At 45.5% G+C, this 522,500-nt stretch overlaps 6 protein-coding genes across 15 annotated transcripts; 4 read left to right on the top strand and 2 right to left on the bottom strand.

The window, feature by feature from the left end:
- Positions 1-97,201: 97,201 nt before the first annotated feature.
- Positions 97,202-156,090, bottom strand: Mon1 (vacuolar fusion protein MON1 homolog). Of its 2 annotated transcripts, XM_075695034.1 has the most exons (8): positions 155,688-156,090; positions 147,652-147,930; positions 146,243-146,374; positions 144,179-144,406; positions 139,153-139,328; positions 118,928-119,048; positions 110,825-111,100; positions 97,202-97,956 (listed from the first exon to the last, which is right to left on the bottom strand). In XM_075695034.1, the coding sequence occupies exons 1-8, from the start codon at positions 155,967-155,969 to the stop codon at positions 97,816-97,818; spliced, it is 1,635 nt and encodes a 544-aa protein (XP_075551149.1). In that variant the 5' UTR covers positions 155,970-156,090; the 3' UTR covers positions 97,202-97,815. The 2 variants fall into 2 exon arrangements, with proteins under 2 accessions (XP_075551149.1, XP_075551150.1); XM_075695035.1 differs by lacking the exon at positions 110,825-111,100.
- A 121-nt stretch (positions 156,091-156,211) lies between these two features.
- On the top strand, positions 156,212-210,231 carry Gint3 (GDI interacting protein 3). 2 transcript variants are annotated; one of them, XM_075695036.1, is made up of 8 exons: positions 156,212-156,610; positions 160,019-160,341; positions 163,007-163,127; positions 179,378-179,572; positions 179,857-180,003; positions 184,566-184,816; positions 198,769-198,898; positions 209,720-210,231. In XM_075695036.1, the coding sequence occupies exons 2-8, from the start codon at positions 160,118-160,120 to the stop codon at positions 209,954-209,956; spliced, it is 1,305 nt and encodes a 434-aa protein (XP_075551151.1). In that variant the 5' UTR covers positions 156,212-156,610; positions 160,019-160,117; the 3' UTR covers positions 209,957-210,231. The 2 variants fall into 2 exon arrangements, with proteins under 2 accessions (XP_075551151.1, XP_075551152.1); XM_075695037.1 differs by lacking the exon at positions 156,212-156,610 and adding an exon at positions 157,028-157,220.
- An 8,667-nt stretch (positions 210,232-218,898) lies between these two features.
- Positions 218,899-288,113, bottom strand: LOC142584776 (glycerate kinase). 6 transcript variants are annotated; one of them, XM_075695032.1, is made up of 11 exons: positions 287,773-288,112; positions 287,577-287,632; positions 286,302-286,406; positions 282,720-282,845; positions 280,177-280,403; positions 264,968-265,119; positions 262,697-262,896; positions 253,198-253,398; positions 247,885-248,076; positions 222,645-222,873; positions 218,899-219,385 (listed from the first exon to the last, which is right to left on the bottom strand). In XM_075695032.1, the coding sequence occupies exons 4-11, from the start codon at positions 282,840-282,842 to the stop codon at positions 219,150-219,152; spliced, it is 1,560 nt and encodes a 519-aa protein (XP_075551147.1). In that variant the 5' UTR covers positions 282,843-282,845; positions 286,302-286,406; positions 287,577-287,632; positions 287,773-288,112; the 3' UTR covers positions 218,899-219,149. The 6 variants fall into 6 exon arrangements, with proteins under 6 accessions (XP_075551147.1, XP_075551145.1, XP_075551148.1 ...); XM_075695030.1 differs by lacking the exon at positions 286,302-286,406; XM_075695033.1 differs by lacking the exon at positions 287,577-287,632.
- A 225-nt stretch (positions 288,114-288,338) lies between these two features.
- Positions 288,339-431,313, top strand: milt (trafficking kinesin-binding protein milt). Of its 3 annotated transcripts, XM_075695024.1 has the most exons (17): positions 288,339-288,639; positions 317,403-317,440; positions 340,390-340,546; positions 344,648-344,672; positions 349,733-349,834; positions 350,609-350,713; positions 353,186-353,477; positions 358,603-358,681; positions 360,263-360,341; positions 361,251-361,381; positions 369,381-369,706; positions 380,690-380,764; positions 394,742-394,878; positions 395,517-395,654; positions 396,530-396,602; positions 413,356-413,497; positions 420,812-431,313. In XM_075695024.1, exons 1-17 carry the CDS (start codon positions 288,541-288,543, stop codon positions 421,028-421,030), a joined length of 2,217 nt encoding a protein of 738 aa, XP_075551139.1. In that variant the 5' UTR covers positions 288,339-288,540; the 3' UTR covers positions 421,031-431,313. The 3 variants fall into 3 exon arrangements, with proteins under 3 accessions (XP_075551139.1, XP_075551141.1, XP_075551142.1); XM_075695026.1 differs by lacking the exon at positions 317,403-317,440 and having other exon boundaries at positions 288,535-288,639; XM_075695027.1 differs by lacking the exons at positions 288,339-288,639; positions 317,403-317,440; positions 344,648-344,672 and having other exon boundaries at positions 340,454-340,546.
- Positions 431,314-487,237: 55,924 nt separating this feature from the next.
- Positions 487,238-505,523, top strand: LOC142584148 (uncharacterized). Its single transcript, XM_075694319.1, has 2 exons — positions 487,238-488,307; positions 503,833-505,523. The coding sequence occupies exon 1, from the start codon at positions 487,268-487,270 to the stop codon at positions 487,994-487,996; it is 729 nt and encodes a 242-aa protein (XP_075550434.1). The 5' UTR covers positions 487,238-487,267; the 3' UTR covers positions 487,997-488,307; positions 503,833-505,523.
- Positions 495,395-504,108, top strand: LOC142586109 (presenilin-1-like). The gene is made up of 2 exons (XM_075697366.1): positions 495,395-496,822; positions 503,833-504,108. The coding sequence occupies exons 1-2, from the start codon at positions 495,395-495,397 to the stop codon at positions 504,106-504,108; spliced, it is 1,704 nt and encodes a 567-aa protein (XP_075553481.1).
- Positions 505,524-522,500: the final 16,977 nt, after the last annotated feature.

Raw genomic sequence — 522,500 nt, 5'->3', positions numbered from 1 at the left:
AATTGGAAGAGGTGGCGATCGCCGTGGCGGCTTCGCATCCTAGTCCGAATACATCCTTACAGACTCGCAAACTGCATATAGAAATTACACGCGGGGCCGAATTGCACCACTAGCTTGCAGGATCCTCCAACAATCTGCGGTCTTCGCTTCGCGCAAGAGCTGATTTTGGTGCCAGGTGACGAGGGTGTAGAGGGAAATGAGTGTGCACATGCTGGCGCCCAAGCTTTTCTCCCCCGGGGTTTCTCCTCGTCCCTCCCCGAAGACTCGGACTTCCCAATGCCATCAGTAACTTATGCAGATTTGTTGCAGCACTTGCGCTTATGGCGACGAAAATACCCTGGCCCGACCAAGGAATTAGATAAATCAGAAGATTGTCAATTACGAAGATTGCAAACCACGTCATTTAATAATGCAGTCAAGCTACATACTATTGAGCCACAATTCTTTTCGGCCGAGTGTAAATTCTGCGGGCAGAAAGCAGATTTGCACCATATGGTATGGGCCTATCAGGATAATAGTGCCTTAGAAACTATACAACAGCCAACGTGGGAAGGATGGGAGGCAGCCCTGTCCAGCTCAACTCTCAAGGACCAGCGAGCCCTCGTGAAAAGGGCTAGGGCGGCGGCCTTACCCAGCGGAATTCCGGAATAAAAATCCGACCAGCCTTCTCCTAACTCCCCTCCCCTTTTCCTTTCAATAAAACGTTTTCATCATCATCCTGCATAAGCAGCCGCTTGAGAATTTGGTTTCTCTTCAGAATCGTCATGTCGGTATGCCTGAATTGTGTCTATGAGGTATGATGGTTCACGTTCATAGACAAGAAAGAAAGGTGAGAAACCAGTGGTAGCGGGGGCCACAGAGTTACAAGCGTAGGTTATGAATGGAAGTACCCGGTTCGAATTTGTGTGATCGTCGGACACGTACATCACCAGCATTTCGGCAAGGGTACGACTGAAATGTTCCATCATGCCGTTAGTTTGAGGATGGTAGGCTGAGGCGGTGCGATGTACAATCTGACATTCCTTTCAGAGGGCTTCGATACGTTTGAGAAAAACACACGGCCACGGTCGCTTAGTAATCCACGTGGTGGACTCTGTCGCAGAATGACGTGATGAAGAAGGAAGTAAGCAACGTCTTTCGCGGTGGCGGTTCACAGCGCAGATGTTTCAGCATACCGTGTGAGGTGGTCAACGGCGACAACGACCCACCGGTTGCCGTCACGAGGGTTCAGGAGGGGCCCGAAAAGACCGGCTCCGACACTGTCGAACGGTTGGGCAGGGCAAGGCAGTGGCTCTAGAGGACCGGCGGTGCTGTGAGGAGGTGTATTTTGGCGTTGACACGTAGGGCATGGCCGAACATACTGGCGAACGTAGCAGCACCGCAGGTTAAAACGGGAGTAGGTTTTGAATGCGCCAGAGTGGGGGGGGGGGGCTACATTGGGGGTCATCGTGGAAAACGCTGCAAATGCCCGAGCGCAGATGGCGAGGAATAACAAGGAGCCACCTGCCGCCATCGGTAAGTAATTGTGACGGTACAAGCCTTCGCGAACGGAAAAGTGGGGAGCTTGACGACGAAGGGTGCGTGAGGGCGAGTCAGGCGAAGATCGGGGTATATAGTCAAGCAGCGAAGCAATCCATGGATCTCTTGCGCTGTTTTGCTGGCATGTCGATGATGGTAAGGGATGATGAATCGCAGGTCGAAGTTGTTGAGAAGACAGGTTCAGAAGGCAGTGGCGAACGGGAGAGGGTGTCAGCGTCCGAGTGTTTTCGTCTCGAGCGATAAATGACACGAATATTATATTCTTGAAGGCGTAAGGCCCGACGAGTGAGGCGTCCAGTGAGACCTTTCAACGACGATAACCAAAACAGGGCAGGGTGATCAGTGAGTGCGTCAAACTGACGACTGTAAAGGTAAGTAGGAAATTTACCGATTGCCCAAACAACGACCAAGCATTGTTCTTTCGTTACGGAGTAATTTGACTCTGCATTTGTTAGTGTACGGCTGGCACATGCCACAACATACTCGACAAAGCCACGCTTGCGTTGGGCGAGTACGTCACAAAGTCCGATCCCACTACCGTCCGTGTGGATTTCAGTTGGTGGGGTAGGGTCAAAGTGACGTAGTATTGGAGGGAATGTGAGGAGTCGGCGAAGCGTTGTAAGTGACTCATCACACTCGGGATTCCAAGTCTAGAGGTCAGTGCTCCGGCAAGAAGTTGTCGATAATGCGGGCGAAATTACAGATGAAACGCTGGAAATACGAGCACAAGCCGATGAAGCTACGGAGCTCCTTTAGAGTGCAGGGCTTCCGGTAGTGGGCGACCGCACGAAGTTTCGCAGGATCCGGTAAGATGCCTTCTTTTGAGACTACGTGGCCTAGGATCGTAACTTTCAGGGCGCCAAAATGACTTTTTACAAGTTTAACTAATCCTGCGGCAGTGAGACACTCGAAAACTTGTTCAAGGTGAGTGATGTGATAGGAGAAATCTGCAGAAAATACTACTATATCGTCTAAGTAACACCAACAGGACTGCCATTTGAATCCTGTTAGAATAGAGTCCATCATCCTCTCGAAAGTTGCAGGCACGTTCCAAAGGCCGGAAGGCATCATATTAAATTCGTATCAACCGTCAGGGGTCACAAAAGCCGTTTCTTGGCGGTCGGATTCAGCCATGGGCACTTGCAAATAGCCGGAGCGCAGATATAGTGACGAGAAATATTCGGCTCCTTGAAAGCAATCAAGGACGTCGTTAATACGCGGCAGCGGATAAACATCCTTGCGCGTAATCTTGTTTAGTCGGCGGTAATCGATGCAAAACCTGATCGAGCCATCCTTTTTACGCACCAACACGACCGGAGAAGCCCAGAGACTGTGGTACTCTTGAATCACGCCACGTTTCAGCATGTCATCGACGTGGTCACTAACAACGCGGCCTTCGGTCGGTGATACCTGTTAGCGACGCTGGCGCAGTAGAGCATGGTCACCGGTCTCAATACGACGAACAATTGCAGACGTGCGCCCCTAGGAAGGTTGGTTAAGGTGAAAAGACGCTCGAAAACGTTTATGTAATTGAACGTCTTGGCTGTGCTGGGCTTGATCGAGTGAGGGCGTTATCTATGCTGCGCAGCAAGATGTCTTGGACACGTTCGGTGGGTGCGGTGGCAGAAGTGACTGCATCAAGAGGCAGTAGTGCCACATGAGCAGATCTCTGGGATGGGAAAATGGCATGAAAAGTGTCCAGATGACCGAGACATTCGCCGCGTAATAAAGTTGGCGGCCAGGGAAAGGAATTGCACGCGTAAACTGCACTGCAACCATCAGCAAGTTCGACGACAGCAAAGGGAAGTACGAGGCTCCGGCGACGCGCACAATCTTTAGACGGCGTAAAAAAAGCACTTGAGCGGCCGAGAAGAGAGAAATGACGACGTCAGCAGCGACGACCACTTTAGGTGACGGGCGCGTAGGATCTGCGATTATCGTGCCGAAGGGATACAGGGCCAGTTGTGCACGAGCGGAGTCGACTACAGCATGGTGTTCGGAAAGGAAGTCCCAGCCTAGGATAACATCATGCGACGAACGCGAGATGACGACAAATTTGACAACATACGGCAAGTCTTCAATCAAAACACGAGCGGTGCACGCGGCCAAAGGCATAACGCAATGCGAGCTCGCCGTCCGTAATGACAGGTCAGGAACCGGTATCGTAACTTTCTTTTTTTTTAGTTTGCGGCACAGTAGTTCGCGTATCACAGCAACGGCAGTTCCTGTGTCGACCAGAGCTTTGGTCACGACACCATGTATAAGAGCTGCGATTTTATTCAGGGGAAAAGTATGAGGCCTTGATAATTTCGACGACAGCGAAGTTCTTGCCTCAGAAGCTGCCGTTGTTAGTTCTCCCTCGGCGGCCGCCGAAGCATGGGAGAAATGGAGTGGCGGCGAGGTGAAGGCGACCGACGTGAGCTGAAAGTAGCACGACGTAAACAAGAGCCTGAAGCATCAGCGTCAACATGGCGTTCTGGTCGTTGAGGTGTGCATCCAAAGCGGGGCGCGACTTCACAAAGATACCCTACACGGCGGCGACAGTGGTGTGCAACATGCCCAGCGATACCGCCGGCGTAGCAGACGGGGAGTGCGCCGTGGAGCACCATGGCGTATCTGGAGTACGCCATGAGGTGTGAGAGGGTACGGGAGGTGAGTACGCTGGTAAGTCAACTGGGCGTGCGGGACGGGGCGGCGAGTAGAAGCTGGTGATTGGGCTGCTTAGCGCTTGGAACGGTCACGCGTATGAGCGAGTAACGGCTTCAGCGTAAATGAGAGGCGCTGTAACGTGCGTTAGTGCTTCAGTGGATGGCAGTGCTTCAGCGACTTGCGTCTGAGTGACACGATGGAGCGTGTTGTCCAATGCGGTAGAGGTCTCAGGAACAGATGCCACAAGGGAGAGCTGGCGGGCCACTTCCTCGCGGATGTACTGCTTAACTTGCGGCAGCAGGGCGGAATATTCAGCTCCAGTACGTGTGGTCTTCAAGGCTGAAATTTCTGCGGATCGCACAGGGGTACGACGCGTGGAAAGGCGCTCCGTAGGCAGCTAATCAAAACTTTGGCACAGTTCGATTACTTGGGTGATGGTCTGAGGGTTCTTGGCTACCAGCATACGGAAGGCATCGTCGTCTATGCCTTGCAGGATATGCCTTATTTTCTCTGTTTCCACCATTGAAGCATTCACCCGCCTACAGAGGTTCATAACTTCCACAATATAGCTCGTGAAGGTCTCACCATTTTGTTGAGCTCAGCCACGCAGGCGTTTTTCGGCGCGAAGCTTGCGCACGGCTGGCCAGCCGAAGACCGAAGTGAGGGTTTTCTAGAAAACCGACCAGGTCCTGAAATCGGCTTCGTGATTGTTAAACCGTAAGCTGGCCAGATCAGTCAGGTAAAAGATGACATGAGTCAGCTTGGCAGCGTCATCCCACTTGTTATGAGCGCTACAGCGTTCATAGTCGGCCAGCGAGTCTTCGACATCACGATCGTCAGTACCGCTGAATGTTGGAGGGTCACGCTGACGAATCACACCAGCACACATGGCAAGCGCGGGTTGGGGACGCCTTGACAGGTAATGGCGTCCTCAGTCATTGCTGCGGGTAATGGTAAAGTGCGGCTGCGGTGCTCCAGGACGAGGAAAGCGACTACCCCGCACCTCCACCAAACGTAACAGGCGCGTTCGTCTCAGCAACGTGGGCACGGCGTCTGCGAAAGGGCCAGTAACACAAGGCCAACAATGATTCACTCTGCAACAAAAGAACTAAAAAGCTTACCAGAAAATATGCCACCGGTAGGTAAGCAACATGGCAACAAAAAACATCAAACATAAAGTCAGAGGGACAGAGGCAATCTCTTGGATGGCGGCAATGCAAAGCAAACCTGCCTTGAGTAACTACCTAAGAGGAACGAGAAGAAAGGGGGTTAACCGAGTGGCCCGATATTTATTAGTAATATCATAAGAAGCGGACAAACACTGACCTCAAGGACAACATAGGGAAAATGACTTGTGCTTAATAAATGAAATAAAGAAACGATAAATTAATGGAAATGAAAGCGAATGAAAAAGCAACTTGCCGCAGGGGGGAACGATCCCACAACCTTCGCATTACGCGTGCGATGCTCTACCGATTGAGCTACCATGGCGCGGTTTCCCCATCCACTTTCTTAGGTATTTATGTTTCATTTCGTTTCATTTATTAAGCACAAGTAATTTCTCTGATGTTGTCCTTTGTGTCAGTGTTTGTTGACTTCTTATGATATACCTAAGAGGATAGATGAAATCAGGAAAGAAACATTTTATGATAACTCAAAGGGAAGCTCAGCTTTTCGAAGCGAGATAACGATGCCTTAGAACGCGTACTTATAAAGCGAGGTACAACACGGAAGAAAAATTAGAGGGCCGCTTAAGATCTGTTTTAAGAGGTGAACGGCGAAAGCCTACTCTTCCTCCTGTTATAATTTGCCTCTTTCCCTTTGCCTCTTCTCTTTCTCTTCTTTCTTTTAGTCATTACTGCTCACTACTAAGCATTTTTAGTCATTTGTAATCAATTGTAGTCATTACAAGCCGTCGTTAGACATGTTGGTCATATCTTAGTCATCAGTAGTTATTACAAGTCATTTCACTCATTATTAGTCATTACTGGTCATTACTAAGCATTTTAGTCATTTCTAATGAGTTGTAGTCATTACGATTCGTCGTTAGACATTTTGGTCATTTCGTAGTCATAAGTAGTCATTACAAGTAATTTCAGTCATTATTAGTCATTATTTATTTATGCATACTGCAGCCTCAATGAGGCTATTGCAGGAGTGGGATGAACAACAAACATACAACATTAATAAACAAGCTTGCTTGAGTTGTTTCAGCGGTAGTGAACGGATGTTGCCCCATAATGAATTCCAGACTTCAATTGTTGATGATAAAAAACCGTTTAAAGGAATCAGTGCGGGCACAATAGGTTGAGATATTCAGAGCATGGCGACTCCTCGTACATGAGGGTTTGGAAAAAGTCAAGTAGTTATCTAGAGAGGAGAGGAGAATTGATTAACGAGTGAATTAATTTTAGGCATTCAAGTTTGCGACGCTCTGCAAGACGAGTGAATCCAAGTAAAGGAAAAGAGTTAGACGGCGAAAATTTCTTGTCATATCTCCTACAAACAAAACGTACTGCCTTTTTTTGCACTGATTCTAGTTTTTTGACGTCACAGTGTTTGTATGGGTTCCATGCAACGGAGCCATATTCGAGGATGGGGCCAATGGGGGTTTGATATGTAAGAAGCTTAGTTTCTTGAGGAGCAAAACGCAACGTACGGTGTAAGTAACCTAGTCTTTTAAGGGCCTTGTTACAGTCGACATTAAAGTGTTTCGACCATAACAAATCATGTGTTAGTAGGATACCTACATACTTGAATTCGAAGTTCCTATTTAAAGTAATATTGTTAAAGGCATAGGCAATAAAGGAATAGAATAAGCGTCGTGTAAAGGACATGGAGACAGTTTTGGAAAAGGTGATATTCATCTGTCATGTTTTGGACCAGTCACAGAAGTCAGCAAAATAATTGTCAAGGATAACATGATCAGTAGGAGATTTAATTGTATGATATAAAACGCAATCACTTGCAAAAAGGCGTATTTTAACTGAGGTGTGTAGGGGGAGATCATTAATATAAAGCAGGAATAAAAGAGGACCCAGTATTCAGCCATGGGGAACCCCTGATGAAACAAATATCACGGGTGAGTTAGTAGAGTTGAAACATACATATTGCGAACGCTGGAAAACAAAGTCCAAGATCCAGCCAACCAAAGATGCATTTTTTAGTATATCGAACAGCTTGTGCATAAGTTTAGGGTGTGAGACAGTGTTGACAGCCTTTGCAAAGTCAATAAAAACAGCATCAATCTGGTCACCTATGTCTAAAGAGCTGCTGATGTCATGAACGAATTTTGTCAGTTGTGTTATAGTGCTAAGGCCACATCTAAAACCATGCTAGAATTTGCATAAAATTTTGTTAGTTTCAATAAATTTCCTAATATTTTAAAGGTAATGTGTTCGAGTACTTTAAATGAGTGTGCTGTTAAAGAGATTGGCCTATTCTTGCACAACAATTGAACGTTACCCGACTTAAATAAGGGCAAAATTGAAGTAAGTTTCCACGAGGGAGGAACGGTGGCGGTTGAGAAAGATTCTCATGTCTACCCTGCTTTTGATAATGATTCAGATTTTCTATTTCCGACATTTCAGTTGATGTTAATGGCGTTCTTAATTTGATTTTAAATTTAGACACAAGAAAATCTAGTGGCTCCGACGGTACTCCGAATTAGTATTTACTTCGCTATTCGCAATGGATATCACGCTATCTTGAAATTATATTCAATAAGTCTCTAGATACAGGAATCGTTCCTTCATCGTGGAAACTTGCAAGAGTAATACCCTTATATAAAACAGGCAGGAAGACAGACCTAAGGAGTTACAGACCAATTTCTTTAACTTTCCAATCGTGCAAAATGCTGGAACATATTATTTACAAACACATAATAGATTTTCTTTAGTCGAACAACATTCTAACTAATGTTCAGCGCGGCTTTAGACGTGGTTTTAGTACTATCACGCAGTTAACCGACTTCACCCATGACATTGCTTATCAATTGGATCTCAGTAAACAGATTGACGCTATCGTCATTTATTTTTTTAAAACTTTCGATTCATTACTTCATTCTCACCTCTTGCAAAAATTAAATGCAATACTAAAAAAATCCCGTCTGGTCGATTGGATTGCTAGTTTCTTTTCTAACCGCTCCCAGTATGTCGCCTTTAGTTCTGCAAAGTCATCCATACTTGAAGTAGGCTCCGGAGTTCCTCAAGGATCCATCCTGGGTCCTTTATTGTTTTTAATTTATGTCAATGACCTCCCAAAACATGTTTCCTCCAATATTCGTCTTTATGCTGACGATTGCGTCTTATACGACGTGATTGACTCTGCGAATAGTTTTAAGCGATTAAACGATTCCTGTGTCTCTTTCGGTGCTTGGTGTGAAAAATGGAAAGTGAACATTAATTTTTAAAAAAAGTTGTTTTGTCCTTCACGAAAATAGCAGCACCTGTATTTGCGACATTTTCCTTGAATGGGGGTCACCTTTAACCAGAAATCGACAATACAAATACCTTGGCGTAACATTTACTCACAGTATCTTATGGACTACACACATTGACCAAACATGTTCAAAGGCCCTAAAACAACTTGGATACCTACGTCGTACTATGCAAAAGGCTCCAAAGGCAACTAAACTTTTAATGTATAAAACTCTTGTTCGCCCTATTATCGATTATGCCGCAACAGTCTGGTCACTACATAACCTAAACAACATAATCAAACTGGAAGCAGTTCAGAAAAAAGCCGTCCGTTTCATTTTTCACCGGTACGACCGCTATTTTTCACCCTCGCCTGCCCTCCCTACGCTGAAACTAACATTACTTCCAGTAAGTTGTGATGTGGAATCATTAAAATTTTTGCAAAACATAATTAACAAGTCCTATCACACTTCAAACACAGCTTGAATATCTTTCACAAAGCCTTCTTGCACGCGTAACTTCCACGAGCCTAATCTTAACCCTCTCTATGCCCATACAAATACCTTCAAGTACCAGCTTCTTTCCCCGCACAATAGAAGTATGGAATTCCTGACCTCGCTGACTTCGTTCACTCCCGATAAGCGAATTCGAAAGTGCTCTCTATGAAAACCAGTATGTGCAAATACTTAAATCAGGTTTAGTTTACACTTTATTTGTGCGTATTGCTGTGTCGTTGCTTTTCATGAATCGAGGAAAAGAATTTGTAAGATGTTGTAAACGATTGTAACGATGCTGTAAGAGTCATTGTTGATTTCACTTTATTTTTGTTCAACACTATTTTTACCCACTCCTGCAATAGCCCTCCTATGGGGCTGCAGTATGTACAAATAAATAAATAAATAAATAAATGAAAATATCTGCTGCACCAAAGAGAATATCCAACAAAAAAACAGTCGGTATACCGTCGGGATACCATCTGCACCACAGAACTTCTTGGTGTCTAAGTTTAGGATTAAAGGGAAGCTGAAAGGTTTTCCAGAAAAAATGAGTGAATATGTGTACATAATGGTTTTCAACCCTCCGAATTCGAATATCGTATCGAAATTGAGCGAAAGAAAGCGCAAATATATTTTATTTCGACGAAAAGTGCAGCAGCGGACACGCCCAGCTCGCGCGTCTCGTTTCCGCCTGTGATTGGTCGGTGCGCCTCGTGACGTCAACTCTGCCGCTGCCGACCGCTGCCGCTACACATGAAGCACGGTGCCAGGTAGTTTGGTGCTGTAATGGAAAATTAAGAGGTAATGGAAAATTTAGAGAGACTGCGTTTTTCTGAGGAGTTCGGCGTTACTCCCTACATGTACGAGCCGATTGCGAAGAGCCGGCCTCTCGAAGAAGCAAACGATGCTGGTGCGAGCAGTGCTTTCTACGCGAACGAAAGCGAAGTCTTGGGATCTCCTCGTGTTGGAAATGCTCTTTGGTGAGTATGTTTTTTGCAAAGCGATCTAGTGATCTCGCCGATCTTTCGCCGATCTAGTGAGCTCGTTTCCGGTCAAACAACTGTAGTGATGTGTTCCTGCATGCCTCCTCGTGGAACGTAAGCGGGGATGCGATCGTCGGCATTTGTGCGCTGTCCAAAGCTGTCGGCAATCTACAAAGGCGGTTTGAAATTCTTTCGCTTCACAGCAGCCTCCCACTTCGTTAAAAGCTTCTTGTCTTGTGGGAAGCAATGGAAGACAACATCGTCGCGGCCGCTGGTGCTCGTGCAACCGTAGGCTGCACAGAAAGCCGGCATGATCGGCCCACCACTTCAGTTGATGCTGCGCACGTTGACTACCACTCTACATACACGTAGACGCACCAACAAAGGAATGCAGGATCGATCGAAGCAGAATACGATAGCACGCACGCAGAAACAAGCACGGTCAGGCACGGTCGCGCAGGCGGCGAAGGAACAAAACCCTAGAGTTGACGCCACAACACCGCGGCTTCCGGTCTCCGCTCGCATCGTCAGCGTCAGCAGCAGCGCGCGGCATTCGACGGGGGGCGGAGCTACAGCGCAATTTTAACCGACGATTACGTCGCTCCTAATTGAAAAAAAAGAACAAAATTTTACCTACATGGTTTATAAGGTTCCCGCATCCGTATATGAGCGTCTTAAGGAATTCGACACTCTTCAGCTTCCCTTTAAGTTAAGTACACCTTCAGTAGACAGTGATATATCGTCGATTAGAAAGTACGGTTCGGAATCAAAAACAGGAGTTACAGAGTTATCAGTCGTGAAGACAAAGTGTGAGTATGTGTTAAAAAAAGACGCTATTGTCGGCGAATCAGAAACTGCAACATTGTTAGTTAATAACGTGTCCGAGGATGACCCAGGTGGGATAGCTTTCAAAAACAGGAGTTACAGAGTTATCAGTCGTGAAGACAAAGTGTGAGTATGTGTTAAAAAAAGACGCTATTGTCGGCGAATCAGAAACTGCAACATTGTTAGTTAATAACGTGTCCGAGGATGACCCAGGTGGGATAGCTTTCCAAAACTTTCAGGAATTAGCCAGCATTAATTTCGGCAAGGTTACCTTGTAATGAAATTCTTTTGCAACAACCATTTTAGAACAGCGTTCCTTTTTAGCGCTATGTAGTTGCATGAGTTTTTTGAGTCACCAGAGCGTTTCGATCGACGTAATCTGGCCACACGACGCGATAAATGCAAAATGTCCCTAGTCATCCAAGGAATTTCAGTGTTTGTTTTGTTTCTTTTTCAAGAAATAAAAAGGCTGATACACTTGCTGACAATATTTTGGAAGAAACTTGTCAAGGTATTACTGTCAGTAGTGGTACTTATTAGTTCAAACTCATGAAAGGAATCATATAGGACGTCTGTTATTGCCAAATCATCAGTGCAGTTAAAGTAAGGAAACGGGCGGTAGATATAGCGGGATTTAAGGACGATGCCAGGAACTGAAATTAACACAGCATTGTGGTCAGATATTCCATCAATAACATCACATTCGTAACCGGCACTAAAAAGAGATGTAGTAAGAAGGACAAGATCAAGGACCGAAGTTTGCCGAGTGAAATCCTGAACGATCTGGTGCAGGCCACAGGACAATGAAATGTGGACCAACTCTCACCCGATAGCTACGTCGTGTCTGCTTACTTTCATAGAAGGACAATCAACACCAGGAGCATTAAAATCACCCATGCAGATAACGTAGGATGAATAAGTATTACGACTATACAAAAATTCACATAGGTTGTGTAAATGCTCAATATTAGAACCAGGCCGACGGTAACGACCCTTATACTTAAAGACGTGTTTTCTAGTTGAACTTTACGTCACAAAGACTCAGTATCAGCTGGGGCAAGGAGTACAGAAAAGTGAAGATGAGATTGAAGAAATAGAGCAACACGGCCCCCTCTCTCGAATTTTCTGCCACTCCGAACCACTTTGAAACCAGGCGGGGTTACTTCAGAATCATGCACACCATCATGTAACCAGGTCTCAGTAACGCCGATAATATGTGGCGAGCAAGACAAGACCAAGGAAATCAATTTAGAGAAATTGCTGACAAGGCTTCTTGCATTCACGTTTAAAATGGAAAGTTTATTGCCAATACCGTGAAGTCAAGGCGATCTCCATTACCATGTATTGTAATGTTGTTTATACGTGACCTCTTTTCTAAATTGTCGTTTCTGCAAGAGAGAGCTAGCTCATATAGCTTTTTTAATTGCTGCATTTGAGTGTGTAGATTGTCATTAGAATCCTGCGCACCACTAGACGTTGAAGGTGACTCCAGAGAAGACACACGAGCTTCCAAAGACTCAAACCTCGTGTTTACAAACGGTTTAAACATTTGGATTTCAGCAATATCCAGAGCCAGTTTCCTTTGGCCATTTAGGAGTTCGGAGAGCATTTCCGCTACTTCGGGTTGTTTATCAACATCTGTCAACTGAGTTTGGGAGGCAGGATGGCGCTAAGAACCAGCGTTGGGACCAGGATTAACTTCCACATCGCCGCTCAATAAAAGCCTGCGGGCAGCATTTAACAGATCAGAACAGACAGAAATATATTGAAAGCCATGGTTGCTGTCACTGGTCATTACTAAGCATTTTTAGTTATTTCTAATCAATTCTAGTCGTCACAAGTTATCGTTAGACATATTGGTCATTTCATAGTCATCATCATCATCAGCCTGGTTACGCCCACTGCAGGGCAAAGGCCTCTCCCGTACTTCTCCAACTACCCCGATCATGTAGTAATTGTGGTCATGTCATCCCTGCAAACATCTTAATCTCATCCGCCCACCTATTTTTCTGCCGTCCCCTGCTACGCTTCCCGTCCCTTGGAATCCAGTCCGTAACCCTTAATGACCATTGGTTATCTTCCCTCCTCATTACATGTCCTGCCCATGCCCATTTCTTTTTCTTGATTTCAACTAAGATGTCATTAACTCGAGTTTGTTCCCTCACCCAATCTGCTCTTTTCCTATCCCTTACATCTATCCTGTTACACCTATCATTCTTCTTTCCATAGCTCGTTGCGTCGCCCTCAAATTATGTAGAATCCTTTTCGTAAGCCTCCAGGTTTCTGCCCCGTACGTGAGTACTGGTAAGACACAGCTGTTATACACTTTTCTCTTGAGGGATAATGGCAATCTGCTGTTCATGATCTGAGAATGCCTGCCAAACGCACCCCAGCCCATTCTTATTCTTCTGATTATTTCAGTCTCGTCATCCGGATGCGCGGTCACTACCGGCCCTAAGTAGATCTATTCCCTTCCCACTTCCAGTGCCTCGCTACCTATCGTAAACTGCTGTTCTCTTCCGAGATTGTTAAACATTACTTTAGTTTCCTGCAGATTAAATTTTAAACCCAATCTTCTGCTTTGCCTTTCCAGGTCAGTGAGCATGCATTGCAATTGGTCCACTGAGTTACCAAGCAAGGCAATATCATCAACGAATCCCAAGTTACTAAGGTATTCTACATTAACTCTTATCCCCAATTCCTCCAAATCTAGGTCTCTCATTACCCCCTTTAAGCACGCTGCGAATAGCATTGGAGAGATGGTATCTCCCTGCCTGACGCCTTTCTTTATTGTGATTTTGTTGCTTTCTTTATGGAGGACTACGGTGGCTGTGGAGCCGCAATAGACATCTTTCAGTATTTTTACATATGGCTCGTCTACACCCTGATTCCGTAATGCCTCCATGACTGCTGAGGTTTCGACAGAATCAAACGCTTTCTCGTAATCAATGAAAGCTATATAAAAGGGTTGGTTATTTTCCGCATATATCTCTATCAGCAGATTGATAGTGTGAATATGGTCTATTGTTGAGTAGCCTTTACGGAATCCTGCCTGGTCCTTTGGTTTATAGAAGTCTAAGGTGTTCCTGATTCCATTTGCGATTACCTCAGTAAATATTTTGTAGGCAACGGACAGTAAGCTGATCGGTCTATAATTTTTCAAGTCCTTGGCGTCCCATTTCTTATGGATTAGGATTATGTTAGCGTTCTTCCCAGATTCCGGTACGCTCGAGGTCATTAGGCATTGTGTATACAGGGTGGCCAGTTTTTCTAGAACAATCTGCCCACCACCGTTCAACAAATCTGCAGTTACCTGATCCTCCCCAGCTGCCTTCCCCCTTTGCATAGCTCCCAAGGCGTTCTTTACTTCTTCCGGCGTTACTTGTGGGATTTCAAATTCCTCTATAATGTTCTCTCTCACAGTATCTTCGTGGGTGCCACTGGTATTTTAAAAATCTCTATAGAGCTCCTCAGCCACTTGAACTATCTCATTCATATTAGTAATGATATTGCCGGCTTTGTCTCTTAACGCATAGATCTGATCCTTGCCATTTACTAGTTTCTTCTTCACTGCTTTTAGGCTTCCTCCGTTCATGACAGCATGTTCAATTCTATCCATATTATACTTCCTTATGTCAGCTGTCTTACGCTGGTTTATTAACTTCGAAAGTTCTGCCAGTTCTATTCTAGCTGTAGGGTTAGAGGCTTTCATAAACTGGCGTTTTTGATGAGATCTTTCGTCTCCTGCGATAGCTTACTGCTATCCTGTCAAACCACCGACTTTTATTGCACACTCCTTAATGATGACCGTAAGATTGCCGTTCATTACTTCAACACTAAGGTCCTCTTCCTGAGTTAAAGCCGAATACCTGTTCTGTAGCTTGATCCGGAATCCCTCTATTTTCCCTCTTACTGTTAACTCATTGATCGGCTTCTTATGTACCAGTTTCTTCCGCTCCCTCCTCAAGTCTAGGCTAATTCGAGTTCTTACCATCCTATGGTCACTGCAGCACACCTTGCCGAGCACGTCCACATCTTGTATGATGCCAGGGTTTGCGCAGAGTATAAAGTCTATTTCATTTCTAGTCTCGCCACTCGGGCTCCTCCACGTCCACTTTCGGCTATCCCGCTTGCGGAAGAAGGTATTCATTATTCCCAAATTATTCTGTTCTTCAAAGTCTACTAATAGCTCTCCCCTGCTATTCCTAGTGCCAATGCCATATTCTCCCACTGAATTGTCTGCAGCATGCTTCTTGACTACTGTTTGGATCGCACCGCTGGTACGAGTTGTTGTGGTCGTACCCGCTGGTACGATTTGTTGGGAACTCGGCGCTGACGCCCGTGGTTGTACCTGGGTCGCAAGCCCCAAGGGTAGCGTTGGCCTGGCGGCCTGGGGTACAACTGGAAGCATCCGAAGGTCCCGGCAAAGCATGAGTCGACTGGTAACAACAAAACAACTTGTTTATTTTAACATCGCAAAGAGTTGGCGGTCAGGTTGACCGAAGTAGAGAGACGGGAGAGCACTTTACTCCACAGAAGAAATCGGAGCCCTCCTTTTGGCGTCCGGGGGCAGCTGTTTTTATATTCTCGCAGTTGAGGGCAAGAAGGAACCCCTCAATAGACGAGCACGTGATTGTACAATGGGCTAAGGTGACGCACACTGTCGTAGCGCCGCCGGTCGGGCACAAAGACTGGGAGGAGAAGGTAACTTCTGCTCTCGTAGCGCCTCTGGTCGGGCACAATGGCACATACACTCACATACGCACATGAAGACACGTGGCATCGGAACATGCCTGGAAACGCCTGGAAACGCCTGGAAACGCCTGGCGGGGAGCGTAGCGGCGACGCCGAACGGGCCAAAATGTCTGCCGCTTTGTTGCGATCGCGCCGGCTAAACCGCGCGTCGTAGGCGAAACGTAACAGACCGCCCCGCCGGGGGAAGGAGATCCCGATGGACAGGGGACTGCATCCGCTGTCCGGAGGGATGTCGCTCGATGATGCTCATAACAGAAGTCGGGCGTCCCTCGACGTTTCTTGAGCGCAGCGCACAGAGAAGGCCTCGTTCTCTCGTTCAGGTTCGCACAGGACACTGCAAAGTGACTTCGGGAGAGTTCACATTCTTGTTCTCGTTCCCGGCAAGCGTTAGAACTACGCTGAAACTCAACCGCTCAGTCAGCAAGCACGGCACAACCCTCACTAAGCCCTGCCAGGCTCTTTCCCCTTTTTATACCACTGCCTAGTTCCTTACAGTAGTCTAGCATCACTCAGAACGCGTCCACAAATTGGAAAATTGCACTAGAAAGCATATCATCACTTTGAAACACTAAACAAAAGCAATATGTTAAACAATCCTGCCTCAGGAAGAAAACATCAGTAACAAACAATTTTGAGGCTGATTCCTACGTTAGGGGCTTCGACTTAAGCCATCGGCGTTACCGTTGAGACTCCCCTTTTTATAACGCACCTCAAAGGAATATTGTTGCAAAGCGAGGCTCCAGCGCAGGAGGCGGCCATTTTTGGGAGAGATGGTCTGCAGCCATTGGAGAGGGCAGTGATCCGTCTCAATGATAAACCTCGAGCCGGCTAGATAGCATGACAATTTCTGAACGGCCCACACGAGACATGCACACTCTTTCTCGGTGGCGCTATACGCCTGCTCACGACTGGTCAGCTTACGACTAGCATACAGGACGGGGTGTTCTACTTCTCCCTTTTCCCGTTGGCACAGTACAACGCCCATGCCTCGCTCACTAGCATCGCACTGAACAACGAACCCTTTTGTATAGTCTGGCGATCGTAGCACAGGCTGGCTTGTTAGGGCACTCTTTAGGGCGCTAAAAGCTCTTTCCTTTGTCTCGTCCCAGACGACTGTTTGAGGCTCTGACTTTCTTAGAGCATCCGTCAGGGGAGCCGCGATATCATAGTACCTGGGGATGTACCTCTGATAGTAGCCGGCGACACCTAAGAACGACCGAATATCGGTCTTTGTGCGCGGTTGCGGAAAGTCTCGCACAGCGGCCACTTTTATTTCAGAGGGGCGGCGACGACCCTGACCAATCACGTGACCGAGGTAGACAACCTCGGCCTGTGCTAACTGGCACTTAGGAGCCTTTACTGTCAAGCCCGCTTCGCGCAGGCGGGTTAGCACTGCCCGCAAGTGTGCCATATGCTCAGACCAGGATGCGGAGAATATCGCTACGTCGTCTAGATACGGTAAAGCGAATTCTTGCTGTCCCCGCAACACTTTATCCATGAGGCTTGAAAAACAGTATGGCGCGTTCTTCAAACCAAAACTCAACACTTTAGGACGGAATGTTCCCATTGGTGAAATGAACGCCGCATACCTACTAGCCTCTCCTGTAAGTGGAACCTGCCAATAACCCCTGACAAGATCTAGGGTGGAAATAAACTGAGCGCTACTAACTTTCTCAAGGCGCTCCTCGATGTTAGGGATCGGATAAATTTGATCCTTAGTGATGGAATTAAGCCTGCGGTAGTCGACGCAAGGACGAGGTTCCTTGCCCGGTACCTCAACTAAAATCAAAGGGGAGGTATAATCACTCTCACCTGCCTCAATAACACCGAGCTGTAGCATTTTCTTTACCTCAGCCTCCATAATATCGCTCTGGCGGGGTGACACCCGATACGCCTTGGATCGTACTGGCTCTGGGGAGGTAAGTTCTATATCATGAGTAAGTACAGAAGTCCTACCAGGCCTCTCAGAGAACAGACCTTGAAACTCTTGTAAGAGCTGGTGTAGTTCGGTTTTCTGCTCAGGCGACAGCGGTGCTTTACTGATAAGGTCACTAATGACTTGACCGGTGTCTTCCCTGTTCGTCACTGAGCCTAGTCCCGGAAGCTCGACCGGAAGCTCTTCAGGAACGTTTACCATCATGCACACCACTGCTTCCCTTTGTCTATAAGGTTTGAGCAGATTACAGTGGTAAACTTGCTGTGCTTTCCGCTTTCCTGGCAGACTTACCACGTAGTTAACGTCCGACAGTTTCTGAACAATTCGTGCTGGGCCCTCCCACTGCACGTCTAGTTTGTTGTTTAGCGATGTGCGCAATATCATGACCTCATCGCCCACCTCAAAACGACGGGCCCTGGCGGTCCGATCATAATAAACCTTGGCCCTCTGCTGGGCCTTTGTCATTGCTTCACCTGACAACTCCTGTGCCCTTCTTAAGCGTTCGAGGAGCTTAAGCACGTACTCCACCACGACTGGGTCGTCGCCCCTGCCTTCCCATGATTCTCGAAGCATGCGAAGCGGAGACCGAAGCGAGCGACCGTACACCAGCTCAGCTGGCGAAAACCCCGTAGCTGCATGCGGCGCGGTTCTTAATGCAAACATCACCCCAGGCAGACACAGCTCCCAGTCAGTTTGATGTTCAAAACACAAGGCTCTCAACACGCGCTTCATGACGGAGTGGAGCTTCTCAACGGAATTCGACTGTGGGTGGTACACTGAGCTGTGTAGCAGCTTTACCCCACACCTTTCGAGAAAAGTTGTCTTCAAAGCGCTAGTAAACACTGTGCCCTGATCTGATTGGATTTCCGCAGGAAAACCAACTCGCGCAAATATGGACAGTAGTGCATTGACTATCTCAACTGAGCTGAGTTCTTTAAGCGGCACTGCTTCAGGGAACTTTGTCGCTGGGCAGATCACAGTCAAAATGTGTCTGTACCCCGTGGCTGTTACCGGCAGAGGTCCCACTGTATCAATAACGAGCCGTCTAAAAGGCTCCGTAATGATAGGTACCAATTTCAACGGCGCCCTCGATTTGTCCCCTGGTTTGCCCACCCGCTGACAGGTGTCACATGACCTCACGAAGTGGTCTGCGTCCCGAAAACACCCTGGCCAATAGTACTCTTGCAAGAGACGGTCCTTAGTTTTCTTAACTCCTAGGTGTCCGGACCACGAACCCCCATGCGTCAAGCGCAACAGATCCTGACGATAGCATTGAGGCACGATCAGCTGATCGAACTCCACTCCTCTGCGGTCTAGATACTTCCGGTACTGGACTCCCCCTCTTTCCACAAAACGCGCATTTTTCCTGGCGATACCTTCCTTGACATTGCAGCGTATGTTTTCTAGGCTACCATCCTTCCTTTGCTCGGCTATCAAAGCCGACCGGCTGACTTTTAGCAACCTATCAAGTCCGTCTGACGTAGGCGCGATGAGCAAATCTGTAGATAGCTCTTCTAACTTTCCCTTATCGGGCATTTCCTCTCCAGTATCTGGCGCCTTCAACGCTACAGACTCAATTTTATTCAGTTCGGGCGTGCTCTGAATATCAGCTTGCTGCGCCTCTGACCCTTTTTCGTTGTTTGATAACGTCGGCCCCGCAACTACCGCCTTTGCAGCGAGCTCCCGAACCTTCGATCTGGTTAAGGCCTGAACACTAGCTTCACCAAACAAAAGCCCCTTCTCGCGCAGGAGGTGATCGGACCTGTTTGAAAATAGGTACGGGTACTGGGGGGGCAGCATAGATGACACTGCCGCCTCCGTCTCAAGCGTTCCGAAAGGTCCTTCAATAAGCACCTTTGCTACTGGCAGACACACGCTATGAGCTTCCACGGCTTGCTTGATCCATGCGCACTCGCCCGTGAACATATGGGGTTCTACGTAAGACGGGTGAACTACATCCATCGTAGCTGCGGAATCGCGAAGCACTCGGCACTCTTTCCCGTTCACGAGGAGGTCTCGCATGTAAGGCTCGAGAAGCTTCATGTTCTCGTCAGTGCTGCCTATTGAAAAAAACACAACTTTTGGTGTTGTTTCCGGACACTGCGCCGAAAAGTGACCCGGCTTCTGACACGTATAACAAACGCGCGCTTGCCTCATCTCGAACCGCTTTCTGCGTTCGGCTTCGGCTGCCGCCGTCTCTTTACGTTTGGTCGGACTGCTTTCACTCGCATCCTCACTACGCGTGTTCCCCTTTGCTCTCATGGGTGTGAACTTCGGCCTCTCAAACTTCGAGCCAAATTCACCCTTTTGACCGTCCTTAGCTCCGCGAGCCCGACGCGTCACAAACTCCTCGGCTAGCTCAGCGGCTTTAGCCACCGTACAAACGTCTGGCCTATCCAAGACCCAGTATCGCACGTTCTCCGGTAACCGACTATAAAACTGTTCTAGCCCGAAACACTGCAGAACTTTATCGTGGTCACCAAACGCTTTCTCTTCTTTGAGCCACTCCTGCATGTTTGACATAAGCCTATACGCAAACTCTGTATATGACTCACTTTTGCCTTTCTCATTTTCCCGAAACTTCCGACGGAACGCCTCCGCAGACAGCCGGTACTTTTTTAGAAGACTCGATTTCACTGTGTCGAAATCCTCTGCCTCCTCTCTCTTCAAGCGAGCGACTACGTCGGCCGCCTCGCCGGGTAACAAAGTGAGCAAGCGCTGTGGCCACGTTTCCCGAGAGAACCCCTGCTTCTCGCACGTTCGCTCAAAGTTAACCAGGAACAAACCAATGTCCTCTCCAAGCTTAAACGGCCGCATCAGGTCAGTCATTTTGAACAATACGCGTTCTCCTGCACCGTGTGCCTGACTTCCATTACGAGCGCGTTCTATCTCTATCTCGAGACGCTTCATTTCCAAAGCGTGTTGACGGTCGCGCTCTTCTTTTTCTTTCTCTTTTTGTTCTTTAAGTTCGCGCTCCTGTCTTTTTGCAGTCTCCCTTTCCTCAATGGTCTCAAGGCATTCCGACAGCTCGTCATCCTCAGCTTCTAACTCAAGAATAGCCCTTAGCAGTTCTGGTTTTCTGAGTTTGTCCGAGACATTCAGACCCAACTCTCTTGCAAGCTCCAGCAATTTCGGTTTGCGCAACGACTTCAAATCCATGGCTGCTCTGAATGCTGCTTTCTCTACTGCTTACTATTGTCTTGCCGCAAACTAACCCGGCAGCAACGACAACCACAATTACCAGCTCTGTTTCTAACACTAACAAAAGCCTGGCAAAGCTCAGAAGAAGAAAGTCCCGCACTCACCAAACCTCGCAGCCAAGAGTTCAGCGCAGTCGTTCCGCTGCAGGCAACCAGTCATCACACAGGGCTCGTTGCACTGCTCCCGGATCGTCGTTGAGCTGCTCAGCATACAGTCAACTGCATCTCTTCGCTGCTGGCCTCCGTTGTCGCGATCTCACCGCTGGCAGACAGTTGTTTGAATCGCACCGCTGGTACGAGTTGTTGTGGTCGTACCCGCTGGTACGATTTGTTGGGAACTCGGCGCTGACGCCCGTGGTTGTACCTGGGTCGCAAGCCCCAAGGGTAGCGTTGGCCTGGCGGCCTGGGGTACAACTGGAAGCATCCGAAGGTCCCGGCAAAGCATGAGTCGACTGGTAACAACAAAACAACTTGTTTATTTTAACATCGCAAAGAGTTGGCGGTCAGGTTGACCGAAGTAGAGAGACGGGAGAGCACTTTACTCCACAGAAGAAATCGGAGCCCTCCTTTTGGCGTCCGGGGGCAGCTGTTTTTATATTCTCGCAGTTGAGGGCAAGAAGGAACCCCTCAATAGACGAGCACGTGATTGTACAATGGGCTAAGGTGACGCACACTGTCGTAGCGCCGCCGGTAGGGCACAAAGACTGGGAGGAGAAGGTAACTTCTGCTCTCGTAGCGCCTCTGGTCGGGCACAATGGCACATACACTCACATACGCACATGAAGACACGTGGCATCGGAACATGCCTGGAAACGCCTGGAAACGCCTGGAAACGCCTGGAAACGCCTGGCGGGGAGCGTAGCGGCGACGCCGAACGGGCCAAAATGTCTGCCGCTTTGTTGCGATCGCGCCGGCTAAACCGCGCGTCGTAGGCGAAACGTAACACTACCTTGGCATTGAAGTCGCCTATTAGTATAGTGTATTTTGTTTTGACTTTTCCCATCGCCAATTCCACGTCTTCATAGAAGCTTTCGACTTCCTGGTCATCCTGACTAGATGTGGCGGCGTAGACCTGTACGACCTTTAATTTGTACCTCTTATTAAGTTTCACAACAACACCTGCCACCCTCTCGTTGATGCTATAGAATTCCTGTATGTTACCACCTATATTCTTATGAATCAGGAATCCGACTCCTATTTCTCGTCTCTCCGCTAAGCCCCGGTAGCACAGGACGTGCTCGCTTTTTAGCACTGTATATGCTTCTTTTGTCCTCCTAACTTCACTGAGCCCTATTATATCCCATTTACTGCCCTCTAATTCCTCCAATAGCACTGCTAGACTCGCCTCACTAGATAACGTTCTAGCGTTAAACGTTGCCAGGTTCAGATTCCAATGGCGGCCTGTCCGGATCCAGGGATTCTTAGCACCCTCTGCTTCGTCAGAGGTCTAACCGCTGCCGTGGTCAGTTGCTTCGCAGCTGCTGGGGACTGAGGGCAAGGGTTTGATTATTGTATTCATATGGGAGGTTGTGGCCAAGTACTGCACCAGGGTGGCCAATCCTGCTCTAGTGAGGGAGTGCGTTACCGATTCTGGTCACCGGGATCAGGCCGCACTCCAGGCCTGTTTATGCAATTTTATTAAGACGCGAATTTTTTTTTATCCGGTGGAAAATTGCGCGGCACCGGGATTCCAGCCACGGTCCTCTTGCATGCGAGGCGGATGTTCTACCTCTACTCCGCCGCTGCAACGCCTAGTCATTACTAATCATTACTGTCATTACAAGTTATTTCAGTCATTATTAGTTATTACTGCTCACTAGTAAACATTTTTGTCATTTGTAATCAGTTGTCATTACATGCCGACGTTAGACGTATTGGTCTTTTCGTAGTAATTAGTAGTCATTACAAGTCATTAGTAGTCATTTTAGTCATTACAACTCATTACTAGACATCTCTAGGCATTTTTAATCAGTTGTAATCATTACAATCCGTCGTTAGACATATTGCTCATTTCGGAGTCATTAGTAGTCATTATTAGGCCTTACTAGTCAATATTAACCTCTACCAATCTCTATTATAGCGTTATCTTTCACAAAATGCCACTATCAATCACTTTTTATTCCTTAATGTGTCTTCATATGGCGTGATGACGCTTCGGCGGACACTCCGGCGGTCAGGTCTGCTGACACAAACTTCACCATGAGCCTAGAAAGGCTTTCGCCTTAAAAAGCATGCATATGCTGCGGTAAAGCTAAACAAAGGATGGAACATATTTTATTAGAATCTAAAGATATCCGCCCAGCGGTCGGTTAAGGCTCCGTTGGCCTCTATGAACCCTTTTAATCGACGAGGGTAGGGGAAGGTAAACATGTCCGCCATGGAAGTTAGTAAGAGGCGATAAGAAGTTTCGGGGCATAAAAGTATGAAAGAGTACACTATCGCTCAGCGCAGCATGCGACTGCACGATTCAGAATTTACTATGCTGTAAAAATATTTACGCCCTTAAAGGTGTTTTCTTGCCGCACTGTAATACCCTTAAGGGCGTAAACATATTTAGTGTAGGCTGTCATCGCTGAGTTTATCTGCTGTGTAGGGTCCCGTTGAACCTTGTATATTGAGATTGCATGCACGCCACAAATTGTGTTGTATTTTCTGGAAGGCAAGTGGGCACCAGCGATAACGCTGAAACTTTCAATGGGCGATGTATAAAATCCGATGCGCTTGACCCGCAGATCAGATATTCGAGCATCGCCGACTCTGTTTGCGGCTGTCGTTGTTCTAGAGTGTAACATGCTTTTGTGGGCCAGGTTCACCCAACTAAAACGTCAATTGCGTCATTCATAGCTTTGCTGCTGTTTTTTTTACCGTCACTACTACATGAAATTTGGTGGAGGTGCTTTGCGTTCATGTACCGGACGCCCCTGAAAAGCCGTGATTCAAGCCTGAACCACTCAGACGGTACCAACGTCGCCCCAGATAATCAAGCAAGCCGCAGCCTTCAAACCCTGCCCACGGAGCACGAATTCTACCTGAAAACAAGAGCAAGTGCACGGCCACGACAGCAACTACAACGATAAGCCCAATGCAGCCAATACCGGTTGTGTGGCAGCAGCCAAGGGAGCCACCGGCATGCCGCGGATCTACATTTGAGGACCCGCATAGCTGGTTGGAAACGTTATGATAGGGTCGCTGGATTTAACAACTGGAACAGCAACGACAAACTTGCGCCATGTCTTTTAAGAGGAAGCTTTAGCTCGGGCGCTCCTATATAAATATATGTTAAAGGAGAATTCGTTTTTCTCGGCAACCACTGCACCAAATTTGACGAGGTTTTATGCATTTAAAAGAAAGACATTTCTTTTTATTTATTCCGAGGCTTAATGCCTCAGGGCATACAGGGGTATGGGATGGGGGTTAATAAGGATAATTAAATGAATGAAAAAAAGATTTGTTGATCGGATGAAGTCCAAGAGGGATCGATAATGTGGTCCCTGCGTCCAAGTAGTGTAATCACTCGGATTATGCGGCGAAAGTCCCGCTACTGCGAGGTGCCGGAGCCTCGTCGGTTTCAATGCAGGGCAAACCCACAGCAGGTGGTGGATGTCGGCTTCAGCATTTCGCGACTTACCGAGTGGACACCTAGGGCGAGGATATAACGTGCGAAAGTGCGGCCACTTCCGAGTTACGGCAGGAGTGAGAAGAACCCCGACCCGGATCCTCCGAAGCGCAACCTCCTCTGCACGGGTAAGACCGTGGGGGAGGTTTACCGCACACGGAGGTATGAGAGCACGTGTGCGACGCCGAAGGTGCTCCTTTCTTCTTAAAAGGAGGGTGGCATCATCTAGGTGAAAGAGCTGAGGCAGTGACGCTGGAGAGGACGGTAAACGGGTCGCAGAATCCGCACGTCTTTGGAAACTTAGAAGGACGCGTGGGATCCACTCGATAGATATTGGCTGCGGGATGCGTCCCCGCCAGAAGATGGATTTATTGACATATTTCAGGGCTGCGACTAACGCGTCGCAGAAGCCGAGTCGCCTGGAGGGCATCAGTGCGGATGATGATGCGGGCTGTGGGGACCATGGGAAACGCGGCCACAGAGCACAACGCTTCTCGAACAGCAAGGAGCTCAGCCCAAAAGAAGGAAGGGGACTCTTGGATTTGGAACCGGGTCGTCTTATTAAGGGCAGGTGCGCAAAGGCAATAAATTGCAGTCGTCGTTTCACAGCCCTGAATGCTTGCATTAACTTAAAGCACGATGGAGCCAAGCGCCAGGTGGGCATCTTGAACAATAATGCGGTCACGAAGCGACGACGCTGAGTGAGTTGATGTCGGGCGACGTATGTCAGTTGGCTTGTTATCGCTCAGCTGTACAAAACTCCAAGGAGGAAGAACTGGCGATGGTGGTGGTGGAAATGAGTACGAGAAAGCGTAAGCCCTGAGAGCACACGTTGCGTGTGAAAGGCTGGCCTTAAGCCTGCGAGCATCACGCCGCTGCTGCACCAACTCATCTAGTGTGTTCAGCTGTGCATTCTCTTGGAGAGCCACGGTCGGGGTGATGCGGGGAAGGCAAGTGATGACCCTCATTGCCTATTGATTAAGAGCCTCAAGGCGATCCCATTGTGTCCTCGTCAAATGCTGAAATTGGGCTTGATAGACAAGGCGTGGTTGCACTACCGCCTTCACCAACTGTCGCGCAACATATGAACGGGCGCCGCCCATTTTAGGAGTAATGCGCCTAATCAGACCCAACGTCTGAATTGCCTGCTTTTTACTGCTGATGAGACAAGCAGTTACGGTTCTCGACTCGTGGACCGTCAGACCCAGAATATTTAACGTTGAACATTGTTGAAGTGGGGTTCCGGATAGATGAAGACGAATGGGTGTTGCAGAGAGTTTACGCCGGCCCCAGCGATTGGTGACTGACATATAAGCAGATTTGCTGACGGAAAGCCTAAGGCCGACCGAAGAAGTGTAAGTCGACGTCATATCTAAAGCTGATTGAAGGGCAGCGGCTTGAGTCTGCAGGTCATGAGTGCTCCAAACCGTGATGTCATCAGCGTACAACAAGAACTTTATAGGGGGTGCATCGTGTAAGCGTTATGCAAGTGAGATGAAAGCAATATTGAATAATGTGTATGACAATACCGATCCCTGGGGCACGCCGCGAAGAGAGACAAATGAGCCGACGGCGTCACCACTGAGGCGAATAGCAAAATGCCGTTCTTCAATGGAAAGATTTGACAAAATTCTGTACTCTAGGGTGAAAATGCAGCACGTCAATTGAAGCCAAGACGGCAGCATGACCGATGTTATCATACGCCTTTTCGACGTCCATAGCGAGCACAGTAGGGACACTGTGGCTACGAGTTGACGATAAAACTGGGGATGCCGAGACAGCCAGCCCATCTTCATTACCTATGGTTGGACGGAAGCCAATTTGAGCAGGGTGGTAGAAACCGTGGTGCTCTAGCCATCACGACAGTTGTGTGGCTAGCATTTCCTCAGCAAGCTTGCACAACGTTGACGTTAGGGAAATGGGTCGGAAGTTACCAAGGTCAGTCGGCGGCCTGCCTGGTTTCGGAATCGGGATCACGATAGCTGACTTCCAGCCTGCGGGGACAACGCCATCTTGCTTTACCTTTTTAATGGTGTCGAGGAGTTGAGGAGTTGATTTTAAGAAAGACAAAATCTAGTGACTGTTTGTATGGAATTTTTAATTTAAATCGGCGATTTTTTATTCAAAATTTTCAAAAAAAATCAAAAATTTTCAAGAACCAAACTATGAAGTTTACAACTCTAACTCAGCAACCAAAACTGATAGCACAATTCTGTGAATTGCATCTGATAGTACAGATGAAGCGGACAAAATTAATATATTACACATGAAACTCAAAAAAATTCAGTAATATGGAAATACAGCTTTTGCAGAACCTTTATACGCAACGTAACAAATTCACGTAAAATATAAGATCACATGCCGAATTTGTCATGCGTTTTACAGAACCGCGATATCTTTTTTGATGCAGAGCTATGAATTTGCATACCTCGTGCTTCTATTTTTTTCAAACGGTCATATATTTGAAAACCTTTTTCAGAAAAGTCAAGCCTTAAATAGAAATTCCGCTTCCAACAGTCACTAGTATTTAACTTTCTCTTTCAAATGCATCAAATTTCATTAAAATCGGTCCAGGGGTTATTTCATAAAAACGCTTTTGCGTTTTACATGTAATTGAATAGGCCGCGTCGGAGTTGGGCCCGGTGAAGTTCGTGTCAGCAGACCTGAGCGCCGGAGTGTCCGCCGAAGCGTCATCACACCATATGAAGACATATTAAAGATAGATAAGAGAAAAAAAATTATTGATAGTGACAGTTAGTGAATGATAACGTTATAATTGAGATTGGTAGAGGTTAACGGTGACTAGTAATGACTAATAATGCCTACTAATTACTTGTAATGACTACTAATGACTCCGAAATGACCAATATGTCTAACGACGGCTTGTAATGGCCACAGTTGATTAGAAATGACTAGAAATGTCCAGTAATATGTAGTAATGACTAAAATGACTACTAATCACTAAAAAATGACCAATATGTCTAACGATGGCTTGTGAGGACCACGACTGATTACAGTAAGAATGCTTACTAGTGAGCAGTAATGCTAATAATGACTGAAATGACTTGTAATGGTTGGGCTGCTGAGCATGAGGTCACGGGAACGAATTCCGGCCAAGGCGGCCGCATTTCGATGGGGGCGAAATGCAAAAACACCTGTGCACTTAATTTAGGTGCACGTTAAAGAACCCCAGGTGGTCGAAATTTCCGGAGTCCTCCACTACGGCGTGCCTGATAATCAGAAAGTGGTTTCGGCACGTAAAACCCCATAATTGATTGAATTGACTTGTAATGACTAGTAATGACTACGAAATGACGAATATTTCAAACGACTACAATTGATTAGAAAGGACTGATTTGCTAGTAATGACTAGTAATGACTGAAATGACTTTTAATGACTACTAATGCCTACGAAATGACCAATATGTCTAACGACGAATTGTAACGACTACAATTAATTAGGAATGCCTAAAGATGCTTAGTAATGGCCAGCAAGGCCTAATAATGACTGAAATGACTACTAATGACTCCGAAATGGCCAATATGTCTCACGACGGCTTGTAATGACCACAATTGATTAGAAATGACTAGGAAGAAGAAGAATAAAATTTATTGACATGAAAGACAGAGAGGTAGACCTGAGCTAGTGTGCTCTAGTCTGCTACTATGCACTGGGGAAGAGGGAAAGGGAGTGATAGTACTGGGATGGGTGATGATGATAAGAGGAGTGGTGAGTGCTTATGTATATGCGACAGTTCCCTTAGTAGAGCCGCTCGTCGAGCTTGGTGTCCTGCAGAAACATCATTAGTTGAACGCATTGAAGTTGCAGTGTCAGGCCATGGGCTGAGGATAGCTTCCTCCGACAGTGGTTGCCTGCCAACGCTGGCTAGGAAACTTTCCAACGTCCTTCGCTCCAGCATATATGCTGGGCAATCGCACACTATGTGTTGCAGCGTTTCAGACATCTAGCAGTGTTCACAATCAGGGCTGTTCGACTAGCCGATGAGGTGCGAGTAGCGACAGGTGAAAGCAACGCACAGCCGATTCCTGTGCAGCGATGACCTTTTGCTCCTCGTAACCTTCGGGGGCAAACAGAATTTACCGTCTGGGTCGATCATATGTATGCGTCTGTGGATGTTGTCATCGTGGGCTCTGTATGCCTTTGTAAGGTCCTTCATGAGTACTTGATCATAGAGTTGATGTCAAATCGCGAGTAGGCAATACGTACTTCATCAGATGAAGAGACGGCCGATCTTGCCTCACTTTCAGCGAGTTGATTGCCAATCACATCACAATGACTAGGCACCCATTGAAAAGTGATCACGTGGCCACTTAACTCGGCACTGTGATGAAGTTCGGCGATTTCCAGCACGAGCAGGTAATATGGTCCTTTCTTGAAAAAGCATTTTAGCGCGCACTGATTTAGCATCGCGGAATACCGTCCATTTATGAGGTGTCTGCGTTCTCATAAAACGGACAGCCTCCCGTATTCCCGCAAGTTCCCAAGCTGTAGATGTCGATTTGTGGTCTGATTGAAATCGCTCAGTAATTCCAAGTAGTGGGATGACAAATGCGGCCGTTGTCGCAAATGGTGTGACCGTACCATCGGTATATAATGTAAATATATGGGACAGGGTGAGCTGTTTCAAGCCAATGGAGGAAACGTGGAATTTCTTCATAATTCTGGGTATCTGAAGCCTCACTAGTGGTCTTGGCAATGTCCATGGAGGTGCCTCGGGGATGTTGGTGGCCTGGAACCTTGCTGGTATAACGTTTGCGTGACATGCAATTGTTTTAGAAAAAGCAGGAATGTCTACTAATGAGTAGTAATGATTCAAATGACTACTAATGACTACGAAGTGACCAACCTGTCTTGTAATGACCACAACTGATTGCAAATGACTAAAATGCTTAGTAGTGAACCGTAATGACTAATAATGACTGAAATGACTTGTAAACGCTATGAAATGACGAATATGTCTAACGAAAACTTGTAACGTCTACAATTCATTAGAAATGACTAAAGATGCTTAGTGATAACCAGTAATAACTAATAATGACTGAAATTACTTGTAATGACTATGATATTGTTACGTGTAGCTGATGCCCAATGCTATTTACAATTTATTTACAGAGGAGCTAACGGAGGCTAAAATGGAGAAGCTATATCAAACCGGCACACACGTCGTCTTCCTCCACCTCAGTGCAGCCACACTGTGGCGGCTGTTACGTATCATCACCCCCGGCAGTAGAAGCACCGTCCCGTTGCTTAATCTACACATCCGCGGTCAGAGGTGCGTGGTATGGCGTTAGTCTCGCCACGTGAACGATGTCACTTGCAGCTGACGATAACGATGAGAGGTCGGCGGGGATGATTTCATACGTGACATCGGTCACTTGTCGCACCACATGGTATGGGCCAGTGTAGCGCGACAGCAGCTTTTCGGAAAGGCCTACACGTCGCATGGGTGACCAGAGAAGCACCAGAGAACCCGGAGAAAAGTGCATTTCGCGATGGTGGCAATCCTAGAGGCGTCTCTGATGCTCCTGTGAGGCCTCGACACGGGTGCGGGCGAGCTGGCGCGCGTGGTCGGCGTGTGCGGTGAATAACCGGCGGTGTCGTAAAGTGATGAATTATACGCGAACGTCACATCTGGTAAGTGAAGATCCCAGTCGTGGTGGTCGGTCGCAACGTACTTCGAAGGCATGTCGATGATGTTCCGGTTCAGGCTCTCCGTGAGGCCGTTGGTCTGTGAGTGGTAGGACCTGCTGAACTTGTGCTTTGTCGAGCAGGAGCGGAGTATGTCCTCGACGACTGCCGAGAGAAAGCTGCGGCCACGGTCAATGAGTAATTTGCGCACCGTGCACTAAAATGATGCCATAAAGAAGAAAGTCAGCAACGTCAGTAGCACAACTTGCCGGGAGTGTTCTGGTGATTGCGTACCGCGTAGCATAATCAGTATCGACGGCGACCTATTTATTTCCGGAGCCCGAGAGAGGAAATGGTCCAAGGAGGTCTAGACCAACACGGGAAAAGGGTTCGGGTGGGATGTCGATCGGCTGGAAACATCCAGCTGGAAGTGTGGAAGGCTTCTTCCATATCAATATGACCAACATATGTAACGGCGGGTTGTGATGACCAAAATTGATTACAAATGACTAAATACGCTTAGTAATGAGCAGTAATGACTAAAAGAAAGAAGTGAAAAAGAAGATGCAAAGAGAAAGAGGCGAATGATATGAGGAGGAAGAGTAGGCTTTCACCGTTCTCCTCTTAAAAGCGATTTCAAAGGGCCCCTCACCAGGCCTGGCCATTTTAAGCTGACAAGCGCAGAGCATATATTGAGCGATAACAACCGTGTCTGCAAAGTATTAAATCGCTACGCGCCGCGGAAAGGTCTGAAATTTCAATCCGAACGCCCTTTCCTTCTGCACTCGCAGCCGCCGTGCTCCATGCCGAACGGTGACGTAATCGTGCCCCTGCGCCTACGTAATCGTGTCTGCAGCGTGAGTTTGCTCATGGTGACACGTGACTTCGAGAATCATTCAAGACATCTGTTATCTGTGCGATTTGTTGCTTGAATTGACGAATTGAGGATATCTCAGGGTCTCAAACATGGACGGAGGACGGGTGGCACACCGTTCTATCACGTCGCAAGAAAAAGAACTGTAAGAAAAGCGAAAAGGAACCCGAAGAGGGAACCGAAAGGAATATCAAGAAATTCGAGGGTGACTCGACAAAACATAGAAAGAGCCAGGCTAACCGCGACTTCCGACGTGGGAAACGCCGTGGACCTCCGCCTCTCCTGAAAGATGACATCAAGGTCATTTTGAGGCCACACAAGGGCCTGATGGTTAAAGATCTGCTTGGATCGGAGCTCGCTATGGCAGTGATAGAGGCCTGCCAGAATACTTTCGGAGGCAGCAGTTTTTTGCTGCGGATTCATCCCGGATCCAATATTGACATATCATCCCCACCGCACGAACAAGTGGCGGGAAGGCTGCGCGAAATCAGACAACTAAAAATCAGGGGGCACCTTCACTCCTTCAATGCATATGTGGCAGACCCAGAAGATGTTCTGCGAGGCATTGTTCACGGCTTACCACCCGGAACACCTCAGGCGGAACTAATGGAGAACCTGCGGATCCGCACTCAAGGTGTGAAGATTGAAAGAGCCCGCATGCTGGGCTCGTCCAAATCGGCGATAGTGACTTTCACCGGTAAGGTGCTTCCAAGGTGTGTGTACTTTATGGGAGCGGAAGCGATCTGCTACCCATACAAACCCACAATACAGGTTTGCAAAATATGCCGTTCAACGGGTCATCGCACCGATGTGTGCCCAACACCCGATATCAGCATGTGTTCCAAATGTGGGGCAACTAAACCTAATCAGGGGCACGAGTGCTCACCAAAGTGTGCCATCTGTGGCGCTGAACACGCGACGGGCGACAGTTCATGCCGAAAGAAGCTAAAGAACATCGCCCCCCGAACGTCTAGAATCGAGCAGCCTCGACGGAAATCGGGGTGGATTAATTCGAAAAAGGACTTCCCCGAACTCGAGCAACAAAGGCACCCCCGATGGTTCAGCTCGGAAAGGGAGGAATCAATGAGTCGAAGGAAGTCCCGATCAAGATCATGATCAGGATCAAGACCAACATCGAGGGGACGCCAAACCAAAGCCAACAAACCCGAGGACACCCCTTGGAAAACAAACCTCAAGAATACCTCGACCAACAAAAACGACAGGAAGACATCCCCCCAAACCGGAACCGGAGCAGAAGAAGCAGCTGCAAACCGACCAAATAATCAGGTGAGCTTGGCGGGGGTCGTGTCTCCCAGTGCTCCAATAACAGACAATCAGCAATACAGAAAAATCATTGATGAAAACGAACAACTAACGCAAGAAATTAAACAGCTTAAGATACAAATGGAGGCAAGAGCCAAGAATTCCAATTGGCAATCTCCTCATTGCAAAAGAAGTTCGAAAACACAGTTAAAACGCTGCAGGCCTCTGGCTCGGCGGTCAACCCTAACGGGCACGAGTCACAAATACATCCCACCCAAGAAAAGGAAATGGAAGTAGGCGGGGGAACAGGTGATGAGCTTCTTGGCATCCCCACGCACACGAACAACCTTATAAAACAAATACAGAACCAAGTACAAGAAAATAGGAGTAGCATTGCGAATCTCCACGACCTTTTAACAAATTTCATGTCAAACATAAAATCACTCATCGGCGAGGAATTAAGAATCCAGAAACAATATGTAAACGAGACTGTAGAGGGCTTGCAGAGAGCAATTAATAAGCGTCCTCTTGCTACCCCAATCACCCATAAACCATCAAAGGCGGGTCGGGACGACGTGGAGGCTCTCGTACATCATGGCTCAAACTAAATTGAAAAGTGCGGATCAATTGGAGATTTGGCAATGGAATTGCCGCACTTTTCACAAGCGCGCAGCCGCACTCCAAAATTATATAAACGGTGCACCAATCCGACCAGATCTAATATGCCTGCAGGAAATTGGCCCCAAAGTGGTCAAGCTGCAAGGATATTACACCCTGCAAAATTCAAATTATCCCCGCGTTGCCCCCCTGGTGAGCAGGACTATCGCGGCCAAAGCAGAGCAGATAAAAAATCTTCAGATCAATCATCAGATAATAAGCTCATTCCCTCTAAAAAGAGGCAAGGCAAGAACTGTAATACTAAATTTGTACAGTCCCCCCAAAAACAGGAATGAAGATTTTAGCAAACTCCTTGCGGAGGCTCTTAAAATCTCAGGTGCCAAGGACCGCCTCGTGGTGCTGGGAGATTTCAACGCTCCCAACATCGCATGGAGCTACCCAAAAGACACACCCAAGGGAACGCGTCTCGAACACGCTGCATCCAGGCTGGGGCTGAGCCTGATCACGCTCCCCACGATGCCCACCAGGATGGGCAACAGCGTGAGTAGAGACACATTCCCGGACCTCACTTTCACACGCAACATCAGGGACGCTACCTGGACCAACCTAGATGAAAATCTCGGAAGTGATCACTTCCTCATCAGCATTTCCCTATCGACTCCCAAACTACGGCTGGTGGCGGGGCGAATGACTCTGACAAACTGGACAAAATTCCGACTACACAAACCTCCACCCAATTCTGAACCGGATTCCATGGGGGAATTGTCCGATTTTATTAAAGGAGCACACGCGCGGGCGTCTAAAAAGCTTACACGGACGGTGGAAATACCGGCGGTGGACAGCCACCTCCTAAGCTTGTGGGAAAGCAGGCGTAAGCTGCTAAAAAGGTGGCGAAAACAACGCTTGAACAGAAACCTTCTGCGCAGGATCGCAGCTCTGGCAGAGGAAGCAAATCAATATGCCAGTAAATTGGCAACTGAGGGCTGGATCCAGTTTTGCAGTTCGCTACAGGACACACTGAGCACCGCAAAAACTTGGACCATCCTGAGGAATATCCTAGAGCCGGAAAAGTCCAAAACCGCCACCAGCAGAACATTGCAAAGGATCGCGGAGGAATTTCCAGGCACGAATGAAGCATTAATAGAGGCTCTCAAGGAAAGATATGTCGGAGGGAGCGCGATACAGTCAACAGGCCAGATTAATTACACGGGCGTCCAAAATGCGAAGCTAGACACCCCAATATCCACGGAAGAAGTTTTTGCGGCAGCCCAGGCGGCCAAGAAGAATACAGCCCCTGGCGCCTATCAGATTATCAACGCTATGATTAGAAACCTTAACGATAAAGTCATAGACGCTATCACTAGGCAATTTAATGAAAACTATTGGCTTAAGGGAGAGATCCCCGAAGAGTGGAAAACTGCAACAATTATTACAATACCAAAACCCGGAAAGAAGCCATCCCTGCAGGCGCTCAGACCCATTTCACTGACGTCTTGCATGGGAAAGCTCTTCGAACGGGTCATACACACTAGGCTTCAAAATTTCATTGAAGACAGGGGTTCGCTCCCGGCCACCATGATGGGCTTTCGCAACGGCCTCTCGACACAAGACACGTTTCTCTTGTTACAGGAAGAGGTACTTAAAGGCGTACCCAAGGGTGGGGAGCACCTATTGTTAGCTCTTGACCCGAAGGGCGCCTTTGACAATATATCACATGAATCTATACTTTCCGAGCTTAATATAATTGGCTGCGGAGAAAATGCCTTGAATTACATTAGAGCATTCCTCACAGGGAGGAAGGCTACGATAGGAATATCGCATGTCAAATCCAATCCGTTTCAAATGCCCAACAAAGGTACGCCTCAAGGAGCGATCACGTCTCCTCTACTTTTTAACATCGCCATGTGTAGACTTGCGCGGACCCTAGACGGTGTCCCGCTACTGGGTTATACTATTTACGCGGACGACATCACTCTTTGGGCTACGCGCGGGTCTCTAGCAGAGAAGGAGCAGACCCTCCAAGAGGCGGCCACTGCAGTTGAAAACTTTGCAAGGGCCAGCGGTCTTAGCTGTGCTTCCGAAGAATCCGAGATAATACGCATCCACGGGAAACGATATAAAAGTAATGGGAACATAGAAATTGAAATCGAAAATCAGCAAATCAAACAGGTCACTGTTGCTCGGATCTTGGGATTCTGGGTTTAGAGCAATGGCAGGGCCAGCCTCACCATCAATTTACTAAAGTCGGCCACAAAACAAGTGGCAAGGATGATTCAAAGAATCACCTTCCACAAACAAGGCATGAGGGAAAGCGACACTGTCCGTTTAGTACAGGCGCTCGTTATCAGCAAACTAACATATAGCCTCCCTTTTCACACACTCAACAAGAGTGAGGAGGAGCTGGTTGACGCTATTATCAGAGGCGCCTACAAGGTGGCTTTGCGCTTACCGGTGGGCACCCCGACAGACAAGCTCCTTGGCCTTGGTGTATACAACACATAATCGGAGCTCAAGGCGGCAACTTTAATTTCACAGAGAAGCCGACTTAGCCAGACGAGATCGGGCCGAGAGATCCTGGTGAGGGCGGGTATTCCACCGCACCCCCAAAACTTGGACGAGGTACTGGTGGATATTCCCGGTCCCGTCCGAAGCAGGATCTCGGTCACTCCTGTCCCAAGAAATATGCACAAAGACAGAAACAAAAAGCGAAGAGAAGAGAGGGTGAAATGGCTAGGCAAACTAGTCAGAAATAATGAGAACACCGTTTATGTTGACGCCTCTCAGTACAACTGGAAGCGTGCAGTAGTCACTGTCATAGGCAATGACAAGACTAGCCTAATCTCAAGCGCCTCCCTGATCCCGTCCTCTATTTCCAAGGCAGAATGCTTCGCCATCGCCTTGGCAATCAAGGACCGGGAACGGACGGGGCCGTCGTACAACACCATCATCTCGGACTCTCAGGAGGCGTGCCGCTTCTTTATGAACGGCCGTCTCCCTTTCAAGGTTAGCCGCCTCCTGGGAAAGGAACTCAAGAATACATACAGACCGGTCTGGTGTCCGAGACACGCAGGCCTGGAGGGGAATGAGAGGGCTGACGCTCTAGCTCGAGAGCTCACGAACCGAGCGGAGCAACCATCGCCCTCCCATTCCCAACCCGCCGCTTCACAGGAAAGCCGTCGCGAGAAGGATGATAACGATCCGGCACGTATGGCACGACGCGATATTCTTGCTCACCAGCGCGGCATGCGGAAAAAATACGGCGCCCCCCACACATCTTTGCAAGGGGAAGACGCAATAGATCTCCGCAGGATTAAAATGGGGGTCTACCCAAATTTATTAAGGTTGAGCAAAATTTTCCCAACGATGTACCGGCGTGCCTGTCCGTGGTGTAGCGACTCACCACCGTCTTTGTACCCCATCTCATGGGGATGGCAAAATAGACCGCCAAATTTAAATGCCTACTTAGTTAGGAATAATCTAACCAACACACTGGAGCAATGGGAGGCACAACTCGCCAGCTCAGACCCGAAGGTGCAGAAGGCTCTTCTTGGTCACGTTCGGCTAGAGGCAGAATCCAGTGGAGCCCTGGACTTGGGGCACCACCCATCAAGCTCCTAATCCCCTATCCTCATTTCCCCAATTCAATAAAGTTATAAAGTTCCTTGTGCACAGCGCGCAAAATCGTGCGCTGCGTAACGAGACAACAGCGCGCGCGACGCCGTCGGCGGAAGTGCGAGCGCCGAAAAAGAAGGCGAGGAGCAAAAATATGAAGGCGGGGCCTTTGACGTATGCGTCACGCGATCCTCGAGGTCCGGTATGGGATAACGCAGGCAAGGAATTTTGCTTGCGTATGCTAGATGGGGCGAGCGGAGGGAGTGTCTAGCTATGCAGTGGAGTTCGCTTCCTGAAATCATGGGTTCGCGGCACTGAAATAGTTATATCTCGGCTGTTATTGAGCCGATTTGAAAAATTTTTTGCGGCAGAACGACTCTTAGAGGACACGTAACAACTTCCAGCGAATAACCAAAATTTGCTATTAGGCCTGGTGAGGGGCCCTTTGAGGGACCCTGTAATTTTTTTGTATTGGACGACCCTCCCCAGGACAGGGTTCTGCATGCAGCTTTTCTGGACATCAGGGTCTACTTCGCGTGGGTGCCACCTCGTGGCGTTGTAATCTTAAACTTTTCAAACTTTGCGCGGTGACGTAGGGATGACGTCAGCAATACAAAAATTGAAAAATTAAAAACTATTCCTTCCCACTGAATTTCACCACAAATTTTGTCCCGCCGGCGTTATCAGTGTTCTTGGTAAAGCGTAGCCGATAATCGGCTGGAAATGATTTACCATCCTAAGAGCTTTTAGTAGCGGCGAGCGATGATTCATTCTGGGCTTTTGAGAGGCTTCCCGAAAAGCAGCCACGGTATTTTATGCTACGGAGTATATGGACTAGACTAATCGTCGGAAGGACTCCGCGGCAGTTTTTTCTTCAGTCAGCGAACATTCTTAGCGTCCGAAGACCGCACAGCGTCTACGAGAGACGCCGTTATGGACGGCTTTTGATATTGACATATCGGTTTCGTTAAGATGGCCCCAATTATTTCCCTAGCGACTTTGCTATCCTCACTCATTGGCTGCCATATAGCTGCTGCAAGTCGAGATGTGCTTAACTACTGAGATGGATACATGGATAAGTTTGTTTTGGACCTTGAGGTAGAAGACGAGACACCAGAACTGTGCAAACTGTCCCTGTGTCGTCCTCTGTTAGCATGCTACGGCCGAAGCTGTTCACAATATTACGTCTCATTTATTGACCACCAGGCCATGTACACCTTTGGGCACAAGATGTACAGGACTTCGAGATAGTTATGAACGTGCTGGGGGGGGGGGGGGGGGGGTCCTGTCACAGTTATGCACGTGCGTGAAAGAAGACCGCGGTATTTAAGATTATTGTGCAGTAATGAACGCGGTATTTGTCTGCTCTCCATATTGTCTACCATGTTGCCGTTCCGCCTTTATAACATAGTCGCAATGTAGATTAGCATATATCGAACGCCGGAATGGCTGCCCACATGAGCAAAGGCCTCGCGCACAACTCACACTTACGTGTGTTCAAGGATTGTGCCACTGTCAAGGACATCATTCAGGAATGTTGGCGGTTCGAGGAAGGTGACAGTTGGCGCATGAGATAATTTGTTCGCTTCCTCATTGCACGAGAATCGGTACCAGCCGTGGAAGGATGACACTGTAGAATGATAGAGTCCGCGTCTGAAATTTCAGACCCGACTCACCCTGTAACTACTGACGACTAAGCATCTCGCTTATATGTACAGTCGCCCTACAGTTCACAGGGTGTTGGCGTAGGCCACAGGGCCTACTGGACCTCTCTTCAACACTTGCCGACAATTCTCGAGTTATCTTGCCCCATGAGGTATCACCTGAACTAGTCCTGCAGCCAATTTATTTGTCTCGAAATTTGGCCACCCTGTCAACGTTATTGTTTTTTATCTTTAATATATATTTTGTATAAGTTAATGCTGTCCTGACCTTCCCAGCGGTTTCGCCTTTCCTATATGCCAGCATTTTAATTTGTATGCATTCTTTGGCGAGTGCCCGACCAAAATATGTCACGCGAAAGATGTAATGCTTTGTATCTGCACAAAATGCGTAATTTACGAAATTAAGACATTTAAATGTTATAGTAGTGTGAATATAGATTGTTGGCATTATTAGCGATAAGGAAAAATTTAAACAAAAAGAATTGATCAAATAGAATACCCATATGAACCGAATTATGCATATCCTGACGCGGGGCTCCATAGAAAATGCGTGGGAAAGCCTATAGCAGGGCTGGATCAACTAAATTTTGTAACTGGGCCAACAGAAATTTAACGGTGAGCCAACTTAGAGTTTGGTGGTGGTCCGACTTCAGACTTGGGCGTGGGCCAACTTCAACTTGTGGGTGAGCCAACTTGGCTGTGGGTGAACTTGTAATGTGGGGGTGGGTCAAATTGAAATTTGGCGGTGGACAAACTTGAAGCTTGAGGGTGAGCCAACGTGAAATTTAGGGGTGGTCCAACTAAATTTGGGGTTGGGCCAACTTGAAATTTAGGGGTGGGCCAATTGAACTTTATGGGTAGGCCAACTTGAAATTTACGAACGGGCAAACTGGAAATTTCAACTTTGAGGATAGGCCAACTTGAAATTTGAGAGTCTGGTAACTGAAATTTGGGGGTACGCTTGCGCTGCGCAAACATACAAGACTGTTTCAGTGGAGCTACCGCATAGTTTTTGTCCAGCCCTGTTCATATTTTGTGGGATTTTCGAAAGACCCCGCGACCATAACAGGCCACTTGACAATGCTGTTCAATAAGTCATTTTATTTACATGAGGCGTTCTGCAAGCTGCTGCCGTCTTGCCGTTCATCAGCCTCGTGAATGTACTATCCATTGCAGCCTATATTGAAGACTACCACAGCCTGTAAGTACGCAACGATGCAGGGGCCATGGGATTGAAGACCCCTAAATCAACTTTACCGCGGACACGGCAGCCGCTTTTTCGCACTTGGAATGAAACTATTCCATCAATGAGCGCGATTCTTAAGTATATATGTAAATTCACAGTTTAAAAAATTGCATTTATTTCTTGGCGTACAGTCGCGTGTCATCATGGCGCCGTCACGTCCTTTGCGGGATTTCATCACTGCGAGAGCCAACCTGGCCTACTGGACCACTGAGTTTTTTTTTTACTTCCAGGAGTAACCTCACCCCTCTGTCGAGACGCCAATGGTCTATCCAGTTTACTACAGACGTGCAAGACTGTGTGTTTCTTTCAGCTGTTCATTATTTGCGCCCTCCACAGCAATACTGTGAAGGTGCTTCCTTTTTCTACACTGTACTAATAAATGAGCTTGACTTCGAATTCTATTCGTTTAATAGTGTTGTATTCTTGCTGTCACTGTTGCACGTAACGTACACAGAATATTCGGACACCCTCAAATGAAATGCTTTAACATCTTGCCTGAGCACGGCCGCCATTGTGACGCAAATCAACATAACTTGAACTCATTTTCACCGAACTAAAGGCTGGAACAAACCCTTACGTCAACCTGAACAAGGTCAACAAGAGAAGTAGTCGTCAACCTTCTAATGCCTTTATTCCCAAGCTTTTTTTTTTTTCAGGCTGTCACCTTGTACTGTGAAACGTCCCCCTGATGCATCCGATGTGTTAGTTGTTATTCGCAACTCCATGATGCATTGGCGGCAGGCCACCACGGCGTGTCACACAAGTATGACCACGCTGATTCATTTGGATTGGCATATACCATTTTGTGCGTCGTTACGTCCCCACATATCAGTACTGTTAGAGCTTGAAAAGCTGTTTATCTAATCTGACTGTCTTCCTTGTAATCCTACTGTAATTCTTAGCAATACTGCTAGTCCTGGGCCCATGTAATTGAATACAAAACGCTTAGTGTAATAGAATGGAACCGTCTAGCTGATCTTAGCCAACTTATTGTGACCTAGAGCCTTAATACGTACTGTCAATTGGTGGTATGTTTCAATTTTGCGTAATATTTTCCCATAGCACGTGCTATTTATGGGTAATACCTACTGTTAATTGGTGCTGTGTTTCCATTTTGCGCAATGTTTTCCTATGTTATCTTTTATGTTCGTGCTTTTATTTTGCCTACTGTACCTGTCCAGCTTGGACCAATTCTTGCTCTGCATCATTAAATAAATTAAATAAATAAATAAATAAAACACCATTGCAACTCAGGTTAACAGGTAATGGGATTTGCAAGTACGGATTCCACTAACATTGTTGCTATAACATGATAATAATAAATTTCCTATAACACGAGAAAAATTAACCAACAATAGCAAAATCCCTTTCTACTAGAATACAGAAATATATTGATCATTAATTATAAATTGCTTCAGAACATACGAGAATCTTGGACACTCTTTCATCCGATTCGGAAGATTATTCCATATGTTAGTTCCAGTGTAGACTAACCTGCGCCTACCGTACAAGTTGCTAACAGGTGGTACGTTAAAATTCCTGTTCAATTGTGTCCTCGTGTGTCTGCGTGGTGTGATGAAAATGGTACTTGGAAGGTGGTTATTGTCCCAAAGTATGGCATGAACTGAGCACGCTGGTTTTCAAGTCCTTGACAATGAGGAATGGCATAATGTTCGTTTTTTTAATAGCGGTTTTGTGTGTTCCGTATAACCAGATGAAGACATAATTCGGACCACTTTTTGCTGCAGTTTGGTTACTCGATCCAGGTAAGATGAATACGTATGCTCGCATGTCTCAATACAATAGGTTAATCATCTATGAAAAATACAACCCGCCATGGTTGCTAAGTGGCTATGGTGTTGGGCTGCTGAGCACGAGGTCGCGGGATCGAATCCCAGCCACGGCGGCCGCATTTCGATGGGGGCGAAATGCGAAAACACCCGTGTGCTTAGATTTAGGTGCACGTTAAAGAACCCCAGGTGGTCAAAATTTCCGGAGTCCTCCACTACGGCGTGCCTCGTAATCAGAAAGTGGTTTTGGCACGTAAAACCCCAAATATTATTATGAAAAATACTAAAGTAAATCATTCGTAGTGTGCATGCGGGAAAATGCTTACGCGCCTGATATAAAGTAAAGCATACATGACTGAGCCGGCTGCAAACATTTGCTATGTGTGCCCTGCAATGAAGGGAAGAATCTAACGTTATACCCAGATACTTATATTCTTGAGCTTTTGTAACTGTTGTCATTGCAGTCTTCAAAGTTACTGGTAGTATTTAACTCTATTGGACTAAAATATATTGTACTTTGTTTTAGATGTATTTACTGTTAATTTGTTGTCCATAAACCAGTTTCTTAGTTTTTCTAGGTCTCTATTATCAGTGTTTTCTAAGTGATTGATATCCTTTCCTGAGATTAAAACTATGGTATCATCAGCATACATTACTGCCTCACCCTTATCAAGCCTTTGGGATAGGTCATTGATGTACAAGGAAAATAGTATTAGACCCAGAACCCTGCGGAACGCCGTGTGTAATGGGTAGGAAGTTAGACGAGACACTGTCCAAGTGTACGCTCTGGTATCTTTCTGCTAGGTAATTCTGAACGAAAAATAAACTGCCGCCTCGAAATCCATAACATTGCAGCTTTTTTAGCAGGACCTCATGGTCGACTGTGTCGATCGCTCTTAATATGCCTAGGAATATGCCAATTACTACTTCGTTGTTATTCAGAAAAGTGTTAATATAGTCTTCAACATAAGTAACTGCGCTGCTGGTCGACTTGTTTGGCTGAAATCCGTGCTGATGCGGCGTTAGTATATATATATTGTATTTTGCCAAGAACTTAGTTATTCGCTTGACTATAAGCTTCTCGAACACTGTGTTATTGCTAGAGAGTATTGAAATGAGACGGTAGTTTTCTAACAGGTTATGATCACCGCTCTTAAATATGGGAGAGACCCTAGCTCTCTTCAGTAAATTTGGATAGGTTCCAGTGTAAAAAGCACAATTGAAAATTTGCGCAAGTTAAGGACACAATAAATCTAAATTAGATTTCACATCCTGAGGCTTTGTAGGTCGGCATGTAAATAATTGTAGACATTGCCTATTCATCAGTATTACCGAAAAATGCGAACGAGGTTGTTGTACTCAAAGCCAGGGTGTAGCTGCGGGATTGGGTACATAGCAGGCTTGGATGACAAGAGGGCTGGCGACTTGCTGGTCGCGCTGTTTCTTTTTTTTTTTTTTTAGGGGACTCACGGGCACTCAGGAGGCCAGAGTAGGTAGTAATGAAGAAGGTCTCCTAAGGCAACCTCAGAATAGCATCGCCGTCAATAACAGAAAAAGGAGGAAAGCAAGAAAGAGAGCTCTCCACGCAATAGACTACATCAACATGCAGGGCGGAAGAGGAAAGGAAAAGTGGGCAGAGATTGAAAAGCAGTTAAATAGAGAACAAAAAGGGGTGCATGCGGTTACAGAAATGCACCTTGGAGACTGGGAAGAGCCGCCAGTGATTGAGAATTATGTTTGGGAAGGGTGCAACAGAACTAACTCGGAAAGAAAGGGAGGGGGAGTCGGAATACTCATTCATCAGGGAGCCAAATGGAAAAGAGTACATTCAAAATGTCAAGAGCATCTTTGGTTATCAGGTACAATGAGTGGGAAAAAAACTTGGCTGGGCGTTACGTATTTGTGGACCGGAAATAATTGCACAGAGAAGAATAAAGAGTTAGTGGAATGCATAAGCGCTGATATTGAGGGTTTCGGGAATGGTGCTGAAATTGTACTATTAGGTGACATGAATGCCAACATACAGGATTTAGATAGCAATACCGACAATAACGGGAAGTCAATGCTAGACCTTTGTGAGCAACACAACCTCGTTATCGTGAATACAGGGCCTAAGTGTGAGGGCAGATCACGTGGGAAGTGGGAAGCCGGCAATCGACCTTGAATCGACCATTGTCTGATGACAGAAGGAATTCATGATAAGTTGAGAGAAATGGTCATCGATGGGGAAGGGTTTAGCAACATAGGGAGTGACCATAAATTCAACATTGAAAATGGGATATGTAGTTGGGAAAAAAGCAAGGAGTGCAAAATGGCCAGTCCAAATTTGAACGCTGAACAAATAACAAATATAGTCACAAGAGTCGAGGAAGAACTTGGCAAATGGCCAAGTAAGGAGTGGGGATATAGTGAGCTTCTAAGTTTAATAAGGACAGAAATACGGAAAGAGAAACAACATGTTCGTCGGAAGGGAAAAAATAAACTGAAAATCTGGTGGAACAGGGAGATACGAGAAGCGATCGCCGAACGACAGAAAGCATCCCGAGAGTACAGGCAGGCAAAGAAGGCGCAGTTGCCGCAGGATGAAGTAGCCATTAAATGGGAAATATACCGGGAGAAAAAGTTTATGGTTCAAATACTGGTGCAAGCAAAGATGAAAGGTGAAAGTGAACGTTGGCTGTCAGAAATGCGCGAGAAAAAAAAAGGACGCACCGAAAATATTTTGGAACCACATAAAATTATTAGGCAGGAAGTCAACAACAATACAACAACATATCCTAGACGAAGATGAAAATAGACTGGAAGGAGAAGTGGCCATAAATTACATCCGAAAATAACAGCCGAATACTTTCCAAGGCAATGACGAGGTTGTATTTGAAGCAAAAAAGAGCATGAAAGAGACCCACGTGGAAAAGGAGCTGGTGCTGACAAATTTCAATTGGAAGAAAGCCCAAGTGAAAATTCCTAAGCGCACAGCCACAGGGCTTGACGAGGTTCCCGTTAAGCTGATTAATGAACTAGGACCAAAAAGCAAGGAAGCTCTGGTGAAAGCAGTAGAACAAACTTTAAAAGATAGACGAATACCAGACAGCAGGCGACAAAGTAGAATGTATTTAATTTATAAAGGTAAAGGGGAGAAAGATAGAATTCACTAGTATAGACCGTTCACCATTACATCGGTAATATACAGGCTAGCAATGCAGGCAATCAAATTAAAGCTGCAAGCATGGACAGAGAATAATGGAATTTTGGGAGAACTTCAGAATCGCTTCAGAATAGGTAGGCGTTTGGATGATGACTTATTTGTTCTTACCCAGTGTATTGAAATATCAAAAGTAGAAAGCAGACCGTTATATGTGGCCTTTTTAGACATTACAGGAGCCTATGACAACGCAGACCGCAACATTTTGTGGGATATTCTGGAAGGGGAAGGCTTAGGTGACGATTGCCTACAGCTTTTGAGAGAGATTTACCTAGAAAATACCGTTTGCGTTGAATGGGAATGGATGAGGAGCGAGGAGAAAGTTCATATCAACAAGGGACTGAAGCAGGGGTGCCCTTTATCCCCGCTGCTGTTTATAATGTACATGGTGAGGATGGAGAGGGCGCTAGAAGGAAGTAATATCGGGTTTAATCTCTCATACAAACAGGCGGGTACAGAAATGGAGCCGCAGCTCCCAGGTTTATTTTATGCGGATGACATTGCGTTGCTAGCTAACATGCAAAGTGATTTGCAACGTCTGGCTAATACCTGTAAACAGGAAGGCAAGAATTTAGGTCTGAAATTTACTGTTCGAAAATCAGGTGTTGTGGTATTCAATGAAAACAGTGAACAGACAGTGGCAATACAGGGCCAGGAAATACCTCGGGTAACAGAATATAAATACCTTGGTATATATATAGATACCTTGGTACTCGCTCACCATGGTTCAATAACACGTTAAAGCGCATGCGCAACAAAAAGAAGCCGATATTTCGACGCGCAAAATTCACAGCCAGAATAGACCACTGGTCTTGCTATCAAAAATTTAACAGAGAATTCTGTACTGCGCTCTTAAAAGCCAAGAAGGAATTCTTTGATAAAACTCTTCCTTTATTACTTCGTTCTAATCCCCGTAAATTTTGGAGCATTATTAACGGTACTAAAAGGACACATCATCATCATCATCATCATCATCAGCCTAGTTACGCCCACTGCAGGGCAAAGGCCTCTCCCATACTTCTCCAACAACCCCGGTCATGTACTAATTGTGGCCATGCCGTCCCTGCAAACTTCTTAATCTCATCCGCCCACCTAACTTTCTGCCGCCCCCTGCTACGCTTCCCTTCCCTTGGGATCCAGTCCGTAACCCTTAATGACCATCGGTTATCTTCCCTCCTCATTACATGTCCTGCCCATGCCCATTTCTTTTTCTTGATTTCAACTAAGATGTCATCAACTCGCGTTTGTTCCCTCACCCAATCTGCTCTTTTCTTATCCCTTAACGTTACACCTATCATTCTCCTTTCCATAGCTCGTTGTGTCGTCCTCAATTTGAGTAGAACCCTTTTGGTAAGCCTCCAGGTTTCTGCCCCGTAGGTGAGTACTGGTAAGACACAGCTATTATATACTTTTCTCTTGAGGGATAACGGCAACCTGCTGTTCATGATTTGGGAATGCCTGACAAACGCACTCCAGCCCATTCTTATTCTTCTGATTATTTCCGTCTCATGATCTGGGTCCGCCGTCACTACCTGCCCTAAGTAGATGTATTCCCTTACGACTTCCTGTGCCTCGCTGCCTATTGTAAATTGCTGTTCTCTCCCGAGACTGTTAAGCATTACTTTAGTTTTCTGCATATTAATTTTTAGACCCACTCTTCTGCTTTGCCTCTCCAGGTCAGTGAGCATGCATTGCAATTGGTCCCCTGAGTTGCTAAGCAAGGCAATATCATCAGCGAATCGCAAGTTACTAAGGTATTCTCCATTAACTTTTATCCCCAATTCTTCCCAATCCAGGTCTCTGAATACCTCCTGTAAACACGCTGTGAATAGCATTGGAGATATCGTATCTCCCTGCCTGACGCCTTTCTTTATTGGGATTTTGTTGCTTGCTTTATGGAGGACTACGGTGGCTGTGGAGCCGCTATAGATATCTTCCAGTATTTTTACATATGGCTCATCTACACCCTGATTCCGTAATGCCTCCATGACTGCTGAGGTTTCGACTGAATCAAACGCTTTCTCGTAATCAATGAAAGCTATATATAAGGGTTGGTTATATTCTGCACATTTCTCTATCACTTGATTGATAGTGTGAATATGGTCTATTGTTGAGTAGCCTTTACGGAATCCTGCCTGGTCCTTTGGTTGACAGAAGTCTAAGGTGTTCCTGATTCTATTTGCAATTACCTTAGTAAATACTTTGTAGGCTTTGTAGTAAGGACACACATTCAGTTAATCCAGTCTGATGTCCCAGTAATTCAAAGCGAATGCTGCAATGTTCTGAACAATGTATTTGTTACTCATTTTCATAAGAGCACTCCCACAGTATTTCCGCATATACCAAAAACCAACTTCTTCCCAATGGATTATATGGCTATTGATGCAGTTGGTGTCGAAAGGCTGATTGTCAACTTAAAAGTGTCTTCGTCGGCCGGTCCAGATTGTATTTCATCAAAAATGCTGAAGTGTACGCAAGTTTATTCTGCACTGATATTGTCAAAGCTTTTTCAACAGTCATTACAGATGTCTACACTGCCCTCTCATTGGAAGATAGGGAAGGTGGTCCCTGTGCATAAATCTGGTGATGTACATTCCCCCAATAATTATCGCCCCATATCATTAACATCCATTCCAGTAAAAATCCTAGAGCATATAATATACTCGCACCTCATTGAATTCCTTGAGTCCAATTCCTTCTTCAGCATTTATCAGCATGGATTCCGTAAAGCAGTTTCGTGCGAAACGCAATTGTTATGTTTTACTAACGACTTGTTTATTAACGCGGATCATGACTTTGATACTGATTGCATATATTTAGATTTTGCTAAAGCATTTGACTCCGTCTCACACGGTCTACTTATCTTCAAGCTTAATCAACTTAACATAGACCCCAATGTACTTGCATGGATTAAGGAATTTCTCTCTAACCGTAGTCAGTATGTGACGGCTAACGACTTCTCTTCACGTAATTCTACCGTAACATCTGGTGTACCACAAGGATCCGTTTTGGGCCCTCTGCTCTTCTTGATTTATATTAATGATCTTCCTACTTGCCTTTCTTCCTCAACTGTCCGACTGTTTGCAGATGACTGCGTGGTTTACCAGAAAATTACTAACCATGACGATTATCTATATTTGCAACGTGATCTAGATAGGGTATTTGAATGGTGCAGTCAATGGCTCATGACACTTAATACAACTAAATGTAAAAGTATGCAGGTTTCTCGTCACAGCACTAATCACTGTCCGCGTACTTACTGCCTCAATAATATTCCATTACCATCTTTTAACAGCTATAAATACCTTGATGTTCACATTTCTTCTAATCTATCGTGGAATACGCATGTAGAATATGTAACTAACAACGCCAATCGCATGCTTGGTTATCGGCGTCGAAACTTCTTTGATGCCCCATCGTCCCTGAAGTTAACACTTTACAAAACCTTGGTACGTTCTAAATTAGAGTACGCATGCGCCATATGGGATCCTACTCAGACTACACTCATTCAAACTCTTGAAGCCATTCAGAATCGCGGCACACGTTTCATCTTGTGGAATTATTCACGTCATTCCAGTGTCACATCTATGAAGAAAACCCTAAACTTGCCTGACCTTTCATTGCGTCGAAAGTCATCTCGCCTTAATCTTTTTCATAAAATCTATTATTATAACAACGAGGTGAAGGACGTTTTGTTTCATCCACCTCATTACATATCTTCAAGGACCGATCATCGCTTCAAGGTGGGGCTACCTTCTTGTCGCACAAAATTGTGTAATGACTCTTTTGTTCATAGAACAAGTGTCGCATGGAACCACCTTCCTTCCACAATCGCCAGCATAGCTGATGACCACCAGTTCAAGATCGCTTTACAAGACGCCTTGTAATATTTTTGTTTGTTGTTTGCTGCACGCCTTGCCATTTCTTCCCCACTCCTTTCTGTAGTGCCTTTGGGCCCTGAAAGTATTTTAAATAAATAAATAAATAAATAAATAAATATGGATAAACGAAGGCAATAGATATATGGAAACACAGGAAAAAACAATAACAGTAAAGGGGAAGAGAAATGAAGTCATAACGAAGCCCAGAGCGCTATGGGGATACAATAGGTACGAGGTGCTCCGCGGTATGTGGAAAGGTGTAATTGTTCCTGGACTTACTTTCGGAAATGCGGTTGTTTGCTTTAAACCAGGGACACAATCGGGACTCGGTGGGAACCAAAGGCCAGTGGGTCGCCTCGCATTGGGCGCTCACGGGAAGACTACAAATGAAGCTGTGCAGGGTGATGTGGGCTGGTCTAGTTTTGAAGTGAGGGAAGCTCACAGTAATATTGTTTATGAAGAACGACTGAGGAATATGGAAGTAAATGGGCTGGGAAAGTGTTGAGGTATCCGTACAGGAAAAACATTGATTCACAGTGGAGGAAAAGAACTAGAAATCTTACCAACAAGTATGCGACTTGTAGGGTGGGCAACACAGCAACAAAGAACGTCAAACGAAAAGTCAGAGAGGCTGAAGTAATCTCATGGGTGGAAGCAATGGAAAAGGAACCTGCCATGAGTAACTACTTAAGAGGAAAAGACGAAATCAGGAAAGAAGGAATTTATGATAACTTGAAGGGGAGCTCATTACTTTTCGAAGTGAGATCAGGATGCCTTAGAACACGCACTTATAAAGCGAGATATAAGAAGGAAGAGGAAGCATGTGCTTGCTGCGGTAAAGCTAGGGAAACGATGGAGCATGTTTTATTAGAATGTGAAAACATCTGCCCAGCGCTCCATTTAGGCACCACTTGCCTCCTTGAAGCCCTTGGGTTCAGCGAGACCAGGGGAAAAGTAAACATGTCCACAATAGTCATTAGTAAGAGGCAATTGGAAGATTGGTGGAAGTAGGGAAACGACGAAAAAAGAACGGAGACGTACAAAAGCAAAGTTCGCAATAGGGGGTCAGAAAATCTGGTTGTGGGAGTCCGTAGCATTTTTTTCTCTTTTTTTTGACCTAGGTAGGACACAAGGCAGTATAATAGCAAGAGCTTGGTGGCGCAACCCACCGCCCCGTTCCAAAGTGGACGCTCATAACATCCATCCATCCTACACATCAATATAGGTTTTGATTCATTCAATGAAGATGTAGCACGTCTATACTGTCACGCTGTAGTGATGTGAAGAACAAGGCAGTTTCAAAAGAGTGAGTCACGAATTTACCTCATTATAAGGCCGAGCTTGCGTTGCAAAAAAAATAACACTCAAAGCACAAGAATGGCTGCGAGCAAAGTTCTTCCTCTGAACCTGATCTAGGGATCAAGGCACCGGTTCATCAGATTGGAATGCTCGTACAGGCGCCCAAATCTTTAACTGGCGTGCGCGAGCGGAGACTTTTCCGTGCGTCAGCGCCGTATGACGGGGCGAGGCTGGAAACAGCCTAGCAGACGATGGGCCCAGCTGAGCGCGCTTTGTCCGCATGCGCTTAGCCTCAGACTGTTTCCAGCCTCGCCCCGTCATACGGCGCTGACGCACGAAAAAGTCGCCGCTCGCGCACGCTAGTTAAAGATTTGGGCGCCTGTACATTGCAGCGCAAACTCCGGCGCTTGAGTACAAACTCGGGGCATCGAGAATGTACGCCAGTATTCACTGCACGCGCGCAATCTGATTAGATAACGCTCTTTCGCTATTGAATCCGTGACAACAGTCTGGATATTAGAAATACATGCAGGCCCGTCTTCAGCTAGCCGATAACGTTGAAACAGTGGTTAGACGCTAATGAAAACTCACCCCCCCCCAAAAAAAATAAAAACAGTATACAGTTGTTACAGTTACAGGTGTTACAGTTTGTATACAGTTGTTCTAAATTTTAGCTGAAACAGTGCTAATGGTAAAAATGGCCCCCAAGGCTGCACAGTGGCGCCGACATACCAAAAATTCAAGAGCTAAACACTTTCCAATTAATCCTATTTATCAAACCAGCATTTCCTGGTTCCATGTAGCCCTATAGTCCAGGGGCCAGTTTCACTACGGGTACTGTGTCGGAGCTCATATTTCACGTGACTGTACGTATGTAAGAATAAATTGTCACAAAATTACGGTATTTTCCGCTTGTGGCTGTGCTCGTGACGAAATCTGGGGCGGCGATATTGACAGCTCAGGCATTCTATTTTTTTGCATTGATTTTGCTTTCAGAAAGAGATAATGCTATAAATGCAGTGTCATCCGTTCTTGTCTCGTAGATTTAAGCATGGGTTTAAATAAACTTGGTACCTCATTCATCCCCGAGAGTAGGTATAAGCGGGGAAACCCTCGCTCGCTCGCACAAACACACGAATACGCAGGCACGCACAGAGAGATACGACACATCTTCACCCGCATTCACATTTACACGCGCTCTCGCATGCACACCCGCACAAAAATGCCCGTGCACGCGCAGGTGGAACTGCATGCATGAACACACAAACGCGCGTATGCTCGCACGCCCATAGACGCACTGGTGCGCACGCATATTCAAGTACGGAAACACAAACACGCACGCACGTGCAAATGCAAGTACACAAGAAAGCACGCTCAAGGTGTGCACACGCGTATACACTACCTCTCCTTCCCTGGTGCCTCACAAAAACATACGCGCGAACAGGCTGAATGACGATCGCCCTGCAATTACCGTTCAAACTCCAGCGATCGTTTTACGGTTTAAATTTGGCGCTTCTTCAAGTCAATGTGCCCTCTTCCGAGAGTGTGCAAAAGCATTTGATCCTGTCGTGTGACGTAACTGCCCATCCATGGGAAAACACTGCTTTAATGCACCACCAACGTTGCGACTAAGTGCCGTAAGGGCATATGTTGTTAGAACGGACTATCCTCTTGGCACTGCCAGGTGAAACTTGTTTATAATCCGCCGATGTATTGGAATAAACTTTTCTAAAATATTGACCATTCAGTTACGCATGTGCATTGCCGTGAAGTTCCACAGAATGATGAAGGTGCAATGTCCAGAATTTCTGAATATGTCCATGCTACAAAGTACGACAGCTTTTTTTACCTTTCAAAGCAAAAGCTTTAGTAACCGCGTCGAGCCGAGTTTCGCCGTCGCCAGCAATTTGACCTTCATTTAACCGCAGATGCGCCGTAGCCTTGGCAACACATCACGTGACTCACCGCGCAGAGCTCCTCCGCCGCCGCCGGCTTGGCGCATGCGCTCTCCGCAGCTGGGTCGCTGCCTGGCGACGTGACTCGCCGCTGGAGCGCCGCGTTCGCCTAGTCAGTGCGAGCTTGGCCATGGGTGAGAGCGAGGCAGGGCCCCCTTCCCTGAGCGTTGCGCAGGAGCGGGAGGCTGTGAGCCGTCGTCGCCAAGTGGCATCTGAACATCCCGCAGATATCGCCCGGCGACCTGCTTCGCTGGAGAGGGTCCAGAATGCAACAGGCGTCGCACCGTCAAGATCAATATAGCGACCGTGTCCTGTCCGTTTCTGCTTCGATGCTGCACATGCTCGCGGCGTCTCTTCGCTAGTCTAGCAGCACTCGCACTTTCCCTGTGGCACAACAGGCGACGCACCGTAGAACCATGCATGTCTACCCAAGACTAATCACAGTGATGTCTAGCCACCGACCTAGGCACAGCCATCATACCTGGCTTAACGATGCTTGTATACCTAAGTATGATACATTACAGCTAAATCAAAGGTGAACCAAGTGAAACCAAGACTTAACCAGTGTTGGAATCTCAGTGCTGACACCCGTTATTGCAATCGCACCGCTGGCACGAGTTGTTGCAAATGGGTTGCAGGCCCCAAGGGTAGCGTTGGCCTGGCGGCCTGGGGCACAACTGGAAGCATGCGAAGGTCCTGGCAAAGCATGAGTCGACTGCTAACAGAACAACTTGTTTATTCTAGCATCGCAAAAGAGCGGACGGTCAGGTCGACCGAAGTGGAGAGACGGGAGAGCACGTTACTCAACAGAAGAAATCGGAGCCTCTCTCTTGGCGTCCGGGGGCAGCTGCTTTTATACTCTCGCAGTTGAGGGCAAGAAGGAACGCCTCGATAGACGCGCACGTGACGCGCCGCTCGGGAACGTTGAGACGAGTAGGTGACGCATCCGCCGGGCCGGCGCCGCTCAGACCTCCTCGCTTCACAGTTGGGGGAGCTCCTTTCCCCGGCTGCCGCGCTTTGACAAGCGTGGGCACCACATGCACACACACACGCGCGCGCACACGAAGACACGTGGCATTGAAACATGCCTGGACGCGCTTGGCGGGGAGGCGTATCGGCGGCGCTGAACGGGCCAAAATGTCTGCCGCTTTGAACGAAGCCCCGGCGTCCGTTGCATCCGCGCCGGCTATACCGCGCGTCGTAGGCGAAACGTAACACCAGGCTGAACCAAGCTTTCACTTTGCACGTCCAGGGTTAGCTGAGCTAATCCACCGCCAATTTTTTAACGTAACACAAAGACATGCGCACGCTTGTTATTACGTTGTCCAAGGAATAAAATCTTGTAATAAACGCGATATTTAATTAACAAATGTGAGACTCACTGCTACGTTTAAGGACGTAAAAATACAATATAACATTTGGAGAGCACTCCTAAAAAACCAAAACCAAATCTTGAGTTTCGGCCATCTGGAGGGAGACTGTCGAACTCAGTCCTACGTGGAAAAAACAGCACGGCTTCGAACCGCTGCGAGCATCATGCGGAACGTACGATAGCCGCGAGCGATTAAACGACGCGGCCACGGCTTCCAAAGTTTCCGCGAGTGATACGCTCGGGTATTTGTAGATACCGCGTGAACTTGCACGACTGTGTTTCAAAAATCACTTTGGGGAAAAATGTCACACAATGTGTAGAGAGTCGCGATAGGCGTCAATCAAAAGCTACGTCTCAGGACTACACACGCTGCAGCGGCTATTACGATAGCAGCCGTAGTTTCATCACAGCTACCATTTCTGTCTCGAAAATTGAGTACAAGTTTTCGTCGTTTCCAGAGGCTTCCATTGCTGAATCTTTAACCACTATGGGAACAAGCTTTCCACAGCGTGATCACTGCATTTTTCTCCTGTGAATTCTCTTCTAGAACAAGTCTGTCACTTGCCTTTTCCAATAATCGACCTGGAGCTTTAATTATTTGTTAAAGACTCGTTCGTTCCATTGAAAACGCGCTAGCTTCGGGCCGCGGCCGCTTGGGCCGCTAGTTGGTATCTTTCCAGAAAAGTGTGATATATATGACAACCTTAACGACATGGGACATGTTCCGCAGCGGCTTCCTACATAAATTCAGAAGCGTTGTCCGCTAAGAGCGATGCCAAGCTCTACCAGAAACCCGAGTGCACCTGCCCCAATGAGATCATCACCATATTCACGGAATAGATGATACGTCCTTTCGGGCACGCCAACCCGGCAATGTCGCAGAAGAAAAAAAATCACCAACGATTAAGATACACCCTAATACCAAATTAGAGAACAGCCGTATAAGCGTTTCTATTTCGCGATATATTATCCGGCGCGTACAGTCTGTCTCGTGCGGCACGTTGCATACGGAGCGAAGTGTGGCACAACTGCCTCGCTAATTGGCGGATCGCGAGAAACAGAACGTGGCTGACACGTGGCCGCAATTTTGAGAAGCCACCGCAAACAGACTTCCGTTAATTCAGCGCTTTGTTTCACAGCACGGTGAGGGAGGCGAATCGGGAGGGTCAATAGCAGCACTATCGGGAGGGTCAATAGCAGCAGGTAGAGCGAGTTGCACAACACCAGCAGAGCAGTCTATCAAAGCGGAATGTGTAGACAGAAAGTAAAGGCCCAGGATGAGGTCGTGAGGGCAATGCTCTCAAGACAAGTATGGTGTCCGGCGACACTACGCGAGCCGGACACATGCCAATAATGGCTGCTGTTCCACCGTCGGCGACTTGGACCACAGGCGACGGGGCAGGAGTGAGGACTTTCTTGAGACGATTCCGAAGCTGAGCATTCATCACAGATACGTGCGCGCCAGTGTCAATCAGAGCCGTAACAAGTGCACCACCCACGTTCACTTCAATTAGGTTCCGATGTGTGGGCAAGGTCAGAAGAGGATTTTTGCGTCGAGTCGGTTTGGTAGCAATATATAACAATCGTTCGACGCGCTCGCCGCATGCAATCGCTGAACTGACGAAACGCTGAAGCCCTCAATAGTAGCGACATTTTTATATCTTTCTGGCACCCCGCTCTTACCGGCCTTTCCTTCTCGACGCCTCATGTCCCTCCAGCCAACGTTACATACAGTTTCACAGCTCCGCTCGAGAGATGGACGAAGTGGTGGTCACGCGAACAAGCGGCGCTGCAATCACGTCTTTCGTCACTTTTTGTTTCGTTTCTGATAGAAGTTGCTCCATTTATGGTTGATTCCCGGTTTCCATTTTGTGAAGTAGTTATTTCACAGTTCTTAATTTTCAGCCTCTTTGTGAAAATTTTTGATATCTGAGCTAGGTATTGTAAATACGTTTCTGGTAATGAACTTGAAACTTCACTTCAGCTTTCACTTCTGGTTTCATGTTGATTGCGCTGCATCGTCTGCCGTTATACTTCTCCGTTTTGTAGGTGTTGTGTGGTGTATCGTGATTTGCTCTCTTGAAAAGCTTCTCGAAGAAGCGTTTCCGCGTCTCATGACAGCAAGAAGTTCCCTATGCCGTGCTGTTTTGCCCCCGGCTGCACCAGCGGCCTGAGACACGATGCCGCTGGTCACCATTTTTTCGCACCGCCGCAAGGCGCTAGAGAGTTTAAAAGTTGGGAACGCATGCTACACCGAAAAGACAAGCGCCTCACAAACAAATAAAAAGTGTGTGAACGCCACTTTGAGGACGACGACATTTTGAAAAACTACAAGCATGTCGTGGGTAACAAAGAAATATTGATTCCTCGCGGGAAATGGATGCTTGTTCCCGGCCCAATTTTTCGGCTGTTTCCTGGGCTGCCTGAGCACATCTCAAAGCCAAAAAAATGTGAAGCGAAAGCGACGTCCACCAAAAGAACGAGCGCAAGTGCCGGCAAGTACATAGGGCGAAGCTTGTAGTGACAGCGCTTCAACTTCAAACCTGCTGTTGGGCTTGGAAGAAGGAAGACCTGAAATATGCGCTACACACTTTGTGTTCAACAAGCTCACGAACGTGACACTGCCTTCTGCGCTCTGGAAGTTCGAAATTGTTGAGGACGACGCAACACAGAAGCGATGTGGAGGATTTTATATGAGGCAACTGGTAGCCGGGCATCTGCGAGTAATGAAAACTGTTGTGCTTGAAGAGGAGGGTACTTGCTGCATAAACGGCTACAGCAAAATTCACAAGAGGCTATTTCGAGCTGCGACTAGCATTGCAAGTGTGGAAAGAATCCTGAGAGAAGCAGACAGCTTGAACATATGTGCGGGCGTGAAAGCAGGCCAGCGTGACACGGCGACATCAGATAATATGCATCACAAGCAGTGCAATGTACTTACAAAGCAACTAGTCTGCGCGCGTTGTCTCCGTCTACAGAGGAAACTTCGACTGAGCATTAAGGCTCCGAGCGCAACGCTCAAGTGATATCAGAAACTACGCAATGTGAAGAAGAGGCTGCTTAGGGCGGCTGATGCGCATCAAAAGCAAAAGAAGGAAATTTTGGCTCTGAAGAAAAGGCTTTCTGAAATTCCCGATAACAGAATCGAGGAAGCGTTGGCCGAACTTCCGCCTTTACAGCGACTTGCATTTATGACATCTTTTAAACAGTTCCAAGCAGTCTTCGTGTGGCGCGCGGTATAATGCGGACTGGCTTCTGAATTGTTTAATGCTGAGGATAGCGAGCCCTCGAGCATATAAGCTTCTATCTGACATTAATATGCTGCCCTTGCCCTCCCTGAGCTGTCTCACACAAATTCTCAAAGGAATACCATGCAAGTATGGTTTCAATCCTCTCTGTATTTAAGCTATTGGAAAACAGCTGGGCAACAGAGCAGATGGGAAGAAATTCGGCACACTGATTTTGGATGAAATTAAGTTACACCACGCGTACAATTTCAACAAGTCAACATTGAAACTTAATGGTTTTGTGGACTACGGTGGTATTTAAAATGAAGGAACTGACCAACTTGCAGATCATGTGCTCGTGCTGATGTTTGTACCACTTCTGGAGAGCTGGGTGCAACCGATTGCCACCTTTGCCACCAAAGGTGCTGCGCCTGGCAATATTTTAGCAGAGCTGGTATTGCAAGCAGTAATGCAATTGCATATACATGGTGCTATGCTGATCGCCGTAGTCAGTGACGAAGCTGGGAACAATCGCTCGATGTGGCAGCAGATGGGAATCAGCGGCAGCGTAACCTCACATTCTCACAAGATTCCACATCCATGCCTGCGTGAGCGCGCGTACCTTTATTTCTTGTGTGATGTGCCACATGCCCTGAAGTGTGTACGCAACCATTTGCTCAAGTACAAATATGGACAGGTGAGCTAGCGTAGTTTATTTCATATATAACCTGTGCTGATTGGAGTCGATGACTCATTGACAAAGCAGGTGCAAGCATCCAGAAAGAGGGCAAAATTGCTTTGAACAAAAGTAGCTCAAAATTACTTTATTGTGCACAAAGTAAATAAAAAGTGTCACTGTTTTTGTTGTTTGTTTTGTTCGTCAAAAAGAAAATGGATTAAGCTTTGACCTAAATATGTTCATAGTATCTAACTTCGTCCTTGTCACTGCTCACAGATCACTTCCAACTCATTTGCACGTCCCATAATATCCGCGGTCAACTATAAAAAGTACATGTGTCAATTAAGTTTATTAGGCGAAGAAGCGTTGATGGGGGTGGATCAATTCACCACAGCGTTGTTTCAAGCGACTGCTGGGCGTGATGCGTTAATGCCCCTACGTCTGCACAGGCGCTCACCGTATTTAATTACGACACATCTTAAGAATAAGCAGCAAAAAATAAAGCCCCCTCCTGAAGCACCGTGGCGCTTTTATAGGTAAAAAGTTGGTTGAAAAGCGGAATCGCAGTGCAGGACCGCTCATTTGCGGTGTAGTTGCTGCATCTAAAGACTAGCTAGACATGTCATTCAAGGGTCATTGGCATAAAATATTGTTCGGACAGCCAAACCACAGTCGTCAAAGAGCGAACGGCACAGGCCAGTTGGGGAAGACGACTCACCGCAGAGATGACATCGCAGGAGTAGACGATGCGCGCTTCGTGACAGATAATCTGGCCTCGAGCTCCACCACTGGAAACTCTGGCGCCACCGTCGGCGTGACGTGCTAGGAGGGATCATGTGGACATAGCGGCCGCGTCGGCTGCTTCGGGAGCGCCGAAGCGATCTGAAAACGAGTTTGAATTCCCTCGTACGCTGCGGTCCTCATTTGGTGGCTAAATTTTCCCGCTTCGAGTGTCTCCTTTACAACGCTTGAAAGCACTACAATAGGTAGTGGCTGCCTTTGAAGGCGCGCAACATGGTAGGCTACTGCTCGGTGTTAGGGTTGGCGTCTGACACCACGTGGCGACAGTTCACCCGACCTTCCCGGAACCGGAGCCCACGTGCAACGGAGGAGTCATTCACCCGACCTTCTCTGAACAAGAGCCCACGTGCACCGGAGGGGTCATTCACCCGACCTTCCATGCACCGGAGCCACGTGCACCGGAGGGGTCGTTCACCCGACCGGATTCGTCGCAGAGAGGATCGACCTCTCCCACCCGTGTTTGGTACTGCAGGAGGAGGGGCCCTCTCTCCGTGCCTGTCACGTGTCATCGATGGACGCAAGATCCCGCCCACACTTGTAGAGAGCTATTTAAGGGGCTCCGAAATGTACTTTGATATACTTCTTACTTGAGACTTCATACTTCATGATTTTCTTATTTTCTTTCAACTACCTTTGAATAAACCGTGCAAGTTTCGCACTAGCAAATCGTCTCGCCCCTGCTTGGTCGCAATGATCTACCGGATGCCTGCAGCCCGCCGACAACGCCACGCTACCCAATAAGTAATGTCGGTCGAGCTTCGTTAGGCAGGCGCCGCTACTTCTCGGCAGCAGTACGGTACGCTACCCTGGAGTACGTAACAAACTGGTAGCAGTGGTGGGATACGGAATCCTGGAGACCCCAACTTGGACGACAACTACGAGATCGTAGCCTCTTCGTCCTGACAACAACGTTCGGAAAGAAGGTGTCCGGATCATGACTGCATATGGTGAGTGCACGGCTTTTCTTCACTGATATATCACTTGGCTTTTACGTATTTTTTGGAAAGTACATAGCAGTGATTTTTCTTTAAACCGTTGACGGAAGTTTGAGTACGTCAAGGTTGTATAGAGTGAAGTTTTAGCAGCACTGAGGGCAGCCATGAATTTGAACGCGCTAAAGAAGCCGGAATTGTTGAGCTTGGCCAAAGAGTTGGGCCTCCAAATTGCCGAATCAAAGAGAAAGCCGGAGATCATTGAGGCGATCGAAGCGACCGGGGCAGACGACGAGGAACTGACGGAATGCCTCGAGAGCATTAAAGAAAAAGAAGAAGAGCGTAAGCGCCTCGAGAAAGAGGAAAAAGAGGAGCGCGAACGGGCAGCACGTGAGGCCAAAGAAGAGCGTAAGCGCCTAGAGGAAAAAGAGGAGCGCGAGCTGGCAGCACGTGAGGCCAAGGAAGAGCGCGACCTCGAATTGAAGCGCCTAGAGATTGAGCTTCTGAAAGCAATAGCGAAAGACCTAGCACATAGGCACGTGAAAGCGAGCGCAGAAGGACAGACTTGATGGCACCCTACGCAGTAGGAGGGGACATAGGTCTTTTTCTGGTGCAGTTTGAGCGCACGTGTGAGAAGGCGAAATTCGCGAGAAACACGTGGCCGCTACGCTTGCTTACGTTACTGCCCCGTGAGGTAGCTGATATTATCGCCCGCATGGGGAAAGAAGAAGCAGAGGACTTCGATGAAGTCAAAGCAAATCTGCTTAAAATGTATAGATTATCAGCTGAAGCATTCAGGCGAAAGTTCAGGGAAGTCGAGAAGACCAAGAGTGAGTCAGATTTTGCGTACACCTTGGAGGTAAACCTGAAGGAATGGCTCAGAGAAGAGGGTGCACTCGGCGATGCCGAAAAGACAATGCAGTGCGTTGCTTTAGAACAATTCCACCGCCGGCTGCCATAAACATCAAGCATTGGGTTCAGAATAGGCCAGGCGTAGACACTGTTTCGAGAGCGGCCGATCTCGCTGAGGAGTACGTAACTCGCCGTGCGGACGAAGGCAGCGAAGCTCCAAGGAGGAGATGAATAAATGCAGACCCGACAAGCCAAAACGATGGTCAAAGTCGAGTCGGTATAAAACAAAGGAAAGATCAGATTCAGGGAAAAGTAGTGACGAGGACAGCGAAGGAGAAAAGGAGTCACCCGAACAGAGGGCAGAAAAGCAAAAGAAAAAGGCTTTCGAGGCCAAGAAACCAGTAGTTTGCTACAACTGCCGGCAAACGGGGCATATCTCCGTGGGATGCAGAAATCCCAAACTAGTGTTGATGTCACTAATTAGTAACGCAGAGAATCTGAACTTGCTCGAACCGTACATTCGAGACCTCGTGGTAAACGGCAAACCGTGTAGAGTGCTTCGCGACTCGGCAGCCACAATGGACGTAGTGCATCCGTCGTACGTAGAGGCAGGCCAGTTCACGGGGGAATGTGCTTCGATAAGGCAAGCCGTAGAGGCCTCCAGTGTTTGTCTCCCGGTGGCTAAAATTCGTATTGAAGGCCCTTTCGGAGTACTGGACACTGAAGCCGCCGTCTCGGCACATCTTCCGCCGCAGTATCCGTATTTGTTTTCTAACAAATCAGAGGATTTGCTACGACGCAAGGGAATCGGGTTTAGTGAGGGAACAGTGCAAGCCCTAACTCGTTCCAAGGCAAAGGAGCTCGCGGCTAAAGCAGTGGATGAAAGTCCAGTGGTGAAAGAAATCGGTTTGACAGCTGATTCGTCAATCCATACTGAACAGGATAGCCCTATAGGGGATGAGGCGGAAAGTAGGCCAGCTAATGAAGAAGTCAGGAAAGCGGCGGAACCTGAAATGTCACGAGAGGCAGAATGTAGGAGAAAGTTGTTAAACGTAAGCCCTGCCACAATGATTGCCGAGCAGGAAATGCGTAAAGCACAAAACAATGCTGAGCATTACTATGACAGGACGGCTCGCACGCGATGCTTTGAAGTTCGGGAAAAGCGAATGATCGTGAAACCCTCTTTGAATAACCAATCTGAGGAAATGCCTGTCGACTGTCCAGAGTTAACAGCCGTGATGGAGACAAAAGACATTCACGAGACCATTGATAAGTTAGTGGAACAGGCGGAGTTGAATCCATTCAGAGGGCCGAACTGAAGGAACTCGTGTTTGAATTTAAAGACGTATTTTCAGACACACCGGGCAGGACGACTGCGATCGTTCACGATATCGAGTTAACCTCGTCGGACCCTGTTCGTTCGAAAGCTTATCGCGTTTCGCCTCGGCAACGTGAAGTCATGACCGCTGAAATAAACAAGATGTTAGAGCTAGGTGTGATCGAGCCAGGAGAGAGTGATTATACCTCGCCTCTTATTTTGGTTGAGGTCCCAGGGAAAGAGCCGCGGCCATGTATCGACTACCGCAAGCTCAATTTAATCACGAAGGACCAGACTTATCAAATACCGCATATCGAGGAAAGGCTTGAGAAAGTGAGCAGTGCTAATTTCATCTCTACGCTCGATTTAGTCAGAGGGTTTTGGCAGGTTCCGTTGACCGAGAGGGCAAGCAGGCTTGCAGCGTTTATTTCCCCGATGGGAACCTTTCGTCCGAAAGTCTTGAGTTTTGGATTGAAGAATGCGCCATATTGCTTCTCTAGCCTTATGGACCAGGTGCTACGAGGAATGGAGGACTTTGCACTTCCCTATCTCGATGACATAGCTATCTTTTCTTCCTCATGGGCGGACCATATGCAACACCTGCGAACCGTGTTGTGTCGGCTACGAGAGGCCAACTTAACTGTTAAGGCTCCCAAATGCCAATTAGGGCGCGCGGAGGTAGCTTATCTAGGTCATGTAATAGGGCAAGGCCATCGTCGGCCTTCCGAGGTTAAACTGACCGCGATAGACAACTTCCCGCAACTACGCACCAAGCGGGACATCAGATCATTCCTTGGCTTGGCTGGTTATTACCAACGATATATTCCGCGGTATTCCGAGATTGCGAGTCCTTTAACGGATGCTCTCAGAAAAACAGAACCACAAACGGTAAAGTGGGATGACGCGAAAGAAAAGGCTTTTAGTATGCTGAAGAACGCACTAACGAGTCAGCCAGTGTTGAACGCGCCCGACTACTCTAAGCCATTCATTCTTCAGTGTGATGCCAGTGACAGGGGTATGGGGGTGGTGCTCTGTCAAAAGAAAGATGACGAGAACGAACACCCTGTACTGTACGCCAGTAGAAAGCTTTCAGTTCGTGAGGAAGCATACAGTGCATCAGAAAAGGAATGCGCTTGTGTAGTTTGGGCGGTACAGAAGCTAGCTTGCTATATCGCTGGGTCAAGATTCACCATAGAGACTGACCACTGTCCCCTCACATGGCTGCAGTCCATGTCTACGAAAAACGGTCGTCTTTTGCGCTAGAGCTTGGCTCTTCAACAGTACACCTTCGATATTCGCTACAAGAAGGGTAAGCTTAACGGCAATGCCGACGGTTTAAGTCGTTGCCCCTAGAGTATCGAAAGCCTCATGCTCATCCGGGTTTCCGTGGCATATTTTTCGTGCATTCATATGTTTTTCCGAAGTGAAGCCGATTGTTAGCTGATTTTAATAACCGCGTCTTACTTAACGCTTTCAAGAAATGGCTGTTTTTAGTGTTAAGGGGGGAAGGACGCGCGTAGGAAATGGGAAAGGTGTAGCGGGTTTTCTTTTTTTGTTAAAAGCCGGGTGTGTTTGGGGGGAGAGTGGCCGTGTGCTCGCTGCTTTGTGGTTGTGGGTCCGGCGCTGTTGGGGTGATTGCTTGCCCTCGCAGGAGACGAAAAGTTGCGAGACCTGCTGGCAAAGACCAATTTCACCGGACCGCACCAAGGAGAAAAGTCAAGAGCGCCACCAAGGACGGAAGACCACTCCCCGGAATCTACCTGCTACGAACGAAGGGTTCGTGACCTCAACGGGGAATCCTGATACCGAAACGCCGATCCCTCGTACAGCGGCTACTGGCCCCTACACGTCGGGATCTTCCCCGCCGGAGATGCTGTTAGGGTTGGCGTCTGACACCACGTGGCGACAGGTCATTCACCCGACCTTCCCGGAACCGGAGTCCACGTGCAACGGAGGAGTCATTCACCCGACCTTCTCTGAACAAGAGCCCACGTGCACCGGAGGGGTCATTCACCCGACCTTCCATGCACCGGAGCTCACGTGCACCGGAGGAGTCATTCACCCGACCTTCTCTGAACAAGAGCCCACGTGCACCGGAGGGGTCATTCACCCGACCGGATTCGTCGCTGAGAGGATCGACCTCTCCCACCCGTGTTTGGTACTGCAGGAGGAGGGGCCCTCTCTCCGTGCCTGTCACGTGTCATCGATGGACGCAAGATCCCGCCCACACTTGTAGAGAGCTACTGAAGGGGCTCCGAAATGTACTTTGATATACTTCTTACTTGAGGCTTCATACTTCATGCTTTTCTTATTTTCTTTCAACTACCTTTGAATAAACCGTGCAAGTTTCGCACTAGCAAATCGTCTCGCCCCTGCTTGGTCGCAATGATCTACCGGATGCCTGCAGCCCGCCGACAACGCCACGCTACCCAATAAGTAATGTCGGTCGAGCTTCGTTAGGCAGGCGCCGCTACTTCTCGGCAGCAGTACGGTACGCTACCCTGGAGTACGCAACATCGGTGCCGCAGGGCCGGACGCACGTAACGGAGGCCGGTGTCAGCCTTATTCACACGTAGCCGCAGGACAAGAAGCTCCGTGAAGCTTGGCTCGCGAAACATAAAACCGGCAAACAGTCATCGGCTACAACTCGGGTATGCAGCAGGCACAGACGCGAGGAAGATTTCTGCTACGGCGCCCGGTCTGCGATGTTCTGAAAACGCGCACTGTGACGCTCGCCCGAGTCTGCTGCACGACTAATGTTATCACGGTTTGGTCTATCAACTTGTCGATGCTATAGATACTGGCAAGTTCAGTGGACTGGAAAGGCAGCGGTAAGAAGCACATTTAAAAAAAGCATGGCATATGGTCATGTTTGTGTTATGAATTAATGTACTTGATTACAAAAAAGGAGCAGCGGGAAATTGCACGCTGAGAACACCGATAAACATACAGTGCGACGCAACTCGAAAAATAATATTGAAAAGTCAAAGAATTTAGAAAAAAAAAAGAAAGATTGAATCGTCGCGACGGCACATCATAGTCCCTGTAGGCGTCGAAGTCTCTACAATGAAGTTATTTTTGAACAGCTCTGATAGCTCCCACGCAACAATGGTTGCTTGTATACTGTCAAATGCTCATATTCTGCGGCCTAAAGCTCATGGCACGGTGCGAGAATAATGAACTAGGACCAAGAAGCAAGGAAGCTCTGGTGAAAGCAGTAGAACAAACTTTAAAAGATAGACGAATACCAGACAGCAGGCGACAAAGTAGAATGAATTTAATTTATAAAGGTAAAGGGGAGAAAGATAGAATTCACTAGTATAGACCGTTCACCATTACATCGGTAATATACAGGCTAGCAATGCAGGCAATCAAATTAAAGCTGCAAGTATGAACAGAGAATAATGGAATTTTGGGAGAACTTCAGAATGGCTTCAGAATAGGTAGGCGTTTGGATGATAACTTATTTGTTCTTACCCAGTGTATTGAAATATCAAAAGTAGAAAGCAGACCGTTATATGTGGCCTTTTTAGACATTACAGGAGCCTATGACAACGCAGACCGCAACATTTTGTGGGATATTCTGGAAGGGGAAGGCTTAGGTGACGATTGCCTACAGCTTTTGAGAGAGATTTACCTAGAAAATACCGTTTGCGTTGAACGGGAACGGATGAGGAGCGAGGAGAAAGTTCATATCAACAAGGGACTGAAGCAGGGGTGCCCTTTATCCCCGCTGCTGTTTATGATGTACATGGTGAGGATGGAGAGGGCGCTAGAAGAAAGTAATATGGGGTTTAAACTCTCATACAAACAGGCGGGTACAGAAATGGAGCAGCAGCTCCCAGGTTTATTTTATGCGGACGACATTGCGTTGCTAGCTAACATGCAAAGTAATTTGCAACGTCTGGCTAATACCTGTGGAGAGGAAGGCAAGAATTTAGGTCTGAAATTTACTGTTCGAAAATCAGGTGTTATGGTATTCAATGAAAACAGTGAACAGACAGTTGCAATACAGGGCCAGGAAATACCTCGGGTAACAGAATATAAATACCTTGGTATATGGATAAACGAAGGCAATAGATATATGGAAACACAGGAAAAAACAATAACAGTAAAGGGGAAGAGAAATGCAGTCATAACGAAGCCCAGAGCGCTATGGGAATACAATAGGTACGAGGTGCTCCGGGGCATGTGGAAAGGTGTAATTGCTCCAGGACTTACTTTTGGAAAAGCGGTTCTTTGCTTTAAATCAGGGGCACAATCGGGACTCGCTGGGAACCAAAGGTCAGTGGGTCGCCTCGCATTGGGCGCTCAAGGGTGATGTGGGCTGGTCTAGTTTTGAAGTGAGGGAAGCTCACAGTAAAATTGTTTATGAAGAACGACTGAGGAATATGGAAGTAAATGGGCTGGGAGAGTGTTGAGGTATCCGCACAGGAAAAACATTGATTCACAGTGGAGGAAAAGAACTAGAAATCTTACCAACAAGTATGCGACCTGTAGGGTGGGCAACATAGCAACAAAGAACGTCAAACGAAAAGTCAGAGAGGCTGAAGTAATCTCATGGGTGGAAGCAATGGAAAAGGAACCTGCCATGAGTAACTACTTAATAGGAAAAGACGAAATCAGGAAAGAAGGAATTTATGATAACTCAAAGGGAAGCTCATTACTTTTCGAAGTGAGATCAGGATGCCTTAGAACACGCACCTATAAAGCGAGATATAAGAAGGAAGAGGAAGCATGTGCCTGCTGCGGTAAAGCTAGGGAAACGATGGAGCAGGTTTTATTAGAATATGAAAACATCTGCCCAGCGCTCCATTTAGGCACCACTTGCCTCCTTGAAGCCCTTGGGTCCAGCGAGACCAGGGGAAAAGTAAACATGTCCACAGTAGTCATTAGTAAGAGGCAATTGGAAGATTGGTGGAAGTAGGGAAACGACAAAAAACAAACGGAGACGTACAAAAGCAAAGTTCCAAATAGGGGGTCAGAAAATCTGGTTGTGGGAGTCCGTAGCATTTTTTTTTCTCTTTTTTTTTTACCTAGGTAGGACACAAGGCAGTATAATAGCAAGAGCTTGGTGGCGCAACCCACCGCCCCGTTCCAAAGTGGACGCTCATAACATCCATCCATCCTACACATCAATATAGGTTTTGATTCACTCAATGAAGATGTAGCACGTCTATACTGTCACGTTGTAGTGATGTGAAGAACAAGGCAGTTTCAAAAGAGTGAGTCACGAATTTACCTCATTATAAGGCCAAGCTTCCGTTGCAAAAAAAATAACACTCAAAGCACAAGAATGGCTGCGAGCAAAGTTCTTCCTCTGAACCTGATCTAGGGATCAAGGCACCGGTTCATCAGATTGGAATGCTCGTACATTGCAGCGCAAACTCCGGCGCTTGAGTACAAACTCGGGGCATCGAGAATGTACGCCAGTATTCACTGCACGCGCGCAATCTGATTAGATAACGCTCTTTCGCTATTGAATCCGTGACAACAGTCTGGATATCAGAAATACATGCAGGCCCGTCTTCAGCTAACCGATAACGTTGAAACAGTGGTTAGACGCTAATGAAAACTCACCCCCCCCCCAAAAAAAACAATTGCATACAGTTGTTCTAAATTTTAGCTGAAACAGTGCTAATGGTAAAAATAGCCCTCAAGGCTGCACCGTGGCGCCGACATACCAAAAATTTAAGAGCTAAACACTTTCCAATTACTCCTATTTATCAAACCAGCATTTCCTGGTTGCATGTAGCCCTGTAGTCCAGGGGCCAGTTTCACTACGGGCACTGTGTCGGAGCTCATATTTCACATGACTGTGCGTATGTAAGAATAAATTGTCACAAAATGACGGTATTTTCCGCTTGTGGCTGTGTTCGTGACGAAATCTGGGGCGGCGATATTGACAGCTCAGGCGTTCTATTTTTTTGCATTGATTTTGCTTTCAGAAAGGGATAATGCTATAAATGCAGTGTCATCCGTTCTTGTCTCGTAGATTTAAGCATGGGTTTAAATAAACTTGGTACCCCATTCATCCCCGAGAGTAGGTATAAGCGGGGAAACCCTCGCTCGCTCGCACAAACACACGAATACACAAGCACGCACAGAGAGATACGACGCATCTTCACCCGCATTCACATTTACACGCGCTCTCGCATGCACACCCGCACAAGAATGCCCGTGCACGCGCAGGCGGAACTGCATGCATGAACACACAAACGCGCGTATGCTCGCACGCCCATAGACGCACTGGTGCGCACGCATATTCAAGTACGGATACACAAACACGCACGCACGCGCAAATGCAAGTACACAAGAACGCACGCTCAAGGTGTGCACACGCGTATACACTACCTCTCATTCCCTGGTGCCTCACAAAAACATACGCGCAAACAGGCTGTATGACGATCGCCCTGCAATTACCGTTCAAACTCCAGCGATCGTTTTACGGTTTAAATTTGGCACTTCTTCAAGTCAATGTGCCCTCTTCCGAGAGTGTGCAAAAGCATTTGATCCTGTCGTGTGACGTAACTGCCCATCCATGGGAAAACACTGCTTTAATGCACCACCAACGTTGCGACTAAGTGCCGTAAGGGCATATGTTATTAGAACGGGCTATCCTCTTGGCACTGCCAGTTGAAACTTGTTTATAATCCGCCGATGTATTGGAATAAACTTTTCTAAAATATTGACCATTCAGTTACGCATGTGCATTGCCGTGAAGTTCCACAGAATGATGAAGGTGCAATGTCCAGAATTTCTGAATATGTCCATGCTACAAAGTACGACAGCTTTTTTTACCTTTTAAAGCAAAAGCTTTACTAACCGCGTCGAGCCGAGTTTCGCCGTCGCCAGCAATTTGACCTTCATTTGACCGCAGATGCGCCGTAGCCTTGGCAACACATCACGTGACTCACCGCGCAGAGCTCCTCCGCCGCCGCCGGCTTGGCGCATGCGCTCTCCGCAGCTGGGTCGCTGCCTGGCGACGTGACTCGCCGCTGGAGCGCCGCGTTCGCCTAGTCAGTGCGAGCGTGGCCATGGGTGAGAGCGAGGCAGGGCCCCCTTCTCTGAGCGTTGCGCAGGAGCGGGAGGCTGTGAGCCGTCGTCGCCAAGTGGCATCTGAACATCCCGCAGATATCGCCCGGCGACCTGCTTCGCTGGAGAGGGTCCAGAATGCATCAGGCGTCGCACTGTCAAGATCAATATAGCGACCGTGTCCTGTCCGTTTCTGCTTCGATGCTGCACATGCTCGCGGCGTCTCTTTGCTAGTCTAGCACTCGCACTTTTCCTGTGGCACAACAGGCGACGCACCGTAGAACCATGAGTGTCTACCCAAGACTAATCACAGTGATGTCTAGCCACCGACCTAGGCACAGCCATCATACCTGGCTTAACGATGGTTGTATACCTAAGTATGATACATTACAGCTAAATCAAAGGTCAACCAAGTGAAACCAAGACTTAACCAGGCTGAACCAAGCTTTCACTTTGCACGTCCAGGATTAGCTGAGCTAAGCCACCGCCAATTTTTTAACGTAACACAAAGACATGCGCACGCTTGTTGTTACGTTGTCCAAGGAATAAAATCTTGTAATAAACGCGATATTTAATTAACAAATGTGAGACTCACTGCTACGTTTAAGGACGTAAAAATACAATATAACGATTGGAGAGCACTCCTAAAAAACCAAAACCAAATCTTGAGTTTCGGCCATCTGGAGGGAGACTGTCGAACTCAGTCCTACGTGGAAAAAACAGCACGGCTTCGAACCGCTGCGAGCATGATGCGGAACGTACGATAGCCGCGAGCGATTAAACGACGCGGTCACGGCTTCCAAAGTTTCCGCGAGTGATACGCTCGGGTATTTGTAGATACCGAGTGAACTTGCACGAATGTGTTTCAAAAATCACTTTGGGGAAAAATGTCACACAATGTGTAGAGAGTCGCGATAGGCATCAATCAAAAGCTACGTCTCAGGACTACACACGCTGTAGCGGCTATTACGATAGCAGCCGTAGTTTCATCACAGCTACCATTTCTGTCTCGAAAATTGAGTACAAGTTTTCGTCGTTTCCAGAGGCTTCCATTGCTGAATCTTTAACCACTATGGGAACAAGCTTTCCACAGCGTGATCACTGCATTTTTCTCCTGTGAATTCTCTTCTAGAACAAGTCTGTCACTTGCCTTTTCCAATAATCGACCTGGAGCTTTAATTATTTGTTAAAGACTCGTTCGTTTCATTGAAAACGCGCTAGCTTCGGGCCGCGGCAGCTTGGGCCGCTAGTTGGTATCTTTCCAGAAAAGTGTGATATATATGACAACCTTAACGACATAGCGGCTTCCTAGCGGCTTAACTTAGCGGCTTCCTACATAACTTCAGAAGCGTTGTCCGCTAAGAGCGATGCCAAGCTCTACCAGAAACCCGAGTGCACCTGCCCCAATGAGATCATCACCACATGCACGGAATAGATGATACGTCCTTTCGGGCACGCCAACCCGGCAATGTCGCAGAAGAAAAAAAATCACCAACGATTAAGATACACCCTAATACCAAATTAGAGAACAGCCGTATAAGCGTTTCTATTTCGCGATATATTATCCGGCGCGTACAGTCTGTCTCGTGCGGCACGTTGCATACGGAGCGAAGTGTGGCACAACTGCCTCGCTAATTGGCGGATCGCGAGAAACAGAATGTGGCTGACACGTGGCCGCAATTTTGAGAAGCCACCGCAAACACACTTCCGTTAATTCAGCGCTTTGTTTCACAGCACGGTGAGGGAGGCGAATCGGGAGGGTCAATAGCAGCACTATCGGGAGGGTCAAAAGCAGCAGGTAGAGCGAGTTGCACAACACCAGCAGAGCAGTCTATCAAAGCAGAATGTGTAGACAGAAAGTAAAGGCCCAGGATGAGGTCGTGAGGGCAGTGCTCTCACGACAAGTATGGTGTCCGGCGACACTACGCGAGCCGGACACATGCCAATAATGGCTGCTGTTCCACCGTCGGCGACTTGGACCACAGGCGACGGGGCAGGAGTGAGGACTTTCTTGAGACGATTCCGAAGCTGAGCATTCATCACAGATACGTGCGCGCCAGTGTCAATCAGAGCCGTAACAAGTACACCACCCACGTTCACTTCAATTAGGTTCCGATGTGTGGGCAAGGTCAGAAGAGGATTTTTGCGTCGAGTCGGTTTGGTAGCAATATATAACAATCGTTCGACGCGCTCGCCGCATGCAATCGCTGAACTGACGAAACGCTGAAGCCCTCAATAGTAGCGACATTTTTATATCTTTCTGGCACCCCGCTCTTACCGGCCTTTCCTTCTCGACGCCTCATGTCCCTCCAGCCAACGTTACATACAGTTTCACAGCTCCGCTCGAGAGATGGACGAAGTGGTGGTCACGCGAACAAGCGGCGCTGCAATCACGTCTTTCGTCACTTTTTGTTTCGTTTCTGATAGAAGTTGCTCCATTTATGGTTGATTCCCGGTTTCCATTTTGTGAAGTAGTTATTTCACAGTTCTTAATTTTCAGCCTCTTTGTGAAAATTTTTGATATCTGAGCTAGGTATTGTAAATACGTTTCTGGTAATGAACTTGAAACTTCACTTCAGCTTTCACTTCTGGTTTCATGTTGATTGCGCTGCATCGTCTGCCGTTATCCTTCTCCGTTTTGTAGGTGTTGTGTGATGTGTCGTGATTTGCTCTCTTGAAAAGCTTCTCGAAGAAGCGTTTCCGCGTCTCATGACAGCAAGAAGTTCCCTATGCCGTGCTGTTTTGCCCCCGGCTGCACCAGCGGCCTGAGACACGATGCCGCTGGTCACCATTTTTTCGCACCGCCGCAAGGCGCTAGAGAGTTTAAAAGTTGGGAACGCATGCTACACCGAAAAGACAAGCGCCTCACAAACAAATAAAAAGTGTGTGAACGCCACTTTGAGGACGACGACATTTTGAAAAACTACAAGCATGTCGTGGGTAACAAAGAAATATTGATTCCTCGCGGGAAATGGATGCTTGTTCCCGGCCCAATTTTTCGGCTGTTTCCTGGGCTGCCTGAGCACATCTCAAAGCCAAAAAAATGTGAAGCGAAAGCGACGTCCACCAAAAGAACGAGCGCAAGTGCCGGCAAGTACATAGGGCGAAGCTTGTAGTGACAGCGCTTCAACTTCAAACCTGCTGTTGGGCTTGGAAGAAGGAAGACCTGAAATATGCGCTACACACTTTGTGTTCAACAAGCTCACGAACGTGACACTGCCTTCTGCGCTCTGGAAGTTCGAAATTGTTGAGGACGACGCAACACAGAAGCGATGTGGAGGATTTTATATGAGGCAACTGGTAGCCGGGCATCTGCGAGTAATGAAAACTGTTGTGCTTGAAGAGGAGGGTACTTGCTGCATAAACGGCTACAGCAAAATTCACAAGAGGCTATTTCGAGCTGCGACTAGCATTGCAAGTGTGGAAAGAATCCTGAGAGAAGCAGACAGCTTGAACATATGTGCGGGCGTGAAAGCAGGCCAGCGTGACACGGCGACATCAGATAATATGCATCACAAGCAGTGCAATGTACTTACAAAGCAACTAGTCTGCGCGCGTTGTCTCCGTCTACAGAGGAAACTTCGACTGAGCATTAAGGCTCCGAGCGCAACGCTCAAGTGATATCAGAAACTACGCAATGTGAAGAAGAGGCTGCTTAGGGCGGCTGATGCGCATCAAAAGCAAAAGAAGGAAATTTTGGCTCTGAAGAAAAGGCTTTCTGAAATTCCCGATAACAGAATCGAGGAAGCGTTGGCCGAACTTCCGCCTTTACAGCGACTTGCATTTATGACATCTTTTAAACAGTTCCAAGCAGTCTTCGTGTGGCGCGCGGTATAATGCGGACTGGCTTCTGAATTGTTTAATGCTGAGGATAGCGAGCCCTCGAGCATATAAGCTTCTATCTGACATTAATATGCTGCCCTTGCCCTCCCTGAGCTGTCTCACACAAATTCTCAAAGGAATACCATGCAAGTATGGTTTCAATCCTCTCTGTATTTAAGCTATTGGAAAACAGCTGGGCAACAGAGCAGATGGGAAGAAATTCGGCACACTGATTTTGGATGAAATTAAGTTACACCACGCGTACAATTTCAACAAGTCAACATTGAAACTTAATGGTTTTGTGGACTACGGTGGTATTTAAAATGAAGGAACTGACCAACTTGCAGATCATGTGCTCGTGCTGATGTTTGTACCACTTCTGGAGAGCTGGGTGCAACCGATTGCCACCTTTGCCACCAAAGGTGCTGCGCCTGGCAATATTTTAGCAGAGCTGGTATTGCAAGCAGTAATGCAATTGCATATACATGGTGCTATGCTGATCGCCGTAGTCAGTGACGAAGCTGGGAACAATCGCTCGATGTGGCAGCAGATGGGAATCAGCGGCAGCGTAACCTCACATTCTCACAAGATTCCACATCCATGCCTGCGTGAGCGCGCGTACCTTTATTTCTTGTGTGATGTGCCACATGCCCTGAAGTGTGTACGCAACCATTTGCTCAAGTACAAATATGGACAGGTGAGCTAGCGTAGTTTATTTCATATATAACCTGTGCTGATTGGAGTCGATGACTCATTGACAAAGCAGGTGCAAGCATCCAGAAAGAGGGCAAAATTGCTTTGAACAAAAGTAGCTCAAAATTACTTTATTGTGCACAAAGTAAATAAAAAGTGTCACTGTTTTTGTTGTTTGTTTTGTTCGTCAAAAAGAAAATGGATTAAGCTTTGACCTAAATATGTTCATAGTATCTAACTTCGTCCTTGTCACTGCTCACAGATCACTTCCAACTCATTTGCACGTCCCATAATATCCGCGGTCAACTATAAAAAGTACATGTGTCAATTAAGTTTATTAGGCGAAGAAGCGTTGATGGGGGTGGATCAATTCACCACAGCGTTGTTTCAAGCGACTGCTGGGCGTGATGCGTTAATGCCCCTACGTCTGCACAGGCGCTCACCGTATTTAATTACGACACATCTTAAGAATAAGCAGCAAAAAATAAAGCCCCCTCCTGAAGCACCGTGGCGCTTTTATAGGTAAAAAGTTGGTTGAAAAGCGGAATCGCAGTGCAGGACCGCTCATTTGCGGTGTAGTTGCTGCATCTAAAGACTAGCTAGACATGTCATTCAAGGGTCATTGGCATAAAATATTGTTCGGACAGCCAAACCACAGTCGTCAAAGAGCGAACGGCACAGGCCAGTTGGGGAAGACGACTCACCGCAGAGATGACATCGCAGGAGTAGACGATGCGCGCTTCGTGACAGATAATCTGGCCTCGAGCTCCACCACTGGAAACTCTGGCGCCACCGTCGGCGTGACGTGCTAGGAGGGATCATGTGGACATAGCGGCCGCGTCGGCTGCTTCGGGAGCGCCGAAGCGATCTGAAAACGAGTTTGAATTCCCTCGTACGCTGCGGTCCTCATTTGGTGGCTAAATTTTCCCGCTTCGAGTGTCTCCTTTACAACGCTTGAAAGCACTACAATAGGTAGTGGCTGCCTTTGAAGGCGCGCAACATGGTAGGCTACTGCTCGGTGTTAGGGTTGGCGTCTGACACCACGTGGCGACAGTTCACCCGACCTTCCCGGAACCGGAGCCCACGTGCAACGGAGGAGTCATTCACCCGACCTTCTCTGAACAAGAGCCCACGTGCACCGGAGGGGTCATTCACCCGACCTTCCATGCACCGGAGCCACGTGCACCGGAGGGGTCGTTCACCCGACCGGATTCGTCGCAGAGAGGATCGACCTCTCCCACCCGTGTTTGGTACTGCAGGAGGAGGGGCCCTCTCTCCGTGCCTGTCACGTGTCATCGATGGACGCAAGATCCCGCCCACACTTGTAGAGAGCTATTTAAGGGGCTCCGAAATGTACTTTGATATACTTCTTACTTGAGACTTCATACTTCATGATTTTCTTATTTTCTTTCAACTACCTTTGAATAAACCGTGCAAGTTTCGCACTAGCAAATCGTCTCGCCCCTGCTTGGTCGCAATGATCTACCGGATGCCTGCAGCCCGCCGACAACGCCACGCTACCCAATAAGTAATGTCGGTCGAGCTTCGTTAGGCAGGCGCCGCTACTTCTCGGCAGCAGTACGGTACGCTACCCTGGAGTACGTAACAAACTGGTAGCAGTGGTGGGATACGGAATCCTGGAGACCCCAACTTGGACGACAACTACGAGATCGTAGCCTCTTCGTCCTGACAACAACGTTCGGAAAGAAGGTGTCCGGATCATGACTGCATATGGTGAGTGCACGGCTTTTCTTCACTGATATATCACTTGGCTTTTACGTATTTTTTGGAAAGTACATAGCAGTGATTTTTCTTTAAACCGTTGACGGAAGTTTGAGTACGTCAAGGTTGTATAGAGTGAAGTTTTAGCAGCACTGAGGGCAGCCATGAATTTGAACGCGCTAAAGAAGCCGGAATTGTTGAGCTTGGCCAAAGAGTTGGGCCTCCAAATTGCCGAATCAAAGAGAAAGCCGGAGATCATTGAGGCGATCGAAGCGACCGGGGCAGACGACGAGGAACTGACGGAATGCCTCGAGAGCATTAAAGAAAAAGAAGAAGAGCGTAAGCGCCTCGAGAAAGAGGAAAAAGAGGAGCGCGAACGGGCAGCACGTGAGGCCAAAGAAGAGCGTAAGCGCCTAGAGGAAAAAGAGGAGCGCGAGCTGGCAGCACGTGAGGCCAAGGAAGAGCGCGACCTCGAATTGAAGCGCCTAGAGATTGAGCTTCTGAAAGCAATAGCGAAAGACCTAGCACATAGGCACGTGAAAGCGAGCGCAGAAGGACAGACTTGATGGCACCCTACGCAGTAGGAGGGGACATAGGTCTTTTTCTGGTGCAGTTTGAGCGCACGTGTGAGAAGGCGAAATTCGCGAGAAACACGTGGCCGCTACGCTTGCTTACGTTACTGCCCCGTGAGGTAGCTGATATTATCGCCCGCATGGGGAAAGAAGAAGCAGAGGACTTCGATGAAGTCAAAGCAAATCTGCTTAAAATGTATAGATTATCAGCTGAAGCATTCAGGCGAAAGTTCAGGGAAGTCGAGAAGACCAAGAGTGAGTCAGATTTTGCGTACACCTTGGAGGTAAACCTGAAGGAATGGCTCAGAGAAGAGGGTGCACTCGGCGATGCCGAAAAGACAATGCAGTGCGTTGCTTTAGAACAATTCCACCGCCGGCTGCCATAAACATCAAGCATTGGGTTCAGAATAGGCCAGGCGTAGACACTGTTTCGAGAGCGGCCGATCTCGCTGAGGAGTACGTAACTCGCCGTGCGGACGAAGGCAGCGAAGCTCCAAGGAGGAGATGAATAAATGCAGACCCGACAAGCCAAAACGATGGTCAAAGTCGAGTCGGTATAAAACAAAGGAAAGATCAGATTCAGGGAAAAGTAGTGACGAGGACAGCGAAGGAGAAAAGGAGTCACCCGAACAGAGGGCAGAAAAGCAAAAGAAAAAGGCTTTCGAGGCCAAGAAACCAGTAGTTTGCTACAACTGCCGGCAAACGGGGCATATCTCCGTGGGATGCAGAAATCCCAAACTAGTGTTGATGTCACTAATTAGTAACGCAGAGAATCTGAACTTGCTCGAACCGTACATTCGAGACCTCGTGGTAAACGGCAAACCGTGTAGAGTGCTTCGCGACTCGGCAGCCACAATGGACGTAGTGCATCCGTCGTACGTAGAGGCAGGCCAGTTCACGGGGGAATGTGCTTCGATAAGGCAAGCCGTAGAGGCCTCCAGTGTTTGTCTCCCGGTGGCTAAAATTCGTATTGAAGGCCCTTTCGGAGTACTGGACACTGAAGCCGCCGTCTCGGCACATCTTCCGCCGCAGTATCCGTATTTGTTTTCTAACAAATCAGAGGATTTGCTACGACGCAAGGGAATCGGGTTTAGTGAGGGAACAGTGCAAGCCCTAACTCGTTCCAAGGCAAAGGAGCTCGCGGCTAAAGCAGTGGATGAAAGTCCAGTGGTGAAAGAAATCGGTTTGACAGCTGATTCGTCAATCCATACTGAACAGGATAGCCCTATAGGGGATGAGGCGGAAAGTAGGCCAGCTAATGAAGAAGTCAGGAAAGCGGCGGAACCTGAAATGTCACGAGAGGCAGAATGTAGGAGAAAGTTGTTAAACGTAAGCCCTGCCACAATGATTGCCGAGCAGGAAATGCGTAAAGCACAAAACAATGCTGAGCATTACTATGACAGGACGGCTCGCACGCGATGCTTTGAAGTTCGGGAAAAGCGAATGATCGTGAAACCCTCTTTGAATAACCAATCTGAGGAAATGCCTGTCGACTGTCCAGAGTTAACAGCCGTGATGGAGACAAAAGACATTCACGAGACCATTGATAAGTTAGTGGAACAGGCGGAGTTGAATCCATTCAGAGGGCCGAACTGAAGGAACTCGTGTTTGAATTTAAAGACGTATTTTCAGACACACCGGGCAGGACGACTGCGATCGTTCACGATATCGAGTTAACCTCGTCGGACCCTGTTCGTTCGAAAGCTTATCGCGTTTCGCCTCGGCAACGTGAAGTCATGACCGCTGAAATAAACAAGATGTTAGAGCTAGGTGTGATCGAGCCAGGAGAGAGTGATTATACCTCGCCTCTTATTTTGGTTGAGGTCCCAGGGAAAGAGCCGCGGCCATGTATCGACTACCGCAAGCTCAATTTAATCACGAAGGACCAGACTTATCAAATACCGCATATCGAGGAAAGGCTTGAGAAAGTGAGCAGTGCTAATTTCATCTCTACGCTCGATTTAGTCAGAGGGTTTTGGCAGGTTCCGTTGACCGAGAGGGCAAGCAGGCTTGCAGCGTTTATTTCCCCGATGGGAACCTTTCGTCCGAAAGTCTTGAGTTTTGGATTGAAGAATGCGCCATATTGCTTCTCTAGCCTTATGGACCAGGTGCTACGAGGAATGGAGGACTTTGCACTTCCCTATCTCGATGACATAGCTATCTTTTCTTCCTCATGGGCGGACCATATGCAACACCTGCGAACCGTGTTGTGTCGGCTACGAGAGGCCAACTTAACTGTTAAGGCTCCCAAATGCCAATTAGGGCGCGCGGAGGTAGCTTATCTAGGTCATGTAATAGGGCAAGGCCATCGTCGGCCTTCCGAGGTTAAACTGACCGCGATAGACAACTTCCCGCAACTACGCACCAAGCGGGACATCAGATCATTCCTTGGCTTGGCTGGTTATTACCAACGATATATTCCGCGGTATTCCGAGATTGCGAGTCCTTTAACGGATGCTCTCAGAAAAACAGAACCACAAACGGTAAAGTGGGATGACGCGAAAGAAAAGGCTTTTAGTATGCTGAAGAACGCACTAACGAGTCAGCCAGTGTTGAACGCGCCCGACTACTCTAAGCCATTCATTCTTCAGTGTGATGCCAGTGACAGGGGTATGGGGGTGGTGCTCTGTCAAAAGAAAGATGACGAGAACGAACACCCTGTACTGTACGCCAGTAGAAAGCTTTCAGTTCGTGAGGAAGCATACAGTGCATCAGAAAAGGAATGCGCCTGCGTAGTTTGGGCGGTACAGAAGCTAGCTTGCTATCGCTGGCTCAAGATTCACCATAGAGACTGACCACTGTCCCCTCACATGGCTGCAGTCCATGTCTACGAAAAACGGTCGTCTTTTGCGCTAGAGCTTGGCTCTTCAACAGTACACCTTCGATATTCGCTACAAGAAGGGTAAGCTTAACGGCAATGCCGACGGTTTAAGTCGTTGCCCCTAGAGTATCGAAAGCCTCATGCTCATCCGGGTTTCCGTGGCATATTTTTCGTGCATTCATATGTTTTTCCGAAGTGAAGCCGATTGTTAGCTGATTTTAATAACCACGTCTTACTTAACGCTTTCAAGAAATGGCTGTTTTTAGTGTTAAGGGGGGAAGGACGCGCGTAGGAAATGGGAAAGGTGTAGCGGGTTTTCTTTTTTTGTTAAAAGCCGGGTGTGTCTTGGGGGAGAGTGGCCGTGTGCTCGCTGCTTTGTGGTTGTGGGTCCGGCGCTGTTGGGGTGATTGCTTGCCCTCGCAGGAGACGAAAAGTTGCGAGACCTGCTGGCAAAGACCAATTTCACCGGACCGGACCAAGAAGAAAAGTCAAGAGCGCCACCAAGGACGGAAGACCACTCCCCGGAATCTACCTGCTACGAACGAAGGGTTCGTGACCTTAACGGGGAATCCTGATACCGAAACGCCGATCCCTCGTACAGCGGCTACTGGCCCCTACACGTCGGGATCTTCCTCCCCCGCCGGAGATGCTGTTAGGGTTGGCGTCTGACACCACGTGGCGACAGGTCATTCACCCGACCTTCCCGGAACCGGAGTCCACGTGCAACGGAGGAGTCATTCACCCGACCTTCTCTGAACAAGAGCCCACGTGCACCGGAGGGGTCATTCACCCGACCTTCCATGCACCGGAGCCCACGTGCACCGGAGGGGTCGTTCACCCAACCGGATTCGTCGCTGAGAGGATCGACCTCTCCCACCCGTGTTTGGTACTGCAGGAGAAGGGCCCTCTCTCCGTGCCTGTCACGTGTCATCGATGGACGCAAGATCCCGGCCACACTTGTAGAGAGCTACTGAAGGGGCTCCGAAATGTACTTTCATATACTTCTTACTTGAGGCTTCATACTTCATGCTTTTCTTATTTTCTTTCAACTACCTTTGAATAAACCGTGCAAGTTTCGCACTAGCAAATCGTCTCGCCCCTGCTTGGTCGCAATGATCTACCGGATGCCTGCAGCCCGCCGACAACGCCACGCTACCCAATAAGTAATGTCGGTCGAGCTTCGTTAGGCAGGCGCCGCTACTTCTCGGCAGCAGTACGGTACGCTACCCTAGAGTACGCAACATCGGTGCCGCAGGGCCGGACGCACGTAACGGAGGCCGGTGTCAGCCTTATTCACACGTAGCCGCAGGACAAGAAGCTGCGTGAAGCTTGGCTCGCGAAACATAAAACCGGCAAACAGTCATCGGCTACAACTCGGGTATGCAGCAAGCACAGACGCGAGGAAGATTTCTGCTACGGCGCCCGGTCTGCGATGTTCTGAAAACGCGCACTGTGACGCTCGCCCGAGTCTGCTGCACGACTAATGTTATCACGGTTTGGTCTATCAACTTGTCGATGCTATAGATACTGGCAAGTTCAGTGGACTGGAAAGGCAGCGGTAAGAAGCACATTTAAAAAAAGCATGGCATATGGTCATGTTTGTGTTATGAATTAATGCACTTGATTACAAAAAAGGAGCTGCGGGAAATTGCACGCTGAGAACACCGATAAACATACAGTGCGACGCAACTCGAAAAATAATATTGAAAAGTCAAAGAATTTAGAAAAAAAAGAAAGATTGAATCGTCGCGACGGCACATCATAGTCCCTGTAGGCGTCGAAGTCTCTACAATGAAGTTATTTTTGAACAGCTCTGATAGCTCCCACGCAACAATGGTTGCTTGTATACTGTCAAATGCTCATATTCTGCGGCCTAAAGCTCATGGCACGGTGCGAGAACGCGCGCGCGGGGAAAGCGAAACAGTGCGCGGACAAGCATGCAGACGCGCAGTCGGTCGCTGCGAATCTGCGCGATCGCTGCATTGAGCCTTCTTTCTATTACGCTCCATTTAGTTATACAAACACTATAAGAACATACTTCACATAGTTTGCTCTCAGCGTTTACCTACCTTTCACGCAAGAAGCCGGTTCGGGAGACTCCATCGCGGCGACCGCGCGCAGTGGCGTTCACTGTACGTATTCGGTAAAGAGATAGCGTCTGTAAACGATTCTGTGCTTTCATTTGCCCAAGATTATTATTTAGACAGTAAACAACTTCTCTCGTTTCGAAAGTACTTACAGAAATGTCCGGGAGAGCTCGCGCGTGGCGTTTTCAGTGAGCGCTGACAGCAAAACCTATGAGGAGCGCGCCGCGTGATCCCTCATACTACGCCAGCGAGGCGCTTCCGATAGATGGCGACTCCGTAACTCCTCGCCGCCAATACGTCACTGCAGCGCCGATAGTGCACAGACACCGTGAAGTCCCCGTTACTTACGCGCGGCAGGTTTGTCACAAAACGCAGACTGCGTATCTAAACTACATTTACCGACGGATAAGCGCATACAGGGCAGTTGGTGCAAACGACGCGTCGCAGCAGGAGCAGACGACGCGCGGCGCATGACGAAAGACGCGACTGCACGCCGGTAGTTTCAGTAACACCCGTTGCGGCCACGTCGGCCAATGGGCTCGCACATAGAGTTTTCTGCAAAAAACTCTATGGGCTCCTATAGGGAGCTGCGAAACTGAAGTATATCTAACCGTTGCCTCCAGCCTCCTCCACTTTATATTAGCTCTATGGAAACTCCCATAGGCGGTGGCGCCAGATTTCCCTGTGTTACAGTGAGAAACCCTATGGTTACAGCTACAGTGTACTAGAAGAGTTCTAGTACACTGTAGTTGCAGCAACCCTGTGAACGCAACACAGGCGCTCGAACGGCCGGGTGCGCCCAACGCCGGCGATTTTTGAGTTACGTTTTGAGCACGTCATGGTTTTGAGATTATTTGGAAATTTTTTGTTTGGGTCATCTGGCCACCCTGACCAGAAATTTCCCCCCTTTCGGCCGAGATGGCATTCACTACACTACACCGGCGGGATGGCAGGTAGGAAAGAGGGTGGGTCGTAGGGCTCAGGATTTTTTGCAGGCACGCATGGTGACCCTGCAAGCCAAAACGCAAAAGATGAAGGACAGGGGAGGGGGCAGGACAGGAGCACGGAGGAGGAAGAGGAACAAGAAGGCAGTAAATGTGGGGTTCATCAACATGCAGGGGGGAAGAAATCGCATTAAGTGGGACGAAATAGAAGAACAGTTACAAACGGAAAATTTTCCGGTATATGGAGTTGCCGAAACCCATTTAGGAGATGAGGAAGAGCCACCATTCATTGCCGGATTCACCTGGGTTGGGGGCAACAGAAAAAGGAAAGAACGCAGAGGAGGAGGCCTTGGGGCGCTAGTGAAGGGACAGGACTGGGAAAGGGTAAGGGAGAGCTGCAGTGAGCACATGTGGCTCAAGGGCACCGTAGGGAATGTTGAGACAATCCTGGGAGTTGTTTATCTGAAAACGGGGAATGAGTCGAAAGAGGAGAATAGAAAACATTTCAAATGTATGGCCAAGGACATCAGGGAGTTAGCTATGAAACGGGAGATAATCATCCTAGGGGACATGAATGCACATTTGGAATACTTTGACGGGGCGACAGATGCAACAGGGCAGATGTTAGTAGATTTTTGTGAGGCTCATGATTTTGTGATACTTAATACTGAAATTAAATGCGACGGGAAAATAACATGGGAAAGAAATAACACCCACTCGACAATCGACTACTGCCTAATGTCCCACAAGTTGTATGAACGGCTGGGATGTATGGAAATTGATGAGGAAGGTACAAAAAGCCTGGGGAGTGATCACAAACGAATCAAAATCAGTTTTGGAAGGACAGTACCACTGGGAGAAACTAAAGAAAGGAAAGGTATGAGCAAACTGAATGACAGGCAGCTACAAGAAGTGGCCAAAAACATTGAAAGCATGGTATCCAAGCAACCGCAAAGGGCATGGACATACGACGAGTTAATAGGTATTTTTAAACGAGAGCTAGAGAAGGGACAGATTAGGAAACTAGGAAGTAAGCAGGGAAAATATAAACCGAAAAGCTGGTGGGACCGAGAAGTTAAGGAGGCCATAGAGCAACGCAAAGATGCGTGCAGAAAACACAGAGCAGTGAAGAAAAGGGGAGCCACACCAGAAGAGGTGGAGACAAAATGGGAGGATTACCTTGCAATGAAAAGAGAAGCATTGGCATTAATTCAAGCCAAGATAGCAAAAGTTGGGGCACAGTGGATGTTAGAGATACGAAAAAAAGACAGAAATGCCTCTAAGAAATTTTTGGAACACATAAAGCAACAGAGTAAGAAGACAGAGGTGGTTCAGCACTCACTGACCACACCAGAAGGAACAAAGGTAGAGGGAGAGGAAGCTCAGCAATATATTAGGTTAACAATAGAGGCAGCATTTGCAGAGCCAGTGGGTAGCGAAATGGAGAACAATGACAACAGCAGGACAGAATTAGAGGAGGAGTACAGAAGGATGACAAGTAAGGAATGGGACAGAATTAAACACAAGGTTCCCGTGGGAACAGCGACAGGACCTGATGGCATACCTATGAAATTGATAGGCATATTAGGCCAGAAAAGTAAATTAAAATTACGACAACTTATTGAACAAATAGTAGTAGGGGGAGATGTTCCACAGGACTGGAAATCAAGCAGAATGATATTAGTTTACAAAGGTAAGGGAAGCAAGGACAACATTAAATCCTACAGGCCAATAACTATCACATCAGTCATATACAGAGTAGCAATGCAGATGGTGAAAAAGAGAATGGAGGAATGGGCAGAACGTGAAGAGATCTTGGGAGAACTGCAGAATGGATTTAGAAGGAACAGAAGGCTAGATGATAATTTATTTGTTATAACACAGTGCATAGAGATAGCGACAGCCAGGCAGAAACCGCTACGGATAGCTTTTTTAGACATTAGAGGAGCCTATGATAATGTAAACCGATAAAAGTTATGGAGCCAGTTGAGGGAATATGGTCTAGATAGAAAGATGATTGAGTTCCTACAACAAGTTTATACAGATAATGAGGTAGAGATAACATGGGAGGGGGAAACTACAAAGCCAGCTAAAATAATTAAGAAGAGGTCTCAGGCAGGGCTGTCCATTGTCGCCTGTGCTCTTTATGATCTACATGAGCCAAATGGAAAAGAGACTAGAACAGAGCACAATAGGAACCGCTGGAAGGGCAGAAGGTAGCTCAAGTACTAGCCGGACTGATGTATGCAGATGATATTGTACTGCTTGCTGACACCCGAGTAGGGCTATATATACAGGAACTAATGAGCATATGTAGAGAGGAGGGGGGAAAAATTGGGACTACAATTCAGTAGAGAGAAGTCTGGGATAATAGTATACAATGAAGAAAAGGGGGAACCATTGGAAATACAAAGCACTAAGATTGATCATGTTGAAAAATACAAGTATTTGGGCATATGGCTAAACGAGGGCAAAAAGTACTTGGAAGAACAGGAAAAAATTATGATTGAAAAAGTGAAAAGGAACTCAGCTGTAATGAAGCACAAGGCACTTTGGAACTATAATAGGTACGAGGTGGTTAGGGGCGTATGGAAAGGGGTTATGGTACCTGGCCTCACATTCGGAAATTCAGTACTGTGCATGAAGTCGGAAGTTCAGGCATGCATGGAAACGAGACAGAGAAGTGTAGGCAGGTTGGCCTTAGGAGCACACGGGAACACCCCTAATGAGGGAGTGCAGGGGGACATGGGATGGATGTGATTCGAAGGTAGAGAAGCAATATAAGTAAACTAAAATTTGAACAGAGACTCCCAGCACTGGAGGAAAAAAGGTGGACAGGAAAAGTGTACAAATATCTGTACATGAAAAGTTTGAACACAAAGTGGACACTCAGGACGAGGAAGCTGAGGAATAGATACCTACAGCCGAGGGAGGGGGTCCAACGTGGTTCTAGTGTGGGAAAGGAGGTGAAGGAGACGGAAGGAAAAATGTGGGAAGAAAGAATGCTCGGAAAGCCAGCGCTATCAATGTATAGGTCTCAAAAACAGGAGATTAAGAGAGAGCTCTTATTTGATAACTCGCGGGGCAGCTCACTATTATTCGAAACTAGGACGGGGGTTTTGAGAACAAAAACATACAGGGCTAAATTTGAAGACGTGGACCTTCGGTGCACAGCTTGCGGAGCCGAAATGGAGACCACTGAGCATATATAGTGCTGAGATGCACAGACCTTCGCCCGACCCTGGCAGAGGGAACAGTGGCAGATATGGAAGGGCATTAGGTTTTCCCGGGGAACGAGGGCAAATAGAAGAGAAAAGAGTGGCAGTAACGAAGGGGAGGCTAGAGGATTGGTGGAGGAAGTCAAGGGACAGATAATACCATAAACCGGGGAGATAATGTTTCCTCTACTGTTTTAGATAGTTATCTTGGGGGGAGGAGGGGAGTGAAAACTAGGTTAAAGAAAAGAGGATATAAAAAAGGAAAAAAATAATAATAAAATCGGAGGGGGAGCAAAAGGCTAGGTGGCGCCAGCCGCCGCCCGTTACAAAGGGTATAGCCGCCATCCATCCATCCATCCATCCAAATCAGAAAAAGAGAAAAAATGGCGCCGGACGGTTCGAAAGCGGTCGTAGCGGCGCCTGTATTGCCGGTGGTACGCCTGCCAGACAATTCTGGCGAGGTGCTGTTGCTAGTCGCAGTTTCTCTGGCTTTACAAGCGAAGCATTGTACCGAACTGATGATGCTCGAGTTGGAAGTAGAAGCCGCCAGAAATCAAGTTCGGGACATTGAATTTCGGCTACTGAACAAATTGACCATGACCGCTCATGCTGTTTCGCTGCGGAGGCGACGCCGACGGCTGCAGCGGCAGAAGCGTTCACTCTAATGACGCTGCGGCTGGCTGGTTTGCAAAGCCATGGCAAAACGCAAACAGACAGGATGAGCAACCGCCCGTACTAAGCACCGCATTGTGGTACGTGTGACAGCGGTGAAAGTACAGATACCACACGTGCAAGTGTTCGAGGATCCACCGCGAGGAATAAAAGATAACGCCATCCGGCATCACCATTATCTGCAGTGAAGTTCCTCCTCTTCACCCCTCACCTTGTGGAGCCAATGAGTAAAATTGACGGTCGGTGAAGTCGTGTTTATCGCTGTCGCGAATGAGTTATAAGAAAATGAATAGGAACGCCATTCGCCGACACCAGTTAACTGCTGTATTCACCTATTATTCCCACTTTTCGAGAACGAGAACATCGTGCGGGGATGAAGCTGTGCGTGGTGTGTAGAAAAAGTTACAAAAGTTTGTCGTGATCACACCATTGGCCCACAAGTCGCTAAATTGCTCCGGAATTATCCATGTTTGTACGAAATATCGTATGTGAAGTAAAATATTTGCCGACAAGATTTGAGCCTCAGTAGTAATTCCTTGAAATACCTGTGTGTTAGTAACAATAAAAATCCACGCTATGAAAAAAGAGACGAAGCTGCCTACCAGTTTGCCAGTTGTTCGTCATAATCTTCCTTCCATGGAAGCATGCATCTTTAAGTTGCAGCGGTCATGTGGGCTGACAGTAGCACACATGTCAGACATGTGCTATGCAAGCACAACTATAAACCACACAATCTTGTAAACTTGTTTTTTCAGTACACAAGGCCTGGTTTTAATGCAAAAACCTGAAAGAATTCAGTCAACCCTTCCAGTTGCTGAACTGAGACTATAGGTAAAAATTTAGGTAATATTTGTACATTATGCTTCTCCAATATCAAGTAGGTCATTCCTGCCATGTACATAAGCTGCGTATGCTAGAAATAAAAGCTAGATGGCTAGTAACACTATTTTGGAATGTCTACACTAGCTACATCTGACGTCATGGGCTTTGACAGCATCTGCAAAGAATAGGTGGATCCTATTCATCAGAAGACTCAAGCTGGCAATTTATGGAAGCTGTCATGCAGCCGAAGGATCTACATTTGTGAATGACGAGAAGGAGAAATGTGGGGCCAGATTCTTGCTAGTGTCAGGATTGGGGGCTCAATCCCATCGCTCGTGATCCGTTGTCAAGATTGGAGTCGGGCATGAATTGAAAGGTAGCTGGCCCATGCCGTCGTCTAACTTATCCACGCTGAGGACGTTGATGAAGGGAAGGACTGCTTCTCATCGAGAACGAGGAATATGGGTTTATTTACAGTATTTATATCAGTCTAACATAACTTTTTGAGAAAGTACATCAGTCTAACAGTACAGCTTGAGAGAGAGTGTCCAGAGCAGCCGCACAACAGCGGTTTTTAAACACTCGGTCCTCTCCCGATACAAGGTGATCCGAACGTTTGTTTCATCATCGCAAACTAGCCGCCTCCCCGCAGGACAGTCTACACACACAAATGCACACACGTTTGAATGTCCGGAGCCCACGTCAGAGGGGCCCCGTAGAACTCGGAGCCGTTCCGGGTAGCGCGTTGGGGAGTTTGGGAACAATAGTTGGCCCGCCGAACTCATTCAGTCACAACGGCGATGAGGCTAGAGGTTGGTGGCGGTTTCAGCACAAAGCCTGCTTCATCGAACGCATCCTAGTTGAAGCGACGGAGAGTGGGGGATGCCCGTATTGTTCCCCCACACAAAGTCGATTTAGTCACGCTGTGGCTAGAAGTGGGCGGCGACGCTCCCGGAATGTTGCTGCCATAGTTGTAACTGGGCGGCAAACTTGCACTGCAGCTGGCCGTTCTTAACAGCGCCGGAATGTTGCCGCCATAGTTGTAACTGGGTGGCAAACTTGCACTGTAGCTGGCCGTTATTAACACTAGTCAGAACCATGTAAAGCCAACAGATATATTCATCAATTCAGATTTATTTCAAAATATCAATTCTGGGACATTACGTGCCAAAACCACATTATCGATCATGAGACGCACCGTAATGGGGAACCGTGGAGAAACATTGAATGCCTGGGATTCTTTAACTTACACCCCATGCATGCAGCCATTTCTATATTTTACCTTCATCGAAATGCAACTGCTGCGGCCGCATTTTATCTTGCATGCTCAAGCTTAGTACCATGACTACAACAGGATGGTGAGTGCCAATTCGTATACCTTCTGGCTCCACATTTATGATGTCACACTATGGTCAATGCAGTGTGGTTTGTTTGCAGCTTTGACTGAGAGGTCTTGTATGAATTTTGACCACCTGTGATTATTTTAAAAGAGTACCGACCCATATTACCAAAGTTGTAGAACCACTGGCACATGCTCCTCAAATGTAAAAGGATCACGCTTGGCTAGTGTGGAGGTTTGAGAACACTTTTAACATTTGAATTTTATGTGAAGGTTGGTCTCGAATTTCCAGAACTGGTGTCATCGGTGTTGTCATAGAATGGAACAAAATTTGCTGCCATCCATCGCGTAGAAATAAGGCTAGGTATGATGACGTTCGTAAAAAAATTAACAAGAATGCTCTGCGTGTTTTTTCTAGCTGAGGTCATGCGCGGCAGCCACAGCAATCACAGGGGCATAGGGTGCCAGCACTTTGCGAACTCGTGGTGCAGCCACCTCCTGAGGACTGAATGCGAAATTGGTTTTTGCAAACGTGCATCGCAGTTAGTGATGTAAGGTGCCCTGACGCTTGCCAGTGTGTCTTCTACCCATTAGCATTCTTTGGGTACTTTTCACACTTTTGGGGGGCTATTTATCTCTATCTGTTTGTACCTAACAGTTTTCCCATCTACCTGAGACACTGGGTAGTTCTAGATCGGATGGGCGGCACATCAGGCGGCTGTGTTGAGGTACCAGGGTTTGAAACCAACTTGGGTCCCTCAGTATGCAGCAATGTGTACATACATGCCTCTCTTCAACGCACCTCTTGCACGCTGACATGGGTCACTAGATGCGGGACTAGGTAGGTACTGCTGTTCAATGTTCAATTTGTCCGATTCTGAGCCAAATTGAAGCCACGTCACAAGGGTTCCTCAAGCACAGCAACCCAAAGCATTGGCAGGCTGGGTCGCAAGCGCACTGGTTATGTACGGCTTTTTAACAAACGACTTTCATGCCAACCACGAATGCACTGGGTGTGTTCCGTTCTTCAATGATCATTTTGCCAACTTCGGTCACTGTGTATATGCCACTGTGATTGCGACGAGCGAGGGTCAATTCTCTGCGTTTTCAGGAACTGGCGCACCAAGCTTCTCATCTTGGAGGCCATGCACAGACTTCTCAGCAGCGCCACTAGATGGCGCAGCGTGCCCAGAGAGTCGTGTGATGTCTTTCTCAGTGTTCGGATGCACCGGCGAGCCATGCATTTCTAAGGTCACATGCAGGCTTCACGGTGGTGGCGCTTGATGGCGCCGAATGTCACTATATTGATTCAATGCTAATGCATTACCATCTGCAGTCATCGTGGGATTGCTTCTGCCGCAACCTTTTTTTTAGGCTTTAGAATGCTTGGACCTCGATTTAAAGGGAAGAAATTATGTATATCCAACTCACATTTTGCAATCAATGTGTAGTAATTGCATAGAAAACTAGACCAGCTGCCTGGATGGACAGTACACGGCGTGGCACTGTCCTACATGCAAGTTATTCGGCAAGATAGCAGCAGCACCAAGTCATGGTCAAAAAAGGCTAGGAGTGTTCGCAAAGAAAGCGTCATCTTAAAAAATGAAAAGTAAGATATGTCATGTCAATAGCAATTTAATGTGCATGCAATCAGTGTTTTGGCATTCCGCTGCCACCGTAATGTGGCCATGGCAGCTGGGAATTAAACTCGCTACCTTATTCAAAGCAGCAAAATGCTGTACCCACTGTGTCACCGTGGCAGGTGAGTAATTCAAGCTTTGTGCACTTCACATTTATGTGCGAATAACGGAATTTCGTCTGCAAAATGAAAAACTGTAAAAAGAGTTTCCGAGCAATGTGCTGTGCTGGTCTAAACAAACCTATCTTTTACATGCCTTTAGCCATCAACACAGCACTATGCCAGCCTTCGTGACTTTAACTGTATGATCTTGCACCATTCAGTTGCAGGTTGTTAATGAAAGTATGTGCATATTCTTGTAATACAAGCATCACAGCTAACCAACAGTCACTTTCCAAACAAAATAGAGGTTCACAGGAACGTGGAGACTTTTGAATCTTTCAACAGTGGTGAAACAAGAAATGCAAAGACATCCCTAATTCAACTACTTTGACCATGACAGTCAATTTGCAGCAAAGGCTACAAAAGCATTCCAGACATCTGCAAGCTAATGACAAGGAATAGCGGCATGCAAAGCACCTCAGCATGCTCAGTTGCAGTAGCATCATACTTTAGTCATTTCACCACTTGTGATGGCATTGCTGCGATTGCTGCAGCACTTTCTTGATTTATTGTGTCTCCTGATTTACTCATGACTTTGAAATTTTATCAGCATGTCCTTTGAAGTACATACACCATTCCTACAAATATTCAGCTTTACATACCTACCAGTTCTCTTACAGCCGACATCCCAGTCTCCAAGAAAACCTTGAGGGACACCTCAGCATAATTTGGCAAATTACCATGCAATATGAAAAGTTTTGCCAGCATGTTCTCCTAAGTGCAAATTATATTCCTGTACATAAACTCTAACCCAATGCACCGAGCGATTCTCCCATGGTACTTCTTTGAAACATTGAAATGACCCACCGTGGTGGCTTAGCGGCTATGGTGTCGCACTGCTAAGCACGTGATTGTGAGATAAAGTCCTGGTCGTGATGGCCGCATTTCGATGGGGCCGAAAATGCAAAAGCACTTGTGTCCTGTGCATTGGGGGCACGTTAAAGATCCCCAGTTGTCAAAATTCATTTGGAGTTCCCCACTATGGCATGCCTCAATGAAATCATGGCTCTGGTACGTAAAACCCCAGAATTCATTGAAACATTGAAGTGGCTCGGGAAGCAATTAACGAATAACTATAGCAAGTTCCCCACAGCACCCCTAATTAGCCTGCACACTTGTTAACTTTGCCCACTCTCGAACCTGGTCACCACGACTTCCGCTCTATCCTGCACAATTTCCAGCTCACCATAGCTTCACTGTTCACGTAGATGGCAGTGTCAAATGTATAACTTTAAGAGTTTACATTTTCGAGTGGTTCACAATAACAGCTTTCCTATAAAAAAAAATGTATAGTTTGCATAAAATTTGCTCAAGTACTTGCCACTTAATTGTACTGCACACAGCTGGCTTGGAGTGAATGAGCAGTTTTCATTCTTTCAAAACTGCTACTAATGTGATGCAACACTTGCAAGATGGGTTATTTACTCACTGAGCAAAGCTGACACGTTCCAAAACTCCCCAACATAAGCGTAATTTCTTAGAAAAGTAAACCATGAGGCTATTAAATGTTGGCTGCTTCGCGAGTTCTAAAACGAATAATCTTAAACTTTAACTCCGAATCCCGAGCAGCAGTGGTCTGGCAATTTCATACCAACATTACTGAGGGCTGTGTCCCACTTCCCAATCAGCTACCCTAATTCTCAAGTCTGCAGTTCTCATGATTTCCTTGGCAGAAACTGGCCACAACTATGGGGTGTCTTAATGCATGTGCTTGTTTGAGAACTTGTATGCCAGGCGTTCTTTTTTTCTTTCTTAACTTGATATAATTTTTTTAAATAGCTTGTAGCAGATAACACAATTCTACCCCTTGACCTGGGTTACTCAAAGGCCCAGATGTCACTTGCATAAAAAATAAAGATGCGTAATCGATTAATTGCATTAACCTCTTGCTTATTCTTAAGTCTATTGCCTTGTCTTATTTTGTAATTATTGCCTACCATCATTGCAAATTGTCAGCCTGTTTCATTATTTTTTGCTGCCATGTTTCAGTTTCATTTTGTTATCTATTCAATAACAATGGTTCCATAACAGATAGTATGCAGACGAGGGTCCCAAAGTGAATGACTGCAACGGGACCCTCGGTTCTAAAAAACAAAACAAAAAATCATACAAGACATCAGTTAAAGCAGCAAAATTAAACACGTACGAGGAAAACAAATGAATGCGCGAAATGCAGTGCATTTTGCGCATTCAATAATAAACAAAGTACATTTATCAAAAAGCATAGCTATACAGAATAACATATTACAGGGCATGAAACTATTTACACAAAACATTTTAATTCATGTTTGAATACATTCAAAGATTAGGTTAATTCAAGTGAATGCGGTAGGTGATATATTCTATATTTTTATTGCTGAAAACAAGGATGTCATTTGGCCTAGTCATTACATTTACGTACTAGAAAGTTGAAGCTATGCACAAATCTAGTGCAGTTGGCATTAGTGAGCAATAGTCTACAAAATTGTAAGGAAGCTGTTTATTAAGCGATTTAAAAAGGAGAATACTTAAATGATACTTAAGCGAGATACAGGTAGTAAAAATGGTAGTATTATTTATTTATTTATTTATTTATACAATACTGCAGGCCTCATTGAGGCCCAGGCAGGAGGGGCATACAAAATACAGAATAATTGCATTTGCAGACGTAAGAACAAAAGGACCAAATTAGTGTGCATAATAGCAATAGTGTGCATAATCTGGTAATTAATGCCTTCCATTTCATTCACATTTGCCAATTGTCTACCTTTGTGATTATCTCTTGTTTTCCATAACATTATTATGATGTCTTACTTTGTTATTTCTGCCTACCATATTGTTTGCCTTTTCTAATTGCCTATGTATTGTGTGTGATCTAAATATTGTGCTAATTATTATTGCTATACTGTAAGATGATGATGTACATGCCCTTACTGTTATGATTCCTGATGGGATCGACAGCACAAATAAATAAATAAGTAAATAAATCCGTGAAGTTTCAGTCAGTAATCTTTAGCCAATCACTTTACAGAAAGTATTGCATTTTACAAATTGTAACCGGCGAGTTCACGAGGCATATTCATTTGTAAATTGCCTCAGGATGACACCAAGCGACAGTAAAGGGAAAAGTTTATAGTAGAGTCAGAGATCAAAATTTTGGAATAGAAGATTATATTTTTTTTCTTTCAGCTATCTTTGCTTACCATCAAAAATGTTGACAGAGAACAATATTGAGGTAGATGTCGCCACATACAGTTCCCACAGGCATGGTAAATTAATGGTAAATAATTTATCGGAGATTGTTAATTATGGCAGATCCCAGGTACCTCAAGTGAGGGCCTCACTGGCAGCGTCTTTCAGCACTTCACCAGCAAGTTCTGCCAGGTATGGCTATGGTATAGGTGACACTGTGCTGGAGTTTCAATGGAGTGACGTGCCAGCTACTGGTTCACGGTGCACCTGCCATCCAGCCTACTACAGTACTGCTTGTCCTTTGTATTTATGCATTGTAATTTGTTTTTGTACATGCAGTTTCACTTACTGCCTTTGCTATAATAACATTTTTATAATGAGAAGTATCACAATGCAACTCTAGTCAGTAAGAGATGAATGCAGCAGCAGGCATGTGTCAAAGGTATCGTGTACACTTGTACCAGCTAATCAAAGCTGCCTATCCTCTCAATAGCATGTAAAAGAGAGTTTGTGTCTACTTCTCCAAGGCCAGCCAATCATGCACTGCTAACCTGGGCCCTCATAGGACGTACATCTGAGTTTACGCCTGCTTCTCCAAGCCCAGCCATTCACCACAACTAATTTGCCCTCTCCTAGCATTGAAGAGAGAAAACCAGCAGAAAACACAATGTACACGGGACACAAGCAAGAAGACAATGGGATGAGGCTGGACATATTTTTGCTGGTGTATGTTGCGTTTTTCACTGGTTTTTACCCTTCAGTCATGTAGAACTAACTGACCCAGCTCTAGAAAATTTTGCCAGTCGATCATCGTTGCTCATCTGTCCTCTCGTAGCATGGGCATGCGAGTTTATGCACACTTCTCATAGGCCAGCCAATCATCAACACCCATTTTGCTGTCCTTTACTCAGTGCATGCGTAGGTGTGTTTACCTTCCTTAGTCACTACATCACCTTTGCCACTGTGCACGGATGGTGCTGTGTAGGGAATGCTCCATTTTACAGACGTGAAGCGCCCTTCCATGGTGTGTCATCAGTGTGGGTATATCTTACGTCTACATCGGGTGTTCACATTGTATTGGTGACAAGACGCAGTGTGCATCTTTTGTCGAGTTTAGCAGTCACTGCAACAGTTCTAAGTTAACACAGTGCCCGCACTACCCGTTGCTGCTTTTACCTGTGCATGCCCAACAGTGGCATGTTTGTTGGTTACTGCCGAGTCATTCGGGTACTTACCCTCTGTGTCTGTAAAAAATGCTCTTATTTGAGAATGGAGGGACAGCGATCAGGCATAGCACACACATGGAGCCTCTCCAGCGACATTCACTCCCCAATGCATATTAGTAAAAAGCCTGGTTTGAACATGTTCTGTTCACATATATGAGAGAGCAGTTTGAGGACAGTGTGCGTCGTTTCGTTTTGCTTAGAACTTGGAGGCACAGACAAAGCGTGAGGCAATTAATGCACTAAAATTTACGGAACGCTCATTTCCAGGTACAAGGGACAACTTCGTGAGGACCACTGCCATAGCAGTGTTTCAGTACGAGGTGCGGTTGACACAAGCACCTGTGCTGGTCGAGGTCTTGCCAGTCAAGTGCATCCCTTTTCTGTAAAACAAAGTGATCTGAGATGCTTCTGTCAGTGAGTCACTGTGCACGTCAGGTCAGCTATGCCACACCAGAGCCACCATGCTGCTATGAAAAAGTGCATAATTGTTAGCTGTATGTTCTCCCTACTACTATGCACGCCATCAAGTGGCATTTGCCGATCCTCGCGTGGCAGTATCTCGCGGGCACAGTGCAGAGCAGTGCACTGGCAGCCAGAGATCGAAGTGTGTTTGCACCCAAGTTGCCAGTTTAATTCTGTGAAATGGGGCGAAGCACTGGCGTCAAGGCAGACGAAATTTGTTGGTGACATCAAGGAACAGATTTCTGTTTGCAGATGACTGAAGCACATTATTACGTGCACACTGCTCACTGATTTGATCAGAGCATGTGCTATGCATAGCTCACGTGAACCAAATGAATTCCCCGGAAACCCAAAAAGTAGGGGCATTTTCATAGAAATCACTCCCCATGCACTTGTTAACTCACAGAGGACAAGTGTTTTCTGTGGTACAAATTATGGTCACTGAGTGAAACAAGCGGCAGTGAAGCTTTACACAGACATGGCATGACAGCATCTGTAACGTAACACTTGCTGACAACACATTATGGTAGGAATGCAAGTGATTCCCATTAATGTGACGCCATTTTGAATCAAAATTTTGCTTAATTGAATCTTGCAGGAACGTCCTGGTTGGGGGCAGTGCACTTTTACGGTATCTGCTCTATTGTTTGTATGCACCTCTTAACTTCCCCGGGCAGCGAAAGTAAGATGCATCAAATAATTACAAGCTCACGTAATGTGGCCGGAAAGTTGCACTCCAGCAGGCAAGGTGGAATGCAATGTGTTTAGTCAAGATAATGAGTGCTGTCGCCGTCGCCGGACTAATTATGTTTGCTACAGCCCAAAGGCCCTCCACCAGTAATTTCCAATTATTCCTGCCATGCGTAAACTGGCTCTGCCCTAGATATGGAACTTTCTTCGATCTCACCTTGACTCTCTATTGCAGTCACAGGGGTGTATGCACCACTGTACACAAATTTGTTATTGGTTCCAAGTGATTGCGTAGTAATATTTGCTTCCTTTATCATTATGCAAGTTACCAATAACAAACAAATACTTTAGATAAGAAATTTCCGAATCTATATTTGGGTGTGCTGCTGTCGAGCGAGTGCTCTTGGAATGCACATGTCAACCACGTGGCTGCCAAAGCCGCAGTAGCACTGAATTATATTCAAAGAAATTTAAAATGTGCAAATTCCAACCTCAAAAGCACGGCATACCTAACATGTATAAGACCAATCTTATAATATGCCTGTACTGTTTGGGGCCCATCTCAAATGTGCCTGATCAATAAACTAAAGAAAACCAGGACAGAGCAACCAGGTTCGTCTTGAGTAGGTACAGTAGGAACTATAGTTATACTGAAATGAAAAAAAAAACAGGGTTGACTTGGGAATCGCTTTTGCCTCGACGAAAAAAAAATATGCTGTCAAAGCTTTTGTACCAAATATTTAATAACAAAACTGGAATTGATAGCGAAAGTTACTTAAAACAGCCAAACTATGTATACCTGGACAGACTGACCATCAGTACAAAATTGGGGAATACCAGGCCAGGACGAACCTGTAAGCAAATACTTTTCTTGTAAAAACTATCGCTCCGTGGATTTCACTCGACTGACGTCTCACCAAGTGTGCTATGTGAATGAAGGTTTTTTTTTTTTTTTCAAGTTTGTAATGCTCCTGCTGTAACAGCTATGGGCTAAGCAGGGAAATGTATGAATAAGGAAAAGAAAGTAAATACTTTTAGTATATTGTCACAAAGATAACTAAGATGGGCTCGCCGAAACAGAACAGCCTTCTTTTAATGATGGCCGACATTCAAAAACCCCGGGGGAACAACTGCACCCTTCGTCACCGTCTCTCTGGCAATCGGTGCCTGCAGTGGGCAACTCACTTCTGGCGATCGGGACTCGTAGTGGGCAGCTCACTTCGCGTCAACATTTTCACTCAAGCTATGAGATTTATTTTCTTGCAACTGTTGCATTGAATTTGTCAGTGTTCACAAATTTTCAATTGAAATTTAATTTCTATATACATTTAGCTTTATGCACATGATTTGTGGACATAGTGGGTATGAGCCAACCTGGAACCACTTTTGATGGCATAGGCCAACCAAGGCACCTTTTAATCATTTCTGCAATGAGAGTGAATCTCTACAACATTTGTTCTTAGCACATTGCTGTATTACTGTTCAAAGGAAAAGAGTTTTGGAAGAACCTGGTTTGAAATCTTGGCTCAAAAATGATACTTCCAGTGGTCCTTTGGTGATATCGATCTGGGTTTTAGTCGGAAACATTTGTGATGCCATCTGTATTTTTTCTGTGTTAAGAATTGCAAGCTAAATTTCTTACTTTTCTTAGTTTTCTCATTTATATTTACTGCAAGATTTCTTCATATCTGCATCAGTTAACCTTTAATTTCATAACTTCCAGTTACTAGAAACTTTTATTTTCTTGAGCCCTCGTACTGCTTGATTCACGGCTGAACCCCATCTGAGGAGATTCCATGTTTGGCTGGAGGTGCCGATTTTCAGTCTGCTGTCAGCTGTGTCTCGTTAGGTTTTGGTAATGTCGACAGTGGTTACACCCAAGCAGCAGCATCAGCAATTGGCTCTAATGTTACAGGGGCTAGGAGGATTTTGTTGACCCAACTCAATGGCTGTGGAACAAAGGTTAGGCCCCATGTGGCAGATTTGCTCTTGCACGAAAGAGATGTGTGCTTAAATACAGTGGCATGCTAAGCAGTGTGCTTTTAAGCACAGATGGCTGCTGATGACGGCAGGCAATGTCATGAAAGATTTGAGTCTGCTTGTATTCTTTAATTTTGCCCACTAGATAACCAATGTAACCACTTCTCTTGCTGTCATCAGTGTCAAATTAATAGAACTCTACGGTGTACTGAAGCAACTTAATGCAGCGCTTCAGCAAGTTTGTGCTCTGTACCTTGAATTTCTTTCTTTCCTTCCCACATTGTGCTCTAAACCAGTGTAACACAAGAACTACTGAAATGTAATAAGCATGCTGTAACTTGTGCATATGTTCTGGCAGATTTTTCTCTTTTTATTGGGAAAAAAATTAATTCTAAGTTCATTCAAGCAACACAGTAGCAGCTTATGAAAACAAGAGATATTACTTGTTACAGCTGCACCAAACTCTTAATCTTTAAATGAAACAGTTGTGCTTCACAGTAAGCTTTGCATGGCTTGATAACAACAAAAGCATCTGTGCTACGCATTTTCTATTAGGATACAATGTATAAGCTGTAAGATGTCATCCCAGAAACTGGTCCCAAGATTTCCACATAGTGTAGAACTGGAAGCACAAGTCAACATCCCAGCTATGCATATCTACCGTATTTATGCGCGTATAACCTATACCGAGAATTTTAAAAATTGAACAGTAACATCGGGGTGCGGGTTATATGCGAATTTTGCCTCGAGATGTGGCACCACGGCAGCCCGGCACGTGCTGCCGTGAAGCTACATCTTGAGGCAAGGTTCTCCACCATTCAAAGTTTCGTTATCTCCACGGGAACCTCACCCTCTCCCTACCCTTGCATATTGCAGTTCCCATATTTATGGTCTTAATGGACTTTATGGTTGCTTATTATCCTCCTCTTTACAGGTTGCTATTTTGTGTTTAGTAGTTAGCGAAGTGCATGCATCAGTAGTGATAGTGCAGGTGCTCTGGTGAACTAGAATCTTTTACAGTGCAACAGAAGCTGAAGATTATCAGCATCGCTGAAGTGGGGGGCAGACAGAGCTACTGGCCGAAGGTAACGACCTGGATAGGTAATGAATCCGTGAATGGAGACTGTTTCTGCAAAGGTTTGAGCACTGTTATAATACGGTTATTTCCCCATGTTACACACACATTTTTTTTCCTGGCAGTTGTAATTGGGGGTGCGAGTAGTATGGGGAAAAATTCATTAATTCTTTCGTCACTTTCGCATCACAAGCAGTGCAGCACTAGCTATGCGAGCAAAACTAAATAGTAAGAACAGATCGTGTAAGATTGGTCTGCTGTTCAGAACCAACAGTCAGGGACAACCATTTAGCATTACTTGGCAAGCGCACTGCACTTAGCATCTGCAAATGTTGTATTAAAGAAGTGGTGACGTTCCCATCATGGATTACCTTGCAGTGAAAATAGATCCAATACTGCGGTAAAGAGTTCATTTTTAATCAGTTCACTTTTTTTTTTGCACTCGTCATTGAGAACACAGCTCACTACAGAAGAGAGTTGCTGGCAGTGGCAACAACATAACTGCAGTCGGTAAACTCGGCTTCCTATTGCAACACAGAACTTTTCACAACTGGAAATCGTCAGGAATGTCAGTTCAAGTCCTCCACCCTGTGCACCACTGCTTTCCTGCACGTTGCAACTGCAGACGACACCTCTGCTGGCAGACACAAAAGGGACTGAAGCTCTTCGATCAGTCTTGTTTGTTTTGTGCTCGGCGTTTTACGTACTGCTGACACTGCACTCTCCCAAACAACGCCACACAGGATCCAGCTTGGCTGTGGTATCTAGCACGGCTTGCACCAACCTTGTCAGTGCACAAATGCAGGTGAGCCTGACTGTAGATAACCGTCGGCTTCTGTGTCCTTGAATGTGTTGTTGTACGGGAATGATCACAAGCAATGTGTACGGTGACTAGCTGACAAATGCTGACTGAGCTGTTCCTACGAAGCAGTGCCGAGCCGGAGACACTGGCCACGAGCAGCGAGCAGCAGTAGCTGCCTCGAGATCTTCGGACGCCGTCCACGCAACGTTCATAGGGTGGCGTAACTCATGATGAACAGCCGTTCCTCCTCCTGTTTGATCCAGTGCAGCAGCTTGCTCATGGCACGCACTGCAGTGTCCTTGCTCACCAATGGCTCAAAAGCTGCGTACAGCTCGAATCCGGCCATGTGCTGCGACAAAGAGAGCAGAAAGACCTTGTCATGACTTTGCGCGAGACAGCACACAGAAATACCCACTAACATTTGCCAGTTGATTGGCTGGTTGACTAACTTGTTGATTAACTGATTGATGTAGTTTAATGTTACAAAACAATGCCATGGCTATCAGAGACACCACAGCGGAGGCTCCAGATTAATTTGATCACCTGGGGTTCTTTGTTGTAACATCAGCACAAGTGTTGCCCAAGAAAAGAAGTATAGGTTTATTTCAAAAGCCACAGAATAGAGCAAGTAATCTATATTGCAAGATTGTACGTTCCTGACTGGATGAAGCAGAATAATGCAGTCAAACCACAATATAATGAACATGAATGCAATGAATTATCAGATACCTTCGAATCTCCTTATAACAATGTCACATCTGATACGAGAATACCTCCAGTGTCTGTTATAAGTGGAAGCGTGCAAATATTTGACATCTTAAATACAAATTCAACTGTCCATGCTATTTGATTCATATTCGATTCGAGAATTCACCACTCAAAGGTGTTGAATACAGCAGACTTTCATTAAACGTATCCTCATGGGACCAGGTACACAAGTTTTGTTTATGAGGAGTTCTACTTACTGTGAGATGGATCTCCAGAGTACACAAGACGCACTTTTGAAAGGGGCAGCTAATTAATTGCCAAAAGCAGACATTAGGTGTAGTAGATCTCACTACAAAGCTTCTACTTACATGCAGCTGTCAACTAGAGCTAGCAGCATAATACATAATTGCAAATAAAAGCAAAAGTCATTGAGTAAAAAAAAAAAAAATTCCTACATAGAGGAGTGGGAGGGCCAAGCTATCAGACACGGACTGGAAAAGACAGCCCAGCCTCATCGAACGGGCATGGGAGATGGCCATGGCCAACGGCTACCTGGAATAAGGAGACCACCTGCCTAGGGCGCTGACTGCGCTTGCTCAAAATAAAAGTTTATTCTCTCTCTCTTTGTAGTGAAGCAACCACTCTCAAATTCATAGACAACTTTGATCTTCATCTCTAGCGTGAGCGCATTTTGTGGGCTGTTTCTGTGCCACCACAAGAAATGCTAAGTAATCTTGCAGCTCACCAACAATGCCAACACAAAAACCACAGCAAGCCACAACCAGGAGAAAGCCTTACTATCCATGGCATCAACAAAAGCCAGCAAAAAACCACCTTGGCGATAACATAGAGAATTGGCGAGAAAACCTGAAATTGCATACACAGCCATGCTTGTTGCAATGCCGCTGAGCTAGATACGCGGTACAGTCTTATTTTTGCCAATATGTCTAGTTCCATTTACTCAAACTTGGAAAAGGTTCCATTTAATAAACTTTTCTTCTTTCATTGCCTTAACACAAAACCAATTGACCACAAGGCTGTTGCTCTGTTTAAGCGGCAACCGCATTTAATTTAAGCGATTACCGTTTACTGGGTTTCTAATTCATTCCTTTTTTTTTCTAATATATACAGGACAAAATACTTATTGAAGCCTCAAGGGAGGCAGAACAATGTATGCGAGGCCTGTTACAAATTATTCTGCTGCAGGACAGCTGTAGTTGTTGCACAGGGGCACCATTTCTTGAGCAAACACATAGGGCAGATAACTTCTAGTCAACAATGTGCACTCATTCAGTAAGAATGGCTTGCTAAAAGCAAGCTTATTTACAAATTTGCTAAAATGTATTATTTGGCTAGTCTCACCACGTTTGAATCTTTTTAAAACGATGTGTGGTGCCGTAGCACCACACTTCTCTCCTTCAATGAACACAGCACCCTATATGCACCTGGGGACATGCTCTGCTCTTGTTTCACTATTGCAATTGGCACAGCACCCCAGGTACATAATCGAAATCAGTTGTTTGTCATTTACAAGCTGCTTAGTTGTCTAAGCATCTAACTGTGGACAGTATTACATGCATGTGCCAATGTACATTAGCCTGAGTTAATTTTTTACCCTAATTGACTCTGTGCAAACTTGCTTCATGATGCTTTAGAAATCGTAAAATATTCTATATCTGATTCAATATTTGGTGGTAATTTTTCTTGAATATTCATACAGTTGAACCTCCTTGTAATGAAGTTATATCGAACACAATAATACTTACGTTATGTCCAACATTCGTTATAAGCGCACATGCTGATATTGGTGGGGCGAAACTCTGAATTTTGGATTTGCTTCGTTATACAGTCTGAAGGATCCTTATGTGCATAGGCTGGCACATGGCCTCAAACATGTCACAAACCGTTATGGTGCTGGAGTTCTTTTCTTGTCTGAAGAAATTATTCAGTCTGTGCCAGACTATGCAATCATGCGCACAAATGTCAAGCTAGGTTGTGCACAATTCATGCAAGGCAAAGCATAGGCCAATATTTGTGGCGTGCCGCAACAATGTGTACGAGATTCCCCTGTCATGTGGATCTTGTTACATAGGCCAAACGGGCAGATGTATAAACAAAAGGTTGCGAGAACATTCCTCCAGATTAAAGAATGCAAGTCTATCACGTTTGGCTACCCATTGTGCAGCTTGCAGTTGCAAGCCTATTTTTGAGTGCGCATGCGTAATCTGGACAAATAAAAAATGAAAACGGCCCACCTAATTTCAGAGGCCTGCCTATTATCAATAAATGTGGTGACAGGTGTGTAAGCTCTTAAGCTCGCGCATCGCAACGACAGTCAAGCGACTTTATTTACAGTAAACATTCAGCTTACACAATGCTGAGCTCTTACACTGCCTCTCAAGAATAAGCACAGCAGAATAGTTGAATAGATTACCTTTTAGTTGCACAGTATATATTCAAGAATTCTAACGAATTCTCTCCGCAACCAGCCTCAAAAATCCGTCATGAAAAATACCGCTGCCATTTTATTAGAAACATGACAGCACTCAACACATACATTCATGGTCCATCTAGTTCACCATCCATAGGCATGCACTGTAAAAAAAATAATGGCTAGCTTGATGCTGTTAACAAGCATGCTTATTTCTGGAAAGGTGTTTGCTTCGGCTTTTCAGTGCTGTTATGTAAGCTTACTTGTAGTAGTGTAGTGTAGTGTGTAAGTGTAGTAACCACTACTAAAGTTTTTTACTTTTCCCACTGCCGATGTACAACCGCCATGGCATAAATGGAAGACGTGACCTCATGCTTGATAAAAACAACATTAGTTTCTGAGCCACCACAGTTGGCATGCACTCAAGAACATTCAGCCTTGATAACACGTTAAGATGGCACTTCGTATTTCTACAAATTCAACATTGCCGTCAGATGATTTACCACCATGAAAACAAAAATGAAACCTCCTAATGTTGCTACATGGCACTTGTCCATGAATGCTACAACCGTGCAGCAAGAAAGGCAAGGTTGTGAAGAAGCGCTGCATGAGCTGCCAATCAGCTGGACCGTTTGATATCCCCGCATATATTCTGTAAATACATACTCACTTTCCTTTGCGTAAGCGTAATCCCCACATCAGTTTAGCGGAATGTTAAAGTGCTACATACAGCGACTCTCCCTTTGACTTCTGCATTTTTTTGGAATTTTGTAGGGGTGTGCGAATATCAAAATTTTCGAATACGAATTGAATACTTAGCTTCGAATATAGAATAGAATGTCAAATAATGATATGCACATGCATTTATTAGCAAGTTGAGTTAATTTGTTATGTTAGAACATTGCAATTGCATTGTAGATGTAAAAAAAAAAACTAGACTAGTAAGCCGTTATACAAGAACATTGCATATTTAGCTCATGTTAACTTGGAAAATTTATTAATTCCCACTAGCTGTCCTTGCCAGCCGGTGCCTTGTTATACCACATCAAATGTCCGTAAACTCGGAGGTGTTTGACCCGGTGCCAGTTGTCACTCATCGCAATTGCTGTCAAGCAATAAGCTCGGAATTGGGGTTGGCGCTGCAAGAAAGAAAAGAAAGAAAAAGAAAAAAAAATTGGAGGACGTTTAAGCTTCGCCTTTAAGAGTGGAACACGATAGCATTCAAAGATCCCTGACTACTTCTCATGCTTCCCGGCAACTGGAGCGTAACTACCAAGAAACGCTGGCCGCAAATGCTATGCATGAAGGGGGGCTTTCTGGTACAAACGTGGCCTCTTGTGTTGCCCGCGATGCGGCAGAGGCGAGTGCCATCTAGAGGTATTGCAAGGATCCGAACGGCAAGTTGGGCCAGTTGGTTGGGATTCATGGTAAGGGTTGTAACAGCGCACCCAGGACAAGGAGAACAGAAGGAATAAAACGACAACACGGTGCTGGAACCAGCTGCGCTGCTCCATGGCCCACAAGACCCTCAGATGCCGGCACACACAAATGGCGGACGTCGTGGCTGGTCTATGAATGGTGAAACGCTGGAAAGGGGATTTCTTTGAGTATTCGCATAACAAAATTACGTTTTCTTGTATAGTCAGATAACAATCCGAGAGATATCATGTCTGTGGGTTGTTTGTAAGTCGTAGTTTACGATTTTTTCACGTATTTTAGCTTGAGAAATTCAACTAGTTCAGTAGCTTCCTTGTGCCACATGGAGGGCCTGGGTATGGGTGGTTTCAAAACTTTTTTTTTTCCCGAAACGACGTTCGACGCCAACCCCAGATTTTCTGGGCCACGGGGCCCTTAACATTATCGCGTTAAAAAGAAAAAGAAGAAGTGTACCTTCGCTGTCTGCAAACCCGTGCCCCTTGCTGCTGGGAGGCTGATTTTCCCGCAATGTTTACACGTTTAGTGGCTAAGTGTGCTCTACAGGCGAAATTTTGCTAGCAGTACGAAATTATACCAAAATTTTTAAAATCGGCCCGTTATTCTTAGATTAGAGAGAAAAAAATGTCAAGAACAGTGTTTGCTCCCGCACGGCCAGCAATATATTTGATTTGATTCATATATCTGTATCAAACTAAATATTCGAACATATTCATATATCGATTTTTCAAATTGAATACAAATATTAAAAATATGATATTCGATAATATTCCAACTTTTCTAGTATTCGCACATCCCTGGAATTTTACGATTTCAAATTGTAGAAAACGGAAGGTAAGAGAAGGATGGCAGCATTTTTAGTGTGAGGACAAGGGAAGGGGATCAAATTTTCAACATGAGGGTGAGGTGAGGACGGCAATTGCATTGTGAGGGTGAGGGAGGAAAACAAACAAAAATGACGGCATTTTTACCACCCCTTGTTATAAGCATACACAGCAGCGAGATGCCAAATTTGTGATCATGTCCTCCATGTGAATGAAATGCAAGCACGATGCCTTCAAAGTGCTAGCAAAGCATTTCTTGTGGATTTTATGAGCCAACTGGCGGCTTGTCGTGCAGGTACACGGCACGGAACAACAAATTAAATACACACTTTTGTATCATCACTCATACACAATAATGTGCTCGGTGCGACCACACCATATTACCGTGTTGGTCAGTTGGCTGCAGTCCTACCAAGACAAACTGGAGTTTAAAATGTGCAGGCACATCTAGGGTGTACCGTTTCAACATGTAGACGAAATGTTTCACGTTCATGTTGCGGTTGCTAAATATAGTCGCCAAACTATATTTCAGACACTGGGAGGGGCACACGTGGACCCAACCTTGCCACTGGTATGCTCACCAGTCTTAATCACACGCTTAACCACCAATGAGGTGTACTGGTACAAACAAGGGTAACTAGGGTAAAACTAGGGGTGCGCAAATACCAAACCGTAGATTTAAAATTGAATATAGAATTGAATCAAGAAAAAAAAAGCCGAATATCAAATGGAATACTGAATACAAAAAATTTTATTAAAAAAATCTAATTTAAATTATGCTTCCCAATTTTGTGCAAAGAACAGCGAGGCTAATCACGTTACTTAACAAGAACCTTGCTAACTAACAGTAACTTACCATATTTACTCGAATCTAACATGCCCTCCTTTCTCAATAAAATGGGTCCAAAAATTGCGGGCGCCTTAGAATTGAGTACCATCCTAAATCTGCTTTACCATATCACCATCAGCATTTCAAAATGGCCACCTCATACGCACTTTGAGCATAGCTGCCGTAGCTTCCTCTATGTGCTGTAGTACATGGTAAGTGTGCTTAGGTTAGTTCACCATCTGTCTTCCCATTTTCTGCGTTTGCTTTATCAGCATGGAAGTGCCAACTGCGAACACGCGCCGAGTTCATCACGATGCCGCAATTAAAAGGAAAGTGATCATGTGTGCAGGTGATCATGTGTGCAGAGACGGACAGAAATCGTTACCGAATCACGGGCGTGCAGCATTCCTGAAACTTGCGTGCGGGACTGGCAAAAACAGCAGAGGCATCCTACTCCAGCGGCTGCTGCGTACCGTGTGGCCACGTGGCCCCTATCTTGAAAGCGATCTTGTGACGGGGACAAGTATACACACCTAGGCGCAGCGTGCTGTGTTCTCATCGCTTAGTTCGCATTGAAGCAAGAAACCGCACAAACGTTAATTCGCTTGCTTCTGCTACCCTACTACCTCACTCCAGCGTTTTGATAAAGAGTTTCCATGGTCATTGAGTGAGACGTGTTCATGTTTGTTTGTGCAAGCATGACGCCATGCTTGTTAATTTAGTTAGTAAGCAAACGTTTAAATGTTTATACGGTCGATAAAACTACTATCCTTACTTTTCATATAGCTGTCTACTAATTTGCTATTGCAATAAATGCTTCGCCTTTCGGCCGAAACTGAGATTTTCTTTAATTTATTACAGCTTTAGCATATTGGGAGTAAATCTTTGATTTTCCAAATAAAAGAAAGTTGTATTTCTGTATGAAAGAATGAGGTACATGGTACTGTAAAAGGCTTCTTTCTTTTAGGTCACGGAAATGGGTGTGCATTACAATCAAGGGCATTGTGCCCTCGATTGTAATCAAGTAACTATGGTAGGTACCTATGAATCGAGATGTATCATATGCTCTACTGTTATTAAAGAGATCAAATTAGAATGCCAGCACTGATAACAACTCAGTTTGTATACGAAGGTCTGGAAAATAGTTTTTATCGATAGAATGTATGTCAAATAGAATTACGGTAAGTGCTTTTTTTCCTACTGAAGCTGAAGAAATAGCAAAGTTGTCCTAAATATCAATGGGGTTACCAGTTTAATAGTTGGCCATACTGTGCTTAATCGCAATCTTCTATTGCTTAGAAAGTATTCCAGTTTTCTTCCAAAAAACATGAGGGTTTTTCCATCTTTATGGCAGGTGGTTTTTTTGTGTTATCGTCAGCTTGTCAAGGCCAATCTGCATAACAGAGAAAAGTGGGGGAATGTGCATTCGTCACTCAGCACCGCTCCGCATAGCCATCGGCGCCAATGGTAATGAATTCTCAAGTTGGGAGGCCCACGGCAAGTTTGCACGACGTTCCCCCAACCCCTCATCCATCTGCCGTCTGTGTAAACACGTCTGCAGCCGGGGGTCAACACACTGTCACATATTTTTGGGCGCGTCATGTAGATACAAAGCTAATTTTGTGATGGGTAACTCAAAGCTACAAGAAGAGACCGTTGTGTGCCTACAAACAGTGTTCAGAACGACGAGCCACCGTACAGTATGTCGCGAAGATGGTAGCCGTGAACATGCAATGATCATCCCGTGCACTCGCTTTCGTTGGTGAGCTTTCTGAGGGTCATGCAACCGTTGTGAATATATCTGCATTGATTCGGTATTAACTTTACTCACGAACACCCAATGATGCAGCTCTGGTTAGGCCTACCGAGCTAGACAGTTGCCAATGGTACGGCTGTGACAAAAATTTGGCACTGGCTGATGCAATAACAGGTCGCAAACTGTCGTCAAAAGCTTGTCACTAATATGTTCCTACAGGTGGCTCATCAGTGATCAGTCACATACACAGGTAAGACTGGCGGCCGTTGAAGCAGCATTCCAGTATGCGGTTGACGAGATGGCAACTACCACAAGCATGCATGCCAAATTGATCTGTAAGCTCATGTGTGGCTATAGAGCTACCAACAGCTTGAATCTGCATGCATGAACACTGAACTCGCATAAAGTCAAACCTTGTTAATATGTACCTGCTTACAGCATAGTTAGAGTTAAAACATAGCTGGTACAGTTCCCCAGCCGAGCCCCCACTGAGCCCAATGTATTAAGAGTGTTTTAGCTTGTCCGGTATTAGAGTGAATGCAGGTGGGCTGGGCATTGGGGCGCAAATGTAAATGTGAACGGCCTGCATGATGCAGCCACCTGGTGGCGCAGAGCTCAACCAAACAAACACAGCTAACATTGCAGTAGCCAAGTGTATTTTACTCCGCTATGGGTGTAAATTTTCAGCACTAACATGATTATGCCATTGCCAAAAGTTCACACCAGCAGCGAAGTAGAATACACTTGCTTACTGCAATATTAGCTGTTTTAGTCAGCTTGAGCTTTGCGCCACCAGGTAGCTGCACCATGCAGGCCGCTCACATTTGCACCGCCATACCTCCACCGCAACACCCAGGCTGCCTGCATTTACCCAAATACCAGACAAGCTAAAACTTTCTATTGACTAACTGCTTACGGTGTAGTGCCTCGTAGAATGTGCACCAGTTAGTGTGTGCCATTTTCACTAAGTCACAGTATGGCGACCAGCACGTTGCACCTTTTTTAAAAAATTTGTTTCACTTTTGAAAAGGAAAATCAACGCGGAAACCGCAATTCAATCGATATTTGGGGGTACCGATTGACACCGTGTATCGATGAAGCTACGTTGGTGATGGTGATTGGGTTTCCTCCTTTAGATCGGGCCGCCAAGCACGGAGAGCGCAGCATCGATGACACCATGTTGGGGATGGTGATTGGGTTTGCTCCTTTAGTTCAGGTCATCAAGCACGGAGAGCACAGCATAGCCAAAAGCCTCATCGCAGCAACCATCACCCTCACGTTCTGACCTGCCCATACGTTTGCCATTTTACTGCTTCGCAACCTGATTGCAAGTGTGTCATCGCATTGCACATGTGCCATCGACGTGGTGTCATTTGAAGTGGTTGAGTGGTGACTGGATATTTCACTCAGTTTCATCCAGAGAAATGGAGCCATGCCAAAACCAAATAGACAAAATAATCGCATACTAAGCGTGAAGGAGAAGTTGGACATCTTTCGTAGCATTGAAACCGGAACAACAAAGGCCGCTGTCACGCGTGCATGGGTACTGCCTTTAACAAGTTTGTGGCATCTGGAAAGTACGGGAAAAGATAAGGAGTGGTGCAGCATCGAACATCAAGAGGTGGCACTTGAGAGGATCAGCGTTTCCCGAAGTTGAAGAGGCCTTGATGTTGTGGCTGAAAAAAGCCAGGGCGCAGAACTTGCCAGTCAGTGGCCCCCTACTCGCAGAAAAGGCAGAAATATTTGCTAGTCAAATGAACTGCAAGAATTTTTCTTGCAGCAGCGGTTGGCTAGCAAGATTTAAAGTGCACCACAATGTAAGTGCGAGGGTGGTGTGCGGAGAGGCAGCACATGCGAACCACGAAGGTGCTGTAGAATGGGCAGCTGCCGGAAACTCTAGCCAACTACGCCACGGAAGACGTTTTCAACTTGGACGAGTCAGCACTCTTTTAAAGACTTCTGCCCAACAGAATGTTCGCATTCAAGGGCAAAAACTGCAAAGGTGGAAAGCGTGCCAAGGAAAGGCTGTTGGTTGCTTTTGCAGTCAATGCGACAGGAAGCCAAAAGTTGCCACTGCTTGTTATCGGCTGATATGCAAAACCGAGGTGCATTAAAGGTGCCCAACTGCCCTCAGGTGTCACATACAGGAGCAACACAAAAGCTTGGATGACTTCAAAGCTTTTCGAGGAATATGTCCGGCTCAGTCAAGCTTTTATACAAAAAAGTACTTGCTGTGCAGAATGCTGCTAGCAATGGAGTGCAACAAGATGTACTGCATCGACATACAGGTGACATACACCTCCTAGCCTACTTGTGGCAGCAGCTGGATTCTGCCATAGTCAAGAACTGCTTCACTCAAGCAAAGTTCGTTGTGCGTGTGAGCAATGGCAAAAACGAAGAGCGGGCCAACAACTGCGACGGCCTGCTCACAGAGGTGTTGGAGCATCAGGGTAATGCCGAGTCTCTGCAGTTGGTATTGTTCCGTGACCTAGACAGCAACGTGGCAGCTGAAGATGACGAGGACGACGGTGACGATGGCGAAGCGGACCATCCAGGTCCGTGTCTGACGGCGGTTGCTGATGCTGTGGCTGTGAGGAGGGAATTTGCCGAGAAGAAAGGCCTCGTGACGAGGTTGGCCGGAGGCCTCTCAGGATTTGAGGAGGCTGTTGTCACTGCAAGGCCTGTGCCGCAGCACTGAAATGGACTTTTGGTCCATTGCTTCGGATTAAATCAAGGTGTGTACTGTGAACATTACTACTCATTACTTCTTTTCACTTTTGAAAGGTAAGTCGCAGCTAATTTGTGGTTTTTGGTTATGTCATATAACCAGTTAATACATATTTTTCGCACGTCCCCGCCAACTATGTATTAACGCAGTTTTACTGTACTTGATGCAATTAGGTTGTCTTTCGGTGGTTAATCAGAAAGATCTTTGCACAAACTCTTGTGCCTTCCATACGCACCGCTGTTGTAGTTCCCTCTGTCCATGTTGTGTTAACGTTTCGATCGGTATCATTGACCTGGATGAACCTTGTATCAATAGAGATCGCATGCCGTTGGAACGCTGCATGCATCAAGGCACCGACCATGGCCGAGTCATTCACCAAAAGTACTGATATTATAAAGATTGAACATTCGAGAAATCGAATATTAGATATTCATTTCACAAACCGGATATTCAAGTATTCACACACCCACAGTATGAACATACCGTATCTATTCAAATCTAGGCCGATAGTTTTTTCCAAATAATGATATACAAAACTCTAGGGTTGGCTTAGTTCGAGGATTTTAGAAAATGTGCCTGTTTGTAAGTGAAAATTATAAACATGGTCCCTAGCTAGCGCCATCTAGAAAAGTCAGTATTGCAGCCGCTACTTGCCAGGCCAGTAGTCAATTGAAGTACATGAGCGATGCTGTCGCTTTGACCTGTGTCGTATCGGAGCTGGTTCTATGGTATCGGCGTGCGGCGTGGAGTTATCGTAATCGCACACTATAGTGCCACTTTCAAATGAAAAGTTGTGCTAGCCGCAAAGGCATAGCAAGCCAGGCAGGACTTCTGCATCAATGAGAAAAACGTCCATCGCTGGAAGGAGCAACGGGAGACACTTCTGAGTGTGTTGCAACAACGAGATGACAGCGATAACGAAGATAAATGCACAATAATAGAGGAGCTGTTTACCGAGATCGCGCCGCATTTTGACGCATGCGATGACGCACTGTCTGCGCATGCACGGGCATGCAGATGCGAGCTTGCGTGCGCGTGGTCTGGGCCATAGGGACGAGGCAAACGTTGGTGACGACATAGAGTGAACTCGGCATGTTCATATTAAATAAATGCTGTTATGATTTTGTGAATGCTGTCCTCACTTCTTTTGTTCAGTCTACATTCGGGGGTTGGCTTAGAATCGGGGCCGGCTAAGATTCGCGTAAATATGGTATTAACGCAATTAGCATTCTTTGCAAGCTTCACCCTGTTTGAGGTATGTATATTTGTCTATATCTAAACTCTTTCGGGGCAACTTGGGTCACTGCGTATGTGCCACTGAGTGTATGTGCTGCTCTTCAATGAAAAAAAAATATTATCCATAGTAGCGTGGAATCTAACTTTATATATTCACAGCAGCACCAGTAGATTATGCAGGGGGAAATGCAATCACGTGTTCAAACGGAAGTGCGAGAGAACATGGCTGCAGTACCTGCCTCATCCATAATGCGTTTCAGTGGTTGCAAGACAGTGTGTCCCCACATTGCTTCAATGCGAATCGCATAAACTTCAACAGAGAAAGCTGCTGCTTGGTGCCAAGCCACCATGGCAGCAACTTTGTTGAAAGCCGCCATGTTTACAGCATTGTATGTGTGGATAACGTCCAAAATATAGAGCAGCACATTGTGCAGTGTCTGAAACTTTCGTTGCCATTGAACATTGGTCCTACGGACGTAAGGCAGTGCCACGCGAAATCTGAATAAAAACATGTCTGAAAAAATCTATTATCTAAAAAAATCAGCCAAATGCACTTGAGATTGTTGCTATTGGAATAGTACATATTTTGGGCCACACGCAAACAGAGCTGCTCAGCTATAACTGATATTGTGTCAGATCCTGCATTTTTTGGTTTCGCCATAGCATGAAAATACGCTGCTGAAACAAAAACATGCCCAACCAAATTTGATATTTTTTTATATCCGATGATTTGTTATATTTGGGTTCAACTGTAAAACCAAGTAAGCCTAGAAGATCTCTGGGAAAATTGGAGAGCAGCGAATACATATATATACGCTTATAATGAAGGCATTTTCACGTGGGATACATTTTTGTTACAATGGGGTTGGACCATATTTGGCTCACACGTTCATTGCAGCAGTGTCTATGAACTGGGAACAATTTCTCACCATGGTCTTCAACAAAAAAGGCGAATGTCATGTCAGCCCTACATCTATTTTTCTGTCAAAAAAAAAAAAAGAAGAGCTTTATCTAAACACAATGATACCTCGTTTGCATATCCAAATGCTGTGAATGTGCTCGATGGTAATGTGCACAGTGGCAACGTTCTATTGTAACCCCCACAGGATGACGGCCATTTATGTATCACTGTGGGCATAAAGGCCAGTCGAAGTTCTGTGTTTGTCCTGCGCATCTCGCTCTGTCCTGTCTACATTTCCACTGTAAAATCACGTTCCACGATGCTCAAAAAGTTGTTTCAGTGTCGTCCCTTCAACGTCAATTGCACGTACCCATCCCATAAGTGTCTCCCTCCCTGTGGCCCAGAAGAGGATCTTGAGCGGGCAGGCCGGCTGGTACATGCGGTGGTGCAGGAGCCGGTACAGGGCTAGCAGGCGCCCGGGGTCCTTGGAGTACGGGGGTTCCAGCCGCGGGCTGCTAAGCTGCGCGCCACTTTTGCTCTTGTAGAGGAAGTGGTAGAGCTCGGGCACGCCTGCCTCGCGCACACTGTAGCCACCAGTCACGGTTGCTTCTCTCAGGGCCTCCAGGCAGTTCTTCCGCTGCAGGCTCTGTAGCGCAGGGCAGCACAAACAAGAAAATACGGGGAAGGAAGAAGGTGCAAAAGCTTTCTCAATTTTGTAAAAGCCTAGCAGAACTTCAATAGAAGTGTAGTGTTGGGGCTACTGGTATGATGCAAATTTTTTTTTCTACGACTCTTGAAAAACGGTTATCCTCACATAATAATGAAAGAGTCTAGGGCCTGAGAGTATTACGTAAGGTAGGAGAAGCAAATGACAACTTGTACGAAATGCAAAAAGGATAAAATTTTAAAAATGGGGAGGGAAGAATGAACATGGTATGGTACAAAGTGGCAAGCAATCAGTATCAGTAACACAGAAATGAAAGCATTGGCCATTTAGTATTAAAGACCGTGGTCAAGAGATGGGAAAACACAATAGCACTATGTGTGTCCCCGTCTCTCCCTTCATTTTTGTTCACCATGTGCGACATATATAAACGGACACTAAAGGCAAATACTACGTGGACTGTTAAAATACCATTCCAGAAAACTCGCAGCGCCTGTGTTGTGCCAGGAAAACACTTTAACAGAAAATTGCATCTGGAGGGTCCGTATACCCTTAGCAAAATTCAAAGTGCCCACCCCTCAGCAGGGGAGTGGTGACATTGCATACACCATCACCACCCTTTAGAACCGTTGGTGAGCAAAACGGCGACCGACAGATGGCGCTAAGTTTTTTTCCACAAAATTCAAATGTGCAGCCGTGGCAAAACCGAGCCAAGACAGAGCGGTGTAGATTCAATGTAACAGCTGCTCTTGGTCAAGTGGCGTGGGCAGTTCAGACATCACCCACAATCACATGGACATGGCATTCTCCACTAGTACTTGCAGTTTGTGTGATTTTAGCAAACTAGCAAAATCAGCGCAGCACTTCGTGATAGCGAAACTACTGAAATGCGAAAGCGTGGGCGCCGCCGGTGTTGAGCGAACACAAAACCTTTCGATCGCCTACGTTGTTGTCAAGAGCAAGGTCAATTACTTCCTTTTTCTACAAATTGAACGTAACTGTACAAGTAGCATGTCTTCCATCTTATTATGCAATTCAATTATTTCTTCATTATGAATGGCGGTCGAGTATTAGGGACAGAATTATAATGAGGAGCACCTCTGTCATCGGGCAGTGTAGTACCTGAACGTCATGGAAGAGTTGCAAATAGTGTCCTGCATTTACCTCTATTTCTCAATTATTAACTCTCTGTTCACGATAATATTGGTGCCTTAGACATTCTCGAGCATTCTATCACTCTAGCAGGCCTTAACATTTTCCTTTAGTGTTCATTTAAGTCTTGACTAGAATTCCCGCCAGCGTCTATCTAAGCACTTCATATGAAAAGTGTGTCTGGCTTTCTTTTGCCAGGACAATGATGATGTCCATCTTTTAAACGTATCTTTACTGCCATTTGCTGTTCTTTCTTCTAGCTACATTAGCACTGCATTGTAGTCAGTACTTGCAATGTCTTTGTATTGCCCCAACTATTCAGTGCGTTGCGTACTGCTACAACAAATTGTTGAATGCACTGCGCCATATTTTGTCACATTCATATCACAGTTCTTAATAACAAGTGATCAAAGCTAATTTCTCTATAACTGATCCTCATTGCTTGCCTTAGTTTGCCATACCTTGTGCAAACCCCCCCCCCCTCCCCCTCTTCCTCTGTGTTATTTCATCCTTGTGCTTTGCTGTTGCACTTTGTACAAGTAATCGCTAACACTCCCAACCATATGCAACATTTTCAGGCCCTTAACTTTTTATGGCCCTTAACTAGTGTGGCCTAAGGAAACACACCAAGAAATAAAATGTTCTTGCCAAGTTTTGGTAATGAGTATGGAGTTTCTGGCTACATGTCTTCAGCCTTCACTGAATGACAGGCAGTCATCAGTTGATTCAGAGAAAGAACACAGGATAAGGAACAAAAATCTTGGCACATGTCCATGATTTCTTTTGAAAGCATGGTCAGAGAAAACAGATCACTGCAAGATCCCCGGCTGTAGTGGTATCACACACAATGCAAAGCAAATGTGATGTCTACTTATAATTCACATATGATGAGAGCTGCCTGTTCAAGTTCCACACGAAGCCATAGGTAACTTGGGGTGAAGCCCACTTCCAGTTTTCTTCCCAGTGTTGGCCCTCTATTGCTCAAAAGGTTTCTGCAAAATACCGTGTTTACTCATGTGATGAACGCACCCCTAACTTTGCTACTGTACTGTCCCATGATCGAACAGCCGTGCTGTAGTTTTTTGGAGACGACAATCTTTCACTTTCAGACTTGTGTTTAAAGCAAGTGCATGCACTTAATGCTTAACGCATACTTTCCGGCAGTGCCGGTGCAAAGGCACCTTGCAGATTCAAGAGAAAGAAAAATGCAACTGGCTCTCTGCAACATACACAGTTTACATACTTTTCGCCGACCTAATAGGAGAGAGCGCGAGCGGGATGCGCGGCCTGGCGTGGCGCACGGGAGAGTCTAAGTTGAGAATGGGTGGCCAGCACTTGATCATTATAGTGGTCATATTCGGGCGTAGTGTTGAATTTGCGTGTCTGTGGCTTGCTTTTCTGCCTGCCTTGGGATTTGATGTGCGTGATGGGCCTTAAGTCAAGTTATATATACCTGCTGCGGGACACAGAGTTCATCTGCTCACAAAGCGGAAATGCTGATCGGACACCGATAATCTTTGATATGCCGATGAGCAGGATGGTCAAGGAGACGCACACAGCGTGCTTGTCAAAACAAGCGTGCGCTTCAACCTGATGCTTGCGATAACAGCAGATAACAGCAGATGGCCGGAAGCAGCTGCAAGGATGAGCTGGGGCGAGATCGTAGATCGCTGTTTGGAGCACGCATACAGTTTCACCGCGCGCTATTGGGATAGGCTGCGCCGACTTTGTGCAGCTGATGCATTGGTTCGCTATTCTATGGTGGAACCACAATGTGGATGAAGCGGCCAGCGTCCTGAAACGCACGTCTGGTGGTTTTGATGCAGAGTGAATTTACAGTTTACAAATAGTATACAGTTTAGACATGCTCGATTATTCGGAGTGCTTCGTGGCACCACCATTCTCCCCATAGACCATAATGTATAACAACTGCCGAAAGTTCGGACACCTTGCAACCTCTCGTTTGATTTTTCAGACACTCCTTAAGCCAACTCGATCGATAGCACTCGCCCCCACCGACTCTGACCGGTGCTGAACACCATTTTTGTTTTGAACTGAGCCTCCTTGCTGCCCCACGAGGTGGTGCTACTGCAAATCTCCGCTCATCACTATCGTTTCTGCCTGGTTCAGTAGAGTGGCTACACCAGTTCCGGTCTCGGCTTAGTAAGCCACATCAAGGTAATCCAGCAGCTGATTTGTTTCTTTCTTCGTGCATGACACTGCGAGTAGGCCCTGTCTTTAGTTTGTGCGACTAGTGTCAGTGTGACAACACAGTGGTGTTTGCTTTGTGTGCTGTGTTGAGGCTGCAGTGATCCAACGCGGCGTATGGAAACATTGTGTCAAGTGTCTAATAGCGCCGACAGTGCCCGTGCAGACTGCGCTGGGGAATTCCGGCAAGCGTGGTACTAAATATACCCCAATGTCAATGGCGAAAAGGATTGCTAATTGTGTTGCAAGTCCAGAGCAGCCGGTCTCAAAATGGAGTTGCCTGAGAAGTTAATATTTTGAAGCAGACGGTCACGGATTACATGCAAAACAAGACGAAGATTCTCGGCGAAGCAACTAAGTCTTCTTTCAGCTTAGAAAGGAAAAATTTTAGAGACGGCAGTCACCCTAAGCTCGAAGAAGCCCTGTACATGTGGTTGTGTGCCACGGTTGCCAAGCGGATTCCTGGAGACTTTCTGAAGCAGAAGGCAGAGACGCTCGCTCTCCGGACAAACATTGAGGGCTTTATGTTCAGAGACGGATGACTCCGCAATTTCAAGAAAAGGTATGACATCGCTTTCAAGAGGATGTGCGGCGAGAGTGATGACGTCCACCGGAGCCTTGTTGCAAATTATCGCTCGAAGACTCTGGAGTCGCTGTTGTGCCAGTTTTCGCCAGACATATTTAACTGCGATGAAACAGCTCTGTTCTATAAGATGCTGCCCAATAAGCCCCTTTCTGTGTCTGGCGATCCCTGCCACAGTGGGAAGCATGGTAAAGAGCGCGTCACCATAATGGTAGGCAGCAACATGTCAGGGACAGAGAAGTTTCCGCTTCTTGTGATTGAAAAATAAAAAAGCCAGAGGTGTTTCGAGGGAGTGAAGTTGCTGCCCATGTGGTATGCGACCAATACAAAAGCGTAGATCACGCAACAGCTTTTCAGTGACTACATCCGCAAGCTCAACACGAAGCTAAATTCGCAAAACCAAAACACACTGCTTTTTCTGGATAACTGCAGTGCACATGGTCACTTCCATGATCTCGAGTCCATCTGCTTGGAATTCCTGCTGCCCAACACCACGAGTGTCCTCCAGCCCATGAACTAGGGTGTTATAAAAATTTGAAGGTCCTCTACAGAGCACGCTTTTTGAGCTGCATGGTCCTCTGCGTCGATGCCGGCAAGCAGTACGTTCTTAGCCTTCTGTCGGCAATAAACATTCTTGCGGATGCCTGGAAGGCGGTGACCCCTGTCACACTGCAGAACTGCTTTCAGCACGCTCGATTTGTTGCAACTGATAAAGCGGGTGCCGTGGAGGCCCAGGATTTGTTGTCTTCCGATGTGCTGCTTACTGACGCTGAAAATGTTCTTCAAGACCTGTGCAGTGGTGGCACTGCGATTCCGGACACCGTCTCATTTGACAGTTTCACAGATACTGACAGTGCTGTACTGACATGCGCAGAACTCGACGAAGACAAGTTCATTCGTCACGTTTCTGCTGCCCCGCCGGACGATGACTCCAAGTCGGAAGATGACGCACCATGTGCACCGTTGCCGTCGCACGTGGAGCTTGTACAAGCAGTGACTGTGCTTTCAGCCGCCTATAGTGACCATACGACCCTCTCTAAGATTCAGGCTGATCTGATTGCACGTAAATGGAACAGCGTGCAACGGCACATTCACAATTTCTTCAAGCCTACTGCCGAGCCTGAATAAGTGCGTGGAAATAAAGGATTTCTTTTTTTTTTTCTGAATCTGTTTTTTCGGACACTTCTTTATTCAGACATTTCCGTGGTCCCCGTGAGGTCCGAATAAACGGTCGGCGACTGTAAATGTATGTTTACTGCATAGATAACTTATGCATGTTCCATATCATTACCGCCTTACTTTTCAATTTTTGCTGTTTTGAAAATGTCTCCATGAAATTTACCCCGCATAATGAATGCAACCCCCAACTTTGCTTTGGTACATTGGGAAAAAAAGTGCGTTCATTACGCGGGTATATATGGTATTTGTTTTTGCTGACTGTGCTTATTATCTGTATTTTGCACGTGTAGATGGAAAATCAACATATATGATTTTTGTTGGGTATTTATATGTGTTAACCCATTTGCTACCGAAGCAGGCAAATCGGCAGGCAGCTGCATTTTGAACTTCTCAAAGGCACTGATTGATGGCAACACCTTGGCGGTTTATCTAAACGTGGTTTGATATGTTACTGTTAGTTGGCAAACTCGGTTTTGTATGTCCTTGGTTGTGTTTAATTATCTTGAGTGGAAGAAGAAATGGCGGCATCCCGTGGCAAAGCTTTTTCTGGGCCTTCTTTTGAAGAAGAAAGTGAATTCAACGGTAGGTGCAACTTGGATTCACCAGAGGACGATGGTGCACGCCAGAGTGCTCCAAACTGTTTCTGACTATAAACGCCTGTGACTTCAAAACCTTCACACAGTAACACTTGAATGATTCTCAAATGTAAATAAACGTATTTTCATAATTTCCCTACCAAATATTTGACCTAGGCACTCATGACACAAAGACAAATGAGCGCATAGCATATTACTACTTTGGTAAAAAATACATGCAATACAGAAGGCCCACATGCAAGCACAGCAGGCAGCAGGGATAGGGTGAAAGGATTGATGCTACAAACGATTAGGACTTAACAGAGCGTTTTAGAGTGCGGAACACAAAAGGCTTGCATTCTGCTTGCGTGCAGAATATATATATATATATATATATAATATGTAGATAGAATTTTGCTGTAAGTGGACTATTTTCACAATCCTAAGTTATGCAAGAACTATGAGAAACGCTACAGCAAAACATTCGTGACATGAGAGCACAGAGTTCCTTGTCGTGTTCTTTCGATCAGTGCTGTTCAGGCCAAAGACACCCAGAACAATAGGCAGAGGGTCAACATAAGGGGATGTGATGCTTCAGCAAGGGGTGACGCATTTGCACAGAGACCTAAACCATGTGCAGTTGAAGATGTGCTCGCAAGCGGCCATTCTAATGCACTGCCAAGCAAACATTCTCCATAAAGAATTTTTTGAAAAGCCACAGTAGTAGCCAAGTTATGGGCATTCAAAGAACAAATTTCTTTTTTTCTTCCATAGCGTCTCACCACCTGGATACAAAGCCACCATCCAGAAACCTGTATGGCAAATTTTTTATGCACTGTCAGTTCAAGAACAGCCATAAGCCCATATATCCTGATATCCTGCAGGTCATTGTAAAAAATGCCACTGTACAGCTTTGTTTGAAGGCACATGTGTTCTGAGGAAGTACAAAAGTGAAAAATGCTGACTGATACGCAAAGCTGTTTGCATTAAACAAAAAAAAAGATGTGATAGCTGTGTGCGCACAGCTTCAACCATGCTTGATTAGCTTTGTCAGTGGCCGTGTATTACCCATACAGTAAGAGTTATGGTGGTCATGAGCGCTTACTGTATTCCATCCTGTTTTCATATGGATTGTAATGTATTTTTTGTAGTAAAAAATCAGTTGAAGACCGGCACTCCTTCAGTCGTGCTGCTTTCTATCCTTTTTGCCTTCCTTCTTCTTTGTGTTACAAAAGGATCCTGTCCTCCTGGCGTTCGTGGCCGAGGCTTGCTTCATTGTGCTAGAGCTCTATTGCTCAAGTTAAGGTTCGGCTTTGTCCTGGTGTCTGAAACATTATACCAGCCAGATCGTGTAGACAGTGCATCGTGTGCCTCTTCTGGTTCCTGCGAGACACTTGTGTGCCTTACATTAGAGTGCCTTGCTTTCCTTGCCTAGCACACATCGCGACTAGGAGATTACACCCTACCTTTCCTTGAGTAGCACACGTCGCTACTAGGAGATTACAGCCTACTTGGCCTGCAGTATATGAACATGTATCCCAGTAGCTGTGCTTTTTGATGTGACCAGGCTCATTGTGCCCCGCTTACTTTTCTACAAGAAACATGGCTGGGCTTTCATTTGTGAAAGACTGTGCGGGACAAAATTTTTTTTCCTAATTTAGCTTTTCTGTATTTCTTACATTCTGTTATAATTAGTGTGACCTGCATGTTTTTTTCTGCACCTGTTTGTATGTTCTGTTCCTACTTGCGCACTCTATTCCTGGATGCTGCTTTACTTCTGTCTTTGTGGACTGTCATCATGCTGTATCTTTCTTCTTTACTTCCCTTCTCATCTTCAACTTCCTTTTCTACCCCATTCATCCTAAAGAGTAAGCTGGCTTCGTGCCTCTCTCGGCGGCAGTTGCCAGCCTGCTCCTTCCCTATTTCCCCTCTGTGTATTGTATATGTGTTCTCCTATAAAACACTATTTTTTTTCTTTTCTGCTGAGCGCTGGAAAAGTCTTTTTATTAGCATCATAAGCACCTTGTATAAAATTCGATATACGCTTTGCACCATGTCACAGCTGTTGCATGTGTAGCTGCAGAAGAGAAATGTGCAACACAGGGCACTCACCTCGACAATTTTGCGGCGGCACTCCTGGAGAGGAAAGAAGAGGTCACGGTCCACGGTGAGGAGCAGCAGACAGGCAGGGCTGCCCTCTGCCAGGTACGACACGTGGGCATGCAGGAACCCACTGCATAACAGTGAGCTGCTGTTTTCACTCGGAGCACCTAGACAAGCAACTGCTACTTCATGCGGTTATACAGTCAAACCTCGATATAACGAACAGCGCGGTGATCACAAAATAGTTTGATATAGACAGAATTCTATATATAAAATCAAATAAAAAATGCGTCAATAACTTTGCATATCAATCAATGAACCAAGGGCGTGACCAAGGATCGTTGTTCGGAGTGCACATTCGATTGCGCCGCGCGCAACTGGCCTAGGTCACGCCAACTTCGCCAGCCGTGAGCACGCGGTCGATTGCGCCGCACAGGTAGCGCCGACTTCATCCGCTGTGCGAAGTTGGGGTGGCCTAGGCCAAATGCGCGGTCCGAATAACGAACACGCCCCAATCGTGGCACAGGTAACACACACTTAAAGCTTCACATAAAGTATTTATTTATTTGGCTGGAAGTACTGCAGCAGTGTACCCAGCTTCTTATTGGCAGCCGCGTGCTTAAACACGGAGTCCTCAACATAGTCTAAACAATCCACAAGCGATAGGCCGATGCCCTCTATTGCACTACAGTAGCAGCGTAGAAGGGCCAAAGTAGCTACAGCACCAGATGAAGTCGGGAGCGGGGCAACATCAGCGGTTGTGGAATCAACCTCAGCAGCGCCTTCATTTAGCCGCTACTTGTGCTGCAATCTTTAAGTCCATCAATCGAAGCATATTGCAACATTACCAATAACAAAGTATTAAGAGGCGTCTGCTAAAGCATCTATGAGTGAGCCCAGTGAGCGCATTGTCCCGCTCACTCAAAGACGCATTGTCACGTGTCTTTGTGGATGCAAATCGCTAGTCCTTGCAAGACGCGGCAGGTTCAGAGCGCGGCACCAAGGAGGAGTCAGTGTGGGAAATGCTATGCATCGTTGACGTTGTCGAACTAGCCAAGACGCCATGTGCGTATGCCGCTACATTCAAATGGTGCCCTCGGCGCAATCTATGTATGCAGCTATAGTGCGCTGCAGTCGGGAACGCCCATCGTGCCACTGCTATTTTCACGTGTGTTGCGGGAATGCTCACTGCCTGTCAACAGAGCGCACATGATCTGGGGTGGCAGAGTTCTATATATCCATTTTACATCCGACCCCGTTCGACATAAAAAAATATATAAAATGAATGCAATTTTCCAGGTGATATAGAAAGTGTTTGATATACGCAATAATTCACTGTAGCCATGTTCGATATATCAAGGACTGACTGTATATAGTGCGGCTGATAGTTTGTGCCAGACAAAAATTGCAGATAGCTTGCAAATTAAACACGGCTTCTCAACTTTACACCTGGGCGGACTGTACAACAAGTACAAACTGTAATCTGGAAATTATGGCACAAGTACTGCATGTCACTTCTATTTGTTTGTTTTTCAATCAGAGGCTACAATCTTCACTGGATAAATGAGCTTGCATGCCAGGCGATGGCACAGAGTGTTTTGCGTGTAAATTCATTGTTAAATCATACTGTTAAGTGTCGACAGCCTGGAGAAAATGAAACACGATCGAAGCAGCGCATGATTCACAACACAGCCTCTGTGACTTCTGAACCGTTGATGGACTGATTGACATAGCCTTGCCTGCATTACAAGTTGTTATCACAACCACAAATAATTCAAATGATTACACATGCTGATGCCCTTTGTAAACTTAGTAGTGCCACAGATTGGGCTAGTTGTCCTCGTCTTCTCCTCGGTCAATGCCACGCTGTTATATTATTACGATATCATCGAGCGATGCTCAAGAGACGAGCCGCCGCGAGAACGACGAAGAAGTTGGTTGGTGCCCTTGGCACGAGCGTCAGCCTGGCTGCCTGGCTCCAGTGTAAATAGCATCTTTCGTCCGTGTCTTTCCACATGTAACGTTTCTGGTGGAGGTCAGTGATCCCCGTCCTCACCAGGGAACTCTGAAGTGGTCGGCACACCGAGCTTGTCACCACGCCTCCCGGTGACGAGTCCACCTCTGCAACAGCCTCGGCTTGTGTCACTGCTCAAATCGTCAAGGTTGCCCCACATTGTGACCCAGGAGTGTTCTCTGGCCTCGAGGCACAGGATGTCGACAACTGGATCACGCTCTATGAACATGCCAGTGCTAATAACAGATGGGACCCAATGATTATGCCCGCCAATGTCATCTTTTATCTTGGCGGCACCCCACGCATGTGGCACCAAACGCATGATGACGAAATAACCAGTTGGGACAGTTTCAAAGAAAAGCTACGGGAACTGTTCGGTGAACCCATTGGGCGCAAGGCTGCCGTGAGAAAGGCTCTTGCGTCTCATGTTCAGTCATCTACAGAGCCATACGTTTCCTACATCCTCGACGTCTTGGCTCTATGCCGTAAAGCTGACGATAATATGTCCGAAGCAGATAAAGTGGCACATGTGCTAAAAGGCATCGCCGACGACGCTTTCAATTTGCTTGTTTTCGGCGTCTCGACTATCGATGCCATTATAAAAGAATGCCGTCGCCTTGAACAGGCTAAGAGCCGCCGTATCTCACAACACATTGCGCGGCTACCCAACACTGCTGCTACGTCGACATATGAGGGTCGACCGCGTCAGACCACCACCTGTGACGACGTCACCCGTATTGTTCGCCGCGAACTCGAGGCCGCCTGTTCGCCAGCCTTCTCCACAGCGCCTCCCGATCCGCCAGCAACCGCCATTGCGATGATTCAGGCCGTCGTCAGGCAGGAATTTGAAAACATGGGTCTGAACACTGTGTGTTCCACGTCTCGACCCAGCATTCCCCAGTTATCTAGTGGCCCTCCTCGTCCCCGGCAGTCCTTTTCTGCCACTTCTCGCCACAACCCGTCCGAATGGCATACCCCTGATGACAGGCTAATCTCCTTCCACTGCTGTCGCACCGGCCACGTCGCCCGTCACTGCCGCAACCGATGGCCACCACCTCCTCGGACTTACGCCGCCACTTACTTATTCCCGCACCTTTGGACCTTCTGTACCCTATGCCACCCGCTATGAACCCACTACCGCTGATTCACCTAATCCGAACCTTCGCTACAGCCGCTCGCCCTCACCTCGACGCCACCAGTCTCATTTGCCCCAACCCCGCCGCTTCTCTTCACTGCCTATCGCCTCCAGGACCCAGCCGGAAAACTAGGCACTGGAGCTTCTGGAGGTGAAGCTGCGTTGTCGACCCTGCTCTCAAATCCTCTGCTCACATTACCTACTAACCGAAACCTTCTTGGCATTGACGTTGACGGCTATACTGTCACAGCACTCATCGATACAGAAGCACATCTTTTTATTATGAGTGCTGCCTTCTGAACAAGCTCTTCACCCCAGCGTCGGCACGTGTCGTCCGCATTGCGGATGGCGGTAATGTGCCTATCATCGGCATGTGTACGGCACGTGTCAGCATCGCCGGCCGCCACACTCCTGTCCTTTTCACCGTAATTGCTCATTGCCCCCACGACCCCATTCTCGGCCTCGATTTTCTCTCCGCCCATTCTGCTCTTATTGACTGCTCTTCCAGTACCCTTCGCCTTGAGTTGACGATGCTCGCAGAACCTTCTGACACACCCTACTGCCGCTTACGCTCCACCAGCTTTCTTCGCCTGCTGCCGAAGTCCATAGCCTACATTGAACTGCTGTCTTTCCCACCAGTTCCTGATAGCGAGTACCTCGTCACTCCTCTGCCCGACATCCCAATACAGTATGACGTCACTGTGCCTCACAGTATACTTACTATTACTGCGAACCATACCCGCATGCCTGTCTGTAACCTTGCATTGGCAAAGCAAATTCTACCGCAAGGTATTTGCCTTGCCACCATTGATTGTCTCGGCGACCAATACGTGGCAGCGTTATCGACCGATGGTTCTCGCGAGCTTAGCATGCCCCTCGCGCCAGCCTCGGGCGTTGATCCCAACATAAAGAAAGTGGTTGTGACGGACATGTCCTCTACGCAGGCTGAAGACCTTTGCAAAGGATTATCGTCCTACCGCGATATTTTGGACTTCGTCGATCACCTTTTATGCCAGACGCTCATGGTCAAGCATCGGATTCTTACTGGCGATGCTGCGCCTATTCACCGACGACCGTATAGAGTTTCTGTGTTGGAACGCCGAGTAATTCAAGATGAAGTGAACGAAATGCTCGATAAAAACATCACTGAGCCTTCATCGAGTCCCTGGGTGTCACCTGTGGTGTTGGTTAAGAAGAAGGACGGCACGTGGCGCTTCTGTGTAGACTACTGTCATCTGAACAGCATTACAAAGAAGGACGTCTACCCCCTCCCACGTATAGACGACACCCTTGACTGCCTGCACGGTTCCAGCTATTTCTCGTCTATTGATTTCGTTCTGAATATTGGCAGATTGCTGTTGACGATATGGACAGAGAAAAAACCGCGTTCATCACACCTGATGGCCTATGCCAATTTAAAGTAATGCCGTTTGCATTATGCAACGCCCCTGCCACCTTTGAGCCTATGATGGACTCCTTGCTCCAAGGTTTCAAATGGTCCACATGCCTCTGCTACCTCGACGACGTCATCATCTTCTCGCCAACGTTCGACACTCACCTTGAGCGTCTCACAACTATACTTGATGTATTTCGAAAGGCGAAGCTGCAACTTAACTCACCCAAATGTCGTTTTGGCCACCGACAAATTACTCTTCTGGGCCATCTCGTTGACGCTTCCGGAGTCCAGCCTGATCCCGACAAAACTCGCGCTGTCCGTGAGTTTCCGGTTCCGAAGACAGCCGCAGACATTCGAAGTTTTGTAGGGCTATGCTCATACTTTCGTCGTTTTGTTCCAGATTTTGCGACAATTGCTAGGCCCCTAACTAATATTTTGAAGAAAGGCGTACAATTCTCGTGGGGTACTATAGAAGCCGCCGCCTTCTCTCGTTTCATCATTCTTCTAACCTCACCACCCATTCTCACCCACTTCGACCGTGATGCCCCTACAGAATTACGTACAGATGCCAGTAGTCATGGCGTAGGTGCCGTCTTAGCCCAGCATCAGCGTGGCAAGGATTGCATCATTGCTTACGTGAGCTACCTCCTAGCACCATCGGAGCGCAACTATTCCATTATGGAACTTGAATGCCTTGCTGCTGTCTGGGCGGTTGCGAAGTTCCGTCCTTACCTTTACGGTCGCCCTTTTTCCGTAGTCACTGACCATCATGCACTCTGCTGGCTCTCATCGCTAAAAGATCCTACAGGCCGGCTTGGTCGATGGGCTTTGAGGCTACAGGAATTTTCGTATTCCGTGGTGTACAAGTCTGGCCGCCTGCACCAAGATGCTGACAGTTTGTCACGTTACCCTGTTGACGACTCTGACTCCTCCAATATTGCCAGTGCTTCTTGCGTATTCTCTGTATCCTAGCTACTTCATTTCGCCGACGAGCAACGCTGTGACGCCTACATCAGAGCACTCATCGACCGTTTTGAACACTGTCTGGCTGATGCTGCTCTACGCCTCTTCGTCCTCCACGATGGTACTCTGTACCGTTGTAACCTTCATCCGGACGGCTCTGAGTTCCTGCTTGTAATACCTAAACACCTCCGCTCCACTGTTCTAGAAGAGCTTCACGATACACCAACGGCAGGACACCTCGGTGTATCTCAAACCTATGACTGTGTATGTCGCCGTTTTTTCTGGCGGGGCCTTGCCCGTTCCGTACGATGTCACGTCGCCGCTTGTGAACTTTGCCAACGACACAAGAAGCCTTCCCAGCTCCCCGCTGGTTACCTGCAGCCGCTCGACATCCCTGCCGAGCCCTTCCATTGTGTCGGCTTGGACCTTCTCAGCCCATTTCCGGAATCCACATCAGGAAACAAGTGGGTTGCAGTCGCGGCGGACTACGCGACCTGCTACGCCGTAACCTGTGCTCTTCCGACCAGTTGTGCAACCGATGTTGCGGACTTCCTCCTACATGATATCATTTTGATGCATGGTGCTCCGCGTCAATTGCTTACAGACCATGGCCGCAACTTATTGGACAAAGTCATTGACGACATTATGTGTGCCTGCTCAATACAGCATAAATTTACCACCTCCTACCACTCCCAAACGAACTGCCTCACTGAGCGTTTGAACCGCACCCTTACAGACATGCTATCCAAATACGTTTCAGACGAACACCGTGACTGGGACCTGGCTCTACGTTACATTGCCTTTGCATACAACTCTTCCCGTCTCGAAACTGCTGGCTTTTCACCGTTTTACCTCTTGTACGGTCGCGAACTGATGCTACCACTGGACACTATGCTTCCGTCCGCCCCAGCTTCAACCAGCGATTATGCCCGTGATGCAATCGCCCATGCTGACCATGCTCGTCACTTGTGCGCGCTCGTCTACAAGTGTCTCAAGACAAGCAGAAACAACGCTACGACCTCCGTCACTGTGATGTCCATTTTGTGCCCGGCGCCCTCATGTTGCTTTGGTCACCATCGCGTAAAGCCAGCCTTTGTGAAAAACTGCTTTCCTGTTACACAGGCCCATATCGCGTGATTACGCAAAGTGACCGATGTCACCTATGAAATTGTTCTAGCCACGCCCACTACGTCCTCCGCTGTGACAACCAGTGACATTGTCCACGTTGCCCGACTCGAGCCCTACAACTCTCCAAGCAACTTGGATATTTAACAGCACCGTGTCGGTGCTTTCGTCGCCGGGGGGTAATATTACGATATCATCGAGCGATGCTCAAGAGACGAGCCGCCGCGAGAATGACGAAGAAGTTGGTCGGTGCCCTTGGCACGAACGAGTGTCAGCCTGGCTGCCTGGCTCCAGTGTAAATAGCGTGTAAATAGCATCTTTCGTCTGTGTCTTTCCACAGGTAACAATATTTTGTCTCCTTGCAGAATCATGCAGCAACACATATGCTACGTAGTGTGCACAGCAGTGACTGTCTTTCTTTATTTTATTTTTTTGCCAATCGCACACGTCACACATGACAAGTGAAGCAACTTACAACTGATTCACATAACTGAAGCAGCTCATATCACATAGAATGCTGTGTTATGCATTAGGCAGGCATTTATTTTCCTTTCCCAGGAAGAGTTATCATATCTTGAAAGTGCTCACAGCTGGCCATTCTTTTTGATAAGATGTGTATTTTGTATTTGCTAGTCTTGGGCGAATATTTGATTGAATATTACGCTATTCGATAGTTGCTATGGCTCCTACTTTCAGTATTCAAAGTTTTTTGAGGTATTCGAAACGCATGAATATACACCACGAGGGTTAATCCAGAAATAAGGTTGCCATCAATTTTAGAAATAAAAAAATGCTGTTTATTCTCACAGAAAATTTACATCATCGGAAAGATGAGACTTTGCTGTATTTTTCCTACATAATTGGCATCTTTTTCTACGCATTTTTTGCAGACAGTGCTCCAATTTCTGTATCCCAATGACGTAGAACTCTGCCGCCAACCCGTTGAGGAAGCGTTTCACCTCTTCTTTGACTTCATAGTTGCTCTGGAAGCATTGGCCACTCAAATGTTCCTTTAACTTGGGGAATAAGTGATTATCACTAGGCGCGAGGTCTGGACTGTATTGTGGGTGGGGGCACGACAGTCCACCCAAAGTTTGTCAAAAGTTCCTGGGTTTGACAGGAGAAATGAGGTCGGGCGTTGTTGTGAAGCAGCGTTACACCGGCTGCCAGTCGTCATCGCCGGCAGTTCTGGATAGCTCGCCTGAGTTTTCTTAGTGTTACACAATAACTGTCTGAGTTGATTGTTGTCCCACATTCCACGAAATCGATCAGCAGAATCCCCTTATGATCCCAAACACTGGCCATGACTTTGCCAGCAGAAGAGTTTGTTTGAACTTCTTTGCGACTGGTGACTGGGTAATGCCACTGTTTGGATTTTTGTTTTGTTTCGGGAGTGAAATGAAACACCCACATTTCGTCTCCCGTGACAATAGAGTCGAACAACCCTTCCTTATATTCTTGACACTTTTGAAGAAACTGGCAAGCACAGTCAAGGCGTTTCTCCTTGTGGTCTGATGTCAACTGGCGCGGTACCCACTGAGCACAACACTTGTGATACCCCAATTTTTCAGTCAAAGCCCTTTCCACTGCACCGTAAAAGCTCCCAGGAATCTGAGCAACAAGTTCACGGACAGTGATCCTTCTGTTTTGAAGCACTTCGCGTTGAACTATCTCGACAACCGTATCCGAAACTGACGGTCTTCCACTCCATTCTTTATCGTGGACTTCTCTCCGACCGGCACTAAAATCTCTGCACCACTTTCGGACATGTTGAACGGACCTACACTTGTCACCATACACCTCTGTTAACTGACGATGAATATCCACGGGTGGAGTCACTTTGGCGTGCAAAAAGCGAATTACGGAACGAATCTCGCACTTGGCAAGATCAACAATGGGAACCTCCATATCGGATGGCTGCTGCGCCAAAAATGAGCGGCGCAGCAAAGCGCGACCAGGGAGAATAGAGAGTGGGAGAACAGTCGCGCGCAGCAGTGTTGCCGGATTTCGCCTCGCACCTTCCCATGTGGCTGGAGCTCTTTGGGAACCTTATTTCTGGATCAACCCTTGTATTTTTTCCCCACATAAGCCACATCTTTAATTACAACAACCTGGAAAGAAACAAAAATCTGTGCGGATAGCCCAAAGCAATAACTGCATACAATGCCTCAATCTTTGTAAAAACAGTCTCCATTCGCAGACGCACGAATCGTCCATGTCATATATCTTCGGCCAGCAGCTCTGGTTCGCACTTTTTCGGCAATGTTGATGGTGGAGAACTTTGCCCTAAAGGTGGTGTCCTGGCAGCGTGGTGCCGTGAAAGCACACCTCGACACAAAATTTAAGCTGTTGTCAGGCCACACCTCAAATCGAAATTCGCATCTAACTTGCACCCTGATTTCACTGTTAAATTGCTTTTTTAATTTACGTCCGTGCACTTGCGAAACAGAATGCTTCGTTAAGGTCATGTTTAACAGAAAGCATCAACCCGAATTTGCACAACACATCATAAACTGCTGATGTCACACAATCGAGGTCGTATTTCACAGCATCGCGATGTTGGGCGAACACAAAACACTTTTGCAGCCTCAACCACAACAAAATTGAACAGTGGACTGAAGTGCAACAATGAGCAAGCCTTGTAAGAAATGTTGAACTTTCATTTTTGCATGAAAATACTCATATGTGGATAACGGTACTTTGAAAATAAACTACCTGCAGAGATGAACCTGTTTCCTTTTTTGCAAGCAAAGAACCAACTTTTCTTAGACTTGTCAACATCTGGCTCTTATGTCAAGGATACTTTATGCAAATCCCACAACTGCTTGAACTATTAACTTAGAAATTATTTAACACTAATTACTGCTCACTTCAACTTCACTTTGAACCAAAAATTGATATTCATACAAGCCTAGTATTCACCTCTACATAAGGAGAATTTAGGCGCACATATACTACAGTGTGATTTCCCAATATAAATTGTAGCTGCAAGCAACAGAAAGGCTGAAAGATTTGTCTGAGTATGCATGCCCAGCCTGCTCCTGAATATGTTACTTGATTCTAATGCACACGTCATATTTGCTTAAACTTGTTCGCAAAAACGGCACACCGCCCTCAGACCTTGCAATCCTGTTCAATCTTCAGTAATTCCACAGCAACAGCCAGAAATAATTTATTGTACCTTACAAAGTTAGCGACCCTTTCATTATCAATCCTGTGGAACCTTAATCAGAGATTAAAGTAGCCTGAAGTGTTCTGGAGCAGCTCTTAAAGCAATAACACTGCCACTTCGAAGCAGCTTTAGAACTGCAGTTTCTGTTTTGAACAGGCTGTCGAATTGAATTCAAATACAAAACAAGAACTGTACTCGAACCAGAATTTTATCTGGAACTGAATCTGGAACTGAACCGTTATTTTTAGAACGTGCCCAAACCTAAACTGAACCTGAACTGAGAAAATATAATAGTGGTTACAGGCTTGGCACAAAACGGTTAAAGCATGTAGGGTGACAACAGGCCCTCAATAGGTAAGCAATTTTAAGTAATAATTACTTCTTCAGTCAGACACCAGCAGATTATTACAACTTACAGGTTGTGTTGCGTGTGAAAATTGGGATATATGATAGGTATGTGTTAGTAATTATACGGCCACCTAGGCTGAGACACTTGCATTTCCAAACTTTACCATGCCAGTTGTGTTCCATGACCGAAACATTGTTTCAGGGGCTCTACAGAACCACCGCTTTTGCCGAAGCTTCCAATTCAGCCATTAGGTCAGCTTGCTACTACAGACTATCCTGGATATATCAAACTCATATATTATATACCGAATTATTCCTTAGATCGAAAACTAGTAATATGAAATATAAGGCAAAAGAATAGCACTGTACTACGCATATATATTGCACTTCCGTTCACTGCCACATTCAACACACCGAACGCTGTGCAGCACTGTTCCCCTGCAAGTGTGCTTCGCCTAATGAACAATGATCACTTATTGCATCATCTGAAATATTTATGCCAACGAAACAGCACTGTTTCGGCAGATGCTGTTAGACAAGGCATTGAACCTGGAGGGCAGTACATGCCTTGGAGGAAAAAATGAGGAAGATGCGAGTCTCAAGCTTTGGATGGCTCGTGCAGCAAAGTTCTTATTTGTGCTCCACAATAATCAAAGGCCTGCTTAAGTAAGCTTCACCACAACATAGCTATAGCGCCTGGAATATACTGGCTAGTGTGCCTAAAGTGCTCGCTCACGTGGTCACCGCGGTGATGCCTTCCCCCAGCTGCCACACGGCAGCACTGCCAATTCCTAAGGTGCAGCTGTGTGCATTCGTGGCATGGACCTGCGTTGGAAGTACAGATGTGCTACGCTTTTTACTACGAAACCTGTCTTTCTCTTTACTTAGACAAAAAAAAAGTAAATTATGGGGTTTGACATTCGAAAACCATGATCTGATTATAAGGCATGCCGTAGTGGGGGTCTTCGGGAATTTGGACCACCTGGGGTTCTTTAATGTGTACCTAAACCTAAACACACGGGTGTTTTCACATTTCACCCCCATTGAAATGTGGCCATCGTGGCTGAGATTCGATCCCGCAGCCTCATGCTTAGCAGCCCAACACCATAGCCACAAAGCAACCACGGCGGGTCCTTGCCTTGACAGCCCTTTGACTAAAAGCTTTACTGGTGGGAAACATAAAATTAATGGCTAAGCCCTATCTGAAAAAAATCTTAAATTCAATAGCATGCCGACACCAATGAAATATTGAACACTTACTAACACTGGGCTAGGCTGATTTTTATTATTTTATCTATAGTTGAATGCTCCAAATTCAATCTGATCTAACTTAGAACGCCACTGGAAACAAACACGAAAGGTTTGTTTAACATTGATCACAATAAGTCATCCTGGATGAAAGTGCCTCACAACAATTTGAATCACGATCCAGTTTACTGCGATCGTGCTCCTCAATCACGAGTGCAGCATGCATGCATAGCATCCTGCGGAGTGAAGTCGGTCAACTGGATCCTTACGGCCATTTTTAACCCTTTCCCTACCGTGAGAAAAGAAAGAAATTGTACCAAATTTACTGGAAATTTTTTTTTCACTCAGTTTGTAGAGCTTTTTTTCCTGAATAAGACGGCACCATTATTTCAATTCGATGGGGTATTTTTATTTCACAAATTGTGTAAAAAGATTGAAGGAGGCTTCACTGCATGGCCCTGTGTCTTGCAAAAAAGAATTTTGCAGGGCTCGATACATAACGAAAAAAGAGAATACAAATAAAAATAACCTAAACGTTGCAAAAGCATGCACATGAATAGTGTCTACTTTTGAAACACGTCTCCATGTCTACATGAAACATGTCTCCTCTTTGCCCTGATGTTTCGTGTTCTGCCCCATTAGTCAATGTAACTTCCACTTGCATGAGCTCAAATTACAGCACACAAAAACAAAGAATACTGCGCACTTGAACAAAGCGACTGATGCAACCGCAGCACGCTGGAGCCACGGACACCTTAACGATGCACAGCGCCCCTGGTGTCAAAGTTCTAAGGCAGCAACTAGTGCATCCTGGTGTGGCTATCTCCTCACATTGGCAGACCCTTCCGCTTGCCACACTAGCAAGTATATTCTAGGCACTATAGCATGGTAGTGTAATGCAGTGAAGCATGCTACCTGCAACCAATCATTATAGCAAAGAGAATAACAAAAGGTCTCCCACAGTTCCGGTTTGAAATGCGCATTCCACTAGAAAGTGTGAATGGCACACAACCTTTCTCACTTAGTGGCTCCTTGCATGAGATGCCGAACTAGAGATGCCCGCAACACTGAGATTGTCTAGTGGTTTCTGTGAACGGCATTTAGGGGTTCCGCAAGCAGCCAAAATGAATCTGACCCCAAGCCCTACTTGGACAAATTTTGCACAAATTACAACTTGGATTTTAAAAAACCTCCGCGCACCACATCTACACTTTATGGAAAAGATATCCAGGCAGTGGCACAAAAGGCTTATTGTACAAATTGCAGGCATATACATTGCTTGTGTTCAATGCGTTCCTTTCGTGCTCACAGGGACACATCAGAGGGAATGGGCTCGGCTGTTGCGTAGATGGAAATACACTTTCGAATATAACAGTGCCTGCTTAGTTGCTTCATTACCACCCTGTGGGTATTGGCTGTTTAAAGGGCAACAGCGTATTATAACAGACACACCTGGCCGGGCACATTTGAATGCGCTGATTGAGTGCACATTTGCAAGTGCACTGATGGCGGGTAGGGTGCATATCTGTACAGGCTGACTTGCTTCCACACTGTGCTCATTTTTAGTTTGCCCTGAAGAGAAACGTGCATGAAGTGCTACATGGCCAGGCAATGTGGGCATTTAAGGTTAGTGCTGCAATCAGTTAATCAAAGATTGAAGTGTAACTGACTTGCGAAAAAAGCAGAAGAGAAAGTAATCTCTATGTAAAGTAGGAGCTCGTTGATATGTTCCTGTTACGTACATTTTCCTGGCGCCAACGTTCACGATTAAGAACATAAAAAATGACCCCATTGAGTTACGCTCGTTTTTTACCAGTTCATACGTTCCCAGAAAGCACAATTTTTTGGCGCCAACATTCACTACGTCACTAAACTGTGATTGTATACGTTTTCTGGCTACTCGATCCCATGTAAACAAGAAAATGCGCGAGGTGCACGTCATCGAGAACAGTATATACCTTCACTGTAATACTGGCATGCCCGTCTCACATGAAAACACTGGCACGCACTCAGTTTCTCATTTCAGCACCAGCAAATCTTCTCGGGGTCGTCGCACGCGGCATTCACAGCTATCATCGCCAGTCCTATTGCGATAAGCATCTTCGCTTATCTGCTTCACAGCGTGTGGTGCCGTCACAAGCGTAGAGCAGACTTTTAATTGGCGATGACCCAAATGCGCTGCCATTTCTTGCTGCAGACTGTGATCGTATATGTTTTCCAGCCGCTAGATCCCATGCAAACAAGAAAAGGCGCCAAGTGTGCGCGATCAGGAACGGTATATAGTCACCTATCCCATGTAAAAACGATGGCGCACACAGTCTCTTATTCCGGTACCAGCAAATCTCCGTCCAGGTCATCGCACGCCCCATTCACAGCTATTGCCACCAAACCTACTGCAATAAGCATCTTCACCTATCTGTATTACAGCGTGTGGCGTGTAGTACCGTTGGTAACATACTGCATGCTTTTAGTAGGCAATAATCCAAACGCACCGCCCTTCCCTGCCGCAGGCGGCGCGGTGTGGGCATCATGTTTCAGTTTGGAGGCATCCGGCGTCGCCCATCAGCTCGATTTCGTTTCAGTTTCCCGTCACTCTCTTAAAACACCATGCAATAGGAAAACAACAAAACGTGTTTTGGCGTCTCATGCCACAACGATCTGCGCAATGCTTTGCATTACGTAGATGTCAACAATAGTTGAGTAAGTCAATTTTTTTAGTTACTTCGGATTGTACGTTTTCCAGGTTAGTACGTTTTTTAACAGAAGAGGCGGGCTAGTTGGTGGTCGATATTAAAATGCATCATGTAACCGCACAAACGACAACGGACGAAGAAGGAAACACACGCCTGTCCTGTGTGTTTCCTTCTTCGTCCGTTGTCATTTGCGCGGTTACATGATGCATTCCAATAGTACTTCCAATAGTACGTTTTTCTCGCATTGTTTACAAAACGTATCAACGAGGTTTATTGTATTTAACGCGGGCTTGGAGAAACAAATCAGTAAATTCCCGCATCTCAGAAGGCTGTCCGAGATGTATGGAGTCTTTTGTTGCAAATTATTGATATACCACATTACGATCCCCTTCGAGTTCAATATATCTCGGATTGACTATATTAAAAAATAAATCGTGAAATGCCACATGCCCAGGGACAACAAAAAGGCTGGTGTCCTTAAGAATGAAAGAATTTGCAGTTTTGCCCAAAAGACGAAGCACCGATTGTGATCGCAAATTAGTAGATAGTTGTGTGAAGTAAGGACGGTAGTTCTAGCGGCCGTATAAACTTGTCAACATTCGCTTACTAACTAAATTAACAATGACAGAATGTGGAAGCGTGACTGAACAAGGATGTAGTAAGAAACAGACACACAGAGACAGCGCTTTCTTCGTGTGCCCGCTTCTTTCCACATCCTTGTTCAGTTGCGCTTACACATTCTATTATGGATTCAAACCAACTAGCCCGCCAACGTGTTTTAACTAAATTGACAAGCACGGTGTCGTGCACACAGAGGTAAACGTGAACATATCACTCGATGAGTGCAGAAACTCACTGTCAAAATGCTGGAGTAAGGGATTGCGGCAGCAGCAAGCGAATGCCCTTCATGCATCTTTCACTTCAACGCGAACGAAACGTTGAAAGCACAGTGCATACGAAGCTACCTGCATTACGCGCACTCTGCAAACATCGTAGATCACTTTGAAGATGAGACCCGCCCACTCTTGATCCGCCCACTCTCTGCACACCATGCGGCAGATTACTTCTAAAACAGGGCACGAAGGCTGCGTACGCACTTTGCCGTGCGTACGACTGAGCGCATATGTAGTCCTAGTGATATATATATTACTGAAATTATCAATGCCTGTACGGAATCATCCACTAATCATGGATAGTATTTTGTGTTACCTTTTGTTCTGTACAGGATGTTTCAGCGAACACTTTAAAAAGTTCTTAAGGGTTGCCTGTAGCAGGTAGCACAATTCTAGATCATGAGGTGGTTTACTCGAAGCGACGGACAGACACTACTTGAAAAAAAAAATGCATTATTGACTAATTAACAAGAATTCACTGATTAACTTTTTAACGACTAATCTTATGGCCCATATTGCAGTTTAGAAATTCTAGCCGTGGAGTTCGCAAGGTGGATCCACGTGGAATGAATTCTAAGGATGACCCCAGTTTCGAAATATTCTCGAACTCTGCAGACAAAGGCACTGGCGTTCCAGTTACTTTTGTGCTTGAATGCATAAAACAATGTTTTTTTTAAGAAATCATCACCATCCGAGTTAGAGTCGCTGTTTGACGGCGTCAGAACTTGCTCAATTGTTTCATCATCGTTCAGCTTGGCACACGACGACACCACATTGTCGACGTCTGCAAAGTGTTCGGTGGCAGGAATCGGCACACCGTCCTCAATGATGACTGCATTTGATCTCATTGCAGTAGGCGGCAGTTCAGGCTCTTCAGTTGTGGAGTTGGGCTCATTCGGACTGCGATTCAAGACTTATTCGGAGTCGGACTGCGAGGGCACCGTTGATGCCATAGAATGCAGGCTGTTGATAACTTCAAGAGAAAGACTTGTTGGAGCCAGCAGAGCGCTGATGATTGCAATGTTGATGCAACCTCACAATTCAGGCAAAGCTTCCAAGATTGGCACTTGCAGTTAAATTTGTGAGGTGTGGTGCTGCAACCAAGGGATGATCGTCTAGCATCCGAACTAACGGACGTCTTTACACTTAAGTCTATGGGGACACTGGCAGTGGCGCAAATCTGTCTGAATTACCGAGCATGTCCGGGTTATCGGTGTTCTATCTAACAGTTGGCGAGTGTACATGGGTAGAGGACGAGCGTAAGCAAGAGAAACATTAATTGTGGTGTCATCAGCGACTATGTGTTATACAATTGCACGTCACGTGGTGTATGTTAAATCAACGATGGCATTTGTACTCCTGTGAATAAATGATAGATCATCAAGTTGTGCAATCATGAAGTCGGTACAACATTGTGCAGTTTCTACGTAGCGTAAACTACTATGAGGAAAGTGTTGGCAAAAGTGGGCCAGTCCCGGAGATAGTGGAGTCTAACACTGCACCCCAAAGCACGAAGTGTCCCATGGAAAGAAGACGAGAAAATGGCACGTGGCACACAGGTCGAGTGTTTCAAAGAGCTGCCTTTGGAATGAGAGAAGCATGCGTGCGATAGTGGTCTAATAGTTAGAGCACTGGGCTGCTGTGCTCAACATAAGAGGCTTGTTTCCACCATCAGTCACACAATATTTTCTTTTCATTAAAGTGAGGCAAGACAGGAGCCCATCTACCCACCTTTTGCAAGGTGCCCGGAATAAGGTAAAGAATGCTTCCCATTAAAACTGCAAACAATTTTTTATTATTTGTACTCCAGAGTACCCTTATAATAAGCAGCACCTGACTAGCCCAAGCTTATTTGTAAACCAAACAGCTCTTCCACCTAAGTGCACTAGATACATACAGTAAAACTTCGTTAATTCAGAAAATAGGATAGTTTGCACTTGTCCTCTGGTCCCAGCTAGTGTCTGCATAAGTTAAATGTCGTCAAACTCTAGTTAATTCGGACGACTGTCAGAGTGCACCAAGCACTAAGCACCATAAATGTGCAATACAAAAAAGTAACAGTGGCACCGGCATCCAACCAAAACCAACCTGCGAAGTCCGCATCGCCACTGTCATCAGGTGTAAAGACATGGGCATTCATGCACATGGGAACGTCGAAATGCTTTGTCCATATTTGGGACTTTATTCTTGCATTTACCGCCATGCATGACACCGTGTTGGTCACATGCCTTCAGAACTGTGTAATCACCCTCCATGATCGTGTTGATAGCAACCATGGTTCCATCCACAGCTGCTGCGGCAAGCAGGAGTTTTGTTTTCATTTGACTCACTGAAAATCGCTTGCGATGTCACAAACACGGCGGATGCTCTCGATGATGGAGAACGATTCTACAGTGGCCCACATGCTGGTATCCAACTCATCGGCTACATCGCGATGGACATATGATCTGTTGCCGACCAGCTCACTGGCGAAAATGTAATCGAGATTTGCGTGCGGTAGTGAAAAGCATATGCCTTGGATCAAGACATGGGTCTTGCACCGCAGCCGCACTGTGAAGGAACTCACAAGGCCTTGGTTCTGAGCAAGACAATCAGTCACGAGATGACCAAAACTGAAGCTTCTGCACTGCTCTTGTGGCAAATAGAAACTGGATATGCCGATTCATTCAGTGAATAAAAGCACGTCAATGTAGTAAGTATTTATTTTTTCTCTTGGTACCCTCAATAATTCGAAATTCAGTTGATTTGGACATTTTTTCCAGTCCCGTGAAATCCAAATTAATGAGGTTTTACTGTATAAGATAAGACCAAACTGCTGTTAAATATGATTACATGCTGGAAGCTTATACATGACTGGTGCAGACATGATTGGTGTGACATCATTGCTTCACCTTTTTCAACATTTTATTATGCGTGCCTCATAATCAGAAAGTGGTTTTGGCACGTAAAACCCCAAATATTATTATTAACATTTTATTAGATTAGTGTAAGAAAAACAACATGCTGTTATTCGTAATAGCTTGTTGCCTTTCCAGTTGCTTTGAATTCTACCCCCCAAGGCTCCAAGAACCAGCACTCTTGCCCTTCTACCAGAAGCCAGTGGTCATCCATTCCCTTGTACGAAATAAATTTGATCTAGAAGCCCCTGCATCTTGAATCCTTTTCCACTTGAAGGTTTGCTGCTACGAAGCAGCTGGTTAGTATTAGTTATCAATGAATCGTAAAAATAAGCTTTGCATAAAATGTGCGCAAGTGAACATTTCAAATGCGTTGAAATCTATGTGTCAGCAGAGCATATATAGAAAACGTGTAGCTGCTGTGAACGATGGTTAGTGATGATGCTCTGTTAACGGTCCCTGACACAACTGCAAGCACGATAGTTCTCTTGGCAACTATCATTAATCGGCTGGTTTCGGCAGCCAATGTGCCCTTCCATAATTGTCCACCTTATGTGTGTGAAGTTATCTTTAAACACCCTTTAAAAGATTTCTTGTCTTCCGGCCTCAGTGAGGAAACTTGATATGCATGCTGGAAAACATTGCACCTCTTTTTGTTGCAAGGTACAGCGTGTTTGCAAAAGTTTGTGTTTGCACGCAAACTTTTGAGCTGTTCGAGCCATGCGCGTAATCAGGATTTTATTTCGCGGGTTTGAGAGGGGTCCTACCCCCTATATATACATTTGCGTATGACGCGCGACAGCATATGCTCACTGGGCACACTCATAGACGCCTTGGCATACGCCACTTAATACTTTGTTATTGAGAGTGTTTCAAAAGGCTTCGACTGATGGACGTGGAGATCGCAGCACAAGTAGCGGCCAAACCAAGACGCTGCCGAGGTTGATCCTGCAAGCGTTGATGTTGCTCTGCTCCCAACTTCAACTGGTGCTGTAGCTGCTTTGGCCCTTCTATGCAGCGACTGCGGCGCAATGTGAGGCATTGGCCTATCGCTTCTGGATCGTTTAGACTATGTTGAGGACTCTGTGTTTAAGCACGCGGCTGCCAATAAGAAGCAAGCTACACTGCTGCAGTGCTTTCAGCCAAATAAATAAATACTTTGTGTGAAGCTTCAAGTGAGTATTTACTGTGCCGCGATTAAGGCACGATCGGGGATCGTTTGGAGCACGCGTTAAGTTGCACCATGCATGATTGGCCTAGGCCACGCAGTCTTCACGCGGCTAACAAAGTCGGTGCAGCTTAGGCCAACGCCTTTTATAATTAGAGGAGGCGTTGCCTAGGCTGATTGCGTGTGGAAATTGACTGCGCGTTCCCGGCCGACGAAGTCAGCGCGGCCTAGGCAACCAAATGCACGCTCCGAACAACAATCTCTGTTTGCAAATTGGTTCATTAACTGATTTGCAGAAGTTTTTGACACATTTCTTATGTGATTTTATATATCGAAAACCAGCTATATCAAACTTTTTCGCAATTACAGCGCTGTTTGATATATCAAGGTTCGAATGTACGCACATACAAACAAAATTTCGGGGGGTTGGAACCCTACCCCATTCCCGCTACACCAATGGTTCGAGCATAGCAACATTAAGAAGTGCCATCTTGCTCAGTGCTTCCAAAATGGCGCATGTAGCTCGTGACCAGCAGACAAAAAGCAAATAGAACACCGCATGGCATTTGCCTCTTGTGCGTGCAAGGAGTGGCTTAACTGGATAGCTGGAACATACTGGCGGACCTCTGTGCAACTCTGCTCCCTGCGGGAGCATATACAGAGACACTAGGCTCGTTCAGAGCAGTGCACCCCCTTTTGGACGCTCAGTGTGGCAGTGGCACCATCTGTCAGCCCAGCGGGGAACCTTCATCTGGCATGACAGACGCACACACCGACAATAACAACAACCATGGTCAACGGACATTGCGATTACTAAACAGCTCCACTGTGAAAAAAAAAGGATTAACCGAAGTAAAATTAACGGAAATCTACTGTATTCTGTCTCATCAACTCTATGCAGTGCCACAGATACTGTGACCTGTGTTAGCCAATCGGGAATGAAAACTGCCAGCATTTCACAGATAATGAAGATAGCTGCCCATTTTTAGTCACTAATCTTGCAGGCAGTGGGACAACACTTCTGCTTCTCATCTGTGGCTATGTGACATGAATTGTATTTTTTGCTGCACAGCATGAATTTGGTAAGATGGAGTTAATGCTCCAGTTAGTGCCATGAAGTCCAGTGCTTCATATAAAGCATGGAGGAGTGAATAGAAGGGGGTTAGTGAAAATAATGATCACCTGGGGTCAAACTTGGGCAAGCAGACGGGCGTCCAGGCCTCGGCCGTCTTGAACGACTCGGAGGCGTGCACAAGGTTCAGCAAAAGGTGCAGGTCGACGTGGTGCAACTGGTACTTTCGCATGCCCACCAATGCCACCAGCTGCTGTTCTGCCACCAGAAGGCCAAACACCAACTTCTGCACAGTGTGAGAATTCAATGTGGCTATCAAGCATGACTGCATAAGAAGTTGTACAGAGGTTCCTGCAGTATTTTTTTTTTTCATTATTGGAAAACAGAGTACAACATGTAACAGAATCGACAAATGCACAGTCAGCTGTAATGCGTACTGTGACCTGCAACACAAAAGTCTGACACAACACAAAGGAAAAAGAGACCACATCAACACAGCATGGGACTCGCCATTTTCTTGGAAGCCGCTAACAAAATTTCTATGCATGAGGTTTTCTTGTCTTTCAGAACTTTTGTACAGCGGCTTGCTGCTTGAATTTCATAATGCTTTCTGTTGTACTACTTGCGCACATAAGAATCTTAACTTAATTACATACATAGTTGTTCACAAGCTCCTGATAAAACTCAGTTGCAAGTACAGCAAGCTGATGTCATGGACCCTTTCTCACATGTGTAAATAAGACATCAGTTCCTTGTACTACGGCTCAAGTATGGACAACGAAATGTACAGTTAAACCTGGATACAACGAAATTGACAAATGCTCGAAAATTTTCATTACAGGGAGGTTATCATTATATGCAGTTTTGGCATGAAAATCAGAAAACTAAATGCACAAATTTCTTTATTTATTTTTCAAATACTGTTGGCCGTCTTGGCCGTAACAGGGTGGGTACAGCAAGTTTGCACATAGCGTAAAAAATGTAAACACTTTACAAACGTAAATAGGACATGAAGCAATGAATGTTGGAAATACAGTGCAAAACAAATAACGAAATACAATAGTTTGGCTAAGAAATACATGTTTCTAACATTGTGACAGTGATATTGGAAGCAGCATAAAAGAAACACTATTGCATGTATTTCTAGAATACATAGTGTGACCAATGTTTGCGCGGCACTACTAAGATTCAATTTCATAAAAGGTTTTTAACGCGTTCCTCAAAGATTTTAATGCTACTCGACTGCAAAACAGGCGCCGGCAAACTGTTCCATTCCTTAATCGTTCACAAAAAAATGAATAAGCGTAAATTAAACAAAGGGGGAACTGGAGGTAGACTTCACGTAAAGCACATTTATTTAGGGACAAAAAACTGTTATTTTGCTCTGCTGCTTGTCCGTGTGAGACGGCAAAGCTTGCAAGACATCAAGGAACACAATGCTGCTCAATCATCTTCTAGCAACAGAAGAACTTCAGTTTGGCCTAGTTGGTGTTCACTGCATATAATATTGACCGCAAATAAAGACGGGGCCAATGGAAGAGAACACAAAAACAACACGAGGAAACTGGAGGCCCAGCGGTTCCCCGCTGGGCTTCCAGCGCACGAGGTGTTTTTGTGTTCTCTTCTGCTGTCCCCATCTTTATTTGCGGTCAATATGATATGAATCTTCTAGGAAGTTCGCGACGCAGTGCAAAACGTCAATGGCATCCAGCACTTCTTTCGCAGAAGGCAAAGAACATGATGAATCGACCTCCGAAGATCCGTCTGCATCACTGCGATATCGGACACTTTCCACCAGTGCTTCATCCGGCATCTCTTCAGTATTGACGGCGCAGTCATCCGCACACAAAAAATTGCACAGCTGCACATCATCTGGGGTTGTTCCATACGCGCACAGTGAAACCCAAGCTTCGGTGAAATCGGGCAGGCCTGAAGAATAAAACTGGACGAGGTGACTGGATGCATGGACACTGGAGCCAACTTGCACGCATGCACAGCGTCAATAACGAGGAGCAAACGACATGATGACGAAGAGAAGAGACAGAAAGGCACCACCACTCACAGGACATGGAAAGCTACAGCTCCTTTTCTTCTAGTAGCGCCCCCTACTGTCAGGCTAACAAAGTGAAGTGCCGCAACCAAACAGTGGTGTTACTGGGACGCTGCCGTAGCTGGCAGAAACAAGCAAGGGGCAGCAACGTTAGAACGAGCAGCAGGATGAGGTTTGAAGTGAGGGAGAAAGGAGACGGCCACGGCAGCAAGAATCTCGTTGCTGGCTCAAGGGAAACAAGGGGTGCCTCGATGCGCACACAGACACACACAGACCAGCGTCGTCCGCATTGTCCCTTCCTGAGCCGGCGGCGAGGCACTCTGCGAAAGTCTCGCTGTCACTGGGGTTACGTGCATGCCAAGCGAAATGACACCGATGACACCACTTCGCGCTCCGGCAGCGACAGAGTCACTGCAGGAGGTGCATGTGGCTGCTGCTCGCACTAAAACAACAAAATTCGCAGCAAGATCACTAAGTGGTCAGCGGGGCGAATTTGTTATTTCCAAGGTGTCTCCCACTTCCACTTTGTTACATAGAGGTCCCAAATACATGTGCTTCTATGGGGTAATGGTGGGGAATAGAAAAACTCCGGAGTATCGAGGAATTTGTTGTACAGAGGTTCGGTATAGGCAGGTTTAACTGTGTTCAGTCTTGAGTCATGACCACTAGGCATTCTCGGAAAATGCAGCAGACTTGACAGTAGGCTTGTGCAAATATTTTACTCTTTCAAATGATCAATCGAATATTATGCTACTGTATTTGATGCTCACTGCGGCTCAAATTTCAGTATTCATGGATCCTCAATTTGAAGTATTCGAAACAAACGAACATACATATTTCTTCTGCTAATTAGCTGCACCCCCAATTACGACACCTCGAAAAGGAAAAAAAAAACTGCGCATATAAAACATGGAACTAACTGCATACAATGCCCAATCTCCATTACAGCAGTCTCTATTCGTGGATGCACGAATCGTCCACACTGCATCCTCAGCCAGCGACTCTGGTTGCCCAGAGGTGGTGTCACGGCAGTGCGGTGCCACAAAACCACACTTTGAGGTGAAACTTGTGCTACCGTCAAGCCACACCTTACATTGAAATTTGCATAACCTGCACCCCAATTTTACTGCTAAATTAAAAAAAAAAGTTTCATCCGTGCACTTGCAGAATAAAACACATTAAGCTTGCACACAGACATAAAGCATCAAGCTGTATACCAAGCGCTGCGAAAATCAGTGTCGTACTTCACAGCATTGCGATGGTGCACGACGGTCAAACACAATGCGCTCTCGTAACCTCAACTACCACAACATTTTACTTTAGACTGAAGCACAATAGTGAGCAAGAGCCTGCAAATGATTTTTCTGTGCAGCTGGAGTCTGAAAAATGTGGAATTCGAATTTTTTCATGAAAATATTTTAATAACAGCACTTTGAAAACAAAGTGACTCTACAGAAGGACCTGTTTCGTTTTGTGCAAGCAAAGAACCAATTTGTCTTACATTTGTCAACATCTGGCTCTTAAGTCAATGTTTTATGCATATCCCACAACTACATGAACTATTTGTTTTGAAATTATTTGCCAGCAATTACTATTCACTTCATTTTGAACAAAAAAAAATTGATTCACACACACTCAACTATCAGCTATTAAAGGGATGCTACAGACAAATTAATATTTTGTTTATTTGCCTTCAAAAATTTGAATCCAGATTCTCTACATCACATTTCATGACTTCTATACTCACTTAAATGCTCACTTGGGAAAAATGGGCCTAAAGAGTTCATCCTAATTTTGCATGTGCAGGCATGAACCAAATCCTTCCCTCTTCCCCCCGTCATGCTGGCTGCTTGATGCATGTTCCTCTCTTGCGATGGCATGTGGGTGCTATCTTGGTGTACTTAACTGTCTGCCAAATTGTTTCTAATGGCATCAGCAACATGTATGTAAAAATGACTAGGATGCTCTAACGACAAGGAGGCGGTCTTCACCGACGCAGCCCGCTATCAAGACAGGAAGGGTTTCGTGGCGGCAGTTACTAGCCACCGAGGCAACCACCTCACGAGCGTCACCGTGAACACGGCACATGCCGAAGCGGCAGAGGAAGCGGCCATAGCACTGGCCCTCACACAAACCACAGCTACTTACGTGATCTGCGACTCGCAAATGGCAATTCGCAATTTTGCAAATGGGCGCATCTCGCAAGAGGCGTATCAGATACTCCAGCGACATCCCATACACCAGGGAGAGGCCGACGTTGATAACCGAAGGCATTTGCTATGGATCCCGGCACATGCTGGAATGAACACCCCCAACGAAGCGGCTCACGGCATTGCTCGAGGCCTCACTCACCGAGCAGCATCAGAGGAAGAGCCCCCGCGGGGTACTGCAAACGTCTGGGCACGGGAGGATCGTATGACCAGTTTTCACGACATCACGGCACACTACCAATTACAAAGACGCATATACCCATTCCTTCATGCTAGGTTAGACAGGACGCAAGCAGTACACTTCAGACAATTACAAGCAGACTCTTACAGAAACCCCAGACTCATGCACGCCATGTATCCAGACATGTACACTACAAACAGATGCACATCGTGTGGCGAGGTTGCCACACTAAATCATATGTTATGGGAGTGTCGGGACCTAACAAACAAGTCGGGCAGTGCCGACCCCTCCGTCTCTTCCACCGCCAGCCTCCAGTCACGCTGGATGACCGCACTGCTCAGCTCTGACCTGACAGCACAACTCTGGGCCGTCCAGCGAGCCGAGGAAGCCGCTTCGAGACAAGGTCTCGGAACCGCGTCCGCGGCGGGTGCCCAGACCCACTAAAAAGACGGCGGACTCAAATCTTGTTGATTTGAAATAAAAGTTTACGCTCTCTCTCTAGAAAGACTGCTCAACCTTGCTGCAAAATTTCATGCTCCTGGCCCTTAGTATTTTTCTATAGTGATCACTTAATTTGTTTCTTTTCTTTCTGCACTTAAGTGCTCTTCTTTCCTGATTGGCTGACATGATCCATAGCATTCACAGCACTGCATGAAGTATAGAGACAAGAATGCCCGGCCTGTGCCCCCACTTGCCTTGTGCTTGGCACAGTGCTTGAGCATGGCTTGGGTGATCTGGTCGCGCAGGGCAGGTGCCAGGGGCAGACAGCGGACGGCGCCGAGCAGGAAGCTTGGATCGCGATCCATCAGGTCGCACAAGGAGTCAAGGAAACGCTCGGACCCAGCCAGCAGCCGCCGCAGGTCAAAGTTGCACCGCCGGTTGAACACCCGTTCCAGCTGGCTGGCCGTCACCACAGACAGGATCTGTGCAGCAAGCCATAGTGCAGGGAAGCTGAACATTGGATGAGGTAAGGCAGGGGTACCCAAACTGAATACCACGGATGGCATTTTAGGATGCCCACAAGTGGCCAAAACTAATCTGGCCTATAACCCACCTGACCCCTTCGTTTCCTCAATTTCTTGGTCCCAAGAAGGAAAATTATATTGCACTACATTGTAGAACGCTTATAATGTAAGTCGCGGGAGTTGTAAAAATCCGCACTATAAACGGTACCACGTTAAAATCAATGCATACTTTTTCCGGCTTTTGCCCATGCCAAATGGACCACCCACCTTTCAAACACAATTTATTACATATTTCACTTATACACACATGCAACACAATCGCAACACAGCACAGAACCCAAATTCTCCTGACAAGTGCGGCATCAGCGGAAGAACGCTGTTACTTTCGTCTGGAGATTTTTTTTGACAGCGCTTCGAACAATTTGTCCTCTACAAGGTTTAAGCACTGAAGCGCTTTTTCACTCAAACTGTTCTTCACGCAGTACATCTTCACTTTGCTGAGGTATTCTAAAGCGTCTTTGCACGAGACATCTGGGTCTAGCACCTGGTTGACATCGTCGTCCGACTCGTCTTCGGTTGCAAGCTTCATGCTACAGCGCACCGCTACAACGATCGTATCATCCGTGCTTGCTTCCTCACAGACAGGAAGCTCCGACTCACTGGCATCTACATATTCTTGGAAGGTGTCTGTGGTGGAAACAAACTTGCTTTCAACGAGGCCGGACCACACGTCGTCGGTGTTGACCACTACGACAACTACGGCACAACGAGATCACGACGTGCACACACCAAATGCAACAAAGAGACTGAAAAAAAAAAAAAAGGAGTGCGCTGTCGCCGCTCTCGCTTCTACCCCGCACTCCGCGCACCCTGGTTGGACGCTGCTATAGTGACAAAAACACTCGCCCTCCTTTCTCTAAAGTTTGCCCTCCTTCCTCTAAGGTCTCCCACACTTCTCCTTTTTGTTTCGCTTTTCGCCGCTGGTCTCCACGCGCGTGCATTTGCAAGCCCGGCAACCATGCGGGCCATGCTCAATGCCTCCGAGAAAAGGCCATGCTCCGTGCGCCAATTTCATGGTCGCACGCTTAAAGGAACCGCACTATAACTGGTATTCTGCTTCACACGCCTACAAAATAAGTGGTCCGCCTATACATTGAGTTCTATGGGAGATATATCAGTGGTAAAAAAAACAACAAGCATAACAGGTCCCACGCTAAAAGCGGTTACATTATAAGTGGTCTGCACTGTATAAACAAAACAAAGTGGGTGGTTATGCTTCTCGTCTCGGGGCCATATTAATTACTGCCAAGGAAAGCAGTTGTTGACCTCACAAGGACAAATTTTCTTGTCAAAATGTTGGCTTCAGCCTCAAGCTTCTATTCTTCTCCTACAATTGATAGCTTTACATCTCTATCTTTCTGTGAACCCTTAATCTTGCTTCTATCACAAAGTTATATCTCTATATAGCGACAATCATTTAACAAGCTTTTATGTCCGAATGCACCAGGGCTATGAGGCACATTAGTTCTTTTTTCCCCATCTTGTATCTCATTTCTGAAAGTGGTTCAGTACATACTATATAATGGCAGTATAAAAGAACTTTTATCAATTGAATAAAGCTCATTGGGAAAGCTGGAATTTTTTTTAGCTTTTGAGTGTTCTTGCGTATCTTTGTGTGCAATAAGGCAAAAACAAATCCTTTCTAGTTCTTTGTTTTGTGTCACGCTGCACTTACAAGACGGCATTTCAGGGGTTGTACTACAAATAGGAAACAGTGAGTGAGTGTGATCCCACCTGAGCATGGACGTAGACAAGCTGTGCCTGCAACTGCTGCAGAGAGAGAGGCAGGCTGGTGGCCGCCACCAGGATGAGTGGCAGCCGCAACAGGAAAGCCAGTCGCAGACGACCTGCCCGAACGTACCGCACCTGGTCACATTGCGGAGGAAGTTATAAAACGATGACTAATTTGGTTTAACATCCTGAAGCAACACCCAGGTTACAAGAGACACTGTAGTCTATGGTTTTACTTTGAGAACACCCCTCGTAATCGTGGTCACATTCTGATGTGACCATGACAGCCAAGAACTGAGCCTAATACCTGGTGCTTCGCTGAAGCCATAGCCACCGTCACAGATCCACTTGAGAAAAGGCCATACAAACTTTGCGCAGGCTGAATTACCAGAGTCAAATGACAGATGTATGACACAATACTTCCGCAATTGGTGCACTTCAAATAGACAAAAATTGTATTAAAATATATGCAGCAGAGACCATCTTTCAATGACTGTTGACAGTAATGCATCAGCACTGAATCAATACAGCGACACAAAGTATTGCCATCGTCGAAACGAATTATGTATGAGGCATGTACTGCAGCGAGACTCCTCTTTTTCACTTCCCTAAGAACACTCGGAGCCATCTAGCACCGCTACCGCGAAACCTGCACATGGCCTCCGAAATTCACGACCCACTGGTGCATGCAAATGCTGAGAAACGCATCAAACACAAACATCTAACTTGCGCCGCCATGGATGGGATGTTGTTCATGTTCGCCTCCCGAAACAATACTACGACCCACTCATTCCCATGTCATAGATCGCCAGGATGGCTCTGCTTTTGCACCAAGGGTAATTGCAATGAAAATAAAAAAATGCACGGACAAGGCCAGTCAAATCATACATTTGATGCCTGCAGTGCAGCCACTGGGCCAGTTGGATTGCCGGTGCTTGGCACAAGTGTGAACTTGGGCTTCCAGCTGTTCCTACTCTGTGTCACTTGAATGCCAGCTTACGCTTGGCCCTACCTGCTGAACTGTTGAATACATCCCTTTACACACTAAAGACCAGCACAGACCAAGTAGTACATACCCAGTGCTCCAAGTCAGCGTCAAAGAGTTTCTTAGAACCGTGGTACCTACCCAGTCCCACGTCTAGAGTGACCCATGTTGGCGTGAAAGAGGTTCGTTGAAGAGTGGCCCCTACATACCCACTGCCACATAATCAACGACCCAAGTTGGTCCGATGTTTGGTTTCGAACCTCGTTACCACAGCACAGCTGCCCGATATGCTACGCATTACACCAATAACTACCCAGTGACCCAGGTAGGCGGGAAAATAGTTAGATACAAACATACATAGATAGATAGCCCCCAGAAAGTGCGTGAAGTACCCTAAGAATGCTAAGAAATTAAAAAGTCAACAAACCTGGTCTCCAGAAAGTGCAATGCATGAGACAAGCGCCTGCATGACTCCTGCAAGCGCAGCAAGCTGTTCCTCACTGCCATGCCGACAGTAGATTGGCTTCCCTGCGTCGCTAAGGACAAACACATGCTTCTCTTGCTGCCGCCAGGCATGATTGTCCCAGTCCTCAGCCAGGGCACCCAACTCGGGACCTAGCAGGTCAGCAGCGGTTGAAGCTTCAGTCACGTCCTCAGCTGATGGCACGTCCACCTCTTGAACAGAAGTGTCTGACGGAGGACGACCCTGAACAGGTACACCACACAGACTTGGCACAGGGAAGCACTGTTGCCAAGGTTGGCTACTTTGGTGTCAATCCAACTTCTTTTTAGAGCATGTAAACTAAGAAAGCTGCAAGCAATAACAGTAGTGTTAACAAGAGGAACACAAGAATGGTGACAGGGCAAACACTTTTTTTCCTTTCAGAAGCTTTGCCACCAAAATTACAGAAGTGCATCTGTTGAATAGGGCATCCACTCTACTAAGCAGTAGCATGAAAAATTAATTTAAACAGCGTGACGTGGTAGTTTGGGGGAATGCGAATGGGCTAGAGGGAACTTCAAGTATCCTGAAGAAGACAAGACGAGGTAACTTTTTATTTATTTATTTAGCTCTATTAACTTTATTATTTCACTGCAAGAAAGGCAGTTTCCTTTTCTCAAGAGAAAGAACCTATAAATTCTTGAAGCAGACACAGACAAAGAAGGTCATTTTGTGGCCATGATTGCGGAGCTGTACCACGAAAAGGCAATACAGGCAATCATAAGAAAAAGAAAGTAGCATTTCATCTTGTAACCTTTCTTGTTAGTTAAATTGGCCTATTGGCACAAAAGAAACTTAGGCTACGCTGCACCAGCCACAACCCTTCTTGTCAACACCTTGTGCACTGACTAGCCCAGGAACAAGTTCTGCAAAAAAAAACTGCACCTGCTCTATTGATTCATCATCAATCTATTATATGTACACAGCCCGTCAAAGGTCTTTCTCAGTGATCTACACCTACCCCTCTCTTGCGCCAGCCAATTCCATCCTATGCCTGCAGATTTCCAAATCTCGTTGCATCATGCAATTCTCTGCTGTCAGCAACTGTGCTTCCTTTCTCTTAGAACCCCACACTGTTACTCTAATAGAACACCAGCTATGTGCTGTAAGCATCACATTACCTTTTCTCTGCTCCCTCCCCTGCTGCTTCCCTCCATTCCAATTTCTAGTTTGACACTATACCAATAGCACATACTCTAACAAAATACTTAGTATTTCCGTTTTCAAGAATGTTAAAATGCAATACTGCCACAATAGAAAGGGTGCTTTTTATAGTCACACTGAATAACATGGTGGAGTGTGGGTTCCTTCATAAGCACTCTGTTACAGTGAACTAGAAAGGAGAGCGCAGAGGCAGTGACGCACACGGGCAATTGACGATTCCAGTGGCAAACGGAGTAGTGGCACTAAAAATCGCCCACTCTCGCATGCAATTGCCTCTTGCAATGGCTAGAATGCATTTGTTAAGTGGTATTTTTCCCACTTTCCATTTCCCACTTTCCCACTTTTTGATTCATGAGCATTTCAGTTCGCGTCAGCAGCAACAAGCCCGGCTGATTCTGTTCGATGTTATTTATTTGAACAGTTTATTTTTTTCTTCCGGGGCATCATTTAATGTGCTGCTGAAAGGTGTGCCAAGGAGAGAACGAGCTTACAATGCAACTGCTTAATTTAAACTTACTTTCGATGTTTTGGGGCCTAGCTAAGTTTAATGCCCCTGTCACGCGGTCACCTTATTGCGATTATGTACGATCAGAATGATTTCAGTATACTGTCAACTCCAAATGGCATTTTTAAAGGGATGGGTGCACTTAAAGAAGCAAGAATTCAAGATATCGCAGTTATTGATTGATAAGCAGTTATACAATGCTAAGGGTACAAATCAAGCATGTCTAAGCTTGTCAAATATCTAACCATCAAGCATGTCATACTAAGGGCATGATACAAGCATGATACAATCAAGCAAATCAAACAAACAAATTTGTAAATACCAGCTATACAATAGAAAGCATATATAACCCATTTATCATTACAAATCACATCAATTTGGTGGCATTATTGTCAGCTCGGCAAGCTCTACAAATTTCTGGAGTGCCGGCTGCATTGCAGCTGAGGTGTCTAGTGCATTCCATTCACATACTGCTTGGGGAAAAAAGCAAAAGTAAAAAGTGTTGCTATTGCAAAAGAATTTCTCAAGAGTGAGAGGGTGTTTGTGACTGGAGATTTTGGAGTGTCTTATATTGATGAAGCCTTCGGAGTTAATCTTAAATGAATTGTGAGAAGTAAGGAACTTCAAGCGATGTAGCTCCGATCGGCTAGATAGAAGGTAGAGCCCTGTGCAAAGCTTAAGTTCAGTAGGTGAATATGTGCTTCTGTATCAGCTATAGATAAATTGCACAGCTTTTGATTGCACACTTTTGAGTGTGGCTGCATTGATAGCTATAAAGGGAAACCATGCAATGTTAGCATATTCTAATATCGGACGTATAAGCAAGACGTAAGCCAGTAGCTTTATTCTGGGAGGCAAGTTATTCAAGGCATGTTTAAGGAAAAAGAGCTTTTTCACGGCTTTTTTTGCTACATATTGAATGTGTGTTGTCCAGTTTAAGACGGATGTGATAATGATGCCCAGATATTGGTATTCAGTAACAGTTTGTAGCGCAATGCTACCAGAACCGTAAGTGAACTTATGCGGAACTTTTTTCTCTGTAACAGATATAGAAACTGTCTTTGTTGTTGAAGTTGAAGTTTGAAGTTTATTTTTTTTCTTCATTACAGAAAGAGGAAACAAGAGCTAAAGGCCATATGGCCTGACAGGGGCTTTTGCTCCTAAGCATGTTCGGCTTACATGATGATCCAATGTATGACAAAAGCGAATATAACAAGAAAAGAGCAAGCATGATGTAGAAAATACAAGTAAACAAGATCATGCGTACATTATACAATGACTATGTGAAAAAAAAGAAATATTTATGTTTTTTTGACCACTCAATGATCATGTTCCAATCATGACACCACTGAAAAACATTTAAGGCATTGTTTAGTTTGATCTAGTTGGATCAATGTTTAATTTCGTGGTAGAGCACACAGTCATCTGTAAATAGTCTCATTTGTACTTCACTTTGGTTACTTATGTTATTGATCAATAGCAAAAATAAAAATGGTGCCAGCACATATGCTTCGAGGATGCCAGATACTACGGGGTTAATACTGGAGGTGCGTCCACTGAGTTGGACAATTTGGTAATGGTCAGTTAAATAATTGCTCATCCATTGTGTGACAGGCCTGTCACCTATTAAATGCTCAAGCTTGTAGATCAATTTCCGGTTGGATACGGGATCGAATGCTTTGGAAAAGTAAAGGAAAATTATGTCGAACTTGCGACTGATTGTTTATACCTTGTGCGAGGATCAAGTAAGAATTCAACAAGTTGTAGAATGTAGCAGAATTCAACAATGTGCTCACTCACAATCGTATGGACTGTCATCGCCGCCCTCAAGGTTGGGAAGTTAAAGAAACTCGATCCTGATTGCTGAACGTGTCCGAGCGATTATATTCCATTGTGTTTGAAAAGCTCATCTGGATGGGACTCAATTGTGATCAAAAGTGCCCGTGTTCTCGAGAGCGTGACTATATAGATTCCAGTGGCAAGGACAGATGCACTATAGTTATTTCAAAAACCGCTTTTGCATCTCTGTTAAAGAAATAATACGCAATACATAAGCAGGTAATGCAGACTAAACAAACAACATGCTTATGGGCAAAAATCCGAATGAAATTTGCCACGCGCGCCAAACATATATGTGCATCACCATGGCTCATTTATGGCTTGAATACCTGCCTGGCTACTTCTCCCCCCCCCCCTGTGGCTTAGGTCGGCTAGTTTTTGGCTGCTTTATCGAATTTCATGGCTCATTTTTTTTTTCTTTTCTGAGACCTCATAACGTTGCTAAACCTAACATAGTGGCCAGGACGGAACTGACATTCAGTTTCTGCACATCTATCCAGACAAATTCTGCAAACAGCCGCTGCCCAAATGTTGTGGGTGCTTGACAGTGTTCCTGGAAGTACATTGTGCAATCTGCGCATTTTTATGGCTAATTAGTTATTAAGACATCTAATTAATAACAACAACAAAAATGTTGCGGTTTCGCCCGAAAGGCAAAGCATCGATTGCAATAACAAATTAGCAGACAGCCATACAAAGTAATATAGTACTTTTATCGGCTGTATCATCCTTAAACATTCGCTTGCTAACTAAATAAACAAGCATGGTGTCAGCGCACACAGCAAACATGAACACATCACACTCGGTGTCAAAGCACTGGCATGAGCAAATGTGGCAGCAGCAAGCAGTGAGCGAAGTGACCTTCGTGCTGTCTGCCGCTTCAATGCAAACTGAGCGCCAAGAACACAAAGCATGCACAAAGGTACGAGCCGCCGCTGTGCCTAGACTCTGCCCCCAATGCAGATCACTTTGAAGATAAAGACCACGCAACCACGCCATACACAGTTGCTGCCAGAGTAGAATGCCGGCCCTCCCCCCGGTGCCTTGCACACAATGGAAGACGCACTGCAACAGTGTTATCGCCCTTGCACTTTATATAGAACATCACGGCGATGGTGATGCTGATGGCAGAACTGCACCTACAGCATCTATATAATTGTTATCACAATAAGATAATAGGCACATTACTGTGACCTGCCAGCAAAGTGACATCTCCACTAAAGTGCACTTGAAAAATCAGCTATCTGAGCACATAAATAAGTACTCAGTGGATGTGTCCCTGCACAAATGAGCAAAGTGTGAGACATGAAGGTAATACAAACAGCGCAGTGTTGATCTTTCTTTTCAGATTTGTCATCTTCTGCCCAGTTCTCATATTATGTCATGAATTACCAACTTGGCCGTGCTTCCATCCTTGCTGACCCCACACTTGTCCTGTCCGTCTCTTTTGCCCCAGGTGGACTGTTTGTTGACTACAAGAAAATAAGCGCAACTTTGTACCCTCCCTCTCCACAAAGTCATATAGTCAGACTCCCAAACCTTTGAAGGCTATAGAAACTTGAGCGTAATAAAAGACAATAGAGGGAAAGAGAGAAGCAGGCAGGGCAGTTTGTCTTAGCCTTTTAAAATGCGCTAACTGTCACGGATCTCCTCCGGAGAACACTCTGGCCGAAAGAATGGAATAGGCGACAGGTGTACCCACACAGATGCACATTTAATACCACCCACGCGACACGAACAACAGCACACAAACCTAACAAAACTAACACACAAGATACAAAAACTATCAGTACACACGAACCGGTAACACTGCCACTAGCGTTCTATTGAGAGTGGTTGGCGTTCGTGCTCACGTCTGGTTCAGTGCGGATGTGGCGTGGTGTGGGTCCCGTAGCCGGCGTCGGAGTGGCGTTCGACGTTCGAGGGCTGGCGTCGCTGGAGGCGTCATTGGTTGCGTCGTACACGCTCCCGGTCCAAGCGCCCGTGGAGGTGTGGCCGATGATGTCGGCGTTGGGGGCACCACCCGGAAGGGTGGCAACAGCGGTGAGACACGCCTGGCCGTAGCAGATGGTAGCGTCCTCCGTGGACTCCCCGGAATGGGCTCAGGAACGGCAGGAAGTCTGCGGTGCAAAGCCGTAGAACACGAGCACACCGGAGCAGTAGCCGGCGTCGCTCTCTTCCGGTTGAACCGTCCTTGACCCGCTGGGTCTCCGCTGCTTTCTTCTTCCCCTCGTGTCTCGCCCTTCCTCGCCCTTTTATAGCCTTCTTGTTAGTTCACGTAATCCTTCTCTTCGTCTTCTCTTCTTCACCAATCATCACTTGCCATCTCACCGGATACTTCTCCACCAATCATCTCTTGTCACCTCACAGAGAACTTCTTCTTTATCTTCTTTCGTCTTTGGTTAATCCACGTCATTCTTAACACCATCCTCGTCGTCTTCTTGAAACCTTTCTTCGTCTATCATTTTATTTTATCTTCCCTCTTATATGTGACACTAACTAGCCCGAGCCCAATGAGAGCGATTTTGTGTGGAGCAGCGACGAGTGTTGGTTTCGAGTGATGAAACGGGCCGTCATGTGAGCTCGTTCCCATCACTCGACTGCTCGGTTTTGGAAATCTAAAATTTGTTGCTTGTCGCTCAGAAGTGCTATGAGCCGTAACAGGATGTACAACAGTGATACTACCGGTTGTCACATGAGACGAAAAAAAATGGCTGAATTTTACTAAGCACAAGGATAAAGAAACCTACTGCAAGAATTTCATAAATACTTTATGCTGTTCTGCACAGCTAAAGAACAAATCAACTTAAATTATTAAAGCGTGTGTCACAACAGTTTCGGTACATATTTGCTGCTTTCCTACCAGCGACACCGGGGAAACGTCGCTCAAACTCGCTGCCTGCATAGGGTTTGACTTGCAGGCGAAGAGCAGACGTGGCAGCTGCACGTCGCTTGTCCCCTTCACGCGCAAGATCGCTTGCATGGATTTATACTTTGTCTTCATTAATGTCAAACCTTTTTATCAGAAAATGTCGCAGCTCTGACTCAGGATACACAATTGTGTGGGCAAGCAGTGGGTGTTAAAAGAAACACTAAAGAGAAGTATTGGTTAAACCAGTAAGTCAGAAAAAACTTTCAAATAACATAGCCTAATTTTTCACTTTGTTAGAGACAATTCTTGGACATCACAGTGCTTTTGCTGTCCAATTTGTTGAAGCAAGTGACCATGTTGGGTGTAAGGCCACTTTAATAAAAAGTACATCTAATGACAAATGTATTTTCTCCCCTTCAGGGCATTTTCGTTCTTTTTTTGCAGGTATAGCCTACAGGTGTACACTGAGAGCGACTCGTATCCGCAGAAAGGAGTGCTCTCTGGTGTGCTTTTAAATAATTTATAATAACCTTATTAATCAGTTTAGGCCTCTGTCACTAGAAAGGAGGATGATTTGCATAGTGTTTTTACTGCTCATGTGAAAATTCTGGCTTGAAAGCATTTACTGGAAAAGTTGAATCTGTCGCTAAGCATGAAAACACCAGCTATTTTCCAATCATGCTGTGGCACCTCATCGTACTACACCTCTGTCCACTTGGCAACACCACACCGGGGCAAAGAATTCAGTTTAGTCCGCATTGCTAGCCATTGCAGTGTTACAAGTCCAGCTCTCCTAGACAATGCTAAGACAGGTGACAAATATGAGTCGATCTGTAAGAACCAGATAAACTATAGCGATTAACTTATATGTCATCACAATGATAAAGTTTTAATTGCATACTGCGAAGTTTATAACATGTATGCAACACAAATAAGCATTCTCTGGTCAGTGTTTGTACTGTACTTCTGCGAATAGATGGTCCATAGCATAAAGCAGTGTGTATCATTTTGAACTCTCATCGCCTAAATGTCATAACAGACCTGCAATATATAAACCAAGTGCTATGCACTCTAGCAGGCTAGCCAAATAGGTTTAGGTGGTGTCGCACATAATAGTGAGGTCAGCATTGGCTTCGTACAATACCTTTCATCTATCCAATGCCCGCAGAAGACAGCATTCCAAGGCTTCGCCGCCTCAAGCGCGCAAACTACGATATAAGTGGCAAATACGTTCGTCTTCTACGCGAACATCCTCAGAGCGAAAATTTTACCTGAAAGCGTAGGTTTCATAGAAGCTCTACGACAGCTGTTAGCCACAAACAAAGCGTCGTTTTCAACTGCAGGTAATTCTAGCGAACAATCTAAAGACAGGGGGCTGCTTCTAGCTCTTCTTTTTTTTTAATCAAATATGTGTGCCCTAGGCAAGGCATGTCAACAGGAAAGCGAAAGCATCGTCGCGTCAATGTCAACAAATACTAAACTTCAGAAGCGCACCGCGCCTGGAGCAAACCCGCACGCGACAAGCAGACCGACAGCGCGAGTGGAGTAGCAAACACCCTCGAGTGCGATCTCACGTCTCACCTGAACTGACGGCACGTCGTCTTCGGAGGCAGACCTTTCGATCTCGTTGATGGTACTCTTGGACCGCGATCGCGGAGACATCCCGCCGTCACCCTGCGCGAACACTTGGCTCTCCAAGTCGGACGAAGAGTCCACCGACAGTATGATGGGGTCTTTCGACGCTCCGGGCTCGAAGTCCTTGGGAATGTCGCCCTCATCGTCTATCAGCCTGGCTTCGCCCGTTAACGAGGAATCAATCGGCGGCCGCTCGCCGTTCCTAACGTCGGCCTTGACGGACGCCATGACGAAGCGCCGGCAGCGCAGTCACGCAGCGAACTCTACTAGCTCCGCGCTTCCTTAATACATTTAGAGGATTTTTGCCTGCTTTTCAGGCCGCAAGTCATTCAGCGGTAGAGAGCGAAAAAAATTGGCCATTTATTGCCTAACTACAGTAATGATCGCAGTGCCAGCAGGACAGCGTCGTTTCGCGCGCATTTATTACATTATTAGCGCGATGCCCATACATTGCGGCGATGGGCCCCTCATTCAGCAGCTAGCAGCTGTTTCCAAAGGTCGCCCGCAACGGCGGCTTCGGACACCAGGGAAAAGCGCGTTTCGCTAATGTGCGTTTCCTCGTGCCGAAGGTGCCGCCCGTCACGCCGCCGCCAAAGTTCCGTAAATGTTTTGGTTCTCCGGTAGCCAGAAAGAAGAAGCCGCGAGCGAATCGCCGCCGTCGCCGCATTTCTGGTGGACGCAGACCAGCCTGTTCACGGGACCGTTGGTCGAAGCGTACGAGCAGCTCGATACGTGGTGCTTCGGCAGCGACGAGTTCGAGAGGACCGTCGCCAAGACCCTGCTAGTCATACTCTCCATTAACGTCGTCCTCATCGTCTACGTCTGGCGCAGGCACGGGGAACGGATCGCCGACCAGTTTCTGAACGTCGGTGAGTATCGGTGCGCCATGCAAGTAGTCGCTCAGCGAGGGAAAGATTGCTCGCGATTGTTCAGCCTTGCGATGACACGCATTTGCTGCCGGCACAGCGTAAGCGATCGACCGTGCCCAGTCGCCCTGCTGTGACGCTACGGGCCAGCTGCATTGTCGTTCGTGCACGAAAACAATTCCTCTTCCTCGCTCACCGCTAGAATCGACAGGTGACGAGCCCGCAGGTGAAGCGGTAGCGCTTTAATTGCTCCTCGAAAGTGCCCTCCGAGCGGTGGCGGGGCGCGGCGTGTTTTTGGGGGTGGGCGGGGTCTAGTTTGTTTTTGTCGTACGCCGTCCGGGACGGCGCGCGTGCCGTTAACGGACGCCTTTATCGACGCCCGACTAGCGAGGCACCGCTTCGTGACCCGAGGGCACGTTTTGTGCATGATCTCGTGTGTCCGATTTCCGCCTGCGGCATCGTTGGCGTCGACTACTGCCTTCGTGAGAAGTTATCCTCGGGGCGCTGCTTGCTACACGCCCGCAGTGGAGCGGCGACTGTCGTTGCGTCACAGACGGTTCGCAGAGGCACGTTTCTGAAAGGTTTCAACGTTCTCGATCCGTTTACGACAAGGGTAATGCTTTCGCTTTAAGCGTGTTGTCATCGCGCCGTTGCGGTTTTAGGACTTTCTGCATTGTCATTGGTTGCCTGCATTGTCATGTTCTGCTAAAATTCCATTGCACGGTGAATGCTGCACGATTGTGATCATTCACCGAAATGTAGGGAGACAATGATGCACTGCTTTTAACGTCTCATCCATAAAATCCTCGAGAAAAGCCATCCTCAAGCTAAAGACTATAAAGATCAGAGTTCTGCGACATTTGTTATTTTCCACTTATCGTCATGTGCCCTAGCATATAGTACGTCATGCATGTGTATAAAAAGCTTTTTACCTAATGTATTTGGTGAGTTAACAAGCACAGTGCACTTAAGCAAATGTGACCCTTGTACAATGTGTATTTGTTGATGATATTGTGAAGTACAAATTGTATCCAAATATCCTGAATGGACTCATCATATTCGATCGAATGTTAGAATGAATTCCTTAATTTAACCAGCATTTCTCAGTGCCAATTCTTAATTTAAGTAAAGCTGTTCAACGAGAAGCACTGGGGCACATGTCGCTGGTAAGCTGCGACGTACTGAGGGAGCAGAACTATATTGTTTGGAGCTAACACAGACACGACTAGCACTTTGGTGAAGTTCGAAGTCATCTTAAGAAAAAAAAACTGAAGCACAATTCCTTGGGGCTTGCCGTGGCCCCGCTGAGTTTTATTTGTGTGCATAAAAAGAAACGTGTGCAGCTGTTAACTCTGAAAGGCTGCAGCTGTTGTGGCTTCGTATAAATGAAGAGGCCATGCCCAGAGCATAATTAGTTGTTGAAGAAGTGCTGCTAGAATCCTGCTGAAAGTTTCAGAGACTTTTAGCAGAAATCATTTAGAATACAATTACCCTGAAACAAGTGTTCCTTAAATGAGCTTTGCATCAGTGGTTGTTACTGCTAAATACAAATAAGAGGGGTGTTTATTGTGTTATGGGAGCACTAATAAAGACATTCGCTTTGAAATTGGCCTGCCGTGGTTTACGACTGCATTGAAAAGTGTTTTGCAGTGATTGTCATGATATCCTTGACTGCTCGCTTATCCACTAATGTTGCATATTTGGCTTGTTGGTACATCAGTCTGGAGAGCTTAGGCGCAGTGCACAAGAGCTCGCTTAAGGTTAGCTGTAAGCCTAGCTAATATTGTTAGCCTATTTTATTTACTGGACAAAGGCCCCTCTCAGGGATTTCTGGTTTGTGTTGCATAAACCAGCTCATTGCCTAATTCTCTCTCTTCCTCGGCGGTGCCTTCCTTTCGCCAGGCATGGCACCAAAGGGAGCCAAGGGGTTGTGCACATCCACCATAGTAACACTCCTAAAAATTTCTCTTGCCAATCTTGTCACAATGAACTGTATATCGCCGCTGCCAAAGTATGGACACATTGTGAAGAATTTACAAGAAGCTTGAGGGATTTCAGCTACTCAAAGTGAATTGTCCTGTGCTATGCATTAATGCAAGAATGTCGTGCAGAGAATGATGGTACAAGTTTGTACATTGTGCTTAAGATTAAACCTCGAGTGGTGAAAACCTTGCAATATATGAACTCATATGCACTACTCTCTAATTTTCTTGATGCCATGTGGCTATCTATTGTTGCTGGATCTGTAGCTGCTGTCGTCGATTGTTTGCATGTTCATCATTTTGAAACAAATTTTCACAACTGTATGCCTTCCTGAAATCTTCCATGTGCCTCCCCATTACGTAATATTTGGTGCTGTCCTTGCCTTTTGCACCCATTCTGTCAATGTGATAGAGAGAGAGTGCCAGTTAGCTTCTCTGTGTATTACACACTCTGCCCAACTCCATTTGTTCCTATCGGCAACTAAATATCAGCTACGTGTTCTTGCTCTCCAATCTATGCTGTCACCTTTCGGTCTCTTGCTTTTGCACCTATAAATTTTCTGTTCCACTGCTGATTGCATGCTACTCACTAGCTTCTTTTAACATGGCTAGCCCCTTAATATTTCCTGCATCCCCTCCCCCATCGCTTCCTTCCTACCACCATATAGTGCCAAGTGATGAGATGCTCTCCTGCAGCTGTAAGGAAATTGCAGAATCATGCTGTGCCCCCTGGTTGGCATCGGCCCCTGAGAATTTCTTTTTTACAAGCATGCTCAGTGCATCGTCTGTGGCATTCTGCTGCTGGGCATAAGGCCACAGGTTTGATTTCTGACCACCATTTCAGCAAGGGCAGAATGAAGAAATGTGCATGTACAAGGGTTGTTCATTAAAAGGCTGAGACTCAAATCTATTGCTTAAGACTATTTGTCGGCACTTTATCCTTTTCTATGTGCTCCCCAGCTAGTGAAATGCATGTGTCCCACTGTTTCTATAGATCCTAGATAACATGAGTGAAACCATCTTTCACCACATTCTTAAAATTCACCTTTAATGTCTTAATTACACCTTGTTTCATGTCTTGTTCCATGTCGAAGAAGTGTCCTTTTTGAGCATTTCCCAAAGCAGTGCAACAATCCCCTAAGCCACCCTGCCGTCCAGATACAATACTCTCCAACCACATAGATGGTGTTAGTCTCTTGCTCATAGTTGCTTGCATTGTTGTGGCTAATACTGAATGGGATGACTTTGGTAAGCTGCATAGAAACAATCTGCACAAATTGATTTCTCCAAGTACAGGCATAGTGTTTGATCATTATACTTAAACATTCAACAATTTTGTCATGTGAGGGTGACGCAGAAGTAAATGCCCTCATACTTCAAGATTCTGTTGCGTGAGTTTCAGCCACTTGGCCTTCTTTATTGCCTGCAGCCTCAAGCAGCCAGCTCGAGGAGTTCCAGAAGGAGGCAAGCTCGCTGGAGCTGCCAGAGGAGCACTCGCCTCGAATCTGAGTGTGGGCAGTGGCTCTAGATGGCAGCCATCCGCGACTTCTTCAAGAAGCGAAAGGCCGAGGTCAAGTTCAAGCAGGCAGGCCCTGGCAGACGACTCAATGCAGACGACCCCCCGTCGATGCAGTCCCCCCCACGACTGCAACAGTCACAGCAGCGCGGAGCTCCGTCAGAAGGTGCACAGCGGGCCGCCGCAGCTGCACTTGCACGCTGCGAGCAACAGCACGCCAAGTTGCATCCCAACTGGTCTGTGCGACTTCCTCTCGAGTCGCATGAGCAGCAAGTGTTTTAGAAAATAGGCAGCATGAGAACAGCAAAGCATGCAGCCATACGCTGTCAATCATCTAGTCCACGCAATTAATACGGAGCAGGGGAGAAAACAGCGCTAAACCACAGGGCGAAAAGAAAAACACAGACCACAGTCCTTCTTTTCGTCCTGTTATTTAGCGCTGTTTTCTTCTTGTAATCATGAACCAACCAGCCGTAGTGCGTACTCTTCTGCAATACGAAGCACTTTGTACTGTTTTTTTTGTGTGTGAGTGCGAATAGAATGAATTTGACGGTACATGCCATGGTGGCTGACCAGATGGAAGTTCGCTGAGTACAATGTTACGAGTTTGACTCCCGGCCATGGAAGCTTCATTTCTACGGTGGTAGCATCCGAAAGGGATCACATATTGAACATTGAGTTTGTGTTGAAAAACTCTATGTGTTTAAAATGAATTTAAGGCATTCTCCTGGGACATTTCTCATGTCTACCATGTTTCTTTGGGATGTTAAAATGAGTCTATCAATCAATTATTTTATGTGACGTCACAGTCTGTTCAGGCAAAAGAAAGAATGCAAATATAGTTTACTCAGGATAACCCAAAACTTCGAATTAATGATTTAAAGTTTTCAGCTGGGCTGCTTTGCTTTCAGTGCGCTTTGGAGCCACTTGACTAAAACAAGGCATTTGTTTCTTAAATTTTCTGGCTTTCAGGGCCAAGGAATGTTGTCAAAGATGGCCAGTGAGTGTACAGGGATAAGACAACCATTTCACTCACTCACTCACTCACTCACTCACTCACTCACTCACTCACTCACTCACAGATATACTGCTTATTACAAAACCAAGCAGGTATCAAATACAATAAACGAACCATGACATATATCGACAGAAAAAAATCTATGTAGCCAGAAGTGAATGCAAACACTATATTAATTTTCATTCTCGAAGAATACATAAAAAATTAAGCTTGTCTGTAAAAGAACTGCTTGAAAACGTAATGATAACAAGGTAGAACAGATGCATCATATTTAGAGGGCATATGCAGCACATTCAAATGCGGTGATCATATCGTACAAGAGAATGCTGGCAGGCAAAGGATTCCACTCGTCCTTGGCATGCAGGCTGTTATGTATGTTGATGGCTTGCAAGTATTCATTACATGCCAGGTCACACAATCATAGCTATGATTTCCCAGCTGTCGATCTCCTGGGACTCTCTCTCTTTCCTCCATCACAGAACTCTGCTGCATAGAGTGTGGTATTAAAGATCATGTGGATCCCGCCTTGAGAGCATCAATGTTATGTGAAGCATTGATCTGTTTCAGTATAAGCACCGTCTGTATTCTTGCAATGCATCTGTGGTTGCTTTTCATTACTGCATGGCCAGAAGGTATTTCGCAACACAGTACCACAGAGTCGCTCCTTTCATTGCATTGTTAGACAGTTGTGAACCATTCTAATCTGAAGGTCACCTGAGCCCCACTAAATGGCATTTACTACTTGTCATTTATGCCTCACCAACACAGCTGCTGTGGGAGGAAGGCAAGTGCTACTGCCAAGTACCTACCAGTAAAATGGGTACAAGTGTGCTCCTGGCCTAGTTTTTGGCAACTACGATATGCCACGTGGGAAATGGCCGCCATAATACCGACCCAAACCTCTATTTTTTAATGAACAATGCTTTTGGTTGGCCAACACGTTTCGCAGCCCAAGGCTGTAGTGAACACTTGGACTGGTCGTGCATTCAACTTGACAGCAGCTTGCCATGGTGTGCGCCGGTGGAAAACTGCCGTCTCAGCCTCGCGCATAGTGATACTACTTTTGCAGTTGCAGTCGTTCGAAATTCACGAAGGGGCCAGTGGGGTTACCAGAGCCGCACCCAAGCGCGCACCCCCTGAAGAAAGCCGGCCGCCTGGCCGGAGGGCGCTTGTGCCCAATTTGTATTTCGGTGGGTGTCTGGCTGTGGGTTTTGAATGAAGCACCTTCCACAGTCGAAACGGCCGCCCTAACCACTTAACAATGGCTGCGGTTCTAACCTGAATGGCACCAAACAGAATGAATACACAAAGCTGTCATCTTGTTTGGTGCTGTCTAAATTGGAATGTTATCAGGTATACATTCCTCCACCTTTTTCTTTTTGGAGACCATTTTTCACCATATTATGTAATTTATCAAGTTATCTCCCAGCACAAGACATGCCTACTGTATCTGAAATTTCTTGGATGTTGCCAACAATATAGCAGATGAGCTTTGTCAAATTAGATGGCGTGCACAACGTAAATGCTGTTGTACATCCTTGAATGTATACGAGCATGAATGATTACTTTGGGATCCACAGAGGGATATGTATAAACGGGAAACGTGCTTGACGCGTGGCATTAGATCAGAAACTCTCAACTGTGCTCATTATCATTGTGGTTTGATTGTTACTTGTCTTTCTTGGCACAAGGTCACCCAATGAAGAGTGGAATTTTTAGCTCATACTTTCGGCAGTGTTTTGTTCTTCACCATCACTACTGTGTGACATGGTGTTCCACCAAGAAGCTCTCAAACACTGTTGAATGGATGTGTAGTTTAAATAAAGCAAGGCAAGTCATGGGCTGATGTTAGGCTTCTCTTCCAACATTTCATGACATCTCAGGTCTGTAGCAGCCATCAAATCACAGGCTAAAAAGGAACTTGAACAGCAGCTGGCCGCAGAAGAAGTGACAAAACAGCAGCTGGCTGCAGAGGAATTGAGTAGCAAACGGAAGTCTACCTCGGTAAGCCTTTTTCATGTTTATTATCGTGTGTAAATTGCCCCAAGTATGGTAACACCTTGTTAACTTGACCCTTGTTACTTTGCAAGATTGGATAATTTGAATTTGCCATATTGTCCTAGCAGACTTATGCAATACTCAGCAGCCTTGAGCACTTGTTAAGGCTTAATTATTTAGCCACGTGCTAACCAGTTCAGACAAGCCCTCAGATTGGGGCGAATGTGGAGGACCACAGATTTGTGACATAGAAGCAGTGCACCCCTCACTGTAATGCAGTGGTGGGGTGCGCATCGCCACTGTCATCAGTCAGAGAGAAATGGTGGGAACCACAAGAACCACATCATAACTCTTTCTTTTTGTTTTGTTTTAAGGCATGACTTTGTTGTGTAGTAGGAAATGTTTTGATTAGCGGGGTGTGAATACCGAAATTGTAGATTTTGAATCAAATACCAATCTAGTCGGGAAATGAAAACTGAATATCAACTTGAATACGAAATATCAGATTACTCATCACAAAGTTTATTGCTTACAAATTTCGGGTAAGAAAACGCGGTGCTGCACATGCTTGGGAGTCTCCTAGTACTATTGCATAACAAAAACATAGCTAGCTATCACTAACCTAAGTACACAGAAATCAACTTAATGACATGTGTACTTTTTTATCTTTATCAGGCAACCACGTTTCACCGCCTAACAAACATTATCGCACTGCGCAGGACGCGCCTGCGTGTATCGGAAGTTTCTGGAATGTTATCAATGGTTCCATCTGCTGTCTGTGACCGAACCTCGTGTAATCTGATTGCATGTATGCGCAACGCGAATAATGTAGAACTTTGTGGAAGACACGTGGGTCCCAGCGATTACTCTGGAATATTCGACGATTGATGTATAAAAGCTGACGTGCTTGACCCGCTGATCAGATTTTCGCCGATCGCCGACTGTGTTCGCCGCTGTCGCCGTTCTATGAGTGTAGCATGTTTTCTTTAGGGCACAAGTTCGCCCAATAAAAGTTAGTTTCGTCTTCCACAGTATTGCTACTGTGTTCTTTATAAGTCTCTACCATGTCGCAATATACAGTAAGGTCTACTCTTATTAAAGAGAATTCCAAATTAGTATGCCAGCACTGATTACAGCTCAGTTCTAGTATATGAAAGTCTGAAAAACAGTGTCGAACCAAAAATTTCTTTGTTCTGGTTTTCGTTTTGATTCACAGAAAACTGTTCAGTTCCAGTTCAACTACAGAGCAAAAAAAAACATAACTGTTCAAACTGGTTTGAATCAGTTCAAGTTCATTTGCATAACCAAAGAATATTGCTGGAAAACAGCATAAATTTATTTTGCACAAGAACTCATTGCTGCTGCTAAGCTGCATTGAAAGGTTACGTCTGTTTGTTCTTCAGGCTGCACGTACTTATAGAATAATTATGCAGATCCGAGAGCAATGCTGCAATCTGTTATAACTAAGCTATCTATTAGATAGCTTATTTATTAATTGGATAATCACTTAATTAATTCATTTATATTTGTTAGGTCAGTTATTATTTAGGTTCAATAGTGAGTTTAGTTCATTAACTAGCTAGTTTAGTAAACTTAATTCATTATTTTTTAGGCAATTTTTTTCAGAGAATTAGTAGGCTTAGCCTTTTAATCAATTCACTTAGTATAGTTAGGTACCCTTGTAACTTGACCAACATGCAGGAACACAACAAATGTTAGGCATTGTCGCTATCGCAAAGCATGTTGTCACTACACGGAGAGAGATGTACAGTATAAAACTGAAATGCAAGCAACTAAAAGCAGCAACGCAGGCCTTTTATGTGTAACTGTGTAAAAGTGTGATGTGAAATTGCTCTGCTTCAGGTTTTTAACGATGGAGTAGTCCCAATTGTACCTGTTGAATTAGGGATTAGGTCGCTGTTACAAATGCAAGTGGACCTGGAAATGAAACAAGGCATTTTAGTTCTTTCGAAATTGTTCGAGCTTAGACTTTTGAACACTGTGCAGAAACAAGGCAGCGTCTTGTGCATCGTTCTGACAATGTCCACACGCCAGTAGTGGCAGTCATCCCTTGCGCAAAAGCATGCTTACTCTCAACACCTGTGGTGTCCTTCAGGCATCTGCTCAGATGCCCTTCTACTTGCAGCAGTGGCGCAGTGCATCCACTGTGGGTGCTATGTGAAGCTGCGTTGCACTGGAGTTGCATACCAGATGAAAAGTATTGAAGTACACCTGGTACTGATGAGGACAGGCAGCAGGGTGCGATCTATATACGATTGCTTCATTGTCTCGCTTCATTGATATCTCCAGTCGATGACCCAGTAACACTTTTTCACTGAAAAGTCTGTTGTTAATTATAATTAGCACTAAAAAGAAATCAATACCTGCCATTCACAGTCTGAGGACAAGCAACAAGTATATGTTCTCCACTGTTTCAGGTACTTTACACTTATCACAGTCTGGCGAATCCATGCATTGGATGTGATGCAAATATTGTTGCATTAGCACAACACCTGGTCTGCCATTGACACAATACCATGGAAACTGTATTAACGCTGCTTCTACTCTTAAAATCATGGGAAGATGGTGTGTACAGTCAACATCCAATTTTTCGGAATTCCTAGGGATCGTGAAAACTTCCAAAAAACTGGGCAGTCCAAAAAAAAAAAAACGAATGCATGCCTTTAACTACCCTCTCAAGAGCTCAAATTATCACCGCCACGTTCAAAATAGAGTTAAAGGCTGACTAGTACAATTGTTAGGTGTCTCAGTGCTTCTGCTGTGACAGGATACTGCTGGTGCCTGCATGTAAAATTAAGGAACACTATGTTCTGTGACGGAGGCATACTCTTGGTATGCTTCACTGCAGTACATTGCGTATGCCTGACGCGTAACACTGCTGCATTGCGGCGAAGCTTGGCTTTGGGGAACCGGCATTATGCAACGCTTTTGCCATCCTTTCCGTGCTTCAGCGTCCACGGCGAGTATGATGAAGGCAGAGTCGGCTCCATTGCTGACAGTGGCAAATCCCTTAAATGAAAAACATTACACTGAACAGCAGGAAGCTTGATAGTGAATTCGAAGCAGCAAGACCTAATGACAGCACAAAATGACTCACAGCTGCCAGCAGATTGGCGTGTGACAGTGTTGGTTTGAGGCTGCGATATAACTAAGTGGCAGCGGCGGTGGCTTCAAGTAATGTAGTTACAGACCTGCTATCATGGTAGAATGTCTGAAAAAACGGACGAGCAGGGGTTTCAGCATCTGACATTTTGGACGTCCTTATCCATTGGCTCTAGAGGTACATGGCGGTGCCCCGCGAAGGCATCCGAGTTATCAGGCATGTCCAAAAAGTCAGTCCCTGACTGTATTTACACTTGATGCAGCATAGAGCCATAAATGCAGGCAAATGCATGGATGAAAAGCTCCAGAAAAGGTTGACAATCTGAACGAAAAACCATTATTTTTCCTTCAGTTCTTGCTCTGCAGGGAAAAAAATTGTAACATTCCAATTCAGTTACAGTTCGACCAGATGTAACATTTTACTTCCGATTTTCAGTGTTCAGTTCAGGTCAGGTTTGATACCCTGCTGAAATATATTTTTTCCCCTTCTGAAGCTAAAGAATTGATGACGTTTGTTGCACGGAATACCAATGAAGTTCTCATTTTAATAGTGGGCCTGTGTTTTTTGGCAATTCCTTATTGCATAGAAAGTTTTGCTTCCCAATTTTCCTCCAAAATACAGAAGGGATTTCCCATTTTTACAGCAGGTAAGTTATTCTAAAGCCAATCTGGGCAGCAGACGAACATGTGGACTGTGCATCACGTTACTTAATCACAACTCTGCGCTTTAGCCATTGTTGATGCTGGGCCGGTCAACTGCAGTCAGCATTGATGGTAAAGAGCAGGTGCCTTTTTAGTGTCAGCTTTGGCGTAATTTGCCTCCTATCAAAGATTACATAGGGAGACCGACAGTAATATTAAGCCTCACTCCCTCCTCGTCCATCAGTCTTTGGCGCAATTAAATGTATGAAGCTGGGTGATTGGCACACTAGTCATGTGACACTTTCACGCCCGCTGTGTAAATACAAAGTTATAGTCTTGGTTGCTCGAAGCTACCGAAAGAAGATAAATGTGTGTATATGAATGGTGTTGGAAAGAAGGCCTCCATAAGCTTGTTTCACATGCAGGCGATTTTGGGCCAGAAACGGCGCGGCACCCGTCGTGTGAGCAAGCCTCCTATCCCAATACCACTTTTTCAAGCGGCATGCACCATTGTGATCACGATCAAAACATTTGGAAAAATTTGAGAGCGGGGAAAATGGCAACCAATGGCGGAGTGCCTTAAGCAGTGACGTCAAGATCACATGGCAGGGGTGTGGCTGAAGCGCGGGCGGCGCGGGGAGCTGGGGAGCTCGCCCACTCGAGCAGACGGTTCTAGCAGTTGACACCCGCTGCCAGTTTGCAATGTCTCGTGCGTTCTTCAGCGAGCCGTTCATCACTCAACTTGTGCAGTGTCCATTTGTTTAGGATGCTAAAATGAAGGATTTTCGCAACAAAGATAAGAGGAGGGTTCTTTGGGAAGAAATTGGACTGAAGCTGAGGGTACTTGTCACAAATGGCACATATTTCCATAAATGTCACCGTCGCTCAAATCGGCCATGTCCTTTGGTGACTCAGAATTGCCACTTGTTTCCATGTGTTGTTTTCGAGTTCCATTCTCTGGAGCCAAATTGCCCGCATGTGCTGTTTTATTTTTCTTGCCCCTTGTTTTCCCCATATGGGTCCAGACAAACGGGACGAAACAGTAGTCGATACATTTTGTTTGCAGCGCATGTAGGTCTTTCTTTTTCTCTTCTTTACAACTCTGAGCCATCGTGTTCGTAGTTTTGTTTGGTCTTGTTTTTTCAGTTAAAAGTTCACATACCCCGAGCTCTACAAGGGCTGCCGCCTTTCTACTCGAATGTCTAGAGATGAAGAGACGCGAGCTCCTTTGAAAGCCATCCATAGGCCTCTTGCATCAGGGTGGCCGAGATGGCACCCAAACGCCATGCAGCATTCAAAAACAAGAGCCGTTGGCAGACGTGCACACGCTTCAAGCCCAGATCGCAAAAGTGTGAACCAACCCACTCATTTACTTCCACATAGCTAATTCTGTGTGCGTGTACTTAGCGAAACTTTTCAGCTGTCGCCTATAAAAAGTTAAAAGCAACATAAATGTGAATAAAAATGTTGTATTAACCATTCAATAGACAGTGTTTTTATTTTTTGCAAGGTTTACAAGCACAAAAGTGGGGCACCAACTTAATACGCTCGTCAAACCAGCAGCTCAAGCGTGCCAAAACATGGAAATGTGGAGCAAGGCGCAGCTCTTGAAGACCGCCAGTACCCGCAGCTCACGGGCACTTTCCGCAAGCAACACTGTGCATCACAGCGGCACGCACCACGCCAAAACCGAGCATGTGAAACGAAGCTACGTCTGCGCGCCGTGGTGCCACTCAGCCGCCACGACCACCGCCGCGCCCTCGCTTCCATGTGAAACAGGCTATACGATGTATCAGAAAGATGGCAGCCACCCGTGAACAGCTAGCAGACATATTCTCCAACAATCTTTTTCGGCAATACTATCATTTGAACAAGATGCAGTACACGTTGCTTTGTACGATTCAAGTGGTTTTGCTCAGCCCACCAATCATTGCGCACTGAAAGCGGTATCTCTAAAGTGGCTGTCCAAGAATGTGTCCCCAACTTTGTTTTGCTTGACATTCCAACATCACTCACCAGCCTGTTATCATTGCAGTTTCTTGTCGCTGCCTTAAAACACTACGTAATAGAAAAACTAAATGCATACCACTTGGGCTCCACCAGCTTGGCACGCATCAGCGTCTTGTGCAGCAACAATTCACTCAATGCTTCGCATTACGCAGATGTCAACTATGACGAGGTTCTGCTTCGTGCTCTGTTCACTTGTTTGCCTTATTTTTCAGTTACCTTCCCTATTTATTCTAGATATCCTCATCAGTTTCTTGTATACCAATCAGCTGTGTTGGCTCAGTGGCTAATGGTATTACTAAAATGCTACTGAATAGGTTTGAACATCAGCACAGTGGCCACGGATATCTGGCCACAATGGCTACCTTCCAATGCTGTTGGAATGCAGTATTGTCATGGAATACATTTTCAGTGCATGTTGAACAAGTGCAGGTGGTCAAATTTAATCTGAGCTCGTTGCTAAAGCTGATCTCGGGGACCACTGTGCTGCTTCGGAACATTAAGCCTAACCAATCAATCGGTCCTTTAAGTTATTAGACATCTTTCTACAGGGCCATGTATATGAAGTCTAATCCAATATTTCAAATGCAATCGAACCTTGATGTAACAAATTATTGAACATAATGAATTAAATACTATAAAATTGGTTGGTCATGCTTTATTTTGATGGCGTAATCTCCTGCTATAACAAAAACCAAACCTGCATGGGCCACACGGTGTCGGTTATAGTGAACAATATTTTGGCTTGCATGTGGCTTGCATGGCACCAGCATATGTTGAGTACATTTGCCAGCAGATTTTTCAGATGCCTGATTTTGTAGACTAGACCTGTTCAATTCAGACTTCCCCGTGGCATAGCCATCAACTCCTTCAACCAATGTATAATGGCAATTAAAATTTAAAACTCCACATTGTATATTGGTAAATTTTTCCGACTTGATTTGTGCATGCGATGCTGCAAACATGGCGGCCATGAACAAAGTTGCACCATCTCGACTTGGCACCAAACCGAAACTTTGGTTGCCAACAAAATGGTGCTGGTTAGGCCTAGCAGCCTTGGCAAGTACGGCTAAGAAAAAAAATTTGTGACCACCATTGGAGTAGCTAAACCATCGCAGGAAGCTCACTGTTAATGTTTATATCATTTGACCTTATTGATAATAGAATGTGAAGTTGCACGTACGGGTTAGACTGACAACCTTAATAGATTGGTTCAGGTCAACAAACAGCTCACTCTGTGTCCGAAAAACCGGTTTTCAGGTGTACTCAGCAAGGGTGACATGAAATGGCGCATTATAGACGCGACCGCGTGTTTTGACTAGTGGCTTTGTTTGGTTGGAGTGCAGCTGACAAGCCAATGTGTCGCTCGTGTGATCATACCGGTTATGTGGCAATGGTGCATTAGCAACAGTGCAAAGCACATGTACATAACTTCACGTTGTTCCTGTGCCATGCGCTGACATGGCAAACCACTGACTGGCCATCAAAATCTAGATGCTTGAGTACTCGTCAAAGCCGTTACATTTGCATTTCCTTAGCACAGATCTGGCTGAATTTTTTTCTAGTGTATGTGCTTATACTGAATGTTAACAAAGATATTTTTGTGACATTGTTATACAGTTGTTTTCCATTATTTCGATCCTGACGGGACTGACAACACTGGTTGAATGAAACAAAAGGCAAACATAAGGCAGAAAGTGCCGAAAAAGGCCGTCGATTCACCTGGCAGAATTTGCCTTTAAAGGGCCCCTCACCAGGTGTGGCCTTTTTGAGCTGACAAGCACAGAGCACACAATGCGCGCCAATGATCGTGTTTGCAAAGAATTACATTGGTACGCGCCATGGAAAGGACTGATATTTCAATCTGAATGCCATTTTTCCTTCTCCTCGTCGCTGATGCACTCCAAGCTGGACGGTGACGTACTCGGGTCCGCAGTGTCATGTTGCTCGTGGTGACACTTGACTTCAAGAATTATTCAAGGCGCCATCTGTTATTTGTGTGATCTGTTGCTTGAATTGACGAACGGAAGTGTCGAGAAATAATAGAACACACAAACGGAATGTCTGTGTGTTTTTTGTTTTACTTTGCACCGAAGCAAGAGAGATATACTTCCGCTTCATCTCCTTGTTCTCACGGTTGTGCAGTCATTTGTGCAGGTACCAAAACTATGCCATTTTCTACTGTGTTCCAGCATGTGATCATGCTCTGTGTTCCACTTGTTCTGCCTCAGTATTCATGTAGCAAGAATTATACCACAAATCGTGTGTCCTTGTGCACAATGCGCAAAATTGTGTGCTGCGCGAAACCATACAATCGCAACAGCTCATGTGCAGCGCCGCAAAAAAGGAGAAAAAAAAGTGAGGAGAAAAAAAATTGAAGGCTGGGCCTGGGACGTATGTGTCACGCAATCCTCGAGGTTTGGTATGGGAGAACGCAGGGAAGGAATTTCGCTTGCGGAGGCTATATGGGGCGAGTGGACAGTTTCTCGCTATGCAGTGGAGCTCGCTTCCTGAAAGCATGGGTTCATGGCACTGAAATATTTCTATCTCGGCTATTAATAAGCCGAATTGAAAAATTTTTGCGGCAGAACGCTCCCTAGAGGACGCGTAGCAACTTTAAGCATATAACCAAAATTTGCTGTAGGGCCTAGTGAGGGGCCCTTTAAATTTAGCTTTGCCGCAGTGCAGGCATAACAAATGTTCAGGGTGGGGGGGTCGCTTTTACGAGAGGACGTGTTCTTTAATTTGCACACGCACATGAGCCAAGATGCCTAATAAGTTTACCGGCAGGCCTCCAGAGTCTTTATACTTCCCCTCGACTTTCTTAGCTTTATCTTACCTCTTTTCTTTTCCCTTGCTTTCCCAAAACACACATGATTTTTCTCTGCTTTACGGCGCACGGACCGTGCGCGCGAGTATAATTAAAGAATGTGTGCTAGGCTCCATTAATGATCCATGGTGTCTACCAACCGGGAAAACCAGGAATTCTCAGGGATCTTGAGTAGCCTGGAAAAACTCAGAGAAAACTCAGGGAATTTGTGCCTCTATCAGGGAAAATTAGCTGTAATGTTATTGAAAGGGTCGAAAGTCGAGGTAATGCTCGCTCGAATAACAGACAAGAATCGTAATGAATCGTCTTTGACAAGAGGAACGCGGACGCCGGCTCGAGTCGACATGACGCGCGATGGAACGGCTTTGTTGAAATCACCTGAAACACCAGAAATATCAACAAGCATTGGTGCCATTTTCGGCACAAAGCAACGCGTAGTGGACCGGCACTTCAGGACGCAATTTGGGGTGAGTTGAATGGTTTTTCGAAGCTCTACGGCTGCTCCTCCGAAGACTACGTGTGAAAGGAGTCGCTAACCCTAACCGCCGGAGCCTCGCCAGCGGCTGGGCACGTCGACGCCTGAAGCGTCATGGACAAAGAGGCAACCATGGAACCGCACGATCAAAACGGTGAGGAAGAATTCATTACTATTCCAACCGTGATACGCCACGCCAAGCCCAAGATCGTCATTCTGCGGCTGGGGACTAAAATCAACTTAACAGAAGCCATGCCCTACCATGTAAGCACTGCCATCACGGCAGCAGCTGGACTTACGACAACTGAATCTCGGGACGTCACTACCCAAGTTAGACAGCTGCAGAACCTTGTAGTTGCGGAAAGCCGGCGGGAATCTGCGACGCAGAAGCTCGCCGCACTCAAGACATTGCAGTTCGGAGGGGAACAACACGAAATAACAGCATACGAGGCGCATGAGCCGGACAACGCAAGGGGTGTAGTTAAAGGGCTCCCACTTGACATCCCGGACGACGAACTGACAACAGTCATAACGCTTGAAGATCGGGAACTTCTAGCAGCGACAAGACTGGGCCGATCAATAGCTATACTCATCACTGTCAAGGGACCAGAGCTACCCAAGAGAGCCCTACTTGGGAGATCAGTCACCAAAATACAACCATTCCGTCCCAAGGCGGTCCAGTGTTCAACATGCTTCACAATTGGGCACCGAGCCGACGTCTGCCCCAATGCGCGGAATTTTGTGCGGTGTGAACAATGCGGGCTTCAATTCCCACCGGACCAAAGACCGGACAGAACACTGCACGAGTGCGAAATGAAGTGTGCGAACTGCGGTGGGCCTCATGGGGCAAGAGATCCCGATTGTCCAAAGAAACAACAAGCAGACCGCATGGCCAGATTGGTGGCCGAAAAACGCAAGCAACACACGTCAAGGAAAGAAAACACGAGCAATCGACACCCGAAAGCATACCGCAATAAGCCACCACCTAAAAACGACACCAACTACCCAACGCTGAAGACACAGAATCGCTTCGACTGCCTAAGAGAACCAACACCTGAGAATGTGCTGAGGCGCTCAGAAAACTACGGCAGCCTACCTTACCTCAGTAGGCGACAACCACACAAGGGCACTACACCACTAACGAACAACGTCAAGAACAAGGCAAACAAAAAACCTCAACAAGGTGGTGCAGAAGTCAAAGGAGCATGGAGGCCACGGGCAGAGGTAAGTCCACCAGCTCCCACTCCTCAGGGTCGTACTGATGACAAAAACAAAACTAACCCTCCTCATAACCCCACTGAGTCGCATGCACGACAAGAATCACGGTCAGGAAAGCTGCATACAGGAACACAGCAAAACCCAACCCACGAAACAACAAATGACAGCACGCTTGCCTACATTCTCAAAGAAATAGCAGAAATTCGAAAAGAACAAGTAGATTTGAGAAAAGAAGATGCAGAACGCGACAGAATAGTAGCGGAAATGCAAAAACAACTCATTGCTATTACACAACAACTTGCCGCGCTAACGCAAAGCGTGGAAACTTTACAACGAACCTTTAGAAAACGACTCCCCGCAAGGGAGGAAGCGCACCCCTATAAACAAGGCCATTCTAGCAGTTATGGAGATTAATGACAGCAAACATAACTCGTGACACGAAATGGCTGTTACCATATTGCAATGGAATTGTAGAGGAATACGCCATAAAAAGAACTCTCTAATACAATACCTCACACACACTGCGCATAAGCCGGACATAATAACTCTTCAGGAGACCAATGCACCGATCTCCCTACTGGGTTACATGGCCTACAACAATCCAAGTATTACGCACCGGTCCCGAAGGCTAACCGATGATGATCTGATTAGTTATCCTACAATGACGGTGACACTGGTGGCGAACCAACATACGGCCTTACACGAGGACCTCAGTCATATGAACAACGGGGAAGAGGAAAGCATATTGGTTAAATGCCGCTTCTTCAAATGATACGACTTAACCATTATTAACACCTACCGTACTCCTAAAGGAGGGGCTTATCGCAAAGCATGGACGAGCTTGCTCAAAGAGCATGGCAAAAAGGACTTGCTATGGGTAGGCGACTTCAACAGCCACCATGAGGCGTGGGGCTACAATCATAGTATGCCAAATGTAAGGCAGCTCCTACGAAATGCAAGTGATGCCCACCTATCGCTTCTGAATGACATAGAAACTCCCACTCATATTGGAAATTCAGTGGAAAAAGACACAAACCCAGACCTGACCTGGGGCCGGACAGCTAAGGAAGTGGAGTGGAAAAACACCGGGGAAACGTTGGGTAGTGATCACAGCATCATAGAAATAATCATTCGCATACCACAGAAGCAATGCACGACTAAAAGAAATCGCACTACAGCCACAAATATCACAGACTGGGATGCTTTCAGGAGTCTTCTCCAAGGAGCGCGTTCTGATAACCCGGAAGAATGGGCGAAAACACTATGCACTGTGCACAAGGGCACTACCAAGACAGTGCAAAGAACTGAAGACCACCTGCAAATAGACAGACACCTACTGAATCTATGGGACAATAGGCACAAGCTACTCGGAAAATGGCGAAAGAACAAGCTGAACAAGCGCTTAAAAGCCCGTATAGATAGCATCACCAAGGAGGCGCAAGAATACGCCGACAAACTCGCAACTGACAACTGGATGCAGATATGCGAGCAAGCCGGAAACAACATGCACACAAGCCGAGCCTGGTCGCTTTTTCCGGTGCTTCTTGGGCAATCCAGGAGAAAGAACCATCTGGAGGCAATCCAACTGAGGGAGGAAATTGGAGCACACGATCTCGCAGAACAAATAGCCAACCATTTCTTCCCTTCGGCCACCTTACAGAAAGATCAGCGACAACTACCATCCACACAAGATTGCGGCGAGGTGCCTGCAGACCAGCCATTTACAATTGGAGAGCTTATAAAGCAGCCATCAATGCAAGCAAAAGACACACGGCACCAGGACCGGACAGCATCACAGACAAGGTGCTACGAAATATGCCAGACACACAACTGGAACAGCTCCTGGCTATCGTAAACCAAGCTTGGGGAAGTGGTGACATACCGGAGACCTGGAAAATGGCTACTGTGATCCCAATACCAAAGCCCAATAAGACCCCAAGCGCCATTGGCCACCTGCGACCCATTCCTTTAACATCATGTCCGGGAAAGATTATGGAACGAATGGCCCTTACGCAACTCCTATGGCGTCAGGAATGTTGCACTTCTGTCGATCCTCGAGTTATTGGTTTTCAAAAGCACATGTGCACGCAGGATGCGATGCTTGCCATACAAGAAATATGCAGAGCACAGAGCAGCAGCCAACTCAGAGCCGTAGTGGGGTTGGATATCAAGGGAGCATTTGATAACGTTACCCACCAAGCAGTACTCGAAGGACTGCAGACCATGCAACCAGGTCAAAAGCTTTACAACTACCTAAAAGGGTTTCTTACAAATCGCACGGTTACCGTGAAGGTAAACGAAGAAGAGTCCGAAAAAAGGTACCTGACAAGAGGTGTACCCTAAGGGTCGATTCTTTCACCTGCACTATTCTCGCTAGCATTAAGCAAGCTGCCAACCCTCTTGAGGCGTGTAGAAGACCTTCACTTTACAATTTATGCGGACGATATTACGCTCTGGGCCAGCAGAGGATCTCCAGCTGAAATTCAAGAGACACTGCAAACAAGTATTAATGTCACAGCGCTATAACTTCAAGAAAGGGGCCTCACCCTGTCCAGTGCCAAGTGCGAGCACATTGTGGTAACCAACCAAAGAGAACCGCAAGCAGAAGAGGAACGAAAGCTAATAACACTACAAGTGAACCAAGATATTGTCCTGAGAAAAACGCATATCAAGGTCCTGGGCTTTTGGCTGCAGGACAATGGTAAGGCGGACGTTTGGGTGCGGCAAACAATTCAGCAGCTCCATGAAGTCAAGAGTCTACTGACAAGAACAACACAAAGGGTGAGAGGTATCAAAGAGCACCAACTCAGAAGACTCACGATGGCCCTGGCTATACCTCGAATACTGTACCAATATCCATACTTACAAGTCACCAAAACACAAAAAGGCAAACTTGAAACCATGCTCCGGCAGATAACGAGAGTTATTCTAGGCACCCCTGCATATTCGCGATCCAACCGAGTCGATGAGACGGCAGTGCTGCCTAAATTGGATGAGCTGAAACAACTTCACCAAGAGGCGCAATTTAGTCGCCTGAAGCTATCTAGACAGGGACGAGCATTTTTGCGTGATCTAGGCTACGATGTCCCACAATGCCCAGACAGGGAACAACAATATCCCCCGGGGGACACGCTAGACCGTATTACCGTCGACCCAATACCTTGAAAAATGGGGGCAGACACACAACCAGAAAGACTACAAAGTCGAGCACTGCACCTCAAGGATGACACCGAAGACTGGATCCTATACACAGACGCCTCTCTAAATAATCAAGGCTTCTGTACAGGGGTGGCAACTGACTATACACCTTTATCATGGGACCTACACTGCAATATTACATCACATCAAGCGGAACTCACAGCTATCGTGGAAGCCGCGACCATGCCAAATCCACACGAACGAAATCTGCTCATTCAAACAGATAGCCAGGCTGCATGCAGGGCACTCGCAGCCAGACGCCAGCCGCAGCACTACACTCAGCATTAACAAGTGGCACATGCCACATCCTGCGCAAATCTCCCGGACCCTCCTCTGTGGTGGCCGGATCCACTGAGTCTGAATGAGCAATATGCCTTCGCGCAGGTGGAAAGGCGTGAAAAACTTGACGAGTTACTAAACAACTCCATGAAGTATCCACAAGCGGACACACACATGAAGCGGAGAGAGGCGGCACTATGGAGGCGTGCACAGACGCACTCTCTCTTGTCCCCACACTTCCAACACTACATACAAGGTTTGCCTGGTGAACCTGCTTGCATGGCATGTGGCGGCTTCCCGGATAATGCTCACATTCTGTGGGATTGTCCGGCGAGCCGTCTCGCTATTCAGGCTAGCCTTGCCGAACTCTCACCCACCCGTAGACCTACGACACTTGAGGAGTGGCTGGCGGACTCCTCCTCCGACTACGTACGTGCCATGATCGAGCTCATCACAACGCTCGGCTTGGCAGACAACTAGAACAAAGCGGGTGAACCCAGACCGGGGTTCTTGAATAAAGTTTATTCTCTCTCTCTCTCTCTCTCTGACGCCCTGTCGTTGGCTGGAGGAGTTGCCAGTGTACGATCAACAATTGACTTTCCGGATTCCCGATAATTTAGACGGCTTTTCGGCACCGCGCAGTACCCCATAGAGTCAGTGTATTTCGGACGCAAGAACTCTTCGCCGTCCGATTTTCCGGACGTATTGCCGTGACCGGAGTTCCGAAACAGCATTAATCAAAGCCACCACCGCTGCCATTTTGGTTACCTCGCCACCTCGAACCGGCGCTCTCGCACGCAGATCCGCTGGCAGCCGTAGCCCCCCACTGTGGCAGCACTAGGCCTAGCTGCTTCCACGTTCGCTGTGAAGCTTCTTGCCGTTGGGTGCCGTGTTTTTATTGAAAGAATTCGCTGCTGTAAGCAATGGTACAGACTCCACCTTTGTGGTCCTCGCGATTGGCTTAGAAGCTTGGAAAGCATGGTGCGTTGCATAATGCTGGTTTCCGAAAGTCAGCTTCGCCTCTGTACATAAATGTTACTTGGTGAAGCATACGCAAACCTATTGCAGTGAAGCATAACAAGCGTGGGAAGGGGCTATTGTCACGGGACAGTATGTATTTCTTAGTTATACACGCATTCACCCAGTATTTCCTTTCACAGTACGAGCACCGATATGCCTAGTACGTGTACTAGGCATATCGATGGGGGCAAAATGCGAAAACATCGGTGTACTTAGAATTACGTGCACGTTAAAGCACCCCAGGTGGTCCAAATGTCCGGAGTCCCCCGATACGGCGTGACTCATAATTTATCATTTGCGAGACGCATGGCGGGCGAAACGAGAGCTCGAATCGCCACAGCAGCGTCAGAAATAGCTCTGAATGACTGGCAGTATGCTTATTTGGCGTCTAAGCGCCCACACTGTGACCAGAGACGGTGCGTGCGCGCCTGTGTATTTAAGAAACGCATACTATGTCCCGCGATGGTGGTCCCTTCCTATTTTCGGCATGCTTCACCGCATAACAGCTATATTGCGGCGAAGCTGTCTAGTTAAGTTCGGATTATTCGGCCGAAGGCCAATTTTCAGATTGAAATGACGGAAGGTCGAGCCAATAATTACGTATGGGCACTGGCCGGGACTTTTGGTTGGTATCGAATTAATTGGAAAATCGAATTAACCGGAGTCGAATTAACGTAACTCTACTGTAACAAGATTCAATTGTAGACTTGATCAATAGCCAGCTTTCTCAAACTAAGATTCTATATTCACAGTGGTCTTTGAGAGAGTTTGATGTCATTGGGCACTTATGCAAAACATAAAACATGGTTGTCGTGCGACTTGCGGCCTTCACTTCCACCTTGCTGAACTTTGTGCCAACAACCTTGTTCCTGGGACACTGATTTTGGCAGTTGATCATATATAATCACAATTTAATGTGCTGAAAATTAATTTTTCTTCCTGCACAAGCAGCCAGGCATGCTGCAATGGGGTAAACTTATGATGTTCCTGTTGTATTTTCATGAGGTTGTAGTTGCCTCGATGGGGCTACTGAAACGTGGGGCCTACGGAGTAAGCCAACGGTTGAGGGCACAGAGTGCCACAGAAAAAGAGAGTACTTCCTTCAACGGGGACCAAACATAGATGGAGTTTATTCAATTGAGGGGAAAGGGAATACAGGGGTACGCTTACAATGTTGGGCACAGCGTGGTGCCAGTTGTACAAACATCTGAAACCGAAACTGAGAACACAACAGTTCCTAAAGCTCTCCCATTCTGAAGCGCAAAAAAAAAACTTTATTGTTGCAGCTACATATTTAGCCCCTATTTTGCATATTATGGTCTCGATTTAACATGTTTTTTTTTTCTTATCTCGACTTAGCCTAGACATAAGTGCCATTGTGGGAGTCCCCGAGTGACATTAGCAGGCCTAGAAATGTGATGGTCAAAATTTCGGCAACCACAGTCCCGTGTGCTTTGCTTGCAGGCTGTGCTTGAGTCAGGGCCGCAGGCTGGCGACAATGCTGTCGTGTTTGGCCACCCACTTCTGGGGCCCGAGCTACGGCTGCCGTACGAGGAGCTCCGATTGCGTATCCGCCAATTCCTCTATGAGCAGATGTCCGAAGAGCCGGGACTCACCTCCTGTCTTCTCATCCACACCTGCAATTCACCACAGTCCAAGGTGCGTGTGGACTGAAGTATCATAAAGTTCACAGATAGGATAAAGAAGGCTGACACATAGCTGACTCACAAGCGAAACCTTCATTTGAGGCAAAAGAAATATATACATACATTGGGCACATGTAGATGAAAAAAATGCACACGGCCACCAGCTGGGTCTACATAGAATCTATACACCTTTTTCTGCACCACATCTTGCATAAAATAATTTGTTTTCTTGCCTCAGTGTTGGAGCAATGCTCATACAAAGAGGTTTAAAGAGTCCTGTTTGTTAATCTTGATCAGGTCGATGCTGGTGTGGAGACGCTGTGCAAGTACCTCAACAACATAGCAGACAACCCGACGGAAGAGAAGTACCGCCGCATTCGCCTCAACAACCGGATATTCCAGGAGCGTGTGCTGCCACTTGAGGGCGCCCTCGAGTTTCTTCAGGTTGGCTATGTTTTCATGTTGAGGCACATAGTGTATGTTTATGTATTTACCTTTTATTTATGTGTAGTGTCAGCCATACCCAAGAAATTCGAACACAAATATAGGGGGCAGAAAAGCACAGCTCTTGTACAGGAATATACAGCATCTGTAAAATACCTCTTCATAGAAGCAACTCTTCACATATGTTCAGAAATTTGCCAAATGTTGCTTCTATGTCACCAGTTGTCATTGCTAGACATCATTTATGTACTGACAATTTGCTTTGACAATTCTTCAAAGGGGCCCTGAACCACTTTTTAGTGAAGTGGAGAAATGCATTCGAAGTTAAAATAGGCTATTTCAGAAGCACATTTCTTATTGCAAAACCCAGTGTCCAGTGTCCAGTACCATGCTGAATTATGGGCCCAGTGTCATGCGCTGGATGCTGGAGCGCTGGACAGGCATGGTATACTGGGAGGTGCTGAGATCTGGTGTGAAAAGCAGCTCTAGAGCATGAAATACACGGTGCCTGGTCACTGTATATATTTTTTTGAATACAGAAAGCAACAGAGAGCATTTTAGTGCAATGAAAAAAAAAACGAGATAAAAGAGTGAAAATAAAAAATGTTACCACCAGAATTCGATAGTGTGTCCAACGGATCCCAAGCCCAGTACTTTACCACTACACCACAACAGCACATGACAAGTTGTGAATAATTTGCCATATCAAGGCCCAGGCACAGATTTAGTTTCGTATAGACACGTCTCATGGTAACATGGTAGACGCACTATCGCTCCACAGCTAAAACTTGCGCCCGTATCGGAAAGGAAAAGTTGTTGTCTGTATTCAATAGTATGCATGGAAGTACCACAACACTAATTTTTTGTGAGTGGTATTTTAACTTCGAAAAACGTCCTAAATGAACCGCCGATCTAGGATGCTGTATGGGCTGTTGCTGCTGATTTTCATGGCCGTTTCTTGTTCTGTTCTTAGCGCAAGGGATATGCAGCGTTTTCTTGGTTCAGTGGTGCGTTTCAATTGACATGTGTATATAGTCACTATCTTCATCAGAGAAGCGTAGGCTGACCCGCCGTGGTTGCTTAGTGGCTATGGTGTTGGGCTGCTAAGCACGAAGTCGCAGGATCGAATCCCAGCCATGGCAACCGCGTTTTGATGAGGGCGAAATGCGAAAACACCAGTGTACTTAGATTTAGGTGCACGTTAAAGAACCCCAGGTGGTCCAAATTTCCGGAGTCCCCCACTACGGCGTGCCTCATAATCAGATTGTGGTTTCGGCACTTAAAACCCCATAATTTTTTTTAAATTTAGAAGCATAGGCTAGAGCTGGCAACCTTTGGCAACAGCACACATACGTGTGTTTATAACGCATCACATCAGCGCTCATCACTTCTTGTGCTGGCACTGCAGAAAAAAAAGATGGTTTACTTATGAACACCAATGCGAAAGCTGAAATATAGAGTGACTTATTCTTGTTAGAATTGTTGATTCCTGAGCCCAGACGGGCCGATAGCATGTAGACGGACTCAGCAGGTACCCTAGGCCTAAGCTTCAGGTGGAAGGGAACAGTCTTAATGTGGGTACTGGGCAAATGCTAAAATGTGTGTATTTGAGCCTCAGAACATTTTAACCATTATGTTTTTAGTACACTAAGGAAAGTGGAAGTGCACGAATCACCTCGGCTTTGTTATCGGTGCAATAATATCAATCAGCGGCAGGCTGGGGGTCCCTTTGTATGCGTCTGAACGACTTCTAGGTTTCATGTCGACTTCACAACACTATGACTATGGTGACAACTCGCAGGCATCCTTTGCATACAAGCTACACAAAAGAATGAGGTGCTATCTGTGTTTGCATAATTTTGTTCAAGAGTAGACTATATTCTGGAACCAGCGCGGCACAAACGCAACCAGTGCAGTTTCTAATACGTAGGAGCCAGCAAACTGCAGCAAGAACCAGCGTGTGTATAGCACAAACCAGTGCGCCTCAATGTCATGGCAGTGGGACCAGCGTCTCGTCTAGTGTGAGCCGGCTCTTACCCTGCATTCTTATTGGTGTTTCAGTGATTCCCAGCGAGCGCCAGCATCCCCAGTGCAATCCAGTATCAAAAAGCATGCTGGTTTCACACTGGAAGGCACTGGTTTTTGCAATAGGGTTGCCACATCACCTAATTCAATGCATTCAGCAGAAGCGGAGCTGCTGGCAATAAAACACACCCTTCACGGTGCTTCCGTCCCTTCTTCAATGCCTTGCACTGCAGGGTATGCCCACAATGCTTCACCTGGGGACGTATTCTGAAGCGTTCGCCGCCGCAAAAGTTTCGCCCTGGTCACGCCTCCGCCGTTGCGGCGCGCTCTGAATGGCTGCTTTGACAAAACCGGAAATTCAGGTGGCGCAAGTGAATTTCCGGTTTTGTCAAAGCAGCCATTCAGTGCGCGCCGCAACGGCGGAGGCGTGGCCAGGGCGAAACTTTCGCGGCGGCGAACGTTTCAGAATACGTCCCCTACTGAACATCATGGTGGAGAGCAGTTCAAGCTTGAATTTGGATGTTAACGTGGATCCGATTTTGGTACCTATGACGCACCATGTGTAATCCAAATGCAGTTGTCCTTAGCTAGCCGCTGTGCGCTTAGCCAGTCAACTCGTCACAGCACCCCGCGGTGGCCGCAGTATCTACGCTACACAGCAGACTGTAGCTGCATGCAACTGTAGTTGACAAACGGATAGTAACCACACACAACTTGCGCATTTTGAAGTGCTATCAATAGCTTAATACGAAACGGAGTCTGCCAAGGCATCTAGCCAGAAGCAGCCACGAGTGAGTATGCTATGGCAAGTGCGCATGTTGTCTGACCTTAAGCTTCACTTGGTTCCAGGCTAGCTGAGCATACAAAGCTATCTGGAATTAGTCGGACTCGATCGCTAGGACACCAATAAGCCGGGTGGCAAGTTTAATTTCTACGTGGGCGGCCGCGGCCCAGCGTGAGCAGACGATACTCAACATCTTCCGGAAGTACATAGTTATAATAGAAATTTGAAAGAAGATTTTCGTTTACTGCACAGCCTGTTTATTAAACTTCATCAATATACACGTAACAATAGGAGGAAGCGCACTGATTCAAACACCCACCTTGATTGATGTCAGCGCTTGGCCAATAGCAGCCACTTACGGGAATTTACTATATTACAAAATAAAGCGTCCAGAAAAAAGTGAGGAGCAGGCTTCTGTTGAAAATGCAGCATTTGAGAAAAAGGTGACCTCGCACTCCGCTTATGAGCTTTACGCGCCATGTACGAGTGCAAAATTTCGCTCGGATGTTTGAGATGTTCACAGCAGCGCATGTTATCCACAGACTGTGTTTTCACCAAGCCCGAGGGATGGTTCAGGATCCCTTCAAATCTTGTCATGTTTTGCTCAAATTGTGAGCTGTTAAAATATAAATATATAATCGTAATTTACACTACATAGTTATTACATTTCTCATTTATCCTCTGCCATAAAATCTGTTCCTACACAAACTAAGTTAGAAAACAAATCCTGAAAAAATGGATACATTGTCAGAGGATGTTGCGGACGAACGAAAATTCGGACTTTGTAGATATTCAGGGCTAGTAAATGCACCTTCAGGGCTCCCATAGAGGTAATGCATTTGAGCGACCAATTTTTCAGATGAATTTAGGCCCCAAAGTTTGATTTTTCCGGACTAAATCACTTGTTCTGAGCCATGCTACCCGATCTTAGAGGCCGCCATGTTGGATATTCCACGGGCTTGGCTTTTAGTGGTCTGCTTTCCTCCAAGATTGCAAGACTGCGAGGTGCACACTGTTCTCCAAGCAACTGTGTCTCAGAGATGTGACATCTTTAGCCGTGTTTGTGCCGCTTTGCATCTGTGTGCTCGGTGCCGACTCCTGCACCTTCGCGAGAACCAAGTGGTGCGAATAAATGTGGCTTGTTTCTTCGATCTCCATGGCGATCTCCGTTTGCGGAGGTCGCCATCACGTTGATGCTCTTGGTTACTGTATACAGAGACCACGGAAACGATGCCACTCTTGCACAAATCCAAGCAAATCTGATCGCCTCCAAGCATAGTACGAGGCAGGGCATTATTAGATATTTTTTTAAGCCTCTCTAAGCCTAATAAATTTAATTTTTATTGCATGAATTTTTCGGACTGTTCGATTTTTTAGACTAGTTTTCAGTGCTCAAGAGGTCCGGAAAATCAGTTGACGATTGTATTTGAGTGGTTGATGGCTGTGCTAGTTTGTGATCTTGTAGGAGGTTTTCTTCTTCTGTTGCTTCAACCAGTAATAATTAATGTGCAGAAAATGTAAGCTGCCTAGGTGTCTTCTGGGGCAGTTTCATTGTGCAGCAGCCATGTGCTGGAAATGTTGTTGACATTTGAGGCATGACATGCTAATTTACGCATCTGATGAAACTCGTTGAAATATTTGAAATTTTGGTGGTGTTTTGCTGCTGTCGTATCACTGAAGTATCTCAATAAAAAGTTTGAACTGAAAGAATGGCTGTCTTGAAAGGTAACATTTGCTGTTAATGTCCTTGCAGGCAGCTGGCTTTGAGCGACGACACGACGAGGAGTCGGTGTCATCTGAGGAGTGGCTCGAGTTCCCTTTGGACGGAGACATTGAGCAGCTGCGCATCTTGGCCGACGCGCTGTGCTGTGCCAAGCCCGTGAAGCCCGTTCTGGACCGGTCGCTACGCGTGCTGCTTCCCCACGAGGCAGCACAGCAGCTGGTGCTGCCCGACTCCTTCTTCAACCTCAGCCCTGATGAGGTGCTGCGCGAGCAGGAAGCCAGGTGGGTGGGAGGTGTAACTGCTGCTTGCATTGCACCTCGCAAAGGGTGAGTCCCCGAAGATCTCATGAGCCATCCAGTGTGTTGCACTCCAGCTTCTGCAGAGGATGTCCACCACTTGTCATGGTTCTTCCTGAGAACAAGGGCTGCTTGAGAGAGGCTTCTGAGAACTTCCAAGCTACTAACTGATCAGACAGTTATAGCACTGGTCTGCGGGCGATAATTTCGTTTTAGCCTTTACTGGAATTTCTAAACAGTATAGACTGTTTATAGCGTAACTCACCGGAGTCCCGTATACAGTCGCCGACCGTTTATTCGGACCCCACGGGGACTGCGGAAATGTCCGAATAAACAGGTGTCCGAAAAAGCAGATTAAGAAAAAAAAAATGAAATCCTTTATTTCCACGCACTTATTCGGGCTCGGCAGTAGGCTTGAAGAAATCGTGAGTGCGCCGTTGCACGCTGTTCCGTTTACGCGCAATCAGATAAGCCTGAATCTCGGAGAGGGTCGTACGGTCACTATAGGCGGCTGAAAGCACAGTCACTGCTTGTGCACACTCCGCATGCGACGGCAGCGTAGCACATGGTGCGTCATCTTCCGACTCGGAGTTCATCGTCCGGCGGTGCAGCAGAAACCTGACGAATGATCTCGCCGTCGTCGAGTTCTGTGCATGTCAGTACAGCAATGTCAGCACCTGTGAAACTCTCAAATGAGACGGTGTCCCGAATCGCAATGCAACCACTGCGCAGGTCTCGGCAGAACATTTTCCGCGTCAGTAGGGAGCACATCGGAAGGCGACAAATCCTAGGCCTCCCGGCACCCGCTTGCCGGCATTTCCCAGCGCAGTCTATGCGGGCACTGTCGGCGCCATTAGACACTTGACGCGATGTTTCCGTACGCCGTGTTGGTTCACCGAAACACCACCATCACCACCGTGCCGACACCAGTCGCACAAACGAAAAACGTGGCCTGCTCGCAGCGTCGTGCGCGAAACTAACAAATCAGCTGCTGGATTGTCTTGACATGGCTTACTAAGCTGAAACTGGAACTGCTATACGGCCACTCTATCGAACCAGGCAGAAACGATGATGATGAGCGGGGACTTCCAGTAGCACCACTTCGTGGGGCAGCAAGGAGGCTCCGTTCAAAACAAAAATGGCGTTCAGCAAGTCGAACTATGCGCCGGTCAGGGTCGGTGCATGATGCCCTCGATCGAGTTGGCTCAGGGAGTGTCCGAAAAATCAGACGAGAGGTTGCAAGGTGTCCGAACTTTCGGCAGTTGTTATACATTATGGTCTATGGGGAGAATGGCGGTGCCGCGAAGCTGACCGAATAATCGGGCATGTCCGAATTTTCGGAGTCCGGAAAATCGGTCGGCGACTGTATCTGCACTATAACGAAAACATTTTTCGAAGGCTCTACTCTTGAAAAACATGTATAGATAAAGCAGCCTGGCATATCTGAGAACTGAGGCACGCAACTTGGGTGTTCGCATACATTTAAGTTGACAAACGTTGAAAGGTTGATGCCTGAGTACCTGCAGTCTTCAATTGAAGCAGACAAAGTAACACTGGAGAAAAGAAAGACGTACGCACACATGCACACACACACAGACTGACAAGATTAGTGGACTAAATTTTCAGACCTGCTCGATTATTCAAAAATTCCTGCAGCACTGCCACCAACTCCACAGAAAAATATAGAATGGCGATCGAAATTACAGCTGCCGAACTGAACCGCATGCATGTGATGTTGAACATGTGTCAATCGTGAACAAAGCTGGCTGCACTCGAGTGTTGCCCTTGCCATCTATGGCCTAACTCTTACGTTGTCGAGGTGGTTCCTCCGTTTTCCATGTTCCATACCGTCATTCCGATGCTCGGTACCAAAATGTAACTTTGGTTGCCAATTGCTGATGAGGCGTGCTGGTTAGGCTTAGCGGGCGGTGGTGTCAGGCGACATGCCGCTGTGAAAAGCTCGCCCTTGATATGTTCGTACCCATAGACGATCACATAGAGATTGAGCATGCCATCACGGACACGGGCTGAACTGACAACAGCAGTGTAGCTTCGTTTTTTGGGCGATCAGCTGCAGCAACTACTGCGAATGCCTAACAAGTTTGTATGTGTGCATACTGGTAGGAACAGCAGTAGCACATATTGTCACGTGGTGATGACGTTGAAGAACACAGTAGCAAATACTGTTAAAGACAAAACTAACTTTTATTGGGCGAACCTGTGCCCACAAAAAGAGGCTACACTTATAGCACAACGATAGCGGCGAACACGGTCGGCGATCGTCGAAAATCTGATCAGCGAGTCGGCTTTTATACAGCAGTCATTGAATGTTCCAGACTAATCGTTGGGACCCGCATGCCTTCCACAAAGTTCTACAACATTCGAGTCACGCGATGAAATCAGATAACACAAGGTTCGGTGACAACAGACAGCGGATAGAAGCATCAATAACTTTCCAGAAACTTCGGATACATGCAGACGCGTCCCACGCTGTGCGATAACATTTGTTAGGTGGCGAAACGTGGTCGCCCGTTAAATATAAATACACGTGTCAATACCCCCCTCTTAAAAAGCATCGACCCGATGCTGCAAACAAACGAAAGTAATAAAAGAAAAGCACTCCTAGCAAAGAAAACAACAAAATAAGGAAGTTCGTCAGCGTCCGTAAAAGGGTTTAAGACGCACCACGTGGACCACTTCAGATCGTGCGCGGCGTCGCTGTGAATGCGAAATGCCGTCTGGCACAACCTCATAGTCCAGTGCGCCAATGCGTCAAATGACCTTGTAGGGTCCGAAATATCGTCGCAGTAGTTTTTCACTGAGTCCTCGTCAGCGTATCGGGGTCCACACCCAAACACGGTCGCCGGGCTGGTACTCGACGAAGCATCATCGGAGGTTGTAGTGTCGGCTGTCGGTCCTCTGCTGGTTCTTGATCCGCAGGCGGGCGAGCTGTCGGGCTTCTTCGGAGCGCTGGAGGTAGGTAGCGACGTCAAGTTTCTCCTCGTCAGTGACGTGCGGCAGCATCGCGTCGAGCGTCGTCGTCGGGTTCCTGCCGTAGACCAGCTTGAACGGCGTGATCTGTGTTGTTTCTTGCACCGCCGTGTTGCAAGCGAATGTTACGTACGGCAGGACGGCATCCCAGGTCTTGTGTTCGACGTCGACGTACATCGCTAGCATGTCGGCGAGGGTCTTATTCAGCCGCTCTGTAAGACCATTTGTCTGCGGGTGGTAGGCCGTTGTCCTCCTGTGCCTTGTCTGACTGTATTTCAGAATGGCTTGGGTGAGCTCCGCTGTAAAGGCCGTTCCTCTGTCGGTGATGAGGACTTCTGGGGCGCCATGTCGCAGCAGGATGTTATCGTTCACCCCCCCCCCCCTATCAGCCAACGCACCTTGTTGAGAAGCACGCTCACTACCATGCTTGTGTGTGGGATTTTCCTGTAGCAGCTGCATTACAAGCGGTATTTCATCTTGTGCTATAAGTGGTACGCGCATATACACACATTTTTATGGGAGGGTAAATGAGAGCCGGGAAAGGCTGCATTCTAGCTGATTCGGCACTAAATGCGGCTATGTTATAAGTGGTCTAAACTGTATAAGGAGGGTATCCAAACCAGAGAAAAAGAAACTCAAATGGGCACCAGCATTTCCAGGTGACACAAGGGCTATGACATACACTGCAGTGGAGTTCTCTGAATCAATTTGCAACGTAGAGTGCAATGCACAGTGAGCAGAAGCACCACTGAAAATGCACCGCATAGCAAAAAAGGATACAGTGAAAAGAAACAACAGCAGACTTGTGTGGCCTTGCAGAATCGCAGCACAATTTACAGTAAAGATGTTTTTTTCGAGCACTTTCATTAAGAATTGCAGTTGCCTAAAATTACACCACGCACTTTAACACATTGCCCGCACATGACTTCCTGTTTGAAACCTTGCCTGCATATAATGCCTTCGAGTAGTTTCTTACATTTTTTTACAAAGACTAGTTGATCCACATACGTTTCACTTCACATACTAACTTGCCATAATGCCCCCCCACCCCACCCCCATTGTTATTAAGTTTGAATGGAGTGGCAGTTACAGTTCTCCCGGGACAGTGGGCTAACTTCTGCACTGATTATAAAGCTGACTTAGAACATTTTCCTCTGTTTTCATTTATTTAGCAAATACTACCGGCCTGTATTACAGGCCTTAGGTAGGAGTGGGGTACAGAAATAATAAAAATAGAGAAATGGTACATTGCAGCAGAAGAAGCAAACAATGAGACTCGACAAGAGTCCAAAACACAGTAGAATCGAGTACAAAAGCAAAACACTTGATTCAAAACAAATTACATGTGCGCCCCGTTGTTCACTCAGGGCTTGTAGAAGCAAGTTCACCGTTTCGGAACTGACCACGTTTCCAGGCAGACCATTCCATTGAACAATGGTGCGGAGAAAAAAAATGAGTATTTAAAAACATCTGTTTTATACAGAAATGCGTTGACCTTTTTGAAATGATAGGAATGCGTAGGGCAGTGGGTAAAGGGCTCAACTAAAATGCCTTGCTCTAGTTTTATTTTATTATGATAATTTAAGTAAAATAATTTGTCATTTACAGTGACGTTGCATGTCCAGCTGTTCAAGTCCTCTGGTGTGCAGTGTGCAGTTGGGGATATATTCCAGCTGTAGCAATTAAATATAAACCTGACTGCCTTGCGTTGGACATTTTCTAGTTTCACTTTGTTACTTTCGGTCCAGGGATCCCATACTGCCGCAGCATATTCTAATAGCAGTCGTACATAGGTTTTATAAGCTAAAAGCTTTATTTCTTGAGTAGATTGTGCTAGTGTTCTCCTCAAGTAATGCAGTTGTCTTAGGGCTTTTTTTTTTTTTCAATATACGAGATATGCAGATTCCATCGAAGGTCAGGGGGTTATGTGAATTCCTAAGTATTGAAAGGTATTTACAACTAAGAGAGGTTTTTTGGCTATGCGATATGTAAAACTTAAAGGATTCTTTTTACGTGTGACATTCATTGCTATGGTCTTTTTGGAATTCAGTCATTTGCCACGTTGAGCATCAATTTTCTATAGCACACAGAAAGTTGCTCCAAGGAAGTTGGTCGTTATGACTAGAAATTTCTTGATAAATTATACAATCATATGCAAACAGTCACATTTTAACGTGTATATTTTCAGCAATGTCGTTAATGAACACTAGAAAGAAAAGGGGACCTAGGACAGAGCCCTGCGGAATACCGGAATACACAGGGATCGCATCAGAAAGAACACCATCGACAACTACACTTTGACGTCTGTGTGAAAGATAGGCTTCAATCCACGAGAGTAGGCAGTCGTGTTTTAATATGGGTTTTAGTTTCAGCAATAATTTGTGATGTGATACGCGGTCAAACGCCTTCTCAAAGTCATGAAAAATGATATCGACTTGACTTTGCCTATCTAATGCTGCTGCTAAGTCGTGAACAGTTGCAATCAGTTGCACAATAGTTGAATTCGATGAACTCGGGGTCCAATTGATTTCCAATTCCCACGTAGGCAGTCATGCTTGTCAAGCTTGTGTAGGGTTACTGCGCGATTTCTGCCGTTGAGCCAGCTTGACGACTCTGCGACAGAACCCGTGCTGTTGGTTATGAGTAATGTGATTCTCCTCAAGAAAATTGGTTATGTGTTTACAGATGATGTGTTCTAGCAATTTTACGGAAGCGCACAAAAAAGAAATAGGCCTGTAGGAAGAAGGTGCTGATGGGCTTCATTCTTTAGGAATCGGAGTGCGTTTTGCGAATTTCCAATCTGTTGGCAACTCTGAGCGTTTTAGTGATGTCTTAAAAACTAAGGTTAAGTACTTCGCACACCACTAAGCATGCCAGACTAGAAAGGTGTTGGGTATTTTATCGATACCTGGTGACTTCTTGGTGTCTAAATTGAGCAGAAAAACTAACATGCCTTCCTCAGTTACACAAATGTCATTGACTGGAGGTAAATCATCAATGGAAGAGGACTGCGGTGTGAAACCATCATCATGTGTGAATACCGAACTGAAGTACTGGTGAGCGCCTGTGCAATTTCTAACTTGTCGTGCGTAGTCGCGCGCTATCTGTAGAGAGGCCAAGGACCGATTTCTTGCATGGTGCAAGATATTGCTAGAACTTACTTGTAGATAAGAAAGTTTTCCACACATACAGATTGGAAATAGCGTTTAGCCTTACTGATAGCATTCCGCATACAACTGGCATAGTCCGGAAATCTTATCAGCTGTAGTCGATGAAAGACGTTTTGTATAGTGACGTCTTGCTTTCTTCAGTTTACGCCCCAGACGTGCAATGTCTTTTGTCATCCATGGATTGCTGCTGCGCACTATTTTCCGTGTTCTTGGCACAAAATCACTTTTGCATCGGTGAACTAAGTTTTTGAAGAAGGCCCACGTGTGCTCAACAGGAAAACTCTGCGATTCATACAAACAAGAAAAAGAAAAACTGTGTAGTTTACCAAAATATCGACGTCACTTGCACGTGAGAACAAGGGAATAACTGTCTCTTTCTTCTGAAGCTTTGGTGTAGGGTGCAGTTCCAAGGTTAGGTTTAGCATTTTGTGGTCTGATATTCCTTCTAAGACATCCGCATGGGGGCTTACGGCATAGCAGGTTGATGGTAACAAGGAAGAGGTCCAGAGTTTACTGTGAGCAATTTTGTACCCGGGTGGGCTCTGTGACTAGCTAAGTCAGATTATGCAAGAGCACCACGTCGGGGAATGATTGACAGGCACTAGTGAAAGCCTCTGGAGTATCGGTTAACTAATTTATTGACGGAAAGTTGAAATCCCTTGTCAACAACAAGTTAGCAGAACAGATTTCATTTTGGCATAGGAGTTCATTAAGCTTTTCTATGAATGTATTATTAGAATTCAGAGGCCGATGAAATCCCCCAATGATTAAATGAAATTTCTCAGGGAATACTTTGACTACCTTCTAGCCCATCAATGCTTGGTAATCTGACACTTGCAGAGATTCTTTGTATATTATTGCAATGCCACCACTGCGACAATTTCTGTCACTCCGGAAAATATTATAACTACACGGTGTTACTTCACTGTCATAAATATCTGGACATAGCCATGCTTCCGTCACTACTCCAATGTGAAAAAATGTGTTATCCAATATGTTGCTGCATTTTCATAGCCTCTATACTGGATGGCATCAGAATATTTTAGGCCAACTAATGACAAATTTTAAAGCCATTGCCTGCATCCCCACCCTGTTACTTTCTCAGCCACAGTGTGCTGTTTCTTTATTTAGAGCATTGTTTGGTCATGCATTTTGGTCAGCACCGCAATCGTCGCATACAAATGCACAGTCGCATGGTTATTTTTATACTTCATAGACTTTCTTTATGAGGTGCAAAAAAAAATGATTGCTCATTAAAGAGAACGTGAAATACTGCTGTATTACACATCTCTGGGAACGCTTTACAACCTTGTCATTGGATGTTTCTTGGTCAGTATTTTACTTCCAAAGTTACCAAAATGTTGGCAACATTGTAGCTGAAATCCAAGGGAGAGAGATCTGTGGTGCCCTGCTGAGCAGCACAATGTGTCGAGGCATGCTGCTTGTACGGCTCATAATACTGCTGACAGAGTTGTATGACCTCAGCAATCATCCAGGGACTCTTGGCAACAAGTATTTGGAAGGCATGGTTATCGATGCCTTTCGTGACGTGCTTGATCTTGTCAGCTTCGTCTATAGATAAGTTGATGCACTTGCGGAGCGAGAGCACGTCTTCAGTGTAACTTGTGAAGTTCTTGTCCTTGCATTGAACTCGACCACGCAAACACTGCTCGGCTCAAAGCTGGCAAACGGCGGGGCAGCCGAAGGCCTCTGTCAATGTTGTCGTGAAAGCCGACCAGGTGGTAAGATCAGATTCACGATTGCAAAACCATAGGCTTGCTACATCTATCAAGTAAAAGATCACACTAGTGAGCCTGGCACGGTCGTCCAACTTATTATAGGCACTTACACGGTCATATTTGGCAAGCCAGTCTTCCACGTCATGGCCGTCTATACGGCTATTCCACTAAATATAGCAAGATCGCATTGCCGGATGATGCCAGGGCAGACGACGGTATGGGAGCAGTAGCCTGGGACGGTCCTGGATCATCCACGTCATTAGCTGGTGGTAGCGTCCTGCTTTGGAGTTCCAGAATGTGGAAGAGGAACCCAGTACCTCCACAAAGTACAGAGGGTGTTTGCTTGACAGCATTAGTAGCATTGCAGCGGTAGGCCGAAACAAGTCAGTCGGTGCTGTGGAGAAGCGGGCAACCAAGCACATCTAGTCATATTCTTCTTTCACCAGCACCATTCCCAGTGCCTTCAGTACACCGTATTTTCCTGCATGTAATCCACCACTGCGCATAACTTACACTCCCAATTGCAGCAGCCCAAAAGGAAAAAAAATCTGTGCATACAACCTATGTAAATAATTGCACATGACAACGCTGCAATCCTTGCATATAGTGTCCGTTCGCAGATGCACGACTCGTCCACGGTACCTTCGGCCAGCAGCTTTTCCCCCCAATCCCCCTTCTTCGGCGATGCTGATAAAGCTGGATTCAAACGACGGATGTGATATGTCACGTGACATGTGACGTGATTCGGGTCACTTCACAGCTAGCATTTGCACAACAAAGGATGACAGTATGGACGGAGCAGCCCTCACATGGACAACAGTAATGAAGCAAAGGCTACCGACATGTATCGCAAAGCGCTTTGCCCAGACCAAGAAAGCACAGGGGGCACGGGTGTCGTACGTATGATCACATGATCCGCAATCCGCAAGCAGAAATTGCAATTTGGTCCATTGTATGAAAGCTTTATCATCAGCTTATGCTGTGTTAGGATGACAAGTTCTAGTTCTGAGTTCCAAATTCTAGTTTGCTTGTGCCGCGTGCACTAAATACTAAACGCAAAATGGTGATCTGTAAAGAATGGGTGACTGTGGAGAGGAGAGGGGAGCTTCAAAGCGCAAGGGTGGGGAGAGGGCGGGGTTCTCTGGGAGATAACGAAACTAAATGGCGGAGAACCTGGCCTTAAGGGGAGACACGGGTCTTGAAATGACAAAAAATCCATAAAAGTCGGTTTTCTGAAACGTGCATTTGATTTTCTGAAAAGTGCTCCTCGCAAAAACATTTGTTAAATATTTGTACTAGAGATTTGAAAATCCACCCGCTTTAAGAGGTTTACAAGCAGATTTCAAATATGTCATTAGTTTCTGTGTAGCCAATATAGTTCTTGAGTTACGTCGTACACAATGGCAAAATACAGCGATATTGTGGGCACTTTATCGTGTAATAAATATTCATGAAAATATTTGTGCTGTAGTTATATAGTTCTTTGTAGACCGTAAACTGCCAATATCTATTCAAACAGCATCTACAAATACTGCAGCTATGTAAAAAAAAATTAGGACACTTCAACTAATTTTTTTCACAACCACATGAAACTAACCTTGTACATTTGTAATTGTCTTATACTAATGAAATTTGGCATACATACTCTTGAAGACATGTACAGTGCTGATACCTACTTGAAATTGCAATATCTCCCAGCAGTAGTTGCAAAAATGCAAGGTTACGTTTCAGGGAATCGAGAAAAAAGTTTAGTTGAAATGCTCCAATATTTTTGCATGGTTCCAGTAATTGTACACATTGTTTGGTTAAGTATTGGCACTTTGTGATCTACAAAGAGCTAAACAAGCTACTGCATGATGCTTTTTGTGAAAATTTAGTATATAAAAAAGCGTGCCGACAAAGATGACTATATTCTGCCATTGTGTATCACATAACTTTAACAGCTACACAAAAGGTAATGACATATTTGAAATCTGCATAGAAAACTGACTGGCTCAATTTTAAAACCTCTAGTAGAAGTTAAAAAAAAAAAAATTTCGAGGAGCGTCTCCCCTTAAGGTGTGGCTTCATAGCAGCATGCGCTTTGCTGCCGTGAAGCCCCATTTAAAGATTAAATTTGCATTTAACTCTCACCCCGACATTACTGTTAAAATTTTTGCATTTTTGTTGCAGCTTATACGTGCAAAAATGTAGTGACTGACAGTTTTCATAAAAACGTGCTAAAGACGAAGACGAAAGGAACGTATACGACAGAACGGTACTGGAAATGCTGGGAATGGCACTCGCCCTGTCATATGCATTCTTTTTGTCTTCGTCTTTAGCACTTTTTTATGAAAACTGTCAAGATAAGCCAACTCGTCCAAACCTAGGTATTGGTGGTAACTGAATAATCTTGACTGATTGTGCAATTAAACGCAATGCATAAAATTCTGCTTGCTCTGTAGACTGGTGAACAAGATGTTTATAGGAAGGTCTCCCTATAGTACACATGAATATTTTTAAACCTCAGCTAATGTTAGCTGGGATACCCTGCATATGTGTACCACTGCAGGAGAACTTTTCACTGTCAGCAACATGAAATGCTTATGAGTGTATTACATTTGAGCCCGCTTATATCACAACTCAAGTTCCAAGAAAATTCCCATTATTATAATCCATAATTGTTCTGACTGCATTGCACAAAAAAAAATATAGGGGACAAACATTTTATTCAGCCAGAAAGAAGCACAGTCGAACCCACTAACAGCATTAGCAGCTTTAACAATACTCGAATGTAATAATGAGTAGCTATTGCACTGCGAACTTTTGTGTGTGTTCCATGGTAAAATAAACCGCTTACTACAGTGTTCCTGTGCCGCATTATAGGCTATAACAATCAAATCCGGCTACTGGTTGTCTGCAGCAAAAGGAAAAGGAACACAAAATACAGGAAAGGCACGAAAACTCAAGCGACTTTGCCACACCCACTTTTGAGCCTTTATGCATGCCTTCGTTACCCCTTTTCGACATCGGCGAGAGGGTGGAAGGCAGGTGGGAGAGGGGCACGCAAGGCCAGGAATGCAATGCAGTGAAGCTGTGCGGTGCAGGGTGCATGGCATAAAGGTGAGTGTGACAAAGGGGCTCACATTTTTATTCTTTAATTTTCGTTTTTTCCATTTTCGGCATACACATCCAATAGCCTGATTCAACTGTTATACCTACTACACGACATAGGAGCGTTGTAGTAAGCGGTTTATTTCACCGTAGAACGGATACAAAAGATGATGGTGTGTCGGCTGCTCTATGTTATATCCAATGTATATGTTGTTGAAACCAGTGTCGTTATAAGCAGGCTCAACTGTACCAACATGCCTGCACCCCACTGAAAACCACACTAATAGTGCTGCCACATTAAAGAGTCTGCAAGCTCGTGTACCTGTACAAACCAGCTGCAAGTGCAGGAAATGCATGGGTGAAAAGCTTCAGCGAACATGGCTAGCGTGAACTGCAAGATTATTTTTTTCTTTTCGGTTTCATTCCAGAGTGAAAAGAAAATGCGTTATGTTCCAGTTCAGTTCTAGTTCACACAAAAATGTTTTTTTTTTTTTCGGTTTTTGGTTTTTGCTTCAGTTCCTGTTCGATACCCTGTTACCCATAACCTTTGCTAATTTAAACTGATTATAAACAAGGTACCTAGGTGAGTTCACCAAACATACTGAGAAAACTTACTACGAACCTTTTGCTATGCATGAAAATACAGAAACTGTTAGAGGGTTTAGTAATTGTTTGCAGTGCTCCTAATTAAACCAAAAACATTAAAATTTTGCTACACACAAAACACTTAAAATTCTCCCGTTTCTTATTAGATATGAACTTGGTATAGAGTTCCCTCAGGCCACTGGGACGTAGCATAATATAGCAATATTAGTGCTTTTGAGCTCTTGCTAAATAAATTTTTACAAAAGCTCTATTTAATCCACATGCATTTAATCTATTGTACTGATTTGCCATAGCGGTCCCCCCATTTTTGCTAAGTTTGATCTTGGTGGAATTAGTAGTTCTGCAAGGGAAGTGGGCTAAATAATGTTACGCTGCTCGTTAAGCGCACTCATAATGCTCTAGAGCTCTTGCAAACATAATTTATTGCAAAGGCCACAATTAACCCCTGCACTTCGAACACTGTGAACACATCACCGATAAACCTTATATTTCCCTATATTCCTTATCACCCTTATATCACCCTTATATTCAGCAAATAAATACAAGGTGCCTCGTTTAGTTTACTGAAGACATTAGGCAAACCAACTATGAACATTGTATGCAGTGCTTGAAAATAGGGGGAAAAAAACCAAGGGTTCTGTAATCACTTGCAGCACTTCTAAGTCAAAATTTTTTAACTTTAGCCACATATTACATATAACATGCGCTCCATTTTCACAAATAGTAAACTCTGTGACGTAGAGTTCTCTCAAGTGATTGGGAAACCTAGCTGATCACAGCTGTATGATGCCTTTAAACACTGGCTTAGATTTTTTTTTTTTCGCAAATGTTATAATGAACTGACATTCCCAACACTTTGAGCACGCATCATACATAACACACTCCCAATTTTCTAAAAATGTCAGCTTTGTTGCACATTGAATTCTTTAAGGACACTGGGTAAACTTCCTGCACAGTTTGTAACATACACTTGTAAAGCTCTGGAACACTTGTTAAGCAATCTTCTTCTATCATTCTTCTACGATGGATTTTAATGTTCATAGTATACGTCATTAGTCATCGCCATAATTTTATAGCACGTAGATTTTACACACTTTACAGCAACTATTTTAGGCCAATTTACAGCCAAGTCGCATCTTCCATAATACATCGTTAACACTACCACTTGTCATGGCGCTCTTTGGCCAAACCTGGCCCTAGCGCCACAAAACACCACACATCATCATCATCATCAAGCAATCTTCTACAAAAGGTGTAATGAACCTACACACTTCCCTTTCAGTACCTTTGAGGCATAACATGGCACCCATCCTATGTATAGCATTGCTCAATACCACCACCTTTGACTCTCCCTAAGGCAGTTGGCAGACTTTGTAAGCTGTTCATATAATGCCTCCAAACAGGCAGAAAACGACTGTTTTGCCATTTTCATTTAGCCCCTAATTGAACCACACATTTCTCGAGCTCTTCTACAGTACCTGAAAGCAACAGACTTGAGTGCCAGACTTTAGATACGCTTCACCTGGCTTAGTGCATTTGAAAGTGCAGTCAAGACATGTCTTCTCTCTCTTTCACTCCCCCTTCCCACGTGTAGAGTAGCAAACTGGACAAAGTTCAAGGCACTGGCCTTCACTCTAGGGAGGATAGCTTGTCTCCTAACACCATCATTTTGCTGCATTCTATTTGCTTCCATCTCTGCTGCTCCCTTGAGCATACTTTCCAACTTACAGACTGTAACCAAAATTTTCAATAGTGCCTGGTCAGGGGTCCTTTAAATTGCAACCTGCAGCAGTGGCTGTTACATTCTTCTGTTGGGCACAAGGTCGCAGGTTTCATTCCCAGCTGTACTAGCCACATTCTGATGGAAATGTCATGTGAAAATACTCGTGCACCCTTATTTCGTTGCAAGTTCAAAAATGCAGATGTAGTGAAAAATTAATCCAGGGTCCTCCACTGTTGCAGAGTTTATCTGTTTTCATCATCAAGTGTTTTCGTGTGACTGGCATAGCAACGAGCTCACGTCAACCACCTAGTGATCAAGTGCTCCCTTCTGTGCTTTCTTTTTTGTTGTTGTTGTAGTTTACCTTAAAGGTGCCTTGGTTGGCATTCCAATCTAGAGCACAAGGTTGCGGGTTCTACTCCCAGCCACAACCACTGTATTGTGATCGGAGGAGAATGCAACAAAGAAATGCTTGTGCACTTTCAGCCGCTGCCTGGCCAGAATTATTTCGTAGCCCACAACCTTGGTGCATCTGGAAGTCCCAGCGTTCCTTTTGCTTATTAGACCTTGTGATTGAATGAATCAACTCGGTCAGTAAGTCTGCTGTTTCCGTTGCAGGCGTCGTGAGGTGGAGCTGCAGACAGCGCTGCGGACCAAGGCCATGCGCGAGCGTGACGAGAGGCGTGAGCAGATGATGTACCGCTACACGCTCATTCGGATCCGGCTGCCCTCTGGCCTTTTGCTGCAGGTGAGTGCTTGCCATGGATGGTGTGCGAGACACACTTGACATCTAGTAGTGCCTCTGACACTCGCAATGTCATATCAGCGTCCTATGGCGATATTGTGGATGTCAACAAATGTTTGCACGTTGGCGTTCTCGGTCAGTCGCAGAGAGGGCAGCCCTGTTAGCCAGTCAGAGCTGATGATACGATGATTTCACCAAGATGGCGGTATGTGGCGGTGTCCTGAAGGGTAGCACCACTGGTTGGTAAGCTGATGCCAGTGGGTGTTGTAAAGTTTGCTCTCAGCTGTCTGTGCTGCCTGTCTCATACAGCTCATTAGAACAAACTTGGCTTTTCTTTTGTGTGTGTGTGTGCATTTGGCTCGTCTGAGGTAAGGATGACTGCCAAGATTGCAGCATACAAAAGTGTAGCTTCTGAGATTATGCCCCAGTACGCTGTTGCAACAGCAAAACATCACAATCTTGGAGGCCATGAAAAGTAATGCACACTGTGGTCTTTTTCGTGGTGTTAAGAAGAAGGCCATTCTATAAGTAAAAGTGTAATACTTGTGGATTGCTTTTTCAACCTATATTACTCCCACAAGCTGGCCATAGCGTGAGTGAAGTGACATTCCTACTGCTTTCTCTTCTTTTGATGTCAAACACCTGTATTCACAAATGGGCCTCAGCTTGAAGCGCTTCCTTCAATTAGCCTGTGCAATGACATCTCATTACTGTGAACTTCATATTACTACAATATTATCATACCCGAGAGACAAGCCGCCGCGAGAGCGACGATGAAGTGGGTCTGTGCCCTTGGCGCGAGAAAATGTCGGCATGGCACTCTGGCTACAGTCCAGTGTAAATAGTTGTAAATAGCCTCTTCCATCTGTATGTTTCTACACGTAACATTCTGGTGGAGGTGAGCGATCCCTGTCCTCGCCACGGAACTCCGGAGTGGTCGGTACATCGAGCTTGTCACCATGCCTCCCGGTGACGAGACCACCTCTGCAACGGCTTCGGCTTGTCCGACTGCTCCCGTTGTCATGGTTGCCCAACATCGCGACCCTGGTGTGTTCTCTGGCTTGGAGGGACAGGACGTTGACGAATGGATCAAGCTATATGAACATGCCAGCGCTAATAACAGGTGGGACCCAACGATCATGCTCGCCAATGTCATCTTTTATCTTGGCGGCACCCCACGCGTGTGGCACCAGACGCATGACGACGAGATAACCAGTTGGGACAATTTCAGAGAAAAGCTCAGGGAACTGTTCGGCGACCCCATTGGCCGCAAGGTTGCCGCGAGAAAGGCTCTTGCATCTCGTGTTCAGACATCTACAGAGCCGTACGTTTCATACATCCTCGACGTCTTGGCTCTATCCCCAAAAGCTGACGACACAATGTCTGAAGCTGATAAAGTGTCACATGTCCTAAAAGGCATCGCCGACGACGCTTTCAATTTGCTTGTTTTCGGCAACGTCTCGACACTCGACGCCATCATTAAAGAATGCTGTCGCCTTGAACAGGCTAAGAGCCGCCATATCACACACCACATCACGCAGTTACCCAACACTGCTGCTACGTCGACATGTGAGGGTCGACCACGTCAGGCTACCACCTGTGACATCACCCGTATTGTTCACCGCGAGCTCAAGGCCGCCTGTCCGCCAGCTTTCGCCGCAACACCTCCCGATCCGCCAGCAACCACGATTGCGATGATTCAGGCCGTAGTCAGACAGGAATTTGAGAACATGGGTCTGAACTCCGTGTGTACAACGTCTCAACCCAACGCTCCCCAGTTCTCTACCGGCCCTCCTCGTCCCCGACAGTCCTTTTCTGCCATATCTCACCGCAACCCGTCTGAATAGCATACCCCTGATGACAGGCCGATCTGCTTCCACTGCTGTCGCATCGGCCACGTCGCTCGCCACTGCCGCAACCGATGGCCACCACCTCCTCGGACATATGCCGCTACTTATTCCCGCACTTTTGAACCTTCTGTTCTCTATGCCACCCGCCATGAACCCACTGTTGCTGATGCCCCTGCTCCGAACCTTCGCTACAGTCGCTCGCCCTCACCTCGACGCCATCAGTCTCGTTCGCCCCTACCCCGCCGCTTCTCTTCGCCGCCTATCGCCTCCCGGACCCAGCCGGAAAACTAGGTATTGCAGCTTCTGGAGGTGAAGCTGCGTTGTCGACCCTGCCCTCCAATCCTCTGCTCACGTTACCAACGAACCAAAACCTTCTTGACGTTGACGTTGACAGCTATCCTGTCACTGCACTCATCGATACAGGCGCACATCTTTTTATTATGAGTGCTGCGTTCCGACGACGACTCAAAAAGCTCCTCACCCCAGCGTCAGCACGCGTCGTCCGCGTTGCGGATGGCGGTACTGTGCCTTTTATCGGCATGTGTACGGCACGAGTCAGCATTGCCGGCTGCCACACCCCTGTCCTCTTCACCGTGATTGCTCAATGCCCCCACGACCTAATTCTCGCCCTCGACTTTCTCTCCGCGCATTCTGCCCTTATTGACTGCTCTGCCAGTACCCTCCGCCTTGAGTTGCCAATTCTCGCAGAACCTTCTGACGCACCCCAGTGCCGCCTACGCCCCACTGACTTTATTCGCCTGCCGCCAAAATCAATAGCCTATATTGAACTCCTGTCTTCCCCACCAGTCCCTGATGGCGAGTACCTCGTCACGCCTCTGCCCGACATTCCACTACAGTACGACATTACCGTGCCTCACAGTATAGTTACTATTACTGCGAACTGCACTCGCATACCTATCTTTAACTTTGGATTGGCAAAGCAAATTCTACCGCAAGGTATTTGCCTTGCCAACGTTGATTGTCTCGGCGACCATCACGTGGCAGCGTTATCAACCGATGCTTCTTGCGAGCTTAGCAGGCCCATCGTGCCAGCCTCGGCTACCAATCCCAAGATACAAAAAATGGTTGCGACGGACCTGTCTTCTGCGCAGGCTGAAGACCTTTACCAAGTATTATCATCCTACAGAGATATTTTCGACTTCGACGATCGCCCTTTAGGCCAGACGCTCGCGGTCAAGCATCGGATTCTTACTGGCGATGCTACTCCTATTTACCGACGACCGTATCGAGTTTCTGCGTCGGAACGCCAAGTAATTCAAAGCAAAGTCAACAAAATGTTAGACTAAAACATCATTGAGCCTTCTTCGAGTCCCTGGGCGTGACCTGTAGTGTTGGTTAAGAAGAAGGGTGGCACGTGGCGCTTCTGTGCAGACTACCGCCACCTGAACAACATTACTAAGAAGGACGTCTACCCGCTCCCACGTATAGACGACGCCCTTGACTGCCTCCACGGTTCCGGCTATTTCTGTTCTATCGATCTTCGTTCTGGATACTCGCAGATTGCTGTTGACGATATGGGCAGAGAAAAAACCACGTTCATCACACCTGATGGCCTATACCAATTTAAAGTAATGCCGTTTGGATTATGCAACGCCCCTGCCACCTTTGAGCGTATGATGGACTCCTTGCTCCGCAGTTTCAAATGGTCCACATGTCTCTGCTACCTTGACGACGTTATCATCTTCTCGCCCACGTTTGACACACACCTTGAGCGCCTAACAGCTATACTTGATGTATTTTGAAAGGTGAAGCTGCAACATAACTCGTCGAAATGTCGTTTCAGCCACCGCCAAATCACTGTTCTGGGCCACCTCGTTGATGCATCAGAAGTACAGCCTGATCCCGACAAAACTCGCGCTGCCCGAGACTTTCCGGTTCCGAAGACAGCCGCAGACGTTCGAAGTTTTGTCGGCCTATGCTCGTACTTTCGTCGTTTTGTTCAAGATTTTGTGGCAATTGCTAGACCCCTCACTAATCTTTTGAAGAAAGGCGTACAATTTTCGTGGGGTACTGCAGAAGCCGCCGCCTTCTCTCGTCTCGTCACTCTTCTCTCCTCGCCACCCATTCTCGCCCACTTCGACCCTGATGCCCCTACAGAATTACGTACAGATGCCAGTGGTCATGGTGTAGGTGCCGTCTTACCCCAGCGTCAGTGTGGCCAGCATCGCGTTATTGCTTATGCAAGTCGCCTCCTCACACCATCGGAGCACAACTATTCCATTACGGAACGAGAATGCCTTGCTGTAGTCTGGGCGGTTGTGAAGTTCCGTCCTTACCTCTACGGTCGCCTTTTTTCTGTAGTCACTGACCATCATGCTCTCTGCTGGCTCTCATCCCTAAAAGATCCTACAGGCCGGCTTGGTCGATGGGCTTTGAGACTACAAGAATTTTCGTATTTTGTGGTCTAAAAGTTTTGCCGCCTGCACCAAGACGCTGACAGCCTGTCGCGTTACCCTGTTGACGACCCTGACTCCTCCAATATTACCAGTGCTGCTTGTGTATTCTCTGTGTCGCAGCTGCTTCATTTCGCCGACGAGCAACGTCGTGACGCCAAGATCAGAGGACTCATCGACCGTTTTGAACACTCTCCGGCCGACGCCACTCTACGCCTCTTCGTCCTCCGTGACGGTACTCTGTACTGCCGTAACCTTCATCTGGACAGCTCTGAGTTCCTACTTGTCATACCTAAACACCTCCGCTCAACCGTTCTAGAAGAGCTCCACAACGTACCAACGGCAGGACACCTCGGCGTATCTCGAACCTATGACCGTGTACGTCGCCCTTTTTTCTGGCCGGGCCTTGCCCGTTCCGTAAGGCGTTACGTCGCCACTTGTGAACTTTGTCAACGACGCAAGAAGCCTTCCCAGCCCCGCACTGGTTACCTGCAGCCGCTCGACATCCCTGCCGAGCCCTTCCATCGTGTTGGCTTAAACCTTCTCAGCCCATTTCCGAAATCAACATCAGGAAACAAGTGGGTTGCAGTCGCGGCTGACTATGTGACCCGCTACGCCGTAACCTGCGCTCTTCCGACCACTTGCGCAACTGACGTTGCGGACTTCCTTCTACATGATATCATTTTGATGCATGGTGCTCCACGTCAACTGCTAACAGACCGTGGCCGTAGGTTTTTGGCGAAATTCATTTACGACATCATGCGGGCCTGCTCCATTCAGCATAAGTTTACTACCTCCTACCACCCTCAAACGAACGGCCTCACTGAGCGTTTGAACCGCACCCTTACAGACATGCTATCCAAATACGTTTCAGACGACCACCATGACTGGGACCTGGCTCTACCCTACATTACCTTTGCATACAACTCTTCCCATCTCGAAACTGCCAGCTTTTCCCCGTTTTACCTCTTGTATGGCTGCGAACCGACGCTACTACTAGACACCGTGCTTCCATCAACCACAGCTTCAACTAGAGCTTATGCCCTAGATGCAGTCGCCCGTGCTGACCATGCTTGTCAACTTGCGTGCGTTCGTCTACAAGTCTCTCAAGACAAACAGAAACAACGCTACGACCTCCGTCACTGTGATGTCCATTTTGTGCCCGGCGCCCTCATGTTGCTTTGGTCACCATCGCGTAAAGTCGGCCTTTGTGAGAAACTGCTTTCCTGTTATACCGACCCATATCGCGTGCTCCGCTTAGTGACCGATGTCACCTATGAAATTGTTCTAGCCTCACCCACTACGTCCTCCGGTGTGACAACCAGTGACATTGTCCACGTCACCCGGCTCAAGCCCTACAACTCTCCACGTGCCTTGGATATTTAAAAGCACCGTGACAGCGCTTTTGCCGCCGGGGGGTAGTATTACGATATTATTGGTAGATACCCGAAAGACGAGCCGCCGCGAGAACGACGACGAAGTGGGCCTGTGCCCTTGGCGCGAGAAAATGTCGGCCTGGCGCTCTGGCTCCAGTCCAGTGTAAATAGCTTGTAAATAGCCTCTTCCATCTGTATCTTTCTACACGTAACAATATTAATGAGCTTTTCTTTTCTCCAGCTTAATGAAGATTTGAATAGTTCCCAGCTAAAAGCCTGCTGCTTAATGTAAAAGTACCCAGTAATATAAATTTCGAAGCACTACTTATTTGAAAAAGAATTAACAATTTTAAGCTTTCTCCGTGTCAGTCGCACCACAAAATAACCCATTTATGGCTGCTGCCGCTGCAACCACGATCAGTTGCTGCTGCTGCTTGTTGTCGTCGTCATCCTCCTCCTGGACGGTTCTGATTGCAAATTGGTGCCAGCCCTGCTGCCATCACTCGCAGTAATCTTGGCTCGCAGAAGTAGGAACCACCTGCAGAAATGCAAATTGGCACTGCGAAGATAGTGAGATTGCACTCATTGCATCATTCACAATCGTGGTAATCTTGAAGGATTGAATAAAAAACATCTGCAGCAACAGACAGGTTTAAAGTTCAACCTAAACCTAACATTAATTAGCCCAAGGATAATAGTAAAATTTGTGGATGCTTCAGGGCTTTGGTAATGTTTGGTAACAACACGCTGTGCTGCAGCATGTGCCGATCGTAGATATATGAACAACCACTTGCGTTATCAGCGAGCTTGTGCATAGGTCTGAAGAAATGCACCACTGCCAGGTTCATGGGCGATAGTCGGTGGGTGCTCGAGAATCTTTGTCATGATTGCTGTTTAACTGCAGCATCACATTTCATCCTGGTAAGAGCAGGATGTATATGGAACATGTAGATCAGTGCTGCTGTTTGCCCATGCCATATCGGAGCAGCTTTTGGAGCAGCCAAAAATGCATTTCGGAGCAGTAAAACGGAATTTTGGAGCAGGTTTATGAAAGCAAGTGCAAACTCTATATTATAAGGTCCTCTAAAGTTCAAGTACCAGTAATATTGATAAACCTAATGCCAGCTACACAAATAGCTGCTTGCATGGGTCATTATGCAAAATTATGTTTTTAATATTGTTGCGTTAAGTGGAAGTTATTGTTAAGTGGAAGTCTCTGTGTTGGTGATCGTACAAGTGCTGTTGCTTCCCTTGAGAGGTGAGGAGATGAGCGCGAGTAATTAAGCGTGCTTGGGCTGCCCTGGTGATGGCGTCAAGTGCATACTCGCTGTTCTCTGCTGCGGTGGATGGAAGAAATGCATCCACTGGCAATGTGGGTTCTCGGCCAAACAACAGAAAGAACGGGGAATAACCAGCAGTATCATGACGCGAAGAATTATATGCAAAAGTGACGTAGGGTAGGGCAAGGTTTCCAATTAGTATGGTCAGACGAGACATACTTTGCAAGCATGTCTGTTAGGGTATGATTCAGACGCTCCGTGAGACCATTAGTCTGTGGATGGTAAGCCATAGTCAGCTTGTGCTTGGTCGAGCAGGACTGCAGGATGTTGGCAATGACTTTCGAAAGAAATGTCCGACCATGGTCAGTGAGAAGTTGGTGTGGAGTACCATGCTCCAGAATCACATTGTGTAAAATAAAATCTGCAACATCTATGGTGCAGCTCGGAAGAGCTCTGGTGATGGCGTAGCGCATGGCGTAATCTGTCGCCACAGCGACCCACTTGTTGCTAGACGTGGATAGAGGTAAAGGGCCAAGTAAGTCCTAGCCAATGCGAAAGAACAGCTCCGAAGGAATTTCGAGCAGTTGAAGGCACCCAGCAGGGAGCGTCAATGGTGTTTTTCGATGCTGGCGTTTCTCGCGTGCCGCAACATATTTCCAGATGGAGCGGGCAAGGCCTGGCCAAAAGAAGCATCGGCGAATCCGGTTGTAGGTGCGGTAGACGCCAAGGTGACCTGCTGTTGGTAAATCACGAAGCTCTTGGAGAACAGCTGACTGTAGGTGCTTCGGAATGCCAAGGAGTAGGGCAGGACCGTCGGGGCGTACATTGTGGCGGTATAATACACCATCCCTGAGAACAAACAGGTGAAGGGCCGAATCCGAAGACGAAGATTACAAATCATCAATGATGGTCTCCAAGGTGGCATCACGGCGTTGCTCGTCAGCAACGTTTAGCAGCTGAGAAACGGAGAAAACGCAAGCGTCAACAACGGGGTCAGGGTCAGTGGGTGGTTTGTCCACTGTATAGCGTGATAAACAGCCTGCATCTTGATGTAATCGGCCCGACTTGTACACTACTGCATAGGAATATTCTTGCAGCCGCAGAACCCAGCGACCAAGCCGGCTGGTAGGATCCACCGGTGGCACACCGGTGGGATATGCAAAGAGGTCGCTGAGCTTCTCCTTGAAAACATCCCGGCTAGAGGTCTCATCCACGTGTGTCCGGAACCAGACACAAGGAGTTCTGCCTAAGTAGAATAGGACATTCGCTCGCATAATGGTAGGGTCCCAGCGGTTGTTTTGGCTGACATGCTCATACAGGCTGAGCCAGTCCTCAACGTCGACATTATCTTTGCCGGAGAATATGCCAGGATTGCGGAGATTGGTAACCATAATGTACTTGTTGGTGGGGTCGCAGGTGTAGAAGCAAGTGAGGTGTCGTCACCAACAGCCATGGCAGAAAGCGGGATGGTGCGGCCGCTGCAGAGCTCCGTGGCGAGGATGGGGAACGGCACCCTCCACCAAAATGTTTTGCGAACGAAGGATTAAGAACTGGAGTCTATTTACAAAGTATATTTGCGAAGGATAATGCAGCGCTGGCCAGTTCAGCCAACAGCCAGAGAACATTCGTCGACTTTGTCGGGGCTCCCGTGTGCATCGTCCACTAGAAACACACTGTATGCATGTATCAATCATCGTATTCAATTCGAAAAATACATATTCCAAAATGTTTGAATACTCTTTTGGATGCGAATATTCGAATCAAATCGAATATATTGCTGGCTATGCAGGAGCAAACACTGTTCTTAGCATTTGTTTCTAGTATCTGATGCAAGAATATTAGGGTGATTTTGTGCTGAACTTGGTGATAATTGTGTGCTACTAGCGAAATTTCACCTGTAAAGCACACTTAGCTGCAAGACGTCTGAACTCTGCGGGAAAGTCAGCCTCTCATTCGCCATGTCTCGCAAAGTCATTGTGAAAACCTTGAGCCGCCGGAGCGCAAGTATGGCAGGTGTGACGTCACACCGCGTGATCCGCTGCAGAGAGGCATCGCAGCTGCGCTTGGTAGGAGCCTCACCACTGCAGCACCACGTGACTACGTGAGGGTTTAATGGCTGCTTTGCCGGTGCTTGGTTGCTCAGTCTTGCCATGGATGGCGTGCCGGCTGGGCCGTCTGTGCGTGTGCTTCAGTGCAAGCAACAGGCTGAATACAATCATCCAGTAGCTATAGCTAGACAGCAGGCTGCAAAATCTCAAGCAAAGGCAAAGTTGCCTGCTGAAACACCGGAGCAGAGGGAGGCCGGATTAGCACGTTATAGAGAAGCCTGCCTAGCGCGGAAGCGTGCCAAGATCGAAGCTACTGCAGCCACCACCGTCGTTCAGCAACACAAACAACAACAAAGAGAAGGGGACGAAGTTGTGGATACAAGCAGCGGCATCCACAACGAATTTTTAACAATCCACACCCTTCGGCTGGCGGCAAGCTCAACTGCAGTGGCCAGGTCTCGTCACGGCTTCATGGACAACCCATTCGGCAGCGTGTGTAGCATGTGTGGAAATCTGTGGCCTAATTTTAATGAGCCACTGTGTGCATAGTCTTTGCAAAACCAAGCCAAACAGACCTTTTAGTCGTGGTGACTAGGTTTACAAGAGTTAAACCTCAGCCTTTTCTTTTCTGCAGCGCCACTTCTAATTTTGAGCTTATTGCTTGACAGAAAGTGTGATGAGTGACGACAGGCAGGGCATCAAATTCCATCGAATTTACGGGCATTTGATGCGGTATAATAAAGCACAGACTAGCCAGGATAGCTAGTGGGAATTATGAAATTGTCCAAGTTAAGATGAGCCAAATACACAATTTTTTAGTATAACAGCTTACTAGTCCGGTTTTTTAACATTGACAATGCAATTGCAGTGTTCCAACATAACAAATTAACCCAACTTGTTAATAAATGCATCTGCATATTATTACTCTATATTTGATTCGTATTCAAAAATTTTGGTATTTGGTCACCCCTAATTTATACAGGCTGCATCTGAGTAAAGCTTCCTCTCAAGAGGAAGCTTTAGCTTAGGCCCAACTCCAATGCGGCCTATTCAAATACATGTAAAACTCAAAAACGTTTTTCTGAGATAACCCCTGGACTGATTTTAATGAAATTTGTTGCATTTGAGAGAGGAAGTTAAATTCTAATGACTTTTGGAAGCGGAATTTCGATTTAGGACCTGAATTTCGTTAAAAAGATTTTCAAGAATTCGCAAGTTTGAAAAAAATATAAGCACAGTGTTTACAAATTAATAGCTCTGCATCAAGAACAGATATCGCAGTTTTGTAAACGGGATCCATTAGATCACTGAAAGCAGACAAATTCTATATGTTAATTTATATCATCGGTGAAATTGTTATGTTGTTTACAAGGGTTCTGCAAAAGCTGTATTTCCATATTGCAAATTTTCTTTAGATTCACATGTAACATGTAAATTTTGTCTGCTTTAGATGTACTATTAACTGGAATTCACAGAATTGTGGTATCATTTTTCATTGCTGAGTTAAAGTTGTAGACTTGATAGTTTCATTTTCTAAAAACTTGATTTTTGTCAATTTTTAATAAAAACTGATGACCTAAATAAAAAATTCGAAACAGTTGCTAGATTTTAAGTTTTTCTTTTAAATGCAACAAACCTCGTCAAATTTGGCGCAGTGGTTGCTAAGAAAAACAATTTATCCTTTTACATGTGTTTAGGTAGGAGCACTCGAGCTAAAGCTTCCTCTCAAGGCCTAATCCTGCCACATACAGGATGTAGAAACAGTGCCTGGATAGGACACTTTGTTGAGCTTGAAATTTCTCAACAGTCTTCTTTAACAGCCCTCCACCGGTTGTTGTTGGGGGGGGTGGCTGCAGGGGACATTTTCCGTGCACGAACCCTTGGCTGCTGTGCGAGAGTTCCTCCTGAACAGCATGGAAGAAGCCAGGAGCGAGTGCATGCTCACGGGGCCAACCGGCCATGCATTGGACGACCCCAAGGCCACCCTGCTCGAGTTGAAACTCGTCCCAGCTGTTGTGCTGACCGCATCGTGGGGCCAGTCAAAGCCACCCGACCTCCTGCCCGAGCTGAGGGCTATGGTGCAGCTGGTCTAGCAAGTGCAGTCTACACACCATGGCCGCTTGCTCAATTGTCTGAGCAAACAAAAATTGTATTCCAGTGTTGTATAAAGAAAATGAAATTTATGAGACTAGGAAATGAGGCTGCATTGTGTGGAACTTCCTGCGAGGACATCAAATGTCCTCCCCCTTCTCTCTGTTCCTTCTTTTTTTTTTTGCTGCTTTATAGCTGTGGTGTTGAAAGTTCCACTTTGTGCAATGGAAACTGATGAACTGTGCATGAAAAGAATAAAGCATGCTTGTTTCACAACGAGGCTGACTCTTTTTCAGTCGGCAGAGCAGTGCTTGCACTGCAGTTTGCTCACTTTGAACACTGCTTCATTTTTTAAAAATAATATGCAACATGCCTAAGAAAAGTGGCAGTTGTGCATTTGCTAAGCATGCTGTGCTTTGGAAATGAATGCAAGAACCTAATTTATATATGCATTAGCCCACCTCTTGTGAAATTAATTGAAGCTACACGCATTTTCAGCGAGTAAACTGGCATGAAAAACAGCAAAAGTGACGTGCACACCGTCGCCCCATTACTACTCACTTCAAATTTTAATGCGACAACATTATGTGGATCGCTCAAGGATGCTTGATGTGGGCTATCATTGAACATTGCTAGAAGAGGTATATGGCAGAAAGGAAGAGGGTCAGGGCAAACGGGGACTGGCATTAAGAGGAAGCTTCAGCTTGGGCCCAACTCTGACACGGCCTATTCAAGTACATGTAAAATGCAGAAGTGCTTTTCTGACATAATCCCTGGACCGATTTTAATGAAATTTGTTGCATTTGAGAGAGAAAGGTAAATTTTAATGACTGTTGGAAGTAGAATTTCTGTTTAGGGCCTGAATTTTGCTAAAAGAATTTTCAAAAGTTTGAAAAAAGTATAGGTACGAAGTTTACAAACTAAGCTCTGCATCAAGAGTAGATATCGCAGTTCTGTAAATGGCGTCCATTAGAGCTTTAAAAGCGGACGAGTTCAATGTGTCAATTTATATTTTACGTGAATTCGTTCCTTTGTGTACAAGGGTTCTGCAAAAGGTGTATTTTTATACTACTAAATTCATGTGTAACATATCAATTTTGTCTGCTTTATATGTACTATTAGATGGAATTCACATAACTGTGATATCATTTCTCATTGCCGAGTTAGAGTTGTGAACTTCATAGTTTCGCTTTCTGAAAATATGCGATTTTTGCTAATTTTCAATAAAAAATTTACGACCTAAATCAAGAATGCGGAAATAACAGTTCCTAGATTTTAAGTTTTTCTTTTAAATGCAACAAACCTCGTCAAATTTGGTGCCGTGGTTGCCGAGAAAAACGAATTCTCTTTTTACAAGTATTTAAATAGGAGCACCTGAGCTAAATTTACTCTTTTAAGGCGAGATCCCAGAGCAGCACAAAGAGCTTCATTCAATGTGAAATGTCTGATGGGACATCGTTGAATGATAGAATCCCTAAATTCTGTCATATTGCATCTGAGCCAGGGTGTCTACCAACCGGGAGAACCGGGAATTCTCGGGGATTTTGAATAGTCTGGAAATACTCAGGGAATTTATGCTTCTATCAGGGAAAATTAGCTGTAATTTTAAATAATGAAACGAAGTCGCGGTAATGCTGGCTCGAGTAACAGAGAGGGATCGTAATGAATCGTCTTTGGCGTCCGATCATTCGCGCGGCTTTGCGGCACCATTACGTCTGAAATTTCGGAGGCACGAACCCTTCGCTGTCCGATTTGCCGTACTTTTTTGCCGTGACCGCAAGTCCGAAACGCCATTAATGAAAGCCACCACCTCCGGCGTTTTGATTGCCTCGCAACCTCGAAACAGCGCTTTCGTACGCAGATCCGCTCCGTAGCCATCACCGCGGCAAACGCTAGGCCTATCTGCTTCTACGTTCGATATTAAGCTTCTTGACGTTCAGCGCTGTGTTTTTTTTTTTTCATCGAAAGAATTTGCCGCTGTCAGCAATGCCACCGATTCGCCCTTTGTGGCCCTCGCGATTGTCTTCGAAGGTCGAAAGCATGGTGCGTTACATAATGCCGGTTTTTGAAAGTCAGCCTAGCCTCAATGCAGAAATGTTACGCGGTGAAGCATAAACGAAAGTATTGCGGTGAAGCATAACAAGCGTGGGAAGGGGCAATTGTCATGGGACGCTGTATGTATTCCTTAATTGTACACGCGTGCACCCGCCATCTCCTGTCACAGTACGAGCACCGATATGTCTAATAAGTGTACTGGCAGGCCTCTTCGGATGTGCCTGTGGCGATTTGAGCCCTTAAAGGCAGTAAAAGGCATGCATTTATTTTTTTCGAACTGCCTGATACAGGGTGTGTATTAAGTTGACATTTCCAAATTCCCTGAGTTTTCCAGGTTTTCCCTGAACACCTTTGCAAAATTCCTTGAATGAGCCAGAAGTTTGTTTTATGTCAAGACGAGCTGACACCATGTTGCCCGATGCTGTCACTTCTCTGTAAGCATATGTTGAAAAAAATATGATTTAATCCAGTTTGAATAGTAAGGAGTAATATCTATTTTATTCAAAAAAGAAAACAAAGAAAGTTATAGTAAAATGCACAGCTGAAAAAATGGTAAAACCCATTCCGAATCGAGTCGAACATTTTCAAATACGAATGAAAAGGGGATGCATACAGAAGTAAATATTTTCGAATATGGGCTATTTTTATCAACTGATAGCAAGCTCATTGGTATGAGACCTGAACTTTGTCACAACTAAGATTCTCTCTCAGCAGCTGGGAAGTCAACATCCGCTCTCCTGACATACTCTCAATATCTCAGTGTTGGGTTTCACTGCGTTAGAGAGTTTATGTTGGTTTGGATGAGGGGCACCTGCAACTCGGCGTCAGCCAACACTGTTTTCTTGAGCTCAAGCTCCTTCAAAGAGGCGGTGGCACGCTTCCTTCCTTGTTAATTCCTCAGTGCGTCGGTCCTTTCTGTTCTCATCCCCCTTCCGCCACGTGTTTGCCCCATGGATCATTTGAAGCATCCTAGCTCTTGGTCACTTGTACAGTCAACGCCCGATTTTTCGGAATCCCTGGGGCTGCGAAAGCATCCGAAAAATCGGGCAGTCCGAAAAAAAATGAATGCATGTTCTAAACTGTCCTTAAGGCAACAGCCACGTCCGAAAAAGCTCTTAAGGCCTGCCAGTACACTTATTAGCCACTCTTACTGTGAAAGGAGACGGGGTGCACGCGTGCATAATTAAGGAATACATACTATGTCCCGTGACAATTGCCCCTTGACACCCTTGTCATGCTTCACTGCATAACATTTCTAAATTAAGGCGAAGCTAACTTTTAAAGACTGGCATTATCCAGCGCGTATTGTGCTTTGTGAGCTTCGAAGCCAATCGGGAGAATTACAAAGGCGTAGTCGGTGCCGTTGCTGACAACGGCGAATTCTTTTAATGAAAAAATTGCCGACGATTACGTTACTTCCTAATGCGAAATTTGAGCGCAGCAAATAAGCTGTTTCACCTTTTCGATAGATTGAGGCAAAGAAATCGAGCAACACATGTATGCGCTATCACAGAATTTTTTTTTTTATTTTTCACACGTATTCCTTTAACAAAGACTCCACTAACAGTTCTTGACAGTCATGAAGGAAGCTTTGTGGTCGGAGAAATAGACTGATGTATGTTCGACTTGGTACACCAATGCTTGATTCTCAAAGACGAGATGTATACAAGTGCCTCGCGAGGTTGTCACAGCCGTGGGACGCGTTACGAGCGAGAGGAACGGGATGTTCTCCCGCATAAGTGTTAGGAAATTGCTGTTTGTCTTTATGTCAAGCCGCCACCGATCTGGCTCTCTGATTGCCACCGCACAGGGCGAACGGCAGCGGCAATTTCAGCTCGGGCGGTGCACATATACAGATCCGCCGCCACCGATCTGGCTCTCTGATTGCCACCGCACAGGGGTTGCATTGGAGGAGGAGCGAAGAAAGGAATTAAGTTCGAGCCGGCGCTTTGACAACCGGAGACTCGCAGGAAGAGGGGGGAGGGGGGCGGCGTGTACACCCAGCGGCAAACGATGGGGGCAGAAGCGCGCGCAGCAAGCGGACAACACGATAAAGGGAGGAGGGAAGAGATAGCAGCGACTGACTGATGCCGCTGACGCCGATAGTGAGTCAACCCCAGCTGCGGAGTTGGTTTCAGGGACAACGAATAACCGGCGCGTCGGCAACTGAAGAGCACCCTATCCGCCACACAAGAACAGGGGGGGGGGACCCTTTCCTCCTCTTTCTGCATGGCGGCGACGGTGTTCTATGCAGTCACGTTACCTTGACTCTCTAGCGGCGTCAGCGGCATCCAGCGGTGTCAGTCGATCGCTGCTAGCGCTGGGGGGATGAAAGGGGGGGCGGAGCTGGTTACGAGGCCGACGACGACGCCGACGCGAAACCCAGGAACGGACGCCAAAGAGCTGCGCTCTAAAACACGGCACCGCACGGCAAGAAGCTAGAGAACGTAGAAGCAGCTAGGTCTAACGTTGCGTGGTGGTGGCTACGGATGCCAGCGGATCTGCGTGCGAGAGCACCTGTTCGAGGCGGCAAGATAATCAAAATGGCGGTGGTGGCTTTGATTAATTCCATTTCAGACCTGTAGCCAGGGCAATATACATTGACTCTATGGAGTATGTGGTGGCGCCGCGAAATCGTGCGAGTTATTGGGCATGTCCGAAAAATCGGGCGTCTGGAAAATCGGTCGTTAACTACCCTGGCAATACCTTGTGGCAACGACACGGCGTCATTGACGATTCGTTGCGATTCGTCTGTTACTGGAGCCAGCAATACCACGACTTTCGTTCCCTTTCAATAAATTACAGCTAATTTTCCCTGATAGAATCATAAATTCCCTGAGTTTTCCCCGAGTATTCCCAGACTATTCAAATTCCCTGAGAATTCCCGGTTTTCCTGCTTGGTGGACACCCTGCTGATGTGTTTTACATTTTCGCGGCCCACAGGGAGTCTAAAAAAATCAGACTTTGACTCTACGACTGACGAAGAGGATGATTCAAATGGATGATTCAAACGTGCGGCGGAACGAGGACGAGAACAGAAAGGACCATCGCATTGAGGAATGATAGGGAAAGGCACTGTGCCGCCTCTTCTTTGAAGGAGCTTGAGCTCAAAAAGCGAAGTACTGCCTGACACCAAGATGCAGGTGACCCTCATCCAAACCAAAATAAACTCTTTAAAGCAGGGAAATGCTACTCTGAGATGTCGTACGCGGGCTTAATGTCAGGACAGTTGAGGTTGACTTACCAGCTATTGATAGAGAACCTCACTTGTGACAAAGTTCAGGCATCGTATTAATGAGCTTGCCATCAGTTAATGGAAATAGCTCATATTCGAAAATATTTGTTTCTGTTTGCATCTCCTTTTTATTCATATTTGAAAATGTTCGATTCGATTTGTAGTGAGTTTTACCTTTTTTTTCGAATGTATTTTATTTGTGCATTTTACTAACCCCTCCCTTCTGATTTCTTTTTAAATAATGTAAATGCTACTCCTTACTGTTCAAACTGGTTTAAGTCGTCTTTTTAAAATTTTTAGCATGATTACTAGAAAGTGACAGCATCGGGCGACATCGGGCAGTCATGACATAAAACAAAATTCTGTATCACTCAGGGAATTTTGCAATGGCACTCAGGGAAAACCTTGAAAACTTGGGGAGTTTGGAAATGTCTACTTGGCAGACACCTTGCTGATCTCTGAGGTGATAAAGAGTGCATGAATATTTTTTGACAAGGTGTAGATCTGAGCAATAAAAGGTTTCTCGACCCTGTAGTGCCCAAGGCTCTTTTTAAGCTCTGAAAAAATATATATATATGCTTGGTGGTAATGCCATGCCGTCTTCCAAAGCAAAGTCTTGTTTCTGCAAAACTCATATAGAGAGGTAATGTAGTAGGAAAGGTACTGTGACAGCCAGCATGGTATGCTACTGTCCTTTACTTGGAAAGGTAAAAAGGTGACTGGAACGGCAGCAGTGATTATGTGCGATTGGTGGTGAAGGCAACATAACAGTGATGTCGTGAATCTTGATGCTAGTAAGCTGTTCTATCTTTTTAGGACTGGAAAGCAGCAGAATATTGCAGATTACTGTGAAACGAAGGGTTCTCCATGGATAATATTTGATAATGTGTCAACAGTTAGATTCTCCACACTGTTGGTGAAATGTCTGGAATCATGCCATCAAGTCAAGCGAGAAGCGAGAAGAGAAACCCTCACTTTATTGTGGAAAATTGCAACGCAGCAAATGCTTTCTGCATGCCTGTGCTAATGCTATCTGTGCCGACTCAAATGTCACTGACCGTTGTCATCATCGGCTAAAGATTCACTGCGGATCTTGCCAACTAGCTAGCCAATAAATGACCCAAAAGCCTGACAAATTGGGCTCGTCGGACATGTTATGAACATATACCAACAGCATGAAGAACACCAAATCGTAGGCACAGCATTGTGTTTGTGTGTGTGTCTTTTCGCTGCTAGTACGGCTTTAAGGATGTGCCCTCTGCCATCTGGAATACCCACTGTAGTGGCGCAGCAGTTTTGTCACTCTACTGAGCTCAATGCATGGGTACAAGTCCCGGCCACATCCTGATTAAAGCTGAATGCAAAAATTTGCAGTTTTCCCTGAAGGGCAAAGCAACGACTATGATAGCAAGGTACTAGAAAAGTTCATGAAGGCACAATTTAGGGGGCAGTACAAATTGCGGTAAACATCCACCTGCTGAATACACGTGGTGTCGTGTGCCCGAAGAACAGAGCCCGTCTGCGAGTACTAATGCTGGTGTGACTAGCGCCGGCAGCCGGGAGCGCGCACGTTTGTCCCAGAGCGACATTACGTGCCATCGCCTCCTTCACCTTCACCATGCCACACGCCCAGCACTGAGCGCACAAAGCCACGGATGCACTGTCGCACCCAGGACAGCAGGACAGTGCCTGCAACAGCTCGAGTGCACCCAAACTGTCCACTTAATTACTATTTTAATAAAAAAATGCTCATGTACCGTGCTTTGCTGGTCAAAGTTAGTCCATAGCCACTCACTAACAAAGTCCCTACCAAAGTTCAAAGCTGGGCTAGTTAGTTATTGCCATTACGATACATGACTGCACCACTAGGGAAGACTAATACGAACTGCGTGGGACGGGTGCTGGACATCAGCCAGTTTTATTTCACCGATGCTCGCAAACAATGTGCTTACATGCGAGTGTGCCTTTCATGCATGTAAGCATTGGTGAAATACAGCTAGTTGATGTCCAATGCCCGTCCTGTGCAGTGTTGTAGCCATGTATCCATACCGCACAGGATATGGCTTGCGTGGCCCCCCCAAAAAAGTGGGTGCACCTCTATCTGGCCATAAGTGACTGCCATACAAAACGAAGGCTTCAACAATCCTGATAGTTCAAAAATCGTACAAGACATTAAACCACCCCAATTCTTTGGCACGTGTTCACGGGACATATGTGCTCCCATCATCTTCCTGGCCCTTTAGAGCTGGCCCTAGTCTTATGTACTACTAAATGCAAAATGGTAGTGAGCTAGCATTACAGTCTGAAAAAGCCGTACTCTGCATGCACCGCAGTGGCCATGGCACCCTGCTCGTGAGCATAAGGTTGCCTGTCTGGCATTTGCTGGTTGCAATTTGATTGGCTCAAGTGCAAGAATGCTTGTTTTGCTTAGATTTAGATGCACATAAAATAACAACTAACAGTCAAAATTAATCCCGGGCTCTCCCAGTGCCGTGTCTCTTGTAGCCTACTAGTAGCTTTGCATTGTAAAACTGTAATTATTAGTTTTATTAAGGGCATTACCAAGGAGTATGCCAGGAAGTGCAAAGCCTTAGCTCACAGTCAACTCCGATGCTGCCTATTCAAGCACATGTGAAACATAGAAGTGTTGTACTCCTAAAACTGCTAGACCGATTTGAATTAAATTTGTTGCATTTGAGAGAGAAGGTCAAATTATAACGACGATAGGAAATTTAACTTAAGGCCTGAAATTTTCAATAAGAATTCCCAGAAATTGATTAAAAATTCAAGCACTAAGTTTACAAACCGGTAGCTCTGTATCAAAAGCAAATATCGCAGTTTTGTAAACTCCATTTGTTAGTGCATCTACAGTGCACTAACATATTTAACATTTAACATACAGCTTACATGAAATTGTTGCAATGCTTGTGAGGGTCCTGCAAGAGTCCTATTTACAAATTAGTGGTATATGTCAGAGTGGTGTATTAAACACCAAGTTCGCCTGGTTTACGTGTATTATTAGGTTCAGATTGAATAACCATGATATCATTTTCCACTTTTGAGTTAAGAGTTATAAACAAGACAGTTGTGTTTTCTGAAACTTAGCAATGTTCAATAATTTTTCTAAAGAAACTGATGGCATAAGTAAAGAATATGCTTCTTGCAGTCACTAGGGTTTAACTTTCTTTTTTCTAAATGCAACAAATCTCGTCACAATTGGTGCAGTGGTTGTCGAGACAAACTATTTCTCCATTCTCTTCTTTAGGTAGGAACTCCCAAGCTAAAGCTTCCTCTTAACATTAAATTATTTGAACAACCGTGTAAAGAATCTTAATAGAATTTGTAGCCATTGTGCCTAAATGATGCTTATCACAGGACAAATGTGAATTATTTGAAGGAAAAGGTCTCTCCTCGTAGCAGTTGTTCCAAGTAGTATTTCACAGTAGTGAAGAGGAATGGAGACCCTGTCTGGCCTGCAGTCAAAGATGTGCTTGGTTGTAGAAATATTCTTGGGCTTTCATGTTCTCCCACTCTACACAAACAGCGTTAGCTCTTCTGATTTCTTAAGCAGACCACATGACCTACCTGCATTGACTTGGATGCCTCCTAGTAGTACTCATTTGCATCCTAAACATATAGAAGAGTCGTAATATGTAATGTGATAAAAAAGACAGCATCTAATTCACTGAAATAATTCACCGAAGAAATAAAGAAATTACAAACAGCTCAGAAAGAACTGTGCCTAGTGAACGGCACATGAAGGTTTCATGGCTGCTAGCATCATCTCGCAACACATGCACAACTACACCACGTCTGCGCGCATCTTCTGCTCTGCCAATAGCCGCAGTGCTTCCAAGTGTTGCCAGGCCGGTGGCGAGTCTCGGTAAATGTCACACAGGGGGGCACTAGCTGGGGGCAGGTTTTCGCCGCAGAAGCAGCATGTGCAGGTCCATGACATTGGTGCCTGTGAGCCCCGTGATAAGGTGGTCGGCACCATTGTTCAAGGTGCGGAAGAAGTGGTGCGAGTCGTTGCGCGCCAGGTCTCCCGCAGCATCGATCCCCTGAGCAGAAGCCTCGGACACGGTCATGATGTGCGCCATGGCGCCTGCCGCATCTGTTGGCCCGTCTTGGCCATCTGTACCTGCATTGTTGAGATGCTTTATCAGCCTGCAGATTGTCGACACTTTGCTTTTCTTCAGTTGGCTTGTATAATTTGAAACTCTCCATGCATAAGGCTTGTAGACGATGGAAATGGCCTCTTATTTTGACTAATCACTGCACTTATTGGTGCGCTTACTAGCACAGAGTACAATCAAGCTATTTCCAATGCAAAGAGCACCTCTTTAATTGTTATGCCACAGAGCTTTTGCATACAAAGCCTTGTAAATTTTAGAGTATACTTCAGTTAACTCTTGCATGTTTCATTAATGCACCTTCAAATCAGCGTTGCACAGTCTTAAACGTGCTCTCCTCATTGTTTCAAAAAACAATGCTCCATAGCACAATCCCACCTGCTCCTATAGTCAAAATCATGAACCAATTGATCCAATTTTTATCGATTGGGTTGGTGTCAGCAAGCAAACTGATTTGTAATCTTATATCTTCCTCTCCTGGTCCCGACCTAATAAATTCAAAGATCTTAAAGTGCACAGAAGTTTATTTGTCTATAATGTTATTTAAACTTTTCTTGCAGTCCTTACAGTGCTCAGACCTGCCCAGGGACTGGGAAGTAGGGCAGGTCATTCCAATCCATAAATTGGGTAACATACAATCCAAAACCACCCTCAAATCTCACTAGCATTCTGTGCAAGATCTTTGAACACACCATCTTTTCACACGTCACGGGGTTCTCAGAAACCAACTCATTCTTTAATTCCTGTCAATATGGCTTTAGGAAAACGTTTTCCTGTGAAACACAACAGCTATCTTTTACCAATGATTTGTTTGCTAACGCCTATTCTGGTTTTTACACTGCATTCATATTTCTCGATTTTACCAAGGCCTTTGACAGCCTATCTCACAAGTTGCTCTCTCTCAAACTAGACGAACTAAACCTTGACCAAAATGTTCTCTCTTGGATTATAAAACATTTCACTAGGCCGTTAACAAGATGCAATTGCTGACAATATTCCTTCTGCTTCTTCACCTGTAACGTCTAGGGTGCCACGAGGGTCTGTCCTTGGACCTTTGCTTTTTCGTATTTTTATTGACAACTTGCCAGAAAGTGTGTTTCTTTGTTAAACTTTTCGCAGATGACTATGTGCTATACCACAGAATTACTAGCCCTGATGACTCTGTTAAACTGCAAAATGACCATGATAGAATTTCTTCTTGGTGTAATAACTGGAGCGTGAAACCTAATACTAACAAATGTAAATCTATGCATGCATCTCGTTGTCCAAATGTCACAACTAACTCGCTTCCTTACTTCCTCAACAGAACCGAACTAGACTCTGTAGAAGTATCTTGGTCTTTGCATCACGAACAACCTTTCATGGAAAGTACATATTAATAGCATAATTAACAATGCCAATTGTGCACTTCAGTTCCTACGATGTAACTTCAATTCTGTTCCAAGTCAACTTAAGCTAACCCTTTACAAAGCGCTTCTGGAGTCTAAACTTAAGTATGCTTCAACTGTACGGGATCTTAATCAAACTACTTTAATTTAACGAATTGAAAGTGTCCTAAATCATACTTCTCATTTTATTTTGTTCAATTATTCTTGTTATGCTGGTATTATGTCCATGGAACACACTCTTAACCGACCTGAACTATCATTCTGTCGCAAGTGGGCACAATTATGCCTATTTCATAAAATTCATCACTTCAAACCTATTCTCAAAGAGCAGCTTATAACACTTCCATCGTGCTTATTGTCTGGCTCAGGTCACAGCCCAAAAGTAGTAGTGCCGTTTTCTCGAATTAATTTCTACCAGAATCCTTTCATGTCGAGTCTGGATTTGAACCGCCTGCTCTCCTCTATCGCTACTATCCTGGGCACTGCAAGTTTCAAGACCGCGATGTACAACACAGCTCTGTAAAGCTTATTGCAGCACATCCTTTTTTTGTGGGAACCACTCCTTTCTGTAATGTCTTCGGGCCTAGAAACTATTTCAATTAATTAATTTCAATGATTACTAAATGCAGTTACAAAACAAATAAGTCTATACTGTTTTCTGCTAAACAAGGGCAAGACAATGTTCTGTTATTTACCCATTACCATGCTGTGCTGCCATTGTGCAGATTTGGGTTAGGACTTCCAGCACCAGCTGATAAAGGCAACAGCCTTAGATGGCTCATGTGTCAAAAAACCCATTGTCCAGCGTTATGGCACTAAAATTCAAGCTCCAAATCGGCTCCAAGCTCCAAGATATGGGAAAACCGGCCATATCTCCAAGTTGGATTCCAATTCACATCATGAAGGTTGAGAGTTGAGCCCACTACCTTTGGTGTTAGTTAAGGCAACATTAATTAATGCACTCTGACCCACGACCTTTGGTGGGAGAAAACCAGTAATAGGAAGCAACAATGCATTCGAATGAGAATGTCAAAGTAATTTAGTGAATGTCTCATGAGTGCACAGGCCTTCACCTTCATCCTCTTTAGTGCATGCTAAAGTGACTGTCAACCTTTCTGTTATTTCATTGCTTTGTACACTATGGCTTTAGATTGCTTACTGGTTATGCTATATCCTGGTCACATGGTGCACTTTCAATCGTCATAAAGCCCAACCGCAATTGGCTCCCTTTCACAGCTTACACAGAAGAGCCAACTGTGATTGAAAAATTACAAATCAGATCGGGCTCGATCATGGTCTAAAGTGCTCCGTGTGACTGGGGTATTAGTCTCCAACCAAAACTTTTTTTTTTTTCAAAACTTCTGAGTCAACTAAGCAGCTTTCTCAAGGGCGTGGTTGACTGAGGTTAAAGCTTACCATGTTTACAGGAATACAAGGCAAGGATTCTCTGATTAGAATGTGATTTACTGTTAAAGCTTGTATCATTATAAGTGTGTTCAACTATAATAAAAGAGCACTTATGAAGCTTAATTAACTTGCAATGCTGTTTTCTTCAAAATAATAAATTTAACCTTCCATTACAGCCATTTAAGGCAGCAGTGCCACCTGTATTCCATTCTAGCGCATCTTCTGGCTCACCGAACCTCTTCAAATGGTAAGAGCAGCTTTTTTGTTTATTGCAGAGGGGTAATGTACTAATACAGCGCACATTATTTTTGTCTTTTGTGTTCCCTAAAGTATTGCTCTCACGTGTTCTGTACACATAACAAGACTGAAACCAATAAAGGCTATGTACCCAGTCTGTGCTATGGCATATGAACAAAAGCACGTGCTATAGCATGTGCCACACACCCGGAGTTCAAAAATGTACTCAACATACCTGCTGCGAGCACGATGAGCTCAATGCGCTGTGGTTGCAACTGGCTGTGTTTGAAGAGCCGGTCAAGCTCGATGGCGGATGCCAGGACCAGCTCCTGGCAACGGCCTCCCTTGCCCGGCCCCGTCACATTCACTGTCGTCTCACCGGCAGCCACCACACAGATGGGCCGACCCATGTCGAAGGCCCGCTCCGCCGACTCCTTCAACTGCTCCAGGTCACGGTAGCGGACCTGGATGTGTTTGTTCGCCATTCCTCTCACAAGCACCAGAGTCCAAATCCTAAGTGGCATCAGATGCTCTGACAAGACCAGGTCCAGAGAAGAGAGTGAGGTATGCAAAGAGACCTGCGAAACCTTGAGCTGCTTCTTAATTCCTTGTGCACTTATTCTTTGTGGTATAAACAAGCACATTTAACATGTGTGCATGCTACCGTACGAGTGTTAAGTAGGCTCTGCGACACTTGCTGTTATAGGCAGAAAGTTTTCGTATTTACAAGTGGGGGGGGGGGGGAGGCTTTCCGAACCATATATATATATATATATATATATATTATTGCACTTGAAAACACTTCATGTGACCTCGAAGAATTGTTCACTGATGTGACAGCCTTATATGAGAATTCACTAGACCTCATAGTAAGAGACAGTTCAATTTCAGAGCCTGAGTCCTCTCCCATCACCAAGAATCTGGCATCTCTCGATGGTGTAATCTACCTTCGTGTAATTGTCGTATACTTCGCTATGACTAATACTGCTTCGCTTTTCCGGCAAAACTGCAGCCTCTCTCTGCCTTTTCTTTTTCTGTGAGTCTGACTATAGGCACTCCTGCGCATGACTGCTGTTGATTCTGATTTCCAGTGAATCCGGCTTGGCCTCATTTCAGCGACTGAGCAAATTATACAGGGTGCCCCAACTATCATGCACCAAGACTTAAGAAGAGAGCAGTTGCATTGCTCGAAGAAAATCTAGTGGATATTGTTTCTAATACAGTGGAGTAGCTGCCAGTAATTATTTTGTTTCTGAAATTTAATTTGACAATTGCAATTTATGTAATTTGAGAAGTACTGTCGTAATTATCAAAGTGTCAGTGAGGCATCATCAAATAAAAGCGAAATAAACAGACCAGGAAGTGACCCACGTGTTGAGAAAAGGCAATATCGATGTGCTCAAGAAAGTAAATAACCACTTTTAAATGAGCCTAATTGGCAATAGGGACACCTGCACACACAAAAAAATACATCAGATTTCAGTGTGCCCTTATATATGAATTTGTAACCGCCGTTGAACACCAGCTGCTGCCTAGAGGATCTGTTTGAATAGGTGTCCTTCTACAGCTATGCAGTACTGAGTCCGCTTTATCACATCTTCAGTGGCTTTCTTGATGACCGATGCTCGAATTCTACGGCAGACATCTGTTATCCTTGTCTTGAGCTAATCTGACGTCCATCTCGATCATGTAAGCACAATCTTTCACATACCCTCAAAGAAATAAATGAAGTGGAGAGAGGTCAGGTGACCTAGCTGGCCAATTTACAGGCCTGTGCCTTCCAATCTATTGCGCATGAAAAATCGCATCCGGCCAGTTTCGTGCTTGGCTTCTGCTGTGTGCTGGTGCTCCATCTTGCTGATACCACAGAAGTGGAAGGCATGACAGCAGGACTTGGCTGAGAAACTCATCCACCACTCCTTCAAGGATTTCATCCACGTAACGCTGTTTGGTCAGTGTGTGACCGAAGAAAGTGGGACTGATTATAGCACCGGCGTAAGTTCCACACCCCACATTGAATGACCACTAGTACTGGTGCTGATTGCGCTTGACCGAGTGTACATTGTGGTCACTCCAATAGTCACTCCATTATGCAAATTCACCTGGGTGTTTCTCTGAAAATTGGCTTCATCTGTGCACATGATGTTGCTCAAAAAGTTCAGCGAGTCATAGACTTTTGTGAGGACCCAATTAAAGAAATCTAGATGATTGTACAGGTCCCTATCTTCCAAGCATTGGTGTTGGTTAAGGTGGTACAGGTGAAAGGCCGTCATTTAGAATCCTCCTAACTGATGGCTTGGAAATTGGTACCTGGGCAGCCGCATCCCGCACGCTAGCATCAGGGTTTGAGGCCATAAATGCTAGAACATCCATGCATAGGCTAGGACTCAAAGATGGAGTCTTACGCCGCTGTTTATAGAAGCTGTTAGTTTCTCTCAAGTTTTCATCATTTCTGATGAGAGTAGACTGACTCGTTTGGTCTACCGCCACACTTCCCGTGACTGATTTATAGTTGCAGCCTTCCTCTTGTTGCCATTTGCAGCTCCCAAGGCAAGGATCATTTCTACCATCTGCACATTACAGAAAGACATGGTGACTGGGCCAAAACAAAACATACCTTTAAACATTTGCACTGACATTGTGAATTCGCTTTTGTGGCGATAGGTTTTGTGGCAAAAAAAAAAAAAAACCCATCCGTCCACTTTATCTATGCTAAGACAACAGCTATCACAGTTTGTTTCCAACTAACACCAAATGCGACGTGTTACTTCGACTGAGGCTTGGCAGATAAGGCACTAGCTTGATCACTATGTATTTTTCTTTATTTCCTTTATTTCGTTCTGGCTAACTCAGAGAGAGCTTGTTCAAGGGCGCTGCTTTTGGTAGGGGTGGGAGCGCAGTCACCTGGTATTTTTCAAATTTGATGGGGTTTATTTATCATCGGAAAAAATTTGTACGTTATTAGTACATCACTGAAAATACCGCAGTTAGATGTCCTTTGGCTGTGCCTACAAATGTCTCGCTGACACTTTCATAACTAGAATATTACGTCTTCAGTTAGAAAATTAATTACAATTACCTAAATAAATCTCAGCAATGAAAAAATTACTGGCAGCTACTCTACTGTACTGGAAACAATATGTACCAGGTTTTCTCCCGAGTAATGCAATTGCTCTTTTTTTTTTAGTTAAGTGCATGATAGTTAACTGGCACATCCTGTATATATTTATGACCTCCGCATGCACGTGACGACATTTCCATTTCTAATAAATGTTGTAAACTATGAGAAGAGATTTTTTTATTCATGAGTCGTTAGCAATGCTTAATGGAAAGAGAAGCAGTACTGACACACACATCATTCATGTGCATTTCACACGCCGTTGATAAAAGACTCCGCCGAAAGGGCCGGTGAAGTATGCAGGTTTTTTTCAGGGTCAAAAAAGAATGCAAAGCAATTTGAAACGAGATGGACATATAGCAAAATATTCATTCTCTAAGCATAGGCTATTTATACCATTAGAAATAATTTTTAATTGGCTACCTCCTTCTTTTTAAACACATAATAAACTTTGTCCTGTGTATATATTTAACTATATTGCGTATGTGCATGGTGTTTGCAGAGGAAATTTAAAACAATGTTGATGTGAGAAAATACGGATGAGGCAGCTGCCGCTGGTACTTCTAATGTGGTTGTTTTCCTATTGTCAGGGTTTGCAGAAATAAAACAAAGTATGAATTAAGATCCGTGCATGTCTGCGCCAACAATGATGCAGTAAGCTATTAGTCACAACAAAATTTTAAGTGAAAAGGTCGAGGCAAGTCAAAAGAAACCTCAAATGATGTGGGTGACAAAACTCTGGCAATGACACATTAGGTGGTGCGGGGGAGGGCTGAAAACTCCGGAGGAGGCTCGGGCCCTGGAGCCCCCTCCCCCTCCCCCCCCCCTTAGTCGGCGCCTATGCTTCCTGTACATGTCACATAAGCTTGCATAGTTGTAAGCCAAGGCAATTATAAGTCTTGTACAAGCAGCCAAGAGCCCATAATTTCACTTGGAAGCCTGCCTGCCCTTTCTTTATCAGCTTTCCAGAGTGCTACCTCTTTCTGCACTTTTGTGCAAAAGTGAGCATGATGGTTACTAACTGAATATAATTAATAAATGTCATGGCTAAGCAGCACGTCTGCCAAAAGCAACAGCAGAGGAATCTCAACATTGATGAAGTGGTGGCTCCATCTGGTGATGACGAAACATAGCAGTGGTAATGTAAAAAAGTGGTAATACAATGCAACGATAGTGTAAAACAGCACCAATGCACTGGCACTATGGCTGCCAAGAAGGCAGCATGACGGGCATTAGAGATCATGCCAACAGGCAAGGTCCACAGCGCACCTCTCCAGCAATGGCGGCCATAAAGTAATGGAAGCCAGTTTTGAAGATGACTCTTTTGCCGTACTATAATAGACACTAACCACAATGAAAAAGAGAAAAAAGTTTCAGGAGTTGAAAATTAATAGTATTTGCATGAACAAAGGCACAACAATGTGAAAGGAGTGCATATAACACCAGAGATGGAGCAACTACTTTTTTTACTTATGTGATATGCAAGCTGAATTTTACATTGGAGTTAAAAAAAAGACTCTTCGCAATGCTGGTGATTTGCCTGCTCTATTTATTAGGCATCTTGAACAGAATGAATAATTAAAACTGAAACATACTTGCATCAATACAGAGTTGTCAACTTATCCAAACATTGCAAAAATTTTAGGCTGATGCTGCAGTAGCCATGTAAAATAACAAGAACTGTGGCAGATTCAATGCCCTTGTTAGAATCAACGTTAAGTGATGCTTTATTGAAACATTTCAATGAAATGCTACGCAAAAAGACGCAAGATGCATGCAATTTCATTTGATGTCCAAGTATGCACAAGGTTCAGCTGCTGATGTTCTCCCATCGCAGATGTCTTGTGTCATTTGGCTTCGTGGTAATGCATGAGTGACTGTTTGTGTTCAACCCCGCATTGTTCAGAATAGCAAATATAGGCCTGGCCAGCACGATGGTAAGATGCAAAGACCTCCATCATGGGACCTACATGACTGCAGATTACACCGTCCCTCAGATTGGCCCACTTTCGATTACACCATCGATTACACCATCAACGGGGTCGGCCCACTTTACTCAGTGAAAAGCAGATAGAGCAAAAGCACTAAAACATGGGAAGGAAGGCAAAGAAAGCTTCACTTTGAAAGGAAATATGCACTTGAAGGTGTATACAGTAGAACGTCGTTCATTCATCCTGAAAAAAAAAAAAGCAATAAAGAATGCACTAACTGGGAAAACGTACATTCCAAAGTCACTAAAAAATTTAGCAGAGTCAATGACATGTGCAATGTGATTGCCTATTAAAAGCATGCAGTGCGCTTATCCAATGGCATCACGCTACAAGCACTATAAAACAGATAGGTGAAGATGCTTATCGCAATAGGGCTGGCAGTGACAGCTGTGAATTTCGATGAGTGATCACCTGAAAAAACATTTGCTTGTACCAGAAGAGGAAACTGGGTGTGCGCTGATGAAATTTTCCCATGAAATGGCCGGGCGAGTATTGCAGGGAAGCTGATGTGGTTGGTGGCAACTGTTCTCGATCACGCATGCCTCGAGCCTTTTCTTGTGTATACAGGATATAGCAGCCGGCAAACATATCCTATGATCACAGTTTGGGGATTTTCTGAACATTGTCAAAAGATTGTGTTTGCCAGGAACGCATTATTCGGTAAAAAAGAAGCATAATTAACTGTATTGGGTCATGTATTGTGCTTCCAATTGCGAATATTGAAACTGGATCATATTGTTAGGTTGCAGAAGTCACATACAAAGATGTAATTACAATATTTACATGAGAGACAACAATGCATAACAAGATGACTGTCGAGAATGATCCCACCTCTACACATCAAATCATCTTCTTCTGATGTGCACCACTCCGGGTTGCTCCATGACATAACCCCTGCATGTAAAGGCGCTATCTCTGTGCTAACTATAAGGGACGTGAGCTCGCAGCAAAGTAAGGCTTCAGCCGGGACCCAAGCACAACGTTTGTGGGGACACGCGAGTCTGCAGTGGAGCGATCTCGTAGTTGACATCGCCAAGCTGATGCAATATCGTGTAGGGCCCTGTGTAGTGTTGCAGCACCTTTTCAGACAAGCCGACACACCGACACGGTGTCCATAGGAGCACAGTGGAGCCAGGAGGAAATCGAATGTCCCAGTGTCAGCTGCCGTACTGGATCTTCTGTGTGGCCTGAGACATAGTGAGCCGGGATCTGGTAATCTGGCATGCCGTGGAAGCCCGAGCGAAGACATCTTGAGCATATTCAGTGGGAGTGCCCGTCCAGGAAGGAAGCAGTATGTCAAAGGGCAAAGAAGAGTGGAGGCCGAACAGAAGGTAAAAGGGTGAAAAGCCAGCGATGTCGTGACGGGACAAATTATAGGCGAAGGACACGAAGGATGACATGCTGTCCCAATAACTGTGGTCATCAGAAACGTACATAGACAGCATTTCTGTCAACATGCGATTGAGCCGCTCCATCAATCCGTTTGTCTGCGGGTGGTAGGCGGTGGAAAGCTTGTGCTTGGCAGAACAGGAGTGAAGTAGGTCTTCAACTACTCCAGACAAGAAGGTGCAGCCACGATCAGTGAGGAGATGCAGAAGTGCGCCGTGATGGAGGATGACGTCATGTAAAGGGAAATCTGCCACCTCAGTTGCACAGCATGTGCGCAAAGCTCGCGTGATCGTGTACCGGGTCGTGTCATCAGTCGCGACAACGACCCACTTATTGCCAGATTTTGACGTCGGAAAAAGGCTGAGAAGATCGAGACCGACGCAAAAGAATGGTTCTGAGGGCACATCGATGGGGTGAAGGCGTCCAGTGGGCAGCACAGCAGGTTTTTCTTGGTGCTGACAGAGCGCACAGGCTGCAACATAGTGGTGCACCAAGCCATACAGGCTTGGCGGCACTGTACGCGGTCATAAGTATGTGAAACACCGAGGTGGCCTGGAGAAGGGACGTCATGCACATATGCTCAAGAACAGATGTCCGGAGATGGCATGGTACAACGAGTAAAAATTCTGGTCCTTCAGGGCATAAGCTGTGACGGTAGAGAACATAGTCGCGGAGCACGATCATGCGGAACATGGGCTCCAAATGTCCAGAGTTTGGACGATTGATGAGAACATGTAAGCAGTCATCATGCCGTTGTTCAGTGCAGATGTCATGCAGATCAGAAATGGCCAGGATGCAAGGGTCCGTGTCATGCGCGTCGTATTCAGGGCAGTCGACAGAATGTCAAGAGAGGCAGTCGGTGTCCCTGTGCAAATGGCCTTACTTGTATAAAACAGCAAATGAATATTCTTCGAGCCGTAGCGCCCATCTACCCAATCGTCCGTAGGGTCTTTAAGTGAGGAGAGCCAGCTCAAGGATTGGTGACCAGCAATCATGGAAAACGTGCGGCCATACAAGTAGGGATGGAATTTGACAACTGCCCAAACTAACGCCAGGCACTCCCATTCTGTAATTGAAAAATTCCTCCCGGCATTGTAATTACACATTGCATTACACTGCCATTGAACAAGTACAGCCACACACGTCTCTTTTTTCATGCTCACTAACAGGCCCCGTAATTTTTATACAATTGACAATACTCTGATCGAACAGGTTGAGTGTTTTAAATATTTGGGAGTATTTTTCATATCTGACTTAGCTTGGGACAAGCATGTAGATTCTGTCACGAGAAAAGCCTTTAAAAAGCTAGGACTCCTTAAAGGGGCCCTGAACCACCCCTCGGGCTTGGTGAAATAACATAGTCCACGGGTAGCATATGCTGTTGTGAACATCTCAGCCAAGTTCTGCTGTCGTAGGTGGTCCGTGGAGCTCGCAAGCGGAGCACGAAATCACTTTGTTCTCAAATGCTCTCGTTTCAAAAACCCCAATGCTCCTCGCTTTTTTGTGTGTGCTCTATTTCATCATAAAGCACACTCCAATATGCGGCTGCTATTGGTTGCTGCGCTCAGCTAAACCGCAGCCGCCATGAGGTGCCGCCACATGTCCAGTGGCTAAGCTCACTGCGGCTCTCTGAGGACAGCCGCGTTTGACTTACGTTTAGCGCGGCATAGGCACCAGTGGCTAAGCGCACTGTGGCTCTCTGAGGACAGCTGCGTTTGACTTATGTTTAGAGCGGCACAGGCACCAAATCGGAAATTTGAACTGCGCGCCTCGGTGACGTCTCCGCCATAGCCTTCGCAGTGCAAGATATTCGAGGAGGAAGCAGAGCGCAGCTGAGGCCGTGTTTGATTGCCGATAACTCCTAACGGAGTTATCGGCAAGGCATGACCAGGCAGGATTCCGTAAAGGCAACTCAACAATATATCATATTCACACTATCAATCAGGTGATAGAGAAATGTGCGGAATATAACCAACCCTTATATATAGCTTTCATTGATTACGAGAAAGCGTTTGATTCTGTCGAAACCTCAGCAGTCATAGAGGCATTACGGAATCAGGGTGTAGACGAGCCCTATGTAAAAATACTGAAAGATATTTATAGCGGCTCCACAGCCACCGTAGTCCTCCATAAAGCAAGCAACAAAATCCCAATAAAGAAAGGCGTCAGGCAGGGAGATACGATATCTCCAATCCTATTCACAGCGTGTTTACAGGAGGTATTCAGAGACCTGGATTGGGAAGAATTGGGGATAAAAGTTAATGGAGAATACCTTAGTAACTTGCGATTCGCTGATGATATTGCCTTGCTTAGTAACTCAGGGGACCAATTGCAATGCATGCTCACTGACCTGGAGAGGCAAAGCAGAAGAGTGGGTCTAAAAATTAATCTGCAGAAAACTAAAGTAATGCTTAACAGTCTCGGAAGAGAACAGCAATTTACAATAGGCAGCGAGGCACTGGAAGTCGTAAGGGAATACATCTACTTAGGGCAGGTAGTGATGGCGGATCCGGATCATGAGACGGAAATAATCAGAAGAGTAAGAATGGGCTGGGGTGCGTTTGGCAGGCATTCTCAGATCATGAACAGCAGGTTGCCATTATCCCTCAAGAGAAAAGTATATAATAGCTGTGTCTTAGCAGTACTCACCTACGGGGCAGAAACCTGGAGGCTTACGAAAAGGGTTCTACTCAAATTGAGGACGACGCAACGAGCTATGGAAAGAAGAATGATAGGTGTAACGTTAAGGGATAAGAAAAGAGCAGATTGGGTGAGGGAACAAATGCGAGTTAATGACATTTTAGTTGAAATCAAGAAAAAGAAATGGGCATGGGCAGGACATGTAATGAGGAGGGAAGATAACTGATGGTCATTAAGGGTTACGGACTGGATAGGGGCGGCAGAAAGTTAGGTGGGCGGATGAGATTAAGAAGTTTGCAGGCATGGCATGGCCACAATTAGTACATGACCGGGGTTGTTGGAGAAGTATGGGAGAGGCCTTTGCCCTGCAGTGGGCGTAACCAGGCTGCTGCTGATGATGATGATGATGAACTCCGTTTCTGCTGAATGCATTGAAGTACTTTTTGTGGCAAAGTGGTTCTGAAATAGCCTATCTTCACTTCAAATGTATTTCTCCACTTCGATAAAAAGTGGTTCAGGGCCCCTTTAAGCACTGACTATCACTCGCAAACTCGGAAACGAAAATGCATGCATACACATCCCTTATAAGGTCTTCTTTAGAGTATGCATCAATCATATGGCATCCAAATAACGCTAGTCTTACAAAACGGCTGGAATCAGTTCAGAATAAGGCTGCTAAGTTTATTTTATCTTCTTACTCAACACACACCAGCGTTTCCCTTTTAAAGCGCACACTTAATCTTTTAAACGTTGACACTAGACGCAAGTTCTTACATTTGTCTTTCTTCCACTCTTTATATTTTGGTGACTCTGGATATGCGGCTACACGCATTGTTCCTGCGCATCATATTTCCACACGTACCGATCACATACACAAGGTATCACCTATTTTAACAAAAACAGTAAAATATCAAACATCCCCCCTTTTGTTATCAATTAAAGAATGGAATGTGTTACCGGAAAACGTTGTGACAATAGGGGAAACTGCTTCTTTCCAGTAAGCCCTACTTGCCCATCTCGAACCAAGAACAGTGCAGTAATGTGAATGTAAAGACTATGACTCGATTCATGCAAGATTTCCATGTCAGCAGAGTACATAATTATCAAATTTTGTTATGCCAAGCTGAATGTTGCATTGCCATGATGTTTTTCTCCCTTTTGCAACTGTACAATGTGCCGGTTTTCTGTGCATGCCTTTTTTTTTTCTGTTGTATGTGATGCAAATTTGGATTGTGTAAATTTCCCCCCTATGTAATGCCCCTAGGCGCCCTTAGGCTATGTAAATAAATAAAATAAATAAATTCCATGGCCACTGGCATCCGTGTGCAGTTCAGTGGCAGCAGATGGATCATAATAAGCCAGCAATGGGGGAGCCATGAGCAAGCATACGAGGGCGGAGAAGGCTTTGGTTTGAGCAAGGCCCCATGTGAAAGGACTGTTCTTCTTAAGCAAGTTGGTGAGTGGGCGAGAGATTTCGGCAAAATTCTTGATAAAACGACGGTAATATTAGCATATCCCAACAAAGCTTCTTACGTATGTGGTGGAAGACGGAACAGGAAAGTTCTGGACAGCGTGAATCTTGTCTGCGACAGGTTGAACACCAATGGCACTGACGAGAAGGCCAAGAACGGTAATTTGATGACGTACAAAGTACCACTTGGATAAGTTCAATTGTAGGCCGGCACGTCGGAAAACAGCAAGAACAGCCGATAGATGCAGTAGATGACTCGTGAAAGTTGGTGAAAAGACTATGATATTGTTACGGGAAGGAAGAAGCGTGCGTCTATTTACAGATGGCTTTTAATGGCTGAGCCAGCAAGCGTAGAGCAGCGATAATGCTACACTCTTCTTCGTCGTCTCCAAGGCCACCATCATCGTCCTCCTTTTCCCACATTACCGACTGTGTCATCACCCCCGTTGGAAAAAGCAACTTATTGGTGTGGCTCATCGGTCTGAGAAAGGTAGGGTTTGAGGCGGCTGACGTGGATGGATGTCAGAGAGAGGTGAAGGCACCGTGGCATCCAGCGGAGACACTTCATATGTGACAGGGGTCACCTGGCGAAGGATGCGGTAAGGGCCATAGTACCGCGAGAGGAATTTCTCCGAAAGACTAACACGCCGAGTTGGATACCAAACTAGCACAAGAGCACCTGGTTCGTTGTGCACGTCGTGATGGCGCTGGTCGTAACGGCACTTCTGGCGGGTCTGTGAAGCAGAAAGACGAATGCGGGCAATCTGGCGTGCTTGGGTCGCTATGGCTATGACATCCCGAGTGTACTCTGTCGGCGAGTCGAGTGTGGTCGAAAGGAGAATCTCGAAAGGCAAAGTCGGCTCACGGCCGAAGAGGAGATAGAAGAGTGAATATCCAGCTGTGTCGTGGCGCGAGGAATTGTAGGCGAACGTGACAAATGGTAGAGCAATGTCCCAGTCGCGATGATCGGAGGAAACATACATTGCTAACATGTCAGTTAATGTGCGGTTAAGGCGTTTGGTAAGACCGTTAGTTTGAGGATGGCAAGCGGTAGCAAGTTTGTGTTTAGTAGCACATGATCGAAGTAGGTTGTCTATGACTTTGGCAAGAAAGTATCTGCCAAGATCGGTGAGAAGTTGACGAGGTGCACCGTGATGCAAGATAACGTCGTGAAGCAAGAAATCAGCGATGTCTGTGGCACAGCTGGTCGGTAGGGCTCTAGTAATGGCATAGCGAGTTGTATAGTCCATAGCCATGGCAATCCACCTATTTCCGTCATTTGATATAGGGAATGGTCCGAGAAGATCAATGCCAACGCGAAAAAAAGGGTCGGCCGGTATATCCAAAGGTTGCAGCAGTCCGGCGGGAGGCACAGCTGGTCTTTTCCGGCGTTGACACAACTTACATGCGGCAACATAGCACCGGACGGAGCGGTTGAGACGGGGCCAGAAAAACCGTCACCGAATTCGGTTATAGGTCCGCGTGACGCCAAGGTGTCCAGCAGCGGGAACGTCGTGCAGTTGCTGCAGTACAATCTGTCGCAGATGAGACGGAATGACGGTTAGGAGCTCGGGCTAGTCGGGGTGCATGTTGCGGCGATACAGGATGCCATTTTGTAGTACGAACATGTGAAGGGATGGGTCAGACGGATCAGAGAGCAGGCGTTCGATAATGGGGCGTAACGACTCATCGCATTGTTGTTCAGCGCCAATGTCTTGCAAGGCAGAGAGCGAAAGAACGCAGATCGGTGCGACATCCACTAAACCGTCTGGTACATCGATGGGATGACGAGACAGGCAGTCGGCGTCCTGATGTAGACGACCCGACTTGTAGACCACAGTGTATGTGTATTCCTGTAGCCGTAGGGCCCAGTGACTGAGGTGTCCGGTGGGATCCTTGAGGGAGGAAAGCCAACAAAGGGCATGGCGGTCGGTTGTAACTGTAAATGGTCGACCATATATGTAGGGTCGGAACTTGCCCACTGCCCAAATGAGGGCGAGACACTCGCGCTCAGTAATCGAGTAATTGTGCTCTGCGGGAGAGAGGAGGCAGCTGGCGCAGGCAATGACGCGGTTGTGCCCACATTGGCGTTGAGCTAAAACTGCGCCGATGCCGTAGCCATAGAGAAAGAAGCCGTAGCCACTGGCGTCAGTGCGGATTTCTGTCGGAGCGGAGCCATAGCGGAGCCGTCAGAATGGGCGGGAACAGGAGGTGTGGTGAGCAGCGTGATGAGCTGTGAGAAAGCAGACGCCTGTTCAGAGCCCCAACAGAAAGGAACGTCTTTTTTCAGGAGGTCAGTCAGGGGACGAGCAACATGGGCGAAATTTTCCACAAACCTGCGGAAGTACAAGCAAAGGCCAATAAAGCTGCGAACATCTTTGGCACAAGTTGGTACGGGGAAATTCTGCACAGCATGAACTTTAGCGGGGTCGGGGCGAATGCCTGACAAATCGACGAGGCGAGCATGGTTATTTGGGGTGACCGAAGTGGCACTTGGACGAGTTGAGCTGTAAGCCAGCGGTGCGAAAAACAGAAAGAACAGATGAAAGTCTTTCAAGATGCGTCGCAAAAGTTGAAGAGAATACGATGACGTCATCCAAGTAGCACAAATAGATGGACCATTTCAAACCACGTAAGAGCATGTCCATCATCCGTTCAAAGGTCACCGGGGCATTGCACAAGCCAAAAGGCATTACCCGGAACTGATATAGGCCGTCTGGTGTGACGAATGTGGTCTTTTCACAGTCCATTTTATCCACGGCAATTTGCCAATATCCAGAGCGAAGGTCTATAGATGAAAAATAAGTGGCACCGTGGAGACAATCCAGAGCATCGTCAATGCGGGGAAGTGGATATACATCTTTCTTGGTGATCGTGTTTAGATGACGATAGTCAATGCAGAATCGCCAGCTGTTATCCTTCTTTTTGACGAGAACAACAGGGGACGCCCACGGGCTGGAAGAGTGTTCAGTAATCCCTTTGGCAAGCATCTTGTCAACCTCGTTCTGGATAACTTGTCGCTCAGAAGGCGACACCCGGTATGGGCGTCGGCGAACAGGTGCTGCTTTGCCGGTATTTATACAATGCTTGACGACCGCAGTTTGACACAAAGGGCGATCATTCAGGTCGAAAATGTCGGAGTAGGACTCGAGGAGGCCACGGAGCTCTGTGGCTTGTTGGGTTGAGGGGTCTGGTGTAACCATCTTTGTAAAGTCGTCGGTCGGGGCTGATGCAGAAGGCGCAGAATGAGCATTGGCCGAAGGCGGCGCAACAAATAGAGCGGAAATGTGCAACTCGTGCGTCAATGACAACATGGCTAGAGACATGCCTCGAGGAATTACTTGTGGGCACTGTACGAAATTTAGGATGGGAAGACATGTCTGATTGTCCGCAACAGAAACGATAGTGTGCGGGAAGGAGACATTGTGAGAAAGCAGGACTGAAGTCGCGGGAGTAAGGACATAGTCTCAGTCAGGTACAGGTGGGCAGGCTAAGACAGGGATGCAGGTTGCTGCAAGAGATGGCAGGCGTATAAAATCCGCGGAACAAAGCTGAGTTGGAGCATGAGCAGGAAGGTCAACGGGGACAGGTAGTGGTAGGTCAAGTTGTACAACGCCGGCGGAACAGTCAATCAGAGCAGAATGGGCGGCCAAAAAGTCGAGTCCGAGGATAATATTGTGGGGGCAACGTTCGAGCACGCTAAACAAAATGGACGTGTGGCGACCGGCGACACTGACACGAGCAGTAAACATTCCAAGTACAGCCAGAGTTCCACCGTCGGCGACCTGGAGCAGTCGAGTCGGAGCAGGAGTCAGTACTTTCTTCAAGTAAATTCGAAGCTCCACACTCATAATGGAAATTTGGGCTCCAGTGTCGACGAGTGCTGTAACGGGCAAACCATCCACGTCCAGAAGGTTCCGATTAATAAGCAGGGTCAGCAGAGGAATTTGAGGCCGGGGTTCTAGAGCAGCGTCACCTCCAGGAGCTGCCCCAGTTAGTTTCCCATCGGAGAGTGGCGACGGTAAGCTGGGGATGGAGAGCGACACAGCTGGGGCGAACGGGAGCGGCGACTATGTGGTGATGGCGAGCGGCTGGTCGCGGTGGCTCGAGCGTTGTCAGGAGCGTCTTCAACCTCGGTGGAGAGTGATGGCGGGCGAGGATTCAGTGGGGAGCGGCGGTAGGCGGGAAAGCTTGGTCGAGAGTGGGATGGCCAGGAACTTCGACAGTGGCGAGAGATGTGGCCCACACGTCCACAGTTAAAGCAGATGGGTCTATCGTCATGTGTGCGCCATTCGGCCGGGTTGCGATAGCTCGGATATGGACTGTATTGGCTCCGGTGAACAGGGGCAGAGGCAGCAGACGAAGCAAATTCAGGACGGCTGGCGGAGCAGATGGACGGAAGGCCCACATTGGCAAGTTCTTGGCGAATTACCGACTGAATGAGCGACACAAGCGGCCGGGAATCGTCAAAGCACTGCGTCACTGGTGTGGCAGGAGACGCTGCTTCGATTTCTCACCGAACGATATGTACGACATTCTCGCAGGAGGTGGGCTCACGCGGCGGACAAACGTCTTCGCACGTCGACGAAGCTGCGGTATTAGGTAGACGCGTAAACTGTTGAACTATGCGGCAACTCTTCGCGTCTTCAAAGCGGCGACATTCGTTAATGATTTCATTGACCGTTGTTACGTTCTTGTAAACAATCAGGTTAAACGCGTCGTCCGCGATGCCTTTTAAAACGTGGCTGACTTTGTCTGCCTCTGCCATATTGTTATCCACTTTGCGGCAAAGGGCGAGGACGTCCTGGATATAAGCCACGTAAGATTCAGTGGACTTCTGTACATGGGTCCCAGGTCCTTCTTTGCAGCACGTTGGCGGCCGACGGGCTTGCCGAACAAATCTCTAAGCTTCTGCTTGCACTGGTCCCAACTCGTAATCTCTTCTTCGTGTGTTTCGAACCAGACCCGTGCTGTTTTCTTGAGGTAGAATATTATATTGGCCAGCATAAGTGTGTTATCCCACCTGTTGTGTGCGCTGACCCGTTCGTAATTCTGCAACCAGTCATCGACGTCAACGTTGTCGATCCCGGAAAACATGCCAGGGTCGCGAGGCTGGGCCAGGATGACCGTCGGTGGTGACGACGGGGCCGTGGTTGAACTCTCTCCTTCGGATGACATGGCGGCCAGGTTACGTCCGCTGCGGAGCTCCGTCTTGCGCAAGTGATTACCCCGCACATCCACCAAAGATGTTACGGGAAGGAAGAAGCGTGCGTCTATTTACAGATGGCTTTTAATGGCTGAGCCAGCAAGCGTAGAGCAGCGATAATGCTACATTCTTCTTTGTCGTCTCCTAGGCCACCATCATCGTCCTCCTTTTCCCACATTACAGACTACAACAATATTATCTAGATGACACAGACACGTGGACCACTTATAGCTGCGAAGTAAGGGGTCCATCATTCTTTCAAAGGTTGCCAGGGCATTAAAAAGGCCGAATGGCATAACCCTGAATAGGTAGAGGCCGTCAGGTGTTACAAAGGCAGTTTTCTCACGGTCCATGTAAACTAGCAACATTTGCTAATAGCCTGCATCGGAGGTCTATCGATGAAAAGTATTTGGCTTCGTGCAAGCAGTCCAAGGGGTCATCAATACATGGCAATGGGGTCGACATCCTTGTGTGTGATTTTGTTGAAGTGTCTGTAATCCACAAAAAAGCGCCAACTGCCGTCCTTCTTCTTGAAAAGGACAACAGGAGACACCTACGGACTGCAAGATGGCTCGATAACGCCTTTAGCTAACGTCTTATCGACTTCTTGTTGTATCACTTATCTTTCAGCATGTGAAACACAGTATGGCCGGCGAAGTATCGGATTGGCATCTCCGGTGTAAATACGATGGGTGACCAGCGATGTCTGGGCTAAAGCGCAGCCGTCAAAGTAAAAAATGTAGCGGTAAGTTTTTAAGAGATGGCGGTGGTCAGCAGCTTGTGCCGGAAGAAGATCAGGTGCAATTATCTTGCTAAGTTCATCTATGAGAGTCAGTGAATCGGAGGTTCCTGTAGAGCGCGACGGAATTTCGGCGCCAAGAGCTGATATCTTGCAATAATTCACAGGCGAGATGTTGCCCAAAGACATGCGTCTGGGAAGAACTTGAGTCGAGCAGTTAAAGTTAAGGAGAGGGAGCTAAGTCTGATTGCCTGTAACAGTGAGCACGGTATGAGGAACAGCCAAATTTCTTTCAAGCAGTATGTCAGCAGTGGGACATAGTACATTGACGCTGTCAGGAACAGATGGGAACAACAGTAGAGTGACGTACGTAGTGGCTTGAAGGGACAGGCGGATGTCTTTGGGAGAGCATAACCATGGTTGTGTGACTGGTGGACTATAGCAGCCATGGGGTAGTTCAAGCTGGATGACACTAGACACGCAATCAAAGAGGGCTGAACGTGACGATAAAAAGCCTAAGGTGAGTATAATGTCGTAAGGGCATTGTTCCAAGATGGCAAGCAAAACTGTCGTTAGGTACCTCGCGATGCCAATGCAAGCGGTGCACTTTCCAAGCACGGTAGGCATCTCTCCGTCGGCAACGCGGAGGGTGCATGATGCAGCGGGTGTAAGAACTTTCTTCAGGCATCGGCACAATTGGACAATCATCCTGGATGCCAGTGTCGTGCCAGTGTCAATGAATGCTGGGACACTGACACCATCGACTAAAACGTCCATCAAGTTCTGTTTGGTTGGCAAAGTGATCAGAGGTCAAGTCATCAATGCAGCGTCAACTCCGGGAGCTGCATCGTTTAGTTTTCTGGAGATGGGTGCCGGGGCTGCATCGGGGACGGTGGGTGATGAGCCTGCCGCGATAGGGACGACGGTCGACGAGCAGGTCGCGAATGGGACTGATGATGTCGCAATGACGATGAGGGACCGTTCCAAGGAGCAAGAGCTTCATTGTTTGGCTGTTACGGTGCCAATGGAGGCTGTTAAAGATGCTCGCTCTGTTTGGGGTGATAATAACTGGTGAATGATGGTCGCAGAGGGGAGGAGACAGTACGGTTGTTCCAATGGTGCGCAACGTGACCAATACGCTGGCAGGCAAATCAGATTGGCCGATCGTCTGCAGCTTGCCACTCGGCTGGATTTCGGTAGCGTGCAGTATACCACAGACCAATCAATGGACCTGAAACATGAGACAGCTGTGAAGTGGCAACGGCACATACAGAATAAACTCCAAGACTAGCGAGTACTTCTCGGACTATTGTCTGCACAAATAGTGCTGTAGGCAAGTTGTTCGGCTCACTGGAGCAAGAAAAAAGGGCTGCAGGTGCCATGGCTTAAATTCTCACCACACTATCCGCATCGAGTCATCTGATGATGATGGTCGCTGCACTCCTAGCCTGTCGTCACAAGAGGATGTTGCAGCTGTGTTCAGTAGATGTGCGAATGACGTTGCAATGAGATGACTCTTGGCCTGTTCAAAGCGCTGACACCTTTTGATGGTGTTCTGTACTTTTTCACAGTTTTCGCACATGAGCAGGTTGAAAGCATCGTCAGCGATCCCCTTGAGTGCATGCCCAACCTTGTCTGACTCGGTCATATCGCTGTCAGCCTTACGGCACAGAGCCAGCATGTCCTGGATGTAAGAGACGTGTAATTCTGTGGACGTCTGGGCATGGGTCGCTAGTTCTTTCTTAGTGGTGCTCTTCCACCTGGCAGGATGGCCAAACAAGTTCCTCAGCTTCAGTTTACACGTGTCCCAATCGTTAAGCTCTTCCTTGTGGTTGTCATACCACACCTTCACCGTGCCTTGTAGGTAGTAGACCAGGTTAGCCAACATAATCGTCGGATCCCATTTGTTGTGGGCCTTTATACGCTCATACGTGGTGATCCATTCTTCCACGTCAAGGTGGTTGGTGCCGCAGAACATTCCTGCATCCCGTGGCTGAGCCAGCACAACCATCAGGGTTGTAGGCGTTGATGTGGGCTGTGCCATGGCAGGTCCTGTTTCATCCATAATGTTGTCCAGTTCAAGGTGATGACCACTGCAGAGCTTCATTGCGGTTTCTCGTGGGTACCCCACACCTCTCACTAATTTTTCATGTTGCAGAAGTCACATATAAAGACGTGTTTACAATACATACACGAGAGACAACAATTCATAAACAAGATGGCTGTTGAGAGAGACTCCACCTCTACACATTAAATTGTTTTCTTTTGACTGGCACCAATATGGGTTGCACAATAACAGTATCAATGAGGTTCTACTGTATTTGTTGCAGTGAAGCTACTTAGGTACTGTTTGTTGTTTCACTGCATGATTCTGTAGAGAACAGAAATGATCACTGACATATTTTGAGAGCTGGTGCAGATGGCTATATAAGCAGGTTCCTTATATATTTATAAGCCAATTCATTACATTACACTCTCTGACCTCGGGACATCCTCTTGTATATCATTGTATAGTTGACTTCCATTAATTTGACTCTGACGGGACCGATGAAATTGATCAAATTATCCAGCAGGTTGAATTAAACAATATGCAGAAAAAAATGTCAGAACACACCACTGATTCATTTCCCAATGGGCAAAATTTGCTCGGCCCAATGTCGGGCAAGTATATAGTGGCCAACCGTGCCACGTATGGGCCACGCTTGGCCATTTCGGTTGGGTCATTATTGGGGATTGACATGAGCATTACATCGGCCAATTATAAGGGTGCCAGCCTAGGGCTTATCATTGCTGCCAACCTGGCCGACTGCCAACCTAGCAAGGACCAAGGTGATTTGTAGGTCGGCCCACATCTGGGCCTGCATCAAATCTAGCATGGCCCATGACAACTTCAACGTTGGCCCATGTCTGCGCCTACATTGAATTTAGAATGGCCCATGAAAATTTGCAGGTTGGCTTATGTCTAGACCTACATTGAACCTAACATCCAAGTGACAACAGTGACGTCCTATCAATATCTTATGGACGTCCTCTGCCAGGATGTGGATATCCTAGGCATGTGTTGAATACCTCCTGTGGATGTCTCACATGAGCGTTTGGCCACGTTTTCTATGTCCTGCAAGCATCCCTTGCACGTCTGTGAGGGACATCATGGGGACATGCTGCATACATTTTACAGACATGTTAGGGCCTTTTGCACAGTGTTTGCCATAATGTCTGTTACGTTTGCATTTGCAGACAGCAGATGCTTTCTTACAAATGCAGCATGCCCATGCAGCGAGAACATATACATTCTAACGCGACAGTGTTAAGGAGCCCACGTCGCAGAAAATCCGGCGTGAGCGTCCCGCATAGGCATCGGCGTCCCATGTCAGCGTTGGACGTCATTTCAGCGAAAAGAATTTCGAACCAAATTCTGAACTACGCATACCCACCCACTTCTCTACCACCAAAGTTGCTGATAACTTGTTTTTCATTCTTTACAAAGTTATTCCTTGGAATTTTGAGAATGGCAGCCCACAAACAAATGTAATGGGAAAAAAAACCACTGAGAGTGCATGTCCTTTATGTTAGCTCTTCACAGACTGAAATATTAAATGTGCGAAACAATAACAGGAGATTGACCCATGCAAGAAGCCGTGTTTCTACCAGAAAGCTCGCCTTCATGCATAGCATTCGCGGCCAGCATTTCCCAGTAAACATTATGGTTATATAAGCTGCAGTTTCCAGGAAGCATGAAAAGTACTAAGGGGTCTTTGAATGCTATCGTGTTCCACTCTTAAAGGCGCCATTGTCAGATGGGAAGAGGACTTGGCACTCAGAGGTGCCGCGTCCCAGAGCTTTCATGAACTCATCAACGCAGCATCATTCCGTACATTGACCCTGGCACTCCCCCTCTAGCCGGGCTGACTGGGCAGGGGGCTTTGGTTAAGCATTGCGTCCCTCAACCTTTTGTGCACATGTTACGCACACACACACGTCTGAAGTGCAGCATACTATTCTTCTAGGCCTTCCACCAAGCACAAGTGATTTCTTGAACTGACTGGAGTTTTTCAAGTAAATTGTGTCAGAAAATTTGTAAAGTACGATGTACACATTAGTTGCAGACACGACAGCTTCAGATTGTAATTCAAAAATGCGAGACAACAAAATTCTGTTACAAAGAAACTCAAAGACAAATCCTCCAATTGGAGAAAATATTCACGCATATGCCAAAAAAAGGTCAATGTGGGATAACCTTGGGACATTCGTGCTGGGATATATGAAACAGGTCCATGTGCAATATCCGTGGGACATCCATGATAGGATATACGAAACTGGAAGTCTGGCGAATGTCCTATTTGTCTCCAAAATGATGCATAGACATTGAGATACGATTTGGATGTCTTACGAATGAAGTGTTTTCACTGCGATGGCCCACGACAATTTGTAGGTTCGCTTATGTCTGGGCCTACATTGGGCTTAGACGGATTTCTAGCACATGTTATGCTTATGAAACTGCATATTCCTGGCCGATAACAAGCAAGCGTCCATCCTTATTGCTGTACAGAATGCACAGTACAAAATGTGCTGCATTACAGAGAGCATATTCACTTATAAATTTGTTACAAGACAGTTACCTTACAGAAAATCACACAAAGTGCTGCAGCTTAATTGTGCCACATAACCTTGGGCCCACCGACTAGAACAAATGGACCACTGGAACCATGTTATCAACATATGAATACTCATATTAAAAAGACTGTGGATGCATCTGCCTCACATTAAAGGCGATGCTTGGTGCCATTAAAGATATCACAGTAGAGAGGCAACTATACAAAATGGAAAATTAGATATAGGCAAAAAACATTTAAGAAAAAAATGTGGATATATTATGTGGTACAATGGTTTCGGGAATGCACCATTACTGCACTCATCAAAGCAATGAAAAAAACTCCTTACTCATGGAGCACCTGATACAGTACATTGGCAACGTACTTCAGCATGACGCAGTGCCCACTTCGCATAGCAATCTCTTGCAGTTGGCCCTGGAGAATGGTCGTATAGTAACCTCAGTCTCACGTGTTTTGGCCACCCACGTAGTTGGCAAACAACCTTCGGCAGACTTTTTCGCTGCTACCTTGGTTGGCAGCAGACCTCCCCCCAGCTCTTTTCCAACTGTTGGCTGTCAGTTTGGGTTGGCAGTATTCACTCGAGTCTAACACGCCGCCGAATCAAATGCACTCCCAATTTCAATGTATCTAGAGAATCAAACGCGCTCCCAATTTCGATTTATATAAAGTAGAAAACTAACGTAGGAATTACATTAAATCTCCTAAACAAAGTAGTAATCTAACGCGTACACGTCTTCTTTCTTTTTTAAAGCGAAAGCTTTACTGGTCGCGAATTTGCGATTTCGCCGTGGCGGTGCTCCGAGGAGGCACATGACGTCACAACGCGCGTCTCACCGTGGATATTTCTCTCTCTCTCTCGCTCCCTATTCACTACTGCGCATGCGCCACTAGTAGCACCGAGCATTGCACCGAGCCATAGGTGTTCCGCCGCAGCGCCGCGCCTTTCCGCCGCCGCCGTTTGGTATGACGTCACCCGCATTCCTCGTCGTTGCGCTCGCCTCCGCTCGCTTCGCCAGCTGCGTCGCATGCCTGATAACATGTCGGAGGATTGAAAAGGAGAGCTCGAGTGCGCCACAACCACAGTTGAGGCGGCAGTATGAACGGCGACTATTCTGATAAGGAGGAGGAGGCCTGGAATAGACATCGGAACGAGATGATGAGGAAACGAATCGCCCAGGAAACAGACGAACAGCGAGCCGAACGACTGGCTAAACGCCGCAACATAGTTAGACAACCAGACTAACCTGGACTTGCAATCAAGATTAAGCAAGGCTAACCATGCTATGACTTAGCTTTCGCTACGTGTATCCTGGCATAGCCGAGCTAAGCCACTGCCAATTTTTTTAATGGCGTCCGGTTTTCTAAAGTTAGCTTCGCCGCACGGTCGCTGAAGTCAGCTTTGCCGCCGTACAGCCACATTATGCGGCAAAGCGTGCGAACGCCGCGGAGGCAGTTTTGGTTTCTTATCCGATAGCACTGCGCAGGCAATTTTCCGCCCAATTCCCTTAAAAAACAAGAGGCGTACATTAAAATAGGGTAAATACCATAATCAGTACCGTTCTTGCTTGGAATCCTTCCTATGATGGGCCGAAAATAGGCGCTTTCAACGAGAGATGATGTGTGCTCAATAAATTCACTGTCCACTAAGTTCCGCCAATACAGACGGTGCCACTAATGGGGTCGTTATTGGGGTTATCATAGGAGTAAGGCACGTGGGCGCTGACTGGTGGAGTTCGAATTATCCAGCGAATGCCAATTCTGGGATCAAATTAATGAACGCTTGAGCCCATAGCATGGGCGCCAGGTGGGACCTTTGGTCGGGATCGAAATAATGGAAGTCCGCTGTATTCTATTATACACTTTGTCTTAATGACATTTATTCATCCACCCATTTATGCATTCAGTGATTGATTCATATATGGTGTCCTGTGTCGAGCTATTCGAGCAGAAATCCAGCATTCTCAGTCCTTGCCACTTTGTGCCACCTTGTTTACATTATGCCTACCTGTCCACATCTCTCATACAATGAGATGCTTGCATATGTGGTTAAAAGATGAATGAGGGACAAACGACCACCGAATCTTATATAGTTAAAGAAAGCAACCGCTTTAAAATATGTGGCACACACTTCAATATAGGTGAAACCATGCAATGAATACGGGTCAATGTCTTGTATGTTGCCCGTTGTCTGGTTTACAATTCAATCAATAACTCAATTTGCAGGAATTCAAGTGGTAAATGTATAAAAACTCCTAAGATATCCAAGCACCTTTTATGAGTTGTGAATGCAAAAGCATTAATGTCCAATTGAACACCGCTGAGCGGTCCTTCGAGTATTTAGCTGTGAGTAACATACCCTAGAGCTACGTGCTGCCCGAGCCAACAAGTAGCAGCAGCTTGCCGTGCCAACACCGCATGCCACCGAAGTCCTGCATGACCAGAGACCAAGGAGGGAGCAGCGGCCACCAAGGCCGGCAAGCGCACACAGCAGTTAAGCCCAGTGGGGATGAGAGAGAGAGAGAGAGATACGGACCGTGCGCCAGCTTCCGAGAGTGAGACAGCGGCACCCACACAGGCACGTCATGCGACTGCCTCAGCAATGAAACCCGTCAAATCGCCATATCTGCTCCGTTGAGACGCGCTGGTGACGTGGCGACACACCGATGCCCTCTCCACTCACACAACTCCATTTTGCCCCGTCTGCTCTGTCAAGGTGTGCTCGTGACATGACATTGCAGCCAATGGAAATTTAGGTGCCGTTTCACTGCTACAGACACAGGTTTTTTTGCTCAATGGGCCATTTGGTGCTTTTGCATTAATAATGACATCTGGTGGCAATGATACACGTGAGTTTATAATCACTGGAATGATTGGGTTTCTCGAGATGCTCTGAGAGCATTGCAGTGACGTGTTTCCCTTGGCCATATCAAGGGAAACAAGGGCCGTGCCAAGGAAATGCAAAGTTGAATCTTTTCCCCTTTCACTTTCTTTATTGTTTGTTTGTGCTTGTTAAATGAGGAGAGGGGACTCCTCTTGCCATGAATATGATTACAATGTCACTTACACGCACTTACACAGGCAGAAGGGCCGCTATCAGCACTTCAAGTGCTCAGCTGGTCCTGAGTACATATGATGCAGCTGGTGGCTCCATCTGGTCATGGTAAACAGCATCAGTCATAATGTAAAATGGTGGTAAATGAATGCACCGGTAATAGGCCACAGTGAGTACTGACCAAGTGCAATGCTGTTAGCTTTGGTTATCCAACAAGAATCGGTATACATTCAGCATGACATGGTCAATGATTAGTTTTGCATTTTACCAAATGGTTGCTGGTTGTTTTAGTTATTGCAAAATGAATTTTTTCTAGATAGACACTAGGAGCGCACAGAAACACACACAGAAAGAATGGCATACTATACAAGCTCCCATACTGTCTTGTATACACTCCATTTTATATGTGCATCCAATTTAGCCTGCCATCTATTTAGCAATGTTTCACCAATTATACCTGCAAGAACTCGTAGCACCCTCTGTCAGTAGACTGAGGAGACGCACATAGTATCTGCTGGCATTAGAAGATGAGGAAACTAAAGGCGCACTATCAATGGTGTGTGCTTGAGCATGGTACGGCTGGCAGATTGCTTTCAGGCATTAAAACAAGTTGACATCTGTTACTAGTGGGCTGTCCTTACAAACTCTTCCGATGTGACTTTCTCATATTTGTATATTACAGGGTGAATGACAACGCGATCAAACGGAGTGATCTTTCTGCAAGACAGAGCCAGTGGTTGATGAGAGCAGCATTCCAGGCAAGTTGGTAATCCATTACTCAAGTTATATTGCGCAACAAAAAACGACACGGACGTAAGAGAAGAAGACACACCAAGCGTGTCTTCTGGTGTGTCTTCTTCTCTTACGTCCGTGTCGTTTTTTGTTGCGCAATATCACTTGACCAGTGGTTGAAAAAGCAAAGTCAAGACACCCACTGTATGCCAAACAATATAAAAAAGTTGGAATGTCAACATTCAAAAACCAGAGTTCATTGCTGGAAGCAAACAATACCAAGCTTCTGGTTTTTCCATTGACGATCGAATTTCCCGAGTGCATGTTAAAGTCCTGGATGATAACCTATGAACCAGCAAATGATGACAGTATGCCTTGTAATCTCTTGTAATAAAATTGGCTTGATGCAGATAAGTAGACCCCTATAACAATAATGGCACCTCTCTTATATACAGTTACTTGTGTACTAGTGGTGATTATTATTATTGTTGTTGCTGTTCAGTGGGAAGGAAAAATGCGATCACCTGAAGGTGTTGAGCAATCTCAGTGACTGGGTCGTGTGGGACAGGCACCGTAGAACCGCCGTAGCACAGGTAGAAGGCCAGCTGTGCTATGGCCTTGCCCACATTGCATGACTCGCCCACAAGCGAGGTTGTCAGCAGGTACGACTGGTAGCCCCTCTGGCGAGCCAACAGACACACTGCACGAGACATCACCTGGCAGTGATGATAAACGGCATCCAAGTATTATTTGGGTTCAGCAGACTAGCCCAGCATGCATTCAAAAAAGTAAAAAGAACAGCCACGTTTGTTGTGCTGAACTTCCAACAAATATCAAAGGCACCTTGGTGTGTCTTACCTACCTAAAAAAATTTACATAAAGGTCTAAACAAAGCATATGTGAAAATACTAGGACATAAGACAAAAAGGAAGCCCACATAAAAATACATTTCTTAGAGACTAAGAATTGTATATTCTCCTCAGCCCCTTAGAAAAGGAACCGTGACGTAATACATTTTACAGCCAGTTCTCATTGCAAGTCTTCCTTTTAGAGACCTGAAAAACCCACGGTTTGATGGAATGGCATGATTACATTCATACAAGAGTTCCTGGACAAGTTGGACATCTCTCAAGTTTGTTTAGATAAAAGGTCTGTTTGCAAGCCTGAACACATAGATACGAAGGTACAACATCACGTGGCAGTTTTCGGCCTCTTCTGGGAGTGCACTCTAGTACGGCCACGGCCACACACGGCTATCCACGTGGCTGAGCACATGCGCCATATCCTAGCCTAGCCTAAGGCAGAGCCGAGATTGCTGGTGGATTCATGCTCACTGTGTTCTCGCACAACTAGTGTTGGAGGTCGCGTAACCTCATGTTTCAGAGATGCCATGAAGGTAGAGGCAGCACAAGGCGTTTGCCAGCGTTGTGACAGTGCGTGTTAGTGGTCATCTAGTGAGGGCTGTTCCCGCTTGCCTGTGCCCCCGTGATGCCATATGCTTGCCAATATATTAGTGAGCTAATACTTACTGAATTTTATGCAGTCAATAAAACTATGAACCTTACTTCGCCTTTTCGGCGATACTGCAACTTTTTTCTGTAGTTGAGCATGCTTTGAGAAACCAGAGCTAGGCATGAAACTGTGGCACAGTCTAAATGCGGCATGAAAGGAAACTGGGCCGGTTGGTATATGTGACCTGGGTGTGATGTACAGGGGTGCAAGTTGACAAAGTGCAAGAGGAAGCCGAGACACGGACAAGACCACTATAGAGACATAAAGGATAACACCAAAAGCCAATTACTATATTCATTTGGCTATTGATAAATGAAATTTCATCAGCATGCAAGGATCCGGAAGGCTGGCTAAAGCACACATCCCCGCTACTCTGTGTCGAGTATGCCTCTTGTACTGTATCTTGCCTTCTTCTATACTGAACCACTGTTGGTGCCATAGTTTATGCCAAAATTGTCTAGACATATCGTGTTCACAACAAACACATATGCCGCCATGACCGATGACAAAAATAAATAAACTCTCATGACAAAATTTCTTTATTCAACATTTCATTTTATTCGACGCTTTGTAATAATTCTTATCACATCTTGGATGGTAAAGCTGAAGCATGCACAACAGACAAAAGACACAGGAAGTTAACAACATGAGCTGTTTGTTAACTTCTGGTGTTTTTCCTGTGTTCTCCATCCTTTGAGCACACTGCAGTTTTACCATGAATATAATTACCAACTTGCCCAGCTTTCAGTCCTTTTGCAATTTACCTGAGCTTCTTTAACGCACAAATCTGAACAACCACCTCCCCTCCATGATAAAAATATCACCGCAGCTGCCTTTTAACAAAATATTGTTTATAATGTTATTCCTTTTCTTTTCTTGATTACTTTATTATAATGGCACCTTAATGTGCTGCTTAAGTTTGAAGGAAGGTGGCTGTTGAAGACATAGAACTTTCCCCTCTAGAAACTTGTGATCTGATCCCACTGCACCAGCAAAACATTGATGACAAGTGAGCCCTCAAGGCAGATAATGGCTACATGCACTGTGATTTGCACCACAGTGCATAGGCAATCTTAAACTAGCAATGGGATGCGAAAGAACTGCATTACAGCTGCGGTTGCTACAAAAGTGCAGTGATGCACCGGCCTGAGGAACCCTGCCTGCAGCATATATCATGATGGCACTATAGGCTTGCAATGCTGCTGTTGGCTCAGAACACTTCAACATTGATGTAATCGTGCACCAAAGCGACTTCACTGCATCCTGGGCCATAACTGCCCATAGGGGAATGGAGAGCCAGGACAAGACATCTAACTTGTTCGATTTCTCAAAACTGATCTGCCGGCCATGTCATATGCCTGTGAACACCATGAACCATGCAACTTTGCCCTCATTGCCCTCTTATGTTGTTTCATGTGGACACCCTCTTGACCTACAGGTGGTGGGTGCTACAAGCTGTTTGCCGTCTGTGGTATGTAGGTGCTGAATGTCTGTGCGCATTTTCACAAATGCCCATGCTTTATCTTCTCACATTATTGCACATCATCATCATCATCGTCACCACCACCAGAACAGCCATCATAATCAGCCTATATTTAAGTCCAATGCCAGGACAACGGCCTCTCTCAGTGATCTCCAATTATTAAGAGGGTGTGAATAGTGATTTTCTTAGACTAAATCGAATATTGAATAGCTTTGGAATAATGAACAGCCATAATCACAGTAATTATAGAACACTGTTCAAATCCTAGTATTCTTAAAGCTAGCAAGTTTCTGTCATAACATTGTATGTTATGAAGCATTGTTTATTAAAAATTACACAGAAATTCTGTGAATTGTCTAAAAATGCGCGAGCATTCTTTGGCTCAGCTGTTACTTAGTTTTTTATCTTGTTTCTCAAATTTCAGTTGGCCCACCGCCAGATTTCAAATTGGCCCACTCCCAAATTTAAAGAGACAGACAACCGCTTAAAACATAGATAGAGATAACCCTGCTGATTGTAAGGTTGCCTATCGTAATGGCTAAATCTAGCCATGTTTTTCTCATTAAATATGGATTTATATTTTTCATTCTTCATTAAAGGTCGCGAATAATTACCATTGGCACCCCACATAGCAAAAACATGAAGATGCATAAGAGTCCTACCATGTGACTTTCTATTAGTGTACGCAGTTCCTGGTCTTTTTACTAGTATTGAAATGCAGTACACACTTTTGTATTATGAGATTTTTCTAACTTACAATGTGCAGGTAGGCCTTCGTTTATAGTGAGTAGAAAAGTGGCACTGCCTTCGTTTTCGATTTGGATGAGTTGGCTTGGCTTGTCTATTGACATAACAATGACGACGAGGGCCAGCCAGCCAAGACGTAGGCTTGTACTTGGGGGAAAATGCAGGACAAATATAAGAAATGTCTGTACAGCAACGCAAACTTATTGCACCAGTTTTTTATTTTCAAAAGTGGTTGAAAAGGTAAGTATGTAGGTGGTTAACCACAGTTGCACTCACTCCTGTAAAAACAGAACGATGGGCGGCTTTCGCAATTTGCAAACCGGGCTATCGACATCGCTCTCAATTCTCAATGTTGCTGGAGGAGGGACTCTTACTTTATTTTGAGGCTGCTCAGATTGAAAAATTCTGCTTACAAAATATCCACGCGCTTTTGGAAGTAACCGCTGCAGGTGTAAACACTACCGAGGGTGAGCTATGCATTGCGCCATAAAAGACTAGGTAGTTGAAAATCGGTTGTCAGTCCCTTTACGTTTGCCAAACCTCAAATTTCAGATGGCCCACGCCTACTTTAGGCTTGCCCATGCATTTTCTATGGAGCCCTATGTATTCCTTTGGGTAAGGTGTCACACTTTTTGCATCATAGACATAGTTTTGTTAGCAAAATTCCCTCTGGTAACTTTTTTTTTCAACTGTTCCTTGTGGCTTATAAAGCTACCAATCATCTACATTTACACCATTGTAATGATTAAATGCCTTAAGTTTGTAAATCATGCATTTTTGTGCAGATATAAGGCATTATACTTTTTGCATGGTGGGGCTGGGGTACTCACCAACGAATGCTTACGCATTAAAAGTCACATGAAGCATTAGGAGCAAACAAGCAGTTTCTTCGCCTACGCATGACCCTTCACAGAGTGCGAATGACTGCTGTAGAGCCTTTAAAGTATGGCTACCTAAGCAAAATAGCCTGCCCCGCTACATAAGTTATCATGTTTTATATATCATGCCCACCGGGGTGAAAATTTACCGTACTTTTGTTCCAGTTTGATGTTTCAGTGGGCACAGTTGATGTCTTGATATATTCTAAAGTTATTCGAGAAATATTCTCATTTACAAATAGGACGCTATTCAATTTGTTGGTCAAAAGTTTTGAATATTCGCACACTCCTACTAACTATCCTTACCTTGCAACGATTGATTCCGACTTACACATGCAAATTTACCAATTTCATCACGCCATCTAGTTCACTGACATACTAGACTATGCTTCCCTTCCATCGGCATTCATTTTTGTAACTCTGCCATCTAAGACCTCCACACATTACATGGCCTGCACAACTCCAATTCTTCCTCCTAAAAGGACACTAAAGAAAAACACTAAGCCTGTTTAGACACATAAAATGTTATTTGAAAACCCTGTTGTCATTCATTTCAAAATAATAGGTTGATTAAAGAAGAGAAAATGAAGGTCAACGTTTCAGTTTTTTAATTTCGTGCCGAATTTCCAATGCTGGGATGCCACTGGGATGCCCCAGATTTCAAAGTATTTTTTTATATTTAGGCCACATTGTCTCAGCAGAAGTTCCTGAAACACACCATGTTCAGTTATTGGCTCCTTTAGAACAAAATTTAGTGTATCTGTACTGCCAAAGAAATAACAAGGCCCTAGAAGAGGCTGTTAAAATCCATGGTGTCACAGCAAGCTGCTGAGGGAACTTCCAAGAAGGCATTGCCACCCGTCTTTTGTTATTGCACTTTTTCTGGCTTACCAAACGTCTTATCATGGTAAGAGTGGTGTTTTTAAATTGTAGAAGGGTAATTTACTGACACACATGAAACCATTTTTTCCCTTTAGTGCCCCTTTAATCTCAACTAGGATATTGCCTACCCCCATCTACTCTCTAATCACACCACTGTCTTCCTGTCTCTTAACCTTACGCCCATTGTTTTTCGTTCCATTACTCATTGCAGTCCTTAGCTCTGGCTCAAACTTCTTCATTAGCTTCCACGTCTCTGGCCCACGCATTGGCACGAGCAGAATGCAATGATTGTACACGTTTGTGCGCATCACAAGAAGTGGCACGGCCTGGCTCACCTTGTTGTTGCCGATGAGAACGTTCAAGGACTGCGTGGTGGGTGGACCCAGGTGGGACACGACGCGTTCCAGCACTTCCACTATGATTGGCGCCACTTTGTCCCGTACGTGGTACTTGTCCAGCAGCCGCAGCGGCAGACCCGGGTCGTCCTTGTTGGGCACCGTCGGACCGCTAGCTATGCTTCCCAGTGGGTCATCCACCTGACAATTGCAAATGGTCAGTGACAACTCACACAAGGGACACAAAAAGCACATGCAGTACAATCTGGACTCAAAGGAGTTCAGCCAGATCTATTGACTGTATGAACACGAGAACCTTGTGGTTGGTTGGTTTTCAGTATAGGAAGCGAAAACTCAATCTAATTTATTAGGACCCAATATTTCCCATCTACAGCTAAATAAAGCTAAGGTCAGCATGAAAAGCAAAACAAAATTTTTCTCAGGCACATGCGATGTGCATCACCCCTTGTGATTCCCCCTTTTTTTTTTTTGTGAATTGTGCTATCGTGTATGTTAGCAAGTCTTATTTTATTTTTTTACTTAATTATGACTGGGCTCCACACCTTCAGAGGCACTCAATATGAGTTGCGTCTGTGTGTGTTTTTAATGCTTACTTGTTTCTTGAAAACAGTTGTATACCTGTGAATTCAGTTTTCATTTGTTCTTTATTTGTTTGAAATGTGTGCATATCTTACTAATTATCACACACCAACATTTTTGTCCCAACTACACAACAAAACCTTACTTTTATTTTCTTCTCTTTTATGTTCTTCTCTGATGAAAATAATGGTGAGGTTGCCTGACACGCCAACCTAGCACTTTCCGGCCTCTCCGCTTGGTCTTGCCATGTTGGCCTCAAAATCAATTGTATAAACAATGAAAGCAATTCTATTCAAGACCAGAGGCAGGCAAGTCTGCCTGGATCAAAAAAAAAATATATATATATATATATTTACTTGCCATCCCGACCCTGCAAAACTGGATGTCCAGCAAAGATATTGGAAACCACCACTACAACTGCTGAGGGGAGGAGTATGCAACGCTTTATTACCTTAGAGTAATGGTAGTATAATGGTAATTTAGAGTAATGCAAGTAATCGTAATTTTGACTGCATGCCGCCACTGGTTGTATGGCCGTTTCTTTTTCCCTTTCGCATTCCTTGTATTCACGCTGCTCCTCAGGAGCTCAATGCATTGCCTACCCATAGTGGTGCTACAACAACAGTGAAATCAGATGCTAGGCTGATTCTTTTATATGCAAAAGGCTAGTGACGTCACTCCCCAAGTCGCAAGCTCCTGTTGCCATGGCAGCTTGTGCAACAGTAGTCTGCACCAGGAAACGTTCGGATGCTTGTTTTGTTCTTGTTCTTTATTGAAATGAATGCTGCTCTGTATGTTGTATGCGTGATTTCAAAGAATGTAGGTACTTTTCACTTCACTTTGCTGAGTGCTTGAAGCCTGCCTCGCCTCCGCCGGGGGACAGCCCAGTATTGCACTACCTCCGGGATTGGTCGACATCTTCGCCGATGGACGACGACATCTATAATGCCGACCAAAGAGAGGCTAACAGCTTCGCTGTAATATGTGGTTCGGATGCTTGTTTTGTGCTTGTTCTTTATTGAAATGAATGCTGTTTTGTATGCTGTGTGAATGATACCAAAGAATGTATGCTTGTTTCACCTCCGCTGTGGGTCGGCCCAGTATTGCGCTACTTCTGATATCGGCCCACATTCTTGCCCACGGATGACAACATGAGCAATGCCAACCAACCAGAGGCTAACAGCTTCGCTGTAAAATTAATACTTGATGGCGCACAAACTGACAAAGTGCTTGGAACTGTGTTTTCGGCTGCCCTAAGCTTGTCGCATCGTGCTGAGTTGAAGGCGAAATTGGCAGCATCTGGTGCAGGCGCGCTGTCACGTTACCATCATTTTTCCTGGGTAAAGCAAAGCTACAAATTTATCACATGCTGGTCACGCTACAGGTAAACTTTTGTGCTCTTGTGTGGGGCACAACTATATACGCAGAGCAACATACAAACTCTTTCTTCTACAAAAAATGAGCACTTCGGTACATAGCAAATGTTCCTTATTTGCATAGCACTGTCCCACTCTTCACAAGATATAAAATAATAAAAACTACAAATATTTTTGAATTCCAATTGTTCCATTCTCACTTCTCCTCAGAAAAATTTAGGGCATTTGTAAGGTGTCTGTTACTACTGAAGCGACAATACAGTGATCTGCATACCCATGGTAAAGATAGGTGGGCAGTACCTTATAGTTGGAATAACTAGATGAAACAGTCACTGATGTACCCAAATGCCTTCACTATTAAATAAGTGCAAAGATAAAAATAGTAACTTCACTACCTCTACCTAAGCACAAATGCAGCAGCATTTTGTGAACATACATTAGACATAATTTTATTATATGTGCCTTCAGGAAAAAGAAAACACCTTGTCATTTTATTTACAACATGTGTACGTATTGGTTCCTCGTTGTTCTCGCAGTAATGTGAAGATTACAAGCACTACTCTGCAATCTGTATTTTATATTTCATATTTCAATTTGTTTTGTATTTCATTTCATGAACAGGCATTTGCCACAATTTTATCTCCTACGAGGTCATTTTATTTAGAATGTGTGTGCATACTACCTCTTAGCTATTAATGCGAAAGCATTATATGACTCATGAGGCAGAAAATCTGGTGTTGTCAGCATTGACGTGACCACATGATGGTCCAAAAAGGCTATGAATCCTTGATCTTTGGTGGGAGTCCAACTCACGACCTTCGGTATTAATTATGGTGAAGTTAATTAAGCCACAGTTAAGATATTGCTAATTCAGCCACTCAAACACACAACCTTTGTTGTTAATCAGGGCAAAGGTAACTAAGGCACAGTTGATTAAGATAGAGTCAAGGCACTCGAATTCACAACCTCTGGTGAAAATCGAACCCATGACCTTTGGTGTTAATTAAGGCAAAGTTAATTAAATAAGCTCAATTATGGGGTTTTACGTGCCAAAACCATGATCTGATTATGAGGCACACCGTAGTGGGGGACTACGGATTAATTTTGACTACCTGGGCTTCTTTAGTGTGCAGCTAAATATAACGTGGCAATGTTAATTAAGGTACAGTTAATTAAGATAAAGTTAATTAAGACACTCGAACCCACCACAGTTTATGGGAGTTGAACCCACAATATTTGGTGTTAACTAAGGTGAAGTTAATTAAAGCATGGTTAATTAAGGTTGAGATAAGGCACATACATAATTCACATAGAGTTCATTACGGCATTCAAACCCACGACCCTTGGTATTAATTAAGGTGAAGTTAATTCTGTCACACTTAATTAAGGTAGAGTTAGTTGAGGCAGTTGAACCCACGTCCCTTGTTGGGAGTCGAACCCTCTACCTTTGGTGGGAGTCGAACCAAGAACTAGGTGTCCCAAGAACTAGTTGCTCAAAGACTGAAAGAGCTAGGCATTGTGTGGTGGTCGCAATGCTTTCACATTCATCCACGTAGGGACAACTAAGTGCCCCTTGAATTTTATAGCGCAGCACTGAGGTGTCTGTTCCTGTGTTCTGAATGGGCGTCCTCCCTCAGTGTAACCGAGTGAACGAGCACATTGAAGGATAAAAGAGTGAATGCGGAGCACAGTGGGAGATGAAAGATGCTGATAGCAAAGTAAGGAGAAGGGTATGGAAAAAAAGTGTAGGAAAAGTGCAGTGCTGCGCAAGACGGGCTCTGCGGAGACGACCACTACGAGATGGTGCCAGAGTAGCAGACTGTTGTCTGTTTACCGGTGGCATGCAGAGAGCACGTCCACTGATACCATATATGGAAACAAAGCACTGCATGAGCGGACGTGTTTCTGCGGTGACTACCGGGAATCGCACCCACACATCACCCACGCACTGCCTCTTGTGATCTCCTGATTAGTGAGGCAGCCGCACCACTCTTCGCTCTGTATGCAATGTGCCACACGAGACAGATAGTCTGCACCAGCCAATATATTGCGAAATGAAAACACGTATAGGGCTGCGCTCAAATTTTGCATTAGGGAGTATCGTAATCGTCAGTAAATTTTTTCTTGCAGTATTATGAAGATTGTGCACACTACTGTGCAATTTGTGTTACATATTTTACAAATTAGATGTAACTAGTGCTTATTTTGTGACTATGTATTTGTAAATTGTGCAATTGCTGGCAACATTATATACATTTGATATAATGAAAAGCTGTTCTCCTGACTTGAAAGGCCTTCATGCATGCCCAAGATATTTGGTATAGCTTTTTACCTGAAGGATCTCCCAACTGTTGCTGTAAAATAAAAATATTCTATTCTGTTGATCTTTATTTTGTTGCTGTCACTGTCCTTGCCTTGATACTGCCTGTTCATATGAGTGATCACGAAGACAATGCGTCTTGTAGGGGACTCGTACTGTCAAGCCTTCTCTTAGTTGGCTCCCGCATCATCACCCTGATGTCAAAATTGAATAAATTGATTCTCATTCAGAATGGGGTTGTACTTTCTTTTTTTTTTTTTTTGCAGTTGCAAGCACCTTTTCTGTTTAAGGAAAATCACCTTTTTTTTTGCTACTGCACACATTTTCTCTGACACGGCACACTGCCTAATAGTGAAAGGACCGCCTTCCACTAATCGACCCCTTTAGCGGCTGCTACTTCAACTAAATTTGACGGCAAATGCACGCACGCTCCCTCCGCTTCTCGCCTCTACACGGTTACTCACGACGGCCGTCCCTGTTCTTAATTTTTTTTCTCCACTTGTGTTGTTGAAGTAGCTTCTCACCGTCCTGCTCTGGGGTGCACATATTTGCTCACGTGTAGCAATAACACTGTTTTCATTCACCGATGCAAAGGCAACATGCCAAATGCGACATGCAGGCCACTTGGAACCTAGATTTGAGAGAAGCACCAGCTTTTATTTTTGAACAGCTTGGCCAGTACTTTGATCCAACTTGTGATAGCATCAACCACGTTGCAGCCCGACTTTCCTCAGGATAAACATACGCATGCACATGCTTACCCTCAAGAGCGGGAAGTGCAAGCAGCTCATCATGATGTGCAAACAACATCCAAAAGTTCTGCACACATCCTGAGAGTTTATTGCAGGCCAAGTGTTGTTTTTATCTTGAGATACGTAGCGCATGGCATGGTAAAGGGGCACAGAAGTGTATGCAACACATTGTTTTGTCAGGTGCATAAAGCTTCATTTGCCTGCATAAAGAAAACTCATGAGTTGCTTGTAATGTGACACTATGAGTGCATTACTTTGGTCTCGTATGATGCATTCCAAGAGGCTGTGTGGTGACATTCCTCCTTTTGTATGGCCCAGCTGGTACCTAGCCCTGCCCAGCTATGGCACACAGCTGTTTCCGCCTGCACGCGGTAACGCATTCTTCAGCTAATGATAAAAGCCCTGGGATATACTTACCGGTAAATTAAAACATCACCAACACTGCCAAATCAGTCGTAGGGCCGCAAATGCAATTTGAATGTTCACCGCATTGGTGCTGTGCTGTTATGCAGGCTTACCTCACTCAGCTAGTAATGTGTGGTGGCTCACTGATAAAATGATGTATCTTTTTATGAGTCGATCATGTGGGTCACACCAGTCCGGTATGTTCAACATTTCATGCCGGTTTGTGCAATCGACAGTACAGCAAGTGTCTGGCATGAGACTTGTTGTGAACGCTCAGCCTATCGCTCAAGCATTAGTTCACAAGGTCATTTTCGTCAACAAAACTGCTTGCAGTCTGTACCACAAACTGCTGAAGTGTATCCTTAATGAATATTGTTGCCCAGAACACCTGCAAAACTATTGTTCAGTCCCTCAAGGTAAAAAAAAAAACTGCCATGAATCATGCAAGGGATCACTCACTCGCTTTGCACACTTGCCCTGTGATAATGGCAGTGTAGCTTGGAATGCAGCTGAGGCGTGGGTATGTGGATGGACGTAGCTGAATTGGAAAAATGTCCGTCCACACAAGAATACACATCGAAAGAATCAGCTTATATAGCCACTACCCAACCATTGCAAATGTGCCGGTGACCAGCTCTGTTCTCTATGGAACTACGCAATAAAACAAAATGCAACTTAAGTACCCTTACTGCAAGAAATAAATGCCTTCAGGTGCATCATTCCTTTAATAAAATTAGTACCTCCCAAGGAGCTTTGCAGCTTGCCTTGCCATTCATTTTGACAGCCCTTTATTGCTTATGTGAACAAAAAACAAGTATTGCAAGTGCATTTCTAGAAGCTTTGCCATTTGCATCACCATTAGCTTACCCAGCCCTTTATTGCTTATTTATAAAACAAGTGTAGGATTTTAAATTTCCTTTAATTGGAATTTGAACCGCCATTGGAATTTGACCCTGGCAACATTTAACGTTAGAACATTATCTAGAGAGGCGCGTCTAGCAGTGTTATTGGAGGAATTAGAGGGCAGTAAATGGGATATAATAGGGCTCAGTGAAGTTAGGAGGCCAAAAGAAGCATATACAGTGCTCAAAAGCGTCTTGTGCTACCGGGGCTTAGCGGAGAGACGAGAACTAGGAGTTGGATTCCTGATTAATACGGATAATAACTGGTAAAATACAGAAATTCTATAGCATTAATGAGAGGGTGGCAGGTCTTGTTGTGAAAATAAGAGGTACAAATTGAAGATAGTACAGGTGTACACCGCTACATCCAGTCATGATGACCAGGAAGTCAAAAGCTTTTATAAAGACGTGGAATCGGCGATCGGCGACTTCAATGCCAAGGTAGGCAAGAAGCAGGCTGGAGACAATTCAGTGGGGGAATATGGCATAGGCACTAGGAAGAGCAGGGGAGAGTTATTAGAAGAATTTGCAGAACAGAATATTATGTGGATACTGAATGCCTTGTTCCAGAAGCGGGGTAGCCGAAAGTGGACGTGGAGGAGCCCAAACGGCGAGACTAGAAATGAAATTGACTTCATACTCTGCGCTAACCCTGGCATCATACAAGATGTGGACATGCTCGGCAAGGTGCACCGTAGTGACCATAGGATGGTAAGAATTCGAATTAGCCTAGACCTGAGGAGGGAACGAAAGAAACTGGTACATCAGAAGCCAATCAATGAGCTAGCAGTAAGAGGGAAACTAGAGGAATTCCGGATCAAGCTACAGAACAGGTATTCGGCTTTAACTCAGGATGGGGACCTCAGTGTTGAAGCAATGAACGACAATCTTGTGGGCATCATTAAGGAGTGTGCAATAGAAGTCGGTGGTAACTTCGTTAGACAGGATACCAGTAAACTATCGCAGGAGACGAAAGATCTCGTCAAGAAACGCCAATGTGTGAAAGCCTCTAACCCTACAGCTAGAATAGAATTGGCAGAACTTTCTAAGTTAATCAACAGGCATAAGACAGCTGACATAAGGAACTATAATATGGATAGAATCGAACATGCTCTCAGGAATGGAGGAAGCCTAAAAGCAATGAAGAAGAAGCTAGCAATAGGCAAGAATCAGATGTATGCGTTAAGAGACAAAGCCGGCAATATCATTACTAATATGGATGAGATCGTTCAAGTGGCTGAGGAGTTCTATAGAGATTTATACAGTACCAGTAGCACCCACGACGATAATGTGAGAGAGAATAGTCTAGAGGAATTTGAAATCCCACAAGTAACGCCGGAAGAAGTAAAGAACGTCTTGGGAGTTATGCAACGGGGGAAGGCAGCTGGGGAGGATCAGGTAACAGCAGATTTGTTGAAGGATGGTGGGAACATTGTTCTAGAAAGACTAGCCACCCTATATAACAATGCCTCATCACCTTGAGCGTGCCGGAATCTTGGAAGAACGCTAACATAATCCTAATACATAAGAAAGGGAACACCAAAGACTTGAAAAATTATAGACCGATCAGCTTACTGTCCGTTGCCCGCAAAGTATTTACTAAGGTAATCGCAAATAGAATCAGGAACACCTTAGACTTCTGTCAACCAAAGGACCAGGCAGGATTCCGTAAAGGCTACTCAACAATAGACCATATTCACACTGTCAATCAGGTGATAGAGAAATGTGCGGAATATAACAAACCCTTATATATAGCTTTCATTGATTACGAGAAAGCGTTCGATTCAGTCGAAACCTCAGCAGTCATGGATGCATTACGGAATCAGGGTGTAGATGAGCCATATGTAAAAATACTGAAAGATATTTATAGCGGCTCCACAGTCACCGTAGTCCTCCATAAGGAAACCAACAAAATCCCAATAAAGAAAGGCATCAGACAGGGAAATACGATCTCTCCAATGCTATTCACAGCGTGTTTACAGGAGGTATTCAGAGACTTGGAGTGGAAGAATTGGGGATAAAAGTTGATGGAGAATACCTTAGCAATTTGAGATTCGCTGATGATATTGCCTTCCTTAGTAACTCAGGGGACCAACTGCTATGCATGCTCACTGATCTGGAGAGGCAAGGCCGAAGGGTGGGTCTAAAAATTAATCTGTAGAAAACTAACGTAATGTTTAACAGTCTCGGAAGAGAACAGCAGTTTACGATAGGTAGTGAGGCACTGGGAGTGGTAAGGGAATACATCTACTTAGGACAGGTAGTGACTGCGGATCCAGATCATGAGAATGAAATAACCAGAAGAATAAGAATGGGCTGGGGTGTGTTTGGCAGGCATTCTCAGATCATGAACAGCTGGTTGCCATTATCCCTCAAGAGAAAAGTATATAACAGCTGTGTGTTACCAGTACTCACGTATGGGGCAGAAACCTGGAGGTTGACGAAAACAGGTCTGCTTAAGTTGAGGACGACGCAATGAGCTATGGAAAGAAGAATGATGGGTGTAACGTTAAGGGATAAAAAAAGAGCAGATTGGGTGAGGGAACTTACGCGAGTTAATGACATCTTAGTTGAAATCAAGAAAAAGAAATGGCCATGGGCCTGACATGTAATGAGGAGGGAAGATAACCGATGGTCATTAAGGGTTATGGACTGGATTCCAAGGGAAGGGAAGTGTAGCAGGGGGGGGGGGGTAGAAAGTTAGGTGGGCGGATGACATTAAGAAGTTTGCAAGGACAACATGGCCACAATTAGTACATGACCGGGGTAGTTAAAGAAGTATGGCAGAGGCCTTTGCCCTGCAGTGGGCGTAACAAGGCTGATGATGATGATGATGATGATGATGCTCTCCAAATGCATCTACGCCCAAGAGTAGTTGAAAGAGTAACGAAGGTACTGTGCTGAGCAAGAATGCCTCTGGTATTTTATGAGACGTGGCCCTGAACACAAACGTTCGCATTTGCGTTCGGCTCTTGATTTACATCGACAATCATCCTTGATGGTTCCTGCACAATTGTCAACAATGATTTCCCTCAACCATGCGAGACGTCGTTAAACTCTTGATCTCAATGCGTAAGGTGCCCCTAGATCAACATAAATTTCTCTCGGGTCGACAGTACTGTCTTGTGGTCTGTCAGAACTCACCACATCCGAGAGGATGAGCGAGAGCATTTGAGCCGTGGTCTGTCGCAGCAGGCCACCACCTTGGACGGCCGAGAGGCGCTTGCGAACCGCGTTCACCTCGGTGATGCGGGCGCCGCTGGACTGCAGCAGTTGGGTGACCTTCTTGATGTCCTTCAGGGTCAGTGGCGGCACTGGGTAAGGCAGCAGTGCCGAGCCACCCCCTGCATTCCTCCCCACCAAGCCAAAGACAGGGATTTGTTACAGATCAGCGGTAACATGACAGATGGGGACAAAGAAGACACCAGACATGCTCACTCACAACTAACATATTAGGTAAGGCAACATGCGCATGTTGTGAATGCAGGCCATGCACTGAACCAAATAAACTGCTCGCACTGATTTATAATGGATTCAGTAGTAAGGAACTTAATCCCTCAAATGTGCGAACTTAGCCAAATGCCAACTTTGTGCAAATGTGGGGCCTATTGTGAAACCTCATGCAAGGACTAAGTCAAACCTTGATGCAACAAACTATAACAAATTAGTATAATGAATTATCAGATACAACAAAGTAAATCTGAAATGTTTTTCCACTGATACCAACACGTAACAAAGTATGTGCTCATAACAAATGTAGCATATAATGACTCTCTTTTGGTTTTTGCAACAAGTTTTGTTATAATGAGGTGTGGCTGTACCAGCGTGAACATGGTACGAATACTCAATAGAACCAAAACAAGTGTGAATATGTGGGACCATTTCAAATTTTTGGAGTCCTTGGAATCAACGAGAAGCATTTCATATCTGAGAATGTACAAGAAAATATCTAGATATTCAACAGCTACATAATTCTTCAGAGTAACAGAGAAAAAAGATGCTAATTCAGAATGGTCAGAAGAAGAGACATTCTCTTCTTTGCTGGTCACTGCACACGTGAACAAGTATTCAAGCTCTTAGACTGGGAAAGGTTAGGCGTAAGGATCAATGGAAGGCATCTCAGCAACCTGCAGTTTGCAGATGAGATCATCCTGTTCAGCAACGATAGAGATGGCTTGCAAAAAATGACTGAGGGCTTGAACTGGCAGGGTCAAAAGGTAGGTCTGCGGATTACTATTGAGAAAACTTGAGATGATATTAGTAAATTTGCAGGCATAAAATGAAATCACTGGAAGAGGCCTTCATCCTGTAGTGGACATAAAAAATAAGTGATGCTGATAAGTGTAGAAGACAAATGTTGAATACTTTGCCAAGTGAACAAGAGTTCATAATTGATATTCAATGTGTTTAACCTGTGCTGAAGTCACGTTGGAGCGAGATAATGAGAAGGAAACCTCCAAGGATATAGAAATGTGTCATAGCAGAAATGGTAGGCACTATCAAGTCACGATTGATATCCTTGGAAAGAAAAGTGTACAATTAGTGCATTCTACCAGTAGTACTAACCTAAGGGGCTGCAGCTTAGAGGGAAACAAGGTTAACCAAGTTGAGAAGAAGTTAAGGACTAGCACAACAAGTGATGGAACAAGTGGAACCTTGTTTCTGCAGATAACAATCCAAGTCAAGTAAGACCTCCAGGCGCATGCACCCAGGGCCATTCCTTGCTTCTATCTCCCCCCCTCCCCCCCTTCTTTTTCTATATATTCCTGAGCCAGAAATAAATTGCATTGTTTTTGCCCGGTGATACTTGTCTTGTTTTTGTCTTGTAGTTGGCGGCCGCTGGTTAATGACATTCGGACTTGTGGGGGATGTCCACGGATATCTTTGTTTACATGGGATAGAATGTAACACTTACTATAATGAAATCACATCAGACACGAAAATACCTACGTTATGTCCTATATTCATTATAAGTATGTTAACTAACACTAATATGAGAACGAAAATTATTAGATTTACATTGCTATATCTGCTAATTTGTTATATTCGGATTCAATATATTGAGGTTAGCCTCAACAGAAACAGAGAGTTAGAGAGAAGATGATAGGCATAACATTACTGAACGAGACTGAAAGACAGTGGTATGGATTAGAAAGAGGTAATGTAATAGTGTAGAGCAGATGACCTATTAGAGTAACCGGATGAATTTCAGGAAGAAGGAAACACAACTTGGTGGCAGAGAGTTACGTGGAGTGATGAGGTTAAAAAACCTGGAAGCCTAGAATGGGCTCGATTGACACACTGTGATGTAAAGGGTGTGTCTGGAGTGGGGGTCAGGCATAATGTGGATGCCACCTGTGTAGTTACAAAGCCCTCAGCAAGTAGGCACCCAAGTGCCAGTTAGGAGGCCCTCACCCGAGATGAGCACAATGAGAATGTCGGTGTCCTTGAGCTTTTTCATGAGGGACACAATGGCTGTGGCTGCGGCTGCTGCCCTCTCATCTGCCACATTGTCCTTGGCCCCTTCCAGCACCTTGATCGGGCCTTCAGGATTCGGCAGCATCTCCCTGTTGTGCAACACAGGGCAGGCGACGTGAGGCATGTACAGACAGAATCGTATATACTTGTCTGGAGTGGTTGAGCAGGCACATAAATAAAGAACAGATGCCTAAAACATCCAGTGGTAGCCACTGGGTTTAAGAAAGGTTCAGAGACAGTGGCACGGGCTTGCTTGCATGCTACACAGGTACAGGTCTACGTGTCATCTCTCCACGAGTCTAGAAAAGGCCATCACTGAGCTATCACCAGAGCATATCACAAGCAAAACAGGCATATTGATAAGCTTGTTGACATGATTACATGTGCATGTCACATTTGTATTCATGACATTGTCAGTGAATCAACCTTGTCACTGCAGAGCTGGTTGCCCAATCAGTCTAGACAATTGTGACTGGACCTCTATTGAATGCTTTAGCTATGAAGTAATCCATAAATGGGCAGTGCCGGTTCAACATTTTCAAATGAACTTAACTTGGGCTAGAAGTAGAACATACAATGTGTTGTTTTCTGTCTAACATGGGGTGGCCAGGCTTCCATGAAGTGGGAAGGTGGAATATAGGTCAGCAAACCACTGCATGAAACAGCAGAAAGGGGGAGAGGTCGCAGGGGAGGGTAGTGTTGATAGAAATGATGCCCGCTCATAGCAACCAGCAGATATGCCATGCAAGAAGTTTGCATTCTAGTTTGGCTTTCTATTGGTATTATATACTGTCAAAGAAGATTCAGAGCTCTGTAAACCCAAGTCTGTGAGCGGTAAAATGCACGATAGAGTTGACATGATGAGTGTGGCAGCCTAGACAACAGAGAGCATCGAAAGGAGGACTGCATCGTGTAGAACTTGTGCGAGGGTTAAGGCAGTGACAACAAGTCAGCTGTTGGGGCACAAAGGAAAAGCATGCACAGCATTGACACAGCCATCTGTCATTGACTGAAGCACCTACTGTGGTCTTTTTAGTGAGCACTGCGGAGAGTGCCAATTTCGAGGAAGAACAAAAAATTGTCAGAAATGTTATGGACGTGCGTTAAGTATAAACAGTGTTACCACAATTTTTTGAAGTATGTTGCTAAAGTGAGATGAAGAAGTAGCTGAATTTCCACTAATTCTGCTGCAAGGTTGCTAAAATTGTCACTAAACCTCTTGAGGAAATTTTATGTAATGTAGCCATTTTGGAACACCATAATATATGCTAGCATAGCGTAAATCATTCAATGAAATGTCTCACGTTTGTCTAGGGTCCATGCGAGTGAAGAATAAACAGTGAATTTACCTGCAGTGTGTAGGGGTTCTTTAATTAGTAAATTACAGTTGACTCCCCTTAATTCAACCCTTGCGGCACCTCAAGATTTTGGTTGAATTATCCAAAACATTGAATAAGGATATGGCAGCAGAATGAACAAATTAAAATGTTTTGCTATGCTAAAAGCAGCTTGCATATCTTTCCCTTTTCCTCTTGAAGCGTAATCAACCAGCGTTCACTGAAGAGCACCTGCATGTTTCAATGCTGCCTTGGCATCGGGCTGTCACATTGCTGACAGTGTCGCCGCCGATGAGTGGCCCACAAACCTCAACACTGCTGTCGGCATTAACATAATCCTCAAAAGGGTTGAAAGAATTAGTGCCATCTGCTGAAGTTCTCATGTTGTAATCCCTACGTGCATAAGGGGGCACTGGTGAGGTCAGCAGGGGTTGAATTAATCGAAGTAGCATGCTTTTCAGCTCAAACTAAATGGGTTTTCCTTCCATAGCAAGGTATGGTTTCTTGTCAGGACTTTTTAGCGCATTCAAGCTAACTGAAAAATAAAATTAACCAAGGTCAAAATAATTGGAGTCGATGGTATTATACATGCATAACAATGGGCTATAACAGCTGAAACGTGGTGTTTACCCACAGATTGTGAGGTTCCAAACGCAGCACAATTCAAGAGAACACAGGCAATCTGATTTTCCAATGCAAAGGCACTTGGTCCACATTATCCCTGAAAATTTTGTAATTAATTCTTGAACTCCTGAAAGAATATGAAAATTCTGGAAGATGCACATGGTCCCATGTTAAAATGACGAAGACAAGTACATGACCTTTATGCCGGTCAAATACTATATTCCGCCCCTTGGTGTCCTTGAAGGCTCTTTGCAGAACTGATCTGTCCAAAACCTATGCGATAAGAAAGCAATGTGTTCAGACTCCTGTGAACGAGCCTAGCCACTCCTATATATACGCCTTTCTACGGTCGATCTATCTTATTATTCCCCAGCTGCATTCTATATCTCACGTGCAATAAAATTTGTAGATGTCCACCAATTGAACATATTTAGTGAGAGTGCAGCATTAAGACCTGCTTAAATGCTACATAAAAATAAAAAAGAAGCTTGCATTTTGTGAGAACACTGTAAATCCTGTGAAGGCTTGCTTCATTATTTGACTGCAGCACCCACTTGGCACACAGCCAATTCTGGCTGCTGACATGTAGCTGCTGAATAAAAAAGCACATCCTAGAAGGGTATTTCATTTCATTTATTTACTCTCAAGGCTGTACAGGCATTACAGAGAGGAGTGACAATAGAAAAAAAAGAAAGGCTAATGAGGCAGCACATGGTCACAGATAGCCGACTTGAGCACATCATGATCTGCGATAGTGACGATCGAGGCGGGAAGGCGATTCCAGTCTTGACTTGTTTTTGGGATGAAGGCTTAGAGGTATACATTGCTTTTACACTGAGCCACCCCAACCTTCGTTCGATGATCAATACAGAATGACAAATGGCCCGGGGGCGAAAAAAAGTGTCATTTTTAGGTCATTATTAGTGTAGTATATTTTATGAAACAGGCACAAGCGGGAAATTCGATGTCTAGAAAGGAGAGGTAGGTCAAGCTACCTCTATACGAGAAACGGTGGCTAAGCGATAGTAGTTAGAGAGGATAAACCTAACTGAGCGGTTTTCAACTGATTCTAACAACTTTGTTAACAAGCTAGTGTACGGGTCCCATATCGGTGAAGCGTACTCGAGTTTAGAACGCAGAAGTTTTTTATACAGTATAGTAGTTGTTTCAGCGGAACGGGAGCGAGACAAAAATTCCGCCAAAGAAAACCAAGGGAACTGTTAGCTTTGTTAATAACATGGTGGATATGTTTCTGCCATGACAGGTTATTAGTGATATGGACGCCTAGATACTTTTAGCTGTCGACGTACTGAAGAGGGCAACCGTTAAGATCAGAGCCCTGAGAAATAGACTGGTTAATCTTACAAGACACCCTTATTGCTTTACATCTGTTAATGCTTAGTTTCATAAGCCATGTATCACACCAAGAAGAAATCTTATTTAGGTCAGATTAAAGAACGGAGACGTCAGACTCATTAGAAATTACACGGTACAGAATACAGTCATCTGCAAAAAGCCTTATGTTAGATGTAACAGAATCAGGCAGGTCATTAATATAAATTAGAAAAAGAAGAGGCCCAAGGACTGACCCCAGAGGAACACCAGATGTTACGCTGCATGATTTCAAGTCATGATCATTAACAGAAACATACTGCGTTCTATTCTGCAAGAAACATTCAATCCACCGAAGCAAGACACAATCAAGATGGAGTGCGCCAAGTTCCATTAATAGTAGTCGATGTGAGACGGTATCGAAGCTTTCGCGAAGTCAAGGAGTATTCAGTCAACAACTGAAGCTTGATCTAACGCGGAAGACAAATCATTAGTAAAATTAATAATTGAGTCTCACAAGAATAATTTTTGCTAAAACGAAGCTGCCGTGACGCAAGAAAATTATTAGACCCGAGAAAACTAATCAAGTTGCAGTAGATTATGTGCTCTAGTAACTTGCATGGAATAGAAGTTAAGCAAATTGGCCGGTAGTTTAAGGGGTTACGTATATCACTAGACTTGTGGACTGGAAACACCTTCACCGTCTTCCAGTCGTTCGGAAGCGTTGGACTCTGCAAAGACTGTGTAAAAACATATGACAGGAAAGCAGATGAATACGCTACAGTACTCTTAAGGAAGTTCTAATTTATGGTATCAAAACCTGCCGATGAGGAAAATTTAGCTTTCTAAATCAAACTGTATATGCCATCAAAGTCGATCGAAATCGGCTCCATCTCAGGGTACGTAATGGCATGTGCGGACGGTGAAGTATCTATTAGAGCATCAGAAAAAGATAGTGAAAATGTGTTGTTAAAAACTGTTGAGCAAAGCTCACGGGGGACAGGAAATCCAGTGTCAGTTTTCAGAACAATTTCTTTACGTTTGTGCATGTTGATAACGTTCCAAAACTACTTAGGATTAGTTGTGAGCAGCTGTGGTATCAGAAAAAAGTAATTCTTGGCTGAGCGAATGGCCATTTCATATTCAGATGTAGTAGCTACGTAGGGAGCCTTTGCTTTGGTTTCCCCAGACAGCTTGAAGCGTCGAAAAATGTGTTTTTTCTTGTTAAGAAGCCGTTTTAAACACAAGTTAAGCCAAGGAGCCCAACTGCATGGAGATAACAGGCGAGTCAGAATTTATTTTTTCAATTATTGTTTCATCCTTATTTTTGAAAAGGAGCCAGTTTTCTGCGATAGACCTTTCTCAGAACTGTGAAAAAAAGAAATCGGCAAAGCTTTGTAACGCGTTATTGATTGAGGAAAAAATCTGCTCGACTGTAGTCACAAATTTTCTTACAGTATTTTAGACACTGGGGCGAGCGTAAGGGGATTGCAAAATGAATCACGGAATGATCACTTAAACCAGGTATAATTGATAATGAAGAAATTGAATCAGGAGACGTGGTGAAGACAAGGTCAAGGATGTTGGCAGAAATTGCAGTGATATGGGTAGGCTCTTTAACAAACTGGGCGAGGCCAAAGGTCTAACATATATCGAGAAAGCTTGAACATTGGGATGAGGATAGAGTCACTGATGGGAAGTCAACAGCCCAGTCAATGCCAGGGAAATTCAAATCACCGAGCAAGAATATTGGTGCTGCTGGATATTTAACAATGATTTGACTAAGACAGTTAAATATTCATTGCAAAATGTGGATGTACTATCGGGTGGTCGATAGCAAGCGGCAAATATCCCGTCTTTGTTATTTATGTGAATACAACAGCACAAGAACTCAATCTGCGAAGGCACATGCATATGAAAAGAGGTGATATCAGATGAAACAGCGATCAAGGTCTCACCGCCACATCGTCCTATCCGGTTATTTCTATAAATATTGTAAGCCTTACTGCATGCGAAAAGTTCCCAATTTTCAATTTTATCAGAAAGCCAGGTCTCGACTAAAACAACAATAGCTGCATTACACATGTTGTTCAGTGCAGACAGGGTATCGCGCTTATTCATGATAGAGCGGATGTTAGTGAAGAGCACAGAGTCATTGTTGTCATGCCTATTCTTTATGGCCGCGCGATGCTAACTCCAAACGTGGGATGGGGTATTCGCAGGGAAATTTATTGCACTGCTGCCTACATTTCCGCTGGCCGTAGCAATACTGTTCTGCTGAAGTTCATAAACGGTATCGGTTTGAGAGCAATACACGTAGCACGTTTTGTTGATGAACAATTTGTTGTACCTGAGATGACACAATTGACCGGAGGACTTCCCAAATGCAATCAACTTATTCCTAGTCATTCTTGTTGCCCGACAGAACTCTTTTTAAATGGATACCCCAGATCCTTTCAGTTTCTTCTTTTGTATTAATACGTTTTCCTTTACTTTAAATGATGCCAGTTTCACTACCACTGGTAGAAATTTGTTATTTATAAAGGCACCTAAGCTATGCGTATGCTCAATTCTCTCTTCTGGTAATTGCAGCATGAAAAATTTCACAAGAATTTAACTAACTTTTTTTTTTCTGTTTCCGTCCAAGTTTCAGTGGTACTATCGGCGATACCATAGAAAATCAAGTTATCTCTCCTTGACCTGTCCTCGGAGTCGTTCAGACGAGATTGCACCGATGCATTCTCACTTTTCATGGCTTCGGTAATAATGCCTCGGATATGAGCAGGTTCCTGCTGAGTTTCAAGTGCAGCAGCCTTCTCCTCTACGGACGCTAATAGGGTATTCATGCTTGTAAACACGCTCCTCAAGTAATTTTTGGTTGGCTATGTTTGAAACAACTTTTCTAACTTCGAAGTTGCTAAAATGTCACAAAATGTTGCGGGTCACTAAATTGAAACATTTCTCGCTAAACAGACAAGAAAGTAGCTAAATCTAGTGACAAAATCGCTAAAATAGCAACACTGAGTATAAAATAGTGTGGTTAGCTGCGATCTTCAAATCACAGTGAAAGTATGAATGAGAAGAGTGGAGAAACTGACTGTAAGGCCAGATTTTTAGTAACAACCATATAGAGTAAACAGCTAGAATGATGCCAAGGAAAGCACAGGAGAAAGTAGCAAAGTGGCCGTTTTTTATTCATCTGTAATATTACTGATGATGCGGATGAGGATTATCGATGGGACAGCCTTGAGGTAATGTAGACTGGCAACAGGCCTGTTGCCTGTTCCTAAGACAATGCATCATGTGGCAGTTGTGGCTTAATAATGGTTCACATTATTTCTCAAGAATGTAAGGGATATTCAAAATTATAACCGGGGAAAGATTGAGGAAGCAGTAAGAAATGGGCACAGCATGAAATCAGTGAAAAGAAAACTTGGCATAGGACAAGGCAAGATGTATGCATTGAAAGATAAGCAGGTTAATGTCATCACCAATTTTGATGATATAGCTAAAGCAGCAGAAAATTCTATACTATCCCGTACAGTACCCAGAGCAGCCACGCTACCTTCATTCGAAGTAATGATGAACAGGATACAAAGGCTCTTTTTATAACTAGCAATGGAGTTAGAAGGGCCTTACAAGACATGACTAGGGGAAGAGTGGCAGGAGAAGATGGAATAACAGCTGATTTAATCAAAGATGGAGGAGACATCATGCTTGAAAAGCTTGCAACCTTTTATACGCAGTGCCTCACGACTTCAAGTGTACCAGAGAGCTGGGAGGATGCCGACACTATACTAATCCATAAGAAGCGAGGCATTAAAAAATTGAAAAATTATAGACCCACTAACTTACTTTCAGTATTGTATAAAATATTCACGAAGATAACTTCTAATAGAATAAAGGCAACACTTGACTTCAGTCAACCAAGAGAACAGGCTGGCTTCAGGAAAGGATACTGTACAATGGATCACATCCGTGTCATCAATCAGGTAATCGAGAAATCTACAGAGTATAATCAGCATCTCTATATGGCTTTACGAAAAGGCATTTGATTCTGTAGAGATACCAGCAGCCACAGAGGCATTCCATAATAAAAGAGTACAGGAGGCATACATGAATATCTTTGGAAATATCTACAAAGATTCCACAACTACCTTGGTTCTCCACAAGAAAAGTAGAAAGTTACCTCTCAATAAAGGATTCAGGCAAGGAGGCACATTCTCCACAATACTATTTGCTGCATACATAGGAGTATTCAAGCTATTAGACTGGGAAGGCTTAGGAATGTGTATCAACGTCAAATATATCAGCAACCTTTGGTTTTCAGATGACATTGTGCTGTTCAGCAACACTGAGGATGAATTACAAAATACGATTGAGGACCTTAACTGAGAATGTGTAAGAGTGGGGTTGAAGATTAATATGCAGAAGACAAAGATAATGTTTAATAGCCTGGCAAGGGAACAAGAATTCAGGATCGCCAGTCAGCCTCTAGAGTCTGTACTGTACAGGAGTATGTTAATCTAGGTAAATTACTCACACAGGACTCTGATCATAAGAAGGAAATTTACAGAAGAATAAAGATTGGTTGATGTGCATACGGCAGGCATTACCAAATCCTAACTGGGAGCTTACCACTGTTGTTGAAACGAAAAGTGTACAATCATTGTATTCTGCCGGTGCTAACATAGGAGGCAGAAACTTGGAGGTTAACGAGGAAGCTCGAGAACAAATTAAAGACCGTGCAAAGAGCGACTGAACCAAGACATTAACCAATGATTACGATACTCCCTGTTGTGAAATTTGAGCACAGCTTACTCGTGTTTTCATTTCGCAACATATTGGCTAGTGCAGACAATCTGTCTCGTACGGCACGTTGCAAATGTAGCAAAGTGCTGCCTCGCTAATCTGGAGATTGCAAGAGCCAGCGCGTGGGTGTCGCGTGGGTGCAAGTCACAGCAGCCACTGCCGACAGGCCTCTCAGACGACACACACTACTTTGGCGCCATCTCGTAGCCATCGTCGCCGCACTGCGCTTTTTTTCTCACAGTTCTGCCACACCCTCCTCCCCTACCCGCCTTATGGTTATGCTGCAACCTCCTCTCCGCTTTCCTCCTCGCATCTTTCATCCCCCACTGTGCTTCGCGTTGGCTTTCAGCTTTCATCTTTCGCTGTGCTCATTCCCTTGATTACGCCAACACCGGCGCTCACCGCAGGATTGAGCGCTTAAGAGCTGCCCTCTAACATGTTAGGCGTAACATAAGTGACAGGAAGAGAGCGGTCTGGTTTCAGAGAGCAACGGGGATAGCCGATATTCTAGTTGACGTTAAGAGAAAGAAATGGAGCTGAGCAGGCGACGTAATGTGTAGGGTGGATAACCGTAGACCATTCGACTTACAGAATAGGTGTCAAGAGAAGGGGAGCGCAGTTGAGGATGGCAGGAAACTAGGTGGGGTGATGAAATTAGGAAATTTGCAGATGGAAGTTGGAATTAGCTAGCGCGAAACAGGGGTATGTAATTGGAGATCGCAGGGAGAGGCCTTCATCCTGCAGTGGACATAAAAATAGGCTGGTGATGACGATGACGAATGTTTCACATACACTACTATACCCATGAGTGGCCCTGACTAACACTTCCTGGACTAGGTTTTAAACGCATGTGCATAAATAACCAAAAAATAATGCAGATCCCACATGCTGTGGGAATCAGTGTAAACAAAGCTTTTGGTGAGCTGGCAAGACGAAATGGTATGTGTATCGTATCAGTTCAACGAGCACAAGCTATCTTGGCACGCTGGAACGACACGTGCCTTTCCTTGCCCTCTATTTCCACTACCCCCTTTCTCTCGCTCTGGTATAAAATGCCCAGCGCAATAAACATAAGGGTTCACTGTTGTCTTGACACGCCTGCTGTTGGTTTCTTCGACCGGGACCCGGTCGATACATGGTGTCAGAAGTGGGATGCTGAAGCCCTGTATGCCTGCAACAGAAGACCAAGGACATGGAGTACGTAAAGCCACCGGAACCTCTAGGCCTGGCGACCAACGGAGGACGGACGTGGAAGCTGTTCAGGCAAAAGTTTGATTTCTTTCTGGCAGCCACGGAATGCTCTGAAAAACCGAGGTCAGAGGCAGCGAAGACAGCACTTTTCTTCAGCGTGGCTGGTGAGGAGGCCCTCGAAGTTTACAATAACTTCACATTCAGCGAAGGCGAGGACAAGCAAGACTATGCGACTGTCATAGGTAAACTTGAGGAATACTACGTCGAGCAACAAAACATAATTCACGAGCGTTACGTCTTCCGCTCTCGACTCCAGAATGAAGCTGAACCTTTTGAACAGTTCCTTCGCGCGCTGAAGAGACAAGCACAGTTCTGCAACTTCGGAATGATGATGGACGAGATGGTGCGGGACCAAATTGTATTTGGTACTAACTCCCAGAAGCTTCGAGAGAAGATGCTAATGGACAAGCTGCTTACCCTGGATAAAGCTGTTGCTCTATGCAAGGTGGCGGAAACGTCAGCACGCGAGAACGCGCTGTGGAAGAAGACAGATGGGGAACTTCACGTGCTTGCAGCATCGTCGAGCCGAAGCGCTGCGCAAGTACCACGGCAAGTCTTTAAATGTTTCCGCTGCAGTTGAACACATGCAGCGCGACGCTGTCCAGCCTACGGGAAAACATGCTACTTGTGCAAGGGGCGTAACCATTTCGCATCATGCTGCGAAACAAGAGACACCGTCCGTGAGGTACAGCACGATTTTAAAACTTGGGACCAAAACGACGATTTCAATGTGTTGGACGTCGCCATCGGCAATATTATCAGTGACCGGGACTGGATCATAACAGCAAATATTGAAGGCAAGGAAATCAACTTCAAGATCGACACAGGGTCTCAAGCAAACCTTATACCACTGTCGCTTTTTCGAAAATTGAAAGCCGGTTCGCTGAAGACAAGTCGCGCAGTTCTACGGTCGTATAGCGGCAGCGTCATCAAACAGCTCGGCAAATTTTCGACGCACGTTACCATTGGTGACCGTAAGATATACACTGACTTTTTCGTTGTTAAGAAAGACCACAGCGCCCTCCTTGGTCTAAAAGCCTCAGAGGACTTGGGGCTTATCAAGCGGAATGCTGATGCTGTAACAACGAGCAGCAGCTCAGCGGTCGTCGAGGGATTTCCGCAGCTCTTTAAGGGAACAGGCCGTGTACAGCGCGAGTACAGGATCACCCTTCGCGAGGATGCTGTGCCCGTCATCCAGCCAGCCAGACGAGTGCCTTTGGCGCTCCGAGAACCTCTCCGTGCAGAACTACAGCGAATGGAAGCGGAGGGCATCATTCAAAAAGTCAGCAGTCCGACAGATTGGGTAAGCCCACTGGTCATCGTGCTTAAAAAAGACAACAAGTTGCGGGTATGCATGGACCCAAGAAAAATTAATGAATCCCTTAAGAGGGAGCATTATCAGATGCCCCGCCGAGAAGGCATAGAAGCGGAGCTTGCAGGCGCGAAGATGTTTTCTCGCCTTGACGCTAACGCCGGGTTTCATCAGATCCCTCTGGATGAGCAGTCTTCTAACATATGCACTTTTGCAACTCCATTTGGCCGTTACCGGTTTCTTCGATTGCCTTTTGGCATTTCATCGGCAAGCGAAGTGTTTCAGAAGGCGCTCAATGAGATATTCGATGGCCTGCCAGGTGTGCGTGTATATGTGGATGATGTGCTCATTTGGGGCGCTACCAGAGAAGAACACGATGACAGGCTGAGAAACGCGTTACGAGCAGCAGCAAAAGCGGGGCCGACATCTAATGCGTCAAAATGCCTGTTCGGCGTTGAGGAAGTCTTATTTCTTGGTGACATTATCAGCAACAGGGGCATACGTCCTGACCCCGCTTTGGTCGAAGCTCTGCTGAAGATGCTGGCACCACAGAACAAGCTAGCGGTACAAAGGCTCTTGGGCGTTGTCAACTACTTTGGCAAATACGTGCCGTCGCTCTCTCAGCGTACTTCCATTTTGCGTTCGTTGCTAAAAAACGATGTTGTGTTTGACTGGACGCCTAATCATCAGAGCGAGTGGGAGGCTATACGCAGAGAGCTCAGTATATCGCCACTTCTAGCAATTTTTGAGCCCGGCAGAGAAACAAAGATAACATCAGACGCTTCTCAGTACGGTGTCGGCTCGGCACTGATGCAACGTCACGGAAGTAGCTGGAGGCCTGTGGCTTACGCTTCAAGAGCTCTGAGCGAATCGGAGCAACGCTATTCGCAAATCGAAAAGGAATCTCTGGCGCTGGTTTTTGGATGTGAAAAGATTTATCACTTTGTATACGGTCACCCGTTCATCCTTGAGAGCGACCATCGCCCATTAATTGACATACAAAAAAAAAGCCATTGCTGATATGCCGCCAAGAGTACAACGTTTCTTTCTGCGGTTGTTGAAATATAATTACACCTTATCTTTTGTTCCTGGAAAGCAGATGGTGGTGGCAGACATGCTTTCCCAGGCACCTGCTCCTCAAGATGACACAGCCTCGCCCACAAGTGACATCGAAGTTCACGGAGTCACCGTAGTATCGGCACTCGTAAGTGAAAGAACCGCTTCAAGGCTTGCAAGTGAGACCGAGCGTGACATATATCTCAACCAGGTACTACAAAAGCTTGGGCAGGGGTGTGCTGTGGAAGGTCCGCTAAAGCCTGTTGCTTCTGAGCTCTCTGTAGTAAAAGGAATCCTTTTGAAAGGAACGAAGGTGGTAGTGCCAAGTAGCATGTGCTTGGAAATATTAAAGCGCATTCATGCAGGGCATCTCGGCATTGGAAAATGCAAAGCCCGAGCAAGACAGTTAGTATACTGGCCAAATCTGAATGCTGACATTGAAATGCTGATCCACAAAGGTCCAGTGTGCCAGACTTATGTGTATAAGCAGCACTCAGAACCACTCATCTTGCGCCCAACACCCACACAAGCCTGGTACCGTGTTGGTGTTGATTTGTTTCAGTACGGTGGCCAACATTACCTGTGCGCCTATGACTCAATGTCCAACTTCCCTGACGTGGAACTATTACCTAATACCACAGCCAGTTCTGTGATACAAAAGTTGGGGGCCATATTCTCTCGTTATGGTATACCAACCGAAGTTTGCACAGATAATGACCCACAGTTTGCCAGCCATGAATTTGAGCTATTTGTTCAGCAGTACAACTTCAAACATGTCACATCCAGCCCAGAGTACCCTCAGTCAAACGGTCTTGCCGAGAAAGGTGTACAGATAATAAAGCGCATTTTAAAAAAGACAAAGGATGCAAATGGAAACTTTTGGCTTGGCATCCTGAATTACAGAGCAAGTCCACTGGAGGATGGCCGCTCACCAGGGGAGCTGCTGCAAGGAAGACGTCTGCGCACGCCCATACCGGACTTCGGACCCCTTGCAGCCACGCGAGTCAGAAAGCACAAGCAGGGCAAGCACAACAGGCGCGTACTTCCTGGCCTCAAGAGCAACGTCGTCGTTCGCATAAAGGGGATGGCATGGGCACGAAAAGCCAAAGTGCTTGGATCAGTCAGACCAAGTTCCTTCTATGTGGAAACACAGGACCGTAACACCTTGCACCGTAATCGGCAGCACCTCTTGGCAACGAGCGAACCTTTTGAGGACACTACAGACGAAGAGTATTGCCATGAAGGCCAGGTTCCGGCCTCTCTAGAATCTCGCACATCCAACTCAAGTGCGCCAGTGGCAAGTTCTATGCAGCCACCTTCACAACAAGTTAGTTGTACGCAGCCACCTTCGCAACAAGTTAGTTGTACGCAGCCACCTTCGCAAACAAGTTAGTTGTACGCAGCCACCTTCGCAACAAGTTCTGCCACAACGAAGGTCGCTGCGTCACACCCGTCCTCCTGAACGTCTGGGATATGATCAAAACTTCCAGCAGACAAACCAACGGCGTTGAAGGGGAAGATGTATCGTATCAGTTCAACGAGCACAAGCTATCTTGGCACGCTGGAACGACACGTGCCTTTTCTTGCCCTCTATTTCCACTACCCCCTTCCCTCGCTCTGGTATAAAATGCCCAGCGCAATAAACATAAGGGTTCACTGTTGTCTTGACACGCCTGCTGTTGGTTTCTTCGACCGGGACCCGGTCGATACAGTATGTGAAGATGAGAGACACACAGCAGACCTCAGCAACAAATGTGTTTTGCAACCAAATTGGGAGTCAGCAAAATGGTTTTGAATCAATGATGGCGCTGTTGCATGGGCCCCTTTATCAAATGTAAAGCTTTTATCTTCATTGTGAGCTAGGACAGTGCACTCTCTTACTTTTGTAAGTGAATGGTTGCTATGAAATGCGACTCTGGTGCGATGTCATGAAGCACTAGCTTGCACATGGGAAGCCAGTAATGGTGGTGTTCTTTTTATGTGTGTATTTGTAACAAAATGGGTATGTGGCTCTGCTGGAGTGCCCAGGTTCGAAACCGACCATAAGATGCATGATTTTTTGTTTGTTGAGAATCTCTACTTGGCGAGACAGATTACAACAATGACAGCACACCAAACCCCAGAAAAGCAGGCAAAGAAAGCATCACTTTAAACAATACCTAGGGGGACACCTATTGCTGCAGCTGAATTCGTAGAGCATCACACACATGCCATGCGAAGGTTGAGGGTTTGGCTTCTCCCATGCAGAAGGTTGTCTTTTCTTCTGCTTTCATTTTTGTTTATTTTAATTAAGAATATTGGCCTGTACTGTAATGTTTCTTTCGTTTTCACTTGTTTTTTTATCATGCTAAGTGGCCGATTCCAGCAATAATCGCAACACAGCGGCGTGAGAGTCATGTCTGAGCCAATGATCAAGGGCAAGAAGAACAGAAAATGAAATCGGGTGTCACAAAACATGGCCCATGAAGGTCATTTTAAGTTTATTCCTTATCAACAATTACTTCGACAGCCAATGTGTCCTATGCTTTCTTAAGTTCACTGCCTTTCAGTTTCGTATTGTTTGGCCAGAAATATGTGTACATAGATTCACTAAGATGCAAGTAATTTGGTTATGTGTTCAATGAACGCCAAGACTGAGCAGAAAGGCTGCCAATGAATTTCCTCCACCGCTGGGTGGATCAAAGAAGTAGGCAACTTTGGCTGTGCACTTTTTCAAAAACATGTCTCATCAGTCTTGTCCACACTTCTCTTCCGTAGATTTATGTTAGGAAACCAGCAGTGTCTCCTTCATACCTTTATACTGTACTACATGTAGATAGATACCAATGTCTCTTTTCATAATTGTATATGTCACTTTTAGGTTTCTGCACAATAAGTCTGGTTAGAGGGTAAACACAATAACAATGATGGTGGTTATCACTGTGCAGCAAAGAACCAAATTGCAGCCTGAAATATATAAGACACTTTATACCTTTCATGGTGTACTTTTTGCGCAAAAACAAGCCCATATATCTCATCTTCACTAAGTATGCATCTGGCAATTTCTTTGAGAGAATAATTATTTGTATACAGCCATAAAAACAGTAAAGCAATGTAGGGTACACTGCAGGCTCACTGAAACAAAGTGCATCATAATATGAGGACAATTGTTGCTCAAAAAGTGTGCCCCTCAAAGAGCGCAGTATGCTTAAGGTGGTCACAGGTGGTGGCACAGGTTTTCGGGCAGGTTGGAGCTTGCCAGCAGAGGCATGCAAGCTTGCACAAAAGCAAGGATGAACTATGCACACCCATGTCATGGTTAAGGTAGCTAGAGTTTGCAAAAGCATTACTACATAGGTGCTTTCACAGCACTCGGAAAATGACCCCTGGCATTGCAAGAAATTTGCACCATAATCGGACATCAAAACTCCATCGGTACGCACGGGCGGTTCATGTTGGCTGCTATCTGCCGAGTGCCCTGTGGCACGCTGATGATGCCCTCGACCAGATGCTCGGCAAGCAGTTCCTGCATGACATTCGCCATGCCCCCGACGGCCTTGCCAAAGCCAACCAGGTAGGCGTTCCGTGCCAGCGGCACTAGCTGATTGTTCACACGCAGTGCGTCACCCTCTCGCTGCACCATCTTTGATACCAGTGCATTCGGGAGAACCTGCAGGTCACAGCAAGACGCATGCGCACTCAGACAAGTGGCAAGAGGCAATTAACACCGAGGAACATAATGAGGTCACATAACAACGTAGAAAGCTGGGTCAGTTGCTGCAAAAAACAGCAGTAAACACAGCACACAAGGAAAAGAACATAATGGGACAAGCTGGGAATGTTCATTTCCTTGTGTACGAGGTTTACTGCTGCTTTGTTCCACAGACGCGTCCATAAAGCCTTGCTCTGAACGGGGCCTTTACGACGTAGTGATTCCATTTGCTTGACTCTGTTTCTTTCTTACCATCCTAATGCTCACAACCAGCCAAACCTGGTGATAATGTTGGCAAATGGCTGCTCGTACACCTGATGAACTGGGATAGGAGCGAAAGCTGGGTTGGTCAATGATTTGCGGCAAAACTCCAGAGTGAGCGAAGACAACATAGGCAAAGTGACACAAAAAAATGCCAAATCGCAACTACTTTTCCAAATAAACCAAGTCCATTAGTCAGCACTTCTAGACATGTACTGAAGTTAGCGCTGTAGCGCACAATAGCAATTTACACTTTTTAGTTCTTTGTCGGTAATTCAGTGTGTGCATAATAAAACTATATTTGCAAGTTGGCACTTGGGTTGTCCACTCTTCTGTCTCTGTATGTCTTCATGTTGTACTCGTTACAACGAGTGTGTTTGCACCCTTTTTCATATTTCTTTTGCGTTTGTGCATGCTGTGGTTTGGTCATAAAGCACCTGATGAGAAAGACAAATTGGAGGCAGAAATATTTTATACAGTTAAACCTCGATATAGTAAACTTCAAGACTATAATAAAATTTTCAATATAGAGGAGTATTTACCTTTTCATAGCTTTTTGTCTATAGAACACCATGTACAATATGATTAAGTGCATTTATACACAATTTCAATAATGAAGAAATTTTCCTGCTGCTGTCAAGGAATAGCGAGGGAGTAAATGGAAACTTCCACAGGCGCAGATGGTCAAATGCTTTAATTACATATGGCTGCTTGTGAACACACCTCTCAGATTGTGCGCCGTGCGACAGAGAGCGGCCGCCGCCGAAGCTGAGCAACATTGCAGCTAAACCTCTCGCATTTGTTTTCTGTCTAAAGTCCAAGTGGGACGAGATCCTATTGCACCTCGTGTGCTATTTGCTGTGGGTGTGAGGAAAAGCGTGCATAGGTGAGTTGAGAAGGGTGGTAGCTTCATGTGTGCTGTCTTTCTGCTCAAGCTAGGGGAGGTGGTGGGCAGCAAGCAAACGATGGTCACATGGTCAAGTGCGCGCTAATGGGGGGGGGGGGGGGGGGGGGCGCAGCAACAGGGCGTGGCCCATGAGCTTCCATCTCAAGTCTGTCCTCCACTGCGTATTGCAGCCAGCGCAGCTGAGTGCGCATGAGGCTTACGTATTCTACCTTGCAGGAAATCTGCGGCGCATGCAAAAGTATGGCGAGCCGAGATGGCTGTGGCTTTATGTGCGCTGTCTACGCACGTGCTTAGTGCTGGACATTGCTTAATCTTGAGTTTCAAAGATGCATTGAAAGGCAGACAAAAGTGCTTGCTCTCATTTGCCTGCACTTTTCTTGATAGCGTTGTCCCACTGTGAATGACACTGTCAGCCACAGCAGCGGAGTGGCTGCTAAAGCTTTGCAGGCTTCGCTTCATAACGCCAATGTGAATTCATCGTCAACATAACATGAAAGGGTAGCTTTGGTTGTAGACCTTCAAATTAAACAAAATAAATTTTTTTCTCATTGAAAATTGTTTTTTTTTTCAATTTCCCAGTAATTCGGAAAATTTCATGGCCCCTTTCAGGTGAGAAAATTTCTTCGGCAACTACTTATTTGAGTAAAAGATATAATTTTATCATAACAAAATTAACGATGTTCACGAAATTAACTATATAATGAAGCAAGGTGCCAATTTTACTGACTTGGTTATATCAAGGTTCAAGTGTATACAAAACTTACACAGAACAGAATGATAAAGTGAACATATATACAGAAGTACACTTATCGTGAATACACAGTAGTAGTTAGGCCATAACGTACAGAATAAATGTGGATGCTCAAAAATGTATCAAGAAGTAAAAATTTGCTTAGGTATCTGAGCCAAGTCATGCATGACAGAATACAGAATTTCAATGCGGAACAATTATTTTTTTAATTTCATGAAGAAGGGTCTTTTAAAACATGGTGCCAGTATTAACCAATCTTTTTGCCTGTGTCTGTTACACTATGTAATAAAGCTTAAGTGAATTGGCCTTGTGTTGTTGTTCCCCAGTACAGTGTATGTGCATGATTAAAAGTTACCTGTTCAATGCCATGCTCCAGGAAGTTCCGAGCATGGCGGCGCAAGACGTTCATACCTATGGCTGGCACTGCACCCAGTGGTTGGCTTCCACCTGGCTCCTTTGAGGACATGGCTGCTGCCATGACCTGCACACCAAGCAACAGCGCACAGCTCAAGGCAACAAGGAAGCAAATAAACTGTAAAGTGCCATTGATTGATTAAGCAACAAAACTATCAATCAAACAATATGAGTTATAAGATCTAACTTCTATAAGGAATATGTGGGATATGAACAAAAATTGTGAAATGTCACGTAATTATCAATCAATAAATCAATTAATCCATCAAACAAACAATCATGTGATTGGGTTTATCATCCATAAGCAACACATGGGCCACAGTCTCCAGAATAACTTTGACCACCCGGGATTTGTTAATGCACACCTATTGTGCGGCCAAGCGAGTATTTCTGCATTTCTACTATACCAGAATGTGGCTGGGAATCAAATTCACGACCTTGTGGGCAGCAGCAAAGCAGCAGCAGACCATCACATTGGCACTGTTGCGAACTGCTCCCATGTCCCAGTCGTCACAACTTTCTGTGCTCGCATTTGGATACCAGGCTTACTTTTGGTTATCAAACACTTGTACATGAATGGGCAAGTGTCCAACCGTCAAGAATTGCTTGTTGTTGTGAATCTTCAAGACCGAAAAAAGGCTAGGCAATTCAGCAGCTCCACAAAGTGCACGCTCATCATCTCTTTCAACATTAACGGCTCTGGGAATTCGTCCAGCATAGCCAGTCCATCCACAGTGAGTTTCATTGCCATGTTTAAGGCTGTCTGAGGGAGCTCATGCTTATGGCACAGTTAAGATTAAAGGCAGCAGCGGCAGCCACTGTGCAGCAGTTGCAAGCACGAAGAACCTACACATACATCTGCCTTGCACAGTATACCCATAACCATCAACTTAATACCTCTGCAATGACAGCTGCACCATGAATTTTTGTCAGGCAAAGGCACTAAATTTTGTAATGTATAAACGTTGTGGCTTATAGGTCACTATGCAGTGGGCTACAGGACAGATGCTGTGGTGATCTTCCACATCTGCCACAGAACTCCTTTCAGTATGTCACACTGCTAAGCGGTGTGCTATTAAAGTTCAATAAATTCACCCCACACTAGTTTCTGCCAGTTCAGTGCCAGTTCTTACTCGTGCCGAACAAGCACAGTACCACTGCCACAAGCCCTGCACTAGCCCTCCAACGAGTGGCAGGAAACGCTGTCATCTTGCCATGTGCAAAGTCTGCATTGGGTGAAACAAATAGCTATGTGCTGCTGCCATCATGTTGAACTGCTGAAACAAATAGGGAAGTGCAACACCTGATAAGCTAGTTCAGAAAGTGCAGATGAATTGAATGAACCTTAAGTGTTTCAGCTGCAGCCATTGTCCTTTTCTGCAGGCCAAAAGCATTTCATGTTGAAGTTTTTTGAAAAAAAAAAAAGTCATAACGAGCAATTTCAGCATGCAATGGAGGTTGTACAATGTAGTGCCTATGCAATATGACCACTTAATACTAACGCTATGGCCACTAACCTGCTCATCAGTTCAAATATCCCGCCTGTCCTAACCGCTTTCAGTGTCAGCTGCAAAAGCTAGAACTGGATATAATGTGTGCATTAAAATGAAACACAGACTTGCGAGTATTCTGGTTTTGTAGAAACATATCATCCAAAGCGAAAGGTGTGCTGTGTAGACACACACGCATATCAATTCCACACTTGTGTGTAAGTACATATTGTCTCCCAAAATTTGCTGATGTGCCAGAGCACCTGGTTAACAGCACGACACTATGTTTAGTATTGGTGCACTAGTAAATCACTACAAGAAGTTAAGAGAGAACAAAATCCAGTTTAATGTAGGCCGAATCCATTAAAAGAATTGGCAGAAATGCAATGTCGGACAGGGGAACATTTTGTGCACTGGCAGACTTGGCTGCAACATCAGTGGCACATGCAACTCTCTTCGACATTGCTCACAGTGATCATTATGATTTATGTCCCTGTCACACATGCCACTCTTCTTGAAAAAACAAAACTTCTCAGGGCCACACGTAAATGAGTGATATCATAAGAAGCCAACAAACACTGACACCAAGGACAACATAGGGGAAATTACTCATGCTTAATAAATGAAATAAAGAAACGATAAGCTAAAGGAAATGAAAGTGGATGAAAAAACAACTTGGCACAGGTGGGGACCTGCGGCAAGTTGTTTTTTCATCCACTTTCATTTCCCTTAGTTTATCGTTTCTTTATTTCATTTATTAAGCATGAGTAATTTCCCCTATGTTGTCCTTGGTGTCAGTGTTAGTTGGCTTCTTATGATATGACTAATAAAAATTGGGCCCCTCAGTTAACCCCTTTCTTCTCGTTTACGTACATGAGTGCTGGTTTATACAAGTATGACATGGCGTGTTTTTGATCTTGATAGAATTTCTCTACACGAATTGGCTCTCTTCCACAGATAATACAGTCGAGCCAAATGCAATCTAGAAAATGCACATAGTGACATGGACATCACAATTGCAAGTCATTGTGTTCAGCCTAGTTCAGTAACATCTTTTTCGTGATGTGACGTGCCCACGTTCGTTTGTGTGACAGGGACAGTAAAGCAAACTGTTGGGCTAGTGTCCAAGTTCTAAGTTTGCACTGTTAGTTTAATTATGTCCTACCAACTAAACCAAACCTGCACCTTGATTCACCTCCCCAGTATTTTGATGGCAATGCTACAGACGACGAGCGTGTCACGTAAGTGACGATGATGGTAGTTATGACAATTGCATCGGGCAGACATTTCGAAATGCCTTAGCCAATGTAGATGCTGACACGGCATCTAGGAGAATACGAGAGGTGGCCAAACGAGCGCCCCAGCCATGTCGCCATACCTCTTGAGTTTCTAAAGCAGTCGCCAGGTGGCAAAAGGGGCTTATGGGCTCAAAGACTCGCATCTTAAGCTTTCGCTGTGCTGCAAGAGTTCGGTTGTTATCGCAATTTTTCTGGCTTTAAAACGCTGTTTATGAATTTATGAATTTAATAATTTATAGAGGCTGTCTGTTGGCCTTACCCCCAAAAATAAGTGTATCAAGCTCTATGGAGCTTAAAATTTCTAATCGGCGTGTGTAATCTCGACAAGACTGACACAGAACGCTGATCGCAAGGGATGCACCTGTATATATTTTTCTGGAAGCAGGAAAATTTTTACCGCCGGGTGTACAACGTAAAAAAATATTTGGTTTTCAAGTCATTGTGGGTATGGGCTTATGGACATGGTTGATTTATGATCGCCTCGTGGTAACTAAATTTCGCTGATGCACGGTCACCAATTGTTTTGTTTTCTTTTTTGATCAGCTCCAACTGTGGTAATTTTACATAGTGAGCAGAAATACCCATGCTGTCATGCGTGCAGCTTGGACAGAGAGCCATAAATATCACATATCCAAGCGGAACACCTAAGCACGGTCGCGCGCAACGCTCTAATGCAGAGGGCTGAGGGACAACGGAGGATGCTAGCTGTCCTCCTCCTTTCAGGCAAGCACGCACCTACGAAATGCTGGAGGCTGTAAACAACAGGAGCATACGCCGTTCTCTCTGGACAGAGCAGTGACACTGTGCCTTCGTATTGGCGGTTGACCTTGGCCAGCCACTCTGAGCACAGAGGAATAGAAACGGCGTGAAACACGCAGTAAGTGGTAGCTGGGTCCCCTGTTACAGATGCGGTGCTGTGTACTTCACTTGGATCAATGCACACTGCAGACAGATCACGCACGCTGAAGCTTGTATAAGGAATATTGCAGTGTTGCAGAAAGCATCGATGAACTTTTATTTTTTAATCAGCCTGTCGTCCCAGTAATTTAATTTTTCAGTAGTTAACGTGCTTGGAAACTGACGATTTCTCGACCCAACGTTTTTCATTAATAATAATAGTAGCTATATATATATATATATATATATTGGTTAACACGACAACAGTACTTTTGAGACAGTAGGGAGGAGGGAAGAGAAAAGTAGAAGGCAGGGAGCTTAAGCAGAATAACGTCCGGTTGGTTTGAGACAGTAAATACTGTTCATTCATAGTCGTACATGCTAATAAACAGTTTTTTTTATTAATATTGTTATAAGGAAGAAGAAACAGATGTACTTGATCGTGAACAGATCAAAAAGATATTCGTTTCAGACGTGATACATTTGACAATTACGCATTAGTCATCTTATAGCTCTCAGAAGCAATCTCTATCCAGAAGAATAAAGAAATAAAACAATCAAATAAACAAGAAAAGACGACGCGACTGAAGTCACGCATAAATCCACGCGAAAAGTCCGTTTTAAGCGACGATAACTATTCAGTGTGATTGAAAATCTCTCTGGTGTACGGCACTACGATGCGGAGCTCGATCTTTCTCAAAAGTCATAGAGAAGTATATAAAAACACAGTTTGAATGCTTGCGACGCCCGCCGGCTACGTCCTTTCAAGCATAGAGAAAGATATTTCAAGTACGGCAGAGCGGACAGATCGGTCCAGACTACCCCTGCTTACGCAGAGCGATGGCGACTCGAGAGCCCAATACGCCGTTTCGCCACCTCTCCTATTCTACCGCCGTGAATGTGACCATAGACATAAAATATTATATTTATGGATGAAATTTATGTAGCGCAAAGCGCGTGGTGTATATTCGCACACGCAACTGCAGTGTTTTTCTTCCTAACTCCTTCCGTTTTATAACGTCCGACAAGAGCTGATGCATGATTAATAACGAGTTATAAGAACTGGACAAGACCCTATCGAAAGCGAAAGCATCACGTCTGACGAACACAGACCTTGCAACACAGTTCGCCGGCCGATCGACGCAGCCCACCGGTCCGGTTGCACAAGCCTGGAAGCATCGTAGTAAGTACTAACTAACGACTATAGATCAACTTACAAGCGAGATCGAGTTGATAAGTCTATAGCGAGCAGATGCCGACCGACCGACACACTTCTCCGTAGATTCCTCGCGATCGAGAAACCGATTACCTTGCGTGTTTGTACTGTGAGCGACCGGACTCGAAGCCTAGCAAAGCAGCAGCGCCTTGTTACAGGCGCAGCGAGAAGCGGTGGATGTAAGCTGGCACGTCGAGAAACGATTCCACGTTCTGCACATCTGATTGTTCACGCGCAGCGCGCGAGTCTCGCTCGAGCAAGCGTGCCCATTTCAGCTCCACTGCATAACAAAATATAAAGAAAAGGAAGAGTTTTACAACCGGCGAGATAAAAGCCTCGCGAGTGAGGTCGCGATCGCAGCCGATAAAACCTTACAGTACATTATGGTACACTCGGAAATGTAGTACGCGTTTCGCACACTTTTGCAAGGGGCGCCAATCCCTAGGCCGCCTAGGCCATGCCCCGATTGCCTGCCCACGTGACGTTATAAATGCCTATTCTTTAGCTTTTTTGCAAGTCGTTTCAAAGAAAACTTATGTTCAAAAATTTTGGACATCCACTAGAATATTTGAGTATAGAAACAAAAGCAAACAAGGAATCACCAAAGGCAAAATATGACGGCTAGGGATTGTTTGGGTTTTCTTAGGGAAATTAACAATGCTCAGCGGCGGTTCGCAGTTCTCAGAGTGGCGTACGTAATCGGCCTGTGCCGACTGTGCCTTGTGCCGCTTGGGACGAGTTTGTGAAAGTGTGTGTGTGGTTTGCGGCGTTCAAGGATCATCGACGCTTCAACAGAGTGCGTGTGTGTGCCTGTAACGGATGTGAGACCCATCGCCACGAGTGAACCGCTTGCCGGGATAAATGTCGTTACTTTCGGACGGTGCCCAGGGACGCCGCTGGTCTGGCTACGAGTGCTTCTTGTTCGCGTTACCACCGTGTGCCACTCGCGAAAACGGCAAGGTATGTGACGCGCGAAGTTGTTCGTGCGCTCATTTTCCCTTTCCTCGTTGAGCTTATGGCCGTGGCAGCGCTCATTTCGCCCACTAAATGACCACACTTTAGCAGGAAACCCTGTCGAGCGGAGGTGTGCGGAGCGCCTCGGCGGGCGTTGCGGTGTGGTTTGTGTTGACCTAGCTCACCCTTTCAAGATCACTATGCCATCGCTCGTACAAATAAACATTCGCTTCACCCGGAGGCAGCTTGAACGAGCGCCGTGGGCTATTTTTTGGCCGCGGGCGCGGTTCCAGGTGCGTCCGTTATTTAAATGTTCCTTTCGCCGCCGTGCAGTATGTTACGGTACACAGTTGGCAGCTTCATTATTTATGGCCTTAGCGGTAGCGGAGAAGAAAAATTCGCACGCTCTTTCGCTTCACTGGCCTCGTCTGTCCTCTGTGCGGCCTGCTGCGTCGCGAAGGTCGGTCATCCGGAAATGCGGCTGACCCGTTGTCACACCGTCGTGCATGGATATATATCTGCTTCGAAATATTGCACGTCGATTGACTGCACCGGGCTTGCTTGTGCCGCGACCGCTTCGGCAACCCCCGGGCTGCTGTGACGTCCCTGGAGCGTCCGTACGTCACCGCGAACAGGTCATTGCGGTCGCTAATATTTATTTATTTTTCTTCAGTTTCCACCGGTGCTACGTAACTCGTTACGTGCTGAACCGCTCTGTCTTGATTTGTGAGTCGCTGGCTGCACTGCCGCCTCGTCGCTGCTTCGCCTGTGCATCGAGACGCATGGTCTTTGACCATATTTGGGGCATGCAAAACACCTCGCACGACTGGATGTCGGAGCCGGCAAGACGATTTTAGCGCCGGAAGAAAAAAGAAAGACAAACATGGTGCGGAACAGAATATATTCTCCCAGGCGCTGTGGCCGGTGTGCTTTGTGTTGGCACTATAACATGAATTTATACGCTTGTCGCAAAGCTGTGTTAATGAAATGACATGTAGCTACACCCTTTTGTGTTAAGAACCTTACAAGGGTGTGCGTGATAACTTACATGCTTGAACACATTCCTGGCGTTACCTCGTGACCGGGTGAAGTCCGTCAATCAGCAGGCATTGTTTTTTGTAACCATTGAGGAGATGACTATGCAATCTTTAGTCTAGGAAAAATACAAAAAAGAAGTAGACGAGGTTATCAGGGTTTTGGAATAATCGACTTGTGTCCCTTACGAAGACATTCACCTTGTCAAAACTTTAGCTTGATCACTTTGTTGCCATCTTCCTGTGACCATTTTTCTCTTGAGGTATTTTGGAAGATATTCTGGGACGTGTGACTGTCTTAATGCTCTATTTAAGAGGTGCAAACTGTCAAGCTTCATAAGAAATACCTAGTGGTTGACACAGACTGACACACCTTCAAAACAATTGTCTTACATTATTGTTATTATGTTTCTATGTCATTCTTTTTGCTTGTCTTTATGGGACTTTTTTCTTGCCGACAGAGCTCTTCACAGAGCCTTTAATGCTAGCCGGCGGGATTTGCTCATGTACTATCAACATAAATTCGAACATGAACAGATTGAACTGCTTTTTTACTGTATTTTGGCAAATGCGTCTGACATGTGCAAAGTATTTTCTCATGGTGGTAGTTCAAGGGGTGCAGAACGTTTCGTGAGAGCATATAAAGAGGCAAACACTGCACAGTCGTATGATTTTGTAAGATGTGGAGAGGAGCTGTGGGTCACCATACTGTTAAAAAAGGAATTGCTCAATGGTGCAAAATACAAAACAGGTAGACTACGAGCAGCATCTATGGGATGATGGTAATCTGACCACAAATGATATGACTAGATGCTTCGTGCAATACCGACTCTCTATTACAGTGTACAGTTTCCTTTCGAGCGATGTTTTGTGGCATGCATAATGTGTTGCACATAACAGCAAGTTTAGCAGTTCCAAGCAAATTGTCTACTCGATCGCAAGACACATAGCATGCACTTTGCCCTCGCAGGGCACCCTGTCTGAAGCCATAGAGCGGCCCACCTTTATGGCAGCCACACATGCCTTGTGCAAGTACTCACTCCACAACACGTGGTTGAAAACACAAGCGTGACAGCGGCATTTCTATGTATATCTCATGCCTGAGGGGACGTTCCACGACAGCTCAGTGTTGGGAAGGGGGGGGGTGCAATTGCCAAGACGTGTGCTGCTGCAGATGAGACCGATTGTGCTTGGCCGGCCGGCGCGCTGGCACACACATAAATGAGAGCAACAAGCCGTTGAGAGCGCTTGAGATGGAAAGATAAAAGAAAGAGGGCGCCTCTAGTTGCTGAATGAGTTGCAGGGTACGCTGTTGTGAACTTGTCTCCTGCTAAAAAATAAAAGATTATTTGAACAAGTGCAGTACACATGAAAGAGGAGGAGTAAAAAAATAAGTGCCACAATTCGCTGATCCCATTTTAGCTGGAAGTTGTCTCGCTGTTAAGATTGAGTGTGTTTAACCCGAGATAACATGGGGCTGTGAGTAGCATGGCGGAGCATGCTGCAATACTTTTGGCCACTTGGAATTTTGAACAGGCAACCCAAAGCTTGGTACCCGAGCTTTTTTGCATCCTACTCCCATCAAAATGTGGCTGCTAAGGATAGCAGCTGAAACCACGACCTCGGGCTAAACACTATGCCACGCCCACTGAGCCATCGCAAGAAATACAACAAGGAAAGGTAAAGATTTAGTTTGAGGTTGCTGACATTAAGGCCTTTTTGAAATTGAGGCCTCTGATTTTTCTAAAGTCTCTTTTATAGATCATTCTCACAAGTTACACTACACCAGTTGCCGCAAAGTATGCCAGCACTTGTATCTATTAACTGGCAGAAGGAAAACTATGGCAAAAAGCGTGTATTTTCTTTTTTAATCGTGACAAATTTGCATAGTCCTCCAGCAGGGAAGTCAAAATAAAAAAACTCGGTGCCCTTTCACTCTGTGAAGAAGGATGACCAACGGAGCTGTGCATGTGGGCCCTTTAATGGCGAACTGCACCTTCGCCGCGGGTTGGCCTGGCCTTGCACTATCTTTGGGATCGGCCCACGGATAGAGAGTGCTTAACGCCTGCATCACCTCTGCCGCGGGTCAACCCGGCATTGCGCTATCTTCTGGATTTTTTTCTGCATGCAGACACGATAGTGGGGAAAGATGCCCTTAACAGCTTCGCTGTAAACTACTCTACGAAAGGAGCAGTGCTGATTGAGAAGGTGCATCCTCTCATGTCTAACTAATGTTTGCTGGAAAATATCAACATGGCAGTTCCCTTAGCATTTCTTGCAAGTCTGCCTTGAACACAAGCATAGTAGGAAAGCAGCGAAGACTACAGGCTTAATAGCACCAGCATTACAGGAGTGCACGCATAACGAATGTGGCAAGATTGGTCTATTTGTGCTGCATAGCTTTCAGTAGCACAGGATCAAGATGTGCCCATACGGAGACAACAGTGTGACAGTTACAAGCCCTCTGTTGATGCATGTCTAGAATTTGTGGCAACAAAAGCTATAAAGCTATATCAACCACCCTGATGGCGATGTTTATTATTTCTTTTGTTGGCTTGCGGGGAATTCACTTACCATATTGAGGCTTATTCTCTTGATGTGGAGCCCAGTTAAATATAATTTTTGCACATACAATAAGGATTTCTTGCTTTCCATTGCATGATAACCTAATGGTGTTGACTGCATTCAAGGCAAAACTTGCTAGTTGAACGATTTGGCTCAGCATTGCAGCTGTGTAAATAAATCAGTTGAAATTATGTGATTCGTTTGTCTTGTCCTTTCTTTCATCCTAGTCTCTTAGGTGCATTTACATGCCTGCAATGCTTCTTTTTTTGTTTTCTTCTGTAATATTATTAGACTAATGCACTTTTTCTTTCATGCATTTTAGCTTATTTAATTTCATATTATACACAGTAGTACGCATATTACATTTGGTCGGCAGTAGAGTACATAAATGGTGTGAGCTTAAATTTTTTCTGCAGCACCTTAGCATGTGTGTTAAACAATGATGTTAATAGTTGCATTTATGCATGTAAAGCAACGCTTGTTCCTTTCTTTTTGCACGATTTTTGAACGAAAGACTGACGTTACTTGTGTAGGCTGCAGTTTGTGCAATCTTGAAATTGTCTATTTTAATTACCTCACTGTATCCTTGTTTGCAAGCAGATGTAAATCATGCAAACGTGTATGAAAGTAAGACAACAGACACTACAAATTCAGCATTTGAGATTTGCTTTTACATATGCATCTTTTTTTCTATTTTATGCCCATAGCCAATAGAAGTGCAGCCTCAGCAGCTTTGTTTCTTTCAGTTTATTCTTTATAAACTAGAATCTTTTTGAAACTTATGGAAATTACTGTGCTTTGTAATTTAATGTTCTACTGTTCAAGCTCCCAACATCTATCCTTTAGAAGGCAGTGAAGAACCTGCCTTTCTGTCTGTTTGCTGCTGCCTAGCTGCTCCTGGAAGAAATCTGGAAGGTCATAAATGGTTTATCACCCTGACTGATAAGACAATGAGAGATGCATACGTAGAAGTTTGAAGAGTGGGATTACTTCACACGAAGCAGTGAGTCACCACCTAGTTCGGTCATGAGTAGTTTTTAAACGTGTCTCAGCACGCCGTCACAAGGCACCCAAGAGATTGAAGCACGGGATCGTCGCTGTTGCCGTCCCCATTTTGAAGGCCCCTGCCAGGAAGCTATTGAGTTCATTGTTTGACACGTGCGCATGCGTGAGCATGCTAGCCTCACTGCCTCGAAGTCTTTTCTACTTGGCATTTTGAGAGTTTTGTCCACCCGAGAACACTGTCACCGTGATATCAGCTTGCCACTTTCAGGCATGCGGCTGTTGGCACAGACTGGCGGGCCAGTCCATCGGAAGAGGGTGTGTTTAATGACAGCTCTTGTCAGACACAGTTCTCATTGGCATTGTCTTCACATTGAGCACTTGTCAAGAGTACTCAGTGGAAGCATTTGCGATTTCAACAAGTGCTCATCACTGCTTTCAGGCACTATATTGCGTAAACATTGCTACATCAAGGAAATGTGAAAATGTTGCTGCAAGTAGTTTAGCACACACGCAGCTGCTGATTCTTTGCCGTTTCATTTCCTGGTAGGCTGTGCACCCTTGCACCACCAAACCATTTGATTGCTCGCTTATTAGGGTGAATGTAAACAGGGGCCCTGTAATGTGTCTGTTTTTTTATTCCAAATCGGCCATTAGCCCTCCCTGATTGGTCACAATGGTTCATGTCCAGCTCATACGGGTGGGTGCCACACCCATATGGGCAGAGTACGAGCCATTTTGACCTATCATCGAGGGCTAATTGCTGATTTGGAACAAAAACAGATTGCAATAGTTTTACGTTATACCCGCCCAGTGCAGCCTTAAGGAAACAAAATTCACTGATGAAGATGACAGCAGAATTGAAACAAGATCGGCACAAATTTAGAAAAATTTGCATGTTTATGTTGGTGGCTGTAAAGTTAGCTCTTCTCTCTTTTTATGCTCATGTGCCTTGGAAAATGAAGCTTTCTCAGTCAGTAGCACTTCCACAATGATCACTCCCTGTCAACTACCTGTTGTTTTCAAAAGTCCAGAAAAGTAGCATGTATTCAGCAGTAGGATCTGTTGCTGGGAAAGAAAGTTAGTATTTCATTACAACAAAAGGCAGCACAACAGATGAGATTCAAGAAGAAATGTGTGCACATGTATGCGGGGGTGAGAGTGAAGGTAATTGGCAGAACGGCAGCCTAGGCTATACTGTGCTAAGACAAGTGCGGATAAAACAAGTGACGGCGACACAGCAGCTTAAGAGTGTTTGAGGTAGGGGCACAAAAGGCTTCTGTGGGCACTCTCCTGTTCTTCCTCTGCCCTTGCTTGCTGTTCAAATCAATAACAGAATTCTGGGCCTTGACAGATAATGTGTAAAATCTTGTTCATTTTGGCCAACTGAAGGCTGTCTTTTATCTACAGCCATTTTTCCCTCCTTGCCTTTTCTTTTTGCACATAAAGTTGATTCCAGCTGGGTTTCATTGACGCAGCTGACATCGGTAATGACATTGGTGTCACAGCAGACAGTGTCAGCCTCGAGAGTACAGCTGCTGGCAGAGTACATTAACATTCACTGTTAAGAGGAAATGCAAATACAGAGACCAACACCACTGCTCAAAGGTCAGCAGTGGAATTGCGATACGAATCTTGCAGTTCTTAAATATAATAAGGCAAATAGTTGTTGCCAGTTCAGAGAGATGGGTCGGGTGCATAAAAAGAAAAAAAGTGCACACACAATCAGATTAGTACTCGCAGAACTCGGGAGCATATTTGAAGCTGCTGAAATTTAACAAAAGTAAAAATTACAGGATTCCTCTCGGAATTCACAGCAGCCTATACTGAATATATCGCTGTGAATGAACTGAATGTCATGATTAAAACTTATTCCATTGTGTGGTTATAAAACCAGAAGCTTGGTGCTCTTGCATACACCGATTACTAGGTATGGAATTTTTGAAGACAATATTATTTTACTTATTGTTATAATTATTGCCAGATATATGTATAGGTGTATACAAGTAGTAGAACGAGTGCATTTTTGCTTTATCATACATCGCATTATGCATTGTCTAATTAGCGATGAGAAAAGTGCAAACTCGGTAAACAGTAGTAATGAGCGACTTCAATGCAAAAGTAGGGAAAAAGCAGGCGGGTGAACAGGCAATTGGCAACTACGGCGTCGATTCTATAAACGCTAGAGGAGAGATGCTGATAGAATTCGCAGAAAGGAATAAGCTGAAAATAATGAACACCTTTTTCAGGACACGTAGCAACAGAAAGTGGACTTGAAAAAGCCCTAATGGTGAAACAAGAAATGAAATTGATTTCATACTTTCTGCCGATCCCAGCATAGTGCAAAACGTAGAAGTGTTAGGTAGCATAAAGTGTAGTGATCATAGGTTAGTGAGGGCTAAGATTCACCTCAATTTGAAAAGAGAAAGAGTAAAATTGGTCAAGAAAGAACAGATCAACTTAGAGGCAGTAAGGGTAAAAGCAAACAAATTTACGCTGGTACTGTACTTGCAAACAAATATGCAGCCTTAGAACAGATGAAGATGACATAGAGGCAATGAATGAAACCGGAACTAGGCTGGCTTCAGAAGCAGCAATTTAAGTGGGAGGTAAGGCACCAAGGCAATCAGTAGGTAAGGTCTCCCAAGTAACAAAGGACCTAATAAAGAAACAACAAAGAATGAAAGTGTCCAACTCAAGAGATCAGATAGAATTCGTGGAACTGTCAAAACTGATCAACAAGGAGAAAATAAGATATATTTGAAATTGTAATGTGAGAAAGACTGAGGAAACAGTAAAAAATGGACACAGCATGAAATCAGTGAGAAGGAAACTTGGCTTAAGACATACCAAGATGTATGCACTGAAAGATAAGCACGGTAGTATCATCAGCAATCTCGAAGGTATAATAAAAGCAGCGGAAGAATTCTATACTGACCTGTACAGTACCCAGAGGACTGGGGAGTACTCTATTCAAAACAATAATGAACAGTATACAGAAACTCCTCCTATAACTTGAGTTGTCAGAAGGGTCTTGGAAGATATGAAACGGGGAAAAGCGGCAGGGGAAGACGGAATAACGGTCGATTTAATCAAAGATGGAGGAGACATAATGCTAGGAAGACTGGCGGCTCTCTATACGAAGTGTTTATCGACTGCAAGGGTCCCAGAAAACTGTAAGAATGCAAACATTATACTAATCCACAAAAAGGGAGACGTTCAAGAGCTGAAAAATTGTAGGCCCACTAGCTTACTCCCAGTATCATATAAAATATTTGCTAAAATAATCTCCAATAGAATAAGGACAACACTGGACTTTAGTCAACCAAGCGAACAGGCTGGCTTCAGGAAGGGATACTTTACAATGGATCCCATCCATGTCAGTAATCAGGTTATCGAAAAATCCGCAGAGTACAATGAGCGTCTCTATATGGCTTTCATAGATTCCGAAAAAGCACATGATTCAGTAGAGGTACCAGCAGTCATACAGGCATTGCATAATCAAGGAGTACAGACCGCTTACGTAAACACCCCGGAAAATATCTACAGAGATTCCACAGCCACCTTAATTCTACACAAGAAAAGTAGGAAGATACCTATAAAGAAAGGGGTCAGACAAGGACACACAATTTCTCCAATGCTATTCACTGCATGCTCGGAAGAAGTATTCAAGCTATTAAACTGGTAAGGTTTAAGAGTAAGGATCGACGGCGAATACCTCAACAACCTTCGGTTTGCCGATGTCATTGTTCTATTCAGCAACACTGCAGACGAGTTACAACAAATGATTGAGGACCTTAACAGGGAGAGTGTAAGAGTGAGGTTGAAGATTAATATGCAGAAGACAAAGATAATGATAAATAACCGGGCAAGGGAAGAAGAGTTCAAGGTCGCAAGTCAGCCTCTAGAGTCTGTGAAGGAGTACGTTTACCTAGGTCAACTAACCACAGGGAACCTTGACCATGAGAAGGAAATTCACAGAAGAATAAAAATGGGTTGTATACCATATGGCAGACATAGAGAGCTCTTGACTAGGAGCTTACCATTATCATTGAAAAGGAAACTATACAATCAGTGTATTTTACCAGTGCTGACATATGGGGTAGAGACTTGGAGACTGACAAAGAAGCTTGAGAACAAGTTAAGGACTGCGCAAAGAGCGATGGAACGAAGAATGCTTGTATAACTTTAAGAGACAGAAAGAGAGCGGTTTGGATCAGAGCAAACGGGTATTGACGATATTCTAATAGACATTAAGAGAAAAAAAATGATGCTAGGCAGGTCATGTAATGTGCAGATTAGATAACCGGTGGACCCATTAGGGGCACAGAATGGGTACCAAGAGTAGGGAAGTGCAGTCGAGGACAACAGAAGACTAGGGGGTGTGATGAAATTAGGATGTTTGCAAGTGCTAGTTGGAATCGGTTGGCGCGGGACAGGGGTAATTGGATATCACAGGGAGAGGCCTTCGTCCTGCAGTGGACATAAAATAGGCTGCTGCTGCTGCTGCTGCTGGTGATGATGATGATATGCATTGTTGTTTAAAGGATAGTAAAATTTGGCTATTGGTGTTATTATTCCTAAATATCTCAGCTGTTTATTGAGAACATAGCTAATGTATCTATTAGGATATGCAACGTAACCACTTGCGTGTGCTTCTTGTCTACTAAATTTTAAACACTGCAAATCTTTTTAGTAGGGGTATATTAGTATCGTGAGATACTGTATAAATAGAAAACACAAGCGTTGGCAGGAACAAGGAAAGAAATGCAAGAAATAAAAGGCAAAATAAATCAGAAAAAAAATTTGGATATCAGTGAAACTGTATGCAGTGCAGAAGTGAGATATATGTGCAGGTTGCATATAGCAACCTATTCAAGCAACCTAATTTAGCGAAGACTACAGATTCAGGAGAATGGTGAACAGTTCAAGTTGGTAGTGGTTCATAATCAACAACTGAGCAATGACCAGGGTTGAAAAACAAATGTAAGAACACATGAAAATCGATTTGATTTTTATTCATGTCGCTGCCCCATTTCATAGCTGACATGTTACTGCACAGGACATGTGCATTGCCCTTGCGAATGAGCAACACAAGAAAAAGAAAGAAAAAAAATGAGTTCTATAACTTTCTTTTTTCCTTTTTCTCCTTTCTCCGCTTGTGTACGGTGATGAGCATGCCATGTGTTTAAACAGCGTGAAAAGACTATGACAAATAACCCTTACACACATGCACTGTGCAGTTGAAAGCCAGCACCTCGTTTCTGTCATTCCTGCATCTTCCTCCGTCCCTGTTTATTGTGCCATTGTTAATTAGGAATACACAGTAATTAATGCAACTTACAAGATAAAAGAAATCAGTTGAGTCGAGAGGCGATCAGAATATTTTCTATAACTACAATATTACTGACGCTGTTCAGTTCGGTTGTTGTTATGGAAAAAAAAAAAGATCACTTAAAACGGCTATTACGGGTGTGAAACATCGCTGTCAACAAGTCACGCCACTGCTGAGTAGCATACCTGGATAAAATAATGAAATCAAGGTCATTGCATTAACTTTATGATGTTTTTTCAGAATTCTACTTTAATTTCACGTTTATAGGTTGCTTACTAGAAGAGAAAAGGAAGGTGAAAGTGCCAGTTTCTTTTTTCAATTTTGTACTTTAACGCCACTGTCAATACATCAGAGTTCTGTAACAAGCCTCAGAGTAATTATTTGTATTTGGACCGCTTTGACACCAGGAGAAGTTTTGGAATCTTTCAGAGTTCATTGGCTCTTTTAGCATAGAATCTAGGTCATACTCACTGTAATACCTTAGGGGCTATGGCGCTGCGCTGCCGAGCTCAAGGTTACGGGTGCAATTCCAGTGGCGGCAGCCGCATTTCGATGGGGATGAAATACAAAAATGCATTTGTTATATATTGCTGCCCGGCCAATGTTACCTGCGCACCTTTTTACCTCGTGTGTGCACCACAACAGCCTGTTAATATTGCGTGTATGGCCTTCAACCATGGAAAACTACCAGACTGGTGTATAGATTTGCATAATAGCCAGACCTTTTTGAGATTTTGTAAGAAAGTCAGGTTTTAGGTGTTTCATGACTAAAAGCTTGGACTTTCTAACATTTTATTCTGTTTTTCTTTGCACGCAAAAGACAGCCCATTTTCCTTTTCGAGAATAAATATAGAACAGATTATTCAGCGCTATGTTGTCAACTACAGAAGTTCACAGCTGTATGACTGAATATGGCTGAACACATTAGCTTTGACCATTAGAACACATGGTCTTTAATTGCTTGCTTTCACTAGAAGGTTGCACTTTCTTTCATGTCATGAGTTTCTCCGGATGTGGCACACACTGAAAGAACAATAAAAAAAATTTTTTGGTTACAGTTTAAAGTGCAGCTATTCCACAACTGCTGCTGTTGAGTGTGTAGAGTAGGTTCAGATAGCTTTCAAAGCTGAAGCTGCTCGAGTAGGGAAGCTATTTTAATATATCATAATGCAATGCATGGTGATTCAGTGTGGCATCTGGAATGCATGGAACTTTGTGGCAAAAAAAGAAAAAGAAAACGCTACTGACATCTGCTCAACCTCCGATGCACGCCTGCACACTTTTCTAGCTAGCAGCAGTAGCTCATCTAAGTGCATAATGTAGCGTATAGGCCTGTCACTCACTCGGTTGAACGCTGGCCTCAGGATTTAGAGATTGTGCAATCAATTTATGCCAGAGCTTCTAAGCAATTAACCATATGGCCTTGTGTTGTATGTTATGCTTTTCTTTTGCCTCTCTTTTGCAGTATTTTTTTGTCAGAATGCAGCTGTTACACAAATAAAAATGAAACATTCTCTCTCGTTTCTTTTTATAAGCTAGACATTTCTTCCTGAAGGCCGACTTTGGGTCTGCATGAAATGAAACTGCGGTATGGACTAATATAAGCCAAAGTGGATAGCAGTGGCAAGTACAAAATGCACTGTCATATGATTTGGCTATGGCTCGGTGTGGCTAAATGGATGTTTCTTTCTTCGCAAGAAAATTTCTTTTCAAAACATTTTAAAACAAGGCAGTGCTGAGGATATGGACATAGAAATGACATGCAGAAAAGAGGAGATGCTGCGCTTAATAACAACTGCATTATCTTACGATGGACGGACTTACATATACCGATAAGCGTTGCTAAATACATGATAAAAAGAATTAGAACAAGCACATAACAGTCAACATCCGGAGAAACTCATGACATGAAAGAAAGTGCAACCTTCTAGTGAAAGCAAGCAATTAAAGACCGTGTGTTCTAATGGTCAAAGCTAATGTGTTCAGCCATATTCAGTCATACAGCTGTGCATTCTGTAGTTGACAACATAGCGCTGAATAATCTGTTCTATATTTATTCGTGAAAAGGAAGATGGGGGTTGTCTTTTGCGTGCAAACAAAAACAGAATAAAATGTTAGAAAGTCTATGCTTTTAGTCATGAAACACCTAAAACCTGACTTTCTGTACAAAATCTCAAAAAGGTTAGCCTGCAGGATGCTCATGGGTCAAAGGTTTTCTGATAGAAACACAATTTATTTGTCAGCAAAACTGATAATGTGCTTATGAGGGATCTTTGAGTTTTGTTTGCAGTGGACTTCAGTGATAGTGCATCATTGTGTTTTTATCAGTAAACTGTTGATCAAGTGCATTTCATATGCTCGCTTAATATGCATGTTTTATTTTTCATGCATGTGACGACTTTTACCTGTGTCAAAGAGGATTTCCGAGTATGGTAAGCTTTAAAGCAAAAGAACAAAACAAACAAATGTGAAATTTAATAGTAATTAAAAAAGATGTTAAGTTAAACCTGATTTAGCAAAGCTCACCTTGCTAAATTCAAGTGATCAACAGCAGTTGTCTTTTTACCTTGCTGAACCAAATCTCAGACTGGAATCTCGCTTTGTATTTGATCCTTTGTCTTATTTATATGTGATGTTCTGTCCTGTACCTTTACATTATTTATTGTAAGCTGTGTTATAAAATGCTGTACTTTCAGTTTCCTCGCTTCAGTATATCTGTATTATTGAACTGCACTTTCTTGTTCTTGTGCTTGTAATATATCAATGTTTTCTAAACACAAGAAGAGATGCATTATGTGTCCTTTTTTTGCATAATTTTTAATTACAGTCCCATTGAAATGTATAGCATTAGCATGCCTCCTTGTTGAATACACATCCCCTGTGTTCAATATTATTGTGATGTCATGACACAGGGCAAAGTTAGCTAACACTGTGTAGCAATAAGATTAAAAAAGAAATTACGTTGCTCATAAACTAAGATGATAATGTTGCTAATGAAACAAAGAAGGGCACTGCTGGCACCTCTTCTGCCTCCACTCGCATGTGGCTGCATGGCTGCAATCGCTGGAATTATGTAAGCCACTTTGTAGTGGTGCTGTCTAGGTATCAAAACTAAACCTAGCTTATAGAAAAAGTCATATGGTAAATTATTTAGGGTGCTCTTATCCTTTGCAAGGGGGCTTTAGGGGACATGGGTTTCCATTTATAGCAAGAAAATAATTTTGAGATAACTTGTCGGTACTCCTTTAACACCAAACACAGTGAAAGGACACTGCCATATGAAAATGGTGCGGAGTTCATTGCATCACCTTGATATCATTGTTGCCACTGCTATTGGGTGCTGCACTAAAAAAATAAAATCTTTGCCTTTACTTTCTTCATCTGTAAGCCACCTCATTGCACCAAAGCGTGCTGAGAGGTTTGAAAGTGTTATCTCTCAGTTTAGACTAATTTAATGATCCCTTTTAATTTTCCTTCGTGGTACCTACCTTGATATCATGTTGCTTCATACCAGATATCTTGTGATAGTTGTAGTAAGTGCAGAGGAATGACTGGGATACAGAGTGCTTTCCTTCCTTTTGAGGGGAAACCCAGTCAGAGTGTGCGTGCGATGCACCACGTACACAATCTCTTTCAGCTTATCAGTTCCGGGTTTGCACACTTTTTGTGCTAGGGAGGTGTCAGGGCCATTGTTGGGACCCTGACAGACCTGTAGGTCTTTTCTTTACCCTTTTCTTGTTGTCGCTTCTCTGTAAGCACTTATCTAGAAATAGAAACTGCAAATATGTCGCAAGAAAAAGATATTGCATGTTTGTTTATTTGTTTATTTGTAGAGATTTGGAAAGCTCCAGATTGAAATGCTCTAAAAATAATTTCTGTGGTTTTACATGCCAAGAACTGTGACCTGGTTATGAGGCACGCCGTAGTGGGGTGTGGCTTTGGATTAATTTTGACCACCTGGGGTTCCTTAACATGCACCCAATGTACAGTACCCGGGTGTTTTTGCATTCTGACCTCATCGGAATGTGGCTGCTGCGGCGGCCAGGATCGAACCTGTGACCTCTAGTTAAGCAGTGCTGTGTCACAGCCACTGGGCTACTGCAGCGGGTGCCATAAGATGTTCTGAAGTGAGCTTAAGAGGACATTTTATCTCCGGGGCCTCCTATCTAAACACATGAGGAAGGAGAAATAGTCTTTCTCAGCAACCACTGCACCAAATTTTATGAGGTTTGTTGCATTTAAAAAAGGAAAGGTTAAAATCTAGTGAGTGTTGCTAGCAAATTTTTTATTTGGGCCATTAATTTTTAAATAAAAATTGGTAAAATATTGCACAACACGCTCCAACATCGAGTCATGACAATGAGGAAGCAGGTCAGTTTTATGAAGATGTTGAATTAGAGATGAGAAAAGTGCAAACTCAGTATACAGTAGTAATGGGGGACTTCAATGCAAATGTGAGGAAAAAGCAGGTGGGTGAAACGGCAATTGGCAACTATGGCGTCGATTCTAAAAACGCTAGAGTACAGATGCTGGTAGAATTCGCAGAAAGGAATAAGGCTGAGGATAATGAACACCTCTTTCAGGAAATGCAGCAACAGAAAATGGACCTGGAAAAGCCTTAATGGTGGAACAAGAAATGAAATTGATTTCATACTTTCTGCCGATCCCATCATAGTGCAGGATGTAGACGTGATAGGCAGGGTAAAGTGCAGTGATCATAGATTAGTGAGGGCTAGGATTCACCTCAAATTGAAGAGAGAAAGAGCAAAATTGGTCAAGAAGAAACGGGCTAACCTAGATGCAGTAAGGGTAAAAGCAGACCAATTCAGGTTGTCACTTGCAAACAAATATGCAGCCTTAGAACAGAGAGATGAAGATGACAAAGAGGCAATGAATGAAACAGGAACTAGGCTGGCTTCAGAAGCAGCAATTAAAGTGGTAGGTAAGGCACCAAGGCAATCAGTAGGTAAGGTCTCCCAAGTAACAAAGGACCTAATAAAGAAACAACAAAGAATGAAAGTGTCCAACTCAAGAGATCAGATAGAACTCGCGAAACTGTCAAAACTGATCAACAAGGAGAAAATAAGATAAAATTCGAAATTGTAATGTACGAAAGACTGAGGAAACAGTAAGAAATGAACGCAGCGTGAAATCAGTGAGAAGGAAGCTTGGCATAGGACAAACCAGGATGTATGCACTGAAAGATAAGTAGGGTGATATCATCAGCAATCTCAAAGATATAGTAAAAGCAGTGAAAGAATTCTGTACTGACCTGTACAGTACCCAAAGCAGCCATGATACCTGCATTCGAAATAGTAATGAACAGGTTACAGAGGCTCGTTCTATAACTAGCGATGAAGTTAGAAGGGCCTTGCATGACATGAAACAAGGAAAAGCAGCGGGAGAAGATGGAATAACAGCAAATTTAATCAAAGATGGAGGAGACATAATGATTGAAAAACTGGGGGCCCTTTATATGAACTATCGAACTGGAAGAATGCCAACATTATACTGTCACGTGGAGTGACGTATGAAGAACACAGTAGCAATACTGTGAAAAACGAAACTAACTATTATTGGGCGAACCTGTGCCCACAAAACAGACTACACTTAAAGAATGGCGACAACGGCGAACACTGTCGGCGATCGCCAAAATCTGATCAGCGGGTCAAGCACGTTGGCTTTTATACATCAGTCGTTGAATGTTCCAGTGTAATCGTTGGGACCCGCGTGCCTTCCACAGAGTTCTACATTATTCGCGTCGGGCACACCTGCGATCACATTACACAAGGTTCTGTCACAGACAGCGGATGGAAGCATCAATAACATTCCAGAAACTTCGGATACATGCAGGCGTGTCCTGCGCTGTGCGATAACATTTGTTAGGCAATGAAATGTGTCGCCTGATAAAGAGAAACAAGTACACGTGTCAATACCCCTCTCTTAAAAAGCATTCATAGCAAAGAAAACAAAAAATAAGGAAGTTCATCAGCGTGCGTAATAGGGCTTCAGATGCACTATGTGGATCACTTCAGGTCGTGAAAGCTGGGAATGCGAAATGCCGTCTGGCAAGACCTCATAGTCCAGTGTGCCAATACGTCGAATGACCTTGTAGGGTCCGAAATAGCGTCGCAATAGTTTCTCACTTATTCCTCGTCGGCATATCGGGGTCCAAACCCAAACACGATCGGCAGACTGGTAAACGATGAAGCGTCGTCGGAGGTCGTAGTGTCGGCTGTCGATTCGCTGCTGGTTCTTGATCTGTAGGTGGGCGAGCTGCCGGGCTTCTTCGGCGCGCTGGAGATAGGTAGGTAGATAGATAGCGTCATCGTCGGATTCCTGCCGTAAACCAGCTTAAACGGCAGGATATGTGTTGTTTCTTCCACTGTTGTGTTGTAGGCGAATGTTACATACGGCAGGACGGCATCCCAGGTCTTGTGTTCGACGTCGACATACATTGCTAGCATGTCAGCGAGGGTCTTATTCAGGCGCTCCGTAAGACCACTCGTCTGTGGGTGGTAGGCCGTTGTCCTCCTGTGCCTTGTCTGACTGTACTGCAGAATGGCTTGGGTGAGCTCCGCTGTAAAGGCCGTTCCTCTGTCGGTGATGAGGACTTCTGGGGCGCCATGTCGCAGCAGGATGTTTTCGACGAAAAATTTTGCCACTTCGGCTGCGCTTCCTTTTGGTAGAGTTTTAGTTTCAGCAAAGCGGATGAGAGAGTCCGTCACCACGACGATCCACTTATTTCCGGATGTTGATGTCGGAAACGGTCCCAACAAATCCATCCCGATTTGCTGAAATATTCTGCAGGGAGGTTCGATAGGCTGTAGTAATCCTGCTGGCCTTGTCGGTGGTGTCTTGCGTCACTGACAGTCTCGGCTTGTCTTGACCTAACGGGCGACGATGGCGGTCAGACATGGCGAGTAATACCTTTCCTGTATCCTCGACAGCATCCGGGAGAATCCGAGGTGCCCAGCAGTTGGATCGTCATGCACGGCGTATAGTACTTCTGGACGCAGTGCTACCGGAACAACAAAAAGGTAGTTGGCACGGACTGGTGAGAAGTTCTTCTTCACGAGCAGGTTGTTTTGCAGCGTGAACGAAGACAATCCGCGCTTAAATGCCTTTGGGACAACTTCGGTGTTCCCTTCCAAATACTCGACAAGGCCTTTTAGCTCCGGGTTTGCTCGTTGCTGTTTAGTGAAATCTTCCGCGCTTATTATTCCAATGAAGGCATCGTTGTCCTCATCGTCTTGCGGCAGGGGATCGATGGGGGCACGTGATAGGCAGTTGGCATCAGAGTGTTTTCGTCTGGACTTGTAGATTACCATGATGTCATATTCTTGTAGTCTGAGGCTCCACCGAACCAGCCGTCCTGAAGGGTCCTTTAAGTTAGCTAGCCAACACAACGCGTGATGGTCGCTGACGACTTTGAATGGCCTGCCATATAGGTAAGGGCGGAATATTGCTGTAGCCCAAATGATGGCGAGACATTCCTTTTCAGTCGTAGAATAATTGCCTTCCGCTTTTGACAGCGACCAGCTAGCATAAGATATCACCCATTCAAATCAGTCTTTCCTCTGGACTAGGACGGCACCGAGGCCTAGGCTACTGGTGTCAGTGTGGATTTCGGTATCGGCGTCCTCGACGAAGTGTGCAAGTAGTGGCGGCGACTGCATGCGTCGTTTGAGTTTTTGAAATGCGTCGGACTGCGGCGTTTCCCACTTGAACTCGGCATCACATTTAGTTAGATGTGTACGTGGCTTCGTGATGTGTGAAAAGTCCTTGACAAAGCACCTTTAGTAGGCATACATGCCAAGGAATCTACACATTGCCTTCTACCACACTGCACTACTGAGAGGTACGGGGATCGATACCCCGCACCTCCACCAGATGTCACGTGGAGTGACGTATAAAGAACACAGTAGCAATACTGTGAAAGCTGAAACTAAGTTTTATTGGGCAAACCTGTGCCCACAAAACAGGCTACACTTAAAGAATGGCAACAACTGCGAACACAGTCGACGATTGTCAAAATCTGATCAGCGGGTCAAGCGTGTCGGCTTTTATACATCAGTCGTCGAATGTTCCAGAGTAATCGCAGAGACCCGTGTGCCTTCCACAAAGTTCTACATTATTCGCGTCGGGCACACACGAGATCAGATTACACAAGGTTCGCTCACACACAGCGGATGGAAGCATCAATAGCATTCCAGAAACTTCCTATACATGCAGGCGCGCCCTGCATGGTGCGATAACATTTGTTAGGCGGTGAAATGTGTCGCCCGATAAAGAGAAACAAGTACACATGTCAATACTAATCCACAAAAAGGGAGACATTAAAGAATTGAAAAATAATAGGTCCATTAGTTTACTTCCAGTATTATATAAAATATTCGCCAAGATAATCTCCAATAGAATAAGTGTAACATTGGTCTTCAGTCAGTCAAGGAAACAGGCTCGTTTCAGGAAAGAATACTCTACAATAAATCACATCCATGTCATTTAACCGGTGCTAACATACGAGGCAGAAACTTGGAGACTGACGAAGATGCTTGAAAACAAGTTAAGGACCGTGGAAAGAACAATGGAATGAAAAATGTTAGGCCTAACGTTGAGAGACGGGAAGAGAGGTGTGGATCAGAGAGCAAACGGGGATTGCCGATATTCTAATTGACATTAATAGAAATAAAGGGAGCTGTGCAGGTCATGTAATGTAGTAAGTTATATAACTGGTGGAACCATTAGGGTTACAGAATGGGCGTGAAGTGAAAGAAAGCACAGTCAAGGATGGCAGAAACTAGGTGGGATGATGAAATTAAGAAATTTGCAGGTGCTAGTTGGAATTGGTTGGCGCAGGACAGGGGTAATTGGACAATGCAGGAAGAGGCCTTCGTCCTGCAGTGGATATAAAAATGGGCTGATGATGATGTCAGTATGTTTAGTCTGTTGTTCATTGTCGTTGGTTGTGGTTGAACCGGTCTGTGATAGATGGTGTAATTCATGTACTTACTGTGAGCCTTGGAACAAGAGGCAAGAAGTTTGTAATGACTGCCCAATTGCTAGTTGTTACCCTGTAAGTCCCAAACACAATTGCCCATCAAGGAAAATTAAGACAACTTGTTCACCTTCATTTCTGGTCATGAAGAGTACAATTGCACGAAAAAGAATAAATGGTTAGTTTTGAGATGAAAATAAATGGTATAGTGATTAATTAATTAGTAATTCGTGTTCTGGACTATCCACAGCTAAAAAGTTGCACAACGTATAAAAAATTCTGGTATACGTTAAGTGTTATGGTTCTTGTGCTTAAGGGAAGCTCCTCGAAAAATGGTTTCTTTACTATTTCTACCCAAGATTTAATAATCCACCCACTTATAGAACATTTTAAGCAGATTTCAAATACGTCATTAGTTTCTGTGTAGCTGTGGTAGTTAAGTCCTACACAATGGCAAAATGGAGTGGTTTTACGGGCATTTTATTGTGGAATAAATTTTCGCAAAATGCTTTATGCTGTAGCCTATTTAGCTCTTTGTAGACTGCAAAGTGCCTATATCTATTCAAACAGCACGTACAATTACTGGAATTAAAAAAAAAATTAGGACACTTCAACTAATTTTTTCACAATCACATGAAAATAACCTTGTGCACTTCCAGTAAGAAGCCAACAAACACTGACACCAAGGACAACATAGGGGAAATTACTTGTGCTTAATAAATGAAATAAAGAAATGATAAATTAATGGAAATGAAAGTGGATGAAGAAACAACTTGGCGCAGGTGGGGAACGATTCCACAGCCTTCGCATTACACTTGCACACTTACATGTGTCTTATACTAACGAAATTTGGCATACATACAGTGGAGTTCGGCATTGTTTGTGCGGATGGCTGCATGCAAGGGTCGCGCGGGGCGGTCAAAAGAGACGCGTGGTTCGACACCAAGACGGCGGCGATTTATAGCCATCGGGGGTGGGGGACCCGCGGTCAACGAAGAGCGCGTAAGCGGGGTGACTGTGTGTCGGGCTTCCGCCAGTCGGTTCGCGGAAGCAGTGCCCTGGCCTTGAAGTCAACCCCTCGTCGCTGAACCGCACTATGCCGAGACATTCGCAAACTGTCCAGATGCCCGAGCAGAGCGTGGAAGTGCTTTTTTCGGGGAAGTGTGTCTGTTGCGAGGTTGTGAGACAAAAGGGGACTCGTTGCACTGCAGAGGATTTGTGGCAACGGCCTGGACGTATTGGAACTCCCGATAGTGTCACCTTGGAGCCCCGTTGTGTGCACACTGTGCACATCGCAGTGTGATTGGACGAACTATGGGGCGAGGGGGTTGCTGGGGATGCTTTTAGGTGCGTGCGGGGCCGTTGGAGAGGATTGGGGTGGAGATTCGGCTAAGAAAGAAGACCGAAAATTCTAACATGTTACTCGTAGTGATGTCCGTGTAAATACTTTCCTTTCTATCGCTTGCCTATTTTATGTTAATAAACAGTTAACCCCATTCCAATCAGCGTCACTGGCTTGCCCACTGTAAGGTGACTTCGCGACATCCATAATATCTTCAAGTTTTCCTCACTGACATCGAGGCGAACATCAACTGGCGCAGCCGACAGGATCGCGACGTCTTTCTACTGAGGGCAAGTGACGTGTTGGTTGCGTGAGCGGAGAGCAAGCAGGCGGGAGAGCATTTGGAGGCCCCAAGAAAGGACAAGACATCAGCGTCGGAAGGACGGCGCCGCAAGCTACGAGTAAGGCTGCAAGCTGAACAGTCAGCAGCAGGCTCATTGTTGCTGAGCGGAGCTGCAGAAATCCCGGAGACGTGCACCACAGCAATGCCAGAGATGCCACAGGTGGGATAGTGACGCAGCGCAGCGGAGTTCGAGTCAGGAAGACTGACAGGGTGAACCGCAGGAGCGCAGGTGACGTCACAGGTGGCACAGCGACGCAGCGCAGCGGAGTTCGAGTCAGGAAGACTGACAGGGTGAACCGCAGGAGCGCAGGTGACGTCACAGGTGGCACAGCGACGCAGCGCCGCGGAGTTCGAGTCGGCAAGGCTGACGGGGTGAACCGCGGGAGCGCAGGTGACGTCACAGGTGGCACAGCGACGCAGCGCCGCGGAGTTCGAGTCTGCAAGCCTGACGGGGAGAACCGCAGGAGCGCAGGTGTTGTCGAGGGCGGCATAGCGACGGTGGCGACGTGGAATTCGAGAGCAGTGAGCAGCCTGGAAAAAAAAAAAAAAGAACTGGAAGTTTGCGGATTAGTTTCGCACCGGACAACTATCAGCGGTCGCTGCGACAGAGAGCGGTCAGGAGCACCCAGGAGGGCCAACACCCCGGAGAGGCAGTCCAGGCGGCGGAGACAGGAGTGGTCAAGGTAGGGCACTTGTCTGTTGTCTCTTGGTCCACTCTGTCGGGCGATTTTTCGAGTGATAGTTCGAGAAAAAGATAAGTTTGTAGGACGTCTCAGGATGGCGGAGAGCGACATGGCTGCCGCTGGGACTGGTGAGGAAAGGGAGAATGTACCCATTGGACCGCGCGAGCAGTTGCTCACAAAAGAAGTGTTTGAGCTAGAGAAGCTCAGACTCATGGTAGAGATGGAAAAAATTAAACTCACTCAAATGCAGCTACAGCCGCTGGTGGATGCACAGCGCGGGCAGAGGCAGTTGTCGGGTATCAATCTGGGGGAGTATGCGAAAGAATTGAAGGCAGTTCTTGCTCCAATGCCAGAGGCGGATCCCACAGTGCCCGCATGGTTTAAAAGCGTGGACACTCTCTTTCAAACATTGCAAATCCCCGAGGATATTCGTGGAGTGATACTGCTGCCGTTCCTGAATGAGAAGATGAGAGCATTTGTAGCAAGTGAGTCGGACGGCAGTGTAATGCCATACCCTGAACTGAAAGAAAAAATTCTAAAGGAACTTAAAATGACTCCTAATGAGTATCGGCGCTTATTCCTTTCTGTAAAGAAAGAACAGGATGATTCATGGCATCAGGTGGCGACCAGGTTAGAAACTTTGTTCTCATACTACCTAAAGAGTAGGGATGTCACAACTTTGACGGATCTAAAAGATTTGGTTATCGCCGATAGGTTTAAACAAATATTATCAGAGGAAGTTAGGACATACGTAATGCAGAATGAAGTCAAGCACTGGCTTGTTGCTAGCGAAATTGCTGAGCTAGCCGAGACATATGAGGAAAGCAGACGCGTGGGCTGGACCCGAGAGCGTTCGGATAAGCCACTCTGTGAAGGAGACAGACGCGTGGGGAAGACGAGTGGTCAAACAGGGAATGCAGGCAAGAAAACTCGAACGGGAGCTATCCGATGCTTCCAATGCAAAAAATTTGGACACTATGCCAGCAATTGTCCAGACACGCGACACGGTTTCGAGAAGGTGCAGCCCGAGGAAGAGAGCAGCAAAATTGTAGCGAGGGCGGAGATAATTGTATCTGACAGTTTTCGGCCGCAGTTGGAGCAGTGTGATAAGGCAAACCAGCAAGCCGCGTCGGAGGTGTTAAACTGGGTCGATTTGGAAGTTGGGGGGAATTCCGTCAGGGCTTGTCTCGATTCAGGTGCAGAGATAACTGTGTTGAGGACAGAGACGGTACCCGAGGCTTGTAAGGGCAAGAGTTCAGGTAAAATTAAGTTAAAGGGCGCATTTGGTCAGGTTGTTGACGCTGACCTGCTTTATCTACCACTATCCCTAGCTGGAGAGGATGGATGCAGACACCAACAGGTGCTGATTCTGTGTGCAGTCACTGATGTGTTGTCAAAAGGCATAGGCGCATTGTTAACGCCAGAGGCACACGAACTTCTGGAAAGTGCGAAAATGGAGCTGGATGAAGAAGCGCAGGATAGAGCCACTCTCGAGCAAGCGTTTATCACCACAGAAAATGCAGTCGCAGACTGGCCGGAAGGGGCTCCAGAGCTCGATGACGACGAAGAGGCGGGGGAGGATGTTATGATTGCGTCCGTAGGCCTGGCGGGAAACGAAGCTATGGGTTCTGGTGATGCATCTCCTGCTGCCAGCTTCAGGGTCGAGCAGAAAGAGGACAACTCGCTGTGTGAGGCATGGAAGCAAGCAGTTGATGGTACGCATGGAATGAAAGTACAGGATGGTATGCTTTTTCATGACGAGAGAATTAACGGCCAACAGCACAGGCAATTAGTGTTGCCCGAATCAAAAAGGAAAGAAGTTTTAGAGCTTGCGCATGATAGACCCAGTGGCGGCCACTTCTCTGAGAAAAAGACGAAGCAAAGGCTTAGGAGCGCATTCTTTTGGCCTACTATAGTTGCGGATGTAAAGCGCCACTGTCGAACTTGTCATACTTGCCAGACATTTGCACGACCGTCATTTAAAGACAACGTGCCCATCACCCCATTGACGAGACCGGAGCGACCCTTTGAGGTTGTATACATTGACTGCATAGGGCCACTTGACCCGGCATCGAGGCGCGGGCACCGCTATGCCTTGAGTGTGGTGGACTTATGCACAAGGTGGGCGGAAGTGATTCCCTTAAGGAGTCTCACTGCGAAAGTGACGTGTCAGGCTTTGATAGAAGTGTTCTCGCGATACGGGACGCCTGAACTGATTTGTTGTGATCAAGGCACCAACTTTGTGTCAAGGTTAACACAGGAACTCATGGAGCGGTTAGGGCTGAAGATGCGGTTTTCCACGCCAGAGCACCCGCAAAGCAACGGAATTGTTGAAAGGTGGAATGGCACCTTTAAGGCAATGCTCCGGCACGTGGTCCATGATCACAAAGGGGACTGGGACCGCTACGTTCCGTGCGTGTTATGGGCGTATAGAGAAGTGCCTCATGATGTAACAGGAATTTCGCCATTGGAATTGATGTTTGGCCGAGCACCGCGTGGGCCGCTTGACATCCTTCGGCAAACATGGACTGGAGAGTGGACACTACCTATGGGGTTGAACAAGCCAGCAGCGCAGTACTTGAGGGATCTCAGGACTAAGATGGCGGAAGCATCGGCTAAGGTTAATGAACATTCTGAGCCGATTCAAAGAAGGTACGCGGAGAAGTACAATTTGAGGGCGAGGGAAAAGCAATTTGTAATAGGTGATAAGGTTCTAGTGCTGGATGGTGGTCAGATAGGCAAACTGCAGCCAAAATGGAAAGGGCCAGCGGTAATAAAGGAGAAGAAGCGGGACAACAGTTATATTGTGCAGTTTGAAGAGGGAACGAAGTGGGTGCATGCGAATCGCCTGCGGCCATACATGGCGAGATCCTATAACGTAGGCGTAGTGTTTGAATCGGACGAAGAATTCGGTGCAGTGACGCATGCCCCCTGTCCTAGAGTGAAGGAAGAAAACGTACAGTTCCAAGTGGTGAACGAGACATTAACGGCGCAACAGTGTGACGAGCTACTTAGAGTTTTAGGAGAAGCTCAGGAGGTATTCTCTCAACGACCAGGTAAATGCTTGATAGGTTCACATAGAATTACACTGCTTCCAAATGCAACACGGGAGAAAGCACACCTGTACAGGGTGCCAGTGGCATTCCGCAAGGAGATTGAGCGACAGGTTGCTGAACTGCAAGACTGGGGCTTTGTGTATCCGGTAGACAGCTCCTTCGTACATCCAGTAGTGTGTGTAGCCAAGAAGGACGGCTCATTAAGGATGTATGTTGACTATAGGAAATTAAATGCAGTGACAGAGCCTGACAGCTTTCCTATGTCGAACATGACTGAGTTGTTGTACGAGGTAGCGCGTGCCAGCTACATATCTGTGCTAGATATGACTAGGGGGTATTGGCAGATCGCTCTAGAGGAGGAGTCGCAGCGACTCACCGCTTTTGCTACACCTAAAGGTTTGTATGCTTGGAGAGTCATGCCGTACGGGCTGAGAAACTCGGCCGCAACGTTTCAGAGAATTATGAATGATGTTTTACGTGAGCATTCAGAATATGCCATGGCATATATTGACGACGTGGCTGTATTTTCTACAACCTGGGCAGACCACATGCTGCATCTGCGAAAGGTGTTGGCCACTCTCAGGCAGGTGGGTCTGACGGCGAATCCTGCTAAGTGCAAGTTCGCACAGACAAAGGTGAAATACCTTGGTCATGTCGTCGGATCCGGGACGCATTCCCCCGATCCAGAGAGGGCGAGTGCCATCTTCAAACTGCAGGCCCCTAAAACCAAGAGGGATCTTAGGAGTGTGCTGGGCCTTTTTAACTATTACCGTGAATATGTTCCCGAATATTCTAAAGTGGTGCGCCCGCTAACTGACTTGACAGGCCGTAGGATACCTAAGGTGATCCCGTGGAATGAGGAGGCAGAAAATGCATTTTGCGCTGTAAAGAACATATTAGCATCAATGCCGCAGTTAGTGGCGCCTGATCATGATAATGAGTTTCTGTTGACAACCGATGCCTCCGAGATAGCGGTAGGGGCTTGCCTATCGCAGCTTGTGGAGGGAGAACAAAAGCCAGTCGCATTCTTGAGTAAAAAGCTGACAGCATCACAGGCAAAGTGGTCAGCCATAGAGAGAGAGGCGTTTGCGGTCGTGTGGGCGCTGGGGAGGCTGGACACCTGGCTATTTGGAGCAAAAATAAAGGTGGCCACCGACCATAATCCGCTAACGTTTCTGGCCGGCTCCGCATCCACCAGCCCAAGGCTGATGCGCTGGTCACTTGCGCTACAGAAGTATGAATTAGAGATAGTTCACATAAAAGGCACGGCAAACCGATGTGCAGATGCGCTGTCGCGATTAGATGACGGGGAGGGGGAGTAAAAGACTAATACGGGAAGTGCGCAGCCACGGTGGCTTGGCTAAGTGCTTGTGTGTATAGGCTTGTGTGTGAGTGAATGCCGGTTAGGACGCACGTGCCCAATTCTAGTGTTCCCGGGTGCCGCTGTCGACAGACCTCAAGGTCGACGGCGAAGCTATTTTTGTTGTTTTTACCGCGGATGCATGGTGGACCTGACAGCAGATTTGTGCCCTTCCGTTGTGGATTGCAAGGACCATTCGTAATGTGCTATGTGGTGTGTGCGGGTGGTGTGTGTGTGAAATGTCACGCTGACAACAAGTATCCCCGTGACATTCTTGGTGGGGAGGAGTGGAGTTCGGCATTGTTTGTGCGGATGGCTGCATGCAAGGGTCGCGCGGGGCGGTCAAAAGAGACGCGTGGTTCGACACCAAGACGGCGGCGATTTATAGCCATCGGGGGTGGGGGACCCGCGGTCAACGAAGAGCGCGTAAGCGGGGTGACTGTGTGTCGGGCTTCCGCCAGTCGGTTCGCGGAAGCAGTGCCCTGGCCTTGAAGTCAACCCCTCGTCGCTGAACCGCACTATGCCGAGACATTCGCAAACTGTCCAGATGCCCGAGCAGAGCGTGGAAGTGCTTTTTTCGGGGAAGTGTGTCTGTTGCGAGGTTGTGAGACAAAAGGGGACTCGTTGCACTGCAGAGGATTTGTGGCAACGGCCTGGACGTATTGGAACTCCCGATAGTGTCACCTTGGAGCCCCGTTGTGTGCACACTGTGCACATCGCAGTGTGATTGGACGAACTATGGGGCGAGGGGGTTGCTGGGGATGCTTTTAGGTGCGTGCGGGGCCGTTGGAGAGGATTGGGGTGGAGATTCGGCTAAGAAAGAAGACCGAAAATTCTAACATGTTACTCGTAGTGATGTCCGTGTAAATACTTTCCTTTCTATCGCTTGCCTATTTTATGTTAATAAACAGTTAACCCCATTCCAATCAGCGTCACTGGCTTGCCCACTGTAAGGTGACTTCGCGACATCCATAATATCTTCAAGTTTTCCTCACTGACATCGAGGCGAACATCAACTCATACTCTTGAAGATATGTACAGTACTAATATTTACTTGAAATTGCAATATCTCTAAGCAGTAAGTTGCGAAAGTACATGGTTATATTTCAGAGAATTGAGAAAGAAAATTAGTCGAGATATTCTAATTTTTTTTTTTTGCGTAGTTTCAGTAATTGTACACACTGTTTGGCTAGATATCAGCACTTTGCAATCTGAAAAAAAAGCTAAACAAGCTACAGCACGATGCTTTTTGTGAAATTTCTTACATAAGAAAGTGCCCATGAAGATTACTAGATTTTGCCATTGGGCATCGCATAACTAAAACTATAACAGCTACACAAAAAGTAGTGCCATATTTGAAATATGCATAAAAAACTATACTTGACTGAATTTTAAAACTTCTAATACAAGTAATTAAAGAAAGTTGTTTCGAGGAGTGTCTTCCCTTTAAGTAATAATTTTCAAGGTATCGAAATCAGCATAGCTTATGTATTACATTAGGTATTACAGAGTTAGCCCTGTAGTACTCAATGAAAGATGAGTAATATAATGAAGCTTAAGATAAACACTGTGTATTCACATCAATTGCAGCAGAGTAGTGGTGTATTTTATGTGTCGGTGGTGCATTGTCTTTGTGTTATCAAACTTTTGACTCCTCTGGTGCTGTCACATTGTTGCACCACTAGTGACCACCATTTCTATGTTGTTTGCCTTTTTTCTTTATGTGAACTTCAAAACGAGGGAAAGCTTTCAAAGCAAGCATATTTTCCTCGTTTGTTATGCCTATTTGTGAAGCACATAGTGCGTAGAAGAACAACTTAAAACAGAATTTGTGAACACTTCAGCTATGTGGAGTTGTTCAGTTTAGCATAGCATTTACAAATCCTTCCTAAAGCAGTTCCAGTATTGGGGGTGACTGAACAAGACTGGGTGGAATAAGTTACTCCATGCGCTTGTACTGGCTATTGTTTAAATTTCGTAGACTTGTAGAATGTCAGAACATTTGCCATAGTCAGCTCCTATCTAGCATGGCGTGGCTGTTGGACAACCTTTACTACATCCATGCTCCTCTGGCACATCATTGCGTGTTTATCATTTCTGTGCTTTTTTACGGGGGGCACTGCAGCCTGTTGAAGCCCCTTTTATCAGGCACTGTTGCAGGTTGCATGTCTCATAAAGAGCAAAGGCTCATCACTGGCGGCACTCCAGTGCTTCATGATTTGTGCTATCTTTAATGGGGTGTGTATAATCTTTCAGTTTGCCCTTGGCAAGGGGGTAGGTGCAGAAACGACACAAACCACTGGAATGAATAAACATATTTGACAACTGTAATATAACAAATCCCCCACATCGGCTGTTATAGCCACCTGTGGTGCTGGTTAGTGCTTCTTGGGCCTGGCTTTAGGTGTGTAGGTGAGTACCCAAATAGTCAAGAAAATAGATGAGTGGACAGCTCTCGCTGTAGCTCAACTGACAGAGCATTGCATTCATCGTGAGGGTGGTTTGGGTGTGGCTCCCACCAGTGCCGTCCCACTTTCGTTCCGCCTTTTACTAAGAAGTAATATGATTTAACCCTCCTCTGTTAATTCCACCCACACTGATGCCTCACCCCCCCCTTGGAAACAAGCACACTTGCAACAGTTACAGCACGAATTTGATGTTGGCATGTCTTTTAGCAAATTCTTATGTTGTTCATCATGCTCATTCCTGCGCTGGCATGTGTGTCCTGTGTACAGTATGTTCCGCTCTTATAAGGAACACCTAACTGGTAATAACTGCATTATAGCTTTGATAGTTCTTTGACTATGTCACGAAAATTGACTGACATGATGCATTAGGCAGAATTACATTCATAAAAAAATATACAAGCCTCATCCATATACCTTAGGTGTAACTGATGCTGAAATTTTAAGTAGGTGCTCCCTTTGAGAGTGGACCGTACTGTATATTACCACAAATTACAGGAATGTTGTAAGCCATAAAGTATTTAGCTTTCAGCTGAATGCTATCGTTCATCTGATGGATAACTTTCTTTCTCCTTCTCTATTGCAGGAGTGTTCGAGTTCAGTGGGGGGGCTTGGCACTACCCGGTGAGTCCCCAAAGACAAAGAAGAAGAGCGAAGGGTCGTCTCCTCTCGAACTTTGGGGGGGTGTCTGTAGTTCTCCTCTAGGCCACCAGGTTCAACGCTGCAACTGCTGCCGCTTTGTGCTTTAAGGGTGCAGGGAAACGCTCAGGGGAGCACACTCAGGTGAGAGGGGCCAGCTCGGCTGGTGGCTGGGATTGCGCTCTTTTCTCCTCATGCCTTTTTCAGTAAACAACTGATGCTGCTTTCCAGATTTCTAATGCGTATAACACCGCTGATTTAATTACACGCTTGGTTGGTGATGGCAAATGCGGGCGTTAATTTTTTTTTATTGATTCCATGCCTTGCTCATCTCTAATGACGTGCCACTCGACAGATCTTTTATTCTCTTCTGGTTCCTTCTCTTTTCGGTTTGTCTTTCTTTTCTGTGCATTTTTCTTTCTCTTCTTTTTCCAGGAAAGTAGGCATTGTGACCCGATCAGGAGACACTTGTGAGCCTTTCTCAGAAACTTTAATAATAATAATAATAATAATAATGATAATAATAATAATTGTCATACTGGGTGACACATCAGACTCATGTTCACATAGCCATACCTGCGTTATGTGCCTGTCATATCTGAAATCGGAACATAAACGAAAACCAATGTAGGCATTACGAAAGCATATTTCATTTGTGATGTGTTGGTATGGTTTCGAGTGTTCGGTGCTTGATAGCTACTACTTCAGTTTCTGTTGAGCATGCAAGTCATGAATTTTAGCACTGTTACTCATTGTGGTGGCTTAGTGGCTATGCTGTTGCGCTGCTAAGCACGAAGTCGCGGAATCCAATCTTGGCCACAGTGGCTGCATTTCGATGAGCGCAAAATGCAAAAATTCATGTGTACCATGCGTTGAGTGCACATTAAAGATAACCCCAGGTGGTTGAAATTAATCCTGAGCTTCCCACAACAGCATGCCTCATGATAAGATCATAGTTTTGGGACATAAAACCTTAGAATGAAATTTTAGTGCTGTTTTATAGTGTGTTGTATTTTTATAGGTCATTTCCTTGCAACAAAATATTTTGACCAACCTCAGTTTACCTCTGTCATAACTGTCAGCTGAAACGCTACCATTTTTTTTCGCATTTAGGTGGACAGAAAATAATGAGAGGGGCTGTGTTACCAGGTTATAAATTGTATTGTGCATATCCTGTGAATGAGTGTGCTGTACGAATATCTCTTCAATCCACACAGGTTTGCTACATCAGTGACAGTATTCACGCCATGGCTCGAGCGTTAGCTTGAAGATGGAGTCATGCTTACAAGATATTTTATGTACTTGACCAAATACTTTGGCAGCTTCAGATATTCAAAGAACCCTTCGCTGAATGAAACAAAGTTGCAGAAAATGTCACTTTTAAAAAATCCAGCGTTGCATCTTTCTTTCATTTTGTTTTGTCTGCTCAGTGCTTCTGGCACAGCTACTATTAATGCACGCACTAATGCATATTCTGGTCTTTGTGTGGTTTTTGCTACATTGGCTACATTATTTAAATAAGCAGCTGCCGTTTCAGAACAGGCTCACAAAAAAAAGTGTGTCATTGACATGTTTGAACAGTATGCACATTATGGCACAGAAACTTGCGGCCTAGCAGAGGAACCCAAGAAGAAGCAAACAGCATGTGCAGCAAGATTTAACCATTCAAATAAATCAATCGATCGATCAATCAATCAATCAATCAATCAATCAACCAATCAATCAATCAATCAATCAATCAATCTCTTTTATTGATTCATTATAGAGTACAACAATTGTACTGCAGTTTTTTTTTTATGTCCACGTGACTTGAGAGGAAACTGACACAAGCAACTAAAAAAGAAAAGGTGTCAAGGTAAGAGGTAAAAAAAAAACAGCATGGTTTTGAGAACTGGCACAAATTGGGGATACCATTCTGACTGCAAATCATGAGGAAGGAGGTCAGCAATCTGTGGGATCTAACTTTAAAGAATAACAAGGAAGTCCCATGGAAAGCAGCAGGGAACTTAAGTGGTAAGATGAGGAAATTGTTGGTTGCAGAGTAAGCATTGAACAAGGATATTTGGAGATATCTGCTAAACTTTTAATGCGAAAGTATTCTATGCCCGATTTCATGAAAATCTGGCGGTGCCGTGACCAAAACATGGTACCAAAAATGGCCAACAGCGCAGAAAGTAAAAACACATCAAGAAATGCTTGGATTGACGTGAAATTTTTCAGTGTCATACATAACCTGGCATCGCGTCTTAACTGTATGCAAAAGCTCGCGCAACTCTTTTGATGATGTGCAGGTCACTGTCGTCATAGTCTTCTATCACATGCTTTCATTTCTTCAATACGAAATGACACTGCTGCACTCCTTCTATCCATTTCTTGGCCAATCTCCCATAGTGGGTAGGAGCCACATACGTGACAGGAAACAACACTCTCGATGCCAAATCTTGAATCCATAAATTGAGGCGTACTAACGCTTCATGTCCCAAAGGGAACGCTGTGCAAGTTTACATTGTGTACGATCACATGCAGATGAATAGCTAAGCGAAAACATTTGACTAAAGCGACTACAATGCTTTAGCAGTCCCACACATAAGCGGTCTTAAAGTGTGTCTGAGGAACTTTTTGTCCTGTAGGCGTTTTAAAATTGGCTGTCTTGATGAAGATGCACTTGTTAAAGTGATTGTTCAAGATTAGTTTGCGCAGTGCAACTGCTTGATAGGAATGCTGCATAATGACCTTGGTGTTGCAGCTTCTGAATGTTGGAATCCTGGGTGTACTTTAGCTTAGCAAGGCGTAGGTTTCTGAAGATTATTATAGCATGATTTTAGGAAACAACACACCACAATGCAGGCACTAACGAACAAACTGGATAAACAAACTGATTGTCCAGTTTCTCTTTTAAGCGCTTGTCTTGTTCTAGCAGTAGTAGTAGTAGTGGTAGTAGTAAGTCAATTTTTTTTTTCTGCTGCTAAATCCCTTGTGGGTACAGTCTCTTAATGCTGTTAAGCTTTTCAGCATTGTAGCATTGCACGTTCATAGGCTGCTATTACCATGCTTGCTCTGCTTGTGCCCTTTCTTCGTTAAGCAGCAATTTATTTAATTCTGAAAGTTCTGAAAAGCATGTACATGGCAAGTGTGTGACCTGACCAGACGAAGAACTGCAGCTTTTGGAAGTCTGGATCATGCTCGTTCTGCTGCAATTTGTGCAATTTGAACTAGCAAGGTGCTAAGCCTAGCGACCACAACCCACTGGTGTGCTCCCCCCCCCCAGCTTTCCTTCTCCCAAACCAGTTCCTTCTTCTCTTGTGCCCCACCTGGTGACCATGGTGGCAACATGTTCTGTGCTGCCTCCTTCTTAGCATGCTAGAGGGAATCTCGTTCTTAAACCACCAATGCTCCCAACTGTAAGAGGAGAACAATTGCCTTCACAAGGACCATTCACATGGCGTGGAGCAGGAGGCAAAAGTCGCTGCCTCCCTTCGAGCAGAGATTCATTGCCTGTGTGACAAGATGTCGCAACATGGAGCTGCTATGCCAGGAAAGACACTGGTTGGCTCTGGAAAGTTTTCTACTTCTACTTCTGCCTCAACTCCACTAAGGTACATTAGTGCGCAGCTGAAGAACGTGGTGTCATCCCCCCTTCTGCTTTTGCTTCCTTTACTAGAGAAGCCCTCAAATACTGAAAAAAAAGGAAAGCAATAACCTCGTGAATTGAGAGAGCCTCAATGACTAACTTTATCTGTAGCTCAACGGTGGCAATGACCTAAGGCCATTTTCTTTTCTAAGTTGTGCCTAGAAACAACTTCTGCAGACCTCACAAAGCACTTAAATAGTCCATAAATATCTCTCCCCTTTCCTCCTGGCAACTTAGAATGATATATGAATCATATTCTCCTTTTCATATAGCTGTTGATAATGAAGCCCTTAAGCGCATTAAAGACCTGTCTATGTGGCCAGTGGGCTACCTGTTAAGCCGTTTCGTGGGAAGATACATGATGGCATGCTTCATGCTTCTGAGATAACAGCCAAAGTTTAAAGTGGTGTGTAGAGGAAATATTTTTTTGCTGAAACACTCGTGGTCTTTGCACCACAGTGTGCGAATTTTTCTCCAGTGCTTTGTTTTCCTATTGTGATTTTCAAAACTTGACTCTGCAGTGAAATTCCCGCTTCAGACTTTTTTTCCACTGCAATACTGCATCTTCCACAGTGACCTGGGGCTTCAGTGAGTCTAAGCAAAAGGGGTGGTGGTGTTCTGAATGCGGTTGACATTTCGCAGAGATGAGTTGACGCAAAAAACAGTGAAACTATGCAGGAGTTGATTTGGCTAGAAATTAGCCTAGTGGGGTGTGGAAAATTGGCAATTGGATCTTTTTATGTACCACCAAATATTTCTTTTTTGTTCAATTAGGTCAACTCTTCTATTGAAAGCATAATATCTTTATATAGCAAGCACAGAGAAATTGTTCTTGGGGATTTTAAAACACCTGGAATCGATCGGAACACGCTTAAATATTCTAGTTACAATCATTACATTTAGAGCAAGAACAGGTGCAGCTTGTTGTTGGAGTTTCTGGCCATCTATTCTCTTTAGCAGCATAACTTAATTGCCAGTTGCTGTGGTAATGTCTTAGACCTTTGCCTGTCGAATGCTCAAGTCATACATGTCTCTCGTTCAGACATTTCCCTTGTGTGTCCCAGCAAGTTTCATCGGTCACTAAAGATAACTTCAGCCCTAAGGCAGAGCTCCTCCAGCGGCATAAACTGATCCCCTCACTTTGCTTTTAAGTGTGGTGATTGTTTGTTTATATGACCTTTTTGCCCACCATTGAATGGTTGCTAGTTGCAGACAAAACCAATGTTGATGACCTGGTAGATCAGTTTGTGGAGTTTGATTTGAGCAGTACGCACAAATACATTTCCCAGTACAGGCCTAACTGTTCTACCCACTGGTTCTCATACTTATAACTGCCCTAAAGCGTAAGCACTGAAAATCTAGAAGTACCCTGCCTAATGAGTGAAAAGAAATCCACACTTTTTTCTGGTTCTCTTCAGAAACCTCTATAAGCGAGATTACAACTCATATACAATAGAAGCTCATTGATAGGATCCAGTCTTCTACTTTTTCATGGCACCAACATTCGTGATCGTAAACATTAAAATTTACCTTATGCACTTGCAGTTATTTTTTACCTGTTCCTGGACAGCGCTATCTTTTGTTCTGTACATTGCCAAACTGTGATCGTATGATACGTTTTCCTGCTACTAGAGCCAACGTGAAAAAGAAAATGCGCGAGACACGCACAATCTAGAGCAGTAGGTGCCCTCCACGGCAGCTTCCCTGCAGCACTTGCCCGCCCATGTCTAATGGAAATGCTGGAATGCACTCGCTTTTCTCTCCCGGCACCAGAAGATCTCCTCGTGGGTCGTCATGCATTCCTTTCACAGCTATCGCCACCAACCCTGTTGCGATAGGCATCTTCATCTATCTGTTCCACAGCACGTGTGGTGCAGTGCCGTTGGAAGCGCATACTTTTAATAGGCAATAAATCAGGCGGTCCGGCTTTCTCTGCTACAGGTGGCATGAAGGGACCATCATGTCTTGCTCTTGCAGCATCATGTTCCAGCACCCTTCGCTAGCTTGTTTTTGTTTTGGTTTCCCATCACAATCTTAAAATAGTACGGCTATGCAGTAGCATGTCGTGCCGGTGCCTCGTGCTGCAACGATTCTCCCCGAGTGGGCACGTCAAAACTTTTAATCGAAATGCCCCGCTCAAAGAAGCGGCTGGCCCAGGTTGGATATGAGGAGTGCAAATGTCAGGTTGTGGAAGCAGCAAAAACGACAATGTGCGTCTCGGCCACATGGGCCCCACTGGCTAAGTGCACATGTCTCATGACCCCACTGTCTCCTGCTGCAAAAATGTTTGCAGTGCATTATGTTGCATAGATTGCCATATTTTTTAATAAGATTGGATCATATGTTTTCCCAGTTAGTATGCTTTTTCTCCTGCTTCCAAAATATATGGACAAGGTTTTACTGTATTGCGCTCTTGGAAAATAGTACCTCTGACCAGCTGGTGGACTTCGGTAAGTACATCTGCCAGTGCTGTAGTAAACGTTGGGAGTATTTTCGCCTTGCTCGACTCTAGCGTACTACAAGTCCAAATAGTTGTCGAATGCTTTGCTGCCCATTTCTCATCTTTATAAGAACGCTTCAGATTTCAGTGCTGGTGTCAGTCAGCTGCACATACATGATGCTTCTTACATCTGATGTTGTGTTGTTGGATGAAAAGTTCATCGCAAATGGTGTAAGCATTTGAAACCTTTCCTATCTTGCAGCCCATATGGCATCCTGTGTGCAATTCCAAAAGCTTATGGCAGTATGTTTGCCCCAATAATGACATCTATATTTAATAACTCTTTGATTACTTCCAATATTCCTCAGACGTGGAAAATGGCTTGTATTTTTCCCATATTTAAGTTTGGCTGTGAAACTGATGTCTCGAATTGTTGCCAGATTCCTCCTCTCTGTGCCACATCTAAGATTTTTGAGCTTTCTCTTCTCAACATATTGTCTTCTACTGTGAAGAACTCGTTAATTCCGAATCGGTGTGGATTTTCACCGGCTGCTTAATTATTACAAGTCTCGCAAGTTTTATGGTGCAGATCTCCGTGCCAGTACTTTGCAGGGGGAAAATTGACACCATTTACTGTGATCTCAGCAAAGCTCTTGGTGCACTTAGCCACTCACTGCTGCTGGAGTAGCTTACACACCTTGGTGTTTACTCATCAGTGGTCATTTTCTTGCACAGTTATCTTCTTGATAAATCATGTTAATGCCAATGGCCAAATGTTTTCATTATTGTACATGGCAACTAGCTACATCCCTCAATGGTCAGTACTAAGGTGACTCCTTTTTAAAATTTTTGTTAATGATCCTTCTTCAGCTATTCAGAATTTTTCTTTCCTTCTATATGCCGATGACATCAAGATGCTTAAAGGGACACTAAAGGCGAATACCAAGTCAAGCTAAAGTGATAGATTAGTGCTCGAGAATCTCTAAGGCGTCAATATTATCACGAACAGATTCTTACTAATTGAGAAATTGAGGTAAATGCAGGACATGATTAGAGACTCTCCCAGGACATTCATGCACTTGCCCGATGACGAAGGCACTCCTCAGTTAAATTCTGTTGCTAGTACTCAAGTACTTGTTGCAAAAAACATCCTTGTATAGTATTATAAGATGAAATAAAATGCTACTTGTCCAGTTCTATTTCTTATTTAGAAAAATGAACTCATTGAAATTACCGTTGATGATGCAGGCTGTTGAAAGGTTTCATTTTTGCTCGACTCTGTGCCACCCACGCTTTCGCATTTCACTACTTTCCTGATCGCATAGTGCTGCGCTGCTTTTGCTGGCTCGCGAAACTCGCACAAATTGCAAGTAGCAGAGAATTCAACTTCCATGTGATGTCGTCGGATGCGCCAACGGTCCACGCCACTTGACCAAAAAGCAGCTGCAGTGGCGAATCCACTGCTCTTTCTTGGCTCGGTACCGCAGTCTGTCGGGTGCTGTTTTACTCACCGACAGCAGCAAAGGGTGGTGATGGCATATGAAACATTACCACTCCCCTGGTTGGGTAGCGGGAGATTTTAATTTCGAAAAAGGTATTCGGACCCTTCAGATGCAATTTTCTCATAAACTAAGTCTTTTTCTTGGCACGAAACAAGCATTGCGATGTTTCTGGAATGGTATTTGAACAGTACATGCCGACTTAGTATTTGCCTTTAGTGCCCCTTTAAAAGGAAGTTGATGACCGTCATATCCTGCAATCTGACCTGTTTTGTTTTTCTAAATAATGCAAAAATAACCCCAGCTTGGATGTTGCTAATGTTGGTGTTATGACTTTCATTCACAAAACAGCCATCATTTCTTTTTCTTATTCTGTAGTTTCTGTATCACTGTGTAGGGTCTGTGAGATCAATGATCTTGGTGTACTTTTTGATACAACCATACACTTTTTTTGCTCATACTAAACGCATTGCAATGCAGGGTATGTGCTCTGTGGGCTCTGTTCCCTGACTATCGAGGGAATTTAAGTCTCCTACGCCGTTTCACAAATTGTACACAAGACTCCGTCGTCAAGTTGATAGGTTGATAGTCTGAAATGGGGGGCTTTTCTAGATCCAACAGGGACATTATAGATTGGGACCAGAAAAAGTTTCTAAACATATATCATCACCGCTTTGCTAACACGTAACCTGGGCCTTATACTAGCATTGTTGGATTATCGTCATTGCCCTTAATTCGCTTCTGACACAATTTCGCTAATCTTCTATTTCTTTTCTGAGTCCTTCACAATATTACCATCTACCCTGAACTCCTTAGTTGTATCATGTTTCATATTCCACACAAGATCACACAAGACCTTTCCATGTTCCCGTCTCTCATAGCTCATGACCATCCAAAGAATACAGAGTCTTTATAACGCTCATTCTCTTAATCTATATATTTTTCATTACTTGTTGTCATTGTTCTTTTCCTAGCTTTGCATTGTTGTGTCATAGTTTCTTTCTTTATTTATTTGTTTCCATTGCTAAATATACAATCCTGGGGGCTAAGATAAAATCTGCAGGGAGGCAGCTTGAGGTGCCCTTAGTGTTACACGGTGGCACTGAGTCGCACAATCAACCATATGCAGAAACATTACATATAAATGTTAAGTACAGTAATTAATCAATTCAAGAGAATTTTCAATAGAGGAACAAGGAACTGGATAATGGCAAGTGCAAGTAAAAGCAATGCAGATAGTACACACCACCACATTACATACTCTTGGCAATACGTAAATAAAAGTGAAAATTGCATACACTTGACGATGCATAATTGAAGGTGAAAAGAAATGCTGTTCGATTAATATTGGAATGATGAGGAGAAAGAATAGGATGAAGAAAAATTATGTCACTACAAACATTTAACAGCATGCATATGTGAATACAGATGAAAAAGAAATTATGCTCGATTCATTAATTAGGAGAAAGTTTAGATAAGTGACAACAGTTTTCACCGTGTTAAGTTAATGATGTCAATGCCGGCGTCATGAAATGAATTAAGCAGTCTGGGTAATTTATTTTTCGTCATTTGCAAGCCATAGTTGGCTCTTGAAGGGGGTATGCAAGACCAATATTCTCCATGACGGGTAATATAGGTAGCTGTATTTTTTCTCAGACAAGCAATTTCATTAAATACGCTGTTTTCAGAGTTCGAGTTTGAGTGCATATATGAAGGAGAGAGTGATTGTATAGGGAGTAGATTGTGGGTATGTTGTAGTGCTTAAAGAGGTGCTTACTGCGATTGTGATATGGCACGTTTGCTATGATACGTATATACTTTTTCTGTAGTAAGTGTATTTTCCTGAAGTTAGATACAGTTATTGTGCCCCACACAAGGTGCGTATAATTAATGTGTGATGCAAATAGTGAGTGGTAAATTAATATTTTTATGGATGTTGGTAGACTATGTCTGTTCGTGTTTAGCATTCCTGTGATACGCCTAAGCTTTTGTACTAGAACCTACATGTCGATCGCAGCGTAGCGTACTAGAGAAGTATGTACCTAATACTTTAGTTTCATTGACTATTTCTATGCTCCCTTTGTTCATCTCTAAAGTGTATGTAGTTTCACACATTGTTCAACTGCCCTTATACTCCTTTTTCTTTTGTATTCACCTTGTGCCTTGTATGTACACTCGTTTCAAAATTGTTTTATTGTGATAGCAAATATATCGACACTGCAGGCACATTTATGCCATCGCTGTGAGGTTCCGTATAAAGTGCAAGGGCGATAAAATTGTCGCCGCGTGCCATATGCTGTATGTTAGAGTGAAAGCATGCGAGGGTGAACTGGTGATTGCAGCTCAATCTCGAGCACGCTAGCATGGAAAGAGGGGAGGAAGGGCGCCGTCTTCTGTCCCGCACAAGGTTCCGGAAGGGGGAAGGGGGGCATTCTACTCCAGGCGGCCCGCCCGGGCCGGTGTATCACGCCATCACTGCGATGGCGACAGAGTCCGCCATGCGCTATGTTTTCATAGTTTAGTTACTGTTGATGCGAGATGCAGCATGAAGCTCAATTTGCTCACTGCTGCTTCCGCGCTTCCTCACTCCAGCATTTTGAAAGAGAGTTTCCGCGGTCATCGAGTGGGGTGTGTTCATGTTTGCTTGTGCGCGCGTGACACCTTGCTTTTTAATTTAGCTAGTATGCCTATGTTCACAAGTTTATACAGCCGATAAAGCTACTATTCTTACTTCATGTAGCTGTCCACTAACTTGCTGTCACTAATTTGCTGTCACAATCAATGCTTCGCCTTTTGGACGAAACTGCAATTTCTTCCCTTTTTTTTTTACTGCTATTCAACAGCCTTTCTATTTTCTTTCCCTCTTTTTTGATGTATGTGTGTGCCAGCACTCAGACCCTATAGTTGTTCCTGGGCACTGTAAGTAAATAAATAAATAATAATAATAATAATAATAATAATAAATAATAATAATAATAATAATAATAATAGTTGTTGTTGTTGTTGTTGTTGTTGTTGTTATATTGCGCCAGCACCAAGACTCTCGAGGTTGTTCCTGGGCACCTTAATAAACATATTTGATTGACTGATTGATTGATTACCTAGTGGGCACAGATAAAGCAGCCAGGAAATAAAAGAAAAAAATAAATGAAGGAATTGCTACCTCCACAGAAAAGGAAGGTGACAGATAAAAAGGAAAGAACGGCAAGCAAGGACAAGTGGCAGCACCCCCCCCTCCCCTTGTGTCACAACTTTGTACAATGCGAGGAGAGTCTGGCTAAAGCTTCCTGGGTGACTGCTAGAAGGTTTTCCTTGGAAAGTACATGCATGTGTCCTCATCCATACACGTAAGCTGCCTGCAATGCGACTGTCACTTTCCTTTTAACACATCATTAGAGGAAAGACAGTCTCTGGAAGTGGGCTTATACGTTTCTGTAATGGTGCAGGTGGAGCAAATGCTGCAGGCTGTTTTCGAATGTCTTGTCTGTTTTTCTTTCCCTAGCTAAAGACCAGCAGTGCTACTTCTGTGCTTGGCTTGTGAGTGCATTATGTGTCTGGGCTGTGCTCACCTTTCTCAGTCTGCACCGTTTGCCACTAGACGTTACGTGCCATAGGAGCTCTGGAAAAAACAAGATTAACAGCCTGCAGGCGCCTTGTGTAACATAAAAGCTTCAAGCTGTCTGTGCTGTGTACGTGTGCACAATAATCATGGTGCATGTCCCATTTTTCAAAAGGCCTCTGCAGGGGCCACAATAATTTTTTTTCTGCAGCTAATATTTGTTGCAATTGTAGCCACATGTGCATTACAAATCCTGCAAGACATGCCTTTAATGCGCTTGTTTTAGTAGGGCTGTCGGAATAGCGAGATATTCAAATCAAATCAAACATGAATCACATTACAGAAATACAACCTTAGAATATTGAATTGAATACTAAACATTTTCAATTTCTAAACAAAGTAAGATATAAAGCTTCTGTGGAGTCTATTTGGGAATCAAAGGCTAATTTACATTATTTGATACATTTAATGAATAGAACAGGATGTCAGATCAGCTGAGAAGCATACAAGTCAAAAACAAAAGTGGTTGTATCTGGTATACCATAACAATGACATTGATGAAACAAAGTAACAGTTCATCACCAGATGCGCATAGTTTGGTGTAGTGCTTGTTGAAGTTAAGGGCATTAATACAGCGCTTCACATAGTTTTTAACAATCGAAACATTCTCAGATTGGTCAAAATATAAATTTCTGCATGTTAACCGAGAAAAATATGTAGGCACCCTAAGGTGAAGTATGCTTATTTAATGGCTGGCGAAAATACGATGCATAAGTGATCTCATGTATGCGCTTGCTCAGGAATTGGTTTGTCTGCGTAACAACCCTGGTTCTCCTGCAGCAGAATTATTCGGAAGAGTGTCTATTTGCATTGGTGTTTCTCCCAGTAGAATGCAATACCTCTCCTTATCCATTATGGTATATTCAAGCAGAACGAATAGAATAGTCAGTGCTCAGCTCGAACGTAAATCGAATAGCAAAGACTATATTGAAATTTGAAATAATCGCATGACCCTATCTTTTAGAATTTCAAAGGCTGGCAATGAAACAGATGCAGGTTAGAGGTAACTTGTTACTGTGTTTAGCTAAGGGCAGTTTGAGTGGGTCAGCAAGGCTTGGTCTTTGAACTAAAGCTATTGCAACAGGTGCCTCTGCTTGTGCCAATTTGGGAAGTAGCTGCACTTGAGATTTGGTGTTGAGAGTTGAGGAAAGCCCAGTTGCTACAGTGTGTTGCTGGACCAGGGAGCCATTGCTCACCATGAAGCGCTGCTTGCCGCACTGCTGACCCTTTACCTTCGCGCCCCTGCCGTCCAGTTAGTGCGACCGACTGGAGATCCAGTGACTCAACCGCTGGATTTGTCCTCCCCCTCACAGAAAGCTCAACACTGAAGAGGCAGTAGCTCTCAGGCTTATTCAGACCAACATATTCTCAAACCTACACAGATACAGCAAAATGTTCCCACATACATATCGCGGCATCTGCCCCTGGTGCGGCGACACACCCCCTACACTCTTTCACATCTTGAGGGGGTGCAGGGGCGAACCTTAACACTTAGACGCCTAGCACGTCATTTGAGTGGTGGGGGGTACAGCTGACTGGCGATACCCTGACGAGACAAGAAACTCTCGTCCAGCAAGTACGTCGAGCAGCCATGGCCAGTGGAGTCCTGTAATGAGGACACCACCAATTCGTCCTCAAAAGCAACGACCTCGATGGTCCGAATAAATGTTCTCTCTCTCTCTCTCTCTCTCTCATTGTCACTTTACTTTGCGAACAGAAAGGAAATGCAAAAGCACTGTTAACATCTTGTGCCAGAATAAAAGCAGACAGTTGCGTATTTAAAGGCACATTAAACAGAAGCAATAAGTAAGTTTGTACTGATTCTTTCAAAACTTTTTTTTTTCATTAATTGCACTGTAGTAGGCTGATTATTAGATGAGACACTGACAAAGTTTCATTCATGAATTTCATGCTCAAACTCCAGGGTTGGCACATCAGGGTGACGTCACTAATTTCTAAGTGCAATTTTTGTTTTGTATTTGGTTCACAATGGTCGTGGCTTGGTAAAAGTTCTTAAAACTTACTAAATTCGGTGTTTGGCTTAATACAGTACGGTTCATTCTCAACGATAAAAAAAACACCAGAGCAGGCACCCTCAAAATCCATGATATCACGGCAAGCTGGTGTGGAAACTTTAGGACAGTGTCGCCACCCACCTTTCAATTTTGCAACCATCCAGGCTTGCCAAGCTTTTTTCTCTCATGGTAAAAGTTGCTTCTCTTGTTATTATAGAAGGGTCACATAATCGAGAGAGATTGCTGAATGCTTTTGCATTGGGTTTGATTGAGTCTTTATTGTCAGCACAAGGTAGTTTTATCTGCAGCAGTTGAAATGGTTGAAACAGGGGAATAAGTTTTATGTGGCACGAGAGAAAGGTCCTTTCACTTGGGGCAGTGTGTGATGAATAGCTGGCCACCTGCTTTATTACCGTTACAGTACTCGCAGGCATTACCCAGCATGCTGAGAGCAGTGGTGCTAAAAGTCCATTGATGTTTTACTTGTTTTTTTTTTTTTTGCTTTGGCTACCTGTTCGGATCTCATTTACTTTACTAGCACCAGTGAGGAGGCACTGCTTTTCTGTGCCTGCTGAAAGGCAGCTCTGTGTGTCTCCATCATAGACATGAGGTAATTGCAGCTGTTAGATGCACCTTTTTCTACTTTGTTTAAAATTTCACTCCACTGTTTTGAAGTATTCAGTAAGTTTTGTATTGCTGAAGTGCAGCCATGCATAGTGTTACAGAATGGCAGGTCTATATATAAAGCTAAGGCCAGACTACGGTTTAGCTTCTTGTACATTGATTTTTAGTCTCAACTTTTTTAAAGTCGGCTAGTTCTTTATCAAGTGTCTGGAGGGATAAAATATTACTGTGTGAACAGTAGTTTTGTGAAGGTCATTCAGGTAAAATGGACAAGTTAAGGTGCCAGTAATAATAAGCTCAGCAAGACTACATCCATGCTTGTTTGCTCTGCCCCATTTTTTTTATGTAATCTTGTTTTTACCTGCTAACAGCAAAGTTGTGGCCTATTTCCAGCTAGGATATGTTGCTACATCTACTATGCATGTCTGTCTTTTTTTTTTTTCGCTGTTGCTGTTCATGAAATTTCATGCTTGTTCATCCTTTTGGCATCACACCCAAAATATCTCAGGCAAGCCCCTATGGCACTGCCATGTCGCTCTTGAGGTGTTTCATTTCTCATTCTGCGCCCACTCCTTGCCACTCGCCAAGCGTTATCTGCATTCGTGGCACAGAACACACCGATTGCACCATCCTTTTTTCTTTTTTTTGTTGAATTCGAGGTGGGCTGCCGTAAGGCACGGAAATAAAAAAAGAACATAAAGGGATGCAACTCCACATTATGCAGGAAGTTCAATAATGCTGTGTCATGAGAGTCATCTTGAATCCACATGTGGAAGTTGACACTTGAGAGGCCAGAGCGTCTGAGCAGGTGTTCCTGGATATGTTGTGTCCCATCTACACGGTAGTTTTTGGAGTTTTTGTGACTCTGTTGGTAGTGCAGAAGTTTCGGAATGGAAGTAGGAACTTCTGTGATTCCAATATTTCCGTCCTTTGCTACCTTTTTTTTTTAGCTGTTGGAGAAAGGGAATAGAAAGTGGGAGAGATACGTTCACAACTGCATGGCAGCCAGCAGTTGGAATGAGAGAAAATGGATAAGAAAGGGCAGGGTAAAGGAAGGCACTTACAAGAAAAGGTAGAAAGGTGAAATATTTATATACTTAAACATTTAAATATATAGAAAACACATGAAGCACACAGTGACCAGCTTAGTGCCACCCTCTTGGGCCACTCCCTTATTTTATTACTTGCATATCTGCATGCTGGCTGATGCATTGAACCAGTGCTGGCACTGCAGAGTGCTGGAACATCACTAAAGTTCAGCAGTGTTTTTTTGCCAGTTCTGGTTCAGACGAGAGCAGAAATGATGTAGATGCGGGTTTCACTCTTTGTCATTGATGAGAGCAGCAATGAGCATCTCCTGCACAAATAACCTGTTTTGAAGAGGCAGGTTGGAAGCAGAGTTGTAAACTGGGGCACTCCATTCCATTCCCATTCCATTCTGGAGATTTGAGGTTCTCATAATTCCACTCCTTTTAACTTCTCGGAATGCTGACACTTGGACCATTTCCACTTCTGGAGTGGCTGAGCAAATTCATTCCATTCCCTTAATATTACTAAATGAAATGCCTTTTTCTATGATTGTTTAGTGCTACTTGAACGGCTATGAGTAAGGCTCGATGTGACAGACCCTTGGATGTTTTTGGCACTCACACTGGTGGCACGATTTGCCCACGACGAAAGGCCACTCTTCTGCATGATAAGCGGTACCGCACTATAATTAAAGCAACATATTTCTAAGGCAGTACAAGTGCAAAACATGTAGACCAAGTAGCCACATGTATCCAGGAATCGAAGCATACAACCAGGATGTATCCTCACTTTCATTCTCGAAGTAGTTCCTCCGCTTTCCAAGTGCCATACTGTTGCAATGCATTTGTTGAGTACACTAAACAGCAACTTTGACTGCCAGCTCCCAATAAAATTGCACTGGTTAGGCCTAGCCAGCGAGGTTGTCGGGCTGCATGCTGTTTTGGGAAGCTCGCCCTTGATGTATGTTCCTGCCCATAGACGAAGGCACAGATCTGGCATGAGATCACGCGCACAGTCTGCACTGACGGCAGCATGCATGAAGCGGGCTTCGCAGCCGACAAGTACCACAAGCGTGTATAGTTAAAGTTTTTATGTGTGCATTCTAGTAGAAATGGCAAAACCTCATGTGTGGACAACGTTCCTAACTGATGAAATTGAGGAACACTGTTTAAACTGACAGTGGCGCAGAGTCTTGGTTGAACGTGTGATATCTGCATTTTACAATGGCATTGATTGTGATAAGGGAATGCGAAATGCTCTTGCAGCCTCAACCAATTTTTTTTTGTTAGGTGCTTAAGTTGTAAAAGAAACAACAAATTTATTTTGCCATTGAAATTCGTTTTTCTGGCCTGCCCAATAATTTAGGCGTTTTTGAGGCCCTGTCTGCATCTGAAAATATCAGTTAGTGACTATTTATTTCTTCGCACAAACTGAAAAGCCAAAAAGCAATGGTGCGCATGCGTTCGATGCAGACCGTTGCCAGCACCCGTGCGCCAGCTGAGCTAGCGTGCTGTCGGTGCATTGCTTTTTTTTTTTTTTCGTTTCTTGTTTATTTGCTTGCTGCTCATCTCCTCCTCCACATTGCCCTCGTTGCTGTCGTCTCAGCTGGCACACCTCATTGAAAAGCATGCTGTCCCCCTCGCCTTGTCTGTAGGATTTCCCGGAAGCCGCATTATAACTGGTATTTCGTCTCTCACGGCTTCACTTTGAGAGATATGCATATACATCGAGTCCTATGGGAAGATAAACAGAAGTCAGAAAAGACCACATTATAACCAGTCCTGCACTATTAGTGGGTATGTTATGTCTGATGCGAGCTTTATCTAGGCTTGCTTTAAGAAGTGCTGCATATTCAACGCACTGACCGGCACCGAGGACGACATTATTTGGGGTGCCAAGGATGCCTATGAAGCATCCGACAGGATGCCTTCTCAGCAGTTCTGACGAGGATGCACCTTATGTCATTGACTAGTAAGGTCTAATAGCTGAGTTTACAATAAAAAAATGTGTGTCATGTTGAAAGTGATTTCTTTTTCGTTCTAGAAGGACGGGTTGGACATAAATTCGAATTATAATATTTTTTTTCAAATTTCTTGGCAGGGTCAATATATAGGAGCTGACCTACATTCACGTTCAATCTGTCTTCAAGTGTATACGATAATTAAAAATGTGGAATGATTCTGGATTCAGTCCAATTCTGGAGTTGCCACTCTGCAACTCGGTTGGGAGCACTCAAGTTGACACATTTCTTTGGAGTTAGCAAGCTTCCCTAGATGAAGTGGCAATCCACATAAAGCCTTGTGTTGTGTGCCTGCTGTGTGTTGTGTGTTGTGTGCCTGTTATGTGCACATGTTGACTGACTCACTAAATTCAGTCTCTGGTACTTTTAAAATAAAATGTAGTCCACCTTTACTGATGATAAAGTTAACCAAGCCTGTGCGTGCTTTAAAATCTATGACATCACAGTTTCCTAGTGTGGGGAATGTAAAGAAGAGGTGACCACCCTCTTTATTTTTGCACCATTTCTGGCCTACAAAACTTCTCCTGGTATGAGTGGCTTTCTTTGGTATTTAAAACTAATTTACTGATCCAGATAAACTTGTTCTTCTGTTTAGTGTCCCCGCAAAACATTTCTCTCTGTGTGCCTTGCCTGGCATCTTTTCCTTTGCTCAAACAAGGGCTGCTGCCACGGCCAAGGTACTGTTCATGCGTCCAATGGAGAGTGAGATAGTTACAGTACTCGTTGCCCACCACCACCACTTATTTTCCCTTAAGGACCTCTGTCGAGGTATTACATAAGGGGGGGGGGGGGGGAGGGGGGCTTGCAGAAGATAAGATCAGCAGAAGAGTTACAATGTGAAATGGCCATCGCAAAATAACGAAAACACAGTAAAGTCATTATAAGGTTAGGGTTTGAGCTGATCAATAAGCAGCTGTTTGAAGATATTGGGGTTACATTCATTGACAACTCTATCTGGTGAATTGTTCCACTCTACAATGGCACTAGGCAAAACTTATTTAATAAAAGAAGATGTTGAACCATGCAAGCACTGGATGCTGCAAGAGTTAAAAAGATGACGAGATGTACGGGTTGGTGGGATTAGAAGCTTTTCATGAAGTTGAGGGAAGTTATAATATAGTCTGTGGAAAAGGCACAGCTTTGCAATTTTCTGATGGAACACCAATAGTTCGAGTCCTTGGGATGATTTAATTGCACTGACACTTCCTTCGCTGGTGTACCTGGAAGTGATGAATCTAGCAGCACGATTTTGTATTGATTCTAATATGTTAATTACGTAAGCTTGGTGCGCCAAATCGCTGCGGCGTAATCAAGTTTATTTCGAATGAAAGTTTCATAAGCTAGTTTTTTTGTGGATGAGGGGCGCAGCACAAGGGTACGTCTGACGTAACCAAGTGATTTAGTGGTCTGTTATGTTGCTGTAGAATGTCGTAGTAGCCATCCAACGATAAATGTTTAAATAATTAGTCTGCCAAAGCCTTGGATTTTAAGAACAATGGTTAAAACATTATTGAATCTTCATCCACCTAGATTATTAAACCCTTATCCACCTACATGTTAAACCCATATGACACATATCCATCACCACAGCTACTTCTTTAACAAAAATTGGTGAAAATTATTTGCCTCTAAGGAGCTAGCCTCCTTTTTCTGTATATTATGCATGCATACAAAAGATAAAAAGGTGACAGCGAAGAATTACGACACTGTCCCATAATATTGGCTACAGTATTTATTAGTTTCATGTTAAGTACCCTTCTCATGTTGCCTAAGCTGTAATATTCCACTGTATTTCCTTTAATAACTCTGTAGTGTCTTCCTTGAGATCTTCATCTGCGTGCATGCCCCACAGATTCTCCATGTTTAGACAGTCCTACATGTGGTTCATATCCAGAAAGGCGACATGCAAGGGCAAATCAGTCTTTTCCCCTATTCTTTATTAGCCAAAATAAGGCACATACAGGTGGTGGTGGGGGTGGTGGTGGTGGTGTTGAAGCAGGCGGGGTTAGCCTGGCATACATAGCCGACAATTGTTCCGCCTGATCCTCCTTAGAGTTGAGATCAGGGGTGTGTCACCAGGTGTCGATGAGCCCCGTGTCTCGCAGGAAGGCTATCAGCAGTCGTTGCGCTCTCTTCCTGAATGCCGCAGGTCCTCCGGGGAAAACAACGTCTTCAAAGGTCCTGTGCATGAGACCGCTTTTTTGTAGGTTGCCGGCCATCGCTTTTCTTTCTATGTCAAACTGCGGGCATAGACAAATGAAATGTTCGATGTCGCCAATGTCACCACAGAAAACACAGAGTGGGGAAGTGCGAAGCCCAGTCTTGAATAACCAAGCTGGGGTGTACGCGGAGTCGGTCCTGATGCGGTATAAAAGCGTCGTTTGTTCATGTGTACATCCATGAGTCACACAGGATTTGTGTGGATTCTTGTGCATCTCTCTAAAGTGAAGGCGGATTGCACCCTTAGGGTTTTGAAAAGCTTTTGGAGCTTTCCCTTTTGGGACACATGTCAGCGCTAGGCGTGCAAGGGCGTCAGCTTCCTCGTTTCCATCGCTTCCTACGTGTGATGGAATCCACTGAAACCTTATGTTAAATCCTTTGCTCGTTAGGTCGTCAATCAGTGCCAGAGACTGCCTTGTAAATTTCTCTAGAGGTAGGCCCCCATGTAATCTCTGTAATGCTGACTTGGAATCCGTCAGCACCACGACATGTCGTGCAGAAAAGGCCCGTAGTTTCTGCAAAGCCACGGTGATTGCGGCGCTTTCTACTGTTGTAGAGGAAACTACGTGATCCAGTCGGCCAGTCAAACTACGTGATCCAGTCAAGGGATGGTATGCAGAATGCCGCTGCACAGCTATCTGTTTGTGCGCACACCAAACCGTCTGTGTACACTTGTAGATGGCTTTTAAACACAATGCTCAAGTGGTCCAGCACAATAAACTTGGCTTCGGCAATTGAAATGGTGTGTTTCTTCGGTAGGTGGGGTACATTGAGGCTGCAGGTAACGTCCGGGAAAGACCGTGGCGGGTCAAGGCAACTTTTTTTAGGCCATTCCAATCCTAAAAATCGGATGGTGTTCAGCGCCGCATGGAAATGTGAGCAAGTTCTTGCTATTAGCCGCCGGAGAAGCGCTGTGCCTGAGCGTGACTCGCCCAGCCTTAATAGCTGCGTCAGCAAGGCCCGAGATGCCAAGAGGCGGAGTGGAAGAGACTCTGCCTTATTAGTGACTTTCTTGTTTGAAGCCGCCGTTGGAACTCCCATCACCAAGCGAAGTCCCTTTCTGTGCACTGCCTCCAAGCGCTCGAATTGACTCGATGACGGTGATATCAGAGGGGGCTGATAGAGAATGCGGCTTGTTATCAGTGCAGCGTTCAGTTTAAGCATGGATATAGGATTGTTCCCCAACGTACACCTGCCAATCAACGAAGTGCATTGATTCTTTGCACTGATCTGGAGATCTGGACCGCACCACGCCATAGTAGCTTGTTGTCGATGGTGACGCCCAGGAATCGAACATGAGTTACACGAAGAATTGAATGCCCTCTGATATTCAGCGTCAGACGTGTTGACTTGCGTCTCGCTTCCGGGAAAAGCATAAAGGCAGATTTTTCTGCTGATAGGCCAAGCGTCGATAAGTGGCGATCGATAGTGGAGATTGCGGCCTGGGCTATCTGGGCCAAACATTTGTGTTGGTACCTCAAGATCCAAATGCAGATGCCATCTGCGCAGATGGACACTTTAACTGCCGTTCGACCTACTTTCAGGGCATCTGGAAGGCTGGCCATGGCAACGTTAAAAAGCAAGGGAGATAGGACACTTCCTTGTGGGACGCCGAGGGAAATTCGTCGCTTGTCACCCGTTATACTTCCGAGCTTAACTTGGACACATCGATCACTGAGAAATTCATGGAAGAATCGAAGAGCATTTCCCGAGACACCCATGGCTCGGAGTTCGTTGATGATGCCTGTATGAAGCACACAGTCGTATGCCTTGGCAACGTCCATAAAGATGGCGAGTATGGAGAGGCCGTCTACGCGATGGTGCTCTATATGGCTTAGTAGATCCAAGACACTGTCCTGGGCACTCAACCGTGGACGAAATCCGGTCATACATGATGGCAGTCTATTTCCTTGCTCAAGATACCATGTTAACCTCATATATATTAGTCTCTCCATCAACTTTGATACACATGATGTTAGCGATACTGGCCGATATGAGGTGAGGTTTGCAGGATCCTTTCCGGACTTGAGCACTGGCACCACCATGCTGTCTTCCACGCTTCTGGCATCTCTCCTGTGCTCCAGACGTGATTAAATATGTCCAGAAGGGCTCGTTTTCATACACATACAGGTAATTAGAAGTATACATAGTGTTCTATGTACTTTACATTATTTTTCCACATAGTCCCCACACCGGTTCATACATTTGTCGCATCGCAACACTAAATGTGTCATCAGTCATCGTCAGTCAGCGATGCATGCGGCCTCCCCAAACCCTTATTGTCATGCAAGTCTTCACGGCCTTTCGTGAATTCACAACACCACCACCTTGCACTTCTCAAAGCAAGACATCTTTCCCCATACGTAGGCTGCATTTCCCTGTGAATTTCGATGGGCGTTTGTTCCTTGCTTCATAGAAAGCGAATCACACTTTGTTGCCCATACGCCATAGGCCTGTGAAGCACAACCACCATTTTCAACAACTGACAGCAGCGCCGTGCCGCGGAGCTACCTGTAGATAAGGCCAGGTCGGCCCAAGAAAGGTCCATTTCTGGGAATGGATATGTTGACTTGGCATTTACAGCCGTAATTTGGTTTAAAAAGAAAGGTGCAAAGACTTTCTGATTTGCCCTTGTATAATGACCTGTTCTATTAATGCAATTAATGTTCTTGGGGAACTTCACCCATTTTGCAGTTTGTCTGCATCTAAGATTTTTCACATACCTGTGACCAAAGTTGTCTACTAGCTTGGGCCACTAGGTATGCACCCCACTGACGGGAGAGTACATACCTTCCTGAACATGCATAGGTCATTGGGTACCTGCCCGAAACAGACTTCAGCACTGTGCATGTCATAGACATTTGTGTCTGTTGTTGGCCAATCCTCCAAAGTTGCTGTGCCAAGGTGACACAAGGATTATGTAGCCTTAAATGTATTAAAGTAATGGCATCCCTTTTGCAAGAGAAACCTTCACGTCAAGCCCAGCCACATGATGGAGACCCATTGCAACAAAGTTACAGCCAGGATAAAAGGGATACTACAGAGTTTCAAATGGAGTGCAGCGATTACAAGACATACTGTGTCGGGTTATCATTTGGCATTGCAGTTCGCAGTGAGATTGCCACTTTGCATACGGTATTCTTCTGCATTGCCCTAATGCTAATTGCATTAACATCAACTTTCATCGTGAGATGGGTTCTGCCAGAATGTTTATCATTTACTTCCATTTCCTTCTATCTTGTTGATTCTACATTTAAATTAAGGCCACATTTAACTTCCCCTTTGTTTTCATTGGCTGCTTGGTCTATTGGCTTTATGTGGTTCTGCAAGAAATTATCGAGCCCTTCGGTTCCTCTTGTTCTTTTTCGCAGCTGGTCTTGTATGTCTGTCTTTGCAGTTGAGCGGCCCCCACTGTAACAATGAGGACTTTCTCTTCCTCTCGGCTGTGTTCTAATATTAAATTTGGATACTGGTCCTTGTGGATTTTCCTCTTAAAGTAATGTTTAGAATCTCCTTTTCTTGGTGAAAAGCAAATTCACAATAAGCGTTATTTGTGCTTCCGAGGCTTCGAGCATGATGTTACTAGTTGTGATGTTATAAAGAACCGTGATGTTCCGGGAGGGACATCCGATGTCTAGCTCATAACTTCTTCTTAGTCCAGTAATAAACCCTATCAATCAGTCTTTCTAGTGGTCATTGTTACCCTTTTACCACCAAGTGGTCATCTTCTCTTGCTCTCATGTGTAGTATTTGTGCAAAAGGAAGAGTGAGCAGGAATGAAGAGCTGTCTTTGTCCTCTGCCAATGTTCTGACCTACGGAGGCACTGCTTTTTGCAGGGTGGAGGAGGCACCCTGCCGATGGGGCCATTGTTGGAGGAGCCACACTGAGGGCCGCCCCCGCCGGTGGTCCCCCACCACCGCCCCAAGCTGGAGCCGGCGGACACGCTGCCGTCGTGCGCCGGCGGCAGCACCCGAAACGCGCACACCCTTACAGGTGGGTGGCAGAGGGAAGGTGGTGACTTTGTGTGATGTGGGGGGATAAGCACCGTTGATTCTGATGGCACTGTCCCATGGGGCCTTGATGACAATGCAAAAACTTGATGAAACCTTAAAAACCATCCTATGTGCGGTGGCAGGGAAAACGACATTCGTAACATTGAGGAACAAGAGGACAACTGGAGAGCAGTCATGGGTAGCTGATATTGTGGTTGAGTTCAGGAGAAAAAGGCTCAGTCAAGCAGGTCATTTATTGCATGGAGCAGATAACCAGTGGTTTATTAGAGCGACAGAATGGGCGTGGGAAGTGCAATTGGGGCAGCAGAGGTTTTGGTGGTGTGATGAGATTCTTCTGGCATAATATAGGTGTCAAGTGCCATGCAACAGTGCTAGTTCTAGATTACTGGGAGAGGCCTACGTCATGTAGACTTGAAGGTGGGCTGGTCATGGTGATGATGACGCTAAGGGCCTGATGACGTGAGTGTATGCACAACCTGTCAGCGGTTCACCATTGGCAGGGCTGTGTAAGCCTCTGGTGAGAGTTATACGCCAGTCACGTGCACAAATTTGGCATGACTGAGCGAGTGCACAGCATTTGAGTGTACTGCACTAGAAGCCTGGTCGCTTGAGCACCGACAGCACCTTGTGACCCTGATGGTACAAAGTAGGCACTGTGTGGCTGGTTCTCTCTATAAATGCGCGCAATACTGTGCACCCCTTTAGTTAAAGAATTTGCTGCATAATTTCCAACATTTGTACACATAGGCAGGATGGCTGCTCATCATATGTTACATGTCTGTGTGTAGCATAAATTTTTCCTTTGAATTTTAACACTGCACAGCAATGCTACACAGGTAAAGGAATTTGTGAAGCAACTTGCTTTATCAAAGTAGTGCCATAAGGCCAATGAGACTTGCTAGCAAAAGTTCTTTTTTTTTTTTTTTGCAGCGACACTGTAAATGCAGTTACAAACACTCAAAAATTTTATACACTAGCTTTCATAATTTCTTGAAAAACAAGAGCACACACATTTTGAAGAAGTATGGGGAATGTTAGGAGCAATGTGCATTCAAATATTTTAGTGTGCATGTTGTAGCGTTCCTAACTAGAACAGCTGTAGAAAAAGACATAATCTCAGGGAGACTAGTGTCATACACCATTTAATCGAACTTCTTCATCCTCATTTCTTCCCCTAGTCGAGTTCAGCTTCTTTAATGCATCCAGCACCAGACCGCTTCACTCTTCCAGACTACTTTTGATTACACCTCCTGTTGCAAGTACAGTGACATCATTTAACATCAACATCATTCCGGCATGGCGCCGGAATGATGTTGGTGTGGCTTCACACACAAACGCACTGGGTACATAGAGAACAGGGCACTTGGAGGCCATTCTGATCTCTGAGGCTTGTTCTGTAGGGCCGCACCCGATGGGGACGGCGCATAGTCAGTATAGTAGCTCTATGGGACGACACACCGCCGTGATTGCGCGACGAAAAGTGGAAACACTACGTGTTAACTGATATGTACGCAATAAGCTGGTATGGTTTATGCTGATACAAAACGCATTATGTTCACTGGCTGCCAAGTAGGGGATTTGACTTTACTACTTTTAAAACAAAACTACTGTTTAAGTGGGTACGGTTTTATTATACTAGAATATGTTGCCAATAGAATCGCACTCTGTTTGACCTGAGGCTCTGGTGTACCAGATGTTCTTCAATATTCCATGCTGGGATGCAGTTTTAGCCAATTGAAATGGTCCATAAAATTTAGAACTTGAAGGTAAAGCTTCTTTCCTTAGTAGGACATAGTCTCCAGGTAGTATGTCCGGTATCCCGGTGTTGTGTCTTTTATCTGTTTATTGTCATGCGTCACTTGTAGATCTCCTGATCTTTGACAGTTTTCTTGACTTAGGTGAGTTCGAGGTATCCTGGGAAGCCTAGCTCACGATCTGCAAGAAGTGTGGGCACTGTGCCCGAAATGGCAAAAATAAGGACTTCAGCCCAAAAAAGTCCCGTCAGCTGCACCAAAATGTAGTGTTTCTAAATAGAATGGCTGTAGAAAAAGACATAATCTCAGGGAAATGGGTTACATCTGCCATTTAATCTAACTTCTTCGCCCTTACTTTTTCCCCTGGCCCACTTCATCTTCTTTCATGCATCCAGCATAGACCTCTTCATGTGTTAGTGAGTGATTAAATGAAAATTTCTAAACCCTCTTTTTTGGCCCGTTTAGAGGCACTATATGAAATGCTTAAAAGGTTTGCCCGCTTTCCTGAGACAACCACAAATGGCAGAGATTTAATATTTAAAGAAAATGGGGGCTATCCTTTGGGTGACGTGCACAACATAAAGACAATGTTAGCCAATCTATCATTTAAGCGTACCACATCCAGAAGACAAAAGGGGCATGCATCAGGCAACCATCTTTCGTGTTCAAGGAAAACAAAATTGTGTGTCTCGACAACTGCAGGGGTGGAACAGCTGCACCAATTACACATTGCACCAAGAGCGGTGCTTTGCGTCGTCTTGCTCCTAAAGGGCACTTTAGCAGAAGATTGCGCCAGGCCTGCGCCAGGTTAAGCATAAGAATGAAAGCTCTCTTCTGCTGATGCTGCCTATGCTACCTTGGTAATAAAACTGAAACCAAAACCTAAAGCATGCTGCTGTCGTCGTCACATTTCTAGAAGTCAGTGGAGCAGAGACAGCCATGGATATAGCTGATGCCATCGGTTCTTTATTTGCTGTTTTCGCGCTTTTGTTGTAATTCTCTCCCGTGGTTGTTCCACTGTACTGATGCTGCTCTCTTTTTTCATTTGTGTGGTTTGTGCTGCAGTTTATTCTCGTACCAGTGTGGCACAGAACTTACTCTAGGTGGCTGTCAGATCAAAAAGAAAGCCTCAAATAATGTCCTGTTGCACATTGTTCAGTGTAGTTGTTGGCAGTGTGACTTGTAGTACTTCTACTAAACTGCCGACAAGTAATTTGCTTAGATCTAGGAACCTTCTTTGCAACCTTGCACGATTGGAAAAGCAGATTCTGTGGTTGTAATTTAATTAAGGTTCACATGTTCCATATGAACGAGAAATTGTGTATCTTAGAAGAATGTATTCCCTGTAGCTTCAGTTGCATGTGTTCTAGGGCTTGGTCTTGTGCTCTAGTTCCGCAATCATTTTTGTTTCTGCTGCCTGGTATGTAAACATGCGAAAAGCCATTGGTGATGTCTGGGACATCATGTGTGGATACTACCCATTGTCTTAGTGAAGGTAATGGTGGCTCCATCTGCCATTGTTGTGCAAAACATGGCATTGCATTTGCTTCGCCTGAACAGCAGCAGGTGGAACCATCATTCAATTGGCAAGAAAACCCGTGCTTTTTATTTTTTTGGGGGGTGGGGCGGGCATGTTGCTGTAGACGATGCATACTTTGAATAAATTCTGGAAGAAATAGGCAAGTACCTACCACCAAATCATATTTACAAACAAAATTCACCAGAAATTGCTACCTTTAAGGAAAATTTGAGTGTCAACAAACCAGCAGTTTAGCCAGAAGAGCAGTTTATTCCTGTCTACCTGCTTGATGGTGGTACCTTAAAATTACTTGACACCTTGAAATTACTGGTAACAGATCCCCATGGTGTCAGATTGTGGCAGCTTATGAGAGAGGCTGGTTAGGTATCAATAAGAATCAATAAAAGATTTCAGTGAGTGCAAACTCAAGCTTGGCAACTCTTGTTGACTTTTTCTGCATGAAAAACTCTCGTTTTCTCATAAAATACCAGTAAGAAATCATGGATCTGGACATGAGGTCTAAAGAATCGCAGTTGGCTTAGACAATCTCCATCAATAGGCCGTCCTTTTCTGCCCCCCCAAAAATTCATACGGAGCTTCAAAACAGTAATTTGTCTATCATTCTCTTGTGCAGTTTAGTATTTTCTTGCCCCTGTGAGGCAGTAGTGGCAAGTTAACACTTTCATTCTTGTTTTAGCTCCACTCAGAGAATAGTTGTAACTCTGCAACTGAGATTATCTTCACTGAGTTCTGTATGTATTAGTACCATTTTCAGTCCATCTAGCTTGTGCTCAATTCTTCTTTTTAGATGCATGCAACGTCATGCCACCAATGTGAGTACCCTCCTGATGCCTGAGCTGCCAGCATTTTATCTTTGCGATGGCCTTGCAGATGTTGGTTTGCATGCCATAGTAGAGTGCAGGGCAGACACCCTTTTGTTCGAGCCATTATTATTAGATGTTATATATTTTTTTTTTGCATCCACTTGTGATCTGACATGGCTTCAGCATAGGAAAAGGCTTGTTGCACGGTGAATGCATGCATAGAATGTGCCACTTGTATGCATCACTTCCTTATTTAAGATGTCAGTGGCTTTGATATTTTGAGCCAAGAGAGCCCTCTTTGAGATAATGATATGAACGAATGTCTTGTTTTCAGTACTCATTATTCTTTTGTTACAGCTCATTTACCAAAAGCGATTTCTTTCTGCGCTTGTTTTTTGCATCCTTATTAGAAAGTATGAACACCTCAGCCCCATAACTTGCAAACTGTCTGTATTCGTCATATCAGTTTGTACTGACATACTGCCAAAGACAAATCATGCGCCTTCAGTCGGCAGTGTTGTTGTTCATGGCAGCTCACTTTTGGGTTGTCTGAATCATTCACCTCTGGTGGAAAACATATTGGGTCATTATATGTTAAATTGTAATGGCAGTTCACTATTTCAGAATGGTGGTATTTTTTCTGACAAGAGCTGTCAGTATATCGTGATTGTAAATCATCACTCAAAACTCAGTATTGTAAATGATAATTTGCTTGAAAAAATGCACATGGTCATTGGGACAGTCTCAGTGCATATTTTCATATTTTGCAATAGTACATGTTCCTATCACCCAGAAGGAAATTTGTGCAAGGAACAGAACGCACTGGTGTGGGGGCTGCCAAGTAATGCTTTGCTTCTGAGTCGAAGGCACGGAAACCAGCTATTCGCTTGACTTTGGCACGCAAGCATGCAAGGCAATGGACACCTGAGCACCTGTAACTTTATTTCGAAGTTTGACTGAGCGTGATGTGTTCAGCGGATTAAGTCATAATAAAAAAAAGTTGAAATGTTTAAAATGGATATTCAGTTGTCATCTTCAGAAATGACTCTTTCTTAAAATTTGTGTGTAAACACACATATAAAGTCATATACATATATACATATGCACATATGCCTAGGTCAATTAATCACGGGGAACCCTGATCATGAGAAAGAAATTCATAGAAAAATAAAAATGGGTTGGATCACATACGGCAGGCATTGTTAGCTCCTGACTGGAAGCTTACCATTATCATTGAAAAGGAAGGTGTATAATCAGTGCATTTTACCTGTGCTGACATATGGGGCAGAGACTTGGAGACTGACAAAGAAGCTTTAGAGCAAGTTGAGGACCGCACAAAGAGTGATGGAATGAAGAATGCTAGGCATAACCATAAGAAACAGAAAGAGGGGTTTGGATCAGAGAGCAGACGGTTATAGCCGATATCCTAATTGACATCAAGAGAAAAAAAAATGCCGCTGCGTACGTCATGTAATGCGCAGGTTAGATAACCGTTAGACCTTCAGGGCTACAGAATGGGCACCAAGAGAAGGGAAGCACAGTAGAGGAAGGTAGAACAATAGGCGGTACGACGAAATTAAGAAATTTGCGGGTGCTAGTTGGAATCGGTTGGCGCAGAATAGGGGTAATTGGAGATCGCAGGGGGAGGCCTTCATCCTGCAGTGGACGTAAAATAGGCTGATGACGATGATGATGACCAGTCGACTCTTTTATTCAACTTTTCACATACTTCGAATGCACTAGGAAGTCCAGGTGGGAAACTGTACATTGCTATAGAATGAAAGGTCGTTTAATTTGAACACAAAAGCATGTTGTTTCGGCTAATTTGACCCCCGCCAACCCCCACTGGTGCTGCCAATCGCATGCAGTAGTTACTAAAAGCTTGAAAACACAAGAAATTTGGCATACAGCTCCATTGCTCCTCTAGGCGTGAAGCTGTTTTATGCTACTTTTACTTTAGTTTTCTTGTAACTCTGATAACTTTTCCAATGCCGAGGTAGCTTTTAAACATGTTGGCTCACTTCTCCACATGCTGATAGGGGTTGCGCATTGAGAGCAAGAAGCAAAAAAAAACATGAAAGACAGCTTTAAGCAATAAAGATTTGAATTTGTTAATTTGGTGCTGTTTGTCAATTCAACATTTTGGATAAGTCAACCAAATCTTGTGGTCCCGCCAGGGTTGTCTGTAACAGCACAACAAGTTTTCTTTCTTTTTTTTTTGAGCCTTGTAAAGATTTGGAGGAATGAGAAATGTGGGAGTGTTTGTATGTTTTCTCTGAGGAAATCTTGGAAGACAATGCATTCCGGCCATATGTTGCAGAAGTCAATTTCATCTTGAGGTGAACCGGTCAGCATGGCCTATATGCATAAAGCATCTGAGTTACTCGCTTCAATGTGTCCATAAATAATTTTCTGCTGAACTGCTCTTTTTGGAAGAACAGTAACAGTGCTTTGAACATTCACCCTTCATTATGTGTATATGCTTCCTGTATTGTTGTTGCTACGTTATCTGTTCCATTTCTTCCATAAATTTTATTTACCCTAAAGGCCGATCGGGCATTACTAAGGAAAGGGGGGAGATATTTTTAGTACAATGAGCACTAAGAGTTACATGCACACAGCAAAGAATATAGTGGTGCTAGTAACACTTGCATAAGCACTCTTCTGTAAAGAAGTATACCTACAATTCATCCACAAAGGTGGGAATACGAAAAAGAAAAAGACAGATTATTTACAGAAAACAATACAGCAATTTGGACATGCAGATATGGAAGCATAAGATAATTTGATACATCGTAAAAAGAGCTGAAGAACACCGTAATGAAAGTTAGAAGAAGACATGCCATTTGCAGGTGTCAAAACTACCGAACATTTTTGTGGTTATGTCAATGGCGTTTGGTAAGCAATAAGAATTGATTTAGTGCTTCTGAAAATTTATCATTATTTTCTTCTTAGCTACTGATCTCGGCAACTGGTTCCACACTAGATTGCCAAATGCAGAAATGAAAAATGAAGTAGGTCACTGCGGGCAAATGGTTGACAAACTTTAAAAGAGTGGTCGATGTGTGGAAGCGTTGCAGCTGGTGTCATTATTATTGAGGTACTGTAAAGTGTAGGGTTGTGATATACGTTGTGAAAGAATTAAACGACACGCCTTCCTTCTTTCTAGTGTTGCAAGGTCGAGGCTGTCTTTGATTTCAGATACAGTTGAATAGGGAGTGTAATCCGACACGATGAACCTATCAGCTTTGTTTTGTAGTGACTCAATCCTCTTCATGAGGTTTGCTTGATGAGAGTTCCAAATAATGGAACAGTATTCAAGTTTGGATTAAACTATTGCATTGTAGGCAAGAAGTTTTGTGTCATCAGCTTGGCAAAGTGTTCATCGGAGGAAGCCAAGGGTCCAGTTTGATTTTCCCAACAGCCAGTCAATATGTGTGTTCCAAGTCAGATTAGAAGTTAAATGAACACCTAAATATTTAAATGACTCAACTGGTTCAATTATCATAATTTATTGTATAAGTGTGCGACACAAAGTTGTTACAAGTAGTGAACTGCATTAATTTTGTTTTCTTAATGTGAATATTCGTCTACCAACCATGGCACCACTTATTTCCATAAGTTATTATCTAATGCTTTGCAATCGCTATGGTCAGTAGCAGCACGATAAATAATGCAATAGTCAGCAAATAGACCAATGTTTGAGTTTATACCAATGTGATTATTGTTAATAAATGCTAATAACAATGTTGGCTCCAATGCTGAGCCCTAGGGTACACCAGATGTGACTTGCTCGAAGCTGGACACAACGCTTTCAACCAGCACCGCTTGATGCCTATCACATAAATAATCTTGAACCCAATCAATGACTTTATTTTCTTCTTGAAAAAGACTGATTTTATATATCAAACGTTTATGGCCCACCCTGTCGAAGGTTTTTTCAAAGTCAAGGAAGTCTGCATAAGTTTGTGTTAGTTCATGCAGGTTTGTGTGAATTCAGTAGTTAGCTCGAGAGGCTGCCTCACAAGAGCGTCCCCGTTGAAAGCCATGTTGGTTTGAAAACAGAATTTTGCTGCCGACCAAATATTCCATAATTTCAGATGACAAAATGTGTTTTAACAGCTTGCAAGTGATATACGTGAAGGATTTTGGACGATAATTTGTCATTTCTTTATTATCACCAGTTTTAAATATTGGCACCACATGAGCAAGTTTCCATTCATCAGGGATTTGAGTTGTATCTAACAATTGTTGGAAAATAAGTGCAAGTGTAAGTGCCAAGTAATGCTTAGTAAGTTTCAGTAATTTTATGCTTATACCCTCGGGACCAGGACTTGAGTAGAATGGCAGACGTTCGATAGATTTTTCAACTTCATTGGAGGTTATAATTATACGAAGCATTTGAGAGGCATCACAATTGGGTGCATTATTATTGCTCATCCCGTCAATATCTCATCCGTAATAATCATATGGGGCACTATTGTGTTTATTGGTTAATCTTTCCTTGTAAGCTATGTATAATGCACAGATTTGTAAAAATGTTCATGTACTGAAAAGTACCAGGCTGCCCAGAAAGGGACAGTGTTGCGTGTGTATGGTGGCTGTGATCCAATTGTTTGCCAATGTTGCCACCAAACACTTGGCCAGTGTATTTTATGCTCTGCAATTTAAATAAATATTTTAAAAATAAATCGGCTTAAATTCATACTTACAGTGTGGCCGCTCTATACACAGTGAACTCTGTTGCACGGAAGTGTTTGTACGAGGCCATGTATTAACGTGCTGGCATTGATTATGAAGGGCATGGGCAGTGTGACCGTGGGGACACTGCGGCTGCGTGTGTGTGCCTGCTTTCTTTTGCACTATTGCTTTGCATTTGTTTGAAGTCCAGCAAATTGAACCAGAGGCTGCATGTATTTGCCACAAACAAACTAGAGGCAGAAGGCCTCTTCTAAAACCTATGTAGAATGCACTGACGTGGTCCTAACTTCTGCCTCAGAGGATGTGAGGTGACGTGTCTTCACAGTCGTCGTGAGCGTGCTCTTAATGGTTTCACCATTGCCATGCAGATCTGAGTTGCAGTAATGGTGCCGAGGTGGAGCTGGTGAGCCTCATCGAAGAACAGCTGCCTCGGTACCGCCTGCGAGCAGACACCCTCACAGAGTTTGGAGGCAAGTGCTGTTCTCCTCAACTTATAGAATATAGAGCGTGTCGAGCATGTTTTGCTCTCTGCATTTTTGTTTTGAACAATAAATTAGCTAAATGTTCCTGCTTTGTCATCTGTATAGTTTTATAAAACTGGTTGAAAAGTACTGCTTTACCGTGAAAATAGGGGGCTACTGGTAGTTGTTGCACGGACGTATATATTGTGCTGTACATTGAAGCTAGGCAGTACCTGGCCCCACCCATAGATGTGTGCAGGGTGATCATTATGCTAATTGTTGTTCTAAAGCAATACTGCTGGCTTATGTTTGGTCTGCTTTCTTTCATGGCACACACATTGGCATGTGTGGTTTATAACCACACATGCCAGTTTCTCTAGAGAAAATTGTCATCATCATCATCATCATCATCATCATCATCATCATCATCATCATCATTATTATTATTATTATTATTATTATTATTATTATTATTATTATTATTATTATAAGCTTTTGCACATGCTTGCATGTGGGATACACAGGAACAAAAAGGCAAAGATGAGAGAGGGGAAAGTACCTGCAGGTGTCTGGAAGTCTAAAATATGTTTGCTCTATTGGAAGCTGAATGCACTATATTTGTGCTGCCTTTTTTTGTGTTGATGTGAATGGCAAAGGCAGGACAGAGATAGGCAAGTCGGAGATACCGACTGCAGGAGTTTTATTGGCTCACATCGTCAATGTTTCACTGAGCACAACTACAGGGAATTTGAAGGCTACTGTTTTTGCTGTTTCATGGAACAGGTTACGACAAGGAAGATTGGTCCATTATTCCATCACCGTGCCTTCCGAGCCCGGAGAATCTGGACTTGCCACCTGAACTTATCCAAGAGACGCTGAACTACTTTGGTAAGTGCAGGCAATGACAACAGCTGCTCAAAATGGGATAAAATTCCAAGTGACTGGCAGGCTAGTTTTGCAGACTCCAGATTGTGAATCATGGTGTGAGTGACAGTGTGAGCCGGAGCGAGCCGCAGTGTGAATTACAGTGTCAGCAGCAATGGGAACAGTAGTGCAAGTCTTAATGTGGGGGGGGGGGGGAGGGAAGCATGGTCAGCTGTTGTCTCTGATGCAACGAACATGTCAGACCTGTCCCATTAGGCAAGTACACATGTTGGCAAAAGCAAAATTGATGTTGTAATGTGTTCAATGCAAATTTCAATTTCACTTTTACTTCATTTGCTTATATACTGTGTTTACTCGCATAATGATCGCACTCGCGTAATGATCGCACCTCTTAGTTTTGTCGTCAAAATTCGATTTTTTAAATTTCCCGTGTAATGGTCGCACCCCGAACTTGCCGCAGCGATATGTCATGTGCCAAGTCTAGCGAATAATGATTGCGCTTAGCATCTGTGGAATGCTACGCGAACTACTCTTCAAGACAAACTAAGCGGGCTGCACGCACCACATTCTTAAGTAGATGCCTCATTCAATTACTTTCATCACTTTCCGCACTTCCATGACCAAAAAAAAAAGCTGCAACCAAACTTTCCTTTATTATGTGTAGGCTTTATAATGGTTGTGGTCAACAACAAAAAAAGGTGCCTTTCGTTTCTTCTCATCTGCACTCGTGGGCACGCAACAAATCGCGAGCGGCAACGATAGTAGCCACGTTTACAGATATGTTAAAAGTGTACCCTATTCATACGCCGATGCTTGTAACACAGCTAAGATATTCACCCACCCTTAGCGGAAACGTGCCATATTAGGATAGTAGTGAAGACAGATGCCGCAGTTTCTGCAGCATGCCAGCCATGTGTTTCTATGTCATTGGCAGCTTAAGCGCGCCCCTCTGTTTCTGTCCCCTCAAAGTGGACATGGCTACATTATTGCCACAAACTTGCCGATATTAATGATATTATTCATTACTGATACGGAAGTAACTGTTTCAATGCACGTAATGTGCTTGCGAGAAAAAAAAAAAAAATAGCGTTCCGCGCATTCGGCTTGCTCCGCCGGCCGCCATTTTTGTTTTGGTGTCCCGCAGCAAATACGGGACGAAAAAAAAATTTTTTTTTTCGCGGGAAATTTAACTCGCGTAATGATCGCACCCCTGATTTTGCGTCAATTTTTCTGAAAAAAAAAATTACATCATTATGCGAGTAAATACGGTAAACCCATTGCAGGGGGTATTACGTAAGTGGTGGATAATAAAACGAATATTAGAAACAGGTGTTCATTTTAAAATATGGGTGACAATAGCTTCAGCAAAGGTAGATAGGCTTGTGATGGCTGTGGTGGTGTGTGGAAGGCGGTTCGTCTCTTTAAAAAAAAATGAGGCTTGACAAGTGGTGGTCTGGGCACATGCACAGGCAACTTGAAGCGGCTGACTAGTGTGATGAGATTTGTGTGAAGGGGGCATTATGTACAGGAGATGATTAAGGGAGCTGTAGAAAAATGAACTCAAGAAAGAGAGGGTGGCAACTTTCGATGGAAAGCAATCGTTGACAAACCAGATTCCGCTTTCAATGATGAAATGCTGATATTGTATGAATACGAAAAAGGGATAAACCTAGTAGCACCATTTTGTACTTACATGAGTGCAATTATGATATAAGTTGGATACAGGCTCGAGAAGGGAGTTGCATACTCAAGTTTCGATCTTACAAATGATTTGTCGGCCAGAATAAACTTCAAACTTCAAAGCTTTTACATCTTGTGGAGTATGACATAGGCATAGCTTAAGAAATCCCAGTGATTTATTACCCACTGAAGTGGTGTTAGTAGTGGCAAGCACTAGGAAAGATAACAAGACTTAGTGACACTGAGGTATTTGAATGATTGGACTGATTGTATCGGAACATTAGTGATTGAATAGCTAAATCTGAGGGTGTTACAGCAGCTAGAGGAGACAAGTTTATAATTGTTGGGATTTAAGTTCATTAGCCAGCGGTTGCACCACCTTGTACTTTGTTAAAGTCATTCTAGATCGATGTGTGGGTCAAATGTGTTGGTAACCGTGTGGTAGATTACACAATCATATTCAAACATATGATTTCAAACCCAATACATGCGTTGGTAGATTGTTAATGTAAATTAAAGAAAGAAGCGGTCCTAGGACGACCATAGTAACCTGTTCCCATAGGTTAGTTCTCCTTGGTCGTTGTTTTCTTTGTCAGGCTCCCTATGGTCTGTTTTTAGCTTGAGCACAACTTAATGCAGTGGCACAGATGGCAGGACAGAATACGTGGGCCCAGCACCGCAGCCCTTTGTATCTCTTGTCCCATCATCTGCATTGTTCATCGTGTTGCATAGCTTGTTACAACTCTGTCAGGCCATGAAGCAAGCTGGGTAACATGTCCCCACGCACGCGTGCAGTGGTGTCTGGAGAGCGGGTGAGCCAAATGACGCGAACGTATAGCGATCCGGAGGCCCTGACGCGGCTGTTGGAGGAGAAGGAGCGTGACCTGGAGCTGGCGGCCCACATTGGGCAAGGCCTGCTGCGCGAGAAGCGGGAACTGGCTTGCCGCACGGACGCCCTTGAGGCGGAGCTGATGCAGGCCCAGGAGTCGCTTACGCAGCTGCGGCATGAGCTCGCCCTCAAGGCCTCCCTCCTGCAGGTGTACACGGCGCAGGAGGAGGCCGATGCTGCCCTGCCCTCTCCCACCGAGTGAGTAGTTCATCCTCTTCGTTCCCTGCCCTCCCATCTGAGTTGCTTTGCAGTGTCTGAAGACCAACATGAACTGGTTTGCTCGGATTTTTGAATTATGTTTAAGCTGAAATCCACTTGACTTCAGTAACCAAGTAACATGACTTCTAAGATGCACTGATATAGTAGAATGTAAGCTTGTGCGAATATTCAATTGAATAATGTGCTATTCGATGTTCGCTTCGGCTTGAATTTGAGTATTCAGAATTGTAGAAGTATTCAAAACGAATAAATATAGTGCACATTATTCTGCATATAAGCCACACCCCAATTACAACACCCCGAGAAAAAGAAAGATATTTCCGTCCATATAACATGTGGAAATAACTATACAATCCCCAAATGATTGTAAAAACAGTCTCAATTCGCCGATGCACGCATTGTCCACATTGTATCTTCGCCCAGCAGCAGTGTTTGTTTCACACCTATTCGGTGGCACTGATGGTGGGAAACTGTGCCCTAAGGGTGGTTTCACAGCAGCGCATGTCGTGACACCGTGAAACCGCACCTTGAGGTGAAAGTCACACTGGCGTGAAGCCACACCTAAAGTCCAAATTCATGTATAACCTGTCTGGCAATCTTAAGGTTAAATTTAATACATTTTGGTGAGACACTCAAAATATGATATTTAAAACATGTATGTATGTGTTGTGTGACGATCCGAATTATTTGCTGGTACCCGAAAAGGCAACTGAATGCAGCCTGGCATTTTCACGTGACATGGGCAGGTGAGTACTACAAGGAAGTAGCCGTGGCAGGCACTTACTGCCCTCAATTATGCAGGCCTCGCACCCTTTTGTTGTTCACATGGGATGGAGCAGCAGAAAAATGTAGCATCTCATCTACGGAATTTTGGTGCCCAAACATTGAGTTCTTCACTATTGTATTAATTGCTAAAAGAACCAATCGTAACTGTATTGGGCCATTTTTTGTTTTCTTGATCATGAACATTGGTGCTGGGAAACCATAAGGAACAGGCTCATATCAACAAGCTTCTACTGTACTTGATGAAATATACCTGACAAGGCGCTGATCTACCACTTGTTATTGTCAACCTTACCAATTCACCAAACAGCAAGTTTTTTTGTTACAAGTGCTCACCTACTCCACATCAAGCTTCTCATGCTCTATTAGACGATCTTGAGTTTTTTTTCCTAATTGCACTTGAATTATGGAGCTGCTTAAGTAGTGAATCACAAAGCCCTCCTATGTTCTAGTGCATTCAATGCTGCCTAAATAATCACTATGTATGATAAGTAAAGAATAAAGAATGCACACATTCTGAGAAGATATTGGTGAGCAAGTTGATTGTCCACTCTTGCCGTAAAAGCAGCATACTTTTAGGCACATCATCGTCATTAGCCTTTTTATGTCCACTGCAGCATGAATACGTTTCCTAGCGATCTCCAGTTACCTCTGTGTTGTGCTAGCCGATTATATCTTATGCCTGCGAATTACTTAATTTCATCATACGCCTAATTTTCTGCCATTCTTTGCTTCACTTCCCTCGCTTGGCACCCATTCTGTAACTTTAATGGTATACCGGTTACCTGCCTTACGCATTACACGGCCCACCCAACTTAATTTCTTTGTCAACTGGAATATCGGCTATGCCTATTTATTCTCTAACACACTCCGCTGTCTTCCTGTCTCTTTTTGTTACACCTATCAGAATCGGAAACAAATTTTGTTGCTACAGTAAACTTCTGTTAATTCGACTCTGGGTAATTCGATCCAGACTCAAGGTCCTGGCTGGTGCTTAAGGATTTATGTGGGCCTAAACTTTCGTTATTCTAGTATCCTGAAATTGATCTTTGCAAGGTAATTCGAACTTGACCAGTCAGCGTGCCCTTGCAGGACTCCTATGCTGACACTAATAGTGACCTCCTTAGTCGCAGTATGTCTCGGCAGAGCTTGGGGTATGGTGAATTCATGTACCGCACGTTGTCTACCATTGGAGGTGCCTGTTTTTAGCCTGCCCTAGGAAGTTTTTTAACTAATAACAGTAGCTCACAATGTCTGATTACTGTATTTATTTTATTAAATTGGCATGTTTTAACAATACCACATATAATTCATAAATTGTGTATAATAAACAATAGTATTTAACAATGACAATGGAAATGCATACAATATTGTAATGAGAGTCTGGCGCCTTGAACGAGTTCCAAGTGGGACACGACACACCCAAATCTCAGCCGCTCCAAAAACGAACTATTCCCCTGATCCACTGCTACTCTATCCTTCTTATTGCCCTTCTCTTCTTCTTTCACTTGCGGCATTCTTCGTTGCCGTTTGTGGGGTTCTCTCACCCATGCTCTTGGGACAAAGGAATGACAACACAGTAGTGCAAACAATCACAAGGGCATTTCACCATCCATATTCACCGCGACCGATGATGACGTCGATGTTAGTTAGGAAAGCACACTGCCTAGCCAAATGGATAACATATAATTCCACAGGCGGGCGTATTTCAGCAGCTATTGAATTTAGATGCAAAAAAAGCGTACGGACCAAATGACATACTGACCCAGTTTCTGCAAAGATATGCTGAATGGGCGTCGCGTTACTTGACGCTTATATTTAGAAAATCATTGCAAACTCATTCTGTACCCCAAGATTGGTGCAGTGCAATAGTTATTCCGGTGTTTAAAGGCGGCAATCAAACAATAGTGAATAATTCTCAGCCTATATCTCTTACATCCATTTCTTGTAAACTTTTGGAACACATAATAGCTAAGCATATCATTCGCCATTTAAAAAATAATTCTTTACTTATACCACCATGGATTCAGAACAGGCCTTTCCACTACCACATAACTCGTAGAGACAATTCATGATTTCACAATGGCGATTGATGCCAGGGAGCAGATTGACGTAATTGCCATAGATTTTGCCAAGGCTTTCGACAAGGTGCCACACAAAAAGCTGATTTACAAACTGGAAACAACCGGCCTTAATGCCACTATAATAAATTGGATTAAAGCATACTTAATGAATCGCAACCAAGTGGTCAGAATGGCTGCTCATGTCTCTGGTTCACTGTCAGTGCTCTCAGGTGTCCCGCAGGGATCTGTCCTAGGACTGCTTTTATTTCTGGTGTGTATTAATGACATTTCTGCTGCGATGGAACCCGATGTACATCTTAAACTGTTCGTGGATGACTGTTTATTTTATTCTACAGTATGAAACACAGCAGACCAACTTAAACTTAATAACTATCGAAAGGCGTTAAGCGGATGGTGCAACAAATGGAGTATGGCAATAAATTATTCTAAATCAACATATACACATATTACCACAAAAAAAAAAAGGGGGCCATCTTTTGTTTTCATATACATCGGTGACAAGGGTTTGATAAATACTAGTCAGTTTAAATAGCTGGTAATAACGATAGCAGAAAACTTATCATGGAGCATACGTATAATCTTTGTTCAAAGCCATACGGGAGGTTATTATTCCTGTAAAAAAATTGGAGGGTGCTACATGCGACGTAAGACTCACCGCTTACAAAACTTTTTTGTAAGGCCACTTCTTGAGTATGCGTCAGATGTATGGAGCCCTCACCAAAGTTATTTGAAGAAACAACTAGAGAAAATTCAGAGGCACACGGTGCGCTTTATATGCTCCCGATATCAAAGGGCTAATTCAATCACAGAAATGCTCCAGTTTCTCTAAACTGGACCTGCTAGAAACGCATAGACAAAAAAATCGATTGCAATTATTATTCCAAATACTCCAAGGCCAAATAAATATTAGGAAGGAAACATACATACTGGCAGCTGGCAAACAGAGCTCCAGAACTAACCATAATCGATCTATCCAAGCTTATACCGCTCACACTGATGCATTCAGGTACTCCTTCTTCCCAAACGTAATTGAAATGTGGAAGAAGTTACCTATGTATGTTGTGGAACATACTGATCTGTCTCAATTAAAAAAAACTCTGGATGACTATCTGTGTGAGTGTGCCGCTTGATTCCGATTTATTCTGTGTTTGTAATTATTCCACATGCTCCTTTCTTTTATATTTTTTCATAACCCTCCCTGTAAGGACCCTCGCAAGAGGGTTGACAGTATCATTAAATAAATAAATAAATAAATAAATAAATAAATAAATAAATTTATTGCACCTTTCATAGACTAATGCCTTCAAGCCGAGTTGCTATCCACAAAACATGCCGATGGTCGTGTGACATATCGCGGAAGTCCGACTCACCGTGACCGGATAATGAGCGAATATGTTTGCCCCATGCATAGGCGCCAACGCCTGGTCATTCGCGCGTATGATCACACGAACGGTGGCACGTTAGAACAATCATGTTCGTCCATTCCAGGGTAGGCTTCGCGAGACGGTCTCGCAGAAGCATAGATTGCCGTGCGCACAGAAGGTTCGCGCCGCTTGCCGACCCCGAGCAAAAGAGGAAGAGCCTTCTCCTTTTTGCACCCAAGTAACCCCGCCGTTAGGTGGCGTTAGCAGAGCAACACTCGCGCCATCTCTCATACTACCTGTAAGCATACTGACCGCCGCTGTAAAGCCACGCGGCGAAGCCGCATTACAGGAAACGGGAGCTATGCAGGAAAACAACATATCAGGGGACGCGTGAGAGTCGCGTTACACCCCACACGTTACAATATGTAGTACATTTACTAAAGCTATGTAGGACAAGATTGAATGAACTTTTTGAATTCTTTAATAAATGAATGTAGCATAATTAAGTTTTGATATTCATATTTTTTTCCTTCGCTTGTTGCATGGTTCTTAACTTCTGCAACCAATCAGTTCTATACAAATCTGCAAGGTGCAGTAGAAAGACAACAAGTGGAATAAAACAGAAAGAGGGCGACACAGGACGACACATGGTTCTCCTCTCCTTCTTATTCCTTGGTGAGATCAGGTCATGATGCAGTATCCCATTGCAGCAAGCAGGAATTGGCAAGGAGGTTAAGTGCCACGGAAATATCACGCAGGCTCACTCGACAAAGAAAGCACTTCGCTGTAAGAGCCCCACCAGCTCTTTAGGAACCCACAGAGCGCTTGCAGTGTCACTTGTCACCACAAAGAGCTTTTCTGTTTGTCTTGCAGCGATGACGATTTTCCTGTGAGCACATTGACTCGCAAGATTCACGAACTGGAGGAGGAGAATTGCAAGCTGAAGGCTGAGGTGAGACTGCATCACTTATCTTGTGCTTACACACTCGTGCCATCCTACTTTGCACTGCTGTTAAGTACCGTCCGTTTGGGAGTTTTTGATTTTGTGCACCCGAGTGGCTCTGGGTACCCAAAGGAACCTTTGCACACCCAAAGCACCATGCCCTGCTTGTGTTCTTTTGTGCCCTCTTTGCATTATTCTGGATACCTTTTTGCATTCGTTTGTAAGCATTGTAGTTTTCAACCCCGAACTTTTGGTGCACAAAATCTAAAATCCCTATTGTCTATTGTCTACATGTAAAAAAAAAAAAGTATAGTACTCTAGCTTGAATGTTTCCTTTCTTTCACAGCTGAATAAGAAGAAATATCAGTATTTCATCAGAAGGGTAACACAAATTAGGCAGAGGGACCTTGTTGACGAAGGGCATTTTCATACGGTATGCTTGTAACAGTTCTCTTATGTCCGTGTTTTCAAGTGCAGTGCTTGAAATGTGGACCTCTTGAGGCACCTTATTTACACACACAGAAGAACATTTGTATTTTGTGACCTGTTCAGGAACATCTGTTTTACATGCTTACATTAGAACTGGTGTCACTGTATCTTTATTATTAGTGTGCAAACATTAAAAAATACTGAATGTTATTGAATATTAAATTTATAATATTTGTATTTGATTCAAAAACTAGGTATGGGAAAGTTTTCAAATATTCGGTAGGGTGCGAATATTCGAAACGAATCGACTGTATTGCTTTCTTTTTGGAAGCGAACCCGGTCATTAGCATTTGTTTCTATCTTATCCAAGAATATGTGTCTCACTTTTTGCTGAATTTTGCGATATTTTCGTGCTGCTGGTGAAATTTTACCTATAAGAAACACTTATGCAGTGGCATCTAAGTTTTGCGGGAAAGCCAGCTTCTCACTCGCATGGGACATGGGTTTGGAGGCAGCAAGGGTGCACTCTTTTGCCGTGCCACCCCCCTCAATCCGAGCTTATTTCTTGACAGCGAATGTGATGAGTGACGGCTGGTACAGGGTCAGTGCCACTGAGTTTACGGGCATTTCATGTTGTATAATAAGGCACAGGTTGGCAAGAATCTGACAGCTAGTAAGAATGACTCATTTTTCCAAGTTAACATGAGCCAAATGCACAATATTTTTATATTACAGCTTACTAGCCTAATTTTTTTACCATTGACAATGTAATTGCAGTGCTGCAACACGTTAAAGTAACCAAACTTGCTAATAAATACATGTGCATATCATTATTTAATGTTAGATTCTATATTCAAAGCTAAGTATTCGTATTCAAAAATTTTGATATTTGTCCACCCCTAATTTTTATTGATAATTACTTCTATCATTTTTGTCATTTTGAGCGCAGTCATCATCTCAGGGTAGAGCAGCAGCCAGCACCACCTAGAGGCACCAAGATGTGAAGTACAGCCTATAGAGTGTGTGGCTGGTTAACATTTTTGTACAATTTTTTTTTATGGAGAATGTTTTATGTGCGTGTATAAGCTCACAAAAGAATGCGCATGCAAGTGCAGTTTGTACAAAAAGTTCTTTGCTGTTCTTGTGTGTTTTTCTTCGCAGTCCCAGAGCCAGCTGAGCCATCTTGAGGAAGAGGAGAAGAAGGAGATGCAGCTCATTCGAGACTGCGTGAGGCAGCTGTGTAAGTAGCCGCCCCCTCCCTGACGTAGTGGCAACTGAACGATCCAGACACGGCTCCCTCCTTTTTTTTTCTTTCTGGGTCTGATTGTTGGAAGGAGTTCGCAGGGTGTGCACTGCTTGACTTATGTCAAATTCAGAATTGGACGCTTTTGTCTGTGTACATCGTAATGTTTTCTGACAGACCTTGAAGTGCAAGAATACACTTACCTAGGCCGGGTAGTTACAGGGGACCTGGATGTCACCAACAAAAAATTTCTGAACAAATGAAAATCGGTTGGAGTGAACGTGGCAGGCACATTCAAGTCATGACTGGCAGCTTACTGCTATTCTGAAAATAAAAGTACAGTCGTTGCATTCTACCGGTGCTAACGTATGAGGCAGAAACTTGGAGGTTAACAAGGAAGCTTGAGAACAAGTCAAGCACGGTGCAAGGAGCAGTGGAACAAGAAATGTTTGGCTTAACGTTAAGAGAAAAGAGACAGAAAAAGGGCTGCGTGGATCATTAGAGCAAACGGGGATAGCCGATGTTCTATTTGGCATTAAGCGAAATAAATGGAAATAAATGGGGAAGTCATGTAATGAATGGGGGCAGTAGATCAGATGCATCGAGATTAGGAAATTTTTAGGCATGTGAAAGAGTTGTACAGTGCATCACAAAGATAACTGAAGATCCATTGAACAGGACTTTATTTTGCTACGGACACAAAATATAAGCACAGGATAATGGTGCTAATGCCAAACTAGTACCCAAACGGAGATCCTCATAGTACTCGTTAACTCTTTACATTCAGTGCATTAACCTTGAATGAAAGGCCCTGAAGCCTTTGTTCTGTTTTGGTGCTTTGCTTGGCTTGGGTGTTGTACAACAGGTGCGCTGTTCCTGATCAATGTTCTATCCTTCTTTTCATAGCGGACGTGACGAAAGAGTCGAGTCACCTCCAGGAGGAGCTGTGCCGGCGGACGGAGGTGAACCTGAGGCAGCAGCAGGAGATCCTGACACTCAATGCACAGCTCAACGACATGCAACGATATGCCCAGTCGGTGAGTGTGAACCAGTTGTGCTTGGGGCCACTTTTTCATGCTAGGTGAAAGGCCCTCAGGTGAAAAGCATTCGTGCTGCTAAGATTGCAGTCGTGGGAGGAAGAAATCTTGCTAGAGCAAAGATTCAGGCTAGTTCGTTATTCGTGATCATCGACTAACAGTGCCTAAACGAGGGGCAAACATAGGAGAGATATAGGCAGCACTGACTTCCAACTGTTCCTTTGTTTCTTTATTTGTTAGAGTGGACACAGCAAGAAAAATGAAGTTTGCAGCATGCATAGGGACACCTTTTCTTTGTCGACAAGATATCTGTTTGTTTTTTTGGTAGTGTGCACTTCATGTAACAAAACAGCTTCGTACACTTTATTTTTTTTGGCTTGCCACTGTGATATGAAATTTGAAAAAAAAGTCGTGCATCATCTCGCTTGTAAAGAAAATGGCTGCTTAATGAATCTGCAATAATTCCTGGTGTATTTCAACCACAGTAAGAAAAGGGTTACAGTCGCCGACAGATTTTTCGAACTCCGAAAATTTGGACTTGATGGATATTTCAGATGTAATCAATGCATCGTTGGGGTTCCCACAAAAGTAATGTATTTGCGCAACCAATTTTTTGGGTGAGTTTAGGACCCAAAGTACGATTTTCTGAGCTAAATCGCTCGTTATGAGCCACCGTGGAGAAAGGAAAAATATAGGAGGGAGCATTGCATCATGCAGCCAGCCTAAGCAAGCGAACGCTCTGTGAAGCCACAGTGGTGGCCCAACACATGACCTCTTGTGTCAAGATCACGGAGCAGGAATCGAGATTTGTTAAGATGTTTGGTTCTAAGTAGCTATCTCAGTGGTTTTTATTTGGTGCGCGATTATTGAGCTGCCCTGACGTGGCTCCGCCTGCAGAGCGGAAACAGTAAAACTAGCCGCGCACTTTGATCTGTGATCATGTGTTCGGCCACCAGGTTTGGATTCAATCGCGTTGTGGTATGCTCCCTTTTGCATCCTACATGCGAGCCATGCTACCCAATTTTGGAGGCCACCATATTGGATATTCTGTTGTCTTGGCCAGGCTTGGCTTCCAGTGGCCCGCTTTATAGTCTCCAAGATTGGGGGGGTGCACGTGCTCTCCTCCGGTCTCGGAGGACATGCCTGCTCTTCCTTGGCTGGCATTTGTGTGCTTGGCGCTGCCTCCTGTGCCTTCGTGAGAACCAAGTGGTGCGAAGAAACGTGGTCCATTTCTTCGATCTCCATGGCGATCTTCGTGACGCTGTTGGCGACTGTATTTGAAAGCCATGGAGATGTCACTGTTGCACAAATTTAAGCACATGTTATCATTATCACCTTGAAGCACAGTACAAGGCAGGGCATTATTAGAGATTTTTTTTTAAGCCACTCTAAGCCTAATGAATTAGATTTTTTTGCCTGAATGAATTTTTAAGAATGTTCGATTTTTCAGCCTATTTTTCTGTCCCCACGAGGTCCGGAAAACCGGTCAGTGACTGTATTTGTGGCTGTGACAAATGTGACTCAGGGCTGCCTTATGCTGACTGCTGATATTTCATATCTATACAGTCGAACCCAGATATATCGAATTCGACGGGGATCGGAAAATAGTTCGATATAGCGAAAATTCGATATACAAATATAGGCCAAAAAAGCACTCGCGATCATAAAAAATTGTGGCTTACCGATTGGAACAGCCGCGAATCACATAGCATGTGCACACAATATGAAAGCGCTTTATTTCACGAAAAAAATCACTAATTTTGGGCTGCTTTTTCCTCTAGAAAATGAAGTTAAAAACACTAGTCTCAATCTTCTTGAGACTGTCCAGGTGCGAGAGCCCAGTGCCTCCCATTTCGCCGCAACAGCGCGGAATGAGGCTGAATGCTGACGCCAGTTCAGTGGCTGTGCACGGACGCGTTTCTTTGATAACACAGTTGCCCTCGTCGTCGCTGGAATCGCCATTTTGAACGCCAGCTATTCCGGCCACAATGTCCTCATCAGCGAGGTTGGCTACCGCTTGAACTTCGCTGTCAGCGTTAATGAAGTCATCAACAGTAACTTCGGACGGGACGGCGCCAGGAAAATTGGACAAGTCGCGAAACGCGTCCTCAAAGCACTCATCGTCATCTAAAGCTTCCGGACATTCATCTCCGGCCACTTCAAGGCCTGACTTGCTGAAACAGTTGGCTACTGTGGCCGGCTTCACGTCGCCCCAAGCGCCGGTAATCATCTGGATCACGCCGAGCAGGTCAATCTTGAGATCGGTTCTCATGCGGAGGTTTACAAGGTGCCATTGAATAAGTCTCTTCCGATAGCCTACCTTGAATGCCTTTATGATACCCTGGTCGAGGGGCTGCAGTCTCGCTGTGGTGTTTGGTGGGAGAAACTTCAGTTCGATGTGCTGCAGCTTGCAAGTCGTTTGATGGGCCGAACAGTTGTCTACGAGAAGGCAAACTCGGCGGCCCGACTTGCCCAACTCAGCGTCCCAAGCCTGCAGCCATTCAACAAAAAGTTGACGTGTCATCCAGGCCTTCCTATTACAGCCGTAGCGGACGGGAAGCTGTTTACAGTTCTTGAAGCAGCGCGGTGACTTGCTCTTCCCGATCATGAATGGCCGTAGCTTGCACGAGCCGTCCATGTTGGCTGCAAGCAGTACCGACACACGCACTTTGCTCATTTTACCGCCGTGACATGAGGTTCCATGAAAAGCGAGTGTCTTATTCGGCAACATTTGCCAAAAGTATGGGAGAGGCCTTTGCCCTGCAGTGGGCGTAACCAGGCTGATGATGATGATGATGATGATGCCAAAAGCGACCAGTTTCGTCTGCATTGAAGATTTCTGCAGGCGAAAACTTCGCAGTGATCTTCGGCCACTCCTCAGAAAGCCACTGCTGTATCTCCTGGCTGCTGACAGCCCGACTTTCGTCTGAAATGGCCTTTCCTACAATGCCGTGGCGGTTTTTAAATCGTTGCAAACATCCGGTGCCACCACAAAAGTTCTCTTCGCCAAGAGCCGTAGCAAACCATTCAGCCTTTTCGATTAACATCGGGCCATCCACGGGAATATTTTTCGCTTGGATTTCAAGAAAACACGTATAGAGTGCCTTCTCCACTTTGTCAAAAGCAGCAGGGCGCACACGACACGCTCCCGAGCGACTTTGCTCACCTGCTTTAAGCTTGATGTCCTGCTCCTTTTTTAACAACGTACTTGCAGTACACTGCAGAATGCCGAATGCGTCTGCCACGGAGGGCTTTTCTCCGTTCTCGACACGCCGGATTACCTCAAACTTTCTTGCAAAGTCCAGATTCTTCCTCTTTTTTATGTCTGCGGATGCCATAGCTCACCAGATGACCGCACTCATACATGCTACACACGGCACGTTGAAACAGAGGTACACACAAGAAAACGCGCGACGCGCAGATGGAGCAGTCCAAGCGAAGCCTGTTCATAGAATAAAGAACCAACGTTCGAGCAGCAGTCAGCGCGGCTGCGAAGGAACGACAAAGGGAAAAGAAAGAAGAGAGCGGGGAAAAAGATCGGCGGAATATGCCGTCGAAGGCACTGTGGGTGCAATTGCTGCTTTGCTATGCTTCGTTTTTTGAGCCCTCTCTGGCATCGACCGTGCCAGCCCCTCACTCTCTCTTCTTTCCTCAGGAAGCGTGGCTTGGAAACGTCGCCGCGTCTTAATGCCGCACACTCGCTTCGTTGAGCTCCAATGGCCTTGCCCAGTGCACACACCGGCGGTACGAGAGGAGTGAGAGAGCTCGCGCCGGTGGGGCGCAAGAAAGGGGGAAAGGCTCTGCGTCTCCGTCGCTAGGTGACGGCCGCGCATGTGCAGAGGAGGAGCCTGCTGACTGACTGCAGAAATGTTTTCCCCTGAGGACCGGACACGAATGTCTTTGGGAAAAGCGCACCTTCCAGGGGCGCGATGCGGCGCGGCGTTCGATATATCGTATGTCCGACGAAAATAGAATTCGATATACCGCGCAATTGTCCTATGCTTTTACATAGTATTTTCAAGGGGGTAATCTGTGTGTTCGATATAGCAAATAATTCGAAATATGCGGGTTCGATATATCCGGGTTCAACTGTATCATGCAGTGGCAATTCGCTCCTGAAAATCACATGGTGCACTTATTCTTCCTGCGTGTGGGGCTGTTCAAGATTTTGAACAATGTAGCACTGTGTCCCTTAAGGTTATGTTTTTTTCTCACTGCTTCCGTCTCTCTCGCACTGTTCCTCTATTGGCTGCGATTGCACCTTGACTGACAGTTGAGCACCACTTTCATTTGAATGCTCAAATACCGCAGAAACATTTGTAAGGGCTTCACCCATGTAAGGGCCACACTCTCGACTTGGCAGTCCAAGATTTGAGTAAAATATGTTCAAACTGAGAAGCATTAGCGTTTGGTATGCTGACGCCGCATACATGCACCAAGAAATAGTTGCATGCAGCATACTTTCGTGCACCGCAACTAAATGACGTTAGCTGTGCTTGGACCTCTGATGTCCGGGGCATGGCGTGGCATGCCCACGACCGGCTCCTCCATGTCCCTTTGTCGCAGCGCACAAGTCACTGGCGCCATTTTGTTTGTTTGTGCAGCTTTTTTTGTTTGTGTGTTTGTTTTTTGTAGCCAGCTCCTTTGACTCATTTGACATCAGCTCAAGGAGTATTATGGCAAATTATGGTGGATTTCACCCTGGAAAAATAAGACCAAATGGCCCCAGGCCTTTGTAAAGGCCGCACCTCATCAAAATAAAAAAAAGGTGCGGCCCTTGTATGAGTTTAGTGGGAACTATTTGCAACATTTTACTCGCATGACTAAATTATTGGTGCAATCCAGATAAAGCAGTATCTTAACATCTGTAAGAGCAAAAAAGATTAATGTATGGAAAGCTATCATCATCATGAAGAGCGCTGGCAGTGGGGAGCGAATGCTTCATGTGCCTCTCGCTCCAATGAGTGACCGAAAGTCGAGATTACACAACCTCCAATACTAAACACGCGGTAAGACAGCTAACATGATACCACCCCCTCTTGGCACGCCTACTCTTTGCACATGCGGCAAATTACCTTGCAAGCAGGGTGCGCCGTTCAGCTGCGCTTGTGCTTACAGCCATGTGCAGCCACTGCTGAGACGCGCGCCAGAAATCGCAAAGCGCCAACTAACCCCCCAACCCACACGCGCGCACTTGATTGCATTATTGTGAACGAGCTCCCCTCCCCCTCTCTTCCTTTGCTAGCACCGGGAGGCGGCACTCCAGAAAAACAGGCTATTTCAGAAATACATTGTTGCAAGAAGTACTTCAATGAGCTCAGCAGAAGGGGAGTTATTGGCACTGAAAAATTGCCAGGGATCCCCTTGACGGTGTTCCCGATCCTTCAATGATTTGCACTGCAAAGGCTACGGCGGAGCAAGGCGGTGCCCGCAAAGCTATTCCTTAAGTTACAGTTTAGTTCATGGTGTCTCATCCCGTTGCTGTGCTACAGTGTACTACATAGCTAAGTGCAGCTGTTCTCGCACCAAGCAACATGAGCAGCACATTCCCTTTCGCGCTTCTCTGCGACAATTGTGCAATTTCTGAGGGTTGAACAGACTTCACCTTCATAATTGCCTGTGCGAGTACATCAGCTGCGTGCACATCGGCTAAGCACTGGATGATGCACTCCGGACTCGCGTTGAAAGGATTCCTAACCCAGCGACCTTTGACCATGATGGTGACACATTTCGAGGGTGTGCAACTTGGGAAGCAGATGACCTGTTCGTTGAATGTTGGCACTCGGGCCTTGAGTGCTTGAGTCATGTCGCCCAGAGATACCATTCAGAGCACGCTGTTGTCCTCAGCGAGCTGCAGGAGCTCAGCGAGGACTCGCTGAGTTTCCATAGAGTTTTCTATGAAACTCTGTGGCTGCAGACCCAGCTACATGCAACTGTAGTGGCTAACTATATGCACGACAAGGCTTGAGTGTGCGCTCGTGCTCGTGTGCTCCAGTCTGGCCATGTTATGTGGTGCAGACCAGTTTTGTCAGCACCAGCTTGACCATTGGATAGTAACCACATCCAAATTGTGCATTTTGCACAATAGTTCAATACTGTAAAGTCTGCAAAGGCTTGAGGAGCTAGGAGTGGCCAGGAGCGACTGCGTGCTGGCAAGTCTCTGGTCTGACCATAAGTTTTGTGTGGTTTGATACTAGTTCGAGGCTTCTGCCTGTTTATTAAACTGTGTCAATAAATATACACAGTTACAGTAGGAAAAAGCGCACTGATCCAAAAACCCTTCCTGATTGATGTCAGCTGTGTATGGTAGTCTGCTATATGACGAAATATATCAGACTGAAGAGTGAGGAGGGGATTTCTATTGAAAATAAAGTGTTGAGAAAAAGATGAGTTCACCCTCCGCTTGTGAGCTCTGTGTGCCACGCACGACTGCAAAATTTCGCTGCAATGTTCACAGCAGTGTATGCCGCAGGATGTTTTTTCACCAAGTCCGAGGGTTGGTTCAGGACCTCCTTCATGTTTGCTGCCATGCTTGTTAATTATGAAGTTTCATTATTTGTCTAATGCTTTGCTATCTTTGCTACTCGTAGAACCCATACTAGAATGTGTAACTGGCTACGGAAATATCAGATGCCATACTGAATCTTGCTTGATTTCTCGAACATGACATGCATGCGCGAGGTCGATCTACAACCAACAACAAACGTAGTGGCAGAGAACAACACGCCACTCGTTGCCTCAATAATGTGCATCTTAAAGTGAAACTTTGTTTGAAGTGTCCAATGGGCTTTGATGCTGCATAAGTTGGACTGTATATAGATTGTTCCTCTGATAGTGCTGTCCCACTGCGAGCAGTACTATCAGCTGTGGATGCGAAAGCTTCGCAGGCTTTGCTACGTATGGCTAATGTGAAGATATTGTCGGCATGGCACAAAACCACATTTTTGGTCGCCAACTCTCAAATTCAGCAAAATGACTATTTCTTTTGTCATTGAAGTTTGTTTTTTCCGATTGCTCGATAACCTGAAAATATTATGTCCCCTTCCTAGTATGAAAAATCGTTTGTCGACTGTACACACTTGAATAAAAGGTTGAATTTCAATATAACAAAATTTTTATATAACGAAGTAAAGGACCAGTTCTGCCAACTATGTTATATAAAAGTGTAGACGTACATCTTAAATTTATAACACATCCACAAGCGGACGTCGGGAAGCGATGCTTGCTGGATAGTTTCCCGAAGTCCATTTTTGATAGTTGAAATAACTTGATAAAGAATTTCAGTAGATTCAAAAATAATAATTTTAGCATTTGATGGTTCAAGTAATTCAAGGTTTAAATTCTGGGTATTCAAGAGTCAAATTGAATTGCAGTAGACGTCTGCTAATTCAGCTCCCATAAACTCAAAAATTTTTCTCTTGATTCGATCCTGACTGAAGGTACATGCTTGCGCCCAGACATTTTCTTCGGGCAATCGAGAATAGAGAGTTTAGTATAGTGTGTTCAGCTCGCTAAACTGTTGCGAGATGCTATTCGATAAAGTTTTGGTATAGTGTAAAACAATGAAGTGCCGCAAAGCGTGAAACTTCACCACGCCATCTAGGTGTGAGTAGTTAAAGCTATTGAGCGTATTGGCTCGCCATCTAGTTAAGAGTAGTCAAAGCAGCATTTTTGTATAGTAGACTATTCTAGAATAGTGTTTGTAGTGTTACGTGCATTAAACGCAAGCACTTTTGTGGGACGTTATGTTAAAATACAGGGCACCATCTGGTGCCTCGTGGGAAACGTATTCAAGCCAAGACAATCCATTAGCAACCATTCTGTTTTTGCTATGTGGACACGTCTCGTCCGGCCTATTGTTGCCAGAATCACTGAATGATCTCAGAAATCGGATGCGCTATGTGTTTATAATTAGCATTTCAGGTAAATTTAGAGAAAGTGAAAGCTCATTTCAATAGTTACTGGCAATAAACGATGTGTGTATCCTCCATCCCTGCAGCTGCGTGCAGAGGCAGAGGAGCTCCGGGCGCAGCTGGCCCTAAGCCGCGGCCTGCAGGAACAGCAGTCGGAAGAGCTCCTGGAGGCCCGCGCCCGGTACCTGGACCTCAAGGAGGCCTTCCTCGAGCTGCAGGCGCAGCTGCGGCACCGTTCCCAGGAGGAGGAGCCCCGGCAAAGCGGTGCTGCCATCTGGGGCAGGTGCAGCGGCAGCAGTGGCGGCAGCGCCAGCGGCCCACCGTCGTTGGCCTGCGAGCTGCAAGCCTGCCTGGGGGACCAAGGAGACCAGACACCCATCGGTAGCGGCACCGGAGGACCCGATGCATTTTCGTGAGTTCTCTCTCTCTCTCTCTGCTCTTTCTGTATGGTGCTTTTCTGGCAGGAATTTCTAGCACGAAGGTTTTTAGAGCCAACGCTCGTTACAGTGAACCGTGATAATCCAGCGAAAAACTTCCGTTATATCCAAAGTCTGTTCTGCCCAAAATAGGATCGCAGTATGTTGTAATACCCTGAAACCTCACATAGACTGCAGTATAACCCGTAAGCAAACGAAAATTGATAAAAACATGGAAATTGAAATAAATAACTACAGTCAAACCTCGATATGTTAAGCGTCCATTTAATGAAATTCGTGGTGTAACAAACTATTTTACAGTGGAGCTGTTAGAACCTCGCTGGGTTTCTCTTGACGTCTGCAGCTTGGCAAGCTTGGGGAGAGAGAGAGCTGAGAGACTGAAAGCAAAGTATAAAAATAGCATCACGCAGCATAGCAACACTGCGAGGGTGGGTGGAGCCTAGAAAGGGAGAAGGAGTGGCGCAGCGGGGACGCAAATAGTGTGGCGTCATTGCTCTCCAATAAAAACCCGTGTGGTCACTTCGGCGGTCCTCTTTCTCGCAGTGGGAAAAAAAAAATTATGCGTGGCTCTGCTATCGCTAACACCAGAGACCAGTGGAGCTGGGGGAAGCCCAGCAAAAGTGTGTGATTTGGCACTGCTTTACTGGCCTTCCCCCAGCTCCGCTGGTCTGTGGTGTTTGCGATAGCAGAGCCACGCATAATTTTTTGTTTCCTGATCTTAGTTCCATTGAAAACCATTTAATTTTTTGCTGTTTATCGAAGTAATTTTGTGACACAATGTCTTTGGCCATTTCAAGCATGTACTTGGAGCCTGTATGGCTGCTAAACCTAGCTGAAGAGTATAAAATATTTGCCAAGGACAAAGTTATTTGCGAAAGTCCCTAGGCATAAAAGATGAAGTGGTAAAAACGCCATTGGGATGCACTATGGGCACAAACCGGGACGCACCATACAGAAAATAGCGCTGTGCCATTTGTCATGTAATAACTTGTGGAGGCCACAAGGCAGGTGGCAGCTCGGAGCATTCAGAGAAACACGAGAGATGACGATTTCTTCAGTACAAGTGGGGGTGGGTGGAAAAGGTGAGTGCGCAGTAACGTGTTCAAGCACACACTAGAAAGGGTAGCGCATGCATCTCCTCTCCTGTACCTTTGAAGCAGGTGTGCGTGGCTGTCCATATATGGGCCATGTGCTGTATCTTGGAGGTAATCTTCAGCAAGTGCAAAGCCTGAGCCAAGATGGTTGGTGCCTTCATGTGAATTTTGTTAGTGCACAAGCCTCACGCGAGCGCAAGCCTCAATCCTGCGTCGAATCCAAACGAAGTCGTTCCCCAGCCCACATTGGCTGGCCATAATTACCAACAGGCAATGGAAGCCAATATGTCAAAATTGCACAAATCAAACAATTGCTACCCAAAATCACATTCTTTGGGGGTGCGAGGGTTTACCCCCTCCCAGGTCGCTCCTGCCAGCTCCCTCACGACAGACGTGGGAGGAGCTGCTCAGAACGCCGGATGAAAAACGACAAAAAGCCCTCGTTGCCTGGGCCGAAAAGGTCGCTCCTCGTGAGGGGCCATCCTAGGACTCGGGCCTGCCAGATAACTGAGCAGAATGTCAATAAAGTTGTTACCACCACCACCTAGTGCACAATTTTGAGGCACCATCTGAAGTGCACTGGCATATGTGATCTAATCATCAGCGGATAGTTGACAGCATGAGTGAATAATTGAATGTAACAGCTTCATGGAATCTGTATGTCGCCTTGTGCATAGAAGAGATAAATTGAAGGAATTAATTGCAGATGAGGGCGAAAAATTACGATCGTAGCGATAAGAAATAAAGCGAACAGCCTTCCTTTGTGCTGATTCGACTTTGTTGATGTCGCACACTTTATACGGGTTCCAGATGCTTACAGGACGAATGAGCGTTTTATACATTAGTAATTTGGTGTGTTTTCGTGATTTAAATAATGTTTGTCTCAAGTAACCTAATTTTCTTAGTGCTATAGATGTGATGTGATCAATATGCTGGGACCACTGCATGTTGTGCGTGAAGATAACTCCAAGGTATTTATACACCTGTGCCCGGGGAACTATTATGTTATTGAAAGTGTACACATGCTTTTGCTGTTTGCTGTTGGCATCAATGCTACGCCTTTCTGGGAAAACTGCAACCTCCTTTATTTTAACCAGGTATGCATGCACATTTATTTTTATGCATCCACTTTCATTCGTGTTACTATACATTCGTTATATATATTAGTGTTTTCAATTTGCGATATATTCACGTAAATAACTTGAGACCGAAAGCACCGCACCGACTGGCAGTGGGCCAATGCCATCAGCGCCTTCGCAGAGGGAGGAGCAGTATGGGAATGCTTGCATGATGAGTGGCGTCAGAGCCAGCTGTGGAACAAGACGAATGCGCGAGCAATGGCAGAAGCCATTGTTGACGACGATAGCTTTTGCTCACACATGTTTGTTGAAGGACACGAAAAATGCACGGAACCCCAGCCATACACAGCTTCACCGTAAAGCAGCGAAATCCACAGAAAATGAGCCCTTCAAGCTTATTTTGGCTTCACTGATGTAAAGACACTCGTAGCATCTGAAATCATGAAAAAGTGGTCTTAGAATTAGTGAGACTCTATTGTGAGCATTTATTTATATATTCTCGAAGCACTGCTATTGAGGCTACACACTTAAGCACAGCCAAGCAAGTTCATCAAACACACTCGCTTGCGAGTGGACTCCCCAGCAGCTGTCACTAGATCTTTCCGTCTGACAGCCTTGACACTAAAGGCGAACTGCACTCGCTCAAAGTGTCACCAAGTTCGGCCGTTTGACTGGAGTGCAACTCTGTCGGTAGCACCGTTCGTACTCCCCAAATTCCCACCCACTCACCCTCGCAGAGCAGGGCCTATTTAAGCCCCGCAAAGTACGACTGCTGTTGCCAAAATGTTGGCACGAGACTGAGGTGTGTGCCTGTGCCTGTGCTTTTTTTATATCTCCTACGGAACCAGGATTTTAGACTGGGCTAACCCAGTTAGTATTTTTGAACCCTGACGCTTCTCTGTGGGACCCGGAAGTTTAGTGTTTTATTCTTTTTTAATGCGGTGTTGGCAGGCTGGTGTGATAGAGGAATGAACAGGAGCTCACACATCTTCGCTGGCTCCGTGCCCTCTTTGTGTGGAGGGAACAGCTGTGGACGTGCTGCCGCGCTATTTGAAGTGCCCACACTTGAAAAATTGCCATCATCTTCATGGGACAGGTTGCATTAGTTGCTCAGCAGCTCTGTTATGTTCTTTTATTGTATTGCCTTTTTTGTGGAAATGATAGCCATACATCTGAGCGCCAAAGTCCGTGTGTATGGTAAAAAGTTAGTCACGGGTTTAAGTCCACAAAATGAATTATGAAAAGATGTTTTCACACAACCCAAAAAGAATGTTGAGAGAAAAATTTAGTTGCAAATGTGCATTTAGCATCCTGTGTGAGTGGGGACAGGAAATGCTTTTCTTATTTCTCCGTTTAAAAAGAATAATGAAATAAATGCCCTAACCCAGGGCTTTAGCATGAATGATGTCATGATGACGAGGCTGGCTTAGTGTTGCAAATACAGGAAGTGCTGCCATTGCATTTATTTATGTACATACCTATTTATTTATTTATTTATTTAGTTATTTGCCTTCATGGCATTAGGGTGAACGAACACAACCACAAAGATTGAGAAACAACATATTCCTTGAGCACATTTTTTAAAGGCATTCAAATATCTGTAGTACTAGATAGGTGTCTGTGAATATTCTGAACTTGCAATTAAGAATTGAACATTGTCCTATTTTATTTGTTCTTTGAACCATATAGTGGCTATTCATAAATACGAATATCATTTTTTAAATAGTTTTACAAATATTTCAAAACAGCAGCCATACGTAATATAGCATAAAAGTGGAGCAAAAGTAAAATAAATTATAAATGCTTTTGAATGAATTAGTGATGAGGTTTGGGTGTTCTTGCTGCATCTTGCTTAATTTGACCCTCCAAATCTTTGGTCCCATCAGGGTTGAATTAATGGAATTCGACTGTGTAGGCATAAAACATGGGACTTGCGGAGTGGACTAGGCTACGTCGTTCGTAATGCCACACTTTACCGGCTATACAGTGATTATTTGCACTTTTTGAAGAGTTCTGTCTAAGCGAGCAAACTGCTTATTTGTTCCCGATGCTCCTTATGTGCTTTTAATGAACAGTGCATTATAACATGCTGTGTAACTACAGAAACTTGCAAATGTTACGAATACTAGGATGTTAACATCGTTTGATAGTAATTGTAAAAATGGCTGTTCATTATTTAAAAAGTATTCAATTCAATTTAATTTGCTTCTGGCACTATTTCATTTGTGTTTTATTCGGCCTCCACAATTGCTATTTGCCTACTGCTAATTCTAAATGATAGAGGAGGTAGGCAAGTGGTTCCAGTCATTACATGTATTAGAAGTGAAGCTGTAAAAGAGAGTCCAAGGCACACATTAGAATGTGGCTGCAGTGGCCACGAATCAACAGGGTGATTAGCCTGGCTTACTACGCCAACTTCTATTACATGCTCCACAGCATCGGCACTAGATCTAATTGTGACAAATATTGACATCGTAATCTATAGCGCAGGTACTATCATATCTAATATTAGTGACCACTGTCCTGACTCTCTAAGTTATCATAACCAACCGCTGAATAGAAATTCACAACAGGAGCCACTCATCATTCAACTAATTACAACTGAGAGTATTTAATCATTCAAAATTGACATAATGAATCAAAGCTGGCTGTCTGTAAACAAGAAGAAATATACAAGTGGCACTTATGATCACTTCATGAAAATTTTTATGCGTATTTATGGAAAGCATTTTCCTTTCAGGACGCTTACACCAGCAACAAATTCTAAAAAAACCTTGGGTTACCTGTGAGCATCTCGAAATGATAAAAAGTAAAAATATATGTTATAATTCATTCTTGTGCACACACCCTTCGAAATCAAATAAATGCTGAAATTAGATGTTCTAAAAAAAGCCTGTTATCGTTGTCTTTTTCAAAATGCTTCTCGACAGCGATCTAACTACATGCAAGCTCGTAGTAATATACTCGGGCATGAAAATAAACATGCCCTGCCTGAATCCTTAACACCCGTTGCAATTTAAGCGGCACATCACTCCCAAATCACTTGAACAACCACTTTATAAACACGGTTACTCCATCTATTGAACATGTAGGTTTTGTTGCCAGATGCGGTAATGTGAAGCAGAGCACCTTTCTTGATACAACTGATAAAAACGAAGTACATCACACTTTTATGTGCTTAAACAATGCTAACTCACTTGATGCCGATATTTTGCAAATTTCTTCCATAAAGCATGTTTTATGCTTGATCACAGAAGCTCTTGCATGTATCTTTAATAGGAAGCTTTAGCTCGGGCCCAACTCCAACGAGGCCTATTCAAATACATGTTAAAAGCAAAAATGTTTTTTTGAGATAACCCCTTAAGCAATTTTAATGAACTTTCTTGCATTTGAGAGAGAAAGTTAAATTCTAGTTAATTTGAATTTAGGGCCTGAATTTTGTTACCAGAATTTTCAAAAATTTGAATGCTTGAAAAAAAATTGAAGCACGAAGTTTACAAATTAATAGCGCTGCATCAAGAACAGATATCGTGATTCTGTAAACGGCATCCATTAAATACTTCGTTCAGCGCAAAACAACGGACACAAGAAAAGGCGACAGGACAAGGCGCTACTCCTGTCCTGTCGCCTTTTCTTGTGTCCGTTGTTTTTTGCTAAACGAAGTATTTATGGATCCGCACCAACTAGCCCGCCAACACATGGGGCATCCATTAGTTCATTGAAAGCGGACAAATTCAATATGTCATTTCATATCTTACGTGAATTTGTAACGTTGTTTATAAGGGTTCTGCAAAAGCTGTATTTCCGTATTACTAAATTTGAGATTTATGTTAACATATCAATTTTGTCCGCTTTAGATCTGCTATTCAATGCAATTCGCAGAATTGTGGTATCATTTTTCATTGCTGAGTTACAGAGTTGTAAACTTGACAGTTTCGTTTCTTGAAAATTTTCCATTTATGCCATTTTTTAATTAAAAATTTTACGACATAAATAAAAAATTTGAAGCCAACAGTCACTAGACTTTCAGTTTTTCTCTTAAATGCAACAAACCTCATCAATTTGGTGCAGTGGTTGCAGAGAAAAATGAATTCTCCTTTTACATGAATTTAGATGGGAGCACCCGAGCTAAAGCTTCTTCTTAATTCTCAAACCTGGAGTTCTTACAGAAGCTATGAAAAGAGCTAAAGTTTGTCGTTTTTAATGGAGGAGATTTTAATATAGAAAGTTAATTACAGACCTATTTCTGTTCTTCCTGCCTTCTCTAACAGATCAGAAAAAAGTTATCTTTGTTCAAATAATGCAGTTTTTTGGTAAATTTAATGTTCTAACAGATGCACAATTCAGCTTTAGAAGTGACAGGTCTACAGGAAATACATTGCTGGCATTGAAAGAAGCTGTAGTTCATCACATTAAAAAGGAATGAAAAAAACAAATGCACACTTAGTATTTTTTAGATTCAGCAAAGTCTTTTGTTCCCTTGATCATAGTATTCTTTTGTATAAACTAGAATCATGTGGCATTCGTGGTATTTGCGTACCTCTGCTTCAACCTTACCTTCAAAATAGGTGCCAGAGCATATGCATCAACTAATGTAGCTCATCGTTCTTGCCTCTCAGCTGCGGTGTACCACAAGGGAGTGCCATCCTGGGGCCCCTCATGTTCAATGTTTATATCAATGATATTGCAAACAGAGGCACAACAGTTAAATACGTAATATATGCAGATGATTCCACAATACTTATCTCTAATATTAACTTGTATCATTTAATATTCAAAGCTAACAGCATGCTTTTGGAGATTTTCTCCTGGTCAAAAATAAATGGATTCAAGATCAATCGAAATAAAACGAAAGCTGTTATATTTCGGGCTAAAAATAACACAGTCACCACTCACCAGTCTTTAATTCCTGAACCGCAGCGAATAGATATTGTTGATATGCATAAAATGCCTGGGGTTTAGTTTTCATCGAAGTTAAGTTGTGATGCCTACGCTAATTACCCCTGTAAGAAAATCTCGTTTGTAACATAAGCCGTCTCTCGATGCAGTAACCTGCTGTCACTCAGGGACGTATTTGCAGTACAATGTGATTATGTTTAAGTTTTACGGAACTTTTAAAAATTGCCTGTTGCAGATGACATACCGGATTTATTTGAATTTAGGCCGGCCATGATTCTAAGCCAGCTCCTGGAAGTCCGGAGCCAGAAAACGAAAAAAAAAAAAAAACCTACCTTGAATGTAGGCCGAATAAAAAAGTGAGGAGAGTGCTCACAAAATGAAAACAAAATTTATTGAATGATGACTATGCCAAGCTCATTCTACATTATCATTGCTGCTAGCCTCGTTGCTGTCATTCTTATTACCGTCATCTTCAAACACTGCACTATATTAAAGCAGTAAATGCCATCCTCGTTACAGCGCAGGCAAAGAAACATCTCCCTTTGCCCCCTCCAACAACGGACGTTTTTCTTATCGATGCTGAAGTCCCGCCCAGCTTAAACATTTGACGGTGCCTCTGCGGCTAGCACAACTTTTCATTTGAAAGCAGCACTATAGTAGCATCGCCTTTTTAGTGCCATCACGATAATGCCATGCTGCATGCCGATACCATAGAATAAAGAACCAGGTCCACAACACCGGTCAAAATGTCGATGTCGCTTGTAGAGTTCAGCTCGCTACTGGCATGGCCAGTAGTGGCTGCAGTACTGACTTTTCTAGATGGCACTAGCTGTGCACCATTTTATGTATTTCAATTGAAAACCGGCACATTTTTTAAAAACCTAAAATCTAAGCTGACCCTAGAGTTGGTGCTTGTCCTGTGTCGTTCTCCCCCACTTGTGATCGTCTTAGTTGGCGCTGTTCCTTCCTAATTCCTGGAGTTTGGTATATGATTATTTGAAAAGACCTATCGGCCTAGATTCGAATAAATATGGTAATTCTTGTCCTTGAGCTGGAGTATTCAAAAAGGTGGACATTACTTGCATGAGCAATCGAAACATATATTCAGGCAGTTAACACAAACTCACTAATTAACTTAATTACTTTACGGCACCTACTGCAATTTATGAATTGTAGTCGGTGAGCTTGTAAGACAATGTATCCACTTGAAATCTGCAAACTAGCATCATTCTAGAAATTAATTCTAAGCAGGTAGGCCTTGCAAACTTAACAGCTACAATTGGTATGTTGAAATATGTGCCGTGAAGTAATTAATTCAGAAGATAATTATTGAATTTTCATTAATTAGTTGATTCCATGTTTCGATTTCTTGTTCAAGTAATGTCCGCCTCTTTGAATAGTCCAGCTCAAGGGCTAAAATTATTTTATCTGCAACAGGCAATTTTTTAAAATTCTGTAAAATTTATAATTGATGACCCTGTTTATCACGCATTGTTTAACTCACATTTAATAATTGTATGTTGATATGGGGCATAAAAACCAACATAAATATAATTCTTGTTCTAAAAAAGAAAGGTAATCGACTACTTTGGAAATATTCAGCATTGGGAATCACCTGCAAAGCGTTTGAAGGGTTCAATATAATAGGCTTGGCAACAGTCGACCATATCGTTTGTTGAGCACACTCTACTTTTCCAACAGAACTCTTGAACTTCACTACAGCCTTGTCATGTCTACAGTGTCATGCTATTACAGTACCTACAAGAAATGCCCATATATGGTCTGTGCCTTGGTTTTGTACAACTCATAAGTACCAAACTTTAGCATATAACATCCCAACAATGTTAAACACATATAAAAGTACAATCTGTTAAAGTAAAAGACAGCTATATTCATACTTTTGTTCCATTGTGTGCTAGAAAAGGGTTAACTATCCATAAATGATATTGACTACACTTGCAAATTATTCATGAAGTTTTTGTTACATCTATTGTGCAACTGATAAATATGTTGTACTATGTATGGTAATTTGCATATGCATTTACTTATGTATTGTAATCTGCTTGTTTTCATTTTACCTTTGTCATGGCGCATCTATAATGTCAACCTGTGCACCTTGTACAGTTGCTGCCATGCAGCGGTCACCTGGGCCTTGTCAAGCCGTTTTCAAAGCTTTTTAGCCCAGTGGACCTTCCAGCCTTATTGTCTGGTAAATAAATTTGAATTGAAGTAAATTCTTGGTATGAGGACTTACTATTGCATAGATTGTGAGAATGGGACTAAGAATAAACTAAACTAACTACCGCGGTTGCTTAGTGGCTCTGTTGTTGGGCTGCTAAGCACGAGATTGCGGGATTGAATCCCGGCCATGGTGGCCCCATTTTGATGGGGGTGAAATGTGAAAATACCTCTGTACTTCAATTTAGGTGCACTTTAAAAAACCCCAGGTGGTCCAAATTTCTGGAGTCCCCCACTATGGTATGCCTCATAATCAGATCATGGTTTTAGCATGTAGAACACCATAATTTTAAAATAGTTTGTAAAAAAGATTAATCTAAATTAAATTCTCGCGTTTTACATACCGAATCCACGATATGATTATGAGGCACACTATAGTGGGGGACTTCGGATTAAATTTGACCACGGAGGAGGGAGGGGGGAGAGTCCTTAACGGCACCCAGTGCAGGGTACATGGGCGTTTGTGCATTTCGCGCCCCATCGAAATGCGGCTTTCGCAGCCGGGATTGGATCCTGTGCCCTCAGTCTTAGCAGTGCCATGCTAAAGCCAACTATGGCAAGTGGGACTAAGATTAATGGACCACACGGCACGGGTGCCTGCATCGTGTGTTTCTTTAATCTGAGTCCCGTTCTCACACTGTTGTTTGCAGCAATGGCAGGAGTCAAACCTGTGACCTCTTGCGAAGCATCAGAACACCCAAGTCACCGAGCTATCGAGGTGGTTTGACGGAGCCTGTGGACTGTGCTGTTGCCTGTCATTTATCTGTAGATACGTCCATACACTTATGGTGCAAGCAGGACAAAACACTGCCATTGACTGTCCCCATGTGCTCTCCGATGCACCGCACACTCGTTGGGGTAGCCCAGTGTCTATGGCGTCGACCTGCTGAACTCGAGGTCGCGGGCTCGATCCGTTAATTTTCCTGGACTTGCGCCTGTTCAGTGCCAAATAGTGTATGGCGTGCAGAATTCTGTAAGCAAGCTTTCCCATGCATCTGACATGCCCTAGCCAACTGGGCTGAGCTTCCCTTCCTAGCACCGTTGAGGCCGAGGGACTCGGTCTTGAAAGCCTGGATGATATGGTGAGCTGAGGTCAAGAGGGATGATGGGGGAACCAGTCGTACCACCCTGCCACATGCCTCAAGATTTTATCTTTAGTTTCATTCCACTTGGACTCGTCATCATATCTGTCCCTACTTGGAAGAACTTCTCCTTGCACCAGTCATTGTCGTGCATTTTTTACCCTCTAACATGCGAATTGTTGCGCACAAGTATAATTGTTCCTTGAATGCACTATTGCAAAATGGAATAGCTTGGGTTTGGAACTTTCCACTCATGCTGGCAGCCTGACATCTTTTTAACACAGTTTAGAGTTTTATTTCTTGCCAGCTTTTTTGTCTGCTGTGTTCTTGTGGTTGTATCTGTATGTTGATTGACTGTATTTTGTTGTATCTGTGTGGCTCCACCCTGTAACAACCCGTAGGGCCCTACAGTATTACAAATAAATAAATAAATTTTACTTGGGTCAGGTGAGATCGGTGGAGAAGTGCACCTGCAAATTTTGCATATATTGTCTGTTCTGTTGCAGTGGAAACCTCTATCTTGCTCACTGTATTCCTTCTTTCTTTTTGTCGTTCCGTCTTTGCAGTTTCAAGCCTGCCTGCAGCCCCTGGTCTCAATCTGAGGAGTCTGAAGAGTCAGACTGCAACGACAGTCAGTACTCGTGAGTACGGCCAGAGTGTTTGCCCCTTTCAAACAGTTTGCAAGCATAGGGATGCCTACTTCTCTTTCCTTCTTTTCCTGGTCTTTCAACAGCAGGTTGGTTTGCTGGATCTTTGCTCACCCATGCTAGGTAACCATCTGTGACATTATCGCTGCTTTTTTCTCCTGAGAAATATAAAGCTCTGGGCTAAGTTGGTTGTACGGTTTGTGTGAAGAGTTTGCAAGGTAGGGTGTTTCCACTAGGAAGTTTAATTTTGTACAATTTGTGGACTGTAGCCACCACTAAATCTGTACAGCACTATGTTGTTCGCATATACTAGTCAGGCTGGAAATCCAATTGCCAGGCTGTAGAAATGCTTAAGTTTTTTTCAGACCCTGCTGCTTGTGAACTTTTGACGCGGACAGTACAGTGTAGTCCACTTATAACGATATTGAGAAGAACGAAAAATACATACCTTTGTAGCTCCAAAACCTGCAATAAAGAAATTGATGTTGTAGAAAGAAGCCTGTGAAAAATTATACATTTATTTATATCTCTAAACAGCGTGTCAAGCATTAAGCACACTGAAATAGTCAGAAATCTGCACTTACCGTATAGTGCGGAATATAGGTCGAGGTTTTTTCCAAAACATATTACTAAAAGGTCACCCCTCGACTTATATACCGGCCCTTGGCGCAACATGAATAGTCGTCTGGCAACACGTAGGAGCACAAACTTTTCGGCATCCACATCGTTATCGCCTCCTTAGTGACCGATGCGGCCCAACGTTAATGCGGCCTACGCAGTTGGACCTACGCCATCTTCCTTTTTTGTGCTGCTATCGTTCCTGGCGTTACTAATTTCCCGACAACACGCAAAATGAGTACGAGTACTCGACGTCGGTTCACTGCGGCGTTTAAAAAGAAAGTCATCGAATATGCTGAAATGCATGGGAACATGTCTGCCCAGCGGCAATTTGGCATCTCTAAAGAAAGCGTCCGGTACTGGCGAATGCAGAAAGTCAAGCTGCCTGCCTGCAACGCGCGGAAGACGTCCTTTCGCGGGCGCTGCGCTGTGCACCCGGAGCTCAAAGACAAGGTGGCGGATTTCGTCCGCGAGCATAGTGCCAGATCTTTGCCAGTGACAGCGGAACTAATCCGCATTAAAGCTATTGAGATCGCCCGAGAATCCGGACTGCCCAAGGAACAATTCAAGGACTCCATTTATTGGGTTCGTCGCTTCATGCGACGCAAGGGCTTCGCACTTCGACGGCACACATCAATCTGCCAGAAGCTGCCAGAGGCATCCGAGGTCAAGCTGGTCGAATTCCAGCGCTATGTTATCCGTCTCCGGCAGCAGCATGGCTACATGTTAGGACAGATCGGCAATGCTGATGATACGCCGGTGTGGTTCGACATGACGTCGCCCACCACAGTGTGCGAACGCGGCGCAAAAGAAGTCAAGCTTTTTTCCACGGGGAACGAGCATTCGCGCTTCACGGTGATGCTCGCGTGTACTGCAGACGGCAGAAAGCTGCCCCCATGTGTAATCTTCAAGAGGTAGACGCTGCCGATAGAGGCTTTCCCGCGGGATGTTGTCGTTCGCGTGAATGAAAAGGGCTATATGGACGAGGCCCTCATGCTCAATTGGATTAAGACCGTCTGGAAACGGCGACCCGGCGCACTCCTGCGGTGTCCGAGCATGCTTGTCTTGGATGCCTTTCGCGGGCGCTTGACCGCAGGTGTGCAGCGGGCACTTGACGAGAGGACGGAACTCGCCGTCATTCCGGGAGGCATGACGTCAACACTGCAGCCACTGGACGTCGTGCTCAACAAGCCCTTTAAAGACTGTGTCCGTGAACAATATAATCAGTGGATGGCCGGCGACAACCCGACGACCCCAACTGGCTCGCTGCGCAGGCCGCCTCTCGCCACTGTGGCCACATGAGTGTCGCAGGCTTGGCACTCGCTGCCTGACGATATGGTGATGCGGGCATTCAAGAAGTGTTGCATTAGCAACTCCTTGGACGGCACCGAGGATATTTGTGGGACGCAGCCAGTGAAAAGCAGTCGTCTTCGGACGACAGTTCAGACAGCCCAAACGAATGAGCAGGTGACGAGGCTGGTGGCACCACTAAATAAAACAAAGTTTTGTGCCTTATAATTTTTATGTTGACTTCTTTGCTTCAGTGTAAGGGGGTCGACCTATATTGCGCCTCAACCTATATTCCGCATTATACGGTAGTTTTGCAGAAGCTTCAGGTTCACAAATGCGGTGTGCATCGCGTTCAGCAGCTGCGCAAACACTGGCAACTATGATTTAGTGTACATGAAATCAATGAGTGATTCTATCGAAAAAAGTAAACTTCGTGTGAACATTGAGGTCTGTGTCAGGCGGGCTACTGTGAATCTCGTCGCCTCCGTCACACAACGCCGCTGTCTGTCATGACGATGATTGCCCCGTTGGAGATACTTCGCAGAACGAGGCAGCGCTGCTCTGCATTCATAAACTCCTCCATCAAAGCACCACCTATTTAATTGCCAGTAGCAATGTGCTCCCAGAATTTAGAAATGTCAGTGGCTGCCACTGTGTTGTGTTGGTTTCACATATGGGGCTTTCGGCCAGGCGCACAAATTCCGCTGTTCCTGTTCATCGGCATGGTCACTGCTTCTCGCCTTCATAATCAGGACGCTCACAATTTTCAAAATCGTCAATATTACTGGCTGCGCAAACTGGTACTTTGAGTCTTGCAAAATTTGCAGCTTTGTTTCAAGTGACACAGCTTTGCGATTTGTCAGGGCACCTACTGTTGCTTTCGCGGTGCATTTCCGTGCTCACTGAGAATGGAGATTGTAGAAAGGAAGTGCAAGAGCAGTTCGCTCATCACTTTTTTTTTTACGCTCGCCAGCAACGCAGTAACGAAGCTGCTGGTGCCATCTTGTGGCACGCTGCGCCAACTTGTGATGCTCTCCGTGGCTTTTGCAATCGGTGTGCTGGTGGGATGCGCTGCGCGGTAATGGCAGCAGATACGAACACGCATAGGCAAACTTTTTGCGCCGTCTCGGTTAAGGGGAACTTAGGAAAGCGAATTTCTCAATAATTCTGCATGGAAAATGCTGCCCAAAGGACAGAATTTCAATCGTTATATCCGATATGCGGTGCATAGCATTTCGTTATGTATGTCTTTTTTTTCCCATAGCCCTAATGCATAAGTTGTTTCTCCGAAGTCAACTCATTGTTATAACCCATAAATATTTATTGGGTATCATTATAAGTGGACTACACTGTACACTTCTAACTGGAGCATAGAAGAAACGGGACAGTGGGAAGCAATAGATGGCACGCTGTGCTATCAGTTCACCGTTGTTTTTTTTTTGCATCCTGTTTCACTGCCACTCTAGTCGAAGACCCTTTCTTTCAGCATGTCAAGGGCAATAATCTGTTTTTCATGGGTGAGGAAGAAAAAAGACGCTGTCTTATCTGGCAATGTGAACTGGCTCCAATGGCTGTTGCTGCTGCAGCACTTACTTTTGTGATAACTGTCACTTGACAGTGATCTTGTTGCTACAAAAACAAGCCATTGTTTAAAATTTTTCTTTCTGACACCTCGGTAGCAAAGGTGATAGCTCTGATTGGTTGCCAAAGTGCATGTTTTCTTGCCACGCTTGTCGGGCAACTTTTGCTCGACCTTTAGGTGGAGGGTGAGTGTTTACGACCATTCAGACCGAATGCACCACAGCTCCTGCAGCTCTGATGTTTTTGAGATGACTGTGTTGCTTTTTGCCGCAAAGATGCGATTTTCAAAGCTGTGAACTGTGTTTGAACGACCAGATAATATCCGTCATCATCAATGTTGACTAGGGATTCTAGCACCTCGCAACATCATAATGCACTGGTAGGTTTATCGAACATTTTGTGCAGTAGTTGCGAGAAACTGCTGACAGTGTTTATCTTGTGGTAGGAAAAGTGCCTAATTCATGCATGCATATAGGAGAGAGATGAATTTGGCTAGTTAGTATTGATTCATAATTATGCAGTGCATAATTCATGCGAGCATGTTTTCTTGAAAGGCAAGGTTGAGCACTTGCACGGTTGCTGTGAGGCATTTCGCTTGGTGTACAGTTGAACCCACTTATAACAATATTCAAGTGCCACGAACCATTGTTATAACCGATAATTGTTATAACCGGGTTGCATGAAAAAAGTGCAAGTGGGGGATGGCAGAACTGTTGTGCAAAAACTAGAATGGCGGGGAGGCCACTGCCCCTCCCCTTGTTCCTTCCTCCATCCAACTGCTGATCGTGTTGACTCGTTTAACTGTTTAACTGTGCTTTCTGCGCACTCCAATCGTGTGCAACAAGCCGTGGCTGTCGGCATTCAAGAATGCACTGCTATAACTGCAAAGCGGGCTCACGGGCGGCAAGTGACATGCAAACTCCGCCGAGGCATCGCTTTGGTGGCCTCAAAAAAGGACTTTTAAAAAATGCGAGAAGAATGCCGTGGCAGCCCCTCAGCTTCAGGAATGGCAATGGCAAGATTATCACAATTATCTTGCCACGTACTTCTCACTGGCTTGCATGAGGAAAACCCCATGTCCGTCAGCTTTTCTTGTGTTATGCAAAGCTTGCTGACATCCTTCTACAAGGCATCCAGGTGCTCCATGTAGTGTAGCAGAAGGTCCCTCGTGAAAACCAAGCTGTTGAGGTAGCCTACCTTAGTGCCTCATCGCTGCCGTTGTCACTGTCACTATCTTATTTAAGAATGTTCGCGATGATTGCCTCATTGGTTAGAAGTACTTTGTTTCCAAATCTATAGCAGTGCACGTTTTTTTCATCAGCAACGTGGTGCATTGCTGATGGTCAGCGGGTGGATTGGCCATCTTCTGTTTTGGCGGTGAGTCAAACGAGGCGGAAAAAACCGCATGGCCAGGAACAACTTTGGTGCAACCAACAAAGACGAGCACGAGCGGCTTAATGCGTTGGCAGAACTGCGCAACATGAAGGGCCAGCAAGCAATTTGGGAGCAGTGCAAAGCTCTGTCAGCAAAGTTGGCGCTATCCATTCGTGTTTCGGAGGGTCGGGTGGCATAGAGCTATAGGCGCAGCCGATTCGTGTTCGCAGAGGTGGAAGGATGATGGGAGAGAGCCACGCTAGGCTGGCGGTGAGAAGAAGGCAGGAAAACAGTGCGTGTGGCATGCAGTGGGTCGAATTTCCTTTCGACACAGAGACCCAGTAGCCAGACTTCATCGTTATAACCGATAATGTGGTATCAGGACATTGTAGTAAGCAGGTTATTTCCCCATAGAAAACATGCAGAAGTTGATGGTGCAGGAGCTTCTCATTCTTATAACCGATGTATTGTTAAAACCAGTATTGTTATAAGTTGGTTCGGCTGTAGTTAAAATGTGGTTACATGGGCATGCTAACTGTTGTTGGAACTACTGTTTTGCTGCAGTGTTGCATTGTTAAATGTAAAGAAACATTGATCACAGTTATGTTGTATTACATATATTACAAATGGTAATTGCATACATAAATGTGATTAGCCTTTACTTTAGTGGATTAAAGTGGATTTAAAGTGGATGGGGAAACAGCACCGCGGTAGCTCAATTGGTAGAGCATCGCACGCGAAATGCGAAGGTTGTGGGTTCGGTTCCCACCTGCGGCAAGTTGTTTTTTCATCCACTTTAATTTCCATTACTTTATTGTTTCTTTATTTCATTCATTAAGCACAAATAATTTCCCCTATGTTGTCCTTGGTGTCAGTGTTTGTTGGCTTTTATGATATGACTAATAAAAATCGGGGCCCCTGGGTTAACCCCCTTTCTTCTCGTTTATCCTTTACTTTGTTAGCTAGACATAACTATGATATATTCTAATCGAGGTTCAATTAGGCCATGGTTTATGTGTACCTTGGTAACTAGACCTTGCTTTCTGTTTGTGTGAGCAGGAGCATAGAGTATTCCCAACAGATTAGCAGTGTCACTATGATTGTGCCATTAACCCCTTAAGTGTTTTATTTTTTTTGTTTGAAAATTTCCAAACCAAAAGTGCCTATTTTTTTATTGCTGATTTTGAATCATATTGCACTAGAAAGTAACTACTCAATGTTGAAAAAATATTTGCACCACATACTAAGTCAAGTCAACATAATACAGTTTATTTCTGAACGTTACATAGGAAACCAGCTGCCTGCTGCTAATGAAAGTACAAACCACATAAAGAAAACAGTTGAGAAACTGCTGTATGTACTCTAGATGGTCATCTGGTGATATCAAATTGAAAGTCTTGCCTGGAATGGCCAAAGATGGATACCAAGGAGGCGCCACACGTGTACTGTTGACATCAAGCTGCATCCACTAACGAGCACTCGCAATGTTTGCTTCAGAGATGTTCTCATCATCACCAGAAGAACTGATCAATTCAGCGTCATCGCTGTCTCCTTCACTTCCGGACACAATATAAGCTTCGGTATCCGAATCATCTTCATTGAAAGAAGATGACGAAGATGAAAAGCTTCTTTTTTGCATTGACGGGCCAGCTATGCATGTGTCGCTGCCACTGGTCGCTATGTTTTCACAAAAAACTGTGCTCCTGCTGCGGAAGAAACCAAAATCGTCAACTAAGTGCTTCCATCTGGCAGGTGACACGCCATCTAAGCCGTAGACAAGCGCTTCTCGTTTTAAACACTTGAGAGGAGAAGCTGTTCTGGTTGGACATTTTGGGGATGCTTTGGCTAGGACAAGTTCTGCATGTTATAAACACTTAAAGGGTTAACAGTGCTCTCATTGATATGCTTGTCTGCTAGTGGTTGTATTGACTCAGACAAAGGGCAAACTTTCAGTGTTGTTCATAAGCACTTCATCTTCCATGCATCTGTAGTATTAGTTGCATGTGTTTAAGAATGAAAAATCAGTTGGAAGTCTTAATTTGCTTGTGACCAGCCCATGCAACTTGAAGGGGTACTCTATTTACTCAAATCTAATGCACAATTTTCCTGATAAAACGGGTCCAAAAATTGCGTGCATGTTAGAATTGAGTACGTATGACCCTAAATCTGTGTTGCCATATCGCCATTGGCATTTCAAAAGGGCCTCCTCATATACGCTTTGGGCCTAGCTGCCATAGCTTCTTCCATGTGCTGTATAGTATGTGTGCTTAGATTAGTCCATAGAGTTTCCTACAATATACTACAGGGAACTCTGGTGCTGCAGTCATTCACCCTCCATGGGAATGATAAGTACATGGATTCGTCTGATCTTCACGCTTGTGGATGCAGACGTTCTGGTGATTTCATATATTAGGCTTTGTATGCCTCCATTGTAGTAAATTTCAGAGCAATCTATACTCTTTGAAGTGCAGAAGACGTTGCGAACACGCATAATCGCTACTAATTGCAACGATTGAGCTTGTCGAGGTGGCCAAATCGAAACACTCCAAGCGTCTCGAGGCACTGGCGTGCTCACGATAAATTCATAGGGGCATTTCACATTGCCTATCGATGCGTGCGTCCATGGCTTAATGGTTTCAATATCAGGCTTCTGTTCTAGAGGTACTGTTCAAATCCTGCTGTTGGACAATTTTAATAATGTTTGTGTAATTATTTTTACGCAGTACATTGTTGAAAATGACGAGTTTACAAAGTCACAAAACCGTTTGAAGCCAGAATGATGAAGCTTAGGCAAATCCATGCACTTCCCATAATTCCCATGCTAGTAGAACCGCTCCCATTGCAGCTCCCGTAGACACTAGCACCAGAGTTTTCTCTAGTAATTGTGTTAAGAAAAGCTACGGGTTAGTCCATGTTCCTGTTTTCTGCGTTTGCTCTATCAGCATGGAAGTGCCATCTGCAAAGACGTGCCGAGTGTTTATCACGATGCCACAATTAAAAGGAAAGTGATCACGTGTGGAGACAGGTAGCAATCAGGCCGCATCACGGGCGTTCGAAGTTCCCAAAACTTGCGTGCGGGACTGGCGCAAGCAGGAGAAGCATTCTACTCTGGCGGTTGCTGCATAGGCACGGCTGCACGGCTGCTATATTGAAAGCGATCTATGATGGAGACAGTCTATGCATCTAGGCGCACATCGCTGTGTTCTCATCGCTGAGTTCACGTTGAAGCGAGAGGCCACACAAAAGTCAATTTGCTCGCTCCTGCTACCACACTTTCTCATCCAGCGTTCTGATAAAAGGTTTCCGGGGTCATTGAGTGAGACGTGTTCATGTTTGCTTGTGCGCTTGTGACACAATGCTTGTTAATTTAGTTGGTAAGCGAATGTTTAAAAGCCTAAACAGCCGATAAAACCACTATATTTAATTTTTGCATCATCATCATCATCAGCAGCAGCAGCAGCAGCCTATTTTATGTCCACTGCAGGACGAAGGCCTCTCCCTGCGATCTCCAATTACCCTGTCCTTCACCAGCCGAGTCCAACTAGCACCCGCGAATTTCCTAATTTCATTGGACCACCTAGTCTTCTGCCGTTTTCTACTGCGCTTCCATTCTCTTGGTACCAGTTCTGCCACCCTAATGGTCCAACGGTTATCTAATCTGCGCATTACATGACCTGCCCAGTGCCATTTTTTTTTCTCTTAATGCCAATTAGAATATTGTCCTTACCCGTTTGCTCTCTGATCCAAATCGCTCTCTTTCTGTCCCTTAACGTTATGCCTAGCAATCTTTATTCCATCGGTCTTTGCGGGGCCCTTGACTTGTTCTCAAGCTTCTTCGTCAGTCTCCAAGTCTCTGCCCCATATGTCAGCACAGGTAAAATGCACTGATTGTATACCTTCCTTTTCAATGATAACGGTAAGCTTTCAGTCAGAAGCTCACGATGTCTGCCGTATGCAATCCAACCCATTTTTATCCTCCTGTGAATTTCCTTCTCATGGTCAGGGTTCCCTGTGGTTAGTTGACCTAGGTGAACGTACTCCTTCACAGACTATAGAGGCTGATTTGCGATCCTGAACTCTTGTTCCCTTGCCCGATTGTTCGTCATTATCTTTGTCTTTTGCATATTAATCTTTAACCCCACTCTTACACTCCCTGTTAAGGTCCTCAATCATTTGTTGTAACTCGTCTGCAGTGTTGCTGAATAGAACAATGTCATCGGCAAACCGAAGGTTGCTGAGATATTCGCTGTTGATCCTTACTCTTAAACCTTCCCAGTTTAATAGCTTGAATACTTCCAAGCATGCCGTGAATAGCATTGGGGAGATTGTGTCTCTTTTTGTATAGCTGTCTACTAATTTGCTATTGCAATTGACGCTTCACCTTTCGGTCGAAACTGCGGCTTTTTTTTTTATTTATCACAACTTTAGTGCATTAGGAGTAAATCTTTGTTTTCCCAAATCAGAGAAAGTTGTATTTCTGTATGAAATGAGGCGCACCATATCTTCCTACTCTTCCGAATTTTCCGTAAAGTGTAAAAATTTTGAGCAGTCTTATGATTTTACAAATCTTACTTGAAATTTTACGGAAAACATTTCATTTGCGAAAAAAAAAAAACTTGAAAATGTAGTAACACTACACCCTGGTACCTTGCGCTGCCACGAGAGGGCAATATGTGTGTGTGGTATCATCATCAGCAGCTGCAAGGTTGTGGTGATTTCTGTCTTTTGGGGGGTCACGAATCCATATCCAAAGCTCGATAGCACCTTTAGTGCCTCTGCAAACTGTTGCCATGTTGCTGCCTTTGTTCGCGCGGGCGCGCAGGTTTGGACTTCAGTCAGCTTCAGTCACTGCAGTGTTGGCCTCGCCTTTTGTTTGATTAGCTGCCGCGTCGGACGCAGTTGCGACTCTGGCCTTTAGCGGCTTCGCAGCACTGTGGCAGGCTCGAAGCACCGATAGTACTTCCAAGTGTTTTTGAAATTGTACACGGTAGAATTTCTATGCTTCGTGCCTTCGAAGAAAGGGGAGAAGTTCGGATTCTGCACCACGTGTGCCTGTGATGTGAGCATCTCGCATGGCAGCAAGTCGGACATCAAGGTTCACATTGCTTTGAAAAAACATCGGGGATACGTGCGAGCCGCGGATAGCCAGCCAAGCCTAGCAAGTTTTGTGCGCAGCGACAACGACCTCGGTGTAATTCGTGCAGAATGCTTCTTCGCAGCATTTTTAGTTGAACACGACATGCTGCTGAGTATCAGTAATCATGCCGGACCGCTTTTCCGAAGGATGTTCCACAAATGCGAAGAAGCGAAACGCTATGCCTGTGGAGGAACAAAGATGACGTCAATTGTTCGGGAAATGGCCACCAGCGTGGAGACTCCTTCGCTGGATGCCCTAAAACAGCAAGTATTTTTGATCGCTGTGGATGGCAGTAACAATAGGGATACGCAGCTTTGCCCTATTATTGCGAGTAGAGTTGAAAGCCGCCTAATTTGCCTCAGGACAATGTCACAAGATTGCAAATCTGGTTCTGGGCGAGATGACTTGTCGGAATTTGCTTGATGGAAACCTGTTGGCTGTGTTCGGACAATTCCAATGTCATGATTGGCAAGAAAAACAGTGTTTCTACTCTATTGAGAGAGGCTCAACCAGGTTTGATAGCGGTCGGTTGCTCATGCCATCTCATCAACTTGGCCGCCTAAAAAGGAGCTTCATGTCTTCCTGTAAAGGTTGATGAGGCTTTGGTTGACATTTTTTTTACCTAGAGAAAAGCTTGAAACGGAAAGATCGACTTAGAGTTCCGAAAAATGCACGACGCCGAGGCCAAGAAGATGTTGAAGCATTCACCGACACTTTGGCTGTCATTGAAAAAGTGCTTGAAGAGGCTGCTGAACCAGTGGAAACCACTACTCAGCTTTTTTTTATCTTAAACAAAGCAGTGCAACAAGCTGAGCTTGTTTTTGGGTTCATACCAAATTCCGAAGACTTCCTCACAAACCCCCAAGAACCCTGCACTGACCCCAAAGTCTGCTACACATCTTGACAAGACTGCTGCAGGCCTTGGGAAAAAAAAGCACTGACGGTGATGAATAAGAGGAAAGGAGCTCACTCTGGACCTCAAGCAAAAAAACTGAAACTTCATACCAAGGATTCTGGGGAAGCCAGCCACGTGATCTGTGAGGAGCGCCTGTTTAATTTTTTGTCATTGGAGCTAAACAGGGCATGCTGTCTTTTTCTCCAAAATGTTATACTGCTTTTTGAGAAGGCAAACTGCCTTCTTCAGGCTCCTCAGATTCATGTACTGAGGGGCCTCTTGAACCACCTTTTCGAGGATCTCTTGACTAGATTTGTGCGCCCAGATGCGCCATTCGGCTTCTTGTTGTATTAGAACGAGAGGCGTTACGTTTATGTCTTGGCCTTCCTAATTTTGTCACTTTTGTACAGCAGCTGAAGTTGCTCAAGTACAAGCTCTGGAAACTGCTTCATTCAACAGCATATGTCATTTTATTATGGCGTTCCCTGCTACTCTACCCCAGCAGAGTGGCGAATCAAAGGAAGAAACAATCGACGCACTTGTAGTTGAGTTTGCTAACTTGCAAGCATATGAGGTTCCAGACGACATATTGAATGAACCAAGGTGCGATGTGCAGTGGTCGCAATTAGGAAGCATATGAAGTGTCGACGGATCACTCAGGTTCCACAGAATTTCAATGGTTATGCTGGGTATTCTCTCCATTCCCCACAGCAATGCTGAATATGAAAGAATATCCAGCGCTGTGGACAAAACTCGGAACGAAGTTTCGCTCACCTGTGTGTGAGAAAACATTCGAAAGTCTGCTGATGCTCAAGGGGCACCAGAGTGGTACTTGATTTGAGCAAACCTACACGGAGAAGTTTCTGAGCAGGCAATTTCAGCAACAGCAAAATCATTGCAAAATTGTGCCCCAGTGGAGATTTCGCTCTTAACTCTCCGAGACATGGATTTCACTTGCAGTTGTAAAAACATGAGCAAGTTTGTCACAAAAGGTAAATCCTTTAAAAATAAAAGTGCTGCTGAGCAACCTCCCTTGCCGCGATAGTTTTACAAATTTCCAGATATTCAGGTTGGCAAGTAAGGGTGTATGGTACTGTAAAGGGCTTTTCTCTTTTTTAGGTCACTGCAAATGGGTGCAGGTTACAATTGAGGGCATTCTTTTGCCCTTTTTTTGATCACAGAAGACGGGTGCATGCAACAATCGAGGGCGTGTTAGAATCAAGTAAATACGGTAGTTCTTGAAGAGATAATTCTGGTTACTGACCGGCAGCACATGTCAAGATCCAGGATTGTCACGATTACACTCATCATGACAATGTGTCCCCTTGGGTGCCGATGACAAGTTGACCTGTCATGAAGTTTCTGCAAATTTTTACAACTGTTCAGTACCATAAGCGCTTTGCTACTACAAAAGTAAGATCAATAAGCGCTTTCTAAAAGCATTTAGGTCGTATTTTTCATAGTTTCCTACAGCATACTAGAGGGAACTCTGGCGTTGCAGTCATTGACCCACCATGGGAATGAGGGGAAGTACATGGATTTGTCTGATCTTTGTGCTTATGGAGTCAGACGTTCTTGTGGCTTTGTTTATTACGCTTTTTATGCCGTCATTGTTGTAAATTTTAGAGAAATCTGTACCCTTCGAAGTGCAGAAGACGTTGCGAACACACACAATTGCTACTAATTGCAACGATTGAGCTTGTCGAGGTGGCCAAATTGAAACATGCGAAGTGTCTCAAGGCACTGGTATGCCCACAATAAATTTACATCGCCTATCGATGCATGCATCCGTGGCTTAATGGTTTCAATATCGGGCTTCTGTTCTAGAGGTGCTGTGTTCGAATCCTGCTGTTGGACAATATTATTTATGTCTATGTAATTATTTATTATGCAGTAAATTGTTGGAAATGGCGAGTTTACGAAGTCACTTCAAGCCAGAATGACGAAGCTTAGGCAAATCCATGTACTTCCCATAATTCTCGTGCTTGTGCAACCGCTCCCATTGCAGCTCCCGTAGACACTAGTGCCAGAGTTCCCTCTAGTAATTGTGGTAAGAAACCCTATGGTATTTTTTGCCTACGTGGCCAAAAGCAGCCTATCTAAAGTTGTGTACGCAAACACCGAGTTTTAAAAATGGCACTGATGCGAGTGGCATGCATGGCCACAAAGCATGGTGCTGACTTTTTGTCGATGACGATGGTTCCAGTGATCGTGATTGGTTGCTGGCCGATCTAAGCACTGGAGATTTCGACCTTCACAAATCATCAAGCAGTAGTAGCACAGATGACGAGTCGGATCATGTGGCCTGTATCCGAAACTGGATTCACCTTGACCAAAACAGTCTGCATCCTGCATCTCCCAGGTTGACATTCATTGGATCGCCTGTATGCTGCGCAGCCAACGTGCCTTTCTGCAACTCCTGTTTTCTTTTTCTGTTGCATACGTGCTGATAGAGGTTGCACCATCTTGTACTTTTGAAAGCTGAATAACACACAATGTCATTTGCTATTTTTTAACAAAAACAGTAAAAGTGCCATAGGTATTCCTGGTAATACACTTTTAAAAAATGCAAGAAAAATGCAGGTATAAAAAAAAACCTGCAGTTAAATTTTCGAAATTGCTTATGGCAGTTAAGGGGTAAGCTTGGCAATTTGATATTTCTGCAGATTTGTGTAGGTGACTGTTCATATCCTCGTGGATTTCAGATTGCTGTCAATGGCAATGTAGGGAATTGAAGGGTCATTGGAGTATTTTCTTTCCTTATTTTTATCAGCCCGTGCACAACTAACAAAAGTGTATTTATTTAGATTTTTTTTAGGTATGGTCGACTTTCGCCTATCATGTTACAGCTTCAGTCTGCTTGGGAACATAAAGGAAATCTCTGGCACTTCTGTTCCTTGCTTTACTGTGGCATTAGCATGTGCTCGTCTTTGTGAAGTTGTGACCTCTCATTTGAACTTCAAGTTGGTCTTGCTTCCTGCTTTTTTACAATTGGGAACTTCTGTGACTGGGCAGTATTTTGGGGTGTCCACCATCCATCAAAGATCCTCTCTCACCTTCCCATCCCTCCCCACAGCTCGCTAAGCAGCCTAGGCCTGAGCCCTCGCAAAGGACGGCGGGGTTCCAGTCGTCGGCTTCCACAGAGTTCCTGGGGTCCTGTGGCTCGACCATTCCGCCTCTCTGACAAGCTCCTCATGGTCAAGCCTCTGGAGGGTGGGTACCTTGCACTGGGCCACATTTTCGTGGACAGCGTTGCCAGACCATCTGTCTTGCCAGGGAAACCCTGAATTGGTGTCCAATGCTGCAGAACGCCGAGAAACTTGGCAGGATGCTAAGGGCCGGCACAGCAAATGATGGAGCAAGAAGTGATAGCCGTAACAGTAGAAAACGTAAAGGTGGTAGCATTAACTAAAGTGTGGATGGGTCATTTCCTAGTCTATATTCTGGTTGAGCATAGAGCAGATAACTGGTTGTCTATTATAGTGACAGAATAGATGTCAAGGAAAGTGAAACACTTAAATTTAAGGGTTACAATGAGATTAAATAAAGTAATGCAATTGGGAAATTTGCAGCCATGGCATAGAGTTGGCCAATGCAGGAGAAAGGTATGATTAGAGATCACTGGAAGAGACTTTTGTCTTGCAGTAAACTTGGAACAGGCTGATGATATTTAGAGGAGTGCTCAATTTTTAAGTTACTTTTGGAGTCACAGTGGCTGCATTCAGTCTCGTTACCACTGTATCCCACAGGCCAAGGCAGCACAGGTACCTTGAGAAAGCCACTGATGCCATTTTTTCTATGACCTTGCATGATGCTGCAGCCAGGCAACCAAACTGAGCTTATTGATGCAGGTTCGGAGTTGCTCAAGCAATGGCAGCGTCTGGCAACACCTGGGCTCAGCGACTTCTTTGAAGACCAAGGGTCGGGGGTCAGGCTAAAAGGCGGTCTCCCAGTACAGCCACCTCTGGAGGCTGCGCAGGAATCCCCAGGTAGTTGTATATAAAACTTGGGTCATTTATAAATATAAATATATCACATTGGGTCATTTTTTTTTTGATCTCGATAGTGAACATTGGCGCTGGGAAATCATGTGCAACGACATCGTATCAACAAGGTTCTACTGTGATTCAACCGTTTGACCATCTGTGTTCACAGAAGTTTGCATTTATTGTCTCTGTATTCCTTCACCGTGGCAGTGGATTTTTATTATACTGAAATTGTGCATGAACACATTCCATTACACTGAGGTTCAGAATAGATGTGTTCTAGGGACAAGAACTTATAAAAATGTTGATAATTCGTTATATAGAGAATTTGGTTATATTAAGGTTGTTTATATTGAGCTTTAACTGTATTTTCATTTTCCACAAACCGAATTAGTCTCTGGCAGGAACTCTGAAAGTACAACACAGAGAGACATAGACAGGTTCTATGAGATGGCCCAAATGAGATGTCTAAACAAGCATAGTTTTACCTCAAACTTATTTGCCTTCGTTCTTCACTCTTTTCCAATGTTCTTATTTCTCTCTTATTTATTTTCTAAATGTCAGTTTATTGTGGTATTAGGCCATATTGTCATGCCTGTGTAAGCCAAGGTTCCTTAAAGCTTTTTTGGAGGGAAGAGGCCTTGTGCATTGTTAAACTGCATTGTCATGTCGGTGTCTCTTTCTCTGTGCGACATTTATTTATGCAGTGGTTCTGTTTATTGAAGGAGCAGCAATTAGTATAGCATAAGTCTGCTTGAGACCATCACTTTTATTGCTGGCTGCCCTCCAAAGCTTTGTGACAAGTATGAACTGCTTTCCCGTCAAGGCTTGCGTTCTCTCTTTCATTGCTTCTCTTTCGATTTTTCCTCACGATGCAGATGGTGACGAGTGCGACCTGAAGGACTTGGCGGGAAATGCCACCGCTGGGATTCCAGATGGTGTGGCACTTAGGTGAGTACAGATGTAGTACCATTATATAAATAGTTGCAGTGTGGAAAGTAGGCATAGACAGAGATAAGAACACAAGACAAGTTTTAGTTGCATTATTGACCAAGTAATATCATTATCCCTGTAAAGCCCAAACACGCCTCCACAAATTTGTTCACCTTTATTTCTTTCCATGGAAACTAAATTTGCACAAAAAACAATAGAATGGCATTTGAGTTAGACCTTAATTAGTAAATCAATTAGTAATTGGTTTGAATGACTATCGATGTCCGAAAACATGCTCCAGCATCTCAAAAATATTTTTATAGGCTTTGAGAAAATCACTCATAAATCAGAAACTTGAGGTAGTCTTAGGTAAAATGGACACTGACCACAAACATAAATTATAACAGGCCATTTCATCATCTGTGTGGGAACTGAACAAGGCTCTAATTATTATTTGTTTGTGGTCGGCATACATTTTACCTTTGACTAAGATTAATATGAACCAGACGAGTTTTCATCAAGCATTCAAAAATTTGAGGGGTCAAATTCGGCATAGCATATAGTGTGATGTGTTGTGCATTACAGGGTTTTCTTTACATGTGTTCTTGCCTCACGTGATGCAGCAGGACATTGTTCATACACTTTGGAAAAAAAAAAATGCAAGGCGAAATGTACTTACTGAGAAAACAAAAGTTCCGAAGTCACTAAAAAAGTTGGGCAGAGTCCACTACTAGCCCCGAGAACTAACTACAGGGGCGCTGTGAGCGCCACTTGCGTGACGTCAGGGCAAGGACTCGCGCCTGTCGTCTGCTACAGTTCGGGCATTGTCTGGGCGCTTTCTGCAGTGTTTTCGTTTGTTCGCCCTCGTTCTCTCTGCTTGTATACTTATGGTGGTCGTCTCAAATATATTTTTACGGCGTCTTCCTTTGCGAACATTTATTCAAAGAGCTAATTTCTTAGACAACAATGCAGCTCTCAAAGGCAATGCTACAGTGCCAGCCGAAGGAGTGCAGACCAGCCCATTGCGGGTTTTTCATGTGCGGATGGACAGTCGCAAAAACATAGCACATAGGAATCCAATTATGATACCATACCTGCCGCGGTGCAACAAGTATGTCAAACGCTGGCTATATATGACTTCTACAACAGTTACGTTGATTTTAATCCACTAAAACAGGTTTGCTCACGACGAGTAATTCATAGTATAATATCAAATTTTGCATTTCTTCACAGAAACGCTTGGCAGTAACATGGGGACTTAACTAATACTGGAGTTTAGATTTTACAAGCACCACTTGCTTCATTAACTGCTTGTCAACATTAGGCGGTTCTTCACGTGTTTATTTTAAGCGGCGGAAATTTAAAGTAAAGTTAATGAAGGCTTACACCTATTTACAGACTGCAAATAGGAATGTACCAATATATATTTCCTTTTCCGTGCTACACGTTCAACTCACCTGAGAAATTTACTGGTACTTGCTGCTTGAGGAATATACATAAGGAATCTGTTTGGCAAACTGACACAGGCTGCTCGACCCAATTTTTTTAGTGAAGTATGCCTGTTCGACCACATGGCTGCAGCCAGAAAGAAGTCGAAGCGTCAATCACTAGTAGTATGGGACATATTGAAGATATTGAAATTCCCCGATGGAGGGTCAGAAATCAAGTGAAAGTATATGCAAGGCTTGTGGTGCTTTCTTTATGAATGTTTGCGATTGGATTGAAGCAAACTTTATTTAGCCTGCAGTTGGGCAAGGTTCTCTTTTATGTACCGACGAGGTGAATAGTTATCCGTTTGTATAATTGAAGAACGCTGGATCGAGACATGGTGAGACAGAAGGTGCTTGAATTTTCCTTTTCTAGGCAATCTAAGCTGCGCTGTAGTAGCTCGAGAATACTTTAGCCATTCCAGTTGGCACTGTAAAAAGATGCTTTATGGTTTCAATTCGAAGTTGTAATGAACTGATGGGTTTCGCGAACATAGCGTGCCTCACCATACGAACAATCGGTTGCTACTGTTACGTGATCAGGGGTGTGCCATATTGTCGATAAAGGCTACTGAGGGCCACTATGAAACATTTCACCACTTTCAATTGATTGGCTCTCGATCTTCAAAACGAAACTTTTCTCTCAGGTGATTTCTACGATGGTGTTTGTGAATTAACTATGTAAATACTCTACATGACGCACTGTCGTGTTAGCAGCCATGAGCAGTTCGTTTTTTGGAGGCCTGTTTCAGAGCGGGATGAAAGTAGCAGCAAACTTTTTCATAAGCAATGCGTGCCTAACTATTTTTTTACGCATTAATGAATGGCCATATTTGAATAGAACAACACACCAGAGTAATAAGAATCATGATGAAAGCTTCGCTGGGCAGTGTCTTTCTAACATCGGATAACATGTTGACGCCAATTACCAAGAATTTTCTTCCATGTAAAATGCAATGTCTCTCATAGCTAAATACTAAGGGAATGTTGAATGTTTAGCGAGGCATCATACACAACTTCGCGTGTTGAATTTGCAGACATTCTATTTACGCAAAATTCACCGATAGACACGGCGCATAGACCCCTTTAACGCTACATAGCTTGCGATATCCAAACCACAAAGTTTCTCGACTCACGCATTCTTGAAGAAGAAACTGTAGTTAAGGCATGGCAGCTGAAAGAAGCCGACGTATCCTTCAATACGTACGGCTCGAGCCACCCATACCCCAAGCATACATGAAGGGAACGAGCGCGCGTGGCAGCCGAGCGAGCCGGATCGAGCTGTGTCCTGGCCGTTACGTCACTCGCGAGAGGGCGCCACTCCTAATTCTCGTCACTAATAGTTGACACCTACATAATGCGAAGCATTGCATGAATAATTGCAGCACGAGACGTCGACGTGCGCTGATGATCTTGTGGGGCCAGAGCAACCTGAGATGCACATTGGCGTTTTTGCAGCTTTGTTAAGCTTACATTCATGCTCCTTGAATTCGGCGTGAGTCGGCAGTTCTTTGTGCAGAGAATTTTGGCGGGAAGTTTGGACGTGCCCACTTGATGAGAATCGTTGCGGCACAAGACACTGATGTGCGTCGAGCTCAGGCTGTCCAAGTGACCACAGATGCCGTTGTCATTGTAAGACGGCAATGGGAAAATAAATTGAGTTGGTAGAGGGTTTTAGTAAGGTTGCTGGTGGGTGACGCCGGCAAGCGATGTTGCCAGAGCAAAACATGACGCTCACTTCACGCAGCCTGCAGCAGGGAATGGCGTGGCGTGCTTGGGTTATTGCCCATTAAAAGCATGCAGTGGGCTTCCAGCAGCACCACGCTACATGCGCTGTGAACAGATAGGTAAAGATGCTTATCGCAATGGGTTGGCGGTGATAGCTGTGGATGGCGGCGTGCAATGACCCGCAAGGAGATTTGGTGGCACTAAAAGAGAAAACCGAGTGCGTGGCGTCATTTTCGTCTGCAGCTGGCTAGTACTGCGGAGAAGCTGCCGTTGCGGGCACTTTCTTTTTGTTGATAGCATCTGACTTGCTACATTTCATGTTTACACGGGATCTAGCAGCTGGAAAACATATCATACGATTGCAGTATGGTGACATATGGAACATTGTTGCTGAAAGATAGTGTTTTCCGGGAATGTATTAATAGCCGGTACAAAAGAAGCGTAACTGTATTGGTTCATTTCTTGCATTCTCGATCTCTAATATTGGTGCCGAGAAAACGTATGAAATGGGATCGTATCAGTGAGATTCTACTACATTAATGTTTCTTTCATTTGTTCTTTCACATTGGGATCAGGGATCATGGATTCCTTTTTATTTTTTGTGCTGTTATTGTTCGCTGGAAAATTGGACCTCGATATAACGAAGTAGGTAAAATCGGCAATTTGCTTCGTTATATAGAAATTTCGTTGTGTTGAAATTCGAACTTTTATGCAAACAAGAACAGTCACTGATCAATTTTTCTTACACAGAAAGGGGCCGAAGAGTTTTCTAAATTATCGGGCAGTTGAAGAAAGCAAATTTGAATGAGAAAACAATTAATTTTGATAAATTTGGTAGTTGGCGACGAATGATATGGTTTCATGCCACATCGACAATATCTTCGCATCGATGGTACAAATCAAGGTAAGTTAGCCACGCTTTCGCGTGCACTTCGTCCCTGCAGCTGATAGCGTTGCCCGCACTGAGGTGACACTAGCATAAAAAGTGCCAGCAGTGTGAAGCAAATGCTTCGTCTGCCTCTTGCTCCAACGAGTCACCGAAACTCGAGATTACGCAAGGTCCAATACTAAATGCGCGGTAAGACAGCTTACATGGTTCCACGCCGACTCGACACGCCTGCTCTTTGCACACGAGGCAGATTATCTCTAAAGCAGGATGCGCAGATGGGTATGCGTTCGGCCGTGCCTACAGCCATGCGCAGGCACGGCCGAGACGCATGCCAGAAATCGCAACACATGCCAGCTTACCTCCCCCCCCCCCCGCCCCTCGCATACGCTTAATCGTGTTACCGTGAGCTCGCTCCCCTCTCACTCTTTGCTCGCACGGAAAGGCGGCACTCGAGAAGCCATCATCTTTCTTGTCTCACGCTCACATACTTTCACTCACACCGAAAGCATAAAGTGCGCGGGGCACATTAGGATCTATCGCACTTGGACTTTATGCAGAACATGATGCGGCTCAACTTCGGTGGTTGCTCTTGTCGCGACACAGGCGATTTGAGAGATGTGTTAGCAAGCAGCCACTTGTAATTAAACAATTTGACCATCTGCATCCATGGAAGTTTCCATTTATTGTCTTCGCATTCCTTCGCAGTGGAAGCGAAATTTAATTATATTGAAATCGCATACAAACACACTTCATTAAATTGAGGTTCTAAATACATGGTGTGCTATGGACAAGATAATATGAAATGTTAGATACTTCGTTATATCGAGAATTTTGTTATATTGAAGTTCGTTATATCGAGGTTTAACTGTACATCTCTCTTCATTTAGAATAAATAGCTCAGTTAAGAGGCAGCATTCATCTTGTGTTCCTGTCTCTGCATATGTCTACTTTTCATGTGCTGCAACTAATTATGATACCTTGCCAACTTTCCCAGCTTATCCATCCTGCTGCAGACACAGTGCTATCTGTAAACTATCGCTGTGTGGATGGAATTGCTGAGTAGAGTAGTGCATGCTTTCATAGAATGCTGGGAGTTTTCATGTTTTTCTTTCTGTATCCCCACAGCCGTTGTATGCTATCGTGGCTTATTCGCAGAATGCAATAAAAGAGGTCGGCATGAACTTGCAGTCATTGCATTTCTAGACTGGCTCGAGCATCCTGCTAGTGATCCATGTTCATCAAGCCCCAAAACCCACAGCACAATCCCCGAAAAGCTTGGTGCAGTGTCAGCAGGCGCCTTCCAATCTTGTCGTGTCTTCTAGCGCTGCTTTTTTTTGGGATAGGCAACTAATTAGCTCACCAGTCAGTTTCACTGCACAGCTTGTGGACGTGCCGGCCTTTTCAAAAGAAAGAGCAGGCTTTCTTGTAGCAGATGGCTTGCCTTCGTAACAGAAAGGTGGCGCTCATCCTAAGCTTTTTTCTTGAATTTGTGCACATGCTCCCTGGCAAGCACACTCCTATCATTTTCTTTTTCTTTTTTGCATGTGTCTCCTTGTAGCAGACGATGCCACTTGAAACAAATAGTTTCAACGTGGCTCTCATTGTTTTCGCATATAGCACGAAGGTATCTGCGACCTCGTAATGCCCAGTAAATTGGGCAGACTGCTGTGTGGCGTTTTGCAGCAGTAGCTGTTGCACGAACCTCCCACCAGCTGCATTTGTAGCATGGAGTGTTGTTCCTCAGCCCTGTGACATCATTTTCTGTGCACGTTGTTGTGCACACTTATTGTGATTGCATTTTCACCTGTAATTGGATAATACGACTGCCAAACTAGGTTTTTACTGGTATTTCTAAAGCTCACAGCTTCATATTCCAGTGTACTAGCGTTAATAACATTTCCCAATGATCCATGAACAAGACAAACTATATGTTAAGCACTCAGCACACTGGAGGAAAAACGCATGCAGCATGCCACTGGTGGTACTCCAGATTAATTTGCATACTCCTTATTAAGTACTCCAGATTATGAGACTACAGATTAATTTTGACCACCTGATGTTCTTTAATGTGCACCCAGTGCACGGCACACAGGCGTTTTTGCATTTCGCCCCCATCAAAATGTGGTCACCACCACCGAGATGCAATCCTGTGACCTCATGCTCGGCAGCGCAAGGCCATAGCCACTGGGATGCTGCAGCGAGTGTCAAATGATGGGTAGTAGTGTACATTAATTTGCCTAATTTTCCTCCTCCTTGTTGCAGATGACATTGTAAACTAGCAAATTGATCATTTGCAACTGAATATAGTGTTATAAAAGCAAATATTCTCAATTAATCCACATGTGCCCAGAGTCTTAGTTCCTTCATGCATTAATTCATGCTTAGTTCCTTCATGCAAATAATTGCTTGAAAATTTTGTAAGATAGAAGCGTAATAAGTGTTGTTGCAAGACTAGAGAGAAGAGAGAGAAAGCCCTTTTTTGAAAAGCAGTGTAGTTAGCTAGCGTATTGTTACCTACATGCTTCTCTGTAGCAAATGGGACAGATGAGAAGAAAGGCACTAAACAGTTCTGGCCATAAAGGCAAAGCAGTCTGCCCTACGCATCAATAATGTGGACTTCCAGCCAAGTGGGGGCGGGGTACAGCGCTTCAAAGAGAGGCACGGCACTGTTTACAAAGCCATCATCAGCGAGGGAGTTTTGCTTGATGTGGAGGCAAAGAAGTAGTGGGTGGAGGAAGTGCTGCACCACATCCTCAACAACTATGTTGATGGCGACGTATATAATGGTGACGAAACAGGACTGTCCTTTCAGACATTGCCATCTAAGATGCATGCATTCAAAGGAGGTGCGTGTAAGGGTGGCAAAAACAGCAAGCTGTGCCTTACTGTGTTTTTGTGCGCTTACATGGACAGGAGTGACAAGTGCCCCACATTTGTCAGTGCGAAATAAAAAAATCCCCCACTGCTTCCACAGTGCTGCCAGGATACTGGCACGCTACTGTCACAACCGCAAGGCATGGATGACGCGATAACTTTTTTGTGAGTGGCTCTTGGAGTGCGATCAACATATCGAACAACCACAGCCGCTATCGACGCGATCATGGACGGAGGAAGACCTTGTGGTTCTGAAGGCCTGTGGCCAACACACCCACCAAGTGTGTGTGGTAGACAAACCCACCATCACCTGCGTCGCGATTGACGCAATCATGGATGGTGACTATGCAGTTCTGAAGGCACGTGGTTGATGCATGCACTAAATCAAAACGAAGCTACTATTTGCTGCAACGGCTGTAAACGAAACCGTGGTGGTTGTGGATGCGATCATGGATGGCAACTACGCAATTATAAAGGCACGCATGGTATGCATGACTGTAATGCCAAGAATAAAGGCTTTAAAGGCACAAATAGGCACGGAGCCTTCTGGCATTGCTGTCATTCAAGTGAAATTTCCTCTGATGATTAAGGTGATGCAGACTGCACCACTTCATTTCGGTTGCACGCTAGCTCCGTTTTGCTCCTTTGCATTGCTCGCCGAGCTCCGAGAGTTCTCTGAATTAATCGATCTGCAGCCAAATACTTCCAAATTAATGAGGGTTTGATTGCATTGTTTGATGCATATGCCTGCTGGGACCAGAGGACGAGCGAACTACCCGATTCCCGAATTAACCAGGGTGAAATTAACGACATTTTACTGCATATATTACTTTCAACAAAAAAGGGTGCTGAAAGAGTATGGGCACTGAGACTGAAAAATTCATCTCTGTTTCGGCAAGCAGAATGTACATATAGTTGGACCTTCCATAATCCCCAGAAAGTGACCCATGACCCATTTGTGGAGTCATGGCCCGCAATTTTAGAAATGCTGCCTTAGAAGAAGGTGAGCAGAAGAAGAGAGGGAAAGAAAGAAATGTCCAACGGTTACGATACTTCCCAACGCAAAATTTGTACGTCGCTCGGTACATGCATTCATTACGCGATATATTGAGGCAAAGAATTTGAGACCGAAATCGTGACACCAATTGGCGGTGGGCCAGTGCCATCAGTGCCTTCGCAGAGGGAAGGGCAGTATGGTATCCCTGGCATGACGAATGGCATCGGAGCCAGAAGTGGAAGAAGACAATGAAAGCGTGAGCAGCGACACGAATACGTTTGCGCGATTACTCCGATGGATGCTGATGAGCCAGCTGGGGTAGAAGACGACGAACGTGCGAGCAGTGGCTCGAGCGAGTTCCCAGAATTACGGCGGGAGACGCCGATGCTCAACTCAGGAATGGCCGCCTAAGAGCTGCATTCTAAATAAAGATACAATGAAATAAGAAAAAGGGCATTGCAGTGTGACAGGTAATGAGGCAGCCTGCAAGGGCTGTAGTCACATAAGACTCATAAAAGTGTTTTAACTGTTATGCAGTTAAACCTCGATATAATGAAGTCGGTAAAATCAGCAATTTGCTTCATTATATTTGAATTCCCTTTCATTGAAATTTGACCTGTCATGGAAATAAGTACAGTCGCTGATGAAGATTTCTTACACGAAAGGGGACGCAGAATTTTTCGAGTTATTGGGGAATCGGGAAAAAGCAAACTTGAATGAGAAAAAAATTCATTTTGTTGAATTCAAGAGTCGGTGACGACAGATACAGTTTCATGCCATGTCGATAATATCTTCACATCGGCAGTATGAAGCGAAGCCAGCCACACGTGCACGTCCACTCTCGTTCCTGTCGTTGATCGCGTCGCCCGCAGTGGGATGCTGCTATCACGAAAGGTGCTGGCAGCGGGGAGGGAATGCTTCGTCTGCCTCTTGCTTCAAACCATCTCCAAAAATCATGATTACGCAACCTGCAGTAGTTAACATGCTGAAAGAGCACATTGATGCGGCATCATCCCGGCACGCCCACTCTTTGCGCGCACGGCAGGTTATCTTTAAAATGGTTAACGAGCTGTGCATCAGCGTTGACAGCCATGCGCAGCTACGGCCACGCTAGAAAAGCAGGCGCAGGTGCCAACCTGCCCCCTTCTTCCTCCCTGCACCCTCCCCTCATGTACGCTTGATTGCTTTACTGTGAGCTCGCTTCCCCCCCTCCCCTTTTAAATGCGAAGCACTTCTTGACAAACATTTGCTGCTTAGACATTATCTGTCTGTCTAGCTGGCTAAGTCTTGGTGCTCTCACGGTCGTTTCGTTAACTTGGTAGGTACCAAAATTGGCATAGTATGACAAGAGTGTGTGAATAGCACAAATGATTGACGATGACATGAATATCATGACACGTGTGTCATGTTGGTCATGAAACAGCTGCCTTCGTCTTGGTGCTGTCATGGTCATTTCATTAACTTAGTAGGTACGAAAATTAGCATAGTATGAGTGTATGACGAACATAAATGATAGGTCTTGACAGGAATATCATTACGTGTGTCATGTCGGTCATCAATCAGCTGCCTACGTCTTGGTGCTCTGATGGTCGTTTCGTTAAATTGGAATGTACAAGTAACATAGTATGACAAGAGTGTATGACAAACAGAAATGATAGGTCATGACATGAATTTCATGACGTGTGTTATGTAGGTCGTGAAACAGCCGCCTGCGTCTTAGTATGTACCAATATTGGCATAGTATGACAAGAGTGTATGATGGACATAAATGATTGGTCATGACATAAATATCATTACATGCCTGTCATGTAGGTCATGAAACAGCCACCTACGCCTTGGTGTTCTCGTGGTCGTTTCCTTAACTTGGTATGTACCAAAATTGGCATAGTATGACAAGAATGTATGATGAACATAAGTGATAGGTCATGTGTAGCTTAGAAGAACTTGTTGGGCGAGTTGGTGCATATTAGCAAACGCTTTTATAACTGCAGCCAATGCTCAAAGAATCAAAGATATTGTGCCGGTGCAGAGATAGCCGAGCGGGAGAGTTACCCAAGGTGCATCATATGAGAAAGAAGGGAGATGATTGTGTCTGTGACACCTCAGTTTATCTGTACAACAATAAGATGAGGTTTATTGATGAACGTAGTTAGGTTGCGTGTTGCTTGAACAGAAAGTTCTTGGGTGATTATGCTTTCTTTGCTCACGCGTAGTGGTGCCTTTCTGGGATGTACTTAAACGTGGTCTTTGCGGAATAAAGATTAGTTGCAAATCTGCGCCTGTCCTTCTGTACTCTCTCTGTGGTCGTTCGTTTGCGCAGTTATAAAACTGTTTGCTGATAGGTCATTACATGAATATCATGACATGCGTGTCATGTAGGTCATGAAACACTCTCATGGTCGTTTCGTTAACTTGGTATGTACCAAAATTTGCATTGTGTGACAAGAGTGTATTACAAACCGAAATTGTAGGTCATGACATGTGTGTCATGTAGGTCATGAAACAGCCGCCTACGTGTTGGTGCTCTCATTGTCATTTCGTTAACTTGGTAGGCTCTTTGCACACTGCTTCGCATAACATCAAATCCCACAGGGATGATGATCTGTGGGCTTTTTCCCCTTGCTTGCGTGGGAAGACGGCACGCATCAAGCCACCATCTTTCTCGGCTGACCTTTTCAAGCTTTCAGTCACACCTAAAGCATACATCGTGTGGGGCAATATCGGAACTTATTGCACTTGGAGTCAGAACATGACTGTGCTCCTCTTAGGCGCTCACTCTTGGTCGTGCAGCCTGCATTTGAGAGGTACGTTCGCAAGCAACTGCTTGTAATTCAATCATTTGACCATCTATGTCCGTAGATGTTTCCATTTATTGTCTCGGTATTCCTTTGTGCGATGGTAGTGAAATTTTGTTATATTGAAATTGTGCATAAACACACTTTTTTATATTTAGATTCTAAATACCTGGTGTTCTATGAACAAGAAGTTATAAAAAATTGTACTTCATTGTATCAAGAATTTCAAGTTCGTTATATCGAGGTTTAACTGTATTATTTAATAATCAATAAGTTTGCTCTCTAAGCTGGGATCCACCATTTCATCTCATCAGTTCTTTTTTTACATTAACTGTCAAATTTACAATGATAACCATCCTATACGAAGATAACTACCCTGAATTTCCCGGGACACTTACTCTGCTGCCAATAAGATCAAAAGGCCTGCTCAAGATTAGACAAAGTCGTGTACTCCCTATTATTCTCTTGGTAGGGGAACGCTCACACTGCAAGAGTCCCCCTCGTAATTTTTGTTGGACGCTCTGTGATTTCCGCATCACATGGCTGTGCCTCTATTGACTCCACCATACAAAGGGCTGAGGGCAGCCTGCAATGCAGCATTGTGTTTGTGGATGATATTTGTGTGGTAATGGCTCCCAGTTGTTATGCAGACTGCATCTGAAGGAGCCTGTTGAAGATAAGTTCCTTGATATTCATTTTCGTTGTTCTGCGTGCTTATGCTCTGAAGTGCTGGCCTCCTACCACAATATTAAGTGATTTATTGATTGGGGATGAAAACAAACATGCATGCATACATAGGCATTATATTTTGATAAAATAATACATAATTACAGCTTGGACCACTTATAACACAACCGTTTATAGTGCTGGTCCGTGCGGTATTTTCTGGCTCCCGTTTATCTTCCCGTAGAACTCAATATATGAGCGTACTGCTTATAGTGCAGCCACATGAGACAAAATACCGTTCATAATGCAGTTGCCAAGAAATCCTGCGGACGAGCACTGCAGTGAGCGCAGTTCTCAACTAGGTGCGCTGGTTAAGAGGATAGCAATGAGGGCGATGCAGAGGAAGAGGAGATGCATATGGAGCGAACATACAAGCAACAGAGGAGGAAAAAATGTGGCGGCAGCGTGCGTGGGCTCAGCGGGTGCACAAGGGTTGCTAGGCGATGAAAGCCCTTTGCTCTGGCTGCTTGTCTGCAGCGTGCCGTCTGTGCCGAATGCGTGCCCTTTGTCACACTTTCGCTCTGCGCATAAGTAAATCTGCTTGCCAACAAGATTTTTTCGGACATGGATGGGATCGCAAAGATTTCTGAATTATTGGACAAACAGGAAAGATGAATTTCTGCGGTAATATCAGAATGTTGTTCATTACAACTTGAGCATCGCAAAAAAATCTGCCCAGTCTACATGTGCGTTTTGCATTAGTGCATCGCCATGTGCATCGTCACAAAGTGCACATATCGCACATGGGACCTTCGCGATGCTGTCAGTTTAAACTTGGTTCCACAAGATCGTCAGTTTGGAACGTTGTCAACATGCATGCTTTCGCCGTTCCTACCAGTACATGCACTTACAGTTTTTTGCTATTACATGTTCACAGTACTTGCCGGCTGATCACTCGCAAATACTGCTTCACGTGCGTTGCGGTCATGCGCACACGGCAGCCTGTGCACTTAATTTTTGTGCCACATCAACGTTATTCGTCTATGGGTATGAACATAAAATTCAGTGCCCTTCCACTCTGTGAAGAAGGATGACCAGTGAAGCTGTGAATGACGGCCCCTTAATGGTGAACTTCACCTCCACCGCTGGTCGGCCCAAAATTGCGCTATTTTCAGGATTGGCCCACGTATGGGGAGTTCTAAATGCCTGCTTTACCTCTGCTGTGGGTCAGCCCGGCATTGCACTATCTTTGAGATCGGCCCACATATGAAAAATTGTTGATCTGTGCCCACAGAGACTAGATCCACCAGAACCCAGCCGTAGATAGCTTTGCTGTAATATCAAGGTCAAGCCACTTGCGACAGCCTGCCACCCAACACTCCCGCCAGCTAGGCCTAACCACATCGTCTCATTGGGAGTCGGTGGCTGAAGTTGTGGTTTGATGCAGAGTGAATGAAATGCTTTGCAGTGACCATATGGCACTTGGAAAACGGAGGAACCACGTCTCCTATCAAACTGAGGGCACATTCCAATCATGTGCTTCGATTCCCAGACACACGCGACTGCTTGGCCTACATGTTTGGCACGTGCATAGCCTTTGAAAAATGTTGTTTTCGTTATAATGTGATAACGCTTATGGTGCAGAAATTTGCAACTCTGGCAACTTATGTTATACAAGGTCTATGCTGTACTAATATATGGGCCTGGTGTGTGTATTCCTTATGTATACTATGCACATGTACTTCTCTGTACTTCAATAAAAATTATTATTATTATTATTATTATTATTATTATTATTATTATTATTATTATTATTATTATTATTATTAACATGTATATCGCTTTTGTGTTGGGGACAGCAGTCACTGAAGTGTCTGCCCGGCACGTGTAATGTTCAGATCCATCATCACCGCAGTGGGAAGGTCACATTGCCTCATGTGACCCTCCCACTATGGCGTCTTGTAGTTGTGTTGCTTTAGGATGCTAAACTGCATTAGTCAACAAGTGAAAGCGTAAGATGAAACATTTAATTTGGTGTAGACTTTGAAGGCAAGTTTTACTTTGACTATCAGAGCACTTGAATTTTGCATTGTTTCGTCAAATTGAATTAAAGGATATCAGTGCAACCAACCTGACCCTATTTAATTTAACTCTAACCTAACCCAAACCTAAAGTAGATCAGTATATTGAAGCAGATGTAATACCAGTATTTTTAATTGTATTTCGCCAAAAATTTGTCTCTCACTTAACACTGTACTATTAGTACTAGTAGACAGACACTTCTATGCATTTGAATGCATAGAAAATATTTCATATATGCAAACCACAGTTTCATGCTCTGCAGTAGACATCCTTCACAGAAACAGGCTCAGAGTCTTTTGGGGCTGTGAGGGAGGGATATGTATGGAAAAGGAGTGCATAGCACATTACTCTCGTCACTTGCAGATTGAAAAACCCTGCCACAGTGAAACTGATAGGGCTTATAAAAAATGTCGTAAAATTTCATAAATGTGAAATTTGCAAATAACTATGAAACATGACCTAGCAACACCAAAAAGAAATTTTAATTCCAAAAGTTTTTTTTTTTTCATGCTTGCTGGCAAGCAGAAAAAATATCTGGCTTTCGAATTCCGTCAGGTGAGCCACCATGATGCTAGCGAATGTTTCTCTGAAACACTGCATTGTATCAAAAGTGCCGTCACACAAGGCCCCATTGGAATGGGCACATACGCTGTGGCAACATTTTCACTATCCGACATAAGCAAAATCATAGTGAACACTCTTGGTGACTTCATCATTGCTCATTTCTTCGTAAATGAAGCGGTAGCCAGCCTCAATAATTGCAGGGGTTATGGTACGGCATTTTCATGTTGACAAAATCCGACTTTCTTAAGTGGAAATGCTTGTGGAATGCCAGAAACATGCGCTATGCTGTTGACATTAGCCTATCACGTAGAATAACGTAACTTACAAATGAAGTTACGTAATGAAAGCAGCGCATGGCTGCAAACCATGCATCCATGCATGTTGCCATCTTGCGATGACAGTGGTAATGACATGGTCAGCCGTTGCATGGTTGTTGCCACTGCTATTTTTGGGGCATCCAAAAATTTCCACTTGTACTTGAGGCCCCATTGCAGGTTCTTCTTATTGCTGCTGGCTTCAGGCACCACCTTGGCCTTCTTGAGACATTATGCTAGGCCTTGAGAAAAAGCACACACACAAATTTTTGATGAAGTCTATTTCGTAGGAAGACTCGTGCCCACGAGAAGGCGTGGGAGCGCAGGATTTCGAGGAAGCGAACCAAGCAATGTTCAGCTGTGGAACGAAGGCAAAATGGGGAAGTGGCTGGATTTAATGGAACGGAGTTGCAGATTTTGCTAAACCAAACCAAGGCTAAGTTGACGGCACATCTGTACATGCACTGCATGCTCATTGGAAAACGTATGCTTGCACACATGCACCGCAGTATCAGATGGATGCACAAAACACGCACGCACACAAGTGCACAACACTTTAGTTATAAGAATGGGATGTGTCTGGTGGATGTAACCCGATCCAAAATCCAATTCCACCACTCTAAAATGTCTTTTCAAAATGAGGCTGCAAAGCAGCTTGAGCTATTCAGATCACAACATTCACTGCAGTGGCTGTTTGGGGTCTCTTCCTTGGCTTAAAAGGAGGCACTGCATTATGATTGTAACCAATACCAGCAACAGGCCGACAAGAGAGTTGTCATGCCTCAGAATTTGATTGCAAAACAGTTGTAAGCCAGCCAAATATCCTGGCACAGAGCTGAGCCAGATGCTCGAAAGTGCCATGCAATACGGTGTAAAATTCAACATTTCCATTATCATATGCATTCCCTAGTATGCTGAATACAAAAAATGTAAAGTGAGATGACGTTGCTGCACTGGCTTTTTCTGTGACACACTGCTTGCACATATGCTGCCAATGTTTCTCCTGGATCATCTGCTTGTATCTGGTTCCTTCCAGATGGTCAAACTTTTTCTGTACGGAAGGCAAGTAACTGCTGTGAGGCCAAGGCCAGGTACCAAACATGTAGGCTCATTAAGGCTGAAACAACCACTGTGAACACACGCAGATTCACGCATCACTGGTTCACTCTTCTAAAGCCCCTCCACATGTTTTCTCTGACCAGCTTGAGTACTGCCAACCTACCCTCCTCCTCCGCACTCCTCCCTTGCTCACCCTCTCAGCTTCCGGTGTCATGCGGAGCTTGCATAGTCCTAGTGTCTGGTTTTAGGTGGAAGCGAAGTCACTGCTGCACATGGGTGCAAGCGTGCTACAAGCAAAAATTCAGGGAACCGGAAATCCCTGAAGCAGAGCAACCGGAAGCTGAAACCCTGGAAGCGGAAATTGTGGAAGCAGAACTGCTATGAGCGACAAATCGGGGAACAGCGGGGCATATCAAATGGTCGGCACTACTTAGCAAAAGGGGTGCTGGCACATGGATGGAGGGGGTTTAGAATCTTCTAAGATACAAGACACCAAATAAAGAAGAATGTATGGGGAGAGAATACTTGAGAGGGATACACAGCAACCTCAAACTGGTCCATGCTTGTGGAAGTCTGGTTTGTTGCACCAGGGCAGAGCCATCAGTGAATTTTAATGTTGCCACTATTGCGTAGGTGTAGAAGGCTGACTGGACATTGGTCCTAGGAGTGGACTAGCAGCCCTCAGCCATGGGATGCATGTCACTAGTGAACTTTTGGCAGATGGCCCATGCGTACAAACACCTGCAGTTGATGATATAGATTAGATTTGAATGAATTTGATACAAGTTTCGCCTGGGCCTCTTTGTGATGCATCTATAATCGGCAGCAGAATGAACACAGATGATTATGCAAGAAACAACTGCCGTACTGACTTCCAGCACATGTCCAACTACTCAACGGGACTGGAGATATGTACAGGGGAACAAAAACATAGAATGCAGCTGTTGGGAGCTGAAAAATTCAAACAAGGACCACAAGTGCAAGATAATAAATTGCTGAGGAGGGCCTTGGCACATGGAAAGAAAAACACAGTGCATTGGGCTTGCATTTCTATTGCTTATTCATCTATTAGGTTTCTGTACTTGTTTTTTGTTTTCCTTCATGTCCACTGATTCATATCTTTTAGAAGCTAGCGCAGCTTTTCTACTTTGTGTAATTGTTCTTGTTCCTTGTGGCACTGCAAGTCAAAGATCCAAATTGATTGATTTATTGATTAATTGCCCCCTCACAGCCATTGGCTGGCTCGTCATTGAGACTCTTTCTGGACATTGTCAATAGTGCTGCAGTTGAAGCCTCTCAACCACTGGTCTGTTCAGGTGCTGGGTCCAAGGTCCAGGCTGGGAGCCGGAAGCGCCCTGGCTGAGGCTGCAGGCTTGCCTTGCCAAGCTAAGCGGTGGCAGCGGTGAGAGTTGGACGCCCAGTGTGCTGCTTCGGACCCAGCAGCAGCAGGAGCAGCAGGTACGTGTTGAGGCAGCACTCTGTGTTGCTGTAGGGCCATCTGGTTGTCAGTATTGGTAACAGTTTTCAGGACGATGTTGCCAGCTTGTAGCCCAAAGCACTCCCCTTTTCATGAAAAGTTTTTAGGCACTGGTACGGGTGATTTGCCTGGAATTAGTCATTAATGTTTTCCCAGACATCTACAGTCGATCCTGAATATATAAAACTTGGATATATTGAATAATTGCCTATATCAGACAGATGTAAAATCCCCTTGAAAATTCCAAGCACATATAGCAATGTACTATTCGAACATCGAATTCCCGTTCACCGCCACATTCGACATATCGAATGCTGTGCCGCACCGTTCCCCTGCAAGTGCACTTCTGCTAACAGCGGCACAATCACTTTGGTCACATTGTCGAGGATATTAAGTGACAACAAATTTGAAATGGCATTGTTTTGGCAGGTCGGATCAAACTAGAGATTGAATTTGAATGGCAGTAAATGCTATGGAGGAAAAATGATCAGGGTCCTTTCAGCTTTTGCTCGCTGTGCATGCGGAACGCCCAGGCAAACTGCGGCCGTTCGTTATCGGCAAGAGCAGATCGCCACTGTGCTTCAAGAATCCAAAAGGCCTCCCGGTCCATTATGCATTCCACAAGTAAGCTTGTATGACACTCAATCTTTTCACTGAATGATGCTAAACTGGAGATCCCGACTGGAGATGCTGCACCGCCGAGTTGGTTTTCTTGTAGACAAGGGCCTTTCACAAACAGCATTTAAGGATTCAGCAAGTGGCGAAAGCGAGTCCAATCCCAACCTTCGCTTTAAGGGATCTTTGCATTAGAGTTTGAATTTAACAAAATCACTGCATGCCACATCCACACTTTGCGGAAAGATCCCGGTTGTAGCAGTGGTGTGCAAGACGTCGATGCACGATTCGAAGATCTGTGCCTAACGTGTTTCATTCGTGCTCTCACGGTTACATGTGAGCAGGAATGGACTCTCAATGTTCTGCAAGCTGAAGGCCACTTTTGAAACTAACAGTGCGTTTGTAGTGTGGGCAGTCACTGACACTGGAGCTGGAGGGGATGGACCAAGGACGAATGAACGCACTGGCCGCGAGGCATTGGAGCGCTGAGTGGCATGCAAGATGTATTGGCTTTTTGGGCCAGTCAAGAAGCGATGGCAACTGGTTCCAACGGGAAGTCAGTTCCGAAAGCCAACACAAAAGTCCAGCTGGCTCGTTGTGCACTTACCACGATTGGCCGTTTCATGTTTTCGGCAATCTGCAGGCACTCCGCTGGCCATGACCACGTGCGATTCGCAGTGCAAGTGCGCTGATCGCGGCACGGCTCATATCCAGACAGGCCAGTTTACTTCCACACTTTGTCTATTTCTACCTTAAGTAAAAACAGGCGATAGGTAGTGAGGCACTGGAAGTGGTGAGGGAATACATCTACTTAAGACAGGTAGTGACTGCGGATCCGGATCATGAGACTGAAATAATCAGAAGAATAAGAATGGGATGTGGTGCGTTTGGCAGGCATTCTCAGATCATGAACAGCAGGTTGCCATTATCCCTCAAGAGAAAAGTTTATAGCAGCTGTGTCTTACCAGTACTAACGTACAGGGCAGAAACCTGGAGGCTTACGCGAAGGGTTCTACAGTCGCCGACCATTTATTCGGACCTCACGAGGACTGCGGAAATGTCCGAATAAGCAGGTGTCCGAAAAAGCAGATTAAGAAAAAAAAAAATCAAATCCTTTATTTCCACGCACTTATTCGGGCTCGACAATAGGCTTGAAGAAATCGTGAATGCGTCGTTGCACGCTGTTCCGTTTGCGCGCAATCAGATAAGCCTGAATCTCGGAAAGGGTCGTACGGTCACTATAGGCGGCTGAAAGCACAGTCACTGCTTGTGCACGCTCCACGTGCCACGGCAGCGTAGCACATGGTGCGTCATCTTCCGACTCGGGAGTCATTGTCCGGCGGTGCAGCAGAAACCTGACGAATGGTCTTGCCGTCGTCAGGTACTGCGCATGTCAGTACAGCAGTGTCAGCACCTGTGAAACTGTCAAATTAGACAGTGTCCAGAATTGCAATGCAACCACTGCGCAGGTCTCGGCAGAACATTTTTTGCATCAGTAGGGAGCACATCGGAAGCCAACAAATCTTAGGCCTTCCGGCACCCGCTGGCCGGCATTCCCCAGCGCAGTCTGCACGGGCACTGTTGGCGCCATTAGACACTTGACGCGATGTTTCCGTTGCCGCGTTGGATCACCCGAACCTTGACATAGCACACAAAGCAAACACCACCATGCCGACACCAGTTGCACAAACGAAAAACGTGGCCTACTCGCAGCGTCGTGCGCGGAAAAAAAAAAAAGAAAAAAGCTGCTGGATTGTCTTGACATGGCTTACTAAGCTGAAATCGGAACTGCTGTAGAGCCACTCTATTGAACCAGGCAGAAAAGATGATGATAAGCGGGGATTTGCAGTAGCGCCACTTCGAGAGGCGGCAAGGAGGCTCCGTTCAAAACAAAAATGGCATTCAGCAAGTCGAACCATGCACCAGTCAGAGTCGGTGCATGGTGCTCTCGATCGAGTTGGCTCAAAGAGTGTCCGAAAAATCAGACGAGAGGTTGCAAGGTGTCCGAACTTTCGGCAGTTGTTATACATTATGGTCTATGGGGAGAATGGCGGTGCCGCGAAGCTGACCGAATAATCGAGCACGTCCGAATTTTCGGAGTCCGGAAACTCTGTCGGCGACTGTACTTAAATGGAGGACGACGCAACGAGCTATGGAAAGAAGAATGATAGGTGTAACATTAAGGGATATGAAAAGAGCAGATTGGGTGAGGGAACAAACGCGAGTTAATGATGTCGTAGTTGAAATCAAGAAAAAGAAATGGGCATGGGCAGGACACGTAATGAGGAGGGAAGATAACCAATCGTCATTAACAGTTACAGAATGGATTCCAAGGGAAGGGAAACGTAGCAAAGGGCGGCAGGAAGTTAGGTGGGCGGATGAGATTAAGAAATTTGCAGGGACAACATGGCCACAATTAGTACATGACCGGGGTAGTTGGAGAAGTATGGGAGAGGCCTTTGCCCTGCAGTGGGCGTAACCAGGCTGATGATGATGATGAAAAACAGGCAGCAAGCACATTGACGTGTGGAGGCGCACTGCGGTCTCATGTCTGGGCGACACGCACGGGCTTTTAGGGTTAGCATTGCGAGCAGTATATCAGACTATTCCACAGTGCAAGCAACTTGCAATGTTCATGTGCAAAAAATAAGTGGACCTTTGTGCTTTCGACACAGCCTTCGGTAAGTTCCTGCTTTTCACGACTTGGAAACCGTCTCATACACGCGGAGACCTTACATATGCTTCAGATAGGCACGTTATATTTCATATTCTCAATATATTGAACTATTTTGCGATACCCTTCGAATATCCGGTACCAACTGTCCATTATGCAACGGCTAGTCAATGGTCAGATTGTGAAAAAGGAAAACTACCCCCAATTTTCTAAAATGCTATCAGATTTTAAGATTGCGCTTTGTCATATGAAAGCAGCTTCAGTGCACCCAGCTAGCTCACTAATAAGCTATTTAGTATGTCTTTAGAAGTAGTCACAAATCGTGGCGCATATATATATATTTCCCTTGGGATCAAATGGTTTTCCAGGCATTGAACTTAGCTAAAGTTTCCTTGAGGAATTTTACCAGGGCAATCTACTGGCTATTTAAGTCACTGAAAAAAAAATCACAAAAAAAAGTTCCTTAACTCTAAAAAGGCAGAATTGTCGTTAAGGTGACTAAAAACCCATTAAATTCAGCTGCTTTCTGGTTAAGTTATCAACACTGCTAGTTAGGCCGTGAAGTAACAAGACAGGGGTGGTAGGCTAGGTTACACATTTGTGTCACAGTGGTGCTCAGCCATGCTGTAGCAACAAGTGTTTTGCCTGTCTGTCGAATCCAAAATACAGCTGCAGGATATCACTGTGCTGAGAGGAAACCTGTCAAACTGTCAGAACTGGTGTATTAGGGTGGACAGTTGGACTAGTTGGTACAGTGAAAACGTGTTAATTCAACATTTGCTAATTCTGAAAATTATCAGGCTCGTCCTCTGGTTCTGGCAGGCATATGAATTATTGAATTGAACCAAACTCTCATTAATTTGGACATATTTGGAGAGCTTGCAGAGTGCCACAAATGTGCAACGCAAAAGAGCAAAAGTGGCGCTAACATCCAACCGAAATGAAGCGACGGAGTCTGCATCGCTGTAGTCATCAGCGAAATTCATACGAGGAACACTTCGTCTCTACGTGTGCCTTTCGGGCCTTTGTTCTTGTGTTTACCGCCGTGCATAACACTGGGTTGGCCTTGTGCTGTTGTAGCTGCATAGTCACCATCCACAATAGCATTGATAGTGACCACAGTTTCATTCACAGTGGTTGCTACAAACAGTATTGTTTTGACGCAGTGCACGCGTCAGCTGCGTGCCTTCACAACTGCATGATCACACGATCTATGGTCACGTCAATAGCGATCACACTGTGAAGTCGGGAGGCCTTCATCATTGCCAGCGCTAATCATAACAAGTTGACAAGAATTGCTGCTTCCACACTGCTTTCGTGTAAAATAGATACAGGATTTGCTGATTCATTCAGTGAATAGCGTGTTGATGTAATAAGCATTTCTTTATTGTTTTATTCATACCCTCAATAATACAACATTTGTTTAATTTGGGCATTTTTTTTGGTCCCACGAAATCTGAATTAACGAGGTTTTACTGTAATGCAGAGGCAACAGAAAACAATCAGCACCAGTGACCAGTAACTGGAGTGGTGAAATTCTGATACACACTGCTGCTTTGCAACAACAGACAAACAACGAGAGGGCTGGGCTCTTTTAGCAAAATACGAAGGTGAACTATAGTTGGTGAGTGGTCATCATAAGAAAACTGCAAGAAATGGGACAAGAAAGCAGAGCACCGCCATATCTGTGTTTGCTTTCTTGTCCCATTTATGCAGTGTAGGGGAGGTTGGCAGTTATCTGGAATAGGTTTTGGGCGATCTTTAATCTATGTTACGATCTTTCCACCTCACATTTGTATTTTGGCGAGCCATCAAAATGAAAACTAATTCTTAGCTACTACTGTCTACCACATTACCCTCGAGTCTGAGTGTGAATGACCTGGTACTCTTCTTGGCAGCTTGTTGTCAGCTGCAGCGCCACATGTTCCAATTTCGCTGTGCTTAATTGCACATTGTTTCGCTTTATCCATTGAATGCGCTGCTCAACTCGTCGTGTGGCCGACACTACACCGTTCTGCAAAAGATCTTCCTCCTTTCAGAAAGTGCAGGGACCGGTCGACCGATGATTCCCGCTTTGGTGTGAATGCGGTGGTGCATGTACAGATAAGCATCGGAAAGACACTAAGGTGTGGTGGCAGCCACAGCCAAGAATATAAACCTTGACAGGCATACCATATGACTTATCGCCGCTAACCCTATCACGATCGGCATCTTCAACTATCTGCTCAGAAGCACATGGGTCATGCGCCTCTTTCTCTGCCACCTCTTTGAGCTGGACCACTTCAAGTGCATGTTGCTTGCAGAAACAAGAGCACCCTGCCGTTGCTGCATTAGCTCAAGATACGCCCTGCACCCATGTACGGCGAAGAGAGGTGTGGGCACAAACAAACATCACTCTGCAAACGCTTACACGAAACATGGGTACAAGTCTACTGGCAAGCACGCATGTGTGTGGTACAGCAAGCATCCTGGCACTGTGACAGCGTGCTCTTACAGTATGTGATGCGGCGTGCGCACAAATCACAGGAGACGATTGGCAACGGGAGGCATCAGGTATCATATTTCAGTGAAGTTTTCACCGGTTTTTGCTCAGTGGCAGATAACTGTACAAACGTGCACACACACATCAGAAAAAGCTGGACGAGTCATCCACACAGCCATCACGCACGCCGCTGTGTTCCCTGTCAGTTTTGAAATGGTTCCTGGTATTTTGATCGTGTGTATCGCTGTTGAGCTATTGCACGCTCGTGGGAGAGAGCTGGAATTTTCTCTGCACTTTGGAAAAAGGAAAGACAAAAGTGCACATTGTAGGCATCATTTGTGACGGCGTCACATTTCACGTCATTTACTGCAGCATCGTTGGTAGTGGCAGTGCACGTCAGGAGACGCAAATTTGTTCTTGGCGGTTGGCGCATGCTACGTTTAACCCCCTCCCTTTATGCTACCGTTTAATGAACAGTTGTGCCGCATTCTTGCCAGGTACATATTAACGAGGTTTCACTGTACTTGATGACCATTTAGCTCGCAGCAGGCTGCTTTGAATTGTTCCTCAATTTAAAGTGACCACAGTTGAATAATAAAGCAGCTGGGCTAGTCTTTGTAAGCACTGGTGGTAGTTTTCAGAATTGCCTACTGCGATTTCTACTGTGGCTTTCTGCTGATTGGAGCAGAAAGAAGGGACAACCAATAAATTTTGCGTTACTTTTTGAACAATCCTTTTACGTTGGACACTTGCAAATTCGTATGTCGCTAAGCCTATGTGGGTGCATGCAGGTTTGCCTTTTTCTGATAAAAGTTTGGTTGTGACTTAACAATCATCATGTTCACACTGTATTGTGCATCTCTTTTGTTGAAAAGTTTTGAACACTTCGAACACCACAGAAAGGCTCGTGTAGCAAACGGAAAACTGCCTAAAGGCTTGGCTGAGTCTGTGACGCTGCATGCAGCTGGCAATGCACAAAGTAACTGCAAGGGCACATAATTCTACTGCTGCATGTCACCAATACAGAGGAAAAACAAGAGATTAAAAGTCAAGTGACAAGTGTATGGCAAAATTATATGCTTGACAGCAGAGAGAGAAATAGTGTTGTGACTGGCATAACAGAAACCTTAATACGAAGGCATGCAGCCACATCACTAGACACGTACAAAAAGTCAACAGATTACAGTGCCTGTAGTGCTCGAACTAGTTATTCAACCGGTAAAGACATTGCAGTACTTGTCAGATATAAATGGTTGTATATTAAAGTTAGTAAAAAAAAGGGTAAAGCAGAACAGTTTACGACAGTAGAGCCTGATTTAAGTAATGGGGCAGAGAGTTACACAGCATTTCACCACCATAGTTCAGTTGTCTACATGAAATGCATCACACTTGACAGACGCACATGTCACAAGCTTTCACCCTTAAAGTTGGAGTAAAAATTTTATACGAGTAGTTGTTGTTATGCGAATCTGTTCTATAAGTCTGTTTTCTCAGGGCTCATTGAACGGGGTCTTGTCCATGCAGGATAAGCCAGTACCAGAGACGCCGCCATCTTCCCCCGTGATGCAGCGTCGCGGAGCCACAAGGCTTTTACGCTCGTACCGTGCTTCGTCGCGGTACTGTCACTCACCAGCACGACCATCGAAGCTAGCTGTTGTACACGAGGGTGCTACAGCAGCACAGCAACGTACAACGGAGTTGTTGCAGCGGGACACTTGCAGTAGTTCGGCAGTCAGAAGCTAGCTGACTAGAGACAATGTGACTAGTGCCGCTGAACCAAGCAAGCTATTTTTTTTTTTCTTGTGATGATATTTATACATTTGTTGTTGTCTAGTTGTTCCAAGGTTGGTTCGAGTCCAGAGGAATATTCATTTAGGGTTTTCATAGAGAGAAAGAACCCTGTGGGCACACAATGTACGCATGAAAGGACCACTGCGAGTGGAACTCTGGTTGGTTCGTGTCCAGATTTCACACTGTGTATGTAAACCTGCTCTTCTACGGATACCATGCGTGCTCAAGGTAGCACGACTAGACTTGGCTTCCTGTATTTTTCTATGCATGTGACACCACTGTTTTATTTGAGTGCCAAAATATGAACTAAAGGCTTTATTTTAGACCCTCTCTTTGTGCCGAGAAATAACGGAAGCAAACGCATTGCAATAACTGCAGGAATATTACAAGCCACATTCGTGAGCTGATCCATTCTTAGCCATGTCCAGTTACCAAAAAAACAGCACATCAGCTGGAGTGCATGTGCCTGAGAGTGGGCAGAAGCCAAGAAAGGACCAACATTGTCCCCATGTATTTGCAGGCCTCGCCCTTTAGGTGGCACTGCAGTAAGATTGTGGCACCCTCTGGTTGTATTTGTTTGCAACTACAGCATTGCATGAATATGCAGAGTGAGGGGGGCTTAGGATAGCCTGGTTAGAATGGTGAGCTGTCATCATCATCATCATTAATGATGAGGAGCTGTTAATGAGTGTTCAGGCATGCCTTCCCATTGTTTTCATTTGCTTTACCTGACAATTTCAATCAAGCTAATGACATCTTTTAGTGAGAGATGAGCCTAATCAGTGGGCTTGAGCATCTGTGGCTTCCGTGGGAGACAGGCAAGTTCCATGTTTCACTCAAAAGTTGCGCTGCGGAGAATGTATTGCAGTGGTCCTTCGAGGTCTTTTAAGTTTGTGTAGGCGAGGCTGTTGTTTTCGTTGGTCTCACAGTGTACCTGTAGGAAGCCTTGTTTTTAGCCTTGTGTTTTTCTTGCACTGCTCATGCATCCGTCTTAAATGTTAAGCTTGTTGTTTAACATCTTTCATGATTAAAAAATATGAAAATATGGGTCCTAAATGGTAGGCATATGTTCTCATGTCAGGGGCTGTCATGTGCAGATGCTAACTTTCGAAAGAGAATGCATGCAAGTCAGTGTGTGCTGGCATTCTTTGGAATGAGGCGAGCCTTAGAGTGTGGTTATGGCAGGACTGCTTTTCTAGTGATGTCAGTGTGATGGTTTGATAATACTGTGCATTTCATCAGAGTGATACACAGTAATTTAATTCAGTGCATTGCTGAGCATGATAGTGCTAGCTTAGACCAGAAATCTGGCACGTGGACGGGTTCTCGTTGCAGGGTTGCAGAAGGAAATGCTGGTACAAAGAAAAGTGACGACACAAGTTTGAGGTGACACAAGTTGAACAGTGCTCGAAGAAGGTAGACACCACATATACATATAGCATGCAAGCGGAGCAGCAACTGCATCAAACTAGAGTTAAGGAAATGATTGTCCGGGAAAGTAAATTTAGCTCCCTGGATGACAATCTTTTATTGCGCTTTGGTGTATTGTTTTGTTGCTTGCCACTCTGCACATGCACATTTGTTAATTAATTTATTTGTATTTATTTATTGACACTACAAGCCCAGTGAGCTTTAGCAGGGTGAGAAATACGGTTTTTGGAAATTCATAAAATTGGCAGGATGAAACGAAAACATATAAATTCTAGGAAAAGTGAGGAGCGCAGTACAGGCATAAATTCATTGACCAGCACACTTTGAAGCACTTCAGAATCGGGAAATGCAAGTAACAAAGAATAAACAATTCTGGACACTGGCAAACGTTACTTGGAGCAAAAATTTGTAGAGATGGTTGTAAGATTTAAGATTTCATCATTTATGAGTGTGCTTGCCTTGGAAGTATAAACAAGTTGGAATTAAGCGTCTGACCCTGTCGTCTGTCTTGCTGTCCTTTGCGTATGTGCCACATTTCTGGTTTAGGTGTATGGACAGTGGTATCTGTATTCTAGCTCCCTGGGCAGTGCTGGTTTTTCAACCCTCATTTTGATGGGTGCTTCTTTCCGTTACGTCATATGCTTGCTGAACTTGCGAGCGCCAAAGTAAGCCTATTCCTGCTTGACTTGTAGGCAGTGGAAAAAAATGTTCGTTAATTGTTGAGTGCTTTCGATGTGCCAAAATGGCCTTGCTAGGGTGGTGGTCAGGCTTCATGTGAGACACCTAATAGCTAGCTCGTTTTCAGTTTTTCTTCACTTGGGTTACTAGGCCGTTTGCTTCACCAATGCCAACCACAGAGCAGTGTCAGTAAGAACAGAGTGATAGTATTTAATGACCAGTCTTCATGCTACCATGCAGCAGACAGCGTAGCTGTAGCCTTTCCGCATTTGTACAAGATTGTGCAGTCTATATTTACAATAGTTGGTGTTTCTTTGGCATCCAGACTCTCAGTTCGACATTTTTTAGCATAGTGCACAAACTAGGGATGTGCCATGCTTAATGTGCAATGTAATTGGCACAATCACACTTGTACCGCCTTGGAGAATTGTTGTTGGACACTGTTGCCCTACTCATTCGTCATGCTGTTAGTTTTGGAATGAAAGCATGAGCAGTGCTGTACGGTCGTGCGTCCTGTTTTGGTGTTGATGCTGTGGCATTCGACGTGGACCGCCACCAGTTTACAGCATTGCAGCCTTGCATATCTCGACGCCAAAATGTGGCATTCATAGTTGAAGGACAATGCAATGCCAGGAGCTGTCATGCGTTGGTGCCAACACTACAGCAGTCAGACTTGAGCCGCTCGTGCACGAATGAGATGCGGATAGCATGTACAAAGCCAAACTCGCTGTTGCTGCCATTGGTGCCAAGTAAACTGCCCCCAATAAATGTGGATTCACACGGCGTACCTGCATTTGCCGACTCAGTCTGTATGCCATGGGGACAGCTTAGCGCAAAGGAACTGTGCTGTGAGCAAGGATGGTATCCTTGAACAATCACTTTTTTGCATATGATCACTTTCTCAAAATTTCACGTGGCTCAGCACCTAAGTGTCAGTGTCTGGAATGTGATAGCGTTGCTGGCATTGTACCAAGACAACGGGCTTGGCACTGCGCGAGGAATGCTGTCGGCTGTAGATGCCAACCTGTTTGATGCAAAGTCACGCAATATCTTAAGAAAGTGGTTTTGGTTTCGAAAGTATTCATTCTGAAATGTCGCCCCAGCACAACTTAGGACAGTGTTATTTGGTGTCACAGAGCGACATTCCACCTTATCAGTACGCAGAATCAGTCTCTGAGCCGAGTATGTCGTGTGAATCCAGTAAAAGCTACCGTATTGTTCCGTCACTTGGGGACCCTCCTGAGCACACATATCTGAACGAAAGTGTCTGCATGTTAGTGCTTCTGGGTGAATTTACTCTAGTGGTATGCTGCCTCTATGTTGTGTACAGTGTTGAGTGTGTTCATCATTTTCCTGTGTGCTGTGCAGTTCGGGGTGCTTGTGGTCAATTTTATAGCTTTCTGTTTTATTAAAGCAATCTGCGCAGAGCGCTATAGCTGTTTTCCGAATGCACATTGTTAAAGGCCTAAGCAAATCACTTCTTTGGGAATCCGCAGCAGTGGAAGAAGCTTCGTTTAATGGAAACTCTCCATTGACATGAAAGTATTGTGAAACTGCAAAGGAAAGGATCCAGACAGGTTCAAAAAAGAAAACCTCTCAGTTGAAAAAAAATTTGCCACAATAGGGGGATCGAACCCAGTGCACTGTGTCCTTCCGGGCCTTACTAGCTGAGCTAACAAGGAGGCCAGCAATTGGTTGGATCAGAACAAGTTAACCATAAATGTTCAGTGACTAGGCAAAAAGGCCTAAAAGGCCCAACAAGGCCCAAAAGGCGAGGGTGCTAGGTTTGATACCCAAACTGGGACAAATTCTTATCCAACCGCTGTGCTTTCTTTCTCGGGAACCAGTTAGGGTTTCTGTTGTAGCTATCCGCTACTTCTGGCCGAGTGGCCTTTCTCATTTTAGCTATTAAAGCCTGCATATTCCACATCTTGGGGTGTATAGTGTGATAGCTGGTGTGTGGAGAAAGTGACCAAGCTATCAAGTATTTCTGGTAGGTATCGATTCTCCGTATGACGCAGAATCTGAATCATTCATTTCAGTGGACCTTGTGCCCTCTTGCATTGCATGAGGTTACTACCGCTGCCTCGGCCTTCTTTTTCATTACAATCGCCTGTCCTCCCGAAGTGTATGAGAAGGGGAACTGAGGGGCCCGATTTTTGTCTTAGTCATAACCGGAATATGAAGTTGACAAATAATGTAGCCAAACATGAAATGCGGAGGCTGTGGGCTCAGCTCCTGCCGGCGGGAAGTAGTTATTTTGCCCACTTTCATTTCCCTTTAGCTTATCATTTGTACACCTCAATTCCTTGGCTTCATATGGTTTTCTGCAGAATATTAGTTACAATGGTAGTTAAGGAAAAGGTTAAAGAGTGTAAGAAAAGCAGCATAGTTTTTTGTGCCCAACATTGGCTTTCAAGCCGCGCAACACAACTAAAGCGGAGTCAGTTCGAGGCAGTGAACACCGTGAAAAAAAATTGGGTTTTTGTCTTGTAACTGAGCAAGAAAAAAGCCAGTTATTAGTTTTAGCAAGTGAAAAGAAAGCAGCTAAGAAAATTGGGTTTATTTTTGTAGCAGAATTTTGCTAACACAAACTCGTTACAGACCAGCAGAAGTACTCAAACAAGTTTTTCTTTGGACAGCATGGAAAAAAACAGTAGGCAAGAAGCACATCAAAGGGAGTCTTGATGCATGCTGTTGTATGAATAGGGACAATGCTGTTAGCGGCTTTATCGAACTATGTTGAAGAAAAATTTACTAGAGGGTTCATAGTTTCAAAAGCAGTGTAAAGTTTCCACGAATAATAATCAACCAATGAATCAGACACTCAATAATAAGTGTCATTTATACAAATGAATAAATATATACAAAATATACTTGGACCAAGTGTGATAGCTTGTGCCAACTTGTGAATGCAATACATGGCTCACAGTTTCACGTGTTCCAGAATGCTTCGTGGTCCATGGGAAGCAGGTGTTCCCGATTGCAGAGTTTGTTTGCCACTTGTGCAGGAGGCGTGTCTCTAGCTGTATATAGTGTACTCTGTTGTGTCTGTGAAATGGCTACATATCTGGTTAAAGCTGGTTTGGCTAGGTTATTCTCACCAGGTGTTGTACAATTGTGAAACACGGCTTGCATCAGTTAACTCCTCGTTTGGCTCTTCTTGACTGTACTAACTTACTGTAGATGAGGAGTTACATTTTGAAGTTGCATTTGCCTTGTGCTGAAAGGCATGTTGTGACCGCCTGCTTGCTTTGGCGCACGGTTTTCAGCTAGAATGTAGCACTACTGTGGCCCTTGTGTACATAGCTGTCAAGAGTGACGAAAAGTGTTTGTGGTGCTGAGCTCACTTTGAGTCTCGCATGTTGGAGGTTAGTGTGAGATGCAGCTGGCAATGGTTGCATTTCTGCATTAGCCTATTGCTGGAAGTTTGTCTTTCTGCCCGAGTGTCATGTATGGAAGGCATTTTGTGTGCCGATTACAATGCAAGGTCACTGTTATGTTTGTACCTGCTCTAGTCGTATGTTGAACCCCGCACAGAACGGCTCGTTTCTCCACAGAATATCTCTTGTGCCTTTTGTTGTCAAGTATCTATGATTTTTGTTAGCTGAATGGTTACCTTTGATGCAAGGTATTCTGGGATGATCTGAAGGGGATCGTTCCTTTCCTCACTGAACCAGAATACAGGGATGCAAATGATAAAGATTATGTCTGACTAACACAACATACCTTAGTGCCCCAGGGTGTCCAGAGTGTCATGTTTATTGAGTTATGTAGTTTCCCTAGGCAAAAAAAATGACATAAATGTAAAACAGCATTGACACTGCTATTATGAAAACATTTTGCATGTCAATGCAATGTGGCCTTGGGTTGAGAACCTTCTGATGCTTCCTCTCTTTCATCACTTGTTGGCATTATCTGAGTAGCGCCCTCTATGCATGGGCCTCCAAATCAAAGCAAGCATAAGTGCGCAAGAGGACACAGCCTTCAGGATAGTTGATACGGCTTAAACTTTTCATGAGCATAACCTTGGTTCATTGCGGGTGATTTGAATTGCAGAAGTGTGGCCCCTTTAGTTGTGATTTCTTCGGCAATCAAGCCGTCTTTTGGCATAAAACAAATGTGAGGTTTTTGGAAAGGCTTGCAGCAATCTAGATTGACTTAGTGTTTGTTGTTAATGTCCTTTTGAAAGACTAAAGTATACTCTGGGCACTTACATTCTCCATTAGATAGTAAAAATGTGCCAGTTTCATGACTATAAATTTATTGGAAAAACAAATTGCAATCGCATCAAAAGAGAGTGGGAGTTGGGTTCTGTTCACATCCGGTCTATTTGCTTTCATGCTTTTCCTGATCATACAAGGATATCCTATGGTGTTTTTAGGGAAATTTGGCAGATATTGCATGTGTCATTTCTTCTTTCTATTCTATTTCAAAATCGGACCTGTGTTCTGCTAAACTGATGAACAACAATCATTCTGTGGCAGGAGCGTCATAGTGTTTGTTACTCTTCATTTCTGTCGCTCTTGTCCAGACTTTATTCTGTGGTTTATCTTGGGAGAAAAATGAGTATTTGCAAAAAGTTTGGAAAACAGTATTCCACCTGTTAAGCTATGTCCGTCCGCACAATTCATTTTCTGTCTGCTGTGCTTGTTCAGTGTGCGCATGCATTTTAGGCCTGGCTTGTGATGCCGACTAGTGACCGCCATGTTCTTTTCAATCAGTTGTTGGTAAAATAACACAAGCAATATTTGTGCCCATAAATGAAACATTTAATAACTTTTTATTTTGCCATGCTGAGCATTGCTGTAATAAGTAAACTATGCTCCAAGTCATTTCATCATACAGGGCATTTTCGTGGACAGTACCGATTTTATATAAAAGGACTCTGACCGTGAGACACCCATAATCTTTTTGCATATGAGCTCTACGGCGAGGCAGAAATACTTTGCTGCTGTACGAGTTACTCTTAAAAGACGAATTAAAGAAGCTGTTAATGAAATTATTATTAACTTGAGGGTGTTTGTTTATGTAAAAAACTTGTTGGGCGTCACAATATCTGGCAAACCCATTTTCTTAAAAATAAAAAAAATTGCATGTAATTAGATATTCATAATTGGTGGAGCGGTGGAGGACATTCCCATCAACTACGTCATAGTATTGCTAAACTACCGAATGGAAAGAATACATCCACATCCAAAATTGAGCAGGGACAAAGCCACCGCCCTATGCATATTACAAACGAATATATCCATGAAATTATCTTGTACCAGATGCACCCCACAAAATTCTCATACCTATGCTGATATTGTGATATACCAGACACTCTCCAGCACATGGTGCTGGTGTGCCGACATTGTGAGGAAAACAGTGAGGATGAAGCTTTAGAACCGCTATAAGCCATCGAAGAAACGTGGGAGGCAATGTTAATGGCACAGAGCCTGGAAGACCAGCAAAGTCTGCTGGAGTGTGCCCGGGCCATGGCATTAGCCAATGGCTTTCTGGACTAAGAGAGCTGCCTAGGGCAAAGAAAGCACACTTTCTCACTGTTTTCCACAATAAACGTATTATTCCTTGTCCTCCTCCTCATCGGAATTGAGGGCCAAATCCAGGCAATTTCAAGACACTGCACCCCACTGTATGTCAGATGGCAGTGCCCCATAGAGATAGGTGGCGCAAAGTTTGAATGATAGCATCCCGTGGCAAATTTGACCGGACACATAGCAGCACGTGCTTGCCAGGCAAAGTGTGTCGTATCAGTAGCTGCTGTGATTGGCCGAGACTATCGCTTTCATAATTCCTTGCACTTGTCACAGGATGTTTTGATATGATAACCGGGCCACCTTTACTGCACTCCTGTGGTGCTCGGTTTTGATATTGCCTGGATCTCGCGCTGAAATTCGGTAAAAAATACCTCGAATTAGGTGTGATTTGTAAGAGGTCTAAAACAATGTGACTGCCTTCAAATTTGCCATTTAAACTGCCCTACGGCACTAATAAAAAAATTTAATAAACAAGCTTTTCTTAATTATTTTTCTGAAGCTCACATTATCAGCAAAGTATGTCCAGCTCACCTAGGAACTTCTCTGCAAAAACATGGTGTTCGCTGTACTTAGCCTTTTTATAAAGAAATCGTTACTGTTTAAAAAAACCTTGTAAATCTGCCATTATTTTTCCCCCACAATATCATGCAGTTTGAAATCTTTATTTAACCTCTTCTGTGTGTCTTTTTGGAAGTTTCAACAAAGCGGTGTAATTTCTTTTTCATTTGGAACCTGACAACACTACAGGCATCATAAAGGAGCTGAAATGCAGCCTGTTTAGGAAATCTTGCACTGAATGGCAACATTTTTTTTTTCAGATATATAATGCGCTGTTTATTGGAGCATCAAAGTGCTGAACTTTTCCTTTATGGAAGTACTTACAAATCGAGTTTTGGTCATTGTAGTTTGTGAAGTTTGAACCATGTGTAAAGCCCAAGTGCGTACCATCTGCAATGCACTGTTTCACATTACTACTGTAACTAAACCACAAGGATGTTGCACCCCCGTGATATTTTACAGAACTGAAAAAAAAAAAACAATCCTAGAACTGTGTTCTTAGTCATACCACTGTCACACGTGCTGGCAAATGTAGCAAGGCAGAAACACATTCTAGTTTATTTTCACTCATTTGCATTTCACATTAGTGTTGATAGTATGCTACTAGGTGGCACTGTGGCAGCTGTCTTTGCACAGAGTGACCAGCTGTGTGAAAAAAAAAATGGTAAAAAGAGAAAAATTTTTTAGTATGTTGCAACTTCTGTGATGTGTGTACGTGCAGCAGCTATCAAACTGTTACCCTTTGTGCAACGTGTGCGTTCATGTTAAGTGAGAAACCATTGCTCCTTATGCCTGTATTGAATACAACAAAGAAAGAAAAAAAAAGATGTAATCAAAATGCAACTTGTGCACCTTGTTCCTGCAAATATGTTTTTACATCTTCAAGGAAAACGCATTTGTACGGGAGTTGACTCTATGCATTGGTCCCATCACCCATTAGGCTAAGTATGGTAAAGTGATACTTGAGGTTTTAGCTAGTACTGTGGATTGCATTTTTCATTTATGTGTTCAGCATTTGTATGGCCTTTGTGAAAGGTTCACTCTCTGTGCATGCGACCAAGATTGTTATCAGTAGGCTGCAGTGGCTAATATCTTCTGCTGCTCATCATAAACCATTGGGCTCAGCTATCAGCTGCCAGTACACTATCCCATTAGATCCACAATGGGAAATGCCTGTGTACTGAGATTTCAGTAATAGGTGATCATATTTAATACTGAGCTGTTGATGATGCAGTCCCTCGCAACTCGTGTGAGGTTTTGATATTTGAAAACCTGTTGATCGTATTTTTGTCTCTTGGCCCGTAGCGGGTGGCCCAGTAATTGTGGTGTTCCACGGTAAAGCATATGGTCCTAGGTTCGATTCCCATCTGTGGCAGCCACACTCTGGTTGAGGGAGAATGCAAGAATGCTCGTGTACCGAGTTCACATTGGAGAACTTCGGTATGGCGAAATTAATCAAAATTTTTCCACTGCGATTTCTCCTCTAGCCCCTGTGCACTTCGAAACAGTATACGATATAAATGTATAAATAAATGAAAACATGATCTTTTGCTTAATCAATAAATCAATCATTAATTCTTGTCTCTTGCCAAGGAACATGAACAAGCTATTCTGGCACTCCAAAGTTTTGGTCGCATGTTCTGTGGCACGCAAACTTTTGACGAAGACCATGCATTTTGTTTTCCATGCTTCACAGTTAAGTGTGCATGTGTAAGCCGCTGGTATTGTTAGTGAGGTAGAGTACTGGTTATTTTGTATTTATAGCTGCTTTGCGTGATGGGAGTATTTTAGGACATGGTACGGTCGTCTGCCTTGCACTTCTCTCCTTTTGAATGCAAGGCCGCTGCACTGTCGGCGGTCATGTGACCTGTTGAGCATGCTGTCCTTTGTGCCTATGGAGTGGAGAGAACTGTGAAGGTGCAGCACTACAGAGGCTGCTTTAGAAGAGCTTCAAAGATGTTATTTATTTCTTACAGTGGCATCAGAGGGACAATAAACTATGTGCAAGATTTCTCTGTGTTTGGAGCATGTTGCCATTGTGTTCTATTGAGAGCTGGAATGAAAGGTTAAGGGGAATGCGGCTTTCGCATTGTAAAAAATGGCCAAAGAATCGATTTTTTTGAAAATTATTAGATTGCTTTAGATCAGGCTCAAAGAATTAGTGTCGAAGCCACTGTGCATGCGTACGATGCCAACAGCGTTTGGGTTGTAGGTAGGGCACGATATTTCACTGATTTAGCGGGAACCCCCAAAACTGCCCTAAAACTGCTTAGTGTCAACAAAGATGGCGGCAACCATCGAAGCGACAGCTCTAACCTAGCACCAAACTGGACTTGATTTGTGGCAACGCGTGAAGTTCGGAAGCTAGGGGAAGTGACTGCGGTTATTGCTTTCTCTCAACTGATGCGTGTAATGAAGACAGATTCATTAAAGGGCCCCGCACCAGGTCAGGCCATTTTAAGCTGACAGGCGCAGAGCATGCAGTGCACGATAACGATCGTGTCTGCAAAGTATTACATCGCTACGCGCCGCGGAAAGATCGGAAATTTGAAACCGAACGCCGTTTTTCCTTCACACGGCCGCCGTGCACCAAGCCGGAGGATGACGTACACGTGCTAGTGCGCCTGCCTACGTACACGTGTTTGTAGTGTGACGTCGTTCGTGGTGACACGTGACTTCGAGAATTACTCAAGGCAACATCTATTGTGGAAAATGTGGCTTGAATAGACGAATTAAAGCTTAGAGAAATAGACACAAGCCGAATGTCTGCATGTTTTTGTTTTACCTCGCACCGAAGCAAGAGAGATGTACTTCTGCTTCGTCTGCTTGTTCCCACGGTCGTGTGGTCACGTGCACAGGCACCGAAACTATGCCATTTTCTACCGTGTTCCAGCGCGGGAACATGCTCTGTGATCCGCTTGTCGGCCTGCGTATTCGTGTAGCACTGACATACGTCTAGTCAGGTGTCCTCCTGCACAGCGCGCAAAATCGTGCGCTGCGTGAAACGCGACAATCGCAACAGCTCGCGCCCGCCGCCGTCAGCGGAAGACCTCGCGGATTACGTGACGCATACGTCACGGGCTACGCTTTCATTTTTTTTTTTCTCCTCGCTTTTTTGCAGCGCGGCGCACTTCCGTCACGTAATCCGCGAGATCCTGTATGGGAAAACGCAGGGAAGATAGACGGGGCAAGTGGAGAGAGAGTGTCTAGCAGGGCAGTAGAGCTCGCCTCCTGAAGTCATGGGTTCGTGGCACTGAAATATTTCTATCTCTGCTATTAACCGGCTGATTTGAAAAATTTTTGCTGCAGAACGCTCCCTAGAGGACACGTGACAACCTCCCGCTTATAACCGAAGTTTGCTGTGTGGCCTTTTGAGGGGCCCTTTAAACTCCGCTGATTCCGAATTCGAGTGTCGATTTCATCATTCAATTTTCGTGGCTCGTAGGCCCAACACGGCTTAACTTGGCTGGTGAAGGCACGTAAAGTTTGTTGCTCAAAACTAAGTGGAACAAATTGCTTGCTGCTAGTAGAATTACTTCTAATAAAGTGTAATTAAACGCTAAAACGCGCAATTCAAAATTACTCTTATAAAATAGCATATAGTAGGATACTGGTGTTAGGCTGCTGAGCACGAGGTCGCGGGATCGAATCCCGGCCACGGCGGCCGCATTTCGATGGGGGCAAAATGCGAAAACAGCCGTGTACTTAGATTTAGGTGCACGTAAAGAACCCCAGGTTGTCGAAATTTCTGGAGTCCCCCACTACGGCGTGCCTCATAATCAGAGTGGTTTTGGCACGTAAAACCCCACAATTTAATTTTTAATATAGTAGGATACAAATTTAGAAAATGGCACTTGGCATTCAATGCACACGGACTGCGCGGGATTGTGTTACTCCGCCAGCCAATCAGAGAAGCAAACAATCGTCATGCGACATTTTCAAAATGGCGTCGTACTTCCGGAGCGTCTACTTTCCTGAGAGTTCATCGGCGAAAGCGACGAGGTGTGCAATAGACACGAATAAAGTGTATGGAGTCTCTCTTCAAAAGTCCGCGCTACAGCTCATTTCACTGCTGAGCCCGTTTTACTCACGAAACTTCACTGCCAACTGAAGTGAAACTTGGCAATAAGCTGCAGCGAACCAAGCGTTCTATTTCTGTTCAATATAGAATTAGGCTTTCACCGTTTCACTATAATAGACGAGTGAAAAGTTTAAAATTATACGCTTTTAATTTTATTTTTGTGGTTACTGTTTTAATTAGGTGACAGGCAGTGGCGTAGCCAGAAATTTCGTTCGGGGGGGGGGGGGGGGTGCTCACAATGCAGCTCGGCCTCCTCCTAAGAGGAAACGGGTCGGATGCTCCTCTCTAAATACATGTAGGAGAATTCGTTTTTCTCGGCAACCACTTCACCAAATTTGATGAGATTTGTTGCATTTAAAAGAAAAACTTAAATTCTAGTGATTGTTTGTTTCGAATTTTCGATTTAGGTCGTCAATATTTTATTGAAAAGTGGCAGAAATCGAAAATTTTCAGAAAACGAAACAATGAAGTTTACAACTCTGTAAATCAGCAATGAAAATTTATATCACAATTCTGTGAATTGCACATTATAGTACATCTACAGCGGATAAAGTTGATGTTACACATGAGTGTCAGAAAATTAAGTATTATGGAAATACGGTTTTTGCAGAACCCTTGTACATAACATAACCAATTCACATAATATACAAATAGACACATCGAATTTGTCCGCTTTGAATGGTGTAATGGATGCCGTTTACAGAAACGCGATATCTGTGCAGAGCTATTATTTGTAAACTTAGTGCTTCTATTTTTTTCGAAGTTTCGAATTTTTCAAAATATTTTAAACAAAGGTCGGGCCCTAAATCGAAATTCCGCTTCCAACAGACACTAGAATTTAACTTGCTCTCTCAAATGCGACAAATTTCATTAAAAGTGATTCAGGAGTTATCTCAGAAAAGCGTTTCTGCGTTTTACAAGTATCTGAATAGGCCGCGTCGGAGTTGGGCCCGAGCTATAGCTTCCTCTTAAACAATTTGCCTAGGGATCAAATACATGAATGATAACTGCATTGCCATTGCCAAAGATGCTGCAAACGAATTCTTGAACGCTACGCACTGTCAATACAAGTAAAATATGTATTTTTTATAAAATATTAAACTCGTATGTGCCAAAAATTGTGCCCAACATAACTGATGTCAATGCTTCCATGTTTTTTGTCTATTTAGTAAGTAAAGAAAATATCACACGAACTCTAGAACTACATCAGTTCGAAGCCAGCAAAGCAGTGCATGCCGCTGATATGGAAAAATGTAAAGGCCATGAAATGAACAAGTTGAGGACAAATATGTTAGTGAAACCTTGTCATTGAAGATCCTTGTTGACATTATTGTACATATACAACGGCCAGTGAAAAATCTCAATGACGCTGTCATTTGTTCGAATGTATTACGCAGGAGCAGCTGTCACCGCTCGTGTATCGTGAGTAATCGCACCGAAATTATTGTCGCAACAGAGAGCACGTATAAAAAGCAGGAGTTCTGCAGAGTATACGAGGGCGAGTCAAATGAAAGTGAGCCAATGCGAATATATGACAAATGGGGTACTTTATTTAAAAGTAGCCTCCATGAGCATTTAGACATTAGTTCTATTGACTAATGAGCCGCGCAATTCCCGTCTCATAAAGCTCCTTGGGTTGTTGCTTCAAAACGTCTGCAACTGACTTTCACGTCATCGTCCGAGACGAATCTGGTTCCCTTGAGCTGCTTTTTCGGTTGCCTCAAAATGTGGAAGTCGCAAGGCGATAGGTCTGAGCTGTATGGCGGATGTTGCAGCGTTTCCCGCTTGAATTTTGCCAATTTTGTATTAACCACATCAGCGACATGGGGACGCGCATTGTCGTAGAACAAGATGACCCCACTCGACAATTTTTCACGTAGTTTGTTCTTGATTGCGACATGTAGCCGATCCGTGTTCCGCAATATCGGAAACAATTGATAGTCTCTCAAGAGTTCCCAAATTCTATCAGTAATGGCCACTCACGATCAAAAAATAAAAGTCAACACCTTTCCGGCGGAAATGACGGCCTTTGCTTTCTTTGGGGGTGGTGAATTCGAATGTTTCGATTGTAAGCTTTGCCGTCGTGTTTCAGGCTCGTAGTAGTGGCATGATGGTTCGTCTCCGATCACAATTGCAGACAAGAAATCGTCACCCTTATTGCGATACCGGGTCAGGTGAGTAAAGGCAGCGCCGAAATTCTCCATATTCTGGCGGTGGTTGAAAATCTTGGGCAACCATTGCGCACACAAGAGCCGCTAACAGGGATGTTCATGAATTATGGCGGGAATGGTGACGGTGAACCGAACCGTGACTGATGTTCACACGCTCTGCCAGTTCATCGATGCTTATCCTCCGTTCTTGTGTCATCAGCTCATCAACCTTTGCAATTTTGTTAGGGGTGATTGCACGATGGCTTAGGTCCGGTCAGGGATCGTCTTTGCAACTTTCACGTCCTTCTTTGAACCGTTTGTTCTAACGCTTCATAGTGGCCAATGAAATGCAATGTTCAATGTAGACGGCAACCATACGGTGGCTAATTTCTTTTTGGGAAACACGTTCAGCTGTCAAAAACCTCGCGGCACCACGCTGCTCAACTTCTGGAGCGTTCATTACGTCACGCAACCATGTTCAACCCAGGGTATGAGCGCATTAAACATTTATCCTCACACCTGCCCTCGTACATTAGAAATGCGAAGATACAATGGAATATACAAATGCGAAGATACAGCTTGATAAAGGGCAAGAAAGTGCCACTGGAAACAAAGTTCACTGCACGTATGCACAAAACCTCGCAACAAGATATCTAAACATACGAATAAGTCTCCAATAAATCTACGTATCTAAAAAAAGTCACGGTATATAATGGGTCAAGGAGGAGGAGGAGACAAAGGAGAGGAAAGACAGGGAGGTTAGCCAGTGTAAGTACCGGCTGGCTACCCTGTGCTGGGGAAAGGGGTAAAGGGAATAAAAGGAGAAAGAAGAAGAGGGAAAAAAATGGAAAAAAAAAGAGAAAATTCACACAGTAACGCGAAACTACGCGCTACAACGTTCAAAGGCGGTCGCACAATTCGCAGTTCCTTAAAAACTTCAACAGAGCCCTTAAGGCCTTCAGTGCCGAAGCCCGTCTGGACCAATGTCCTAGAGCTTTTTCCTCTGTAAAGGGGCGATTGTCCAGTTTTGCGAGAGCGGTCACGAGCACTTTTCTTCGCACTGCGTAACGGGGACAGTCACATAGGAGGTGTTGAATCGTCTCCTCGCAGCCGCAGGTGTCACAAGTAGGGCTGTCGGCCATGCCAATGCGGAATGAATATGAGTTCGTGAATGCCACGCCGAGCCACAGGCGGCACAGAAGTGTTGCTTCCGCTCGTGGCAACCCTGGTGGTAGGCGGAGTTGCAGACGTGGATCCAATTTGTGGAGACGTGCGTTCGTGAAATCACTGGTGTTCCATAGATTCTGCGTAAGCTCGCGGGCGAGGGAGCGAAGACTTGTGGCTGCGTCTGTTCTTGACAGCGGTATGGGCATAATCTGGGCACCATCATGAGCCGACCGGGCAGCGTCATCCGCACTGTCATTTCCTGAAATTCCACAGTGTCCCGGTATCCACTGGTAGATGATGTTGTGTCCCTTGTTGATTGCGTGATGGTGGAGCAGTCGGATGTCTGCGACTAGGTGCTCATTTGGTCCATGGTTGAAAGGAGACATCAGACACTGAAGAGCTGCCTTTGAGTCACATAAGATGGACCATGAATGTGATGATTTGTGAACTATAAACTCCAGAGCAGCACGGATAGCTGCGAGTTCTGCAGCCGTCGATGACGTAATGTGAGATGTCTTGAACTTGAGGGTGACGCACTCTGCGGGAATCACCACTGCTCCAGCAGAACTATTAGAGGATACAGAACCGTCTGTGTAAACATGGATGCGTCCTCTGTGCTGTTCATGTAGCACTGAAAGCACGGTTTGTTTGAGGGCGAAAGTGGACATCTCCGTTTTCCTTTTGATACCGGGAATAGCAAGAAGAGCCTGGAGTGGATGGAGGCACCACAGCGGTTGAGGTGGTCGTGCTGCAGGCGTGAAGTTTGATGGTAAAATTCCATGGTTGGCGGCAATAATCTTGCTAAACGCTGAACGAGGTCGAGCGGCAGGAAGGGAGGCGAGATGATGCGATGGAAGGCGGGCGAAGTGCCTGATATGCATCCTTAAAGTGTCGACTTGAAGATACGTGTTGATGGGGTGGTCATGCGCGATGGCTATTGTTGCAGCCGTGGACGCACATCTGGGAAGACCAAGGCAAATTCGCAGAGCTTGCGCTTGTACAGATTGGAGGGCACGGAGGTTGGTCTTGCCGGTCCCACCCAGTACAGGTAAGCTATAGCGCAGGAGACCGAGGAACAGTGCGTTATAGAGTTGGAGCATCGCACTCACAGACGCACCCCATGACTTGCCCGCAAGAAATCTGAGCACGTGGGTTATCATGACTAATTTCCTTTTTAGGTAGGATATTTGAGGACTCCAGGAAAGGTCGCGATCTATTATCACTCCTAGAAACCGGTGCGTCTTCTCGTAGGCAATGGGTCAAACAAGGCAAATAAACATGTTGCGCAATCACAGATTCACAGAATCCTAGATCCTGGCCCCAATCCATCCACTCCATCCGATGTATCGCGCGCGACGGAAGGCGGCGCGCTTGCTCCTCACTTTTCTCCCTTGCGCACACAAGACTGAGCCACCATCGTCGGCTCACCCATTCCCACCCACCCCCTATATGCTTTCACTCGCACATACAGCATGCCGCGCGCGGCCACGATGTTATCGCCCCTGGACTTTTTTGCTGAACATGAGGGCGACGGTGACGGCAGGAATGCGCCTAGAGTGCCATATAATTGCTATCGCAATAATATAAGAGTATCCGGCAGCTGAAGCGTCCCATGGCCCATTACTTTCCGCAAAAGAAGTAACAAAATAGAACTTTCACCATGCGACAATTCGCTGCGCCGCAACAACGTCTTCTTCTTTTTTTTTCTTTTTGTGGGGCGGGGCCACCGTAATGAAAAAAAAACGCAAAGGAGAGTATGTTGGTCACAATCGAATTCCTACTTTGGGCGACTAATGTGGCTATTAAAGGAATATCGAATAAAACACGAGATGCTTGGTCCACCAAGAACCATGCGCATACTGCTCGGTATCCTACGCCGGCGAGACAAGACTTTCTGAAGAGGTTGCGCTCAAGCGCAATCCGTCGAGTCCCCACAGTGATGGCGGCGAGCGACCACTGTTTCTTTTTATCGTCTGCTAGCTAGAAAGCGTCCAAAACTCTGCCAGGCGAAAATGCACTCGGCCAGAGAAAACCGAACGCGCACCGACGTGCGCCGCGCGATGGTCGGGGCAACACAAGAAAAACGCATGCGCTCTGGCTGGCTCTGGCAGCCCGCGGGTAGGGGAGCGAGAACAAAAAAATTGAAGAGGCTCAATGTGTAGTCGCAATTAAATGTCAAAGTAGAAAAAATAAATAAGAACGTAGTTACCTTGGCTGGCTTTAGTGTCTTCACTGGATGCTTTGGTGCAGGTGAAAAAAAAAATGTTATTTTTTATGTGACATGATGACAAGAATGAACCACCACAACGCTTCGTCTTATCGGGCCTCGCTGCGGGCTTTGCCAACTTGTCTGATAGTGTGTTGATTTGGCTGTCTCGTTGTATGGCTCGATGTACGACTTTGGAAAAGTTAATGAACCTTTGGCGTCAAATGTTTATGGGAACATTAAACTTACAAAGTTCCGCAATTGAAAATCTAAATAAAGCACACGTTTGGAAATGTCAATGCACCTTTCACATCAAAAATTTATGAGAACTTTATACCCATAAAGTTTCGGAATTGACATCCACGCGTTCCATAGATTCAATGATAGAGTAGATTCCGCGGCCTCCGCGAGATGCCGCGCCGAGCCCGTTCGCCATCACAACGTCCTTGAAACTTTGTGCTCGGATGGGGCTGCTTGCGTTATGTGACTCCCGGCGCGTGGGCGTTGCCGCGAAATCCAGCCCGAGTTCGCAATTTTTGCGGTGAAATAGCTCTTCGAGCGTGAAAAAGACGTTCTAGACAAAATCCAGAATGATTTCCGGCGCCGGGGGTTGCTTTGGTCGGCGGTGCATGGACAGTACGAAAAAATTTCGGAGGGGGGCTGAAGCCCCATAAGCCACCCCCCCCCCCCTGGCTACGCCCCTGGTGACAGGGAAAGTTTGAAGTACGAACCATTTGCAGCCTCGCGGTGGAACTGTGGCTGGCGGTTACGAGGACATGGGCGGGGCTTCACTGCAGACGTAAGTTGTATCCGACTTTAGTTTAGTTATTGTAATAGCTTTTCTTTCCGCCGTAGTGGCGCTGCAAGCGCAAGACGGTATCCACAAACGCTAAGCCCTTTTCTAAATCTCTTCACTCCTGCGTGCCCCAACGCGAACACTCGCAGAGCTGTTTGGAGCCCCAAACTATTGGGGCCCCTATGCCAAAACTGTCTATTTTCACTTACTCTATGTGATTTCGAAACATCTTCACTGAAAACCACGTAGAAGTGTTCTAAAAAAATTGTATCATCGAAGATGGCGAAAAATTGTCGCTGAAATCACGGGAATATGCCGGTTTTCAAGCAGTGATGTCTTCGAAACAGTGCAGGCGTGCGCCGCTACCTGGTCTTGCCAGAAAGCGAATTTCTCCGTCTTCAAATTTGCCGCTGATCCTTCACACAAAAAAAGCGCTCAACAAACAAGTGATTGAAGGTCGTTCCGAAGTCACTGATTGGCTGCACCCGCGCGCCATGTGATTCGTGCTCGCTTCGTAGGGGTGTCGTCTGCTCTTCACCTGGCGAGCTATCGACTACCGTAATCTCGACGAGTGTCAAAACAGGCGTTACGCGGTGAACGCAAAAGCGCAGTCGATCGCTCCGTTTGTGGGCATCGACCTACGGCTAGACATTCCGGGGCACTGGCGATGCGGACTTCGTGACCAAGCTTCCTGCGCTGAATCCTCGGACACGGTGCTAAGCCTTTCGGGTATCGGTGCTTCGGAATTCGCGACCAAGCATCCCGTGCTTCGGTGGCTCAGACTCGGCGATCAAGCACATTGCGTTCAGGCTCCTCGGATTGGTGGCCTAGGACTACGCGACTAAGCACATCGAGCGTCGAGTCCTCGGACCCGTGGCTAGACATATCACGCGTCGGCACCTCGGAGTGCGCGACTAAGCACATCAAGCGTCGACTCCTGGCACCCGTCGCCAGGCATTTTGAGAATCGGCACCTCGCACTGTGCGACACAAGAGTCGACTTCTGCGACCCGTCGCTAGGCATTTCGAGCGTCGGCACCTCGTACTGCGCACGCAACTAAGCACATCGACCGTCGACTCCTGGGACCCGTGGCTAGGCATTTCGCGCATCGGAACCTCTGACTGCGCGACTAAGTGCATCGAGCGTCGAGTCGTGGGATCGAATCCCGGCCACGGCGGCCGCATTTCGATGGGGCGAAATGCGAAAAACACCCGTATACCTAGGTTTAGGTGCATCTTTAAGAACCCCAGGTGGTCCAAGTTTTCGGCAATACGGCATGCCTAAGAATCAAGGTGGTTTTGGCGCGTAAAACCCAATTTTTTGGACTGCTCCGACCCTTGGCTAAGCATTTCGCGCATTGGCACCTCGGACTGCGCGACTAAGGACATCGAGCGTCGACGATTGTCATATTGTCACGATACATAGTAGCAATATCTATCATGCCACCCCTCCATAAAGAGGACCCTATCATGAGCTCTGTTCACAAGACCCTTTGAGCTGGCGCAGACAGCGGGCTGCAGGAGCGAGGCATCACACGAAAATACAACCCGGAAAAATACTTAGCATGCTGCTGCATTACTACCTATCAGTGGCTCTCTGATCATAGGCTTCGCTGCCATTGTTAAGGGAAGACAAGACAACGACTCGGAAGGTGGTTAGGAGCCTTCATGCAGTGATATGGTGGATTCTACCAACAGAAAAAAAAATGCTTCACTGATTGCACTGGTGACTGCTGTCAATGGGGCAGCCTGCAGGTACGACAATAGAACTATATTCTTGCCCACACGGAGTTATGCACCTCAGTGGATTTGAAACCCAGGTAACACGCTCTTTCGAGAGCAGCATGTAAAAAATGCCATACCAAAATAAAAAAAAAAAAGGTGGGACGCGAAGGCACACCAGACCAGAGGCCACATGTGCAAAAAGCTCCGCATCACAACACACCAGATTACAAGTTTGCTGCGTTTTAGAGAACTGTAGTGAACGTGACACTTTGAGAGCCGTTTTCTCAAAACTATTTTCCTGCACTTCTGCTCGGCTTTTGGAGCTTTCTTTGTTATCGTTTGGCTTATTTTGACTCTGCTTTATTTGTCACGTTCCTTGGGCTACAGTGCAGGTCTTGACATTCTCGCTTTCCTAGCGCTTGATTTTTTCTAAATTTATTATGTGGCTATTCGTTCGCCTCAAAAGTGTGCCTAATGCGAAGGTAACGTAAAAAAAAATTATGCGGGACCCATGCACTGCGGGAATCGATGTAAGCGAAGCTATCTGTGCTATTTGTTTTGATTGAATATAATTAGCGGTGATGCATGTTGACAGGAACGTTTCATTTCGTCAACGTTTAGTCCAACGCGGGAGTAGCGAGTTGATGTTAAACATTACCTTGCGTGTACCACTCCTGTTTGTCTGCGTAGCACATAGAACACACAGGGGGAGGTGTTTGCTGGAGGCGCTGTTGTGCGCCATGGTTGAGCATTTTCATTGCCTCGCATGGCACATCACATCGTGGCAGTATTAAACTTTAATTGAATTATGTGGCTTTACGTGCTACAACCACAGTCGTCCTATGAGGCACGCTGTAGTGGCGGACTCCGGAGTAATTTTGACATGAATTTATTTAACGTGTCCCTAAAATGTAAGTGCGCGAGCGTTTTTTATTTCGCCTTCGTCGAAATGCTGCTGCCGCGGTCGAGATCAGAACCACGACCTAGAGCAATGCCATAGCCGCAGGGCTGTTATTCACTCGTTTCGCGACTGCCTCGGCCCTACCCATTCTCTGCCAACCTCTCCGCCCTCCCCCCTACCATTCTATGTAGCTTTCCTCTGGACTTTGCACGTTAGTAGAAAGGTGAGCTCTGCAATTTTTGCAATTCTTTTGCTGGGGGTCATGGATAATTGCACTTGTCAAGAGCCTAATGTGGCGACGCCCAAGGAGCCCCGGAGGGCATTGTGCAGATTCGACGCCGTGCAAAGGCGCAAACTTATTCCTCGCGTCGCCTTTCTGCCGCCCTCCTGTCAAGTATACGTAAGCTTTGAACCACCCACCGAGGTGATGTGCCAGACAGCCGCAGCAGCGGTGGGAAAGTCGAAGGAAGAGGCAAGGAAAGCTTCGCTAAGGAGAAAAAAAAAATCTGAACATTTTGTGTTGCGAAAGAAAGAAAACTTTGGAGGACGCTCATGCTTCGCCTTTTGAGTGGAATGCGATAGCATTCAAAGATCCCTGCCTGCTCGTGCTGTCCGGCAGCTGCATCTTATGTAAGCGTAATGTTTACCGGGAAAGCTGGCTGCGAACGCTATGCACGACGGCGAGCTTTCTGGTAGAAACGCGGCTTCCTGCGTGGGCCACGGATGCTCGGAGGCGAGCGTCATTTGAATCGTGTTGCGCGCCGCTCTACGAATGGTAGAAACCCTGGAAATGAGGTTTGTGTTTGAGTGTCCGTGTAACAGATTTATTTTCTCGTATACTCAAATTACAATCCGACGCTATAATGTCTGTAGGTTGTGTGTAAGTCGTACTCTACGATTTTTTCCGACGGATTTTACTTTGAGAAGTTCACTTAGTTCCGCAACGCCTCTGCGCTACACGGAGGACCTGCGTGGTTCGGGATGATCTTTCGCTCGCAAGATGGTCGGCGCCGAACGCTGGCGGCTGATTTTCCGCGACACGGGGCCCTTAACGCTGTCGTGTTAAAAAGGGAGAACGTCGCGCCCTTCAGCACATGCAGTCGATACTCAACGAGCCGTCCATTGCATCGTTTAAGCTCCTCTGTCCATCCAGGAAGTGCAAGATAAGGAACACATATTGCTGAGTAAGTTGTTCTCAATATATCGCCATAAAACTTTTATGGAAGCATCAGGGAGGCATTTTGAGTATAAGTCCCAATTTTCATGCATCCGTTAAGGAGTACGAAAGTTGCTTCTCAAGGCCACGTTCCAACCTGATGGCTGGAATATACGTACGATGCACTGCAGAGGCATAGTGGAAACATATGTTAGAAGGCACAGACTTAAACAGCGATGCCGGCAGCGACGGTGTGGCCTGTGGAAGTCCACGTGGAGAATAATGATGTTCTTCATTCAGAAAAGATCTTGCACTTGAAAAGATCCAACCAACATAAAAATAAGCCTTGTGCGTGGCTGAGCACCCGTGCGATCAGTTGAGCAAATCGCCATGGGACACTCCTGTATAGGTAAATTAAACAATAAAACACAATTCATGAAAAAAAAACTGAGGGCAATAGAATAAAAGTGGGAAAAAAGAGGCAGATGGAAATTGTTCCATATAAATAAGTAACAACACGTGCACACATTAACGAACAGGTAAAAGCAGTACTAATCATATTAGAAACAAGAAACATGAAAAGCAGGAAGCGTACTCTTGAACAAAAATATTAAGCGAATTAAAACAGAATTGTCACCCATGCAACGTATCTAAGCGAACGAGTTTCATGGGAGGAAGTACAAACATTGCAATTCACATATTCACAAAAAAGATTTTTGTCTGCCACAGGCTTGAAAAGCTCAGATCTTCTAGATTACGAAATTGTGGGAGAGGAAATGCACGAGTTGGTAACCACCCCCCTCCCGGCCCCGGACAATATATATATATATATATTATATATATATGCAGCCCATTCTTACATTTGCATGATTCTGCACTGAACCGAAAACATTGCTTTCGGACACAAAGCACATCAAAAGTGACTCGAAGCTGTAGAAGTTAAATTATGGGGATTTGCGTGCCAAAACCACTTTCTGGTTATGAGGCACGCCGTAGTGAGGGACTCCGGTAATTTCGACCACCTGGGTTTCCTTAACGTGCACCTAAATCTGAGTATACATAGGTGTTTTCGCATTTCGCCCCCATCGAAATGCGGCCGGAAGTGGCAGCATGCTTGATTTTTTAATTGTTTTTAACGCGACAGCGTTAAGGAGCTCGTGTCGCAGAAAAGCCGGTGTTGTCAGCGTCGGTGTCGGCGGCGTTGGCCGTGAGCGATAAATCCTGGGAGGCACTTCATGAATAAAAAGCAACTTGCAAGATGGGCTGGGTGGGAATCGAACCAGGGTCTCCCGAGTGTGATACGAAGACGCTACCACTCGACTAGATGCTTCAAAGAGATACAAAAGCGCCTCTAGTGAATGCGGTGTTGCCTTATAAACGCGCCGTAGAAAGTTATACTGCCGTGTATATCGGAAATTATGAGCATGTAACTTACAGAAGTCGCAGTTACACGAGTAGCAAAGTACATTTCCGCTACATTTCTTCTGCGCTCTGCGCACACGCAGAGCCATCTTGCGGCAAACACAGAAGACCACCTCCTCGCGATGTGCGGCGGTGCCCCGACACGTGGCGCGCCACTCGGCCGCTTCTCCCCTTCGGGCCGTCCAGGGAGCGTATTTAGAATTGCTCGTAGATACAGCAGGGCGTGCCACTTTTGACGGAGCTCGACGTTTCTGCGCAGGCGCGAGTAAGAGCGGGCGCGAGAGAGAAAATCTGGGGGCTTATGCTCCTTGAATATATGACTCAGCCTAGGCACTACGGAGGAGGTTTCTTAGAGCGCGTTGTATTCGTTTGTCCCCTAGACATGCCGGCGTTGCGGAGTTCGGTCGAGCTGGTTTATAAGCTCCGCCGCTGGCTGCCCGCGCGGTGAGGCAGTGGGCGCGGACGCCGCTTGGTGATCGCTGTGTCTGAAGGGACAATGTTCTAACTGGTGTTGTATAAGTCGCGGGTCGCTTTTCTCGTCGCGACGATAGATCGGATTTTTTACGAGCACTGCTCCAGGAGGGCACATGTAACCGGAAAACGGAGGCCTCAGGAGAGCACCTGAGGTTATATTAAAGGATCTCCGGGGCATCCAAGCGGTAGCGGGGGGATCAAAGCTGGAAGCCGGGCGGCCCGTGGGTTGGGGCCGCAGAGGCCGAATCGTGCCTGGGGGTGTTCGCATAAAACATTGGCTGTCCGCGATAGCGGACAGCCGATCTTATACTCCCCTGGCACGCGCAGGCCTCTGCGAGCCCCAACCCACAGACCAGTCCGGCTTCTAGCTTTGATATCCCCGTTGCCGCTTTGGTGTCCTGGAAGCGCCGCCAATAATGCGAAATAATGACACGTTGTTTTCATTAGTAAAAACATGATCGATTAAAAAATTGGAGGACGCTTAAGCTTCGCCTTCAAGAGTGGAACGCGACAGCGTTCCCGTCGACCCGCCAAGGGGTGTAAGACAATGGGCTACGGCGCAGCGACTACGCGCCCCGCATCGGACGCGGTGAGCGTCGAGCAACGCAGCGTTCGGCGCGACAACGAAATGTGCGCCTGAGCAAGCGACGCATGCCTGAGCCTTAGAAACAGCTCGTTTCTAAGGCAACACCGCGTTCACTAGAGGCGCTTTTGTACCGCTTTGAAGCATCGAACTCGTGGCTCAGTGGTAACGTCTCCGCCTCACACTTCGGAGACCCTGGTTCGATTCCCACCCAGCCCATCTTGGAAGTTGCTTTTTATTTATGAAGTGCCTGCCGTGATTTATCGCTCACGGCCAACGCCGCGGACGCCGACACCGACGCCGACGACACCGGCTTTTCTGCGACACGAGCTCCTTAACGCTATCGCGTTAATATGATTGCGTCGAGCCGCCAACTTGCGATGCTAAGTTCAGCACAACCGCGCCCCGCGACTTCTGCCGGCACGCCTAGGGACAAGCGCATACACCGCGCGCCAAGACACTCCTCCGTAGTACCTAGGCAGAGTCGTATTTTCAAGGAGCAAAACTCCCCACATTTCCTCTCTCGCACCTGCTCCCACTCGCGCATGCGCGCAAACGCCCGTCGTCTCCGCAAGTTCCACGCCCCGCTGTACCTACGAGCAGTTGGAAATACGCGTCCGGGGACCGGTGCGAGGATATCCCATTACCCTTGCGTTTTCTCGCTCTCTCCCCTTCCAAATTCACTCGTCACTCGAACCATCGTGTTTTGGCGACGTGGCTCCTCTTTCCGCTCACAGCGCGATCCCTAGGTGCAGCGTCCGATGCGGGCCGCCTCTGACGTGATCGCTGTGCCGTAGCGCGTCTGGTGGGAAAGCGTCCCCTGCGATGTGTGCCGAGCTGCTTCCGAGGAGTCATGCATCTGCGTGGTGCTCCCAAGCGAGATAGAGGACGGTCCCATCGAAGCGTCAGCCCCACGATCGCGTCGGCCTTCATGACGCGTTGCGGCCCGGCTTTCAGTGCCGATCACGACTTTGGCTCGCGTAGATCGTTTCTCCCTCCGAGACACTGAGTTCTTTGGTTCGTTCCGCTTTCTCAGGCGCATGTTTCGTTGCCGCGCCGAACGCTGCGTTGCTCGGCGCTCACCGTGTGATTGGTGGGTGCAAGGTCCAATGCGGAGCGCCTCATAAGTGATCAGTGCGCCGTAGCGCAATGTCTTACACCCCTTGGCGGGTCGACGGGAACGCTTTCGCGTTCCACTCTTGAAGGCGAAGCTTAAGCGTCCTCCAATTTTTTTTCTCTGCAGACCTAGCCGTGACCGAGGCGATAAGAGCGAAGGTGCCGCCCGTTGGCGCAACGAATGAAGCAAATGAAGCGACTCAATAAAGATATAAGACGCTAAAAAAGGAAACAGCCGAAAACACATTTTATTTCTACAAATGATTGCATTACGTTACTTTATTTCTATGTAGGTTGAAAAGATACAGCCACATATGCAACAGTTACTTAATTTTCCTTTGGCTACCAGTGTCATAACGACGCTTTATTTGCCGATACCGAAACTAGCTCCACTGTCCAGCCGCTGGCGTCGTACCGTCGACCATAGACTTTCATACAATAATTATATGCCGTCGACATCAGTGTAGCGTCCGCGACCGCGTTTGCAGATTTTCCGTTTGTGCTTCAACGCCGCGGTGCTCGCTGAGCATGTTCGCGGCATCCTTTTTTTTTTCGGGTGAGTAGCAATACGCAATTTTCCTGTGGCACACCGGGCGTCGCACCGTCGATTTCAATGTATAGCTCTGTTTCCAAGCTGACATCGGCGGCTTCCGTCACCGCTGGTGCGCAGGCATATGGTACAGACGCCAAAATGCGATGGTTCTGCAAAATTTGAGCAATAAGGGTGCAGCGGTGAGCGCAAGATCTTCTTTTGAACACGCTTAGCTAAGTATTCAGGACCCTGTAGAAAGCAGCAGGACCTGAAGAAGGGAATGGCAGCCGAAGCGATAAGACCGAAAGCGGGGCTCGTTGGCGCAAGAAATGAAGTGACCAAATAAGGATATTAGATGTCGAAAAAGAAAATAGCCAAAAGCAGATTTTATTTCTTCACACAATGGCATCGCTTCACTTTATTGTTATGTAGTTTGAAAAGATAGAGCCACATATGCAAAAGTCATTGAACTTTCCTTTGGCTGCCAGTGTCGTGGCGACGCTTTATTGCCAATACCGAAACTAGCCCCGCTGTCCACCCACTGCTTCGGCTGCCATTTGTCTGCTCCTGCCGCTTTCTATGCACGTGCACGTTTTTTCGCATGATCTGCAGTTGAAAAAAAAAGTTTCTTTCTGTGCCTGCGACAAGATAGACACGGAAGTCTCGAACTGGTGCATGCTCCAAGGGCACCAGCCTGGCCTTGCGTGAACATGTCACAAATAAGGCTCTCAGGAACTTAGAAGACGACTCCATAGACTGGCTCACAGAAGAAATCGACAAGGCCTGGCAGACAGGTGAAGTTCCCCGGGGCTGGAAAGAAGGCCTGGTAGTGCTAATCCACTAGCCAGGCAAACCTCCAAATTTGTCCAATGTCAGACCGATTTTCCTCACGTCTGTAGCAAAAGGTAGCGGAGCACGTAATTCACATTCGCATAGCCAAGCCCGTCGAACAGAACGGTCTCCTGCCTTTTAACATGGTGGGCTTCAGACCAGGCCTCTCGACACAAGGCGCAACGAAACTCATCAAGGCTCAGATCACAGACAACGATACGAGGTAGGTGCGGGGCATTCTCGGGCTCGACTTCGAGAAGACCTTCGATAACATATCGCACAGACAAATTCCAAAATCCATCTCGGGTCTCAACCTAGGCCAGGCCTTTCCCGGCTACGTCAGGTCGTTCCTGGAGGGTCGCAAAGCTATGTTAAAGGTCAGAGACCACAAATCGGAAGGGTACTCGCTTGGGCCCAGAGAGACGCCTCAGGGGGCCGGGATCTCGCCCTTATTGTTCAATCTGGCCATCAGGTAAATGTCGGTATACCTTTCGAAGATCGAGAGAGTTCACCACACAATATAGGCCGACGAAATCACCACCTGGTGTACTGGAGGCAGCGAAGGGGAGGTGGAGTCGAGTCTACAGAAGCTGTAGAAATACGCTTGTAAATGCGCTTGTCTGTGGTATTTGTTTCCTTGTGTCCTCGTCTTTTTCGCGCTGTTTAACCTCAGTTCTACAGAAGGCGTTTGACCAAACCGAAACTTTCCTCGAGGGCACGGGGCTAAGGTGCTTGACGAAAAAGTCGGAGCTACTTCTCTACAGACCGGTCAGAAAAGGTCCCAGACGCAGGGGGTGGCAGCCTTTGGACGAGGTTAACATCAAGCTCCGCACCAGGAGGGGCGCCAACATTCCTAGGGTACACACCCTACAGGTACTCGGAATGTTCATTGAGTATAGCGGAGGCAACATTACCACGCTCAGGAAAATCATGACCAAGACGGAGTGCATAATCGGCCTGGTCAATAGAGTCTTCAACAATAGTGGAGGTCTGAATGAGAATAATCTTCAGACTCTTCCACGCATTCCTCGTGAGCCACATTGTCTACGTCTGCAATGCACAAGTGGTACGCGTCCGAAAATAAGTTGGATACGCTAATCCGTAAGAGCATCAAGAAAGTGCTCCGAGTTCTGGTAAATGCCAGCACGGAAAGCCTTCTGCAGCTGGGTGTACATAACACACTCGGCGAAATCATCGAAGCTCAGGAAACGGCTCAAATATTACGTATTTCCAGCAACCCCGTGAGGAGGGAAATTTTCGTGGTCTTGGGAGCCAGCCCCACTGTAGTGGAGGAACGTCACTTAAGGGACGACATCATGGTAGCTCATTTTCCTAAAAAAACATACATCCGCAACACAATGAGGGTAAATGCATGGCTCGGGCTGTGGCACTGCCCCGGAAGATCAAGGAATCGCCTCACACGGTCAGCTTCGTTGACGCGGCTCAGTATATCAGCACATCGGGCTTCGTCGCAACGGTACTCAGTCACAAAGGGCAGGTCACTTGCGCGGCCTCCATTAGAGGCTCCACCCCGGCTAGTGTGGAGCAGGCAGCGATCGCTTTGGCACTCTTAGACGAAGAGAGAACTCAAATCTTCACTGACTCAAGGGCGGTGGTCAGGGCATTCGCTTATGGCTCCATCGCCGAAGAAGCACATAGAATCATCGACGGTCCACATACTATCACGTGGTTCCCGGTACATCTCGACTCCCAGCTGAATTCACTCCCCAACCTCAACGACATCGCACACATCCAAGCGTGCGCACTAACCCAACCCGCGGACGCGAGTCGAGGTCTTGTTGAACCTAGGCTTGTCTAGTTCCGGGACATTATTTCCGCCTTTAACGAGGTAACTAAACACTACTACCTTGGCAGGAAAGCCTACTCTCCCTCCTCCCCTACGATAAACTAAACAGACCACAAGCTATCACACTGCGCATGCTTCACACAGGATCGTATCCAAACTTGACTTTGTTTCACTCCATCAATCCAGACGCCTTTAGTCCGGACTGTTCAAGCTTTGGACTGAGAAGTAATTTAGAACGCATGCTTTGGGAATGCCCCTCGTTACAGAGAGGCCCGCATAGCTGTACCGCAGAAGAGTGGAGCTCTGCGCTGCGGAACTCCGAGCTTTCACGTCAAGTATGGGCTGTCCAGAGCCCACGATGGAGCGGTGAGGCTTGGCCTTCCCGTCCCAACGTGGGAGTGGCCCGCGCCTTCATCACGTCCCTGAATAGGGGCATCTCAGAACAATCAATAAAGTTCCCCGTCCGTTCGTCCGTCCGTCCATCCGCCCGCCAGCCAGCCTGCCAGCCAACCAACGACAGCCACAGCCAGCCACAGCCATAGCCAGCCACAGCCATAGCCAGCCACAGCCAGCCACAGCCAGCCACAGCCAGCCACAGCCAGCCTGCCTGCCTGCCTGTCTTTGTCTGTCTGTCTTTCTGTCTGTCTGTCTGCCTGTCTGTCTGTCTGTCTGTCTGTCTGTCTGTCTGTCTGTCTGTCTGTCTGTCTGTCTGTCTGTCTGTCTGTCTGTCTGTCTGTCTGTCTGTCTGTCTGTCTGTCTGTCTGTCTGTGTGCCTGCGAAAGTTCCGGCCATGTCTGAAAAACTGAGGAAAGGGGCGCTATAACGTAAAACTATTCCAAACTTTTCTATTCCAGTTCTGCAATCAGCTCACCGTGATTGGTGAAAAACTTTTTTGGACCGCCTCCACGTCACATGTCTGTCACCCGACGTCACGAAAACCGCGATAGCTCACCATCTGATATGACTTGTGCATTTTGATTATGCATAATTTGACCGACCAAAACAAAAATAGCTATTTCTGATTCGACGCCTTTTTGCCAGTAGCCCTCGGCTATTGGTCAAAAGTTTTCGGGCTGCACCCACTTTCACCTGCCTGTCACGCGACGTCACAAAACTGCAAAAACTAACCGCGTCAAAGTGACGTGTACGCGTTAAAGATGCATTAATATGCCGAACAAAACTGAATTTTCTTCTGCATAGCCACAGGCTGCCCCGTTCCGAAAGGAATAAAAGATGGCTGCCGCCGATCGTTCCGGCAGTGGCAACTCGTCCTTGCCGGAGAGCATGGATTTGTTTGCGTGTAAAAAAACCTTTTGCGTGGCCGTGTAACGTTTTCGAGAACTTTCGGCACGTTTACGACCTCGTTCTGCCAACTCTTCTTTGCTGAGGATCCACCCGCCGTGGTTGCTCAGTGGCTATGGTGTTGGGCTGCTGAGCACGAGGTCGCGGGATCGAATCCCGGCCACGGCGGCCGCATTTCGATGGGGGCGAAATGCGAAAAACACCCGTGTGCTTAGATTTAGGTGCACGTTAAAGAACCCCAGGTGGTCAAATTTCCGGAGTCCTCCACTACGGCGTGCCTCATAATCAGAAAGTGGTTTTGGCACGTAAAACCCCAAATATTATTATTATTTGCTGAGGATCCGTTTTAGCGCATTCTGAAGCTTCCGTTGCATGCCGCCGCGATTGTCGACGAGCCACCGCAAGCTAAGTAAGAGAAAGCGGACCAATCGCAGACGCCAGCACTACCCTCTTCATCCGGTTATCGATATTTAATGCAGTGGCTCGGCCCCATTGAATCCCTCTCCACTTGAGCGTGCTCCTCGCCTCTTGGGAGCCAATTAGATAAGACAAGCCGCTCAGTGCAGGTAATGTTATTCGTTTTTCAAGCAAACAAAAGTGACCTCCTATGAACGAGGGAATCATTTGATTGGTTTGTTCAGACAGCCCTGCGGGTGACCGCCCGATGCTTGCGTCGGTGGTTACGCAAATCTGACATCAGGAGATTGGAATAAAAACATATGGGAATAGTTTTACGTTATACGGCCCAAGGGTACAATGCTTGCTGCGCGACTGTGTGATGCGGCAACTCAGGGAGCAACACAAGGGCGAAATTTTTCCGCTTTCCAGCGGACTAGAGGTAAGCACACCTGTTCTGCAGTACTTATGAAGAAATAAGCATTGTACTTTAAAACAGCTATAGGACGAAACGAAAGATTTTCAAGTGTTTTCAAGTGAATATCTATTTTGGTTTGGCGTGGCGCATTTTTTTTCGATGTTGTAAGAAGCTGAAGCTACTTGGCCGATTGATGCTAGCTGACGTGCAGACGGAAGTTTCGCTTCGGTAGATATTATCAGTTGTACTTCATTTTTTCACGAGTAGAAAACTGGCAATTTATATTTGACGAAGGTATGCGAATGCTTGCTGCACAAACTGGTTACGCTAGAGAGCATTCCGGTGACCAGTTTCTTATTACCACCTTTGAATGGTCATGAACACGGCAGAAGTAAAAAAAAATGTCAATTATGCAGCAGTCACCATTTGCGTTTTGAGTTACAAGAAGTTCGAGTTACCTATATGTGACGACATAGGTTCGCTTTACTTTACAACCTGTGCCTAGAAGGGCAGAATTTTTTAGTCGCTTCTTCGTACTCTCAACTTTGGTTTCTCTTTTAAGTGTTATTTAATCATGACCACGCGGCATTTTGCCCATTTTACAGATGTCAGATGTGGCGGAATTACGCTAAATAGGAAGTCCTGGCGGGGTTGACGTGGGAGCAGATGTACCACCGGCTACCGCCTCTGCTCGGATCACTTCAGAGGAAGGGACTACGCCGACCCTGCCTTGGAGTTGAAGTGGAAGAGCGGTCCCTGATCAATGAAGGTAAGGAAAACAAGTTACTAGTAGTTGCCAATCTGTGCTTCTGTAGTTCATTATTTTCGTACAGAAACCACTTGACTGGGGACGGCGCAAGTGTCATGAGCACGGCCAGCGTTGTCTTTTCCTCGTCGTTTAGTATACGGCACCGGTTGCCCTGTGACGTTACTCGGCGGAATTTGCTCCGTGCGCGCCAAGAAACCGCGTGCTTGTCAGTTTCTGGTTATCGCTTGCTCTTCTCAAGTGCGCGATGTTCCACGACACTGCCACAATGGTTCGGAGCTCACCAACTGCTTTCCTACAGATGCTGCTGCTGCCTGTCCTGGGACAGTTGCTGTCGCTGCCTGCAGTACAGCCGTCTGATACCCGTGCCGACAAACAGCGCATGAGTACGGTGGACTGCATGGACAACCCGCCAATCTGCCGCGACTTATCAAGTCTGCTGCATCACCCGCCGCCGATCCTGGACAATTTCATGCTGCTCGTCGGGCAACATGGGACGGCAATATCTACAGCGCCTCCTCAAAAGCGCGCCCATTTCGACGAAGCTTCGGGCCACGACACTGCCACAATGGTTCGGAGCTCACCAACTGCTTTCCTACAGGTCTGTTACTATCAAACTCGCTGTTACCGTAGCAATAATGTTTGTCTTCTGGCGGTGTCGTGGCCACCCAACCATTTCAAACGGTCTTGCACTGCTCTTGTTTATGTTTTGCGACTGTTGCTTTTGAGTGGGGATGTTGAGGAAAACCCCGGACCTATGACAAAGGCTCAAGAAGAGAAGTTAGATGGTGTGGCCGAGGCTGTAAAGCGTCTTGAAGCCAGCAACGCAAGTCTTCTCGAATCAATAATGAAAGTTCTAAATATGCACGCAGAACTCAAAACAGACCTCGAAAGCTTAACCAAACGTGTGCAGGAACTGGAAAACAAATTAGAATCTGCTCCATCTGTTCATGCCTCAACATCTCTCGATAGTGGTTTTTCTAGCATCATTAACAAAATCGATAACCTAGAAAACCAGTCGCGTAGATCAAATGTTTTGTTTTATGGTGTTACCGATACTAACGAATCCGAAAGCTGGGAAAGTTCAGAGCGACTTGTGCATGAGTTCTGCCGTGATAAGCTTGGTGTCACTGTAAATTTCATTGCTAGGGCACACCGTGTGGGCCGTTTTTCAACTGTGAAAAAACGCCCCATTATAGCTAAGTTCTTCAACGATAAAGAACTTGAGGTTATTTTAAGTAAAGGCAGCAAGCTGAGGGACACAGGTTTCAGCATAGGACGCGACTATTCCCAAGCCGTTCGTGACAAACGCCGGCAACTTCTGCAGTTCTCTCGATCAATTAAAAAGCAAGGTGACCGTGTGCGCCTAACATTCGACAAGCTGCACATCAATAATGACACCTATGTGTGGGATGTCGCGGGTAACCGTGCTGTGCCAGTTCGTCATCCCACCACAGTATGACATGTGCCGGCTGATAAGTCATCTACAGAATCTACGTCATTCTTGCCCAATGTGTGTCATAATTTAAAGAATAATACACATTTCCTGTTCACAAACATCAGAAGTGTTCTTTCCAAAACTGTCGCCCTTTCTTCGCTCATAGATTCTACGTGCGTTTCACTTCTAGTATTGACTGAAACTTGGCTGGACGATACCGTTCCGGATGATTACATTCTTCTGAGTGAATCTGAATTTTCCTTTTTCCGGTGTGACAGAATAAATAGAAAAGGAGGAGGTGTCCTTATAGCCACAAAGAAACAATTATCTGCTGTTCCCCTCGCTGTTGATACTTTCCTCGAATGTGTATTGATATGGTGTAAATTCGGAGTTACTGATGTTATTATTGGTGCTTTCTACCGGCCACCCGATATGTCTGATGGATTCTCGGGTCAATTCCATAGAATACTCAGCGACTTACATGTGCGTTTTCCTAACTCTATTTTCCTCGTATTTGGCGATTTTAATTTTCCAAGCATTGAATGGTCCACTCTCTGTGTTAATTCCAGTGATAAAGAAGCCCACACCTTTCTTCATTCCTGCTTGGATTTTTCTTTTGCTCAACTTATTACTAGTCCTACCCGTCGCTCCGCTACCACGGCTAATATCCTTGATCTTGTCCTAACAAATAACCCGGACGTTCTTTCTGATATACTACATTTAAATGGTTTATCCGATCACGACATTATCACTGGGTGCATCACGCATCCATTTACTGAAAAGAAAACTACCATTAAGCGAATTCATTGCTACAATCGCGCGAATTTTGAGATGATTAACTCGGAACTAAACACCTTCTCTGAAAGCTTCCTGGCTCAGTATTCATCACGCTCAATCGAATCAAACTGGCTGGCATTCAAAACCACCTTGACTCACCTTGTTGATAAGTATGTGCCAATCATCACCATCCGACATCATAAAAATTCACCTTGGTTCACACATCGTCTTCGTCGTCTTAATAATAAGAAAAAAACGTTTGTACCGCCAAGCAATGACCACACGTCTCCTGTCATCATGGAACAAGTACAAAAATGGTGATAAAGAGTATCAGTCCCTGCTTAAAACAACCCGTCGTAATTTCTTCACTCACGACCTGTCTACTATGTTAACCAATAATTCTCATAGATTCTGGCGCATTATCAATCCGAGTTCCTATCCTGATATAGTACTAATTAATGCTGACGGACAACCAGTCACTGAAACTGAGTGTTCGCAGCTTCTAAACGATTCATTTTCATCAGTATTCACCAATGAAGATATAACTTCTTCCCCTATATTAGAGCCATTGCCTAACATTTCCATGCCAGAAATTGTCATCAGTGATTCGGGTATTCTTGCCCTGTTGAATAACCTCAAAACTACTACTAGCTCTGATCATCTTGGTTTCAATAACAAGGTACTTAAAAACGCTTCTTTAAACATTTTTCAAGTGTTATCAGCCATGTTTTCACAATCATTATCATCTGGCATTATTCCTCATGACTGGCGAATAGCTAAAGTAATACCAATATTTAAATCAGGTGATCGCTCTGTCCCACTTAACTATCGTCCTATCTCATTAACTAGCAACATATGTAAACTTCTCGAGCACGTCATACACACACAAGTCATCAACTACCTAGAAGACCATGATATCATCTTCAAGTACCAGCACGGTTTTCGCAGGGGTTATTCATGCGACACTCAGCTCGCCGGATTTACTAACGATATATTTTCCGCATTTAACGAAGGATTCCAAGTTGACGCAGTGTTTCTTGACTTCTCTAAAGCTTTTGATCGCGTTCCTCATCACAGGCTTCTAATCAAATTAACACACTTAAACATTCACCCAAACGTTCTTGCATGGATTAAAGATTTTCTCTCCGACAGACAACAGTTTACCTGTGCTAATGGCTGTAACTCTTCTTCTGTTCCTTTAACATCTGGAGTCCCCCAGGGCAGCGTCCTCGGTCCCCTACTTTTCTTAATTTTCATTAATGATCTACCCAAATGTGTCTCATATCGAATTCGATTATTCGCAGATGATTGTGTTATATATCGTAATATTAGTAATGACGCTGACCGACTTTCCTTACAAACTGATCTTGATGCTGTGACCGCTTGGTGCTCTTCGTGGTTAATGTCTTTAAATACATCTAAAACCAAGCTAATGTCATTTACCAACCATTCCACTCGACTTCCTACCACCTACTTTCTCAATAATGCTAGAGTAGAACTTGCGCCAACTTACAAGTATCTTGGCCTTCATCTTCAGTCTGACTTAACTTGGCATTACCATATTAACACCGTCTTAGCATCAGCTAACCGAGCACTCGGTCTTCTTAAACGTAACCTCAAGCACGCACCTTCTCACTTAAAAAAACTTGCTTATATCACGCTGATCCGCCCAAAAATTGAATATGCTTCTGCCATATGGGATCCCGATCAAGCATACATAATCAACAACATTGAATCTTTGCAAAACCGTGCTGTTCGCTTCATCTTTTCCGATTATTCACGCTTCACCAGCGTCACATCGTTAAAACAACGTGCCGAGTTGGAATCACTATCACGTCGACGCCAGTTTGCTCGCCTAACCTTATTTCATAAGCTTTATCACCATTCCACGCTTCACGAAGACTTCTTTTCACCACCCCCTGCAGTTTTCCCGCGCCGTGACCACGCTAACAAAGTAAAACGCATAATGTGCCGCTCGTCGCTCTACGCAAAATCTTTTATTCCTCGCACAATAATAGAATGGAATAACCTACCATCACACATAGCTACTGAAGTTAGCCTACCATCTTTCCAAACTTTGTTGCAAGAAAACGGTTAGTGGTAGCAGATTAGATATTACTTATGCCTATATGCACATATTAACATATGTAAAATGTTCTTGTGTTTTCATGACTAAGTGCATTTACCCCTTGTTCATATCTATATATTTTATGTTCCTTGTGTGTATGTTTATTTTATGTAGTTTTATTTCTTGTGTATATTTCACGTTTGTACCCCCCCCCCCCCCCTATGTAATACCCTCATGTGAGGGCCCTTAGGGGTAATGTAAATAAATAAATAAATAAATAGGCTAAACTAAAAAGCCGAGCAGTTTTCGCTGGCAATGAGCGATTTAACATTCGTAAAATGTCGCGTCCCCCTTGGCGCTACAGCGTATACGATGCATTCCCATGATCTGTGTGGCGACATTCCTCTTGTTTGACCCCACGTAACTATACAGCTAGTTCATGCGCTAACGCGTTCTTCAGCCAATGTTAAACTGGCACATACTGGTTTGTGTATACCGGTATATACGAATCTACCGGCATATACGTACCGGTGAATTATCTCATTGCCGAGACTTACGAATCAGCCGTAGGGCGGCAAGTGCAGTTCGAATGTTTACAGCGCTGGTGTCGTGCTTTTACGAGAACCTAGGCTTTTTTTTTTAATATTTGGGGTTTTACGTGCCAAAACCACTTTCTGATTATGAGGCACGCCGTAGTGGAGGACTCCGGAAATTTTGACCACCTGGGGTTCTTTAACGTGCACCTAAATCTAAGCACACGGGTGTTTTCGCATTTCGCCCCCATCGAAAATGCGGCCGCCGTGGCCGGGATTCGATCCCGCGACGAGAACCTAGGCTTGCCTCATTGAGCAAGAATCGCGGGATGACTCACTGGTAACATGGCGTAGTCTTTTATTTTCATTTTTAGGAGATTGACTGTGCGCGCCCACAGGAGTAAAATGCGTTCAACATTCCACGCCGGTTTGTGCAATCGACAGTACAGCGAATGTCCGGCACGAGACTCGTCGCAAACGCTGAGCTTATCGCTCGCTTCTGTCGAAAAAAACCGCTCGCAGTATTTCTCATGAACTGCTGAAGTGTTTCCTTTAACTAATATTCTCGCCCCAAACACAATAAAAAAAATCATTTTTCAGTCCCTCAAGCTCAGGAAATTGCCGTGGATCATGCAACGTACGTATCACGCACTCACTTCGCACACCTGCCCTGCGGTAATGGCGGCGCAGCTCAGAATCAAGGAAGATCAAGGAATCGCCTCACACGGTCAGCTTCGTTGATGCGGCTCAGTATTTGAGCTAAATATGAGTATATTAGCCAAACTGGAGCACGTGGTTGCGGGTTGGATCCCGCCCGCAATGGCTGCATTTCGATGTGGACGAAATATTAAACCAATGGCGTGCTCAAATTCACGTGCTTGTAAAGGACTTCATATAGGGTCCGAATTAATTCGGAGTGGCGTGACACGGCGTACCTGGTAGTCAGGTCGTCGTTTTGTCATGTAAAGCTGCAGCATTGTTTTTGGAAAGACACACTGTCGCTCGCACAGTCCTCACCTTTTGACCTTTGATTTCGGACTCCTCAAACTCATTGACGAGGAAAGCAAGCTGCTCGGCGGGGTCTCTAGGGTCGCTGGGGAAAGGGTACGTCTATGCGCATAGCGGATTTGGAAAAAGGTCCATTGAAGCTTATCGAACTCCCTCGCAGTCAATCCCCTAGCGCACGCTCCTGAAGTTCACCTGTCACTCCTTACGTTAGTTCTCACGCTCAACTGTTTCGAATTCGATTCTATTCACTACCTGCAAACTTTCGGCTCTAGCATAGGAACACCATTTTATCCCACGTATGCGAACATTTTCATGGAACAGGTTGAAGCAGACCTGTTGAAATCCTAGCCTTTAAAACCCCACACCTATCTGCGTTACATTGACGGCATATTTATAATATGGGAACACGGCACAAGCGCGTTAACCGACTTAATTAGCCCTTTCAATCGCTTTCACCCGAGCATTAAATTTACCGCTCACCACTCTCCTAGTCAAATCAACTTCCTCGACACGACGGTCTACAAAGAAAAGGGAAAACTGGGACCGACACTTCACCGGAAGCCTACAGATAGCCAGCAAAATTTAGACTACAACAGTCATCACCCGTGACACTGCAAGCAAGGAATTATTGTCGGACAAGCGAAACGAATAAGAAGAATCTGCAGCGAAGACAACGATTAAATTCAACACCTAAATGACCTTAAAACACAAAGCTAGCAGAAAAAAAACTATCCACAACTTGCTCTCGACAGAGCGTATGAAGTCGCGTCAAGATTGGAGAGACAGTCAGATATTGGGGGGCGACGACTTACGCAGTCGCCATCTGTCGGAAGCGCCTCTCTTGCATAGTATGAGGGATCACGTGGCCCGCTCCTCATAGGTTTAACTCACGGCGCCAGGCCCCGCACACTCTCAAGTTCAACAAATGGCCACAGAGGGCGAAAAGTCAATCGAGGCGCGTTTCAGCGTAAGCGCGCAAGTGTAGCTATACTGTAATTTGGTCGAATACTTTAATTTGTGGTTTCTCTGCTAGGGGCGCTGAACATGCCAAATTTTTTACTTTACCCAAACCATTGACATAAACAATCGAGGTGTCTAAGGATGTTTTGTTACCTCAGACAAAGACGCAGTTGGTTTTTTTTTAATTCGATTGTTGAAGCTGCTTTTTAGTCATAGCGTCAAGGTTTTTGTACTTGATTAACCACCGACAGCCGACAGCCTATTGGTATCGATGTGTTTCCTGGCCGTTGGCGTTCGAATACTACGGCGGTAAAACATTTTCGAAAGCATGCTGGTTTCGTCTGCGAGTCATTACATAGACTTGCTGTAAAGAGGTCTACTCTTGGCAAAAAATAGTGCCTCATTTTGTTTTAGGCGTTGATTATCATAATGAATGCGGCGGAGGTTGAGGGAGTACGCTTGAAGGTACGTTTTTATGCCGTTGATCTCCATGACACCGTAAGTACGCAAACCGATGTCGCAGAACACCCGATGCATCATTGTGTGTTCTCCGTCATCGCTTGCTTGCTGTACGCCTACTAATTCTTCATTTCTTCTTCAAGTGTTGTACCCTCCCTTTGTCCTTGTTCTCTTGTGCTTCACTTACAGTATGTCGTTCCGTCAGCTGTAATGCGCATTTGCAAAACCAATACGTTTGATAAGACGCAGTGGTTATCATAATTTTACTACACATGTATTAAGCTGGCACATATGGTTTAGATACAGATGCCTGTTTGCGGACTTGCACGACGTTGATGCGGAGATTAGGATAATTATGACATCCGTAAGGAAGAGGCAGCTGACGGCCGTAAGCTGTTGCGTTCTTTCCGCCAAACTACCCGGCCTGGTAGTGCTGTAAAGATGCTGTACAAAAGTGACACGCGGTGACAGGGAAATTATTATACTTAGCAGCCGACCGTACGTTTTGTAGCTTAGGTCTTCTTTCTTGTGCGCTTGTGCTACCCTTATTAATGAGCCATTTCTTGACTATGTTCTTGACTATGTAACCGCGTTTGTGTGGATGCGTAGACGTGTGCTCTTCAATTGTACTTGTAAAATGCAAATAAAATATTTTCAGGCTTACTCAATCTTTGGTGTCGTGTGCGTTTATTCCAGTCGAGGCCATCGTGCCACCTGGAAACCGCATTCTGTCAGTAGCCCTACACGAAATGCAACAGCTGGAGCGCGGCGGCACAACTCGGGGTAACGGCGGCGTAATAAACGAAAACCCGCTCGGGATGCCCTTAAAAGTCAGTTCAGAGTGTGCCTCAACTCGATATGACTCAGCGCTACATGTATTCTGCTGCGCCTCGATCGTGCTACCGCCAGTTTGGTTGCTGTGTGGCAAACGTAGCGCCTACAATATATATGTAGGCGCTACGTCTGCCACACAGCAACTAAACTGGCGGGTGCACGATCGAGGCGCAGCAGCCAGAAACCCAGTAAAGCCACAGAACACCTGGTAAAGCCAAGCATAGAGTTTCAAGCCAAGGGCCATACTGTGCAAAACCCCGTTTCCGTTTCCTGTTGTACAGCGCCACCTGTGGTCGCATACTTTAGTTCACGACGCCACCGCTACGCTTATTTCCGTAGCACTGTGGAAGGTACAGTTTCCCTTCTCTAAATTTGTATAGGTGTTCTGTGACGGCGCTCAGTAAGAACACGTCGCGGCAGCCCTCCTGGACATTTCTGTAAGTACTTTCAAAACGAGGGAAGTGTCTTAGTGTCCAAATAATAATCTGGGGCAAACTGGAAGCACAGAATCGTTTACAGACTATCTGTTTACCGAATACGTACAGTGAACGCCACTGTGGGTGGTCGCCGCGATGGAGTCTCCCGAACCGGCTTCTTTCGTGAAAAGTAGGCAAACGCTAAGAGAAAGCTATGAGAAATGTGTTCTTATAGTGGGCTGTCTGTATAACCAAATGGATCATAACACAATGAAGTCTCAATGGAGCGATCGCACGGGTTCGCACGACCGAGTGCGCGTCTGCATGCATGTCCGCGCACAATGTTTCGCTTTCGCTGGGTGCGCGTTTTCGCACCATGCCGTGAGCTGGCCACAGAATATGAGCATTTGACAGTCCACAAGCAACTATTGTTGCGTGGACGCTATCATAGCTGTCCAAAAATAATTTCGTCATAGAGACTTCGACGCCTACGGTGACTGTGATATGCCGTCGGGACGATTTGATCTTTTTTTTTCTAAATTCTTAGGCTTTCCAATTATTTCTCGAGTTGCGTCACACTGTATGCTTACCGGTATTCTCAGCGAGCAATTTCCCGCTGTAGAGACTTCGACGCCTACGGTGACTGTGATATGCCGTCGGGACGATTTGATCTTTTTTTTTCTAAATTCTTAGGCTTTCCAATTATTTCTCGAGTTGCGTCACACTGTATGCTTACCGGTATTCTCAGCGAGCAATTTCCCGCTGCTTCTGTTTCGTAATCCAGTGCGTTAATTCATAACACAAACATCACCATATGTCATGCTTTGTTTAAAGTGCTTTTTACCGCTCCCTTTCCATTCCAGTAAACTTGCCAGTACCTAGCATCAGCAAGTTCACAGAGCAAACCGTCATGACATTAGCCGCGCAGCGATAGCGGGCGAGCGTCTTCCTGTGCCCGAGCATATCTGAGTTGTAGCCGATGCCTGTTTGCCGATTCAAGTTTCGCGATCCAAGCTTCACGCAGCTTCTTGTCCTGCGGCTACGTGTGAATAAGGCTGACACCGGGCTCCGTTGCGTACGTGCGGCACTACGGCACCGAGCAGCAGCCTACCATGCTGCGCGCCTCCAAAGGTAGCCACTACCTATTATAGTGCTTTCAAATGTTGTCAAGCAGAGACGCAAGGCGGGAAAACCTCCCCACTGAATCAGAACCGCAGCGTAGGTGGGACTTTCGTTTTCAGCTCGCTTCAGCGCTTCCGAATACTTCCGAAGCAGCCAACGCGGCCGCTGTGCCCACGTGATCCCTCATGCCACGTCACGCCGACAGTGGCGCCAGCTTTTGCAGTGGTGAAGCTCGCCCCCAATAGCTAAGAAACTGCTTACACCAGAATCTGACAGACCGCCAGCTTTTATAACAAAATTTTCTAATGCCCTTCCAAACATAATCAACATCCTTAAAAAGAAAAGGTCTGGACACCGACCAAAAATGGTTTAAAATAGTTATTTACGTTTCGGCTCCCCCACGGGAGCCTTGTTCACAATGAAAGAAGCGGTAGAGCTGGCGCCCCTTTTTATGTGCGTCTCAAAACATGATTAAGACACCTGGCATACATGGGCGGCAGATTGCCTTCGTTGCGATCAAGAGTGTGCGCCGTGGTTTGGATGATTAGGGACTCAGGATAAAGACGCGAAGAATGATTTCGTTCTTTGGCAATCACACGAGATTTCTCCCAGTTAATCTTATGGGATGTGGCTGCGCAGTGTTCGGCCAAGGCATTCGATGCAACGTGTCGTTTCTGGATGTCATGTGCTTAAGTCTTGTTTTGAAGTTGCCGGTTTCACAGACGTAGACATACCGACAGTCCGCACACGGAATGACATACACCACGCCTGGGAACTTGTCCTTTTCCAAAGGGTCTTTCACATGCACGAGCTCTTGTCTAAGTTTGCGGGAGGGCACGTGCGCAGCCTGCACGTCATATGACCGCAGGACGCGTGCATGAGTCTCGCTTATGCCGGGGACGTACGGAATCGAAGCCCGTCTTTTGAGCCAGCTGGCACCCTACTGAGTCAATGACGTACGCAGGGTATCCACAAGCCATTAATTCCCTCCGCACAAGTGCATTGTCCGCCATGTGGTCTTCCGCTGTTGTGCACACGTTTTTTGCCCGACGAAGAAGAGAGCCGACAACAGACCTCTTTTGCGAAGCAGGGTGCACCGATTTGTAGTTTAGGTAGCGGCCCGTGTGAGTGTGCTTCGTAAACACCTCGAATAACAGGTTTGGCCCATCTCGCTGCACAAGTGTGTCCAGGCACGGCAGTTGCCCTACAGATTCCACTTCAACGGTGAACTTGATTGCTGCTTGTATATTGTTTAGGTGAGCCGTGAAAGGGTCAAGGTTTTTCCTTTGCAACATACTGAAACAGTCGTCGACATATCTGAGGAAGACTTTAAGGTGCCGGTGTAAACGAGGACAACGCTTGAGCTTCGATAGCCTCCATTGTTAGGTTAGCTACTGTGACCGAAATCGACGCACACATTGCTGCTCCGTGTACTTGCCGATAAAATTTCTTCTGGAACGTGAAATACATATTTGATAGGCAAAATTTTAGTAGCCTACCTAGGTCATGCACATCGATCGGGGATCTGTCAGGCAACGTTGGGTCTTCGTCAAGGGCGGCGACGCAAACTTCCACGGCCATGTCTATTGGTACGCTTGTAAACAGTGAGACCACGTCAAAATGAAGTCGACACGGGTCTGTGTGTTACCCCCTGTCGCCCTTTAGAAGAACCCTACCTATATATACTGTGCCGAGGAAAGTATATGTCGCCTTGAAAAAGACAAGCCCACTTGTCGAAACGTTGGCTCCCGCTTTTGCCTTGTTCTCGTTTTGATCATCGTCTTGAATTTCCATCTCCCGCTTTCCCCATGTTTTCGTGGAATGGAGGTGCTTTAAACTTGCCAAGGTTGTTGAGTTTTGTGGTCTGTTTTGAGTATGTTCTCTGTATGTGTCGTCCACTGTGCATATCATGTCGTTCTTCATCATACCGACCTGCAGTAGCATGCTAGGCAATCCTCTACAGGATTCAATATTGAGCCGCTTTCTCTCTCTCTCTTTCTTTTATATAGTTTGTTGTTAGTTAGTTTGAGTTTAATGGCGCAAAGGCTACTCAGGCCATGCTGCGCCAGTCACAAGTCTGCAGCGCAACACAACGTTAAAGCAGGTAAACTTGCCATGCATTAAAGCTAATGTAAATAGCCAGTAGTCTCTAAAAAGTCAAACAAGTTAGTATATGGCACTAGCGGGTCATCTGCCAGTAATAGGGCAGGGTGTAAAAGTATATTTAAATTATATAGGTTGTGTAAAAGCTTCCGTCTCTGTGTTTCAAAGTGTGAGCATGTCATAAGGATATGTATTACTGTAAGAGGTTCATTGCATTTTTCGCATGTCGGCGGGTTTTCTTTTCGGAGGAGAAAATTATGTGTTACATGTGTGTGTCCGATGAGAAGTCGACACAGGATCACCTCACAGACGGGTGAGTGCACGACTTCCACTCGCCACTTACGGGTTTAGTAAGCTGTAGCTTGTTGCTGATACAATTGTCTCATTCTTATTGCCATTTTGTCATCAAGGCCTTCCTAATCGCAGTGATACTATCCTTATAAGGAAGCGTTGTGTTGTGTATTCGTGTACTGCCATTGATGCACATCTATGTGTTGCTTCATTACCCGGTATACCAACATGGCTTGGTACCCAGAAAAACCTAATTGATCTGCTGTATTTGTTTCATGTTACCATGTTTAAAATACCCCCTAACATGGGTTCACATTCGGATTTCACGTGTAGAGCCTTCATTGTGCCTGATCAATCTCGTGTTTGTCAGCGTTGACCTTTTTAACTACAGTCCACATTGCATAGACTTCGGCTGTGTAGACAGAAGCATGTTGTGGTAATCGAATACTTGTTTCCCAATTTTCCGTTACGGCCTCCACACCCACGTGTTCTTTTATTTTAGAGCCATCAGTGTATAATTCCGTGTAATTTTGATATTTGTCCTGAAGAGCGCGGAATTCTTGTATAATGTGTTCACGTGGGATGTCATTCTTTAAATGTGTCAATGTTCAGTCACTTAACGGTGCGAAATCGTACCACGGGGGCAAACGCTGGGGCTTTCTGGCAACCTGGAGGACTTCACGAGGAATGTCATAATCCCGAATGTATTCCTCATATTGCAGGACAAGCGGCTGGATCATGTTCGGTTTTTTTGTGTAGTGTAAGCATGAGTTGCACAGTGTGACATTGTTGAAGCATATGTGTTGTGGTGAGGATTGAATCCTTAGTACGTAAAAAAAAAGTTAGTAGCACTCTGCGCTGCTGTAAAGGAGGTTCATTGCAGTCAACGTATGAACTCTGGACAGGCGATGTTCTGTAAGCACCACTTGCCAGTCATAGTTCAAGGTTATAAACTGGATCAGGTCGTCGGATGTAAGACTGTCTGGCTGAACCATATATGATGCTACCGTAGTCTAATATGCTACGCACCAAAGTACGGTTAGAGCCCCAGCGCTTCCAGGACAGGACTTTGAGGATGTTAAATGCATTGTTCGCTTTAATTTTAAGGCTATTTATGTGCGCGAGAAAGTTCCACTTTTTATCAAACAGAACACCCAGAAACTTGTGTTCTTGTTTTGCCGGTAGTGTGTGACTTTCTGTAGCCTAAGGATGGGGATCTGGTTGTAGGCCTCTTCATTTTTGTGCAAGGACAACACTAATAGCTTTTCAATTGAGAAGCGAAAACAGTTTTAGTTTACAACGAGACAACATTGCTTGTGCAGAAAGGCCGCACGTATCTCGTGTTCCAGCCGGACTAGGTGATCCGTTGTAGAGCAACCTTTCTTGTACCCACACTGATGGTTATCTAGCAGGTTCTCGGTTTCAAGGACATATGTCAATCTTATGTTTATAATGACTTCATAAGACTTTGCAAGAGAACTTGTGAGTGCTATAGGTATGTAGCTGGGATGTTTTCCAGCTTTCAAGAAGGGAATTATGATGGCTTTCTTCCACTCATTGGGCATTTTTCCCGTCTCCCAGATTATATTAAAGAACGAAGCAAGGTTTCAACTTCATTAGGAGATAAATGAGCGATCATTGCGTAATGTACTCTGTCCAGACCGGGCGCTGTGTTAAGGGGGCCTTGTATGTTCTCTCTGAACTTCCTGTGGTCGGAAGCTTTAGTTTTTCTGCTGATGGCTTATATTTTAGAAATGTATCAGAATAGTTTACGGAGCTTGACATGTCGTGAAAATGCTGCCCTAATACGTGTGCTTGTTCTACTAAATTTGTTTGTGTGCCTGAGAGTGAGAGTATGGGTATCGTGTAAGGAGCGTAGTCGCCTCTAAACTTACGAGTTTGATCCCACATTCTTTTGGAAGTTATCGAGCTATTTATTGACGAGACATAATTTTTCCAGGACTGTCTTTCGGCTTGTCTGCGTGTGTACCTGGCTTTCGCTTTTGCTTTTTTTTTTAAAGAGAGTAGATTATCTTGGGTTGGGGGGTATCGTCGAAAGATACCCTACACTTTGTTGTATAGTGTTTTTATTTGTGTGCATTCCTTCGTCCTCCAGGGTTGTAGGTTTTTTCTTAGGAAGTCAGAGGATTGTGGGATTGTCTGTTCTGCTGCAGCAAGTAAACAGGCGGTAATCTTATCATTCATTTTGTCTATGGTTAAATCATCCGATATGTTATCGAAAGTGGCCTTTTCAATAAAGAAAGGCCAGCCTGCTAATGGAATTTCCAACGGGGTGATCTTAATGGAATGGTAGGAAAAGGAGATTTTTTTAATGATAGCAGGCATATGGTCACTACCATAGGGGTTGTCAATAACACTCCATTGAAAATCGCCAGAGAGATGGAGAGCACAGTGACAAATCTAGACAGCTCATAGCTTCTATGCTTGGGGAGCAGTATGTTGCCGCACCGGTGTTTAAAAGGAATATGTCGTCTGTTAGGATAAGATCTTCAAGTGTTTGACCCCTGGCATCAAGTTTTTTTACTACCCTAGAACGTGTTATGTGCGTCAAACCCTGAACCACCCCCCGGGCTTGGTGAAGTAACATAGTCCACGGGTAGCATACGCAGTTGTGAACATCTCAGCCAAGTTCTGCTGCCGTAAGCGATCCGTGGAGCTCGCAAGCGGAGCGCGAAGTCACCTATCCCTGAAACGCTCGCGTTTGAAAAGCCTCTTGATCCTCGCTCTTTTCTGTGTGCTTTATTTCGTCATAAAGCACATTCCAGTATGCGGCTGCTATTGGTCGCTGCGCTCGGCTACACCACGGCCGCCGCGAGGTGCCGCCACGAGTCCAGTGGCTAAGCGCACTGCGGTTCTCTGAGGACAGCCGCGTTTGGCTTACGTTTAGCGCGGCACACGCACCAAATCGGAAATTTGAACTGCGCGCCTCGGTGACGTCTCCGCCATAGCCTTCGCAGTGCAAGATATTGGAGGAGGAAGCGGAGCACAGCTGAGGCCGTGTTTGATTGCCGGTAACTCCGCTTCTGCTGAACGCATTGAAGTACTTCTTGCGGCAAAGTGGTTCTGAAATAACCATTCTTCACTTCAAATGTCTTTCTCCACTTCAATAAAAAGTGGTTCAGGGCCCCTTTAAAATTAACTCTATATCTCTTACATTAAAATGTGAATGCGGCGGAATGTATATTGAACAAATGGTGATGGTTTCGTGAGCTAAAACGGCGATAGCAACGGCTTTTGTGTGACTTTTAATGAGAACTTCTCTAGCTGGAATACCACCCTGCAGAACAATGGCTACACCATCCGAAGGCCGGTTCGTCTGAGTACGGTCGTGCCGTGCAACAGTCAAGCCTTTAAAATGTTTTTGTGTTTTTCGCCTAGGTAATTGTTTCCTGTAATCACAGGGCCACAGGAGAGAAGTTAATTAACATGTCTTTGATGTCAACCAAGTTGTGTAAGAGACCTCTACAATTCCAGTGGATAATAAAAGCCATTATGAAACTGAAAGTTAAAAAATGGCATTACGAAAAAATAATAGATAAGATGTTAGGTGACAGATTTAAAGCAGGCTAATACTGAGGAGCGATAAACTTTAGGCTATCGCTTTGTTATTTAAGGTAGTTCATGGGATTCTGTCCCTCTTTCCGCGCTCGAGAGAGCGCTTGTACTTCGGCATCGATGACACAGGGGTTTTTAGGTCGACCTCCATCCCTCTCTCTGAAGCGCTGGAGGACCGAGAGTTGGGCGCAGAAACGCGTGTCTCGAGCCTTGGAATTCTTTTGATTTTAGGGCCCTGCGGAACTGGTGTCTGCAGGCCCCTCGAAGAGGATGGAGCAGCACTGGCTGCTTCCACCGCAGAGGCGGGAGGGCTCACTGCGGCACCACTGCTCGTGAGCTCGGAGGACTCTTGAGGCCTCTGTTACGCTGCCCCCACCTGCGTCACATCAGCATAACTTCGCGGAAGGTAGGATAGCCGCTTTTTGGCTTCAAAGAACGAGATATTTTCTTTCATAGTTAGTGCAATTACTTCTTTTTCCTTTATCCAGCAAGGGCAAGACCGCGACTAAGCTGGGTGGTCTCCTTTGCAGTTAATGCAACGTAGGGAAGAAGTGCAGTTTTCAGATTGATGGCTCGGTTTGGCCTCGGCATGCATGTGAAGAATGTCAGAACCTTTGGCACTTGAAATACCGTCTTGGGTTCGGTATATATGGTCTGACGTTTACTTTTACGTACCCTGCATCCAGCGAGGTAGGCACTGCGCTTGTTCCAAAGGTAAGTATGACGTATTTTGTCTGGATTTCTTGGTCATTTCTGCGGATGACAATTCTTTGTAGTTTTGTTACATTTTGTTCCTGGAAACCCTCAAGGAGTTCCTCATTGCTCAGGCCAATAAAGTCTTCCTCTGTTATCACACCCCGGCTTGTATTTAGTGTTCTGTGCGGTGCCATTGTTACGGTCGCGTCGCCAATACTGGTAAGTTCTCAGCGCTTTTGATCGTGGTCTTTGTCATTTAGTTCTAGAAGGAGGTCCCCGTTAGGCATTACGAGGCTTTGTATGTCGGTCCGATTTTGTCTATCAGGCACTTGGCCACCAGGAAGGGAGAGAGCTTTCTTACTGGTATGTTGTTTTAACTGTGGACTACATAGTACTTGGGAAATGTTGGGGCATTGCTCCGAAAGGAGAACCGGAATTGTGCTTCGGTGTGGCATCTTTTCAGACGCCAATCATAGACAGAAGTTTGCACTGCCATAAGAAAATGTGTTTGTTCGGCAACAGCGCCGACCGCCCACCACGGAGCCCAACAAGAGGACGCGGCAGAGCTTGCGTACAAGTCTGCACCAGCCTGGCCTTGCGTGAACATGTCACAAATAAGGCTCTCAGGAACTTAGAAGACGACTCCACAGACTGGCTCACAGAAGAAATCGACAAGGCCTGGCAGACAGGTGAAGTTCCCCGGGGCTGGAAAGAAGGCCTGGTAGTGCTAATCCACTAGCCAGGCAAACCTCCAAATTTGTCCAATGTCAGACCGATTTTCCTCACGTCTGTGGCAAAAGGTAGCGGAGCACGTAATTCACATTCGCATAGCCAAGCCCGTCGAACAGAACGGTCTCCTGCCTTTTAACATGGTGGGCTTCAGACCAGGCCTCTCGACACAAGGCGCAACGAAACTCAAGGCTCAGATCACAGACAACGATACGAGGTAGGTGCGGCGCATTCTCGGGCTCGACTTCGAGAAGACCTTCGATAACATATCGCACAGACAAATTCCAAAATCCATCTCGGCTCTCAACCTAGGCCAGGCCTTTCCCGGCTACGTCAGGTCGTTCCTGGAGGGTCGCAAAGCTATGTTAAAGGTCAGAGACCACAAATCGGAAGGGTACTCGCTTGGGCCCAGAGAGACGCCTCAGGGGGCCGGGATCTCGCCCTTATTGTTCAATCTGGCCATCAGGTAAATGTCGGTATACCTTTCGAAGATCGAGAGAGTTCACCACACAATATAGGCCGACGAAATCACCACCTGGTGTACTGGAGGCAGCGAAGGGGAGGTGGAGTCGAGTCTACAGAAGCTGTAGAAATACGCTTGTAAATGCGCTTGTCTGTGGTATTTGTTTCCTTGTGTCCTCATCTTTTTCGCGCTGTTTAACCTCAGTTCTACAGAAGGCGTTTGACCAAACCGAAACTTTCCTCGAGGGCACGGGGCTAAGGTGCTTGACGAAAAAGTCGGAGCTACTTCTCTACAGACCGGTCAGAAAAGGTCCCAGACGCAGGCAGACAAGAGGACGCGGCAGAGCTTGCGTACAAGTCTGCACGACGCCAGTCGTACGCCGTCACTATAACCAAATATGGTGTACCCAAGGTTGGATAGCCATACAGGCTTAACCCTTGCCCCCAAGGAGAAAGGAAGGAAATGGAAGAGAGAAGACCGCAAATGTCAGAAAGTGAGAGAGAAAGACGAAAATTTGAGGAGAGAGAAACAGGAAAATGCGGCTGCCGATTTTCCCCAGGTGGGCCAGTCCGGGGGTGCATGCCCTCTACGTGAAGCAGAGGCCAAAGAGGTGTGTTGTCTCCGCCGGGGGGCCTTAAAGGTCCGAACACCCGGCATCGGCTCAACCCCCAGGATACCCCTATCTCCGAATACGGCTAAGCCGCGCACGGCTAAACGCGGAAGGGTCCAACCCTCGTGTGCCTAGGTACGTGGTGCGGCAACGCACCAAATGCCTGCTGACGCAGACGCCTCTGCGGGGCTTTCTTTTACATAGTTCACTGCACCCATCAAACTTGTGAATGATCCAGACTGTAGCAGTAACCTTCGATAGTGACTACGCGTTTACCTGACCAGACGTGGCTTTCGGTTGTTTTCGGAGCCTTGATTTGACAGTTTTCTGTCCACAGAAATCTCCAGTATTTTGTTTTCTTCAAAGCCAAAGCTTCGGATGAGAGAGCTTTATTTTCAAGTTTGAAATGTTCATTAATGAAGACAGGGTTCTCTTTTGCTGTTGCGAGGCCGATATCACTCGGGCAGAGTCTATCTTTCCGTGCTTTCGCGACGAACTCGGCTTTCTTCGTTCTCGAGCAGAAGCGGGCGATGATATTTTTATATTCTGTTGTAGTAGGAACACGATGAACAACGTCGACGTCGGTGGCCGTTACTGGGCAACCAATTTTGTTGCCAATAGTTTGTGTGACCGTCGCATGGTTCTCTCCTTGTGTGAAAGGAATGCCCTTAATCTCGACGTTTAGTCGAGAGTGTTGCTCGCGCTCGCAAACTTTCTTTGTGAGAGTGAAGTTGTTGTTTGCCTGTAAAGCTTTGTTTTTGGCTTTTAGGGAATTGTTTCCGACACTCAGCTTTTCTACGAGTTTGCTTAGAAATTCCACGCTAGTTTCCAAACTATCAGTTCTTAAGTTCTATGACGTCTATGCCTGAATTGCCCGCCCTAAGCAGAAATTCCCCAAAAATGTCATCAAGAAGTATTTCGCTTACGTTTCCAAGCTTGGATTAAGTGTCATCAATTCTTTTGTTGAGCTCCGCATTTGTAGGAATTGTTCACCGATCAGACCCGGAAGGCACCGCGAGACAAAGCAAGTTTGGCAGTACAAGTTAACACAAGTTCAGCAGCAATATTTGGCAGCGGCTGCAGCAATATTGGAATTACAAATGACAACGATATATAAGCACATGACTACCGCACGAAAGAAGCGCTGGCAACAAATAAAAATGAAACAAGTAATCTCTTCAAGTAAAGTGTCATGGTGAAAAAAAAAGAAAAAAAGCCTCCAGTGGGTCCTGGCTAAGCTTTGCTGTGAGTACGTATCTCACATCCATCTCGTGCAGCAATGTGACAATAAACAGAATAGATATCAGTGTCACGAGTGGGGATTCTGTGGTCATTTGTGATGCAAAGAGTGTTGTGTTTTTTTCTCAACACCGTTTCTTTCTGTTGCATTGAGCATTTCCAGAAAGTTGTTGATGACCTGCAACCATGTAAAATGACGTAATACGTTAACGCACACAAGTGCAAATACATAGGATTTTAACAAAGGGATATTATTTGTACCTCAATTTCCGTTGAGTTCTTGCGTATTCCGGTGGCTGGACATGGTGCACTTAATGCGTGAAGCAGGTTGTTCATCAGATTAGGGAAGATTTATGCACCTTCTGTGCTTTCAAAACCAGCCTTGCGCTATTCTCTATAGAATTTGAAGCCAATGGCTACTTTCTACTGAACAACTGAAAGTAAAGCAGATAAATGTAGGTTAAGATATTATTCACTCTTTTACCAAATTAAGAATAAACCAAACTGGTTATTCCTTTTCGCTGTGGGATACCCCCTGAATTAAAAAAAATCATGCATTTTAATGCTGCAAACACAAGATTGCTTTTGCAGCTGTGTTGCAAGTCGCACATTCATCTTTGTCAGCTTTCCTAATTCACGTAAGAAGCTGCCAACTCCAGCGTAACTTTCAGCTGTTGGTCTTTCTCTGTCTCGTAAAGGAGTTGGAAATGCTTAAAATTAATGCAGTCAGAGCCATCCCGAAAAACACATAATGCTTAGTAATGTCGCAATATCTACAGGAGTAACACTTATAATGTTGGATGAACGCGAACATTACATTCCCATATGTGTGTGACGAGACAGTTCCGCACACACTTAAATATGTGAGGCACATCACACAGAAAGTGCAGAAAGCGTCCTTCTTCAAGTAGTGGATGAGGTGTCTTGTTGGTGGACTCGGAAGGCTTGCCCGAGCCTCCCGGATGAGTCCACATAGATCTGTTCTTGCCTCCGCCGTGGCTTACAACAGCAACAAACGATGCCCCGCGCTTCTCAAGCTGCAACACGGACTCAATGGCTATGTTGGCTCGCACAAAGCCTGGCGCAGCACCTCTATTAGCAAAACTGGCAATTGGCTGCACCCACTCATGGAAGAATGGGATAAAAATTATCACGAGGCCATCGTCAGCTGCAACAGGTGTCGGTCGCCCTACAATATTTCCAAAGTCTAGAAAGCCATCGAATTTGTATGTAGACTTGTTGAATTCAATCGGCTTCCTGAGCTTAATTTCGTCAAGGACAAGTGTGCGACGCTTTTCAATTTCACGTACTACTTTAAGAAGAGGCGTTGATTGTCTCCAGAGCAATCTGATTGCACCCGTTCTCATAGGCCACACCATTAAGAATTTGATTCAGACGGCTTGCAGGTTGGAAGAGTAAGCAACTTCATGTTGCCCGGGAGATTGTATGCCTTCGGACTGGCAATGCAGAGAATCAGGCAATTCATAACCCACATTCTAGTGTGTCTGATGATTGAGGGCCTTTCACTTTCAGTTGCTGCCAGGAAGTTTGAAATGCCAGCTGTTGCACTTGTGCAAGTGCACTTAGTGCTTGTTTGATTGCGAGGGCTATCTCGTTTGTCATTTGCTGTTTTAGACTCAATGGTTGTCACAAAGGAAGCCCCTGCAGCCGCAGCTCTAATGGCCTTTTTTGCAAGACTTTGAGTTTAGTTTGTTTTATTTGCATCATGTTTTGCCTGCAAGTGGTTGTGCGCCACCTGCTTTTTCTTTTTAGTGCGGCAAGGCAGACATGTTGGCTATGCACACTGCACTTTGCACTTGTCGGTAATTTTGTTTTCACCATTCAATTTTAATCCTTGGCAAACGTGAAGCCTGTCTACAGAATTCGTCAACGATGTCAGGCAATCGACGGTGGCAACGCTCACGCTCGAGAATGCCGCGGCTGCACAGCCAAAAGCACTTGCCGTAGCCACCTTCTCGCTTCCTACTGCCACAGATTTTTCGATTGTCAGCTGTCTCCCTTCCACTTCAAGTTTGAAAAATGAAATGAATGGACCATCGCTTCCCTGAACTGCGACTTTGTACCACTATAGAGGTAGCGGGACACATTTCACATAACTGATTTCTTGCACAGCTTCAGGGATAGAATCAGTGTATCGCTCATTTCGTGCATCAGGGCCACCATCTCCACGAAGCGGCTGACCATAGAGATCTGCAGAATTTATGAGAGTATCCATCCTTCTTTTCGCTTCTTAATGGAGATTTAGACAGGTACGATGGAAGGTTTGCAAAAACTTTGGGGACGGCACCCTCAGCAAGCGACCACTCGCCTCGCGGCGTGCTTACAGTCTCTCCATTAATAACATGCACGTATCTCTTCAGAAGGTTTTGTTCCTCTATGGCGCAACCACTAAGCCATACTTCTCACCACGCGTGTATGTCTACCGCGTCCCCTCTAAGCGGAACCAAGCCGCCTCCTTAGCTTCCGGTCATTGGCCAATAGAGCAGCGTGTGAAATCGACCTGCGCTTTGCTGTACTCGCCCCAGCAGGGGCGTCTGCGCCAGCAGGCGTTTGGTGTGTTGCGACACCACGTACCCGAGCACATTAGGGTTGGACCGTCCCGCGTGTAGCCGTACGCGGCTTAGCCTTGTCCGGGGAAAGGGGGATCCTGGGGGTTGAGCCGATGCCGGGTGTTCGGACCTTTAAGGCCCCCCGGCGGAGGCAACACACCTTTTTGGCCTCTGCTTCACGTAGACGGCACCCCCGGACTGACCCACCCGGGGGAAATCGGCAGTCGCCTTTTCCTGTCCTCCTCTCCAATCTTCGTCTTTGTCTCTCGCCTTTTTCATCTTTCCTGTCTTCTCATCATTTCTCCTCACTTCCAAGTTTCCCGGCGGCAAGGGTTACTCTTGTGTGGCTAGCCAGCCTTGGTTGTGCTGTATTTGGTTATAGCAGCGATGTACGGCTGGCGTTGGCAGGGTTTCTCTAGCAGGAACTTCTGTGATGTCCCCCTTTTGGGCTCCATGGTGGGTGGTCGGCATCGCGGCTGAAAACCCAACTGTAATTTTGGAAAACGCTTTTCCTAAACTCCCTGATCGCCCTCAGAAACAAGGGCGCACCGAAGAGGTCTCAGTTTTTCGGACGCCAAGTCCACAATTTTCCTCGTTTTCACGTGATCCACTCAGAAAAACCAGCTAAACCAGTGCGAATAATCTTACCGTTCCTTGTATCGAAGTCTCTTACCGAAGTTTTTGGTCCAGGATATAAGGCGACGAGGATGGCTAGCGGTGACCTCCTCTTGGAGCTCCGCGATCAGAAGCAATTTGAGAAACTGGCTAAACTAGTATCATTTGGGGACACCCAAGTAATAGTAGCCCCCCACCGCACGATGAATACCTCCCACGGCGTTGTCTCGGACAATGATTTCCTGGAGCTCACTGATTCTGAGCTCTTGGAGGGCTTCAGTGAACAAAATGTTATAAATGTCAAAAGAATCAAGATGAGGCGAGATGGTAAAGAAATTGCGACCAAACACCTAATACACACCTTCAATTCAAGTGTCCTGCCCGAGTCAATCGAGGCCGGGTGCATCAAGCTCCGTGTAAGACCGTATGTGCCAAATCCCCTGAGATGTTTCAAATGCCAACGTTTTGGCCACAGCTCGCAGAGCTGCCGAGGCCGCCAAACATGTGCGGAATTCAGTGCTCATGAACACACGTCTGAAGCTCGCGAGAACTCTTTGCATTGTGTAAACTGTGATGGAGAGCACACCGCGTACTCGCGGTCGTGCCCGTCATGGAAAAAAGAAAAAGAAATTGTCACGATCAAAGTGAAAGAAAATATATCGTTCAAGGAGGCACGCAGGCGGGTCTCATACGTGCCCAAGAAAAGTTTTGCCGATGTGACGCGTCAGGGGGAAGCGACGCAACGGCCACCGGCGGCTGTCCGACCCACAACCAGCGAGTCGGCAGTTACGCCATCTGCCCCCGCGGCGGTTGCAGCTAGCGCTGCTCCGTCAACCCAGCGATGGGGCCACCGACCCCGAAGGTGGGCGCAGCCGAGGCTGCCCCAACCTCCCCGGCCCCTTCCAGCGCTGGCAACAGCCGTCGCAGCTACATCCCTCAGGAAGGCCCATCGACCTCCGGGCTGGTGGGCGCAGGGGTCTTGCCCTCCAAGGCGGGACCCTCGCTGGTAACTTTCCGCTCGCAAGAGCACGTGACCGGCGCCTCACAAGAGGCAATGGACACTACACCCATCCTCAAGGCGCACCAAGCGCCTAAGGAGCGGCGAGGCTCCCTTGAACGCTCCAGAAAGGGGGAAACCCCGATTACAGAGTCTCGAAAGAGCTCTGTAATCTAAAGCATAACTTCCGTTTCCGTACACACAGCACCTATTGACTTCCAGTATGGATACACAAATAATTCAATGGAATGTCAGAGGTCTTCTTAGGAACCTCGATGATGTGCAAGAACTTATCCACAAACACAATCCAAAAGTGCTGTGTCTACAGGAAACACACCTAAAATCACAACACACCAACTTTCTTCGACAGCATGATAATTTTCGCAAAGATCGCGATGATGCTCTCGCATCATCGGGCGGTGTCGCTATTGTTATCCATAAGAGCATTGCGTGTCAACTTTTACAGCTACAAACGCATCTTGAAGCAGTGGCGGTTTGAGCTGTCCTCCTAAACAAACTCATCACCATTATCTCTCTTTACATACCCCCACATTACAAATTAACGAAACATGAATTCCAATCCTTTACAGATCAATTGCCAGAACCTTATGTTGTTCTTGGCGATTTCAATGCGCACAGCTTCCTTCTTCTCAGCATAGTCTCCCCGTCTATACTGCCTGAATTTGAATCGGAAGCTACCAACAATCCTTACGGGAGTGACCATTTCCCCATACTGTTAACTAAAGAAAACGAATACCCACCACAGGCTCCTAGGTGGAAGGTTGATACAGCCGACTGGGAGAAATTCTGTACTCTGACAAGTATCTCATGGGATGATGTGTCTTCTTTAGGAATTCATACTGCTATGCAATATTTTACAGTCTTCATTATAGATGCCGCATCTAAATGCATATCACAAGTAAATGGCTTGGCATGCAAACGGCGTGTTCCGTGGTGGAACGACGACTGTAGGATCGCTCGTAAGAAACAGAATAAAGCGTGGGGGTTGCTACGCGCCTCTCCCACTGCGGAGAATCTGATTAACTTTAAGCAAGTAAAATCCCAAGGCAGGAGAATGCGCCGACAGGCTAGAAGAGAGAGTTGGCAGAAGTTCTTATCGAGTATCAACTTGTATGCAGATGAGGCGAACAGGACAGGGTTAATAGGATAAGAGGACGACAAACATATTCACTTCCTTTGGTAAACACACAAGGTGTTACCCTGCTTGATCAGGCAGACTCACTTGGGGGGCACTTTGAGAGCGTGTCAAGTTCCACCAATTATTCAAAACCCTTTCTCTAATATAAACAAATAGAAGAATGTAAGCCACTCATAAGAAAGTGTCGGCAGAATGAACCGTTCAACCGTCCTTTAGTATTGCAAAGTTGCGAGCTGCCTTGAGCGCATGCAAGAGCTCTGCACCGGGATCTTATAGAATCATGTATGAAATGCTCAAAAACTTACACAATGATACGCAAGGTACACTACTTAGACTTTTCAACACTATCTGGGATGCAGGGTACCTTCCAACCGCATGGAAAGAAGCCATTGTGGTCCCTGTTTTGAAACAAGGCAATGACCCTTCCTCAGTGGCAAGTTACCGACCGATAGCCCTCACAAGTTGCATTTGTAAGTTATTTGAAAAAATGGTAAATAAGCGACTCATCCATTTCCGTGAAATGAGCAAAATGCTTGATCTCTATCAGTGTGGCTTCCTAGAAGGACGCTCCACAATCGGTCATCTGGTTCGGGTTGAAGGAAATATCCGTGATGCATTTGTACACAAACAGTTTTTCTTATCCATATTCCTCGATATGGAGAAGGCGCATGACACAACGTGGCGCAACGGCATCTTGAGAGATTTGTCAGAAATGGGCATTGATGGTAATATGCTAAACATAATAAAAAGCTACTTGTACAATCGTACATTCCGGGTAAAAGTCGGCAATGTACTGTCACGTCCTTTCACACAAGAAACTGGTGTACCCCAGGGAGGCCTGCTCAGTTGCACACTCTTCATTGTTAAGATGACAACACTCCGTGCTTTCTTACCGCCGGCCATTTTGTATTCCGTCTACGTGGACGACATTCAAATGCGTTTCAAATCCTGTAACCTCGCAGTATGCGAGAGAGAGGTACAGCATGGGTTTGAACAAGGTGTCACAGTGGGCAGAGAAAAATGGATTTAAAATCAATCCTCACAAGATTTCTTGTGTTCTGTTTGCAAGAAAGAGAGGCCTGGTTCCGGATCCTTGCTTAGAACTGCGTAGACAACAGATACCTGTAAAGAAAGAACACAAATTTCTAGGTGTTATACTTGACAATAGACTCACTTTCATCCCACACATTAAACATCTTAAAGAAAAGTGTCTGAAAACAATGAACCCAATGAAACTTCTATCGCAGACTACGTGGGGTAGTGACAGGACGTGCTTAATGAATCTCTATGAGAGCCTGATTCGGCCACGATTAGATTATGGTGCCGTGATCTATCATTCTGCCGCCCCGAGCTCGCTAAATATGCTAGATCCGGTCCACCATATAGGAATCCGCTTAGCCACGGGCGCTTTCAGAATAAGTCCCATTGAAAGTTTATACGTAGAATCAAATGAGTGGTCACTTCAGGAGGAGGAGGAGGAGGAGGAGGAGGAGGCAAAACTTTATTCATGTCCTGTACAAGGTGTTGCCACCCGCCTGGCTAGTCCCATGTTGGGACCGGGAGGTCAAGCCTCCTAGCCCTATCACGGGCGTACTGGACAGCCAGGACTTGAGGGATATGATCTGGAGATCTTATCATTCCTAAAAACCGATTCCGGGAAATGCCAGGGCCGAGCGACCCACACTCCCAGAGCATATGTTCAAGCGTGCATATCTCCTTTTTGCATGCTTTGCATATAATATTCATGTCTGCAATGTCATACCATTCCTTTATTTGTGCAGGTGAATAATAAGACTCTGTTTGTAATTGCCTAAGTGTAACTGCTTGTGCTCTGTTTAGTCTATAGTGAGGGGGTGGAAACTCCCTCCTTCCCATGTAGTAATGTTTTGTAATTTCACTGTATGTAATGAGGGTATCTCTCTGTAAGTTCTCCAATCCAGCAGAATCAAAACCATATGTAGAAGCGGCCCGGTCTGTAAGGTCGCGGGCGACGCTGTTGGCCGATTCATTTGGATTGACAGGAATACCATCAAGTGAACCAAGGTGCGCCGGGAACCAATAAATGAAACGCGTAACGTTTGTTTGCCTTTTGTTAATTATTTTCGCAGCCTGTGGGGCAATTTTTCCCCTATTGAAAGTAACATGCATCAGCCAAGCATATTTTCTGAAAGTGCATTCTAATCCTCAACATCCGTGTTTTAATACCGTTAACGATATCACATATGCTGCACTCTTTCGCAATCGTCCCTCCGTAAGACAACCTTTCTCGCTGCGTGTGAGGGAGCTTAGTGAAGGAATGCATGTCCCACTCTTCGAGCTTCGCCTAATGCATCCAGCCAAGCTGCTACCTCCTTGGGAGTGGCAGCTTATACAATGCGATACATCTTTCACTCAAGTTAGAAAGCACGGTGCAGAGATTGAAGTCCAAATGCATTTCCTGGAACTCCAGTACAAGTACGCCTGCACCGAGTTCTACACATACGCATCGAAGACACGCCAGGGGGTGTCCTATGCAGCCGTCGGTCCATCCTTCTCGGAATCCGACGTACAGCATCCGGAAACTAGTATGTTTACGGCTGAGGCCTACGCACTGCTGTCGGCCGTAAAACATAAATAAATAAAAACTCCAGAAATCAGTTATATATACGGACTCCCTTAGTGTTGTGAAGGCCTTGATGTCTTTCTGTAACCACAAAAATCCGGTAATTAATGAACTCTACTCCGCACTGTGTAAAGCATATATATCTATGTGATTATATGCTGGGCGCCTGGACATAGCGGCATCGAGGGAAACGTTCTAGCGGACCAGATGGCCACATCAATTTCAGTGCATGCAGTTAATCCTACTGCTTCGGTCCCTGTCACAGACCTGAAGCCTTTCTTAAGAAGGAAACCAGCCTTTCTTAAGAAGGAAACTGCGAAACCACTGACAACGTATGTGGGACGCAGAAGTAAATAACAAACTGCACGTGATAAAGCCACAGTTAGGTTCTTGGCCCTCCGTGACTAAATCACGGCGAACAGATGTCCTATTCTGTCGCCTCAGAATAGGACACACATTTGGCAAGCATATTTTTTTACTCACTGAAAATGATCCTCCAACCTGCGGTAGATGCGGGGAGAGGCTGACCGTCCTCCACGTCCCCCTGGAGTGTCGGGCAGCCGAATCTGAGAGAAGGAAACATTTTTCCCTAGCATACCGGCAGCACATCCCCCTACATCCCGTAATGCTACTCGGCCCAGAACCGCTATTTGACACCAACGCAGTCCTAAGTTTTCTGAAAGATGTATTGCAAGTTGTTAGCCCCACATGTTCGTAGCGGGTCCTCTCTTCAGAGGATGCCGCTGTGATAGCTCTTTCGTATAGCACATGCCTCTAGGCCCTTGTGTTTCAAGGGATCTGGCGAGGCAGTAGTGCTCCAAGTAATTTTACCATCTCATATATTTTCTATTTTGCATCATTCTTCTACGATGGATTTTAATGTTCATAGTATTCGTAATTAGTCATCGCCATAATTTTATAGCACGTAGATTTTACGCCCTTTACAGCGACAATGTTTAGGCCCCTTTACAGCCAAGTCACATCTTCTTCACAGAACTCATCATTCCACCGCGAAATCACTAACACTGTCTTGGCGCTCTTTGGCCATATCTGGCCCTTGCGCCACTAAACCACACACATTCATTCATTGCTGTACTCGCATAAACTGGGCAACACAACAGCAACTCCATAACCTCAAACTGACTGCTCCCCCATCAAGAGTGTTAATGGACATTCGATGTTGACGTAACATAATAAAAAAACTCGCACAAAATTTAAATCAGTCCCTTTCCGCGCACATGACATGCAATCTCCATTTCACATACAAAAAGATAACTTCGCTTAATACTGGCGAAGAGAAACACCCATAGCTATGCGTGTAACGCAGTATACTTCATTCTCTCATTAGTAAACGAAAGTCTTGCCATCCTACTAACGCAAAAACAATTATGACAATCTCTGCGCTGCAATCAACAGTATTAATAAGTTCGCGTGGGCTTGACTCTTCGAAAGCAAGACACGTAAACAGGATGGAGTCCAAGTTGTCCTGTTGCATAGTGTCTCCGGGCCACGCACAGGAACGGGCTGGCAGGAGGCCCCGGTCGGGTGAAGTCCTGGTGGCTCGGGTCCGGAACCCGACAGCCCGTATTCAACTCCCGGTCCGATGGTCGACCTCCTCCTGGCGTCGCTTCCTGGGACTCTCCCGGCGTCTCCCCTGCGTCTCCCCGCGTCTCCCAGCGCACCACGCTTTTTCTTCTCTATGGCCGATTAGGCAACCTCCGATTGGCTGCCTGACGACCCGTGGTCTTTCCTAATTGGTTGACTTTTCTTCTTTTAGTTCCTTTTCTTGCGCCGTGCGTTCACGTGCTGGACGCTCTTCGGCGTCGTCGTTTTCCTCCTTCCAGCGATCCAGCACGGAAATCGCCTCAGCGCGCGCACTCCTTGTCGTCTGCTCCTGTCCGTCCCGATCACCGCACCATGTCCCGCCCCACACATCACACTTGAAAACTTAACCTGGCCACGCCAGAAGAGCGTGCCGTATCCTCTCTTCGGAATGGTGTCATTCGGCTAGATTATACAAAGACCATCTGAGTGTACCGTGTGGCTCCGAATTCATAACTACAGGATAAAAAAGGAATCTCCTCAGAGAGTGGCGCAATCTTGCTGACCAGGCAACGGAAATTCTATGGTCCTCCATTCGACTGCAACTACCAAGGAAAAAAAAAGCCCGTTCAAATTGAAGGCAAGACTGTAGTGCTTGGAGCCCAGTCCATACCAGAAGAATGCAACAAAATTCTTTTCTGACCAAAGTTTTGTTTCGAACCTGTGTTATCCCCAATCGAAAAACTGTGCGTGTCCAGATTTACCTCGGATTGTGTTCCGGAAGTTAAGCGGTCCAGATGCATGGAGGGGTGTGTTGCCACCATCCAAATAACTATAGGTAGGCCACGCGTGCTAGGGAACTCGCGTTCGGTTGTAGATTACGTAGCGTCTCAGTATGCTCGCGTCGTGGTATCGGACAAAGAAGGCTATTTTGTGGTGGCGCCCAAAGAAATGTTTTCGGATAAAGCGGGCCAGGCAGTGAACAAGAATAAAAAAGACTCCTCATAAATGGCCTTGAACAACACGGGCAATGAACACAGGCAGTGAACAAGAATTTTCAAAAAACCTCGGAAGAGGCATCCAGTTTATTTGCGAAAGCTGTAAGCTTATTGCAGGGCCTAGGTTTTGAAAAATTGTTGTCAAGAGCGCAAGTGGGAAAATGACACCAGTTTCAACACTTAGCACGAAAACCCATAAGCCTACTATCCCTTTCCGAACCATTGTATATGAAAGCAATTCTTGGAAGTTGTTCTTTCGTCGTGCCTGCAGGAACATTTGTGAAGTCTGTGGTTTAATGATGCTTTCATGTTTCGAAATTCTGAATCCATCGTCGAGTTTCTTAGAGACCATAACATTGGAAATAGGAATGCTTTTAGCATAGATATTGATGATCTATACTAGTCAATGCCACAAATCATCATCATCATCATCATCATCATCATCATCATAATCATCATCATCATCATCAGCCTGGTTACGCCCACTGCAGGGCAAAGGCTTCTCCCATACTTCTCCCACAACCCCGGTCATGTACTAATTGTGGCCATGCTGTCCCTGAAAGCTTAATCTCATCCGCCCACCTAACTTTCTGCCGCCCCCTGCTACGCTTTCCTTCCCTTGGAATCCAGTACGTAACCCTTAATGACCATCGGTTATCTTCCCTCCTCATTAAAGGTCCTGCCCATGCCCCATTTCTTTTTCTTGATTTCAACTATGATGTCATTAACCCGCGTAAGTTCCCTCACCCAATCTGCTCTTTTTTTATCCCTTAACGTTGCACCCATCATTCTTCTTTCCATAGCTCATTGCGTCGTCCTCAACTTAAGCAGACCTGTTTTCGTCAACCTCCAGGTTTCTGCCCCATACGTGAGTACTGGTAACACACAGCTGTTATATACTTTTCTCTTGAGGGATAATGGCAACCTGCTGTTCATTATCTGACAATGCCTGCCAAACGCACCCCAGCCCATACTTAGTGTTCTGATTATTTCCGTCTCATGATCCGGATCAGCCGTCACTACCTGCCCTAAGTAGATGTATTCCCTTACCACTTCGAGTGCCTCGCTACCTATTGTAATTTGCTGTTCTCTTCCGAGACTGTTAAACATTACTTTAGTTTTCTGCAGATTAATTTTTAGACCCACTCTTCTGCTTTGCCTCTCCAGGTCAGTGAGCATGCATTGCAATTGGTCCCCGTAGTTACTAAGCAAGGCAATATCATCACCGAATCGCAAGTTACTAAGGTATTCGCCATTAACTTTTATCCCCAATTCTTCCCAATCCAGGTCTCTGAATATCTCCTGTAAACACGCTGTGAATAGCATTGGAGAGATCGTATGTCCCTGCCTGACGCCTTTCTTTATTGGGATTTTGTTGCTTTCTTTATGGAGGACTACGGTGGCTGTGGAGCCGCTATAGATATCTTTCAGTATCTTTACATATGGCTCGTCTACACCCTGATTCCGTAATGCCTCCATGACTGCTGAGGTTTCGACAGAATCAAACGCTTTTTCGTAATCAATGAAAGCTATATATGAGGGTTGGTTATATTCCGCACATTTCTCTATCACCTGATTGATAGTGTGAATATGATCTATTGTTGAGTAGCCTTTACGGAATCCTGCCTGGTCCTTTGCTTGACAGAAGTCTGAGGTGTTCCTGATTCTATTTGCGATTACCTTAATAAATAGTTTGTAGGCAACTGACAGTAAGCTGAAAGGTCTATAATTTTTCAAGTATTTGGCGTCCCCTTGCTTATGGATTAGGATTATGTTAGCGTTCTTCCGAGATTCCGGTACGCTAGAGGTCATGAGGCATTGCGTATACAGGGTGGCCAGTTTCTCTAGAACAATCTGCCCACCATCCTTCAAGAAATTGCTGTTACCTGATCCTCCCCAGCTGCCTTCCCCCTTTGCATAGCTCCCAAGGCTTTCTTTACTTCTTCCAGCGTTACCTGTGGGATTCCGGATTCCTCTGCGCCATTCTCTCTTCCATTATTGTCGTGGGTGCCACTGGTACTGTATAAATCTCTATAGAACTCTTCATCCACTTGAACTATCTCATCCATATTAGTAATGATATTGCCGGCTTTGTCTCTTAACGCATACATCTGATTCTTGCCAATTCCTAGTTTCTTCTTCACTGATTTTAGGCTTCCTGCGTTCCTGAGAGCATGTTCAATTCTATCCATATTATACTTCCTTATGTCAGATGTCTTACGCTTGTTGACTAAGTTCGAAAGTTCTGCCAGTTCTATTCTAGCTGTAGGGTTAGAGGCTTTCATACATTGGAGTTTCTTGATCAGATCTTACGTCTCCTGCGATAGCTTACTGCTATCCTGTCTAACGGAGTTACCACCGACTTCTATTGCACACTCCTTAATGATGCCCACAAGATTGTCGTTCATTGCTGCCACATGTTGAATTATTAAAAAGCGAGAGGGCCTGTATCTGCGACTTAAATGACGACAGAAGATTCATTGACCAGTGTGGCATTAGCGTGGAATCATTCCTTGAAAAGATTTTTGTGTACCTGAATTATACTGTGGTGTGCTGGAACAATGCCTTATATTTACAAAAATACGGTGTTTGCATTGGGACAAAAGTGGCCCCCACTCTTAGTAACCTAATTTTAGGTTTCGTGGACAGAAAAATTCGGGAGGAACTTTGTGGTTTGGCCATGAATTTCTTCCATTTTGTGGATGATTATTTAGTTGTGTTGGATAATTATGTAATTCTAAGTTTAGCCAAGTGTATGTCAACATACTGAAGATTTTTCGCGAGCATGGAACGGGTCTAAAGTTTCCCATTAAATTACCTCAAGATAATACACTACAGTTTCTAGACTTGTGTTCTGAATGTATAAGCCGCGTTCTGTAAAACTTTTGTTTCTGTACAATTCGGGGCACAACAAATTGGTAAAAAATGGTATCACCCTGTATTGTATACCTCTGTTCCGCCATAACAAAGTCTTGTCAGCACCGCTTGCTTGAAGGGGCTAAGGATCAACTCAACAGGCTAACCATGGCTGGTTACCCCGACCACACAATCAGGACGACTTCCCAAAAACTGGCATCGCGAAAGGCCAGCAGTTATTCCATATGTATGTAGGCTGTCACATGGATTGAAAAACGTCGCGAATCGTTGTAGTGTTAGAGTTGTTTTTTCTTGTCCGAAGAAATTATCGAGTTTGTGCCAGGCTGTGCAATCACGAGCACAAATGTCAGATCCGGTTGTGCACAATTCATGTAAGGTAAAGGATAGACCTAAAAGTCTAGTCACTTCTGCCCATCGAGTACAAGGACCCACCACACTTGGAGCATACTTATGACCCCGTGACGAAGCTGGCTGAAGGGGGCCTATATGGTCAAGGTAAATTACCTCGAAAGTTGTCTGAAGTCTGTTCAGAGGCGCTATGGGCACCCGACCAGTTTTCAGCTTACGCGCATGAACCTTACAACCGTGACAACTCTGACAATGGCGCTTTACAACAGACCACAATGATGGCCAAAAGAAGGCCGCCTTATTGCGTGTTTTTGTGTTTTTTTTTCCTGAGAAATGACCACCGCAAAAATTGTCGTGCGCTAACTCTAACAGTCCGGCTCGGTGCGACTTTGGCACTGCTAATTGGAGGCACTGTTTCCCATCTGATGGCTCTCTGTGATAAGGCAACTGACCATCGATTACCACGCTGTGCGAGCCCTCTTTCGCCTGGCGTTTAGCATCGGCCAGTGACTCACGTTCTTCCTGCTCTTCCGCGAAAAGAGAATCTGTGATTGGCCGAAGTTGCTCACTGTCGCCTATATTATCTAACCCTGCAGCATCCCGACTTTCCGATTGCTCCTGCTCCTGAATTGACGTGGGATTAGCCGCTCGCAACTCCAACGTTTGTGCGCCCTCTTCCCTCTCTTTCATCTTCTAACGAGGTGTTTGCCTCATCCTCAGTGTTATCGCCTGGTGATCATCGCTGGATGGTTCCTCAAATGCTCGCTGCACGGCGTTAGCGTTAGGGCTAGAGTATAGAGTAACCTGTTCTTGCTCTCTCATCGGAAAATACTGTTCCGGCCTCAATTCCTTTTCTTTAAAATCCGTCAGAAACACAAGCGATGGAGGAAGCCTAACCCGCCGCATGTTCGGGACAGAGCGGGCTAGGGAGCGGAGTATCAGAAGATTTAGCGATGCAGCAAGATATGCTGAGTTCGGCAGACACGGCAGATCAGCAGGAAGAAGACAAAAACTGGCAAATTTACTATTCCCGACGCCAGAAGAAAGGGCTTAAGCGCGCTACGCAGAGCGCCGCCATTTAGAAACGGGGCGAGCCCCACGCCGCCGAGAACAATACCAAGATGGCACCGGCGACAGCAGCTGGCATGACGTCAACGACACAAGGACAAAAGAGCGGCGCGGCGAGGCAGTCGAGGCAGAGACTCCCGCCGCTCCCTATGAACGACGCGAAGATCATTATTCGGCCCAAGGGTGGGCTGAAGGTTAAGGAGCAGAACACGTACCAAGCGGCACGCGCTATCATGGAAGCGTGTGGCCGAAAATTCGGAGAAGACAAGTTCCTGGTGAGACTCCGGCCAGGTTCCAACATCATCATCGCAAGCGCCTCGGACGAGGAAGCAGCCGGAATGATCAGGAAGATCAATGGCCTCAACTTTGACGGGCAAAATTACGACGTGAACGCCTACGTAGCGCTACCGGAAGACATCAAAAGAGCCGCTTTTCACGGGTTACCCCCGGGAATCGCGGCGGACCTACTCGAATTCAAGTTGCGCCTACGCACCCAAGGAGTGGAGATCTTGAGCGCCAGAATGCTGGGCAAGTCGGAGACAGCACTCGTCACTTTCGACGGCCCTTTCATCCCCAAATACGTCATTTTTGGGGCATGCGAGTGCAAGACCCACCCCTACAGACCAACGAGACAAGTATGCTTCGTGTGCGGCGAGCAAGGACGCCGCTCGGACGTGTGCCCAACGCCGGGAACGAGAATCTGCCGCCAGTGCGGAGCAACTAGCTCCCCAGAGGGGCATCAATGCCAACCGAAGTGCCTGTATGCGGAGGGGCCCACGTAAGCGGAACCAGGGACTGCCAGCTGTGCCTCAAGGACAGCAAGGAGCTCCGGGGCTGCAAAGAACCGCATCAGCAGCAGCAACAACGCCGAGGCCGGAGCCGCAGCCGCAGGCGCCGACCCAGATGACTGAGCTCGTAGGGCGATCGAGCCAGCCGGAGCCGCTCGAGGAGCTGAGCAAGAAGCCAGTCGAGGAGCCAGGCGAAAGACCCAGCCAGGGACAGCTCCTTCCCACCACTGCAGCCTCCGCCCACGAGGGGGCAGAGGCAACACAAGGGACAACAACAGACTAAGAAGACCCAGGACAGCGCTAAGGTGAGCTGGGGACCACCCAAAACACTACCTCCGCGAACGGGGAAAGATAATAATAATGGAGAGGAACTTAAAAATCTTAGAAAGAAAAACGAACCATATCGCAAACGCGTAGAACAGTTAGAAAGACGGTTGGAGGAGCCAATTAAAGTCCTGCAGGATCAAAGGATCGGTAGTCGTCCTAGACCGTAGACTCCACCACAACAACAACCACAGCAACCTGAATCCTTCAAAGACCAAATGAGAGAATTTATGATGTTTATACAAGAGAAAACAAACGGAATAGAACACAAAATGGCAATAATGGATGAGGAAATCCGAAACCAACGCAAACAACAAATCTCACAACAAGCTAAAGACAAATTCAACCTAAGAAGACAGGGCGTCGAAAACTACAGCGCGTCTAACACCGAGGACTAATCATGGCCAGACACGAAACAATAGAAATTTGGCAATGGAATTGCAGGGGCTATCGCAAAAAACAAGGGTAACTCCTACAATGCATAAACACACAACTCACACCACCAGATATCATACCACTACAGGAGAAAGGGAAAACCACACCAACGCTAAAAGGCTACACGTGCTATGAAAAAGAACGCACAGCAATACTAATCCGTAAATCCCTCACCGCCATAGCACAAGACAGCATAGCCGACACAGACATAGACCACGGTATTGTCGAGATCATTCCAAAAAAGAAAAGAAAAGACAGCAGTGTCTTTGTCATAAACCTCTATAGTCCTCCGAGCCAAAAAGAGGCGGACATCCACAAAATTTTTGCAGGAGCGAGCAAATTAACCAAAACAAATCCCCTAGTGATTGTAGGAGATTTCAACGCCAAAGATCTGACCTGGGGTTACAAAAACCAGACAAGAAAGGCATACAAGTTAAGGAAGCAGCAGATATATACGGCTGCACCCTCATAACAGACGACAGTACGCCAACCAGACTAGGTAACAGCATAAGCTCCGACACATGCCCCGACCTGCCATACATTCGGGGAATAGACAAGGTGGTATGGGAAAACCTGCTGGAGAATCTGGGCAGCGATCACTACATCCTAAAAACGCAATTGGCAACCGAAAGAATAAAACGCAAAATTGGCACCACCAAGGTGACAGATTGGAATGCCTTCAGGAAGGAATGCAAAACTATAGAGGGAAACATCGAGTCCCTAGAAGGCTGGGGAAACAAGCTCAGGGAGGTGCTCGACAAGTACACCAAAGAAATAGAAAGAACAGACGAAACACCTGAGGTGGACTCGCGACTACTCAAGCTATGAGTGGCATGACGCGGGCTCACTAAAAGATGGAAAAAACAAAGGCTAAAGAGGAAGCTCAAAAGGAAAATCGCAGAGATAACCAAGGAGGCGGATGAGTATGCGGCTCAGCTGACTAGGCAAAACTGGCAACAGTTTAGCGAGTCCCTAAACGGAACCCTTAGCACGGCAAAAACATGGCACATACTCAAGGCGCTCCTGGACCCAACAAAAACAAAATCTGACAACAATAAGGCCATACACTGCCTGATACACCAATTCGAGGGACCGGACTCTGAACTGCTAGAGCAGGTCAGAGCCAAATGTTTCGGACATGACAACCCGGCGGCCTACACAAAACAATACAAAGGGAAAGAAAACGAGCTGCTGGACAGGCCAATCACAAAAGAAGAGGTATACGCGGCCATAAGAAGAGTAAAAAAGAATACAACAGCGGGCGCGGACAAAATCAGAAATTCACTTATTCGAAACCTAGGGGACGAACTGGTGGAGCAACTCACCACCTTCCTCAACCAACACTGGGCTGCAGAAACGGTACCAGAGGAATGGAAACACGTCGAGATTGTAACGATCCCCAAACCAGGAAAAAAGCTACAGGTAACAAACTTAAGACCAATCTCCCTCACATCGTGCTTAGGCAAATTATACAAAAAGACTACAACATTACATGGAGGAAAACAAGCTATACCCCCATAGTGTGTTTGGTTTCCGATCGAAGCTTTCGACATAGGATGTCCTTCTCCAAATTAAACATGAGGTTCTCAGCAACATACCATACAACGGAGAACACGTTTTAATGGCACTAGACATAAAAGGAGCTTTTGACAATGTCAGCCACGCAGCAATCCTGGAAGGCCTTAACAGCGTAGACTGCGGGAAGAAAGTTCACGGATACGTCAAAGCCTTCCTCTACAATAGAACAGCAACAATAGGTTTGGGAGAGATCCGATCGCAAAAATTCCCCACACCAAACAAGGAGACACTCCAATGTTGAGCAATTTCCCCGATACTCTTTAACATCGCAATGATTGGCCTAGGGCATAAACTAAGCAAAATCGAAGGCATACAACACGTCATGTATGCAGATGACATCACCAACTGGGCCACTAAAGGCTCGCTGTGCCAGAAAGAAAGCTATCTGCTAGAAGCAGCCAGTTTCATGGAATAATACATCGGGGAAAGAGGCCTTGAGTGCTCAACGGAGAAATCCGAGCCCCTGAGAATTACACGGGGCAAGAAAAGCAAAGAAAGCCTTAACATGCGGCTAAAGGGGCAGCCGGTATCGGAAAGCCAACAAATCGGGATCCTTGGAATGTGGGTGCAATCCAACCAGCGCTACATTCACACGCTGAAAACACTCCAGCAGTCAACAACCCAAATAGCACGCATGATCACGCGGGTGTCACAAAGGAGATATGGGATGAAAGAAGGAAACAAACTTAAGCTGGCTGCGAACCTGGGGGTCAGCAGGGTCGCATACTCACTCCCGTACTTCAACTGCACCAAACAGGAAATCCAAGAAGCAGACTCCATTTTGCGCAAAGCGTACAAAACAGCACTTCACCTGCCGAACAATACATCGACAGAGAAACTAAAGGCACTTGGTTTAAGCAACACCTTCGAAGAACTAAAAGAAGCTCAAAGTATCGCACAGCTCATGAGACTCCAGCAGACCAAAACGGGAAGGGAACTGCTAATAAAACTAGGCTTCACGGAATCAATCAAAGAAACCCAAAGAACGGAGGGGATTCCTGATGAATATCGGAAAACATCCACTGTTAGCCCCCTACCCAAAAAAATGGACCCAAACCTCCACACGGCGCGAAGGGACGCAAGGGCGAAATACGTCCAAAAGTACCTGGCCACAAAAAACACAACAGTATACACAGATGTTGCAGTATACGCCAAGCAAAGAGGCACAAACATAGTGAAGAGAGCTGCGATAGTAATAAGCCCTGACTACAAAGAGGTGAACAGCGCGTCAATGAAGGACTGCTCGGTAACGGAGGCTGAGGAAATAGCCGTAGCTCGTGGCAGTGGAGGGCTACCAATCCGAAAGGTCTTTAACTATACTCACCGACTCGCAAGCTACGTGTCGGAATTACATGAACGGCAGAATAGGACGCAGAGCGCTTCACATCATTCGCTCCTGCAGGGCTAACAACAAAGTCAGGCATACAATTTTCTGGGTACCGGGACACACTGGAATAGAAGGGAACCTAAGGACGGACAAGGCAGCTCGAGAGCACACAAACCGAGCGGCCACAAGCACCGACCCTGAGGAACCCATACCAGCCAACCCAAGCTACTCAGACATTACGAATTACTATAAGGGGGTCCGAATCAAATACCCTCAATCCCACAACAGCCTAAATCAGCATGAAGCAACCTCTTGGAGGAGGCTGCAAATAGGAACATACACAAATCTAAACACACTAAGCAAGATGTTTCCCACCCAGTATAGAGACATTTGCCCCTGGTGCGGCGCCAAGCCCATCTTATATCACATTACATGGGGATGCGTTTACAATAAACAATTCCTTCAAATAAAAGACTCGAGTGTGGGGCAGTGGGAGAGGGTGCTCTCCAGCAGCGACCCGAAAGTCCAGCATGGACTAGTAAGGCATGCTTACCGAGTAGCCACCCTCAGTGGTCCCCTGGAATAGGGGCGTCGACCCTGCGCAGATGGAGAAGAAGACCGTGAAGACGGCGGACCACATCTGCCACCGCTAATTTCTAACCAATTAGAGCAAATAAAGTTTTTCCTCCTCCTCCTCCTCCTCGTCCTCCTCCTCCTCCAAAAGTTTTCTTAGATAGCACAAAATCTTTACCTTTGCGCTTATCTGCCGGGGCCAACGATCGCAGTGCGCTTCATACGTTGCTCTCGGAACGATATAAACGGGAAAACCAGTTTCAACACCCATCCGTATGGTGACGCCATCCTACACGATAAGCTTCCGATGGACGGGACCCAAGGCTCAGCAACCTTGATGAACCAGATTTGCAATGTGCTGCTGTCGTCATTCCGTCTTCGGTTTTCTCCTAGCGCTCTGTCTCCACCGCCTGTGCTCTCGCACATACGAGGCAAATGCCCCTGCCGCCACATTTGAAGCATCAGCGGTGTTTGTTTTAGAGAGCATTTAGAAGCTTTGTGGCCGCAGCACTTGCATTTTTGCGGCTCGCTGCTCTGCTCGTTCCTTGTGTTATTTGGCGTGTACCGTTGGCTAGCCTTCAGGACATTCCTTGCATCACCCTGCCTACGTATCTGCTGCGACCCGTATTTTGCCGTTTCCGCAGCCAGGGCAAGGGCTTCTTTGAGTGTTAAGTCCTTTTTCGCCAGTAGCTACTTTTGCAAACTTTTCGAATGGACACCGCATAAATACGATCCCTAAACATCCTATCTAACGTCGACAAAAAGTTGCACTTATAGGCAATCGTGCTTATCTCGACAATGTCTGCACGGGCTCCTCTTCTTGTTGGTTGCGATTGAAAAACTTAATCGAAGCGCTTCGAGATCTCATTAGGCGTTCGGACACAAAACTCACCTAAGTACCTACAACTTAGTTATACCTGAGCGAGTTCGGCTGACGCGGTGCTACTCTTCCGCACAAGACTGCGTTCGTCTTCGACTCCAACACCGCGACCAACAAAGCTTTCTTTTTTGGCGGCGTCGGTGACTTCGCTTGGTTCAAAATACGCCTCAATCTTTACTATATAAGGTTGCCACTTATCGGTTTCTTGGTCGAAATCAGGTTTCCTAAGTGACATGGCTGTCGAAGAGTTCGTCGCACAGCTGCCACTTCTCGGCACTAGGGTTTTGTTGCCGCCTTCCGTGGGCAGCTGCGGCTTTCCTTGGTTGCTTGTCGTCGTCACACGTCAGGGATGGTCCCGCCGCCTCTGACAAGAAGTGGCCCGTGTCACCATGCAAAACAAACCGTTTATTTGTCCCCGAAAAAGAATATATATATATATATATATATATATATGCCTAGGAAAAGAAGGAAATGGGGAAAACAAATGAGAGAAGGGCGCGTGCGTGCTACACGCTTCTGCTTATCACGCTCCACGCATGCCCTTAACGCACATCGTAAAGGCCCCGTGTCCCAAAAAGATAGGGTGTCGGCATCGGACGTCCGTTTTGCAAAAAAAAAAAAAAATAAAAAAAAAAACTTCCAAACCACAATCACGCAGGCCCTCCTCGTGGTGCAGGGGCCCTACTGAACTAACTGAATTCCGCAAAGTAAAATGCGTAAAAATCGTAAAGTACGACCTAAACACAACAATGACAGCGTCGGACTCACTGCAATTTAAATGTACCATTACACATAATTCTGTTTCGCGGAAACTCAAGCACAAACCCCTTTTCCAGCGTTTCTCTCATGGATGATGATGACAAGATGTATTCATTGAGGGATGGCTCGAAAGCCTATAACGGGGAATAGGAAGAGGAGGGGGGAGGCCTATCACTGACAAAGTGACGCGCTCCGCTCGGTTCCTTGCAACACTATACAGATGGCGCTCGTTTCCGCGCATCTGCAAGAAAGCTGCGGTTGCCGGGAAGCGTGACAAGCAGTCAGGGATCATTAAGTGCTATGGCGTTCCACTCTTAAAGGCGAAGCATAAGTGTCCTCAATTTCTTTGCAGACATCGGGACCCTCCCTCCTCATATAACGAGCTTGCCAAACATTTTTACATGAGACGGAGACGATATCCTGCGCCACATAAGGAACTAGGCAGACCACATGCTTTAACACTCAGGTTACTCCAGGTCAGAGCATACCCTAACCGCGCACTCTCACACACAGTCTATACAGATATGCAATTGACCAATATGCGCGAGCTATGCTCAGACGTAGCTAACTTGAACACATGCTCTGGCGGTGCCCCGCGTTACGCGACGGCGACGCGTCCTCCAAATGGGAGGCTGCCCTAAGCAGCCCCGATCTTGAAGCATAGCCAAGGGCTGTCCATCGGGCCCGCGACGCAGCAGAGAGGCTCGGCCTTTCTGTACCGACGTGGGAGCTGCCCGCTACTTGCTGACGCGCGTTCCGAAGGACGAGAATAAAGTTTTACCATACCATAGCATTCTCCAGTCGTAGGGGTCTGTTTCTTTATGATTGCGATAGCCGGGCCTTCGGCGGCTTATTTTCTAACTTGCTCTTCACTTAATAAACTATAGCAGGTGCAATCTGGTTAAGCTCCCTGCCTTTACTTTTAATTATATCCCTCTTTCATAAGGGCGTAGTTCTCTATTTGAGGAATTTCTCCTTGTTTGCAGGCGCTTTCTTTGTTAAATGTTAGTTCATTACTCTATTTTAAATTTTCTTCGATATCCCGTCCTCCCTCTCCGCGCCATTGCTTTTCTTCCTTTCTTTACCGTGTAAAATATCTTTTCGATATTGCACCTGAGTCTTGACTAAAAGTGACCAATTGTAATTATTAAAGAAAAGGTAAATAAAATCGCAGAAGGCAATGTGAACGCGAGTGCCTGTACGCACTAAAGCTTTTTGTCGCCGTTATAATCTGCCGGTATGCAGATATCGCTTGCAAAGAAAGTGGTAACTTTAGGTGGTCCTTCTTATTTGAACAGAAAAAAAATTGAAAAGAGAAAAAAAGGAAATAAACTGCGTTTTTAGTGCTCGCTCTGAACGCCTCTACGTCCACTTCCCCGGTGCGCACACCTTGTACTCTTTCTCTCTCTCTTTCTCTCTCTCTCTCTCCGTCTCTCTCTTGTTGTCCCGTATCCCGTTTCCCCGGTGCAGTGCGCGGGCACGCAGTCATTGATGAAGACGACGAAGAAGAAGAGCAATGGACCGAGATGGACGCCTATCTCCGCGCTCTGCCAGCCCCTTCACGGCGCAGCAATACGAGCGGCTCGGGAACCAAGCGACCACCCTGGTGGTAGCGGTCTCCGTCTGCATGTTCAGCGTCGCCGCTCTGGTCAGGATCATGCCGTATACCAAGCGCTCCCTCTTCGAGATCACCTATGTGAGCCACACGAATAAAGGGGTCGGACCAGAAGGCGAACCCGGGCTTTTCATCAACGCGTTCGCCAACGCGTTCGGCTTCCTCTTGGTCATCATGATCGCCAATTCCGCCCTCGTGTTCCTTTACAAAGGCGGCCACTACTGCATCGTCAGGGCGTGGCTCATGACTGGCTCGGCGCTGCTACTGTTTCTGGCCGGCTACTACTACGCGGGTCGCGTGCTGTTCTTTCTGGGCATCCCCGTGGACCATTTCAGTTGTGTGCTGGTCACGTGGAACGTGGGCATTCTTGGAGTTGTGGCGCTGTACTGCGACGCGCCCTGCCTCGTGCAGCGCTGCTACCTAGTGTACGTGTCCATTCTTATGGCCATCGCTATCGAAGAAGTCTTCCCGAACTGGACGTCATGGATACTCCTCGTACTGGTGTCGTTGTGGGACCTGTTCACCGTGCTCTGTGTCCAGGGTCCAACGCGAATTCTCATCGAGACCGCGAAGGAAAGGAACGACTCGCTTTTTCCGGCCCTCGTCTTTTCCACGTCGTCCGCCTGGTGCTACGAGATTGCTTTGTCAGCCGTCGAAACATCGCGCCACGGAGCGGAGACTACTGGTAGAAGTAACACCTCGAGAAAACGCTTTCCATCGCACTTGACTCTAGGTTATCGGTCAGGCATGCGCCGATCTTTCAACACGAGAGCGCCCGGCGCAATGCCTGCGATCCCAAGACACGCCCTTGGTACGCCGTGCTACCCGCGAGGATTTGAACGAGCAACGCCGACGCCTGCCAGCGCTCTATTATTTAATGAGCCTGCACCGAACAGCAGTAGCGAAGCACGGACCACCACGGAATACAATAATATTGCACGACCTGAAGAGAACGCATACAACGGAGTTACCGCCTCAGCCTTCGAGCCTTGCCTGGTGCCACCCATGTCGGGGCAGCCGGACGCAACCACGACGCAGGTTGCGGTCACGACGTGTTCTGACCACGCTGGGGACGCTCACAAGGACGGCTCGTCCCCGGGAGGTTCTTCCGTGGGCGGCCGCTGGCGGCGGGGCGGGCGTCGTCACAAGCAGTTCTCGCTCACGCCGTCGTGCAATTCTGAGGACTCGTTCGGAATTCGTAGCGGTGCGCGCAGTGGCTGCTCGACGCCCGCCAAGCTTCGACTGGGCTCCCCTCGCGCTGGGCTAAAGTCTGAGGCGCCTCCGCCTGGCAGTAGTCCGGCACTTGAGCAAAGTCGCGGACCTAACAAGGTACGCGCATTCTACACCTATGATGGCCCTAAGCGTTCAGTGTGCTTCAAAGCGTGTTGGAGCGCTGTTGCCAGGGGCTGGCGCTTCCATGTAATGCGTTTGACGTTACCAAAGACTAGAAGTTTAATACCTCCAAACCTGTAATTGTCAAAATAGGTAAAGCAGGGCACCAGAATAGTCATATAATACATTTTGTATGTCCTGAATTTGAATTTGCAGGTAAGCGAGATAACCACGTCAGCCCAATAACTTCAGGCCATAGTGCCCTGGGACCGGATTCACAAGCCTGTTAGTTTGTCAATGCTTCTTGTCATTGGCTGGCTGCATTCGCTAATAATATGTCCGGCATCGATAGGCTGGAATTTGTTCGTACGAAAAAATTACAGCGTGAGAAATTTCTGTGAGTACGGGCCCTGGTTTTCGGCACGAGTGTCGCGATCTCTACGATAAGGAGCATGACCGCTGGCCGAGCTCAACGAAGATATGCCACTGGCACGGCTGCTCGCCAATGATGACCGCCAGGCATGGCCCAGAGGACGAGATCACCGTCTTCCGTTGTCTTCATACCAGAGAGGTTGTTCTTCCTGTGCAAGCCACCCAGGCTTTCTTTGGTAAAAAAGTTTCTTACACCACAGAACTGTGTAAGAGCGAATTTCAGCAATTACTGATGCTGGACATATTATTAGCGAAGGAAGTGGGCCAATGGCAAAGAGTACACATAAATAAAACTCTTTGTAAAATCCGCCGCTTTCAAGTGCAGGCCTCTTGAGATGTTCACATTGGGCACTTGCACAATACTCTCACTGTTTATGCGATGTGTCGAAGGTCATTTGTCTGCTTAGTCAATCAGAAACAAGAACCGGCATGTTGTGTTAAAGCAAGCAGGTGGAGGTCTTTAGGCATCCATGATTCATCCATTGAAAACAATGTCGCGCGCAGGAAAGATTAGCGGTGAACTAAAGAAGATTGCTTATTGATCGGTTGCTATTGTAGCTCTCGCATGCACAGAGCTGGTGAGACGAGTGGTGGCTCATCACTCGCGAGCTTTGATAGTTTCTTCACTTATTGGGCGGGTACAAAAATAAAAAAAGAAGCATAAAGCAAGAACGCGGCCATTTTATTTCATTTGCTCTCTTATTGCACTCAGGAATCTCTAAACGTCGATAAAGGTGGCTATTGTGGACGAGATCTTTCGTAGAGTGCTGCTTCCAACGTGGTAATAACAAAGGTCAGGCACTCCGCTTGGCTTGATACATGTTGATGCGAGTTGTACAGTGTAAGTATTCTTAGGTTTTACAGATTTTTTTAATGTCGCCTGTGGCAGATAGCATAATTTGTGTTGTTGAGCTGGATTAATCGAAGAGGCGGACATGAATATCACGAAAAATGAAAACACATGTTGAACTAATTAGCAAAAATAACTAATGATATTGCTAATTAGTTATTCTACAGCACATTTTGCAATTTAGTAATTGTAGTCGGTGAGTTCACAAGACACATCCACTTGAAATGAAATGCCACCATGACGCCAGTTCCGAGATATTTTTTCCCAAAGTGTGGGGCGAGATACATGGGCGTTCCAGTTAATTGTGTTGCCTTTTGTTGGAAAAGTAAATGGAACAGTGTATATTTACGGCGAGTTTGATGGTGCCTATCTCCGAACTGGTGTCATTCTCGGAATTTGTCCCTAGTGAATACGTCTGACAAACTCACCCGCTACAATTTCTAACTTGAATATGTGCCGTAAAGTAATTAGGACATTAATTAGTCGTCTTTGTTCATTATGTGAATATGCATTTTCATTCCTCGTGCAGTTAATATCCTCCCATCTGAACAACCCAGCTCAAGAACTGGAATTTCGCTGTCTGCAAAAGGCGGTTTTTAAAATTTCTATAAAACTTAAAAATGATCACACCGTCTATCAAAATATTATTTGGCAACGAAACCGCAGAAACATCTTCGTAAGATGTTCTCGATCTTGCTAGGTGCAAAAGTGATTAGTGGAAGCGGCAAACGCTCCGTAGATGCTGTAATAAAGAGCTAAGCGTTGTTCACTAACGGCTCTTGATCAGGGCTTAGTTGAATACATAAAACAATCATATTCGCACGATTAGGAGGCAAGTCGTGGAAATATAACGCACGCTGCGTGGCTACAGCAAGTCATGAAGCGCACCGAGGCGGGGCAAATCATTGCCGCTGAGCCGGAGAATCGAATCTGAAGTGAACAAAATATGAAGGCAAAACTTGTGCCTTCCGCTCCAGATGACTGAACGATCGCTGCTGCTGATTTTAATTTCTTTGTTTGTAGTGGTTGATTTACTGGCGACCTTATGTATGACACGCTGGTATTCCCTGTGCTAGCGATACGCCAACGCAGGCTCGAGCAGAAACAAAACATTTTGTTTTTGTTTTACGCTGCAAGGGATTGTAAGCGCAACTGGCGCTGTTGCATTCTGGCTGTGTGCCGAGCACCGTGTGCAAATAGCAGCGTGGCTGCTTTCGGCTAGCTGTTCAGAATGCCCGCATGACGCAACAAGCTAGTTGCGCCATGCAGGCATCAGTTCCATCGTGCGTCATAGGGAACATAGCAGTCCTTCAGTATCGCGGGAATCAATTTGTCCCCCGCCGTCGGCTTATTGGTTTTCGTGTAGCGCTGCGAAGCACGAGGTGGCGGATCAGTGACCCTACAGCGGCAGCCGCATCTCGATGGGGGCGAAATGCAAAAACACCAGACGTGCACATTAAACGCCAAACGTGCACATTAAAGAACTGTAGGTGGGAAAATTAATCCGATGTCGCCCACTGCGGCATTCCTCACAATTAAATCGTTGTTTCGGTACGTAAAACCCCAGAATTTATTTAATTTTTTATCCAACATGTGACACTTGTAACTTCTAGCACAAGTTTCTTTTCCTCCTTGAAGCTCCAAAGCAAGCAAGCAAGCAAACAAACAAACAAACAAACAAACAAACAAACGAACGAACGAACGAACGAACGCACAAACGTCCCTGTAATAATCGTTACGTGTTACACTTGTTCTGTTATTGGCCGTGTTTTATTGTCACAGTTTTCTATGTCTCATTATTTGACAATTAGCGTTTTTGTATTCACTAGCGCTTTCTCAGCCACTGTTTTCATTCATATCATCGCCAGTGCTTTTTTCTCCGTAGTGCACAAGTGTATGTCGCAGTGTAATTATTTTGTGTGTTTGTATAATTGCAAATTGCTCCTTACATCTTGTAACTGTCTTGCTTATTCTTTTTCTAATTTGCTTTCATTTTTATTTTTTATCTGTGTGTTCTCCTCAAGCTTTCGTAGATAACATAATGCAACTAATTGTATAATAGTGTATATAAGCAGCAAGTTGCATCACTTATGCGCTCCCTTCCAGCCTATGTAATAGCATCATGTGTTGGCGTTTAGTGGTGTTCCCAAATAAAAATTAAAAAAATATCCCTACTAGTACCAGGCAGAAGTACGTGTCTATATATTTCGGCAACATAGAATGTATGGACCATTACTTCTTCTCTGTCACTCTTGCGTGACTGCATCCCCTGCTGAACTTCAAGTTAATTGCAACTGGTATGCTACTTTATTGACTAACTATTGTGTTTCTATTGCGCGAATGAATTTTTTAACGCAGCCGTATATAAGAAACACATAAACCGTATGCCTTTAGCTGGCTATATTGAAAGGGGACAAAGATACAGAAGAAAGGAAAAAAACCAGGGAGGTTAACCAGACCGGTACATCAGGCTTGCTACTCTACACTAGGGAATGAAGGAGAGGGACACAAAAGACAAGAAATCATAAGGAGAGAGTGTGTGTGGTGGGGATACAGACAGAAGACCAAATGCAGGTTACTATCATAAGGAACAGCACAAGGAGCAGTTGAAGCACAACTCGCCGTGGCTGCTTAGTAGCTTTGGTGTTGCGCTGCTAAGCACGATGTCGCTTCATTGAATCCCGGCCACGCGGCTGCATTTCGATGGAGGCGGAATGCAGAAACACCCGTGTACTTAGATTGAGCTGCACGTTAAAGAACGCCAAGTGGTAAAAATTAATCCGGAGTCTCCCAATAGCGCGTGCATCATAATCAGATCATGGGTTTGGCACGTAAAAACCCATAATTAATGTGTCTTGAAGCACAACACCAATTCAGGCTATGGCGCTTGCGCAGATCTGCCGTTCCTGAAAAAACTGCAGCAGTGCCTTTGTTTCCCTGACCTGCGATGGCTTTTGAGGTCGGCGTTACAAAACGATTTTCACTGGTAATGGTAGCAGGAAGACGCGTCGGCGACCGACGAGACTTTCCGTCAACCTCGTTCTGGAAGGCGGCGACGAGCCCGGTTTGGAGCGAAAGCACGTTCTTCTGTTTGCGACTCGAGTCGCGCGAAGTGCTCGGCGCGATGATGACAGATGATGGTTCGTGATGAAGATGACGACGCTACTTGGTCTTCGATCAAAGCGAGCGGTAGTCTCTGTAAACTGTAGCGAGGACAGGCACTCCGGGCCTGTTGAAGGGCCGCTCAGGGCCACCGTCATCACACGAGGCATTGCCAGCCATTCCATTGCGAAAAGCAGAATACCTCGTTAGAGCCACTCCTAGCCATAGCCGACAAGGCAGGGTGACCTGGCGTCCGCAGAATCCAGTTCGTAGGTCAATGTTGTGTGAAGAGTTCATGTGGTTCAGCTGGTTGTTTTGGAAATGTAGGGTGCTTAGGGAGAACTTATGGAGAACCTTGGTCGAGAATGGACACCACGAGATATTTCAGTGGCTTCGAAGTCACTGCGGCGTCATGAGTAACGAGCCCACCGATAACGCTGATCGATACCGCTATTAAGGTCAGATGGATTGATGGATGAAAAGCTTTATTGAGGTCCATAAGGTCGCGCTAGTTTACTAGCCCGAAGCGGCCGCTCTCACGTTGGGACCGAAAGGCCGAGCCTTTCGACCGCTTAGTGGGCCCATTGGGCTGCCCATAGCTGTTCTTTTAATGTGAGACCGCGTATAGCTGCGTCCAACCGCTATTCAGTGTTCTCTTTGTCGCTGAATAACACAAAGCAACGCCTGAGCATATGACTAAGGTCCATGGTGTTACATTTATCGCATGCTGTAGAAGTAGACAACTCCGTATAGGTCTTGTTGATTAATAGTGGGCTCGGATAGGCTCTTGCTTGCAAGAGCCTTGCGAAATGGCATGAGCTCTATTTAGTTTGCTGTGCAGAGGGGGGAGAGCCTGCGTCTTAGGTAGAAATGCTTGGTTAGCTCATTGTACGTGAGGAGGTGGTCCCTGCAATCTGGAACCTTAGCATCATCTTGCTTTGTGGCTGCACGGTGGGCAAGTCCACGTGCAGCATTGTGGGCAGATTCGTTAGGTTTGCGGTAGCACCGGTGATTTCTCCCATATGAGCAGGGAACAAGATGATCATGTGGGGTTCGACGACCTTTCCGTCTGATCTTGATTACGGTCAAATAATTATGGTCAGATGTCGCTACAATATTTCAGGGAAGTAGCAGAGCAAAAGAGAAAACAATACGGCACAGCCCTTACAAACTTGCTCACTTCACACAGCTAATTAGGCTAGTTCTCCAGCGAGGGTGCCAATATTTGTGCTTTACGGCGAAGTTACCTTATGAACTACCACTGGGTACATGCGAAGAGCGTTAGAAGGTACGCTTCCTAAATTAAACGTTCATAGGTGCACGCTGTTGTTTGAGTTGCTCAGTCATGCTGATTCAAAAAATGAGGCGGAAAAATACGAGGATAAAAGGGGACACGACAGGGCTAACTTCAACGCAAGAAATACCGTGTATGAACACACTTAAAAGCTCTTGTGCTTCCAGGAATAATGCATTAGCTGGTAAAGTCGGTGCTGTAACTGGTGCTAAGCGTTTCCTTCTGCTTTTTATGCCTTTTGAAACGGCGTGGCGACTCTCACTTGTTTTCTCACCCGTTAATTGTTCTTATTTTATTTTTATTTCTTGATTTATAGATACAGTATGTAACAAATAATCGCAATTGGTACAAATTCACTTATAGCTATTTCTACTTTACCCGCCGGAGTGGTGTAGTGGTTTTCGCAATGCGCTGCTATACCCGAGGGTGTAGGATCAAATGCCACACTGGATGCACACGGCGACCGCATGCACTGTTTGGACTTCTAAACTTGACAGGTACACACCACGGTGTACAATATATCGGGAAAGAACTTGCTGTTGGAATAGTGGGTAACACGTCCTAGATAATTAAAATTGCGCAAATGGTTACAGTCGCGACCACGCACAGACCGATACGGCACACGCAGACGCACTAGATACGTGTGTGGTGAACGTATCTGGTGGGTCAGCGTGTCTGGGTGTGTGCGTGGTCGCTATGGTGTCGATTTGCGCTCCTTTAATTATTTAAGATACAGCTAATTGCGTCCAAAAGTTTCCTTGAAATAGATCAAACAAGAAAAGAAATGCCTTTATAGGCACGTAACACTGCTATGGGTATTCGGCACTCCGAAAACAAAGCTAATGAACACCCACAGCAGAATGACGAAATTGGCGAGACAGAAGAAATAGCATGGCCTAGTTCAAGGAGCTAAACAGCATTTACAGACAACTTCTTACTACATGTCTTGCTTACCATTGTACCGTAAATCACCGAAGTTTGAAAACGATGAACTCGCAGGACCTCTATTTGATCATCGTCATCTTGCTTATGTTCACTGCATTACGAAGACCTCTTCCATTTATTTCGGATTATCCCTGTGTTTTGCCAGCTGTACTGGCACCGCGTTAAGCTTGAAAATTTCCTAATTTGATCACACCACCTAATAAGCTGTCAGCCCCGACTACGCTTCCAGTCGCTTGGAAAACACTCTGTAACTGTATTGGACCACCGGTTATCTACCACAATCCATTTCTTCCTTCCCGGGGGTGTCATGCAGAGGTCCGACACTCTCGGGGTCACATCTGTGTTTCAAGATAGAGTTAAGAGTTGCTACGTTTTCGTTGCCAGGACGTCCTGGAGCATGGGCTGAAGCTGGGTCTGGGCGACTTCATCTTCTACAGCATACTTCTGGGCAAGGCCTCCCGGCATGGCACCGTTGTCGGCATCGTCGCATGCTACGTTTCCGTGCTTGTGGGCGTGCTGCTCACGGTCGCGTTGCTGATCATCTTCCGCAAGCCGGTGCCCGCCCTGCCCCTCTGCATCCTGATGGGACTCGCCGCCTACTTCACGAGCGCCATTGTCTGCGACCCTTTCCTCGAAGCCATCGACTTCAACTTTTACTAGCGGGGGCATAGGGAACCTTGCCAGACTCCCTGTTTAGTATACGCGTATTGCGTTCAGGTTAGCACACAAATGAAAGCAGTGCAATCGATGTTTCCCAAACAACTTTGAAATAGATTGTGCCATTTTATCGCCGTTTTAAGGTTAATTTTTTTTCGTATGTCCTTAAATACCGTTTTAAGCACTGTGGATACGTGTTCAGCGCGAAGAGGGAACTCGGACAAGAGAAAACACAAGCGCTGGCTATCAAATGAGCAGTCACACAGTGGCGGAAAAGAAGGAAGATACAAACTTTAGCTGGGCATGCTCAAGAACAGGCAGCGTAAGCCAGTCAGTCGTAGAGCAGAAGTATAATGTCTGTAAATTTGCAGGACGCTTGAAATCGCGACTTTGTAAAGTTAGATTTTTCAGTGTAAGCAAATGTTTCTGCTTAGTCATTGCTTGATACAACGTTCTGCCTGCCATAAATAAAAGCGAACGCATCTAAAAGGAACTACACCCACGAGGCCATTCTACGCACTCAGTATTTTTGAAATACCACTTGTCAGGCGTTACGTACCAGCCAGTCACGAATGTGTCTGTGACAAAGCACTAACGTCTCCTAGAGACACATAGATGCGGATCCTTACAGAAGCCATTTGCCTACATTCACACGAGACTGGCTTTATCACAACCACTCCCTCAACATAGTTCGCTTCAAGGAATATTGTGAAAAATGCACCTGTGGATCAATCCGCCAGAAACTAATAAAATATATGCTGTTATTCCGTAAAGAAAGCATAAATTGTACAAAAAAGTCAGTTTCGCCCGAAAGGCGAAGCATCGATTGCGATAGAAAATTAGCAGAGAGCCATACGAAGTAAGGACTGTAGTTTTATCGGCCGTATCAACTTGTAAACATTCGCTTGCTAACTAAATAAAGAAGCATGGTGCCAGCGCGCACAGCAAACATGAACACATCACACACGATGACCGTGGGCATTAGCCATCAAACGCTGGCGTGAGGAAATGCGGCAGCAGCAGCGAGCGAAGTTTTCCTCCTGCTGTCTATCGTTCCAGCGCAAAGTGAGCGCCGAGAGCACACAGCACGCACAAAGCTTCGAGTCGCCGACGCACCTAGATTCTGTCCCAACGCAGATCGTTGTGATACGGCCACGCGATAGCGCGCAGCCGCCACATGCGCAGTTGCAACCGGAGCAAAATGCCCCCCTCCTCCCTCACCTCGCTGCCTCGCAACGTTGGGTGCCTTGCGCGCCACGGAAGACGGCGCGTTTCCTCTCCGCTTCCGTCACTTTCTCGCGGGTCAGACAGAGCCGTGATCGTCGTCTCCCCTCGTACGCTTTCACTCGCACATCAGTGTAGGGTGCACGCTGACGGCGTTTATACAGAGCTTGACGGCGACGGCGACGGCAGCAATGCGCTTGGAGTGTCCATGTAATTGCTATTGCAATAAAAGGCTAAAGGCCGCTGAAATTTATTCCGCGTTTCAAGTAGCGCTGCAAAGAATAGTGCAATATACTTCATCACCATAATCATCATTGTATTTTTACGTTCTCTGCAGAACCTAGGGCTCTCGCAGCGATCTCCTATTATACCTCTCTTGCACTAGCTGATTCGAACTTACGCCTGCGAATTTCCTAAGTTCATCACCCCACCTAATTTTCTGTTATCCTCGATTGCCTTTTCCTTCCCTGGGCACCCATTCTGTAGCTCTAATGATACACCGGTTACCTACCCTATACATTACACGGCATGCCCAACTCAATGATTTCCCTTAATGCCAACTAGAATGTCTGCTATGTTCGTTTGCCCCACCATACTCTTCCTCAAAGTTAGGCCTATCATTTTTGTTCCATCGCTTCTTATGCGGTCCTTAAAGGGACACTAAAGGCAAATACCAAGTCGACGTGCACTGTTTGAATACCATCTCAGAAACCTCGCAACGCTTGTTTAATACCAAGAAAAGACTTGGTTTACGAGAAAATTGCATGGGAATGGTCCGAATGCCTCTTTCGAAATTCGAATCTCCCGCCATCTAAGCGGAGGAGCGGTGACGTTCGCGCCATCACAACGCTTTGCTGCCTGCCGTCGGTGAGTAATATGGCGCCCGACAGATGGCGGTACCGAGTCAAGACAGAGCGGTGCATTCGCCGCTGCAGCTGCTTTTAGATAAGTGGCGTGGACCGTTCGGGCATGCCGCGACATCACATGGAAGTCGAATTCTCGGCTACTTGCAGTTTGTGCGAGTTTCGCGAGCCAGCAGAACCCGCGCCGCACTACGCGTTCAGGAAAGTGCTGAAGTGCGAAAGCTTGAAGTGAAAGCATGTGAAAGCGCGAAAGCGCTCGGCGCAGGGCCGAGTGCAAACGAAACCTTTCGAGCGCCCTCGTCGTTGTCAACGGCAATTTCAACTAGTTCTTTTTTTTTCTAAATATGAAATAGAAATGGGCAAGTAGCATTTTATTTCATCTTATAATGCAACACAAGGATGTTGCTTGCAGCGAGCAGTTGAGCACTAGTGACAGAATTTAACTGAGGAGGGCTTTCATCATCGGGCAAGGGGGAGTCTCTAATCATGTCCTGCATTTGCCTCGATTTATCAATTATTAGGGCTCTGTTCGCGATAATATTGACGCCTTAGAGATTCTCGAGCACTAATCTATCACTTTAGCTTGACTTAGTATTTGCCCTTAGTGTCCCTTTAACTGGTTCTCCAGAACTTCCAAGTTTCTGCCCCATATGTTAGCGCAGGTAGAATGCAATGATTGCACACTTTGAAACGAGAGTGGTAGGCTTGCTATAACGATTCGGTAATGCATGCCGTATGCACTCTAACCCTATGTTACTATTCTGTAAATTTCGTTCTCGCGATCAGGAAGCTCTGTGAGTGACCTAGATAAACCTACTCCTGCACAGACTCTACAGGCTGACCGCCGGGCTGACTGGCGGTCGTGAATACCCAACAACCTATTAAAAATGAATAGTAATACTATTGCGAGAACGATATCATTCGTTTCGGTTCCTATATTAAAAAGCAATAGCGAATAATCCTTAACAATCCCGTTAGCCCTCAGATAACACACGTTTTGCAAGACGGTGCCACATTTTCTTGTGAAACTTAGGTTGCCACTTTATTTCAGTACTTTTTTTCTCGACTTCATCTGCTTTGCCATGTGATTCACCTATGATCTCATAATTCAAGCAATTCATCTTTTTATTCTGCGTAACCTGGCGAACTGCACGGTACCATCTTCAATGTGGAAGTTACTAGAATTCATGGAAGCCGTATCAAGCCAATAGTTGACAACATCGCACACGTATTTTCGTTTCATTATTTACATTTTCGAAACGGGTGCATCTAACAAAAAAAAATGCTGAAGCTCAGCAAAATAAGTTTAATTATAAAGGGCGACACACTTTTAATGATCAACTATAGACCGGTCTTTTCTTCAATTCTTCTGCAAGCTAGTTCAAAAACATTGCAGTAAGGGTGTTCAATTATCATCCTGCATTTCAGATACTACACTGAAAACAATTTGGTTTTCGACAGGGTAATCCTGCTAACCTTGCATTATTAACTTTCACTGATAGATGTAAATTAGAAATTGATAAAGAGAAATATGTGGCCTCTGTTTGCTGATGTTAGCAAAGCATATGACTCCGTCGTTCATAACATATTATATAGAAAAATGGATGCGTATAGTAACAATTGCACCCAACAAGGTTGTTTTAAAGTTACCTGCACAACCAAAAAGAAACTGTCACTATGTGAGGTGGTTATTCTCCCATAATGACCACCAATGTTGCTGTCCCTCGAGGCTCTATCACCCGCTTTTATGCTTACTCTACAATAATGATCTACCTGGATGTCTCACTTCATCTACTGACTTTCTAGTACATGCTGATGATACAATGCAGTTTACTTCTAATTGCCGTTTAGGCACTTTACCTTTCCAATTGAACACTGACTTGGTGAATTTATCCGCGTGGTGTAAAAAGATTCAAGGCCACTGCAGGTGCAGATAGGCAACATCGGGCTTAAGGAAAGGCAAATACCGTACGAACAAGTGTGGCGGCGCCGATGTTCCATTTCGTTGACGATGACGAACTTGGGCAAGGCAGTAGGCCCGGGACGATCGCACGAGCTGGAAGAATAAAGCGAGTTTCTCCTTGTGATCTCCGCCACCACGTAGCAACATCCCCTTCTCCGCCAGAATGGTGACAGCGACCAGTGGAACAAAAAATTCTCCAACATTTCAAGTGCAACCATCAAGCACGGAGTCAACCAAGGAGCGGTCAGCATAAGCGCCCCGACCTAAAGGAAGGACGGTGCACTGCAACCTCGAACCACCGTTGTTCTCAGAATACCGAGTACTGGCATCGAACGCCTGCCATCTGGTTGCTAAAACTGTAGGCGTGCTTCTTAAGTGCACGGCATGACTTCATGCTCCCTCCTGCTTGACACTGTGATGACCAGCCTCTAGGACCACAAACATATATTGCGCACTTCGGTCACTCGTGTGGCGCCTACATGAGACGGTAATACTACCTCACTAATTCACTTGTGCGAAACCTGCAGGACTATATTCGCCAACGTTCTCACAACTGTTCCGCCTTTCCTAGTGGCGTCGAGTGCCCAGCTTCTCCAGGCTTTAGCACCATGGCTCCACAAACAATAAGCGCCGATCCCACCACTGGCGCACGATATAACGTTCACCACGGCGCCCAGGTAGATGCTGTGTGCGTCAGACAAACTGGCTACATACTGCCTCGTGTCAAAGCACTGCCGTGATAGCCACCTGGTTTTCATGGCCAAGTAGTCCCCCTCCGACATCGATGGATGCGTGCGCAGTCACACAAAAATACACCTCTGCCACTGACGCTGTCCCGCCTAGTGCATGCGCAGCCTCGTCCTCACGGCCGCCTCGTTGCTCACGAGATTTCGTCCGCAACATTATGCGCACTCCACGAAGTGAAGCCAACGTGTGTCGCAGCGCTTCTTCCACACTGCCGAGCTGCTCACCTGTATTTCCCGTGACATTACATCACTTCGAAGCTCCTCCTTGTCTGAGGACGACGCCTGTTGAGCCGTGGCTTTCAGCGCGTCCCTTGGCCTACTGCTCGTGCTTGATCCGCAGGTGATGTACGAAGTAAGCTGCGATGTCAACACCGTGTTGCGTTCACTCAGGTCACCTGCAAGATGTCCTTGCGATTGCAGTGTTCTCCCACACTAAGCATTTCATGCCGCGCACCCGTGCAGTGTTGTGATTGCGCACCAGATCGCTCTGATGCCGCTTGACAGCGGTTTCAGCTGTACCCTGTCATTCTGGACCACGGGTTGGTGGTACCGAGATCCAGCCCGTGCTTTGAGACTAATTTTTAGATGCGTCCGCTGGCGTTAACACCTCACGGCGTTACGCTGTTACCTTTTCGGCGGTTCTCATATCCGCCATCGAGATTTCCCGTCAATTGAATTACTATCCGAACGCTGACGACTTTTCCCGACAGCAGACACTATACGCTTAACGTTCCCTCCACTGTTCAGAATTTCTGAAGCAAATACGCTACGCGAAGTTTTCTGCTGAGACTCCGTCTGTACTGCGAGGGCTCAGTGGCGGCGCTAAACGTGGGCAGGGCAGCGCGAGCAGGGAGAATAAGGTTAGTGAATTCTTGCAGCTTCACCTGGCAACATTCGCTTCTCCACCACTGAATAAACGAACGGACGTGCGATCCAGTGAGCAAACAAAATAACGTGCGAGCGAGCACAGGAACCGGGCGAACAAACCAACAAAAGCACGAGCGAGCGACTGAGCAAGGGAGTGAGCGAACGAGAACAAACGAAAGAGCAAACGAGCAAGTGAGCAAATGCACAAGCAAGCGGGCGAGGCATCAGCAGTAGACCGAAGCAGGTAGCGGTCGGCAAAGAAATTCAGTCGCATACAGCATGGAAATGTGCTAGTTCTCGTTCGATAATACACAGCATTAACGACGCCCGTTTTGTTTAAGCTATCGCTCGAAGAACGGCGACAATTCAGACAAGTTTACACTAAAATATCTCAGTGCTGACAGCAAGCAGGAACGGTCATATGTCGCTCATCTGTATACGCGAGTTCACGGACAAGAGCATTCCTTGGAAACTGTAAAAAGTGCCTATTGTAAGCAAGAGTACCAGGATCCGTAAGCTGCAATGTCGCCCGCGAACAACTATGTCTACTTCAGGTATTCGCGATAACACTCCAATACTGACGAACTAAATGAATAATAGTCAGATGTTGCGGTGGCACTGCTAGGATATGAACGAAGCTCTTCTCACCATTTTCATCATCGGCATTATGCTGCAACAAGTGTACATTTACATGTTCTGACTTCTCCCAACTTCACGTATTTGCTGAAAAATGACTAACAACGCAAAATGCGGTACAAAACCGAAAAGAGGCTCACCGAAGGCAGCTGATCGTCACAATACTTCAAGTTCCTTTGTCGCTTGTAGCAATCCGCGACATGGTACATCAGCCCTCTGACAGCTCTGCCAGCCACGACCTGTCGACCCTTTAACGGCTGCAGGGTAAACGGAGCAAGCTTAACATATTCGTTCTCCTGCCACTAGAGGGCCAGCAAACAAGGGACGTTATTCCGCCCACAACATGGTTTCCATGGTTTCAAAGAGAGATAGGCAAATTTATTGTTTTGAAAACGTTTTCGAAATTTTACAAAAAAAAAAACACATTGAATCTGTCTGGTCAAAGACGTCTCTAAAACGTCGAAAGTTGTCAGAAATCTGGGTAATCCGTTTTATACATTAACATGACGTCTTTAGGATCTTGTGTGCTACCTGGGTAGGAATGTGCCGTTCTACAGTGACGAAAAATGCCCCTTAAATTTCTTCGATTTGGAGAAGAATTGAACTCACGTCACAAGGGTTCCCAAAGAACAGAAACCTGGCCCATTTAGCAGGCTGTGCCACAAATTCACTGAGTATTTGCCGCGTTTCAATGAACGCCTTTTACGCCAACGCATTACCGAGCTGCGTCATGAATGCTTTAGGTATGTGCTGCTCTTCATTGAAATTATCGCCAACTTGGATCCCTGAGTATCTGGCAATGAGTGTGCGGAACGCGAAAGAATGATTCTCAGCATTTGCCAGGCACTAGCGCGCCACGCTTCTCGTCCGTGAGGCCAAGCGCGGACTTCTCGGCATTGCTTGCATATAGAAGGCGCAGCGTGTCCAGAAAGAAGTGCGAGGGACGAGCCCTGTTGGCGCATGACGAGTTTCTCAGCACTTGCAGGCACCACCGCGCCTTACATTTCGGAGGTCATACGCAGACATCGCGGCGGTTGCGCTAGATGTACTGAGCGTTCTTAGGGGAACACGAACGAGGAATCCCGCTGCAGTGCACGCCTAATGCATAACTCGTTTTGACGGTGACAATACGTTAGGTCGATGTGCTGATTTAATGCTCAACGCATTACTGTTGACAGTCATCGTCAGATGGCTTCTGCCGAATGTTCCAATAGCGCTAAATCAAGGTAGTTACGCTGCCTGGTCGCGTAATCCGACGAAAACTAGACGTATTTCCACACTGGGCTGCTTATCTGAGCTTGTACTATCTTAAGCCAGAAATTGGGCGACGTATTCTGTTTATTTCCATTAGTCTTTAGCCAGCTTCTCCAAGTAAATGTAAACCGATGTCCCATCATAGCTAACTAAAAGTCAACCTCACGCCTTCGTTTTTTTCCTCTAGTCACTTATGTCCTCGTTATACCAGTTAAATGGTCACAGACAACGTTCATACAGTGAATAATTGTTTATGTGAGTGTTCTAAACGCAACCAGTTTTGAGCAGCTTAAAGCATGTCGACGTAACTCTTTTCGATAGTAGAATTTAGTCATTGCATTATTAGTGGCACACTTAATGCTGTGACCTTATCTTGCATCCACACTTATATAGTGACCGAAATACTTAAACATGTTAACAGAGAAATTACAATTCTGTCTGCCTTATACGTGAAATGTACAGCGGGATTTTTGTTCGTGACACAAAACTGCGCACTTTTTATGATTTACAGCCATCTGCCAGTTTATACACTACGGTACCAGCTTATCTACTTGTGTTTGCAGATTATATTGATCCTGGCGAGATACAATCGAAGAATATACAACAAAATCATCCGCATACAGACTTATGCTGACATTCAAATAATCAATAATATCACCATAGAGAGAACAAACAATAAGGGCCCCAGATAAGAGCCTGGTGGGATGCCAGGAAGCACCGGTGATATTCAAGAGGATGTGTTATTAAAGAGAACATATTACTGCCTTGAGCTCAGGTAAGCTTGAATCCCGTTACAAGTCATAAAATTTGTACACTTTGCGTGGGGCAACTTTTAAATTACGACGGACTTAGGATGGACCCATATCATGCAAAGCCTTCTCAAAATAATAAAGTTTTCGGTCCTAGTTCGGTCGTTAATGACTGTGGACAAATAGGCTATTTTGATAAGCTGTGTTATAGTTTAGAAACTCCATCTAAATCTATATTGAATTGATGAGATAATTGAATTTGTATCAAAGGAAGTGTTTATGTGTTTGCGTACAACGTGCTCTAATAATTTGGAACATTTACTTGTTAAAACAATTGGTCAATAATCAATGGTGAACTATTTATAACCTTGTTTAAGCAAAAGTTCATACAGTGTACCAGTAGAAAAAAAGGATACCCACAAGAAACTCAGCCATACATTTAGCATAACGTTTTAAAAATGTGTGAGGTACGCCATCTCCACTTGGAGATTTCCTTAGGTTCAAATTCAATAGTGAGTTAAATATACCAGGTTATGGAGAGAGAGAGATAAAGAGGAAAGGCGGGGAGGTTAACCAGATATCAGTCTCCGGTTTGCTACCCTACACTGGGGATGGGAGATAGGTGTCAGAAAGAGGACAGAGAGGAAAACGTAACAAAAAAAAAGACACGCACACACGGAGGCACACACATACAAGAGGCGTTCCAGTTAAAGACGTTCACAAAGGCCGGTAGATCGCAAAAAGCGCAATGGTGCTTGCACGGCCTTCTTCTGTGACGGTAGGTCCTTTCGATGGCGTAAAATTCTTTTTTCCGATAGCGGTTGGTTGTCCACCTGGTCAAGTTCATGGCGAAGGCATTCCCTCTGTGGGCTGTACTGCGGGTAGGCGCACAAAATATGGTCAATTGATTTTTCGTGGCCACAGTGGTCACAGGTAGCGGTGTCGGTCATCCCTATGCGGAATGCATAAGCTTTGGTAAAGGCAACGCCCAAGCACTGTCGATATAAAAGCTTGGCGTCTCTACGGCGAAGCTGTGATGGGGCTCGAAGACATAATGTGGGATCAAGTGAGTACAGTCGCGTGTTTCTTAAATGTGGATCATTCCATTGCGACGCGGTGCACTGCCGAGCAAGTAGGCGGAGCTTCCGTGCTGCGTCAGTTCTAGAAAGAGGAATTGGGACGTGGTGCTCCTCAGTATGGGCTGAGCGGGCAGCTTGATCCGCCCGTTCATTGCCGATAATCCCGCAGTGACTTGGAAGTCACTGGAAGGATATTTCATGGCCTGCATCACTTATATGTCTGCGTAATATGTCTCCTCTCTCAAATGTCTCCGTAATATGAAATATTAGTTGTTCGTGTGGTCCGCGTCGTAAAGGTGACAATAGAGACTGCAGTGCCGCCTTCGAATTGCAGAATACCGTCCACTTGTGTGGCGGTTCATCACCAATGTGATGAAGGGCAGTAAAGAGCGCTGCGAGCTCTGCTGCCGTCGATGTTGTCGCGTGGGTCGTCTGAAATTTGATTGTTGTAGCTTTCGCTGGTATGACGATTACCGCCGGGGAGCTGCTTGGAAGGACATATCGATCAGTGTAAATATGCGTAGAGTTACGGTAGTTCTCGTACCGTGAGCTGTTTAAGGGCTGGGGATGAGAGAACAGCTTTTTCCGAGATGCCAGGTATTGTGAGGTTAATTTTTAGCTAAGCGAGGCAACATGGAGGAATCGAAGGCGTCGCAGCCGGAGTGAAACCAACTGGCAACGATTCATCATATGCGGTTATCGTTTGGCTGAAAGATGTGTGCGGTCTGTCCGCTGGTAGAGAGGCTAAGTGATGACGAGGAGTCCTGGCTAGATGCCTTATATGGGTCCTGAGCACTTCAATTTAAATGTGGATCTTGACAAGGTGGTCTCCAGCAATTGCTATCGTAGCCACTGCCGAAGCACTCTGAGGCCGGCCTAGACAGATCCGGAGCACTTGAGCCTGAAGACTTTGTATTGTGCGTAGATTCGTTTTACCTTTGTTGGTTATTACTGGGAAGCTGTATCGCAGAAATCCTATAAAAAGCACCCTGTACAGTTGTAACATGGCGCTTGTCGACATGCCCCAGGTCTCGCCAGCGAAAAACTTGAACAGGTGGCAGATGCCGGTCAACCGTTTTTTCACGTACCATACGTGAGGACTCCATGACAAGTCCCTGTCGATTATGACACCTAGAAACTTGTACGATCGGACCCGTCGTATCATTTGGCCATTTATCAATACGCTGTAGTTAGCCATGGGTTTGCGCGTAAATGGCACTAGTGCGCATTTCTCGGAGGAAATTTCCAGGCCTCGATTACGGAGGTAGATAGCAGTTTTTGTGGCGGCTCTCTGAATTCTCGCTCGCAACTGTAGGCGAGTTACTGCAGACGTCCATATGCAAATGTCATCCGCGTACATTGATAGCCTGACTGTGTTTGGCACGTGTTCAAGGAGAGCAATTAGTGTTAGATTAAGTAACACAGGGCTAAGTACAGTGCCTTGGGGGACGCCACAGTAGCTATAATGTAGACAAGTACGGCCTTCCTCGGTGCTTAAAAAAAGGATGCATGGCGAGATAGCTCCGTATCAATTGAAACATCCGACCACCCACTCCTACCTCTGCGAGAGCAGAGAGGATGGCTTCATGTATAATGTTGTCATACGCCCCTTTAACGTCGAGAAATAAAGAAGCGCAGAGACGCTTATGGCATTTCTCATGCTGAATGTAGGTGACCAGGTCGACAACGTTATCGATCACCCGCCGTGGTTGCTCAGTGGCTATGGTGTTGGGCTGCTGAGCACGAGGTCATGGGATCGAATCCCGGCCACGGCGGCCGCATTTCGATGGGGGCGAAATGCGAAAACACCCGTGTGCTTAGATTTAGGTGCACGTTAAAGAACCCCCAGGTGGTCAAAATTTCCGGAGTCCTCCACTATGGCGTGCCTCATAATCAGAAAGTGGTTTTGGCACGTAAAACCCCAAATATTATTATTATTATTATTACGTTATCGATCGATGATCGACCACGTCGAAAGCCTGCCATGGCATCACTATTCTTTCCACTACTTTGTCCACACAGCGCGCCAAAGCGATCGGGCGATATGATGAGAGTTCCAACGGCGACTTGCTAGGCTTCAGCAGTGGAACAAGGCGACTTGTCTTCCAGGTTGTTGGCAGCGTGCCATCTTTCCAAGATTCACTGTACAACTGAAGGAGAACACCTCTCGCTCGCTCTCCCAGGTGACACAGAGCTCGGGAGGAAATTCCGTCAGGTCCTGGCGCTGATGTGTGGCTACACAAAGCTAACGCTGCCTTACATTCGTGGATTGAGAATGATAGATCCATGAGGTGATCACGTGGTGGCGGACAATTACTCGAAGGCGATGGAATGTTGGTAGCTGTGAGTTGGCTGGATACTCTGGCGCAGAAATCCTCGGCCACGTTGATCTCCGATCTCTTTTTAGAGAGGGCAAGCGCCTTGAATGAGAATCGCTGTACGGGAAGTGTCCGCAGTCCGCGCACCGTTCTCCATAGTTGCGATAAAGGCTTGCGTGGATCTAGCGACTCACAGAAGGCAGTCCAATGTTGCGATTCGAGCTTGTCTAACAGGCGCGGGATCTTCTTTTGCGTGCGTCTGGCGGTCCGTAAATCGTCCATTGTCTTCGTACGTGGGTATCTTCGTTCAGCACGTCGTCGGATTACTCGAAGTTGTTCTAGTTCCACATCAAATTCTGTCAGTTTCGAAGAACATGTGAGAGTTTACATATTATCTTGCACCGCGCTCTGGATTGGCTCTTCCAAATCGAAAGATGGATTGGCGTCGCAGTGTTCTTCCATAATAGACTGGAATTTAGACCAGTCCACTCTTTGGATCATATCCCGTATTTTGGAAGGGGGCAATCCTCTGATCTTGATGTACGTGGGGGTATGGTCGTATTCGTGCGTCTCTATGTCCGCAAACCACCCTGCACGTCTGACAGGGCTTCGTGAGACGAAAGCCAAGTCAAGACAGCTGCTGTACGTGCAGCCACGTAAACGTAGGACTTCCATCATTCAGCAGCCAAAGTTCATTACTTCAAGTGAAAGATACCAGAGCTCTGCCTCTTGCGTTGATCTTCGGGCTTCCCCAGAGTGTATGATGGGCTTTGAAATCTCCAATAATGACCCAGGGATTGGGAGTTGAGGAAAGGATACCTCGTATTTAGTGATCAAATCGACTTGACAGAGATAGATAGGTGCCCACCAAAGTAAAGGCCAAATTCTTTTTTCTTACGTTTAGGCATATATATTGATCATCGTCATCAGGTGGCACAGGCTGATAAATGTAGGTGAGGTCATGGCAAATAAACACCAAAGCCTTATTGTTTTCACCAAAAGCTGACGACATAAACGATTCATATCCAGAAAGCCTGATCGTGTTCGATAAGTTCGGCCCGCAAATGATGATAATGAGAAGCATATTGGCATACACGAAGCAACGAAAATCCGAAGGGCGCGCCCTGAGTCCGCGGGCATTCCTCTAAAAAATAGTTGCTTGTCGAACCTCATCCCTAAAAGACAGTGGTTGTGGAGCCATGATCTACTCAAGGGTTGCCAGCACCAGACTCAGAGCGTCCAGTACTTGAAGCGCACTTCTGGTAGACGGTGTGTGCATGTTGCTTAGCAACACGAGAATGGCATTCATTAAAGGTGTAATAAGAGCTATCATCTGCTCATCTGTTTTCCGCGACTCCTCGGATACAGCACCTTGCTGTACTGAGGGCGGCTTCTTCTGCGGCTCTTCTAGCGGTCGTGTACGTGGAAGTGGCGGTCATTCCTTTGTGGAGAGAGACCTGGCAGTTTTCTCCCTTCCAACATCGGTGTTCGGAGTGCTGGAAACTTCCGCTGATGGTCCTGCTTGACGAGTTGACTTTTGCTGAAAAGTTGATGTTTTCCGTCGTGACGACTTTCGACGGTGACGTCGTCTTCAGCGCACTTTCACACCTCTTTGTGTGTAGAGTTGTCTCTCACCATTTGTTTAAGAATGGTGATCTGTTTCTTGATCTGGGGACAGCCTTTGGAAGAGGCGCAGTGATCACCCTGACAGTTAGGACATTTCAACGTGGTTGCGCTGCAGTTGTCTTCTGAGTGGGGTTTGGCACATCGAGGGCACATGGCCTAATTTCTGCAAACACCCTACACATGGTCAATCTTCTGACATTTGAAGCATTGCATTGTTCTTGGAATAAATGGCAGAACCTGGTGGCGAAAGTGGCCGACCTTCACGTAGGATGGAAGACCTTTGATCGTTATCCTCACACAAAGTGTGTTGCCGAGGAGGAGTAGATTTTAATGGAGAGAAAGGAGGAGAGGTCGGCCTGGAGAGCGTGTCTCTAGCCTGCTACTCCTCACTGGGGAATGGGGAAGTGGGAAATACAGGGAAAGGTAGGTGGCGGATGATTATGATATGGTACAATGAGTTGCCGAGGCGACCAACATGCACAATGACGTTGTGTTCACTTGCTGGTTTTATGAGAACTGGGAGGTCTGCATTAGGTGCTTCATTGTCAATGTCATATATGACTCCTGTTATTGTGGCACCATTCGATGACACGATGGAGCGGACCTTGATGTTTCCCAGCTACGTTACATGATGTAATTTGTTCAGCGCGCTCGGGTTCATTACATCGATTGCCAGGATGTTTCGCCTAGTGTTTATCCTGACATCCTTGATCTCGTTCGGCACGGTGTTTTCTAGATACACGGAGAGTGCTTGCCTGTTGAGGACGCGTAGGTTGTCAGTAGCGTTCTGTGGCACAAACAGTATGGAGTGAGGCCATCGTTGAGGCGCTGTTTTTACGGTGTTCGAGCTGGACGCTGAAGATGAGTTGAGAATTCTTCGTTTGGCCTTGCAGCACTGGACAAGTCGAAAGATGTCTTCCGAGAACTCGTCACCAGATGCGGAGTACAGCTCTGTGTCCTCGCTATTACTCGACGTATTTCCTCGCTTCCTCGAACCGACGTCCGCGGGTGAACGGGAACCGGGAGGGTCCTCGGGGTATTGTACATCTATCACCGCGATGGAGGGGGCGGTAGACACCACGGGTGCAGTGAGAAGTCCAGAGAAGCACAGAGAAGGGCGAGATGTGTTCCGCAAGAGAAGCACTTCGTCTCAGGTTATGAAATTTGTAGATGAATATGGGGTAGTGCTTAAAACTTGTCGAACACATTCGAGACTGCAACAATGGAAGTGATACTGATCTAAAAAAGATCTCATTCATCGCATTAGAAATATCATTTGGGATCAGATTCGAAAGCATTACCTATAAGAAAGGGATCAGAATTTGAGGTTTTAGGTGTTATAGATTGCCAAAATCTCGAAGGTGCTTTCCTCAGTAAATCAAACAAGCGTATCAATAGGTTTCTTTAGATTTCATCACTGCATCCTTAAGTTTGTGATTTGCTCGTGTAAATTCACCCTACATGTTTTCGTGTGACGTTCTTTTTCTAAATTTTCTAAAATGTAATAAAGAGTATATTGAAAACGTCCACCTTAAATATAATGAAATTGAATTGCTGGAGCTGCACAGTTGTTTGTTGTATCTAGCATAACTTAAAAGCCACAGCTATATGTACTTTCAAGCTGTTTAATGACACTGTTATAGCTATATGTGCATCAGAACGTCACTAAAATGTCATTAGAAAGTTGTATTGATGATAAATTGCAGAACTGCAGCATTTGATAGCATCTGTGTATGCATGAAGTACGATTTCAAGAGTAACATTATTTTTGTCTTGCACAAAAAGGCACTAAATAAAATGTCACTTTTGCTCAGTTTGTTAAAATTGAAAGTATATAGTACAAAAGCAAAGTGAAGCAAAATCGCAAAGGCGGCAACTGCAAAAAATAAACATTTACGTAACGACAACGCGCCCTTCTATGAGCATTCCAAAATATACGTCGGTTCACTAGAAAGTCACTTTGTATGTGGTTGTGCTGTTGCTTTCGCTTTCAGCATTACTTCCTTCAGTTCACAGGTCAGGATAGCTATTTGCTCGTGTACATTCACCCTACTTGTTCTTTTGCGTTTTGTTACAGTGAAGCTGTATATTGGGGGCTAGCCGATTCGTCCGTCCGTCCGTCCATCCGTACGTCTGTCGGTCACCTGTACGCCGATAACTCCTCCGGTGCAACCGCGTGCTCATGCGCAAAAAAAGATGGAAAGAGAGGCGCGCGATTAACCAACACCACCTAGATAGCACAAGGCCTGCTTATTCCAATCCAAGACATAATGCTACTTGGCCCGAAATTTCCATTGACAAGACTGGCGTGATGAAAGCACTGACGTCAAAATCACTGTTGCCTACTCGAGAGTATTCCCATTATATTGTATGGCAGTCTGGCCAGGTAACATAACGTCATAGGTCGGAGTGAAGAGGCCTTGTGCTATCTAGGTAGTGTTGGATTAGGTGCGCCAGTAGTCATGTCGTTGCTCACCGTCGCAGCCGAGCGCGCGCGCAGAAATTTCTCTCCCGCCCCGAAATGGGCAGGCCAAACATCGCACGTACTCCTTAAGAGCAGGCAGATTTTGATCAGCAACGCCCCTAGCACAACCGCTAACGTTTACGCCGTGCCGCTGCTGCAGCCCGGGCGCAAGAACAGGCTCGTGCTGCCGAGCTCAAGCAGCAACTGCATATCGAGGAACCGGCAGCCTACCAAGCCGTCGTTTAATGAACCGTCGGTATTAACCCAGTGATAAATACCAGGGCTGCACGTTTTACCTTCACTGGTTAACCATCTGTACGGAGTGCTCAGGCGGTGATTTGTTTGGCTTCAAGTGTCGTAAAATAATCGGTTGAATCCATTTATTGTCAACTTCAACTTGACGTAGTTCAATTGCTGGAGCCGGACAGTTGTGTGTTGTATCAAGCATAATGTAAAAGTTCAAGCCGCGGACTACGGCCTGAGGCAACCCAGCAGCGCTCGCTGTCGAACGCAGTGCACTTATACCCGGTGAACGCTTTCACGTTTTTTGCAAGTTTCATCACGATACCAATTAGCGTTTGTAAAATTTTAAGCGTAGAAATTCTTTTCCTTTAAATGTACAAAGTCATGTTAATAGCGACTGTTTGCTGCTGTTATATATTAGGTGTTGAAGATGTTTTTTGCACGTTTTCATGACAGCTGACTTTGTCACTTGTTGGTAACACCGAAACAACACCTCGTATACGTTTAGCGTGTGTTTCTTAAAAGAACACGACATTAACAATTGGCGCCCGTGACAGGACAAAGCCGGTTACGAGCTCCTTTAATGGAGAGTGATTACCAATAGGTTATCTAAGTGTTATGTCGGGCTAGCGCTTGGGGCTCAAGGGTGCTGATATAAGAGCTTGGGAAGACGAGCGGTCCATTAGGGCTCCTGAGGAAGACGGGAAGGTACGTGAGGAACGAGCTGCGAAAGAGATGCGGAAAAACAGCGCCTTCAGTTTGAATAAAAAAATTTGCAATTGAGTTTGAGGCTCGCTGAAGCGGAAGAAAGAAGTTCGGATGTTTCCGGCAACCCTAAACAACGGGAAGTCTCGATCCCGCTAAACCCGCACAGTCTGATTCCCGTATTCAACGATCCTCGAGACGACCTTGACGCGTGCTTAAAACGCTTTGAGCATGCGGCTACGGGACAAGATTAGCCCAAAGTGGCCCACCTCACTGAGCCTATGCCTCGGGGGAAATGCTCTTGTAGTCTCGCAGTGCTTGTCGCCTGTAGATTATATGGGTTATGACAAGGCGAAGATAGCACTGTTGGAAGCAATTTCGTTTTACCGCAGAAAGACATCGACAGAAGCTTGGCGAAAGCAAACGCTAAAATGGTCAAATTGGTAGCCAATACGTCGCAGGGCTTGTCAGCATTTTTGACCACTGGGTAAACATCTCTAAAACAGTCGTTCCAATCCTTACGTGGTTTAATCGTGGGAGAGCAGTTTCTCAACACATGGAACAGTCGATTGGTCGTGTTGCTCCAAGAGATAGATAGTAAGACGATTAAAGAGATGGCAGAAGTTCATGATTGCCTTATGCAAGCACAGCGTTGTAATATTATGTTTTGCTCAAACAATGGTCTGAACACCGTAAGGAAGACTAGGAAAAAACTCCACGCATGAAAGCTCAGTTGAACTGTTTCTGATATAACAAACCGGGACACAGGGCGTCGGACTTCAAAGGCCAGGGAACCTCACTGCTCGGACATGTGCTGTTTAGATAATATAGTTGGCAGTTTTGACATTAAAGTGTGGGGAAGGAGGGAGACATCATATGTTTTGGTCCTTGAAAGACTTGTAGATGAGCTACTGATGAGCGCGACAAAAAAGGAGAGCGGAGCTACCACGAAAGCTCATTAGTAATGTCTTGTGAAGCGGTAAGTCTGCCCAAGTTATGCCTGTTTCAGAGGGCAACCATGAAGGCTAGAAAGTTTTCGTGTCGAGAGAAGGTGGCAGCGATGTCACTATATTAAGCCGTGCTCTATAGACCCAGGAAAAACCTTCACTGGCGAATGTACAATGGTTTGTTTAGAAGTAGTGACTATTGGACCTGTTGCGGATCCATGTTAGAGGAGGAGTGACTCAAACGAGTAGGGACGACACAGAAAAAAACTCGAACGAGCGCGGACTAGCAACAACAGTTTATTGTGAAAAATTCGAAGTTTCGCCCGAAAAGCGAAGCATCGATTGTGACAGCAAATTAGTAGACAGCTTTACAAAGTGAGGATAGTACTTTTCTCGACCGCATAAACTTGGAAACATGGTGTGAGCGCGCACAAGCCTACATGAACACATCACGCTCGATGAACGCGAACGCTGTTGTGTGCAAGCACGGCAGCTGCAGCGAAGGGAGTGAGAAACGTATAAGTACGGATGGTATAGCGAAGCTCCCGTAGCATCCCATACGCCCTGAAATGGCGGCTGGCGGAGGCATGGCAACGCCATCAACAATTCGTGGGGCCAATTTCTCGGTGGAGAAAAATTAATGTTTCCTGTTGGAGACTTGTTGCGCCAAGTCGTCTCGTCAAAGAGCGGACAACAGTATAAATGAGCGTA

Source organism: Dermacentor variabilis, chromosome 6 (assembly GCF_050947875.1).
Source record: "Dermacentor variabilis isolate Ectoservices chromosome 6, ASM5094787v1, whole genome shotgun sequence".
Classification (NCBI taxonomy): Eukaryota; Metazoa; Arthropoda; class Arachnida; order Ixodida; family Ixodidae; genus Dermacentor; species Dermacentor variabilis.
This window is presented reverse-complemented; position numbering and strand designations above follow the sequence as displayed.

Excerpts from the sequence above, each read along its gene's own strand:
- Mon1 (XM_075695034.1), bottom strand. The coding sequence starts at position 155,969 with ATGGCGTCCGTCAAGGCCGACGTTAGGAACGGCGAGCGGCCGCCGATT. Across the intron at positions 139,329-144,178 it reads AGCACTGTGCCAAGCACAAG|AAGTTGGTGTTTGGCCTTCT; the intron begins GCAAGTGGGGGC and ends CACACTGTGCAG. Across the intron at positions 119,049-139,152 it reads TTGCCCAAGTTTGACCCCAG|TGGGTTCCTGCATGCCCACG; the intron begins GTGATCATTATT and ends ACTGTTATGCAG.
- Gint3 (XM_075695036.1), top strand. The coding sequence starts at position 160,118 with ATGGCAGCCATCCGCGACTTCTTCAAGAAGCGAAAGGCCGAGGTCAAG. Across the intron at positions 160,342-163,006 it reads GCCAAGTTGCATCCCAACTG|GTCTGTAGCAGCCATCAAAT; the intron begins GTCTGTGCGACT and ends ATGACATCTCAG. Across the intron at positions 179,573-179,856 it reads GCAATTCACCACAGTCCAAG|GTCGATGCTGGTGTGGAGAC; the intron begins GTGCGTGTGGAC and ends AATCTTGATCAG.
- LOC142584776 (XM_075695028.1), bottom strand. The coding sequence starts at position 287,642 with ATGCTTCCAGGCTTGTGCAACCGGACCGGTGGGCTGCGTCGATCGGCC. Across the intron at positions 262,897-264,967 it reads TCTCATTGTGCTCATCTCGG|GGGGTGGCTCGGCACTGCTG; the intron begins GTGAGGGCCTCC and ends GGAGGAATGCAG. Across the intron at positions 253,399-262,696 it reads CGCTCATCCTCTCGGATGTG|GTGGATGACCCACTGGGAAG; the intron begins GTGAGTTCTGAC and ends TGCAATTGTCAG.
- milt (XM_075695024.1), top strand. The coding sequence starts at position 288,541 with ATGTCGTTACTTTCGGACGGTGCCCAGGGACGCCGCTGGTCTGGCTAC. Across the intron at positions 353,478-358,602 it reads GCCCTGCCCTCTCCCACCGA|CGATGACGATTTTCCTGTGA; the intron begins GTGAGTAGTTCA and ends TTTGTCTTGCAG. Across the intron at positions 361,382-369,380 it reads TGCAACGATATGCCCAGTCG|CTGCGTGCAGAGGCAGAGGA; the intron begins GTGAGTGTGAAC and ends CCATCCCTGCAG.
- LOC142584148 (XM_075694319.1), top strand. The coding sequence starts at position 487,268 with ATGGCACCGGCGACAGCAGCTGGCATGACGTCAACGACACAAGGACAA.
- LOC142586109 (XM_075697366.1), top strand. The coding sequence starts at position 495,395 with ATGGACCGAGATGGACGCCTATCTCCGCGCTCTGCCAGCCCCTTCACG. Across the intron at positions 496,823-503,832 it reads AAAGTCGCGGACCTAACAAG|GACGTCCTGGAGCATGGGCT; the intron begins GTACGCGCATTC and ends TTTCGTTGCCAG.